The sequence below is a fragment of the Capricornis sumatraensis genome, chromosome 3, assembly GCF_032405125.1.
Source record: "Capricornis sumatraensis isolate serow.1 chromosome 3, serow.2, whole genome shotgun sequence".
Classification (NCBI taxonomy): domain Eukaryota; kingdom Metazoa; phylum Chordata; class Mammalia; order Artiodactyla; family Bovidae; genus Capricornis; species Capricornis sumatraensis.
Window position 1 is genome coordinate 12,595,711 of NC_091071.1, and position 491,746 is coordinate 13,087,456.

General features: G+C 45.2%; 1 protein-coding gene and 1 non-coding gene across 2 annotated transcripts; one reads left to right on the forward strand and one right to left on the reverse strand.

The window, feature by feature from the left end:
• Window positions 1-42,717: 42,717 nt before the first annotated feature.
• On the forward strand, window positions 42,718-466,836 carry GALNT17 (polypeptide N-acetylgalactosaminyltransferase 17). Its single transcript, XM_068968830.1, has 11 exons — window positions 42,718-42,955; window positions 208,174-208,357; window positions 252,413-252,579; window positions 274,724-274,898; window positions 278,360-278,557; window positions 382,629-382,746; window positions 440,853-441,038; window positions 443,453-443,590; window positions 452,249-452,344; window positions 465,944-466,111; window positions 466,708-466,836. The coding sequence occupies exons 1-11, from the start codon at window positions 42,718-42,720 to the stop codon at window positions 466,834-466,836; spliced, it is 1,797 nt and encodes a 598-aa protein (XP_068824931.1).
• A 3,348-nt stretch (window positions 466,837-470,184) lies between these two features.
• Window positions 470,185-470,257, reverse strand: TRNAG-CCC (transfer RNA glycine (anticodon CCC)). The gene has a single exon. It is a non-coding gene; the product is annotated as a tRNA-Gly (tRNA).
• Between the last annotated feature and the right edge of the window lie 21,489 nt (window positions 470,258-491,746).

Consider the following 491,746-nt stretch of genomic DNA (forward strand, 5'->3'; position numbering starts at 1 on the left):
AGGACTGGAAAAGGTCAGTTTTCATTCCAATCCCAAAGAAAGGCAATGCTAAAGAATGCTCAAACTACCGCACAATTGCACTCATCTCACATGCTAGTAAAGTAATGCTCAAAATTCTCCAAGCCAGGCTTCAGCAATACATGAACCGTGAACTTCCTGATGTTCAAGCTGGTTTTAGAAAAGGCAGAGGAACCAGAGATCAAGTTGCCAACATCCGCTGGATCATGGAAAAAGCAAGAGAGTTCCCAAAAAACATCTATTTCTGCTTTATTGACTATGCCAAAGCCTTTGACTGTGTGGATCACAATAAACTGTGGAAAATTCTGAAAGAAATGGGAATACCAGACCATCTGACCTGCCTCTTGAGAAATCTGTATGCAGGCCAGGAAGCAACAGTTAAAAGTGGACATGGAACAACAGACTGGTTCCAAATAGGAAAAGGAGTACGTCAAAGCTGTATATTGTTGCTCTGCTTATTTAACTTCTATGCAGAGTACATCATGAGAAATGCTGGACTGGAAGAAACACAAGCTGGAATCAAGACTGCCGGGAGAAATATCCATAACCTCAGATATGCAGATGACACCACCCTTATGGCAGAAAGTGAAGAGGAGCTAAAAAGCCTCTTGATGAAAGTGAAAGAGGAGAGTGAAAAAGCTGGCTTAAAGCTCAACATTCAGAAAATGAAGATCATGGCATCTGGTCCCATCACTTCATGGGAAATAGATGGGGAAACAGTGACAGACTTTATTTGGGGGGCTCCAAAATCACTGCAGATGGTGATTGCAGCCATGAAATTAAAAGACGCTTACTCCTTAGAAGAAAAGTTATGACCAACCTAGATAGTATATTCAAAACCAGAGACATTACTTTGCCAACTAAAGTCCATCTAGTCAAGGCTATGGTTTTTCCTGTGGTATGGATGTGAGAGTTGGACTGTGAAGAAGGCTGAGCACCGAAGAATTGATGCTTTCAAACTGTGGTGTTGGAGAAGACTCTTGAGAGTCCCTTGGACTGCAAGGAGATCCAACCAGTCCATTCTGAAGGAGATCAACCCTGGGACTTCTTTGGAAGGACTGATGCTAAAGCTGAAGCTCCAGTACTTTGGCCACCTCATGCGAAGAGCTGATTCATTGGAAAAGACTCTGACGCTGGAAGGGATTGGGGGCAGGAGGAGAACGGAACGACCGAGGATGAGATGGCTGGATGGCATCACTGACTCGATGGACGTGAGTCTGAGTGACCTCCAGGAGATGGTGATGGACAGGAAGGCCTGGCGTGCTGCATTTCATGGGGTCGCAAAGAGTCGGACATGACTGAGTGACTGAACTGAACTGAACTGAAGATTCCAGAGAGCTGTGGGTGCATATAAATTAAAAAGAATAAATTCCAGGAAGGAGAAAGCCCTTTCTAGGTGAGCAGAGATCAGCAAGCTTCCTTTCTAAAGGAATCTGCCAAGTTTGGTCACAAGTAGAGGCTCAGGCTTTCCATAGGCAGGTAATTTAGCAAAATTCATGTGGTGGGAAACTGGGAGGTGAGAGAAACCATCTTCCACTTCATGACAAGCCACAACGTCATTAAAAATTTCAATGGCTTCTCTCTTCCTCATAAAGTTTACTAGGGTAGTGATTAAGACTAGGGTTTGGCTATAAAGGCAGAAAAAGGGTCCCTACAACCTTCTCATTTGGGGAAGGACAACCATTGGAGGGGGTGACCCTGAAATAAACGTAAGACAAGTCTTGCCCTCAACAGAAACATAAGCCAAGTCTAACCCTCAATATTCTTGGAAGCAAAGGAGAACTGTAACTGAACCTGAAACACGGCCCCAGCTCAGCTCAGTTCCTTCAGAGAGAAAAGAGCGTGTATTTTCTGGGAAAATAGCCTAGTCTCAGTCTCTGTGGCTCTTACAGAAAACATCCGGCAGACAATAAAGAATAAGTGATTTGCGAGGAAACAGTTAAATATGGTTCATAATCAAGAGAAATAACATTCCACTGAAACAGACATGCAGACAATCCCTGTTTTAGAATTAGCAGAGAACCTTAAAATAATCATTATAGATGCTTTTTTTTAATAAAAATTTTAAAAATCTAGACAATGATGAACAAAAAGACAGAGAAATTCAACAAATAAATAGAATCTATATCATGAACCAAATGTTATCCTGGAACTTAAAATATACAATATTTGGAAGGAAGAATGGAAAGGGAGGTGGGCAAGAGGGGAGACGAAGGCCCCAAAGGCAAGTCTAAAACTGGGCACAATGATCAATTATTGGACTCTAGAAATTGGCCAAAGTTATACAAAAAATTGAATTGTGTTTTCTTTTTATTTTTTTTATTGAAGGATAATTGCTTCACAGAATTTTGTTGTTTTCTGTCAAACCCCAACATGAATCAGCCACAGGTCTACATACATGCCCTCCCTTTTGAAACTCCCTCCCATCTCCCTCCCCATCTCACCCCTCTAGATTGATACAGAGCCCCTGTTTGAGTTTCCTGAGCCATACAGCATATTCCCATTGGCTATCTATTTTATACATGGTAATGTAAGTTTCCACATTTGAGAAAAACAACTGGGCTTCAGGTGAGAACAGAGGGAATCTATGGTGTTTTAGCCTGGTGCTTTTGTGCTTAGTTGCTTAGTCGTATCCGACTCTTTGCAACACTGTGGTCTGTAGTCCAACAGGCTCCTCTGTCCATGGGAATTCTCCAGGCCAGAGTACTGGAGTGGGTTGCCATGCCCTCCTCCAGGGGATCTTCCCAACCCAGGGATCGAATCTAGGTCTCCCACATTGCAGGCGGATTCTTTACCATCTGGAGCCACTTCTATATGCCATACTTCCCTCCTCAGCTCTACCTAGGCAAGCCAAGAAATCCTTCAGCTTTACTGCTGAAAGGGTCTGACTTGATTTGTTGTTAAATCCAGAAAACTCCACACCCAGGGCATTCTTGAAAACTATAGCACTCATGGAAGCAAACCGTCAGAAAACGCCAGTGTTTTAATTAGCCTGTTACTGCACTGAGAAACAGATGAGGCATCTTAGCCAGAAAGAGATCCAGGGAATGAGACAGCCATAATGGGCTTTGATGAGCTTGCTGGTAACCTGGAAATTTGTATGCATGCTCAAGAAAGCTCAGAAATTCAGGAGAGACTGGGGAGGACCCTAACAATCTCCCCTACATGTATAGAAGGCCCAGGAGAAAGTCTGAACTAGGACCAGGACCAGCTAGATAATTTACAGAGCCTGTTTGTTCCAAAAGTGCAAATGCAGGAGTCCTTGTCAGAAAATTATAATGAATTTCAAGATGGCAATAAAACAGCATTAAACCATGAGGCCCTTCTGAGCAAGGGACCCCACACGACTGTATAGGACACACACTCATAAAACTGGCTCTGGCTGGAGCTTTCCATACAGTCTGAGCTTTGATGTGTTTCCCAAACTAAACAGAAATTGGTAAAGAGTAGAAGATTTACTGGCTAAACGTAGGCTTAAACATAAACAAACAAAAAGCACTGAAAACTGAACAAACACACTAGTAATTACACACTGTGGGGGAGAGAGTCTATAAAATTAATATGGGTAAATCGCTAAGCAAACAGAAAGAGCAGCAGTATCTCAGGAGAGAATAGAATCCAGATTTGTTACAATATATTACCTAAAATATTTAGTTTTCAACAACATATAAACTATGAGACATGCAAAGAAACAAAGTGTGACCCATACCCAGGAAACAAAGAAGTCAGTAGAAACTGTCTCTGCTAAGTTTGACTGCTGGTATTAGCAGCTGAGACTTGAAAGAAATTACAAATATGTTAAAAGAACAAAAGGAAACCAAGTTTAATAAAGTGTAATGACAATTTCTCAAAGGAATATCAAGAAAAAAGCCATAAAAATAAAACATATGAATAAATAAGAACAAGAAAATTCTGAAATTGAACAGTCCTGAAATGAAAAAAAATTAGAGGGGTTAAAAAGCAGATGTGATATGAGTTGGCAGAAGACAGAATCAGTGAACTTGAAGAAAGACCAATAAAAATGATCTAAATTTCAGGTAAGAATGAAGAAAAGGGAACAGCATCTCAGAGACCTAGGGAAAACCATCAGGTAAAGCAAAAGGGAGTTCCCGGAGCAGAAAAGAGAAAGGGACAGAAAAAAAAAATAAAGAAATAATGGATGAAATCTCAAATTGCATTAAAGACATTAATCAACTATATCCAAGAAGTTCCTTGAACTCTATTTATTATAAGCACAAAGATATCCAAACCTAGGTACATCAGATGAGGGAAATTAAAAATCTAAATAAATAAAGAGACATTCCATATTCATGTGTTGGATTATCGATATTGTTAAGATGACAGTTCTCCCAAGCTGTGCAGCAAATTCAATGCAATCCCTATCAAATCCAAGCAGGACTTTTCAGAGGAGAAACAAGCTACTGCTAAAATTTATATGGAAATTTTTAAAACTTAGAATAGCCCAAGCAATTTTGAACAAGAACAAAGATTGAGAACTTCTAGTAGCTGATTTCATAACTATTTATAATCAAGAAAGTGATATATTAATGCAAGTATAAAAGTGACAGTGTTAGTGGCTCAGTTGTGTCTGACTCTGCGACCCCACAGACTGTAGCCCACCAGGCTTTTATGTCCATGGGATTCTCCAGGAAAGGCAGCCATTCCCTTCTCCAGGGTATCTTCCCAACCCGGGGATCAAACCCAGGTCTCCTGCATTGCAGGCAGATTCTTTACCATCTGAGCCACCAGGGAACATATATTAATGGGACTGAATAGAATGTCCAGAAATAAATCCTTACATTTATGGTCAATTGATTAGTGCGTGCAAACTCAGCTTAACTAGTTGCTTGTCTCCTCTGGTGGTTGGAGGATCCAGGCCTCTGCCTCAGTGGGAGCTTTGCTGGGAGCATGGATTGTGCTGCTGCCTGTGCCTAGACCATGAGGCACATTCAGTACTTGAGCCTCAGTCAGATGAGTGGGACTTGGGCTGTGGCTCTAAGCAGATGGGCTTCCCCACCGCTGACCTTCCAGAAAAGCAGGGATCAGCTTCTGGTTCGTGTGTTTACTGGCCGTTACTATGGCTATACTGATGCAGGTAACTGAGATGTCCATAAGATGGCAGTGAGTCTAGGAACCTATGCTACAGTAGTATTAAACAGTCCATGAAAACTCCTCATACATAATCCATAAGCAGGAGTCTATGGAGGAAATCCTCAGTGTGGCTGCTTTTTTGTGGTGTTGGAGAATGTTTAATCCTACAGAGGAAAAAATATACATTAAGGATACATAAAGAATAGCCTAGGCTTCCCTGATAGCTCAGTTGGTAAAGAATCCACCTGCAATGCGGGAGACCTGGGTTTGATCCCTGGGTTGGGAAGATCCCCTGGAGAAGGGAAAGGCTACCCACTCCAGTGTTCTGGCCTGTGGTTTAGTGGTTTAGTCACTAAGTCGTGTCCGACTTTTGCAACCCCATGGACTGTAGCCCACCAGGCTCCTCGGTCCATGAGATTTTCCAGGCAAGAATACTGGAGTGGATTGCCATTTCCTTCTCCAGTATTCTGGCCTAGAGAACTCCACTTACTGTATAGTCCACAGGGTCGCAAAGAGTTGGACATGACTAAGTGACTTTCATTTTCACTTCAAAGAATAATCTAGTTGTGTCAACTCTTTGTGACCCCGTGGACTGTAGCCCGCTAGGCTCCTCAGTCCACGGAATTCTCCAGTCAAGAATACTGGAGTGGGTTGCCATTCTCTTCTCCAGGGGATCTTCCCTACCTAGGGATCGAACCCAGGTCTCCTGCACTGCAGGCAGATTCTTAACCATGTGAGCTACCAAGGAAGCCCCATTAGCCCATGATATATAGCCAGAATTCCTAAGGAATGTGAAGTTTAGACAGTAATTAAGCAGGTAACCTGAAAAGTGCTTCCTCTGGAAAAAAAATGCAATACTTAAAAATGTTACTTATGGGTAGAAAGGGATGAAAGTAGGTACACATCATGCCCCCACTAGCATGACAGCTGTTTTATCCCCAAATTGGTTATTCACTGGTGTACCCCACGTCTGGCCCACATCTACTCTGCCCAAGAAATGCAGATGAAATTCCACAGGTGTTCATTACTCTAGTTGGTGCCTCAGCTGTTGGTGGGCATACTTGTCCCTGATTTTCCATCATAGAGCAAATAAAGGGGTTTATTGACCCCAGGTTCCTCCATCCTCTTGCTTCCTTGTATGAACTGAACTGTGGTCATAGTAACCGCAGCATGTACTAGAAAGGCTGGTGTGGGAGAGAGAGGATGAGAGAGAGAGAGAGAAAGAAAGAGAAAAAAAATGAATACAATCAGATTTCACGTTGCATACTTCTATACCATCTCCATCTCTTCTTCCTGGCTGCTTTCTGGGTGTTTTAAGCACCTTATTCTGGTCTCTGGGTCTTTCTGTTCTGTGACCTCCGGCAGATTCTGCCAGATAATTCACTTGAGTATCATTTCCTCAAAGTAATTTCCCACATGACACCATTATTGGCTACCTCAAGCCAGAAACTATTTGTGACTGTTCAGACTCGCTTATTTTAGCAACTCAAGATAATAGGAAACTAAGATAGATTTACCAAACCATGAACGGATTTGCTGAATGTTTGAAACCTAAAAAAGATAATTTCTTCCTGGTTTCTCACTACTGAGAAAACATCTTATTTTCTCTGTTCACTGTTATCATGTTTCACTTGTCTCTCTACAGTCTCATTCTTGGTTATATTTTTAGATTGAAATAATTTCCTACAGTTGAAATTCATTTAAATGATATAACGTAGTATATTTTCAATGTTGTATTAAGCCCATATTTTAAGAGTATTAAGGAGATCAGTTTCAAATCCAAGACACTTTGGTTTTTCTTTTTCTCTCTCCTTTCTTTCTGTCCTTTCTCTTCCTTCTCTTTCCCTTTCCTCCCCTTTCTGACTTTTTCTTTTCCCTTCCTTTGCTTCCCTAAACAATTCAGTCCTGAGGCTGTTAGATAAAACATTGCAATTGAGGTATCTATGGTGAAAATCATGATGGCAAGAGTGGGGTGGGGAGGGTATCCATACAGGGACGGCCAGAGTGGGATATCAGAGCCATAACAGGGTCATATATCAAATTTAATTCCAGGTTCATTATAGAATTAAATGTGGGGAAAGAAACAACAAAACTTCTAGAAAATCATATGAAAGAAAACTTTATAAGCCTTGAATATGGAAACATTTCTTAATCAGGGCCATGAAACTCACTAACATATTAATAAAAGAGATTAAACATTAAAAACAAGAACTTTGTTCAAGAAAAAGCACCATTAAGAGAACAAAAAGGCAATCAACAGGGCAGCAGAAGAAATCTGCAATACAAATAAACAACAAAAGGGCTTATGAAAGAATATATAAACAACGCCAGCAAATCGGTAAGAAAAAGTCAGGGAACAGAAGATAAAAATTGACAAGGGTCTTGAACAAGTACTTCAAAAAAGAGTACTGATGAATTTATTTTCAGGGCAGCAACAGAGAAACAGACAGAGCACAGACCTATGGACATGGGGCGGGGGGAGGAGGGAGAAGGGGAGATGTACGGAGACAGTAACAGAAATCTACAATACCTTATGTCAAATAGCTAGCTAATGGGAATTTGCCTATGACTCAGGGAACTCAAACAGGGGCTCCGTGACAGGATGAAGGATGGGATGGGGAGGAAGATGGGAGGGAGGTCCGAGAGGGAGGGGACATGTGTGTACCATTCTTGTTGATGTATGACAGAAAAGGGGTATGTGTGTACCTATGGCTGATTCTTGTTGATGTATGACAGAAGACCACAAAATTCTGTAAATCAATTATCCTTCAATTAAAAAAATTATTTTAAAGAGTGTACCTTCCAAAGAAGACATACAGATGGTCAATAAACACATGAAAGGATGCTCAACATCACTCGTTATTAGAGAAATGCAAATCAAAACTATAATGAGGTATCGCCTCGTACCAGTCAGAATGGCCATCATCAAAAAAATCTACAAACAATAAATGCTTGGAGAGGATGTGGAGAAAAGGTGACGCTCTTGCACTGTTGGTGGGAATGTAAATTGATACAGCCACCATGGAGAACAGTATGGAGGTTCCTTAAAAGAGCAGCAATAAAACTACCATATGACCCAACAATCCCACTACTGGGCATATACCCTGAGGAAACCATAACTGAAAAAGACACATGCACCCCAGTGTTCTTTGTAGCACTAATTACAATAGCTAGGGCATGGAAGCTAGATGTCCATCAATAGATGAATGGATAAAGACGGTATGGTACATATATGCGTGCATACATGATAGCCACTCAGTCATGTCCAACTCTTTGGGACCCCATGGGCTATAGCCTGCCAGGATCCTTTGTCCATGGGATTATCCTGGCAAGAATACTGGAGTGGGTTGCCATTTCCTCCTCCAGGGGATCCTCCCGACCCAGGGATCGAACCCACGTCTCCTGCAGCTCCTGTATTAGCAGGTGGATTGCTTAACCACGGAGCCACTGGGAAGCCCCATGGTACATACATACAATGGAATATTACTCAGCCACAAAGAAGAACGAAATCGGGTCATCTGTAGTGACGTGGATGGATCTAGAGGCTGTCATACAGAGTGAAGTAAGTCAGAGAGAGAAAAACAAATATATAATAACGCATATAGATGAAACCTAGAAAAAATGGTATTGATGAACCTATTTGCAGGGAAGGAATGGAGATGCAGATACAGAGAATGGACTTGCGACACAGCGGGGGAAGGAGAAACTGGGATGAATGGGCAAAGTAACACAGACATATACACACCACCATGTGTAAAACAGACAGCTGGTGAGAAGCTGCTGTGTAACACAGGGAGCCCAGCCAAGTGCTCTATGAAGATCTAGAGAGGTGTGGTGGTGGGATGGGGAGGGAGGCAATATATGTATCATTATGGCTGATTTGCGTTGTTGTACAGCATAAACCATCATGATATTATAAAGTAATTTTCCTCCAATTAAAAATAAATTTTAAAAAGGGCATACTTAAACATCCAATAATCATATGAAAAGGTATTAAATGTCACTAGTAATCATGAAAATGCAAATTAAAACCACAAAGTTATACCACTACATATCTACCAGTGTGGCTAACATTTAAAAGTCTGACAATAACACATTTGTTGGCAAAGATGTTAAGCAAGAAGAATTCTCCTATACTATTTGTGATAGTGTAAATTGTTAAAACAACTTTGGAAAATAGTTTTTTAAGATATATTAAATTTAAAGACGCACATGACCAAAAAAATTCACTCCCAAAAATTCAACCCAATATGAATGCATCCTTATGTGTGCTAAAAAAAACATAAATAAGATGTTCTTGAAAGCATTACTCATACAACATGCTGCTGCTGCTAAGTCACTTCAGTCATGCCCGACTCTATGCGACCCCAGAAACGGCAGCCCACCAGGCTCCTCTGACCATGGGATTTTTCAGGCAAAAGTACTGGAGTGGGGTGTCATTGCCTTCTCCATATAACATGCTAGTAATAAAGAACTTGTAATCAAACTATATATACCTTCTTGTGCACCAAGAAGAAAATAACCAACAGGAAAAGCATATAAACACGTTTCAAAATAAGAAATACAAATGGCCAATAACATTTGAAAAGGTGTTAACCTTGTTAATCATCAGGAAAATGCAAACGAAAACCCCTATTCAGTAACACTATCCACCTACTTGACTAGCCAAAGGCAACCAGGCAAATTTGAACGGTTTGACACTGAAACCGTCTGCATGGTTAGAGCTCTCCTGTATTGCTGGTGGGAGTTCAAGCTTTTTGCAAATCAGTTTGAACTGAAGTTAGGCATCAGGATTTGACCTCCCATGACCCTATGACACGGTTATTCTTCCACCTGTAGGTACAGACCTAAAGGAAATATGGACACATTCATGGCAGCCTCATTTCTGTGATGGTCCTAAAATGAGACAACCCAAGTCCCTAGATAAGTCAGTTGTGATACAGTGATTCAGTGGAACACTCAACAGCAACAGAAATGGACCAACCAGATCTACATACAACCAGCCAAGTGGACCTCATAAACATAATGTTGAAAGATGCGGGCATGAAGAACGCGTAACGTATGAAGCCAAACAAACAGGAAAAAGGCCAAAAGGCTTCGCAGGCAAATTCAATCATTTAGAGAAAAGTTGATAACCTATCCTTCTCAAACTAGTCCAAAAACTGCAGAGGAAGGAACACTCCCATGCTCATTCTACAAGGTCATCATCACCCCGAATTCCAAAAGCAAAGACATCACACACAAAAAGAAAATGACATGCCAGTATCACTGATGAACACAGACACAAAAACCTTCAACAAAATACTAGCAAACCGAATTCAACAACACATTAAAAGGATCATACACCATGATCAAGTGGGATTTATCCCAGGGATGCAAAGATTCTTCATTCTATGTAAATCAATCAATGTGATATACCACATTAACAAATTGAAGAATAAAAAGCATAAGATCATCTCAATCAGTTCAGTTCAGTCACTCAGTCGTGTCAACTCTCTTTGACCCCATGGACTGCAGCACCCCAGGCTTCCCTGTCCATCACCAATTCCCGGAGTTTACTCAAACTCATGTCCATTGAGTTGGTGGTGCCATCCAACCATCTCACCCTCTGTCGTCCCCTTGTCCTCCCACCTTCAATCTTTCCCAGCATCAGGGTCTTTTCCAATGAGTCAGTTCTTTGCATCAGGTGGCCAAAGTATTGGAGTTTCAGCTTCAGCATCAGTCCTTCCAATGAATATTCAGGATTGATTTCCTTCTCAATAGATGCAGGAAAAAGGGAAATAATGTGATTAGGGATGTGTGATTAGGTGGTAAAACTGTAAGAAAAAACAAGGAAGTGCTTACCATCAACAAAGATTGTCTCCTTGGCCAAACTGTAGCCGGGTTTCTAGGATCCTCTTTTCGACTTCATCTCAACCTTGGCTTATAACAACTGCAGACTCTCACTGCATTCCCTCACATTCAAAGGCTTCAATAAATACTAACACAGTTTCTAGCAGCAAAAGGCTCATCCCTAAGGTGACCTAAGTCCCCTTAAAGCGCCTGCCTGAGAAAGTGTAAGGCTGCCAAGAGGATTTACTGTTTGTTCTAGCCAACCCCTGAAGATAGGCCCCCAGCCATGCTTCTTACAGCAGGAGCTAAAAATCCTTCCTCTGTCCCTTTGAGATGTATCTGTACCTCTTACAGCTCGGAACTGTCCTTCTCAAGCACCTGAAAGCCATTCCTTTAAAATGTGATCTTTACAAAGTACAGAGGCCCAGTCTTGTGGGAGGAGGGGAATCCTAAGGATAATTGCCAGGGAACAAACACACCTTCCCTAATCAGCATTGATACTAATCAAGCCTTTGTAATATTTCACTCACCTGACTCTACTGAGCCCCTACTTTCTCCCTACTCACTCATCCTTGCTTTAGGGCAGTGGTCCCCCATATGTTTGGCAACAGGGACCAGTTTCGTGGAAGCCCATTTTTCCATGGTCCAGAGTTGGGGGTGGGGTTGGTTTTGAGATAATTCAAGTGCGTTACATTGATGGTGCCCTTTATTTCTATTATTATTACGTTGTGATATACAATAAATAATTATACAACCCATCACAATGCAGTATCAGTGGGAGCCCTGAGCTTGTTTTCCTGCAACGAGAGGCTGTAAATACAGATGAAGCTTCACTCACTCACCCGCCGCTCACCTCCTGCTGTGTGGCCTGATTCCTAACAGGCCACGGACTGGACCCCTGCTTTAATAGACAGTACCCAGCCACCTCTGTGCAAATCAACGTTAAATTCCAGCTGGGCCCTCTTTCCTGCTTCAGTAGCATATTGCTGGTCAAAGTCTGTCCCCTCAGCACTTTAACTGGTGTCTGGCTTTGTTTATCTCTGACGTAAAAATGGGGGTGGGGGAGGCGGAGAGGGATGGCTAGGGTGCAAAGCTAGCTCCTGATGCCGAACTTCTAGTTCTTGACTAGGGTATTGGTGACACAAGGGGCTGCTTGCTGTTGAATCCTTGCCCATTTTTGATTTGTAACCACTTCTGTAGGTGTGTTACATTTCATCAATTTTTTTTCTCTTTTGATTTTTTTTTTCTGTTTCTTCCTGCCTTCTTTTTTGATTTGTTTTTAATTGAAGGATAATTGCTTGATAATGTTTTGTGAGTTTCTGCCATACATCCACACGAATCAGCCATAGATACACTCTCCCTCTTGAACCTCCCTCCGACCTCCCACCCCATCCCACCCTTCTAGGTTGTCACAGAGCTCCAGGTTGAGCCTGCTACATCATACAGTAAAGCATTTTTGATTTGTGACCATTTCTGTAGATGTGTTATGTTCCACTATTTTAAAAAAGGATTTTTTTTGTTTTTTTTAAAAAGCAAATTGACTCTACTTCCCCCTGGGAGGCTGGTATACAACCAATAGAATGTAAACACAAGTGCTGCTTATTATCAGCATCAGGAGAAAAACTGTGAGGGTTTGGGTGTTGCTGATATGATTTACAGTAAGGAAGAATTAGATTTTTATGTCTTTGCAACATTTCTGAGAAGCCACTTAGATTAGATTTTAAACTGTTGCTATTGACTCTTTCTACACGCTTAATGGTTTCTTTACATTTCCTGAAGTGTGTATTATAGCCCAGGAACCTCCTAGGGACTAGTATCCTAGTAAACCTTGGACTGTGAAGGAAGTTGTGTCTTGCTGTTATTCTTTGTTTTTTCTTTAAATAATCACCTCCTTGCACAACCACACCAAAACTATCTGTAGCACAACCATCAGTGAAAAAGACCGAAACCTATCAGAAAAGATCTTCTACAACTAAAGACGTAACGACACCAGTCGGAGGGATGGAATCATGATGTAACCAAGTCCCATAATCCCCGAGTTGAGGGACCTACAAACTGGAGAACAGTTATAATGCAGAGGCGCTTTCCAAGCTGGCACTAGTGGTAAAGAAGCCGCCTGCCAATTCAGGAGACGCAAGAGACACAGATTCCATACCTGGGTTGGGAAGATCCCCTGAAGTAGGAAATAGCAACCCATTCCAGTATTCCTTCCCTGGAGAATTCCATGGAAAAATGAGCCCCACAGGCTACGGTCTTTGGGGCCACAAAGAGTTGGACACGACCGAGTGAGCACAAGGAGAGTTTCCCCCACAGGAGCGAGAGTTCTGAGTCCCATCTCAGGCTCTCAGACCTGGGGGTTCGGCACTGGGAAGAAGAGGGCCCAGAGGGCTTGGCTCTGTAGGCTTAATTTCAGGAGCCCCAAGGGACTGGAGGAATAGAGATTTACTCTTAGAGGGTGCACACAGAATCTCACACACACTGGGACCCCGGGCAGGAGCAGTAACTTGATAGGAGCCTGGGTCAGACCTACATGCTGGTCTTAGAGACTCTACTGGGGAAGTGGGGGCAGCTGTGACTCACCGTGGGGACACCTACCGTAGCAGCAGCCATATTTGGGAGCTTGTCCAACTGCGCAGATGCCGACGTGGGCGGGGCCCACGGCTCAGTAGCGCCAAGACCTGACCCCGCCCACAGCCTGGAAGCCTCGGCCAGCCGCAACACCTAACTGGGTGAGGACACAGCCCCACTCATCAGCAGCTGTTGTTCATTCACTCAGTCGTGTCTGACACTCCGTGACCCCACTGACTGCAGCACGCCCGGCTCCTCTGTCCACCACTATCTCCCAGCGTTTGCTCACATTCATGTCCATTGAGTCAGTCTAACCTTCTCATCCTCTGCCACCCCCTTCTCCTCCTGCCCTCAATCTTTCCCAGCATCAGGGTCTTTTCCAACGAGTCGGCTGTTCGCATCAGGTGGCCAGAGTATTGGAGCTTCAGCCTCAGCGTCAGTCCTTCCAGTGAATATTCAGGGTTGATTTCCTTTAGGATTGGCTGGCTTGATCTCCTTGCTGTCCAAGGGATTCTCAAGAGTCTTCTCCAGCCCCACAGTTTGAAAGCATCAATTCTTCAGCACTCAGCTTTCTTTATAGTCCAGCTCTCACATCTGTACATGACTACGGGAAAAACCATAGCTTTGCTTATGGACCTTTGTCAGCAAAGTGATGTGTCTGCTTTTTAGTATGCTGTCTAGGTTTGTCATAGCTTTCCTCCCAACAACAAGCGTCTTTTAATTTCATGGCTGCAGATGCTGCCTAAAGTCTTCCCAGGCCCCCAGCTGCCTCTGGATCTGTATCTCGAGGCAGCCCTGCCCAGGGATGGGCCAAGACCCAGTTCCACCCACCAGCAGGGAAGCCCTGGCCCTGCCCCCCAAGAAGCCTGCTCTAGCCACTAGACCAGCTTCATCCAGCAGGGGGCAGACCCCAGACACAAGAAAACCACAGTCCCACTGCCTGCAGACCAAGGCTGCCCACAGTAGGCTAGACCTTGCCCTGGGACCCACTAGCAGACCAACACAAGCTTCAGGACACCCTGTACCCAAGTGTGTCAGAGCAACCCTTCACCCCACCCCTGCAGTGACCTGACACCACCTCTGGCATCCCTGGGCACTGTACCCAGACTCCAGAGTGCAGCTCTGCCTGCCAGTAGGCCTGCACTAACCCCAGGACCTGGCTTCACCCCCCTGTGGAGGGGGTGGGGAGGATCAGCCCCAGAGTCTTCTGGACACTGAATCCGCCCACCAATGATCCAGCGCTATCCCCAGGGTTCCCTGGAGTTCTGCAGTCAGCCACTTTAAGACCAAACCCTGCTAACCATGTCAACAGCATCCATACAAGGTATGGCCTGACAACACAGCAGGACAGGAGATAACCAAGCCTACCAGATATATTCACATTATAGGGGTCCCAGAAGAGAGAGAAAGGGGCTGAGCGCATATTTAGAAACATAATAGCTGAAAACTTCCCTACCCTAAGAAAGGAAACAGTCACCCAAGTCCAGAAAGTGCAGAGGCCCGTACAGGATGAACCCAAAGAGGAACACACCAAGACACATTGTAATTAACATGACAAAAATGAAAGAAAAAATATGAAAAGCAGCAGCGGAAAAACAACAAATAACACACAAGGGAACTCCCATAAGGCTATCAGCTGATTTTTCAGCAGAAACTCTGTAGGCACGGCACAATATATTCAAAGTGATGAAAGGGGAAAATCTACAACCAAGAACACTCTACTCAGCAAGATGCTCCTTCAGATTTGATGGAGAAGTCAAAAGCTTTACAGACAAGCAAAAAACTAAGAGTTTAGCACCACCAAACCAACTTTACAACAAATAAAAGAACGTCTTTAGGCAAAATAAGAAAAGGCCACAACTAGAAATGAGAAAATCACAAAATGAAAAGCTCACCAGTAAAGGCAAACACATAGAAAAGGCAGGAAATCATCCACAGGCAAAGGAAGTTAAAAGACAAAAGCGGTAAAATCCTCTATGCTCACAATATGCATTAAGGGATACACATAACAATTGGATGTAAAATATGATGTCAAAAACAGTAGTTGGGAGAGAGGAGGGTACAAATGCAGGGGTTTAAAAACTCATTAGAAATTAAGAGAGCAGCAACTTAAAATGGCACAGCGGTTCAGTCGTGTCTGACTCTTTATGACTCTCTCTATAGCCTGCCAAGGCTCCTCTGTCCATGGGATTCTCCAGGCAAGAATACTAGAGCAGGTTGCTATGCCCTCCTCCAGGGCATCTTCCTGACCTAGGAATTGAGCCTGAGGCTCTTGCATCTCCTGCATTGGCAGGCATGTTCTTTACTACTAGAGGCACCCGGGAACCATATATATATATATACCTCATGGTAATGGCAAGCCAAAAATTTGTAATAGATGTACACACAAGAAAGACAAAGGGATCCAAAGACAGTCGTCATGAAAGACAGTTGGCAAATCACAAGAGAAGAGAACAAAAAAGGGAGAGAAAAGACATACAAAAGCAAATAAAAAACAATGAACAAAATGGCAATAAGAATATATGTATCAATACTTACCTAATTATGAACTAAATCCTCCCACCAAAACACATAAACTGGCTAAATGGGTATAGAAACAAGACCCCTATAATGCTGCCTATAAGAGACTCACTTTAGCTATAGAGACACATAGAGAATGAAGATAAGGGGATGCAAAAAGTTATCCCATGAGAACAGAAACCAGAATAAAGCCAGAGTAGCAAAGCTTAGACAAAACAGACTTTAAAATAAAGACTGTTAACAGTTCAGTTCAGTTCATTTCAGTTGCTCAGTCGTGTCCAACTCTTTGCGACCCCATGAATCGCAGCACGCCAGGCCTCCCTGTCCATCACCAACTCCCGGAGTTCACTCAGACTCACGTCCATTGAGTCAGTGATACCATCCAGCCATCTCATCCTCTGTCATCCCCTCCTCCTCCTGCCCCCAATCCCTCCCAGCATCAGAGTCTTTTCCAATGAGTCAACTCTTCTCATGAGGTGGCCAGAGTACTGGAGTTTCAGCTTTAGCATCATTCCTTCCAAAGAAATCCCAGGGCTGATCTCCTTCAGAATGGACTGGCTGAATCTTGCAGCATAATTTACAATTGTCAAGATTCGGAAGCAACTCAAGCATCCATCAACAGATGAATGGATTAAGAAGAGGTGGTATGTATACACACAGTGGAATACTGCTCAATCATGAAAAAGAATGAAAATTTCCCATTTGCTGCAATATGGATACTTTTGGAAAGCATTATGTTAAGTCAGACAGAGGAAGACAAACATTGTATGCTATCACTTAGATATGGAATCTAAAATACAGTAAACTAATAAATAAAGCAAAACAGAAGCAGACTCACAGACATAGAGAAGGAACTAGTGGTTACCAGTGCAAGAGGGAGAAGGGAAGGACAATATAGGGAGAGGGAAACAAAGGGGGAGTGTTATATGAAATCCCCTGGATAAGGGAATGGCAACCCACTCCAGTATTCTTGCCTGGAGAATTCCACAGTCAGAGGAGCCTGGTGAGCTATAGTCCATGGGGTCACAAAGAGTTGGATACAACTGCACAATTAACGCTTTGTGTGAAATCGTGTGTGTGAAACTTTTGAAAACTATAAAGCACTATAAAATGTCAGGAATCTTTTATTCAATGAAATAAAAAGCACGTCAATAACTACATCAGTCATGCTTTCATCTCTGTGGATACATGATCAACAGCCATTAGTTGGCTATTGGGTTGGCCAGAAAGTTTCTTCTTTCAGAAAATTGCAAATGAACTTTCTGGCCAACCCAATATTTCCATCAGTCTGCCCTTGAGTTTAACTAATAATATAAATTCAGTCCATTGTAAGAAGTCCTGGATACTCCAGCCCCTTTCAAATTTCTAGCCAGCAATCATTTCCCTCCCTTTTTGCCCCCAAGGCCTGTCTTGGACCCCAGCCCCAAACAGCAAATAAACTTTGGATGAAGTTTCTGAAAACAGCCTTGGAATTTCCTTCTGGGCTATATGCCTCAGGACCATTACAAGAGAGGGCTCAACTGATCTATCCTGCAAAGACAAAGGAGAAAGGACTACTTGACTTTTAAAACCTCTATTCCAACTGTGAGATTCTGCAGTTTCCTGATTAGACAGAATGAAGGATGGAAGCCTGGCATTTACCCATTAAAGCAATGACGAGTAGGTCTAATTTGTGGTATCTCTAACTGATAGTTTGCATTTTAAGGTTAAGATATTTTATGGCTTCCAGATGGTCAGCTAACTTCCAGCCAGAGGAACATTACTGCAGAGTTTAAGAATAGCTATGATGCAAAGAGAGATTTTAATTATCATGTGAAGGAGCTAATTAAAAAGACATACAGTAGTCGGCTTTTCACATGCTCAAGCCTATAAAAATCAGTAGTTTAAAAAATTACCTTAAGGAGGAAATTGGAAAATTATTCAATTTGAACCAGAGACACTTGAGGAATTTCTCAAATTAGGGAACTGGAATTAGGTTAACTGCTTGTTTCTAGATGCCTTGATTTCCATGTTGTTCCTTCTATTCTGTTTTATGGCACAAACTCATGAAGGTTCTTTGAGTCTTTTCGCCTCTGGTTTTTTTTTTTTTTTTTTCGCCTCTGTTTTAAAAAAACATTTATTTGGCTATGTGGGGTCTTAGCACATGGGCTCTTCCTCGGGTCAAGCAGGATCTTTTGTTGTGTTGCACGGACTCTCCAGTTGTTGCGCATGGGTTCCAGATCACACGGGTTCAGTACCTGTGACGCTCAGGCTTATTTGCTCCATAGCATACGAGATCTCAGTTCCTTGACCAGGGATCGCACCCCTGCATTGCAAGGTGGATTCTTTTTTTTTTTTTGGCTATGCCAGGTCTTAGTTGCAGCATGTGGGATCTAGTTCCTTGACCAAGGATTGAACCCAGGGCCCCTACATTGGGAAGATGAAGTTTTAGCCAGTGGACAAACTGGGAAGCCCCTGCAAGGTGGATTCTTAACCACTGGACCAGCAGGGAAATCCCTCTTTTTGCTTCTTTGTTAGTTTATTTCTGGGAAAAGGCAGAGTCTCTTCAATCAATCAATCAATCAAGCAAGCAATTGATCAATTTCTATGTCTCTGAACTTGACATCTGTATTCAGATCCAGATTCTTCCACATACTGGATGACCTTGGAAAAAGCACATAACATCTGAGCCTCAGCTTCCTGGTCTGTAAAATGATATGCCCTCTCCTTAGGGTTTCTGGGGCATACCATGAGGCAATAAGTTAGGCACATCTGCAGAGCTTTAGCATTTGCAGCTATTCAGAGATGAGTTCAAGCACAGCAGAAGAGGGGTAACTAGTGGGTGGAATTCTACAGGCAGATATTCTGCAAGGCATTGTCTTCTCTATGACTTCCTCTCCCTGGCTCCTGAGCTCTGCAGCACAGAAATATTTTGCAAGAGCATCAGAGGTTGCTGTTTGTAGGAGGGATGGGCAAAAAATCTTGATGCAGTACACTGAACTCTCTGGATTTAATGATACAGAGCCAGAGAGCTACTGAACTGTGACACAGTGACCTTGGATCAACACAGTCTCCCCACTTCCCTACATGAGACATCAAGACCTCCTCACTCACCCATCCCATTTTTTCTGTTTGGCACCTTGGTGTAGTACTGGAATGAAAAGCTGAAAATGGCCAGCAAAGTCAATTTAAAAACCCCATTCATACTTTTTAACTTTGTGGACTCCAGTTGTCTTTTTTTTTTTTTGCCTTTTGTAAAAGTTGAAATACAGTTGATTTGCAATGTTGCGTTAGTTTCAGGGTACAGCAAAGTGATTCAGTTATATGTGTGTGTGTGTTTATGTGTGTGTGTGTGTGTGTGTGTGTGTGTTTATGTGTGTGTGTGCTCAGTCACTCAGTCGTGTCTGACTCTCCTGCACCCCATGGATAGGAGCCCACCAGGCTCCTCTGTCCATGGAAATTTCCAGGCAGATATGGGAGTGGGTTGCAATTTTCTTCTCCAAGGGATCTTCCCGACCCAGGGATCAAACCTGTGTCTCTTGCATCTCCTGCACTGGCAGGCAGATTCTTTACCCAGGAAGTCCTTTCTTCTTTTCTTCAGTTCTTCTCCACTGTAGGTTATTACAAGAGATTGAAGTAGTTCCCTGTGCGACACAGTAAGGCCTTGTTGTTTATTTGCGCTAAATCGCTTCAGTTGTGTCTGACTCTTTATGACCTCGTGGACTGGAGCCCATCAAGCTCCTCTGTCCATGGGATTCTCCAGGCAAGAATACTGGAGTGGGTTGCCGTGTCCTCCTCCAGGGAATCTTCCCAACCTAGGAATCGAACTCTCATTTACCACTAGCGCCACCTGGGAAGCTCATCTATTTTGTATATAGTAGTATCTCAGAGAAGGCAATGGCCCCCCACTCCAATACTCTTGCCTAGAAAATCCCATGGATGGAGGAGCCTGGTAGGCTGCAGTCCATGAGGTCGCTAAGAGTCGGACACAACTGAGCGACGTCACTTTCACTTTTCACTTTCATGCATTAGAGAAGGAAATGGTAACCCACTCCAGTGTTCTTACCTGGAGAATCCCAGGGACGGGGGAGCCTGGTAGGAGGCCATCTATGGGATCGCACAGAGTCGGACACGACTGAAGCGACTTAGCAGCAACAGCAGCAGCAACAGTATATATCTGTTAATCCCAAACTCCTAATTTATCCGTCCCTGCCTTTCTCCTTTGGAAACAGTGAGTTTGTCTTCTGTGTCTGCGAGTCTATTTCTGGTTTGTAAATAAGCTTATTTGTATCAGGCCTCTGGGTTTCTGAAAGTCGCTCTAGCCTCTCCGTGCTTCCTTTCCCTGCTTCCCATTGCAACTTGACCCAGGGACTTCATTTAACCTGAACAAACCTGAAGACCCCACATATGTCAGTCCTGTTTAGAGGCTGATGTTTCTACAACCCGGTCTCCTCCATAGCTCTGCTAAGTGCAATAGGCTTGGCCAGATGCTATGAAAGGAAAAGCATCCCTTCTCCTCTTGCTCCTTGTTGGAAACCTAATTTATTTGGCACTGAGCCTTCCTCTTGATGAATAATCCACAGCCTGTGGAATCTTTACATTTCTGAGGGGGTCGGTGGTTGGAAGCTGGCGGGGTGATGCTGTAGTGCAGAGGTCTAATGGACAGCATGGTGACTGGAGTTAGCAATCCTGAACTGAACACTGAACTTTGCTAAAAAAGTGATTTCAGTTACTCTCATCACAGGAAAAAAAGCATATGAGGAGATGTGTTAATTTGCTTAATTGCAGTCATCATTTCACTTGCTATGTATAGATATATATCAAATCATTGTGTTGTACACCCTAAATATAAATAATTTTATATAAGAATAAAATTTAATAAATAGCTAACATCTTTATCTTAAAAGTGGCAGTTGTTATTATGAATGCATATAGTTATTTTAAATCATTGAAATTGTGCTTAAAACAGGTATCATTTATTGCATGGAATTTATAGCACAATAAAACTGATTTTGAAAAAGAACAAAAGTCTACAAACAATAAATGCTGGAGAGGGTGTGGTGAAAAGGGAACCCTCTTACACTGTTGGTGGGAATGCAAACTAGTACAGCCACTATGGAGAACAGTGTGGAGATTCCTTAAAAGACTGGAAATAGAACTGCCATATGACCCAGCAATCCCACTGCTGGGCATACACAGCAAGGAAACTAGAACTGAAAGAGACACGTGTACCCCAGTGTTCATCGCAGCAGTTTACAATTGCCAGGACATGGAAGCAACCTAGATGTCCATCAGCAGACGAATGGATAAGAAAGCTGTGGTACCTATACACAGTGGAACATTCCTCAACCATTAAAAAGAATGCATTTGAATCGAAGAATATATATATTATCATGAATATTATCATGTCTATACATGTATACAAAGAACATGTATATTATCAAAGAATTAAACTGGAGCCTATTATACAGAGTGAAGTAAGTCAGAAAGAAAAACAGTGTACTAACGCATATACATGGAATTTAGAAAGATGGTAACGATAACCCTGTATGTGAGACAGCAAAAGAGACACAGAAGTAAAGACAGACTTTTGGACTCTGTGGGAGAAGGCGAGGGTGGGATGATTTGAGAGAATCGCATTGAAACATGTATATTATCATATGTGAAACAGATCGCCAGTCCAGGTTCAATAAATGAGATAGGGTGCTCAGGCTGGCGCGCTGGGATGGCCCAGAGGGATGGGATGGGGAGGGAGGTGGGAGAGGGATTCAGGATGGGGGACACATGTACATCTGTGGCTGATTCATGTGAATGTATGGCAAAAACCACTAAAATATTGTAAAGTAATTAGCCTCCAATTAAAATAAATAACTTTTTTAAAGGAAGAATAATGGGACAAATTAGGAGAGTAGCATCGGCATATACACACTCCCATGTGTAAAACAGATAGCTAGTGGGAAGCTGCTGTGCAGCACGCGGAGCTCAGCTCGGAGCTCTGTGATGACCTAGAGGAGTGAGATGGGGGTGGAGGGAGGTCCAAGAGGGAGGAGATATATGTGCCCATATGGCTGATTGACCTTGCTGTACGGCAGAAACCAACACTACATTTTAGAGCAATTATACTCCAATAAATACAATTAAAAAGAAAGAAAGAAGGAAAGAGAAAGAAAGAGCAGGAAAGCACAACTCTGAACCCAAACCCATACACATAAACCAAAAATATTGCTAAGATTTCTGAGTAGGCTGAGGAATCACCATGGGGGAAAAGGAACTAAGACAGCGAGAAGGCAACTCAGCTGTACCGAATCAGAACTAGTTCATGTTTCTTCAGGAAGAATGTTTTCCTTCCAGGATAATTTTCCCCTCCAGAGTCGTTCGCATGCAACTGTCTTTTCCCAAATTAAACAGTGGTCTGGCTGGTAACGTTTGAAGGACAGGCAGCGGTTAGGTGGTTCTCTATAAAATTACATCTATCAAGCTGAGTAAAACCAAGTTGCTTGTAAGTGGCAGAAGATAAAGGGAACTCAGGGGTTTCTGCACTCAGAAAATGCCAGCTAACATGCTTTTATAGGTCTGCACTGAGACATGAATATTCTAAGCTTGGGGATGTTCTTGTGGGTCTGGAAGGCACAGGGCAGATGTTGCCTTTATAGATACCCACAAAGAAGTTCTCCCATGTATTGGCCATAAAAAGACTTTCACCTTCCAGGAGATTAAAAAATCTCCTTTGTTCTGTTTTATAGGAATAAAAACCTGCACATACAACAGCAGACACGAATCAGCTTCCAGTGGAGATGCTCTGTATTTCAGGCTGAAGAATATAAACAAGGGCCACTGTGAGTTAGCCTTATGACCCGTTCAGACCAGGGTCTGTTCCTTTATTTCTTCCGTTCGTTAATTCACTTATCTTTTCACCCAATAGGCATCATGAAACCACTGCCTGCCATGTGTCAAGGAGACAGGATATGGCTCTGACTTTTTTAAAAAAATGTTATTTATTTAAATTTTAAATTTTTGGCTGTGCCGGGTCTTTGTTGTTGCACATGGGCTTTCTCTAGTTGCGGTGCATGGGTTTCTCATTGTGGTGGTTTCTTTTGTTGTGGAGCACGGACTCTACAGTCTGTGAGCTCAGTAGCTGCCGCACATGAGCTTAGTGGCTCCCTCTGCACGCGGGATCTTCTGGACCAGGGATCAAACCCATGTCTCCTGCATTGGCAGGCAGATTCTTAGCCATTGGACCACCAGGGATGTCCCCAGTTCTGACTTTAAATCTCTCACAGTGTGTTTGGTGAGAGCAATATGAACAAATAATCGCAATGCAACATGATCACTGAGGTGAACGTTCACGGAACTGTGGGAATACAGACAAAGGAGTAATTAACACGCTCTAGGCAATTAAGATGATTTTTCACATGCAGACACACACAGAGACACACACAAAGATACTCATCTGACAGAGATGTCTAGGGCCAGTTTGGTGAGAAGCCTGTGACTTTCAATATTCCCTTTAACAACCACAGTGAGTACGGTAACCAAGCAGACCCTAGGAGGCCTTCCCAGAAGACAACACCCCCCAACTTTGTCCTCCACCTGCCTTTTGTCTGTAGAAAAACTTTAGCCCAAGAATAAATTTAATCAGAGAAGTGTGAAAATGCAGAAAGAGAAACAGTCAAGCAAGACAAAATAATAATATTTTAGCCATTAAACAAAGTCAAGGACTTTTAGTTCTTCCTTGAGGATTATAGATAATATTCTGAGCCAAGCCCTTTTGAGCTGTTTTGCTAATACTGAAACCCCCACCAGATAGAAGAAGTTAGTTGTATGCTGCCTACAAGAACGTAGACCCCCCTTTGCAACCCCATAGACTATACAGCCCATCGAATTCTCCAGGCCAGAATACTGGAGTGGGTATCCGTCCCCTTCTCTAGGGGATCTTCCCAACCCAGGAATCGAACTAGGGTCTCCTGCATTGCAGGCAGATTCTTTACCAACTGAACTATCAGGGAAGCCTTGTGTCGACAACACCCACCGCCCCCTGCCAATCCCACCCAGACCAGTTGAAACTGAAAGGTTAATGATACTGTCTTCCAATTACCTCACTACCAATCAATCGGAAGAATGTCCAAGAGCTGGTCATGCCCAGCTCCTTGAACATTGTAAGAGGGCTCACTACCCCTTCTGGGTGTGACACACAGTCTTGAGGGCATGAGCCTGCAGTCGTCTCCTTTGCCTGGCAAAGCAATAGAGCCATTTCTTTGTAATTCATCCCAAACTCTGTCTGCTAGATTTAATCCAGCCCCAGTGCTTGGCCCCCAAATTTTGGCAACAGTGTATCATCTGTGGATTTCTCTAAACCCATCTAAACCTGAAAATAAGAGAAAAATAAGTGAAGTTGTTCAGAGTGCCTCCAATTCCAGGATGAAAAGGATGGACAATCTTATTTCCATCATCCTGTTGAAGCATAAGCCATCTTTTTGGGTATGAAGAAAATAGCACTTTGGTGTAGTGTATTCATTCATTTACTGGGTGTGGATGAACTTATTGATTGTCATTATGCAATTACACAGATACATTTCCCCCTAAATCCACTAGATGCTTGGATTTGCTTATGTCATTCTTGACGTCCATTCTTCTTTCTGGCTTTCCTTTTCTCCTTTTTTTCTTTGACATGACTTCAATCTGCTTGTCCTTCTAGGCAGTTTGTTGTTGTTTAGTCGCTACGTCGTGTCCGGCTCTTTTGCAACCCCATGGACTGTAGCCCGCCAGACTCCTCTCTGTTCGTGGGATTTCCCAGGCAAGAATACTGGAGTGGGTTGCCATTTTCTTCTCCAGGGGATCTTTCTGACCCAGGGATCAAACCCTCGTCTCTTACATTGGGAGGCAGATTCTTCACCACTGATCCACCAGGGAAGCCCCCTCCTAGGCAAACAGATCAATAGAAAAAAAACAAGTCACTGGGAAATTTTGCAGTGACATTCTGAAAATGCAGGTTAATGATAGAGGACTCTGGAGCTGGCTGTATAATGGAAGAGGGAGGGTCCTGCTCTGCCCACTCGTTTCTCCAACAGTGGCCCACTCCTCCCAGCTGTAGATGCTTGAGGTCTCTCCAAAGGCTCAACTCCTTTCCTGGGGCTGAAAGCCAGCCTGGCTTTGAGATGTCATTGAGAGGCCAGGACATAGGGAGATGGTATGGAATAAGGTTCAGGGGTTCAGTCAGCATCTGGTGGGCCATGCTGCTGATCTGGACATGCAGATAAGACTCTCCTTGCCTCCTGGTTCTCTCTCTGATTCCTGCCTAGTAGCTGTTAGTTCAGATGCCCTTCTTTTTTCCTGGTCGGTCTTCTCTCCCAGGGAAGTAGTCAGGCCCCTGTCCTCCTAACCTGTGACCAGGGATCTATGACCTGATAACAGACCCATGTGGTATGGATCAGGTCTTCCTGTCCCCAGGTGATCTGGGGCTCAGTTACTGGACCTATCGCAGTTCCTTGGATACCACGTCTCCTTTGCCTGCCTGGGCCTCCTCCATCCCCTGCTGTTGATTCTGCCCACACCCTCAGTGCCTGCTGCCACACCCCTCTTGCCTCCCTTCAACCCTAGGAACACCGTCCAGTGAATGGCGCCCAGCCCCACCTCCACAAAGAAGACTGCCCTCAGTCTGCCTCATTCCGCTGGAGTTGGGGCCCCTGTATAATGATGAAAAAGTCATTGGCAAGGCTTTCTTCAGTTTGTTTGGGGCAGTGTTTGCTGATGCATGATGCCCAGATCTCTAACGGAATCTGAGAAAAACGAGGTGGTCTGTGGATGGGTCATATTCTGTAAAAAGGTTAATCCCTCAATGTGCATTATGAGCAAAGATAGCTTCAAAACAAACCCATGAAGAACAACAGTGGCCTACCATGGTTCCGAGCATGAAGTTTAGGGTTAAATTACTGGCTTTAAATTCTGGCTTTTCCACTTACCAGTTGTGGGAGCTTGGCAGTTACTAAACGGCTCTGTGTCTCAGTTTCCCAACGCATTAAATAGGCATGGCAAGGACTTCCCTGGCAGTCTCCTGGTTAAGGCACCACACTTCCAGGGCAGGGGGCACAGGTTCCATCCCTGGTTGGGGGACAAAGATCCCACACACAGTAGGGTGTGCCAAAACATAAACAAACAAATAAAGACACACATCAACACCCAAATGGCTCTTTAAAATGATAATGTAGTAATATATTAGATAATATAATATTATCCGATAATATATCAGATAACATAGTATCTGACATAGGGCTCTTACGAGGATTAAAATGAGTTAATGCGTGTGAAACATTAAATAACTTAAAACACATGTGTTAAAAGAATGACACATTGTAAACATCTAATAAAATTGGCTTTTTTTACTTTGTGGCTATTATTGTCTAAAATGCAGTTAATTGAAGAGACAAGTGAGTTGGTTTAGTTAAAAATTCTCTGCATAATAATACCATTGGTGCATGTGTGTATTTTAGCTGCTCAGTCGTGTCTGACTCCTTGCGACCCCATGTAGCCCGCCAGGCTCCTCTGTCTGTGGAATTCTCCAGGCAAGAATATTGAAGTGGGTAGCCATTCCCTTCTCCAAGGGAATCATCCTGACCTAGGACCCATGTCTCCTGCATTGCAGGCAAATTCTTTACCATCTGAGCCACCAGGGAAGCCCAATACAATTGGTATGTAAACAGTAAGAGAGTTGTAAATATATCCATTAGGGATGGTTGTGGTTGCCATGAGCAAACCCCCAAATTCAGTGGCTTCAAGTGCAAGAATTTTATTATTTTCTTTGCAATACAGGATAGCTGTTTCCAGTTCGCAGGTACATTTGCTCCATGTAGTGTTCAGAGCTCCAGAGTCCCTCCATCCTGAGGCTCCTTTTGCCCCTTTGGGTCTCCTCATCACCTGCACGGTCAAGGCTGTGTTGCCATCTTCAGGTTCTAGCACACAGAAAAGGCAAGGAGAAGAGTGTCTTAAAGTCCTTGACGCAGCACTAGCCACACCGCTTCAGCTCACATCTCACTGGCTACAACTTACTCTTACATTCATACCTAACTGCCGGCGCGGGGACCAAGAAGAGGAGCGCAGCTGTGTCCCAGGGTATACGGGCTTCCCAGGTGGCTCAGTGGTAAAGAATCTTCCTGACAGTACAAGAGAAGCAGGAGAATCGGGTTCAATTCTTGGGTCAGGAAGACCCCCTGGAGTAGGAAATGGCAACCCATTCCACCGTTCTTGCCTGGAGAATTCCATGGACAGAGGAGCCTGGTGGGCCGCGCAGTCCATGAGGTTGCAAAGAGTTAGACATCACTGTGCACACACACAGAGACACACATAACTGCTTTATAATTATATAATTGTATAATGTTGTATTAGTTTCTTCTGCACAAAGAAGTGACTCAGCTATATGTACACATATATCTCCTCCCTCTTGGACCTCCCTCCCACCCCCACCTCCCATCTCACCCCGCTCCAGAGCGCCGAGCTGAGCTCCCTTCGCTGTGCAGAAGCTTCCCGCTGGCTATCTACTTTACATATGGTGAGATGTATGTTTCAGGGCTGCTCTCTCAGTTTGTCTCATCCTCCATGTCCCCCACGGTGTCCACATGGCTGGCCTCTACAGCTGCCTCTCTGTCCCTGCCCTGCAAATAGGTTCACCTAGACCATTTTTCTAGATGCCACATATATACATTAATGTACAATATTTGTTTCCCTCTTTCTGACTTACTTCATTCTGTATGACAGACTCTAGGTCCATCCATATCTCTACAAATGGCCCGATTTTGTTCTTTTTTATGGTTAATATTCCATTGTATACATGTACTACATTTTCTTTAGCCAACTATCGATGGTCAGCATCAAAAATCAACAAACAATAAATGCCGGAGAGGGTGTGGAGAAAAGGGAACTCCCTTGCACTGTTGGGGGGAATGTAAATTGATACAGCTATTATGGAGAACAGTATGAAGATTCCTTTAAAGAACTGAAAATAGAACTACCATATTACCCAGCAATCCCACTCCTGGGCGTATCTCCTGAGAAAGCCATAATTCAAAAAGATATATGTACCCCAACGTTCATTGCAGTGCTACTTACAATAGTCAAGACATACAAGTAACCTGAATGGATCCCAGGTTTTGACAGGGAACTAGCTGACTCTGAGTATAAACAACCGAAATTTGGGAGACATTGCTTATGGTGGGGGGAGCTGGTGAGGTGGCAGGATTCTTTTTAAGTCCAAGGCCAAGAAGCAAATTGGTAGTTAAGGGATTCCCTGTGACAGGAAAGACCTGAAGAGTTTGGGGCCTATGGAGAGTTAACACTGAGTTTTACTTTTCTCTGTTCTCCTTTATAATTCTCATGATGCTCTCTGCTCTTAGGGAAAACCTGTTACATACTTCCTTTGAACTGGGGGTGACTGGGACATGAAAGATGGGTGATGGAGAGAATAATGCCCCCTGCAACACCACAAACATGTTATCACCCTAATCCCCAGAACCTATGAATGTATTAGCTCACATGACAATTTTATTATTTTTTCTTTTCAAATTAATATTTCTATTTCGTTTGGAAACCCAGCTGGAAGTGGAATCACTAGATTGTATGGTAGTTCTAGTTTTAATTTTTTGAGGAGCCATATACTGTTTTCAATGGTGATGGCGCCAATTTACATTTCCTCCAACAGTACACGAGGGTTCCCTTTTCTCTGTCTCCTTGCCAGTTCGCACTATTTCTTGTCCTTTTGACAATAGCCATTCTGACTAGTGTGACATGATATCTCATTGTGGCTTTGATTGACATTTCCCTGATGATTAGTTACATAGAACATCTTTTCATGTGTTTGTTGGCAATCTGTATGTCTCCTTTAGGAAAATGGCTAGTTAGGTCCTTTGCCCATTTTTTCAATCAGATAGCTAATTTTTTTCTTTTTGATTTGAGTTGTATGAGTTCTTTATATACCTTTGGATATTAAGGTATATACCTTTGGATATTGAGTGGGGTATTTTGTTTGCAAATATTTTAGGTAATTTGAAAAAATGGAGAAAGTTTAAGGCAATTTTTCACAGTGGCGAAAGAAAACTAACACAGAGACCTCTTGGTTGAGAAAAATGTTGAAGGGGGGCATGCAGATGTGGAAAAATATTGACTGGGAAACCAAGGGTTTTGAGGACAAGGTGACAAGTACAGCCAGGAAAAGGTGAGCGATCCCCAGGAGTCTTAACCTTAGAAGGACTGGGAGAGGGCATTGGACTTCCTACAGCAACTGTGATGGAGGATGTTAAAGAAAAGAGTAACTGAGGAGCCTGGAGAACTTTGGGACAATTGGTTTTCTTGTCCTTGGCGATGGAGTAAGTTAAGGATGCTGCTGCTGCTAAATCACTTCAGTCGTGGCCGACTCTGTGCAACCCCATAGACGGCAGCCCACCAGGTTCCCCCGTTCCTGGCATTCTCCAGGCAAGAACACTGGAGTGGGTTGCCATTTCCTTCCCCAAAGCATGAAAGTAAAAAGTGAAAGTGAAGTCACTCAGTCGTGTCCGACTCTTAGTGACCCCGTGGGCTACAGCCTACCAGGCTCCTCTGGCCATGGGATTTTTCCAGGCAAGAGTACTGGAGTGGGTTGCCATTGCCTTCTCCGAGTTAAGGGTGGCGCTCAGTCGTGTCTGACTCTTTGCGACCCCATGGACTGTAGCCTATCAGGCTCTTCTGTCCATGGGATTTTCCAGGCAAGAGTGCTGGAGTGGATTGCCATTGCCTTCTCCAGGGTATCTTCCCGACCCAGGGATCAAACCCGGGTCTCCCGCATTCCAGGCAGACACTCTACTGTCTGAGCCACCAGGGAAGCCCAAGACAAAAATCCCATTAACTTCTGCTTATTCCAGAAATTCTGCCTGTACCACGAGAACTCTAGTAACCTTGCTCTTCTCCAAAGTACTTGCAGAGTGTTTGGGCTGTTCCACATGAACTGTTAAAAATTATGCTTTCCTGAGTATTTTCTCTAAACAAGTTGTTGCATTCAGCAAAATAACCAAGGAAGTTGCAGTTGCCAAGTTTACCTCCAGAGACTTCATGGAAGCACCCAGCAGAGCTAGTCCTGAGGTTAAGCCACTAACCACTGGAGACAGGTCCTTGTTTTTTATCCACCAGCAGATACAGGTTGACTGGGGGGAAAAAAAGTCACAACGTGAATTGGTTGGGAGCAAAATGTACAACATGAGTTAAACTTTTATTGGTGGCAAAATGAGGACTATAAACTGGGAAACTGCATCTCAAATATCTCTGAGAAACCCTTTCGAAGAGCTGGGGGAAGGTCGTATATACATGATTTTGGTAAAGGAGGAGTACTTGCAATTAAGCACATATTTTTTGCAGAAGGTTACTGCTAACCACAAGGAGCAGATGTCCTACCATGAAGGATTTTAGTGCTTTTCTAGATAGAAGGAGATATAAGATTTGGGCTTATAAAATCAGCTTCTGAAAATACCTATTTGAAGACCTGTTCTGCCAGTTTTTGCCAGAGCACAAGAGTGCATTATTGCTGATCTCCACCCTGAACTCCTTTCAGGGGGCATTGAAGGTCAGCAGCTGCAAGGGCTCATGATTTAATCCTTGTAGAGGTAGATGGCAAGTGCCAGCTTGTAGCTCCAATACTTTTGCCACCTGTTGTGAAGATCTAGCTCATTGGAAAGAACCCTGAGGCTGGGAAAGATTTGAAGGCAAAAGGAGAATGAGGCAGCATAGAACGAGATGGTTAGACAGCATTACTGACTCAACAGACATGAGTTTGAGCAAACTCCAGGAGATAGTGGAAGACAGGGGAGCCTGGGATTCTGCAGTTCATGGGGATGCAAAGAGTCAGACACGACTTAGTGACTGAACAACAGCAATGTGTAGTTGGCATATGTAACAAGAAAGGCATTGTGAAGTGTTCAAATACACATTTAAGATGACTCTGGAGAGTCAAGGTCAGATTGTGGACAGGGGAAACAGAGTTCTAGTCCTTAAAAAGAGGATGCAGCTCAGTGGTTGAACAAATGCCTCTAGTTGCCCTTCTCTGACCCTGAACACCCACATCTGCTATGGTTAACTGGAGCAGGACTTGCCAGGTAGGACTAGAGATGGCGTGGGGCCTGGGGGGTGATCAGGGAGTGGGGCTGCAGAGTGGAGGGGCTTTGTGGCTGCCTCTCTCGTGGATGGGCTTCCCAAGGGGCTCAGTGGTAAAGAATCCGCCTTCCAGTGCAGGCAGATGCAGGAGATGCAGGTTTGATCCCTGGGTCGGGAAGATCCTCTGGAGGAGGAAACGGCAACCCACTCGAGTATTCTTAATTGGAGAATCCATGGACAGAGAAGCCTGGTGGGCCACAGTCCGTACAGTCCCAAAGAGCTGGACATGACTGAGTGAGCACAAACACAGTCTCACGGATGGTTCCAGGCTCCGGTCATTCTCGTTCTTTCTGAGCTGCCTGGCCCACTCAGGCCAGGGTCCTGCTGATCCCTGTCAACATCACACAGGATCTGTGTGGTCCATGACACAAAGACCCAGTCTGTTGGCCTCTTCTTCACACCCTCACCCCACAGCCAGAGCAAGCACTGGTCCTATGAAGGCTTTTAGTCATAGCAACAGCCGGCTATGAACAGATTAGGCTTTCCAGGTGGTACTAGTGGTAAGGAACCTGCCTGCCAATGCAGGAGACATAAGAGGTGCAGGTTTCATCCTTGGGTTGGGAAGATCCCCTGGAAGAGGGCATGACAACCCACTCAGTATTCTTGCCCGGAGAATCCCATGGACAGAGGAGCCTGGTGGGCTGCAGTCCATGGAGTCGCAGTCAGACATGACTGAAGTGACTTAGCAGACAGACAGTGAAAAGTCACCTTCCTTGCTCCTTCTCTATAAGTTTCTCCTTTTTGCACGCAGAAATCTGGCAGCTCTTTTGGTTTCTATCAATGTTAATTAAGTTAAGGAAAGTTGTGTACTTAAATACAATAGGGGCTTGTGCATATGAAGGACTGGGGTAAGATTCATCTGCACTTGAGAAGAATGTCAGGGCCCGGGTATTTCCCAGCAAAGGACCCATCCTTGGGAGGAGCGTGGGGATCCCTGAGTGAGAATTAGAACGGGTCCAGCAGCACGTAGGAGGGAAGGATGCTACCCCAGCAGCTCCTTGGACTTGGTCCCCTGGAAGACTTTTGACTGAACACATGTAGGCCCAGCCCACCAGCCATCCCCATCATTAGGCCTTGTTGTTTCACCTAAGTGTTATTTACTTATTAAGATTTTTTTATATGGATCATTCTTAGAGTCTTTATTGAATTTGTTACAATACTGCTTATGTTTTGGTTTTTTGGCCATGAGACATCTGGGATCTTAGCTCCTCAACCAGAGAACAAACCCATACCTCCTGAAGTGGAAAAAGTTAATCACTCAGCCCTGACTCTTTGTGACCCCATGGACTGTAGCCCACCAGGCTCCTCTGTCCATGGGATTCTCCAGGCAAGAATACTGAGTGGGTAGCCATTCCCTTCTCCAGGGGATCTTCCCAACCCAGGGATCAAGCCCAGGTCTCCTGCATTGCAGGGAGACTGTTTACCTACTGAGCCACCAGGGAAGCCGTGGAAGGCAAAGCGCTAATCCCTGGACCACCCGGGAAGTCCCTCTCCTAAGTGCAATTGAATAATTTTGGTTCGTGATTTGTTTGGTAGATATTTGCCTCAACTTCACTAGACTGTAAGCTTCCTGAGGGCAGGGAATATGCGTCCAGAATACCCTGCAGGCAGTGGCACACCAGGAAGTACTCAATAAATGCAATTAATGAATAAGTCAAGGATTAGATACGTTGTAGATTTGTAGATATGTTTGTGGGTAATTTTTCCGTAAAAAGGGGCATATGTTCAGGCTCTCTGATCGGGTTCCATGGAGTGAGGACTGGGATGCTAAAAGGGCCTTAAATGGGCCCTTTGAGTTTTCGAAGGAATCTAACTTCTGGCGGAAAGGAAGCATTTTAGGGAAAAATACAAGCTGAGGGCTACCATGAAACTTGGCCTGTAGGCAAGGATTGCTTTTTCATGTCAGATCCTACCAGGAAAAGATACGAAATGTACTTGCCCATTATATGTATCATTATTTAGGTAATTAATTAATATTTGGCCACACGGCTTGCGAGATTTTAGTTCCCCAACCAGGGACTGAAATAGGACCACAGCTGTGAAAGCCTAAAATCCTAACCCCTTAGGCCACTAGGGAACTCCATATTTATCATTGCTTAGAAATTATACACATGTGTCATGTCATGTATATTTTCAGTATCAATATATGTAGATTTCTTTCTCATGAACCTTTGATGAATGTTCTAATATTTTATTTATCTGATACAGATGTTCTAATATTTTATTTTTGTGCCCTAGTGGGTTATCTTGTGCACCCACTGTGGAAGTCACTGCTGCTGGCTGATGAGATCCAGAGGAGTAGGCGCTGGGGTGGAGGGGGTGGCCTACAACTCTTAGACAGGTGGACCCGCTACACACTACTACTAACAGCAATAGCAACCATATTTGGGCTTCCCTGGTGGCTCAGATGGTAAAGAATCCACCTGCAATGAGGGAGACCTGGTTTCCATCCCTGAGTTGGGAAGATTCCCCTGGAGGAGGGCACGGTAACCCACTCCAGTATTCTTGCCTGGAGAATCCCCATAGACAGAGGAGCCTGGAGGGCTACAGCGCATGGGGTTGCAAAGAGTTGGACACAACTGAAGCGACTTAGCACAACCAATATTTATTGGGTGATGAGAGGTTGAAGTACAAGGACCTGACCATGTGTGACTATAGAACTCTGACCCTCAAACCCTCCAGCAACCAGCCTGGGAAGCCCAAATGTAGTACTGATACCAATGGCTCAGAGTGGTCAGCATTTGGTCAGTAACTCCCGGCTTCTCTAATTTTTCTTCCCACTTAGGTCCCAGTTTGAAAGTGAAAGTGAAGTCGCTCTGTCGTGTCTGACTCTTTGCAACCCCGTGGACTGTAGCCTGTCAGGCTCCTCCGTCCATGGGATTCTCCAGGCAAGAATACTGGAGGGGGTTGCCATTTCCTTCTCCAGGGGATCTTCCCGATCCAGGGATCGAACCCAGGTCTCCTATATTGCAGGCAGACGCTTTAACCTCTGAGCCACCAGGGAAGCCCTTGGGGCCAATCAAATAAAGCCAAGTATGTTCCCTTAACCAATCACAAAGGAAGCCCTACTGCTCGTCTTCCTGCCTCCACCTTCTCCAGGCTAACAGCCTCCAGTCGGGGCATATGCGAAGCCTCCCCTTCCGCTTTCCTTTCCACTGTGAAAAGCTTTCCCTCTCCTCTGCTTGCCTTTGAGTCTCTGCCAAACACAAGAGATGCTGGCTGACTCCTGTCAGTGAAAGAGTGTGGCCTGCCACACCGGTAAACAAAGGATGTTGCAGCCATCAAGCCATCATACCACAGCTGCCCTGACCATGAGCTCTGGGAGGAACTCAGGAGAGAAATAGGATATCCCCATGAAGCCATCAGCCACTGCCGCCACCCTCCCGGCCCCCAACAGTGCACCCTGAGAACACTCAGGATGGGAGAACATGCGATACTGGGCCCAGATAATGGAGGTGCCTGTTAAAGGAATGATTCAAAGAGCCCAAACGTTGGCCTCTTCCCATACATAGAAAAACACCAAACTCATTAACTTGAGAAATCTGATTTTCTTTAATTAATAGTAATCTTATCATGTTCTGACTATCTGATCTTTGTTGCAAGAAAGAAAAGAAAGTGAAGTCGCTCGGTAGTGTCCAACTCTTTGTGAACCCATAAACTGTAACCTGCCAGGCTCCTCTGCCCATGGGATTTTCCAGGTAAGAGCACTGGACTGGGTAGCCGCTCCCTTCTCCTGGGGATCTTCCCAACCCAGGGACTGAACCAGGGTCTCCTGTATTGCAGGCAGACTCTTTACTGTCTGAGCCACCAGGAAAGCTCCTACATATACTGGCTCCTCTCTTACTTCTTCTGAACAATTTCTCAGAGTTGTCTGAGGGCCACATTTTGGGCTTAAGTCCTCTGTTCTGTCTTCCAAATAAAACAACTTTTAGATTGTGAAGATTTTTCTTTCTTCAGTCAACACTTGCAACAGCAAATTGAATATACAGTCTTTGCTTGTCCTCAGTTGAATTATCTGGGTTTATTTCCATACTGTTGACTATAGCCTGTGCTGTGCTTAGTTGCTCAGTTGTGTCCGACTCTTTGCAGCCCCATGGACTGCAGCCCACCAGGCTCCTCTGTCCATGGGGATTCTCCAGGTCAGATACTGGAGTGGGTTGCCATGCCCTTCTTCAAGGGATCTTCCCAGCCTAGGGATCAAACCCAGGTCTCCTGCATTGCAGGTGGATTCTTCACTATCTGAGCCACCAGGGAAGCCTAGCCCTGTGCTACGTGGTTTATACATATTTATCCTTGTAACTGGGCTTCCCAAGTGGTACTAGAGGTAAAGACCCCACCTGCCAACGCAGGAGACATAAGAGACATGGGTTCAGTCCCTCGATTGGGAAGATCCCTTGGAGGAGGGTGTGGCAACCCACTCCAGTATTCTTGCCTGGAGAATCCCCACCGACAGAGGAGCCTGGTGGGCTACAGTCCATAGGGTCACAGAGAGTCAGACATCACTGAAGCAACTTAGCATGCAGGTACACATCCTTGCAACTTCAGGAGGTAACAGTATGGATATTATCCCTGTTTTACAGCAGAGGAAACAGATGAGACCCAGAGAAGTTAACTAACTTGCTCAGAATCACAGAGCTGAGTGGTGAGTCTAGGTGGATGTGTATGTGGTGCCTGGCACACAATGCAGACCCTTGGCACACTCAGCAGCGTGGTCTCTCCCTGTTTATTTATCCCCCTCATTGTAGTCTTTCCCCCACTCTACTGTGACTACTTGAAATGGAGGAAAGGATAGTCTGTCTTTTTCTTTAAAACGAAACTTTGGCATTGAAACATGTACATTACCATATGTGAAATAGATCTCCAGTCCAGGTTTGATGCATGAGGCAGGGTGCTCAGGGCCAGTGCACTGGGATGACCCTGAGGGATGGGATGGGGAGGGAGGTGGGAGGGGGGTTCAGGATGGGGGACACATGTACACCCATGGCTGATTCATGTCAATGAATGGTAAAAACCAGTACAATATTGTAAAGTAATTAGCCTCCAATTAAAATTAATTAATTAAAAAAACAATAACAACAACAACCAAAAGAATGACAACAATAAAAAAGAAACTCTAGTAAGATCCTTCCCCAGCGTATAATATCAAATTATCACTCTGTATACTTTAGATTCTTAATTTTTTTGTCATTGATACTGCCAATAAAGTTGAGGGGAAATAAGCAAATGAATAAAACCCCTCCGATGAAATAAGGAAAAGCTAAATACTATGTAACCTCTTAATGTGAAATCTGAAAACAAAACACAAACCTGGAATCATACAGAGAAGAGATTGGGGGTTGCCGGACGTGAGGGCTAGTGGGAGAAATGAGTGAAGGTGGCCAGAAGGTAGACACTTCCAGTTATAAGATAAATGCCATGGGAATGTAATGCGCAGCATGGTGACTATAGTCAAAGATACTGTTTTGTTTATTGGTGAGTTGCTAAGAGAGCAGATCTTCAAAGTTCTCATCATAAAAAAAAAAATTTGTAACTTGCTATGGTGATGGATGTTAACTAGATTTCTTGGCATGAACATATCACAGTATATACAAATATCAAATAATTATGTTGTACACCTGAACCTAACTTCATGATGGATTCCAATTATATCTCAATTAAAAAAAATCAAATAACAACTCCAATATCTGCTGTAATGTTCAGGCTTTTATGAGAGTGAGGGCTCAACCTCTCCGCTTCTGGAAGAATAACTAGATTGGCAAAGCCATAGGATAAAGATGAACCCCTGGTTTCCCTTGATGAACTTTCAAGTATTTTTTTTTTAAAGATAAACTGTACTATATTATAATTGAATCTTTCTTATTCAATAAAACACTATTAATAGAACTAAAATATTTACAAATAATTTTCTGACAAAGGACTTATATCCAAAATATATAACCTCAAAACTTAACAAGAAAACAAACAATTCAGTTTTGTAAAAAATGGTCCAAAGATTTAAACAGACATTGCACCAATTAAGATATTTAGATGGCAAAGTGTTTTTAACTTTGATGATGGATTAGGGTGAGATGTGAGAGGTTTTTAACAGGCAAGCAAAAGTAACACTCCAGGCAAAGCTGCGTGTTATCCGGATCATGGTTGATGAATGAAAAATATATCTGGAATCAAAACCCTTGGTGATCTATGGACAGAAATACATCTATTTCCTTCCTTTCAGGTTGCTATACAAACAGCTATACTCATAAGCCTGTTTTAAAAGTGTTTGTGCATGGATATTGCCATATGTAAAACAGATGGCCAGTGGGAATTTACTGTGTGACGTAGGGAGCTCAACCCAGTGCTCTGTGACAGCCTAGTGGGATGGGATGGGGTGGGACATGGGAGGGAGGTTTAAGAGGGAGGGTACATGTGTATACATGTGGCTGATTCATAGTGATGTGTGGCAGAAACCAGGACAATATTATAAAACAATTATCCTCCATTAAATTTTTTTAAAATGTTTGTAGTTTAGCTGAAATTTATGCTAAGAAAGATTTTTGGACCCATCCACAAGAAATTTCTTATTTTAAAGTTGAGAATTGATTTGGTTCTTGGGAACAGGTGGAATGAAACCCAGATTCCCTGATGAGCAGGCCACACAGCCACTGAGGTCTAATTTTGTTGGTTTTACTAGCTGGACTGGGGGCAAGTGGCATGTAGACAGATGGCAGTCATTGATTGAGGGAGGTCACCCACACTTTCAGGAGCCTCTGGGCATAGAGCGATTGATGACTCTGTAAATGGGCCCTTTAATCTCTGTGTATGTAGTTTAAGTGGCTAGGTGTGCTCCTTTTGGGTGTGAGAATTTACTCAGCAGGCAGAAGCTATTTAGTTCCGTTCCTTCAGTTCAACATTCATACAGCATGTTGGCTTTAGTCCAGAGTTTTCTTTCTTCCATCAAGACATGCAAGCAACCGGAGAGCTCCATCAAACTTGCTTGCCTTGACACCAGTGATTTCATAAGCAGCTGCCTACAATAAATATTCAGCTGCTTATGTTTTTGCATATCTAACATATGCCAACAGGTTCTTCAAATTTTGGTGTCATTGACCACTATTGAGAATCTGATGGAAGTTATGAGTGTTTCCTCCTAGAATAAAGGGTGTTTACAAACTCCTGGAATCTTCTAGACATCTCTGGGGAGTGAAGCTGATTAGGGACATGGAACAGTTCTTTTAAGCAGAATGAGGATCCAGTTCATGCTATACACTCTATATACCACCATCAGTTGGTGATGTCCCCACACTTCGGGGTAATGTGGTTTTCCCAGGTGACCTTTTTTGTCTGGGTGATACTGATTCAAAGGTGAATATTTTTTAAATGTTTAATTTTAATTATTATTATTATTTTGCTGCACTGCTTGGCATGCAGGATCTCAATGCCTGGACCAGGGATGGAACCCTTGCTCCTGCAATGGAAGTGAGGAGTCTTAACCACTGGACCACTGGGGAAGTCCCTGGATATTGACAGGCTGGGGGCAGTGGGAGACCCTGTCTGTGAGTGTGTGTGAATCATGGCCACTCCTGGGAACTGTGTTTGAAATAAATGAGTGACTAGATCTCGAATAACTAGGAAGGATACAGAAGGAACTCAAGTGGAGATGTAAGGGCTTAGATGCTTGGGAGGCAGAGAGGGGTAGCTGATGGCTGGAAAATCTGTTTGGTTGGAATTGAGAATAAAAAAGCAGTGGACACAGGGTGGAATTTCAGTGCAGGATTGCATGAGTGCAGCACTTCTGTGTGGTGACAGGATTCAGGGTGTACCTATGACAGGGGGTCACTCAATGGGTCTATAATGTCAGTTGTCAGAAATGTAGAAGCTGTCAGGAGGCATGTGGAATGTGAGGGGAGAAGCCTATAAGATTGATGATAAGGGATTTCCTGGTGGTCCAGTGATTGAAAATCCACCTTCCGACGCAGAGGGTGGAGGTTTGATACCTGGTTGGGGAGCTAAGTTCGCATGTGCTGTGGGGCAACTAAGCCTGTGTGCCATGAGAGATCCTGCATGCCACGAGTAAGACCTGATGCAGCCAAAAATAAAAAAAATATGTAAACATATATATTTTTAAAGATTCTTGATAAAACCATGAGTTAATTTGGGTAAGGAACATCTCTGGCTTTAGGGGGATGAAAAGAAATCTCACTGGAGTTAAATCTTGCCTAGAAATTTTGTTCTTGTCGTTGTTCAGTCACTAAGTCTGTTGGACTCTTTGTGACCCCATGAACTGAAGCACACCAGGCCTCCCTGTCTCTCACCATCTCCCCGAGTTCGCCCAAGTTCATGTCCATTGAATCCATGATACTATCCCAACCATTTCATCCTCTGTCATCCCCTTCTCCTTTTGCCTTCAGTCTTTCCCAGACCCAGGGTCTTTTCCAATGAGTTGACTGAGGCTATTTCTTCTGTTATGCTTTCAGCATCCTACTTATGCTTATGCTTGGGAATCAGACCCACCATAGTTTAGAACCACTTACTACTGGCCTCTTAGCTTCTGCAACAGAAGAAATAGAACTTTTCTGTAACAGAGGGGAATGGGGTGAGTTTTAGGTGAATTTGCTTGGCACTGGTGTGAAAACCCTTCCTCCAAGTTTTCAATTTGGACAACCCTGAAGTGTCCCAGAAAACCCAGAGATGTCTGCATTGACAAGATAGCTTACAACTGCACATGCTAAGATTGTTTTGAGGCTGGTCTAGGATTAAACAAACTTGGATGGAAGAAGAGAAATGAGGGCTGTCCTGTCTGACTCACTATATGGAGTTGCTGAGGGCATCTGAGCATGATGTAAGATTCAGTTTTCTATTCGTTTGTCAGCCTGTGAAAGGACACTGTGAAATTACCAATGTCGTGCTGGTGCTTAGTTGCTAAGTCATGTTCGACTCTTTGTCACCCCATGGACTGTAGCCTACCAGTCTCCTTTATCTACGGGAATTTTTTCCAGGCAAGAATACTGGAGTAGTTGCCATTTCCTCCTCCAGGGGATCTTACCAACCCAGGGATGGAAACTGTGTCTCCTGCATTGCAGGAGAATTCTTTACCACTGAGCCATCAGGAAATCCCTGAAATTATCAATAAACCTGTCTAAATTTGGGGGGAAAAAAGACAGCCCATCCATCATCCAGTCTCAGGGTTACAGTTAGAATTAGGTTTAAGGCTCTAAACTGACACCTTAGCCCATTGCCTCAACCTTCCCGCCTGCATCCCTATGGCTGAATGAAAGTTCAAACCCTATTTTTGCATAAGCTTCTCTTGACTGGGCTAGCTTCCATCTGAATGTGTGGTTATAACATCGAACTCAACTCGGTATTCAGTGAGATAACCTAGAGACTGTGCCTGGCCCAGTGTCTGTCTTACAACCTCTCAATAAACTGGGGTTTCTTCCTACTCAACCTCTTTTGTGCCCAACACGTGAGGTTAAAAACTGTCCCTTATGTCTTCTGATGTGGCTTTTTCATCTAACAGTTTTGTAGTCACTTTCTTGTAGATTATACAAAGCAAAACCTATGGAACCTGGACAAAGAGTACCAAGGGAATGGAACTAAAAGATTGTTACATTTTTTCACTCACTTTTCAATGTTGAAAATCAACATTTAAAATAACAAATCAGCAAAAAATCATAAAACCCCAACAGTAACATGAAAACAAAAACAAAAACAACTTTAATGAGATCGAGATAGGTAGAAACCACCAGATTTATTGGGCTTCATTGCCAGATCTAATCTTTGTTACTTGACAGCCTGTTCTTTTCCAGGCCCAAGGAACCAAAGAGATCAGCGCGGGGTTTTGAATTTCAGCATCAGGAGCTCCTGACTTTGGGAAGAAGAGATTTCCGAAATCCAGTCGCCAAGATACGCTTCTTATGATAAAATGCGTATAGAGATGGGGGCTGGACACAGAAACCGTCGCCTGGACGATGAACGAACCAACCAGCCCACCAACGCCCGGTTTGGCTCCCAAAGTAACGGAATCCGAGTCTCCAGGCCAGATTTTCCCTCTAGCCATTCCTGGCCACGCAAAGCGGAGCTGCGAGCACACAGAAAGGGATGTCTTCATCGCCAGCCGGGATGGAACAAACCCGCCCGCTCGGGGAGTGCTGAGAACCAAAGGGTCCCTCCAACGCGGGCAGCCGTCAACATGACTTGACGGCCCCCATCCCGCGCGGCCCGCACTCTCCCGGCGCCCCCACCCTTTCCGGGTGCGCGCGCACAAGCCGGCGAGCCGGGGAGCTGTGCGCCCGGCAGCCTGCGGGCGGCGGCGGCCGACTGGCTCGCGGGGAGAGGGGTGGCCAGGAGGGCCGGAGGAGGAGCTGGCGCTGCAGCCGGGCCCCCTCGGGCCGCGCCCCGCCTTCTGCCGCCACCTGCGCGTCCCCTCCGGGCTCTCGCGCCCCGGGGCTGTGTGGGCTCTCCCTGCCGCAGCGGCGGTATCACCGCGTCCACCAATTAGAAGACTCGGCGTTTGGCTCCTTGGGGCGCGGGAAGAGCGGCAGGCGCTGCCGGTTCTGGCGAGCGGAGGGTGCGCCGGCGCGCGTCCCTCCCCGCCGCGCTCCCCGCGACGTTCGTGGAGGGGGGTACAGAACTGCTGTGACTTTTGAGGTCCGACTCCGCCTTCCGGCTAGCCTCTCGACGCGCCAGCTCGGAGAGAGGCCGGCGTGACCGGCAGGCCCCGAAGGCTCACTGCGTGGGCTCAGGACTTGGAACGTGTCCGGGAGCCCGCGGCGCTGTGCGCGCTGGTGAGTTTGGCGGCGGGGTGCGGTGTCCCTGGGCGCGAGGGGGCGGAGAGGACGTCGCGCTCTGCCCCTTCGCCCGCCCCCTAGTGCTGCCCCCACTTTAAGAGTAATTGAGACTTGAGCGTGACTGCGGAGCCGCGAGGATGCGGGCGCTGGCCACGGGCTATTCCTCAGCCCGGCGTGATGGAACGGGTCGGTGAGCGTAACAAAGGCGCCCGCCCCGGGGAGTCGGTCCTCCGCTGAAGACCGCGGCCGGCGCTCCGCGACGGCTGCCTGCGGACTAGGGTAGTGGCTGTGCGGCCGGAGGCGCGGTGCGCTCCTCCGCGGGCGGGCGACGAACCCTGAGCCCGACACCTGCGCGCCGCTCCCGCCGCGGCGCCGGGGCAGCCCCGCCTGCCGGCCCCTGCGTCCTCAGCCCGGCTCCCGGCGGCCGGAGGTCCAGCGGCGAACCACTTGCTGGTGCAGAGGAGAGACACCCGGCCCCTCGCCGAGAAGCCGAGGCGACTGGTAGGGGCTGCGCGCCGAGGACCGAGTAGGCATCTTGGGGAGCACTTCTGCAGACCGAGGGCTTTCACGTGAGCCATCTCGCTCTCCCCGCGACCGCCCGGACCTCCTAACCGTCTCGGCTGCCCGAGCCTCCGCGCGGTGGGGCCGGGAGCGGCTGGTATCCTCGCCAGCCGTCCGGAGCGCTTGGCTCGCAAGCACGGCCCCCGGCTGCCCCGCGCCTCGCCAAAGCCCGAAGGGGCGCGGGTCCGGGGCGAGGGCCGGCTGGGCGTGTTTGATGGCTTCACTGAGAAGAGTCAAAGTGCTGTTGGTGTTGAACTTGATCGCGGTGGCCGGCTTCGTGCTCTTCTTGGCCAAGTGCCGGCCCATCTCGGTGCGCAGCGGAGACTCCTTCCATGAGATTCGGCCGCGGGCCGAGGCCGCTAACCTTAGCGCGCACAGCTCCAGCCCCATCCAGGATGCGGTCCTGAAGCGCCTCTCGCTGCTCGAGGACATTGTCTACCGGCAACTAAACGGTAAGGACGCGCGCGGATGCCCACGGGGTTCAGCGTGGGCATCCGGTCCACCCCCGGGGGCCCTGCGCGCGGGGCGGGAGGCAGACCTCCTGGCTCCCGCGCGCTCCCTGTTACTCTTCCTGCCCCGTCTCGGCCAGGAGGCCGGGGCTGCTGGAAAGAATCCCCGGCTTCTTTTCTGTGCTCCAGCTGTAAGTTTGCTTTTATCGTGGAAACACGTCAGCACAGCTGGCTCCAGGTCTCCGCGTGCAGGCATCATTACCTGGCCAGTTGGCCCCAAGTGCGGAAACTAGACGCGCGGCCGAATGGGACTGGAGGCGCAGGCGACTTAAGGGAGGAAATAGCTCTTACAGCTTAGCCTTTGGTGGCGTCGGACAGGGAGGGGCCATTGGCGGGCTTAAACGTCTGCAAAAGTCGAGGCCTTAGGTCTGGAGCTAACGCGCTTCGGTAGTGCGCTGACGGAATGTTATCTCTCTAGGAGGCAGCCTGTTCAGCTAGTAACGAGGACTCCTCCCTTCCCGGCGCTGCCTGGGTGAAGCTGCTATTAAAAACTTCCGAATCTCCGCCCCCTCCTCCAGAGCTGCCCGAGGGCAACTGTTAAAGTTCGCGGTGGGTAGGGGAAGCAGGTTTTTAAGGAACGTAGCAAAGAGAGGTGTGCCATCCAATCAGTGATAGTTATCGGGATCTGTCCCAGCTGAAATGTTCTCACTGCTTCAGGAGGAGAGGGAGTCTTTTAACACCCCCTGGTCACATCTGGTCCAGGAGCTGATGGATCATTGGACATTTGTTGCCCCCAAGGTCAGAATATTACTCACTGGAGTATGGGCAGCTCTCCAGGGTCCACATGACTGGTATCCAAGGCAGATTCAAGGCTGCTGTCTCCTTTCCTGAGCTTCTAACTCATGTTCTTATGGTAATTCCAGAGCTGTGTGTGCTAACTCGCTTCAGTCCTGTCCAACTCTTTGCAACCCCATGGACTGTAACCCACTAGGCTCCTCTGTGTGTGGGATTATCCAGGCCAGAATACTGGAGTGGGTTGCCATGGCCTCCTCCTGAGGATCTTCCCAACGGAGGAATTGAACCTGTGTCTCTTATATCTCCTGCATTGTCAGGCCGGTTCTTTACCACTAGAGGCACCCCAGCAGCTCCAGTTCCAGAGCTACTGATAGTCATAAAGATAGTGATCGTAATTATCTGTGAAGTTCTTACTGTGTGCCAGACACAGTGCCAAGAGGTTACAAGTGCATTATCTCACTGAGTGTTCACATCAGTCCAGCGTGGTTCTTTCCATTTCCCATATCAGAAATAAGACAAGAAGGTTTGGAGAAGTTAGTTAACCTGAGGTAAGTTGCCTGAGGTCTTGCTGCTGGTAAGTGGCAGAGTCTGGAGTCAGAACCCCATGTCTGGTTGACCAGAGAGCCTGTGTTTATGACAGCTTCCATTGAATGTCTCCTCCTAATTATAAGGAGTCTTTACTTTGATGACGTTAGTAAGACCTGGCTTGGCTCAACCACTGTCCTCCCTGCAGTTGGAGCTAGAGACCAGCCCGGTGGCAGGCAGGGAGAAGGATATCTTCTTCCCACTTTCCAATGATCCCTTCTGGGTCCTTCCAGGTGGGATGGGGTCAGATTTGAAAGCATCCTCTGAAAGGACCCCTTGAGCTTCTTGATATCACTCAACAAGTATCCAGGGGAATCCTTGAACTTGTGCCTGCAGTGGGATGCTGCAATCCCACTGACCTCCAGCAGACAGCAGGGCCTGGCTGTAGGTGTGGACCAGCTGTAGGTGTTGTCTGCGGGGGTCTGGTGGGAGCTCTTCTCCTGTGTGTCCAAGAACCAAGGCACAAAATGAAACAAAAGCCCGCAATTCATTTCTGGAGGAACTGGATGCTTATGGGATGGGCCTTATTACTTTACACAGATCCGGGCCATAGACTGATCCATAGGCCCCAAAAGAGCGCACAAGACATCTGGCTCCCTTAAGTGTCAGGCTATACCCAAGGACACAAGTCATTTCAGTTAGGTAACAGAATATGATATGCACCCCATCAGTGCCCCAAATAGGAATAATAAAATGCTAAGTGGTATTCACTAAGAGCCGCTGACACACCGGGGCTCGTTTGGTCTTTCCAGCAACACTAAGGAGTATTCCCTGGTGGCTCAGACCATAAGGAATCTGCCTGCAATGCAGGAGACCGGGGTTTGATCCCTGGGTTGGGAAGATCCCCTGGAGAAGGAAATGGCTACCCACTGCAGTATTCTGGCCTGGAGAATCTCATGTAGCCTGGTGGGCTACAGTCCATGGAGCTGCAAAGAGTTGGATACAACTGAGCAACTAACACTCCTCTTTAAGTGACTTGCTCATAATCACCCAAGTAGGGGGTGTCAGAACAGGGAATTGAAGTTCTGACAGAACTGGGATAGTCTGGTTCCAGAATTGAGGTTCTCAGCTGCTTCACTGGCTTGTCTTAATCTTTTTCTTTTTTTAATGTGGACCATTTTTAATGGTCCAAACAATAAAGAATTTGTTACAATACTCCTTCTGTTTTATATTTTGGTTTTTTGGCTGCAAGGTATACGGGCGCTTAGCTCCCCGAACAGGGATCAAACCTGCACCCGTTGCATTTTGGAAGGTGAAGTCTTAACCACTGGACTGCCAGGGAAGTCCCAATCTTAGGTGTGCCTCAGAGTCACAAAACTCCAATACTTTGGCCACCTAATGTGAAGAACTGACTCATTGGAAAAGACCCTGATGCTGGGAAAGATTGAAGGCAGGAGGAGAAGGGGACAAGAGAGGATGAGATGGTTGGATGGCGTCACCGACTCTATGGAGATGAGTTTGAGTAAGCTCCAGGAGTTGGTGATGGACAGGGAAGCCTGGCATGCTGCTGTCCATGGGGTCACAAGGAGTCGGACATGACTGATCGACTGAACTAAACTGAACTGAGAGTCACATGGAGGGCCTTTTAAGATGTAGATTTCTAGGCCCCACCCACAGAGTCTCTGATTCAGTAGCTTTGGGGTAGGGGGCCCTGAGACTGTATCTTGGACAAGCCTGTGGCCTGAACCATGACCCAGAGCCCTCTGCTGCCTATGCCAGGCAGAGCGAAGAGGAAAACCCACTTCCCTGTTGGTGGGAATCAGAGTGAGGACTTTCGGAAAGCTGAGAGTTTGCTTCAGATGGACTGGGGTCCTGGCCTCTTTCCCTGTGTGCTCTTCTGCCCTGTAAGCAATTTCCCCATCAGGCGTGGGGATGACCACCACCACGGACTGGTTGCCTGGGTTAGAAAGAAGAGTTTTCTTGACTTGCAGCCTCTGAGGGGAAGCAGGCAGGAAGACTGGGTTTTGAGCTTTTCCTGAACAAGCCAGGAATTCAAGCTGCAATTAGATAGATGTTGTCTTTCTGGCTGACAAGTGTAATTTGCAGTGACCTTCCCCCTCTCCACCCCACTCACAGTGCTCCATCCTCTGCCTGTGCATGTTTTGGGTACAGCGGGTCCCACCTGTTGATTCTTTGGCCTGCTGAGGTCTCCTGCTGCGGCGGGAGGGTGCGGAGATGGGACTTGGATTCCTGTGTCTACTTGTGCTGCGGCGTCTCCACTCCTTGCTACTGAAGGAGGATAAGGAGACCTAGACCTTGGTGCTCCTTATTGTTTGGGAATTAATGGAGGGCTTAAGAGAGCCAAGCATTGGGCGTACAGGAGGGGCCCAGCCCCTTGGGTACCAAGTGGGAGCTGGTGTTTTAATGATGTTCAGGTTTCTCAGATCTTTCCTGGGCACTCTGATGAAGTTCAAGCAGGAGACACAGCACAGCCATCTGTAGTGTCCTCTCACCCCGGAAACAGTTTCTTGGGTGTCCTGCAAGGGCCCCTCTGGGCTGGGGGCGCCATTGGTGATCCAGACTTCCTCATAACGGGCCTCTCTGCTAAAACTCGTAGTGCCTGTCTTTTTTCTCTTTTTTTCAATTTTTAATTTTTTTACTTTACTGTATTGGTTTTGCCATACATTGACATGAATCCGCCACAGGTGTACATGAGTTCCCAACCCTGAACCCCCCTCCCACCTCCCTCCCCATATCATCTCTCTGGGTCATCCCAGTGCACCAGCCCCAAGCATCCCGTATCCTGTATCGAACTAGACTAGCGATTCGCTTCTTACATGATAGTATACATGTTTCAATGCCATTCTCCCAAATCATCCCACCCTCTCCCTCTCCCTCTGAGTCCAAAAGTCTGCTCTATACATCTGTGTCTCTTTTGCTGTCTCGCATACAGGGTTATCATTACCATCTTTCTAAATTCCATATATATGTGTAAGTATACTGTATTGGTGTTTTTCTTTCTGGCTTACTTCACTCTGTATAATCGGCTCCAGTTTCATCCACCTCATTAGAACTGATTCAAATGTATTCTTTTTAATGGCCGAGTAATACTCCATTGTGTATATGTACCACAGTTTTCTTATCCATTCGTCTGCTGATAAATATCTAGGTTGCTTCCATATCCTGGCTATTATAAACAGTGCTGCGATGAACATTGGGGTACACGTGTCTCTTTCAATTCTGGTTTCCTCGGTGTGTATGCCCAGCAGTGGGATTGCTGGGTCATAAGGCAGTTCTATTTGCAGTTTTTAAAGGAATCTCCACACTGTTCTCCATAGTGGCTGTACTAGTTTGCATCCCCACCAACAGTGTCAGAGGGTTCCCTTTTCTCCACACCCTCTCCAGCATTTATTGCTTGTAGACTTTTGGATCGCAGCCATTCTGACTGGTGTGAAATGGTACCTCATTGTGGTCTTAATTTGCATTGTTCTGATAATGAGTGATGCTGAGCACCTTTTCATGTGTTTGTTAGCCATCCGTATGTCTTCTTTGGAGAAAGTGGTTGCACGCTGTGGTTGTTTTGTTTTTCTTAATGCAGGCTGAGAAGGACACTTTAAAGGGGATGTGGAAAAGCTGAAATGGAGGGAAAGCACACTGAGATGGTTTTGTCCTCTCCCCTGCAGCCCCGCTCTGACATCTGCCCTTCCATCTTTACCATTGGGCACCCGCTGCTGCCCCCTTACTGCTGCTGTAGTGCCCTTTAACCCAAGCCCCAGCCTCTGTTCTCTCACCCTCCTTTTCGGGACTCTGGCTGTCTGCATGGAAAGCACTGCTTGCAAAGGGCCCAAGACCGTCCAGGAGTTGTGTGTTTCCTGAGGAACTGTGATCCAGCCTGGAGGCTGATAGTCAAGGCCGACCACTGTCAGCCCACGTTCCCACCCTGGCCCAGTGCTTCTGCCTCCTCCAGCCAGGCCGATCCACTTGCTGAAATAGCCCTGCATTTGCCTTAGGGCTTCATCTTCCGTGTTTCAGGTCCATTCTTTGAGAAGTGCTGGTTGTCCTGGTTTGCTCTCCTCACCTGCTTCCTACATTCATGTGTCGTTTAAAGCTTGACTCAAGGTCACTGCCTGGGGGCGGAAGGTTGTGCCAAGTCCCACCATCTGAGCTCTTCCTGCGCCAGGTTGCTTGAAGCTTTCTTGCCCATGTCCATTGCACCCATTGCACTCTAGTGCCTCGGTGGCTTTACCTTTTGAGTTCAGAACTGGGCTACAGGCGTTTTGAGGACTTCAACCATATTTTGAACTATTTAATACCGTGCCCATCCTTTGGCATCTCTCATAACACCCTGTATGTCATGTGGGCAAAAAGGTTTACTGGTTGATTAGTTGGATGGAAGCTAGTTTTAGGAGCTAAATGGTAACCATAGAGGACATAACCTTGACTCTGTAAAGACTGGATTTTGTGGGGTGGATGTGGTTGGAGGAAGGAGTTGGAGAGACTTAGCTGGGGAAAGTGAGTGTGAGGTAGTCATCTTGCCTGCACCATCTTGAGGCCACCCCTCGTCCTTCACCAGACCCTGACTAAAGGGCGCTAGAACCTTCAGAGGAGCCTGGAAGTGAAGCAGTTAGCCAGGTTAAAGACCAGCACGGTTCAGTGTGCTTTTTGTGAATGTGTGGTTTTATAACATGCTGGTTTTATGTTCCTTTTCTCTCTAGAGTAGAATTAATTCATATTTTATCATGGAAATTTTAGAAAATCCAAAACCATTATGCAGAAGAAAATAATATTGAGTTAATTTTTTTTTAATGGTGGTTTTGTACTGACGTTAGGAAAATGGACGAAGGGACAGAGTTCCTGATAGAATTCCCATGTAACTCTGTACAGCGCTTTTGGCTGTCTGTCACCAGCTGAGGACGTTATTTGCTTTCTGTCATTTTAGAGCTGAGAAAGGTGAGACTTAGAGAATGCTGTGTGACTTGGCCATGATGACACAGACAGTGAGGGGCAGAGTCAAGATTCCAGAATATCATGGTCCTTTTCCCAGGTTCAGCATCCCCCGATAGGTCAGGATGAAGGTGGTGGGCGGTCATGTACTGCATGCAAGCCCCGAGCTCTGGCTGGTGACCTCGTCCCTCATCCACGCCCTGGTGCAGGGACTCACAAGGGCACATGTGACTACTCCATCCGGTAAGCCTAGGGCCCTGCTGTCGTAAGAGGAAATGCAATCGATTGAGGTTAGGTTCCAAATTTAGACTTCAGAAGGATATTGAATAGAAGCAGGGTTGCTTGAAGAAATTGAAAACCTTTGCGGGCATGGAGAGAAGTCAAAATTACGCAGCCTGGTCCTGCCCCCAAGCCACACACAGATGAAGCTGGAGTTGGAGCTGCAGGAAACTGACACGTTCCCAAACAAGCCACCTGCAGCCCGCCCAGCCTGCCCTGTCAGCCAGGCCCACGAGGCGGAGAAAGTGAGTGGCGCAGAAGGACAGGGCAGAGGTGTGTTCTCTGGGCCTTTGAGGTGGCATTGGAAGGAGAGGGATCGTATACTGAAAGCATCTCTTCCTGGATGCCAGAGCTGACCCTGAGCTGGTTCTTCTTTCCTGGAATATATGTGGGCTCATATAGATGGTTGAGCTGGAGGGTACTAGCATTCCCAATGGGAAGGAGGTAAGGGGGAGAGTGCTGAGGGCACGTGTTCGCATTAAAATCACTCCTTGCAGGTGAGCCTCAGAAGGGTACCAGGGCAGTGTGAGTCATAGGAGCTGCATGTAGGCTTTCATCGGGGCTTCCAGGTGGCTCAGTGGTAGAGTCCACCCGCCAGTGCAGGAGATGCAGGTTCGATCCCTAAGTCAGGATCCTTGAATAGTGAAAGTATTTATCCCAGGTGGCTCAGTGGCAAAGAATCTGCCTGCAGTGCAGGAGATGTGGGTTCAATCCCTGGGTAGGAAAGATCCCCTGGGGAAGGAAATGATAACCTACTTCGTATTCTTGCTTGGGAAATCCCAAACAACAACAGGCTTTCATCAGGGCTCAGTGGCCAGCAGGGACCCGGGTGTGTGGAGGCTGATCAGCAGAGCCAGGGGCTAGGCGCTGGAGGGAGGCTCACTTCTTTTACCTCCAACGGACTGATGACATCTGGTGGCTTCCAGAGAGATGGGAGGCCTGGTTCTTGGACAGCCTTGGGATACAGGCACATCTGTGTTGGCCAGTGTGTGTGCCGGGCACCCTGCCAGCAGGGGCAGCTGCCGCCTGCCCGGCCCAGAATAACTGAGGAGAGGCCACCAGCGTCATTGTCGAGGAAGAACTCTGATGCCCTGACCTGTGCCGTGGCCAAATCTGGAGTGTCCTTTGTGGACAGGGAAAAGGCTCGGCAATTAGAGCCAAGAGTGACAATGGAGAGGTGGGGCGTGGGCACAGTGGAGCCCACATCTAATGGAGAAACACCTAAGGTCAGACACCTCTGAGTCTTTGAGAATATAATATTGGGAGAAAGGGTGTTCTCTTGGGCGGCAGACAGTCTGGCTTTGATGACTGGTTCTGTCACTTATTAACTGTGTGACCTACCTTGGGCAGACTTGTGGGCACAGACTTGTGGGCACAGCGGGTGAAGGAGAAGGGGACTGAATCGAGAGTAGCATTGACACGTATACACTATCGTGTGTAAAGTAGATGGTGACAGCATCACCACCATTTCTCAGCTGTGAAATGGGGCTGCTGTGAGTCAGGTTGAGCAGGGATTCACGATGAATCCGTGCCATGAGCCACAGTGCCCAATGTGTGGCAGCTGGGAGAAGGCTTATTTTTTTTTTAATTGGAGGATAATTGCTTGACCAGTGTTGTGTTGGTTTCTGCTGTACATCAGTGTCCATGCATGTGTGTGCTCACTCATGTCTGACTCTTTGTGACCCCACAGACTGAAGCCTGCCAGGCTCCTCTGTCCGTGGAATTTTTCAGGCAAGAATATTGGAGTGGGTTGCCATTTCCTCCTCTAGGGGATCTTCCTGTCTCGGGGGTTGAGCCCATGTCTCTTGTGTCTCCTGCATTGGCAAACAGATTCTTTAGCACTGGAACACCTGGGAAGCCCTACAACGTGAATCAGCCATAAGTATACATACAGTCCCCACTCCCGAGCCTTCCTCCCCCACCTTGGCCCCGTCCCACCCTTCTGTAATAGGTGGTCACAGCTGAGCTCCCTGTGCTGAACAGCAGCTTCCCACCAGCTATCTGTTTGACACACAAGAGTGTATATATGGCAATGCTACTGTCGATTCGTTCCCCCTCCTCCACCCACTGTGCGCACAAGTCTGTTCTCCACACGTGCATCTCAGTTTCTGCCCTGCAAATAGGCTCATCAGTGCCACATGTGTTAATATGCGGTATTTGTTTTCCTCGTTCTGACTGACCTCACTCTGTATGACAGGCTCTAGGTTCACCCACTTCAGTTCAACTGACTCAGCTTCATTCCTTTTAATGACTAATATTCCACTGTACATATGTACCACAACTTCTTCATCCATTTACCTGGTGATGGACATCTAGGTTGCTTCGATGTTCTGGCTACTGTAAATAGTGTTGCAGTGAACATCGGGGTACATGTGTCTTTTTGAATGAATGCTCACTCTTTGAGGAAAGGAGCCTTTGCTTGCTTGTTCCTCATCATATGTCTGATGCTGAGAAGTCCCCTGGCCCATAATAGGTGCTCAGCAGATATATCTGGAACGGATGCATGAACAGTTGTGCTGGTCCTTGTTACCTGAGGTGTAAATCTCAAGATAGGGCAGGAAAGGTCTGTTTTGCTCTTAGGTTGCTTAAACTCTTTGAATCAACCTAGGATTCTTCACTTTTTCATGGTTTTGTCCGAGGCTGAATTCTGTTTCTCTCTTCCTTCTGTTTTCTTCTTCTCCATCTTCCACTTAAGTTATAGTAGTGGTGCCTTTGGATAATCGCTTTTGAGGCCTGGGAGAAGAAATGGTCGCCTGTATATATCAAATCCCATCGCGCAAATGTTGGTCATTTCCATCTATTTGTGAGTACTTCCTCACTGCGGGGTGTGGATTAGCTGCATGCATGCAGAGATGCAGATGGCACGCCCACCTAGACATCTGTGGTCCAGTTGGAAGGGTGGGTTTGTAGTTTCACCAGGTGTACATGAAGTTTTGGAGGTAGAATGAGCATGGCGGTGGTGAGACCTGACCTGGCCCTCAGTAGGTGCTTGACCAAGCAGTGTTGAACTTGAAGGTGAGGACTTCAAAGTTTTAACACATAGACCAGAGGACCCAGGTAGTGAGACCGCTTGGGGGCCTGTCATAGAAGGTGGTCAGGCAGGGCGATTGACATGGGGAATGAGTAGAGGCAGAGATGAGTGAGGGGACAAAAGGAAGGCCGTGTGACCTTCATTGGCCACGTGGAGCTTGTTTAGAGGACCGAATGGAGGCTCAACCCTGCCAGGCTTCAGCCTCTGGCCGAGTTAGAGGTAATTCTGTAGATGTGGGGACCTATTGGATGAAGTGGTCACTGCAGTGATGACGTAAGGGGATCGATGTGTTGGGATTTAATGTGCACTCAAATAGGTGGGAAAGTGAGTTAGAATCCAACAATAGGTAGAAAGTTCTGGTGTTGCCGGCCCAGCCGTGACTCTGGTTCAGGACTCAATGAGCCCTCTGAGCCTCAGTGATTCCAGGTGCCCTTCCCCTCTGACCCCTCTCCTTGGCCACATCCTGAGTTGGCCCTTTGGAAAATCAGAATCAGCCCTTGGCACTCTGAGCTGCGTGCTCCCCACCCTGTGGGGAGCTCCCCAACTCCACAAGTCCACGGAGGGGTACTCAGTCCTTCAGCCACGCCCCGGTTTCAGCCTTTCCTTTGGTTCCAGCCTTTCACATTGGCCTGGACGGGAATTCTCCTCCCAGCTCCTCCAGGATCCTCGCCTCTGTGCCCTCTACTTCATCCGTCTCGCGGTCCCTAGTCCCGGATTGGCTGATTCCCAAGGAAAGGCCCACGCAGGCAGGCGTTGGTGCCCTCACCATGCCCTCTGCAGTCTTAGGTTGGCCCTGAGCTTGCCCAGCACCTGCTGGTAGGTCTTCCTTTCTGTTCCCCATTTGTTTCTGAGTCACAGAGGAAGCAGGAGTGGACTGGAGGGATTCTGCGGTGGCGATGGATGGGCAGCGTTCTCTGCTCCAAGCCCGTCTCCTCCCGCCCCTCCCCTGCTGCTGCTCTTGGGTGACCCAGAAGCCTGTCTGTTCCAGCTGCTGCGGCAGCAGCCCCCTGCCTGGAGGCGCTAGCCCAGCAGTGGCTGTTGTAGCCACAGTCCCTACAGATCTGCCTTCCGAGGCCACCACCGGGCATCTGGGTCCTCCTGCATTTCATGGATTCAGCTGGAGTGCCCTGTCACAGGAGAAGATCTGCTTCCTGTGCCGAGGGGAGCAAATGATGGAACTCAGAAAGTCAACTGGGGATGCCAGCTCCCCACAGGGTGGCCCTTGACGGGGGAATAGGAGCACCCCATCAGCTGGGAAGGCATTTCTGAATTCTGGGTAGCACTTGAAAAAAATGCAGGACTCACTTGGTTGAAAGACCTTCCTCCGCTTTTGTGATGACACCTCGCAGGTCTTTAGACTGCTTGACATGTGGATGACAATTGGCTTAGCCACTGATAGAGAAGTTTTCCCTTTTAATAATGTCCCTGTCATGGCTAACTGCAGAGCCTCAGCCTTGCCATGCATGAGTAATAAACTGCCGCCGTAATTACAGGCGGTCACAGCCAGACGCCAGCACAGGAGCTTGCTGACAGTTAACAGGGAGCAGGGTTCCAGAAGAGCCTCCTTCCAGCCCTGCCTCCGACACAATGGCTAATCGTGTGATTACTGTTTACTGAGGGCTGTCTCATGGCTACCCGTGGCTTGTTAGGCACTGTACTTTGCTGCCGGAAAGAGTGTGAATAACAGGAGACTGGGGATCTACTTCTCTGTATTTCTAGGGACCAAAGTGTCAATAAGAGCGGCATGACTTTAGGGGACTACCCTGGTGGTCCAGTGACTAAGAATCCCCACTCCCGATGCCGGGGGTCCGGGTTCCATCCCTGGTCAGGGAACTGAAAGTTTGCATGCTCCAACTAGAGATCCTGCATGCTGTAACTAAGAACTGGCACAGCCAAATAAAGAAAATAAACACTTTTTAACAAAGAGCTACGTGACTTTAGGGTCTTTTGACTTTCAGATTTTGAATAATACTCCCCTCCTCCTACCCCATCCTATTAAAATCTCACGCATCCTCTAAGAACCAATTCAGATGTCCTTTATTCCTTGAAACCTTCCCTGCCACCTTGTCAGAATTAGTTGTCCCTTCTTCTGGGCTCTTGTGGTACTCTGTGTGGGTCTACCTTTAGCTGTTGTTTATCTCTGCCTTGCATTAGAATGAATCATTTACATGGCGACAGTTTGCAAGGGAATCGGTTTTATTCATTAACATTTTATATTTTTATTTTTTTATTGAGTTACAGTTGATGTATAATATAAGTTACAGATGTACAACATAGTGATTCACAGTTTGTAAGGGTCATACTTCAGTTTTAGTTATTATAAAACGTTGGGTATATGCCCTGTGTTGTGCAATATATACTTGTAACTTATTTATTTTATACAATAGTTTGTATTTCTTAATCTCCTACCCCTATCTTCCCCCTCCCCCATTCCGTGTCCTCACTGGTAACCACTCATTTGTTCTCTATGTCTGTGAGTCTCTTTCTTTTTTGTTATATTCACTAGTTTGTTTTATATTTTAGATTCCACATATAAGTGATATTATACAGTATTTGTCTTTCTCTTTCTGACTTATTTCACTAAGCCTAATACCCTGCTGGTTCATCTATGTTGTTGCAAATGGGAAAGTTTCATTATTTTTATGGCTGAATAGTATTCCACTGTATATTTTAAAAGCCTTCTCTATGTCATTAGAAATTAATTCATCAGCAAGTAACTTGTTTTCACTTAACAATTCCAGAAGTAGTGGTAACCAGCACTGGTCTGGAACTGTGAAGTCATCGTGATGACATTATAATGTCTTAATTCATTATATTTTCTCGGTCATTTCTTCATGGTTACAAGATGGCTGCAGTAGTTCCAGTCATTGCATTTTTGTATAAGGTAGGGCGTACTGTGCCACTGGTCACATCTCCTATTGTTTAATCAGGGAAGAAAATCTTTTCCAGAAGTCTTCCTGCTAAGCTCATGTGGTCCAGAGAATGACCACATGGCCAACCTTACTTCAAGAGAATAGTTGCTTTTCAGAGAAAGTAAGTATGGTGGAGGCAAAAGAGAAGGAGAGAAGGAATGGTGTTTGCATTGTGAAACTGTGGTATCTGCCATCTCTACACTCCCAATATCTTTTCAGCAAATAGTAAAATAAAGTAAGACTCTATGCTGTCTAGAAATTCAATAAACTAAAATATTAAGTCCTTGGGCATTCCGGTTAACTTGGATTTGATCTGAAGACATCTCATAGATTGAAACTACCATGTACAACCACATTTTGTCAGTGCTGAGATGCACACTTTTACATTTCTGAAATTGAGATTCACTTTATGATCAGTAGTGTGTCACAGTTTAATTGGCTGGACTTTTTTCTGGGTACATAAAAATGGTGTCGCTGACGACTGAAGGCATGTTAGATTTGATGAAATATAATCTATGATCTTTGTAAACATACCCGTACCATATGCAGTGTTTTCGTTGGACATCTAATACATATCCTAGGGATTCCCTGGTGGCTCAGTAGTAAAGAGTCCGCCTGCCAATGCAGGAGACGCAGGTTCTATTCCAGGGTTGGGAAGACCCCCTGCAGGAGGAAATGGTAACCCACTCCGGTATTCTTGCTGGAAAAAGCCCATGGACGGAGGAGCCTGGCAGGCTACAGTCTTTAGGGTCACAAAGAGTGCTCGTGACTGAGCACGTGCACACCTGATACATATCCAGTGTTGCGTGTTGCTTAAGTCCACATCAAACCTGTGCACATTATTATACCCATTTGACAGTTGAGGAAGCTGAAACTCAGAAAGCATTTGTCCAGAGACAACCACCAGCTGCTTTTATCTGTTTTCGTTGGTGAAGTTGGCACTTTCTGACTTCCAGGTGTGGGACTTGGTCCCAAGTAGCATTGGTGGCTGGTCCAGGAATTGCCGAGGGAGGCATGGGGATGCATTTCAGGAAGGCAGCAGGGACCCTGGCTTCCCTTATTTTTAGCAGCTACTGGTGTGTATAAAGTTGTAAAGCTGTTAATTCTAGAGCTTTGAATTATGCTGTGTGAGCATTAAATCCAGGCCATAATTAGAACAAAATGTGAGAAAAGTGAAATTGATATTAAGTTAATTAAAAGGCTTTGCTTATATTTGCAAGGAAATTAGCACAACGAGATTGCTGACAAGTGCACATTGTTAATTTCTTCTTCATTTGGGCAACTCTCAGCAGGCCTGGGGCAAGCTTTGTTCCTGGCTTCTGCCCTGTGCCCTCCCGCCCACTGAATCTCCATCTTATTGGTATCATGGTGGCTTTAGTTGGGCAAGATGCAATATCATCTTCTGATGGTCATTTTTTAACGGATACTAAGCTTTGAATAGGAACCACCCTATCCCATTGAGGGCTCAGGCCCTTGAGGTGTGTATATGGTGCTTCAGAGCTCTGTGTTGAGGTGTAGCCAATGCAATTGACGGAGGTGGTTCCTTCACGTCCTGAAGGTATTCCCTTTGGCCCAGCACTCCCAGGTCATTCCTGTTCATCATCCTGACCTAGGTCACAGATTGGGTTGGCATGTACAGTGTGGAACTTTAATCTGGAATTCCTAGAAGGGTGGAGACTGTCTTTCTCATGGAACCATTTATACCAGATCAGGGTCTGGATTAGGGAGGTGGATATTAGGTAACCTAGAACTACCTTGGTCTTTGGTTGGGGTGGCATTGTCAATGCTGCATCACTGAGAGACTGTGTTTTCCTCTTGGGCACAGAGCTTATCTTCAGGCTCCCAGCAGTTATGTGGGGGAGGGAGGGGATGTGAATGAGTTCTGGGCATTGGAAGGTAAGAGGAAGTGATGTTTGCCACTGTCAAACTAGGCCCACAAAATATGCCATGGGGTCCTCCATGCCTTCCCTCTTTACCTTCCTGTAGTGGCCTTGGAGTCTACATCTTGATGGCAGAAAGGATGGAAGGATCCTCAATCCCTGAATGACTGTGTGAAACGGTAGCATCCTGTCTTTCCCAGCCCTCTCTTGATATCTCTGTGCATTGGATGTTTGTGTTAAGCCATTGAGATCTTGGAGCTTATCTGTTGTGACAGCTAGTGTTAATCATCCTGGCTAATTCAATTAGGCAGGTCTGGAACACTAGTCTCCCTGAGTCACAGGACAGTCTGTCTCCATCCTTGATGAACATGACCAGCAGATACTGAGCAATCAGTGGGCTGGGATAAGGTGGTTGAATTAAAAGCCACCTGGCTGCAGACCTGCTTCTCTTTCTCTGCTCCTGGCTTTAAGAAAGCAGTCTTGTTTTTCAGTGTCCCAGTGTTCTATTTACAGAATGATGGAATGATTATAATCATCTCCTACTTATGCTCCATGTTGGAGCTGAGGGCTAAGTATTGAAATACGGATAAGTTGTTTGCAATTATAAACAACTAAATAATATATGCATTGTCTTTATTACGGCTTCAGCTGATAGGCACTGGCATTCTTCAAGATGAGACAAACTGAAAAGGTTAGTTTAAGAATTAGCAATTAAAAAAAATCATGATCTTTGCTGCCACTGAATTTTAAATCATGCAAACATTTATGTTTGTGCCAAAGATCCACAATTTCCTTTAGAGCAATTACTGAAATGCATTCACAAGATAAAAATGGAGTTTGGGGAAGAATATTTAAGAGCTCTTTAATGATGTTAAAAACTTTGCTAATTTGCCAAGTTGTTCGGAAATCCACTTCAATTTTTTTTCCTGCCTACCCATCTTCCTGCAATTCTGAACTGGTTCCAGGAGATTTGAAGAAAGGGTCTGAAACTAATATGAAAAATACACGAATCTCATGAAATATAGTTTCAAGAGTCTTTTCCTTTTCCTTCATTAGCTGAAGGTGAACACTGGGGAAGGTTTAAGAACCCTCGGGCCGTGTTTGCTTGCATAAAACTGTCTGGGGAGAAAACAAAAGCTAAACAGTAGTTACTAAGGGGTGGTTTGGATTAAACGCGTTTCATTTATTACTCTTCGGTGGCTTGTATGCACAGACGCTTAGGAAGGAGTGGACCGTCTTCATTTCTTCATCCTCATCCTCCTTACTCAGATCTCAGCTTGGCACAACTGCAGCCAGGGAAAGCTTGTGGTCCCCTCAGCATCCCTGCTCCGTGGGTGTGCCAGCTTCCCATGGGTCCTGGGGGTCCAGATTCATCCTTCCTCTTTACACCAGAAAGGATCTAGTGTAATGGTGTGCATTCCATTAGTAAGTTCACGGTTACCTCTCATGGATGGATCTCTTGAAAGCCTAATCCTCAGTGGAGAAAGTTCAATAGCATTGAGTTCCAGGCAAGAGACAGAGATGCAACTCTGACCCCATCAGCTGACCCCACCAGCTACTTCCCTAACCATATGACCTCTGGGAGGGTTGGCATACAGTGGACTGAGTACGGGCTTTCCAGTTAGGTGGATGAAATCTCAAACTTTCTTATGGCTACTTAACAGAGCTAAGCCAAAGCTTGGATTTAGGGCAACTTACATAAACTGAGCCCCAGTTTGCCCATCTAGAAGACAGCCACTGTGTTTAGAAGTGTGATAAAGCCTGTGCAAGATGGTACTTGTCAAATACCTTGAGGAGTGCCTGTATTTAGGAGAATGTTGATAAACAGTTTTATTAATACCATAGCAGTGTTAACAGAACCATTTCCTGCTTTTTGAAACAAATATTTAGTTCTTCCAAGACTCCACTTTCTCCCTGCTGAACTCTAGAGAAGATTTAAAGTCTGTTCAAGTTGTATAATTTTGTGGATCAGAAAGGTAGTCCATGAATTGCAGTGTCTTTTCATGTAAACAGTGGCTAGTCAGGATTGGTTAGATTTGCACCTTTTGGCAGCAATACAGAGATCAATCTAAAGAAAGAAGTGATTTTCCTAGGTGTGGTGGTTTTAAAACGTATGTGCAAATTCTTTGACACCATTCCCGGCAAAGGTGGAGTTGATTTCCTCTCCCGTTGATTATTATGGGTTGACCTGAGTGACTTCCTTCTAGTGAGTGGAGTTGAATGGAGGTGATGTTGCATGACTTCTGAGGTGGGATCATGAAGGGTGACAGCCTTCCGACCTGATGCTCTCTCTGAGGACGTGCATCTTTGAAGCCTTGAGGCATCTTTGAAGCCTAAAAACTAGGCTGCACTGAAGCCACCATGCTGGAGAGACACATGGAGAGAGATACAGACTGAGAGATGGAGAGGGTGGTCCAAGAAGTCTTACCTGTTCCAGCTCTCAGTTGGTTCTGTCTTCCCAGTGAACGAGCCAGACACATAAGCGAACAAGCCTTAGTAGCCCCAGGACCTCCTACCCCCACTGCCTTCCAGCCTCCCCGGAGGGTGTCGTGGAACAGCCATGAGCCTTTCCCTCTCTACGCCCTGCCTGAATTGCAGATTCATGAGCAAAATAAATATAGTGGTTGTTTGAAGCCACTAGCTTTTGAGGTGGTTTGTTACATAGCAATAAATAACTGGAACACTGGGTCACTCTCCTTGTGTTTAATCAAGTGTTTTTTTTTTTTTTCCTCCTCACCATAAGAAATAAAGGGTTTGATGATGATAACAGTGTTAATAGTAATAAACGTAACAATAGCTAACATTTATTGTGCCCTTGCTAAAAGTACCCAGCACCATGCTGAAGACTTAAATGAACATAAAAGTAGATAATGAATATTTTTGCTAAGTCTTAGGTTTACATACCACTGATAGACTGCCGATAGCAGCCTGACTATTGCAGATGGGGTTAGGTTGGCCAAGAAGCTAAGGCATCCTTTAACCAAGTTTCTCCTTTAGCCTGAACCACTGTATTTAGGTGGGAGAGGAAAGGAGCCCAGCCCTGGTGGCTCCTGCCCACGTGGGTATCACTTATTTAACACAGAACATCATGTCTTCTCTCATGGACCCTCGCACCAGAGTTTCCAATATTGCGCTATTTCAGGTCTTTTAGCAGAAACAAGCAGAGAAGGCAACGGCACCCCACTCCAGTACTCTTGCCTGGAAAATCCCATGGACGGAGGAGCCTGGTGGGCTGCAGTCCATGGGGTCGCTAAGAGTCAGATACGACTGAGCGACTTCACTTTCACTTTTCACTTTCATGCATTGGAGAAGGAAATGGCAACCCACTCCAGTGTTCTTGCCTGGAGAATCCCAGGGACAGTGGAGCCTGATGGGCTGCCGTCTATGGGGTCGCACAGAGTTGGACACGACTGAAGTGACTTAGCAGCAGCAGCAGCAGCAGCAGCAGAAACAAGAACACACTTGACAGAGCCTGTTTCTGTAGGAGACAGATGATTTCCTACTTTTTGGGGAGCCGGGAGAATTTGGTGTTTCTGCAAAGGATACATACTGCAAACCTATAGAATACCTTATTCTGCAGAACTTTCAGTAACACTGCAAACTTCTTTTATTCTAGTTAAGTAGAGTGGAATATAGCAGCTTGTCTGAATTATAACAGAAGAAACAACTCAATATCCCACTTTTCCCAGAGTGAGAACATTTTTTATTTCAGTCTTAACTCGAATACACACGATATCTATGATGTCAACACTGACTATAGACTGAAAGTGAAAGTATTAGTTGCTCAGTTGTGTCCAACTCTTTGTGACTCTATGGAAGGGCTGTAGCCCAACAGGCTCTTCTGTCCATGGCATTCTCCTAGCAAGAATACTGGAAGTGAAGGAGGAAACAGAACAGGCTCCATCTTGAAAGCAAGACTCCATCTTGGGCTGGACTGTGGACTTTGAGCTATGTGCCCTCTATCTGTGGAAACGACATACAAACTGGAAAATCAGACCCCGCCAGATGAAGGAGCCTCAGGACTTGTACCTAGACTCTCCATTGCCTAAAAGAATATGCTAATTATCTCTGTAACGGAACAAAGTCATAAATCCCATTATGCTTATCGGGGTATGACCACAGGCCTATTGATAAATGTCCACTGTTTAACTATCTCGGCTTATGACACATGAATCATGGGCTAACTTTGATCGTATCTCTCTTTTACCTTGTCCAGACTAGTTTCAAGGAATTTGGGGAGGTGGGTTTGAGCAGGTACACTTACGGTATATAAGGTTTTACAAAAACTGGTCGGGGTCCTTGGCCAAGAGGAGACTCCGCCTTGGGCCTGCTGGTGTAATAAACTGCACTCCACTACCTGCATTGTCCTTCTGAGTGAGTTTGTTTCCCGGAACACATGGCTACAGCAGAAGGGGTTGCCATGTCCTCCTCCAGGGGATCTTTCTGACCCAGGGATCGAACCTGGGTCTCCTGCATTGCAGGTGGATTCTTTACTATCTGAGCCACTGGAGAAACCCTGACTACAGGCTAGAATGCCATAGGTCAGTGGCTCCCGTGCCTGTCGCAGCTTCCTGTTGACTTGGGGAACTTTAGGAAAAACATACCAGTTCTCAGAACGCTTTGCCTGGAGGTTCACATTTGGCAGATGTGGAGTGGGACTTGGAAATCCTGATTTTTCAGAAGCTCGGTGGGTGATTCTGAAGTGCAGCTGGGAGCCACAGGGATGGTTGACTTCTGCACTTTGAAGTACTTTCTAGTCCTTTCCTGGTGCCAGAAACTTTAAAGCCTTCGTACCTGTGAACTACTTCTTGGAGGGTAGCTATCACTGCTTGTTTCAATGTCTGCATCTGCAAAGGAAAAAAAAATTCATTTTATAGGGCTGTTGGGAGGATTGTGTGCTATGCTGTGCTTAGTTGTTCGGTCATGTCCGACTCTTCGCAACCCTTTGGACTATAGCCCTCCTAGCGCCTTTGTCCATGGGATTTTTCAAGCAAGAATACTGGAATGGGTTGCCATTTTCCTCCTCCAGGGGATCTTCCTGACCCAAGGATCAAACACGCGTCTCCAGCATTGGCAGGTGGACTCTTTACCCACTGAGCCATCAGGGAAGCCTGTTGGGAGGAATAGATGAGTTTATGCACACAGGGTGTCACTTATGTTCCTGGCTCCTAGTAGATGATGATGATGGCTGTGATGGTGATTTGCTTTCTAACACTTGATTAACTTCATTACCAGCACTTGCCTGTTAATTTCAAGATTTCAAAAGGCACCTTCAAAACTGATTTCTTTTTTTTTTTCCTAATTAAAAGAACATTTAACATAAGAACCTATCTTCTTGATATGGGCATTGCTATGGCTTGTGTTTTGGTTGCTCAGGCAGTTGGCACTCCTTTTGGGGCTTATGGCACCTTCTGTTCTGCCAGCACCGAGCCTTCATCTTATGCCAACTGGGGTGTCTTTTGTTTGATAAGCTGAATCTGGGTGCGTATATTTCATTCTATTTGCTCAGAAAACAATTTTTTAACTTTTCATGTAAAGCCTACTTTTCCTCTCTTTGTTTCGTGGCTAAGTTGTGTCCGACTCTTGCAACCCCATGGACTGTAGCCCACCAGGCTCCTCTGTCCATGAAATTCTCCAGGCAAGAATACTGGAGTGGGATTGCCATTTCCTTCTCCAGGGGATCTTCCCAACCCAGGAATTGAACCCGGGTCTCCTGCATTGCAGGCCAATTCTTTACCAACTGAGCTATGAGGGAAGCTTTTCCTCTACCATTTCCTAAATCCGTATATGGTAGTATTGATCTTCTGGGTTTATAAACAGGTTGTTGTTGCTATTGTTCAGTCGCTAAGTCATGTCCGACTCTTTGCAACCCTATGGACTGCGTGCAAGTCTTCCCTGTCCTTTACCATCTCCTGGAACTTGCTCAAACTCATGTCCATTGAGTCGATGATGCCATCCAACCATCTCATCTTCTGTCATCCCCTTCTCCTGCCTTCAGTCTTTCCCAGCATCAGGGTCTTTCCCAATTAGTCAGCTCTTTGCATCAGGTGGCCAAAGTATTGGAGCTTCAGCATCAGACCTTCCAATGAACATTCAAGGTTGATTTCCTTTAGGACTGTCTGGTTTGATCTTCTTGCTGTCCACAGGACTCTCAAGAGTCTTCTCCATTACCACAGTTCAAAAGCATTAATTCTTCATGAAGAAGGACCCTCAGCCTTCTTTATGGTTCAGCTCTCACATCTGTACATGACTACTGGAAAAACTATAGCTTTGACTGTAGGGACCTTTCTCTGCATAGTGATGTCTCTGCTTTTTAATATGCTGTCTAGGTTTGTCATAACTTTTCTTCCTAGGATTTATGGCGCCATGTTGATTTCTGCTGTACAGCAAAGTGACACAGTTATACACATATATACATTGTTTTTTATATTCTGTTCCATTATGGTTTACCCCAGCATATTGAACGCAGTTCTCTGTGCTTGACTATGAGTTTGGGTTTAGTCGATGCAAACTATTACATATTCAATAGATAAATCACAAGAAACCTTCCATATTTTAGAAACTTTTCCAAATCTTTTGTGGTTGTCTTGCCCACAGCTAGTTGTCTGCCTTCTTTTCTAGCTGTTGAGTTTTTCTGAAGCATTCAACTTGGTTTTCAAGGAAACAATCACCCCCTTTCTTGTCCCGCTCATACTGTCATCAATTTATGTAATTTAATAGAATTACATAATTACAGTAACAAGCACAGCTGGCATGAAGAGGTTTGAGGAAAAAACCAACAAACGTTGGCAGGTATACAAGTCATGGGTGAGGGAAGGAGCAGAAAGGCTCGTTAGAGAGAGGGGTGCCTACCAGCCTGGCTGACAGTGCCCTGGGTGTCTGCCTTTATTCTCTTTTACAGAAGTGATGGTGGAGAGCGTGGTTTCCAGCATCAGTCAAGAGAGCCTCTGTTGTGTGAAATGAGCATGTTCACTGTGCTAACAGGGAGAGACGGAAATGAGAAAATAAAATGGTTATCATTCTACAGCATTAAAATAACAGTGTGTGCATGTGTGCACTCAGTCGTGTCTGACTCTTTGTGACCTCGTGGACTGTAGCCTGCCAGGCTCCTCTGTCCAAGGAATTTCCAGGCAACAATGCTGGAATGGGTCGCCATTTCCTACTGCAGGACATCTTCTTGACCCAGGGTTCGAACTCGTGTCTCTTGTGTCTCCTATGTTGGCAGGTGGATTCTTTACCTCTGAGCCACCTAGGAAGCCCCCTAATAATAGCATTTTGCTGCTTTTTGCCCTATAAACATTTTTACATCTTTAAGATCATACTCTTATTTATTTATTGAAGTATAGCTATGTACAGTATCATGTTAGTTTCAAGTGTACAGAGATTCAATTATATATATGTCTCTGTGTATATATATACATAGATATATAGGTTATTACAAAATATTGTGCAGCGTTTCCTGTGCTACACAATAGGACCTTGTTGGTTATCTGTTTTTATATATAATAGTGTGTATATGCTAATCCCAAACTCGTAATTTATCCCTCCCTTCATCACCTTTTCCCCCTTGGTCACTTTGTTTTCTATGTCTGCGAGTCTCTTTCTGTCTCGTAAATAAGTTCACTGTGTCATTGATACTGATACTTAAACATTTGCCTCCCATGCTTCCTCTTAAAACATTGTTATATAAATATGTCCCCACATTATTAAACATCTCATTCACATTAATTTTAGTTGTTATATATCACTTTCATGCAATGGTTTGACCCATAAGTCACTTTCTCACTTCCCTGTAGGCAAAGATATACATTGCTCTGTTAGAAAAAGCTCCGATTATTTTCTTCCTGAGCAGGCAAAAATTCACTTCTTTCCTCCTCTTTGTCTCCTTTATTGCCCTCATAGAATACTTTGTTGTAATTAAAAAAAAATATTGGAATATAGTTGATGTACAGTGTTGGGTTAGTTTCAGGTATAACGCAAAGTAAATCAGTTTTATATATGTCCACTCTTTTTTTGGTTTGTTTTTGATTCTTTTCCCATATAGGCCATTGCAGAGTATTGAGCAGAGTTTCTTGTGCTGTACAGCAGGTTCTTATCAGTTAATCTGTTTTCTGTATCGTAGTGTGTAATGTCCATCCCAGACTCCCAGTTTATCATTCCCCTGACCAGAAATCGCATGGACAGAGAAGCTTTGTGGGCAAACAGTTCATGGGATCGCAAAAGAGCTGGACACGGCTTAGCAACTAAATAACGACAAATACTGTTTTACACACTTGATCACCAAATGGGTGGAGGTTTTCCCGCACCAAACAGTTCTCTGTGCCACCAGCTGGGTATCCTACAGTTTAGGTCAAGTCTGACAGCTGCTGCTGCCAAGTCGCTTCAGTCGTGTCCAGCTCTGTGACCCCGTGGGCTGTAGCCCGCCAGGCTCCTCTGTCCATGGGATTCCTCAGGCAAGAATACTGGAGCAGGTTGCCGTGTCCTCCTCCAGAGGATCTTCCTGTCCCAGGGAGCAAACCCATGTCTCTTGTGTCTCCTGCATTGGCGGGTGGGTTCTTTACCACTGGCGCCCCCAGGGAAGCCCTAATTCTGACATTACCTTGAGATAGAATGAAATTCTGCAGGTTAAGGGTTCAGTTCCACAAGGCTGCCTCCCCCTACCACTCACTTCAGATGCCAGGGTTTGATCACTTTGCTACTGTGGCTCACAGAACTCAGAGCAGCATTTTAGTTACTTTTACCAGCTAGTTATAAAAGGATACGCTGAAGGGTACAGATGGACATCCAGATGGGAGAGCTGAGTTGGGCGAGATGTGTGGGAAGAGGTGAGGAGCCTCGGGGGCCCTCCCCACCTACCACCCTCCCAGCACCTCCGAGTGCTCACCAACCTGGAAGCTCTCTGAACCTTGTACTTTAGGGCTCTTATGGAGGTTCATTATCATCTCATTAACTCCATTTTCAGCCCTTCCCTCTCCTCAAGAGAATGTAAGCGAGCTGAAAATTCCAAGCTTCTAATCGTGGCTTGGTCTTTCTGGTGACCAGCTCCCATCCAAGAGCCATCCAGGAGTCACCTCATTAGGACCAAAGACACTCCTGTTACCCAGGAAATTCTACCGGTTTCAGATCTGTGCCAGGAACTGAGGTCAAAGGTCAAAATTAGCACAAAAGACGCTTCTAGTATTCTTCTCACTTAAGAAATTCCAAGAGTCTCAGAAACTCTGCCAGGAATTGGAGGCAGAGAACAAATAGATATTTTCTATTAGCTTACAATTGCTTTCAGATTTTATTATAAATAATGATCTGATAAATATCTTTATATATAGAACTTTATATCCAGTGTCAGAAATAGCCTCAATGTGGAATAATTAAGCCAAAAGATATGGGATTTTTAAAGGCTCTAGATATATTTGGCAAACTGATTTCCATTACGCTTTTACCATTTTATACTTTGACCAATGGGCTTCCCTGGTGGCTCAGATGGTAAAGAGTCTGCCTGTAGTACAGGAGACCCAGAATTCAATCCCTGGGTCAGGAAGATCTCCTGGAGTAGGGAATAGCTATCTACTCCAGTATTCTTGCCTGGAGAATTCCATGGACAAGAGGAGCCTGGCAAGCTACAGTCCATGGGGTCACAAAGAGTCGAACAGGATTGTTATTCACCAATAATGCACAAAAAGTCCTGGTGTTACCTTATCCTCTTTCACAAGGACTAGATATTATAATTTCTAAAACCTTGCTATTTTGATAAGCAATCACATCTTCTTGTTTTAGCGTGCATTTTCTTGATTGGTAGTGAGACTGAATATTTTTCCAAATATTTATTTGCATTTGCATTATTGTAAAAATTTTAAGTTCTGATTGATCTGTTAAAAACAGAATTTCTCCGTTGATTAATTCAATTGTTGATTTGCATTTTTTTTTAAGTAGTGAAGAAATGATCTCTCTGTTCAGTGTTTAGTATAAATAGGCTTTTCAAACTGATTGCTTACTTATTCATGTTGATGATTTTTTTTGGATGGGTTGTATAGGTTTTACATTTTCATAGAGCATTTAATCTTACAGTTTTTTTCTCATTCAGTGTTGAAAAATATTCACATATCTTTTTCTGGTTTTATTTAAGAATTAAGTTTAATTTTTAGCATATGACTAAAAATACATGGAAATTATGCTTGGAAATTATCCTTGAGACATGAGGTTCTAACTTGATCTTTTTCACTTATTTAAGTTATTTCAGCCATTGATTTGTCATCCTCTTTTATCTTGCTCTCAATTGTTAGATATAAAAAAGATAATGTTTCTGAGATGTCTGTTCTGCTGTAGTGCTATATCTGTATCTGAATGATTACCATGTTCCATTAATTATGTGATCATATTATCCCCATCATTTCTCATTTCTTCCTTTTTTTTTTTTTTTTTTTTACTGTTTAAGAGATGCTATTGCTGTTTCTTTTTGGTCACAATGTCTACATATTGGAATTCTTACTTTTGTTTGTCTTTCAAAGACCAGTAACCTTCCCGAGAGAAAAGGTACATGGATGATACATTTTCAGAGATATTGTTTGGTTTATTCTTTTTGCCTTTACACACACACACACACACACACACACACACACACACACATATATACCTTGGCTAACTATACAATTTCTTTGTCAGAATCTTTCCTCTGAAAGCTGTGACATTTAGTATTGCAGTGCATAAGTCCAGGTAGTCTGTCTGTCCATCCATCCATCCACCCACTCATGTAATTTATGTGAAAGTTGCTCAGTTGTGTCCAACTCTTTGCAACCCCATGGACTGTAGCCAGCCAGACTCCTCTGTCCACGGAATTCTCCAGGCAAGAATATTAAAGTGGGTTGCCACTCCCTTCTCCAGGGAATCTTCCCGACCCAGGGATCAAGCCCAGGTCTCCTGCATTGCAGGCAGATTCTTTACCATCTGAGCTACCAGGGAAGTCCAGTAATTTATGGGGCCCAGTGAAAAATGAAAATGCAGGTACCATGGTCCGCAATTATTAGCAGTTTCAAGATGGCGGTAGCAGAGCATTAAACCAAGTGCCAAGGCCCTTTGACGTGCAGGGCTCTGTGTGCCTGCATGAAGTCCCTGTGGAGTCAGCCCTGCAGTCAGTCATCCATTTCATGGATACTTATTGAGCGTTTCCACTTTGTTTTGTGTGCTTTAAGGGAAAGAGCCCTCCAGATACTGACAGTCAGTGAAGGACACAAGCGTGTCAGCTGTGGCATCATTAGTACTTGATGGCGGTTTGCATGAGATCTGTGGATGCACAGAGTAGAGAGAACTCCACCAGACCAGCTTCTAGAGAAAGATTCTGGAGGAGATGGTACTTGTCGATGTCCTAAGACTTTTGCACTGAGTGATACAAAGAGCCTTTGGAGGGTTTTGAGCTCCAAGAAGTGACATGCTCCCATTCAAATGCTTTTAAGAGAACACCTTGCTGTATAGATATGATGCTTTAGGAGACCAGGGTGAAAGCAAGAGTGGAAGCAGTTAGGAGGCTATTAAAATACTCCAGGCAAGGGAAGGTGGCAATGGTGTCCAGAGACCTGCTTGGAAAAGTGAAAGTGGTGAGAAAGCAGTCATGGTCTAGATATATTTCGAAGATAGTATTGTGACAATCTGTGGGTGAAATAAATACGAGATGAGAGAGAGAGCAGTTAAGGATAGCTCTGAGTTTTAATTGAATTAGGGAAATGGAATCACCATTCACTAAGATGGGGAAGCCTTGCAGGGGAGCAGGTTTGGTGGGGGAAGAGGAAGCATCCAACATGAGCTTGAGATACTTATTACACATCCTACTTGCCTATGAATATACCAAACAAAATATATCCTGTTAAACACCATACTTATTAAAGTGGAGATACTGAACGGACAGTTGGATGTGCAAGTCTAGATCTGGGTTTGATTGAAGGGAGGGGAGGAAGAGGCTTTGCCAAGGAGGTTGTTGAAAAGAGAAGATGAGAAAGACATGGTCAGTAAAATGTTCCTGGTGACTGGATACAGAGAGAAGACAGAAACAGATTTAGACAATGAAACTGACCAGCTTTTAAAGGACCTTTCTCTCTCTCTCGTTCATTAGCCAAAGAGGGGTCTTGTGGAATATAGGGTCAGAATTCTTTCTTTTGGAAAAAGCCAATCTTGAAAGTGTTTCTTCTTGGTCAGATTCCTGTGGGAGATATTGAAGGTAATTTCTTGATATTTATTTATGATCAAGACAGAATTACTGGCACTTAAGTGTTGCATTATTAATGATTTAGGAGGAAATGACGTCTTTCAGAAACACCAGTTCTGAAGGCCTGTTCGATAGAGGCCAGGTAGTAAATTACTTTTCAGTGACCCACCTAAAGAGTTGATGCATTTTTGAAAGGGGTTGCAGTGATTACCTTCTATGGGTTGGGTCCAGGCAGTCATGACTTTGGAAGCAAGTCTAGGGTCAATTTCAGTATGACGCTTCAGCACATTTTATTTTATTAAAGGATTTATTTATCTATTTTTACTTCTGGCCGCCAGCTTTCTATATTTTCAGGGAGTGGGGAGATACTCTCTAGTTGTGGTGCACGGGCTTCTCATCGCAGTGGCTTCTCTTATTGTGGAGCACAGACGGGCTCTGGGGTGACCGGCGTCAGTAGTTGCAGCTCGCAGACTCAGTAGCTGTGGCTCGTGGGCTCCAGAGAGCGGGCCCAGTAGTTGTGGCGCATGGGTTCAGTTGCTTATGTGGGAATCTTCTGGGACCAGGGATCCAACCCATGTTTATTGATAGGCGGATTCTTAACCACTGAACCACCAGGAAAGCACTCAGTTAGACGGGCTTTCTAGAACCTGTAGATTTGGAACTGAAACAGGCATTTCTAAGACACAGGAAAGAGCCAGCTGGGTATTAGGTCTTTCTGGCCCGACTGGATGTCTGACTGTCTAGTTCCAGGCAGAGTGGTGAATTATACGTGGGAAAAATACACATCCCCTTTCAAACTTAAGAGACTTTTTTTTTTGCAGAGAAGGGAACTCTGGGAGAAGTGCCCTGAAGTGGGACTTGCCATGTGTATTCTGACTCCAGGAGGAAACTCAATGAGGGGACAGAGACCACACTGATAAACTCAGTGAGGGGCCCAGATAAATAGTCAGGGAGCCTGGTGAGTATGGGTGTGTGATGTGACAAGGTATTTCTGTTATCATTATCTCAGTATTTCACTCACTTTCAAAGGAGAGGTTAAGTTATCTGAGGACATTTTTGCTGTGTTCTGAAATGGATTAAAACCCGTCTGTGTTTCCAGTGAGTGATTTAAATATTGTATAGCTCATTTATAATTGAATAAGAATGTGGTAGCTCTTTCCAGATTTTAAAGGCATTCTCTGCGAAAGGGCTGTTTTGTTTTCTCCTTTTCAAATAAACATGAATTAGCATAAGAAATAAGGAGCCTGTGAAAGGAATCAATAAAATTAACTGGAATTGGATTTCACACTTTGAATGCCTTACACGTTCTTATTAGGGGAGATACGGAGAAACAGGTAATCAGTTCAGAGAGAATCTCAAGCTCATAAAAGAGTGACCTACTTCCAGAAGATGAATATTTAAAATAAAAAAGGCTTGAGAAATAATTCGCTTTACATTGATGGACCACAGCTCCAAATAACAGGGAAGCCTAACAAAAAGGCTTTTTTTTTTTTTCTCCTGGGATTGGAAAGGGCCAGTCTGGCATTGTTGTAGGGGTAGCTCAGAAGGGTGAAGAGGAAGACTGGGCTTCAAGTCTGAAGATCTTGGTTTGAGTTCTTTTTTTTTCAGATTTTTTTTTTTAAATGTGGCCATTTTTAGTCTTTATTGTATTTGTTACCGTATTACTTCTGTTGTTTATGTTCTGGTTTTTCGACTGAGAGGCGTGTGTGATTGTAGTTCCCTGACCAGGAATTGAACCCTCACCCCCTGCATTGGAAGGCAAAGTCTCAACCACTGGACCATCAGGGAAGTCCCTTGGTTGAGTTCTGATGTTGCTGATTACTTTATTTCAAATATGTGTGTTAGTTTCAACCTGGAAACTCTTTTCCTTTGCATTGCAAATAGAATAGACTTGGTTTTCAATGTTGGAATCACACCTGTTTAATTTCTTAGATATAACAGTGAAGCAGGAATCTAGGAGTTCAGGGCAAGCTTATAGAATCTGCCTGCAGTGTGGGAGATGTGGATTCGACCCCTGGTTGGGAAGATCCCCTGGAGAAGGAAATGGCAACCCACTCCAGTATTCTTGCCTGGGAAATCCCAACAGTCCATGGAGTCCCCAAAGAGTCCGACACGACTCAGTGAGGAAATAATAACCATCACAACCACCTAGTGTAAATATTTAAGGAGGAGCGTGGTGAATTGTCTTCCTTCTGAAGAGTTGTCCTTTGCAGAGTTGTCCCAACCTCATCCTTAAATCGTAGTGTGCCCATCTGTGGATTTTTCTTCTGCAAGTGAATCTTGGTGGTCAATGTCAAGTGGCTTGATAGAGACAAAAATGAAGCTGTCTGTTTATCTGACAAGTAATGCTGAGTTTCCTCCAGAATAAAATGGGGATACCCACCTTATATGTTCAGAAATCTCCATTCCTCTTTATTTACTTGGAATTTTTATAAGTTCTAATTTTTTTTAAAACATTTTATTTGACTGCACTATGTGACTTGTGGGATCTTAGTTGCTGACCAGGGATTGAACCCATGCTCTCAGCGCTAAAGTATGAAGTCCTAAGCCCTGGATCACCAGGGAATTCCTTAAAATTAAAAAAAAAAAAAGCTTGAGGTGTAATTAACATGATATAAACTGCAAATGTTGAGTGGGTATGATTTAATAAGTTTTTATGTATGCATGTGGGCTTACTTGGTGGCTCAGCTGGTAAAGAACCCTGCTGCCAATGCAGGAGACCCAAGCAGCACGGATTCCATCCCTGGTTGGGAAGATCTCTTGGAGAAGGAAATGGGAATCCACTCCGGTATTCTTGCCTGGAAAATCCTATGGACAGAGGAGCCGGGTGATCTACAGTCTGTGAGGTAGCAAAGAGTCAGACATGACCGAATACGTGTATGTACGTGTGCACACATACACATAGTGTATTCATGCACCCCTAAAACCATCACCACAATCAAGTGAATAAACGTATTATTACCCCCAAAAGTTGCCGTGCGCACTTTTGTAATTCTGTCCACCTGCCCCTTCCATCCATCTTTCCCCAGGCAATTACTTATCTGCCTTCTGTCACTGTAGATTAGTTAGCATTTTTCCTGAGTTTTAGATAAAAGGGATAATATAGTGTATATTCTTTTTTGGCTGACTTCTTTCACTCAGCATAATTGTTTTGAGACTCATCCATGTTGTAGTGTGTATCAATAATTCATTCCTTTTTATTGCTGAATAGATTCCATTATAGGAATAAGCCACAGCTTGTTTATCTTGTTGATGGACATTGGATTGTCTCCAAATTTTGGCTATGCCAAAGAAGACTGACAGGAGCATTCGTGCAGAAGGCTTTGGGTGAATGCAACTTTCATTTTTCTCAAGTAAATACCTAGACTCGGAATGGCTAGATCATACAGTAAATATATATTTAATTTTTTTAAGAAACTGACAACCTTTTTTCCATTTCACATTTCCTCCCACAGTGTATGAAAGTTCCAGTTCCTTCAGACCCTTATCTACGCTTTTACATTTTAGCCATTTGGATGTGTGTAGTGGTACTTCTTTGTGGTTCTCAGTTGCATTTCCTGAATGACTAATGATGTTGAGCATCTTCTTGTGTGTTTCTTTGCCATCTGTTTACCTCCTTGGTGAAGGCTCTGTTCAAAACTTTTCATGTATTTTCTCTCTTTTTTTTCTTTTATTATTGAATTTTGAGAATTCTTTATATCTTCTGGATAGAAGTACCTTATCAGATGTGTCACTTACAAATATTTGCCTCTAGTCTGTGGCTTTTGTTTTCATTTTAAATGTCTTTCCAGGAGAGGTTTTCAATCTTGATGAAGTCTGATTGTCCATTTGTTCTTTTACGGACCATGCTTTTGGTATCCTATATAAAAAAATCTTTGCCTAACCAGTTGACACCAAAGTTTTCTTTAATGTTTTATTTTTTACATTTCCTAGTTTCAGGACTTACCTTTGGATCTGTGATCCGTCTTGAGTTTGTTTTGGTAGATGAACAAAGTTACGGATTGAAGTGCCTTTTTGTGAATGGGTATCCAGTTGTTCCAGCATCATTTGTTGAAAAAATTATCCTTTCTTCATGAATTGCTTTGGTACCTTTGTTGAAGATCAGTTGTCTGTATATGTGTAGGTCTATTTATGAACACCTTATTCTGTTCCATTGCTGTGCTCATCTGCATTTGCAACAATACCACACTGTTCTGATTACTACAGTTTTATAATAAGTCTTGCAATGGATGGTATTAGTCCTCCAACTTTGTACGTCCTTAAATTGTTTTGGCTGTTTGCAGTCCTTTATATTTCCCAAAGAATTTTGGAACCAGTCAGTTTCTGCAAGTGGGGATAAACCCCAATTGGTCATCTGTTAATTTTGTAATTATTTTTATTTTTAATTGGAATATGGTTGATTTACATTGTTAGTTTCAGGTATATAGCAACATGATTCAGTTATACATCTATATATATATGTGTGTATTCAGTTATACACACATACATATATCACTTTTCAGATTCTTTTCCATTAGATGTTGAATATAGTCCCCTGTGCTGTGGTCCAGCAGGTCCTTGTTGCTTATCTATTTTATATATAGTAATGCAAATCTGTTAATTCTGAACTCCTAATTTATCTCCCTCTACCAGCAATCTTTTAAATTTAGTGCTAGATTTGATTTGCTAAGATTTCATTTATAATTACTGCATCCGTATATCTGTTGACTGGTAGCAACGGACATTTTTCCCTGGACCTTTATGAGTTCCAGGTATTTTTACCTCTAATCCTTCTGGGAGGTTCTTTCCCCCACCTCGGATCCTTTTTTCATACAAATGCACTGACTGGTCTTCAGCAGACACAGGAGAGTCCCCTCTGCAGATCTCTGGAATTCTCTCTCTGTTTGGCTCTCTCCTCTCCAGCACGCTGCCTTGGTTTCCCTGGACTCTCATCTTTATCCCCTCAACCCAGGGAAGCTGCCGGATGCCTGGGTTCCCACCCCCCACACTGTGGTCTGGAAGTGGCTCTCGAGGTTGTGGCTCACCTCATCTGTTTCCTGTCTCTTAGGGATCACTGTACTTTGTTGCCTGATACCCAGTGTCTTGAGAAGGGTTCTCTTTGTATATTTTGGGGTTATTTGCTGGTTTTAGGTGGAAGAGTAAATTTTGTCTCTGTTACTCCATTTCGGAGAAGGCAATGGCACCCCACTCTGGTATTTTGCCTGGAAAATCCCATGGATGGAGGAGCCTTGTAGGCTGCAGTCCATGGGGTCGCTGAGAGTTGGACACGACTGAGCAACTTCAGTTTCACTTTTCACTTTCATGCATTGGAGAAGGAAATGGCAACCCACTCCAGTGTTCTTGCCTGGAGAATCCCAGGGACGGGGGAGCCTGGTGGGCTGCCGTCTCTGGGATTGCCCAGAGTCGGACACGACTGAAGCGACTTAGCAGCAGCAGTCCCTTACTTGGGTTTTACATCATGATTTACATTGTTGTGTTTGCTTTTTAAATGGGCTGTTGCTGTGGCCAGGCTGTCTGACCTTTCTTCATGTGAGTGCAAGTTCTATTCATCCAGGCTCCTTCCTTTGTGTTACATTTACAACACGTTGTCTTAACTTATGTTTTTGTAAAAAATTGTTTTGTTTTTTGTTTCTTGTTCCTGTTTGACTGTACTTTCCATGTGGAGTATGGCTGAGTTTTATTATACTTATGTCTTGCCTTGATAGTAAATGTGTTTATAAGATGAGTGAATGAATGAATGAGAGTGAAACTTTCCATTTCCATAAGAATATATAGAATATTGTTCTCCCCTCCCCTCTCAAAGAAGTAGATCAAAAAAGGGTATGTTCTAAGACCGAAGCTCTATTTAAAATTTAGCTTATTTTGAATTTTAAGTGTGTGTTCAAGTGTGCGTGCATGAATGCATGCTGTAATGATGGGGTGCTTGGTGTTTTAACACTGGTAAAGGGATGGCTCATTGGGAGTTAAATTGCCCCTCAAATAATTCATGGTGTTTGATAAATTTCTCTCCAGGCGATACAGGTCTGGGAACATATGGTCCTGAACTTTTCTTTTTAATGGACATTTACGAAACAAATGCCATTATACTTTATAGCTATTTTAAATACTCTGTGCTGTTTAGTTCTTTTTTTCACTTTTATTGTTAAATGGGATAGAGGCAGATGATTACATGACTACATGATACATGATTAGTGGAAAGTCTTTATGGGAATTTTCTGTGTTCAGGGTGCCTAGTGAGATCGAGGGAAGAACAGTACTAGAGAAAAAAAATTTCGTAGAGGCACTATCTCTATGAGTAATTATTTTAGAAAGAAAATGTATGTCTCAGAAATATGCTGATTAGAAATTCTTGATTTCTAATTACCTGTAAGTTACTAATTTGAGAGGTGAATTACCATGTACTTTGGCCAATTCTTTGTGATTTGTACTTATAGCTACTGCAGAATGTAAAAATGAATGCAAGCTGGATTTTTCATCTCAATGAACAGTTTGGAAACTTGCATCCCACTGTAATGGAATTTGCTGTGTAGCACTAAAGGATTTTTTGGTTCTGAAGTTTTTGTGCTGTTTACTTTTGCTTTTTTTGAGAAAGGTGCTTGGATGCTGCCAGAGACGACTGAGAATTGCTTGTAACTATATTAGAAACACAGGCTTCCCAGGTGGCGCTAGTGGAAAAGAACCAACCTGCCAATGCAGGAGAACGGAAGAGACATGAGTTCGATCCCTGGATTAGGAATATCCCTGGAGGAGGGCGTGGCAGCTCATTCCAGTATTCTAGCCTGGAGAATTCCATGGACAGAGGAGCCTGGGGGGATAGTCAGTAGGGTCACACAGAGTTGGACATGACTGAGGAGCCTTAGCGCACACACATATTAGAAATACACACGATGCGGCTGAGTGTGAAAGTTAGGGTGTGTAGGTTGTAAATCATTCCTGGGTCATTGCTGGGTGGAAATGGTTTTTCTTTAACTGATTTTTGTGATCCCATTTGTAAAGAGAGATCGTGAAGAATGCGGGAGTATAGGGGGTTTGCAGCCAGGATGACATGAATGAAAGTTTCTAGAGTGTTTTCCTTGACTAGATTTGATTTTCCATTGGTTTGGATTTACCTTCTGGAAAGAATGCCTGCCTGCCTCCTACCTGATCTTTATGCTTGACTTTTCAGTTGTTCGCATTTCCTGTATGTGCTAAATGTGAGAGAGATTTTATGGAAAAGAAAGATATTGAGGACTAGATAAGAGATAACCCTGTAGGACAAAAGAAAATATGATGTAGGAAGAATTTCATAAGAGGGCAAAAAATGAAAGAGTTGAAGGTGTATGTGTTCATAAGAACCATTGGTAAAGTTAGCCAGGTTCAGAAATGGATTATAAGAGCCCCAAAATAATCCTTTTCTGTTTCTAGTTTTATCTAAGAATCTTGGCTATGCCCCAAAGCAATGGATAGATGCTTTTTTTAAAAAAAAAAAAAATGAGTATTGTGTCATTGAAAATATTTTTTTTGTTTTTTTAAAAAACTTACATTGTATAGTTGATTTACAATGTTGTTACTTTTTGTTCTATAACAGAGTGATTCAGTTATACATACACATATAAACATTCCTTTCCATTATGGCTTAGTAAAAGTAAAGTCGTTCAGTCGTGTCCGACTCTTTGCGACCCCATGGACTGTAGCCCACCAGGCTCCTCCGTCCATGAGATTCTCCAGGCAAGAGTACTAGAATGGGTTGCCATTTCCTTCTCCAGGGGATCTTCCCAACCCAGGGATCGAACCCGGGTCTCCTGAATTCCAGGCAGACGCTTTAACCTCTGAGCCACCAGGGAATTGAATATAGTTCCCTCCCTTGTTGGTTTTGATTTCTCTTTAGTGCTGAAGGCCTCGTAAAGACTAAGCCCTCTAGAATGAAAGCTGCCCGAGGGCAAGACTGTGTCACCATCTCGTAATTTCACAATGCTTTACACATTATAAGAGCTTAATACATGTTCACTGAATAAATAAACATCCCTTAGCTTTGGTGTGCTAAGTCGCTTCACTTGTGTACAACTCTTTGCAACCCTACAGACTGTAGCTCACCAGGCTCCTCTGTCCGTAGGATTCTCCAGGCAAGAATATTGGAGGGGGTCGCCATTTCCTTCTCCAAAGGATCTTCCCAGCTCAGGGACTGAACCCTCATGTCTTATCTCCTGCATTGGTAGGCAGGTTCTTTACTACTAGTGCCACTACTAGCTTTGGAATTGCATGCAAACCTCATGATTTTTTAAATGAACAGAGTACATTGATTACTCAGAAAAGCAGTTTGAGTGCCTTCGAGATGTCTTGGTGCTTTGTGTTTGGTTTAGAATGAGGATGTTGTTCTGTCCTGAATGCAAAGAGAAGAGAGGTTATGAAGGAACTGACAGCGGGACAAGGAAATCCAGGAGAAGACGGGGATTTGGGTTTTATGCCACTGTCAAGTGACTATATCGGAGAAGGTGAGGCACCCCGCTCCAGCACTCTTGCCTGGAGAATCCCATGGACGGAGGAGCCTGGTAGGCTGCAGTCCATGGGGTCGCTAAGAGTCGGACATGACTGAGTGACTTTTCACTTTCATGCATTGGAGAAGGCGATGGCACCCCACTCCAGTACTCTTGCCTGGAGAATCCCATGGACGGGGGAGCCTGGTAGACTGCAGTCCCTGGGGTCACGAAAAGTCGGACACGACTGAGTGACTTCCCTTTTACTTTTCACTTTCATGCATTGGAGAAGGAAATGGCAACCCACTCCAGTGCCCTTGCCTGGAGAATCCCAGGGACGGGGGAGTCTGGTGGGCTGCCATCTGTGGGGTCGCACAGAGTCGGACACGACTGAAGTGACTTAGCAGCAGCAGCAGCAGCAAGTAACTATATATTTCTTGTTATCATGATTAGGATTGCTCTGTTTTAAGAGGAGGAAGTCTTTTCCTTTTTTTTGGTCACAACACAGTGTTCTGTGTAGCTGCTGGACCCTGTCCCTGGACACTGTCTTGCCTGTTCTAGGAGAACCTGGGGTGATGAAATGCGATGATTCAGTTGTTTCTGTGAGCCTCAGATGGGGAAGGTGGTGCAGGTTGCAACCTCAGGAATTCTCAGGACTTGATGGAATGTTCTGGACTTGGATCCTGGAATCCCCAGCCTTGTCAGTGGGAAACCAGATGGCGTGCTTGCCCTCCTGGGGTCATGGTATGACCATGGCTTTTAACTCGTAGGCTGTGCATATTTTGAGAAGATGATATGTGTCATTGCTTCCTGGGATGAGAGAGTGTTTAACCTAATGATGTGACTAAATAGTTTATCTTTCTAATATTTTTATCTTTGCCATTAAAAGGAAGCCACATGAGCACAGGGGCTTTTGTCTGATGTATTTACTTTGTATCCTCAAAACCTAGAGCGGTACTTGGAAGAGGGTAGGCACTCAGTAGATGTCAGTTGAATTTGGAGATTGTGTAACTACAATCAGTGGGGATCAGGTGAGGGTGGGAGAGAATGAGGAGGACTGCGTACAAAATTGTGCTTGAAGTGAGTTCTGTCTGAGGTTTTTTCTTTGAGACGACTTAAGAGACTCTTCAGTGCATTCTGTGTCCCAGTGAAATGAAGCAGGACCCCGTGTCCTCCACCTGCCTTTTGTTTGTCAAAAAACTTTAACCAAAGAATAAGTTTAACCAGAGAAGTGAGAAAATGCAGAAGCAAAGAAAAGTAGGAGAAAATAATAATAGTTTAGTTGGTAAGCAAGGGCTTCCCTGGTGGCTCAGATGGTAAAGAATCTACCTACAATGAGGGAGACCCAGGTTCAATCATTGGGTGGAGAAGATCCCCTGGAGAGGGGAATGACTACCCACTGAAGTATTCTTGCCTGGAGAATTCCATGGACAGAGGAGCCTGGTGGGCTGCAGTCCATGGGATTGCAAAGAGTCAGACACAACTGAGCAGCTAACACTTTCACTGATTAGATGGCCTTTGGACAGGAGTCCATCCCTCCTCTCCCCTCACCCCCTGGCCCCCCGCCAGCCGCCCTGGTTCCCAGCATCCAAAATAAAGCAAACGTTCCTTTCCACTAACCTTGCCTCTTTATTGGCTTTTGAGGGGTGAGCAGCCAGACCCAACTTTTGGTTACACCAACACGGTGTCTGGCATCAAGTGGACCAGTGGGTGCCACCCTGCCCTGCCCTTGAGAAGGTCTTACTCAAGCTGGAGTGAGATGATGGAGAGTAAACCATAGCCACTGGAGTGCTCCTATGGGGTCTGCTCGGAATACTGGGGGAAGGAGGGGGCATCTGAACTGAGTGTTGACATTTTCACAGAATGACGGAAAAGAAGACAGAGAGGAGTTCCTCTAGGCAGAGGTCATAGCAGAGCGTTGGCAGTAAGGTGTGGGATCTTGCCCATGGGGTTGCAGAAGAGCTGGACATGGCTTAGCAACTAAACAACAACAATTGTAAACCTGTTACAGTACAGTACTGTATAGCCGATGGTGGGCATATCTTACATCTGCTCCTGCTCAGAGCTCTATAATTGATCACCAGGCTCTACTATATAGAGTTGGGTACCTCACTAATTTTGTTGGACTTACGAACAAGTTGGACTTATGAATATGGCCTCAGAACAGAACTCATTTGTATGTAGGGGACTTCCTCTATTGCTGTTGACCCTTTTTTGGAAAATGTAGTCTGTCTAAGGGCTGAAATGACAAAATTTGTAGTTTGATGTGGGGGAAAAGGAAAATCAAGGAGTCTGAAATGACACCCAGACACCTACAGTGAGGGTCATCTTTCATAGAAAGGCAATATATTGGGTTGGCCAAAAAGCTCATTTGGGTTCCCAAACGAACTTTATGGCCAACCCAACCGATAGCGGGACAGACCCCACCAGGAAAGGGGAGATGATAAGGAAGAAGTTTGGGGTCTTATTGATTTGTCAGTAAAACCTGCATCAGAATAGCTTTATAAGCTGTAAAGTCATAGATGCAGTATCGTTCTAGGATTGGTCAGCTGAGTTTCCTACTAATAGTTTTCTGATAGCTTTGAACTGAGTTGGGTTTCCTGGCCTCTCTCCCTGCTGAGAGTGCTGGGACTCTCAGCATTTGCTTCCTTCAGTGGAGTCAGAGCCACCAATCAGAACCCAGCACTTACTGAATTCATCCACCAGGCAATTACTGAGCACCTGTGGTATGCTGGGACCGAAAGACTTCAAGTGTAAACTGAAGGCCAACATTGCTTGAAAAAGCGTTGTCTCTAGGAGTGATGATGCCTGGGGCTACATGCTGATCACCAAGCTCCAAGTATACAGAGCTCTGAGCAGGAGCAGATGTAAGATATGCCCACTGGGCTCTCCTCGCCTCTGGGTTCCACATGGTATGCACTGTTGCTGGTGTCTCTTGGAGCATGTATACTTTTGCCCCGAAGGAGAGGGCAAGCCACACCGTATGGGATGTTGATAGACCCTGGGCTTTCTTGATTCCCAGGTCAGACTCAGGATCAACAAGGTTTCATCCCTTCCTGCATCCCTAGGGCAGAGAGCAGAGCCAGTGCCCAGATGACCCTGAGCAGTAAGTATCACTGTCTCCCTCCACCCGGGTGTCCCAGGATGCCTGCTTCCCTGGGAACACTGCACCCTGCTCCTCACTCCCGACTTCTACCCCTGGAATCTGATTTAGTATCATCCTTCCTGGGTAGGTTCTGGTACATATATATATTTAATGTTTGTTTAGTTTTGGGCTGTGTTGAGTCTTTGTTGCAGCATGCAGAATCTTCACTGCAGGTTCACAGGGGTTCTGGAGCTCCTGGGCTCAAGTAATTGCGGCGCATGGGCTTAGTGGCTCTGCAGCATGTGGGATCCTCCCCAACCAGTGGAAGGTGGATTCTTAACCACTGGACCATCAGGAAGTCCCCCTGGTTCTGTTTATTCTGCTTCACTGTAGCTTGTACATAAGTGACTGTCATTCAAGTTAGAAAGCCCTGAAATGTAGAAAGAATTCTATTGAAGGGAGGAGCCTTTCTGCCTAGAGAGAAGAGGGAAGTTTCTTTGAGAAGACAGTTGAGCTATACTTTGAGAGTCAGAGTTGGATATCTGAGATGACAGAGATGATAGAATAAACATTCCGGTTAAGAGTACCAGCTTGGAAAAAAACAGGGAACAGGACAGAGGGATGTTTTGTTCTAAATGATTATCAGCAATCTACTTAAAAGAGCACATGGATAATTTGTGTGAGGTTATTTATGTCTTGAAATTCTTATTAAGATTATTGCATCCTGCCTGTATACAGACATTAGCTTTTATCAAGAAACCTGAGTAGACCCACTCAACTGAATTTAGGCTATAGATTATGTCTTATGTGAATAGAATCATCAAATTGGGAACATTTTGCCAGAACATTTTTAGTCGAAACTTTTGAGATGTTTTGGAAAGAGTTGTAGCATTTTAAAATCAACACTGAAGTTTGATATAGAATGAGTATTTATTTCTGTTGAAATTAAGGAAAATAAACCAGAAGGGTTAAGTTTGCTTGCATAAAGATTTAAGTGATCTTCTAAACTGTGTATTTTCCATCATCCTCTGTTCTTAATTCAGAGACCATTGCACGCCTGTCATTTCCAGTGATATTCATGCCTTCCTGTAGATTTGAATTACCATCTGCAGTCATTTTTCCTTTAGGCTGAAGAACTTCCTTTAGCATTTTTGTACTGCAGGTCTGCTTATGATGAATTCTCTAATTTTGTTTATCTGAAAATACCTTTATTTCATTTTCATTTTTGAAGGATGGTTTTGCTGCATGTTGCATTCTGGGTTGACAGGATTTTTTTGCTCAGTGTATTAAAGATACCATTCCATGGTCTTCTGTCCTCCATGGTTTCTGATGGGAAGTTCACCATTTTGATTATTTTTATTATTGTTTTCTTGGTCATTTTGATGATTGTTCCCAGAGATGTACCATGTCATTTTTTTCTGGCTGTTTTCAGGAAGCTAACTTTTACATTTTAGCAGTTTGTTTGGATGCAGTTTTCTTTATCCTACTTATGTTTTGTTGAGTTTTGTAAATCTGTGTTTGTCCTTCATTAAATTTGGAAGTTTCACATTTGTTTCTTAAAAAAGTATTCCAGCCCCATTATCTATTTCCGCTGCTTCTGGTACTCCAAATTTACGTTGAATTGATTGATTTGTCACACAAATTTCCGAGGCTGTGTTTATTTTTCTTCAATTTATTTTTCTGTTCTTCAGGTTAGTTTCTGTTGATCTGTCTTAAAGTTCACTGATTCATCTGCTATCACCGATGTGCTGTTAATATCATTCCAATTATCGTTGACAGTTTTTGTTAATTTCTATTTTTAAAATTTTCATTTGGTTCTGTTTGCATAGTATCTAGTTTTCTGAGATCTCTCAGTTCAGTTCAGTTCAGTCGCTCAGTTGTGTCCAACTCTTTGTGACCCCATGAACTTATGCATGCCAAGCTTCCCTGTCCATCACCAACTCCCAGAACTGGCTCAGACTTGATGTCCATCAAGTCAGTGATGCCATCCAACCATCTCATCCTCTGTTGTCTCCTTCTCCTCCTGCCCTCAATCTTTCCCAGCATCAGGGTCTTTTCCAGTGAGTCAGTTCTTTGCATCAGGTGGCCAAAGTATTGGAGTTTCAGCTTCGGCATCAGTCCTTCCAATGAATATTCAGGACTGATCTCCTTTAGGATGGACTGGTTGGATCTCCTTGCAGTCCAAGGGACTCTCAAGAGTCTTCTCCAACACCACAGTTCAGAAGCATCAATTTTTCAGCACTCAAGTTTCCTTATAGTCCAACACGACTACTGGAAAAACCATAGCTTTGACTAGATGGACCTTTGTCGGCAGCTGAGATCTCTCAGCTGCTTATTAATTGTGTGTGTATTTTCATTAAAAAATTTTTGAACATTCGTACAATAACTGCTTTTAAGTCCTTGTTTGGATTTGAACATCTGGATCATCTTTGAGTTAATTTAAAAATTACCTTTGTCTAAGATGGCTTATATTTTGCATGTTTAGTGACTTAAAATTGGTTCTTGGTTGTTATGAGATACATGTTTTAGAAATTCTGGATCCTGTTCTGTTCCTTTCAATAAGCTTTTTGTTCTGACAGTTGACTTGGCTGGTTTCAAAGCCCAAGCTCAGAGCCTTGTGCTGGGGAGCAACTGACATCTCCACTTATTTCATTTCCAGTTGCTGCTTTTTTGTGTCACCTCCTGAGGTCTCTCACCTCCACATATAGCTTAGATGTCAGCCAGAAATTTGGGTGAATTTGCACACAGATTTTCTGGGCTCACCCCATCTATAGTTGCTTTCCTCCCAGGATTTTACCTGTAACTTTTTGGCTGTTCTTCTGGCCACTGAGTTTTTCTCTGATGCTTCAAGCCAGTTAAGGCTGTGGCTTTCTGCCATTCCTGTGTGTGTGCTAAGTCACTTCAGTCATGTTTGACTCTTGCGACTGTATGGACCGTAGCCCACCAGGCTCCTTCATCCATGGGATTCTCCAGGCAAGAATATTGGAGTAGGTTGCCATGCCTTCCTCTAGGGGATCTTCCTGAGCTAGGGTTTGAACTTGAGCCTCTCATTTCTCCTACATCGGCAGGTGAGTTCTTTACCACTAGCGCCACCTGGGAAACCAGCCATCCCTAGATACCTGCAAATTGGGTAGTGCCGCCTGGGTTGGGAAGATGCCCTGGAGAAGGAAATGACAACCCACTCCAGTATTTTTGCCTGGAAAATCCCATGGACGGAGGAGCACGGCAGGCATAGTCCATGGGGTGGCAAAGAGTTGAACATGACTGAGCAACCAACACTTCAAGCAAAGGCTCACCTTCAGCAATTGTCTTTCAAAAATTGTCTTGTCCATTTTCTGCCTGCTTTTGGGCCCTCTCTAGTACCTTTAAATACTTTCTTTTAAAAAAATCGTTAATATGTTTTGTCTAGATTTGATCATTGTTACCTGCAAAAGAGTTAGTCTGTACAAACTATTCAGACATTGAAAGCCAGAGTCAACAATTAGATTTTCTTTACAGGTTTATTGAGGTATAATTGCTATCTAATAAACAATGCATATTTAAAATCTACAATTGGATATACTTTAATACATGTTTACACTCTAGACCATCACTGCAATCAGATAATGGTAAGTTTTTGAGTTTTATTAAGATGTCATATGAAAATGAGTGGTAGGAAATAGGCTATGTCATGCTTTGTATTTTACAGGTTGCTTTCAAAAGCAGTATCTCATTTTGGTCTTCACTGTACCCCTGAGTTATGGACTCATGTTTGTTTCTCGCCCATCCTCATAGGTTGAAATCCTAACTCCCCATATGATAGCATTAGGAGATGGGGCCTTTGGAGGGTGAGCAGGTCATGAGGTGGAGTCCTTATGAATGAAATTAGTGCCTTGAATAAGAAGAGATGGGAGAACTTGCTTTCTTTCTCTGCTCCCCACCGTGTCAGGATGCCACAAGGTGGCCATCTCCAAACCAGGAAGCAGCGTTCACCACATGCAGAATCTGCTGGCACCTTGGACTGCCTAGCCTCCAGGACTATGAGCAATAAAGATTTGTCGTTTAAGCTATCCAGTCTCTGGTAAACTGTCCCTGAACTAAGATACCTTGTGAATGTCCAGTGGGTTTTTTTTTTCATAAATTAAAAAAATTTAATTTTATAATTGGAGTATAATTGCTTTACAATGTTGTGTTAATTTCTGACATACAACAAAGTGAATCAGCTATATGTATACATATTAATATATTCCCTCCCTCTTGAGCCTCCCTTCCATCCCTCTAGGTCATTACAGAGCACCGAGCTGAGCTCCATGTGCCATACAGCAACTTCCCACTAACTGTCTCTTTTACACATGGCAGTGTATATGTGTGTTCTGGGCTGAATTTCCGGCCCCCACCCCACCATCCTTACCCCTGACAAAGTCATGTGTTTAAGTCCTAACCTGTAGAGCCTCTGAACGTCAGCATATTTGGAGGTAGGGTGTTTTGTTGTTTAGTCGCTGATTCGTGTCTGACTCTCTTGCCACCCCATGGGCTGTAGGCCACCAGGCTTCTCTGTCCATGGGATTTTCCGGGCAAGAATACTGGACTGTGTTGCCATTTCCTCCTCCAGGGGATCGTCCTGACCCAGAGATTGAACCTGCATCTCTTGCATTGGCAGACAGATTCTTTACCACTGAGCCACCAGGAACACTTCCTGAAGCTTGCTTCCAAACCACTAAATCAACACTTTCCTAACTGGCCTGTGCATCAAAATCACCGTCTGAGGCCTGGAGTGGTCCCTCTCCCCAGTCTGCATTTCCAACAGGTCCTGCTGAGGCTGCAGGCTCAGGGCCACACTTGGAGAGCTAACTGCTCAAGGTCAAGTGAACCTTTGTGAATTCCGCCGTCTGCCCTTTCTTCTTTGGGGCTGACTGTACGTGAATGTGTTCCTCCCAGCCTTGTCGACTGCAGTCGACAGTCAGAGAGGTGTCTTTGGGATCATTAATCATGACTTAACATTTGTAAGAAGTCTACTTTATGACTTTGCCTGAACTCTGGAGCCTTGTTTCGGGGGCCCCTTGGGGAACGTTTGGAGAGCACAGCACGTTCTGCGGCAGATTCTTCTTGAGCAAACGAGACAGCTTTCCAAATGGTACAGCAGCGGCTGTGGCCTGGGGAGGGCAGAACTGGCTGTTCTGGCAGCCGATGCAGTGGGAGGTTCTGGAATTCTGTGATGCTTATTAGATTATCTGCAGAATCTGAAAATCCTGGGGAGGGTGTCCCAATTTGTTGGGCTACTTCTTGGATTTCCTTTTGGATTGCAAAGAAAATTATGTGTCTGTTTGTGAATCACTTAATGTTTAAAGGCTTTGCAAGCGGGGTCTTTGGCTGTAGAGAGTAATTGGTTATTTCTTAGAATGGACCATGTGTGTTTCATGTCAGGGCTGTTGGGGCACTGTGGACCTTGCAGAATGCCATGACTCTTCTGTGATTTCAAGACTCAGATGTGCAGAGGCATGGGCTCAGCTTTTTTTCCATTTAGTTCAGCTTATGGCAGGAGCCACGCCTGAGACATGACAGTGTCATTTCTCCAGCAACTAAGCCTGAACCATTGGCAGCACACCCCCTCTCTGGCTGGACATTTAACTATTTCACCCACCTGGTCTGGGGCAGCTGATGGCTTTGGTGGTCTCATCCATTCCTCCCCCAGCCCCCAGTGCAGTGCTTTAAGACAGGAGGAACCACCCTGAGCAAACAGCACTGGCCTGGACCAGTGGTCCAGACCTTGAAGTCTTCCCAATTCTTACCTCTCAGTTTGGACGGTATGTGTTTTAGGAAGGCTCCCCAGGCCTGTGTTTTAAAGATGCAGGAACCTTACAGGGTTGTTGAATTCCTCCTAAGGAGTTTTCCCCTTTAGCGTTTCTCTGTGTGAGTTGATTCTGGCTTTTCTAAGACCCTGATGTCTGAGCCCTTCAAGAACGCATCTCAGAGTTGTACCCCCCACCCTCCCCTCGGCCAGAGTCTAGTGTCTGCTGCTGCTTGTCTTTAAAAACCAACAGATGGATAAATGACATCAGCAACCACACCTTCACTAAAGAACTGCCACACCGTGTGTTCCGGGCTGAGTTGTCGTTCTCCCTCTCCCCCACTAAAGGCGTTTTAAGTCTTAACCTGTCGAGCCTCCGAATGGAACCGTGTTTGCAGGTAAGGTCTTTCCTGCTGTTGTTTAGTCGAATTGCTCAGTCATGTCCGACTCTTTTGCGACCCCGGGGACTGTAGCCCTCCAGGCTCCTCTGTCTATGGACTTTTCCAGGCCAGAATACTGGAGTGGGTTGCCATTTCCTTCTCCAGGGGATCTTCCCAACCCAGGGACTGAACCCTCGGGTCCTGAACTGCAGGTGGATTCCTTATGACTGAGCCACCTGGGAAACCCGGTAAGGTCTTTAATGAGGTCATTAAATTGAAAAGAGGTCTTTAGGGGTGGGTCCTAATCCAGTGGGACAGAGTCTTTATAATAAAGAGGAAGGGTGGACACAGAGGGAAGGACACAGTGAAACAGTGGCCGTCTACAAGGCCAGGGAGAGAGGCCTCGGAAGAAACCCACCCCGCCCGCGCCTGATCTCTCATTGCAGCCTCCAGCCTGTGAGAAAGCAAATGCCCTTTGTTTAAGCCACTGAGTCTGTGGCACTTTGTTAAGGCAGCCAACAAGCTCATGGGTTTCCCATCTGGCACTAGTGATAAAGAATCCATCTGCCAATAGATGCAGGTTTGATCCCTGAGTTCGGACAGATCCCCTGGAGTAGGAAATGGTATCCCACTGCAGTATTCTTGCCTGGAAAAATCCCATAGACAGAGGACCCTGGTGGGCTACAGTCCATGGGGCTGCAAAGAGTCGGATGTGACTGAGTGCGTGCACGTGCACGCACACACACACACACACCCCCCCCCAGGCTAGTGTACACACATACACACACACCCCAGGCTAGTGTACACACACACACACACACCAGACTGTTACACACACACACCCACCAGGCTAGTGTACATACACACACACCAGGCTAGTGTACACACACACACACCAGGCTAGTGTACACACACACACACACACACACCAGGCTAGTGTACACATACACACACACACACCAGGCTAATACACACACCAGGCTAGTATACACACACACACACACACACCCCAGGCTAGTGTATACACACACACTCACACACACACACCAGGCTGATACACACACACCCACCAGGCTAGTGTACACCCACACACCCACCAGGCTAGTGTACACCCACACCCACACACACCAGGCTAGTGTACACACACACACACCAGGCTAGTGTACACACACACACACACACACACACACACACCAGGCTAGTATACACACACACACACCAGGCTGGTGTACACACACACACACACCCACCAGGCTAGTACACAGTGTCGGGAGCTCCCTGGTAGTCCAGTGGTCAGGGCTCCGCTTCCACCGCAGAGGACAAGGGCTCAATCCTGGTGACAGATGAAGGTCCCGCATGCCGCATGGTGAAAACAAAACAGAAAAGCCCCCAAATCACAGTGTCGTGCCCCTGAAGGATCCCAGATCTTTCAGATGATTTATCGCCTTTCTGGGCCCACTTATTCCGTCTTCTCCAGCTCTGTCCTTTAGGCCTATGCAGAAAGCTGTAATCAGATGCAGGCTCTGCTGGTTGTTGTCTCCACTGACACACTTAACTGTAGGTGAACCATCCCCATCTTCAGCTCAGCCATCTAAGGGACTTACCCTCTAGAAAGAGGCTCTGTGGGGTTGGAGAATGCCCTCTTTGACTAAATTTGCCAACTTTGCCAATCCTCAACCCAGCTTTCCGACTTTCTTTTCTTTTCTCAAGGTGGGGAACAGCTGGTTACTTAGAAAAGGCCATGAGATTGGGGTCTACACACATACACCACTGACACTATGTATAAAATAGATAACTAATGAGCACCTACTGTATAGCCCAGGAAACTCCATTCAGCACTCTGTGGTGACCTAGATGGGAAGGAAATCCAAAAAAGAGGGGATATATGTATAGGTATAGCTGATTCACTTTGCTGTACAGTAGAAATTAACAGTGTAAAGCCCTTATACACCAAACAAATTAATTAAAAAAATAAACAATAAGGGGCATGCTCTTGAAAATGAAAGGCTGTGGACTTCTTTCCCTTCTTCGTTTTGGTGTATTGCAGGTAAGACCTACTTTACATGATTCTATGAGTAGCCATACGTGCAAATGCTGAGCCAGTGGCATTACCTAGAACTCTAAATTGACTCTTACAGCGACACTGAAAATTGCCTGGGAAATGATAGAGGGCAGTTCAGGGCTGAGTCTGGAATCAGCCAGCCATGCAAACTGTGGAAACAGGTGACAGGCATGATCTCATGTTCTACAACTCAGCTTCCATGTCTGAAAAATGGGGGGTAATCACTCCCTGGCGATCCAGTGATTAAGAGTTCCCCTTTGCAGTTCAGGAGATGTGGGTTCGATCCCTGGTCAAGGAAGTAAGATTCCACATACCACACGACAGCTAAGCCTGAGAGCCTCAACTAGAGTTCAGCGAAAGACTCCACATGCACCCCAACAAAAGATCCCACATGCCGCAACAAAGACCCAGTGCAGCCAAATAAATAAATATTTAAAAGTATTAGACAAATAATTACAGTCACCCATAGGGTCATTGGGCTTCCCAGATGGCACTAGTGGTAAAGAATCTGTCTGTTGATGCAGGAGACATAAGAGAGGCAGGTTCCATCCCTGAGTCGGGAAGATTCCCCTGGAGGAGGGCATGGCCACCCACTCCAGTATTCTTGCTTGGAGAATCCTGTGGACAAGGGAGCCCTGGGGCTACAGTCCATGGGGTCGCAAAGAGTCAGACATGAGTGAGACAACTTAGCATGCATGCACACACGCATAGGGTCATTGTGTATTTCTACATTTAGAGAGAGAGTATATGAAGCAGAAGCTCTGCCAGAATGAACACTCAGGAAAAGTTAGTTAACTCTTAGCATTATTACTTTCATAGTAAAGACCTCCAGGCTAATTCAAGATTCCTATGTGCCCTCTAAATCACCAGAGATACGTAAAACAAGGGTGATTATAATCTTTATGTTAAGTATCAGTTATTCTTTTTTTTTTTTTTTCAGTTATTCTATTTAGGATCTCCAAAAATGGTAATCCATGTAATTGGATATGGAACCTGTCTTTGAACAAAGAGAATCAGCGTTTTTTGTGGGGTCTTAAGTCCTTCAATGTGTATTTCCTGGTTAACTTCCTTTGTTATGTAGAACCAGAAGCTAAAATTGCATCTCTTTCTAAATTTTCTTTCTCCTCCCCAAAAGGACGAAACACTTACCTACTTGGGTCTAGGATCTAGGACCCAGATGTTCACGGTAAGCTGGGTGGTGGCAAAACCTTGTGCATAAGTGAGTGGCCTCTTTTGCTTTCTCCCATCCAGGCTGAGCGGGGCTGTGCCTCCTGGGGGAGGCCTGACTATCTTAATGTCTGTGCTCTCCTCCTGTGGGTGCTCCATGGAGCATTGCATTTTGGGTTTGGGCTTAGCAGATGGAAGAGACTCTTAGAGCTCTATCCAAGGACTCCTAAACCAACCAGTTTTCACTTTGCATTGGCCATTGCCTTTGTGTGTGTGTGTGTGTAGATCCGACTCTTGTGACCCCAAGGACCAGTCTCCTCTCTCCATAGGATTCTCCAGGCAAGAATACTGGAGTGGCTTGCCATAGCTTCCTCCAGAGGATCTTCCAGACCTGGGGATTGAATGTGTGTTTCCTGCACTGCAGGCGAATTCTTTACCACTGAGCTACTGGGGAAGCCCATGATTTCCCTATGCAGTACCAAAATGAAAGTGGGATTTGAGCCGATCAACACTGTAATGGAAAATAAGTATTTTCCCTGTGGCAAGAAGCAAGAAATGCTGGGCTTGTTGCATCCTGCAACTCTTTCCCTTAAGACAGAGCCTGTGTTTCTCTTATTTTCTCTTTTTCTCCCCAAAGATAAACACCCAGGCAGGTAGCTGCCCCCAACCCTGCTCCCTAAATCCCTTTCCTGTTTTCTCTGGATTTTGTATTTAAGAGTCTAAGTCGTAAATCCCTGACAAATGGACCTAGCCACAGGGTGAGAAGGCATTAACTGGAAAAAAAAAAAAAAGGCAACATTTCCAAGTTAGTAGATGCTTTAGAATGATTAATTAAACAAGAAAATCCGGGATAAAGATACGGTGAAACTTGCAAGGGACAAGTAGAAATCTCTCCTGAATTATGCTCGCTTTTGCCTGTTTTGTCTGTTTAGATCATTGTTGTTTTGCTCAGTAGCTTTGTTTTCAGAGAAGCCACAAACATAAGCTGTTTCCTAGTATTATTTTTTTCCTCCTGTCCATTTTCCACCGTAGGATACTTTATTCTTTTGAGAGTATTTGTTTTTGTTGTTTAGTCTCTTGGTCGTGTCTGAATCTTTGTGGCCCCATGGACTGTAGCCCTCCCCTGTCTATGGGATTCTCCAGGCAAGAGTACTGGAGTGGGTTGCCATTTCCTTCTCCAAGGGATCTTCTGGAGCCAGGGCTTGAACTTGCATCTCCTGCATTGTTAGGGAGATTCTTTTCCATTGAGCCACCAGGGAAGTCCTTTGAGAGTGTAGCTTGTGCATAAAAGTCAAGAATTTCTGTCCTGCTAGTGTGCCGAGGACAGTGCTGCTTGCTGAGAACCATGTCACTTTACATGTTGAAATGTTTGTAGCAAAACTCTGGAGACATCATTGGGTCACTGGACACAAGTATATGTCACAAGAAATGGGTCCTGGGGACATGAAGATGCAGGGGGAGCCGTATCCCTCTCAGTAGGGAATCTTGGTTTAAATGTAAAATACCCCTGGGTACATTAAGTATCTCTGTATTGATTCATGTCCCATAGCTAATAAAGAAGATAAAACAAGGTTTTGAAACAAGAAAGAGAGGAAGGCTGTATGTACAAAAGAGTTTGATGCTTCTTGTAAGACAGCCTTTCTCCTGGTCCTTCACTCAAGTTGTTTCTGCCAACAGAGGCGATGGGGTGGTATGCCTGGTGTTTAGGTGCCAGAGGGGTTGACAAGAACTAGAGACCGACTGGTCTGCCGTCTCAGTTCCTGGAGAGGATGGGCAGTTGAAGCATGGGAGGCAGGGGCGATCTTGGCCATGAGAGCTGACCGGTCATTGTGGTCCAGTGGCGGTTGCAGGCAGAGGGCAAGCAAGGATGCAGGTCACTGATGCTGTGGCCATGCTCTGAAGAGGCCTCTCAAAGGATGTTTTGGGTGAGAAGTCAGGAGAAGGGTTGCCCTGTCCTCACCCCTGCCTCAGGCAGGGCATCTTTACTTTGAACTTCTTATGTATCGGGCATGTCCCATAGGACTGTTTGAACAAAGACCATAGATAAAATAAGGTTAACAACCACGTCTTCTGAGGAATCCCAAAAGACTTGAGGCTTGGTCATTAGCAACAGCTGGTCATTAAGGAAAAGCAGCTGCACAACACGAGCTTGAACTTGAATTTGAAATGTGAAGCTAAGAATGCACAGAGTCCAAAAAGAGAGAGAACTCAATTTAGAGCGAAGATCCTGCCCTTCTGTTTCTTTAAAAAAAATTTTTTTTTTAGTATTTCTAAATTGGGGTGTAATTTACATATAGAGTGAAACGCACAGAACTTAACTGTACAGTTTGATCAGTTTGGACAAATCTGATTCATTTGTGTAATCCACACCCCAGCAATATGTAATAGAAAAATTCCGTCATGCCAGAAAATTCTCTTTGTACCTCTCTCTGGTGAGTTTTCCGCATCTACCAGAAACAAGCATGATTTTGATATTTTTGGTTATAAATTAGTTCCCCCTGTTCTAGAATTTCACAGAAATGAAATCACTCAGCGTGATGTTTTTGCATTTATCTTTGTTAGGGGTCTGTAAGCTTTTTCTTAAAGGAGCAGATAGTAAATATTTCAGGCTTGCTGGTGGTCACAGGGTCTCCGGCAATATGCAAATAACTGGGGGCAGTTCTGTTTCAATAGAACTTCATTTACAAAAATGAGTCACTTGTTTGCAGGTATAATTTGCTGACCCCTAATTGGTGTCATTTTGTTTATCAAGAGTCTTGTCCCTTTTTATTTCTGAGAAGTACTCCATGTATGGCTATATCATAGTTTATTTATTTATTTTCCTGTAGATGGATAGCTACCCAGGCCCTTTCCAGTTTGAGGCTATTATAAATTAAACTGCTATGAATGTTTTTGTGTAAGACTTTTGTGTGCCTCAATTTTAGTTTCTCTTGAATAAAACTCAAGAAGTGGAAGTTACTGTGTCATAACTCTCGAAAGAGGGGCTTCCTGGGTGGCTCAGTGGTAAAGAATCCTCCTGCCAATGCAGGAGACGTGGGTTCTATCCCTGGGTCGGGAAGATCCCCTGAAGGAGACAATGGCAACCCACTCCAGTATTCTTTCCTGGGAAATTCCATGGACAGAGGAGTCAGGAGGGCTAGTCCATGGGGTTGCGAAGAGTCAGACACAACTGAGCGGCCGAGCACATATGCATGCAAGTCTTGAAGAAGCTGCCAGATAGATTTACAAGGTTATTTTACCAAGATACGCTTTTGTCAGCAACATCTGAGAGTTCCGGTTGCTCCTCACCCTTGCAGCATTCAGTGTTGTCAGTCTTCTTCATGTTAGCCGTTACAGTGGGTGTGGAGTGGTGTCTTATCACACTCTGCCTGCTTCTGGATTGATGGGCTTCTGTCCTACGCATTGTGTTTATTTCAAGACACATCTCTTACAGTTATTAACCTCACAGGCGTTCAGTACCCTCTCCTTACACACAGAGGGCTTCCCAAGTGGCTCAGTGGTAAAGAACCCACCTGCCAATGCAGGAGACATGGGTTCAGTCCCTGGGTTGGGAAGACCTCCTGGAGGAGGAAATGACAACCCACTCCAGTATGCTTCCCTGGGAAATCCCATAGACACAGGAGCCTAGCGGGCTCCATACAGTCCATGGGGTCACAAAATGTTAAACGCGACTTAGCTACTGAGCACAAGCACCTTACACAGAACCTGGGTGAGTAAGTGGCATGCATTGACCGAGAATCTCTGACAGTGTGTATTTTGGTCTTTAATCACCTTCTACTTGAATTGTCCACATGAGTCAGATCTTACACTGATACCTGTTTGCTTTCCTTGCTGTAAAGACTCCACTTCCTTGACTCAGTTGATGGAACAGAGCTGGGAGAAAGAAGGCAGCAGTGACATCATTTCTGGTTTCACAAATGCCGTGGGCTTTCTTCCTTCCGAGCTTTCAGACCAGGCTGGCTCTCATTTATTGAAATACTCAGTCAATTCTTTCCTGCCATATGGTTGATTTTCCCTGAGGGTGAGGGGAAGGATTGAGAAAAGAGACTCATATGCTGCTGGTTATTCTGTTGTGTTTGGATGTGGAGTTTAATTTGTGTTGGAAAATAGCAGTATTCTTATTTCATTGATTTCTTTCTTCCTTCTTTTATAAAGGGAAAGAATGAAAGCTGGGAAATTAACTACAGAAATAGCAAGTGAATGATAAAATAATGAGTTGTTGGTCCATGTGCTGTTAAAAAAGGAAGAATGTTTTACTTCCTTTTGATGTGAATTGACAAAAAGCACACCGACTTGTATCAGTGCGGTTCCTTAGATATAAAGCTTTATTGTATCTGCTCCCTTGTTAAACTAGTAAAAATAACCCTGTGATGTTATCAGATATGATGCTCCTTTCATAAGTGAGGAACCTGAAGGTCACAGGGGTGTGGTAACTTGTCCACAGTTGCTTAGCCTGGATTATGGTCCTGGTTGAATAGGAATCTGAAATTCCAAATTTAAAGGTTTGTTGTAAGATACTTCAGAGAATTTTTTTTTAGAATGACTAATTTCCCCCCTTATTTTGGAAAAAGAGATAAGGGATCGTAAAAGAAAAGTTTTTGGATCTTCAAGGTCAAATAATGCTGATGTAGGAAGGTACAGTATTGAAATTATTGGAAGAAGAAAGGACAGGTAGGTTTTGGGGAAGTAACCTTTACATAGAGATTCGTCTATGTGATGAAAGAAAGCCTATCTTTGGCATTGCTGCCTACCAGTGGGGACCTGATGTGATGGGGTGACAGTCTGGGCTCTGATGAACAGTCTGATGGAGCATCTGTCCCTGGAGAGGTCATGTAATCCCTCTGTGCCTCTGTTATCTCATCTGTAAAATGGGCTCTTGGATATGATCTTTTCTCTTTCCGTTTCTAAACTTCACTCATTATCTAATGTACGTTTAGTTTTAGTTGCTCCCTTGAATTAAAGAGTGATGTCTTTCTCATCCTTTGGTATTGATGACCATCAGTCTCTAGTGCGGCCTCAGATTTGTCCTATTGGAGTGAAGTTCTTATGGAAGGAATTAAATGGACCAAGAGATGGATAAGAGCTGTCTGTCCCTGTGTCTGGAGACACTATAATGGACTCTGGCCACAGCTTCTGACTCTTGAATCCATCTTTAGATCCAGGGCTATGAGTTGATACAGAAACACACTTGCCCAGCTCTGGCCTGGAATGGAGGGAGTAAGTGGAGAGGCAATAGTAGCTAATAAATATATTATATATATACGTATATATACACACGTACATGTGTGCTAAGCCACTTCAGTTGTGTCTGACTCTGCGACCCTATGAACTGCAGCCTGCCAGGCTCCTCTGTCCATGGGATTCTCCAGGCAAGAACACTGGAGTGGGTTGCTGTGCCATCCTCCATGGGATATTCCCAACCCAGGGATCAAACTGGTGTCTCATAGGTCTCCTGTATTAGGCAGAGGGGGTTCTTTACCAATAGTGCCACCTGGAAAGCCATACGTATATATATATAGCCTGTGCCTGGTGCCTGATCAGAACTTAACATTAATTACTTACCTTATTGAAAGTCACTCAGTCATGTCCAACTCTTTGTGACCCCACGGACTATACAGTCCATGGAATTCTCCAGGCTAGAACACTGGAGTGGGTAGCCTTTCCCTTCTCCAGGGGATCTTTCCAACCCAGGGATTGAACCCAGGTCTCCTGCACTGCAGGTGGATTCTTTACTAGCCGAGCCACAGGGGAAGCCCAGGAATACTGGAGTGGATAGCCTATCCCTTCTCTCTTCCTGACTCAGGAATGGAACTGGGGTCTCATGCATTGCAGGCGGATTCTTTACCAACTGAGCTATCAGGGAAGCCCCACTTAGCTTATTATGCCCTCATAATAACTCTGAGGACTATGATTAACCCCATTTCACAGATGAAGTCTTCCTAAAGCCGTAAGGTGCCAGAGCTGGGATCTGAACCTAGGCTGGGTAACTCTGGAGCCTAAACTCTTAACCATTATTTCACAAGTAGTCACAAAATAATAATACTGATAAGCCAATTTCTTGATGCTTACTTGTGGCCAGGCACAGTGTCGAGAACTATCCATGTATTAGGAAGCTGTGGGGAGAGGGGAAGTTTGGTTGGCACGATGGACCATCTACTTACCTGTCCTCCTATCCATCTTCCTATCTGCCCACCTATTCTCCCAGGTATTCACCCACCCAACCAGCCATCTACCCAGCCAGCCAGCCATTCACCTGCCCACTCAGCTACTGAGCCAACCATTCACCTATCTCTCTAGCCACCCATCCTGCTATCCACCCAACATCGTATACTAGCAGGCTGTAGAGTTATAAAGAAGAATAAAACCTCTTGCCTTCTCTTAAGAGGTTGATGTCACTGTAATAGAAACTCTCTTTCCTGTCTTGATTAAAGTAAAACCTGCACTTCTTAGTGAGTTAATAGTCAATTCCCTTTGGATTAATACTGCTGCTTCCCTATAAACACCTATTTCCCCAGCAGAGAAAGCTGCTGATTTCTTGAAGTCAAGGCACAAATGTTTTTAACTCAGTACCTTGTGTTGAAAAGCAATTCCTTCCAAAGAAGCTTTCATAGCATCTTTGTGATAACGGCAGGTTATTCTTCGAATAAGGATGCTTCCTTTTAGAATCCTCCGCTATGTAATCAGGTTATCTTGAAATGTCTGTGCCTGACCAGTGGTCCTGGCTGGGCAGGCAGTGTGCGGAAGGTGTTTTCGCAGTGATGGATCACCCCAGTTTGGTCTGCCTATGCTGTGTGCTCGTCACCGTTATGAGCACCCCTGTAAATAATTCCAGAATAACATTCCTTGAGACCCTGTGGCCAGGTACGATTTTGGCCTTCACTGCACATATCTGTGGGTGTGACATGCTTTAACGATTTCTCAAAGCCAGCTCGGAAGAATTTAAAGTGGTATATTTGCTCTGTGTGTACTTTTATCCTGCAAAAGTGTTTTAAAAATTGCACTATAAACTTCTATTACTGTGTCCAAATTATTTTCATCTCTCCTTATCCTCATTCCATCTTTATTTAAACACATGGACCTTTTTACATGGTTGAAGTTATTATGGATATTCAATTTTTTCAGCTTCACATTACTTGGTAAATGTTCTTTCTTGCTCCTACACGGCTATAATGACCCTGTAATAGTCCATGGTTTAATATACCTTTATTGCTTTTCCATTTTCTATTGCTGGATTTTAGATCATTTCTATCTTTCAAAAATAACCAAATGCTTAGCATTCTTAGCATCTGTGTACGGAAAGGGTAAAAAAAATCACAAGCAAACTCTTTTTTTCTTCTTTTGAATATTTACATACATTTATGTGATTGGGCTATTGTCATAATTTTAATTACTCTTTATATAACTAGTCAGACTTTCTTCCCACAGAATTGAGCCAATTTACTCACCTGGCTGCCAAAGCCAGGCTTCCTGATTTTTCTTTGTTTTTCCAATTTAATAAATTTTCAAGAATTTGTCCACTGTTTTGATTGCATTTCTGTAATTACCAACACCATTAAACCTATTTTCATTTACCATTTTCAGTTACTGTCTTACTAAAAGAGTGGTCACCCACATGTTCATGTTTGGGTTGTAGACAGGTGGAATATTTTTCCTTTGTATGAGGTATTTGTATATATGGGGCTTTCCTGGTGGCTCAGTGGTAAAGAACATGATTTAGCAACTGAACAGCAGCAGTTCGTATATATACTGGGTTTTTTTTTTCCCTATGTGTGTAATAATAATATTTATGTCTGAGTTTTTCAGTGCTATTGTCTGCCTTTTATTTAAGGTTTTCTAGGCTTAAAAGTTGATAAAAGTTATAAAATTACATGTACTAGTAACCGCTGCTTGCTTAGTACTCAGATATTTATTGACTGGATGAATATTTATCTTTCCTTTGAAATCTCTCTAATAATAATACCTTTAAAAGCCTTTTACTTGGAGAAGAATACTTTGTTTTATTCTAGTTTTTCCTGTGGTTTGATTGGTTGTTTTTAGTTGTTTTTTTTTCTTACTAAATTTAGGTTTAATATGGATCTAAGCTTATTTTTCTACATTTTGCTGTTTAGTTTCTATTATGTATGTTATTAAATTTTATTTTACTTTTCCATTTATTTAATTCTCTAGAAGTTTGGATCTACTCCTGGGGTCTCTTTTTTGCCTCACCCATCTGAGGCTTGGCGTTAAGCCATTGTTACTGTCTCTGCTATGTTTGTTTTGAGCATTTTCTAGTAAATAATGGAGGAAATTCCCTTTATTCATTCCTTTTTATTTATTCTTTCCCTCCAATACTAATATATTTCTCTTTTTTTGCAATTCTTAACTGGATTTTATATAAAGCTGTATAAATAAGTAAAAAAAAGTTTTATGGAGCCAAAGGATTATAAAGGGCAGCTTTCCTTTCTCTAGTTCCCGTGAAATATAATAGAGAAGCTTTAGTTATATTTTTAAAAATGCATCATACGTAACTGATTGTGGTAATCTATATATACATACACATATATATAAACATATTTATATATATATAATCATTATGTTGTGAACCCAATGAATACAATGTTTATGTCAATTATATCTCACTAATAAAAAAAATCATCACCCTGATGATATTACAGCAATAGTAAAGAAAATAAAGTGGAAAACTTACTCACAGTCGCCTTGAAGTCATGTTTTCTTGAAGTGCACCTGCGTGTGACCTAAGTCTCCCAGTCGTGTCTGACTCTTTGTGACCCCATGGACTGTAGCCCGCCAGGCTCCTCTGGCCATGAGATTCTCTTTGCCACGCCCTCCTCCCGGGGATCTTTCCAACCTGGGGATCGCACCTGTTTCTCTTATGTCTCCTGACTTGACAGGCAGGCTCTTTACCATTATCACCATCTGAGAAGCCCTAAATGCAGACAGTCCTGTTTAAATGTACATTAAATTTTACACAGTTTTTAATTTTAGCTTAATTTAGTTTCTATTTTAAATTTATCCATTTAACTTTATATTACAAAGATTTCTCTGCATTATTATGCTTTAATAATGGTTGTTTTACATGAGTCAGTAAACTATTACATTGAGTCATTGTTTGGCAATTTACTTAACTAGTTCTTTAGCTAAATAATTCAGCTGTTTGTAACATTTTGCTATTATAGATAATGCAGTAATAAACTTTGTAGTCCATATGGCTTTTTCTTGTTGAGAATGATTTTTTAGAATATGTCACCAAAATGAAGTCACTAGGCCAAATCATATAGACATACAAGTGTTCATAGAAATTGCCACACTGCTCTCCCAGTTTGAGAATATGTACAAATTGTGTAATGTAAACAAATGTTTGGTGAATTTTACCACAGCTTTGCTTTTTCAGGAAATATATATTCATAAACATATATTGCTATACATATTTCATAAATATATATTCATGCATATAGCTATATAGCAATATATATTTTATATCATAAAATATACATTTGTGTGTTATATTACTATAAACATTTCATAAACGTATATTCATACATATATAGCCCTATTTATATCAATATATTTCATAAAACATATTCGTATATATGTAGCAATAGTCATTCTTGTATGCATGAAATTAGGGCTTCCCAGGTGGCATAGTGGGAAAGAATCTGCTTACCAATGCAGGAGACTTGGGTTTGATTCCTGAGTTAGGAAGATCCCCTGGAGTAGGAAATGGCAACCCACTCCAGTATTTTTGCCTGGGAAATCCCGTGGACACAGGAGCTTGGCAGGTTACAGTCCACGGGTCACAAAGAGTCAGACATGACCGAGTGACTAAGACACACACATGTATGTGTGTGTGTGTGTGTGTGTGTGTGTGTGTGTGTGTGTGTATTTATGCATGCAAGGTGATCACATAATTTCAGTTTGCATTTCTTCGAGACTGAACATTTCTCCTTTGGTTCAATTGTGTGGGACTTCTTTGTCCACTGTAGGCTGCGCTGGGTCTTTGCGGCCGAGTGGGCGTTCTCTAGCTGTGGCAAGCAGGGCCTGCTCTCTAGCCGCAGTGGACGGGCTTCTCACTGCAGGGACTTCGCTTGTTGGGGACCACAGGGTGTAGGTACACAGGCTTCAGGAGTTGCCGCCTGCTGGCTCAGTAGTTGTGGCGCATGGGTTTAGTTGCTTCGAGGCCTGTAGGATCTCCCGGACCAAGGATTGATCCCGTGTCCCATGCGTTGGCAGGCAGATTCTAATCCACTGTGCCACCAGAGAAGTCTAGTGATATTACTCTTTGAAATGAAACTCATTCCCTAAATCCCTCCTCAGGAATTCTCTCCTAGGCAATACATAGCCCTGATTCTAATAGTATTATTTTATTTTTAGGGTTTTCTCACCAGTGATGACACTTCTGTGAGGTGTAGGGAGGCGGCACTTCTGTCATCAGGACGGCCAAGGTGGCGGTTTCTAGGGCAGCTGTGATGAAGACTTCTACCTGGGCAGACTCCTTTATATCACTGGCTGGAGGATACTGACCATCTCTGCATTCTGCCACTTTCTCCCTTTGTTTTTCTCTCTTTATTCAAGATCCCCCTCTTCTCCTTAAGACTGCTCAGTGAAGTTCAGTCTCTCTGGAATCTACCAGTCTAATTTGTGATGCCTTTCTCTCCTCCCATCAAACAGAGCCTTTCTTTGAGCCTGCCTTCAATTGATTGTTTTGTATCTTAGGAAGCAATCTATATTTAGATTGTAATGCAATTTCAGTGACTTTTTCTTTTATAACTTTTACGTTTGTTTGACTGTATCTTTGCTTTATTTTCGACATCACGTATTATTGTGTTGGAGCTTCCAGGGTGGCTTAAGTGGTAAAAAATCCACCTGCCAATGCAGGAGATGCAGGTTGAATCCCTGGGTTGGGAAGATCCTCTGGAGGAGAAAATGGTGACCCACCCCAGAATTCTTGCTGGGATAATCCCTTGGACAGAGGAGCCTGGTGGGCTACAGCCCACTCTCTGCAAAGAGTTGGACATGACTGAAGCTACTGAGCATATGCCCGTACGTACATTATTGTGTTGCAGCCCTCTTCTTTCCCATCACCTGCCCCCACCTTGTGATCTTCTGCTATACAGAGTCAGAATAATTTCCTTTACGTTCATCTTCCGTAGTGATGGAGAAGATAGATACCATAGCTCATTCTTCTTTTACTGTGTTCTAAGGACTAAAGTGAGTTCATCAAGTGCAGTGGATGGTCGGGGTGATGGAAGAGGGTCTGGGTGGCGGTGAGGCTAGAGGAGGGTACCTGTCATTCTTGTCAGGCAGACAGTCTGAGCAGAGGCTTCCAGAGGCAAGAGTCAAATGCCGCCCTCAGTGTCTCCAGTGGCTGGCGTGTAAGGAGAAATGGACGGAGAACCAGTCACCCGTCTTTGGGGGCTGTCTGTGCCACGCTGTTGGATGTGAACTTCTTTGAGGCATGATGAGCCATGGGAGAGAAGCCAGCATCTTTCTGAGATGGAGGAGCAGAGGTTCATTGAAGAAGGTTTTCTGATCACTGCCTTTGCCTGGGTATTTGTCATAGACACACATTTAGAGCCATTGGTGTACATTCAGATTACGAGATGGATACACAGTCATAGTTCAGTTCAGTCATTCAGTCGTGTCCCATTCTTTGCAACCCCATGGACTGCAGCTTGCCAGGCTTCCCTGTCCATCACCAATTCCCAGAGCTTGCTCAAACTCATGTCCATCGAGTCTGTGATGCCATCCAACCATATCATCCTCTGTCACTCCCTTCTCCTGCCTTCAATCTTTCCCAGCATCAGGGTCTTTTTCCAGTGAGTCAGTTCTTCTCATCAGGGGGCCAAAGCAGTAGAGCTTCAGCTTCAGCATCAGTCCTTCGAGTGAATATTCAAGACTTCAGGATTGACCGGTTGGATCTCCTTGCAGTCCAAGGGACTCTCAAGAGTCTTCTCCAACACCACAGTTTAAAACACGGTCGTAACTGTTGATTTAAATGTGATGGTCCCCAGAATAACAGGGAGGGAGAACGCCTCCTCCCGCAGAGAGACCAATCGGGGGAGATGGTGCCTCCCCTCCAATAATTACTTTAATCAAAACAAATCAGGCAGACTGACCCATATAGACAAACCCCCCCAAATAAGCGTATATGACACGGCTTTTGCACTGCATTTTACTTAATGTAATAACTGCTTATAAATAAAGTCATACACTGTCTTTCTTTTCTTATGTAAGCTGTTTCATATTTTATGGGATAATATGAGCTTCCAGGAATGGAATCTCCATTTGTAACATTAAACTCACAGGAAAGGCATCATCGATTTGTAATTATTTGACTTGGTACCTTTGTCCAATAATTGATTAGGTTGAACTGGCCCTTTTCTTGTGAAAAGGGCTGGAGAGTAAATATTTTCAGCTCTGCAGGCCATATGGTCTCTGTCACAGCTGGGCAAGTCTGCCACTGCATGTGAAAGCAACCATAGGCATTTCATTAACAAAAGAGCAGGGCCATGTGCCAATAAAACTTAATTTTCAGACAGTGAAATTTCATATAATTTCCATGTATCACAAAATATTATTCTTTGAATATTTTTTCAATCCTTAAAAATATTAAAGTATTCTTAGGTTATGGACTGTACAAAAACAGGCAGTGGGCTGGATTTGGGATCAATTTACTGACCCATTGGCTTGGGCTTCCCTGGTGGATGGCTCAGATGGTAAAGAATCTGCCTGCAATGCAGGAGACCTGGGTTTGATCCCGGAGTCCAGGGGATCAAATGGGAATGACAATGCATTCCAGTATTCTTGCCTGGAGAATTCCATGGACAGAGGAGCCTGATGGGCTACAGTCCTTGGGGTCACCAAGAGTGGGACATGACTGAGAGACTCACACTTTCACTTTCACTTAGCTTAGATTGTAATTCACCCAGGGTCTGGATAGTTAAGATTTACTGAACATGTTCTATTGCTTGGTAGTATGCTTCATGCTTTTCATAAGTCAGTGTACATAATTCTTAGGAAAACTCTGAATTGTGTATTTATTTATTTACAGGTGGGAAGACTGAGACTTACTGAGGTTAAATCACTTACTTGCCCAAGGTTAGGTATAATGTTGCTGTTTTTGCGGAATTTACAGACTTGTAGGGAATGCAGTGGGTAATTAAGCTATTTTGTAATTGTAATAGGATGTCATTATCATTCAACTAATAAGTAAACTCCCTAGAGACAACATATTAATAAAGCCTGGTTTGAGCTTAGCTGTTGGGTTGTCACTGTTGATGATGGTGTTGGAGACAGGAGAGTTGAAGTATGAATCCGGCTCTGCCACTTGGAAGTACAGTGGCCTCTGAGTTATTCATCTTTGCTATGCCAGTTTCTTCACTTGTAAACAGAAATACAAGTTGTGTTTACATTTATTGAAATTTATTGTATCTCTTTTAGTTTTTGGAAGGGTTTTGTGAGTATATGTGTCAATATATGTATAGTTTTTTATTTTCCTTTTTATAATTGCTTGTTTTCTCCCCAATTATTTTTTTCTTTTTAAACATTTATTTTTAATTGGAAGATAATTACTTTACAATATTGTGTTGGTTTCTGCCATATATCAACATGATCTCCCCAATTACTGATTTGTTTAAATTTTATATTTCTCATTGGCTTGTGTTTTAAAGTTTAAAATGGATGACTGAATTCTGAGAGTATGATTTCATGGTATATCACTAAAACAGAGATTCTCTGCCGTTCTGTACATGGGCAGCCTGTTTTTATGTATTTTACCAGCATTTATTATTTGAGCAATGTTCAGCATTCTCTGGTTTTCAGTTCTCAGTGTGCCTTTATAATGACCATATGTAATTTAATAAATTTACACCAGAAACTAACACTACATTGTTAATCAACTGTAGTCCAAAATAAAAAGTTTAAAAAAAGGAAAAGAAAAGATTTAAGTTAATTAAATTAGTTAATGTTAATGTAAATTAATTTTAACTCATACACGTAGCAGTCTAGCCATTTTTGCTTTTAAAAAAAATCTGGGGACTTCCCTGGTGGTCCAGTGGTTAAGAGTCTGTGCTTCCAATGCAACGAGCGAGTTTGATCCCTGGTTGGGGAATCAGAATCCTTCATGCCACTTGGCACAGCCAGAAAATATTTTAAAAATTAAAAAAAATCTGCACGCATCCTTTTATATTCACTTTTGATTCATGTGTAATAGATTTTGCTGTTTAATCTAGCTAGAAACTCCTTCCTCCCAGCCATGGGATAATAATTATATTCTTTTGTATTTGCTGTAACATTTGGATCATCTTCTGTCATCTTAATTTTTATTTTCAGTCTTATAGTTGTTTTGACATCTCTTTCCAATTATGACTGCATAATCCTGGCCCTTCCTCAGCAGCCTTACTCCTTTTTTTTTAATCCTCCTATTCGCTTTATTTTTCGAGTAACCAGGCTGTTTGCACTGTAATATTGCTGAATCCAATGGATTAGCAAATGCTCATTTCTATGTACATATGTTTAAATTTTTAACCACTTAAACCAGCAACTTTGATTGATTTAAACCATCACCTTTGAAAAGTTTTTTAAACAAAATTATTCATAGGTAAGATGTACAACATGACGATTTGGTATACACACACATAGTGAAATGATCACTCCAGTCAAGCTAATCTAATCTATCATCTTCTTCCAGAGTTACCATTTTTTATGTGTGTGTGATGAGAGCTCCTGAAATCTACTCTTTTAGCAAATTTCCAGCATCCAATACAGTATCATCAAGTGTAGTCACCATATTGTACACTAGACCTCCAGAACTTACTCATCCTATAGCTGGAAGTTTACACCCTTTGACTGGCATTTCCCTATTTCCCCTACCTCCCCTTCCCTGGTAACCACCATTCTCCTCTCTGCTTCTGTGTTTTCCAATTTTTATTTATTTATTTTTAACCATGCAGCATGTAGAATTTTAGTTCACAACTAGGGTTTGAACTCACGCCCCCTGCATTGCAAGAGTGACATCTTTACCACTGGACCCCCAGGGGAGTCCTTCAGCTTTTTAAGATTCTACATAGCTTCCCAGGTGGCTCAATGGTAAAGAACCTGCCTGCCAATGCAGGAGACATGGGTTCAATTCTTGGGTTGAGAAGATCCCTTGGAGAAGGAAATGGCAACCCTCTCCAGTTTTCTTGCTGGGAAATTCCATGGACAGAGAAACCTGGTGGGCTACAATCCATGGGGTTGCAAAAGAATCAGACACGACTTAGTGACTAAACAACAATGTCAGCAATTGGGATGCTCTCCATGGAAGATGAACAGCTGTGGTCCCCAACTCCCCACGCTGTCCCCAGCCTTTCCTCCATCCATTTAAACTTCTGAAGCTCAGGCACCTATTTTCTTTCCTTCTCAGTAGCTTTGTCTTGGAGAAGGCAATGGCAGCCCACTCCAGTACTCTAGCCTGGAAAATCCCATGGATGGAGGAGCCTGGTAGGCTGCAGTCCGTGGGGTCACTAAGAGTTGGACACTGAGCGACTTCACTTTCACTTTTCACTTTCATGCATTGGAGAAGGAAATGGCAACCCACTCCAGTGTTCTTGCCTGGAGAATCCCAGGGACGGGGGAGCCTGGTGGGCTGCCGTCTATGGGGTCGCACAGAGTTGGACACGACTGAAGTGACTTAGCAGCAGCAGCTTTGTGTTTGAAGCCACACTGGGCATGGTTCTCATTGATCTGTGATTGTACTCATTCTTACAATTCCTCACCGTGTGGCAGCCCTTCCCATTAGTGCCCTTTATTTATCTTTCAGAGTTAGCATTTCAACTCTGTTGCTGCTTTGAAGTCATTTCAGAAGGGAAATTTGTCAGTAAGAGGTGTGAGTGATAAACAGTGCCTTCAGGCATCAGACTCATTTAGGTCCTTTAGTTGAAGGCCTCTGAAGTGACAGCTTTGCAGGGTAAAGAATACCTGAAGTCTCTGTTTTTATTTTTGAGGGTTTCTGCCTATCGCTAAGGTCTAAGACAAGAATGATGAGAAACAGCTCATTTGTTGTGCTTCTTTGGATGTGACCTGCTCTTTGATTTTTAGTGGATTAAGGAGACATTTGGGGCTTCCCATGTGGCTCAGTGGTAAAAGAATCCACCTGCCAATGAAAGGAGACGCAGAAGATCAGGGTTCGATCCCTGGGTCAGGAAGATCCCTTAGAGGAGGAAATGGTAACCCATTCCGGGATTTTTGCCTGGGAATTTACATGGACAGGGGAGCCAGGCGGGCTACAGTTCTTAAAGTGGCAAAGAATCGGACACGACTGAGCATGCTCACATGCATCTAAGGAGGCATTTCCTGGGAGAGAAATTGGTGTCTTTCTCCTTGCATGTGGATTCTCTGAGGAATGCATGAGCCCCTTTCATCTCCAACCTAAGATTTTAAGCAACTGGTTCCTTCTAGGACACTTTTCCTTCTTTCTTTTTTTAAAGAAAGAAATGGAAATTTTTATTTGAGCCAAATTAGCTTTCCTGGTGGGTCAGACAGTAAAGAATCCACCTTCTATGCTGGAGACCTGGTTTCCATCTCTGAGTTGGGAAGATCCTCTGGAGGAGGGCATGACGACCCACTCCAGTATTCTTGCCTGGAGAATCCCTATGGATGGAGGGGCCTGGCAGGCAAAGAGTCGGACACGACTGAATGACTAAGCACTCACAGAGTTTTACAACCTGGGAAGGGCATTTCAGAAAACTCAGAGAACGCTTCTGCCTGTTAGCCATCCAGGCACAGTTATCTAAGTTTTTCTGAGACAGAAGGTTGTTCATTACATGACATATTACTGACCATTTACATGACTCAGATCTGCAAGTACAGAGTGGTTGGTCATTGTGACCCCTTTACAAGATCAAGGAGTGTTATCTTCTAAGATGTCTTGTGGGTGCGATGAGAAAGTCTTTATCGCAAATGGGTTGATTGGGTATTTCTGCCAAAGGAGGAGGTTTGGTCGATGCCTAATGCAGATACATGGTGCACAGTAAAGTTTCTTACTTCTTGGTTCATCTTTTAGAGATGCCCTTGCCCACCTTTTAGAGATGTCCTTGCCAGGCTTCTCATTGTTGTGTAGTTTATGTCTCCCTTACATTGGTTTAGCTTTCTTCCATCCTCCAGAGTGTTGCTCTATTGATGCAGCATTTGCAGAAACAGTTCTACCAGTGATTGCATTTCTGGAATGTTCTTAATTGTGTTATCATTTTATCGTAGTCTTCTTGGAAACTCCAGGCTAATCTTGATTGATTTTTGTAATGCACTCTTTCATCTCTACCAGAAAAGATGCCAACTGTCTGAATGCCATTATTGAGTCTGGTAGTTATTACAGTTTTGCTTATCAAATGTGGTTCCGGTTCCATGGGCCCACCCATCCCTGGCCAGCTCCCAGAGTTTTGCACTAATGCCGTATATAATACATTTTCATCCATCCTAGGTTTTTAAATTTGCTTTTACTGAGCTAAAATTTATTTTTTTTCTGTTTTGTTTTCTGTTGTATGAGTATTGTTAATGGAAGAGCCTGTTTTTCCATTTGAAAACTGTTTTCATTACGATTATTTTTCAGAATGGTCTATTATTGTATTTGTATTTTTCCCTCATGTAACTATTACTGTAAATGATTGAGAGTTTATTACGTTCACTTTTATTTTAGTTGTATTGTGATAATAAAATTTAAAATTCTACACAGAAGTAGAAAGGATTATATAATGCTCCCCCAGGTACAACATGTAGAGACCCATGTACCACGCTGCGTCAGTAATGATCAGTTTTCCTTTCTTGCTTTGTTCCTACTCCACCGACTTCCCTTGTTTGTTCCGGAGTATTTTAAAGCAAATCCCAGATACCTTGTTGGCCTTCCCAGGTAGCGCTAGTGGTAAAGAACCTGCCTGCCTTGGCAGGAGATGTAAGAGACGCAGATTCAATCGCTGAGTCAGGAAGATCCTCTGGAGGAGGGCATGGCAACCCATTCCAATGTTCTTGCCTGGAGACTCCCATGGACAGAGGAGCCTGGTGGGCTACAGTCCATGGGGTTGCAAAGTGTCAGACACGACTGAGCGACTTCATGCCTGCAGATACCATGTCATTTCACCTGTAAATGTCAGATATTAGATTTCTGGGCATGGCTGATGTTTCTTCATGCTGCCATTTAATGTGCTCCCTTAGGCCCAGTGGTGGTGTTTTTTTTTTTTTTTTTTCTCAAGCCGTGTGGCTTGCAGGATCGTAGTTCCCCATACAGGAATTGAACCCAGAATCCTAACCACAGAGCACCAGGGAACTCCCATAGATCCCCTACCTCTTATAAACTGGGAGTGGGATCAAGGGCAGGGCTTCTTAACCTTTTTGACCATATGACCCCTTTACAATCTTAAAAATTATCTAGGACCCCCCAGATGCTTTTATTTATGTGAGTTGTATCTACTGATACTATGTTAGAAATTAAGACAGACTTCTTAACACACAGCTAGATACAGGCTGACCCTCCACTGACTGTAGATGATGCCATCATGTGTCATGCGGCTTCTGTATACTTCTTAGGACCCCTCTGTATACTTGGGAGAGAATGAGTGTGAAAGAGACAGTATCTTCATATTACTGAGAAAATATCTGGGGTCCTGTGGAATCTGTGAAGTAGTCCTGGGGACCCGCAGAAGTTCCACATCACAGTTTGAGGACTGCTGATCGAGAGACTCAGGTACATTCAGATTCATCCTTTTCTGGGTGGAGAAAGGCAAGAAGAATACACCTAGGTGATACTGTGTGTTCTTACTGAGTCCCATCAGGGGGCAGGTGCGGTCTGATTGACCTGTTACTGATGCTGAGATTGATCTGAGTTACAGGTGAGACCACAGAGTTGGGCCCTATTTTGGTGATAGTTTCATGTGCCTTTGAAAAAACAGTATATTCTTCTGTTTCTCCTGTTGTAAGCTTATAGTGAGTTAGTTCTATTTCCTCAGTTGCTTTATTTAAGTATTTTAATTTTTCACTTGGTTACCATATTATTTTGAGTATTCTAACTTGGCCCTATTTCTGTGAAAATTTTTTTTTCTAGAATGTATGACATTTTTGCCTTTTATATATATTATATTATAGTGTTTGGGGATGCAACTTTAATATTTTATTCATTTTTAGTACTTTACTGTTACATGCTTTCCTTATATAAATACATGTTTATTTAGTTTCTATTTTGTTTTTACATAACTTTTCTGGATTAAATTTTCATATGTGAGTATAATGTTGCACTTGCTTTTGATTAACCCAGTTTTGTATTTTAATCTTGGGTGTTTGTTTCCATGAGCCTTCTGTAATCAGCATATTCTTGTGTCTGATTTACCTCAATGGAGAATTTCCTTCTTCTTTATCAGACCAATTAGATTGTTAATGTCTGAGGCTGTGACTTTTCTATTTGAAATACCTGATATCATTCCAGTTTTTACACCTTTAATTTCTTGCTTCTCTTAGTCCTGTCTTCCTTTTTAAGATTGTGCATTAAAGTACCTAACTCATATGTGCATTCATTGTTATTGAGAAACCCCAGTAACAGGGAAATGAAGAAACAAAAAGCTCTGTCCTGAACTTCTCGTGCCCCATGCTAGTTAGCACTGCTGCTAGTTCAGCATGTGCCTTTCCAAAGCTGTGTCTATGCAGTTATCCCCAAGTATTGGCCCGCATAGACATAAAAGTAAATGCTTGTTATTTTTTTTTCGTGGTTTCAAAAAATGATAAATGGGTACGTACACTGTGTGTTTTTCTGCAACTTACTTTACTTTTAACCTGACAATATGTCTTGAAGATCTGTCTCTGTTGGTAAAATAGCTCTGAATGCATTCTTCTAGATGCCGCTTGGCTTCGTGTAGATTCACTACAGTTTATTTGACCAGACTGCTGTTGATGGACTTTAAGATGTTTCCATTGTTTTCCTATGGCAACCACTGCCACAGTTATCATCTTTGTTGCAGCTTGTTTGGGATATTTATAGTGTTTCTCCACATAGAAACCTAGAAACAGGAATACCCAGTAAAAAGTTCTGTACATCTTGAACAGTAATAGATACCACCAGGTTCTCTCAACTACACCAAAGTGGTGAATTCTCTGTTCTCATATCTTGTCTGTTTTCCCACAGGGTTGTTTGTAGGCATGAATTTTATATTTAAAATTTATATTCCTCCTTCCTTTATTTCCGTGGCAAATATTTGCTTCCAGTGTTTCGTGTGGCTTTTAGCTTCATCTGCATGTTAAATGTTTTAATCTTTTAGAATTTGTTAATTTCTTTCTGCAGTAAAATTCTTCAGTCCCTTGAAAATGTTTTCTGTTTGTCTTCTGCATGCAATACTTTAAAAGTTTTAATGTCTTTTGCCATCTTTGAGATTTAATTCCAACACCATTGTCACTCATGCCAGACAGATAACCTCATCACTGCAGATTTCTGGAGAGGTCTGAGGAGAAGGTGGGTTAAGGACGCGGTGGTGGCGGTGGCGGGGGGGCCGGGGATGGTTTACAGGACCCTGAATCTGGCTCTTTTCTTGTGCTCTGTCCTCAGCAGCCAGTTATCTTGTGCTCTCTAATCTCTCTATGATGTTTCATGCCTGTGTTGGTATGTGTGTTATTTTCCAGCTGGAATGGACCCTGCTTTTGTTTGGCTGCAGGGCACCCTGAGAGGTACATCAAATACGTCATCTCTGCTGCTCCTCACGCTCCTGCAAGGGCCAGTATGGTCCTCTCCAAAGGCGATCTTTGATGCACCAATCCTCCTCGTACCCCGCCAGTGCCTAGCGCCCTCCAACACTGCAGTCACGCTGGCCTTGACTTGCTCTAGCCAGTACAGCGTGGTGAAGTGAGGTCATGCTGATTCTGGGTGTTTAGTGTTAAGAAAGTCAGTGTGCAAAGGAGTAAAGCTATACCTATGGTAGACATGTTGGCCAACCATTGGCCAAACTTTATCTGAGAAAAAAAAAATGGTGCCAAAGTCAAATAAGTTGGGGGCATTCTACTCATCATTTCTCTGGCTTGGATATTTACAGTGGGGATTAGCAGGTGAGATGCTGGGAGAAGTCTTAGATTTTAGAAATCTGTTTAACCTTCTCTAATAGAACATTTTGGCAAACCTGCTTCAATTTATTGCTAAATGTCTTTAGAAATATGATATATTAGACTTCCCTGATGGTGCAGTGATAGGAATCCACCTGCTCATGCAGAGGAAATGGATTTGCTCCCTGATCTAGAAAGATTCCACATGCCGTGGGGCAACTGAGGCCATGCACCGCGCCTACTGAAGCCTGTACGCCCCAGAGCCTGTGCGCTGCAACAGGAGAAGCTGCCGCAGCGAGAAGCCCATGCACCTTGAAGAAGAGTAGCCCTGACTCAGTGCAACTAGAGAAAGCCTGAGTGTAGCAGTGAAGACCCAGCACAGCCCAAATAAATAAATTAAAAAGGAAAATTTTAAGACACATGGTGTATAGTTTATAAGAGAAAGTCATTTGCTTTACCTGGAAGTTGATAGTAAGAAAGACGGGAGGCTGTCTAATATCCTGAAAGCACAGTCTTTGGGTTCAGAAACCCTGGTTCAAATCCTCAGCTAACCTACCTACTGGCTTTGTGGCCTCAATGAGTTAGTTAACCTCTCTGTGCCTTTGTAAACTGAAAATTGAATCTGCTTTTACTTCTAAGCATTTTATTTCTAACTCATGTAAAATATCTTGATGCAGAATGGACAGTAGCCATGCTTTTACTTAAAAAAAAGGAAGACCTGTGTACCCTTGTGTAACTGGGGCCACTGTGTACGAGAGAGGCCCTGATCCTAATGGAAACAGAGAAGAGGAGCGAGGCCGCCTGTGCCAGTGTCCAGCTGAGCCCATGTTTCTGTCCATCCCGGCCCAGGTCCCAAACTGTTAGTGAAGCTGTCTTGGGTGCTGCAGTATCATCCCACATCTGACTGTAGCCACAGTAACAGCTGAGCCCAGCCAACACACAGAATCACGAGAAATAATAAAATAAGGGTGGTTTTAAAATGCTAGGTTTAGGAATGGTTTCTTATGCTGCAAGAGGTCACTGAAGCAGGTGAGGCATAAATAATTGCTTTAAGTATATTAGGGCTAGAGACTATTTAAAGGATGAACTAGTAATAATGTTAACAATAGCCATCATCCAGTGAAGTGTTTACAGTGGTCCAGGTATGATGTAGATATTTACATACATTCCACATGGTGAACTGCTCCATGCCCTTCAGGGATCATAAAAGCTTTAATAAGAACATGAGTATTAGCAGCTACTATTTACTGAGCAGCTAAAACAGGCTGGACAGTCTCTCTAGGTACTTTGTGTGGGTTATTCCCTGGCCAACTCCAGCTCATCCTTTAGGGCTGTGTCTGGAGGGAGGAGTTGGGTTCCTACAATGGCTGAGTCATGCCCCTGTCTCCCTTTCCTTGCAGGGCAGCTGCTCCACAGCTGTGAGCATGTGGCACCATGACCTGTCTCTCTGCCCCCTCTCTCCTGGTACCTGCGTGTTATAATTGCTGTTTGCATCTGTATTTAGCATTTGTCTTCTTATGACTCTATATGGCTTGCTCCCCAGCAGCCCGGGAAATGATGACAACATGTTGAATCTTGTACAACTTCTACAGTTAATAATTGCCTCACTTTCCCCCTTTCCTTGTTTGGATGTTTTTGTTTGAGCTTTTGGGTTACTACTTCAGATGCTCTAACAAAATTGTAACCCCCTCTGAATGCTCTTTTCCACATAGTCAAGCACATTAATTCCATTTTCTGTTGTAGTTTTGTTCTTTCCTTGAAGATGATCTTCCCAGTGCCCTGGGGTGCCTGGTGGACAGCCTCCTGGGAATTCCTGGGAGTTCCCTCTGCCTCTTCCTGGGCTCAATGCCCAGTTTCCACGAGCCACTCTTTTTCTTTCCCTCTCTCTCTTTTTAAATTTGCTCCCTTGGGATCTTTGGTTTGAGTATGTATTCCTTTATTAAATATTTACCTCCTTCATTTTCTCTGTTCTCTATTTTCTGGGCTGCTTCTACATCAAATGCTAAACTTCCTTGCCTGAACCTATGATGTTTCTTATTTCTCGACTTTAGGCCTTTTTATCCAATTTCCTGGGAGATCTGGTCTCCTAACTAAGCTTAAAATGTAAAAATTTTACTATTTTAAAATTCTGAAATATTGTCCCATTCTTCAGTGAACCTCTTCTGAACACCCTGTTTCTATTTTGTGAATGTTGTATCTTTCCCTCACGTCTCCGAGCATTATGGGGTGATTTCCCATGCTCTGCCCAAGGTCTGCATGCTCCACGTTCTGAGTGTCTGTCATCTGTTGCCTTTGGCATCTGTCCTCTTGTCTGTCATTAATTTTCCTCAAGGCCTGGTGATGCTTTCTTCTTTCATACTGAGGAGGAAGTTGCTAAGAACATTTGGGTGTTTTTTTTTCATTGTAGGGTAGAACAACCAATGGTTCCCACCAGTGGGCAACTCAAGCAGGTGGGCTGCTATTTCCTTGGATGTAATGGGCTGAACTTTGTCTCTCCCTAAATTCATCTGTTGAAATCTTAACCCCCAAAACCTCAGAATGTGACTGTGTTTGGAGATAGGACTTTGAAAGAGGGAGTTAAGTTAAATGAGGTCGTTAAGATGAGTCCTAATCCAATCTGACCAATGTCCAGGTAAGGAGAGGAGCTTAGGACACAGAGGCCCACAGAGGGAAGACCATGTGAAGATATAGGGAGACGATGACCATCTAAAACCCTAGGAGAGAGACTTCAGAAGACACCAACCATGCTGGCATCTTGATTTCAGACTTCTAGCCTCCGGGACTGAGAAAATAAATTTCCATTGTTCAAGCCAGCCATTCTGCGGTACTTTGTTACACAGCTTGAGCTGACTGATACACCAGAGGATGCTCGCATGTCAGTATCTGTAGTTCTTTCCTCTGGGGCCATTCAGGTTTTCTGGAGAAGACACACCCAACCTTCAACAGGGTTGTCGGCCTGCCTCTGTGCATGTGGGAGCTCGTGACGGATTTCAAGGCAGGGAGCTAGATTCCCGTGTGACTTCCTTTCCCTTTGACCCCTCACCTTCCTCTGTGCCTGAAGCTCTGGCACTGGAACCTCTTGTGAGAAGATGCAGTCAGCTGTCTGGATGGAATATGCACGAGGGATGGAAGGTTGAGGGCAGGGGCATAGTTGTACCTGATATAAAACTGCAGCCGTGCTTCATTCTTAACCCTACACTCTGTCCTCGCGTTCTTGAGCCTTCTATTTCTGGGCACGAACTGGTATCTTTCTCTGCTGTTAGTTGGTCTTCCCCTCTGCTGGATCCTCCTCTCTCAAATTTCAGTTCATACTGCCTGTCTCTAGTTCAGTCTCTCCTACTTCTCGTCCTTGTAAGTCCACAGATTTCCCCTCTGTGGATAAGAAGGGAATTTATTGGTTCGAGGAAGTGAGTAGTCCAGGAGTGGGGGATGTGAGCATCCTTATGCAGTGGACAAATGGGATCTAAGACCTATTTCTTTCCATCTCTCCATGCCGCTGCCCCAGGATAAGCTTCATTTTTAACTCTCTATTTTGAAGCAATTTTAGACTTACTGAAGAGTTGTAAAAATAGTACAGTGAGTTCCCTAATGATGACATCTTATATAACATTGGTATGACTAGCCAAACTAAGAAAGTAACACTGGTACAACACCAAGCTGAATGCTAAACTGAATCTGATAACTAAATGGTAGACCTGATTCAGATTTTATCAGATTTTTCAGTAATGTTATTTATTTCCCAGATCTAATCCAGGATCCTACCCTGTATTTGTCCAATTTTCTTAGTCTCTTCTAATCTGTCAACTGCCCCTGTGTTTCACTTTTTAACAGCTCTGTATTTTATAGAATATCTCTTAATTTGGGCTTGTCTGGCATTTTCTTATGATTTGATTGAGGTTTGGGATTAGGGGGAAGGACACCACAGAGGTGCTGAGCCCTCCCAGTGCCTCACATCAGGAGGTACCTGATGTCTATATGACCAGTGATGTTCGTTTGATCACTTAATAACGTGGTGTCCACCATGTTCCCCCTGTAAAATTCCAGTGGAGGGCAAAGCTTTCTTCTTTTAATTAATATATATTTGGGGGATACTTGGAAGCAATGAAAGTATCCTATTTCTCCTTGAACTTTTGCTGATTATTATTTTAAAAAATATTTATTTGACTGGGCCTGGTCTTAGTTGTGGCACTAAGGATGTTTGATCTTTGTTGCAACGTGTGGGATCTTTGATTACAATGTGCAAACTCTTAGTTGTGGCGTGTGGGATCTAGTTCCCTGAACAGGGATCGAACCCAGGCCCCCTGCATTGGGAGTTCAGAGTCATAGCCACTGGACCACCAGGGAAGTCCCTTTCCCATTATTCTTAACACTCATTGGTGAACATTGCCTGCACTGATGATTACTGTGGTTTCTAAGAGAGATTTTCTTTTTCTCTCATTCCTTCCACGCTTCTTAAAAAAAATTTTTTTTTATTGCAGTATAGTTGATTTACAATGTTGTGTTAGTTTCAGGTGTACAGCAAAGTGAATCAGTTATACATGTACATATATCCACTCTTTTTAAGATTCTTTTCCCATTTAGATCATTACAGAGTACTGAGTAGAGATCCCTGTGCTATACAGTGGGTCCTTATTAGTTATCTATTTTATATATAGCCGTGTGTATGTGTCCATCCCAGTCTCCCATTTATCCCCCTCCTTTCCCTGGTAACCTTAACTTTGTTTCTTGTATCTTGAACTCTTATTTCTGTTTTGTAAATCAGTTCATTTGTATCTTTTTTTTTTAAGATTCCACATATAAGCAATATTATGTGATTGCTTATATGTGGAATCTTAAAAAAAAAAAAGATACAAATGAACTGTTTTTCCTGCTCTATGTGACTTACTTCACTATGTATGATAATATTTTAGGTCCAGCTACGTTGCTGCAAATCACATTAGTTCATTCTTTTTTTATGACTGAGTAATATTCCACTGAAGATATGTACCATATCTTCCTTATCGATTCCTCTGCCTGTGGGCATTTAGGTTGCTTCATGTCTTGGCTGTTATAAATAATGCTGCAAACTTCCACCCTTCTGAACTGGAATTCTTCTTTCAGGAAGACTTGTCCCTTCTCCTTAATTTTTTTGCTTATCTCAATGATTTATTCCTATCAGTATGGACTTGATGAATATTTTATTCTTTGGGCTGTATTTAAGGCTATGTTTGTTTCTCTTTTTGCTCAGGTTCTTATAGCATTGGTCATAGCTAGCTCATTCAGGTTGTCTTTTTTCCTTGTGTCCTTTCAATGTGCCTCTTTTTTTTTTTTTTTAACATTTCCTTACTGACACCACAAGATGCTTCAAGCTCATCTTTTATAGTCCATAGACGTAAAAAAATTTTTACTTCTGTTTTGATAAGGTTTCAGGAGGCAGAGAAGAAGCATGTGTTCAACAAAATGTTTTCCTTAAATTTTTTGATTGTAAAGATTTTCTGTTTCTTATGATGTTATGGTTAATTAATTTATATTTACAATTGTCTAAATAAATAATCTCTGAGTAGACATCTGTTTGAAGGAGTACATCCAGTCCCCGTCTTTCCAAAATAGTAACATGAATTTCCTCACTCATCCTTATCCTGGTGCACTTGAAACTAACCATACTTCTAACTCCAGCACAGAACCCTACTTGATTTAAGATATTTGCAACATTTCATCTTGGTCAGAAACGCCAAACCAAAAGAAAACCTTTTCTAGGGCTTCTTGGAAGAAGCTTTCTCTTTCTTCCGTAGAAGCAACCAGAAGAAATGTTTTCTCTTTCCTTGGATGGTGATGTGTTCTCAGATCTGGAACTGCTGCAGGCATTTTGCCACCATGAGTTAAGAGCTGGGGCTGCTACAGGGAGCCATCTCCATGTAGAGCCTGAGGGTGAAGCCCACCCAGGAAGGAGAAAGAGACTGAAAGAACCAGCACATTAAAAATAAATTAATCTGTGTTATTTATAATAGTGAGAAATTAGAAATAATCAATCCCTCAATAAGGGCATGGCAGATATAACCAATGGTATGTAACCTAATGGAATAAGTGTAATGATTAAATATGCTAATGAAAATTATAATCAAATCAAATAACATAAAATTTGCACATGACATTATGAGAAGTGAAAAAATCTGGTTACAAAATTATATATATATATCATTTTTTAACCCTGCAAATAAAAAACACTGGTTTTGAACAATTGAATTATGATTTTTCTTCCTTTTTTTCCTCTACCTTCCAAACGTAATAACATAAGAAAATTCAAACATTAAAATATAAGGCCTAAAACTCAACAGAGTTGCCAAACTGCCCGCTTTTCTTTATTTTGTCAAGTTATTTAACAATATAGAAAAGATTAGGGACTTCCCTGATGGTCCAGTGGTTAAGAATCCGCCTTGCAATGCAGGAGACGTGGGTTCGATCCCTGGTCTGGGAACTAAGGTCCCACATGCTGTGGAACAACTAAGCCCTTGGGCCACAAAGAGAGAACTCGTGTGCCACAGCAGAAGATCCTGCATGCCAAAACAAGGACCCAAGGAGGGCAAATAAATAAAAAATATTTTTAAAAGCCTTAAAAAAATAAATTTGAAAAGTTCATGTTGAATTGCTGCTGTAGGAAGCTTCACCTGGACTCCGTTCCGTTTGGTCATCCAGCTCATGAACCAAAATATTCCCTTTATCTATCGTTGAAGCCAATTTGCTCCTTTTCCTGGCACCTTCATTCCTGGCTAGCATAATCTCATTCTCACAGGAATTGTGCTTCACTACCTTAAATGTGCGAGAAGGGCGTGCTGTGGAGATAGGTGTGATCTCCCCTGGTCTGCACCTGGTGTGGAGCAATCACGTCTTATTTTCCATTTCCAGGTTGGCAAGCGGTTTCTGCTGTGTCGTAATGGTAGTGATGGCTTGGGAACTGCTGCTTTGACATTTGAGACGTTTGTGGCTATAAACTCACTGCCCTGGGCCTTCTTGCAGATAGGCAGCATTCAGTGCAATCTGTAAATAGGACGGCATGTTCGTGTTCACCCACGGAGCTCTTCTGTACCAAGTTACTTAAGACATTTCTCCAAATATCTTGTTGCAGTGGATGACACAGCCGACCCTTTGAGCAAGCAATTACATCTTAGGAAATTATCTCAAGGAAGTAAGCAGACAAGTGTGTAGTACACAGGGAAAGAGTGTGCCTGAAGGTTATTTCAGTGTTGTTACTACTCAAGAAAACCGAGTATGGCATAAATGACCAATAATGGGTAATTGGTTAAGCAAATTATGGCACATTCATGCAATGGCATGCTATGCAGACATTTAATGATGATGTTGATGTATATTTTTTGACATGAAATGTTGTTGATGATGCATTGTTAGGTTAAAAAGTTACATACAGTAAGTATAGTATGATTGCATTTTGTAAAAAATTATAGTAGATAAGAAGTTAGAGATTCTGTTATAGGGTATTTTTGTCCTTTTGATTACTTGTTTATTTTTCTGAATCAAATAAATATCACTTATGTGTATTAGTAGTAAAACTGGTATATTAATAAAAGAGTAATATATTAATTTCTATGTAGTAATATATGTGCACGCTCAGTCTCTAAGTTGTGTCTGACTCTCTGCTACCCCAAGGACTACAGCCCACCAGGTTCCTCTGTCCATGGGATTTTCCAGGCAAGAATACTGGAGTGGGTTGCTCTTTCCTTCTCCAGGGGATCTTCCCAACCCAGGGATTGAACCCATGTCTCTTGTGTCTCCTGCATTGGCAGGTGGATTCTTTACCACTGAGCCACTTGAGAAGCCGTGTGTGTGTGTGCGCGTGCACGCTCAGTTGTGTCCAACTCTTTGCAATCTACTAATATATTAATTAAAACAAAAATGAGTTATATGACACAAGTGTCCTTCTTTGGGAACTTACATTTTTGAGCAATGAGTTGAGTATGCAAGAGGTGATTAATAAATAAGTGATCATTTAATGAATTGTTGGGCCTCCCTTGTCGCTCAGACAGTAAAGAATCTGCCTGCAATGCAGGAGACACGGGTTCAATCTCTGGGTTGGGAAGATCCCCTGAAAAAGGGAATTAGCTACTCACTCCAGTATTCTTGTCTGAAGAATTCTGTGAACAGAGGAGCCTGGTGGGCTGAAGTCCATGGGGGTCACAAAAAGTCAGACAGAACTGAGCGACTGACAATTTTTAGTGAACTGTTAAAGTCTTAAGTGTCTGTATGTAGAATAATTTTCCCGCCACTCACTTGCCCTCTGGGCAGTTGGCTTGAGCAGCTGGGGGTGGGGAGGTGAGACTTCCTTGGGGAGCAGCAGAGCAAAGGTGAGTATAAAAAGCGATGACCTGGATTCTCACTCGGGAACTTTCATTTCCTGTCTTTGTCATCTAGTCCCCGGTTACACTGGGGCAAGGAAATGGCTTCTCGGCTTCATAGCAGTGCAGTAACAAGAGAGGTAATTTACCTGAAAGAGCCTTACAAAATGTCATTGGAAAGCCTCTGTGCACCTTTCAGATGTTGTTTGGAAAAGAGCTGCGATGTCGGCCGCGTTCATTCGTTTCTTAGGTTGACTCTGTACCGCCCCATGCTGCCTTCTTATGCAGGAGTCCCCAACCCTGGGGATCTAATGCCTGTTAATCTGAGGTGGAGCTGATGTAACAATAGTAGAACTCAAGTGCATGATAAATATAATGCTCTTGAATCATCCTGAAACCACCTCCTTCCCCAGTCCATGGAAAAATTGTCTTCCACGAAACCAATCACCGGTGTCATGAAGGATGGGAACCATTGTTCTAATGACTGAAGATGCATCATTGGAATGGGAGAGGCTGGGGTATCATCATCATCTCTATTCTTTGAGCCCCTCCCAAGATTCCATCTTTCAAGCATTGAGTAGGGAGAATCTGGAGGTTGAGTGGCAGGTTCCTGGGAGAGTTCAGGGGAGAACCCGGTTCTCTTGAGGTCAGTCTGTCTGCCTCCCTTGGGCATCCTGTCTGAATACCTGCCTCATCCCTCTCTACTGCTTTGCATGGATGTACAATTTGGATGCTTCGGGTGCTTTGTAAGCCGTGATTCTGTCCCTTTGGCAAGAGACCCCTGTTATTCTTCCTACCCTCTCTGCTTGATGGCTTCATGTCATTTGCTCCCACCATTTGATGTGATTTGATGGTGTGCAGCATGAGGTTCCTCCAGCCATTCCTGCCTGTTAAGCAAGCATATATTTCTGGGATTGATGTTTTAATTTAATGAAACACATTCTAATGAGGGTCAGCTGCAGCTATGAATTTTTAATGAATGATTTGCTGAAAAGCACTTCAAATGGTAACAGCCTGTGTTTGGCTGAATAAGTCCGAGATCCTAAATTCCAGCACGTGGATTGAATGAAACCCAGGGTGAGATTCCGCTGGCCTTGTCTCCTTCGGCTGTGTGCCACGGTCAGGCCCTTTGCATCTATGATGGTGGCTCTTGGATGCCTCTTGCCCAGGGCTCCCTTTCGTTGTAATAAGTAGAGAACATTCAGGATCCTTCAGCCCAGAGAAGGAGGCAACAGTGGTCCCCAGAGGATCCCAGCTCGGTATTTGCTCCAGGGACCCACCTTCAGATCATCAGGAGGGCCTTGCTTGGTGTAAATGTGGGTGTGTGCATGTGTGTACACACACACGTGTGTGTTGCCGACTCAGGTTGGGGGAAGAGTTCAGAGTCTCAGCGAAGGAACCTGGGGCTGACACAGCTGGTATCCTGCTGATAAGCCACTCTCCTTTGTATTAGTTTCCTGCAGCTGCTGTAACAGATAATCACACATCTGTGGCTTAGAACAACAGACGCTTGTTTGCTTATAGTTCTGGAGGCTGGTGTCCAAAGTCATTGGACTGAAATTAAGGTGTCAGCAGGGCGCTGATACCTCGAGATGCTCCAGGGGAGAGAGAGTCTCTTGCTTCTTGCATTTTCTGTTGGCTGCCGGCATTCCTTGGCCTGGGTCCGTCTCTATTCTTCAAGGTTAGCATCTTCACATCTCTCTCTGCTCTGTCTTCATCTCATCATCTTACCTCCTGTGTGTGTTTGGTGAATTTCCCCCTGCCTTCTTCATGGAAGGACACTTGGGATTGACTTCAGGGTCCACCTGGATAATTCAGGAGAACCTCCCCATCTCAAGATTGTTAATGACCACATCGGCAGGGACCCCTTTTCCAAATAGATTGTTTTCAGAGGTTCCAGGGATTTGGACCTGCTGTTTGGGGGAATCCGTCAATGTGCAACAGTCCTTCTCTCTCCCTGGCAAGGTCCTGATTTGATCCTGCTTGGCCAGTTCGTCTTTCCAGGTGGCCCTTGTGGTAAAGAACCCACCTGCCGATGCAGGAGACATAAGAGAGGTGGGTTTGATCCCTGGGTTGGGAAGATCCCCTGGGAGGAGGGGATGGCAACCCACTCCAGTGTTCTTGCCTGGAGAATCCCATGGACAGAGAAACTGGGTGGGCTTCAGTCCATGGGGTCGCAAAGAGTTGGACACGCACACACGGCCAGTTCCTCTACTGAGGTCTATTCCCCTGCATCTTGCTGGTCTGGGAGGGGAGGGGCACATTGACATTAGGCATCCAAGGTTTGTTTTTGTCTTTGACAAAGACAGCAGCGCAAGGAAGGTGTCCTTTGCTCTTTCTTTTCTGCTTTTCTTTTTTCTGGGTGCTCTGAGGACCTGACTCTTAGAGGTGATGTAGCCTTTTTACAGTCCTGGTAGGGGGTCTGAGAGAATCACAGAGCTCAGGCAAGACTGCCCGTCTCCACGTCTCTCTGGCTTAAGCCGCTGCTTGTTGAGAGATGCAGCCAGAAGGCTGTTCACTGACCTGGAATCCACTGGGGAGCTTCCTTCTGCCCTCGCCGACAGGCCAACCTGACCTCAGTGGCCTTGAGGCGGGATCAGGTTACCACGGACTCAGTCTGGATCCCAGAGTCATCTCTTGGAGTATTTTTAGGCTCTTTCAGTGGCCAGAGCACATTTGAGCAGCAGCTGTTGGCCACACGGTTCGGCCACAGGCTGTGCTGTTTTTGAGCTTTGCTGTCTGGTAGCCGGTGGGTCTGAATGATAAGGTCAAGTCAGGGAAATCCACGTGTGGAAGACAAACTTCGGGATTCTTATGAGTCATTTCTCTTCTTGATGTGGAGGGAAGTCCCCGGCTATCCCCAGCAGCCCTGGATGTCCAGGCAAACAGAAGAACAGGATACCCTGACTCTTCAAAGGTTTCTGTATCAATTCAGCAGATATTAAGTGTGTGCTGGTAGCTGGGCCCTGGTCACAGTTACGGGCTGTAAGAAGGAGTGGGAATCTACCCACATTGTTCATAAAGTTTGGTGTCTGTGACAAGCTGTGCCCAGGGTGGGTCCGGTTCCTTTTTAAGTCACCCCACATTTAGAAAGAAAATAATGGGATGGAGCCAAGAGCAGCATCCTGCATCTCTGATGGGCTCAGACTGACTGAGCCAAATGCCAGCTCACCCTGACTCCCTAACTTTAACCCTTTACAGGGCAGATTTTAGGCATTACCCAGTCCAGACCAAAAACTGTGTTGAGCCAGTGGCTGAGGCTTATGGAAGAATGGACAAGAGACAAGAGAATGGAGTGGGTTTAACTGGAGAAGAGAAAGCCAAGGCTGTATCTTGTAGTATTATTATTACTGTTTCTGCTCTGTGCATCTCCCCACCCCCACCAACCTGTCAGCATTGGACAGATGCTGAGTGTCCAAATATAAGATAATTGGTTAAAATTAAAATAGGGTCGTATCAGTTAAGAAAACATTCAGCCTCAAGAAACAGAAAACCAAATAACAGCAACTTAAATAGGGAGTTTGTTTTACCCAAGATCAAGAATTTGGGAATGGGCTGCTACTGCATAGAGTCAGAAGTTGAATAGCAGAGATTCCCTCACAGCCACAAAGAGGCTGCCACAGCTCCAGACATACCACCTATGTTCAAGAAAGAGGATTGGAAGTTGGCACCAGCATCAGGGTAACAACAGCTTTCTCAGGCTTCCTTCCCCATTTCCCACATTAGATTTTTTTCCCTTTATCTCCTTGGTTAGAACTTTGTCACCCAGCTAGTCACAGCTTCAGAGGAGGTTGGGATGGTGAGTATTTGGGGGCTGGCACAACACTGCTTGTGGAGCTTTAGTATCTGGGCACCTGCAGAAGGAGAGGATTGTGAGCAGTAAACCCTACCAAGGAGGCAAGGATGGAATCCAGGCTCACCCCTGGGTGTAGTTCAGGTGCCATAACCTTCTGGTTCTGCAGATCCCCATCCCCGACGGGTCCAGAGATAGACCTTGTAGGGCATTGGTTCTCAAAGTGTCCCTAGAAGAGCATGACCGGTATCACCTGGAAACTCACTAGACATGTAAATTCTCGGGCCCCTCCTGGACCTCTTGGATCAGAAATTCTAGGGTGAGGACCAGTGCTCTGTATGTTAAGAAGCTCTCTGGGTGATCCTGGTCCACATTTGGATTTGAGAACCACAGATTTAGCGGTGGGAAAGTCTGAGATCAGGATACCAGCAAGGGCAGGTTCTGGTTAGAGCCTTCTTTCTGGCTTGCGGTCACCAAGCCAGAAAGGTCAAGAGGTCACCTTCTTGCTGTGTCCTCACATGGTGGAAAGGGAGAGACGGAGGGAAACCCTACTTCCAGCCTCATGTCCATCCTACCATCATCTCTTTAGGGGTAGGGATTCAACATGAGAATTTTCAGGGCACACAAACATTCGCTCCAAAACAATGGGATGGTAGGGTCTGGGTGGCTGTTCTCCCTTGGGACATAGGAGAGTCTTTAGCATCTCCAGCTCTAAGTCTGCATCCACTTTGGAGAATTCTCAGGTTGCCATGGTGACCAGTAAGCACTGGGAAGCTTAGTGGGAGGGTCGTCAACTAAACCTCCAAGGCGAGCCCTCTGTTGCCTTCTCCCCTTGGACTTGACTCCTTGTCCCCCTTTCTATAATCACCGCCCGTCTCACTGGGGCAAGGGTGACAGCTTCTCTTGGGGCCTTGGTGGTCAGTGTCAACGGAGGGCACAGCCTTTCGGAGCACGCTGTACCTCCACTGACCACCCCAGGGTCCCTTGCATTGTAGCAGAGGTGCGGAGGGGACATCAGAAGGAGTGGGAGGCTAGGGGGTGGGATTTCATAGGTGATTTCACATGGTGATGTATGTGTCCATGTGTGTGTGCTAAATAGCTAGGCCACCTGGGAATTCCCCTCATCCCCTCCTTTTTGAGTGTGGAGTCTGTGAGTTATTGAGCTCTGGGCTTCATGGACTGCAGTGCCAGATTGAGGACCACTCCCAACTTTGTAGTCTTGCACCCTGTTTTCACAGAACTGGGATGAGATAGAGGAAGGAGAGAACAGAGCTGGAGCTGGGGAACACCTTTCCTAGACGGCCCACCCTGGACCGCCATCTTGTCCTCTGTCCTGAAGGCTCCAAAGGTGGCGTCTGGGTGAAGGACTCATTAACTGGAAATCACATTCAGTAGAAGTAGACCCTAGGATTCCAGTGGGTTAAACTGCAAAGAGAGCTACAGCTGTAGGGGGTTTATGTTGGCATGACCAGCACAAGGGCTTCCCAGGTGGTGCTAGTGGTAAAGAACCTGCCTGCCAGTGCAGGAGACTTAAGAGACATGGGTTGGATCCCTGGGTCGGGAAGATCCCCTGGAGGAGGGCATAGCAAGCCACTCTGGAGAATTCCACAGACAGAGGAGCCTGGCTATGGGTTATTGTTCATAGGATCACAAAGTCAGACACGACTGGAGTGGCTTAGCATGCATGACCAGCACAACAGCTCTCTGTCGACCATATGGAAAGCCAAAGAATAGTAGAAGGTTGCTTTGTGAGTCTGGAATCCAGACAAGGGAGCCAGATGAATCAGGGTGTGATGCCCCCAGTCTAGGACAGCCGTTATATCCATGTTGCCTCCTGGAGGGTGATCTTGTCTCTGGGATTCCAGGCTAAGCTTGGTTCTTTGGCGTACACACTATGGCTTTAGCTGTTTAATACAGTGGACCAGCCTACCGTGTGGGAGCCATCCTGTCTCATTTGGGTGACTTTGCACATTCAATTTCTGAGTTAGCATGTTCTGACATTACACTTGATCTTGGAGGACGAACAGGATGTGAAGGGCGGGGTAGGGTGAAGGGAGGGAAACGAAGCTCTAACTACCACGCGCTGGTCAGATGTTATGGAATGGATCTTCATCTATGGGCGTAGCTAACCTTTGCTTACGGAGCTTTCTGCAGTAATAAACCATGGAATTGGACCATATGACTCTGTTCCCACTGTTGAAGCAAGCTGCAGTATAGGATGCTGCTTCCTGAGTTTGGGGACAAGTTTGGGGACATTAAATGGCTTTTTGTGCCTTGACTTCCCCTGCCTAGGGACCGTTGGGTCTCCTGCCTATTAGCAGACACTGGAGGCTTAACTTTGCCCTTACTGACAAAAACTCAGTCTTCCCATCTTGGTTCGGTGCTGGGTTGGGAAAGAGACCCTCAGTCCAGGCTTTGAGACTTTGCTACACAGCAGCCTCCCTTACTCTGTATCTCTAGTCTTCATACTGCAACAATATTTCATTTTGCTGTTTCTGTTTGCTAAGGACCTGAAGTGACTTGGATGGAATTAACGCGGGAATAAATGATGTATGAAATGAGAAATCTTTGTCCGGTTCCGCGCGGGGAAGGGAGAGGGGGAAAGAGGGCCATTGACAGAAGCACCGCTGTACAGAATTAGTGCCGATGAGATGGAAGACGCAGAAAAATGAGACAAAGGATCGTCAGATAGTTTCCTTCTTTTTTATTGAAAAGTCAGGCTTTTATCAGTCTCCCATCATGCCTGCCTTTCAGGCTCTCAGAGGTGGAAAGTGGATCTTAACACTAAATGATATCCACTTAGTCCAGCCTCTGGCCTATGTTTTGTGGGGGCCTAGCACAGGGAAGGATTTTGAAGGTGTATTTTTCTCCTTTCAGCCCTTCCTTCCTCTCGGGTGACCCCCTCCCCCCGCCGCCTTCCCCTGAGTTACCAGTAACCCTCATCCTTTCATCTCTTTTGCTTTGAAAAATCTGCTCTCTAAGAAAAGGAGCTTACAGGCTCATCCGCACTGAGGTTTGCATTGTGGACAGGGCTTCATTGCTTACTTCTCTTGGGGTATTTTGATTTCGATGGTGTGAAATCAAGATCCAAGAGCTGAACTTGGGAAACTGGAACGTTTTACACCAGAAAGCAGGCCGTATCTTCTCGAGGTGCACATTCTTGGGGTTCGGCCACATGATCTCACTTCTCATAGCCCCTTGTCTGGATGATCCCCGTCTCGTTTTGGGGGTGCTTTCCGCATGCTCTGCAAACCGCGCATTCTGGATGGCCACACCCTCTGTTGGTTGTAAGACTGCATGACTCTTTATCCAAGGAGGGGACAGTTGCATTGTTTTGCCCCAGAGCTCCCACCTGTCCCACCTGGAGGGCTGGCTGAGCTGGTGTCCCCTCTGTCACCAGGTGCTTCTGAATCTCCAGATGAAATCTCCAGGCTGTGCCATTGATCTGAACCAGAGCGACACTAACAAGAAGCATGGAATCCGGGCCAGCCCTTGGTGGTGGGGGCGGGGGGCACCTGCCCTTGACTTCACTCACAGCACTTCTGTGGGGTGTTTACAAAAACTGCACCTGCTGCTTTGCTGATGGTCGTGCTAGGAGAAAAAAATCACCATCACCATCTAAACAGTTGGAAGGAGAGAAGAAAAGAAAGCTAGTCCTAGGAAGGCAGTGAGCCGTCCTCCGCTCTATTTTTGTCTCTGCTCCGTGCTCGCTGAGTGTCCTTGAGAGACTTGCCTCCCTTCTTTGTCTTGGTTTGTTCCTGCCCTGGCAAAATTTCATGCATTGCTCGCCAGAACTCCCAGGAAATCTTTTGCATTCCTGACAGTGCTCAAGCACATGCTTCATGGGAGGCCAGAGAATGGGAGGTGGGGCCGTTGGTCATGAGAGGGGAGCGGCAGTCATCAGATTGTAAGCACATTGAATCCTTCTTTGTTCTGCCCTGAAAGAGGGTCTCATTGTCCCCATCTGTAACCTAGAGAGGCTTCCCCTTCATGAACCGCGTGGTGGGCAGAGTAGCTGACACCTGCCGACTGTTTACTGAATACTCTACACCCGCTTTGTGTGCATGGTTTTACTTGCTTCCTATTTTTAAGATAAGAGAATTGGCACTCAGCGGGATCCAGTCGTTTTCCTGGAGCAGGATGGGATGGTCTCTCATTTTCAGGCCCCAGCCTACAGCCTAGCACATACTAGGTGCTCTATAGAAAGTGAAAGTGTTAATTGCTCAGTCTTGCCTGACTCTTTGTGACCTCATGGACTGTAGCCCACCAGGCTCCACTGTCCATGAGATTCTCCAGGCAAGATGACTGGAGTGGGTTGCCATTTCTTTCTCCAGGGGATCTTCTCAACCCAGGGATCGAACTGGGTCTCCTGCATTGCAGGCAGATTCTTTTATCGTCTGAGCCACCAGGTAAGCCCATATACGTACACAGTGGATGGCTAAATCAGAGCTGGGGACCCTGGGGGTGTTATCTATCCATGCTCTGCCTCTGCCTTTTGTTGTCTTGATTTATTAATATTTGCCTGTAAAATAGGTGTATGGACCAGATGCCTGGATCCCAGGATGTGAGAGGTGATGGTTTAAGGAAGGTGGTTGTCAGCACCCCTGTCTACCCCTCCTGAGTTTGAAATCACTTGAGAGAGAAGCATAGAAATCAGGACAGTGGAGTTTAAAAAAAAAACATATACTTTATTAGTGACAGAAGTTGGCTGGAAGGGTGTTGCTTAAATCTGTGGCCAGAGTGGGTTTTCTGCTATTTCATCCCAGAATAAAACTTACCTGCAGCACACAGCCAGAGCTGGTCAGTTTCCCCTGTGGGACAGAGCTAGTTCCATTGGTAGAGCACAGACCATATCCTGTCTGTGGCAGGCAGAGGAGAGAGAGAGAGAGATAGAGAGAATGAGGGCTCCCAGGTAGGCTGATCCAAGTGCAGTGATTTTCTTCCCTACTCTTTCCTTCGGGTGGGTCATTATGGTTCTGGGGTGGGGGCAGGGAATGTGAGGTGTGGGAGAGAGGTGACTTCTGAAGCCTTTCACCTTTGCATCTGGCTACATTCAGTATTTGTTAAACTGATGGGTTAATTACAAGAGGCTGAGGGACTGCAGGTTCCTGAGCCATAGGCATCTGTCAGATTCTGTCTTTGCTCTTGACCCCAGAAAATGATGAAATGACACCTCACTTTATATGCAGGTAAAACTCTGCCATTATCATCACAAGGAGGTCATGATAAGCAGCCTTTGAGGTAGACCCCGGGATCCCAGCCTTCCGTATGTACACACTTGTGGAGGAGGGCATGGCAACCCACTCCAGTATTCTTGCCTGGAGAATCCCATGGACAGAGGAGCCTGGTGGGCAATAGTCCATAGGTCAACAAAGAGTCCAGCATGATTGAAGTGACTCAGCATCCATGCATGATCCTCTCTCCCAAGGGAGGTAGAACTGTTGATTTCTTCTAATGAATACTGTATAGCAAGTGTGCCCATGACCCTTGTGAAATTAGATTATAAAGCGACTGTGGCTTCCATCTGGGGGCTGCCCTCAGATCACTCACCTGGGAGAGCCAGCTGCCACGTCAAGATACAGCCCCGTAGAGAGGCCCATGTGGCCAAGGATGGAGGTCTGTCAGACACGCATGTGAGCCTGGAAGAGCCTTCATCCCACTCATCCCCACGCCAAGCTTTCAGATGAGACAGCAGCCCTGGCTGACAATTCAGTTGCATCCCAGTGAGAAACCTGGAGCCAGAGACACCAAGCTAAGCTGTGCCCAGATCTCCGACCCTTAGAAACTGTGAGGGGATAAATACTATTTAATTCAGAAAATATTTATTTATTTATTTGGCTGCGTCAGGCCTTAGCGGTGGGATGCAGGATCTCTGTTGTATCATATGGATCTTTCCTTGCGGTGCACGGGCCCTCCAGTTGTGGCATGAGGGTTCTGGAGCTTGTGGGCTCAGTAGTTGCGGTACACAGGCTCAGTTGCTCCAGGATCCCCAAGGCATGCGGGATCTTTATTCCCTGATCGGGAATAACACCCACATCCCCTGCATTTCAGGGTGGATTCTTAACCTCTGGACCACCAGTGAAGTTCCGACAAATACTATTTTAAGCCACTACATTTTGGAGTAATTTTTTTATGTGATGATAGATAACTAATACAGAAGTCCCGATAAAGACTATTTTTAAGGCAGTACGTTTTGGAATAATTTTTTATGCGATGATGGATAACTAGTACAGATGTCCCAGTAAATACTATTTTAAGCCACTACATTTTGGAGTAATCTTTTATGCGATGATAGATAACTAAAACAGAAGTTCCCTCTCCCTGCACAAAGGGTCCTATAAAGTTTTAATAGCGTGGCCAGGAAGGCCCGGTGAAGTCTTAACCACACTCTCTTTTATTCAAAAAGAACCAAGCTGCTGAATCAGCTCAGCCAAACCACACCCAGGATTTTGTTTTGTTTTCACCCCAAGCGCCAGACTGGGGACACACAGGAACTGGAGCATGTGATGAGGTTCTGCAAACAGGTTTAAAAATTACATTCCTAGCTCACACGATGAAATTTAAGCCATCCATTTAGGAAACACTGAGCATAGCTGGGAAAATGATTTTTATGTTATTACTCTTCAAGAACAAAGTGATAAGTGACTTTGGAGTTGGAGGAGGTGGTGGTTCGCAGAGTTTATGAAAAATAAGCTGTCATCTTCGCCCTAAATTACATCAGAGTCGCTGGGAGTTAGAACTCAGTTTTCCTAAGTTTGGGTGTTTTAAGGGACCTTGGACATATTGAAATAAAAGGATGCCTCGCAGTTATGCAGAAATGACTTTTTGCACCTCCTTCCTTAGAGGATGGGACATTAAAAGCATGCTCGCTCACTCTGTTAAATTCCTACCAGGTAGCTACTGTGCGGTGCCTGGGGAAGAGCTGGAAATAGACAGAGATACATGTGTGTTGCCCCAGTCTCCTGAGCCCAGACTGGAGGAATTGTCAATTATATTTAGATAAGACATAGCTCAGATATCAGGTATACTTTCTAGTGGCTTTTGGGATATCTGGTTGTTCTGTTTCCTGGTCTCTGAGCCTGCCCGTAAGATCTTGGAAAGTGTCTTGTTTTACCTACATATGTAGCAAAGCTATTCCCAAAGGCAAACATTCCCAAGGAGACTAATGCCCTTGGGTGACCCTTTGCCTTCTCGTTTCCTCTTTCCTCCCTGGTTTGGCTGATCTGGGAAGGGCTGTGATGGCAGAGTTGTTTGGTTAAGTGAGCTCTTTGGGGACAGACATCATGCTTTCTTTGTGGCCTTCACTTTTTGCAGTGAGGATTGTTTGTGGTCCCCCAGCCTGGCTTCTGAGTGCCCCATCTTCCCTAGATATAGCTGCTTTATGGCTGGATACACGGCTACCTGGAAGATCACTACATTTCCCAGCACTGTGGCTCCAGAGATGGGAGCTGATGAGATTTGCCCTGTGCTGTTTCCACACTTGCCCTCAATGGAGGGAGAATGCATTCCTCTTCCCGCTCCCTGCTGAATGCACGTGTAGTTTTGAGTCACCTTGAACTACAAGAAAGAGGGTGACACGCTAGGTGTGGTGCGGAAGAGCAAAACAAGGTTGCTACCTGCCTTGCTTCTGCCCCCGCCAGCGTCATTTCTGGTCTCCATCACACACAGTAGTTAGCATCCTGACTCGTACCCCTTTATCTCTCCCGGGATGCCTGGAGGAGGTACTCAGGATTTGCTGAATTCTGGGGTTGGACACAAGTCGCCACCCTGGGTAAAGACAACCTCTGCAGATAACCTCTGCCTTCCTTCTTCAGTCTGTCGCCTCCAGCCACTAAGATCATTAGAGTAGGAAAGAATCTTCTAGGTCATCTCTCTAGTCCCCCCTTCACTAGCATCAATTTCTGCACATTTTTCTTGGCCAGTCTGGCTCCCAGCTTGATGATGCTTAACATTACAGGGCAGTCTTAGGGGCTTTTTGGTTTGTTTTGGCTGAACCTCGAAGGATGTGGGATCTTAGTTCCCTGACCAGGGATTGAATGTATATCCCCTGCAGTGGAAGCTTGGAGTCTTAACCCCTGGACTGCCAGGGACGTCCCTATGGGGCAGTTTTTAAAAAATGATTTATTTATTTACGGCTGCCCTGGATCTTCCTTGCTGCACTTGGGCCTTCCCCAGTTGCGTGAGCAGGGCTGCTCTCTAGTTGTGTGTGAGGGCTGCTCATTGCAGTGGCTTCTCTTGTTGCACAGCACGGGCTCTAGATCCGCAGGCTTCAGTAGTTGTGGCACAGAGGCTTAGTTGTCCCACGACATGTGGGATCTTCCTACACCAGGGATTGAACCCGTGTCCCCTGCATTGGCAAGCGGATTCTTCCCCACTGAGCCACCAGGGAAGCCCTATGGGGCAGTCTTAATTGTACCAACCTCCACCTTTGATCTTATCCATGTTTTCCCTTTCGAGCCCTCTCCAAACAATACACTGGGGGCAGATTTTTCAGGGAGGCAGTGACAAACAGAGTGCAAGCTCATGTAAAAATGAAAAATGTCCATTAATGTCAGGACCGAAGCACCTCTATTGGACTTGACAGTTCAGAGGTCGTGGGTATCCTTGGCCTCTGAAAAAAGGGGTGGCAGCCAGATGGAAGTGGGCTGAGATGTGAGGTGGGAAAATGAGAAAAGGGAGCTGATGGATTGAGATCTGATCGGAAGAGTGTTGGAGGCGCCGGGTTACAGGAAGTGCTTGCTGTGTCTTTCATTAGGACTCGAGGGAATTGAACAGATTTGGCAGCTACGAGAGTTCAGACTGAGGGGAGAGGGAAAGAGGCAGGGCAGAGAAGGTGCAGCTGAAGAATCGTTGTCCCTGGAGAGGGGGGAGGGCCGTGGGAGTGAAATTGGGCTGCTCGACTGTGAGCAGATGGAGAGACATTTCATCCTTTGTGGCCAGAAGGAGGGAGGAGAGATGTGCCAAAAGGGATTTGCTATGAAGCCCTAGCAAATCTTTTTTGTCCAGAAGCCCAGGGAGATAAGTTTGGTGGAATTAATGAGGTAGCAGGCAAGGTTGTGTGCCGAGTACAGGGGTGAACTTGCAACAAGAAGCTGGAGTAATGCGGTGACCATTTGCAACAGCTGTGATGGGCGAGGGAGGGGAAGCCTTAAAGACCTGTATGAGGGCTGACCACAGTGCCCAGCTGATGTGCTAGAGCTTCCAAAACTCACTTGTAGAGACATTTCACATGACTTGTGTGTGTCCATGGTGATAGAGGCCCAGAGGTTGTGGATTTTAGTTTGCATCCAGGGCTCGGGTTGGGTGATGCTCTGTAAGGCCAGGGTTGCTTGGGAGTGGAAATGAGAGTTAAAGAACAGTGCACGGGACTTCCCTGGTGGTCCAGTGGTTAAGACTTCGCCTTCCAATGCAGGAGGTGCAAAATTGATCACTGCTTAGGGAGCTAAGATTCCACATGCCTTGTGGCGGGAAAACCAAAACATGAGACAGAAGCAATATTGTAACAGATTCAGTAAAGACTTTAAAAATGGTCCGCACTAGACTTCCCAGGTGGCGCTAGTGGTAAACAATCTGCCTGCCAACGCAGGACACCAAAGTGACACAAGTTCGATCCCTGGGTTGGGAAGATCCCGTGGAGTAGGAAATGGAAACCTGCTCCAGTATTCTTGCCTGGAAGATTCCGAGGACGGGGAGCCTGGTGGGCTCCATCCATGGGGTCACAAAGAGTCGGATGTGACTAAGTGACTAAGCATACATGCATCAAAAAAATGAAAAAATAAAAAAAGAACATTGCAGGGGCTGACCTCGGGCTCTAGGCCAGTAGAGGAAGGGCACTGCAGGAGACGCTGCCTTGTTAGGGCAGTTTCCCCTGAAAGCAGGGATACATGCAGGGAGGTAGAGGGCTCTGCCCAGATTTCTTCCAGATGTGGACAGGGAACGTGTCCTTCTGGCCCCAGAGGATGCTGTCTTTATCTCATTAGGACAGGCCTGTGTGTTTTCCTGCCCATCCACCTTTGGTCTTCAGTCTAGTCTCTTCCTTGAATCTCCTGACCTCCTGCTGCCCCCACCCCTGCCCTAGGGTCCAGCCCCCACCTCTCCATGCCCATCCCTATTCGGTAGAGATTTCTCCTGCTGTGCAGGCATTGTCTGGACTGTTTTAGATCAGTTCTTCTCGGCTGTCTCACCATGAGTCTGCTGTCCTCATGGAGGAAGCTTGCCGTTGTCATTCTGGCTTTGACTGAGCGCCCAGACCCTGTCGGCTCTTCCCAGCCCTCAGAGATCTGAGACCATCGCATCCCATTCTGGGACTTGCTCGTTCTTTTAGGAGAGAGGGAGAGCTTGGAGGGCAGGAGCTGAGGTTTGAAGTCATATAGACACAAATTTGACCTTCACTCTGGTGGGCTACAGTCCATGGGGTCACAGAGTCAGACACGACTGAAGCGATTGAGAACGCATGCACACAGTGAGTGCCCTTTATTAGCTGTGTTGAGCTGAGCAAATTATTCAGCCTCTTTTTTCTCATCTGTAAAACAGTGATAGTAGAAGTTCCAACTTCTTAGGCTTGGGGTGACAAATAAAAGAGTTTCCACGAGAGCTTTGTGGGGATGAAGCTCTCAGAATGAACACAGCCTGTGGGATGCCTAACATTGCCAAAACTTGGATTAGAAATCAACCAAAGAAACCATCCATCTGTTGGGAAGGAGTGCCCCATGAAGAAATGGGTATTTTTAAGGAAAAGCAATTTGTCCCTGTCCCATAGCCCCACCCTAGACACTCCCAAATTCCCCAGGTGTTTGTGTTGTATATGGAGTCATAGACAACAAGCCATTCAGTAATTACATTCCAGTCTTGGGCATCCAGTCACCCTCGTCTTGTCCCCACCGGCTGTGTGGGACCTTTGTCACAGCCCACAAATCGTGTGATTGCGATCTGTGGTTTGTTCTAACTGAATGCACTCTGCATAGTAATTGAGAGGATTCTGTGGCAGCCCTGGTAAGGATATGTGGTGAAAAGATGGGCTCTTTTCAAAACCAACTTGGTGTGGGGACTGCTGGGCCATATTTTCCTCACCCAAGATGTAAAGGAGGGCAAGGGTCTGAGGTTGTCCACTTTAATGGAGACCCTGCAAGCAAATCCGTGAGCTGCTGGGAAAGGAAGAGGCAAGCAGGATATATAGGCTGAGAGCCATTGGAGAAACACTGTTTGGCTGGGAAGTGGTGGGGGCCCTGAAGGCTTGTGTTACTCCTGAGTTTCTATGAACGGTTCTGTGGATACTGGGGACTGGACCAGTTGGGTGTTTGGGTTTTTTGGCTCTCTGATGGGCAAAGGCTAGAGATAATTAAATAAAAGCCTGTGTGTAAATCGGTATTTCAAATTAGCTTTCTGGAAATGAAAAAAAATTGAGGAAAAATTAAGGGCAGAAAACACCCTAAAAACATAGGAAACCAGTAGGTGAAGGCTAGCGTGAATTGTGAAATTTTGAGAGAGAAATTTTTGCAAAGAAATACTTGTTCCCAATATAGTTAAAATTTTACCAGAACCCATAGGCTCCCAGCATTCTGGTGGCCTTGTAAATTTAGAGTCACACCTTTGAAAAGCCATTTGGAAGTGCATCTCATGAGCCATAAAAATATTTCATACCTTCTGAGCTAGTAATCTCCCTTCTGGGAATCTATCCTAAGGCCATCAATCTGAAAGAAAAAAAAAAAAGTACCACATGCATAAAAATGCTGATTGCCTCATTGCTTTTAATATTAAGAATTTGGGAGCCACCTCAAAGGCCAACAGGAATGGAATGGCCGTTGAAATGATGGTACATCGAATCACAGAGTATTATGCATTCATTAACATTATAATTATGAGCACCATGCAGAAGCATGCATATATCTGAAATATTAATAGCAACCTCTTATAAGTGAAAGTAAGCATAATGTAAGATGCTGTCCGAACTGTGATTTATTTATAAAGATTTGTACATATGAATAGGGCCTGGAAGAAATGTGCAGAAAGTGAGAATGAAGGCTTCCTGGGGTGAAAACAGGAGGGCTTGTTTTTCCTTTTTGAGTATCTTCAGTATTGCCGCTAGAGGTCAGATCCTAGTTTTGTCTCTGGCTCATGTCCGTTTTGTCATCTGTGAAATGGCGATGTTACCACCTCGTCTCCTTCCACGTTCTGTTCATGGCGCATCCGTCCATTCTTTAAGACTTCTCCATCCCCCTGGGGTAGGTACTTACAGACAGGCAGGAGAGCTTGAACTTGTAAGTCACTAGGGGTGGGGTTGGACTTCCAGATTCACGTGGTTTGACTCCAAAGGCAGCGCCGTTACTTACCTCTCCATCCAGTCTGCTTCCCCTCTGCTTTCCTGATGCTTCCTAAGTGTGCTGTGAGAGCTGAGGTAATGTATGCTCCCTTTGGGCCCGGCATTTAGTACAAATTCAGTAAACAGTAGCTGCTAATCACCATCCTCATTATAATGTTTGCGTGATAAAGTAATAAGAAAAAATAGCAAAAGTAGAATTGGTACCTTGGGGTTCATGGAGACACCGAGTAAAACTCCCAGATAATATTTCCAGATACCCGTCCTCTTGGAATGAATTCTTAAGGTCCATCTTTAAACCACGGCATCTGTTACAGATTTTCTGTTATGTGGGATAAGCATGCCTTCTGCAATGATACCTAAACTATTGCGTTAGTTCAACAAAGCCTTATTATAATGAACACTGGATACTTTCAGCTTAGATGAAGCCAAAGTAATTCTGATTTTTTACCAGCTGGGTCAGAAACAACAATCGCTCACTCTAGTTAGATCTTTCTCTCTCTCTTTTTTAAAAAGTATTTATTTGGCTTCTCCAGGTCTTAGTTGCGACACAGAATCTTTTAGTTATGGCATGTGGGATCTAGTTCCCTGACCAGAGATCCAACCTGGGCCCCCTGCACTGGGAACATGGTCTTAGCCACTGGACCGTCAGGGAAGTCCCTTTCTTTTCTTATATGATGCTTTGTCTCTCTTTGACACTCTATCCTTCTTTCAAAGCATTTTCATATTTATTGTTTTCTCTGCTGAAGTTGGCAAGCTATGTAGTTGGTCTCCCCATTTAACAGATTGTGCTTTCTCATTTAAAAAAATTTTTTATGCTGATTGGTGAGAAATTTTGAGCACACTGTCTAATACCTGTATATTTGTTGATTTATAAATTATATGCACAGACCACAGTACTGAGGGATCATCTGTAAAAGCATGAGATGATAAGATGAAATAAACAGTGTTTAAAAAATAGTTTTCATAATGTTTTATTTAATAGCATCAGTTCAGTTCAGTTCAGTTCAGTCGCTCAGTCATTTCCGACTCTGCAACCCCATGAATCGCAGCATGCCAGGCCTCCCTGTCCACCACCAACTCCTGGAGTTCACTCAGACTCACATCCATCGAATCAGTGATGCTATCTAGCCATCTCATCCTCTGTCGTCCCCTTCTCCTCCTGCCCCCAATCCCTCCCAGCATCAGAGTCTTTTCCAATGAGTCAACTCTTCGCATGAGGTGGCCAAAGTACTGGAGTTTCTGCTTTAGCATCATTCCTTCCGAAGAAATCCCAGGGCTGATCTCCTTCAGAATGGACTGGTTGGATCTCCTTGCAGTCCAAGGGACTGTCAAGAGTCTTCTCCAACACTACAGTTCAAAAGCATCAATTCTTTGGTGCTCAGCTTTCTTCTAATAGCATAGGAGACCTTTTTGTTCTCATTAAAATATCATGACTAGTCATATTTTCAATCAGAGCAGTGTGAGGCGATATATTTTACTATTTTCAAAATCTTGATTTAATACTTTGTGTTACAGTAATTCAAATGTCTGATTTTAATTCACTTATTCTTGGGCTCAGTAGCTGAAAAGGTACCTTGAGATGTGTAGAGCCAAGTGGAAGAAGTTCATAGATGACGGTGCTTACTAAATTATGAGTCTCATTTTTCAATCTCATCCATGTATTATGCAAAGGTTTTTGTTGAAATTCAGAAACTAAATTTCCATTTCTCATGATGTCAGCCACTTGTTCTTGTAAACTAACTGAAAGGTGCCATATTTTAATATTTTTAACAAATAGGTTCAAAGCCTGTCGAAATTCTTCATTTGGGAAATGTTTAAAAGACTAGACAGATCCATTTCCAAGTTTTTGAAGTGTGCAGATATGAATTTTTATAAATCAAACTACAGCACTTTCAGCTACAAATCATTAATCACGGAAATGTTTCTCAACGTCCATTTTCAAAATGCCTCTCCATTAGAACACTTCTCTTTTTTTGGGAAAACATTGCTTTCTCATCCACTGTTAAAATGTCATCTGTACCTTGAGGGAACAAATTAAGTATGTTTATTTTTCCTGAAAATATCATCTGGATGCCATATGCTCTTGATAGTCACCTATCATCTAAGAATAAATAGGTCATCAAATTTTGAACTCAAAAAAAGAATGCATAATATATTTTTATATTTGTAACTCCTCTAAAGTTCTTTGACACTCGATAACCAGCAAACTTCTGGGTGTCCCAGAAGATAGAGGTCACTGCCTGTTTTGTTCACAAAGTTAGGTAAAAATGCAACTGCCCTGGGATTTCCCTTAGGGTCCATTGGTTAAGACTTCGCCTTCCAATGCAGGGGGTGCAGGTTCAATCCCTGCATGGGAAGCTGAGATCCCACCTATCTTGTGGCCAAAAAAAGCAAAGCATACAACAGAAGCAGTGTTGTAACAAATTAAATAAAGACTTTAAAATATTCCACATCAACAAAATCTTTAAAAGAAGATGCAACTGTATTTTAAATACCTTGTGGGTTTTTGTTTTTGTTTTTGTTTTTGCTTTTTAAGATTTTATTAATTTATTTTTAATTGGAGAATAATTGCTTTGTAATATTCTTTTGGCTTCTGCCATACAACAACGTGAACCAGCCATAAGTATACATAGGTCCTCTCCCTCTTGAACCTTCCCACCCAGCCCCCGACCCCCATCCTACCCCTCCCGGCTGTCACAGAGTACGGTTGAGCTCCCTGTATTATATAGGAACTTTCCATTAGCTATTTTGGGCTTCCCTGGTAAAGAATCTGCCTGCAATGCTGGAGACCCAGATTCGATCCTTGGGTCAGGAAGATCCTCTGGAGCAGGGAATGGCTATGAAGTCTAGTATTCTTGCCTGGAGAATTCCATGGACAGAGGAGCCTGGTGGGTTACAGTCCATGGGGTTGCAAAGAGCTGGACTGAGTGACGAACACTTTCGTTAGCTATCATGCATATGGTAATGTGTATGTTTCAATGCGACGTCTCAGTTTGTCCCACCTTCTCCTTCCCCTGCTGTGTCCAGAGTCTGTCTCTATGTCTCTGTCTCTATTCCTGCCCTGCAAATAGGTTCCTCAGTCCCATTTTTCTAGATTCCATTTGTATGCGTTAATATACAGTATTGTTTTTCTCTTTCTGACTTACTTCACTCTTATAACAGGCTCTAGGTTCATCCACCTCACTAGAACTGACTCTAATGTGTTCCTTGTCTTTTTACAGTTGGTATCCTGAAGGCTTTGGTGCTACAGTCTTGCTGCAGTCACTGGCCGGGGTGATGGAGCGAGTGAATTTCTAGGTGCTCCTAGCTCTGTTCCTGCATCTCCCAAACCCTGCTTTGATTCAGGCAGAGCAGCCACTGCATCAGAAGCTACATTCAGACAGATTCCCTCTGGAACTAGATTCTCATTTAAGAAGCTGTTCAGTTCTGAATATGAATTTACTGTAAATCTTTCGTTAATCGACTCCCACAAAAACTTGCACTTTGTGTGTGGCATTACAGAGATGGAATCTAGGAAATACCACAGACTGAACTCTTATGAACCCGTCACCCCAGGGAACCGAGCTAACCCTCATGCTGTGTGAATCTTTCTCGTGTTTCTGTCTTCAGATTGTCACCAATGTTTTCCATACATTTTCAAAGATATTTGCTGACAAAGACATGCGTGCATTTAATTTATGGCCAGATAGCGGAGCTTGTGATGGTTCAGCTAGTTTTGCTGCTGCTGGGAGCACAAAAGCTCACCCAGGTGGCTTCTCTGCCTTTTGCAGTCGAGTCAGAAACCTTCAAAGAGAGTCAAGCTGTTTATATTTGGTTGGAGGAAAATTTGGAAGGTGCTTGGATTGCGTCTGGTATAATGTTAAATATCACTGAAAACATTGTGAGATGTGTCTTCAATTTCTGTATGTTTCATTTTTAAATGTCATCTCAAGGGAGACAGTTTCTTGCTATGCTTAGTTAACAGCTCAAGGCACAATCTAGTCTTTTTCTTTGTTCTAACATAGTATTTAATTTTTATTTTTTAAAAGTTTTTATTGGAATGTAGTTGATTTTCTATGTTGTGTTAGTTTCAGGTGTACCGCACAGTGAATTGTTAAACATATACCTATATCCATTCTGTTTTTAGATTCTTTTCCCATTACAGAGTATTAAGTAACATTCCTTGTGCTCTGCAGTAGGTCCTTATTAGTCATCTATTAAATTTGGCTCAGATGGTAAATAGTCTGCCTGCAATGCAGGAGACCTGGGTTCAAAACCTGGGTTGAGATGGTTTCTTGGCGAAGGGAATGGCAACCCACTCCAGTATTCTTGCCTGGAGAATTTCATGAACAAAGGAGCCCGGTACGCTACAGTCCACGGAGTCGCGAAGAGTTGGACACAACTGAGCGAGTTTCACTTATTAAATTAATTAATTAATTTTAAGGCCCTGTTGTGCAGCATGTGGGACCTTAGGTCCCCAACCAGGAATCGAACGCATGTCCTATGCATTGAGAGTGACAAGTCTTAACCACTGGACCATGAGGGAAGTCTCGTTATCTGTTTTATATATAGTAGCATATATTGGAGAGGGAAATGGCAACCCACTCCAGTGTTCTTGCCTGGAGAATCCCAGGGATGGCGGAGCCTGGTGGGCTGCTGTCTATGGGGTCGCACAGAGTTGGACACGACTGAAGCGACTTAGCAGCAGCAGCAGCAATATATATTGGAGAGGGAAGTGGCAACCCCCTCCAGTGTTCTTGCCTGGAGAATACCAGGGACGGGGGAGCCTAGTGGGCTGCTCTCTATGGGGTTGCACAGAGTCGGACACGACTGAAGTGACTTAGCAGCAGCAGCAGCAGCAGCAGCAGCAGCAGTGTATATATGTCCATACTGATTTCCCGATTTATTCCTTCCCCCACTTAGCTGCTAGTAAGCACAAGTTGGCTTTCTACATTTGGGGCTCTATTTCTGTTTTGTAAATAAGTTCATTTGCACCCTTTTTTTAAGATTCTAAAGGCCTCACTGATTCAATGGACATGAATTTGAACAAGCTCTGGGAGATGGTGAAGGACAGGGAAGCCTGGTATGCTGCAGTCCTTGGGGTTGCAAAGAGTCGGACATGACTGAGCGATTGAACTGAACTGAACTTTTAGATTCTACATATAAGCAATATCATATGATACTTATCTTTGTCTGTCTGACCCCCTTCACTTAGTTTTCTTAAGGTTAGGGTCACTATTTGATAGTGGATCTGCACCCGTGTGTTCAAATACTTTTAAAATTTTTATTGAGGTATAGTTGCTTTACAATGTTATGTTAGTTTCTCAATATTCTTCTTGATGCTTCCTTTTTTTTTTTTTCACCAAATCTGTCAGATTAGCATTGTTTTGACCTTGTATCCCGGCTGGGGCTTTCCTGGTGGCTCAGTGGTAAAGAACCTGCCTGCCAGTGTAGGAGACGTGAGTTTGATCCCTGATTTGGGAAGATTCCCTGAAGATGGGAGTGGCTACCCGTGCCAGTATTCTTGCCTGGGAAATCCCATGGACAGGGGACCCTGGTGGGTTACAGTCCGTGGGGTCACAAAGAGTCTGACATGACTTAGTGACTAAACAGCAACATTGTGGCTGAAGACCAGTTCCCATCTGCAGGTAAACGGTCGACTTTGCCCTGTTGGGTTGTCATCTTGTGTTTGCCTCTCTGTCATTATCCTCAGTGCACAGGTTCTTGGCCAAAATCTTTTAAGTCTCTGATCTGTTTGATGGGGGCTAGTTTTGTGAAACCAGTGTCCTAGAATCTATCCGCTTACTGCACAGGAGTGTATAAATTGCATGTTCAGTAGAGGCTCTTGATAACATCTGAGCAGGGGTGTTCCTATTGCTTCCTCCAGGCTGTCGAGTTGCTGGACTCACTGGGAGTAGCCCATGGTCTTATCATACATGACATCACCCCTAGAGGGATGCCATGGCCAATGTGTGTTATATTCAGTTAGACCCAATATCCTTTTCTTGTTTTCAGATCAATAAGCATTACTCTAACAGAAGTTGTAGTAAAGGCTTTTGTAGCCTTTTATCTGCAATTCTGAAACTGAAAACTGATGGTATCTAAGCTCCCAAAATGTGTAATCCCAAGAGTGAACCCTCATGGGAACCAAGGGCTTGGGATCATAATGATGTTCAGTGGGGGTCCACTGATTGTGACAAATGTGGGGGTGTTGAGTGTGGTTGCGGGGGGGCAGTGCCTGTGTGGGGGCTGGGCATACATAGAATATCTCTGTACCTTCCTCTCTATTTTGCTGTGAACCTAAATTTGCTCTAAAAAAAATAAAAATTGTTAACAATGATTTTTTAAAAGGTAATAAAACCTAGTCCGAACTGAACAAAAGGCTATTTATAGTATGCCTTTATTCCATTTGGCATGACTGTGTTTTTGCGGGAGACCTGGGTTCGATTCCTGGGTTGGGAAGATCCCCTGGAGAAGGAAATAGCAACCCACTCCAGTATTCTTGCCTGGAAAAATCCCATGGACGGAGGAGCTTGGTTGGCTACTGTCCATGGGGTCGCAGAGTCAGACATGACTGACTATCTACTATCTATCTATCTAATAAAACCTAGTCCTAACTGAACAAAAGGCTATTTATAGTATGCCTTTATTCCATTTGGCATGACTGTGTTTACTATATGTAAGGCAGGAATATTCACATGTGAATCTGGGGTGCTGGCCGAGGCCCATCAAGGAGTATTAGGTCTTATAGTTTAAAGTAACATATTGGGACTTCCCTGTGGTCTAGTGGTTAAGAATCTGCCTTCCAAAGCAGGGGACATGGATTTGATCCCTAATTTGGGAAGATCTCACATGCCTCAGGGCAACTAAGCCCACGAGCCACAACCACTGAGCCCGAGGGCCCTAGAGCTGGTTCTCTGCCACAAGAGAAGCCACCGCAATGAGAAGCCCACGCATTGCAAAGAAGAGTAGCCCCTGTCGCTGCAACCAGAGAAAGCCCGGCAACAAAGACCCAGCACAGCCAAAAATAAATAAATAAATGTATAAGAAAATAAGAGTAACGCCTTTCTAAAACCTCAAAAATTCTAATTCTGAAGTCCATTGGGCCCAAGGTTTTGGGCCTGTAACTCCCTGTTCTCTTCCCGTAGCCCTGTGGACTGTTCTGGTCTCCTTGTATCCAGTGTTTAGCCTGTGGACAGTGTACCCCATGCCCAGGGGAGTTGCCACTTGCTCCAAGTCAACCAGCATTTTCTGGAAACAGAAAATGAGGCAGGGGCCAGGGCTGCTTTCTCTGAATCCCACATCTTGTTGCCCATCTGAGGAGAAGATTCTGGATCTGCTTGAAACCCCAAGCTTCCCCAAGAGAACATGTATATGTCGGTGGCCTTCTGCCAAGACAAGACTTCATTTCCTGCCAGCATCAGCTGTGAGAGGTGCCGTCAGCAACTGAGAAGAATCCAAAGTCACAGAATGTTCAAGTCGGAGCATTTTGTCAATGGATTCATTTCCGTTTCCCTAACCCATTCAACAAATTATTTATTGGTCCTCTGCTGAGAATGGAACTGAGGCTGGGGGTGTCAAGAGGAAGAGTCTGTTCATCTCTGCCTGCCCTGAAGGTGTTTGCAGTTGTCTGTGGGACATACACGCAGATTGCAAGCATACGATTCCATGGTGACTGTTTGTGGAGTCGTGGGAGAGAGCCTTCTTCCTCTGTGGACAAGTGAGCCTGGGCTTAGGAGGCGAAAAGAGCTCTTCACTGGAAACTTGCTGGTTGACCAGGACTTTCTCAGGTCAGTTGTCTGGAGAAGGCATTCCTGTTGCGGAAGAAAAAAGCACAACCTAAAAGCTGAGAATTATTGTTTTTTTTTTTCTTTTGTTGTTGTTGTTTTTTAAATTACTATTCTTATTTTTAAAGTTTTAAAAATTTATTTTTTAGTTTTTGACCACCACATGGCATGCAAGATCTTAGTTCCCCAACCAGGGATCGAACCTGCACTGTCTGGAGTAGAGGTATGGAGTCTTAACTGCTGGACTACCAGGGAAGTCTGAGGATTATGTTTTATTTGGCAGACATACTGAGGACTTGAGCCTGGGAGACAGCCTCTCAGATAGCCCTGAGGGATTGTTCTGGAGAGGGAAGGGAAGAGCCAGAATCTAGAGGATCCTGTTGTTTTGCAAAGAAACAAAACCCAAAAAACCAACCAAAAAAACACCCCCTAAAACAGAAAACAAAACGAAACAAAAACCTAGGTAGTCTCAGGACATCAAAAGATGACTACTAATTAAAGAAAATGAGACAGCTCAAGTTAATGAATTTAGTGCTTTTCTTTTTATGGGAAGATGCAAGAGTCTGGACTCATTGAGATCATGCTTTGATATTCACCTCAGGTATCTAGGGCTGGTATCCAGTTTTTCTCCAGCCTGAATCCCCAGGGCTCATGGTTGGGGGCAGCTGCGGTGGATGACGGTTTGATGGCCAAAAGATTCTTTACTGATAAGGCAGGTGACATCTGTCATCCACAGCAGCTAAGGCCATGGTGCCGGCTGGGAGACATCTCAGTACATCTTAGTATATTTCAATAACTCAGTATTATTGGGAGTTAATGTGAGAAGTAAGAGAGGTGGGAGATTGAAGTCAGCCTGGTTAACTTGAGTCCTATCACCCAGACCCTGTACTGAAGGGATGTATATGTCCAGCATGGAACTAGTGAACCCATTTGAGCAGGGGAAAGACTCATTTGTCCCGAGTGCTCCCTAATACTTGGCCATCGCTGGAATTCCTTTTTCAGCATCCCTGCTGGATGATTGAGTGGCCTCTGCTTAGCCACTTCTGGGGGGATGTTATTTGGTTAACACAGAAATTAATTTCTTTTATGCAGCTCCCAATTTGTAACCTGCACTAGTTCTGAAGGCTGATATTTTAAGCCTGTCAGCACAACTTCAACTTGTTCTTTTTTGGGGAAATGGGTGCAAGATACTTCAATTAAATTCCTTCTGCATTCTCATTTTTCACACCAGTTGTCTTATTATTCTTAACTATTATTAAAAGGAATGATAAAAAGTAATTAACCATCTGGAACAGATTCGTGCCTCCATTAGTCAGGGCATCCATTATAAAACCTCCCCAAAGTTCAGCCTTGGAAATAAATTCTCCAAGTAGGTGGATTAGCTAATGAATTTTTCTTCTCCAAAGGCAAGTATATTTTTCCCAGCACAGCCAGAACTTCCATTGTCCATTTGTCAAAGAGGGTAAAAGTAGAAGCGAAAACTGAAATGGCTTGTCAATATAATTTACCAAGTAAAAGCTGTAGAGTTGATATGGTTTTTGTAAGGCTTCTGCGTTATACTTTTCCACTAATATTGGTGGATTTAGTGTGACATTTAGCATTGGCTTTGCGAAGATAACTATATTCAGTCAATGCTGCCTTCAGGGCACCTGGAAGGCACCCCTGGCCACTTCTAGTCCATGATGGAGAAGCTGGAGATGGGTTTGGAGCAGGAAATTACCGAGAGCAGAGTGTCAGAACCTCAGCTTGTCTCCTGTGGGTCTCACTGTGAGTTTTAGGAGGGCTTGGAATTTGACACAATGAGGAAATTACATTGCTCGGGGGTCAGCTTTGTGTGCTGCCTGACTTCAGTGAATCACTCGCTCCCACGCCATCCTGGGCATGGTCAGGCTGACTGACTCCTGGAAGACCTGTATGGCACAGTGGCCCTAGTATGTTGACCCTCCATGTTAGCCTTTTGTATTCAATACAGGCAAACCCAGATGGTCACTTCCCTCTGCCACCTCTCTGGCCTCCCACCGTTGCTGACACCCAGAAACTGACATGGAATTCATGAGGAGCGCCTCCAGGCAACTCCTCCAGATTCAAGGCTGCCTTGAGCTTACATGAGCTCAGACCCCAAAAGTTCCTCCTTGGGGAGAAGCAGCTGGCCTCTGCTGCTTCTTCCTGGATACAAAGCACAAGGCCAGACCTCCAGGCCAGGAGGCTGACCGCCACCCCCTCCCCCATTGTCTGTGTCAAAAAGACGCATTTGCTTGTCACCAGATCCGAAACCCTTCATGAGGCTCATGATTTCTCAAAAGTGCCATGCTGGTCTGTGTCCACGAATGAACTCTGTCTGCTTCATGAACTCTTTCTCAGTTTTGTATTAGCCTGATAAGGCTTAACTCAAGTATGATTTCTTTCATGAACCCTGGCTAATGCTAGCTTCAACTCAGTTCTATTCAACAAATATTTATAGAGCATCTTTTGTATTCTGAGCTGTGTGCTGCACTCGGAGGATCCAGGGTTGAATGAAGCATGGATCTGTCCCCAGGGAGTTCTCGGTTGATAGATGCATGAATGGAAAGATTAAACATAAACATGCAGAGTGCTAGAGAGAGGTCTCAGGCATGTGCCACAGGGGCCTGGAGAAAAGAACACCTTAACATCTACTTGGGAGGCTTAGAGAAACCTTCCAAGGGAGGATGATATTTATGCTGGCTCTTGATACATTTGTAGGAGTTTGCGAAGTTGAAAGCGGGATGAGGGAGTGGGGAGGATAGTTGAGGTGGAAAGGATACAGACAGAAGCAAGACTTGAAAACCCATGGGGTGGGGGCTTGATGTGTTTCTGGGGACTGAGGCTCGGGGTGTAGGTACAGGGAGGAAGCATGACGCTGGAGCCTCTCGTGAAGTTGCAGTTGCCTTAGACACTGAGCCTGGTACGTGGTGTCCACTGGGCAGGGGCGGGGCAGGTTGTGGACCCTGGGTGAGTTCACCAGCGAGAGCTGGAGCACGGAGCTTCCACCTGCAGGAAGAGTGATGAAATCTGAATTCCTAGGTGACTCCAAGCCTAGAAGTGTCAAAGACAGGGGTCAAAGCCACAGGTCCCTGAGGGAGAGGAGGGAGTGAAGTATGAGAAGAAACAGAACAGATTGTTTTTGCCAGGTGTGAATGAATGACTGCTTTTTCCGGTTTCATGCCTGGATGCCTTTTCTCTTCATATAGATTACATGCTACTTGAAGGTGGGGGGATGGCTTTAAATTACTTTTTAAAATGTTTTCTTTTTTTCTTTAATGTATTATTTGTGTGAAAAGTAATATAAACCTGTTACGTGCATGCCAAGTCACTTCAGTCATGTCCCAATCTTTGTGACCCCATGGACTGTAGCCCGCCAGGCTCCTCTATCCATGGGATTCTCCAGGCAAGAATACTGAAGTGGGTTGCCATGCCCTCCTTCAGGAGGATCTTCCTGCCCAGTGATCAGATCAAATCACATCTGCGTTTCTTACGTTGGCAGGTGGGTTCTTTACTACTAGCGCCACCTGGGAAGCCCTATTACAGTACTATACGGCCAATTGTGTTAGTTGGGTACCTCAGCTAACTTTGTTGGACTTAACGAACAAATTGGACTTATAAATGTGCTCTCAGAACAGAACTTGTTCATATGTTGGGGACTTACTGTGAGGCTCCCCAGACAAGAGGCGGAAGCTGCAGGAGTATCGTCAAGGAGCCTCCTCCTCTGGGTGGGAGATCCCAGCAGCTGATCAGCAATAGTGTCTCTTCCAATCTGGGGGTTCTACACATCTCTTGATGTTTCTGTAATTCTGCCATTCTCCCCTGGCTCCCAGGAGAGGCCTGACTCTGAAGACATGAGAGGATGAGAGGGTGGCTGACTGACACCCAGCCTAGTCTTCATTATTTCAGTGCGTGGGAGCCATTTGCCAAAAGAAATTGGGGAAGGTATTTTTAGCCAAGGCATTTGCTTTCATGGGACCCAGTTTCCTAGAAATGTTCCATTCCTTCCCTTTCGTGTCACACCTTACCGTCCCCCAGGATTCTTTCTCCTTAGGGTGCTGTTTGGATTATTTTCTTTTTTGTCTCTTAAGCCCATTTGATTCCAGAAGGATTAAAACACAGGTGTTGAATTTCAGGACTTCCCCTAGTGGCTCAGCGGTAAAGATCTGCCTGCAATACAGGAGATGAAGGTTCCATCCCTGGATCAGGAAGATCTCCTGGAGGAAGGCGTGATAACCCACTCCAGTATTCTTGCCTGGAGAATCCCATGGACACAGGAGCCCGATGGGCTACAGTCTGTAGGGCTGCAAAGAGTTGGACACGACTGAAATGACTGAGCATGCAAGCACACATTCTGGATTTCAGTATACAGAGACAACACCTTACAGTGTCCTGTCGACTGTCACAGAAAATACCTCCTCCCAAGTGGGCTGCTGGCTTTGGAGCAGGGCTCTCAGCCTTGCGCTTTGGAATCACTTGGAAAGTGAAAGTCATTCAGTCATGTCTGACTGTTTGCAGTGGCATGGACTATACGGTCCATGGAATTCTCCAGGCCTGAATCCTGGAGTGGGTAGCCTTTCTCTTCTCCAGGGGATCTTCCCAACCCAGGGATCGAACCCAGGTCTCCCGAATTGCAGGTGGACTCTTTATCAGCTGAGCCACCAGGAAGATTTAAGAATATACTGAAGTGGGGAGCCTATCCCTTCTGCGGCGGATCTTTCTGACTCAGGAATCGAACTGCGGTCTCCTGTACTGCAGGTGGATTCTTCACCAGCTGAGCTACCAGGGAATCACTTGGGAACAGTGGAAAAACTCCTAGTGTCCAGGAGGATGCAGACTGGTTGGTGGGGTCCAATGCCAGAGGGTTTTAATGCGGGCTGGGTGGTTCCAGCATGTAGTCAGGTCTTAGAATCACAGCTTAAGATACATTCTGGATTCCCCCTGGCAGGACCCCTTGGCTCCTGTTTAATTTTGGACCTTAAAGGCATTGAGCAAAGTGGCTTGCGGTTCTCCCACCTGCAGCCCATGCTCTTTGAGGAAGTGATTTGACTTCTTGGAGCCCCTTAAAGTTGGCCACTCTTCAGGGTCTGAGCATTCAGTAGACGTTTCCTCTCTCATAGACCGTCTTTGTTGGCAAAGCAGGAGGGTATAGCCTGTATCTAGTTTTGTTGTCAGTCATTCCCCCAGTATTGTTATGGTTCCGGTCTGTTCTGGTCTCACCTGGGCAGGTACATCCCTGGGATTACAGAGGTCATGAAGGCAAACAGTCCCATAAATGGATATTGTAAAAATGTGATAAATTCTGAAGACATTCTTTATGGGGAATACTGTATGATGATAGAGTGCAGTGTGGCTAACTTGGCATAGGGAGAAAACTGAAGGCTGGACACAGCGAGCAGAATCACACCAGAAGGATGACTGATGAGCAGAGATTTTCCTGGCGGAGAGGAAAGCTCAAGGTAGTGTCATCTGAGCGGGGAGCATGTGCAGAGGCCCTGGGTCTGGAAACAATCTAGCCTTTTTTGGGAAAGACTTATGGAGTTCAGGGTGGCTTGAAGCATAAGGTCTGGGGGTGGAGGCCTGGTGGGAGCCGAGGTGGGAGAGGCAGGTCAGTGCCACCTCCATCTACTGTGGGTTTGATATTTGTCTTTTAAGAAATGAGGGCATGGACTTCCCTGGTAGTCCAGTGGTTGCGAGTCCGCCTGCCAAAGCACGGGACACAGGTTTGACCCCTGAACCGGGGAGATCCCATGTGCCTCAGGGCAACTAAGCCTGTGCAGCGCAACTACTGAGCCCACAGCCTGGAGCCTGTGCAGCAAGAGAAGCCGTGGCAATGCTGCGCACCACAGTGGGGAGAGTAGCCCCCGACGGCCGCAGCTAGAGAGAAGCCTGGCAAGGAAGCAAGCCCAGCAAGGAAGTCCCAGTGCAGCCAAAAATAAATAAGTAAATAATTTAAAAAAAAAAGAAATGAGGGCAGGTATTAGTCACTTGTCATATTTCTTCCATAACAAATGACTACAGACTTAGTGTCTGAAAACGACCCAGAGGCACTCTTTACAATGATCGTGGTCGGAAGTCCGGGATTAGTCTTACCAGGGCTTAAATCAACGTGTTGGTGGGGCTGCACTCATTCTAGAAGCTCCAGAGGAGGACTGAATCAGTACCTTGCCTCTCCCAGCTTCTGGAGGCTGCTGCTTTCCTTGACCATAGCTACGTCCCTCTAGTCTCTGCTTTTGTGGTCACCTGGCCTCCTCTGACTTTCATTCTCCAGCATCCCTCTTTAAGGACCCTCGTGATTACAGGGGGCTCAGCCAGTCAACCCAGGATAATCTCTCCAGCCCAAGATCCTCCACCTTCAAAGCTCCTTTTACCACAGAAGGTAACATTCATAGGTTCTGGGCATTAGAGTGTGGATACCCCTTGGGAGTCATTATTCAGCCCACCACAGGGCATCTGAAAAATGCTAAGTCATCCGCACAAGGGGAGAGCAATCCAAGCTCTGCTGGTCCCCAAGGCCTTGTAAGGGTTGCAGAGGGCCTGAACCCAAAGGGTGTGCCATTGCAGGTGGAGAGGAAATGGAGACTTGAATTGGGAGGAAAGAAATTGGTAGGAATTCAATAGTGGAGCCTGACATAGAAGACACTGAGCAAAACTCTGAGGTTGAAGATGGTGTCATTACGATTTGTTTGCTTCTTTTTATATTGAAGTATAGTTGATTTACATGTTGTGTTCATTTCTGCTGTACAGGAAGGTGATTCAGTTATATACATATGTGGCTTCATAGGTGGCGTTAGTGGTAAAGAACCCTCCTGCCAATGAAGGAGATGTAAGAGACGTGGGTTCAATCCCTGGGTCAGGAAGATCCCCTGGTGGAGGGCGTGGCAACCCACTCCAGTTTCCTTGCCTGGAGAATCCCATGGACAGAGGAGCCTGGCAGGCTATGGTCCATAGGGTCGCAAAGTGTTGGACATGGCTGAAGTGACTTGGCACAGTATATGCATATATATATATATATTCTTTTTTCATATTCTTTTCTATTATAGTTTATCACAGGATATTGAGTATAGTTCTCTGTGCTCTACAGTAGGACCTTGTTGTTTATCCATTCTCTGTATAATAGTTTGCATCTGTTAATCCCAAACCCCTCCTCCATCCCTCTCCCACCTCCACACCCCCCTTGGCAACCATAAGCCTGTCCTCAAGTCTGTGAGTCTGTTTCTGTTTCATAGATAAGTTCTAAAAGGGTGTCACTCTTAGTGGTCTTGTGACTCAAGAGAATGGGTGCAGGTCCTTTCATCTCCTCACCTGCCTCACTTCTCTGGCCTTTAGAACTTTCAGGATCCTTCCCTGGCATGTGGAGTGCTACCCTCGAGTTCCCAAAGTGCTCCTCCTGCTTCCCGTTAGCCCACCACATGCGGTCTGGACATCAGGCTTACTCACCTGGCTCATGTGTTAAGCTACAAGTTTCTCGAGCAGCTTGTGAGATGTTGGCTGCCTAGCAGGCTCTGGTTCTGGTCTGTTGAGTTCCTCCATTTGTATGTAGAGGTTTGGACTCACCTACGCAGCCCTGAAGCTGGGAACCAGGAGATTTGCTGTTGCTAAGACCCCCTTTTCACCCTTATGCCTTCCCAGAACGACAATAGGGGCTGAGTTATTAGCCTTGATCTCACCGGTTATTAATTCTTTAGTTTTCGCCCCTTCAGGGAGTCTTGTATATTCCAGGATGTCATGAAGTCTTTAAAATGGGTATAAATAAACCTAATAGTTGGAAATGATGTGAAAGTCATTGATCAAGGAAGGATAATTCAGCTGGAAATGTGAGAAGGCAGTTTTCAAGACAGCTTGCCTGAGTGTTTCCAAGAAATGTGCTCTCCCTTGAGATGCTACTTCTTGCATCTGATTCAGAAAATGTCTGTTCTGTTCACTTGCTGATGGGTTTTTGAACCTCTTTGTCTCCTGTGTGTTCTGCCTCTTTCTCAGCCTCCCTTCTGCTTACTCCTTAAAGCCATGGAGAAGAAGAATTTCCTTTATTTAAAAAGCAAGGAGTGGGATGCTGAAGAGAACTTTTCCTTTTGCTTGGGAATTCAGGTTTCTGCCCTCAAGCTGAGAGCCATCGGGGAGAATTTTCTATTATTCATAGAGAAGGTAGAGTCCTTAGGGGAATATCTATCCCAACATAGCAAGATTGGTCCAGCACTTCGACAGCCTTTCCTCTGTAGAAATAAGATGAGTTCATGGAGGAGACAGTTAGGGGAGAGAGAGGCTGTTTCTGCTTCTCTCCCAATAGGACTGAATCCCCTCCAGGTCAAATGGGATGATCTAAGCAGAACATGCATAGAGACTGAGGGTACCATCCTGGAGAGGAGGCTGGCATCTCCCTCCCTGGCTGGATGCTTGCTGAGTCGCAGCTCTCATAGGTCCATCTTTGGACCAGTGAGCAGAGTTTGATGCAAACATTCCTGAGAGTCTCTGAGGTGGGGAAGATAAATTGACCTGAGTTCCCTGGCTTGGGGGGACCTCTGTGGACATGGGGAAATTCTAAAGTCAGGAGGCCAGCGGGAAGCAGGGTGGCTGCCCTGCACGGTCTCCCCTACCCACACGGGAAGCAGATGTGAGTTTCCTGGGGATACCTGGAGGCCTGGGCGGGGGGGAAAGGGACAGCCTGGAAAGGGGGTCTGCTCTGGAGCAGATGTGGGCATTGAGACTGCCAAGGTCAAGTCCAGTAAAGTTCATGGAAGAGTGAACATCCCTGATGGTCCAGTGGCTAAGACTCTGCACTCCCAGTTCCAGGGGCTGAGGTTTGATCCCTGGTCAGAGAACTAGATCCCACATGCTGTAACTGAGAGTTTGCATGCTGCAACTCAAAGACCCTGCATGCTGCAACTAAAACCTGGTGCAGCCAAATAAATACATATTAAAAAAAAGTTCCTAGAGGATCTGATCCCCATATCATGGAGCACACAGTGGCAGGGCCTGGACGGACCCCTCAGATGTGTGTTACAAGGAAGCCCACCTTCGATCGCCTGCCAGGAAGTAATGACAGACAGCAGCAACAAAGTCTGAAAGACGGAAGTATGCTTCTCTGGTTCTGTCTGATCCACTCTCCCTCCGCCGTGGTCTTGGAGGAGCTGAGAGGCAGGTGGGAGCAGGGTAAGGAATTGGGGAGGACCGGTCAGCAGCCCCCCTGCCTGTGCAGGTGCTCACCCCTCCCATGGGGTCAAAGCTGATGGGAGGAAGGAAGCTGGGAACTGGATGTAAAGGGAAGGGTTCACACTGGGCTGCGCTGCACCACTGAAATCTCAAAACTGAGTCGTAATTTCCTAACATATTTTGTTCTTGTAACTGAACGTTGAGCGGGAGGCTGAGGGGTCTGCTCCAGATTATCACTGGGCAAAGAGGGGAGATGGCAGAGTGCCGCAGAGGCAACGGAGGGAAGAAAAATGGAGCCATTTGCCTTCTTATTCCATGGAGTTCAACCCATTCAATAAATTTGTTACAGAACCTGACAGGAGCACAATGTAGGGTATCAACTTGGGCTCAGAGATTTAATACAGCCTATCAGCTGCTTTGTAATGATTTAGAGGCTTTAGAAATCTGTGTCCATGCAAGTATGTGTGTGCGTGCATGTGTGTGCACGCATGTGTGTGCGTTTGTATATATCATGTCTCTGTGTAATAACACAGGGCAGGTACTTTCAAATGTCTCCCTGCTGCCCCACACATATGATAAATGTGCTTGAAGCTCATTTAATCCTCACAACAACGTTATGAGTTGATACTATTATTAGCACTATTTTACAGAGAGGAAACTGAAGCACAGAGAGGTTAAGACACTTACCTAGGGGCACACAGCCACTGTGGAGGAGTGGGGATCTGCTCCTAGACCGTCTGGCTCCCTGGACCATTCTCGGTCTTTCCCTCTCTCTCTGCCCTTTTCCATTCTTCCCCCTCCCATCATCTCCATCATCTCCATTTTTCAATTTCTTTTTATAGAATTTTACAAACATACAGAGTGGAGAGAGTAATATAATGAACTTGAGATACACTCACTCAGCCTCAGTGATTCTCAATTTATAAACTGTGCTCTGAACCCCCACACTCTTTTGCCTCTTGTAGCAGATTTGTTTGAGGTGGTGGATATTTGCTGAGCGGATGGATTAAAAAAACATAGTTGAAGAGTAATTGCCATTTGATACTGAACAGAAGGGCTTAGCTTTGGTTTAAGCTGTTCATTTCCCCTCCCACATTCTGAAGTTCAGCTGCAGGAAAAAGTAAAAGTAATTCAAGTAATTTAAATTCTGCATGCTGACGTAGCTTTGTCCTCATCTTATCTGACCTTATGTAGTCAGACAAGAAAGAAAAGGAAAAGAAAAGGAGGGGGTCGGGAGGGCATTTTCTGAGGATTTCATCCTGACCCTTTAAATGAGTCTTCCATTTATACTTATATAATCGTTTCATATTGGATAATCTTAATAATATCAAATTTCATTTCTAAAGCGAGCTGACAGAAGCTTTTAAAGACTCACTCATTCAAATGTGTTAGAGAAGCTGAGAATAACAATTTACTGCCAGTTCATTTCCTTTCAATATTTTCTGCCTGAGGGCGCTGCACTTTTCCTTTAAAAAAAACCCCACAGTTACAGTAAAAATCACATACCCTGGTCCCAGATCCCTGCCCCGAATCCTTTAATGTAAGAAAGGACCATCCCCTAGAATTTGCTGGGCACAGCCGCAGCATCTTCCTTGCTCTTTCTGTGAGGGTTTTGATGCTCAGAGAGGAACTGGGGCTCCCAAAGGGGCATCGCTGGCCGGAGGCACATAACACCCTGGTCATCCCACCCTACATCCAGTCTCTGCTTGCTCTCAAATACCTCGTGTCTAAGAAGCGGGCTTTGCTAAAGTGCCAGAAGGAGTTTTTGAAGGAGCGTGATCTTATGGGAGTGAATTTAAAAACATCTGACCCCTGTTCAGGTTTTTCCCTTTAGGTGAAATTTATCGAAGACTAAGTTACATATGTGGTTGTCGTTCAGTCACTAAGTCATGTCCCACTTTTGCGACCCCATGAACCGCAGCACGCCAGGCTTCCCTGTCCTTTACTGTCTCCTGGAGTTTGCTCAAACTCTTCTCCGTTGAGTCAGTGATGCCATTCAGCCATCTCATCCTCTGTCACTCCCTTTTCCTGCCTTCAGTCTTTCCCAGCATCAAAGTCTTTTCCAGTGAGTCTGTTCTTCGCACCAGGTGGTGAAAGTATTGGAGCTTCAGCTTCAGCATCAGTCCTTCCAATGAATTTTCAGGGTTGATTTCCTTTAGGATTGACTTGTTGCATCTCCTTGCTGTTCAAGGGGCTCTCAGGAGTCTTCTCTAGCACCACAGCTTGAAAGCATCAGTTCTTCTGCACTCAGCCTTCTTTATGGTCCAAGTCTCTAATTTGCATATAAAATTTGCCTTTGTCGGTGTATAGTCCCATGCCTTTTTACAATGAATGCAGCTATAGGACTTCCCTGGTGTTGCAGTGGTTAAGACTCCATGCTCCAAATGCAGGAGACATGGGTTCAATCCCTGGTCAGGGAACATCCCACATGCCGCATGGTATGGCCAAAACAAAATGTACGCAGCCATGTATCTCTCACCTGAGTTGAGATAGGGAGCAGTTCTATCACCCTGCAAACGTCCTTTGCACCCTGCCGCAGTCAGTCCTCAGCCCTGTCCTCAGACAGCCCCTGATCTGCTCTCTGCGTCTGTGATTTTCATTCCTAGAGTGTCATAAATGTGGAGTCCTACAGCATGTAGCCTTTTCTTTATCCCCTGAGCCACCAGGGGAGACCAGCATGTAGCCTTTTGGGTCTGGCCTCTTTCATTCAGTAAACCGCTTTTGAAATTCATTGCCATGGTTGCCGTCTATCGGAAATTCATTCCCTTCTTGTTAATGCTGAGTAGTTTTCCAGTGTATGGATGGACAGTCGGGTTATTTCCTGTTTGGGGAGATCAGGAATAAAGCTGCATCCATAGGCAGTCTGTGTGTGAACATCTGTTTTCATTTCTTTTGGATGGACGCCTTAGTGTGGAATCACTGGGCCATCTGGTGAGTGTTTGTCATTCTCAGCAGTAGTGTATCAGAGTTCTAGTTGCTCCACCTCCTTGTCAGCACTTGTTATTATCTGGTATTCTTTTAACCATTCTATTATGTGTGCAGATGTCGTGCAGATTTTTATATGTGGAAGGGCAGGGATGCTTTGCTAAAAAGTTAGCTTCAGTTATTGCCCTATAAGCCTCTTTCTCCTGTACGCATTCAGCTTATAGTTCAGGAACTTGACTGCAGGCTTCCCTGGGGTCAGGTGTACTTTGTGTCACCAAAAGTGAGGCTTTAGTGAGAGACTTTGCTGTGGAATGCTTGGTGAAGACGGCAAGGCAACAGGGCTGATGAGGGCCCATGTGGCGGGGAAGTAAAAACACTCTGAGAAGCCCGGGACCAAATTCCCTTTCTGCTGCTTATCATGCCTGTGTGTGTGTCTGTATGCTCAGTCATGTCCTATTCTTTTCGACCTGACTCCGTGGACTGTAGCCTGCCAGGCTCCTCTGTCCATGGGATTTCCCAGGCAAGAATACTGGAGTGGGTTGCCATTTCCTACTCCAGGGGATCCTCTCAGGGATCGAACTCATGTGTCTTGCATCTCCTGCATTGGCAGGCAGATTTTTTACCACTGAGCCATCATGCCTATAACATCCTACAAATCATTTAAAGCCTGCACCTGTCTGTCCCCTTCTGTGAAATGGAGATAATTGTAGCTTGCTTTCCCACCCTCCATAGAGTGAAGAAGAACCTTGAAAACAAAAAGTGCAATCTGAAGAAGAAAAGAGGGCATGATTATTTGTATTGCTAGCAAGCCATTTTTATTGCTGTTGGCTAAAACCCCAGGATTGAAATAAAGCATTACTGTTATTAGCAATGAAGGTCGACAAGACTGTTTTTCATTCACTTTGTTATTTTTAACCATTTTATAGACACATAATTTCATGGAAATGTCATGAAGGCTGCTTGGAGTAGAAACTGCATATTCCATTGTGATTTTCAATATAAAATTCACTTTAGGTGTAGGCGACCTCTTGTAATCACTCACCTTGCCTCTGAAATGTTATTGGAGACCTTGCTCCAATTTCAAACACTGTCAACTCTTGCTCATAAAAGGAGCTGTTTATATAGTTTGTGGATTATTCCTTTTCCCTCTTGGACCATTTGTTTTACTGTTCAATGCCAACCTCAGTTGGTTCAGACAGGAGAAATGGAGGATCATGAAATGTAGGCTGGATTATCTTCTCCCTGTTATGCCTGTAGTTGAAACTTTGGCGGAAATGAATTTTTTGGGGTCCTCTGGGGATTTAAATTATTCATGTTCTGCCCGCTTTCTCTGTTCACAAAGTCATCGAAGAGTTGACGAAGATGGACAGAGAGGTATTCTCGTTTGTGGTCTATGGGATCTGTGCTCTATCCACCAGAACTGTTCAGAGACGATACGAGGTGAAATTTCTTAGGAGCTTAGTTCTCCTAAGGGACTTTGGAGGCAACAAATATTTCTTTCTGGGAAGTAGAAAAAAGAGGCAGAATAAAGAGCCTTTGGCTGAGCATTCTTTTGATCAGCTGTGAAAAAAGTTTGTTACTGACGGTCAAAATAGTGGCATTTCTAAACAGTTTTCTGTTAACATGATTGTGTGTGTGTGTGTGTGAGACACACAGAGAGAGAATCATAGGTTACCAGTGTCCTCCGTTTTAATTACAGAGATTCATTTCTGAGACATCCAGCCGCAGAAAGTGCCTGACTTCTAAGCCCAGTGAGCACCACATTTTAGAATACTCATGTTCCTGTCAAGCAGTACACACTCTCTAGTCAAGGGGAGGGAAGGAGGCATGTGGTGGTGGGCGGGGCTTGGTACAGATCATCCCGCCATGGTCTATCTCAGGCCTCCAGTGGTTGACAGCCGGCTCGCAAAGCTTCTGCGTATTGAATAGCCGGCTCTGGCAGAACCTAGTCCTGCCCACACTCATTTCAAGGGACATTCTGCTTCTCTTAGCGCTCCACTGTCACGGGTTCAATTTCCCCTCATAAGACATTTGTCAAGAGCGTAGCACTCGACGTCAGTGCACATGGTACTAGGTCAGAGGGCGTTCAGAGATGTCTGCTGACTGGTTTCCGTGGTCTGATGGGAGAACTCCCTGGTTTGTACCCTGGTGTCTTTGCGTGGGTGCACCGGGCCTGCGATGCTGCAGGAGCTGGGAGGGCAGGAGAGCTCAGGGCTTTCTTCTGATTTGCATTTCAAAGGGAAGACCGGAAGTCCTTGAAGAAAAAGTTATCTGATGGGCAGTGTGGTTATCAAGGTAGGAGTGATGGGGACCAGCCTGGGCCCTAGACATCCACAGCTGAGCAGGCCCCAGCCCCTGCCCTCTGATCCCTGGTCTGCACAGAGGGGGGTCAGCAAGGCTCTCAAGAGTCAGGGCCTCGAGCTGACTGCTGTGTGATATCAGTGCTGGGGGCCGTGCTGAAATGAATGCAGGAGTGACTTGTTTGCCTTCTTCCCTCCTAGCAATTAGTTTAGTTCACAGAGTCTCCGTTCCCTTCTTGGTCAAGTAGGTATAGTAATCCCTCCGTTTCAGGGGAGTGGGGGTCCCCGGATCTTCAACAGCAGCATCGCTTGCCAGTTTGTTGGGAATGCAGATTGTTGGAAATGTACCACCCCAGACCCCAAGGACCTGTGTTTGCCCAGTCCCGTAGGTGATGCTGATGCCCACTCAGGTGTGAGACCCACTGAGTTCTGGAGCTATTTGCAGATGGCTGTAGCCAGGGTGTGAACGCTTAGCCCAGTGCCTGGCATGGGTGTGGGCTCTGCCCCCCGCAGCTCCAGGAAGGACACTGAGGAAGGTAACGTTTGAGTCTGTGGGTTGAGAAAGGGGGACAGATAATGGTACCAGGTCTATGGTGGTGACTTTGTGTGAGGGTGGGGCCAGGAGGGGAAGGAAGCAGGGTTACTTTTACAGGTCAAGTGAGAGAACCTGCTCTTTCTCACCTGTAGGCTGCTTCATTCTATTCTTGCCCAGCTTAAAGAGCTCCCTTGAGTAAGTTGGGGGCAGTGCTTTATTCTGACTCACAGAGCCCCTAAGAGAACTTGGCATCCATGGAATCAGAAGACAATTGCTTCTTGGCAGGAAAGCTATGAAGAACCTAGACAGTGTGTTGAAAAGCAAACATTACTCTGCTGAAAAGGTCCGTATAGTCAAGGCTGTGGTCTTCTCAGTGGTCACTTACAGTTGGGAGAGCTGGACCATAAAGAAGGCAGAGCACCAAAGAATTGATGCTTTTGAACTGTGGTGCTGAAGAAGACTCCTAAAAGTCTCTCGGACAGCAAGGAGATCAAACCAGTCAGTCTTCAGGGCAATCAACCCTGAATACTCCTTGGAAGGACTGATGCTGAAGCTGAAGCTCCAGTATTTTGGTCATCTGATGCAAACAGCTGACTCATTGGAAAACTCCCTGATGCTGGGAAAGATTGAGGGCAGAAGGGGAAGAGGGCATCAGAGGGATGAAATGGCTGATGTCATCACCAATGTAATGGACATGAGCTTGGGTAAACTTCGGGAGATGGGGAGGGACGGGGAGGACTGGCTTGCTGCCGTCCATGTGGTCTTGAAGAGTTGGACATGACTGGGCGACTTAATAACAACAACGTGAAGAGGCAGAAACAAAGGTGAGATGGACCACCCTTCCTGGAGTCCATACCCATCAGCTCCTGCCACCCCCATGCTCTTGTTCATTTCATTTTCTTCATAGCACTTCTTACTTCCTATGCTTATGTTTATCATCTGTTGTTACCATATTTGCTTGACTCTTGTCTCTCCTGTCCAGCAGAATATCAGCGTTACGTAGGCAGAAATATCATCTGTTCTTTTTGCTGCCATCTCTCCAGTACCTTTGAACAATGGCCAGCTCATAATAGGTGTCCCCATAAATGTCTGTGGAAAGGCTGAATGGGATGGTGAGTGAGTATTCTGAGAAACAGCAAGTGTGCAAATCCAGGCACTTCAAAGATGTAAAGAACTGGGATTCACATCATAGTTTGTATATTTCTTTGGTGATCTGGAAGCACTGACAAAATTCATTAAAAAGTAGACAGCTAAATGGAATAGAAGCATCATACTTCTTGGTTTTGAAATATGTTACAGAGCTACAGTAACTAAAGCAGTATGGTATGGGCATAAAACAGACATGTAGACCAGTGGAACAGAAGAGGGAGCCCAGAAATAAACCCCGCACATACAGTCAACTGATCTTTGATAAGGGTGCCAAGAACACACAGTGAAGAAAGGATAGTTTTTTCAATAATGGTGCTGGGAAAATTGGATATCCACCTGCAGAAGAATGAAACTGCACCATTATCTTACATCATATATAAAAGTCAACTCAAAATGTATTAAAGACTTAAGACCTGAAACTGTGAAACTCCTAGAAAGAAAAGCTAGCGGAAGATCTTCTTGACATTGGTCTTAACAATGATTTCTTGGCTATGACACCAAAAGCAAAAACAACCAAAGCATGACTAGACTGATGCGACTACTTCAGACTAATAAGCTTCTGCACAGCAAAGGAAACAAATCCCAGAATGAAAAGGCAACTTACAGAATGAGAGAAAATATGTGCAAACTCTTATCATATGTATGGTAAGAGTTTAATCTCCAAAATACATAAGGAACTCCTATGACTCAATAGCAAAAAAAAAAAAAAAAAATCATAATAATAATCTGATTAAAATACAGGCAAAAACTTGAATAGGCATTTCTCCAAAGAAGATAAACAAACAGCCAACACATATATGAAAGAGTGCTCAGCATCACTAATCATCAGGGAAACAAAAATCAAGTGAGATACCACCTCACCCTTGGTAGGACGGCTGTTATCAAAAAAGCCAAAACAAAACAAAACAAAACCACAAATGTTGGTAAGGACATAGAGAAATTGGAATCCTTGTACACTTTTGATGTCATATAAAATGGTGTAGTCTCTATGGAAAACAGTATGGACGTTCTTCAAGAAATTAGCACTAGAACTCCCATATGATTTAGCAATCCTATTTCTGGGTATTTATCTGAAAGAACTGAAATCAGGGTGTTGAAGATATACCTGTACTGCCATGTTCATTGCAGCATTACTCACAATAGCCAAGAGGTGGAAACAACCTAAATATCTGTCAGTAGGTGATTAGATAAAGAAAATGTGGTATATATGTATAGTAGGATTTTATTCAGGCTTCAACAAGAACGAAATTCTGCCAGCTGTGACAACACGGATGAACCTGGAAGAGATTTTGTTGGCGAAATTGATGTCACAGAAGGAAAGATACATGGTATTTAAACTAGTCAAGCTCATAGATGTGGAGGTTAAATGGTGATTGCCAAGGGATGGGAGAGGGGAATTTGTTGTTCACTGAGTATCAAATTTTGATTATGTAAGATAAGTTCTAGAGATCTGATGTACAACATAGTACTTGTAGTTAGCAGAACTGTCCTGTGCACTTAAAAAAAATGTGGTTAAGAGAGTAGATTGCATGTTAAATGTTCTCTTTGCCACCTCACCCCAAAAGAAAAAACAAGGGGGCACAAGGAAGCATGCTTATCACTTTGACTACGGTGATGGTTTCATGAGTATATGCACGTGACTTAACTCATCAAATTATATATGTTAAAACATGTGCAGTGTTTGTATATCAATTATACTTCAGGAAATCTGAAGAAAAAGAGGAAAAAGAAAGGAAGGGAAGGAGAAAGAGAGAGAAGGAAGGAAGGAAGGAGCAAACAAAGAGGGAGGGAGGAGGGGAAAGAGGAAGAATGTAAGAAGGAAAGGAAGAAGACAGCTGTCCGGGAGGGGAGCGAGTTTTCTCCTTTCAGGACTAATGAGAGCAGCATTTCTCATCCAGTCCCCATCTGGGGTCTTGATTTTCATTTATCTCCATGCTGCTTTTGTGCCCTGCTTTTTCCCTCTGAAAGAAAGCATCTCAGTTACACAAAAGGGAAGGAAACTTGAAATCCATTGTTTCTTTTTAGTTTGAAAAATTAAGTTGTAAACACAGCTTGTGTCTGGAGCCCAAGATAATTGGGAGTTTTTTCCCATAACTTCTTTTTTGATAGTGCTTAAGAAAAAGGGTTTCCCAGGTGGCTCAGTGACAGAGAATTCATCTGCCAGTGCAGGAGATGTGGGTTCGATCTCTGGGTCAGGCAGATCCCTTGCAGAAGGAAATGGCTACCCACTGCAGTATTCTTGCCTGGAGAATCCCATGAACAGGGGAGCCTGGTGGGCTACAGTCCATAGGGTCACAAAGAGCCAGACACAACTGAGAACCAAGGCATGCACACGTGTAGGGGCAGGAGTCAGGGAGGGATGAGGGATACGTCTGTAAGTAATAAGAACATTATATATTATTATATAAACATTATATATTGTTATTAAATTTTATTATATGTTACACAATATATTATTTTTATATTATATGTCTTGCTGCTGCTGCTAAGTTGCTTCAGTTGTGTCCGACTCTGTGCAACCCCATAGACAGCAGCCCACCAGGCTCCATTGTCCCTGGGATCCTCCAGGCAAGAACACTGGAGTGGGTTGCCATTTCCTTCTCCAATGCATGAAAGTGAAAAGTGAAAGTGAAATCGCTCAGTCGTGTCTGACTCTTTGAAACCCCGTGGACTGCAGCCTACCAGGCTCCTCCATCCATGGGATTTTCCAGGCAAGAACACTGGAGTGGGTTGCCATTGCCTTCTCTGATTATATATCTTATGCATTGTGTATTATAACAGATAACAGTTCAGTTCAGTTTAGTTCAGTCGCTCAAGACTCTTTGCGACCGCATGAATCGCAGCACGCCAGGCCTCCCTGTCCATCACCAGCTCCCGGAGTTCACTCAAACTCATGTCCGTTGAGGTGGTGATGCCATCCAGCCATCTAATCCTCTGTCGTCCCCTTCTCCTCCTGCCCCCAATTCCTCCCAGCATCAGAGTCTTTTCCAATGAGTCAACTCTTCGCATGAGGTGGCCAAAGTACTGGAGTTTCAGCTTTAGCATCATTCCTTCCAAAGAATACCCAGGGCTGATCTCCTTCAGAATGGACTGGTTGGATCTCCTTGCAGTCCAAGGGACTGTCAAGAGTCTTCTCCAACACCACAGTTCAAAAGCATCAATTCTTCGGCGCTCAGCTTTCTTCACAGTCCAACTCTCACATCCATACATGACCACTGGGAAAACCTTAGCCTTGACTAGATGGACTTTTGTTGGCAAAGTAATGTCTCTGCTTTTGAATATGCTATCTAGGTTGGTTATAACTTTTCTTCCAAGGAGTAAGCGTCTTTTAATTTCATGGCTGCAATCACCATCTGCACTGATTTTGGAGCCCAAAAAATAAAGTCTGACACTGTTTCCACTGTTTCCCCATCTATTTCCCATGAAGTAATGGGAGCAGATGCCATGATCTTAGTTTTCTGAATGTTGAGCTTTAAGCCGACTTTTTCACTCTCATCTTTCACTTTCATCAAAGGCTCTTTAGTTCCTCTTCATTTTCTGCCGTAAGGGTGGTGTCATCTGCATATCTGAGGTTATTGATATTTCTTCCGGCAATCCAGCTTGTGTTTCTTCCAGTCCAGCGTTTCTCATGATGTACTCTGTATAGAAGTTAAATAAGCAGGGTGACAATATACAGTCTTGACAGATATAATATCTAATAATTAATAATAATGCAATTAGTATATATACAGTAGGTGTTAATAATGTATATGTTGCTGTATATAATTATATAATATGTAATATATAATAAATATATAAATGTTATAGCTGTAATGTAATTTATTAATGTGATTACATTTGATATATACCAGAATAATAATTGTGTTTTATTAATAATAAATTATTATCATTTGTCTTGTAGTTATTAAATTGTATTTATTAATAGAATACAATTATTATTATTATTTATTATGTATGTATGTAGATAGAGAAAGAGAGAGAAAGATATCTATTACGGGAATTGACTTGAGACCCAGGTAAGCCTGTGGTATGATTCAGTCCAAGTTCAATGGTGTGGGAACCAGAGGAGCTGATGGTGTAAATGCCAGTCTGAGGGCAGAAGATGAGCTAAGATGTCTTAGCTCAAGCAGTGAGCCAGGAAGTGAAGGGACACAGTCCTCCTTCCTCTGCCTTTTGTCCCATTCAGGCCCTCAGAGGCTTAGATGATGCCCAGCCACGCTGGGGAGCTTGCATCTACTTTCCCGAGTCTACTGATGCAAGTGCTAGTCTCATCAGAAACCACCTCACAGACACACCCAGAAGTAATACTTGATCTGGGCATCAAGGCCAGCCGAGCTGACATATGTAATTAACCATCATGGCATGCTTTTACTTAGTCCTCTTGACGGCTCTATGAGTCAGTCCTGTTGTCAGTATCTGTTCACAGAGGAGGAGGAAGCCAAGTCCTGTTCCCACAAGCAGAGGATTGATTTGCTGCATAGATAAGAGCCACAGATGCCCAGAGGTGGTGGTGGTCTAACCAGGAGGGTAGATGGTTCAGCCCAGGAATCATAAAGGAAGAAAAGCAGAAAGCAGAGGACTGGCTGTTGGGAATACCCAACATGTAGGTCTGAGGGGCACTCCGAAATAAGGAAGACCCAGTTGAGATAAATGCCGTGTTATTACACAGTATTCAGTACCAGTAGGAAGCTCAGGCACCACCTCTGGACACTGTCTGGTCTAAGACTGTGTTCAGGTGGAGGCTGTTTCAGGCAGCTCAGGCTGCTATAACAAAAATACCATAGTCTGGGGAGGTGGGTCTATCTGTCCATCTGTCTAGTGGGTCTGTCTGTTCTGTCTTGAACATCAGACATTTGTTCCTTACAGTCTGGAGGCTGAGAAGTCTGAGATCAGGGTGCTAGTATGGTCGGGTTTAGGCTTCTCTGGTGGCTCAGTGGTAAAGAATCTACCTGCCAATGCAGGAGACATGGGTTTGACCCCTGAGTCGGGAAGATAGATCTCCTGGAGGAGGACATGGCAACCCAGTCCAATATTCTTTCCTGGGAAATCCCATGGACAAGAGGAGCCTGGTGGGCTACAGTCCACTGGGTCTCAAAGAGTCAGACATGACTTGGCGACTGAGCATGCACACACACACGAAGCTAAAATTCCACATACAGGCCTCATGGCCAAAACACCCCAAACATAAAACAGAAGCAGCATTGTAACAAATTCAATAGAGACTTTAAAGAAAAATGGTCCATATCAGAAAACTCTTAAAAAAAATATTCTTTTTCAAGGCCTGCCTAGCCATCCTCAGGAGCTCTAACTCCAGGAGAAATCCGCTCCCGACTCTAAGCTCTGGTTGATTCCATGTCCTGCCCTCAGCCCCATGGTGTGCAGGCCGTGGGTCCACACGGAGAGGCAATTGTGGCGGCCTTCTTGATGTTGGAAAGGAGATGGCCACCGCAGAGCTCCAGCACAGGGCCATCTTACCGAGGAAGGAGAGACGAAAGAAGGCCATTTAGCTCGAAGGAATTGGCTCCCTTGACCTCCAGCTCCGTGCAGATGAGAAAATCGCGCTTTTCCTGGAATCAGCAAATGTCTCCATGCAGATGCGTGGGCTGGAGAAAGTAATTTCAGCGCTGCCCCTGCGGCTTTGATGTGATTTGGTTCCCACGTGCTTCCCAGCAAGTGACAGGGTCCCAGAAACAGCGTCTCAGGCGAGCTCTAATGAGCATCAGGAGGAAATTCATTGGCCCTTTTACTTGCGGTCTTCCGCCATCTCTCACCTTCCTCTTTGTGATCACATCACGGAACTGAGCCCTTTCCATAGTCAACTGAGTGTCAGGGCGCCACTGTTTCCTTCTGCCAGGGATGGTGCCCATGGTTTTGAATTTGGAAGAAAATCATGTTTTCTGCTATCAGAAAAATCCATTTTGACCCAGTGAAAGTGAAGTCGCTCAGTCACGTCTGACTCTGTGCAACCCCATGGACTGTAGCCTGCCGGGCTTTTCTGTCCATGGGATTTTCCAGGCAAGAATACTAGAGTGGGTTGCCATTTCCTTTCCTAGAGTAAAGAAGTTTTCCCTAACCAGGCTTCCCTGGTAGTTCAGTGAGTAAAGAATCCGCCTGCAATGCAGGAGACCCCAGTTCAATTCCTGGGTTGGGAAGATCCCCTGGAGAAGGGAGTCTACCCCACTCCAGTATTCTTGGGCTGCCCTGGTGGCTCAGACAGTAAAGAATCAGCCTGCAAAGCGCAAGACCTGGGTTTGATCTCTGGGTTGGGAAGATCCCTTGGAGGAGGGCATTTTGACCCAGCCACCTCACTATTGTTCCCTGTTGTGGGAATGATCTATGATTTTTCTGTTTGTTTTGAAAATTCAGTTGGAATTAAAAAAAAAAAAATGACCCATAGATTTCATGTTAGCTTCCTGGGATGAAGATGGGTCACCTTCCAGAGCCAATTCTACTCTGAAACAAACCTGATTCCTTGTCGTCCCTACCAGGGTCTGGGTCAGAGGACCCTGTATGTTAATAGTGATGTGTTAACTCTTTCACCCTCAAGGTTTGTCAAGCTTCCCCTTGGTGAAGAGTGAGAAGGCCCTCTTCCTCGGACTCTGGGATCTTTGCTGAAGCTTCCTTTCATGGATGCCCAAGAGACGTCCATGTGGTTCAGGCCACCAGATGAAACCCCACATTCTCTCTGTGGGATGCTTTCTTTGATGAGCTCAAGCTCAGGCCAAAGCTCATTCATCCCAGTTACAGCTGGCATGCTTGCAATTCCCAATGGCGAGAATGGGACCAATGTGGGCTACTTTATTTCCAGTTCAGTTTAGCAAACCGTTGGGGTTTGATACACAGCCATGTGGGGACTTTGATTATGCTGGGAGAGACTGGGGCTCAGCAGAGTGTGGGGAGAGGAGTGCTAGGGAGAACGGAGAGGAAAGGGTGGTGGTCTTGGCTCCCATGAGAGCGTCTAGCACTGTGTCCCAGCATCTAGTGCTATGTCAGGCACATGGTGGATGCTCTTTCCATATGCATTGATAGGAGGAGTGGATGGATGGATCGACAGATGGATGGATGGATGGATGGATGGATGGATGGACAGATGGATGAATGAATGGTTAGATGGATGGATGGATGGATGGAGGGGCCCTCAGCCAGTCTGGAGAGCCTGGAACATGTGTATACACCAAAAAGAAAACCCTGCACAAGGGTGGAGGAGGGAGGAAGGCTTGCAAACAGATTAGGGGGTGGGGAGAATGTGCCATATGGACTCAGGACTTGGTGACGAGTCCCCCTCAGGGGAGGAGGTGTCTGCCTCTTTGGGGAGGGTCAGATTTCAGACAGATAAGCTGTGGGGTGGGTGTGCGGCAAAGAGACTGAAACCATAGGGGATTACCTCTTGTGGGAGGGTGTCTTAGAGGCTACCTGGGGAACGATTGCTGGGAGGGAAGACAGGTTTGCCATGAGGGAGGGGCACTGGGCAGGGCAGGGTGAAGTTCACAAAGGAATGATGGCAGGAGGGGCTCTGAGCCTGACCAGGACACATAGGTGGTGGGATGGGGGGTGGCATTAGCTAGAGGAGGAGTCCTAGAGCCGAGGTGGGAAGAGCAAGCAGCTGTGATGTTTCTCAGCAATGTGGTTCCCAAGACTCATTTCTTCTCCTTCCTTTCCCTTAAAACTGTGGTTCCAGTTTGGTGGTGGTTGAGTCTCTAAGTCGTGTCTGATTCTTGTGAACCCGTGGGCTGTAGCCTGCTAGGCTCCTTTATCCATGGGATTCTCCAGGCAAGAATACTGGAGTGGGTTGCCATTTCCTTTTCCAGGGGATCTTCCCAACCTAATAATCGAACACGTGTCTCTTGCATTGCAGGCAGATTCTTTACCGACTGAGCTATGAGGGAAGCCTGTGGTTCCATTTGGTCTTAGATTAATAGTACCAATTTTATTATACCATAAGCTACCTTCAAATTATTCTCAAGCTAAAAAAGCCACACTCTTGTCTCGGAGAGTCAGCATTGATGTGTACCTGGGTGATCCCATCTATTCCAGACAAAGCATTTTCTTAAAAAGTTCTAGACAAAGGGGTCTGTGAGTTTTGTAGTTAGAAGATTCTCTTTCTTCTTTCTGTGCAGATGTGGTGCAATCCCTGGTCTGGAAACTATTCACCCATTGTTGTTCAAATCCATTTTCTTTTGGTCCTTGGTGGAGAGGCTTTAAGATCAGTGCCTATGTTTTTTTTTGAAAGGAAATTTTGAGCTGTTTTTCATAAATGAATAAAACTGATGGCAATGAAAAATGTCCGAGTACTTAATGAGGAAGCTTGGGATTCATGGTTTATTGGGGCTTGAAGTTTATACAATTTTGGGTCCTTCTTTGAGAAAAAGAATGTAAAATTAGAAATACAGAATTAGGTGCAAAATAAATATTTATCTAGAATGAGAAAAAATTGTTTAAAAAGTGCCAAGTTAAAAAAGCTGACAAATATCAGCAACATCAAATTCCCGGAAAATAATGTTTTTCTTGGCTACCCTGCATACCTCGATAATCTTCTTTTCTTACATTTTTGGACTACATGTTATTTGACTGACTCTTCATATGACAGCAATCTGGAATATCCTTTTCTGTTGAGAGAATTGAGAGGCAATTTAGTCTTTCTTTCAGGATGGTTGACTGATACTTTTGTTTTAAAGAGTTGGTACTTTAGGAAATGAGTTTTAGCTTCACAATTCAATATTGTCCATGTCGGGTACCTTTGTAGCGTGCTTGTCAATCTAGGGTGCCTTCTCTCCATTTGCTATGCCGGCTGGGAAAGATTGAAGGCAAAAGGATAAGGGGGAGACAGAGAATGAGATGATTAAAGAGCATCACCGATTCAATGGACATGAATTTGAGTAAACTCTGGCAGATAGTGGAGGACAGGGGAGCCTGGTGTACTGCAGTCCATGGGGTCGAAAAAAGTTGGACATGACTTAGGGACTGAACAACAGTATTCGGTATATTTTGAGTTGATACATCAATTAGTGTTCTTGGAAGCTGTTATTATTCCAGGGAAGCTTAATAAAATCTGGGAGACTGGAAATGATTGTAAACATATTCCACTCAAGCTAAACCAAATGTATTAGGCTAAATTTCCCAAAGGCAAATTCTGATAAACTTCCCCTCACCGATTGCCACCCTCTGCCACCAGAATTGTGATAGGGAGCAAACTGAAGTGATGAGAGACAGTCATCTTAGGGACTTCCCTGGTAATCCAAAGGTTAAGACTCTGCTTCCCATTAAGGGGGCATGAGTTCAATCCCTGGTCTGGAAACTAAGATCTTTTCAAAAAAATAAAGAAGAGAGAGAGACAGTCAACTTAGCAGATTGCAACCAAAGTATCTTGCTTTTGCAAATGTTGCAGAAACAAACTGACCTCCTGCACACCCTGCAGGGGCTCTTTCAACACTTGGGAAGGGGCCAGTGTAAGTGAGGGGCCCCCGAAGCTTAAGCTTCAGAAGCTTGGTGGTAAATCCAGCTCTGTACCCTTTGATTACCGCTGAATGTGAATATTTACTAAATCCCTGGGCGAGGAACCTGGGATAGCACATCCTGTTTTTTTCTCTCTAATAGGCCTTTAAATATTAAAAAAATTTTTTTTTCCCCTTGAAATAGGCATTAAGAATCCTTGCCCAAATGATAATGACATTTCCTTCCATCTGTGTGGTGGTTTTACAGTTTGCAAGGGTTCACAATGCTTGATTTTATTTCATCACCACTCCGGCCCTGGGAGCTAGACAGGGCTGGTTTTATTCCTGTTTGCAAATAAGGAAGCTGGCTCTGAGCCTGCCAGGGTTTTTTCCATCTGCCTCTCAGGAGGAGCGTTTGCAGCAGGAGGTATTTAGGTGTGATCAAGGACCACCGGGCACCCGTCCACAGGCCTGGGACCATGCCAACTGCAGCACAAGTTGCCCCTAAATTCTTGTCTTCAACATTCCTGGGCCTCAGTTTCCTGACTCGTCACTGAGAAATGACCTCCCCGAGGTGACCTTTAAGGCTTTTTTTCCTGCACTCTCCTCTATTTCAAGGATCCCCAACCTCCAGGCTCGAATGCCTGATGATCTGAGATGGAGCTGATGTAATGATGATAGAAAGTGAACAATAAATGTAGTGAACTTGAATCATCCCCAAACCATCCCTTTTCCCTGGTCTGTGGAAAAGTTTTGTCTTTCACGAAACCGGCCCCCGATGCCAAAAAGATTGGGAACCACTGCTCTGCTTCACCAAGAGGTGGGTTGCTGCCTCTTGTGTTCCAAAGAGAAGAAATGGAGATTTTACTCTCCTCATCTCTCTGACTCCTGATATCCTTTTACATCCTGGCATCATCTGATATCCTGTCAGTGTCTGTTTTCCTGACTGTAAGCCCTGAGCTGGCTGGGTCACTGCGAAAACTGTTTTCCTGCTTCTCTGACTTCAGAAGCAGAGCTCAGACGAGCAGGTATTTAAGCACCTGAATCTCCCCAGATGGTCCCTCCGCAGGCTCCTGGGCCCAGTGGCATCGTGGTGGCCCTGCCTTTTTGGACAGTTCCTTGACTAGGGTTCTGCTGTCTCGTCCCCTTTTTCTTTTCTTTTAAAATTTATTTATTTGGTTGCGTCGGGTCTTGGTTGCAACACGCGGCTCTTCTTTGCAGAGCACTGGCTTCTGTCTGGTTGTGGCGTGCGTGGCACGTGGGAACTTAGTTCCTGGACCAGGGATGGAACTTGAGTCCCCTGCATTGCAAAGTGGATTCTTAACCACTGTATTGCCAGGGAAATATGATTCATCCCCTGCTTCAATGCATGCATTCACCTGGGAATTCAGAGGCTCCCACGATTTCAGAGCTGGGTTAGGGGATGCACTTTGTTAGAGGAAGTCCCCCTGGAAGGTGCAGGAGAGGGGAATCCCTTGACCCCAGAAACATTTTATCTATGTTTACTTATTTATCTATATTTACTTATTTAATTTTACATGTAAATATAAAGGTATCTTTATATTTCAGTATTTACATTTAAGTGTTTCTTTTCTTAGTTTTTTTTAAATTTTCTTTTCCCAAAATGTTATATTTTTATTATGACAAAATTCACATAACATAAATTTCATCATTTTAAAGTGTGCAGGTCAGTGAATTTTAGTGCTTTCTCGATGTGGTGTAACCATCACCACCATCTAATTCAAGAACATTTTCTTCACTGTCAGAGAAACTCCATGCCCTTCAGCTGTCAGATATTACATTTTTTAAAGGATTTGCTAAATCATGATGCCAAGGGTGTGCTTATATGTGTGTGTTTCTTCCTCTGAGGGGTGGAGTGGTGTCTGTCCTGGTGGGAGGTTCAGCAATGATTTTCTTTTGTGAACCTGCCCTGAATTGCAAAGCCTTCTTTCTCATTAGTGGCTGATGCTGTAAGAGTGAACTGGGGGAGGTGCTCTCTGTGCATGCTAAGTCATTTCAGTCTGACTCTGTGTGACCCTGTGTGCTGTAGCCCGCCTGGTCCCTCTGTCCATGGGATTCTGCAGGCAAGAATACTTGAGTGGGTTGCTGTGCCCTTCTCCAGGGGATCTTCCCAACTCAGGTATCAAACCTGAGTCTCTTACATCTCCTCCATTGGCAGGCAGGTTCTTTCCTCTAGGGCCACGGGGGAAGATGCTCTAGGGAGGCCATTAACAGCTGCTGTCGGTGTGGTGGATGGGGAGGGAGAGTGGAGCCTGGGGTTGCCCCTCTGCTTCCTGAGCCCCGATGAGCCAGACCCAGTGCCGCAAGCAATAAAGTTGAGCTGCAGAGGGGCTGTCTGCAGAGAGGCAGTGAGCCAAGGTCCTGGGTGGCTGGGCTATTAAAAGCTCCCTCCACAATTTTGACAAAAGCACCAGTGTTGGCTGGTCTCATCCTGATTTAGATCCGTAGCTTCTGTTTCTGGGAAGCCTCCCTGAAGGTCCATTTACATGTGTTCTTCTATTCTCGCTGCACCCGTCTGCCGTGGATTATCTACTCCTCTTCTGCAAACTCGTATGTGCAAACTCCAGAGATCTGCATCCGTTTCGAAAGGTGATAATTGGAAACAGTATGGTTAGAGAGGCGTAATCCTGATAGACGCAGCGCTCGTCTAGGCTCTCTGCCTGCTGTGTGACCCTGGCCAAATCACCTAGCTTCTCTGGGCTTTGGTTTGCTCACTTTTCGAAATTTTTATTTTATATTGGAACATAATTGATTAACAGTGTTGTGTTAATTTCTGCTCTGTATGGCAAAGTGATTTAGCTTTACATATACATTGGAGTAGGAAATGGCACCCCACTCCAGTATTCTTGCCTGAAAGATTCCATGGGCAGAGGAGCCTGGTGGGCTATAGTCCATGGGGTCACAAAGATTCAAACACAACTGACCGTGTACATATACCTATTTTTTTTCAAGCTCTCTTCCCATTTGGGTTATTACAGAATATTGAGCAGAGGTCTCTGTGCTCTACTGTAAGTTCTTGTTGCTTATCTGTTTTAAATATAGTAGTGTATACATGTCAGTCCCAAACTCCCAATCATTTTTAAGTGAGTTGGTTGAAAGAGATGATCTGGAAGTAACAATACCTACTTCACAGAAGTTGTTGTCAGGATTAAATGAGATAGTGCCTGGAAATCCATTGTCACAATGCCTGGCACAAAGCTTAGGTGCCCCCAATGGTTATTAATCGAAATATGATTTTTAATGTACTGACCTTAATAAACTGGCATATCGATCCAGAGTTAACACTCAGTTTCCCCAGCTCTATTTGGTAAATAATGGAGTCCTTAATTTGTAACACCTTTTTAAAATCATATATTAAGTTTTTTAAATGAAGTTTTCTTAGAGTATGGTTGCTTTACAATGTTGAGTTAGTTTCTGCTGTACATCATAGTGAGTCTACGCATATGCATATATCCGCTATGTTTTGGATTTCCTTCCCATTTATTTAGGTCATCGTGGAACACTGAGTAGAGCTCCCTGTGATATGCAGTAGGTTCTCATATCCTACATGAAAATTCTTATGTATCCTTGGTCGACTGCTGAACTGGTTCTGTTATCTTGGTCTGTTTGATCATTTTATTCGAATAACATCATTTTAATGATTATGGTTTAATGTCTTGGAGCGGTGCTTCTCACAATTTTAAAAGATTTTTGACTCTTCTTACCTTCCTGTTCTTCTGTATATTCTTAAGAACTATTTTGTTGGGTTGCCTCCAAATTTCATGGAGTGATTAGCATCTAGGTCTGTTATATCTATGCCTCGGTTTGTGAAATCTGGCTTCCTCACAATATTGTCTTACCATCTGGAAGGAGGGTGTACCTCTTCATTGGTTTAAATATTTTCTTTCTAAACATTGTCACCAGGGTTATTCCTATACACTTTTTTAAATTAAGGTATAATTGACAATATAACATTGCATTAGCTTCAGATAATGACTATATATATGATTATATATAATTATATGTAATTTATGTAATTATATATAATCTATGTATATTGCCAAATGATCACCACATTAAGTCTAGTTATAGAAATATATGTAGTATAGTGCACTCTGAAAGGGGTGTGTGTGTGTAAGTATGTGTGTATTGCTGTGTGCCGTGACCTTGGCCCCCATCGTGGCACATGAAGCTGCCATGCCAGCAGATTCCTCTTCCCAAAGCTGCAGATGTCGAGAAAGATGGGGCTGGAGTTCCTCAGCCCAGTCCCCACCTGCTTGCCAGCATTCTTACACCGTTGCATTGGTGGGTGAAGGAGAAGCCTCTCCTTACCCTTACCGTGGATGAAGTGAGAACTCTCAAGACCCTTCTTTCCCTTCAGGAAGGCACATCTCACATGGGGTGCTGCTACAATCTCTGCCTTTGGCCGCACACTTTTTTGTCAGCCACAGTCTCAAAACTGATCTTATGAAACAAGAAGGATTTGGATCAAACTGTTCATAGAAGTCTTATTCAAAATAGCCCTGATTTGGAGACAACTGCAATGTCAATCAACAGGCAAATGAATAAGCAAACTATTATAATCAGATTATGGAATGCTATTCAGCAATGAAAAGGAATGAACTACCAATGTGTGCAGCAAAATGGGTGAATCTGAAAAGTTTCACGTTGAACAAAAGAAGCATTTACAACAGGATTCCATTTTTAAAGTTCTAGAACAGCACGCATAAGCTCTGGTGATGAGGCGGCCCTGTGGTGGTTGTCTCTGGGGCCATATGGGCACTTTCTCACGGGCTGGAAGTGTCCTAGATCTTGTCTTGGGTGATAGTTACGTGTTAGGTCTTCACAGTTATCAAAATGCACTGAACTTTCCATCTGTGTGTTTTATTGTAGGTAAGTTTTATATCCGTAAACTACATGGTCATGCTTTTGTGAAAAAGGAAAAAATTGGACGAATGAGATACTATTTCACAGCCCCTAGGCTATAGTCAAACAAGCAGAGAATAACATATTGGTAAGGATGTGAAAGGAGAAGGAAATGGCAGCCCACTCCAGTGTTCTTGCCTGGAGAATCCCAGGGACGGGGGAGCCTGGTGGGCTGCCGTCTATGGGGTCACACAGAGTCGGACACGACTGAAGCGGCTTAGCAGCAGCAAGGATGTGAAGAAATTGGAAATCTTGAACATTGCTGGTGAGAATAGAAAATGATGTAGCCACATGGAAGACTGTGGTGGTTCCTTAAAAAGTTAAACAGAATTAGTCTATGACCCAGCAATTTCTCTGCTAGGTATATGCCTCAAAGAATTGAAAACAGGTATTCGAACAAATACTTTTTCACAGACATTCATGTGCCCTTGCTCAGTTGCTTCAGTCATGTCCAACTCTCTGCAGCCCCGTGGACTGCAGACCACCAGGCTCCTCTGTCCGTAGGATTCTCCAGGCAGGAATGCTGGAGTGGATTGCCATGCCCTCTTCCAGGAGATCTTCCTGAACCAGGGATCGAACCCACATCTGCGGTGTCTCCTGCACTGCAGGCGGATTATTTTACTGCTGAGCCACCAGTAGAGCCCATAGACGTTCATAGCAGCACAGTTTGCGATTACCAAAAGATGAAAACAATCCAAGTGCCCCTCAGTGGATGGATGGATGAACAGGATGTAGTCTTTCCATACAATGGAATACTGTTCCGGCAAGAAAGCAGTAAAGTTCTAATGTACTCTGCAATGCGGATGGACCTCAAAAACATTATGCTAATTGAAAGAAGCCCCCCTAAGTCCAATATTAATTGATTTCATTTATGTGAAATATCTAGAGAGCAGATTAGTGGTTGCTAGTGACTGGGGGAGAGAATAGGGTGTGACTGCTTAGTGCGTGTGGAGTCCCCCTAAGAATGATGCAAATGTTTTGGAACTGGGTGTGTTGGTTGTACAGTATTGCGAATGTATTAAAGAAGGAAAGATAGCGCTGTCGTGTCTGACTCTTGCAACCCTGTGGCCTGTAGCCCACCAGGCTCCTCTGTCCGGGGGATTCTCCAGTCAAGAATATTGGAGTGGGTTGCCATTTCCTTCTCCAGGGGAATCTCTGAACTGTACACTTTAAAATGGTTAATTTTATGTTACGAAACTTCACCTTATTGAAAAAAATCAGTACAACATGAACAAAAAAAACTAAGGGAACAAAGAAATATGGTAGCCAAAATAAAATATGAGTTTGATTCAAGAAAAAGATGTACTGAAGTAGAAGTTGAGAGCCTGCCTCAGGAGTCAGAAATGCATCTTAGCAGCTCCCAGGGTTGGTCCTGTGTAGAAACTGCTCCTTCCCTTATTTGGGTTTTCCCCCAGAGTCACTGGAGGACAGCCACAGCCAGAGTTTCCCGTCTTCCTTCCGAGTGACTGGGTTTTTCTCTTTCTTGGGGTCAAGGTGTGTTCAGATCACTGTTTATATTTTTCAGTCTGTCTCCATCATTTGTATATCATGTCTGTTTCTAGTGACTGCAATGTGTGTGTGTGTGTGTGTATGTGTGTGTTCACAGACCTGTATGCCTTCTCTATTGATGGAAATTTATCTTGGGCACAGGGTTGCCTGTTTGAGAGGTGGCAGACTATTTTTAACCCCTAAAAGGACTTCCCTGGTGGCCCAGCGGTTAGGAATCTGCCTGCCAATGTGGGGGACATGGGTTCGATCCCTGGTTTGGGAAGATTCCACGTGCCACGGAGCCACTGAGCCTGTGAGCCACAACTGCTGAGCCCGTGTGCTGCAACTCCTGAAGCCTGTGCGCCCAAGAGCCGGTGCTCCTCAGCAAGAGGAGCCTTCGCAGTGAGAAGCCCCGCACCGCAACTAGAGAATAGCCCCCGCTCGCCGCAACGAAGGAAAGCCTGCATGCAGCAGCCAAGACCCAGCACAGCCAAAGATAGATAAATAAATAAAATATTGAGAAGTAACAGTAGCTGCCTGAGGGAGCTGGGCAGGGAGACAGGGTTGCTGGTGTGACGGTGGGTCTGCTCATCTCTGGGAGGGGGTTTCATGCCAGTGACCTGTGGATGCCGAGTCACTTCGCTTGTAACTGCCCAGCAGAGTTGTGATCATGAGAGGGTGGGACTTCCCAGCTACACAGGCCTAGAAAGGAAGGCTCCGCTCGTGGACCTTAGAGCACCTGGGCCCACTCCTGAGTGTACAGGTGAGCAGCCTGCATGCGAAGGAAGGTGAAGAACCTTGAGAAGAGCTGGGTTCCACCAAGACCAATGCTCTCGGCATATTATTAACCTTTCCTCTGGGGGTGTTTGGGTCTGCCTGTACTTAATCGTTCTGTCATGAGTCCTTATGTCCAGAGAGCATGGGAACTGCTATTTATGATGTTACCTCCAATGAATGAGGTGCTCATCAAACTCATGGATTCCTCCCAGTGGACCTATGAGGTGGGGATTATCTGCCCCATTGAAGACATAGGGAAAAATGGGTGGCTCAGATGGTAAAAAAAAAAAAAAATCTGCCTGCAGTGCAGAAGACCCAGGTTCAACCCCTGCGTCAGGAAGATCCCCTGGAGTAGAAAATGGCAACCCACTCCAGTATTCTTACCTGGAGAATCCCATGAACAGAGGAGCCTGGCTACAGACCATGGGGTTGCAAAGAGTCGGACACGACTGAGTGACTAACGCTGCCACTTGAAGAGATAAGGAAACTGAGTCTTACACCGAAGGGGTTTGTGACACAAGGGTCAGCCACCTCCCGACCCCTGTGCACCATAATCTTACAACCTTGGTTTTGCAGACTCTGTTACTCAGTTGTGTCCAGCTCTTTGCGGTCCCATGGACTATAGCCTGCCAGGCTCCTCTCTCCGTGGGATTCTCCAGCAAGAATACTGGAGTGGGTTGCCGTGTCCTTCTCCAGAGGATCTTTCTGACCCAGGGATTGAACTTGGGTCTCCTGCATTGCAGGCAGATTCTTTGCTATCTGAGCCACCAGGGGATGTCTGCCGTAAGCTGGGCACTGGGCACACATGTTTTGCCCTCAGGGGATGCGCAGGCTGCACCAGAAGGCAGTCTGTGCTCTTTCCTCCACAGTTGGAGAATCAGTGGGTTTAGTGCGGACATAGTGTGTGGTGGACAGAGCGCCAAGGGTCAGGGGAGCTGTGTGTCCTTCTCAGGCCTGTACGCTTCATTCTCTGGCGTCACCCTCATCATTACAGCATCGCTGAGCCTGCCCTTCCTTCGGGCCTGGCACCAATGGAGACAGATGCCTGCTCTGTTCAACCAGACTTTAGAGGGAGATGATTTAAACTGCTCTGATAGCACCTTTGGAAGTTGGGGCTTCTTTCAGTAATTTAGGGTGAAAGAATATGTGCTTTCATTGTAGAGAGAAGGTGGACCTGGGCTCCAGCCTTGAAGTCTTTCTTTCTACAAGGAGACTTGTTAAGTTTAAAAATCAAGAGGACATGGAAACGCATGCTGGAAAACAAGAAACCTGTTTGTGTTTTTCTGGCATGTCCCCTCCCTCTCTACTAGAGTGAACATGGCTGAGCTTTTCCGAATCACTGACTATTGGACGTTCATGGGCTTAGACAGGGTAACAAATGGAAGAGGGTTATTTTCTGATCCTAATAAGTGAGAAACAGCTGTTCCTCCTAGCTTGGGAGGCAAGTCATTTGTTTTCTCCACACACACTCGCACACATATGTACACATCGTTACCCACATGCTGCAAGGGAAAATTAAAAATTGCACACAGTGTTTCTAAGTAAGCTTTCTTTTTTTTTTTTGGCTGCACAGAAAGGCACACAGGATCTTAGTTCCTTGACAGGGAATCGAACACATGTTCTCTGCAGTGGAAACTCAGAGTTCTAACCACTGGACTATCAGAGAGTCGCACACAGTGTTTCTAAAGGGCTAAGAAGAGGAAAGAGATTTTTATCAACCATGATTCACATTGCTGCATCTCCTCGTAGTATGCACACTCTATGTTTACGTTCTAAGCATACAGAGCGTGTTCATGGTGTGGACTTGAGGCCGGTCTTGAGCTTCCAGAACTCCCTGCCAGAGCTGAGGAGACAAAAGCTGCTTTAATGGCCTTGGAAACTGGAATAGGTCCTTTTCCATAACTTAGCATCGGCCATTTATTTCACTTTGTGCATACATGCTCAGTAGTGTCCGACTCTGTGACACTATGGACTGTAGCCCGCCAGGTTCCTCTGTCCATGGAATTTTCCATGCAAGAATACTGGAATGGGTTGCCATTTTTTACTCCAGTCTCACTTTACCAGATGGCTATTTTTAAAATGAGTTATGTTTACTCTATTAATGTTTAAAGTAATTATGGATAAGGAGGGGTTTGTTGTTGCCGTTTTGTTGTTTTCTGTTAGTCTTACCGTCCTTTTGTCTTTCAACAGATGTAAAGTTTCTGTTAAGCAAGATGAACATGTTATACAGATCTTCTGTACAATGTTGCGCCTGTATTTAGCAATGCAGTATTGGACACCTAAAAGTTTCTTTAGAGGGTGGATCTCATGTTAAATGTTCTTAGCACACTACAGTACAATTTTTTAAAAAGAATGATGTAAATGGTAGATAAAGAATATGTGTCAGTGAAAAACGAATTTAACTCTCATTTGAATCAACAACTTATCGGTAGCTTCTGCTTTTTACTAAGGAGAGGAAGATTGAGAACTTGCTGTGAACAGTAACTTTGATTTTTGGGGAACTTTTTATTTTACCTTGGAATAGAGTTGATTAACAATGTTGTTCTAGATTCGGTTGTACAAAGACATGTATCCATTCTTTTACAAATTTCTTTCTACTTGGGTTGTTACATAATGCTGAGCAGAGTTCCCTGTGCTATACAGTAGGACCTGGCTGGTTGTCCATTCAGCAGTGTGTACGTGTCAGCTCCGAACTCCCTCACTATCCCTTCCCCCATCACATCCTTCCCACCCACTAACCATGAGTTCGATGAACGGTAACTTTGAAAAAGTAGTCTCAGTAGGTATGAAGCATGAACAAAAACAGTTGAGGTCGTTTCTTCAACACAGACTAAAATCTGTATTTCAGAATGTGCATTCTCAAAGATAGTTCTAATTAACTTTGATCATGGTGTAATATTAAACAGTCATTTCAAGGCTTGAAAGATAGAAGCATGCAAGTATTAGGCTGGGTATGCACACACACCCTCTCTTGGTTATTCTTAGCACTTATGTCTTGTTCCTTGCTGCAAAACCCAGATCTTGTAACCACATAGAATGTTACTGCAGTGGGGAAAGATTGCTGGACTGATTTGGTGTAAAGCTGGAAATATTATTTTACTGAGTTTTATTAGTTTTGGTAAATACATTATTTTCTGAAACATAGCCTGACTCTGCTGTTAAAAAATTTGTCTAAAATTGAGTCTCTGTTGAACTTGCCTCATTTCATGCATTTGTTATCTGGGGCAGAGATTTTCATGCACGTAATTGGTGTACTAAGATCTTTAAAAATATGATGGCTTCTGTAGGTCAGGCATGGCAGGTTTATTTATACCTCTTAATTGCTTTCATTTCATTTTCTTCACAAATTACACCACAGTGAAATTAGCCAGCCCATTTGGAGTGAATGATCCCTAAGACTGAATTGGAGGGGTCTGTTCATGACAGCAGCTTGGATCTACATTGGATTGCTTGAGGGGGAAGCAAGCAGGGTCAGATACAAACAGGGTCATTTTTCCAACTTGTGCTGGAGAGATGTCTGACTCTAATCTTCCTTGTTAATGCGGTAATTACAGATACTTAGCCCACTGATCTGTTACTTGGAAGTGGTTCACACAGTCTCTGATATCAAGGAATTACTCCCTCTGTTTCTGTGTGACTCCAATTAGGTTGGACTCCGCTGTAAAGCCCTGGAGAATGAAATGGCAACCCACTCCAGTATTCTTGCTTGGAACATCCCATGGACAGAGGAGCCTGGCGGGCTACAGTCCATGGGGTCACAAGAGTCAGACATGATTTGGCAACTAAACCATCGCCACCTCTGTAAAGGGGCTTCCCAGATGGCGCTAGTGGTAAAGAACCCGTCTGTCAATGCAGGAGACTCAAGAGACACAGGTTTGATCCCTGGGTGGGAAAGATCCCCTGGAGGAGGGCATGGCAACCCTCCCCAGTTTTCTTGCCTAGAGAATCCCACGGACAGAGGAGCCTGGCAGACTACAGTCCATGTGGCCGCAGAGAGTCAGACATGACTGAGTGACTGAGCGTACACACACACCTTTCTAAAGAGGAAGCCCTTAAGTTTGATCAAGAGCCACGTTCCTTGCAAAACTTGACCCAGCACATTTGAGATTAGCCCTTGGAATTTCTCTTTTCTAGAAGTCCGACAACAGACCTTGGTGCCTTTTTCTTTCCAGGATTCAGATAATAGCTAAACTCCTCAGGGACAGCTGTGAGGCAGGTATTTTAAAAACAACCACATTTGAGTTGTCTGGGTCTGCAAACAAGTTAGTTGGTTCGTTAGTTCAGTCGCTCAGTCGTGTCCGACAGCTCTTATTCCTCCACGCTGGTCTTAGGGAACACATGTGGATGTGGGTCCATTAAATTATGAAACGAGGATGTCTCTCAAGAATGGATGCAGAGTTAATCTCTCTGACTCACCTCAGGCGCACCTTGCTAGACTGACCCAAGGCACGCCTTGTTTCTGCTCTTTTGCGTGCATGCTCGGTCGCTCAGTTTTCAGCTCTTTGCAGTTCTATGGACTGTATCCCACCTCCTCTGTCTGTGGGATTTCCCAGGCAAGAATACTGGAGTGGGTTGCCGTTTCCTCCTTCAGGGGATCTTCCTGACCCAGGGATCGCACCTGCGTCTCCTGCATTGGTGGGAGGATTCCTCACCACTGAGTCGTTTTACTCTTTGGGTAGCCACAAGCTTGATGTTTGCAAGCACCCCTTTGTCAGAGAATCAGCAGTAGTCAAGCAGTATTCATTCATTCACTGGTTAGTTTGTCCTTTTACCCAACAAATAGTGTTTGCACATCTACAAAGTGCCAGGCATGCCTTAGGCTCTGGGAACACAATGTTCCAGGGCATTAAAGCTTATTTTCTGGGGAGACTGACAAACAGATACCTACGTAAGACAGGGATGAGGGCTAGAAAGAAAAGAGAGACAGAGTCGGGAGTAGAGAGTGCTGGGAAATGCCTTCTTTCTTTTTTACTTATATGAATACTTTTTTTTTTTTATCAGCAGTGCCTCTCACTCATTCACTCACTAAAATGCTCAGTCACAGCTCTTTTGTGACTCTCTGAACTGTAGCCCACCAGGCTACTCTGTCCATGGAATTCTCGAGGCAAGAATACTGGACTGGATTGCTATTTCCTCCTCCAGGGGATCTTCCCGACCTAGGGATTGAACCCACAAGAGTGTGTCTCCTGCATTGTCAGGCAGATTCTTTATACTCTAGGATACTTTCTTTTTATTAATTTTTTAAAGATTGTATATTTTTTGCAGTGGGTCCTTATTGGCTATTTATTTTAAATATAGCAGTGTGTACATGTTAATCTCAAGGACTCCCCATCTATCCCTCCCCTCCACCCTTCCCCCCTGGTAGCTATAAAGTCACTCTCTAAGTCTGTAAGTCTGTTTTGTAAGTAAGTTCATTCATATCATTTTTTTTTAGATCCCACATAAGCATCTTCTTTAAAGTGATATTTGAGCAAAGATCTCAAAGTAGCCAGGGAGCAAGCCATGCAGACATCTAGGGACAGGGGACTTTAGTTGGAGGACACAACACTCGCAAAGGCCCTGAGGCAGGAGCCTCCTTGGCATCATTAACGAGCCACAGGGTGGCCACGGTAGTTTAGGGGAGGGCAGGTGAGGGAGTGTGATAGGAGATGAGTTAGGGAGGTGGCAGAAGGCTATGTAGACCTTTGCTGCACCTCCAAAGGCTGGACTGGGCTGTCAAAAAAAATGCATAATGCGAGAGTTGAGAATTTTATTTGAGGCAGTCAGTCAGTTCAGTTGCTCAGTCATGTCTGACTCTTTGCAACCCCATGGACTCCAGCACGCCAGGCTTCCCTGTCCATCACCAACTCGCTGAGCTTGCTCAAACTCACATCCATCGAGTCGGTGATGCCATCCAACCGTCTCATCCTCTGTCATCCCCTTCTCCTCCTGCTTTCAATCTTTCCCAGCATCAGGACCTTTTCCAATGAATGAGGACCATAGCCCAAGAGACAGCACCCGAGTAGCTTTGAGAAACTGCTCCAAAGAGGTAGGGGAGAAGGTCAGTATATATGTGATTTTGGTGAAGGGGGAGTACGTGCAATCAAGCATGTATTTTTTTCAGAGGGTTTCTGCTAGTTACAAGGAGCAGACATCACCATGAAGGCTTTTAATGCTTTTCTAGATATGAGGAGATAGAAGAATTGGGTTCCTAAAATCGGCTCCTGAAAATATCTATCTAAAGACCTGTTCTTCCAGTTTTTCCCAGAGCACAGAATGCCTCATTTCTGCTCTCCACCTTGAACTCTGAGAGTGTTGAAAATTAGAAGCTGCAGCGGCACACGACTTAATCCTTGTGGAGGCAGATGGCAAGTGCCCATGGCCAGTGCCAATTTGTATTAATAGTTCACAGGGCCATGGAAAGGACTTGGACCTTTGCTCTGAGTGAGTGGTAAGGAGGGTGACCGGAGATGTGGCATGATCTTGTTCATACTTTTACAACATCACTCTGAACTCTGTGTTGAAAATTTTGAGAGCGGGATCAAGAAGAGGTGGGAAGTAGGGAAGATGGGTAGACAGTTTCTGGGGGGAGATGGTGGTGACTGGGTGGAAGGAAGTGATCGATTTTGGATGTGTTTCAAAGGTAGGGCAGACAAAGGTTCCCTGAGCCCTTGGTGGGGGAGAGGGAAGGAGCAGAGACTAAGCCAGGCACCTGGAAGTGTTATGCTGCCCCTGCTGAGCTGGGAAGGTAATTTGGGGTGAATCAAGGAAGGGCTTTGGGAATTTGGGTTTGGACATGTTGAGTTTGGGACGCACCCGTTAGACAGCCAGGATGAGATGTTTTGTGCACAGTTGGAGTTGAGGGGAGGTGTTTGGAATGGATGGATCATCGACATATAGGGGATGTTCAGAGTCACAGGTCTGGCTTTAAGGGACTGAGAGACTGAGAGTGTCCTGAGAAGAGGACAGGGCTGAGCAGAGCCTGCGACCATATTTTGAAGCCGGAAAATGAGAAAGAATTACCAAAGGAGACTTCCGTGCACCTCATCCATGACCGTTTATGCCTTCAGAAATAAATCCCTTTTCAGAAGTTCAGTTGAGGGGGTGGGGTTGGGGAGAGGACAAAATTATATGTGTGCGCTCAGTCTGCAGTGTTTACCCAGAAATTTAGTATTTTTTACCCACTGAGAAAAGACAAAGCCCAGAGGTGGGGAAGAGAAGTTAGGGATAAAAAATACCGACTTCTAATTTGGAAGAGTCAATACTTGTATATACAGGTCTAAAGCTAAATTAAGTGAAAAGGGGTGAAGAGATGAAGGGATTCATCTCTGTGTAGGTGGAACCTGAAGGCTCTGGGATTGGGGGAGGGGGAGAGCACAGCATTGGTTCAGGTAATGGATCTCTCTCTTTGCAGCTTGACTGGCCTTGGGGAAATTCCTAATGATCCTCAATAATGATAGTGTTAGTCACTCAGTCGTGTCTGACTGTTTGTGACCCTATGGACTGTAGCCCACCAGGCTCCTCTCTCCATGGAATTCTCCGGGCAAGAATACTGGAGTGGGTTGCCATTTCCTTCTCTAGGGCATCTTCCCAACCCAGGGATCGAACATGGCTCTCCCGCCCTGCAGGCAGACTCCTCACCTACTGAGCCACCAGGGAAGCCCAGTGATCTTCAATAGGTGTCTGTATATTTTTGGTTACATTCAGTCAATGGATAAAACACTGAACATAGAGAGGGCTTTGTGACATAGGGTTACTTACATGGTTTTGTTAGAAATACTCCAGAGGCATCATTCTCAGGCTATTTTAAGGTCTGATCAACTGGGAACCACTCAGTTTTCAGGTCTCCCAAGATGCGCATTACCCGTGTTTGCTTACCTGTGCCGAGGGAATACTTGCAGTTTGGAGACCTTTGGTTTGTGCTTCTTTTCCCAGTGTTTGTGTTGAAAAATGATCTCCTAAATGAGCATCCATTGCATGTTCATTATTTTAAGCTTAGAAATTCAGTATTTTTCTTCTGTGGGTGTTATAGACTGAACTGTGCCCCCCCCCCCCTAAAATTCACATATTGAAGCTCTAACACAAAGTACCTCGCAATACAGAGCTTCCTTGGTGGCTGAGAAGATAGAGATTCTAATGCCTGAAGGTCTGGAAACCCAGGTTGGAGCCCTGGGTCAGGCTGGGTTGGGAAGATCCTCTGGAGAAGGGAATGGCTACCCACTCCAGTATTCTTCCCTGTAGAATTCCATGGACAGAAGGAGCCTGGCAAACTACAGTCCATGGGGTTGCAAAGAGACAGACACAACTGAGCAACTGTATTTGAAGATAGAGTTTTTAAGAGGTAATTAAGTTAAAATGAGGCCATTAGGATGGTCCTAATCCAACTCAATCTGACTTGTGTCCTTATAAGAAGAGGAGATTAAGACAAAGACATGCAGAGGGAAGGCCATATGAAGACATAGGGAGAAAATGGCCATCTCCAAACCAAGGAGGGTCCTCAGGAAAGCCAACCGTGCTGGCACTTTGATTGTGAGCTTGTAGGCCTCCAGAACTGTGAGGAAGTCAATTTCTGTTGTATAAGCCCCCTAGTTTTTTCAGATGAATACAATGGGGAAACAAACAGAAAAAGAAGTTTGCGATAGAAGTAGATGAAGATATAGATACAAGTGTATGGATGTTTAAAATTAAATACCTTAATCCCCAACTTCATTATTTTTCTCCTATCAAGCATAATCCGATTTGGCAAAAAAAGCTTTGAGCACATTTTAATTTCGCTGGTTTCTTAAGATAGGTTTATTTATCTATTTCTTCACACTCCTGCTCCCAGGATTAGTCAATTAGTAGATGCAAATATAAAACTTTATATATTAGGAAAACTTGACCCCACTTCTTTCTTCCTGGGGTGACTCTCCTTAAAGTGAAAGTGAAGTCGCCCAGTCGTGCCCGACTCTTTGCGACCCCATGGATAGTAGCCTGTCCCAAGCTCCTCCATCCATGGGATTTTCAAGGCAAGAGTACTGGAGTGGGTTGTCATTTCCTTCTCCAGGGAATCTTCCCAACGCAGGGATCAAACCCAGGTCTCTTACATTGTAGACAGACGCTTTACCATCTGAGCCACCGGGGAAGTCAAGTTGTAGATTAAATCCAGTTCCAGGCTAAAGTACCACAGTTTCTCTTTTCTCTTCCAGGCTGACCCCACTGCAAGAATGCATTTTTCTTTTCTTTAGTATGGCAGACTCTGTCCTGGAAATTCATAGGAGTGACATTATTAGCAGTTGTTCTGAAAATCTGGCCCTATCTTTTTTTTTTTTGTAGAGATGTGTCTCTGACCTGCCTTTGAAGAGTAAAATTGTCACCTGGGTTCTTCACAGTGCCAGGTTTTTGGTGGCTGTCCGGAAGTCAGCCAGGGCAGGGCCTCTTTCGGATATTGTCCTCACAGCTCCATGGGGGTCAGTGGTCATGGACCCTCCAGGCTGGTCATCTGGCGTCATGGGTTTTGACCATGGAGCTGGAGAGTTTCAGTGTTTCAGCTAACATTCAGATTTCAGGAGTGATGGATTTAGCCGACTGGCCATTTGATCCAGCTATCCCACTCCTATTATAGATATATATGAAAGAACTGAAAGGAGGATCGCAGAGAGATATTTGCATTAACATAGCACTTTATTCATAGCAGCATTAGTCACCATAGCCCAAAGGTGGAAGCAACCCAAACGTCCATGTAGGGATGAAGACCATTTCCCTGACATTCTGCCACTTCTTTTTTTAAAATTTAAATTCAGGTTCCCTAGAAAGCCACTGGCTGTTATAAACAGGAGAGCATCTTAACTTAATTTACATTAAAATTTCTTTAAATTGTGGTTAAAATATACATAATGTATATGTAACATAAAATTTACCACCTTAATCATTTTAATTGTGTATTCACAAAATGTTAAGTACATTCACATTGTCATGCAAGCAATCACCAGACCTCTTTCATCTTCCTAAACTGATTCCCTGAAGGAAGAAATGGCAACCTATTCCAGCATTCCTGCCTGGGACAGCGGAGCCTGGTGGGCTGCAGTCCATGAACTCACAAGAGAGTCAGACACGAGCTAGTGACTAAACAACAATGACAAATTGTGTGTCTGTGTCTGTATCTGTGGGTGTATGCTCAGTCACTTCAGTTGTGTCTGACTCTTTGCGACCCCACGACTCTAGCCTGCCAGGCTCCTTTGTCCATGGGATTCTCCACACAAGAATACTGGATCAGGTTGCCATTTCCTATTCCAGAGCATCTTCCCATCCCAGGAACCGAACTCACATCTCTTGTGTCTCCTGCTGTCTCTGTCTCCGTATCTATCTGAAAGTGGGATGCTGGATCATATGGTAATTCTGTGTTTAGCTTTTCTGAGGGACTGCCATACTGTCTTCCACAGCAGCTGCACCATTTTACATTCCCACCAACAGGGTACAGGGTTCCAGTTACTCCATGTCCTCAACTATACTTGCTATATTCTGTTTTTCCAGCACAGCGACCCTGCTGGGTGTGAGGTGGTATGTCACGGTGGTTTCTGCCACGATTTCAAGGGCCTGATGTGTGTGCGTTACATCATCAGATGTCTTACTCTGCAGAGACAGTAAGACCCAGTTCCTGCCACAAGGGACAACTCTCACGGTCTGTTGAAGAAGAGAGGCAGCTAGATAGAATATTGTAACACGGCATGACAAGTGTTGTGATGGGGACAAGTCTTAAGAGGACACAGCGTGGGTGCAATCAAGGAAGACTTCCCAGAGGCGGGGGTACTTCTTTTTAAATTTAATTTATTTCTGTCTGTACTGGGTCTTCATTGCTGCACATGGGCTTTCTCTATTTGCAGCAAACAGGGGCTACTCTCTAGCTGTGGTGTGTTACCACAATTCTTATCGTGATAGCTTCTCTTATTAACGGAGCACGGGCTCTAGGGCACGTGGGGTCAGTAGTTGTGGCACACAGGCTTAGCTGCCCTGTGGCATGTGAAATCTTCCCAGACCAGGGATGGATCTGGTGTCCCCTTCATTGGCAGGCGGATTCTTACCCACGGGACTACCAGGAAAACATTCAGGGGTATGTCTTAAAGCATTCTCTAAAGCCTACTTTGGAACAAGGACCTAGAAAAATGAGAAACTAAACTTAAACTCTTAAGTGGTTGATGGATTTGGGTTAGAGCCATATTTTTTTTTTTTTTTTTTTGGAATAGAATGACGTTTGAGGCATTTTTCCTCTCTGTCTGTGTGTCTCCTTGGCTCTGAAATGTTGTAAAGGTCACTTAATTGGGATACTTACTTTACAGTTTCTGGTTATCAGGAAGAAGCCAAACTCAGATCGCTGGGGCCGGTAAATAGGTGGGAGGTGCTCACGGAGCCTGACCCAGGCGAGGTATGTTTGGTATTTCATCCATTCTGGGGACGTTTGAAGGTTCTGGGTCCCGGGAGTCTGTCACATGGGGGTAGGTGCTGTGACAAGATTTGGAGAGAGCAACAAAGCACATAGAGGCTGCTATTTAAGAATAGTGCTATTCTTATTGTGGTGACTCACACTTGTCAAACCTTTGAGGCTCTCTGCAGAGGAAGAAAGTGTTGGATTGCAGCTTGGAGGTGGGCAGTGTGGCTCCCGGTCCTAGGGTGGAGGCTGTGTGTGATCTCACCCATGTTTCTGCCCAGGTGGCACTTTTGGTAAAGAACCCGTCTGCCTACACAGGAGACAAAAGAGATGCAGGTTCAGTTCTGGGGCTGGAGAGAACCCCTGGAGGGGGGCATGGCAACCCACTCCAGTATTCTTGCCTGGAGAATCCCATGGAGAGAGGAGCCTGGCAGACTACAGTCCATGGGGTCACTCAGAGCCGGACATGACAGAAGTGACTTAGCATGGATGCGCTGCATTTTGTAAACGAGGAATCTGACTTCCAGGGTGGTGGAGAGATTTCCCAGGGCAGCACAGCTCATATATGAAGAGCTGTGAGGGGGAAGCAGTGGGAGAACCTTCCCTGGACGCATTCTAATTCTTGAGATGGGCTAAGAAGTAGCTGGAACATTCATTTTAAAGGTTGAGCATGGATGTGCTCAGCAGTCACTGAATGGGAGAAGCAGAAGAGGCTTCAGCAAAGTAGCATCTTGGTGATCGCTGAGAGAGAGCATCAGTCAAGAGTACCACGCTCCTTCCCACATCACCTGCCCTGTCCCTCTGTCTGCTTCCACCAGATCCGTTCATCATCACCTGTGTACCCGCATGGAAATCTTGATGTTAACTCCAGCTTCAACATTACTGGTGATAAAAAGTCCTGGAAATTTTAGCAGAGTTGTCTGTGATTATGTATTGGTTTTCTGCGGCTGCTGTAACAAAATCCATACGCTGGGTGGCTAAAAGCAGTGGTCCCCAATCTTTTTGTCACCAGGGACCTGTTTCCTGGAAGACAGTTTTTCCATGTACCAGTGGGCGGATGGATTCAACATGATTCAAGTGCATCACATTCATTGTGCACTTTTTTTTTTTTTTTTTACAGTAGCTCCTCCTTGGATCATTAGGCATTAGATTCCAGAGGTTAGGGACCGCTCGCTTAAAGAACGGAAATGTATCGCATCACAGATGGGAAGCTGGAAGTCTGAGATTAAGGTGCGGGCAGGGTTGGCGTCTCCTGAGGCCTCTCTCCTTGACTTGCAGACAGCCGCCCTCTTCACATCCGCATTCTCTGTGTGCCCGCCCCTGGTGTCTCTTCCTCTCCTTAAAGGACACCAGTCAGATTGCATTAGTGCCCATCTTCACAGCTTCATTTAATTTAATCACCTCTTTGGAGCCCTTCTCTCCAAATACAAATACCTTCTGAGGTCCTGGGAACTGGGACTTCAACATAAAACAGGGGGTACAGGGCATGCTACCTGTCCTCTCAACATAGCATCCTCCTCACCTGTTGCACTTTACTTGACTGAAAAGAGTTACTTGTATAATTAGGGGCTTTCCTGGTAGCTCAGCTGGTAAAGAATCTGCCTGCAATGCAGGAGACCCCAGTTCAATTCCTGGGTCAGGAAGACCCACTGGAGAAGGCATAAGCTACGCACTCCAGTATTCTTGGACTTCCCTGGTGGCTCAGCTGGTAAAGAATCTGCCTGCAATGTGGGAGACCTGGGTTTGATCCCTGAGTTGGGAAGATCCCCTGGAAAAGGGAATGGCTACTCACCCCAGTATTCTGGCCTGGAGAATTCCATGGACTGGATAGTCCATGAGGTCACAAAGAGTCGGACATGACTGAGTGACTTTCACTCTCTTGTGTAATTAGTTGCTTAATATTCATCTGCCCCTTTAGGCTGGGCTTGCCTGGTGGCTGAGTTATCAAGAATCTGCCTGCAATGCAGGAGACTCAGCTTCAATCCCTGGGTCGGGAAGAAATGACTAACCCGCTCCAGTATTCTTGTCTGGGAAATCCCATGGCCAGAGGAACCTGGTGGGCTACAGTCCATGGGGTCACAAAAGAGCTAGACACTACTTAGCAACTAAACAACAAACAAGCCTTTAGGCTGTAAGAGGCGTGAGATGGAATTGTGTCTGTTCTACTTGTGGCTAAAGCACTAGGTTTGGAGCATAATAGATGCTCAATAAACCTATATTGGTTGAAGGCAGGAATGAATCTTTTCCTCTGTTCCACTTGCTGAACCCTTTCACATGTCTCCTCCACCCACCCACAGCTCCCTTCCTACCTCTGCTTATTAGTGGGACACATACTGGCCATGCTTGTTGAACATGGCAGGTAAGGGCTTCCCCAAAGAAAGATTGATAAAATCTCAACTCAAGAGTCCATGCTAGGGAGCACCGCAGACTTTTCCACTTGTTGAACTAGGGCCATCATTTCTTACCATCCTTGAATATTGTGACCATTAATACGTTATTCTAAGCCTATATGGATCTCTCAGTTCACTGAGTCATCCTAAACATTATTTTCAGGGAGTCTGTATTTTGACCACTGAAGGAAGCCATGTGGATGCATCAGCTTCCTGCCCATACTGTAGCTTCCAGGAGAGCAAGGCTAAATCTCAGGATGCTTTTTCCTTCCAGATACCCAGGTGGCACTAGAGGTAAAGAACCCGCCTGCCAGTGTAGGAGACGTAGGAAACACAGGTTCAATCCCTGGGCCAGGAAGATCCTGGGAGGAGAAAATGGTAACCCACTCCAGTATTCTTGCCTGGAGAATCCCATGGACAGAGGAACCTAGTGTATTACAGTCCATAGGGTCACAAAGAGATGGACACAACTGAGTGACTTAGCACACACGCACCCATCTGAGTTCCTGGAATGACTTTTTTCCAGGAAGTTGACATTGGAGAGATTAAATGAGAAAAGATAGTGACGTAGGAGTAAAGATCCTTCCACAGCTTGGCCAACTGTCCAAGGCAACAAGGATCCATTGTGCTTGTTTCTCTTTAGGATAGAACGATAAGAATGAAAGCAGTCTCAGGAAAAAAAAAAAAAAAAAAACTTCCATGTATCAGGTGAATACTCTGCAAAGGAGACTTTTTGACCTTAAAATCTGGTGAACTATAGCTCAGTCAAAGCTAATGAGGGGAGAGAGCGAGCTAGTCTGGGGAGAAAATGCAGATTGACTCAGAGTTTCTTTCTCCGAAGGCAATTTGCATGACAATGATTACATATTGGGTTGGAGGCTCTTTGGCTTTCTTCCAGAGCAACTATTGTGGATGCGGAGCCCCTTTAGAAACCTGGTTTTAAAAGGAAATTAAATGTGAAGGGTTGCATTGCTGTCGCTGTTAGCCTTGGGAAGGGATTAGAGGGGACGCTTTGTCATGCGAAATGTCGGGAAAATTCATGAGGAGATCTGCAGGTTGTCTACTTGATAAAAAATCTAACCCCCCCTAATGGATTTTGAAAAAGGTAATTTAATTTTAGCTCATGATTAGCTATCATAGGCAGGGGCGAGGCGGGTAATGCCCTTCATCTTTCTGGGGACTGTGAGTTTTTCTACCTTTATAAAATAAAATGCAACCGAAATACAATTTTTGTCTGTAGTTTATGACTCTGCAGACAGTGGAATGGGAAAGTTTATAGTCATTATTCCTGAAGAATAGAAAACTGTGAGAGAGATCATGACACAAAACAGCTTCTAATTTATTTAGCAAGAGTAACTTCTTAGGCTGGCTGCCCTGGTGGCTGAGTGGTAATGAAACCACCTGCAGCGCAGCAGATGCAGGAGACGTGGGTTCGATCCCTGGGTTGGGAACATCCCCTGGATTCTATGGACTGAGGCCTGGCAGGCTGCGGTCCATAATGTCACAAAGAGTTGGACACAGCTGAGCTGCACAGCAACTTATTAGGCAGGAGAGAGTTAGAGAACTGTGCAGAGGAAAGGAAGCAGAAGGAGATTTTAGGTGGGTGATGTACAGAAGATGGAGAAATACGTGGATAGGGAGACGGAGTGCTGGAACTCATATATTGGACATCTATATGTCCCAGTAGTGAAAGAAGCAAAGACCTTTGTTGTGTTAGTCTCAGGCAACTGTGTTAGGGCCCAGAGAGGCTGCTCTGGGCTTGATGATCATAAAACTTTAATGTGAGCACAAGAAAGTTGAGGAAAGAGGGATAGAGTCCTTACGATTAGGTTGGCCAAAATGTTCATTTGGTTTTCCATACCATCTTAAAAAAAAAAAACAAAGAAACTTTTTGACCAGCCTAGTTTTTTTTTTTTTTTTTGCTGCATTCTTTTTTATTATTTTATTTTTCTATTATTTTTAAAGATATACGAATCAGCATTCGCTAATTCTAGGGTGTTTTCATCAGCACCCCCCCAACCCCGCCCCGCCAAACAAACTTCGTAACCATTAGCAACTCGTGTTCCACCTTGCCCCTGGTCACCACTAATTCTGTTTTTCTTTCCCTATGCTTTTGCCTATTTGGGATATTTCATATAATGCAGCCATACAATACATTTGATTTTCTGTCTGACTTCTTTAACGTGGCATTTTGTTTTCACGGTTTATCCATGTAAGGGTGTGTATCAATACTACATTCCTTTCTTTATTTTTTTAACTTAACACCTTTAATGGTCCAAATATTCAGGGAAATACAAAATAAGTGTCTGTGTTCTTGAGGAATTATATCTGCAAGGAACACACTGAAAAACTCAATTATTTGGGCAAAATGATTGGTAGGAGGCAAGAAATACACATTGAATTTCTGTTGCTGATGAGGTCTTATCCCCAAAGTCTTCTCTATGAAGTGGGAATGATATTACCTGTCTCATCCTTTTTTAGAAACTCTATTTTGTTGAGGTGTAATTGACATGTGACATTATATTAGTTTCAGGTGTACAGCATAGTGATTCACTACATGTATACATTGTGCAATGATCATTCTTTTTTATGACTAAAAAACATTCCATTTTATGGATGCACCACATTTTCTTTATTCAGTTGGTGATGGATATGTGAGCTGTTTCTTCTTTGGGACTGTTGTAAATAATGCTGCTGTGAGCATTTGTGCGCAAGTGCTCATGGGAGAAATGTTTTTATTTCTCGAGAGTGTACATCTAAGAGTGGGGTGGCTGGGTCATATGGTATCTCTGTGTTAACCTCTGAGGAACTGTTGAACTGTTTTCAAAAATAGCCACATGATGATACTTTCCAACCAGTGATATACAAGAACGTCCTTTCACTTGGGATATATTTCTTTATATTCCTCCATTTGGCAAGAATAACAAAAACAGAGCCAAAAGTCAAGAATGGGGAGAATGATAACTAAGAAATGACAAAACGAAACCATGGATCCATACTATTTGGGTTTCTAATCTAAGGCAGGTGTGGGTGGGTGGGTGTGGCCTGAGACAGCAGATTCTGTCTCAAGGCCGTGAGCCTTGAGAATGTCCAGCTGCTCCCACCTAGTGGAGCTCCAGGGACCACAGTCAGGGACCAGTCCCGCCCATCTGTCCTCACTCTGGTTCTGATCCACAGCATCCTCCTGGGCCCCAGACGGCCTGTGAGGCTCTTGGCTTCCCTTGGTTTCTGCCCTGGTTCCAGCCGCAGACACAGCAGAAAGGCTAGTTACTCGGCAGAGATCCGGCTGCAGAGCTGGCCCCAGCGCTTCTGCCCGAGGCTGGTTGACCGCGTTACTTGATAAGGGGCTGGCTTCAAGTAACCCCCACCAAGTTCTGGGGCAGGAATTTGGGGTGCGGTCCTCGGGGAGATCCCTCATGTGGTCATATAACAATAACTTCAGTGATCTCTCTTTTTCTCTGTCTTTTCTTTTGGGCCATGGCATGGCATGTGGGATCTCAGTTTCTGGATGGAACCCACGCCCCCTACATTGGAAGTGTGGAGTCTTAACCACTGGACCACCAGGGAAGTCCGTCTCTCTCTCTCTTGAACACTCAGAGCCTCCATTTCTTATCCTGTAAAGAAGGAATAAAGAGTATAAGCTCATTTGACAGACACACCAACAGGATAGCATAGCACTTGGCAGACAGCAGGGGCTCAAACAGTTGAGGAGACCAAGACCAACAGTGCAAGCACATTTTAAGCCTCTACTGATGTCACAGCCACTAGTCCCATTTTGGCCTAAGCAAGTCTTATGATCAAGCTTAGAGTTAAGGGTGGGGAAGTACGCTCTGCCCAGCCAGATGGTCAGGCTTAATGTTAATGAGGTGGGATGGGTACTCCTCCCAGGGGTGTGGGGGGCAGAGAGTCTATATTTGTTGAACAAAAGTCCAAGGTACTACCTTGGGGATGTGCTTAAAGGAGAGGAGAAAAAAATTCCCTTATAAGTAAATGGAATCTTGTCATAGGGTCTTTTTGTGAGAAACTGGATGTGTTTTTCAAACTTGTGGTGCTTCTGCATAGCATAGGTATCTTATTTTAAAGTTCTAATAGTTTATTAGGGATGATGATGGTGGTGGTGGTGATGGTGGTAAGGTGATAGTGGCGGCAGTGATGGACGCGATGGTGGGGGGTGTGTGTGTGTGTGTGTGCTGAAAGATCGTGATACTGATAATTTTGGTGGGTGAAGGAGGTAGCGACATTTTCCTAGGGTGGTTCATTCTTGTTTGTCTTACTCTTCCTTATCGTTGCCTGAATTCATAATTTACTTTCTCTGATATGAACACAGTGTCATGTGGACCTACACGTATGCTGTTTTAAAATTATATGCTTTTTGCAGAATTTGGTAAAGGTTAGTGTTGCTAATGTTCACTGCCCTCTCTCTCTCCTCTTTAACCCCCTTGCTAGGAATAAAATCCTAGGTGGGCTCGGGGCATGAGAAGGGAGGAGAGGAATTTCCTCTGAAAGCCATCAGACCCGACAGGTGCTGAGCGAATGTGGCAGGTGGCCTGGACTGCAGAGTCTTGTGTGCATTTGACACCAGCAGATTTCTTAGGTTGTGACAGAGGGCTTTCTTCAATTCAGCATGTTTCCTAAGCAGCCCTGGATCAGCTTTATTTTCCTTTTGTGTAGTTTTGTAAGTGATGTGCGGCTAAGTGACACAGTTAACCTGCGAAGCCAGGGTCTTTCATCCATCTGCTCTGAGCAATCCTGACAATTGCCAAACTTTTCTTTATTTTGTTAGAAATACTCTTTTCACTTCCACACTCAGGCAGATGCATCAGCCAGAGCCTGGGCCAGGCCAAAGACATTTATTTATCACCTCCACACACAGGGGGTTGTTTATGCCAATGTTTGCTTGGCATCGAGAGTGGGATTCAGGACTTTTTGATCCTTTTCATCACAGTGGCATGAAATCTGAGAGTACATTTCATTAATTCATGCTTGGCAGCCTGGTATACAGAAACCCGGATCTGTATCCACCCCTTGCCACTTTAAGTGACCTAAAGAACATTCTTCATCCTCATTGGGCCTCCCTTCTCCTATATGATGACTGTGGACGGGGCTGTTCTTAGGCTCAAATTAAATGATCTTTGTAGAAAGATTCCAGGAAGTCTAAAGTTCATAATACGTATAAGACATGTCATTTTGAATAAAACTGCAGTTTGAAAATTTATAGACAGTTTGTTCCAAAGGGACTTCAAGCAAATAACAGTGATTCATATCCCTTGGAACTATAAAGGCTGCATGAGCAGTGTGGATAATGGGCAGAAATGTACTTCCAGGATTCTGGCTCCGGGGGTGGGGAGCACATGTCGAGAGACTTATTAGTCATCGCTTTGTCTTCTGGGACAGAATCCAGCAGTGGATGGCCATCTGTTATGGAATGAAAGTGTGTGTTCCCCCCACCCCTCCAGTTCATATGTTGTGACCCTAACCGCCAATGTGATGATGTTAGGAGGTGGAGACTTTTGGAATCGAATAGGGTTAGATGGGATCATGGTTAGATAGCATCACTGACTCAGTGGACATGAACTTGAGAAAACTATAGGAGATAGTGGAGACAAGGAAGCCTGGCGTGCTGCAGTCCATGGGGTCGCAAAGAGTCAGACACAACTTAGAAACTGTACAGTGACAATGAACAAGATGAGATCATGGGTTGGGTCCCCCGATGGAATTAATACCCTTATAAGAAGAAGAAAGGGCACATGGTTTGTTCCTCCTCTGTCATGTGAGGACACAACGAGAAAGTGGCTGTCTGCAGGCCCTCACCAAGGACCCAGCATGCTGGCCCCTTAATGTTGAACTTCCCAGCCTCTGGAATTCTGACAAATGTCTGTTATTTAAACTAGTGGTCCTCACTCTTTGTGGCACCAGGGACCAGCTTCATGGGAGACATTTTTTCCATGAACCTGGTTGGGGGGATGATTTCCGGCTGATTCAAGTGCATTACATTTATCATGCACTCTATTTCTATTTTTATTACACCAGCTCCACCTCAGATCATCAGGCATTAGATCCCAGAGGTTTCAGTTCAGTTCAGTTCAGTCGCTCAGTCGTGTCCGACTCTTTGCGACCCCATGAATTGCAGCACGCCAGGCCTCCCTATCCATCACCAACTCCCGGAGTTCACTCAGATTCATGTCCATCGAGTCAGTGATGCAATCCAGCCATCTCATCTTCTGTCGTCCCCTTCTCCTCCTGCCCCCAATCTCTCCCAGCATCAAAGTCTTTTCCAATGAGTCAACTCTTCTCATGAGGTGGCCAAAGTACTGGAGTTTCAGCTTTAGCATCATTCCTTCCAAAGAAATCCCAGGGCTGATCTCCTTCAGAATGGACTGGTTGGATCTCCTTGCAGTCCAAGGGACTGTCAAGAGTCTTCTCCAACACCACAGTTCAAAAGCATCAATTCTTCAGCGCTCAGCGTTCTTCACAGTCCCATTCTCACATCCATACATGACCACAGGAAAAACCATAGCCTTGACTAGACGGACGTTTGTGGGCAAAGTAATGTCTCTGCTTTTGAATATGCTATCTAGGTTGGTCATAACTTTTCTTCCAAAGAGTAAGCGTCTTTTAATTTCATGGCTGCAGTCACCATCTGCAGTGATTTTGGAGCCCCCAAAAATAAAGTCTGACACTGTTTCCACTGTTTCCCCATCTATTTCCCATGAAGTGATGGGACCAGATGCCATGATCTTGGTTTTCTGAATGTTGAGCTTTAAGCCAACTATTTCCCTCTCCTCTTTCACTTTCATCAAGAGGCTTTTGAGTTCCTCTTCACTTTCTGCCATAAGGGTGGTATCATCTGCATATCTGAGGTTATTGATATTTCTCCTGGCAGTCTTGATTCCAGCTTGTGTTTCTTCCAGTCCAGCGTTTCTCATGATGTACTCTGCATAGAAGTTAAATAAGCAGGGTGACAATATACAGCCTTGACGTACTCCTTTTCCTATTTGGAACCAGTCTGTTGTTCCATGTCCAGTTCTAACTGTTGCTTCCTGACCTGCATACAGATTTCTCGAGAGGCAGGTCAGGTGGTCTGGTATTCCCATCTCTCCCAGAATTTTCCACAGTTGATTGTGATCCACACAGTCAAAGGCTTTGTCATAGTCAATAAAGCAGAAATAGATGTTTTTCTGGAACTCTCTTGCTTTTTCGATGATCCAGTGGATGTTGGCAATTTGATCTCTGGTTCCTCTGCCTTTTCTAAAACCAGCTTGAACATCAGGAAGTTCACGGTTCACGTATTGCTGAAGCCTGGCTTGGAGAATTTTGAGCATGACTTTACTAGCATGTGAGATGAGTGCAATTGTGCGATAAGACCCCTGATTTAAGCCACTTAGTCTTTAGTATTTTGTTATAGAAGCCCAACGAGACTAAGTATGAGGGAAGTTTTGAAAACATGGTTGTATAAAGGTGGTTGAAGGAATGTATATGTTTAGTCTGGACAAAAATGAAGACAGGTCGTGATAATGCCTTGAAATATTTGAAAATTACATGGAAGTGTAATTATTGCATGACAGGTATAGAAGAGAGAAGTAGGACCACTGAATAGAAGAAGCCGAGCTACACATTTCTTAAAAACTCAATTGATTTAAACCAGAAATAAAACAAAAACAATTCACCTATTTCTTCTACCCCCTACCTTCTGCCTCTGACAACCACCAGTCAGTTCTCTGCATCAGTGAGCTTGATAAGTGTGTATTTGTAGATTTCGGTCTACGGCCATACCACCCTGAATACACTTGATTTCCATCTGTAGATTTCAGGCATGGTGGAGATCATATGGTATTTGTCTTTCTCTGTCTGACTTATTTCGTTTAGCATAATGCCCTCAAGGTCCCTTCACGTTGTTTTAAATTGCAAGATTTCATTCTTTTTTTATGGCTGACTAATACCCCATTATGGAGAAGGCAATGGCACCCCACTCCAGTACTCTTGCCTGGAAAATCTCATGGGCGGAATAGCCTGGTAGGCTGCAGTCCATGGGGTCGCGAAGAGTCGGACAGGACTGAGCGACTTCACTTTCACTTTTCACTTTCATGCACTGGAGAAGGAAATGGCAGCCCGCTCCAGAGTTCTTGCCTGGAGAATCCCATGCATGGGGGAGCCTAGTGGGCTGCCGTCTATGGGGTTGCACAGAGTCAGACACGACCGAAGTGACTTAGCAGCAGCAGCAATACCCCATTATGTGTATATATTGTATATATACCACAGCTTCTTTATCCATTCTTCCATTGATGGACACTTAGGCTGTTTCCATACCTTGGCTATTGGCAATAATGGTGCAATGAACAGGATGGTGCAGTTAGCTTTTCAAGGTATTGTTTTCATTTTCTTCAGATAATTACCCAGAGACGGAATTGCCAAATCATATGGTAGCTCTGTTTTTAATTTTTTTGTGGAATCTCTGTACTGTTTTTTGTAGTGGCTGCACCAATTCACATTCCCACCAGCAGTGAACATGAGTTCCTTTTTCTCTACACCATTCTAGTCTTTTTGATAACAGCCACTGTGACAGGTGTGAGGTGACCTCTCATTGTGGTTTTGATTTGCATTTTCCTGGTGACAAATGATGCAGGCCATCTTTTCATGTAGAGTAAGTCCCCTACATACAAACCTTCAAATTGTGAACTTTTAGAGATGTGACTGACTGTGCATTCCATCAGTGTCAGGTGTGAGTGAAATTGCAGCTTGCCTTCCATTTTCTATTACTGACAGTCCTTCAGCTTTACGGTCTCTCACCCACCTTCCTCCTCCAGCCAGTAACTCTTCATGCTTGTTCACTCAGTGCCAGCCCCTGTATGCCAGCTGTTGTACTACCATACTTTTCAAGGTACTGTACTATAAGATTTAAAGTGAAAACAAAAGTGAAGTCGCTCAGTCGTGTCTGACTCTTTGCGACCCTATGGACTGTAGCTCACCAGGCTCCTCCATCCATGGAATTTTCTAGGCAAGAGTACTGGAGTGGGTTGCCATTTCCTTCTCCAGGGGATCTTCCCAACCCAGGGATCGAACCCAGGTCTCCCGCATTTCGGGCAGACTGCCGTCTGAGTCACCAGGGGATCCCATAAGATTTAAAATGTATCCTTTATTTTTTGTGTTTGTTTTTTAATGTACTACTTGTGTGAAAAGTATTATAAACCTATTACAGTACAGTACTATACAGCTGATTGTGTTAGTTGGATACCTAGGCTAACTTTGGTGGACTGACAAAATGCGCTCTCAGAACAGAACTGGTTTGTGTGTAGGGGACTTAACGGTATTTGTCTTAGAGGATGATTTATTCATTTCTCTTCCATCAGGAAGCAACTGATGTAACTGAACTCCTAAGCCTTCACTGAAGATATTAAGACTAACATAACCTTTGGACATCATGTCTGGGAAGCACTGAGCATACAGGACAGAAAATGTCAAAATCAGCATAAGAATGCAGATGTCAACAGATGTCAAGATCATCATACTACTATATGAACTGGGGAATCAATAATGATTTGACATCAGTCCATGAAGCAGTGTTTACCCATTTCCGACATGTCTCCAGGAGATTTCTGTATCAACACTAGAACCTGGTCATATATTTGGGCAGCCCAGCTTATCCTGCACTTACTCATTTATTCACTTGCTTTTTGGTTATCTGTCCATTCATTCATGTGTATAGCATACATGAGGTGCATGTATGTGCCAGGCTGTCTGTAAGACGCAGAGATGTCTTCCTGTGAGCAGGAAACCTGTGTCCTTGTAAGTGAACAGCTGAGGACGCCTGTAACAGGATGGGAGTAAGGGTGTGGTTGAGATTTCTTACCAAGGAGCGGCATCTGATTTTCTGGCCTGGGTAGTTCTCTGCAAGGGTTTGCAGGGTTGTATAGAATAACAAGGGTGACTGCCAAAGGCACTGAGGGGCAGTGGCTCTGTAGAAGCCTCAGAAGAGGGTGGGACAGCTAAAAGGAGGCAGCAGAGAAGGAAGTGGAATCTGAGGCTGGGCAGGGAATCAGCTAGTGAGTGACTTTGTATATTGCATGAGAATGTTTGGAATTTTTCTCCCGTAGGCAGCAGGAATGCACTAATGAATTTTAAGCAAGCAGTGGTCAGTTGTGTTTGTTAGAAAGCTCACTTTGCAAGACATGGGGTTATGTGTTGACTGCAGTAACTCAAGGAAGAGATGACATGTGCCTTTGAATTTGGTTGGTGACAAAAGGGATGCAGGGAAGGAACAGAGTCCCAAGATAAGGGAGGGACTGCCCCGGTGGTTCAGTGGTTAGATTTCTTCTTCCAGTGTTGGGCTGCGAGTTCGATCCCTGTTTGGGAGCTGGGACCCACATGGCTCGTAGCCAAAATACCAAGGCACAGAACCCACGTACCTCATAGCCAAAATACCAAGGCAGAGAACAGAAGCAGTGTTGTGCCAAATTCAATAAAAACTTTAAAAATGGTCTACATCAAAAAAAAATCTTAAAGAAAAAACTGCCACAAACAAACAAAAAATAATTCAAAGATAGGTGAGAACTAGTGCCAGGGGTAATTTGAGAAATGAATTTGAAATATTATAGTTAGATAGATAGATATAGCAGACATTTATATAGTTAGCATGTATGTTTAACATTAATAGTATATATATATATATATATATATACACATAATTAAAGTGCTAAGTATAATGCTTTGTGTCTAATGAAAATTTGTCTGTAAAACTAACAGTTGTATACAAAAATGGTGCTTCCATTCTCTTTTGTCAGTATTTCTAGACAAGCTTTTCTGTTCCATTGATCTGCCTGTCATTTCTTGATTCATTATCTCACTGTCCTTTTAAAAGTTAATTTTTATTGCAGTGTATTTGATTTACAATTAGTTTCAGGTGTACAGTAAAGTGAATCAGTTATAAGGTACCTATATCCACTGTTTCTTAGATTCCTTTTCCATATAGGTAATTACAAGTATTGAGTAGAGTTCCAGGTGCTATACAGTAGGTCCTTATTAATTACCTGTTTTATACATAGTAGTGTGTATGATGGCTCAGCTGGTGCAGAATTTGCCTGCAGTGAGGGAGACCTGGGTTTGATCCCTGGGTAGAGCAGATCCCCTGGAGAAGGGAACAGTCGCTCATTCCAGTATTCTGGCCTGGAGAAGTCCATGAACTGTATAGTCCATGGGGTCGCAAAAAGTTGGACATGACTGAGCGACTTTCACAATATATCAATCCCTCTCCCAATTTATCCCTCCCCCCATCTTCCTGCTTGGTAACCATAAGTTTATTTTCTACATCTAGGACTCTATTTCTGTTTTTGTAAATGAATTCATTGTATCAGTTTTTCAGATTCCACATATGAGTAATATCATGTATTTGTCCATTTAGCTTCACTGAGTATAATCTCTGAGTTCATCCATGTCACTGCAAATGATATTATTTCTTTTTATGACCAAGTAATATTTCATTACACACGCACATGCACACATGTGTATACATTATCTTAGTTATTAGAGCTTTCCATAATTAAATAATAAATTTAATAATTTAATCTGCACACATTTATCACGTATCCCGTCTGTCTTTGTGGTCACATTGACTTCCTCGAGCCACGAGTGGTCCCCTCACTCTCCCAAGAGTACATGGAATCCCAAGAATAAATCTGGAATCATTGCTCACTACTTATGGCTTATGGCTGCAACTTCCTGATTTGTCTGTATGTTTTGTCAGTTTTTCAAATGCTTTAGCATCATGTGGAATCTCCCTGGGACTCTGTGATCTTCAGGAGGCATTAGGGCCTCTGTCAAGACCACCCCCCCAACACATGCTTGCCCTCTGGAAGAAGGCCACGCAACATGCTAGGCTCTTTGGCTGTGTGTGTGTTGGGTGGGTGGTTCACTGACACTAGGCTATGGCTGCCAATATGAAGAGGAGCTTTATGAGTTAACAAGGCACCAGATTGCATTGTGTTTTCATCTCTTTCCTGGAGTTTGTGTGTCTGTTCTGAGTCCCGATTTCTGAAAGAATAATGCTGGTTATCTGTAAACTCATCAGTTTAAACTGTAACCCTGGAGAAAATGATAGCCTTAGTTATATAGAGGGAGGTGGGGAGGCAGCTGGGAGTGGATTTACAACCTGGGTTCTTTACTTTTTGCTGCCACTATGGAGCCTTTGTAGCTTGGGCCAACCGAAGATAGAAGTAAGCAGGGTGATTTACTCTTGCTGGAGGGTTATCAAATTATCAAGCCAGGGCACCTTGGGATTTCTGGGCTCCATGTGAGATGAATGAAGCCACTCCCTCATCCACATGAGGTATCCTCAGGAATTTGGTGTTGACTGCATTAAAAAGGAACTTCTAAAATTCCAAAAGTGGAGGTTATTTTTATTAATGTTTGGAAAATTGGATGGCTATTTGAGAGAGATATACAGTTTAGAGCCTTACCTCTCTGCATCTATGTAATATTTCCTCCTAGTCACCACATCACTTGAATTATTCTTGCTTTATTTCTTAACTTAATATTGGATAAGGCACCCCCTTTTTTCTTTTTAAACAAAATGTCCAAGTGTTATCACCTCTGTGTTCTTCTGGGTTAATTTTAGAACCTTTTGTTCTGTTTCAGAAAAAGATTCTATTTGGAATTACATTAGATCCATACATTAAAAAGAAGTAATGGTATCTTTGTAACATTCCATCTTCTAAGTAAAAATACATCTCTCTGCTGTTTATGTGTGTTTTATTTCATCCATTTAATGAAATCTCATAGTTTTCCTCCTATTGTTTAGAGTTCTAAGTGCATTGTAATATTTGTTGCTTCTACAAATAGAATTTTTTACATTTTAGATTCTGGTTGGTTACAGCCAGAAAACAAAATACTGCCCTAGAAGTTCTTATGTCGCTGGCTTGTCCATCTCTAAGGTCACCAGGGCCCTTTTCTCTGCCAAACCAAATGGCCTTTTCCAGGCTTGATTTCCCTGTGACATTCATCAGGGCGAACTCTCTTTTTCTTTATGAATATAAAGGTACTATGCAGTCTTGATCCCTCTTCTCTGCTCCTAGTAGATGTCTTCCCCTCACCCCACCCGTGTATTTAATTTTCTGTCTTGACATCACTTTATAATAGATGGCTCCAATTTCAGTCTCCAGATCTCATTGCTACTCATCCATATGCTCAACCATTTGGGTTTTTTTTTTTTTGGACTTGTTGTTGTTGTTGTTGTTAGTTGTCACGTATAAGATCTTCAGTTGTTGCATTCAAACTATTAGTTGCAGCATGTGGGATCTAGTTCCCCAACCAGGAATTGAGCCCAGGCCCCCTGTATTGGAAGCATAGAATCTTAGCCACTGGACCACCAGGAAAGTCCCTCTTAAGAACTTTCTACAGGTCAGGCACTAGGGGGACCACATGCCTGCCCTTAAAGAGAGTATCTAGTTGTGGTACCATGGGGGAAGTCTTCCTGTGAGTAAGATGCTGTGTCTGTCAGTATCCCAGCCAGAAACAAGTGGCACACCCAGAAGGGCTGACTGAAGAGATTTTAGCAAAACATTTACAAAGATTTGGGAAGAGTTCAGGGAAATCAGCAAGGCATGGCCAGGCATGGTGTATGACTCCAGGGCTAGCAACAGAAGGGAAGCAGTTGCCATGCCAACGCCTGAAGGCTCCAGAAGAGAGCGTGGTTAATAGAACACGGGATTGGCTCTAACCCTAGGCTAACCGTCGTAGATGCCTGTCTGAACACGACTGTGCCACAGAAGAACGCAGTCTCCACCAAACCACACCTGGGAGGGAGGGAGCTGGGGGCCAAACACCCCAGCCTCTCTCTCTTCTTGACCATCAGTCTTCTCAAGGTAGCTCCTGGTGGTTAAGCCCAACCCAAAGCCAGAAGTCTAAACGAACGCTTGATACTGTCCATATAGGTCTTATCTTCTGGGGCATGAAGCAGAGAAACAGGGTGGAGAGAAACACGAAGAATATTCAGTAAAGGTGCTAGATTATGGCTGACCTTAATTTGTTCTTCTTTCTTCCTCACCTTCAACTTCTTGCCAGTACCGTCCCTTGGCTTTGCAGTCTTCGGCTCCAGTAACTCAGGAGGCAGCGCCTAAGGGACAAGAAGGCAATGCCAAGTCCTCTCTAATCTGGTCCCAAGCACCCACCCCATTCTCTTCCTTCCTTCCCCTCTTTCTTCTTTTTGTCAATTGTGGCTTCCATGCCTACAAGTTCACATCCATCTGCTGTGGCTACAGTTGCTTCTGGCCAAAAAGCACAAGGCACTTTCAGAAAAGAAAGTTCCCTGGGTGCGTGGAGTCATCCCAACTTGCCCTCGTGGCATCTCTTCCCAGCCAAGTAAAGACCAACCTGAGTCTTGTTGATAAACTTGAACTTGTATTTGTTGTTGCCATCCATTTCCGGGGCCTGCTAAGTAAGCACATTAAAATGCCAGTGAACAGTTTTGCTGGTTTGTTGAACCTTTCTGGCAGATTCAATTGGGGGGAAAATGGGAGCACATGGACCACAAAATATATAATTCGTAGTTGTCACATTGCACTCTGGAGAATGATCTTTTTTTGAGACTGCTACGTGGGTGCCTTTCATGATGGAAGAAATAATGCCTCAGAAAGGGGAAAAAAAGTCTCACTGGGAGGTTTCATTCCCTAAGTGTCCTTGGTGGGATTAGCCTGCATTCCTAGTCTTAATTCCTATGCCCTTTTGTAATAAATTCCCTCCCCGGCTCCTCTGCCTGCACTGGAAAGGCTGCCTATGGGAGGGTGCTGGGCAAACAGCTGAGACACATTGTATCTTTGAGGTGGCATTTAATGACTGGGGAATGGAAGATATCTATTTAGACTGGACAAAAGAGATACTGTATAGCCAAGGAGAGAAAAAGGAGTCCACAGATGAAATAAGCGGAAGAATCCGATGTTTTCCATGAAAGCTGTTGAGTTATGTTGGAGGTCAATTCTGTCCCATTGGCCAGCCTCCCTCCTTGACCCTTGGGTTCCATGCTGGCCAGAAATCCACAGAGGACTGAGGTTGTGGCTTTCAAGAAAAAGCTGCAAATATTGGGCAAGGAAAGGGAAACCCAGGATGACTGAGTGAAAGTGCACGAAACAAGAAGCAAAACCCAGAGAGTATCGTCTCTTTTTCATCTTTTAAAATTATGTCATATTCTATACATATATATACATCATATATATCGGGCTTCCCTGGTGAATTTAGTGGTAAAGAACCTGTCTGCCAGTGCTGCAGACATACGAGAAGTGGGTTTGATCCCTGGGTTGGGACGATCCCGTGGGGGAGGGCATGGCAACCCACTCCGGTATTGTTGCCTGGAGAATTCCGGGACAGAGGAGCCTGGTGGGGTACAGTCCATGGGGCCGCAAAGAGTCGGACATGACTGAGCGGCTAACACAACAAGACTCATGTAAGGGTTCTGACCACATTTAAGGTAGGTTAGTCTGAGCTGTGTTCTTCAGTAGATTAGATGTTTTAAATGCATTTTCGACCTAGGATATTTTCAATTTATGATGGATTTATCAGGATGTAACTCTTTTGTAAATTGAGGAAGTTCTGTATTTCATTTTTATTGCTAGATATTATCACATTGTCTGAATAAACCACATTTTGTTTTATTCATTTGTCAGGTGATAGACACTTAGCTAGTATGAATAATGCTTCTCTGAACATTTGTGTACAAGTTTTTGTGTGGGCATATCTTCCCATTTTTCTTGGGTATATACCTAAAAATGGAATTGCTGGGTCATATGGTACAACTATACTTAGCATTTTGAAGAACTTCCAAGCTGTTTTACAAAGTAAGTGCACCATTTTACATTCCCACTAGCAATGTCCTTTCATGGGTGATTTAAAAATCCAACACAGGTGTCTGTCCTTGACATTTGAAGAGTTTTTGTAGATTTTGGAGCACAGCAGAGGTGATGTTATTGGAATGGTTGGTGCACAATGATGTGGAATGAGAGGTTAAAGACCAGGAAGCAGAAAGTGTTGGAGTAATCTAGTTCTCAGTTGACGGTTCCTCTGTTTGGATGGTGACAGGCAGAAAAGATGTCAGGGTTCCTGAGGAACACAGTGGACAGCGGAAAAGATTCTTAGGTAGAAAAATGATGTCCACTTGAGATCAACCCCGAGGTGCCTGCTTAAGCTTTGCTTTTTGATTTTGTTTCACAGAAAATGAATTAGTAGTTTCAGAGGAGTGAGGAAGAGACTACAGGTCTTTCCATTATGGGGTGGTGGACCGTCATGTGACCAGAGCAGACTTACTGGTCTTTAACTTGCTTGGGAATGCTTTCCTGGGAGGTCAGCATCCTCCTAGGCTCTGTGGGCTGCCCATCATGAAAGCTGAGGATGCTGTTGACATCTCTGGTCCATGGTCTTCCTACCAGTGGCAGCAGTGGGACTTTTGTGGACGAAGTGTGTGTGTGTGTGTGTGTGCGTGTGTGTGTGTGTGCGTGCGCGCGCGCACACATGCGTGCATGTGAGCACACCTGAGGGTGGACAGAGAAGCTTGAACATTTGAAACAGTGAAAGAGAATAAGAGCCCTTCACAACAAAAGTTTTCAAGCCGAGAAATAAAACCTCCTGTAACTGTAGGATTTAAAAATTACCCATCAAGCTGTTTATCGTATAAATGGAACAATAGGTATAAAGCTGCCACCATCCCCGGAACCTGCAATTGCTCAGTGAAGCTTGTTACCGAGGCCTCCTACTCTACTTGGCACGGTTGTCACCCTTATGGGCTTTTCTTCTCTGTGATTTATTCTCAAACACTTTTGTATTTCCTTTTGCCATTTAGATGAGATTTAAATAAAACCATTAGGTATAGAACAGTGTTAGACGGTTACACACTTTAAACTCATGATAAAATCAATCTGTATATTATTCTCTTCAAATGAAGCAAAAACACCTGCTGTCTGGCAGTTCTTTATTACTGACTGTTCTTATTCTGCATTGTTACCGGGCATCTCCTGGAATATCTAGCCTTGTGGTAATTGCTCATGAAGACAGGAAATCGGGCAGGGATGACAGGCCCTGTTCTGCCCATTTTTGGTCCGCATGTGTCCTGCTTTTGGCAGTCTCTCCCTTTTAGAGACCCCATCCTGGTACCCGATCCACCCTAGTTCCCAAAAAGAAGGAGAGGTGCTTCCTGAACATGACCAGCCTTAACCCCACACCTCCGAGTTCCTTTGTTGTTGTTGTTGAGTTGCTCAGTCATGTCAGACTCCCTGCAACCCCGTGAACTATAACACACCAGGCTTCCCTATCCTTCAGTATCTCCTTGAGCTTGCTCAAACTCATGTCCACTGAGTCAGTGATGCCATCCCACCTTCTCATCCTCTGTCCCCCCCTTCTCCTCCTGCCCTCAGTCTTTCCCAGCGTCAGGGTCTTTTCCAGTGAGTGAGCTGTTCACATCAGGTGGCCCAATTATCGGAGCTTCACCTTCAGCATCAGTCCTTCCAATGAATAGTCAGGGTTGATTTCCTTTAGGATGGACTGGTTTGATCTCCTTGCTGTCCAAGAGTCTTCTCCAACACCACAGTGTCAAAGTGTTGATGCTTTGGTGCTCAGCCTTCTTTATGGTCCAGCTCTCACATCCGTACACGACTACTGGAAAAACCATAGCTTTGACTATACGGACCTTTGTCATTGCTTTGACTTTCCTCTTAATCTAATTTTTAATTATTTTTTCTAGTCTTTATTCAATTTTTACAGTATTGGTTCCAATTTTTTGGTGTGTTTTTTTTTTTTTTTGCCCCAAGGCACATGGGATATTAGGTCCATGATCAGGGATCAAACCCTTGTCCCCTGCAATGGAAGGTGAAGTCTCGACCCGTGGCTACCAGGGAAGTCCCGTTCCTCTCAGTTTAAATGTTCTCAGGGCATATTCCCAATATTGATAAGTTGAGGACATAATCTTTTCTGCGACGGGTAATGTTAAAATTTCCACTGAAGCTGTATTGTAGCCTGAGTAACATATCCTGGTATGGTGGTTTTCAACTCTTTTTTCCCCCTCTGTCTTTTTCTAGGTTTATCCAAATCCCTTGGGCTCATTGAAGGTTATGGTGGGCGGGGCAAAGGAGGCCTTCCTGCCACCCTTTCCCCTGCTGAAGAAGAAAAAGCCAAGGGACCCCATGAGAAGTATGGCTACAATTCCTACCTCAGTGAAAAAATTTCACTGGATCGTTCCATTCCGGATTATCGTCCCACCAAGTAAGTTCTGATTCGATCGCTCAGAGGAGTTGGCTTTATAGTGTAAACGCGTGTCTATGACATTATCTCCTGCTGTTTGTAACTAGTAGAGAAGTTTTTATCTCATGAGTCTCCTCCATAATCAATAAATGAAGCTTTCCAGGTGGCTCAGTAGTGATGAATCTGCCTGCCAATGCAGGAGATATAGGTACCACCCCTGTTGGGAAGATCCCTTGGAGAAAGAAATGACAACCCCGTCCAGTATCTTACCTGGAAATCCTACGGACAGAGGAGCCTGCTGGGCTAAAGTCCATGGAGTCACAAAGAGTTGGCCACAACTAAGCGCATATACACACAAACAAAATCAGTAAATAGTGCTATTGATTATAAAAATAAAGCTAAGTAAATTTTTAAATTTTAATACAAATAGTACAGAAACCTAATCCAAAAAATTTTTAAGTAAAAAAAAAAAGAAAAACTACCATGACCTCATGACCTAGAGGCAGTGACTGGTAAAATCTTAGCATCTTGTCCTTGAGTCTATTTTTCTATGCAGATTATGAAACTATATTTCTTGTATCCTTTTTTCATGCAACATTATTTCACAAGCATTTTCTGGTGTTATTAGTTATGATCATTGTTTCAATTGTTGTAAATTTAGGTTTTTTTTGAATTTTGTTTATTATAAATAACACTGATGAATATCTCCCCTTTCAAGTCTTTATGTACATTGATATATTTATTTTCATTTTTAAAAAATTTATTTTACTTATTTGTTTTTGGCTGCGCTGGGTCTCCATTACTGCTCACGGACTTTCTCTAGTTGCAGCCAGCCGGGCCTGCTCTTCAGTGTGGTACCCAGGCTTCTCATTCTGGTGGCTTCTCTTTTTGTGGAGCAAGAGCTCCAGCGCGTGGGCTTCAGTAGTTGTGATGCATGGGCTTAGTTGCTCTGCAATACGTGGGGTTTTCCTGGACCAGGGATGGAACCTGTGTCGCCTGCACTGGCAGACGGACTCTTATCCACTGCGCCATCAGGGAAGTCCAGACATTTGCTTTCTTAATCCACACTTCTTTTTTTTTAATGTATATATGTATTTATTTATTTATTTTAAATTTAAATTTATTTATTTTAATTGGAGGCTAATTACTTTACAATATTGTATTGGTTTTGCCATAATCAACATGAATCCGCCACGGGTGTACACGTGTTCCCCATCCTGAGCCCCCCTCCCACCTCCCTCCCTGTACCATCCGTCTGGGTCATCCACACGTCTAATAGTATAATCCTTAGATCACCTTGTGGGAATACTTTTGGAGGCTCTGGATACACAGAGAGATGTTTTCCTCCAGAAACTTTATAGCAATTTCTGCTGCTATTAGAATTTTACCTGACCCTTCCCAAACTAGCATTTCAATAATGCTTTTCCTAGCTGGTAGATGAGAAAGTACATCCTGTGATTGTTTCAACATGTAATTTTTGTGCGAGAGTCTTACCTTTGAAACATTTCGTTTGCCTCGTGGTTGGTTTATGAGAGGTCTTTGTTCTGTTCTCTCAGATTTAAGAATTACTTGTTTTCTCCTTGGAAAAGAGAGAAGAGAGATTGGTGGGAAAATCAAGATGCTGGGGGAAATAATCCTATTTTCTAGTCAGTAGTCCTCCTTGGCTTCTCAAACAGATGCTTCAGCTTCTGTTAGATTTGTGCTGTCTCTCTTTTTTCATTTAGAGTGTGCCCTTGCTTAGACTAGATTATTTCTTTTTCAAATGGATTTTGTACAAATCAGTTAAGTATCCTGGTTACTGAGAAAAATAGATTCAAGATAAAGAAAATTATCTTAAATGGATTTAAAATTGCAGCATTAGCTGAGAAACCAGTTAAATCTCTCTCTCTGCCTAATAAGCATATCTTCATTTCAAATCACTAGGAAAACATACATCACCCCTGTTGCCAGCTATTTTGTGTTCCTGGACTTTTGCTTTGAAAAACATCTGGCTGTTTTCATTTCCTGGTGCTCTCTGATTAGCCTTTCTTATTTGGACGTTGGCAAATAAACACAGCCGTATTTTTTGTACTCCTTTGAGAATGAAGATGCTTCTAACATGGAGCTTAGTGGAAACGGGTCAGTAGAACAGTATCAGTGAGCACCTATTATGTGCCAGATGGTTTTCCCCACACTGGAGGCAGGACTTTGGATAAGATGGTCCTTGCCTGCTTACTTCTTGTCTAGGGAGGGAGATACCTGTACAAGTAGATTAATTCAGCACCCTGTGATCTATACGGGTGTGTCAGGCCAGAGACATATACAGTATGTACAGGGAAGATCTAGGCAGTTTCCCACTGGAGATGATATCTGACCTTAATCTTGAAGGTCCATGAAGGATTGGAAAATTATAGAGAGGAGACAGATAAAGACAAGTAAGTAGGGGAACATCAAGAGCAGAGCTGGGGGTGCAGATAAAAACATGGCTCACCCAGGGAGGGATGTAGAGCTCTGCAGTGCTCTTTAGTGTGGCCTGGTGGCTTGAATATACCCCTTAGATCTGGTCCCTCAAGACAGTTTCTTAGATGATAGTAAAGGACTAGAGTGCATGGCAGCCTATAAGGGACAAAAACAGGTTAGGCTCTCACAGCAGGGAAGTTCAGTTCAGTTCAGTTGCTTAGTTGTGTCCGACTCTTTGCGACCCCATGGACTGCAGCACGCCAGGCCTCCCTGTCCATCACCAACTCCCGGAGTTTACCCAAACTCATGTCCATTGAGTTGGTAATGCCATCCAACCATCTCATCCTTTGTCATCCCCTTCTCTGCCTGCCCTCAATCTTTCCCAGCATCAGGGTTTTTCAAATGAGTCAGCTCTTTGCATCAGGTGGCCAAAGTATTGGAGTTTCAGCTTCAACATCAGTCCTCCCAATGAACACCCAGGACTGGTCTCCTTTAGGATGGACTGGTTTTATCTCCTTGCAGTCCAGGGGACTCTCAAGAGTCTTCTCCAACACCACAGTTCAAAAGCATCAATTCTTCTGCACTCAGCTTTCTTTATAGTCCAACTTTCACATCCATACATGACCACTGGAAAAACCATAGCCTTGACTAGACGGACCTTTGTTGGCAAAGTAATGTCTCTGCTTTTTAATATGCTGTCTAGGTTGGTCATAACTTTCCTTCCAAGGAGTAAGTGCCTTTTAATTTCATAGCTGCGGTCACTATCTGCAGTGATTTGGGAGCCCCCCCAAATAAAGTCTCTCACTGTTTCCCCATCTATTTCCCATGAAGTTATGAGACCAGATGCCATGATCTTGGTTTTCTGAATGTTGAGCTTTAAGCCAACTTTGTCACTCTCCTCTTTTACTTTCATCAAGAGGCTCTTTAGTTCTTCACTTTCTGCCATAAGGGTGGTGTCATCTGCATATCTGAGATTATTGATATTTCTCCTGGCAATCTTGATTCCAGCTTGTGCTTCAAAAAGCAAGAGAATTCCAGTAAAGCATCTATTTCTGCTTTATTGACTATGCCAAAGCCTTTGACTGTGTGGATCACAATCAACTGTGGAAAATTCTGAAAGAGATGGGTATACCAGACCACCTGACGTGTCTGTTGCAAAATCTGTATGCAGGTCAGGAAGCAACAGTTAGAACTGGACGTGGAACAACAGAGTGGTTCCAAATAGGAAAAGGAGTACATCAATGCTGTATATTGTCATCCTGCTTATTTAACTTATATGCAGAGTACATCATGAGAAACGCTGGACTGGCGAGGAAGAAACACCCACAAAGATTTGGAAGATGGAAAGAGGGTGAATGAATGGTAGCTGACAGAGCAAACTGGATGAGGCTGAGACCCATCCTTCTAGTGTGATGGGAAGCAGTGGGGAGGGCAGAATGATATAGCCTGATCACACCTCAGAAACCAGAGACTTAGGAACTGGAGGTTCTGCGTCCTTCTGATGACTGAAGGGAGATTTGCATAGAAGGATTACAGCTATATCCCCAGATCCTTTCCTCAGATTTACACAGCCAGAGACTGCCCTTTGCTATCTGGTGGAATATGGGAGGTTTATTCTCTGGAGAAGATGAATGCAGGGCTTTAGTTCATAAGATGACAGAGGATGCAGGTCAAGAAGCAACAGTTAGAACCAGATATGGAAAAACAGACTGGTTCCAAATTGGGAAGGGAGTATGTCAAGGCCGTGTATTGTCAGCCTGCTTATTTAACTTATATGCAGAGTACATCATGCGAAATGCTGGGCTGGATGAAGCACAAGCTGGAATCAAGATTGCCAGGAGAAATATCAATAATCTCAGATATGCAGATGACACCACCCTTATGGCAGAAAGCAAAGAGGAACAAAAGACCCTCTTGATGAAAGTGAAAGAGGAGAGTGACAAAGTTGACTTAAAACTCAACATTCAGAAAACTAAGATCATGGCATCTGGTCCCATCATTTCATGGCAAATAGATGGGGAAACAATGGAAATAGTGAGAGACTTTATTTTGGGGGGCTCCAAAATTAATGCAGATGGTGACTGCAGCCTTGAAATTAAAAGACTTGTGCTCCTTGGAAGAAAAGCTATGACCAACCTAGAGAGCATATTGTAAGACAGAGACATTACTTTGCCAACAAAGGTCCATCTAGTCAAAGCTATGGTTTTTCCAATAGTCACGTATGGATGTGATAGTTGGACTGTAAAGAAAGCTGAGTGCAGAAGAATTGATGCTTTTGAACTGTGGTGTTGGAGAAGACTCTTGAGAGTCCCTTGGACTGCAAGGAGATCCAACCAGTCCATCTTAAAGGATATCAATCAGTCCTGGGTGTTCACTGGAAGGACTGATGTTGAAGCTGAAACTCCAGTACTTTGGCCATCTGATGCGAAGGTCCGACTCATTTGAAAAGACCCTGATGCTGGGAACGATTGAGGGCAGGTGGAGAAGGGGACAACAGAGGATGAGATAGTTGGATGGCATCACTGACGCAAGGACATGAGTTTGAGCAAGTTCTGGGAGTTGGTGATGGACAGGGAGGCCTGGCGTGCTGCAGTCCACGGGGTCGCAAAGAGTCAGACATGACTGAGCGACTGAACTGAACTGATGACAGAGGATAGGGCTGTATATCACGTGAGGACACCCTTGGCATCGTTACCTCTGCAAGTGTTTACACTTCTGGAACCTGGTGGGCTGCCGTCTATGGGGTCTCACAGAGTCGGACACGACTGAAGTGACTTAGCAGCAGCAGCAGTCAAGAGTCAGAAAAAGCCGCTCTGAGGAAGAAGCCATTCAACCTAAGAAAAGCAGTAGACCCAGAAGTTCCCTTCCATCCCCGAAATGGCTGGGTTCTGCTCATTAAACGTTAGTAAGGCTCCATCCATCTACCTAGACCTGTCTTCCTCTAAAATCAGAAAGGAGAACCAGGGTCTGTAGACACTGGAGAATCTTATATAGGACCCTGATGACAGCAACTGCTATAGAAAAGGCATTTGGAGGAAAGAGACTGAGAACAAACTTTAAAACTATAATTAATGTCTTAATTCATGAAGCGTTTTATTCACAAAACAAAAATCAAGTGCTATGTTCAAGTAATAATCAGAGAAAAATAGAGATCTTGGAAGTTAAAAATAAGATAGAAATAAATAGTTCAATGAAAGGTTAGGTAAATAAATTATTGTGGTGATATAAATTATTGTGGGGATCCCATCACAGTTTATACAAATATCGAATCAATATGTTAAACACCTGAAACATACAATGTTGGTCATCATGCTGTGCATTCCATCCCTACGACTCACTTGTATTATAACTGGAGTTTGTGCGTTTTGACTCTTCATCGGTCACTACTCAGGCCCCCCTCACCTCTGGCAACTATGATCTGTTCTTTTGTTTGTAAAGAGCCTGCATACAAGTGAGATCTTACAGCATTTCACTGTCTGACCCACTTCATTTAGCATAATGCCCTTAAAGTCTATTCATATGATTGCAATTGAGATTTCATTCTTTTTATGGCTGAATATTATGTTATATATCTATGTATCACATTTTCTTTATCCATTCATCCATCGATGGACACTTTGTTTCCATATTATGGCTTTTGTAAATAATGCTGCAGTGAATGTAGAGAGGGCAAATATATTTTTTGAATTAGTGGGTTTTTTTTAAATGTGTAAATACCCAGAAATGGAATTGCTAGATCATATGTTAGTTCTATTTTTAATTTTTTGAGGAAATTCCACACTGCTTTCTAAAGTGGCTATACCAATTTTCATATCTAGCACAGGGCACAAGGGTTCCCTTTTCTCCACATCCTCACCAACACTTGTTATTTATAGTTCTTTTGTTGTTATTGTTAATTGCCACTCTATAATACCAGGTGTGATATCTCATTGTAGTATAAGAAAATGAAATCTTCATGGTCAGAAACAGAAAGTCAATTGAAAATGTCTAAAATTTAAATATCCGGAAATAGTAGCATAATGATGGCTATTTAGAAACATTGAGATTACAGAAATGGATGAGGCTGTGTACATCTTGTTTTAATAAAATAAAAGTTTCGGGACTTGCCTAGCAGTCCAGTGGTTAAGACGGCCTTCCAATGCAGGGGTCGTGGTTTCTATCCCTGGTAGGGGAGCTAGGATCCCACATGCCTCATGGCCAAAAAACTGAACCATAAAAAGAAACAATATTGTAACAAATTCATTAAAGACTTTAAAAATGGTCTGCATCAAAAAAAATCTTAAAAAAATTTTTTATAAATAAAATTTTAATGAAGCCATAAATGTAAATCTATACCCAAATATTAAGGGCAAGATTAGGAAGGGTGAAAGTATGATAGAAGAAAGAGGAGAACTGTGTTGAAGGACACGACCACCTCTGCCTTTTTAGAATCTGGGGAGGTATACGGAGGATGAATTTGAAGGTGAAATTAAAGTGGAACTTGAGAGCTTGCCCACATGCCATACATGGCGAACAGAGGTAGCATTATAAATTCTGGGCTCCACAGCGAAAGACACCGAATTAACCTTGGTTAATTGTAAATTAATCCTTGCCATCAAATGGTGGCAAACGCCTTGCCTGTAGAAGCTGCTCCTCTGATATTTGAGCCCAGGGCATATGAGGGGAGACAGCTATCTGGAGCCAGAGTAAGTAGTTCCCTTCCTCCCGCTGCAGCCCAGGCCCTGGAGAAATTGTGCCCCCATGGGCAAGACCTATATTGTGACATGCCCCAAAAGCTCTCTCAGGTTTAGAGAATTTAAGTGGGCTAATTTCATTGCATTTTTATACAGAACCTCAAGTTGCTTCAATTCTTATTGTTTTATTATTTCTACTACTCTCTACAGAATTGTTTCTCTCATAAATATGAATGAACTGGGGGGTAATCTTGGGATTAACCATTTGTGTGTCATATTTCATGCAAATAGATTCCAAAATGTGTTTTATTTTAATTCCATGATTTTTTTTTCTTCCCTTGGACAGATATTTTAAATTTGTATGAACCCCCAACTGCCAGTCTTTCCATTTTCATTTCCTTCACTGCTTTAAAGGAGAGAAAGGTCTCATCTCTCAGAATATGGATATATATTCTGCTTTGCTTTGTGTTTCTTTCCCATGATTCTTATATTTTGCTCCTCCATCATCTAGAGTTTATTTTCCATTATGGAATGAGGTATGTATCTTTTGTTTCAAATGTCTGTCCCTTATTTTTTCAAAGTAGCTTTTTCAAAATGATTTTGGAAATAACTCTTTCTCTTATTTGGAGCTGTTCAATGGAATACATTTTGTACTTTCTTGTACACAAGTGGGCTTGTTTTCTAGGCTCCGTGCTATTTCTTTGGTCTATTTTTTTTTTCCATTTTCTTTTCTTTGTTTTTTTAAAAAGATCATTGAAAATGACTTTTGACCGACGTCCCCAGTCTGCTCTAGTTAAAGGCGTGATGAGGAACAAGGCACAGCTTGGCCCCCTGGGGAGTCAAAGTGGGTGGGGCAGTCAGGTGGTGTTTTGTGGTCCTTTGAGATGTTTTCTGGGAGAGTCAGAGGGCAGTGAAGAGATGACCTTGATCTTAATGGTGGGCAGGGGTTCTCCCTCTCTAGAGAAGATAGAAAATTGGAGAGAGTGAGTGGCACATGGAGGAGAACTGGGGAAGTTCTTGATTTGGGGGCTGGGAAAACAGCACAGAAACTCTGGGTTGAGTGATAGACTCTCCAGAGTGAATCATGGAAGAGGTTGGAGAGGAAGGAGGAAGCAGATTGTGGAGCATGCTATGTGCCAACCCCGCCTTGGGTAGGAACTTTCATCCTTGTCATTGGATGCCAATGAAGGACTTGAGGCAAGATGGTATTATTGTGATGTGTGTGCTCAGTCATGTCCAACTCTTTGCGACCCCATAGACTGTAGCGCACCAGACTCCTCTGTTCATAGGATTTTCCAGGCAGGAATACTGGAGTGGGTTGCCATTTCCTCCTCCAGGGGATCTTTCTGACCCAGGGATTGAACCAGCATTGCAGGAAGATTCTTCACCGCTTGATCCATTGGGAAAACCCATTGTTGTAATTTTTTTTCTTTAAAAATTAATATTTAACTGTGGCAAGAATGTGAGAAAGGTTAGAGGAGTTGGAAGCTGGGAGCAGGATGGCTAAATAAAATCTCTTCTTTTCCCACTCAATACCTGGTGGGTGCCAACTCTTTGCTAGGCATTGCCAGACAGAAGAGAAAGACTTTGATAATATGGTGAGTGTTTTATAAGAGTCTCATTCCTTTCATAGAAGTGATTTTCTGTAACAAATCAGGGACTAAGACGGGATGGAGTGGAAGTTCCAGAAAAACTTTTTAAGAATCAGCAAGATGAGTCAGTTAATTGGATAGAGGGGAAGAGGGTGCAATCAGAAGTTTCTAGCTTGGAAGACAGTGGAAGTGATTTCATTAAGCGAAAGAGAGAATCCTGCAGAGAGGTTCATGTTTTGGAGAGACTCAGTGGAGGGGAGAGCAATGCTGCTTGTCCAGGGGTCCCCATAGTTATGACTTTCTTGAGGGAACCAGGAGATGAATATGTCCAGCTTGGCTTTATTCATTATTTGACTCTGTGTGTGCAAGCAAGGAGATGATGTTTGCAACACCAGAAGCCAGACAAGGCTTTATTAACCCCCACTCCATTCCCTTGCCAGCGTATCCCATTCTATATCATATCATGACATATTAATTATCCACTTGCCCACTTATCTCATGATGTGGGGGAGGGGCCAACCAGCAGCACAGAAATCTGTCTGAGCTTATTAAAGCCACAGCTGAGATCCCTGCCTACATTTTATGGCTTGTTTCTTCCTCTCAGACCATGTAGGTAATTTACGGGCAGTTTCTACTGCTGTTATCTTCAATTTCTCCTGTGGCCTCCTGCTTATAAATCCCCGATGTCAAGTTTCTTTGGAATTCATTTTGCTTCACTCACAAAGTCTCCTCTTTGCTTTATTGTCACCATTTGAAGCTGTTACAGGCCACCAATGTCTGTTTTGGGCATATACAGCATGAGATGTCTGTGGACTATCTTCAGATCGTGTCTGTCAGACAACTGTATGTTTGGGTCTGAGGGTCAGGAAGGATGCTCTGGCCCAACCACGGAGATTTTGAATCATCCAAGTCCAGTGGGTATTTTAGGTTGAGTTTGTGTGTCTGTGCAAGTTATGATGTTATCATTTAGTGGAATGCATCTACTCATTGTTCACGACCCAACTCAAGTTGTCCATTTCCTGTGAAAAGGACACATTTGATAATTACAGCTGTGACTGGGCTTTTTTTCCCCTAAATTATTTCTCTGAGGATACATATCCTACATCTCATACGCTGGTCTTCAGATAGACTGAAAGCACCTTTAAAAGCTCAAGAATCTCATATTAAACTTTTCTCTTTCATAAGCATGGGCACAGAGGGTAGTCGTCCAATAAATCCTTGTTGGTTGAAATAATAAGTAGTTGCCTGCTTAGGAATGTCTTTGAATCACTAACCACGATAATTATTCCCTTTTATTGACCGCCTTTTATGTTTTTGTCACTGTGCTGCGTGTTTTATTGATCTTGTTTGAATTTAACCACTTGCTGAAGTCGCTGTGACCATGTCTGTTTTATAAATGAGGGAAGGGACACTGGGGCAGTGAACCAGCCTGCCTGAGGCCACACAGCCTGATCGTGCTGGAGCCTGGATTCGAACCCCGCTGAGTGGATGTCTTCAGGGCCTGTGCACATCCCCCCACACAGGGTTGCCTCTGCTTACCCATCCATATCTGTGTGATGGAACTTTCTGCTCCATGCTGGTATACACTAGAAGGAAAAAAATTCCCGAGTCTTCGAGATGGGACTATTCCTTCAGGGAAGTGCATGTGCGTGCATACATGCACACCTATGTGTGTATGTGTGTGTGTATGTGTGTGTGTATGTGTGTGCATACATGTGTTTACTTGTGTGTGTTCACCTCCAACATTTTCTTTGCTTGTTTCCTGTTTACCACTTCCAACTCTACCCAAATTCCACTGCTAAGGGGGCTGTATCTTGAATTTGATTAACTGTTGCCTGTTAAGACCTCCTGGTGCTGTGCTGTGCCTAGCTTGACTCTTTGCGACCCCATGGACTGTAGCCCACCAGGCTCCTCTGTCTGTCCATGGGGATTCTCCAGGCAAGAATACTGGAATGGGTAACCTATCACTTCTCCAGGGGATCTTCCCAACTCAGGAATTGAACTGGGATCTCCTGCTTTGCAGGAAGATTCTTTACCATCTGAGCTACCAGGGAAGCCCCAAACCTCCTGGTATATACTGTAATATAATTGAAATCCTCTCTAAGGGATATGGAATTTTGATGGGGATAAAATTCAGGAAAAATAACTATTGTAATGTTACTAGGTTCAGAAAGTGTCTCACCAGAGAGTTAATTTCACCTACAGGCATAACCAGGACAAACTTGTTTGGCTAGAGCTGGTTCTTCTAGTTTGAGGGGTGGGAGAGTGAAGAGAAATCTGAATGGGATGGGGGGTACCCTCCTTTTCAGTACTCAAGGGTGGTAATTCCTGAAATATTTGTTACTGAATGTTTGTCCCATTTTCATGAGTTCCCCAGGTCCAAAGAGTGTGTCTGAGTCACTTAAAAACATTTAATGAGAGTTTTTCAAGGAGGTCAAGAGCACAGATTTGGAAACATGACAGAGTCTAATTCCTGCTTTGTGTCTTAAAAGCTCTGTGACCTTGGGCAAGTTGTTTAACCTTTCTGTGCCTCTGTTTCCTCATATGTGAAATACTGATATTGACTTCATAGAATTGTTGTGAAGAGTAAATCAATCATTACATATGACCTGCAGAGACTAATATATCAGGCATTACTTTGGGACCTTCTCATGAATCAATGATATCTGATCAATAAGTGTTGTGATTATTTTTTAAAAGCTCCTTTACCTTACATATCCCTATCCTTAAAATACCATGAAGATTTAATGACAGAATCTTTAGGAAAGTGGGGCTTCCCTTGTGGCTCAGCTGGTAGAGTATCCTTCTTCAATGCAGGAGACCTGGGTTCCATCCCTGGGTTGGGAAGATCCCCTGGAGAAGGGAAACTGGAGAATTCCATGGACTGTGTAGTCCACGGGATTGCAAAGAGTCAGACACGACTGGGCGACTTTCACTTTCTTTAGGAAAGTATCTACCCAAATGAAATGTGGGTACATCTGTGTGCCTCACTCCAATATGGAAAACACGAATCTACGGTGATGGCTATTCCCTTGTCCCCATGTCAGCATGGAATTCCAGGGCACCTGGCCTGAGAAAGGCATCAGGCTGCGGTGAGCACCTGGGAAGGAACATTTGCTTCCTAAGGCTCTTCCAGGGCTGATTGGGAGGCTTAGCTTTGAGATTCACTGTGGCTTCCCTATTGAGGAAGGCCAATTAAGTTAACCTTAAAAATGCATTCCAGTATACATTAGGGGCAGACAAATACTGTTGATTCCCCTTGTACAAAGTACTTAGAATAGTCAAATTCATAGTCAGAAAGTACATGGGTAGATGTCAGGGGCCTTAAGTAGGTGGGTGATGGGGTGGGGGTTGGCTTGTTGCTGTTGTTCAGTCGCTAAGTTGTGCCCAACTCTTTGCGACCCCATGGACTGCAGCATGCCAGGCTTCCCCATTCTTCATTATCTTCCAGAGTTTGCTCAAACTCACGTCCGTTGAGTCGATGATGCCATCCAACCATCTCATCTTCTGTTGCCCCCTTCTCCTCCTGCCCTCAGTCTTTCTCAGCATCAGCATCTTTGCCAATGAGTCAGCTCTTTGCATTAGATGGACAGAGTTTCAGTTTAGGAAGGGGAAAAATTCAGGAGATAGATGATCGTGAGAGTTACACAATAACGTTAGTGTACTTAGTGCCACTGAACTGCACAGTTAAATATGGTAAAAGTAGTATTTTTCATATTATGTGCCTTTTACTACAATAAAAAAAATTTTTTTTAAAGGAAGGCTAGTGGAGTGGAGGGCAGTTGCCTCCTGCCTCCATTCAGCCGTCATCCATAGTGATCAGACCAAAAGCACAGTGTAGTGTCTGTTGTTACTTTTTCACAAGTTGAAATGGTTATTTTTTCCCCAGATATGAAAATCATCTATTCAATGAAAAGGATTGAATAGTAAAAAAAAAAAAAAAAAACCCACACATGTTAAAGTGTTTCACAAAGGGAGGTCTTTGGAACTTGTTAAAAATGTAGGTTGCTGGGCCCTATGGAGTTCCTGGGCTGAAGTCCTGGCTGCTTTCTATGAATTAATTCCCTCTGTTGAGACCCTCTGAGATGGTAAGGAGAGTTTTGAAAGAGCGGGCATTGTTCAACTGTGGCCTTCGCTGCAGAAAGCCTGTATTCTCGGTGAAGTTTTGATTTTTTGAGACTGTCCGTGCAGCTGCTCCAATGTAGAGTTTGACTGGGTCTCAGAAGCCGACTGTAGGTGAAGGGGGAAGGGTGGGGGTAGGGAGTGCAGCTGGGAGAGGGCTCCCCCGCTCCAGGTTGGGGTGGGGTCTGGGTGGCACAAAGACCACCCTTTGCTGCCACCATCTGCTCCTGTCTCAGTACTCGAAACCGTTAATAGCCGAGGGGCAGATGACTCCATTGTCAACATGTCCTGCCCGTTACACAAAGATGGGAATCTCAGAAAAACTATGATGATTCAGACTGTTCTTGGGGTAAACATGTCAGAAACTTCAAGAGGGAGATGTAGAAGCTTGGAGAGGGCCTGCATCCCACCTTGGTTCCTGGTCTCCCTACACCGGAAAGCCTGACACAGATTCTCAACCTTCACTGGGCAGTGATATCACCTGGGTGTGTTTAACTTTGGGAACCCAGACTCCACCCCAGAGTGTATGCATGGATTCAGAACCCATGGATTCAGAGGACTATTGTAATTAAATCAGAATCCCTGGGAGTGGGGGCTCAAACATCAGTATTAATTTCTGTTTTCATGCTTTTAATTTCTTTTTCAGCTACACTGGGTCTTTGTTGTGGCATGCAGGCTTCTCTAGTTGCAGCGCTCGGGCTTAGTTGCCCTGAGGCTTGTGGGATCTTAGTTGCCAACCAGGGATAGAACCTGAGCCCCCTGCATTCAAAGGCGAATTCTTAACCACTGGACCACCAGGGAAGCACCTCCTTTAATTTCTTGTTCATAGGCTCTCCAGGTAACCTCTGAGTACTTGATGTGAAGATCGACACAGGAGAATTGTAGGAGAACAGCTCACCTCGTGTCATTCTGAGAAATTTCCATAGTGCCTGTTCCTGGGGACTCTAGGCTTGAAACCTACAACCTGTATGTTTCTAGGGGGCTTTCCTGTCTGCTTAGTCCCATATTCTTACACTGTGTTCACATTCTTCCACTGTGTCCCATATTCTTGCAGTGTACTCTGAGATAAAATGACCTCAGGCAGCAGACACACACACACACACACACACACACACACACACACACACACACACACTGTAAGAAAGCCCACTCTCAGGAAGCAGACACACGCAATGTCTCAAAACATGAAGAACCACATTCTTTGCACTGGAATCACCAAGGCTGCTGCTGGCAGGTTTAAAGCGTCGTCTTGGCCCAGCTACAGAGCTGGTAGACTGGCAAATCTGCATTGTTTCACAGGCTCCCTGAATGATTCTTATTTTTAAATTTGGAGGATCTTGGGCTCTGCCATTTCCTGAGATTCTGTAGAGGCAGATGGAAGAGGAAATGAGGGTCGGAACAGGGTAAAGATTCCCATGCTTGAGATGTTCCTCTCCTTTGTTGGTTTATCTTGTGTCCCGTCCCTCTATATGGCTTCTTCCTTTCCATCCCATATCCTTGAGTGTGTCTGTTTATTTAGTGAATGAAAATGAATAGAAACTGACCTCATTTTGAATGACTTTCCTTTTATAATTTCATTATACCCCATAAAATGGTTGAAACTCTCTTGTAGTGTTTCAAATGCAGAGATTTAGAGTCGAAAGATAAATATGAAGCTGAGATACTATCAGCATTACAAGGAGTATCATTAATATGATGGGGATCACGGACTTAGCTAATTTCCAGGAAAAGATTCTAATGTCTCCTGAAGGTATTGCCAGCCTGGCTGCCCCCAAGTTTATGAATTGGCAAAGTTAATTTAATTCTTTATTGGGAATCTGAAAAGATTCTCATCTGAACGCATTAAAGTGAGGCTACAAAAAGAGTCCCCTGTATTTCTCTGTTCTAGAGAGCTTTCTGGACAAGTTACAATTTCTTGCATGGGAATCTTGCAATCAGTGGGGAGAAACCAACATCCACATAAATGGATCTGCTCTGTGGTCTGTTTACAACCAATAGTGTCATTGAATTCCAGGTTCTCTTTCCCCAGATGTAGGTGTGACTATGGAAAATGGAATTCTCATAAATGAACTTAGAGCCTTGAAATCAAACCAATGTTGGGATTTCCAGCAGTGGTGGTTCCTGCTTCTACGGCCCTCTGAGTACTTGATGTGAGGACTGACACAGGAGAATTGTAGGAGAACAGCTCACCTCGTGTCATTCTGAGAAATTCCCATAACGCCTGTTACTGGGGACTCTAGACTTGAAACCTATAGCCTGTATGTTTCTAGAGGGCTTTTCTTGTCTGCTTAGTTGCACTGTGCCCCATACTCTTGCAGTGTAATCTGAGGTAAAATGACCTTGGGCAGTAGATACACACACAGACGTACACACACACACCCCCTGGAAGAAAGCCCACTGTAGCCTATACAAGCCAGTTTTAGCCACCCCCCTAACTCCACCCTGATGTATCTAGTGGATAGTTATGTGAACTATTTTCCTGCAAACATTTGTTTCTCAGTCATGAATATAATCAATAGAGCAAACATCTCTGCCATCACAACACCTTTTTTTATGTGTGAAGTTGGTTGTTTTTGCTCTGTGAGTGGAGTAAACGTCCCCCGAAGTGGCAGCAGGAGAATGCCACCGTACTTTGTAACAAGGTGAGATTTACAGTGCCGTAAGAGCTGGAGGGATGAAGAAGGCTTCTGGTGGGACAAGCAAAATGGGCTAAATTCAGGCATTAATGAGTGTGTTCTATGTGCACTGCAAAGGGGGACAGGCTTATCAGTATCACAGATGGAATGTCCTCAGAGTTAATTTAGAAGAAATTCTGATCAGCCAACAGAACTTTGAGGATGGATGCAGCGAAAAGGAGACTGTGGCATATGGAGAGAACATATTTGTTCTTGCAAAATCAGTAGAAAATGTTTAATGTCATCATAACCTCATTTGCATAAAAATAGTCATCGGCAGCAAACCAAATGAAAGCAAAGGAAAACGTGATGGAACCAGTGCTGTTTGTGTTTCATTTCATTATGAATAATATAAATAATTCAATTGAATAAATAAATACAAAATTGCTTCGAGTAGATGTACTGCGAATTATTATCCTTAGAAAATTCCTTTCATTGGTGTATGTTGTGATGATGAAGTCATGTGATCGGCCTCCGTGGGCAGCATCTCCTATATACTTGACCCCTGATAATAATATTGAGCCCTCCATAACTCTCCAGTGTTTTGTGGATTCGAATGAATTTTTTAGGAGCGCAGTCCTATTTCATACCATAACCTTGAAGAAGTTAAATCAGCCGTGGCTTATCGTCATGGTGAATCTGATCCCTCTTTGCACGTGCATCTGCTTGAGCAATTTCTGGTAACGGGTGGTTTTATAAGTCTGGGACTATGCTAGGCTAGACGTGTAATTCTTACTAAATATTTGGAACCCTAGTGGCAAAATCGGAGCCGTTGTTTTTGTCTTACAAACTCTTATCCAGAGAGTTCTTGTGTAAGTATACTTTGTGACATGGAGAAAATGGATGGGATTTGTTAGTTGATTGATTTCAACCAGCATTTTCAAGGACCATGTAGGTAGCCTTGGGAGTTATAACAGTATGACACAGTCACTGATGTATTTGAATTTATCATCCACTCTGTAAATATTCATTGAGTAGCTCCAATCTACTAGCATCTATGTTGGATGCTCAGATGGCAGTGCAAACCAGAACAAACTGGGAAAACAGCAAACACAGGTCATAACAGATTGTGATAATTGCATTAAAGTAAATAAACAAGATGCTTATATTTGGAATAGGTGGAAATGAGGGTATACTTTAAAGAAGTTCCACTGAGAAAGTAGAGGAGCTGAGGATGGAGCCAGCAATGCCAGTATCTGGCAGAAAAACTCTCCTGACAGAAAGAGTGGTCCTTAGACCCCGAGTTTGGAGTGGATTTGGCTTTATTTAGGAAGTGATAGGAGATACTGGCAAATGGTTTGAGGAGGATGGAGAAATATGTAGGAACCAGATGGTGAGGGCCGTGGGCAATGATAAAAAATTTGGGATTTATTCCATCTTGGGTTGAAACTCTGTCTGGAATCTTAGGAGGTGACCTTATTGTGGAACTAGGGTCTTTGCAAATGAAATTAGTCAAAATGAGGTCATACTAGATGAGGGTGTGTCCTAAATCCAGGATGACTGGTGTCCTCATAAGGAGAGGAGAGACACGAAGATGCAGATAGACCCAGAAGGAAGAAGACTGTGGGAAGACACAGGCAGAGATTAGAGCAATGCTTCTAGAGGCCAGGGAACACCAAGGATTGTCAGCAATATCCAGAAGCTCTGAAAAGGCAGGGATGGATTCTTCCCTAGAGCCTTCAGAGCCTGGCCCTGCCAAACACCATGATTTCAGACTTCTGGCCTCCAAAACTGTGATAGAAAGAATTTCTCCTGCTTAAAGCCATCCAGTTTGTAATACTTTGTGGTGGCAGCCCTAGGAAACTCATGATAAGAGTAACGGAAGCCGCGCAGATTTGATACAGGGAGGTGTTGTGATCGGGTTTATATGTGTCTTTTAAAAAAATTGTTTGATGTGGACCTTTTTAAAAGTCTTTATTGAATTTGTTACAATATTATTTCTGTTTTCTGTTTTGATTTTTTGACTGCGAGGCTTATCGGATCTTAGCTTCCCTACCAGGGATTGAACGTGCACCCCCTGCATTGGAAGGCAAAGTCTTTACCACTGGACCACCAGGGAAGTCCCTGGTTCATATTTTTAAAAGGTCATTCTGTTTGCTGTTGCAGAATGGGCTACAGAGAGCAAGAGATGTATGACAAAATCAATACAGTATTGTAAAGTAAAATAAAGGAAAAATAAAAATTAAAAAAAAAAAGAAAAGAAAACAAGGAGACCAGTTGGGAAGATAGTTCAGGTAGGAGGCAACAGTGATTCCAAATAGGGTGAGCATAGTTGAGATGGAGAAAGAAGACAGGGATTCACATTGGAGTTAATCACAGGAGACTTCTGGGTTTCAGATGGAAATGCATGGGAGAAGGTGGTCATTTACTAAGCTGAGGAAGACTGGGAAACAAACAGATTTGGGGAGATATTTTTACGGATTCTACTTTGAATATGTTAAGTTTGACTTGGCTTGCAGTCATGAGATTGGAGATATCAAAGAGGTGACTGATTGATGATTGTGAAACTCACGAGAGAGGTGGGAATTGGAGACATGCCTTTGGAGGCCTCAGCATAGAGATGGCCATCAAAGCTGAGGTCACTTAGGAAAGCTGGAGATGTGGCTAGGGCCCAGCGTTGAGTGCCGTGTCACTTCAGCTTAATGCAGAGAAGTATGAGAGAACCTCAGCAAAAGATGTGGAGAATGAATGTAAGGAAGAAATCCGGGAGAACACAGTGACACAGAGAGTATTTCTAGAAGGAAGGAGTGGTTCTTAGCAGTGACTGGTACAGAGATGCCAGAAGTGATCAGTGTATTTGGCAACAGGAAGTTCTTTGATGATCTTGGCAAAGGTATTTAACCCTGATTGGGGTTGGTTAAAAAAGGAATGAGGGGCGGTGGCCGAGAGGAGCTACCCCACGCCTGAGGTCACGGGAGGCAGCTGAGAAGGCCAGGGGCAGTGGCTGGGAGGAGCTACCACACGCCCGAGGTCAGGGCAGCGGCCCAGAGTAGCTACCCCATGTCCGAGGTCAGGGGCGGTGGCCGAGAGGAGCTACCCCACGTCCAAGGAGCGGCGGCTGTGCGGGTGCAGGAGGGCCGAGAGGAGCTACTCCACATTCAAGGTCAGGAGGGGCGACCTCGTCCAAGGTAAGGAGCAGCGGTTGCGCTTTGCTGGAGCAGCCGTGAAGAGATACCCCACGTCCAAGGTAAGAGAAACCCAAGTAAGACGGTAGGTGTTGCAAGAGGGCAGACACACTGAAACCATAATCACAGAAAACTAACCAATCTGATCACATGGACCACAGCCTTGTCTAACTCAGTGAAACTAAGCCATGCCATGTGGGGTCATCCAAGACGGACAGGTCATGGTGGAGAGGTCTGACAGAATGTGGTCCACTGGAGAAGGGAATGGCAAACCACTTCAGTATTCTTGCCTTGAGAACCCCATGAACAGTATGAAAAGGCAAAATGATAGGAACCTGAAAGGGGAACTCCCCAGGTCAGTAGCTGCCCAACATGCTACAGGAGATCAGTGGAGAAATAACTCCAGAAAGACTGAAGAGATGGAGCCAAAGCAGAAACAATACCCAGCTGTGGATGTGACTGGTGATAGAAGCAAGGTCTGATGCTGTAAAGAGCAATATTGCATAGGAACCTGGAATGTCAGGTCCATGAATCAAGGCAAATTGGAAGTGGTCAAACAGGAGATGGCAAGAGTGAATGACGGCATTCTAGAAATCAGCAAACTAAAATGGACTGGAATGGGTGAATTTAACTCAGATGACCATTAAATCTACTACTGAGGGCAGGAATCCCTTAGAAGAAATGGAGTAGCCATCATGCAGTACTTGGGTGCAATCTCAAAAACGACAGAATGATCTCTATTTGTTTCCAAGGCAAACCATTCAATATCATGGTGATCCAAGCCTATGCCCCAACCAGTAATGCTGAAGACGCTGAAGTTGAACGGTTCTATGAAGACCTATGAGACCTCTTAGAACTAACACCCAAAAAAGATGTCCTTTCCATTATGCTGCTACTGCTGCTATGTCGCTTCAGTCGTGCCCGACTCTGTGCGACCCCAGAGACGGCAGCCCACCAGGCTTCCCTGTCCCTGGGATTCTCCAAGCAAGAACACTGGAGTGGGTTGCCATTTTCTTCTCCAACGCGTGAAAGTGAAGTCGCTCAGTCATGTCCGACCCTCAGCGACCCCATGGACTGCAGCCCACCAGGCTCCTCCATCCATGAGATTTTCCAGACAAGAGTACTGGAGTGGGGTGCCATTGCCTTGGAATGCAAAAGTAGGAAGTCAAGAGATACCTGGAGTAACAGGCAAATTTGGCCTTGGAGTACAGAATGAAGCAGGGCAAAGGCTAATAGAGTTTTGCCAAGAGAACGCACTGGTCATAGAAAACACCCTCTTCCAATCACACGAGATAAGACTCTACACATGGACATCACCAGATGGTCAATACCGAAATCAGATTGATTATATTCTTTGCAGCCAAAGATGGAGAAGCTTTATACAGTGAGCAAAAACAAGACTGGGAGCTGACTGTGGCTCAGATCATGAACTCCTTATTGTCAAATTCAGACTTATATTGAAGAAAGTAGGGAAAACCACTAGACCATTCAGGTATGACCTAAATCAAATCCCTTATGATTAACAGTGGAAGTGAGAAATAGATTTAAGGGACTAGATCTGATAGACAGAGTGCCTGATGAACTATGGACAGAGGTTCGTGACATTGTACAGGAGACAGGGATCAAGACCATCCCCATGGAAAAGAAATGCAAAAGAGCAAAATGGCTGTCTGGGGAGGCCTTATAAATAGCTGTGAAAAGAAGAGAAGCGAAAAGCAAAGGAGAAAAGGAAAGATATTCCCATTTGAATGCAGAGTTCCAAAGAAGAGCAAGGAGAGGTAAGAAAGCCTTCCTCAGCGATCAATGCAAGGAAATAGAGGAAAACAACAGAATGGGAAAGACTAGAGATCTCTTCAAGAAAATTAGAGATACCAAGGGAACAGTTCATGCAAAGATGGGCTCAATAAAGGACAAAAGTGGTATGGACCTAACAGAAGCAGAAGATATTAAGAAGAGGTGGCAAGAATACACAGAAGAACTATACAAAAAAGACCTTCACAACCCAGATAATCACGATGGTGTGATCACTCACCTAGAGCCAGACATCCTGGAACGTGAAGTCAAGTGGGCCTTAGAAAGCATCCCTATGAACAAAGCTAGTGGAGGTGATGATTCCAGTTGAGCTATTTCAAATCCTGAAAGATGATGCTGTGAAAGTGCTGCACTCAATATGCCAGCAAATTTGGAAAACTCAGCAGTGGCCACAGGACTGGAAAATGTGTTTTCATTCCAATTCCAAAGAAAGGCAATGCCAAAGAATGCTCAAACTACTGCACAGTTGCACTCATCTCACAATACGTGAACCATGAACTTCCTGATGTTCAAGCTGGTTTTAGAAAAGGCAGAGGAAGCAGAGATCAAATTGCCAACATCTGCTGGATCATCGAAAAAGCAAGAGAGTTTCAGAAAAACATCTATTTCTGCTTTATTGACTATGCACTGTGTGGATCACAATAAACTATGGAAAATTCTGAGAGAGATGGGAATACCAGACCACTTGACCTTCCTCTTGAGAAATCTATATGCAGGTCAGGAAGCAACAGTTAGAACTGGACATGGAACAACAGACTGGTTCCAAATAGGAAAAGGAGTACATCAAGGCTGTATATTGTTGCCCTCCTTATTTAACTTCTATGCAGAGTACAGCATGAGAAACGCTGGACTGGAAGAAGCACAAGCTGGAATCAAGATTGCTGGGAGAAATATCAATAACCTCAGATATGCAGATGACACCACCCTTATGGCAGAAAGTGAAGAGGAGATAAAAAGCCTCTTGATGAAAGTGAAAGAAGAGAGCGAAAAAGTTGGCTTAAAGCTCAACATTCAGAAAACTAAGATCGTGGCATCCGGTCCCATCACTTCATGGCAAATAGATGGGGAAACAGTGGAAACCAGTGTCAGACTATTTTTTGGGGATCCAAAATCACTGCAGATCGTGACTGCAGCTATGAAATTAAAAGATGCTTACTCCTTGGAAGGAAAGTTATGACCAACCTAGATAGCATATTAAAAAGCAGAGATATTACTTTGCCAACAAAGGTCCATCTAGTCAAGGCTATGGTTTTTCCAGTGGTCATGTATGGATGTGAGAGCTGGACTGTGAAGAAAGCTGAGTGCCGAAGGATTGATGCTTTTGAACTGTGGTGCTGGAGAAGACTCTTGACAGTCCCTTGGACTGCAAGGAGATCCAACCAGTCCATCCTAAAGGAGACCAGTCCTAGGTGTTCATTGAAAGGACTGATGCTGAGGCTGAAACTCCAATAATTTGGCCACCTCATGCGAAGAATTGACTCATTGGAAAAGACCCTGATGCTGGGAGGGATTGGGGGCAGGAGGAGAAGGGGACAACAGAGGACGAGATGGCTGGATGGCATCACCGACTTGATGCACATGAGTTTGGGTGAACTCCGGGAGTTGGTGATGGCCAGGGAGGCCTGGCGTGCTGTGATTCATGGGGTCACAAAGAGTCGGATACGACTGAGTGACTGAACTGAACTGAACTGAAGGAAGGAATGGGAGGGAGGAAGTGGAGAGAGCAAATAACTAGTCTTGACGGATTTTATTGTGAAGGGGAGAAGAGTAGTGGGTTGTGCCTGAGGGCTTTGGGAATCAGAGGAGGTTGTTTTTATGATCATTATTATTTTAAGATTTCCATTTTTATATAACTTCACACTTAGAAAAATGTTGCAAGAATAGTAAAAAAAAACTTCTACATATCCTTTACCCCAATTCCACAAACATGAACATCTTACAGCCTTTAGATCTCTAAGAAAGTGAACTTTGCTCACTTGTGTCTGACACTTTGTGACCCCGTGGGCTGTAGCCTGCCAGGTTCCACTGTCCATTCCTGGAATTCTCCAGGCAAGAATACTGGAGTGGGTAGTAGTGTAGTGTTAGTTGCTCAGTCGTGTCCGACTCTTTGTGACCGCACGGACTGTAGCCCGCCAGGCCCCTCTGTCCATGGGATTCTCCAGGCAAGAATACTGGAGTCGATTGCCATTCCCTTCTCCAGAGGATCTTCCCGACTCAGGGACTGAACCTGGGTCTCCTGTCTTGCAAGCAGATTTTTTACCTTCTGAGTTACAGGGAAGATCTGGATCCACTGGATCCATGATCCAGATCTTCCCTGGATCCATGGAGTGGTAGCCACTGAAGTGGGTAGCCTATCCCTTCTCCAGCAGATCTCCCTGACCTGGAATTGAGCTGGGGTCTCCTGCATTGCAGGGGGATTCTTTACCAGCTGAGCTATCAGGGAAGCCCTATGCATGCACTTCTTTCCTGAAGCGTTTAAGAATAAGTTCCAGACATGTTGCCCTTTTCCCTCTAAATAGTGTGCATATCCCAAGAACAAGGGCTTTCCAGGTAGCTCAGCTGGTAAAGAAGCCTGCAGGGCAGGAAACCCCGGTTCGATTCCTGGGTTGGGAAGTTCCCCTGGAGAAGGGATAGGCTACCCACTGCAATATTCATGGGCTTCCCTGTTGGCTCTGACGGTAAAAGAATCCACCCCCAATGCTGGAGACACCTGGGTTCGATCCCTGGGTTTGGGATGATCTCCTGGAGGAGGGCATGGCAACCCACTCCAGTATTCTTGCCTGGAGAATCCCCATGGACAGAGGAGCCTGGCAGGCTACAGTCCACTGAAAGAGTCAGACACATCTGAGTAACTACTCACAGCACGGCACAGCATCCTAAGAACAAGGGCATTTTCTTACACGGTACAATATGATATGATAGTTTCTACTATCTGTAGATCTTATTCCGATTTCATCGTCTCAGTAAGGCCCTTTATAGAAGAAGAAAGTCCTAGATCAGGTATTACGTTCATTTTTCAGGATTTTTTTTTTTGTTTTGAAATGGTCCTGCAGTATTTCATTGTCTTTCATGACGGTGACAATTTTGAAGACTGCAGTCCATTTTGAAAAATGTCTCTCCATTTGGATTCATCTGTTTCTTTGGAATTAGATTCAGGCTCTGCTGTTGTGCAGGATTGCTACAAAAGTGATGTGTTTATCTTAATGCATCTTATGAGGATGCACATAGGATCTATTTGTCTCATTCTTGGGGGTGTTAATGTTGATCATTTGGTTATAGGTGATGTCTGCCTGGTAGTTGATTACATTTCCTGATTCTTCTAGTAGAATGTTGAATTAGAAGAGCAAAGTGGCACCCATGCCTTATTCCTGACATTATTAGACCTTAATACAAGCGCCTCTTGTATATTCTCATTAAAATACTGGCTTTATAACTGATATAGTTGTTTACCATGTTAAGAATATCCATCAATTCTTTTGTTTTTATTAAGAGAGTCGAATTTTTGAAGATTTTTAAAGTACTTTCACTGTCTAAACAAATAATCATAGATTTTTTTTTCTCCCCATATCTATTAGACTACTGGATTTCCTAATATTGAACCAAATTTGCATTCCTAGAAAAATTCTGCTAGGTCATAATGTAGGTTTTCTTAATGTAATATTTATTAGCTTATTACCTAAAATTTTGCAGTAATATTTATAATTCTCTCTCTTTTTGTACTGTCCTTAAGAGATTTAGATATTAAAAATTACAAGAAGAATTAGGAAATTTTCTTTCCTTTTCAATGCTCTGAAACAGTTTTTGGAGCATTAGGACTGCAGAGTCTTTGAAAGTTTGGTAGAATTCACTTGTGAAACCATCTGGTCCTGATGGTTTTTAATGCAGTAATTTCTTGATGATTTTCTCTATTTCTCCTGGGGCAATAGGTCTATTAAGGTTTTCTGTCTCTAACAGAGTCAACTTTGGCAAACTGCCTTTCCCTAGGAAGTTCTCCATTTCATCTAGGTTTTCAAATTTATTTGCAGACATCTGCAAATTAGTCTCACTTTTAAAAAAAAATCCTGTTTCAATGGTTATTTCTCTTTTTTCTTGTTTCATTAAGAAAATTTATAAATTAGCTAAAAGTTGTCTTATTTTGATGATTACTTTCTAAAAGCCAGAATTGTGATTAATTGATTGAATTTTTGAGTTTTCTTTTCTCTCACTCATTGACTTCTACTTTTATAGTTTTACTTTTTTCCCTTGTATTCCTTTGGTTAACTTTGTTGTTTTTTTCCTAGCTTTCTGAACTGGTAAGGAAGTTCAAGTATTTTTACTGCTGGAAGTTTATAAGGCTTTGAATATTCTTCTTATTGCTTGAAAGTGTCCTCCTGATTTTTCTATGTGGTATTTTCATTGTCATTACTTTAGAAATGTAAAAATTTTGGTTTGCATTTAACTTTGACCTTAAGATTTGTTTACTGGAAACTTGGTCTCAAGTTTCCAGGTGGATGACTTTAAAAAATTATTAATAATTTTAAATTTTATTGCATTTTGATCAGAGTGCTGTTTATAATACTTTCATTCTGTGAAACACTGATGTTTCCTTTGGGACTGTTTTTTATAACTCTTTCCCTGAAGTTGAAAAGAAGGTTTGTTGTCTATTTTCTGAGAGTAAAGTTTGAATATCTGTAAGTTCTATCTTATTGATTATGTTACTTAAATCTATATTTTTACTCATTGTCTCTTTGATTTGCTTATACTAAGAGTGGGTTCTGCCCTCTGTCTTTTGTGTCTACTTGACTGATACATAAAAATTGTTGCTATATTTTTTGGTGCATAAATATGAAAACTTGTTATATCTTCACGTGAATTGTGGCCTTTAGCATTTAAAAATGACCTTTGTCATATTTAATTTGTTGCATTTAATACTTTTGGTTTGAATTTTACTTTTTGTGATATATCAGGATAACCACCCCTGCTTTCTTATTTTTTTTACTCAAAGATAATATGAAGCTTAGGGAGTTCTCTGTCTTCTAGTAATACTATAATTTTGTCGGCCATAGCCTGCCAAGCTCCCCTGTCCATGGGGATTCTCCAGGCAAGAATAATGGAGTGGGTTGTCATGCCCTTCTCCAGGGGATCTTCCTGACCCAGGGATCGAACCCATGTCTCTATGTCTCCTACACTGGCAGGTGGGTTCTTTACCACTAGCACCACCTGGGAAGCCCATTTGTCTTTTAAGCCATCATTTATTACTTTTTTATGTTACGCTAGTTTTTTTTTTATTGTTTGTAGATATTAGATTCAAGATTTATACTGATGGGATGTTTACCTACATCAGTGGAACAGTGGCATCAAAGTCCCTTGAGGCTCTTGTTGAACTACAGATTCCTGGGCTTAACTCCTAGTCAGTACCCTGTATTGACTAAACTAGAATCTCTGGAACCAGGGCTCAGAAATGTGTATTTCAAATAATACCTCAGAGGGTTCTCATTATCTCTGAAGTTTCAGAGTTACTGATACAGATGATAAAAAATATAAAGTCAGATTTGAAATAACTGCTGTTGGCCACAACACTGCAAACAGAAATTTGGGGGACTTTGGGTAACTCACACAGTATTTATGTGTCCCTTTGTGTTGTTCATTTATACATTCATTCAACAAGAACTTATTGCCACCAATGACTTCTATCAGGATCTTTTGCTTCTTGATGTGAATTATAGCCATCGGATGCTTGGTAAATCAGAAAGAGAAAAACAAATATATTAAGTCGCATATATGGAATCGACAAAAATGGTAATTGAGGTGCCCGAATAGAGCTGCAGACAGTGAGAACAGACTTGTAGATTTGGAAGGAAAGGGGAGGGTGGGATGAATTGGGAAATTGAGATTGACATACATACACCACCATGTGTAAACTAGATAGCTATTGGGAAGCTGCTGTATAGTGCAGGGAGCTCAGGTCAGTGCTGTGTGGTGACCCGGATGGGTGGGATGGGTGGGGAAGGGAGGCTCAAGTGGGAAGGGGTGTATAAGAGCCAGCTTAAGACTAAATATTAAAAAAACTGAGATCATGGCATCTGGCCCCGTTACTGCATGGCAAATAGAATGGGAAAAGGTGGAAGGAGTGACAGAGTTCCTCTTCTTGGTCTCCAAAATCACTGCAGATGGCGATTGCAGCCATGAAATCAGCAGACAGTTGCTTCTTGGCAGGAAAGCGATGACAAACCTAGACGAATGATGAAAAGCAGAGACGTTACTCTGCCGACAAAGGTCTGTATAGTCAAGGCTATGGTCTTCCCAGTGGTCATGTACGATTGTGAGAGCTGGACTGTAAAGGCAGAACACCAGAAATTGATGCCTTTGAACTGTGGTGCTAGAGAAGACTCCTAAAGTCCCTTCGACACCAAGGAGATCGGACCAGTCAATCTTAAGGGAGAGCGACCCTGAATATTCCCTGGAAGGACTGATGCTGAAGCTGAAGCCCTCCAGTATTTTGATCATCTGATGCAAACAGATGACTCATTAGAAAAGTCCCTGATGCTGGGAAAGATTGAGGGCAGAAGAAGAAGAGGGTGTCAGAGGAGGAGATGGCTGGATGGCATCACCGATGCAATGAACATGAACTTGGGCACACTCCTGGAGATGGTGAGGGACAGATAGGCCTGGCGTGCTACAGTCCATGCGGTCGCAAAGAGTCGGACAGGACTGGGCGACTGAACAACAACATATAACTGATTCATGTTGTTGTACTTTAAGTTTAAAATAATCTCTCCATATATGTGTTTTACAGCTTTTTATTAAGAGGAACAAATGGCAATCCAATATCTGAGAGTGAAAAAAAAAAAAAAGCATTTTCAGCATCTGTCATTATAAACAGATCAGGCCAATTTCCTATGTCTCGTCTGCCTGCTGTATTTAGAGTTATAAATGATGCTTCACAGCCATGCTCCTGGGAACTTGGAAAATGACTTTTCTGTCACAAACTGGTTTTTCCGTCTAGGTTCCTGCTTCAGTGAGTCATCTGAAATGGAAGTCACATTTCTTCCTTTTATTCGTGAGTCATGAAGGTGGAGATCATCTGGACTGGACATCTTAATATCTGGATGATCAGATGAAATAATTTTTAAACAAAGGAGTTCAGTAAGAGTCCTTATAAAACAGCAAATATATCAAGCTGTGTTTAGTCGATGTAATCTTCAGCATTGTGTGGGTTTTCATTATATTTGGTAGAGCAATGTGAAATTGCCAGTTTCAGCCAGAAATGACAGTTTTATATGGGGCAACCTAAACCTTCAGTGTTTTCCAACTTGGCTCTGTGTATGATTTAGCTAGTGACTCCCCATTAATCCGAATAGTCAGGTAACCACACTGTGCCTTTTTCTCCATTATGGATAAATTATTTACTTAGTGACAACTTGTCAGATTTTTTAAAAAGTTCTTCTTATGCACCAAGGGCTAAATGAATTATTTCACACTTGACTGGAAGACCTCAAATGGTTTCAGTGATATAAATGGAAATCAACCCAGGATTGGATTAGCATTAAAAAAAATGGAGTTTTGCATTTTCACTGTGGTTTGGGAGACTGCAAGCTTCATCAGTGTGCCTCTCATGGCAAGTTTCAGCACTTAAAACCCACTAACACCATTTTTCCAAGTCCTCAAATGGCCTCAAAGTTCCCTTCCCCTTTTCATGCTCTTTTCTGTTCCCTGTTGGCTCAAATGGTAAAGAATCTGCCTGCAATGCAGGAGACCCGGGATCAGTCTCTGGGTCTGCAAGATCTGCTGGAGAAGGGAATGGAGTATTCTTGCCTGGAGAATTCCATGGACAGAGGAACCTGGCAGGCTCCTCTGTGTCCATAGGGTCACAAAGAGTCAGACACAACTGAGCAACTAACACTTTCTGTTCTTTCTCTCTGTAATTCTTGGGAAGAATTCAGTTTAACAAACCGTGATTGCATTGTTACGATGGGGTAGACACAGAGCTGAGAGCTTGAAGAATGAAGAAATGAACAAGACATGCTACCTAACTGCAAGGGGTTTTTAATCTAGTACGGGAAGTGGGCATGTGTGACTGTAATACTTGGCAGAATGAAATCGCCTTGACTTTGAGTTTCCATTGAGCCTTTACTTCAGTTGGGTAGATTGACTATCTCCGGCTGCAGGTTGCAAATCCTTTTGACTACAGCACAAACAATATATGTTATAAACAGCATTGCATCTTGACTGCAGATGAACTCAGAGAGAGAATGGGCAGAGAGGAACAGAAAAGGTTGAACAGTTTGATTGGCCATTTGTTTATGAGATCGAACTGCACCCTAGTGCTGTGCACGGAAGAGGCAGCCTCTTTGCCTGTATGAGACGTTGCCTCCGTGACTGAAACACTTCTGGTGAGCGTGTCTGTGTGCAAACTCCCATTCTGCCCGTAAGCGTGTGTGTTCATGCTTAACTGATTCAACGACTCCGTTTCCCCAACATATTACACCAAATGTACTTAACAGCAATTAGAATGTTTGCCGCCCGCTGTGTGCACATCTCCCCAGAAAACAAAACTCTCCTAAGTGGCAGGATAAGTAATTCTGAAGATTAAAGCCAGCAATTTGCAGAGTGCTTGGTTCGTTTGCTTCCTGCAAATATCAAGATTAACAAAGAAATTCACTGATCCCATTTCGCCTCCTTGGAGCTGGTGCATCAGCCTCAGGGAGTCCAGCACACGTGGCTTTCCTTTTGGCCAAGATGCTGATTTAGTGGCATTTCTCTTGGCAAAGGTATCTCAAGAAAACAAATCAGTTTATGTATATTTTTAGAGGAAATACTCCACCCAACTCTTTTGCAGTGACAGCCTTCTCAATGGATTCTGAAAAAAGCATGGCCAGTTCATAGCCATTGAAAGGGCAACTCAGGTCCCAACTCAGAGAGTGTGCCTTGCCTGTGTGATGCTGGCTGGTCCCAGCCACCCTGGACACACTTTTCTCCAGCTGTGAACACTTGCCCTTAAACCAGATGCTTCCATCTCTAACATTGTTAATTTACCCAAGAACCAATATTTATGGCATCTGGTCCCATCACTTCATGGCAGATAGATGGGAGAAAAAGTGGAAACAGTGACAGGTTTTATTTTCTTGGGCACCAGAATCTCTGGGGAGGGTGAGTGCAGCCACAAAATTAAAAGACGCTTGCTCCTTGGAAGAAAAGCTATGACCAACCTAGAGAGCATAGTAAAAAGCAGACACATCACTTCGCCGACAAAGGTTCATGTAGTCAAAGCTATGGTTTTTCCAGTAGTCATGTATTGCTGTGAGAGCTGGATCATAAAGGTGGCTAAGTGCTGAAGAATTGATGCTTTTGAATTGTGCTGCTGGGGAAGACTGTTGAGAGTCCCTTGGACAGCAAGGAGATCAAACCAGTCAGTCCTAAAGGAAATCTATCCTGAATATTCATTGGAAGGTCTGCTGCTGAAGCTGAAGCACCAATACTTTGGCCAACTGATGGGAAGAGCTGACTCACTGGAAAGGACCCTGATGCTGGGAAAGATTAGTGGCAGGAGGAGAAGTGGGTGACAGAGGATGACATGGTTGAATAACATCATCAACTCAATGGACATGAGTTTGAGAAAATTCTGGGAGATAGTGGAGGACGGGGAAGCCTGGTGTGCTGCAGTCCATGGGGTCACAAAGAGTCGGACATGATTGAGCAACTGAACATCAAGAGGAAGTCAGATAAGGAAGACGAGTCTTTGGAGCCAGCCCCCTGCTTCAGGAAGACTTCATATGTATCAGGACAGAAGAGACTACTGAGAGCTGGCTTTCCTGGGGCTGGGGTCTTCCTTAGTCTTGACCTTTCGAGTCAGGCTGTCAGCCCCCTCTCATATAGTGGCTGGTCCAGGTATTGAGCTTCCTATTGTGAACACTGGTTGCAAACTTTTGGCTCAATATACTGATCTCTTAACTCCTCAAACAGATTTGGTGACCTACCATCTCAATTCCTGGCATTTTGGACCTTTGTGCTCCTATACAGTTGTTTTTTTTCTTTGCCAACTCTGTCTTGATGAAGTCTCTTGCTTCAGCCCTAAACCTCACAGGACTTGGTGGCCTCCATCAACATCCCACTGGAGCCTAAGTCAGCCCTGCTTCAGTGAGATGTTTATGTAGGGGGGGAATTCCCAGTGGAACACCATTTTGCCCAGTGGTGGCATTCCTATAAATATTCCTTGGGACCAATGCACAGACAGTTTGCTACATTTTTTTTTTCATTAGAACTCATGTGTAATTACTCATTACAGCAATTTTTGAACACCCACACAGACGCAGAGTCAGGGCATTAAGTGTCTTAGGAGGAGAAGAGTTGGACGTGCAGACATTGATTTGGAAAATAAGTCATTACTTTGCCTGCTAGACCTTAGCATGCTTTCTGCCCATAGTCAGGCCTCCTGGCAAAAGGAGGAACAAGGTTCTTTAAGGGTGTAGGTGCACAGGACCAGAGGGACTCATTGCCTGGGGCTGAAGGCTGAATGAAAATTCCTCTTTTAATTTTATTTATTCATTTAGCTGTGCCAGGCAGCATGTGGGATCTTAGTTCCCCCACCATGGATCGAACCTGCACCCACTGCATTGGAAGGCAAGAGTCTTAACCACTGGACGCCATGGAAGTCCCAAGGTTCTTCTTTTTAAACCTGCTTCCCTGCTCCTTCCTTTCCTTCCGCTCCCAGTCCTTCTGGAAGGAAACATCTTGATTCAGTGGGTCTCTCATCTCTTCCAGGACTCTGCATAGACCTTGGAGATATTGTGGGTTCTGCTCCAGACCCCTGCAAATAAAATCAATAACACAAAAAATCGAGTCACACAACTTTTTGGTTTCCCAGTCCATAGAAAACTATACTTACAGTATACTGTAGTCTATTCAGGCATTATGTCTAAAAAATGGACGTACCTTAATTAAAACTACTTCATTGCTGTAATACAAATGTCAGTCACCATCTGAGCCTTCAGCGAGCAGTAGGTAACCTTTTTGCAACAGTTAACATCAAAGATCACTGATCACAGATCATCATAACAAGTATAATAATAGTGGAAAAGTTTGGAGTGTTGTGAGAATGACCAAAATGTGACACAGAGACGCAAAGTGAGCAAATGCAGTTGAAAACCGGCGCCACTAGCCTTGTTGGACATGGAGATACTGATGGACAGGGGAGCCTGGCGTGCTGCGGTGGATGGAGTCACAAGGAGTCAGACATGACTTAGCAACTGAACAGCAACAGCATATGTTGTTGTGTCGTTTCCTTGCCTTACAGTCCTTGATATCCTGGCCTCCCACTGCTCCCAGATCGCGTCTGAATTTGATCTTCTTTTTCTTTATTTTTGTTATTTTTTTCTTAAAGATTTTTTTGGCCTGGAGGCATGTGGAACATTGATTCCCCAACCAGTGGTTGAACCTGCACTCCCTGCATTGGAAGGTAAAGCCTCAACCACTGGACTGCCAGGGACGTCCCCAGGTCTGAGTTTTATAAACCGCCTTCAGTGTACATGGCTGACTGCTGTTTCCTTTTCCTCACTGCCGTCACCCTCTGAAACCCCTGTTTCTATTTCCTGTCAGGGCACTATACATTTTCTCTCCTCTGTTTTTGCACACGCTACTCATGTGATTTTGCTTCAGGAGTTTCTCCCTTAGTCTTCTCTCTCTCTTCACAGGCCCTCACCTGGAAATTACCTCTTCATGCTTCATGGCCCAGATCAAATTTTATCTCCTCTGCGAACCCTTTCCTGGGTGGGCCCCCATCTATCTCCTTGCAGGCAGAACTAAACTCCCAGAGCATCCTGAAGAGACCTCCCTTGCGACATTTATCATCCCGTAATCATAATTATGATTTGCCTATCTTTCTGCCTTACAGAGCTATGAGCTTTAGGGAGCTAGGGAGATCTAAAAAAATTTCTCTGTCTTCAACACGTTGCTGGTCCGTAATTGATGTTCAGTGTGAGCAAATGTCACAGTTAAGCTAATGTTTCCTGGTGATACAGATACACTTGTCCTTTGGTGTGTTAAAAATAAAGGAGCAGGCTTTTTGGGTGAATACACGATCCATGTTAAATCACGGGATAGGCTTTGCCTTCCATCTGTCATAAGCATTGAGGTGTATTTGTACTGCTTAGTTTTCTAGGAGCTTTCTCTCTCCTGGATCTTGCTAGTGGGGCAAAATAAAAAAAATGTTTGGAATGAAATAAAGTCACCATCCTCAGCCAGGTGGGCTGCTTCTACAGGGATCTGATGTGGCAACTTCAAACAGGCCAAGGAGGTACCCTGGAGGGGGCTCCGTTTCCTCTACAATCTATGATTGTAGATTCTTATTTTGGGGGGAATAAGACAAAAACCTTTTAATGTAATTTTTCTAACTTGTAACAACGTTCAAATTAATGTTCACAATGTTATAGTAGTACCCAGGCTTTTACAAACTATTTACACACACGTTCCCCAGTGGCTCAGCAGGTAAAGAATCCGCCTGCCAATTCAGGAGATGTAGGAGAGGCAGGTTCGATCCCTGGGTCACAAAGATCCCCTGGAGGAGGGCAGGGCAACCTGCTCCAGTATTCTTGCCTGGAGCATCCTATGGACAGAGGAGCCAGGCGTCTATAGGGTTGCAGAGTTGGACACGACTGAAGTTACTTAGCAAGCATGTGTTATTTACACATGTCTGAGAGATGGTACAAGTGGCAGGAGGAATTCTACAGGATTTTGAGAAACCAATGGATTTGAGGTTTAAAGAGAAATGAAGTCTTTTCAGGGCGTTTTACTCCAGAGCAGAAGTACATCCTCGGGTTAAAAATTGGTCATCCACGGTATCAGACTGTTTTATAAATGGTTATTAACAGGTGAGACTGGAGGCTTGGAAACCTCAGTTGCATGGCTCAGTTTCCTTATATAATGCAAGGCTTGGGTTTCTATTCCTTGTGGAGCATTTATTCTCCTTGTAAACATCAGTTCCCATAACCTTAAGAAATTGGCATATATCTGGAGCTAACTGGGTTTTTATCAAGTGACAGTCATTTGATGTTTAAGTTTCTCGTGCCTTTTCAAAGCCACAAGTTGTCTAACAGAGGCAGGTCTGTGAGTGATTGACTTCATGTTTATTATACAAGGCCATTAAGAAATAGCTTCTGGATAGAGAAGAAGTTGGAGGTCCGTTTCAGTGGCAGGTATGCTTGTTGTCTAGAATGAATAACTTGGCGATCAGACCGTGTCATCTTGCTCCCACACCTGCCTTTGAAAAGAGAATAGTTGTGGTTTTGGTTTTGACTCAGAATTCGATTTCCAATTGTGGTCTCAGAGGGCAAGCTGTGGGATGGCGTGGGGGTGTCGATTGTTTAAGCCGATTGATGTCACACTCATGAAAAAAATCTAAGAGTATGGCCAAGCTTTGCTGTTCCCTTTAATTTTGCAATATGGTCCTGTCATCATGCGTTAATGTAAATTGATGTGTTTTTCTGTGCTATACTTGCTCACTCTAAAAAAAATAAGAACAGAAAATGTATAAAGAAGCCAGAAAAAATTATTGATAATTTCACCACCCAGAGGCAAAATGACATCTCATTATTGTTTTAATTTTAATTTCTCTTATTACTCTTGAGGGTCCACCTCTTATGTTTATTTGTTTCTTTTGTTCTCTAAATTGCACGTTCATGTTTCTTGTTTGTTTACCTAATTATATGCTTTGGGTTTTCATTATCTTTTATTCTTTTGTAATTGCTGTAAATTTTTTTTTGCAATTTACTGTTGTCTTAATTTTATCATTTTTGATAATCAGGTTTGCAACTGTTGTCAAACTGTTGCTCCTTCAACCAGAGCTTATATGGATGTTCATTTTCTTTCTTTCTTTTTTTTTTTTTGCTTTCCTTATATTTTGAGTTCTAAATTTAACTGTTTTATCTATCTAATGTTTATTCTTCAGTGTGTTTAGAGGAGTGTGTGTGCCCGTTCATTCAGACATGTCTGATTCTTTGTGACTCCATGGACTGTAGCCTAACGGGCTCCTCCGTTCGTCGAATTTTTCAGGGGATCTTCCCGACCCAGGGATCAAACCAGTGTGTCTTATGTCTCCTGCATTGGCAAGCAGCTTTTTACCACTAGCACCACCTGGGAAGCCTATTTAGAGGGGGAACTCTTACAATTTTCCTCTATAGAGAGAGAGTAGTCCTAACACATTTTTTGGAATGATTCTTTCCCTACCCTTTGGTCTGTGGTATGTTCTTGGCATAAATCCTCTAAGATCAGCTTTGTTTCTGGTCTTTAAGTTTCACTTGTTGGTCAACTTGTTATTGATTAAATTATATTAGCTTTATATTGGATTTTAGCATCGTATTTGTCTCAGGGTTTCCTAAATACCCTTTTCCCCTCAGCAGTTTTGTTATGTATTCTTATCTGTTTACTCTTTGAAGTTAGTATTGAAGTTACAGGTCAAGTGCTATAATGGTTTTCATAGGAAGCTTTCAAAAAGTAACATTCATAGTGTTTAAGTTATAAAAGTAATATATGTTCGGTGTGGACAATGGAGACAGCAGTGAAATATACAAGAAACAGATGCCATTAAAATTCCTCCATCCCAACACTCCTTGATAAGTCATTTCTTTTCGCAAAGGCTGAAACAAGGGGCTTTGCAGTCAGGTGGATCTGGGTTGAAAGCCTCACTCTGTCTACCACTCACTTGTCTTTCGGCCTGTGACTCTGAACCTCGGTTTTCCCATAAGCAAAATGGGAATACCTATATGACTGGCTCATTGGGAAAAGTGACAAGATGATTATACTCTGTAAAGTGCTTGGCGCGGTGAGCAGCTGCATTGGCTGGGCTCACACACGCAGGACTGTGTGTCCTGTGCTGTTTGTCACTTAGCACCCAGCTTCCGTTCTCATCTGGGACCAGAGGGCCAGCCTGGTGCTTCCTAGGTGATGGCCAAGGGCATAAGACTCTCTTGAGGGTCATTCTTGGAGCTGGCACGAGCACTTCCCCTTGTCCTGCTAGTTGGAACAGGTCATGGGGCTGAGCTCAGATTCAATGGGTGGAGACATAGACTTCGCCTCTTTAGTGAGAACAACTTCAGAATTAAGTGGCAAAGTGACTACTCTGTGAGGTGAAGAATTGGGGGCATTCATACATTCTGCCCACAGTAGAAATGGGATCTGCTAAGCTGCTTTAGGGGTTCAGAGAGGGAGAAGGCATTTTCTGTCCATTAAGACAGGCACCTCAACATGCAGAAAAGCTCATGGCATCCCGTCCCATCACTTCATGGCAAATAGATGGGGAAAAAATGGAAACTGTGACAGACTTTATTTCCCTGGGCTCCAAAATCACTGAGGTCAGTGACTGCAGCCATGAAATTAAAAGATGCTTGGTCCTTGGAAGAAAAGCTATGACAAACCAGACAATGTATTAAAAAGCAGAGACCACTTTGCTGACAAAGGTGCAAATTGTCAAAGCTATGGTTTTTCCAGTAGTCATGGATGAATGTGAGAGTTGGACCATAAAGAAGGCTGAGCACTGAAGAATTTATGCTTTCTTACTTTGTTTCTGGAGAAGAGTCTCGAGAGTCCCTTGGACAGCAAGGAGATCATACCAGTCAATCCTAAAGGACATCAACTCTGAATCTTCATTGCAAGGACTGATGCTAAAGCTGAAGCTCCAATACTTTGGCCACCTTATGCGAAGAGCTGACTCATTTGGAAAAGACCCTGATGCTGGGAAAGACTGAGGGCAAGAGGAGAAGGGCAGAACGGATGATGAGATGGTTGGATGGCATCATCGATTCAGTGGACATGGGTTTGAGCAAACTCTGGGAGATAGTGAAGGACAGGGAAGCCTGGTGTGCTGCAGTCCATGGAGTTGCAAAGAGTTGGACACGACTGAGTGACTGAACAACAGCAACAGCAAAGACAGGCACGGCTGAATTAGGGCTAAGCTGAGACTGGAGGGGCTGATGTATTGGATTTGACTCAGAACAAGGAGGGCTCATCCTTGAGGAAGACTTTATGGGTGGAAGTAACAATGATAAAAGTAACAACAGTAATACATTTAGGAATTTGGGATGAACAGATACACACTACTATGCATATATACATGCGTGCTCCGTCATGCCTGACTCTTGCGACCCCATGGACTGTGGCCCTCCAGGCTCCTCTGTCCATGGGATTTTCTCAGGCAAGAATACTGGAGTGGGGTGCCGTTTCCTCCGCCGCCGCCGCCTTCCTGACCCAGGGACTGAACTCACATCTCTTACATCTCCTATATATAAAGTAGATAAGCAACAGGGACCGCCTTACAGCACGGGAAACTGTATTCAGTATCTCATAACAGCCTAAAATGGAAAAGAATCGGGAAAAGAACAGATATATAACTGAATCACTTGGCTGTACAGCTGCAGCTAGTGTGACATTGTGAATCGACTGTACTTGGATTTCGCAAATGGTGGGGAGGAAGGGGAGTGACAGTAATGCCGAGGACAAGAGGGATGGCCCAGATGCACGAGTAAACAGAAGTGTTTTCAGGGTTAGTGTCAGGAGAAAGATGGGCTTGACTGGCCAATTTGGCCTGAACAATTAAAAGGAAAAATGGAAAAATAGCTAGTTTGGTAATATGCTTCTCATTGCTCTGCTAAAATGACAGGGTGACAGCCTTTAGAATGAGACTGGCGCTTTGTGTGAGGGGCTGGGCATGAGAGGGAGGGGACTGACTGAGAACAGAGCGCTGTATGGCCCTCAGTTTCTATGCAGAATCTTTTTGACCAAATTTTGGATCTGCTGGGCTTTGGAACACCGCTGTTTATTATTTCTAATCTGAGTATTTTGCAATGTATTTATGTCCCTCCTGCAGCACTTGGGGTGGTCCCCTCTCATTCCACTCCGCTTAGAAAGGTTATAGGATAAATACTGGGTATGAATGGCTTAGGCAGCATTTCCTGTGTCTTAGGGGCTTCCTTAGCTGTGGCCTGAAACTGTCTGCATGAATTTACCCTTAATTGTTTTTAGAAATTCTCCTCCTGAGCCATTGCTTAACTGAACTTGAGGGATTTTCTTTTCTTTTTCTGTTCTCTTCAGCTGAAGACAGCACAAGAAGCTACATCATACCCAAGCAGAAGCATCCAGCAAGTGGGGAATCTGAATGGTGCCCCTGCCCCGGCCCCATATGTGTGATTCCCCTTCCGTTTTAGGGAGAGCGGTGCTGCACAGCACAGGGGACTGTGATTGGAACTGAGGCTACAATGGTGAATGAACCCTTTTGACTTAAAAAAGAAAACTTTGGAAGTTAGAGACAAGTAGGGTTTTTTTTTTTTTTTTTTGGTTGGTTGGTTTGTTTTTTGTCCATGTTGGGACTCTAGTCTGCTTGAAACTGGCATAGTTGTTGCAGTGCTGAGTCTCAAGAATTTTCTGGCTAAAGATGATTACCTTGCCCTTGGAAAAGCAACTCTTTACAACTCAGAGAAAGAGACTTCCCAGGAAGCCATGGAGTCAGTAGGTATTCAGTCCAAAAATCAGAAGTGCTTTGGGGAATAGTCCAAAATAAATATTTGTAGAAACCAGGCTGGCAGGGGAGGCATAGAGCTTTGTTGACCCCATGGTGCTTGCAAACAGGGTGTAGGTCTGGCACTGGTCTTGACCAGGGCGGGGGTCTGCAACTCACAATGGTCCTCTCTGCTCTGTGGCCTGGGTTCTTCCCCTCCCACTGTGCTCCTGTGGGAAGCCAGTGGGGCCCAGAAAAAACAAATCCCCCTTCACCCACAACATCCTGGACCCCGAGGTAAGAACCCTGGCCGTGCTTGGAACAGGCTGAGTCTTGATTCATGAAAATTGCCCCAATACAGTTGATAGGCAGGGTGCATGCAGACCCAAATGCTGAAGTGGGCAGTTTGTCTCGGAGACTGCTCTGTGTGGGAAGTAAGTTAATGAGGTGTGCTGCTCCTTCCTGGATGAATTGAGCTCAAACAGAGAAAATTAAGCCACTCAGCAAAGTGTGCATTTTCCCTAATAATGAGAGATCCAAAAGAGGGGCCTCATACATCTCATTTATTCAGCCCCATATCTTGTTTTGCAAGGTTTGCTGTTACTAAAAATGATATCCCTCTTTCCTAGGAGTACAGGCAGGGCTTGATGAGGAGGGAAGAAGAAAAGAGAATTTGGGCCTGGGTAATGCACTTGACCCCAGCAGCCTTCAGAATTTGAGCTCGGATTAGTCAATCAAGGGAGAAGCTGTGTTCAGGATCCTATCCTTTTTAAGTGTGGAGGTGCCATCACCAATGTTCTAATTGCAAGAGGAGATAAATGATACCTTTGATCATAAGAGGAGTGGAGGGAATATATTGGGAAGACAGGAGGGTTTTTATCTGTTCATTCACTAACTGTTTATCTACCAACTATTTTGCTGGGCTCTGGGCAAACAGAAAAGGAAGAAGATCCCCTGGAGAAGACCCCCTGGCCACCCTGCAATGGTGGAGGACAGAGATGAAGAGTGACAGGATGACAGGGGGCAGAGGGAGAGAAAGGGACAAAGGAGAGGGCCCTGACATGCTGCTGGGAGTCTGGGAGAGCTGCCTGGAGCTGGGCTGAGGGGAGAGGGCAGGCTAGGCAGGAGGAAGGGCACTTTAGGCAGAGAGAAAGGTATGCTACTGAGAGGCAGCATTTCTGGTTCTGGGAAGTACAGATATTAATCTTCCCAGGGAGGAGATGAAGTTGGAGAGGTGAGCCGGGGGTCTGAACTTAGATGTCATGCAAAGACGTCTGAAGCTAATTCCAAAAGCTACAGAGAGCCAAAGAGATAGTGGAAATATGAGTAGTAGGATTTCATTAGCATCTTAGATCATTCTGCTAGTGGGGTGGATAGAATGGGGTTGAGGTGCAGATAGACAAGCTGGAGGCTAGGGACCAGTTAGGTGGCCTTGAGTGTCATTCAGGAGAGACTGATGATGAATAGAGGGGTAGAAGTAGAAATAGGGGTGGAGGGGAGCGTCATAAAGAGATCCTAAAGATGGCAGAATCTTTAGGGCTTGATGACCAATTGGACATGTTGAACGTGTTGTGATTTTGACTTGACTCCCAAAGAGAAAGAGTGGTACCTCTCAATGAAGACAGGGAGGTACAGAGAGAGCAGGTGTCAGTTTTAGGAAGACTGTATTTGGGGTGCTGATGAGACATCCAAGTGGAGAAGCCCAGTGGGAAACAGAAGCTTGAAGCATCTAGAGATGTGGATTTGAAAGTTGATGGCATCAGGGTTGGAGTCATAGGCTGGGATGAGGTCACCCAGGAAGGGTTGATCAAGTGAGACTAGCAGAGAGTGGAAGATGGAGCCTTTAGGAATTTTAGAATTTGGAGTATTAGCAGAAAGGAGCAACCTTTAAAATGAATAAGTGGCCAGGGCAGATCCTCCAGTGGAAGAAAAAGCAGAGATGGGGATGAAAATGGCAAGGGTGCCAGGATCCAAGGGTAAATACTGTTTCTGGAAGGGGAGAGGCAACCGTGTTAAACACTGCGGAGAGGATCATCAGCTGGGGTGAAGCTGGGAAATCTCCATTGACTCTGGCCACCTAGCTGTCACTGGAAATTAACAGGAGCAGTTTTAGCAGAATAGGATACCTAGGAGGTAAATAACGGTGGGATGGGGGATGAATGACAGATAAAGGAGAGAGCCGAAGAGGGCAGACAATGGGGATTAAGACAGTGGGGCAAGGGAGTTTATGGATGAAAATGGGAAAGACTTGGGTCCCTTCTTTGAGAGGAAGAAGTCAGTGGAGAGAGAATAATGGATGAAGTAGGGCGTTTGGAGGGGAGGAGGCTGGAGAATCCACAGCGTGGATGAGGGTGTTACCTCTGACCTCCTGAGCCTGTTTCCTTCAAGGCTGAGTTCAGAGGTTGATAGGTTTGTAGGTGGTGAGAGGAACCAGGGAAGTGCTTCTCACATTTCCACGTGGTGTGCAGAAACCACTTGCAGAACTTGGTCAGGATCTCTGAGCCAGTGGTTCTAGGTGGGCCGAAAACGTGCGTTTCTTTCTTTCTTTAACTTTTTATTTTGTATTGGGGTATAGCTGATTAACAATGTTGTAATAGTTTCAGGTGGACAGCAAAGACATTCAACCATACATATACATGTATCCGTTCTCCCCCAAACCTCCCTCCCATCCAGGCTGCCCCGTAAGGTTGAGCAGAGTTCACTGTGCTCTACAGTAGCTGTTCAAAAATGTGCATTTCTATCAGGCTGCCCAGGAATGCTGCTGCTATTACAGGCCTGCGGCTGCACTTGGAAATTCCTGCTGGTGGCCTGATTCCCTCTGTGGGGTGGGAGGGACCTGCAAGAGGGAGATTGCCTGGAGGGAAGGGGAGAAAGTGGGAAGTAGGGATGGGACGGGGATCGGGGAATTGAGAGTTCTGACCTGCCTTGAAGGGTGCAGGGCAGCGACCCTGGGGGACTGGGGACCTTGAATGTGTCTTGTCACCACTGCCGTGGTGGGCCTGCTTCCTCCACTCCTGTGTGTGCAAAGGGGAGGAAAGTCAGATGAACGATTGGTTTGCAGCTGGGGTTCTTCCGGGCTGGTGAGAAAGCAAGCCAGGGAAGTGAGTGGAGGATGAAGGCAGGGGTGAAGGGAAGTGCGTAGATTTTAGCTGAGCAAGAGCGCGAGCAGAGCTGATACAGAGTGACAACGGAGTGGCCCAGGCCCCGGGCGGTCTCATCGAGGTCAAAGAGTGGGTGCTTGGGGGGGACACGGTGGGGAGAACTGGAAGGCAAGGAGGTTGTGGCTGTTGGAGGCGGAGACAGCCTTGGTGCAGCGGCTCTGGACAGTGAGAGGCCATGGAGTTTTGAGATAATTCCACTGCCCAACAAGGGGAGTCCTTCTGGTCATCTCTCATCATGCGCCAGAGGCTCCCTTTCTGTGCTGAGGTGGTGTCTGAGGCTGTGACAGGAAGGAGAGATTGGAAAGACAGGGTTCTAATGAGACATGACACCTCAATTTGGTGTAAACTTTTTTTTCCAAACCACCACAGGGCAGTGTATCAGTGCGGATCCTCCAGAGAAATAGAACTAATAAGATATCTATTTGTCTACCTGTCTACCTACCTATTTGTCCATCCATCCATCCATCCATCCATCCATCCATCCATCCATCCATCTGTCCCTCCACTCTCTAGATCAGGCAGGCTGGTCTTTCCATTGGTGGGTACATTGCATTTTCCCAGGGCTCTCAAAGCCTGAGCTCACCTAATCCTTAGAATGACCTTAGCCAGGCACCCAGAGCTAATTACAGTGGGGCTAATGTGGACAGTTTCAGACATGAAGAAGCGTGAGCCGTGTGGCCAGGGTGACCGGTTCAGCCTGTGGCAGAGAGCTTTTTACTGCTGAGATGCCCCCACAATTTACTGAATGGCCACCTTGACCATGAAGGGGCAAGATCGGGATCCCCATTTCCACAGAGAGTCCCAGGAGTCCTGCTCAGCAGAGGGAATTGCCTGTTCCAGCCGAGAGGCTTAACCCACAACTCAGCCTCAGTGGCAGCCTGATCCCATTGCCTGTAGCCAGAGAAGATGCTGCTGCTGGTACAATGCCATCTGGCCTCTTTGCTTCTTCATTTCCAGGGCCAGAATCTGTTAAAAACAAAAGCCCAAAGAAACCAGGCCCGGGAGTGCATGCTCAGAGTAGGTGGGTGTGTACGGTGGGGGTGCTCGCGTGTATGGTGAGGAACGGCCTGGGAGGGAGCAGCCGCCAGCCTGCCAGCTCAGGATGGCTGCCGGCCACATCGAGGGGGCTCCAAGGGACCTTCTGGGATGTGCCCCCTCCCCCGGATCAGCGCACAGTAAATGGGATGATTCCTGCCAACAGCCCGCAAGCCTGTCAATAACCATTCTAATCTCCTCGGCAGCCCCCAGAAGTGAATTTACAGCGTCGTGGTAAAAATGAGGCTGCGTGATCAATGGATCCCTGGACAGTCTCCTCCAGGAGACACAAATGTACTTTGTAACAAAACTTTATTTTCTTCTGAAAATTGCCTACATGATTAATATGGCCCGACACATCCCAAGCTGTTCAGCATAAAAAACAGCTGTATTTCCTGCTCCCTCTTCAGTACTGCTTCCCTCTCACTCCATCCCTTCATCTTGTCCTCTTTGTTTTGCTTTGGAACACATTGTCTCATACATTGTACAGTCTCACACATGGAGGAAGAGGATGCATTTGAAATGCACTACCTCTGTCTTCCATTCTGCTCTGTTTCCACTTGGTATTTCAAAGTGGCTCAAACTAGACATAAAACCAAATTCCCCAGTGCTCCAGGGAGAGAGCACCGGTGCTTCCATCATTGAGCCATGCAGAGCCGGATCCCAGGGTACCAGTGTCCTCTCTTACATCATCAGGCGCCTCCAGGGGGGCCCAAGCTCTACACCCCTGAGTCCAGCCTGAATGAAGAACATTCTTCTCTTGAACCCCAGGGCTTCCCAGCTGGTGCTAGTGGTAAAGAAACCATCTGCCAATGCGGGAGACGAGACATAAGAGATGCAGGTTCACTCCCTGGATCAGGAAGATGCCCTGGAGGAGGGCATGGCAACCCACTCTAGTATTCTTGCCTACAGAATCCCATGGACAGAGGAGCCTGGCAGGCTATAGTCCATAGGGTCACAAAAGAGCTGGACACGACTGAAGTGACTTAGTGCACCCCTGAAGCCCTGTCTTCAGAGATGGGGAAGTTTCTGGATGTTAGAAGGGAGGACCTTTTAGATCCCATATCTGTACCCCAGGCAGATTCTAGGAACGCTTGCAAGAAGAGTTAGGGTGTGTCAGGCAGGACTGTCATAGTGGATAGAAGATTTTTATTAGTTTCACGTCTTATTTTTTTATTGTTTATTTATTTTATTAATTTCATGTTTCATGTCTCTTCCCAGTGTGTAAGCTCCATGAGAGTAGAGGTCTCCTGTCTAGTGCTGGGCACTTAGTAGGTCCGAGAGATGCCTTAGTTTGGGTTCTCCCACAAACTGACTGTGAAACAAAGACTTGAGACACATTAGTTTCTTTGGGCAGGGGAAAGAGCACCACTAAGGGGGAGTAGAACTGAGAAGGGAGGGCATCCCCCAAAGTGGGTGTTACGAAAGTTGTGAGTGATGGAGAGTAATCCCACAGGGGGAAAAGCTCTAGGGGCCCCTGTAAAACCCACTCCCCAGAGTCAACCAGCTCAAGGGCTGAGGCAGCTGGGGCTATTTATACATCATTCCCCAGCCACCTCTGGATGAGAACTATGGTGGTGTGCGTGTGCGTCCATCAGTCACGTCCAACTCATTGCAACCCCATGGACTGTAGCCCACCAGGCTCCTCTGTCCATAGGATTCTCCAGGTAAGAATACTCAGAGTAGGTGGGTGTGTGTATACTGAAATGAGACCAGGTGGTACATGTCTGGGTATGGCCTCCAGCCTCATGCTTTCTATGGGGTGGTAAATTTGGGAGACATGAAGCTGGTTTTCTTAACTGTCTCCACCTTAGGGTTTTTTTTCTCAGTTCTTAGCCAAGAGAGGCCAAGAGGGAACCAACGATTCTCGGCCTGGGAGAACATGTACCAGGACCCAGCTGGCATCCTTACCGCCTGCAGCCGCAATGCCTCTGCCTTTCTCCTTCCACTGACTCTGCTCTTCCCTGCTCTCTTCCTTCAGGTGTAAGGAGCTGAAGTACTCCAAGGAGCTGCCCCAGATATCCATCATATTTATCTTCGTGAACGAGGCCCTGTCGGTGATCCTGCGCTCAGTTCACAGTGCAGTCAACCACACGCCCACCCACCTGCTGAAGGAAATCATCCTAGTGGATGACAACAGTGACGAAGGTATGGGGGCCGCCAGCATGCGTGCCATTTTTTTAAAAAGATGCAAGGACACAACGCACAATGTCAGCGAGGGGATGTGCCCTTATTTCATTCCATCCTGAACCCAAGTGTCTTTGTCTCCTGTCTCTGGGGCATAGCTGTGGAATGGGGGCTGTTTGGGGGGAATTAATTCAAGCAAACGCTAGTTCATTACTTGAGTCCTCCAGGGCAGCGGTCTCCCAGTCCCCCCAGTCTGCACAGCAGGATGTGAGTCGCAGGCCAGCACATGAGCAAAGCTTCATCTGTATTTACAGCTGCTCCCCATCGCTCACATTACTGCATGAGTTCCACCTCCTGTCAGATCAGCGGCAGCATTAGATTCTCATAGTACCACCAGCCCTACTGTGAATTGCACAGGCGAGGGATATAGGTTGCATGCCCCTTATGAGAATCATCTGGAAACCATCCCCATCTCCACGGAAAAATTGTCTCCCACGAAATCTATCCCTGCTGCCAAAATGGTTGGGGACCACTGCTCTAGGGCTCCTAAGAATGAATAACTGGTTATGTGTCTGGACAAATTCCCCTCCTCGTATTACCTAAAGTAGATGACATGGAAGAGCTGAATTCCTCTGCAGTCCCCCCACCCCGTCTCCCTTGTCCTTTTCTGAGAGGCAGAAGAGAAAGGAAAGTTCTGTCCTATGATGGGAACTGTTTATCATATGTCAGAATTTCCTTCTGTGCCACTGTGCCCAAAATGACTGTCGGTAGAAGTGCACCATGTTTGCAGATCTTTTCGCGTTCAGTTCTGCTAGGAATAATGGCTCAATTAAAAAATAGAAAACAAGCAAATATTGGAGAGCAATAACAAAATGCCTTTGAAGTCCTTGGAGATGGAGGTCTGGTGTCAAGGTGGTTTTAGAGGGCTTGCTTTGGCTAACTGTGCCTTTGTTTTGCCTCTCAGCCTACAAAACTCACTGCAGGGAGAAACCCACACAAGCTGAGGACCCCAAAGGAAGGCAGCCAGTGTGCATGCTTCAGGCCAGGGAGGTTTATCTTCTGAGAAGTGGAAGGATTAGGGGCAAACTGAACTACTTGCTTTCGTTGTGATCGGTAGATCACCCTGTGCTCCTGGGTCAGGAGAGGGTGAAGTAAAGGCCGGACGGTGTCATGGATCCTGTTGGGAACCTGATTATCTTCAGGAGCTCTGAGGAGTCTATCACATTTCATCAGCGCAGGAGTTGAAGTCCCCTTGCCCCTTCTGAACCTGTTGACTGTTACCAGGGAAGGGTTTGATTAGGTCTGGACCCAGTAATGCACCCTCAGGGCATCACCATCTTCTGGGCCTCCAGAGTTTGAGGGCTAATGAGTCATTTGCTGAATTTTTCATATCCTTATTTTCCTCCCTTTTCCTCTGGCCATTTCTTGATCTATGTCCTTCTAAAACTGACCTTGAGAGTCTTCTTGGGAGAAGGCGGTTCCTTCAGTTCCCTGAAGCCTCGTAAGTCGTGGCTCCACTGGCTTTCTCTGCAGCCTCTCAGCTTGCACCTGCAGACCTCTGGCTTCAGACGTACTTACCAACTCTCTGCAAGGAATCCTGGCTCATACTTCCGCTCCATTTGCTGGCTAGTCCCACTTACTCCCCACGTGTCCCCTATCTGTCAGTTCATGGGAGATTCCTTTGTTGGCATCCTGAGACACTTGCTCTGTGCTGCCTCAGCTCCTTGTACTTCCTGGAGGACACAGCATGTGAGGTCACTGTGTCCTGCACAGCTGGGCAGGGTCTGGTTTCACAGGGCCTGGCTGGTAGCCAACCCTCTGTGAGTCTGACCCTGTTACTGAACAAAAGTTCGTGTGCCCAACACACAGTGAGGTCAAACCAACAGAAACACTGGAGTTTGGAGCAGACAGGGCTATGCAAGGAGACAGGTGGTTCATGCTTAAAAAGCCCCGAACTCCTGGTAACATTTCAGCAAAGCACTTTTAAAGGCAGAGGAGGGAGGCACCATGTTAGTCGTCACCAACATCTTGGTGTTGGAATCCTTTGTTCTTGCAGCTGTCCACTAGGCCAGGTCAGGATGTTTCTGTAAACCTCCAAGGAGACTAATATTATTCTCTGTTCTGCAACTTTTATCTCTGGATGAATGGAAAAATGTTGTGCCCTTAAAGGTTAGAGTCTTGAAAATAGGCTGTCTTGTATGTTTCAGGCTATAGGCAACATTCTTTTACAAAAGGTGCCGAGCCAGCCTGGCTAAGCATGACAGGCAACAGAGCGCAAAGGTTAAAGTAAAAGGAAGAGATCTAACATGGAGTCAGATTTGCTCTTCCATTTACAGCTCAGCTGGACCGTAAGCAATGAAGCTGAACAGGGCTGGGAAAGGGGAGTTAGGGGCTAGGGAAGTGACCAGAGGTGGTGCAGAGCAGAGCTGGAAGACCCAGAGCAGAAAGCAGACAGTAGGTTCTAGACTGAACTGGGGAGAGGACACTGCCAGTGGGGCCCCTTCTCCAAGGGGGGATCTCGGCAGACTCAGCCTGCGAGAAGACGTGGAAGGATAAGCTAGTGTCAACCAGAACATGAGCTCTGAGAGAACAGGGGTCTCCGGTAGATGTGTCAGTGTGGGTTCCCCCAGAACAGCCCCTGAAACTAAGATTTGAGGGCAGTAGTTTCTTTGGGAGGTAAAGTGCGTCATCAGAGGAGTCGGGAAGTAAGACGAAGACGGGAAGGCAAAGCCAGAGTTTGCACCCACCCCTCAAGAGGCCACCTACTCCAGGGCTAGGGAGCTGGGCTATTGATGCACCTTTAGCATCAGAGGCTTTCACATCAGCACCTCCTGGAACCCTGACTTGGAAGAAGTTCTGCATCATGAGATCTGGGGTGGGTCTAAGAGTTTACGTTTTTCACAAGCTTCCTGATGTGCTACTGGTGTAGGGACCACACTTTGAAACCCACTGGGTTAAGTGCCATTTCAGTGGTTCATACTTCAGGTCTAAATGAAGATGTTTAGTGGGTGAGAAAAAGTGGGGAAGAGGTATTTGTTTCAGTCTGATCCTCAAGTTAATTCTCATTCATCTTCCCCTGTCCCCTGAGCTACCTAGGCAACCCAGAATGGACTACATTAAGAGTTTCCCTCTTTTCTTTCCCAGGTTTAGCATCTATATTTTTCTCCAGGCTAAACGTGCCTTCTCTTTATCTGGAAGAGGAATTTAACTTTTTTTTTCTTTGTGACTAGTATTAACAGATTTTGTAAATGTTCTATACACACTTGAAAAGACCCCCCCACACACACACTGTAATCATGAAAATGAATTCCTGCCAGACATCAATTTTGTGTATTTAGCTAGACTATGAGTTTATTTTCTTACATCTTTTCGATAATGGTGTTTTAAAATCTCCTCCTACAATATCCACTCCTTCCTGTGTTCTTAATAGCATTTGATTTCTATATCTTGTTGTCAGTTTCTTTGGCAACTATAGATTTGTATCTGCCTGGCTTCACTATTAACAGTGGTTGTTACCATTATGTAATGCTCCCTTTATCTTAAAAACATGCTTTTTTTCCCCCTGCATGAATATCGTTTGTCTAACATTAATATTGTTATCCCTGCTTACCTTCTGTCTGAATTTGATTAAAACATTTTTTCAAGCCTTACCAATTTTTTTCCCTGATCTGAAAAGTAATACACGCTCTATGTAGGGACATTTGAATCTATCAAAAAGTGCATATAACTGGACAAAAACAAATACCAAAGAGACTAACCAGAAGCAACTGCTCATTTACCCATGTTCTCACCTCTTTTTTTATGCATGTTTTACATGAGGCTCCTATAATAAAAACAAGTTAATCTTTTTCTTGTTTTCCTTCCCTGAACTGTGAAGCAGAACTATCCCTTTTTACTAAAAAAAAGTTCTGCAACCATCATTTTAATGAGGGTAGAATGGTTCTTTCTCAGGCCAGTAAAGACCAGCTCAGGTGAGAACTACAGCCCTTCACTTCCATGTGATCACATACATTCAAGGAAAAAAAATAGGCTTTTAAAGGAATTAAAAAAAAAAAAAAAAGACTGGCTCAGGGAAAAGGGCAAATAGTCAGGTGACTCTGGATCTGTGTACACAGGTAAATCAGGGACTTTCCTAATTAGTTTTTTTTTCTAAGTCATTTGTTTCATTCACCTTGAATATTGACATTGGCCTACATTAAGCCCAAGGAAGGGGCAATTCTTGGTATCCTTGTGAGTTATTTATATTGAAATCACTCCTATGTGGCCACATCTGACCTTGCTAGCAGCTTTCTTCTTGGCATCTTTCTCATCTGGAGGCCCTGGCACCACTGTCTTCTGATTATTCTCCAGTTCTTCCTCTTTCTGCTTCACTTGGGATCACTCATGGTTCTCTGACTTTCCAGGTAGCTCAGCTGATTAAAAAAAAAAAAATCCTCCTGCAATGTAGGAGACCTGGATTCGATCCCTGGGTTGGGAAGATCCCCTGGAGGAAGGCATGGCAACCCACTCTGGTAGTCTTGGCTGGAGAATCCCCATGGACCAAGGAACCTGGTGGGCTACAGCCCATGGGGTCACGAAGAGTTGGACACAGCTGACCAACTGAACAGCAACAAAGGCTTACAAAAGCTTCTTCTGGGGAAGGCATCTTGGTCATCAGTGACCCCAGAGAAGCACAGGGCTCACCCTGGTGGGGGCACCTGGCAGGGCTACTGTGTGAACCAGATAGTGGGTATAAGGCAGAAAGCTGGACAGATGGAATGAACTGACCTGTGTTTTCTGCTTCTGACCTCATCAGAGTGTACTGCCTGCCTTCGGGGAAGTATCAGGATGAAATCAGTGTCCTCAGCTGATCCAGGCAGCAGGTGTGGAGTACCAGCACACACTTAGCCTCTGGTCAGAACATCTAGTTATAGGGAAGAATGGGGACCAGACTCCTTCGAATGATCTACCCTCAGCTTTAAGTGTGGTCAGGTTGCAGGGCAGATAGTTAATAGCCCTCAACACATCTGCATCCAGTCACACCGCTCCCATATGGACAGGGGCCATGGTGCGTTTATCTCTCTTCCTCGTCCTCCTGGAGCTCTCTTTTGCCCCCCACCTATGTTTGATTCCATCTCTCTTTCTTGGTTTACGTTGTTATTTTGGTGAAACTCAATGTCTCAGGCTTCCTGAGAAATATTATAAGGAAGATAGAATCTTTTGAGATCATCCATGTCTGAAAGAAGCTTTGTCCTAATCTTTCTTAGGACAGAAAGATGATGTGTGAATGATGACCTGATCGAATTAGATATCACTTTTTTTTTTTTCCAGAATGTTGATGGGTTTGCGCCATTATTTTCCATCTCTCAGTGTTTTTTTAGAAGAAACGGAGTCCTGATTCCTTAATCTTTTGCATGTTTCTTTCCTTTCCGGAATCTTCATTTTGTTTGGAAATTCACAATGATGACCCTTGTAGGTTCATTTTCATCCTTTGATCTTTCAGTGGCATCAGTGTGGAATCTACTGTCAGTTTTTGGAAAATTTCTTAGAATATTTAATTGGTAATTCCTCCCCATTCTTCTCAATTCTCTCTTTAGGCATCTCTCATTATATTCCATTATTAAACCTGCTAGATTGAAACCCCTAATTTTCTTATCTTCTCTCTGCCATCTTTCCTTATCTTTTTGATCTAATATATTTGCTTTCTTCGATTTTATTTCCTTTCCCTTCTTTTCAGTTTTTTCATTTCTGCTATCACGATTTTGCTTCCAAGTCCTCATTTTTATTCTCTGAAAGTTTCTTTTTATAGTGTATTGTTTTTATTTAATGGAAGCAATATGTTTTCTGATCCCTTGGAGGATATTAATAATGTCTTGTTTGTTTTTTCAGTTTTCTCCCTGTGTAGTCTGTTTCCACAGGGTGCTTTTTTTTTCCCCTCTTTGTTATGTAGTTTCTATCTCCCACCTTGGGGGCTTTCTTGCATGTCCAGCTAGCCTATTGTCTGCTCATGATTACCTCTTAAAAGGTGATTAGACAGCCAGGGGCTGGAGGAGAGAAAAATAGGGCATTATTGTATCATGGATTCAGTTTCAGTTTGAGAAGGTGAAAAAGTTCTGGAGATGGATGGTGGTGGTGTGCTTGTACAACAATGTGATTATATTTACTCTCATTGAACTGTAAAGTAAAATTTCACACTATATATACATGTGTACACACACACACACACACACACACTGAGTGTTTAGACTTCCTAGGTTTGGCAGCAGAGGCGTCAGACACATCTGTCGATCTGTGAATCCCCTTTCCAGGCTCCCTAGCTTTGTGGCTGATGTCTCACCTTGTGTCTTCTCTGACCTTGAAGGTCATAGGTTTGTTTATTTCATTTTTGAATCCCTTTCCTATAGTCTTCAGCAGCTTGTGTCAAATTTGTGAGTTACATTCATCATCTTATCCCAGAAATTCTATATTCATTTTTAAGAACTTTCATAGAAATTGACTTTGTTCTCCAAATGCATATACTGTCTCATGAAAAGTATGTGAAAGTGTCTCTTTCTTTGTATCCTCACCAACACTAGACCTCATTCATCTTTGTCATCTTTGCTGTTCTGGTGAGTCACAAATGCATATCATTTTTCATTTTAAATCTGCATTTTTGGAATGTTAGTGATGTTGAACACTTTTTCGTATATTTGACCATATTTTCTTTCTTAATGGATTTGCCTGCTAATGATACTCAATTTTTTTGTATTGGAATATTTATCTTATTGATTTATAAGAACTTTGTATATATTAAAAAAATCTTTTTACCTTCATTTTATAGATACTTCTCTCAATTTGAGCTCTCACTTTAATTTGTTGACAATGTTTTTAGACAAGCATAAATTGTGCATTTTTATATAGTCAAATCCATCAGTCTTTTCCTCGAGGAATGTCCTAAGGAAGTTATTTATAATCCTTAGAAGGTACAAATATTTATGCATATTTTCTTATAGGTAAACATTCCTTTTCAAAGTAAATTCCAACAAACTAAATATTTTTATATCAGGTCTGAGAAAGTTTTCGTCTAGAGACTCCTGTCTGAAAGTATGGTTATCTAGAGGTATTTAATAATTCATCCTCACCATTTATTTGAAATATTTGTTTTCATATGCTAAAATATTTTAGATTTGGAAACATTGAGACTGAATCACATGAGGACTGATTGGTTATGAAGGAGGGTAAGCAAGAGGGAGGGGTCAGAGAGGAGTCCCAGGCTCCTGGCTACAGAGACAGGACAGGTTGGTGCTCTCCATTAGATAAGCAATATGGTGGCACAGTGGTAAAGAATCTGCCTGCCAATGCAGGAGGCACAAGAGACCAGGTTCGACCCCTGGGTCAGGAAGATCCCCTGGAGAAGGAAATGGCAACCCACTGCAGTATTCTTGCCTAGAAAACCCCGTGGACCAGAGGACCCTGGTGGGCTATCGCCCATGGCATTGCAGAGTCAGACATGACTGAGCAACTGAACCACCACCAGGTTTGGGAGAGGGACTGAGTTCACCTTTTGGATATGTCAAGTCCAGATTCCCCTGGAACTTTGCTGTGCCTTCCAAACTGAGGGGTAACATTAGCCGTTAAGTTGAAATAATATTAGAAACTTCTTCATTTCCACTATTATAATCTTTAATGCATAAAATTATATGCATAGTACATGTCTTATCAGTAGTTTCTAACTATTTTTTAAAAATTTTTTTCCTCTTTTCCTTAAACAGTATGTGGAGGTCTTGGCTAAGGCACCTACCTTTTCTGAGCTTGAGTAAATTGTGGTTGATAGTGGCTTTTATGCAGAGTTTAAATTATGGGCTTTCTTGGTGATACTTGTAAAGCACATTGTACTGAGTTGGCCAAAAAGTGGTTCAGGTTTCTCCGTAAGATAGTATGGAAAATCCTGAATGAACTTTTGGCCAATCCAGTAAAAGTTCTGGCAGTATAATCAAACGTGTAACTATTGAGTGTGCTTGTGGTATTACTTGATTTGCCAACTCCAGCTTATTCCTCAACATCTATTTTTGCGTCACCTCCACTGAGAAGCCTTCCTGGATTTCCTAGATGTAGCTGGGTTGGGGACCCTCTCAGCCTCTGCTCCTGGACATCAGTGTATCATTTGGCTCAGCACTTAGCTCACTGTATTATCCCCGTGCACTTGCCCATCTCTCAACTGAGGGCAAGAACCAGAGCCCTTCTGCGCTTGTGTCCCCAGTGCCTTGTGTACTGCCGAGTTACAGGGCTAGCTGGATCTGTTCCTTTAAAAGGTACGTGTGCAAAGCAGTGTTTGTACTTCCCCTGGCATCATCCTGGGAGTTTTTGTGTTTAGCATTGTTCTATTGAATTGGCCAAAAAGTTCATTCGGCATTTTCCATATAAAAACCCGAATGAACTTTTTGGCCAACCCAATACACATCTTGGCTTCAATGCCCTTGTTGTGTTCGTTTAGATCTCAAAAACCACCTGTCTCCAGTCGTCAAGATTTGCGTCTCTTGGTGCCCTGGGCGGCCATAGACCTCATCACTCACAGTTCCCCGTTGAGTGAGCACCCCTGATCAAGTGCTCCTCTTGGTTGTGTGTTCACTGGTTGAAAGCACGATGTATCGAGTTAGAAAACTCTTTTCAATGGAAGGCTCAACCCTCCGGGCTTTCAAAAGGGATTTTAGAGAAGGCATACTGGCATTGTTTGCTTTTCTTCTTGGTTTATCGTTGCAGAGATAGGAGAGGTCTTGTGTTTTGGGAAGATAACATTTTTTCCTGTGTTGAGGCTCTGAATGAAGTAGCCAAGGGACACCTTGTTATCACACTGCTCCATACTGGGCCAGGCTTCCTTATTGGAACAGCACCTGCCTCTCCCCAACCTGTAAAGAGCCTTACTAATTGGAAATAATACTTGTTTTTTTCCCCCCAACCAGATCACTGCAGTGTGACAGCATTTGCTCTGTGGGTCTGTAACCACAATTAGGTTGTACATTTGCACTTCTCCCTGTGGTATTTTCAGGCCATGGGGAGAAGAGGAGAAGGCGTGAGTGTATCTTTACACTAGAGATAATGTGAGAACTCAGCTACACCTTCCTATGTTAACTGCTTAAAAAAACAACACAAAACCTCGTTATTTTCAAATAATTTTAGATTCACAAAAAGTTGCAAAAATGTACAAGGGGTCTGTGCCTTTCTCTGAGTTTCCCCCACTGGTAACCTCTTGCAAAGCTCTAGTACAGGGACTTCCCTGATGGTCCAGTGGTTAAGAATCCTTCTTGCAATGTGGCTGATGAAAGTTCGATCCCTGATCAGGGAACTAACATCCCACATGCCACATTGCAGCTAGAGACTCTGCACTGCAGTGAAGGATCCCCAGTTTGTTTAGTCCTTCATCAGTGGAAGGAGATTTGGGTGCTGTGAACATTGGTGTACAGATGTTGATACAAAAATAAATTTTCATTTATCTGGGATAAATGCTTAAGGGTCTCATTGCTTGAATTACGGTAAACACACATTCAGTCAAACTTTCTGGTCAGTTATTCCATCTATGTGACAACTTCTCTACAGATTAATTGTGCGTCTTCCAGCCAAACTTCCAGTGGAGGAAAAGTTTCTGTTTTAACTTTGGCGACCTTGACTGTGATACCAAGGGGAACGGGTTGCATTCCTACAGAACCAGGAGTAATTAAAAAGCTAAGTTGAGAGACTTCCCCAGTGGTCCACTGGTTAAGACTCTGCGCTTCCAGTGCAGGGGGCACTGGTTCAATCTCTGGTTGGGGAACTAATATCCCATATGCTGTGTAGCCAAAAAAAAAAATTTTTTTTTTAATGTATGTTGAAAGTTTTGCCTTGGGATCAGATTTGGTTTTCCATTAGATAAGACCCACTGGGCTTCTCAGGTGGCACTAGTGGTAAAGAATCCACATGCCAGTGCATGAAATGCAAGAGACTCGGGTTTGATCCCTGGGTTGAGAAGATCCCCTAGAGGAGGAAGTGGCAACCCACTCCAGTATTCTTGCCTGGAAAATTCCATGGACAGGGGAGCCTGGCAGGCTACAGTCCATGAGTTGCAAAGAGTCGTACACGACTAAATAACTAAACACACACACACACACAAGACCCAACAATACAAGGTCCTGGAGGGGCGTATACACCCTCAGAGATGAGAAGGAAGCTGGGCCCAGGGAAAGTGAGACCCAGGCACTCAGACATAATAGTGTTCTTCTTCCCGGGCTCTGCTGTCTCTGAGCTCCTCCTCCCCCTGTTGGCTTGGGAAGACTGGCCACCTCCAGTTTTCCAGGCCATCTGGAGGGAAGCATGGCTGCAAAGATGGCCCAATGTTGACACTGTAATTACAGCTTCAGTCATTGTAGGGGGACAGGACCGCCTCTCCAGGGGAATCCCAGGGAAGGGAATTGGTGCTCTAGTTTGGGTCAGATAGCCTTCACTGGACCTGCCAACTGTGGCAGGAGGACAGGGTAATGCATAGAACTACCACACTCCAGTAACCCTGGGGGAAATCTCAAGAAACAGAGGGAACAGGTAGACAGGCACACCATGGACCTTGTATGTTGTAACCACATCCATGGGATTCACGCTTGGGGCTCCCACAAGTTGGGGAAATCAGTGAGGCCTTTGAGAAGGATGTAGCCCTTGAGTTGGATCATGAGAGACAGTTGGAACTTGGACATATGGATGGGAGGGAACAGCAGTGAAGGGAAGTAGACGAACCTGGATCTCAGGGAACAAATGCTTGAAACGTAGAGATGTTATAGACCAGGGTTCTTGGCTACCTTGTGCTTAGTCACTCAGTCGTATCTGACTCTTTGTGACCCCATTGACTGTAGCCCACCAGACTCCTCTGTCCATGGGGATTCTCCAGGCAAGAATACTGGAGTGGGTTCCCATGCCCTCCTCCAGGGGATCTTCCCAACCCAGGGACTGAACCCAGGTCTCCCACATTGCCAGCGGATTCTTTACCATCTGAGCCACCAGGGAAGCCTTGTTGCCATGCCCTCCTCCAGTGGATCATCCCAACCCAGGGTCAAACCCAGGTCTCCTGCATTGCCGGCGGATTCTTTACTGTCTGAGCCACCAGGGAATAGAATTTCATCAGAGGCCAGACAAGAAACTCAGACGGAGCTTTACTGGGGCCCCTGCTGAAGCAGAGGGAAACAAGAACAAGCAACAGGTTCCCTTGCTTGCTGGCTCCCTGAGGTGGGGGTCCAGCTTAGTCCCTACATGGGAAGAGGGCAGGGGTGGGTGCAGGGGCGGCTAAGCTAGTTAGCCCACCCCTCAGGTGGTGTTGTGTGCAGGGGGTCTGTGCAGTACCCTGCTTTTGCTCCAGGTTCTTCCAAAGTGGCAGTTGGGTATTTTGGGCTCTTTGGAGCTTTTGTTCAGAATTTGCCCCAACCGCCGTTGCACAGTCATTTTTAGTGTCACGCAGTCTTTTTGTATTCTGTTGCTCAGGGAGAGGTGTATTCAAATGCAGGCATTGCAGCACTGCAGCAGAGGGTCCCAGCTCCCAGCCTGTCCCAGAGAGGAAGGCGGGCAGTGGGATTCAACATGTAAGAACTGATGGAGCTTCAGAGAGAGAGCACCCCAGTCAGAGATGGGAGACTTGCTGAGCCACAGGATTGAAGAGCGGCAGCATGATCACATCTTGTGACAATGCTGAGCAGCCTCAGAGCAGGAGGGATTAAAAATAAAAAGGCTCCTTCAACAGCCTGGCTGGGGATGGGGATCGGGTCAGACAGAGGGAGAGGTGGGTCAAGGGAGCCCAAGGGTTGGTGGAAATACAGTCAGAAAGGCCAGGCGTGGCCATTTTCACCTTTGTTCCCCAAGGAGCAGCACTGGAGCTTTAATCTTATTTTTTTGGAAAAGTGAGGTGGGTCCTGAGTTGGTCCTGACGAGAGAATCTTTAGATTGCTTTAGCTCTGAGCTCTGGGCAGTTTGCTGGGCAGAGGCTCTTTGGCCTCAGGCTGTGCTGCAGAGTCCAGGAGGGTACGTGCCGGGCACCTGCACGCAGGTTGGAACAAAGCCTTCCTTATCTCTGACCCTTGGGGCACCGTGGCTGCTTTCTGGATCTGATGGCCAGGTCCTGCCTGGCCGCTAGTTTCCTTGTTTTACACACATGGGAGGACATCTGGCTTCAGATGTGAGTGAAGGATGCCTGAAGGAAGTCAAGGAACCCTGGGGTGGGGGGCATAAACACAGAGGGGCCTGACGTGCCATTCACCCTCCTGGGCACGGCTCCATGGTGCTAACTGAGCACACATCTCCTGGAGTCTAGACCACACCCTCTTGACACTGGGAGATGCTCACTGATACCCATTAAAAAAGAAGTTCATGGCCCTAGGGACTCTCATACAGAGTCAAAAAGAGAAAAACAAGTATTATATATTAAGCACATATATGTGGATTCTAGAGAAACGGTACAGATGAGCTTATTCGCAGAAATAGAGACACAGACGCAGAGAACAAATATATGGACACCGAGGTAGGGAAGGGCTTCCCTGGCAGTTCAGAGGTTAAAGCATCTGCCTGCAATGTGGGAGACCCGAGTTCGAACCCTGGGTTGGGAAGATCCCCTGGAGAAAGAAATGGCACCCCACTCCAGTATTCTTGCCTGGAGAATCCCATGGACGGAGGAGCCGGGTGGGCTGCAGTCCACAGGGTCGCAAAGAGTCAGACACGACTGAGCGACTTCACTTTCTTTCTTTCACTTTCTAAGGTAGGAGAAGGGGGTGGGACGGATTGGGAGATTGAGATTGACATATTTGCACTACTATGTATAAAATGGGTAACTAATAAGAGCCTCCTGTATAGCACAGGGAATTCTTCCCAATGCTCTGTGGTGACCTAAAAGGGAGGGAAATCCAGAAAAGAGGGGATATATGTCTAGGTATAGCTGATTCACTTTGCTGTACAGTAGAAACTAATACAACATTGTAAAGCAACTATACTCTGATAAAAAGAAAAAAATAATAAAGAATTTGCAGGAGTCAGGGCTCCTACTCAGCCATCCTGGTCCTGGAACTAGGACTCTGGAGGAGTCCCTGGCAAGAGTCACCTCTCTCTGTGCTTTCCTTCTTCCTCCTGGTTCAAGACTCCCTCCCCACCCTCGAAGCCCTCCTGTCCCCTTGCCAGAGTCATCCTCTTGTTTCCCAAGACATGTCTATTCTCTGTTCACCCGTATAAAGAGACCCATACAATAAAAAACAAGTAACAAGTTTGACATGCATTGAGTGTCCTCTGTGTGCCGGGCCCTGAGCTAAGTGCTTTGCAGGCATCCTCTTATTTAACACCCTAAACAGGCCTCTCAGGTAGGAACCATTGTTGTTCAGTTGCTAAGTTGCATCCGACTCTTTGCGACCCCATGGACCGCGGCACGCCAGGCTTCCTTCTCTTTTCACCATCTCCCAGAGTTTGCTCAAACTCATGTCCATTGAGTCGGTGATGCCATCCAGCCATCTCATCCTCTGTCATCCCCTTTTTCTCCTGCCTTCAATCTTTCCCAGCATCAGATTCTTTTCCAGTGAGTTGGCTCTTCCCATCAGGTGGCCAAAATATTGAAGCTTCAGCTTCAGCATCAGTCCTTCCAATGAATATTCAGGATTGATTTCCTTTAGGATTGACTGGTTTGATCTCCTTGCAGTCCAAGGGACTCTCAAGAGTCTTCTTCAGCACCATAGTTCAAAAGCATCGGTTCTTTGGTGCTCAGCCTTTTTTTTATTGTCCAGATCTCACATCCATATGTGACTACTGGAAAAACCATAGCTTTGACTGTACGGACTTTTGTAGGCAAAGTAATGTCTCTGCTTTTTAATACACTGTCTAGGTTTGTCATAGCTTTTCTTCCAAGAACCCACCGTCTTTTAATGTCATGGCTGCAGTCACCATCCACAGTGATTTTGGAGCCCGGGTTCCATCCCTGGGTTCCAGAAGATTCCCTGGAGAAGGCAATGGCAACCCACTCCAGTATTCTTGCCTGGAGAATTCCATGGGCAGAGGAGCCTGGTGGGCTACAGTCCATGGGGTCACAAAAAGTCAGAGATAACTAAGCGACTTTCATTTCACTTCAAAGGACCCATACTGCCTTTGACCTTGGAGAAATCAGGGCTCTGAATACAGAGGTACCCAAAATATCGGAAAAGGGGAGACCGACCAGATAACTTACTCTTATTCCATTCCTGCCTGACAACTGCATTTAAGGAAAACTCCAAGAAGTAACCAAACGCTGAGCTCTGACCCTGCTCTCTCCAGGGTTTCCTGTGTGCCATTTTGCTCCCCCTGAGCACCACCCCTGCCTCCAGATGGTGAGTTCGGTTATTTCAGAGAAGAAATTTGCCAGCTTCAGAGAGTTCAGAATCAATATCACAGTAAATAAGAAACATAATGAAAGAAAAACACACTCCAGGCTGTAGACAAATTTTATCGCTTAAATTCACATGTTATTATTAGAATCAGCTGCAAGTACCAGATTTTCAACTGCCTTTTGATGGGGTGAGATAGGGGAATGCTCTTAATTTGGGGGAGCAATCTGGAGCCACCCCCAAAGAGGCATTACGATATTTTCCTGTGGGGTTGGGCTTCTTGTTTGTTTTTTTTTTTTAAGGTGAAATTTAAATGGAAGAAGCAGTAGAGAGGAATTTCTTAACAAAGGAATAAAAGCAGAGATGGCTTTCCTTTTCAAAGTCTCTTTCCTGAATGCACTGCTCTGTGTGATATATTTAGTTTAACACTTCGGTATTTTGCACCTCACATCTTTTTTCTTGCTTCTTTTCGTCTTTTGCTTTCTTTTCTCCTTGCTTTGATCTCACTGTGGCATCGCCTTTAAAATGCTTTCATACATGCCGAAAGCATCCCTTTTTAATCTCCCCCATTCTTCCTGAAGTTTCTAGCTCTCGCCTCGCCTCTTTTTTCACTCCCATAGTCAGACAATGCATTATTTAAGTCCGCAAAACTGAGAGATGCCCGGAGAATAAAACATGCAATGTAGCCATCGTCTGTGTTATTTTGTCTTGTGTTTTCACATGCTTGCTCTCGCTCTCTCCATGGATGTTATTTTTTAACTTTATTTTATATCGGAGTATAGCCAATTAACAATGTTGTGATAGTTTCAGGTGGACAGCAAAGGACTCAGCTATACATATACAAGTATCCATTCTCCCCCAAACTCCCCTCCCATCCAGGCTGCCTCATAACATTGAGCAGAGTTCCTTGTGCTCTACCATAGGTCCTTGTTGGTTATCCATTTTAAATATAGCAGTGTGTACATGTCCGTCCCAAACTCCCTAACTATCCCTCCTCCCCATCCTTCCGCATGGCAACTGTAAGTTTGCTAAGTCTGTGAGTCTGTTTCTAATTTGTAAATAAGTTCATTTGTATCATTTCTTTATAGAGTCTTCATATAAGGCATGTCACACAATATTTCTCCTTCTCTGACTTATTTCACTCTGTATGACCACCTCCTGGATGTTCCTGCCTACATGCTAAGTCACTTCAGTCGTGTCCAACTCTTTGTGACCCTATCGACTGTAGCCCACCAGGCCTCTCTGTCCGTGGGATTCTCCAGGCAGGAATATTGGAGTGGGTTGCCATGGCCCTCCTCCAGGGTAATTTCCCCACCCAGAGATTGAAACTGTGTCTCTTACGTCTCCTGCATTGGCAGGCAGGTTCTTTATGACTAGCGCCACCTGGGAGGTCCATGGATGTTCTTAAGGGCTAGGATTTCAGAGACAGGTCCATGCAATGGAGGGTGGTGCAGGGGCAGAGGAGGGGAGCAGGAGCGGGGGGTGCCTCTTAGGTTATTGCTGTCCCTTCAGAGTTTGGTGAGAGGAGGAGTCTTGATGGCATCATGGATGATTCACGCATTAAAAAAAAAACAAACTCATAAAAAGCACTGCAGAAACGTAGGGCATCATGCCTGATGGCTGTGCTGAACCTGCATTTTGGACGGTGGTTTTCCCCTCTGCTAACTCAAGACCCCCAAGCACAGTGAGCTGGAAGTTTCCATCAGGGATGGGGAGAAAGGCTAGTGTCAGAGTTAGGGGGACTCTAGGGGTGTGAACACAGATCCAAGGGCTGGATCCTCCTCTCAGAGAAACCAGAACCCCCTTGGATGAATCTGGAGGGGTTTTGTAAATAAGCTTCCAGTCAACCAAATAGCCAAAATGGGGATCAAAAAAGCTAACAGGCAGCAGAATGAGGAATCAGACCTTCAGTAAGGCCAAGGAATTTAAAGTCACACCTCAAAAAAAAAACCCAAAATTTGCTTCCCCTCACCTTCAGAATCGACCAGGACTTACGGACACAGAAAGGCCACATCTTGTTATGACTCCAGTTTTTGAAATATCCAGAACAGACACATTCATGGAGATGGAAAGCAGATTAGTGGTGCCAGGGGCTGGAAGATGGGCCAGACATGGAGATTGACTGCTTAATGGATGTGGGGCTTCCTTTGGGGGTAATGAGAGTTTCTGAAACTAGATAGGGGTGATGGTTGAGCCGCACTGCGAATGCACATGATGCCCTTGTAACTTTAAAGTGGTCGAAAGGTTAATTTTATGTATATCTTAACATGGTAAAACCAGTGAAAGAAAAAAATCAAGCAGTGCTTTTGAGAAGTTCGAGGTTTGTGGGAAAATCATCTGGACTTCTGGTCAGCCCCACCAAGCCCAGAAAATTAGATTCGTTTAGGGCAGTCCAGGAACCTGCATCACCTGCCCGGTGATTCCTAGGTAGAGGAAACTCACACTCTGCAGAACAATGGCTTTGAGGCAGATGGTTTTGTTTTTCGGGTTTTTTTTTTTTCTTTAATTGGAACATGCCATATGCGCTATTTTCTCGTCCCAGCTGTCACAACCCATGCATGTGAGCAGTATGCCCACACCTCAGCAGCTGTTGGTGGGGAGGAGTGTTGGTTCTAAGTGGCTGTGGTGGTGATGGTGCTGCTGACGGCAGCAGAGGCAGTGTTGGTGGAATCGTAGCACTCGTCGTCGTAACGGGCTGTGGGAGTGAGAGCAGAAGCCAGGAACCCCCGGGTCCTTGTTGAAGGGCTTGATGGGGAGGTTGCTCCATGTGAGGGGTGGGTGGGAGGAAGCCATCAGGATCCCAGTTTGGGCAAGACAAACCCCTCACTGTCTAGACTCAAGTCATCTCCAAGGGGCTCCATCTTTCAGACAAGGTGGAACAAGAAGGCCCGGGCAAAAGCAGAGACTAGCAGTGGCCAACACTGGGATTATGGAGCGTCTGCTCATTTTGGATAAGACCTATTTCATGAGCAGGGGTTAACTCGTCACAGATGGGGTTGGATAAGGGACTGGCTCTAAGTCCGAGCTACTCCGAGAGTGTTCACCAGAACAGCAGTGGCAGCCCCATGGAGCTTGTTAGAAATATGAATTCTTGGGCCACACCCCAGACCTACTGGCAATTCTCATGCATATGGCATATATATATATGTAAATGTATATATATATATATATGCATGTATATATACACATATAGCTGATTCACTTTGCTATACAGCAGAAATTAACACAACATTATAAATCAGTTATGTGTGCTAAGTCACTTCGGTCATGTCCAACTCTTTGTGACACTATGGACTGGAACCCTCCAGGCTCCTCTGTCCATGGGATTTTCCAAACAAGAAAACTGGAGTGAGTTGCCATACCCTCCTCCAGGGGATCCTCCCAACTCACGAATTGAACCAGCGTCTCTTATGTCTCCTGCATTGGCAGGTGGGTTCTTTACCACTAACACCGCCTGGGAAGGCCAACTATACTCCAATAAATTTTTTAAAATTAGTGCATTAAAAAAAGAAGAAACAACATCTAAACTTGAACTGATTATCTTGAGTCTCCATACCTTGAGGAGAATTGCACATTCAGCAAGTCTCATTGTCAAGACTTGACAACTAGGAGGGTTGAGAGGTAGAGATGGAGTCCAATCCCGGACAGTGTGGCCACTTCCAAGCTCACATCCATGTGGTGCCCAGGTTCATGCACATGTTTTGGGAACACGTGGAAATGAGTCTTCTAGGTCAACACTTTTCTCTGAACAGGGTTTAGAGACAGGGGACTAGACTGATGTTTTATTCTCCAATACCACTGAAACTGCAGAGTCTGGATAAAATTCTGTAATAATGATTTTTGCTTTTGTTCTCACTGTCTGTAACTTTCTTGTTGCAATATGTACTCCTAAAGTCTGGATGACGGCTGTTCCTTTTATTGTGAAGAAGCAGATAGAGCTCCCTTCTGGTCCGTTCCGATGAAGGGCAGTAGTTGCCTCTCCCCTCTTGACCTCAAATGTTATTGATCCAAACCTTAAGAAACACAAGCATTCCCAAATGGCTCTAGACCAATTTAGGATTGGATTTGATAACACTCATAGGTAAACATTTATTTTTGCAAAGTTGCTGTTTTAGTCACTGAGGCATGTCCAAATCTTTTGCGAGCCTGTGGACTGTAGCCTGCGAGACCCCTCTATCCAGGGAATTTCCCAGGCAAGCATACTGGAACAGGTTTTCATTTCCTCCTCCAGAGGATCCTCAAGACCCAGGTGGATTCTGTACCACTGAGCCATCAGGGAAGCCCATAGAATTGAGTTTTTATTGTCTTCTCTGAGTCTGCCAGTGAGAAAAATCTTATGTAAAATGTTTTTCTTGCTGTCATTATAATGTCCAGGAGTGGTCCGTCTGTTAAGGATGATAAAGGGTCTTAGGTGATGGATGTGACATTTCTTACTGCTGTCAGATTGAGGATTTGTTTCCTTCCATGATGAGCCTGGAGGCCTTGTTTTCATTCGGTTAGCTTGTGGACTTTCTTGCTTTAAACTGAAAAGTGAAAGTGTTAGTCGCTCAGTCGTGTCCAACCCTTTAAGATCCCATGGTAGCCCACCAGGCGCCTCTGTCCATAGAATTCTCCAAGCAAGAACACTGGAGTGGGTAGCCATCCGCCTCTCCAGAGGATCTTCCCAACCCAGGGATTGTACCCCCATCACCTGCATTGCAGGCAGATTCTTTACCATCTGAGCCAAGGAAGTGACTTCTAAATCTCAACACCCTGGTGCCCTCAAGCTGTCACATCTCTGTTCCACCAGGACCAACTTTTCTAGAAATTAGTCCTGAGCTGTCCTGCTCATTCACTTCTCCCTAAACTCACCCTGTCCCCAAAGGACCCAGCTGTATTCAGAAGGGAATTCATTATTTTTTCCTCACTGGTCCTGTTGATTTGAATTTGTCTAGATCAAGTGACCTGTTCTTAGCTCTCATTTTCTCTAACGCATTTGACTTTCCTAACATTGGCTGTTGAACAACTCTTCAAGAATAGGGATTGTGTCATTGTCAGCCATGGAGGCGCTCTGTAAATATTTGTGACATGAATGCACAGCTTCTCCTTTTGGAAACTCTACCCTTCATTTGGGCTTCCCAGGTAGACTAGTGGTAAAGAACCCGCCTGCCAATGCGGGAGATGTAAGAGATGCTGGTTTGATCCCTGAGTCAGGAAGATCCCCTGGAGGAGGGCATGGAAACCCACTCTAGTATTCTTGCCAGGAAATCCCATGGACAGAGGGATCTGGTGGGCTACAGTCCATGGGGTCACAAAGAGTCAGACAAGACAAGCGACTTAGCCCAAACCCGTGGTATAATTCTGCCCCTGTGATGCTGTTTGTAGCTTTTCTCGTCCTCTAACTCTGCCCCCTGCCTCCTGAATACACACATTTCCCAAAGTGGGATCTGAAGTCTTCTGGAACTCTATGTCTCCTAAGCAGTCATCTCTTCCCACTGTGTCCACAATACTCTGTGCCCCTGTAACCCTTTCCCTCTGTGGCCATTTTTTTTTTTTTTTTTTGGCTCTTAGCTTCTGAATATTGGAATTTTTTGAACATGTCTCATCTCCTTACCCAGAATGTAAGCATCTTGAGAAAGTGCTTGTGTTCAGATTGATTTTAAATCCAGGCAGGGAAACAACCCAATACTTTAGGAGGTCCAGAATCACATACAGGGCCTGGGAAGTGAAGCCTTCTCAGTGTCATTTGTTCTTGGGCCTTGCTAATCGGATGCTGGCATCTCACTGTGTTCCCATGACAGTCCCCAGGCTGTCACTTCAGTTGTTTGGAACAATGTGTTCCTAAATCTTGTAAGTTGGAAGCTGGTGACTACTGCTATAGAATGATAGTGGCTAGACTTTAAAATGGTATTGATTAGCTAGAAAGATGCATTGTTGTTGATGGAGAGTTAAAGCTAGACCTATATGAATAATATTAATAATAGACCAATTAGTATTAGAACTAAGATTTTGAATGCATATAAAGGGTCTTATATGTAAATCTTATTTATTCTTTTTTTTTTTTTTAATCTTTTTTGGCTGTGCCAGATCTTCCCAGGTGGCGCTAGTGGTCAAGAACCAGTCTGCCATAGTAGGAGGCATAAGAGACACGGATTTGATCTCTGGGTTGGGAAGATCCCCTGCAGGAGGAAATGGCAACCCAAAGGGCATTTGCTAAAAGTTGCCATGTATAAGTAGCAAGTGAGGGGTCTGTACAACATTTGTAAATACAACCTTTGGAGTTTTTCTAGAGCAGAGTCAGAGGTGACAATGTCTCCTAACGTATTGTCTGTGGACCACTCCCATCTGAGTCACCTGGGCTGTTTCCAGATCCGGAAACTGTCCCAGGCCAGGGTGGGTCCTTGGAGTGTGTGTATTTTGGAATTCCCTCTTTGTCAACCCTTCCCTGCTTGTCTTTCTACACCTGCTGATTTTTCCCCCATTTTTATCGAGATACAATTGACATACAGCACTATATAAGTTTAGGGTGTGCAGTATAATGATTTGCCTGACATATATTGTGAAGCTTCCCTGGTGGCTCAGCCAGTAAAGAATCTGCCTGCAATACAGGAGACCTGGATTCAATCCCTGGGTTGGGAAGATCCCCTGGAGAAGGGAAAGGCTACCCCCTCCAGTATTCTGGCCTGGAGAATTCTATGGATTATATAGTCCATGGGGTCACAAAGAGTCAGACATGACTGAGTGACTTTCACTTTCATATTGTAAAGTAATTGCTGCAGTAAGCTTAGTTAACATCCTTGTCTCATACTGCTATTAAAAAATAGAAACAAAAAATGTGGGTTTTTTTCCCTTTGTGATGAGATGATGATTCTCAAGGACACAAGGGTATCCCTTTATGTCTGTGGAGTTAGACACATTTGGCCTGTGATTCATCTCTTCTGTTCCTCGGTTGTGCCCTTGGAACAGGTTAGCCTCCCTAAGACTGTTCTTTTTAAAAAATGTTTATTTGTATTTATGTATTTATTTATTTTTGGCTGCGCTGGGTCTTTGTTGCTGTGCAAGGGCTTTCTCTAATTGCAGACTACAGGAGCTACTCTGTTGCTGTGCAAGGGCTTCTCATTACAGTGGCTTCTCTTGTTGTGGAGCAAGGGCTTCAGAGCGCAGGCTCAGGAGTTGTGGTGCATGAGCTTAGTTGCCCTGCAGCTTGTGAGGTCTTCCCCAGGGATCAAAGCCATGTCCCCTGCATTGCAAGGTGGATTCTTAACCAGTGGACCACCAGGGCAGCCCACTTCCTAACACTGTTCTTAATTTGCAAAGTGGAATTCATGTAGTAAATTAATGGGATTAATCTAGCAACCACCTAGGTTGCTGTAAGGATTAAATTAGATCATATAAATAATGCTCTTTGTACCACCTGCTGGTGGCAGAAGGGAGCGTTCAGTCCTGTTGGCGTTTCTTTTGCCATCACGGTAGCGTTTCTACTGCTGGGCGAAGATTTGACATCCTCTGACCAAAGCACAAACCCTGTTAATGTTGCATCTAGGGTGTAACTATGGGTCTGGACCTCCCAGAACACATCCTGTGAGGACTAGTGTACGCGCAGGTGGGAAAAACCATATAAAGAGGATAAACAGGACCCAGGAGACAGTGCAAGCACAGGAATGCTGGCCGAGGAAGGAGCGGGGAGCAGAAAGAAAAGAAATCTCGAAGGACATCAGTCAGAGACGCCTTCTGACTCACACAGACCCAGTTGTCCTTTTTACTAAAAGGACTAACATGCAAACTTGTCTGGAGTCTCTGGACGATCTGAAGATCCGTTGCCCGCACAGTGGGTTGGATGCACATTTGACCTGTTTATGGAGCTTCCTGTGTTTTGTCATTTGCAGAGGAGCTGAAGGCCCCCTTGGAGGAGTATGTCCACAAACGCTACCCCGGGCTGGTGAAGGTGGTGAGAAACCAGAAGAGAGAGGGACTGATCCGAGCTCGTATTGAGGGCTGGAAGGTGGCCACTGGCCAGGTCACCGGCTTCTTTGATGCCCACGTGGAGTTCACCGCTGGCTGGTAGGTCACAAGCTAAAACCCGGAAGCACTTGGGACCTGCAGCATGGTCAGGAGGCCTGGAGTCTGGGAGGTGGGCGCACTTTGCCTGTTTCTTCTGGGGCCCCGGGAAGAATGGGGAAGGGCGGGTGAAAAGAAGGTGAGACCATAGTTTGGGATAAAACGGGGAAGCAGGGAGAAATACATCTGCTGTTTACTCAGTCTATCATCGTCATCCTTGCCGTCATCATCCTATCCTATCAGGGTCATCATCATTACCATCATGAAAATCCCTGTGAAAATGATGTATTAGTTAGACGGAACTCAAGATGACCCTGCTAAGAAGACAAGGCAGTCATATTCCTGATGTTCTCTTTTGCTGATTTGTTTGTTTCCATTTCTGGGGAGGATGGTTAACTATTACGGGGGGGAAAAGATTCATTTATAATTCTGCCTACTCAGGCAAAGCTTCCTAGAATTTATGGGATCGTCTTTAACATCATTTAGAGGAAGAGAAGGGTTTCTCTCTGCCGACATGCCCCACCTGACTTCCTGGTAAAAAGAACAATATGAGAGAAATTGGGGAGCACACACGGAGGAGAAGATTTTGTATGTAAGAGAGTGAAGCATCCAAAATGCCCAGATCAGTCAATGAGCATGTTAAAATTAGGTTCAAGCTTTACAGTTATATGATTATTTGTAACTGCTGCTGCTGCTGCTGCTAAGTCGCTTCAGTCATGTCCAACTCTGTGCGACCCCAGAGACAGCAGCCCACGTGGCTCCCCCATCCCTGGGATTCTCCAGGCAAGAACACTGGTGTGGGTTGCCATTTCCTTCTCCATTCCTAACTAACCAATGGTAAATCAAGTCAGAGGTTAAACCCCTACCCCAGGTTGCAGAGGGTTAGTAAGAAGCAGAGTCTTTAGCTTCATTAATGTTGGGACTTCCCTGGTGATCCAGTGGTTGATGCCCTACGCTTCCACTACAGGGGATCCAAGTTTGATCCTTGTTTGGGGAACTAAGATCCCTTGTGCCGCCCGATACAGCCAAAAAAAAAGGAATGATAGCATCTCGAATATGAGCGGTTTCACAGTACCCTATTTGAAAAGCCCATGTCCCATCACTAATTAAACACTGAAATGTCTATTCTTCATTTGAAACCAACTTTAGAATCCTTTTAATAGCCGGATAAAAGGAGGGTTTTGCACATGAGCACACAATGTTTTGGGACCTGGGGTCACCGTAAACACTGGCCCTTTTCCCGTGCACACAGGCACCTGTCACCATCTCAGAGCCCAGTTTTCTTCCTTTTTTTCTGTTGCTGTCAGACCCTGATACACACAGTTGTTGGTCTGCAGCCCTGACCTCTCCTGAGCCTCGTTGTTATCTTGTAATCATTCTCAAAGTGTGGTCCCCAGACCAGCATCATCTGGAAACTTGTTAGAAATATATATCCTTGGGTTCCACCCAGACCTATGACATCAGAAGCTCGAGGGGTGGGACCCAGCAATCTGCTCTAACCAGCCCCGACCCAAAGACTGCTGCTCACTCAAGTTTGGGAATTCTTGAGCAAGAATCCTTCTGAACACATGTAGCCTTAGCCTTGCCCTGTCTCACCTTTTCCTCCATATCATCCTCTCCTCATTTCTTTCCTGTCCAATCAGGTGGCACCACCATGCCCCCGTCACTCAGTTCTTCTCTCTCCATCATGTTGTGTTAACTTATCCAATCCCCCTCCAGCTTTAGCTGGTTTTGCCTTCTGTTTCACATGTCCACCTGTTCCTCTCTGTCTTGACCTCCACATTCCTGGTCAGCATGTCATAGGAGTGACCTGAATATGGTGGAAAAGATGGTCTAAGAGTGGAAGGGATGAGTTGTCTACTGGGGAGAAATCAAGGCAGGCTTCTTGGGAGAGGTGGCACTCTATGTGGGTGGCTAGACTTCCTGCCCAGGCACAAGGGCATTCCTGGAGGCAACAGCAAGAGTGAGGGCTTGGAAGGGGCAGAGCTCTGAAGCACATCTAGAAATTGTGAGTCGGTCCCATTTGGCATCAGCTTCTATGGGGTGTGCAAAAGTATCAGAGGCAGTAAATGGCTCCGGGTATATTTTATTGCTCATTTTAAATAGAAAGATGAGATGTGCCAACAGGTAATTCAATAGCTGCAAATGAAAAGAGATGGGATGGAGGCCGAGGTTTCTCATTATTCTTCCAAATAATGCAGAGGAATGGGATTTTCGCTTGACTCCCTTCCAAAGCCTGTGCTCTGTTCTAAGCAGGGAGATTAATGCCCTGGTTCCTGAGAGCCATCTTTTCCTTCTCGAATGTGGGAAATGATCCCTTCCTACGTCTGCCTCGGAGAACACACCCTGGCAAGGGTGTCTGGCCATCTGCTTTCTCCTGAGCTGGCAGGGGTGCTCCTTGAACCCTGAGCCAGGTCCCTGCCTCTCTCCTGCTGCAGCCCCGAGGAGGCAGGCTCGCTGAGAGGCAGGATTCTGCCCACTTTTGCATTCAATTAGTTCCTGCCTGCCATCCCAAACCCATCCAATTAGATGCCTTTTAAGAAATCAATTAAATAATCAATTAAAACAACTGAAATAGTCGCACGCACAAAGAAGCTAGTGAAATGCATATTGAAACCAGGCCATCAAGGGTAGAAGTGACCTATTTGGGGAAAGACAATTCAGCCCCTGCAGGAAAAAGAAAACCGGAAGCATCGGCCAGTGCCAGAGGGGAAACTGAAAACTATGAAACTGCAGGGCAGTGCAGATTCTCTCAGGATGGCCTGGCCTTGACTTAGACACTGTGGGTATAAAAGACAGGCCAGACTTGCTGGGCCAGAGGCCCTGGGTTCTCAGTTCTCGCCTCCGGCCTTTCAAGCCAGCACAGGTGACACTGTGGTGACCTCACAGGGGCGAGGGCTTGAGCTGCAGGCTACGGGGCTCATTAAAAGCCACCTGATCCATCGAGAGCTGCCTCCATGTGAGTTCCAGCGTGCCCAAAGCCCAGCCTTCAGCTAGGATGCTTCTGTTCATTGTGGTCTTGAGGTCAGTGGGGGTGCAGGTGAGCCTCAGGAGTGAGATTTTTTTTAATTTATTTATGTTTTGGCTGTAGTGGGTCTTCGTTACTGCACTCGAGCTTTTTCTAATTGTGCTGAGCGGGGTCTACTCTTCACTGGGTGCACGGGCTTCTCACTGTGGGGGCTTCTCTGGTTGCAGAGCACGGGCTCTAGGGAGCCCGTGATGCTAACTTTTGACCTGAGTTGATATTGCAGGGTCTACTAAAGGATGTTTTCCAGTAGCTCCTGGGCTCTGGAGTGCTGGCTCAGTGATTGTGGTGCCCCAGGCTGGTTGCCCCACCCCACGTGGGGTCTTCCCAGACCAGGGATGGAACCAGTGTCCCTTGTATTGCAGGGTGGATTCTTAACCACTGGACTACCAGGGAAGCCCAGGAGAGAGATTTTTATTTCTACTTCTCTGTGTTTCAGGGCAGAACCGGTCCTCTCGCGGATCCAGGAGAACCGGAAGCGTGTGATCCTTCCCTCCATCGACAACATCAAGCAGGACACCTTCGAGGTGCAGCGATATGAGAACTCGGCCCACGGGTACAGCTGGGAGCTATGGTGCATGTACATCAGCCCCCCGAAAGACTGGTGGGATGCCGGAGACCCTTCCCTCCCCATCAGGTCTGTGCCAAGTGTGCGTGCCCTGCAGGCCTTTGCGTCCCCAGATCCCAGGCCAGGGAGGGAGGGAGAGAGCCTGGGAGAAACCACCTGGGCATGGAGCTGCAGTGGGGAAAACAGCTGCTTGAGGATTTGGGATGCTTTCCCACTGAAGTTTTCTTCTTGAGGAAAGATGCTGCATTTTACTTCTTTTTAACTAAAAATTTTCTGCCTCAGCTTATCAAACAGCAGTCCTGAAGGATGGCAGTCAATAGGAATGTTCACACTTTTTTGTTCTTCCTCATAGTCTGTTGAACTGTGTTCAGGAGCTTTTAAGCATGGAGTTGAAAAGGTATTAATTCCTGGGACTTTTCCATACTTGGATGCTTTGTAATTACCGTGATGTAGGAACACTTAGACAAAGGACATTTTTTGTGTGGCACCTGCCCCCCCCCCCCACGGGTAACCCAGGGCCTTTGGACAGCTTGGTGTAGGACTTTTGCCCCAAACCCCAGCCAGCTTCCCTTGGAGGCAAGGAGATAAGTCCTTTGTGGTGGACCAGTTGGCAAGGTGAAATATAAGGGATGGTGAATGAAGTTGGTAGATTTTGATGCCATATTTGTCTCGTGTGGCTGCTATAATAAATGAACATGAATTTACTGGCTTAAAACTGCAGTCCCCAGCCTTTTTGGCACCAGGGAGCAGTTTTGTGGAAGACAGTTTTTCTACAGACCGGGAGTGGGGGAGATGGTTTCAGGATGATTGGAGCCCATTACACTTATTGTGCACTTTATTTCTATTATTATTACATTGTGATATATAATGAAGTGGATTTCCCTGGTGGCTCAGATGGTAAAGAATCTGCCTGCAATGCAGGAGACCAAGGTTAGGTAACTGGGTCAGGAAGATCCCTGGGAGAAAGGAATGGCTATCCACTCCAGTATTCTTGCCTAGAGAATTCCATGGACAGAGGAGCTTGGTGGGCTACAGTTCATGGTGTCGCAAAGAGTCGGGCATGACTGAGTGACTAATGCTTTCACTTTCATAAAATGAAATAATTATACACCGTATACACTATTATTCACCATAATGCAGGATCAGATCATTAGGTGTTAGGTTCTCATAGTTCATTTCAGTTCAGTTCAGTCGCTCAGTCGTGTCTGACTCTTTGCGACCCCAGGAATCGCAGCACGCCAGGCCTCCCTGTTCATCACCATCTCCCGGAGTTCACTCAGACTCACGTCCATCGAGTCAGTGATGCCATCCAGCCATCTCATCCTCTGTCGTCCCCTTCTCCTCCTGCCCCCAATCCCTCCCAGCATCAGAGTCTTTTCCAATGAGTCAACTCTTCGCATCAGGTGGCCAAAGTACTGGAGTTTCAGCTTTAGCATCATTCCTTCCAAAGAAATCCCAGGGTTGATCTCCTTCAGAATGGACTGGTTGGATCTCCTTGCAGTCCAAGGGACTCTCAAGAGTCTTCTCCAACACCGCAGTTCAAAAGCATCAATTCTTCGGCACTCAGCCTTCTTCACAGTCCAACTCTCACATCCATACATGACCACTGGGAAAACCATAGCCTTGACTAGACGGACCTTAGTCAGCAAAGTAATGTCTCTGCTTTTGAAAATACTATCTAGGTTGGTCGTAACTTTTCTTCCAAGGAGTAAGCGTCTTTTAGTCTCATGGCTGCAATCACCATCTGCAGTGATTTTGGAGCCCCAAAAAATAAAGTCTGACACTGTTTCCACTGTTTCCCCTTCTATTTCCTAGGTTCTCATAAGGAAGCACACAACCTAGGTCCTTCACACGCGTAGTTCACTGTAGATTCTCCCATGAGAATCTAATGCCTCCTCTGATCTGATGGGAGGAAATGCAAGTGATGGGAAGCTGCTGTAAACACAGTGAAGCTTTGCTCACTCGCCGGCCTGCAGCTCTCCTCCTGCTGTGCAGCCCGGTCCCTAACAGGGCACAGACCGGTACTGGTTCATGGCCCAAGGGTTGGGGACCCCTGGCTTAAAGCACAGAAATTTATTTTCTTATATCCTACAGGCAGTAATCTGCAGTGACTCTTACAGAGCTCAATGCAAGGTGCTTGCAGGTGGGTTCTTCTGGAGACTGGAAGGGAGAATCCACTTCCTTGCCTTTTCCAGCTTCTAAATGCTGTTCTCATTCCTTGGCTCATGGCTACCGCGTCACTTTCTCCCCCTGCTTCCTTCATCACATGGCCATCTTCTTCCCTTGACTTTCCTGACTTCCTCCCATAGGGGCCTTTGTGATGACAGTTGGGATCAATGTGAATAACCTACAACAATCTCCCTCTTCTTGAGATCCTGTACTTAATCATATCTGTGAAGCCATTTTTTCCATATAAGGTAACATAAGCAGGTTCCAGAGATGAGGATATGGATATTTTTCAGGAGGAAGGGGGTAGGGGATATTGTTCAACCCACCACAAATGCTTTGATTTTCAAACAAGGTGTTACCCGAGTTATGGTTCAATATTTTTTATGAGTTCTACGTGAGAATCAAAACTGATTTAATATCTTCATGGTTCTATGTTCAAAGAGATGGAAGGGACCATCTTATTCATTATTTGCCCTTGTTTTGGGGATGTGTTTGTTGGTATAAAGGGGCAATTGTGGAATAGGAGTGAGGATTTTCTGCAAGGATCCTTGAAGTTCTTTCTTAGTTTATAAAATTTTGATAAACCAGAGTAGGGTTTTGAAATGGACAGACACCTGTTCAAACCAGTCAATCCTAAAGGAAATCAACCCTGAATAATCATTGGAAGGACTAATGAAGCTGAAGCTCTAATGCTTTGGCCACCTGATGCAAAGAGATGACTCATTGGAAAAGACCCTGATGCTGGGAAAGATTGAATGCAAAAGAAGAGAGCGGCAGAGGATGAGATGGTTAGATAGCACCACCAACTCAATGGATATGAATCTGAACACACTCCGGGAGAGAGTGAAGGACAGGAAAGCCTGGCATGCTGCAGTCCATGGGATCACAAAGAATCAGACACGACTTAGTGACTGAACAACAACCCTTGTTCCATATTCTCTTATTTTCTAGCACAGATTGAAAGCTGACAGACTGTATTAGCGTAGAGCTACCGATGAGCCGATTTTATGTAACAGAGAAGGTAACCTTTGGGGCTAATAACTTGCTCAGCTGGGGATGTCTCATAGCTCAGTTCCCATCCCAGCCTAGATGTTCAGTGGCTTCGTATACTGCGGCAGGGCTGCACTCTCAGATTTCTGCAAATAATAATGTAGACTCATCACTAAGGTATTATCTGAAAACCAAAGCATAACCTTAAGGAATATTTGGTTGAAATATCCTTTCACACCCATCAGGATGGCTACCATAGTTTTTAAAGAGATAAATAACAAGGGTTGGCAAGAATGTGGAGAAGTTGGAATCCTTGAGTATTGCTGGTGGGGAGATAAAAAAGTGCAGCTGCTATGGAAAACGGTGTAATCATCCTTAAAAATTAAAAATAGAGTTATCATATGGTCCAGCAGTTCTGCTTATGGGTATATACCCCAAAAGAATTGAAAGCAAGAATTGAAAGGAATATTTGCACGCTCGTGTTCATAGCAGTGTTATTCACAATCAACAAAAGGTGGAAGTAACCTAAAGGTCCATCAACAGATAAATGGATAAACAAAATTATAATGAAATATTATTCAACCTTAAGAAAAGGAAAGAGGACTTCCCTGGTGGTACAGTGGATAAGGATCCGCCTGCCACTGCAGGGGACGTGGGTTCGATCCTTGGTCTGGGACCATCTCACATGCTGAGGATCAACTAAAGCCCGTACGCCACAACTACTGAACCTGCCCTCTAGAGTGGGCTACTGAAGCCCATATGCCCTGGAGCCCTTGCCTCTCAATGAGAGAGATCACCAGAATGAGAAGCTCACGCAGTACAGCTAGAGAGTAGCCCCCACTCACCACGACTAGAGAAAATGGAAGATGCAGTGCACCCAAAAATCAATCAAGAAATAATTTAAAAAAAGAAAGAAGGAAATTTTGACTCATGCTACAACATGGATGACCCTTGGGCACTATATGCTAAGTGAAATAAACCAGTCAGGGAAAGACAGATGCTATATGAGCTCACTCCTGTGAAGTACCTAGAATAGCCAAATTCAGAGAGACGGGGTAGAGTGCTAGTTTCCAGGGGCCGGGGAGTATGGGAAAATGGGTACTTGTTATTTAGTGGGTGTAGGGTTTCACTTTTGCCAGATGAAATGAGTTCTGGAATCTGGTTGCACAGTCTGCAAATGTATTTAATGCTGCTGAACTGTACACATAAAAATGGTTAAGAACAGTACATTTTGTGTTATGCGTTTTGTAACAGGATTAAAATGGGACATGCCTAAAGACCCCAAGGCCTTCATCTTGAAGGGACAGGGTTCAGGCGATGGATTCAAAGTCAGTTTCATATTTCTGGCCACGCACTGCTTCCTCCCTGACACACAGGGAGGCTGACCTCCAGCCGTGACAGATAAGGGAATGAACGTGTGGCAGTGGCAAAGAAATGGATACAGTGCGGTGCTTTGGGCTTCCCAGGTGGCTCGGTGGTGGAGAATCTGCCTGCCGACGCAGCAGATGCAGGAGACTCCACTTTGATCCCTGGGTTGAGAAGATCACCTTGAGGAAGAAATGGCAATCCATTCCCATATTTTTGCCAGGAAAATTCCATGAACAGAGGAGCCTGATGAGCTACAGTCCATGGGGTCACAAAAGAGTCGGACATGACTGAGCGACTGAGCCCACACACACACGCACACACACAAAGTGCTTTATAATACCCAGAACACACAACTATCCCTACATATGTGAGGCACTAGGCAAAAATTGATCTTGTATTTTATGTAACATTAAGATGATTAATATGCATTTTTAAAAGACTCAAAAAATGGAGTCATGATCATGAGTCGTTAACATGACATGCATCTCTGATGTACACAATAGATCGAATATTAATGATCTCTTTTTAATGTATCATAACTTATGAAATGCTTAATTTGTTAATAGTTGATGGAGCTATTTAACTGAAGGAAAGACTTTTTATGGCCCTTCTGATGTTATTAAGCAGATATAATACTCTTTCTTAAATGTCAGGATGTGATGGTTTCCCATTCTCTTTGTGATTTCAGTATTTTAATAGTAATGGTTTTAATCTGGTAAAGGATGGGGTGAAGAGAACTTTTTCACCATCCAAATGACATTAGATTGGATGACTCTTTAGCTACTGAGTCTTCCCAGTAGACAATACAAATACTGGAGATGCTGCATTCAGGGAATGCATATTCTTTCTGTTTCACTCTTTCCTTTCTCTTTCTTCCTATAAATCTCTTTTTCCTTCCTGTTTGGTAATCAGGGCCAAAAACAAAACACACAAAAAAATACTGCTAGATATTCAACCTGTTTCTCCCAGTGGAAGATCCTTTCTTTATCATTCTTAATTCATCACTAGTCTGTGTGCTTTATGAAGCCAGGCCTGTAGCTTTTCTGTTGTAACCCGGAGAATAATAAGTACTTGGCACTTCGCAGGGATACTGAAACTGTTTAGTGAATGAACAAATGGATGAGGGATGGATCAGCATCTTTTCTGGCTTCCGTGTCTGGTTTCCAGGATTCACTCATCTTTGTCCTAAACGGGAGGAGAGGGGGCTACTTCCACACACAGGGTCCCCATCTGCCCCACCAGCCACCTTTCCCTTGCTTAGCACGAGTGAGGCACCAATGAGGGTGTTTCTCCACTGCCAGGATCGCTGACCACCAGGCTTGGGGTTAGATGGTAGGATACCACCTTCTCTCCTTGGAGAGGGGATTCAGGGTACAGCTCACTCCAGAGAATCTCTCCAGACACATTCCTCTCCCAGACTTCACTTACTTACTCTCATTTGTCACTTAGCTGGTTTTTGATTATCTGCTTTGGACCTCTTTTTGCATGATTTCTTGGAATACAGTGTCTATCGCCTGAACATCCTCAGCCCCAATATGGACATGGTGGTTTTGTAGCTGTCATACCTGACTCTTTCGACCCCATGGACTGTAGCCCGCCAGGCTCCTCTGTCCATGGGATTTTCTAGGCAAGAATACCATAGTGGATTGCCTTTTCCTTCTCCAAAGGATCTCCCCAACCCAGGGATCGAACCCGGGTCTCCTGCATTGTGGGATGGACTCCTGAACTGCAAGTGGATTCTTTATCAACTGAGCTACGAGGGAGATACAATATGGGCATAATAGGTCCCATTTTAACACAGTACATACAGCTGAGGGCACGAAGCAAGGAGAGAAGGAGGATGTGAGGACACAGAAAGGAGGGGTGGCGCTGATTGGGAAGGAAGAACCCTGAAGAGGGAGTAGGGAGTGGAGTCAAGGACACAAGAGTGGTTTGGTCTTGAAGAGCCAGAAGAGAGAGCTTATGCTGGGTGACCCACATTTTCCTTACGAATTGAGAGGAAATCATTGCTAAGAGTAAAAGGTAGATCTTGAATTAGGTGCTACAGAAAAAAATGGCAAAAGTCTCTGAGGTGGATGAGCCTAGAGCCTGTTATACAGAGTGAATTAGTCAAAAAAGAGAAAAAACAAACATTGTATATTAATGCGTATATATGGAGCCAGAAAAAAATGGTAGTGATGAAACTATTTGTAGTGCAGGAATTGAGACACAGACATAGAGAACAGGCTTGTGGGCCTGGAGGGGGAAGGAAAGGGTGGGATGATCTGAGAGAGTGGCATTGAAACATACACACTGCCACGTGTAAGTGTTTAGCACAGGGAGCTCACTCAGTGCTCTGTGATGGTCTGGAGGGGTGGGATGGGGAAGAGGGTGGGAGGGAGGCTCAAGAGAGAGGGGATACATGTATATTAATGGCTGATTCACATAGTGGTATGGCAGAAACCAGCACAACATTGTAAAGCAAATTTATCCTCCTATTAAAAACACATTAAAAAATAAAGATCTGGAATAATTGCCAAGAGGAATGGGAATGGGTGAGCTGACCAGGAACCCCAAAACTAACTGATGACTGCTTTGGGGGCCAAGAAATGTAAAATCAATAGATTTTCCATGACGGTTTCTTGACAAAAAACTGCTATGAACTCCATTGTGCTTTAATGCCAAGTTAAACTGTATTATTCATACATTATGTCCATAGATGTAAAAATAGTAGCCACGATAAGGAAGAGGGATATAAAATCTTTAGCCTGAAGGCACCATGAATTCCTGGGCACCTGCCTTAGCTCAGCAGCCTTCAGAGGTCTGTAGCTCACGACTTGGGAACCGCTGATCTTCACAGTTCTTTTCAGCTGTATAATCTCATGACTTTGACCATGGGAGGGAAGGGTGTGTGGAGCTGTCAGAGGTGGGATGTTTTACAGCACGTTGCTTTCAGGGCACTGGCTGAAGCTGAGTCATCAGGCATCTTCTGGGATGTGCCAGTGGTGCCCGCCTGCTCTGTGTTAGGTGACCCTGTAATTAGTGACATTATTCATTAATAACTAATTCAAGCTGATGATTAACAATTAGCAATCCTTAATCTAACATATAATTTGATCATAAATTACAAGGTACAGGGACCATTAAAGCCTGTTAGACTCTGAGAGTTGAAAGGGCTGTCCTGGAAATGTATAGCTGTTGGAATCTCAAATTCTGTGTGCAAATGTATACAAAAGGAGAAGGTAATTTTTTTCCTGTAGAGGAAGAATGACTAGCTTACAGAGAGGAAATCTTTAAGTGAAGAATCGGGTTTTCTTAGACTTGGAAACAACGCTGTCATTCCTGATAGCTCAGTTGGTAAAGAATCCACTTGCAGTGCAGGAGACCCCGGTTCGATTCCTGGGTCGGGAAGATCTGCTGGTGAAGGGATAGCTACCCACTGCAGTATCCTTGGGCTTCCCTTGTGGCTCAGCTGGTAAAGAATCTGCCTGCCATGCGGAAGACCTGGGTTCGATCCCTGGGTTGGGAAGATCCCCTGGAGAAGGGAAGGGCTACCCTGTATGCTGGCCTGGAGAATTCCATGGACTGTATAGTCCATGGGGTCACAAAGAGTCGGACATGACTGAGTGACTTTCACTTTCACTTTCCTGTGCATCAGCAAATATATTTTAGGAACCAACTATGTGTTCAGCCTTGTGGTAGAAACTTCCAGGGGTGGAGATTCATAATGATAGATTGCACGATCCTCTTAGGGGAGTTCCTGGACTAGTTGGAGACATAGGGCTCAAGCGTGCATAATCACACATTAGTGCAGGTAAATGCGATTTGTCGAAGGGGGAACGCTTTGTGAGTGCAGTGGTTTGGGGTGTCTGTGCGTGTGCTCATTTGCTCCGTCATGTCTGACTCTTTGTGACCCCATGCACTGTAGCCTGCCAGGCTCCTCTGACCATGGAATTCTCCAGGCAAGAATACTGGAGTGGATTGTCATTTCCTTCTTCAGAGAATCTTCTCGACCCAGGTATCCAACCCACATCTCTTGTGCCTCCTGCATTGGCAGGTGGATTCTTTATCACTGAGCAACCTGGAGTGGTTCGGAAAGCTTATAAAAACCATCAGTAATGCTGGAATTTTCTATGTGCCTGCATTTTTCTTGTTTTCCACAATACAAATCCATGTACACCTCCTACTAGCCCTACGAGATAAGTATTCTTACCATTCTCATTTCACAGGTATGCTACTGAGGGGCAGGGGCAGCGCTTTCTTTATTCAAGGTTGCATGTCCAGTAAGAGGTGAATCTGGAATTTGGATATAGCGGGTTCAGAGTCTATGCCCTTCCACACTGTGCTCTTTCTTCTGGCAAGGAGGTGACTTGTTGAGTCTTGCAAGCTGCAGGGGATTTTCCCTGGCAAAGAATATGGGAGATGACACAATTCGAGGTCAGCTTAGAAAATGAGTGTGTTTGAAGTCTCCATGACTACCCTCGGGTTTGACAGTCCATTAGAAGGATTCATACCACTCAGAAAAGCAATCATGCTCATGGTTATGGATTATTTCAGTGAAAGAATGCATATTAAAATCAGCCAAGCAAAAAGAGGCATATGGCTGAGTCCAGGAGAAACCAAGCATGAGCTTCTGGCTGTCCCCTCCCTGTGGAGTTGCACAGACAGTGCTTTAGTCTCCCAGAGGTGACAGGTAACAACACATAAGGTATTGCCAGCTGGGGAAGCTCACTGGAACCTTGGTATTCCCGGTTTTTACTGGGAGTCAGTCCTGTAGGCATGGAGCACCCATGTGATTGAATTTGGCTATTCAGTCTCCGCTCCTCCTCACCTCCCTCTGCAGAAGTTGAGCTAAATACAGCATGACCCAGGGCCTCAGAGATACCCTTATTGGGCAGGCTATTCCAAGGGTTTAGTGGTTATCTTCCAGGAGCCTGGCAAGGGTCAGTTCTTTCTTTGGGATGTGCAGAGTTTGGGCAACTCAAGTCCACTGAGTTCCTCTACTGACAGCACAGCAAAGATGTTGTGGGTGTGTAGGGTTGGGTATGGAGACAAAGGTAGAGAATGTGCATTTTAAAATGAAGCGAAAGATAAAGTAGAGGGAAGATGGAAGACTGAGTAACTTGAAACAGGAGATCCACGTTGTGGAGAGACAGAAAGAGGAGTCCGGGCTCCATCCACTGATCCAATGAGCCAAAATGAATTTGAATAAAAAGCTAATTGGGAGAGATAAAAAGTATATTAGTGGTTGCCTAGGGGTGGGAGATGAGTGGTGAGAGAAATGACTGTTAATGAGAACAAACAGGGTTTGGGGGGCATGATAAAAATGTTCCAAAAGTGATTTTGATGCTGATTGCACAACTCTGTGAACATACTGGAATCTGTTGAATTGTAGGCTTTACATAAATGGATTGTATGGAACGTGAATTCTACCTTAGGACGTGGTGGCCATCGACAGATAGCAGATGGCCAGTCTTGCAACAAGATGAAGATAGTCAGATATTAATTCTTGGCTCAGAGTCTTGTGTGGTGTCCCCTTTGGGGAGCAGGGGAAGTGGCAGGACAGGACAACACAGAGAACACAAGGAGATAAAACTGGGATCCAATCCCAGAGCAGCAGAGGTTGCCATGGTTGACTCAGAAGCGGGGATTCAGAAGCCATGGCACATCCTGGGCAGAAGTTGAATATCTCGCGCAGACAGACCCACCATTACCATTGACCTGCCTGGATGGTGTATATGATACTGACAAAGTGCAGTGCACTGTGGGTAAAGGACTGGGTCTGAAGACCACAGTGGTCAGGACTTCGATTTGAGTCTAGGAAAGGAGAGTCAGAAAAGGAGTCTAGCACAGGGGCCAAGGGAAGCCTGTCACAATTCAGGAAGAGAAGAATCACGGTAGAAAAGCTAACCATCCTCCACCTTCTTTTCCTTCCCCCGACATCTTCCCAATAATAGGAATGGCTTGCTCGATTTTGCCACCAACAGGGTCTGTGTCATTAGGCAGGTCAGTCACCATCTGCATAAATGAGCTTTTAATTTTCTTATCCATAAAACCTACCCAGCATTTGAAGGTATATTGTTCCTATAGTGGAAAATTTTCATAACAAAGCTCTTGGTCCCTCAGATGAAAAGCTCTAATTGTAAGCTCTCTCTGAGTTTATGGTGTGAGGTGTTGTAGATAATTAAATGTTTCGGTTAATAGAGTTCTACAGCAGAAGCAAGACATGGGAAAATTTACAGCTAAAAATCCTCTACAGGATTCTACTTGCTTTCTTCAGGGGACAGTCCTAGAGAAACTCTGTTGATAGAAAGTGTTGATTCAGTCAACACTGTGAGGTTTCATGCCCCACTAGTTTCTGATGTACAGTAAAGTGAATCAGTTATACATACACATATAACCAATTTTTGATTCTTTTCAGAGGATTCAGTAGAGTTCCCTGTGCTATACAGGAAGTCCTTATTAGTTATCTTTTCTATATACAGTAGTGGGTATTTAGGGTCTGGTATGGAGACTAAGGTAGAGGAGTCCCAGCAGCCCCCATCTTGTCCCCCCTTTGGCCCCTTTGGTAACCATAAGTTTATTTTCTACATCTGTGACTCTGCTTCTGTTTTGTAAATAAGTTCATTTCTACCATTTTGTTAGATTCCACATGTCAGCAATATTCTATACCTGTCTGACCTAATTCACTTAATATGATAATCTCTAGACCCATCCATATTGCTGTAAATGACATTATTTTATTCTTTTGGTTAGTTGTCCATTGTATATATGTATCACATTTTCTTTCTCCATTCATCTGTCAATGGGCATGTAGATTGCGTCTGTGTACTAGCTATTGTAAATAGTGCTGCAGTGAACGTCGGGGTGTACACCTTTTCAAATTATGTTTTCCTCCAGATATATGCCCAGGAGTGGGATTGCTGGATTGTGGTAGCTCTGTTTTTAGTCTTATAAGGAACCTCCGTACTCTTCTCCATAACGGCTGCACCAATTTACATTCCCACCAACAGTGTAAGAGGGTTCTCTTTTAAGGAGAGGCATTTTTAATGCCGTGGGGATTTGCACAGATAAACAAAGGAACCACATTTGCCAAGTCAGTCTCTTGAGGGAGGCTGTTCATTATAGAAAGAACTACGCTTTTACAATGGTGAACACACTGCTTTGGGGAAATTAATGGTATTTCTTGACATCAACTCTGTACCTTCAGTGCCATCTGAGTAGATCAGTTTTCCTTTCTGCGTGACACACTGATATCGCTGCTAGACACTTTTCCTTTGGAAGCAAAATTCCTAGGCAGTGCCCTGGAGCGAGAGTGGAGCTTGCAGGGTGACTATTCTAGGCACTGACAAGCATCATCTTGCCTCCATCAACCAAAGTGTGTTGTGACAGCTCACAGCAGCCACATAGGTGAATCTGAATAGTTGGGAAGGTTTTCCTCTTCACCCACAGAGAGGTTCAGTCTGGTGGGCTACTGAGAGCAGGTGAGTTTCACTTTGAAAAGTGAAAGTGTTCACCACTCTGTCATGTCCAACTCTTTGCGACCCCACGTACTGTTGTAGCCTGCCAGGCTCCTTCGTCCATGGAATTTTCCAGGCAAGAATACTGGTGTGGGTTGCCATTTCCTTCTCCAGGGGATCTTTCTGACTCAGGGATTAAACCCAGGTCTCCCACATTGCAGGCAGACTCTTTACCATCTGAGCCACCAGGGAAGCCTGATTTTTTTAAAAATGGGAGACACTTTATCTCTGAATTAAATGTCCTGTTCCTGAGTTATTCCTGGACATGAATAGGGGAGCAGCAGTACTATTAATTTTAGCAAATTGATCTGGTGGGGAAATGACAGTAGGACTCAGGTTCCTCTTTGGTTGGAGCTGGATGGGTGTGATTTCAGGTATGTTGGGAGAAGTAGGCTCCAGCTTTTAATTCTAATATCTTTAATCCCTCCTTTTTGATGATTCCAGACTGTATTGTCTTCTGGGTTCTTTTTCTTTCGTTGTATTTATTTATTTATTGGTTTTGGCTGCTCTGGGTCTTCGTTGCAGTGCTTGGGCATCTCGTTGCGTTGGCTTCTTTTGTTCCAGAGCAGAGCTGCAGAGCGTGTGGCCTTCAGTAGTTGCGGTGCAGGGGCTTAGCTGCCCTGCAGCATGTGGGATCTTCCCAGACCAGGAACTGAACCTGTGTCCCCTGCATTGGCAGGCAGATTCTTAACCACTGGACCACCAAGGAAGTCCTTCTGGGCTGTTTTACATTCCTTCTTTCCCCTGCCCTTTCTTCTCATTCCTTTTTTCCACTCCACCCTCAAGCCCAAAAAGTAACTGGATGAGACTCTCAGATTGAGTTCAGAGCACTTGGGGAGGGCTTCTGTCTTTCAAGACTGGTTAGTCCCTATCAGGCCTCACCAGTTGGCACAGCCTTTATGTTCAAAGCTCCACTTGGAGCCTAGCCCTCATCCATTTTCACCCCTCTTTTATGGAAATTCAGGAACACAGAACTCATTTCTCTTAGATGGGAGAGAAAGCAAATAGCATTTTCTTTCCAAGCTCGGGAAGTTCATCATAAGCACTGATGGCAGAGCCTGTAGTGACTTTTCCCCCCAAATAATGAACTGTCAGCAGCCCTGCGTACACAAATGACCATTGCTATTACCTTCCTGGACACAGAGACATTCTTCATCCTGGGGACCCAGCACCGTTTTGAAAGCTGCAGGAGTTTTTACCCAGACATTTTCAAAGTAGGGAGATTCAGCTGACACTTTTGCAATCTCTGTCTGGAGTTTAAGGTCACAATCTTCACTCTTTTTGCTGCCAACGTGGCTCTAAAAATAGCTTCTGCAACCAAGCACAGGAGAAGTCAGGGACAATGAATTTCATTTTCTCCGAGAACTCCAGGCTCCTGTGCCTTCAGCCACCCTGGTGGCATATCCTCATAACAGCAGAGAGGCTGTGCCCAGCTTGCCTTGCTGTTTTGAACAATGTAACTGCCAGTTCTGCACGATGAAGCCCCTTCAAAGTATTTTGAGAACAGGTGGTATAGGAGGCCCAGGAAAGCTCACCCACCCAGGAGGCCCTTTATAGACTTGGTAGGATGCTCAAGTCGGCATTTTGGAGTCTGACTTCTGTGCATGAAGTTCAATGGACCCCAGGTTCCTCAGAAGTTTGACTTAAAGAAAAAAGGAGAGAGATGTTTCTTGAGTGTCTTTTATTAACACTGAATTTCTGACTGCAGCATACGTGGTAGCTGCGGGCAGTTTCCTAAACAGAGCTCGCTGGGGGGTGAGCCAGTCCCATGCTCCAGCCATATCTGAGGTTTCAGGTGGAGGGAAGGGTTCTGAGAATGACTCCCAGCAGGTGACAGCTTTTCACGTTAGAGGTTAACCCCATCTCCAATCCTAATTCAGTAGTTTGGTGTCTATTTATTTATTCATCGATCCATTCATCATTCATGTAATCATTTATTTTGTCATTGCTCGGTAAAGGTTTCTAGGAAGTTGCTTTCATCTGTACTGAAAAACAAGCTGACAGTAACTCTTAATCCAGACATTACAATTCCTTGTCTACATCCAACCCCATCCCACCCGCTACAGGACATCCCAACAGTGATGTATGTGATGATGAAGTAAAGGTAAGTGAAAAGGCAATGGGGCCAAAGAAATGTTCATGTTCATGTTCACTGATGAACATGAACTTTTTCCCGCCATCTCTGGTATCCTCTCCTCAATTAAATGCTCTGATGTGGAGGTAAAAGATAAATGATCACTTCTGCCATTAGGTTGTTAATAAAATTTCTACAGTTTTAAATCTGTCTTGGACAGGGAAGAGCAGACTACTGAATCATTCATTCACTTCCCGGCAAATACTGATTAAGCCCTTACTACACGCCAGGCTCAGCCAATTCAGAAAGGGGCTAGGGACTGCTGCTGGGTTTGGGTTACTAGCAATAGTTCATTTCTTTGGAAATGCTCCGCCTCTTCAGGAAACAATGTTCATCTCAGATGGTTTGTGAGTGTGTGAGGACACGTAGACTTATTTCCCCTAAATCAGTGATCTCCCACTCTTTTGGCACCAGGGACCGATTTCGTGGAAGACAATTTTTCCATGGACATCTGTGCAGGAAAAGGATGGTTCAGGTGGTAATGTGACCCTTGGGAAGCAATGGGACACTGCTCACTTCCTGCTGTGCTGCTCAGTTCTGAAACAGGCTGAGAACGACTGGTCCATGGCCTGGGGGTTGGGGACCCCTGCCCTAAATGGCTGAGCAGAAGCCTCAGGGTCTTTGTGTGTCTCTCTTTCCCTTTAACAGGGTCCTTAGCCCTCCTGACTATTGTCACTGGCAGATGTGTGCAGCTGGCCTAACTTGTGATGAGGGCTTGTCTCCCTTAGGTCCTTGTGGCCCATACTGGCTGCAGACACCTGAGCTTAGGTCACATTTCCCCCCACCTCTCCCAGTCTCCGCTGCTGGCTCATCTCCTGGGAGGGGGACCCCCTGCTGCTCCTCTGGCTTTCTCTCAGCCCCACTTCCCTCCATGGGAGCTGAGCCTCCTGTCACATGGCCGCACTGCACCATAATGGTCACGTGGATGAGATGGGTCCCCGATGGATATGGAGCGACCTGTGGGGCAGTCTCCTTTCGAGGTCCCCATGGAAAAGGGGAGCAAAGCACCTCGCTCCCCTGACCTCTGTGCCAACCTCACTATCAGACACATTTCTCCCTCTCTCTCTGGACCAAAACCGGGCACCTGTCCCCTCTCACTACCTTTCTGTCCCTTGTCTCCTCCTTATGAGATCTTAGGTAGGAAAACTGTGGGCTTTTATTCTGAGCGCTTCTGAATTCTCCCCAGCACCAGTCCCAGTACTTGGCTTTAGTGGAGCAAGACAGTTTTCTCTCAGATCATAAGAGCTGTGGTCTGCTTCCTTGGAGCTTAGAGCAGAACATCACCTCCTGAAGGCTTTGCGTCTTGCAGAGCAAAGAGAAGGGCATTTCTGAAGGAGGGCTGCGCCCTAAGCCCTGCTTCACCCGGGTTTTGGAGGATAAGTGGGGACTGCAGTAAGGATCCATGTCTTTGGCCAGCCCTGCCTCAGGCCCCCAGCTTGTTCTCTGTCTGGCTCCTCTGAGATCCCTGCCATACCTTCTGGTCTGCACACCCAGCCCTGCTCTAGGTCCTGGGCCAGGACGTCTGACATGGGGGTCAGGGTGCAACTCCAGTGACTGTGCTGTGAGCTGAGAAGCGGGTTCCCATCCTGACGTGTGAGCTGCTGAGCATCCTAGCCAGATCTCCTTCCTTCCACTTGCCACCGCTACTCCCATTCTACTCCCTTCTACGAGGCTTTGGGGTGGTGTCCCCACCTGACACGCTCCAGTCCACCAGGGTGCCCTGTTCACAGACTCCTCTGGCTTCCTGAGAGCTGGGGCCTTTCTGCCTCTGGCCAGTCGGTCACTTGGGATACCAGCTGTGCAGGGAGCCCTGGGCTTCTGGAAGTGTCTGCAGTGCCTGCCTGCCTGCCCTGGAGTCACACCTCTGAATACTGCTTTCTGTTGGCCTGGGGTGCCCCCTGCCCCAGCCCCAAGACGGCCCTTGGGATTCCTAGTGTCCCAACGGATCGCTGAGCTCTGGTGTAAATTGCTGGGACCCTCAAATGCAGTGATTTTGCCTGAAGGGCTGAACTTTCTCAGACCACCTCTGTGCCTCTGTGACTGATATATAACATTCCTCGACTCCAAACCTTGCCTTGACTTTTCCAACCCCTGTCTAGGTGTATCTCCTTGTATATACATGCTTCTAAGTTGTGAAAGAGGGTGGTCTCATTGACTGAATTTTTATGGACATCCACATTCTCCTCTCCCAAAACCCTATAGTAGTTTCTTAAAAATAACTATGCATAGAAGAGGTGGGGGGGAAAGCCTTAAATCTTGTTATCTCTGAAAAACTGGAATATTGGCTTGAAGAAACTCAAAATTGCAGAGGCTTCAAATCCTAAAGAATACGAGGAAGGAGGAGCTGAGGCTGACAGCCATGAAATTAGAGCTCTGTAATTTGTCTATAGGCTTTCAGGAGTGGAAAAAAATAAGAATAATTTTCTGCCCTGCTTCTAATCCAGACGTTGCCTTCCAGCCCAGCAGAGATGAACAAGGGCAGGGACGAGGAGACGAGAGAATTTTAAAACCACATTGTAAAAATACCTTTTTTATTAAGTATTCATGGTAAAATGTATTATGTATGCATTGTAAGTTTAATATTCATTGAGAAAATTTAAAAATAAAAAGGAAGATTAGATAATCACTCATAATCACACCACCCAGTGATAACCACTATTAATATTTCATTAGTTTCTTACATGTTTTAAATTATTTTGTAGTTTTATAAAGATTATCGATGGATGTGTTTAAAAAGTCAAACATATCTTCTACAAGGCTTTGCTCATTCTTTAGAGGCATCACTCTCCACTCTTGTAAATGATCCTTTTGTTTACTTCTCTGTCACTATACTTATAGTTCTACTTCTTGCTTTTTGAGGTGTAGGTGTGATTTCTTGACTTCCTGCTGTGAAAGATGATGTAATAACTCTTTGTCATTCTCCCATACCCATTTGCATTTACACATCCTCTCATTCTTTCCCCTGTCCTCCATTATAATTGTATTGTAATTTTGTTCAGATCGTTTTTTTTAAGACATGATTTTCTTTTTTGAATTTTTTTGGACATGCCCTGTGGCACGCGGGATCTTAGTTCCCCAGCCAGGGATGGGACCCACATCGCCTGCAGTGGAAGTGTGGCGTCTTAAGCACTGGACCCCCAGAGAAGTTCCTAGATCATTTTTAATATTTACATTATTATAATTACTTGCAGCTTATATTCAAGTGGTGTATTTTGGTTATTTCGCTTTTCTTGCACAGCTTTTTGTGTTCTGTGTACTTAATGATTGCCCTTTTTTTGTGGTTCGCTTGCTTACTTTGTTCTCTATATACTTTTCACTAACTCCATCCCAAACCCTCTGCCTCTTGTCTGAATTCTCTCTCAATCCTCTCAGTCACATTAGATATTCCATCCAATTCATCTTTTTGAAAGAAAACTTTCCAGAGTGCTCTGACCCCTTCCATCGGAACTGGCTGCCCACTGGAACACAGGTGCTTAGGTTCCCTTCACTTCTCACCTATATTGTATCCCCTATGTTCTGATCTCATGTCTTTTCTTTTTTTTTTTTTTTTCCCCTTGGCTTATTCCCTCATTTTAGTGTTGCATGTCTTAAGCAAATCTTTTAGTCTTTGTGTATCTAAAAATGCCTAGATTCCCACTTTCCACTTGGAAAGATTTTCCCTCATGTTCTGTTGTCTCCAAACTTCCAGAGTGGCTATTTGGAAGTGCGGGCCCATTCTGACTGCTGGTTCTTTAAAGGTGGCTTATCTTTATCTCTTTAGAAATCCTTTTATCCCAGGTATTCTGAAATTTCAAGATGATGTGCTTTGGGAGAGATTTACTTTTTATCCATGATACTGAACCCTCAGTAGAACCTTCCAATGGAAACTCATGTTCATTGTTGATATTCTTGTTGTGTGTGTGTGTGTGTTCTCCATTTTTTGCAACTCTTTTTATTAATATTTGGGTGTTGAATCTCTTGGACTGGTCCTCTGATTTTCTTATCTTTTACTTTCTTACTTTTCATTTTTTTGTGTTTTGACTATACTTTCTCGGAAATTTCCTTAACTTTCTTTTCCTGTTTTTGCATTTTAATTTTCAAGTGTTCGTATTGATTTCTAACTGATCTTTTGTTATAGCACCTGGTTCTTTTTTTTTTTATAGCTACAATATATTATCTGAGGATATTAATGCTACATTTAAAAAATAAAAGCATGCATATCTCTCAAGCATAATATTAAATCAAAGAATCCAGATCCCAAAGAGAATACATAGTTTCATTCTTTTATATAAATTTCAAAATCAAGCACAGCTAATCTACAGTGTTGTTACTCAGGATGTGAGCAGACAACAAGAAGGTCATGACTGAGAGAGCACACAGAGGGATTCTGGGACACTGGTCATCTTCTATTTCTTGACTTGATGATGCTTAAATGGATGTATTCTATTCATGAAAACTGATAGAAGCCAAACACTTGAGATTTGCACACTTTTCTGTAGGTCTGTTCTACCTCAATAAAAAACTTTCATTAGAAATAATTCTGAAGTCTTTATAATTCTAATAATTTTTGCTCCTTTTCTTGTTTTTATTTTTCAAGGTAGAGCATTACATTGTGAACAAATAAGCATAAAGTTTCTTGTTTCTCTCTTTTCACTGTATTTAACTTTTTTATTGCCTCCACTGAAATCTACTGAATAATACTAAATATGAATAGTGACAGCAGATCTTTATTTCATTCCTGTGAGTGTTTCACCATTATGCCTAAGATTGGATATTTGTCTTGAAGAGATAGCCAGTTAGGGAAATTTTCTTTCTAATTTACCCAGAGTTTTTCTTGGGAATACATACTGAATGCTTTCACATGGCTTTTTTTTTTTTTTGCATTTATATGTTTTTTCTCTTGGCTTATTAATATTTTGAATTACATTAATAAATTATCTAAGATAGGGCCATTTAGTATCCCCAAAATAAATTCTACTTGGTCCTAGTGTGTTAGTTGTTAGATTTTGGTTAAAAAGTTCAACACTCAATTAGTCAAAGTTATATGTAGTCTTCTCTTTTGTGTGTTCTTTTTTTTTTTTAATAACAGCATTGTTGAGATTTAATTCATGTCATCCATTATATCTATTTAAAGTGTACAACTAAATGGTTTTTAGTATATTCACCAAGTTGGGCTTCCCTGCTAGCTCAGTTGATAAAGAATCCACCTGCATTGCACGAGATTCCAGTTCGATTCCTGGGTTGGGAAGATACCCTGGAGAAGGGATAGGGATGGGCTACCCACTCCAGTATTCTTGGGCTTCCCTGGTGGCTCAGCTGGTAAAGAATCTGGCTGCAGTGTGGGAGACCTGGGTTTGATCCCTGGGTTGGGGAGATCCCCGGGAGAAGGGAAAGGCTACCTACTCCGGTATTCTGGCCTGGAGAATTCCAGGGACTATATAGTCCGTGGTGTCGCCAAGTTGGACACAACTGGGTGACTTTCACTTTTCACCGAGTTGTGCAGTCATCACCATGATTTTATTACATACTCATCACCTTAAATCTATTACTCATATCCCTCGACCCCCACGGTCCTCAATCCACTAATCTGTCTCTATGGATTTGCCTGCTCTGGACATTTCATATAAATAGAAAAAGTGGTATTTTGGTGACTGGATTCTTTCACTTAGCATAATGTTTCCAAGGTGTGTGTAAAATGGATTTACTGCTTTTATCGTGAGCATTACACCTGCTTGGAGATAATTACAAACTTTTGCATTTTTCTTTTATGTTCTGGGCTGCTTCATATTCCATGGTATTTTTTATTCCTCAAAAAATTGACAGAATGTACTTGTAGTACAATCTGGATCTAGTGCCTTTTTGGATGGTAATTCTTGATGACTTTTCCAGGCTTTTCAATGAATAGTCTGTGCCAGCATGCTTCCTCTCAGAAAGCTTTCTGTAGTGACAATCTGCCATTCATTTGTCATTAAAACATTTAAAAGCTTTTTTACAATTGTAGTCAAAGCCCTTTTCTCAATCCTCATGGCATTTATATGGTTTTTATTTCCTTTTAAAATTAGATGTAATTGTAAAATCTATTTCATTGGCCTTTTTAAAGAATCAGCTCCTTATTTATCAGGTTTTTTTCTTCCCTGTATATGGAGTCTACAGTTTGTTTTGTCTCTTCATCTGTTACCCTTGCTTTCTTGCTTTTTATGCTTCTTATTTGAAAAAAAAAAATCAGTTCATTTATTTTCCTTTTGCCTTGCTTAATAGCAGAAGCATTTATTGTAATGTGTTATGTGTTTTTCTCTTGAGCATAAAGCTTCCCACACTTCATAAGTTTTTATATTTGAGTTAGAATTGTCACTATTTTGTCAATATTATAAAATTTCAATTTGTATTGCCTCTTCAATCTAAAAATTATTTAGAAGTATTTTTTATAACCCAACATTTAAATGTTAGTTTTTCAACATGTTAAGCTTCTGTTCTTCACTTCTTGCTTTAACAGCATTGTGATGATTTTCTAAAGTTTACCTAATTATTTCATTATTATTAAGATTTTGGATCAACGTTTAAAATGATTATTGGAAAACAAGTTGTATTTTCATTGGGTCGTCCATTGGGGGAAAAAATACCATTTTTCACTCATTGGTTTTTGCTTCTGGTTTGACCCTGAGGAGTGGTGCAAGCTGGGCTGAGCTGGGGTGGACTTCTGTCTACTTTCAGTATCTTATGAGGGTGAGACTCTCCAGTGGGTAACAAGTCCAGGTGCTCCGGAACAAAAGTAATTCACGTTGCATTTTTTTTCCTGACAAGTTTTGTTTTGTAAAGTGTGAAAGTGAAAGTCACGCAGTTGTGTCCGATTCTTTGTGACCCCACGGACTATACAGTCCATGGAATTCTCCAGGCCAGAATACTGGAGCGGGTAGCCGTTCCCATCTCCAGGGGATGTTCCCAACCCAGAGATAAAACCCAGGTCTCCCACATTGCAGGGGATTCTTTACCAGCTGAGCCACCAGGGAAGCCCAGGGAAGTAGTCAGCGTGTTTGCCCTGCGGAAGGCTGGGTTCCAGTCTCACCGTGTGGGTTCAAGCCAGTCTGAGTTGCATAGTTTCAGAGATACATAGTCATGGATATTAGACAAACACTTAAAACGAGCTGAGTACAAAATGGAGACTGGAGACAGGATGTAAGAATGGGCCTTTCATTTTTCTTAAGCAGAAAGTGTTGAAACAGATTGTTGACCCACTGCACTCTCTTCTCATTAAGAAACCAAGTATTTAATGACTTATAAGTACTCAAAACAGGGAGGTGATAGTAGAAGGATTTCTTAAAACTTGAGAAAAGCAGTCCTTCATCCAAAAGGCTTTAGAAGAGCACTTGTACAGTGATTGCTGAGGGCTGTGGTTTCCTTTCATGTGTATATTAATTCACTGTCCTTTTTCTCAATGGGCCATGGAAGGACATACATCATTTAAATTAGCATAAAAAGTCAGAAATGGGACCTCCATTAACATATCCTCAGGAGGGAGTGAGCGCTTCCCACAGGATTGCCTGATGCCATTGCCTCCCTGGAGATGGGCAAGCCTGGCCAGCACCACCTGCTGACTTCCTCCAGGTTCTCTGCCTTTTGCCATTAGATTCCAGAGAGTCATCCCCAGCAAGTTCTTCATCTTAGCACTTTCCTCTACGGATGCCCCAGTGAGGCTGGGTTCTTGATCGTGCAACTGCTATGAATCTGTTGCCTGATTCTCTGGGGCGAGAAATGACTCTTTGGTTTGGGGATCAATTGAAAACTGTCTTAATCAGCTAGATGTGCGAAAATGTCTTAATTTACCATCCCTATTTCCACCTATTTTATCAAGGACATGAAAGTCCTGGGAAAGCAGAGCAGACCTTTGTGCTCAGTCATGGTGGGGATAAGAGTGTCTCCAGGTCGCAGACCCACCCTTTGTGTCGATCTGAAGGATGCTCCCTGCTGCCCAACCTTCCAGAGGCATCTGTGCAACCATTCCTTGTTGGGGCACCGGGGGGCAAAGGTCTGTACAGTCATGCTCATCCACACCCCAGCCATTCATCCCCTCCATTCAACGGGCACTAAACATTTTTATGATATTTGTTTAGTGATAAGGAAGACATTATCCAAGACTATTGCAATAGGAGTCATCTCTCATAATAGGGGAGGGAGGTCAAACTCAGCTCCGAATACAAGGACAATGGGGATGTATAGCCAAGGAGCAGAGTTTCAGGGTCAGTGGATAGAAAATTACTACGAGGAACATCAAGAGAAGAAGGATTCTTTTTTGTTGTTGTTTATTTTTATAGGAGTATGGTTGCTTTACAATGTGTTAGTTTCTATTGTACAGCAAACTGAATTAGCTATATGTATGCATATACCTGTCTTTTTTGGATTTCCTTCCCATTTAGGTCACCACAGAGTGCTGAGTGGAGTTCCCTGGGCTATACAGCAGATTCACATTAGCTATCTATTTTATACATAGTATTGAGTGTGTGTGTGTGTGTGTGTGTGTGTGTGTGTGTGTGTGTGTGCGTGTGTGTGTGTGTGTGTATCAATCCCAATCTCCCAGTTCTTCCCTCCATCACTCCTTTCCAAGTGGGAGAGTTCTTGCTAAACTGAGCTAATAGGTTCTTGCTGAAGGCAGGCCAAGGATTTAGACACGAAAGGTATGAGAGGAAGAACTTGATTAAATAACTCCTCTTTACAATGACTTCTCACCATCCGTGTGTCAACTGAAAAAAAAAAAAAAAGCGCAACACGAGAGTTGTGAAAGTGAAAATTGCTCTGTCGGGTCTGACTCTTTGTGACACCGTGGATTGCAGCCCGCCAGGCTCCTCTGTCCATGGGATTCTCCAGGCAACAACACGAGTGGGTTGCCGTTCCCTCCTCCAGGGGATCCTCCTTCACCCAGGGATCAAACCCGGTGGTCTCCTACATGGCAGGTAGATTCTTTAACGTCTGAGCCACCAGGGAAGTATTTGGGGCAAATGAGGACAACAGGGCATTCTAGACAGCTCTGAGAAACTGCTCCACAGAGGTAGAGGGGAGGTCGGTATATATATGATTTTAATGAGTGATAGGGTGTCGTGCAGTCAAGCATACATTTTACCAGAGGTTTGCTGCTAGTCACAAGGAGCAGATGTCACCATTAATGATTTTAGTGCTTTCTTAGGTAGGAGGAGATTCGAGAATTGGTCTCCTGAAATCTTCTCTTGAAATTATCTAGCTATCTGAAGACCTGCTCTGCCAGTTTTTCCCAGAGCACTGAAATGAGTGACTCATTTCTGCTCTCCACCCTGAACTCCTATCAGGGCGTGTTGAAGGTCAGCAGCTGCAGCAGCTCATGATTCAATCCTTGTAGACAAAGATGGCAAGTGCTAATTTGTAGTTGGCACTCGCTGAAACCGGACATCAGCAAGGATGGACATAGAAGGCCAAGGTCTAGGCATGGGGAAGAAGAGGACTCAGAGGAGCATGATTAAAGTTTGGTCAAGGAGAGAGTCTTCGTCAAGGGACGTCCGCCTGTGGCCCTTGCCCTCCATGCCCAACGTAGACCTGACCTCTAAGCAGGGGTGCACTGGGGGCTTTCTTTACAGATGCCCCTGGAACAGAAAGGAGCTCTTCCACTGACCCTCAGTTCCCGCTCCCCCAGCACAGCTTTCAGACCACAAAGATTTGCTGGGAAAACTATCTTTTCCTTCTTTCCCATCCCCTTGTGCCAAGACAAGGGCAGAGGCTAAAACACTCCCTGGCCCTCCTTTCATGTTTCTCCTCTCTGACTCCTGTGTGGTCCATGGGTGGCATCAGGATCCTTAAAACCTTGGTGCTAGGGGACGGATGCGAAACAGAGAGGAGATGCCTTTCTTTTCTGATTATTTCCCGTCCTCCTGTTATTGTCTCCAGCCTCCTAAACACACTTCAGTTCCAGAGTTTCAACATAAGCTAAAGAAGAAAAAGGTTAAGGAATCTTAATTTAACCTACTCAGCTTGCACTTTTGAGAGTTTGCCAGATCTATTTCTTCTTCTTTTTTTTTTTTTGGCCAGGCTGCATGGTTTGTGGGTTCTTAGCTTCCCAACCAGGGATTGAACCCAGGTCACCCCTGTGAAAGGACAAGGTCCTAACCACTGGACCACCAGGGAATTCCCCAGATCTACTTCTTCATACATGAAGCTTGATAGCCTTCTCTGTACCCAAGATGACTGTGTGATAGACACATATCAATGGGATGAAGCTTTCCCACCCAGTTCTGTCTCTTCCTACTCTGGCTAAGCTACCAGCACCTGACATGGGTGGGAATGAAGCTCCGAAACAGCTTCCTTCTCTCGTCAGGTTACTTGGTAGAAACATTAGCTCTTGCTTTGCGTTCTACTCACCAGCTTTCTTTCTTCGTCAACTCTAATCCCTCTTTCATGTTCCGTCTCTACATAGTTCTTGGATGGACAGCAGTAATGGCTCCAGGATCTATAAAGTCGGAAAGCTGTCCTTTTCCATCCCAGGGACAGTTGTCTAGTTGGAAAGGGGCTGGGGTTGGATTGAGCAACATGTCTTAGGGCCGTTTGCATATCAGCTCTGCACATCAGGAAGGTCAGCTGTGTCTTCTAAATAGGCTTTTATTCATATAAGACCCACAGGAGATGGAGTACATCCCCATTGTCTGTATTATAAAAACATTGCTAAGAACAGTTGGGTTAGTTTGGGTCACTGGGGGACACAGCTATGACTGCAAAATAGTGACCTAAGTAGAGAAACTCAAGGGCAGGAAGCCCTCTTTTTCATGCAAAGTACAGAATCACCTTGTTTTACATAAGAGATGTGTGCTTGGAAAAATGACGTTTGAGATGATTTCTGTACTTGAACCCTATCTGTTTGACCCCTTCCTCATGGCAGGATTCAGCTTCATGAGCTACCAGCTTAGTGATGGGAAGAGGTTTGGGATTCTGGGGGCCTGCGGCTTGTGCAAAGACTTCCATTCTAGAGAACAGGAAACATGGAAAACCAAAGAAACATCAGTCTTTGGGTAGACCTGGAGTCTAAGTGAAACCGTGTGACTTGGACTGGAACTTGAACCTACAGTCGTTTACCTGAGATCACAGACTTAGTTTTAGGACTTACTGAAGCTCAGGTTCTTGATGTCTCATTGCAGAAAGAACTCAATGAGAGCCAAAGGGATAGGTAAGAAGTGCCTTTCTTTAGAGAGAGACTCAACAGACAAACTGTGGGCCATCTCAGAAGGCGAGAGAGGCCTTGAAATATGGTGTGGTTGGTTTTTATGGGCTGGGTAGTTTCCTGGGTTAATGCATTGGCAAATTATTCATTTTGGGAAGAGGCAGAAATTCACGGGAATTGGGCCTGCCCACTTTTGGTGTCTGATGGTCAGCCTCAGAACTGTCATGATGCCTGGTGGGTGTGTCACTTAGCTGATGTATTGCCGTGGCTTCCCAGGTGGCTCAGTGGTAAAGAATCCACCTGCCAATGAGGAGACGTGGGTTCGATTCCTGGGTCAGGAGCATCCCATAGAGGAGGAAATGGCAGCCCACTCCAGTATCCTAGCTTGGGAAATCCCATGGACAGAGGAGCCTGGCAGGCTGCAGTCCGTGGGGTCACAAACAGTCGGACATGACTGAGTGTAAGCCTGCACACGTGCACGTGGTGAGGCTCAAGGTCTTCTGGAAATCACATATTCTGCCATCTTGACCTGGTTGATTCTAACCAGTTTTCGTCATATCCTATGGCGGCGGCTGCTGCTGCTGCGGCCTCTAAGTCGCTTCAGCTGTGTCCGACTCGCTATGTCATCCTTTTTAAAGTCTGTGTCCTGCCCCCTTCTCTCCTGTTTCATAAATGCTGGGAAAATCAGACATGGATGACAGCTTGATGGGGACCAAGGAGTTTCAGAGCCAAGGTGTCCAGGGTGGTGTCTACACAGACTGGCAAATGACATGGGGGTTCTCAATAGGGCTTCTGCCCCACTGGGACCTTGTACCTGGCTTTTATGAATTAGCATGTGGGAGTGAATGTGGGTATGTTCTGGGGGTCATTCTTGATATCATAGACGGACCCCTCTGGACTCTCATTGGCTTGTGCTGCTGACCTGGCCATTCACAGCGTCTGTCCCTGCATGGTGAGTTTGGAGTCTCCACCTGGGACTGCCCTTATTCTTTCATTCATTCACCTTGTGGTCAGGCAGTCATTTGTTCTTCCTTTCCTTCAGTTAAAATGTATTGAGCTCTTACTATTTGCTGGCTTCAAGGCCATAATCCTAAGTCAGAAATGGAAGCTCCTGCCTCTTAAGGAGCTCAGAGGTTGGTGGGGGAGAGAGACATTTACCCCATCATCAGAGAAATGAACTCACAATTGCAAATTGAGATAAGTGCCTGGCCCGTAAAGATGTGATGTGAGAAGGTTATGGGGACGCATTCCCTGCCACAGGGACATTGCAGCAGAGATACAACGTGGACGTGAAACACTTAGATCAATAGGCAAAAGGATGGGAGGGGGGAGGATGGTCTAGGTTCTGGGAGGGAGTGGTCAGTGGAGGTTTGGAGCAGGGGAGGGAAAAATATCAGTTTCTAGGAACTGCTATGGGGTCAGTGTTGCTGAAGGGATAGAGGAGCCATGTAAAAGAAGGTTCCGGAGTCCCAGAGGCCTGGCTTCAAATGTTGGCTCTACTGTGTCACTTTGGGCAAGTTATTTAAACTTTATAAAAAGCCTCGGATTTTGTCATTTGTAAATCAACACTAGTACCACCATGGTGATTGTACTGCATTCAGTTCAGTTCAGTTGCTCAGTTGTGTCCGACTCTTTGCAGCCCCATGAACTGCAGCACACCAGGCCTCCCTGTCCATCACCAACACCCGGAGTTCACCCAAACCCATTCCATTGAGTCAGTGACTCCATCCAACCATCTCATCCTCCGTCGTCCCCTTCTCCTCCTGCCCTCAATCTTTCCCAGCATCAGAGTCTTTTCAAATGAGTCAGCTCTTTGCATCAGGTGGCCAAAGTACTGGAGTTTCAGCTTCAACATAAGTCCTTCCAATTTGTAAGAAAGTAGATCTTACATGTTCTCAGCACAAAATAGAAATTATAGTTATTAATATAAATTAAAATTTTATATGATGTGCTAGCTCTTAGTTTCAACTTGGGGGATCTTAGTTCCCTGACCAGGGATTGAACCCAAGCCCACTGGGTTGGGAGAGTGAAGTCTTAACCACTGGACCACTGTGGAAGTCTCTTAAATTTTTTTCTAAAAGATAGTTACGTGAAGTGATTGGGGGTGTTAACTCACCCTGCCGTACTAATTAGTTCTCAGTTTATACATGTATCGAATCATTACTTTGTACACCTTAAACATACACAGTGCTATACGTCAATTTTATCTTAATTAAGCCTTGAAAGAGGGCTTGAGAAGGACTTAGAGAGGACATGTCAGCCCACTCCAGTATTCTTGCCTGGAGAATCCTGTGGACAGAGAAGTCTGGCGCACTACAGTCCATGGGATCGCAGAGTCGGACCCAACGTAGTGACTAAACCACAAAAGCCTCCAAACAATAGTAACAGTACGTATCCCTAGGGCCTTAATATCAGCCACTATTTGTGGTCTTTAAATAAAACTGAGGCCAGGGATCAGAGGACCAATGGGACTTTATCATGCAATTACAAATATTGTTCATCAGGAAAAAAAAAAAAGTTGGTCTCAACATCTTTGGTACCCTTATATTTAAAAGTGTAGTCTGAGTAGGAAATTAATAGCAATGATGTACTTAAAAAATAAGAAAAGATATAAATACAATGTTAAGATTGGGAGGGCGGTTGAGTTGGTTAGTTGGTTGGTTGGTTGGTTTTTGTTCTTTCTAGTGATTGAGGGAGAAACACCACTGGACGTGGAAGCCAAGTTGAAGGGCGCACTTGGATGGGAAGTCCCTTGGCTTTGGCCAGTCGGTAGATTTCTCTCTGGTTGTTCAGACCCAGATTCAGGAAGAAGAACTCTTTTTAAACTACAAGGTTTTAGAGATGAAAAAACTGATCCAAGCAGAAGGAGCAAGATGATGCTAAAAACCTACAACCTAGGCAGATATTTAAAGTGGATTGGAAAACAAACAGACTGGAGAACTTGCTCAGCTGAAAGACACCCATGGAAACCTGAATTCTGAAAAGAAGTGATGGAGAATCACAGGTGAAGTCATCTGTCTGACTTTTGGATTTCAGAGAGTGAGAGTGTGTGTTTTGCGTATTGAATAATACTTGGACTTATTAAAAAAAAAACAAACAGCCCAATCATTGATTCTCCCTCTTTCCTTTTTATTTTTTGCTTTTTTTCATGCACATTCATTAAATTTGAGATGCAGTAATGGCCTTGCCTGGGTCCGGAAGATACCCTGGAGAAGGAAATGGCAACCCACTCCAGTATTCTTGCCTGGAGAAACCCATGGACGGAGGAGCCTGGTAGGTTACAGTCCATGGGGTCACAAAGAGTCGGACACGACTGAGCGACTTCACTTTCATTGGCCTGAAATCCTGCCGGTCTGATTCCCTGCATCACAGATAATCTGTTGGACGTTTTGAAAAGCGTACATATAGTTTTAAAATATAATTATGCACGGTCTAATGTGACTGGGTCCCTGTTTTTATCCCTCATCCTAGAAGTAGAGCTCAGCACTGAATCTTCCAAAAACAAATTTGGCTCCACGGAGCATGTTTTGTGTAAAATAGATTTCACAGGCAATTAACACGAGAGGTATTGTAGAGAAGGCCATGTCACATGCCACATTAGAACTAGACATAATTGCCATTAAAACCTGATTCTACCCTTCAGGTTCCTCACTGGCTCCCAGTGACCTCCCCCTCCTCCCTTGATATCTTTCTCTGCTTCTCTGACACTAAGTACATACCTCTTAGCTTTTCCAGTCTGATTTTCTCAAGCCCATCATCTCTTTCAGCAAACAAAGGAACCTTCTAGAGCTCCATCCTTAGCAGTTGGGGATTTTAAGTAACCCATAATGCTTTTCTGCCATTAGATGTTTAGTTTCCAGTTTGCATATGTGTGTTGGCTCAATCCTAATATTTGCATTTGATGATTGTGTTCTGAAGTAAGAGAAAAATACCCCAGCTCTCCTCAACCAAACCAATCACTATATCTAACCTCAGGAAGCCTTATCTGTGCTTCATTTTTCACATGGTTTGTCATGGAAGATGTTTCCTGAACTCGCAAAGCAAACACCAAGCATTTATGGACTCATGGCAAAGCTGATCTGATGGGACCTTACAGGTTTTTTAGTCTGAAAGTGAAAGTCACTCAGTTGTGTCTGAGTCTTTCCCATCCCATGGACTATACAATCCATGGAATTCTCCAGGCCAGAATGCCAGAGTGGGTAGCCTTTCCCTTCTACAGGGTATCTTCCCAACCCAAGGATCGAACCCAGGTCTCCTGCATTGCAGGTGGATTCTTTACCAGCTGAGCCACAAGGGAAGCCCAAGAATACTGGAGTGGGTAGCCTATCCCTTCTCCAGTGGATCTTTCCAATCTAAGAATCAAACCGGGGTCTCCTGCATTGCAGGTGGATTCTTTACCAACTGAGCTATGAGGGAAGCAAAAGTCACTCAGTCCTGTCCAACTCTTTGCGACCCCCTGGGCTATACAGTCCATGGAGTTCTCCAGGTCAGAATAGTGGAGTGGGTAGCTTTTTCCCTTCTCCAGCAGATCTTCCCAACCTAGGAATAGAACCAGGGTCTCCTGCATTGCAGGTGGATTCTTTACCAGCTGAGCTATCAGGGAAGCCCTTAGCTACCACATTATAACAGTACAATACAGTTGCTCCCCAAGCCACATCATCCTTCCTAGCTGTGTGATCTTGGACAAATCTCCTGACCTCTCTGGAACTCAATTTTGTCATCTTTATTTTTTTAACTTTTTATTTTGTATTGGAGTATAATGATTAACAATGTTGTAATAGTTTTGGGTGGACAGCAAAGGAACTCAGCCATACACATTTACATGTATCCATTCTCCTCCCCCAAACTCCTCTCCCATCCAGGCTGAATCTTATCATTTTTAAAATGAGGAAAAATAGCAGCAGTCTTCTGATGGGCTAGCCATGAGGATTAATGAGTTAATATTGCCGAAGTGTAATTTTCAAAAAGGTATAATCAGGTCTTACATGTAAATATCAATTGAAAACACAACATTTTATTCAAGATGTTAATTCATGGAAGAATCAGTAAGATGTCAAGCCCAGTTCAAATGAAATTTTGATTTGCAAAGATTTATATTCTTTTCAGAAAAAAATTTATCACAAGTGGCATCTGTACTGTTCTCAGTTTTCTAGAATGTGGCAGACATTTCTGCAGGGGGTGGCTGACTAACGCTCCCCCGCTCCCCCCCAACCAGAGATATCCATATTCATTAGGACTGTTGCCCAGAACCTGTGACTGTTACATAGAAAAAGTGATTTTGCAGATGTGACTGAAGTAAAGGTTTTGAGATGAAAAGATTATCCTGGATCATCCTGTGTGTTGTGTGCTAAGTCACTTTAGTTGTGTCCAACTCTTTTTGACCCTGTGGACCCTTGCCTGCCAGGCTCCTCTGTCTATGGGAGTCTCTAGGCAAGAATACTGGAGTGAATTGCCATTTCCTTCTGCAGGAGATCTTACTGACCCAGGGATCGAACCCACGTCTCTTACGTTTCATGCATTAGCAGGATGGTTCTTTATCACTAGTGCCACCTGAAAAGCCCTGACTGGAACCACATGTATCCCAGAAGGAAGCAAAGAGAGATTTGGCATACACTCATGTGTGCACACACACATACACACACCAGGGAGCAGTGTGACCTCAGAGGCAGAGTGGAGCACTGTGACCACCAGCCAAGGAATGCCAGCAACCATCACATACTGGAAGAAACAGGAATAGAATCTCTCCTGCCAAGTGTGAAGGGCAAGGTCATGGTTTCAGCCCAGTGAAACTCAGAATGAATTTCTGTTGTTTGAAAGCCACCCAGTTTGTGGCAGTTTGTTATAGCAGCTCCAGCAGTTGACTGCAGAGTTGTCAAATAGCTCCCTCAACAGAAAGTCAGTCAAAGATGCCCTCTCCCCTGAGGTTCTGCTGGACCACACCCAGCCTTTCACTGAAAGGATCAGGAATCTCCTAGCCATCCCCAAGTTCAGACAATTCTTCCTAGTAGTCCTGGGATATCTGTAAAGTCTAAAGTGCTCAGAGTATATATAAAGCGTCTGGCTCATAGTAAGGTTTACTGTGTAAGTCTTTTATCATTGTTACTTTCATTTGCTCAGGCGTGTCCGCCTGTTTGTGACCCCCTGGACTACTGAACACCAGGTTTCCCGGTGCTTCACCATCTCTCAGAGTTTGCTCAAACTCATGTCCTTTGACTCGGTGATGCCACCCAACCATCTCATCCTCTGTCATCCCCTTTTCCTCCTGCCCTCACTCTTCCCCAGCATCAGGGTCTTTTCCAGTGAGTCTTTTGTTAATACTAATTATCTATCATTGTTGTCACCACCATCATAGTTGTGACTATCATCTTCATTTTCATTCCTGTTCCCAGTTGATCCTTTTCAGTTGGTGGACTGTGTGATTCAGGACCCAGTGATTCAGTTGGCTGATGGGGATCTGTGACCCATGAAAGAGAATAGTGAATAGAATTATGACCGAAAGGATGATCGCTCTAGTTGGAGATTATGGCTCCAGGTCTTAGGTAGAGGTGGAAGGTGTTAGCAGTGGTGGGTTTTGTGTTATCCAAGCCTCTCAGCTGCTGGGGAGATACAGACAGCAAAAAGGACAATTACATGAAAAGATGCGTGATTTTCAATGAACAAAAGTCATGGAGAGTGCCCATAGGATATAAAAATGCTTGCTCACAAATCCCCTGAATAACAGAAGCAAGTGCCTCATTGCTAGCTTAAAAGGAGATTGTATTTTTTTTTTAATGAATGAGGATAAAACATAGGTTGATGAGAATGCTGAAGAAGTGGAGTGTGACATTTAATAGAATTTTGAATCAGCCTAGGACTCTACTTCGCAAGGGAGTGGGTGAAGATTTTGTCCTCGGAGGGACCTTTGCAATCAATTTTGGCCATCACAGCTAGGGGTGCTGCTGGCATCTAGTCAATAGAGGGCAGGCATACTGTTAAACATCCTGGCAGGCACAGGACAGTCCATAACAAAGAATTACACAGCCCAAGATGTGAAGAGTGCTGAGGCTAGGAAGCTTGCATTCAGGAGAGTCTGAGACTCAGAGCCCTGGAAGGAAGTGTAGAAACCACAGAGTCAATGATTTTCAAATGACATTGTTCAGGTCCCACAGGGTGTGATGAGGAGGTCATAGTGTCTGTAGTGGGGCCAGAGGGGAGGGGGAGGGGTTCTCCAGGCATTACCCATTGCATCACCCCATCATCACCCCTCTCTCCTCTGCTCTTTTGTTGATGGCAGATTGCATATTTCAGCTGGCCCTCCTGCTGCTCAACAGAAGTTTGAAAATAATTGATGTGTTTTAATCCTTCCATTTTGTACTTGAACAATAGGCCTTTGACTGTTATAGCACAGGTCACAGTCCCAGGTGGGGACCCAGGGCCCTGGCTTCCCTGGTGCTATCGCTCACCCTCTCATGTATCCACTCTGACTCTGTTAGTAAAATCTATGGGGTTTCAAACCCATGTCTGAAAATCTTCCAGGTGTGAACTAATGTAAGTTTCTGACCATAACAAACACATCAAACTGGATACAATGAAAGAGTTCTTCATTGATTGAGAATCTTACTGAGACCATTCACTGAGCGGTCTCCTGTGCCTACCTGTACTTGGCTCTGAACACTTAGAGACTCTAGGATTTACAGCTGAAATGATCCAATTCCAGTACATACTCTGGAAGTTGGAGTTTTAAATAACTCCACAGCTGATGTTTTTGCCTCTTCTGAACCACAGAGTGGTAAGGGCCAGAAAAAATAGGGACCCCCTGGGGGTCCTGCTGTCTGTTGTCTCTCACCCTGCTTGGTGGCTGCCTAGCACCTGGGCTCCACCTTCCTTATGCTTTGGGGGAGCTTCCACCGTGAGTCTCTCCTTTCCAAGCTCCAAGTAGAAACTAGCTTTCCCGCCTCCCTTGCAGCTAAGGCCAGTCTGAGAATCATCTTCTCTAATCAGACTCAGCTACCGGGACCTTGGGGAGATAGTGAGAGGAGGAGGTGTCATGACTATTCTGGCCACAGGGAGGAGAAGCCTCTGAGAGGAGAAGTGGTGCCTGTCTTTGTTGTGGCATCTTGTTCTCACCCAGAACGGCAGCTGAGTTCATGCATCCTTTCATAAATTCCTGTTCTGCTAAATGAGGTAAGGCCAGCTGCAGATTGGAACTCAGAAGCCCATCTGCTGCAGAAGGAGAGAAACAATAGAACCATCTCAGAGGCCAGATCCCTTTGCATTTCTGCGTTTTGGGGAAATACTCAACTGTAACCATCAGACAAGCATTCACGACTCCAATCTCTTCCCTGTTGCCCACTTTCATGAGGCAGGCTTGGGCAGAACAACATAACAGGAGTATCTTGTCTGTGCAAGAACAGTGGCTTTATTTGCAGCAACTAGGGTGGACGTAGAGATTATCATGCTAAGTAAAGTAAGTCAGACAAAGACAAACACCATATGATATCACTTATATATGGAATCTGAAATATGACACAAATGAATTTCTCTACAAAACGGAAACAGACGCATACATAAAAAGCAAACTTATGGTTACCAAAAGGGGAAGTGGTAGTGGCAGGGAGGGTGGAATTAGAGGAGTTCGGGTTAGCAGATACAAACTACTATATATAAAATAAATAAACAACAAGGTCCCACTGTATAGCCCAGGGAACTATATTCAACATCCTGTAATAAACCATAATGGAAAAGGATACATATATATGTATAACTGAATCATTTTGCTCTACAGCAGAAAGTAACACATTTTGTAAATCAACTATACTTCAGTAATAATAATAATAAAAGACTATTGGCTTTATGACAGAGCCTTGTACAGCCTATGGTGACCATATGGATGACTGTCTCAATCTCTATCCTTGAATTTAAAAAAATATTTCAAGTGAAAAAACCAAAAAGTTAATTTTTAAAAAATAGTATAAATTTTTTTTTTAATTTTTCACTGTATTTCTCAACACATAGGGTTTCAGGTGGGCTCTGTCTTAGGTTCTTGGTGGAAGCCATAGAGAACTGGCCACAACAGGCTGACAGCGCTGCCTTGATTACAGCTCGGCATGGCTTGAGATGACGCTCAAGGAGTTCATTGATGCAGGTGAGATAGTCTGTGAGTGATCTACAGCACAGACCTTTTCTTTTCAGCTGGTCATTGAGAAAGAAGTCTCCCTAATTCAGTCTTAGAGGAGGACTCTTTTTTTTTTTTTTCCTTGCTAGAGCTCATTCATTTGCAAATAAAAGGATGCTTCAATGTCTGTTGAAATGTCCAGAGGTTGTAACATAGAAGATTATGTTTGCTGAGATGAGGTCTAACTGGTACTAAGATGCATAACCAATGTTGCATTTGAATGGACCGGGGCTTGAAGAATCTGCTCTGGGTTACTCTGATGTCCTCAGGCTTCAGGGTCCACTTTGGGGCTGCTCCAGCTGTTTTTCTAGAAAGTGTTCCAGTGGAGACACTGCACCAAATTTGCTTTTGTGAGGAATGTCATGTCTCTCACGAGGCTGATGGAGCCATGTTCTTTCTCCTTTGAAGTAAATCCCTTCTCAGCCAACCAGGTCTCTCCTTTGAGAAGACGCCTTTGGTTCCAGGTGTGCTTTGGCCCTTTGAGGACTTTAACTCGCATTTTCTAGGCTATGCTAAATAACACCATTGGGCCCATGGTTAAAACTTGGTCCCGGGGATGGTCACAGGCTCTTGGGAACCCCTCTGAGGATTCCCGCACAGTTCTGGCAGGATCGTGCCATCCGTTCTCCTTGCCACCAGCACGATGCTCCCCACTTTTCTTGCCTGATCCCCTGTGGGGTTTCTCCTGTTGCTTTGATGCCCTAATGCCAACACCATGGGTAGGACGGTGCCCGTGGCTGGCACAACTATTCACGGTCACCCAAGGTGCTTCAGCAACCCATGTGGCCTGTCAGTGAAGCCATTGGTGTCTGATGTCAAGGTCTTTGTCCCTCTCATCATTGCAAAAGTGGCCAGTGCCTATCCTGCTGAGGCCTGTGCTTTCAAAACCCATCAGAGATTTTCCTGAAAAAGCCCTTTCACCGCAGCCCGGTCAACACAGAGTTCAAGAGCTGGGAGCCTTTGCAGCCTGCCTGTGAAGATCATAAAGTAAAGACCCCACATACCCCGGGCTTGCAGTCACCTCTCTCTTTTGAATGTGGTCTCCCAGCTTTGTACTAAGCCAGTGCACTTTCTCAGGAGGTAGCTAGGAGTCCTTTATGAAAGCCCACCTGATGAGTCCTTCCAGCGGACCCAGCTTAGATAAAAGCTGGGTGTGGTGGCTTGGGGGTGTGTTGGCTTGGCTTGGCTAACTACACTTCCTCCGATTCCCTTCCTTGTGTGTTTTCCAGTAGGACGGACCACAAGAGAGATTCCTAGGGGAGATATGGACGATGGAGGTGAAACAGCAGCCGTTTTGTGACTCACGTACATTTTTGATCCTCTGCTGCCTCCAGTTGTTGGCTGCTCTGCAGCTGCTCCACCCTTCCTGGGAGCCTCTTTAGGGCCTACAGCTTCTAGGTCTAGTGTGTGTGTGTTTAGTTCCGCAATGAAGGGCCTTGGCTTCTGCAGGAAGCCAGGCCACCCGGGTTAGAGGCAACGAGATCCTTTGATGAGTTTCATTCATCCTTCTGGGCTGCAGCTTGTGCTTGGGGTCTCCAGCGTGTCCTTTTAAAAAATGTTTATTTTTATATTGGAGTATAATTGATTTACAATTTTTGTGTTAGTTTCAGGGTTACAATAAAGTAATTCAGTTATACATACATCTATTCTGTTTCAGATTCTTTTCCCTTGTAGGTTATTACAGAGTGTTGAGTATAGAGTTCCCTGTGCTATACAGTAGGTCCTGTTGATTATCGATTTTATGTAACAGTGGTGTGTACATGTTAATCCCAACCTCTTAATTTATCCCTCCCCCCACCTTTCCCGTTTGGTAACCATAAATCTGTTCTCTATGTCTGTGAGTTTGTTTCTGATTTGTAAATAAATTCATTTGTATCTTTTTTTTAAGATTCTACATATAAGTGATATCATATGATATTTGTCTTTCTCTGTCTGACTTATTTCACTTAGTATGATAATCTCTAGATCCATCCATGTTGTTGCAAATGGCATTATTTCATTCTTCTTTATGACTGAGTAATATCCCCTTGTATATATGTGCCACAGCTTCTTTACCCATTCATCTCTCCATGGACATTTAAGCTGTTTCTATGTGCTGGCTATTGTAAATAGTACTGCAATCAACACTGAGATGCATGTATTTATTTTAAATTATGATTTTCTCTAGCCCAGGAGTGGGCTTGGATTCCAGTTTGTTCTTGCTTCTTCATCTTATAACCTTCGTCTCCCCTTCCTGACCATCTGCTCTGTGAGATTCAAGCTCCAACATCGAGCATGAAGATTACAGCCTTCCAGAGACTGCCTAGCCGTCTCCCGTAGCTGTGTAGGGTCAATTCTCTGTAACAAGCCGTATGTCTATGTATCTATACATCTGCATCTCTGTCTCCTAGTTGTTCTCGTCGGCTTGAACCCTGACTGTGCGCTGAGCACCCTGCTTCAGATATTTTACTGCCTCTGGCTCACCAATTTGAGATCTTACTTTGGCCTCTGCCTTCAGTCTGATCACAAGTGTGACAGTCCTAGTTTCAGAAACAGACTGATCTCATCAACCGACTTTGGAGTCAGGTATTCACTATGGGGAATGACTCACATGCTCCGAGCCTCGTTCTTCATCTGAACAAAGTTCATCTGAATGCCCGATATCACCGAGGGGGGTTGTAAGAACTGACAAGGATTGACTGAGATCAAGTGTAGAAGGTGAGGTGCTAACTAGAATAAGCCCTCACTAGACAGAATGGTGGCAAGATAGAATAACCAGATAGAGTGAAAGAACTAGAGAGAATGATCAGATGATGGAGTGATGCCGGCAGAGCCCTGTAAGCATTTGTAGAGCACATGGGGGGTACAGACAGGGTAGGACAGCATCTTGGAGGACCAGGTTGGTGTTTCATGGGCAAGGGGAGCCAGTCCCTTCAAAACACTGGCCTCTGATGCCCTGGGCTCTATCTCCTGTCTGTTCTCCTGGGTCTTTTTGGTGATACTGAGTAGCTGGGGGACAGGTGGTGGAAGCGGAGGGAAGGGTGGCAGTGGAGGTGGGTTCATTTTTCCTTAGGGAATGTAAGAAATTGTCAGGGCGACTGCTTTCCACCAGTTGCATTTTACAGCTTATGATTTGTAGTGAGGGCTATCCTGGCCCGAGAAGCACGCAGCATTATTTATACGTTTGTTCCCTGCCTTGTTCTGGAGAAGATTTAAAGTAGCTGCACACCCTGGTAAATCAATCTACTGTCTGTGCCAGGGGAGAGGCTGGGTTCCGTTCTCAGCTCAGGCAGGTTGGCCAAGTGGAAGTGGCCCTTAGTGGCAGACCCCAGCACCATCTTGATGCAATTGGAGAAGACACCCTGAGCAGCTGTGCAGCGGATCTGTTCAAGCACAGGTTGCTGCACTCCACACAGAATTTTGCAATTTATTAGGTCTAGGGCAACACTGTTGTTCAGTTGCTAAGTCCTGTCCGTCTCTTTGTGACCCCAAGGACTGTAGCATGCCAGGCTTCCTTCCTTCACTATCTCCCAGAGTTTGTTCAAACTCATGTTCATTGAGCTGATGATGCCATCCAACCATCTCATCCTCTATCATCCCCTTCCCTTCCTGCCCTCAATCTTTCCCAGCATCAGGGTCTTTTCCAGTGAGTCAGCTCTTTGCATCAGATGGCCAAAGTATTGGAGCTTCAGCTTCAGCATCAGTCCTTCCAATGGATATTCAGGGTTGATTTATTTTAGGATTGACTGGTTTGATCTCCTTGCTGCCCAAAGGATTTGCATTTCTAATATGTCACTGGATAATACTGATGCCACTGGTCTGGGGGCAAGGCTTTGAGAAGCACTGACCTGGAGAAATCTGCTCTGAGATCTTTCTTCTGTAAACAGGAGCTGGATCCCATGTCCATGCTTCCAGGCGTACCTGGATCTGTCTTAGGTCCTCTTCCCTAACCCAGAGCTGCCTCACTTGTACCCATTTTCCTGAAATGCACCCTGTGCTAGAACTTTCCAACCTTGACACCCATAGAAGCACTCAATTCTTTTTTTCTTCTTAGTTTTTATTTTTTAAATTTATTTGTTTGCACTGGGTCATTGTTGCTGCAAGTGGGCTTTCTCTAGTGGCGAGCAGGGGCTACCCTTGGTTGCGGTGCATGGGCTTCTCATTGTGGGGGCTTCTCTTGCAGCTCACAGAGCACAGGTTCTAGGGCTCACGGGCTTCAGTAGTTGCAGTGCACGGACTTAGTTGCCTACAGCATGTGGAATCTTCCTGGACCAGGAATTGAACTCGTGTCCCCTGTATTGGCAGGCAGATTCTCAAGCACGGGACCACCAGGGAAGCCTTGTTTTTATTTTTATTTTTAATATTTATTTATTTGGCTACACCAGGTCTTAGTTGCAGCACATGAGGTCTTTTTAATTGCAGCATGCAAACTCTCAGTTGCAGCATGGGAGATCTAGTTCCCAGATGAGGGATAGAACCTGGGCCCCCTGTGTTGAGAGCATGGAGTTGAGCCACTGGACCGCCAGGGAATTCCTGGCCTCATTTTAATTTGATTACCTCTTTAAAGACCTGTCTCCAAACGTAGTCACATTCTAACATACAGGGGTAATAAGGACTTATGTGAATTGGGGAGGAGGCGGGGCGCATGACTCAGCCCATGTTACATGTGGACCCATCGTGCCTTTTAAGAAGTGTGCTGTTTTCCTGGAGCGCGCCCTCCAAATGCTGCACACAGCCGGCTAAGGTCAGTGGTAGTTACTGCTGTTACCCACACTTGCCTTCACTGCTGTGGGCCAATGGGAAGCCAGAAGTGATGGGATATCCTCTATGGGGCACCGGCAGGAGCAGCTCGCTTTGGGAACCCAGGTGCTGGTTGCAGCGATTTGTCCTGCAGATGGCTGGGACTTGAGGAAGAAGCACGCCCACTCTATACAATTATTCTGTGTAAAAGGCAGTTTGCAAAGCACACAGTGCCACATGATTCTACTTCAAAAGGGTGTGTGTGCACATGGGCATGTGTGATCACGCCTCTTATCTGTGCACTCAAAGAACTCAGATGTGACAGCCCACGTGGGCTGGAAGATGGGTGACTGCCATTTCACAAAGTCCTTACTAGCGTTTTCCATGTTTTCTATGACGCATCTTGGTGTACTTTTATAATATACAAGCGAGAAAGGGTTAGAGGACCCAGAAAAAGGAAGATACCGAAAAGGTGGATGTTGGTGTCAGTGAATGGAATTTGGATTTCTAAATGTTAGAGTGATGGGCAGGGGGGTACAAGGAGAGAATGGAATGTACATTTGCCGAGAGTCGGGGTGAACAAAAGCAGAGGGTCAGGATATGGTGGAGGCTGGGAGCAGAGAACCCGTAGATGTGATTACAAAGCTGTGACAATGAACTATTAGGCTGTCTTAGAAAACCTTGGAGACGGATGTTCTAGAGGAGCCAGGTAACTGCATCCAAGAGATGAATAGGGCTGAAATAGATGGCATTTAAGGGTCCCCCTAACCCTGAGATTCTGTGGCTCCATGAAAATGCAAAACCCCTGAGTTAAGCTATCTTTGAGGACACAGTGACATTTGATGCTAAGAGCATCTGTTGATATTTTCTTTGAAATCTGCAGTCTGCCAACTCCACCTGTAAGGATGACCCGCAAGACTTTGAAATACTTTGTGAATCTCCATAGCGACTCTTTCGGCAGAAGTATATTCTTAGGAGGCTCCAGAGGCAGGAAGACAGTGAGACAGTATTTTTTTCATCCCTGAGCTTCATGTCCAAGTTAACTACCATTTAATGAAATGTCATTTCTTTCTTAAATCTTCCTTTTTCCTGCTTCTTAATACCAGTCAACAGAATTTGTAGGTGCATTAAATGTGGGGAAAGAGAAAAGGGTGACAGAGGATGAGATGGTTGGATGGCATCACTAATTCTATGGACATGACTTTGGACAAACTCCGGGAGATGGTGAGGGACAGGAAGGCCAGGCATGCTGTAACCCATGGGGTCGCAAAGAGTCGGACACGACTTGGCGACTGAACAACAACCAGTGTGGGGAGGATGAAGATGAGAGAAGAATTGAGAATCTCTAGACCCTTAGCTTGAGCCATGCAGTGAAGGATGGGGATGCCATTTCCTGAGGTGGCAGAGACTTGAGGGGATGTATGCTGGAGGGCTTGCTGTTGGTCAGGGGGTGACTTGCGAGTTTTATCTTGGCTGTGTTGCATCTGAGATGCGTGCTGGATCTTCACGTGGCCATGCTGAAGTGGGCGGCTAGATATATGAGTCCACAGAATTCAGGGCTGGTGTGAGAGATTTGGAAGCTCATTATCATTATTTAAACTTGTGAGGCTGAGAAAGATGGCTTAGAGAAGATGGGAAGTTACATAGAGAGAAAAGTGGAAAAGAAGCAGGGCACAGAGAGCTGGGGACACCCACACAGAGAGAAGGATTAGCCCATGAGCACAGAGGAAACCCACGAGCGTGCAGGGCACCTGTGGCCAAAAGGGAAAGTGACAAATCCTGCGCCCCAGCCAGAAGCACCGTCCTGGACGCCTGCTGTCCCTCGGCCTCCATGTCGCATTCAGCTCTCAGCGCTACAGCCCGAATCTCTCTCGTCTCTGCCCCGCTGCCTCTCCGTCTCAGTGCCGCAGCCACCCTAGACTCAGCGGCTGCGTCTTTTCTCTGCCCTTCTGCCGTAACCTTCAGACTGGTTTGCCTCCATCCCCTTCCGACATTCTCTCAAAATCCCTGGGTTTTTGTCAAAATGCAAATTGGATCACACCCCATGTGCTTGGGTGCTCGCGCCCTACATCATGCAGTGGGTTGGCTCAGCTTTTCGGATTAGAACTCTCATCCTTTATCGGCCCCCACAGTCTGGGCGCCCTGGTCATAGCTACCTCCCCAGCCCCGGCTGGACCAGCTTGACCTCTCATTTTGTTTGGTTTCACCCCACCAGCCCTCCTCCTCTTCTTCCTGCCACATCACTCACTGCCACAGGGCCTTTGCACACGCTTGTCCCTCTCCTGGGATGTCTTGTCTTCCCTCTTCCGCCAGCTAATTCCTGCTCATCACTCAGAAGTCAGCTCTTCTGGAGAACCTGCAGAGCATTCCTGTTCAGAACAGATTCTTTTTAGGGCTTCCCTCGTGGCTCAGTGGTAAAGAATCTGCCTGCCAATGCAGCAGATCAATCCCTGGTCCTGGAAGATCCCACATGTTGAGGAGCAACTGAGCCGTGTACCACAACTGTCGAACCTGTGCCCTAGAGCCCTGGCACTGCAACTACTGAAGCCCGCGTGCCCCTAGAACCAGTGCTCCATGACAGGAGAAGCCAGTGCGTTGAGAAGCCTGCATGTTATAACTCGAGAGTAACCTGCTCACCCCAACTCGAGAGTAACCTGCTCAGCACAACTAGAGAAAGCCTGTGTAGCAACAAAGACCCAGCACACAGGCCGCCCCCCCCAAATTCATTAATTAATTTAGAAAATTTTTTTAAAGCTTCTTATAAGTTCTTAGCATGTGCCTCTCCTTTGGAGTGTCCAACTCCAGCAATTCTGCAGTTAATTGTGTGATTATGTGATTACATTTTCCTCCTGCATAAAAGCCCTTTGAAGGCCCTCTGTAGATGCCTCTTCTCAGAGGACTTAACAAAAGATGTGAGGACAGAGAGAGAAAGAAGCAATGGCATCTGCTAACATTTCTCTTCAGTGAAGGCAATGACACTCCACTTCAGTCCTCTTGCCTGGAAAATCCCATGGACGGAGGAGCCTGGTGGGCTGCAGTCCATGGGGTCGCTAAGAGTTGGACACGACTGAGCGACTTCACTTTCACTTTTCACTTTCATGCCTTGGAGAAGGAAATGGCAACCCACTCCAGTGTTCTTGCCTGGAGAATCCCAGGGACGGGGGAACCTGGTGGGCTGCCATCTATGGGGTCGCACAGAGTCAGACACTACTAAAGCGACTTAGCAGCAGCACCACCATTTCTCTTAGCGCCTTTGTAAGTGTTTCAGGATACATACCTGAAATGCGGAATCCACAGGCTTCATTGCTCTAGTTTTTTTTTTTTTCCCCCTCTTTCTGCATCTTGGCTAAAGCAAAACCAAGGATCAAAAGCAGGCAGGAGGCCACACCACCTGAGCTACAGAAGGAAGGCTTCAAAAAGCCATGTTTGTTGCATGAGAAGGTGTGAGGTTAACCCACCCCTCCCTCCCCTACTTGGAGACACAGTTTTGACCCTGAACTTATTTGGGAATTTTGTTTTTTTAGATAGGTTAGTCAAAACGTTCATTTGAGTTTTTCCGTAAGATCATGTGAGCTTCAAAAACCTGAACTTTTTGGCCAACCCAATACAATGAAAATGAAGTTCAGCCAAAATGATGAATAACACTTGTATTTATGTATGCCACTGAGGTGTTTCTGGAGAAAACCTTGTCATAGGTCTGGAAATTTTTTTTAATGGTTCTGCTGAAAGTAAACAGTTACCCCAGCCCCTTTTGGCCCTCAAGCTGGAAATTTTTTTGTGTGTGTGGGTTGCCTTGATACACCAAGAAAATCAACAGGCTGGTGTCTATGGACACAGCTGGGTCCCCAAGCCAGTGTGTTGCTCAGTTATCCAGCCATGTTCCTTTAACGCAACTGTCACTTTTGTCTTCTGATTACCTACTTACTACCTGCTGGATGAAAGAATAGTCTAGAACATTTCACATTTTCCCACAGGAGGAAAAGAGCTACAAGGCAGATCTGTATGGCAGAGGGGATGAGGGAGAGAAAGGAAGCGTCTCCTTCTAGGATAAGCCTAATTGTTTTAAGAAGGGGGATTTCAAGTTCTGTACACCCGGGATTGGCATTCAGCTCATAGGCTTTGCTAAGCTTGTGTGACAGGATAATCTCCTTTGTTCAATGCCCGAAAAGGATATTTTCTGCATTATTAGACAAGTCAATGAAGATAAAATATTAACTATTTTAAGCTGCTCTAGTCCACCCCTAAGAAATTAAGCTGCTGCATTCTAATCATGCCTGGCTTTTCTTATCCTAATGAGACAAGAGATGGTTAAGCTAAGCTGTGTGAGATGGGGCTAAGCTGCCAGTGTGAGATGTTGAGTTTGCTAGGGTCCACAGCCATCCCCCAACTTGTTACGAGCAGGCTTCACCTTTTCTCTGCTTTACATCTTTCCCTGGGGTGACCTGTAATGCTTGGGGACCTTGTTTCCAGGCCAAGAAAGAAATGAGATCTAATTGAAGACCACAGGGGTGTGACATCCATCAGCATATTTCTAAAAGACATCTTAGGAGTCTTCTGTGAGTACGGTAAGGTAAGCCAGCTAATTCTGGGTCTAGGTTTTGGCACCTTGGAAACATCATAGCAAATTCCTCAAGCAGAAACTGCTGGTCCTGGATTTGCATCGGTGACTCTGCGCCATTTCCCACTGGCTGTTTAAGACAGAGGCGCGATGCAGAGCCTTGCGCGTTTTTCTGGTTCCTTCGAAGTGGGAGCAGCCGTGAAAAACCAGAGGGGTGAACACACACAGCCTTTTCTGGCAGGTCTGCTGAGCCCTCGTGGTTGGTGGGAGCTGCTGTCCTTGGTTTAGGTGACTGTTTGTGGTCCCTGCCAGCACCAGCCTTGATGAGCCAGGTCCTTTGGGTCCCTGGCCTTGCTCAGCTAGGGGTTTTGCAGGTTAGGAATCCGTAGGCTATGGACAGTCTTCCTGCTTCACTTCCCTCCAGAGGATCATGGTCCCTCCCCGTGACAAGCCTCAACCCCAGAACTGCATTCTGGAGCATCTCGCGTTCCTGGGAAAAGAGCATGAACGCCATTGTGTGTGTGCTGAGTGCATCATGCGTGTGCGTGTGTACACGTGTGTGTGTGTGGACAGCTCCTCATCCAGTCGCTCACCAATCCACCCCACTACCTCCTCTGTCTGTTAGTTCTCGTGCTCGGCAATGTGCTGGGTGTTTATATTTGCTGTCTTATTTAATCTTCACAAAAATGTTTATAAAGTGGGTGTAATTGTCTCCATTTTGTAGCTAAGGAAACACTTGGCTTCCCTGAGTCTTAAACTTGCCCAAAGCTAATAAGTTTGTGGCAGAGCGAGGATTCCAACCAGAGCCTATGTCTGAGTGGCCAGTGCCCCTAAAGACCCCGAGGCTGGGATTTGAGGCAAGCCACTTGCAAGGGGGGTAGATTCCAGAAAGCACAGGGGAGGGGAAGGCGGTCAGGGAGGCTTTTAGCAAGCGAGCCTTTGCTGGGGGTGACGGAGCTCGGCCTTGTGGGAACCTAGAGAACCTGCATGGAACACCAGCAGCATTTTCCCAGGAGTGAAGAGGACTTGGAGTCTTTTTTTTTAAGAGCTTTATTGAGATGTAATTTATATGCCAAACAATTCTCCCATTTAAAGAGTGGACCTCACTGACTTTTGCTGTGTTCACGAAGCTGTGAATATACATCACCACAGTCAACTTTAGAACACATCCATCACCCCAGAAAGAAACCTCGTGCTTGTCAGCCACCATCCTCTGCCTCCTACATCCCTCCCAGCCCTAAACAACTACCGGTCTACTTCTGTGTCCGTGGATTCGCCAGACACTGGGGGTTTTGCTCACATCCTGTCCTCCATCCCTTGGATCACTGCTGGGTGTTGATTAACTGGCACATCTGGTCTGTCCAGAGTGCAAGCTCACAGGCCAATCTTGTGTCCACCCAGGAAACACAGAACAGTCCATGCCCAGGCAGAGAAGACTGGAAGCTGAAGACCTCAGGAGGTAGGGGTGCGGGCAGTGCTCTGGGCTGCGGGTGGGTTCCGACAGCATCGCCTTACCGTGGTGCTACCCTCTGCCGCCGCGGTCCTCTTCCCATCCGAGTTATCTGTGCTTCTTTCCCATAGAGTGCACCTCTTTCTTCCACGATCCCGGACGACTGTTGTGAAGTCTCCCCTCATGTTTGTCCCACTTACTGCATCTTCTTCCCAGGTGGGAGGGTCCGTGGCTTTAGAAAGGATGGTGCGTTTCCTCTCTGAGATCTGAAGGTGGAGACTGGACAGCTGAGCAGAGTTCTTGGGGAAGAGCATCCGCAGGCAACCTGGGGAAGCAGGAACAAGCTTACAAGGCTCAGATAGCAAACCAGAGGGCTGGAGCTCCTGAGGGGTAAGGGTCATGATGAAGTTTGGAGAGGGTGGGAGTAAGATGCTGCACGCAGACTCTTGGTGGCCTTGGTAAGATGTTAGGGTTTTACTCCAGAAGCAATGGGAAGCCTTGAAGAGCATTAATTAGCAGGGAGGCGACCAGATCTGACCTCCTGTTGGGACCTAGTCCGTCTGCTTGTGACTTCATCCCTTCAGCCCTGGATTCCTGTTAGCCTTCTCCAACCCCCCTGGTCCTCATCGAGTCATTAAACTCCAACCCCATGATGTGCCACTAGCACCCTTGTTGACTCAAACACACTTTGTGCAGATTAGTAAAAGGCATGAGACATTTTACTGCCATCTGCTGGATAACCGTCATAATCAAATTACACATCTGTGGCTGTTCAGCCCCTAAGTTGTGTCCAGTTCTTTTCAACTCCACAGACTGCAGTGCACCAGGCTTCCCTGTCCTTCACTATCTCCCAGAGTTTGTTCAGATTCATGTCCATTGAGTCAGTGATTCTATCTAACCATCTCATCCTCTGCCACCCTCTTCTTTTGCCTTCAACCTTTCCCAGCATCAGGGTCTTTTCCAGTGAGTTGGCTCTACCCATCAGGTGGCCAAAGTATTGGAGGTTCAGCTTCAGCAACAATCTTTCCAATGAATATTCAGGGTTGATTCCCTTTAGGAATAACTGGTTTGGTCTCCTTGTGGTCCAGGGGACTCTGAAGAGTCTTCTCCAGCACCACAATTCAGAAGCATCACTTCTTCAGCACTCAGCCTTCTTTATGGTCCAACTCTCACATCCATGCTTGACGACTGGAAAAAACATAGCTTTGACTAGATGGATCTTTGTCGGTAAAGGGATGTCTTTGCTTTTTAACACACTGTCTAGGTTTGTCATGGCTTTCTTTCAAAGGAACAAGCGTCTTGTTTAAGCATCTAATTTCATGGCTGCAATCAAAATCCATGATGATTTTGAAGCTGAAGAAAATAAAATCTGTGGTGGTGCCCCCTAAATTTGGGCAGTGCGCAACCTGTTCCTACACGTGTGGCCGCCCTACCTGCCCCCAGCAGACTTCTCTGACTCTATCGCTTGGAGTAGTGAGGGTTCCCTTCTCTTTTCAGACATCCCAGTGTCCTGTTTCTGCTAGATGTTTCTGACAGTCACTGGCACGTGCCACTGTACTCCCTCCTAGAACCCGGGTCCCATCTCCCTATATAGAAAGGAGTTCTTTCTTTCTTTTTTTAAGACAGTAATTTTATTTACTTATTCATTTACTGTCTGCACCACGTGGTACACAGGATCTTCCTGATCAGGGATCGAACCCACGCCCCCTGCCGTGGAAGGAAAGGAGTCTTAACCACTGGACCACCGGGGAAGTCCACTTGCTTTCTTTTTTTAATGTATTTTTAACATGAAATTTTTTTAACAATATTTGGACTACAAAGAGATCCAACCAGTCCATCTTAAAGGAAATCAGTCCTGAATGTTCACTGTAAAGACTGATGCTGAAGCTGAAACTCCAATACTTTGGCCACGTGATGCAAAGAACTGACTCATTTGAAAAGACCCTGATGCTGGGAAGGATTAAAGGCGGGAGGAGAAAGGGAAGACAGAGGATGAAATGGTTGGATGGCATCACCGACTCGATGGACATGAGTTTGAGCAAGCTCCGGGAGTTGGTGATGGACAGGGAAGCCTGGTGTGCTGCAGTCCATGGGGTCACAAAGAGTCGGACACGACTGAGTGACTGAACTGAACTGATTTTTATTTTTGGCCACATCTTGCAGCATGTGGGATCTTAGTTCCTTGACCAGAGAGTGAACCCACACCCCCCTGCATTGGAAGGTGGAGACATAATCACTGAACCGCCAGGGAAGTCCTTAAATGTATTTGTATTGAGATATAGTTGAAATTTTTTAACTTAAATGATTTTTTTTACCTGCAGTAGAGTTCATTCCCTCGCACTGACTGTATTATGTCCAGCTCATTTGGGGTCCGTTCTCCTGGCATCACTGAGGTCACTGTTCCTTGCCCAGCTGTTCAGAGGTGTGACAGTGAGATAGCTTAGCGGGTGGTCTTTCCAGCTCTCACCTCATCACCTGTGTGGACAGCCCCTGGCTTGGAGCACCGAGGTCAGCCTGGCTGCCTGGACCTCACGAAAGACCCGCAGGCTCCACCTTTCAGGGAGCTGCCTCGTGAGAAAATATCTGCCTGCCTCATTAAACAGACGTTCAGAGGCAGCTTCGATTTCAGCTCTCTGCTTCCTTGTTCTGGGGGCCCTTCATAGACAGGGGGTGAGAAGTATTTTGAGGCTGGGAATATTTTCCAGGCTCTCAGCTCCACCACCTGGGAAGTGGCCCACTTATCCTGTTCGGCTTTGCCCCAGTTATCCTGAGCTGTGCTCCCGGTGCTGCCCTGGGCATTGGTTTCTCTCCCTTCTGACAGCCAGGCGTGGACTTGGCTCCGTGTGTGTGTGTGTGTGTGTGTGTGTGTGTGTGTGCATGCGCGCGCACACATGCGCGCGCGCTGGGGATGAGGGATGGTGCAAGGGGTGCATGGGGAGAAACAGGCCCGAGGCCCAGGCCGCCTGTCAAGGGGAATATTTCATTGTTGTCAGATGGGCCAAGATTCCTTTAGCTACAACCTGGCTTCCTCTTTGGGAGCTCTGCAATTTCCCAAAATGGCACATGGAAACTAAAACACTACATTAAATAGCATTTCTATGCAATGAAAACACATTAAAATGGCAATTAAGTTTCCCAAACAGCCTTCTCCGTGTTCCCGCGTTGGTTTGGCTGTTTGTGGAGCTCTTCAAGGATGGTCTGTTGTAAGTAAAGGCTGAGTCGTCTTTTTAGGGAATGAGCTTTGTGCTATGGGAGGCGAGGAACCTTGCACTCTAAATCTTTTCTTCTTCCCCTGGCGATTTCAGTTTGTTTTTAATGTTCAGCTGTTTATTATGGAAATTTTCAAGCACTTGCCAAAGTGGAGAGAACAGTAAAACTCCATGGACCCATCACCCAGCATCAGCAATGATCAACTCACAGGCCATCTCCCTTGGGTTGTTCTTCTTTCCTGATAGGTATTAGTTATCATTTTTCTAAAGAGAAAAACCATGTGGGACAGTTCTGGGAAGAGAAATTGACATGGACTAAAAGCTTTCTGATAAACTATAATGAAAAAGAATTGAAAAAAGAATATATATATAACATATATATGTGCATGATCATTTTGATATATACCTGAAACTAACACAGTATTTAAATCAACTATACTTCCATAAAGATAAATAAATAAAAGCTTCCTGAGGATTCCTTTGGTGGTGCAGTGATTAAGACTAAGCCTTCCAATGCAGGAGATATGGCTTCAATCCCTGGTATCAGGGCTAAGATCCCACATGCCTCATGGCCAGAAAACCAAGACAAAAAAAACAGAAACAATATTGTAACAAATTCAGTAAAAACTTAAACAAACCAAGGAAAAAAGCTTTCTGGATCCCAGGACTGTGAATGCAGTGATTTCTAAGATAAATTGTACCCAGGCCCTAAGGAGCTTAAGATTTGGTTAAGAAAACTGGTTAGTCAACTCTAAAAAGTTATGATGTGATTGGTGTTATTGCCCCTGTAAGGCAGTATGGGGTCTTGTGGGATGAAGGGGTCCCTAACCTAGCTGGAGAGTGATCAGGGAGGCATCCTGGTCAAACCTGAATGGGTAGGCATTAGCCAGGTGAAAGAAGAGCCTTTTGAACTGATGAACAGTGTTCCTTGCTTTTCAGGACCGGGGGTCTTGCTGTCAGAGACGCCTTCCTTGGGAGATGAGGTGCTGGGTCCTATTGGCTCTGCCATCATAAATCTCCACTGTCTGTCCCCTCTTACCTGTGCCTTCATTGGGTGCTCATCCCATCCCTCTCTCTTGGCAAACTGACTCACTCCTCTCAGCCTCATACCTGGTTAGTGTTTCTGAAACCTGCTTTTATTCTGTCGTTACCTCGCTCAGCCTTGCTCTGCCTGCAGCCACGTCCCATCCTGCGCCAGATCAAAATCCAAATGCCTTGGTTGAGTCTCCAGATTTAAATTTCTTGCTTTGGTCTGTTTCATTTGGACGATGAGACTGCTCCCACTGGATTCTCACCACCCCGTGGTTCATTTGCAAGGGAGCGAAATGTCGTGGCTCATTAAAGGGAGAGAAATGTCATGAGCTGGTGAGGAGCTGGAGTTGACATTCCCCAGAAGTGCACCCTTCCCTCCACCTGACTCCCCTGGGGGCTGTGCAGCTGCTAGGAGACCCCTCTAGGTAGTTGCACGACTTGTCTCCTGTCAAAGCTTGTCCATGTATAATAGGCTACCTCAGCCCCATTTCTCTCTCTTTCATTTTGTCCCTTGTGGTCTCTGTGGTCTAGAAGGGACCTCGTTAGTGCTTGCAATAGGGCCTTTCAAGGTTGGGCTTCTTAAGAACATTCCTGAAGGTTAGGACAGGACCTCTGATGGTCCCCCACCTCTCCTCAATCAGGGATGCAGGTCCTCTTTAATTGGATCATCTTTCCTTTTTCTCCTTTGCTTTCCTCGCAGGGAGAGGAGAGATACTACCTTTCTCCTCCTGATAGCTAAGGAATTTAGTAATTTATTGTTCAGTATCTGTGGTGATTAGTAGCACAGGAGGATTAGGACTTGGGTCTCATTGTCTCAGAAGAGTCATGGAAGAGTCCTCAGCCTGTCATGGAGGCTCACAGGGTCATGGAATCGACTGTAGAACCACTTCATTCTAGAAAAATTCATCTAAGGGGTGGAGAAACAGCCTTTCTTCTGCTGCTTCTCGTTGGTTGCCTCCTGGGGAGCTTGCTACAGATTGCAGGGCCTCCGTCAGAAGGCAGAGGGGCCAGGAATGCATCTTATACTCCTTGGGTATGGGGGCATTTCTTGGGAAAGATGGAAATAGGCAGGAAATACTCTGCCACAAGTTTGGCAGGGTAGCCCCCCGGCCCCCCACCACGGTGGACACCCACTTCTATTCTGCCTGTCGCCCGCTCACCCACCATAGAGTCCCTATTCATCCCAGGATTCCTGCTTTGTCCTTTGGGGCTGGAGGTACCACATTCATTCTAGCTAGAAGCTACTCTCTTCTCCCAGTCTTGCCCTTGGTGTCTTCAAGCTTTGAGCTCATAGCTCCCCCCTCTGGGGTTTCCTGGGCCACCTGGGATGAATGTCCTCCTGGCCAACGTTATCTTGTCTCTTGCATCACTATTTCTCAGAGTCTGAAGTCACCCCAGAGGCAGCTGACAGTTGAGCAGGGATGTCAGAGCGTCGGGAGGGAACTCTGCTTCCTCTGCTTATTTGCCCATCTTACTGATTTCCATGTGCAAGTGTTTTAGGAATGACACTTCAAGGGGTCCTTTTTCCAATCCACTTCATCAAATTCTCATTTTAGTTTTGTGGTGGTTGTTTTCCCTATGAGATTAGACATCGCTATGTAAGACTTGAGGGAGTATGGGCAGGATAAATTAAGTGTTTGGGATTAGCAGATACAAACTGCTATATATAAAATAAACAACAAGGTCCAACTGTATAGCCCAGGGAACTATATTTAATATCCTATAATAAACCATAGTGGAAAAGAATGTTTAAAAATGTATATATCTGTATAACTGAATCACTTTGCTGTACACTAGAAATTCACACAGCATTGTAAATCAACTATATTTCAGTTTAAAAAAAAAGTCTTAAGATTAATATAGGATGATGAAGGTCAATCATTTAATAAAAAATATGTATTGACTGAAACTACAGTAGTCTCTCCTTCTCCGTGGGGGATACATTCCATGAACCCCAGTGGATGCCTGAAACAGTGGATGGTATCAAACCCCGTAAAATGACCTTTTTCTCTATACATCCAAATCTGTGATAGAGTGTAATTCATAAAACAATAACAGTAAGCGATTAACAACAGCAACTAACAATAAAATAGAACAATTACAATAGCATATTATAATAAGAGTTACTTGAATGTGGTCTCTCACTGAACACATCTTATTGTAGACATATAATGCCTTTTCCATATTAAACATGTATCATCTACTGTGGCCCTAACTTTCGCGGTTTGAAGTGCAACAGCAAAGCTAGCGTGAATTTCTTTTCCCTTCGTCACAGTCTCACGGATAGGAGGTTCTGTCTTCCCGTGGACCTTAGCAGCCTCAGCATTTTTCCCCCCTTTCATTATGAAGCTGAGAAGTTTCACCTTTTCACTTAAAAGGAGCACTTTACGGCTTCTCTTTGGCACAAATTGGCACATCGCTCCTCGTGTGCTTTGGGGCCATTATTAAGTAAAATAAGGGTCACTTGAATCTAAGCCCTGTGACTCCTCGACAGTCCATCTGATAACCAAGGCGGCTACTAAGTAACTGAGGGGAGGGATACGCGGACAATGGAGCGATTCACCTGCCAGTTGGGATGGAGTATGGAATTGTTTATTTTTGGAGTTTTTCATTTAGTGTTTTCCGACCATGATTGACCACAAATAATTTTTTTTCACTTTTTATTTTGTATTGGGGTATTGCTGTTTAACAGTGTTGTGATAATTTCAGCCACAAGTCCCCAACAAAGGGACTCAGCCATGCCTATACTTGTGTTCATTCTCCCCCAAACTCCTCCTCCATCCAGCCTGCCACATAACCCTGAGCAGAGTTCCCTGTGCGATACACTAGGACTTTGTTGATTATCTGTTTTAAATATAGCAGTGTGTACATGTCCATCCCAAACTCCCTAACTACCACTCCCTCTCATCCTTCTCCCCTGACCACAGGTGATTTAAACCTCAGAAGGCGAAGCCCTGGATAAGAGGGGATGACTGCTCCTGTGCCAGGGGCTATTGCAGATGTAGGGATCTCAGTGGTGAAGGATACAGAGAACCCCTTAAACCTGAATCTGTGACCAGTGTTCTGTAGGAAATTGAGTAGATCGACATGAGTGTGACATGTCGAAGTTCAGGAAAGACCGGCCATGGGGAAAGGGACCAGGAGTTCTCATCTCCCGGGGAGCAGCTTATGAAAGCCCCCCACGGAAGAGAGTGTTTGGCGCCTTGTGGCAGCTCGGGGAGGAGGAGAGAGGCTGCAGTGGTTGGGGAACAGAGAAGGCGGCCAGGGCCAGATCAGGGCGGGGGCCTTCTCTGCCAGGGCAAACAGGGGGTGTTTTATTCCTAGCTCAAGGAGAAGCCTTTAGAGGGTTCTACACAGGGGCATGGGTGATCTGATCCAGTTTATAAAAAGAGAAATGAAGTGCCAAGGATTCATCTGTAAGGACCAGCCCGTGTATATTCTCTCTCATTTTCTACTGATTCTGCTCATTGGTTTCCCTTGATTTCTGCAGAAGACAGTTACTTGGTCTTCATATCATCATTTTAAACTAGTCTTTTCTTTCTGGATTTCAGGTTCTCGGCCAGAAAATTACTTTCCCCATGGAACTCTGGTAGGGTGAATTGCCATTTCAAGTCATCTTAGGGCTTCCCAGGTGGCGCTAGAGGGAAAGAACCCCCCTGCCAATGAAGGAGACACAAGAGGTGCATGTCCGATCCCTGGGTCGGTAAGATCCTCTGGAAGAGGGCATGGCAACCCACTCCAGTAGTCTTGCCTGGAGAATTCCAAGGACAGAGGAGCCTGGCGGGCTACAGTCCACAGAGTTGCAAAGAGTCAGACACGACTGAAGTGACTTAGCATGAATGCAAGTCATCTTAACCCTCTCTGTTTGATTATGGAGCTTGTCAAAGTCCTGGATAAGTCATGAGATTTAATCACTCAAGAGCCACAGTCTAGCCTGTGCTCCTCAAATCAATATGGCTGGAAATTGCTATTTCCAGAACGTCTTCTCACACGATGACTCACCAGGAAGCTTCAGGATAGCTGTAAAGCTCCCAAACATCACAGCTTTCTCTAAATATGATTCCGATAGACTCTCACATGGCCCTAAGGTGGGAGGAGAAAAGATGGGTGTTCTGAAAAACACATCTTTCTGAAACCCCACTGCCAGGCAAGATTAAAACCTTTGTCTGAAAGGAAATTGGAAGATTCTCTGGGTTCCAATAAAAGATTCCATGCCTATTTTAAACCTGTCCCTTGCTTGGATTAGGTCAATGGTTTAATCAGTAAACACTGGCCAATTCATTCTTTTATTCTCACATTCATTCTTTTGATTACTGCACCCCCTGCCAGCTGTCCTGAAAAGCGCTGAGAGCAGAAAGACGTCATTTCTTCCCTGCAAGAAATCACAGGGACTCTTCAGGGTTGTGGCTGAGAAAATTTAGGAATATTCCTGATTTCCAAGTTAAAGTGTTAACATCAAGTAGGGAGGGAATGCCTTCAGAGCTGAAAAAAAAAAAGCCAGGAGGAAGCAGTCAAGTTGGCCTGGGGCCAGGGGGTGGGGGGCAACGCTGGTAACAAGCAGAAAAGTGTGATCCAGAGGTGGGTTCAGCAGTTATTCTAAGGAGATGCTTGTAATACCATGTGCGTGTGGATGCGGGAGGGGTAGGAAGGATGGAGATACAGAAATGAGCTGGGGGACTTTCCTGGTGATGGTTGGGAATCTGTCTTGCAATGAGGGAGACGTGGGTTTGATCCCTGGTCCAGGAACTAGGATTCCACATGCCACAGGGCAGCTAAGTACGTGCACCACGACTACTGAGCCACGGCTCCTGAAGCCCATGCTCCTAGAGCCTGTGCTCTGCAGCAAGAGAAGCCACTGCAATGAGAAGCCCGTGCACCGCAAAGATCGTAGGGTTTACACTGTGCCACGACAGAGCCTCAGTGCAGCCTAAATTGATTAATTTTTAAAAAAGGAATGAGCCGGGGCCATTATATAACCAGAAGGCAACAATATTCATTCATTCAGTGAACATTTATCTTGCACTAACTATGTGCTGGGCTTTGTACACGGCTCTGAGAAGCCAGTGAGGTGCAGCCCTGGCCCACCAAGAGTTCACAGTTCAAGGGGAGACATCCATTTAGATCGGTAAGTATAAAACACTGAGGTTAGACTGTGGCAGATTTAGACAGAGTCCCATGTGGACCTAGACTCGGGGGGCTTCCCGTCCTATGTCACCTCTCTCAGTCTCTTCCTAGAGTTCCATGTTAAGGGAGGCGGGATGGGACCAGTATAGGCGAGGAGGTTGGAAGCGGGATGCTGTGTGTGGAAGTTACAAATGCATCTTTGAAGTGGACGATGGAAAAGGCGGGTAGATGCAGCGGCCACCCTGCTTTGCCCTGGATCCTGATGCCAGTAAGCTGATACCGTACTCTCGGTCGGGGTGATTCCTGGAAAGATGACTACGTGGAGGTGGAGGTTTGGAGTCTGCAGCAAACATGGAGGGAGAAGATGGGGTGTGGGTTACAGGGGCCCAACAAAAGGACTGTCAGGAAGAGAGATGAAGAAAGAATGAGCAGAAGTAGCCAGCGGATGGCTTGGGTTCAGTTTGACCAAGTGGTGGTTGATGTCCTTCTGTTTCACCGTGGAACCTACAGTAAAATCTGCTGAGGGGGTCAGGGGGATCTTTGGACCTTCTCTGCAGGTAGGTGGGGGTGGGAAGTCTCCCTGAAAGAATGAGGGAGATTCCTGAGGGCCATGGAGAGCCTGAGGGTTCTGGATGTGTGTGTGTGTGCGTGCACACGCACAGCGGGTGCTAGGAGTTCAGAATGTCACATACACCTCTTTGTGGCACCACAGAGCTGTGATGCCAGACAGATGCCAGCTGTCTTTCTGAAGGCAGGTTCCAGGGCTGGCAAGCGTTTACATCTGCATTTGTGTATACTGGCGAGTCAGACAAAGGCCAGGCTGAACACACCTGTCCCCAGGTGGCCAGAGTGGCCAGGCAGGTCTGCCTGATACAGAGGCTGCCTTCCCTGTTCTTGCTCTCCTGCCCAGGGAACCTCCTTCAGCCCCTGCTTACCTTTCCTGGGGTCCGGGCCACAGATTTGCATTAACCGACTGCTGCTGCCCACACCTTCTCCATGGAAAGTCCTTGGAATGTGGGACCAACATGGCGGCCTGTCTGCCCCCTTGTGGGTAAGAACAGGCATTCAATCCGATGGCAGTGACTGGACCCGGCTGCTGACGTAGTTTCTCCTCCGCTGTCTTCCTCTTGGGCTTCTCATGTCCAGGCTCCAAGCCCAACATGTGTCACCACCCTGGCTTTCTGAGGAATGGCTTCTTCCTGACACATTTGGTGGCAGGTTGAATATCATCAATCATACTGTAAGGAAAAGTCGCAGATTACTAGTTGATGGCACTGTGGTGTTTATGACATATCTGAAACCGGAACAGATGGTCTGTATTAAAAGTGTAACTGTAGAGTAAGTACTCCCACAATCCTAGAGACTGTTTTCCCCTCAAGTTTTGCTTCTCGAAGGAGTCATAGAACATTAGACCATAAGGGCCCCTGGAAAGCTTCTCGTCCAGATGTCCCATTTTGCAAACAAAGAAACCGGAGTCCAATGACGTTGAGTGATTTGCCCAAGGTCACTGAGCTAGTTAGTGGTGAAGCTGAGAATAAAACTGGAGCCCCTGACATTCAATCCGGTGTTCTTTCTGCAATACCCTGGGACCTGGGGATCTGCTTGGTCTTCTTTCAAGAGAAAAAAAGCAGAATATGCCAGAAGCCCACAGGGTTGATGTGTTCCTGGCACAACAACAGGTCTGAGCCACAGACAGTCCTCACATCCTTTCTGCAGTGATGCAGGTGACTCTTCGGGCTTCGGCTGGCGTGACCTGATCACCCAGGTTCACTAGCCCTCTCCTGAGGCCAGTGAGGTGATCACAGAGCCCAGGCCTCCCCCCTGGTGGAGTCTAGTTTCACCTGGGATGGTTCCTCTATTTTCTTTCTTTTTTTGGTGTTTGTTTATTTTTGGCCGTGCTAGGTCTTCGTAGCTGCACTTGGGCTTTATCTAGATGAGGTGCAGGGGCTTCTCAGTGCGATAGTTTCCCTTCTTGCTGAGCACGGGCTCTAGGGCACATGGGCTCAGTAGCGGTGGTACATGGGCTCAGTTGCCCTGAGGCATGTGGAATCTTCCCAGGCCAGAGACCAAACCTGTCTCCTCTGCCTTGGCAGGGAGATTCTTATCCACTGGACCACCAGAATAGTCCCTGAGATAGTTTGTTGATTCATTGAGAATGTTTGGATCAGTAGGGGAATAAATTATCCAAGTTAATGGTTCTCAAAGTTTCCTTCTTGGACCAGCAGCATCAGCATCCCCTGAAAACGTAATAGAAATACAAGTCCTCAGCTCCTTTGGGCTTCCCTGGTGGCTCAGACGGTAAAGAATTTGCCTGCAATGCAGGAGACCTGGCTTCGATCCCTGGGTTGGGAAGATCCCCTTGAGAGGGGAATGGCTGCCTATGCCAGTATTCTTGCCTGGGGATAAAACAGGCTGGTAGGCTGCAGTCCTTGGGGTCACAAAAGAGTTGGACATGACTGAGCAGCTCTCTTATTTACCCCAGTCCTAGTAATGGGGAAACTCTGGGGGGCGCAGCAATTCCTCCAAGTGACTCTGATGCCACCCATGTCAGAAGACCACTGGTCCAGGCTGTCCCCAGTACACAGAGCTGCAGCAGAACTCTACCCAAAGTCCACACATGACCTTGGTCTTCCAGCCAGCTGAACAGGTGGCCATGGTAGATCAGATGGATTTCCTTAAACATTTGGTTCTTACCTTTGGAGAAAGATCCATTGGAGGAGGGCATGGCAAACCACTCCAACATTCTTGCCTGGAAAAAAAATCCCGTGGACAGAGGAGCCTGGCAGGCTACAGTCCATTGGGTCACAAAGAGTAGGACATGGCTGAAGCAACTTAGCACACCCGCACTTGGAGGAAGATGTCCAAGGAAGTGAAATCATTGTGTTCCTGAGATTATAACTCCTCTGTTTTAATCTGTGAAGAATGGTGAGAGCCTTCTCAACACAGCTCCCTGGTTTATGTGGGAGCAGCAGGCTCTAGCTTTCATTGTTCTGTAGTTAATCCTGCTTCCCTTTGCTTTCTTTTTGTTTGCTTTGGCCCGGTAAACCTTTGCCCATCTTTTTAACCTTTCTGTGTCTTTCTGTTTTCAGCATGTTGCTTGTGAGTAGCAGGTGAGTGGATTTTGTTTTTAAGCTCCGCATAAGAGTTTTTCCTTTTTAGGGTAGGGTCCTGAACTCAGGAAAAAACACCATCGCCCTTCTTTGTGTTCTGGTTTATGCCTTCTACCTGCATACGCCCTTGGTCCTCACTTTCTTTCTCTCTGCTGTCTGTTTTTGTTTTTCTCTTCTGCTATGATTTGGAAAACATAGGTTTTCCTTTGTGTTCTATTACTTTTGTTTATATTTTCAAAAACCCTTGAAGCCTCTGTTCCATTTTAATTTATTTATTTTAAAATTTTTATTGGGATATAGTTGACTTACATTGTGGTATTTCAGGTGTATAGCAAAGTGAATCAGTTATCCATGTACATATATACTGTCTTTTTTTCAGATTCTTTTCCAGATAGGCCAGAGTATTGCATAGAGTTCCCTGTGCATGTTCTTATTAGTTTTCTATTTTATATATAGTAATGTGTCTGTGTCAATCCCAGCCTCCCTATAGAGATTAAATCATTGTATATAGTCAGGTGACTTTTTTTATTGAAAGCATATCTGGAAAGGTTTTACAAGTTAGTAAATATAGATTTATTTCAGTTTTATCTGTTTCATAACATACTATAGGGCCAACATTATGCAAACCTTATTTTATGAACATTTATTAGGTTTTAACTATTTTTATATTAAAAGTAAAGATATAATTAATGTTCTCCTTTTTGTTCACATGCATAACATATTGTCAAGTTGACTTGCTGCAGCCTATAATTTTTATTTTTATTTTTTATTTTTATTTTTTTTATTTTATTTTATTTTTTTTTCCTTTTTTTTTTTTTATTAAATTTTAAAATCTTTAATTCTTACATGTGTTCCCAAACATGAACCCCCCTCCCACCTCCCTCCCCATAACATCTCTGTGGGTCATCCCCATGCACCAGCCCCAAGCATGCTGTGTCCTGCGTCAGACATAGACTGGCGATTCAATTCTTACATGATAGTATACATGATAGAATGCCATTCTCCCAAATCATCCCGCCCTCTCCCTCTCTCTCTGAGTCCAAAAGTCCGTTATACACCGCTGTGTCTTTTTTCCTGTCTTGCATACAGGGTCGTCATTAAACTCGAGAAGGAATCCCTATGGGTTGATTTCCCAAACAAGGCAAGGTGTTAACTCATTTAAGTTTGTCCTGTCATTTTTCTTCTCTGCTCCATTCCTTCTCTCTGTTAACAAATATGAGGATGTAAGCCTACATTATATCAGTTTATTAATTGTTACATTAGCCCTCTCTTTGAAATATAAGATTGAGTTACAGGTACCTCTGTCATCACATTTATTATAATTATGAGACTTGCTTAAATGTTTTTAGTGCCAGCACACAAATTCTTTTCATCCAAAATGTTTCCACTTTTCCTTTTTGGTTTGGACTTTTCTTTTAATAGGATGTTCGACTTTTTTCTCAGAAAAGAGTTGATGTGACTGCTGCTTACAGATGGTGCCAGAAATAGAAACAGGACCTGGGTCATTTCAATTTCCTTCTCTCTCTCAAACACTGACTTCTTTACCGGAATCTACAGCCAGTTCTTCACAGACTGGTTGAACCTACCCAGATGACCAGGCAAAGCTTCTCACTTTAAGATGCAAAATATATTCTTTTGTTAAACAAGAGTCACACGAAGCTCTCAACATTTCCAGACTCTACCCTGCCTCACTTGCTTAACCAACAAGGTTCAGTTCAGTTCAGTTGCTCAGTCGTGTCCGACTCTTTGCGACCCCATGAATCGCAGCACGCCAGGCCTCCCTGTCCATCACCAACTCCCGGAGTTCACTCAGACTCACGTCCATAGAGTCAGTGATGCCATCCAGCCATCTCATCCTTGGTCGTCCCCTTCTCCTCCTGCCCCCAATCCCTCCCAGCATCAGAGTCTTTTCCAATGAGTCAACTCTTCGCATGAAGTGGCCAAAGTACTGGAGTTTCAGCTTTAGCATCATTCCTTCCACAGAAATCCCAGGGCTGATCTCCTTCAGAATGGATTGGTTGGCTCTCCTTGTTACATCTCCTTAAAATGCTCTTCTTGTCTACCAATGCCCAGAAAGGCTTAGCTCTCCTGGTGCCACTTCCTCCAGGAAGCCCACCTTCCTCTCCAAATTTGATATCATCTTTCTACAGCCCCTCCATCTGAACCTCCCTTATGTCAGTGATCATTTTCTTTGCTTTATTAGTTATTAAATTTCTTATCCCTATCACTTCTGTCAGCCTCTGAGTTCTGAGTCTTTCATTAGAGTTTTAAGATAAAATAGAGTCCTATTTATTTTTGTGTCCAGCCTAGATCTAGCATAATGTATTGCTCATAAAAGACACGCCACCCACTGTTGTAATAATTATGATTGTTGATGGAGATATTCAATAAACCCTGAATGAAGAACCTTAATTCAGCATTCGTGGGAACATCCCTTCAGTAAAATGTTAAAAGGGAAAGAAGGTCTAAAGATAGTCCAGTATGATATATAAAAGTCACATGGGAAAACCATCATACAGATCGTTAAGCAATATAAATCCACAGAAGAGAAAGATTAAAACCAAGTCATCACGGAACGCCATTGTTTAAGTGTGAAGAATGACTGGTTTCCCCCTGGTTATGTGAGACCAGCGCTCTGAGAATGTCATTAGGTTTCTTGGGAAGTAATTGAAAGAGGATTGAGGATTTCAAAGCCATACCACATGGAGATCCATTTTTTCCTTCAACTCTGGCCTGATTGTTATCCTGTCCTCCACAGGCTGACGTTGAAGCCTCACTTTACTCCTGACATCAAGGCTTGTGTAAACTTTTAACTGTCTTTTCTCACTGTGCTCATTTTATAGTTGGTTTGTTAATAAATATTTGCCATCTGTAGCCAGTCCGCAGATGTAACAAAATCTTAAAATGTCTGCAGTAGGAAGTGAGACAGGAACCTGGCATTTCATCACAAGAGACCTTGATTTTCTCCTTAAAAACTCACATATGTGTGTGTACTCTCTCTTTCTTGCATATACACATGCACACACACTCACACACACGCTCACACTCCTTACTGTCATTCCCCTTTTGTATTTATCCTTTCTCCACTTTTGAAACATGACTGCTGAACCAAGATTTTTACCAAAATTCCCTTCCATTTTGAGGGCCCAAATTATTGAGGCCAGTGTGCCAAGCTCAGAGGGTCTCTGCAGGGGAGATATCAACCAGGCAGAGAGCCCAAAAATGACTCAAAACAGGTCGGGGCTTCAGCGTCTCCTCACCATCTGGGATCCAGGATTTTGGAGCCCCCTTGGACTTCATTGTTGCAGCTTTTGGTATCGCCTCATCGTCTGGGAATTCTTTCTGTTTCTCATACTTCTGCTTTCTTGGCTAGAAGGTTTCAGGCAAGTGTAATACACGTGTGTGTCTCTGACCGTAGATCTGGCGTGGTGTCCCATGAGCTGATCTCAGCTCAGGACGCTCCCTCGGATGGGGCCAGTATTCCAGTCTTTTGCTTTTGCATCAGCAACAACCAAGTTAGGAAGAGTGCTTCTGCTCAGTTATGTTGCATAACCAGTGACCTTGAATCTTGGTGGCCTCACCAATAGAAGGTCACTGTTGCTCATGTCACACGTCGTCTGCAGGCAACCTTATAACTCTTCTGCAGGCTGTGGATTGACTGGGACTCTGTTCTATGTCTTCTTGTTCAGGGACCCAGCTATAGAGTCACATCTGTGGGTACACGATATTCTTATAGAGGGGGCAGGAGCAATCGGAGCATTCCACACACGGGCACTTGAAGATCCTGTTTGAATACAGCATGCGTCACCTCCATTTACACACCACTGACCCAAGCAAGTCACATGACCAAGATCATGGTCAGTGAGGAGGGGAGTACCCGGGAAATCATGGTCATAGCGGTGACTAGACGAACAATTTTGTCCAGTTAATACAGTCCACCTCCCTTTGTAGCTCTGATATGTTTAGGAGGAATCCGAGATCCTAGTGAATTTAGGTACCAAATCGTAGCTATTACCTGCAGCACCAAAGAGTAGTTTGGTTGGGTGAGTGGATGAATAGATAAATGTATAACTATCCATTTGTAGAAATGTGAGGAGACTTACAGTAAAGGCACAGGTATCTAAGACTTAAACTATGTGACTTAAGATTAAATGTGCAGAAAAAAAGATGGAGTATAAAATAGTATAAGTTTACATATAAAACATATGAACTTGCTTGCAAAGCAGAAACAGAGACACAGAGGAGAGAACAAGCATGGATACACGGGGGATGGGATGAATTGGAAGATTTGGATTGAGATATATATATATATACACATTGGGTTTTTTTTCTTTTTTTTAACTGTTTATTAGATTTTTTTTTTTGAACGTGGACCATTTTTTAAAGTCTTTATTGAATTTGTTACAATGTTGCTTCTGTTTTATGTTTTTGTTTTTTGGCTGAGAGGCATGTGGGATTTTAGCTCCCCGACCAGGGGTGGAACACACACGCCCTGCACTGGAAGGCAAAAGTCTTAACCACTGGACCAGACTGCCAGGGAAGTCCTTATATACACTATTGATACTGTGTATAAAATAGGTAGCTAATGAGAACCTACTGTATAGCACAGGGTACTCTACTCAATGCTCTGTGGTGACCTAGATGGGGAGGAAATCTGAAAAGGAGGGGATGTGTGTATATGTATAACTGATTAACTTTGCTGTACAGCAGAAACTAGCATGACCTTGTAAAGCAGCTATACTCCGAGATCCGTGGGATTTTCCAGGCAAGAATACTGGAGTGGGCTGCCATTTCCTTCTCCAGGGGATCTTCCCAACCCAGGGATCAAACCTGGGTCTTCCGCATTGCAGACAGATGCTTTACCATCTGAGCCACTAGAGTGATCGTATATACTCGAATAGAAATTAATTTAAAAAAAAAACAGAAATATGAAGCTTCTGTGATAGAAATGACCCCTACCTCACAGTCAGGGCCAAGAAGGAGGGATGGAATACCCAGCTCACATCTGGTGCTGGTGAGGTGTGTGCAGCTTTCCCAGCTCTGAGCTTCTAGAACATTTATGATCTGGTCCTTTGCAGAAAGGGAATCAGCAGCCTTTTGACTCAGTAGCAGATTACACATGCTGTGTGCATCCTGTCTGTAAGCGGGAAGGTCGGGGGCAGGTGTTAGAGCACCGCTAGGTAATTAATAATCCGTGAATTTTAGTCCTGTTTACTTTAGTGTTTGCAAAGCTAATTACGCAATCAAGAATTCATTGTTACAAACATGCTGTTTAAGTTTAACTCGAGGGCTTCTCTATCGAAAGCTTCTGAAGTATAAATACCAAGAAAATGTAAACATAGTTTTGTTTAAAAATAAAGATTAATTGTGATCATCAAAGTAGAACATTTGCAAAACAATGAGCTTTGTGCTTAGAAAGGTCAACAGGAATAGATAAATTGGTTTGTGACTCAGGCTACGTTTAGCTCCTTTCTCCTACTTACCTGGTCACCTGTCACATGATGAGATTTTGACTGAAAAGGTGACAAGAAAGAGTCCCTTCTGTCCCTTCAGGATGGTTAATATGTTCCTGGTCATCTGGGTTAATGGAGATTTTAAGTGGAAGTCATCTCTAAAACTGTGATTTCTGTTATTCTGGTTAATTGTGAGAGAACAGGTTTTATGTCTATCTGTACAACATACACACAGACTTCTCTTGAAGACATTTTAGGAAGAATGTTACAAGGTAAATACCTCATTCCCCTTCTCAGTTACTCTTAGAAAGTATGGTCGGGGAACACCCACATCAGCTCACTCGAGGGGCTCAGTTAATCATCACTGATTGCACAGACCCTCTAAATCAGCATCTTTTGGAGGAGCTCAGGAATTCTATTTTTAACAAGCTCTCCAGTTGATTCCTAAGCACATGGTGATCTAGATAAGCATTGTCCAAATAGAGCTTTCTAACTATGATGAAAATGTTCCATATTTGCACCGCCCAATATGGTAGCCACATGAGCCCTTGAAATGGAACCAGTGCAACTGAGTAACTGAATTCTTCACTTAGTTTTATTTTTGTTAATCGATTTTAAAATTTGCATCTCCCCATGTGGTCAGTGGCTACTGCATTGGAAGTGCAGAGACAGATGACAGTTAATAACACTAGCAGCTGTAGCAACAGGACCAAGAGCCAATTGTATATGACTCGACTCTTGGACTTTTCAAGTTTACCAGATGTCAGACACTAGTCTAGGTCCTTTCCATGTAGTAACACATTTAAGCCTCACAAAATTCTAGGCTGTTTCCTAAAGGTCGTGGGTCAGTCAGGAACATGGTAGCCAGCCTGGGATTGCAAACAGAGAGAGTATTTTTTTTCTTTCATTGACGTATAGTTGATTTGTAGTGTTGTGTTAGCTTCTCCTGTACAGCAAAGTGAATCAGAGATACCCAAAGACACACACACACACCCATGCACACACATGAGCTTCCATGGTGGCAGGCGACCTGGGTTTTATCCCTGGGACAAGAAGAAGGAAATGGCAACCCACTCTAGCATTCTTGCCTGAAATCCCATGGACAGAAGAACCTAGCGGGCTGCACATGGGGTAGCAAGAGTCAGACACAACTTAGCGACTAAACAACAAGTATATATGTGTATGTATATATATACTCTGTTTTAGATTCTTTCCCATATAGGCCATTACAGAGTACTGAGTAGAGTTCCCTGTGCCATACAGCAGGTCTTTATTAGTTATCTACGCTCTGTATAGTAGTGTGTATATGTCAATCCGTCTCATTTATCTCTTGCTCCCTATCCCCTGGTAACCCTAAGTTTGCTTTCTCCATCTATGACTCTACTTCTGTTTTATAATAAGTCTGTGTGCTCAGTTCACCTGGGGATGCAGTGCAGGTGGAACTGGACCTCTGAGGCTCCCTGGAATTTGGAACTCTTGTCTTCCTTTGCTTCTTGAGTGATGCAGCTCCAAGCTGGAGACCGAAAATGAATCCTATTTCCTTCTCCTGATGTCCAGCCTCCTGCCAGTGCCTCCCATTGGCAAACATCTAATTTTATGGCACATAGAATCTGTATAACCTGATTTAATCAGAATCTAATCAGAAATCCAATCAGAATATAATCAGGCAAAGAGATCTGGGAAATGTCATTCGGGTACCTCCTGTCCCAGTATCACAGGGCCGTATTGAGAAATGTGGGCTTGGCACTGAGGGAGGCTAGAAAAATCACCTGAAGAGAGTTTCTTGATTAGCACGTCTCTCTCTCTCTGTTTCTTTTTCTTTTTGATTAAACCGCAAGGCCTGTGGGATCCCAGTTCCCTGGCCCAGGGATCAAATCCAGGTCTTCTGCAGTGAAAGCTTGGAGTCTTAACCACTGGACCACCAGGAAATTCCCTGGCACTTCTCTCTCTTTTTAAATTAAGGTCTATGGGAGTATGGTTGCTTTACAATGTTGTGTTAATTTCTACTGCGCAGCAAATGAGTCAGCAGGCGTACATATAAATATATGCCCTCCCTTTCGGACTTCCTTCCCATCAGTCACCACAGTGCATCAAGTAGACTTCCTGTGCTAAGCAGTGTGTTCTCATTAGTTTTCTATTTTACATGTGTGTGCTAAGTCACTCAGTTGTATCTGACCCCATGGAATATAGCCTGCCAGGCCCCTCTTAGTGTATATGTGTCAGTCTCAATTTCCCAATTCCTCCCATCTCTCCTTCCCCGTTGGTATCCATATATTTGTCCTCATGTCTGTGTCTCTTTCTGCTTCACAAATAAGATCATCTGTACCATTTTTATAGATTCCACATATATGCGTTCATATACAATACTTGTTTCTCTCTGTCTGACTTACTCCTGTATGACAGTCTCCAGGTCCATCCATGTCTGCAAATGACCCAATTTTGTTCCTTTTTATGGCTGAGTAGATAGCATATTCAAAAGCAGAGACATTACTTTGCTGACTAAGGTCCGTCTAGTCAAGGCTATGGTTTTTCCAGTAGTCATGTATGGATATGAGAGTTGGACTGTGAAGAAGGCTGAGCCCCGAAGAATTGATGCGTTTGAACTGTGGTGTTGGAGAAGACTCTTGAGAGTCCCTTGGACTGCAAGGAGATCCAACCAGTCCATTCTGAAGGAGATCAGCCCTGGGATTTCTTTGGAAGGAATGATGCTAAAGCTGAAGCTCCAGTACTTTGGCCACCTCATGCAAAGAGTTGACTCATTGGAAAAGACTCTGATGCTGGGAGGGATTGGGGGCAGGAGGAGAAGGGGACGACTGAGAATGAGATGGCTGGATGGCATCACTGACTCGATGTACGTAAATCTGAGTGAACTCCGGGAGTTGGTGATGGACAGGGAGGCCTGGTGTGCTGTAATTCATGGGGTCTCAAAGAGTCGGACACGACTGAGCAACTGAACTGAATATTCCATCGTATGTGCTGCTGCTGAGTCGCTTCAGTCATGCCCAACTGTTTGCAACCCTATGGACTGTAGCCTGCCAGGCTTCTCTGACCATGGGATTCTCCAGGCAAGAATACTGGAGTAGGTTGCCATGCCCTCCTCCAGAGGGTCTTCCTGACCCAGGGATTGAACCCTTATAATCAAATCTCTTACATCTTCTGCATTAACAGGCAGGTTCTTTGCCACTAGTGCCACCTGAGAAGCCCCAATCCATTGAATATATCTACCAAACCTTCTTTCTCTGTTCTCTGTTGATAGAGATTCAGGTTGCTTCCACATCCTAGTTATTGTAAGCAGTGCTGCTATGAACATTGGAGTGCTTGTATCTTTTTGAATTATGCTTTTCTCTGGGTGTATGTCCAGTAGTGGGATTCCTAGCACATCTCTTAAACCTGCATATGTCTAACTGTGTGAATGACATCATCACTTTCCAAGCTCAGTGGCACAGATCAGACTGTGTCTCCTGAGATGGTTTGGGTCTAAAGAGCCAGATCTTGACTGGTTGTTAATTTCCACATTCCCCTCAGTGGGGGTCTGTGCAGAAGTGTAAATGCACAAGAGGGCTACCAGCCCCTTTCATGGATATGTCATCCCTGTTTTGCTGACTGGTTTCTTCTGTGATAAGCCTTGAGTCTCTCGTGCAGAGCTTAAAGCTGTAGAGGTAACTCCAAGGAGCCTGCTTCTTGCTTTCCCCTGGGTCCACTCCTATCCACAGCCCTCTAAAGCTTGCTGCTCCCTGTGAGGAGGGAAAAAAGGCATAAAAAGTACATGGAAGAGAAGTTGCCTCTTGCTCACCTGTTTGCAGTTTCTGTGCTTTTCTCAGTAAAAGGCCAGTCGCCTTAGTAGGACCTCTCTGTCTCCTCCTTCTGGCCAAGCTCTTCATCTCTGGAGATGGACCAGGCTGAGCGTGTACCCCCACCTCCACCCACAACCCCATATAGGGACCAGAATAGCTGATGCTTGAGTTTCTCTTTTACCAACACTCGGACCAAACATTCAGAAATGTACTTCTTAATAAAAATTTCTGTGAGAGAGATGGGAGGGAGAGGGATGGACTGGGCATCTGGGGTTGGTTGTTGCTGTTGCAGTTATTGTTCAGTTGCCAAGCTGTGTCTAACTCTTTGAGACCCTATCAACTGCAGCACGCCAGGCTTTCCTTTCCTTCACTATCTCCTGGGAGTTTGCTCAAGCTCATGTCCATTTAGTCGGTGATGCCAGCCATCTGACCATCTCATCCTCTGTCACCCCCATCTCCTCCTGCCTTCAATCTTTCCCAGCATCAGAGTCTTTTCCAATGAGTTGGCTCTTCGCATTAGGTGGCCAAAGTATTGGAATTTTAGCTTTAGCATCAGTCCTTCCAATGAGTATTCAGTATTGATTTCCTTCCCCTGGGGTTGGTAGATGAAAACTATTACATTTAGAATGGATAAACAACAATGTCCTGCTGTATAGCACAGAAAACTGTATTTGATATCCTGTGATAAACTATAATGAAAAAGAATATTTAAAAAGAATATATATATGTATAGCTTAGTCACTGCCGCAGAGATTGACCCCACATTGGAAATCAACTATATGTCGATAAAAATAAATTTAAAATTTTGAATTATGTAAGGGAACTTATCTTCATCATATGAGTTAAAAGTCTTCCCATGGAAGTGAAGCTAAGGCACTGAGATAGGAACCAACAAGAGTCAGTATTATGAGTGACCAGCTCATGAATTTCTTTAACTGGAGGGGAGCAAATATGTGTCCTTCTTCCCTGCCAGAATTTGTAAAATAAATATGAAGTATAATGTCTTAGAAAATAGACATGAGATCAATGGACTAATGCAGCAGATAATGACAAACTTTTAAATTCCAATTTCTGGCTCCTGGAACCAATAATTTCAGAGCTCTACTCTTTCTTGGGGACTTTGGGAAAATATTCTCTTTCCCTTGCATTGCAGTGTTGACCCGCAGACTCTCATCCTCAGGAGACATGCAGGGCAAAATGGTTGATTATAGGCTTGGGTTGGCAGCTGGAACCTGTTTTCCATCCTTACAGCTGGAGGCAGAAGAATGCACACAGATCACAGGTGTACATCTGGAAGCTTCGTTTCTGAGCCTCTGCTGGGCTAAGGTGGCATCGTGTCTTTGCCCCATGCCTGGGGCATTGAACATTGCTCTTGCACGTTTGTTTGGGAGTTCTTTGCATGCATTTTTCATGTTGAGTCTCAGTACTCCCTTCTCCCTTCTCTGATCACTTGGGAGAACTACGCTTCTTTGATACAGTACATCATGTCCCTTCTGGGCATATTTCCAACCTCTAGTTTTTTGGGGAGTTTTAGTCTCCTAAGGAAGAATGGTACAACCCAGTGTCTTTTCTCCTACAATAGTAAGAGCCAAGCTGCCCAGCTTTTTTTCTCTCTCTATCCCTGAGCCTTTTTGCCAATGGGAAGATGGTGAGGAAGCATCGTATAGCTTTCTCGTCATCCTTCAAGAGATCAAGAACACTATGTTTCAAGAGAGAGGCCAGAGTTACATTTGTCCATCTAGCCCCACTGGCTTGTGATTAATAACTGTTTCAGTCAGATTTGGGCCATAGCTTGCCTGAATCCAAGCTTTAAAATGATTAGAAATTTTTAGGTTCTTCTGTATTTTCACCCATCTCACTACATGCCATGGTGGATATTAGCTAGATGCTAACTGACCTCTGAATGCAGTTCATGCTTTTCTTATTCTTCTGTCTCTTTGTTCTGAAATATTTCCCGGGTTCATGCTCCCTGGCAGAAGAGGACACCAGATTAGATCTGCATGGAAAAAAGGAGCAGTTGAGTAAAATCTGGTACATTTCCTTTAACTTCTAAGCCTTTTTACTGTGAAGTCAAAGTCTATAAAAAATCTGTTGGGGGACCATTGCGTTCTGCTCTCAATGGATAGTTGTACAAACAATAAGTCATCCCACTTTGTGATGCTTCCTTCTAACATATGGCTTGGCGATGACCACGCTGTCTTGGTCTCTAGCGTGTGCATCAAACATCTGTGTTAGGAAAAGTGCTGGGCATGAAATCTGAGGTCGTGTGGTCACGATTTCATTTTATCTGCTTATTAAGAAGACAGATGTCATTTCTGAACCAGGTGTCAAGACCTTACCAGGGGTTACCTAGCAATTGGATAGGAGTTGGTAAGCATTAAGTATTTCTGCACCTGAAACTGACCTCCCCAGGGCAGTTTAATTTGTAGAAATAAATGCATTTAATCTCCAACAATTGGAATTTTTTGACTCTGTGTACAGTAATGCTGAAGCTGTATCTATATAACACCCCAGCCAGGCCATTATCCAAGCGTGTTTAGTCATAAAACCCAATGAATTCAGTCTAACAACTCATTTTATGACTCAACTGACTGTCTTAACAATCAGTCTGTTTGGGTATTTAGCTATCAGAGATTAAAGACTAAACATCAATGGCTGTTCATAGCAGGAGAGATTGTTTATCAGCTTTAGTCTCTATGCTTTTCATGAGATTCTTTTTCCTGGAGATACAGGGAGGCAGCCTTCATTAGTAGACTAATTCCCCCAGGTTTCTCATTCTACCCAATACCCTGCATTTGGGGGGGCTCCTGCATCTGGGCCTCCTCCTTTGTCTAGACACAGCTGGAGCAGCCTGGCACAGATGTCCAGCCTCAGACACAGTCATTTGTTCATTGTTCAGGGAGAAGTGGGGAAGACAGACCTTCAGCCTTAAAGAGCTCTTCCTGTAATGGGGTGCACACAGATATAGAAGAGTTGGAAGTGACTAAAAGCCCTTGAAAGGCTGAGTGATGGCAAGAGCTTGGAAAGACATAGACTCGGAAGAATCAGCTCCTTCACATTCCGTTTGAAACCCAATGCCGTTTCCAGCACTGTACTCCATCCCTCATCCTTCTGGAATGATGAAATGGCCTCATTTCTTTAGCCCTTAAAAGCTGACGGCACGTGGATATCGACTGCACCTCTCTCCTTTGTCCTCATTGGGGAAGAGACCAAGAGCTCCACACTGAGCCTTCCTGGCATCCCGATTGGACGGGGCAGATTGCAGAGCAGAAGTGCATGGAAAAGATCATCAATTAACCTAATAAAGTTGAGTTAAAGGCCTTTAAACTTGAGAGTGAGTTCAGTGTCTGTGAAAGCTCTTCCTAGTCCCTTGAAGTGATAAAATAAAATGATCAATCACCCTTATCAGCCTCCCTTTTTTGGGTGATGTGGTGGCGGGAACAGTTTCCCCATTGGCAGATTAGCTCTCATTTTATGCAGGGTTTTCCCAGTCCCTTCACTTGCGGTGAGTTCAGGATCTGAGCCCCTGAAATGAGTTCTCCTTCGTCCCTCACCTCACATCCAACTGGAGGGCTGGGAGGAGCAGAACGTGTCAGCAGTGCGTGCCGACCGCCCTTTAGGTACTGGCCCTGGTCCTTGGAGCAGGGAGATTTGCTTGGAGGCTGAGTTTTGTGTTGTTGTTGTTGTTTTAATGTTAAAATTACAAAAATAGAAAAATATTTGTTGTGAAAAAAAAAATTCATCCCTTGGAGAATTGTATAAACTGAAAGTCACTTATCTTTCTTCCTTTCTCTGTGTGCTCCGACTCTTTGTGACGCTATGGGCTGTAGCCTGCCAAGCTCCTCTGTCCATGGGATTTCCCAGGCAAGAATAATGAAGTGGGTTGCCATGCCCTCCTCCAGGGGATCTTCTCGACCTGCGAGCGAACGCTGTCTCCTGCTTTGCAGGCAGATTCATTACCCACTGAGAAGATTCACTACCCATTCATTACCTGGGAAGCCCTCCTGCCTTTGAACTGTTTGTATATAGTCAACCTTTGTGCGTTTACCAATAAGTGTACCTGCGCACCTAGCATATACCTGTGCTTATAGGCATATATAACACATTTTATGTAAATTCAACAAATATTTTCCAACAAATATATAATATATATACAAATATGTACACATATATGAGCTTCCCTGGCAGCTCAGCCGGTAAAGAATCTGCCCGCAATGCAGAAGACCCCAGTTCGATTCCTGGGTCAGGAAGATCCCCTGGAAAAGGAATAGGCTACCCAGTTAAGTATTCTTGGGCTTCTCTGGTGGCTCAGATGGTAAAGAACTCACCTGCAGTGTGAGAGACCTGGGTTCAATCCCTGGGTTGGGAAAATCTCCCGGAGGATGGCATGGCAACCCACTCTAGTATTCTTGCCTGGAGAATCCCCATGGACAGAGGACCCTGGCAGGCTACAGTCCACGGGGTCTCAAAGAGTCGGACACAACAGAGCAACTGAGCACAGCACATTTTTAGATTGAAGTTTAGTTGATTTACAATGTTGCATTAGTTTCAGATGTACAGCAAAGTGAATCAGGTATACATATATACATATACATACATATACATATACACATATATATATATACACATATACATATATATACACACGCACACATTTCTTTTTCAGATTCTTTTTCATTAAGAGTTATTTCAAGATACTGATACAGTTCCCTATGCTATACAGTAGGCTCTTGTTGTTGAGTCTTTCTTATGTGTGTGAGTGTGTATATGTCAACCCCAGTCTCCCAATTTACCCCTCCTCCCCCCTTTTTTCTTTGGTAACCGTAAGTTTATTTTCTGTGTCTGTGAGTCTGTTTCTTCCAACAAATACTGGGTTGATCAGAAAGTTCATTTGTAGTAAGAGGTTATGGAAAAACCCAAACCAACTTTTTGGCCAACCCACTATTTTGATGGTACCTGCAATGTGCCAGACTCCTAGTGAATAATCATTCACATTATTCTGCAGCTTGCCTTTTTAAATTTAATCTCCATCAAGGACACATATCCATAGCTGGAATTTAGTTCTACCTCAGTCCCTTTAACAGTTGAATGCCATCTCCTTCATCTCATAAACAAATACTGATGAAACACCTGCCATATGCCAGCACAGTTCTGGTTGCTGAGCTTAGGGCAGTACACAGGACAGAAGGACGTCCATCTGTCCTTGGAGCCTTTTAATCAGAACCTGTTGGTGGGTACTATGTTGTTTTTATTTTTTTATTCCAAGAAATTCAATAGTGATTAGCCTTACGTGTATATTTCATAAACATATACACATGTATATACACAGATATATCTAGGGCAGTTTCCTCAAAGAAGAAGTGTTCTGTTCAGTCCTATAAGCATGTCTCTGTTAAAATTCACAAACAGAACTGGAGATTTGAACTGCCCATGAAGGCAGTGTTCACCAATGTACCACTTTCCTCCTTAACACAAGGCTCCTTACGGTCAATAGCACGACAGATCCACTTTGACTTTGAATCTGTACTTTGCATTTGCTGGTCCCTGAGTCTTTAAGCCACCACACCCCTTCTGTTCTCACTTCCAGCCCCATTTCTATGAGGTAATGTGACCACAATTCTACTCTTTCTCAATCTGGGATGATGTAAGGAAACAGAACCTGGAACATCTTTCTGTGACTTCTTCTTGAAACCCCCAATGTGTTCAGACTGCAAATCTGAAACCATAATGAAAAGGACAATTTAATTATAAATACAATCACTTAGCGACTTGAATGCCATTTCTTTCTGAATTCCTGTTGCTCCTGGTGGCTCAGAGGTTAAAGCGTCTGCCTGGAATGCAGAAGACCCGGGTTCGATCCCTGGGTCGGGAAGATCCCCTGGAGAAGGCAATGGCAACCCACTCCAGTACTCTTGCCTGGAGAATCCCATGGAGGGAGGAGCCTGGTAGGCTACAGTCCATGGGGTCGCAAAGAGTCGGACACTACTGAATGACTTGACTTTACTTACTTCCTATGATTACACAGGGAGGCCCTTTGCAGAGAAGACTTCTTGAAGCAGTGCCCAGTCTCTCAGTCGTGTCCGACTCTTTGTGATCCCATGGACTGTAGCCCACTAGGCTTCTTTGTCCATGGGATTTTTTTAGGCAAGAATACTGGAGTAGGTTGCCATTTCCTCCTCTGGCAGTCGGGATTGGGGGTGGCGGAGGAGTCTGCCTGACCCAAGGATTGAACCCACGTCTCCTGTGGCTCCTGCCTTGCTGAGGGGCTCTTTACTCACTAAGCCATCAGGGAAGCCCTCACGAAGAAGAGTTACCAAAGGAAGAAAGTCCTGCTCAGGTCCATCCATTTATTTACTACCCAACAAATATTTACAGAGCACGTACTCAGTGAAAGATGTTGTGTTAAGTGCCATTGGTGATCTTTAAGGGGACTAGAACATGAGCACATTTTTAGGGCAGGAGAGCTCAAAACTGTAGGTGAATCAACTAGAGCAGGAACCATGGGTCTGCATTCCCCTTGCCGTGCCTTTAAAATATTCATTTAGTGCTAGCTGTGCTGAGTCTCTGTTGCTGCTCTGGCTTTCCTCTAGTCTTGGCGCTTTGGCTTCCCCTTGGGGTGGCTTCTCCGGTTGTAAGCACAGGTTCTAGGGCACACGAGCTTCAGTAGTTGTGGCTCCCAGGCTCTAGAGCTCAGGCTCAATAATTATGGCTCATGGGCTTAGTTGTTCCATGGCATGTGGAATCTTCCCGGGTCAGGCATCGAACCTGTGTCTCCTACATTGGCAGGCGGATTCTTCACCACTGAGCCACCAGGGAAGCCCCTTGCCCTGCCCTTTGGAGAATTAAAATATCGAACAGATGTTTTGCAAGTAGATTTATTCAGACTCCTTTTGCCAAGGTTAATGAATCCAGAGGCTCATCAGATTTAAGATCCCACCTGGGAGATGTGTTGAATCCCAATAACTTATCAATTTGGAATACCAGAATATAGAAATCAAGCCTGTTTGATGAATGAGGCGTGTCTAAGGAAGAAGACAGCTGTATAGTTTGTTTCCGTGTCTCTGGGGGCAAATGCTTGACCTTTTAAAAAGAGAGCCCACACTCCCAAAGAATTTCATTTTCCCTTGTCCTTTGGTCAGAGAGTTGCAGTAACCCATGGTTGACTTATGGTCTCAACCTACGGTTGAAAGTATGTTTCTTATCTTGTGCCCTGCCTGTGAAATTGACCCTGACATAGTTTCCATCCACTCATTTTCTCTTAAAATAGGGAGGAAATGAATGAAGCATTGTCTCCCTCCCACCCAAAATGATGAAGCGCAGAGTGGTAGGAGTTCATTCTGAGAACTGGATGAAGTCAGCAACCCACCTTTTTTGCAAGCCAGCCCAGGCTAGTTCTGCCTAAGCAGAAAGAAAGTGTTAGTCGCTTGGTCCTGGCCGACTCTTTGTAACCCCATGGACTGTAGCCCGCCAGGGTCCTCCGTCTATGGAATTCTCCAGGCAAGTGTACTGGAGTGGGTCACCTTCTCCCTTCTCTTTTTGACCCAGGGATTGAACCCAGGTGTCACCGTCTGAACCACCAGGGAAGGCCTAAGCAGATAGAGGGGCTTTCAAAACCAAGAAGGAAAGTTGCTTTGTGGTTCTGACCTGAGGCTGTGGTTGACTTCACACTGAAGTCAACTGAGACGGAGTTAAGTTGGCAAATTTCTCTCCATTATCATCCACTTGGCAACTCCTATAGTCTGAATTTGTGTCCCCCACCCCCAGCCCCAGATTCATATGTTGTAATGCCAATGCCCAGTGTGATGGTATTAGGAGACGGGGCCTTTGGAAGGTGATTATGTACAGTAATGAAGGCAGGGCCCTCATGAATGAGATTGATATCCTTATTAAAAAGGCCTGAGAACTCTCCTGTTCCTTCCACTATGGGAAGACACTGAGAGGTTTGCAACCCAAAAGAGAGTTCTTACCTGACCATACCGGTACCCCGATCTCAGACTTGCAGCCTCCAAAAATGTGAGAAATAAATTTCTGTTGTTTATATGCTACCCCGCCTGTGGTACTTTGTTATAGCAACCCAAACAGATTTAAGACAGCATCTCTCTTTCATTAAGAAATACTCACCAACAGGGGGAAGACTCGGTTTTTGAAGATCCTCTTTGATTTCCAACTTCATCATTGATGAGCTGTATGATTTTGTGTAAGTCCCTCAAATCTTCCTTAGCTTCCATCTTTTCATCTGTAGGACGAGTAATTTAATACCTGTTAATACCTGTACCTTTATCAAATGGATTTTTTTAAAGATCAAGTGAGTGATAGGAATTAACCTCTAAAGCTTTATTTATAAATTATAAAGCCTTATTCGAATGTAGATCACTTAGTAATTTGCACCGCTGTTGGCAACAGGGAGACATTGCCCAAGCTCCAGTAGCTTGCTGGCTAACGCTGGCATATGGCAGGAGCCAGCTTTCATATCTCTTAATCTCTTTTGCGTATTTTCCATCTCTTTATAGGCTCTAGGGGTAATTTCATCAGTCTCTCCCTTTGTTCACTCTGTTTCTCTCTTCAGCTATGGAATTTACTATTTGGCTTTGCTATTACAAATTTATTATTTACAGATTTACTGGTTGTTTGTCTAGTTAGTTCTCTGCCGTGTTTTTAATTTCAGGGACTACATTTCTCATTTCTAGAGGTTTTGTTTGATTGTGTTTCACTTCTGCTTATTTTTCATAAGGTCTTCTTATGTTTTGATCCTAATTTTTATGTTTTTAATTATTTTGAACATTATTTTATAGTCTCTGATACTTGAGGGGGGTTGTTTCCCCTTCTACCCATTTTGACTTCTGTGGCTGGACTAATAATAAAATGGACACAAGATAGGTTATCAGGAGAAAAAGAAACGAATTTTAATTCGTGTGTGTGGAGGTCTTATAGAAGTGGAACCTCAGACGTGACCAAAGCAGGCAGCTTTTAGCTAATGCAGTAAGTTTGTGAAGGAATTGATAAGGCAGAATAACTTGTGTCTTGGGTTCCCAGTTAGTGGAGACTCTAAACAGAGTCTGGGCTGAGGGTAGCAAATTAAAGAAGTAACAAAGGTTGTTATATCTCAGCCTGAATTCCTTGTCTCTGGCAATAAGGGTGGCCTTCTACCTCCAGACACAGGGAATGCCCCTCTCACTTGAGAAATCTATTTCCAGCTTTCAGAGAGACAGAAAGGGAAGTCGGAGTGCCCCTCTTGCATTGGCTTTTTTTTTTCAGCACAGCCAATTTAATATTTATTTATTAATTATCTGTTTATTTGGCTGCACTGTCTTACTGTGTCATGTGGGATCTTTGATCTTCATTGCAGCATGCCAGCTGTTAGTTGCAGTATGCGGGATCTAGTTCCCTGACTGGGGCTCAAACCCGGGCCCTCCCTGCATTGACAGTGCAGAGTCTTAGCCGCTGGACCACCAGGGAAGTCCCTTAACTCTTAAGTCACTTTAATTCAAAATAGTCAACATGCCATTGTGGCACATTCTGGGATGGTCTGCCCTGAGCCCCAGGAGAGTTCTGTTATTTCAAGTCCTCAGGGGTTCTGATCCTACTGTATTCTCTGACTCTCACTCAGAGTAGATTGTTTCCTTGCTGCTGCTGCTAAGTCGCTTCAGTCGTGTCCGACTCTGTGCGACCCCATAGACGGCAGCCCACCAGGCTCCCCCGTCCCTTGGATTCTCCAGGCAGGAACACTGGAGTGGGCTGCCATTTCCTTCTCCAATGCATGAAAGTGAAAAGTGAAAGTGAAGTCGCTCAGTCGTGTCCGACTCTTAGCGACCCCATGGCCTGCAGCCCACCAGGCTCCCCCGCCCATGGGATTTTCCAGGCGAGAGTACTGGAGTGGGCTGCCATTGCCTTCTCCGAGACTGTTTCCTTAGACTTTTGTAATTTTAGATGATGAGTTCAGTGGAGCTTCTGTGGTCTTGCTCTGGGTTGAATGGGGGTCTCTCCAGTGAGGTTTTGCACTTATCTTTCTTTGCCAGTCACTCCTAGTTGTCACCAGCTGTGAACTACTAGGTCTCATGTAAATTTCTAGGCTGCTTGTTTGCTGACCATACAGCTAATTAAATTAAAATAGCAAACTCCTTTAGGGACACTGTGAATTTTCAGGGGTCACTTTTTTTATGCCCCAGAGCTCAGGAAGAGACAGACAAATTTCCTCGTGTTTCCTTGGGACTTTGTTTAGAGCAGATTTTTCTGAATGCAGACAGCCTACTTAATCGCTGTGTTGAGAGTCAGAGAGCTTGGCATTTTCTTAGTTGTTTTAGAGCAAGGCACCCAACTTCTCTGAACTTCAGTATTCCCAGTCCTCAACAACAGGTACTATTACTCATCTAAAATCGTTGCTATGAGAATCAGATGGGATCACAAATATATGGTGAAACTCATGACCTCGAAGCCTCCATAGAAAAAGCAGATCATCAACAGTAGCTGTTCTTGGTCCCTTGAGTGCCAAGATGAGAAAACTTCAGACCCAGAATGACTTAACCTTGGCACCGCCGGATGATGCATACACAGGCCGTTAGCCTCTTCTCAAAAACCCTTTCATGGGTCCTCTTGACCACATCTAGGTAAATTTGCCTGCCTTTAAACGTTAGAAGAGCTAAGCAGTTTATTTTTGTCTTTGTCGCTTTCTTAAATTCTGTCCCAAACTTAAGAGTTTGGTCCCTGGTGTCACCCTGCAGCAGGAAAGAAACTGAAGCAGAGAGAGGAGGGACCATCACCATTTTCATTGATAATGAAGGCAGTTTTCGGAGGGTGAGGAAAGCACAGTAAAAGCTATCTCACGTAATGGCTTTCATTACCCATTCTCTCCTCTTTTCTAAATAATAGGCTATTAGCCACATGCAACAGGGCAGAAGCTAATTGTTTCATACTTTTCAAATAAAGAAATGAGTCGTACCCGGAGATTTCTTAAAGACACTTCTAGCGCTAGTTGTGAATTGGTTTAGTTGAGAGCCTCTTGGAAGAGTTCAGAGTTCGTGAAGACTGAGGGTTCTGTTTCTCTTTTAGTTTTCTTGAGCATTGGAGATACATTCCTGTCTTGCTCTACCCCCAAATGATGGCAAAGACACAACCTGTTCTAGTTGTTTGTTTTTTTTTTAATTTTTGGCTGCACCCTAGGCTGGCATGTGGGAACTTAGTCTCCCCATCAGGGATTGAACTCACACCTCTGCATTGGAAGGCAGAGTCTTAACCATTGGACCACTAGGGAAGTCCCGACACAACTTTTCCATGCATCTCTATGCCCAGGGTTATCTAGGTGTGACCTTGTGCCAAGCTCCATGCCTCCTTTCCTTTTTCTGTCGAGAGGGAGGAGACTGGCTGATTGTGGGATCTAGCATTTCCAATCATTTTCTCAGTGACCTAGAAGCAAGCATCTTCTAAGCCTTTGACCTGCTGATCTATGAGGGGATTAATTCCTGACTCTCTCCTCTACAAGATTACCATGAGACTCTAATAAAATAGGCAAAATGGGAATTTGGGATTAACATATACACACTACTATATATGGGGCTTCCCAGGTGGCGCAAGTGGTAAAGAACCCACCTGCCAATGCAGGAGACATAAGAGATGCCGGGTTGATCCCTGGGTCAGGAAGATCCCCTGGAGGAAAGCATGGCGACCCACTCCATTGGTCGTCTTGCCTGGAGAATCTCCATGGAGCCTGGCAGGCTACAGTCCATAGAGCTGCAAAGAGTCAGATGCAGCTGAAGTGACTTAGCATGCACGCACTACTGTATATAAAATAGATAAGCAACAAGGACCTCCTGAATAACACGGGGAACTCTACTCAATATTCTGGATTAACCTATATGGACAAAGAACCTGAAAAAGAGTGGATATACGTATATGTATACCTGATTCACTTTGCTGTACGCCTGAAACTAACACAACAGTGTAAATCAGCTACACTCCCATATACAATAAAATTTAAATTGAAAAAATAAAATAGGCAAACTTGAAAAGTGTGGAAACTGGCACAAACAGAAAAGAAAAAAAGATTCAGTTGGAGTGTTATATTGTCTGTGTTCGACTGTGTGCAGAAAATGGTTAACATAACAGGTCTCACCGTTTATTCCTAAAAAGGCCTACTTAAGGGGACTTCCTTGGCAGCCCAGTGATTAAGACCTCACTTCCAGTGCAGCCAGTGTGGGTTTGATCCCTGGTCAGGGAACTAAAATCCTGTATGACTTGCTGCAGAACCAAAAAAAAAAAAAAAAAAGGCCTGTTTACAAGGTTGGCCCTTGGCCAAGATCTTGGGTATCTGATACATGTAACTCACTACACCTAAACTGTTTGAACAAACAGTATGGCTTATGCTGAGTGCCTGCTTGTTCTCTGGTTGGCTGGAATCTTAGGATTTGCTAAGGATCATCACCCTCCGAGTAAACCCCAAGGCACTGAGTCTCTGATGAGCCTTCCTGGTAGATGGCATTTCACACCATTTTGTTGCTGGGGAAATCGTGTGCCATGTGACTCCACTAGGAGAGGATCTTGAAAGCATGTGCCTGGTTTCTCCCAGACTTTGTTCCTCATCCCTTTCCTTTGCTGATTTTTCTTTGTATCTTTTATTATGTAATGAATCATAGCCATGGATGTGACCGTATGTTGCATCCTGTGAATCTTCCTAGTGAACGCTCAAACCTGGGAGTGGTCATTAAAACTGAGGCTGGAGTAACAGTGCCCCGGACCCCCCTAATCATGTCCATCGTACCCTCGACTACACAGGACTCAGAGCACAGGCTGCGATTCTCAACAGGGCTTGTGACTCTGAGAAAGAACAGGAGACGGGGGCCTGGTGGAAGCTGGAGGGAGGCAGGCTGGAGGAGCTGGGAAGGTAGACGTTCCCTGGAGACCAGAGACCGGATTCTGGAAGGTCAGGGAGATGCTAGAGCTGGAGGGAGGAGGGGGCAGGAAGAATCTGCCCGATGGAGCACTTGCCCCAGGGGAGGACCAGCCCCATCACTGCTCTGTGGACCACTCCTGTAGTGTGGGTCTCCCCAGGAAAGGGCCACAACTCACCCAAAGGTGATGCAAACAGGGGGAGAAGGTCAGGTGGAGAGAAAACTCCTAGGGCCTTACCTGAGAGATCCTGGGTTCCTGTCCTTTCTGTACCACCGGTGGTTTGCTACTGGGAAAACGTTTTACTTCCTTTGTGCCTCAGTTTCCTCATCTTTAAATGGGGATATGAATGGCCTCTACTGCGTAGGTTGTTGGGAAGATTAGGAGAAATAATCTATGTAAATGCTTAGAACAGTGCCTTGTTGTTGCTTAGTTGCTAAGTTGTGTCTGACTGCCACCCCATGGACTGTAGACGGGGGCTTCCCCAGTGGCTCAGCGGTTAAGAATCTGCCTGCAGTGCAGGAGACAGAGGAGACGTGGGTTCAAACTGTGGGTCAGAAAGATCCCTTGGAAGAGGAAATGGCAACCCACTCCAGTGTTCTTGCCTGGGAAATCCCATGAACAGAGGAGCCTAGCAGACTATAGTCCATAGGGTTGCAGAGAGTCAGACACAACTGAAGCAACTTAGCACGCACAGACTGCAGATCACCAAGCTCCTCTCTCCATGGAATTTTTCCAGGTAAGAAATACTAGAGTAGGTAGCCATTCCCTTCTCCAGGGGATCTTCCCAACCCAGGGATCAAACTTACATCTCCTGCATTGGCAGGGGGATTCTCTACCACTGAGCTACCAGGAAGCCCGGAAGAGTACGTAGGACTTAGAAAATACTCAATTAATGTGAGCTGTGATGCCATTGGTGGCAAAGCAGCAAATTTAGTGGCTCAAAAACCACTGACCCTCAGGTAGCAGAGGCTACTCACAGTGGGCAGGGGAGGAGAGGTATCCCCAGGCTCACAGAAACCAGCTGAAATGGTAGCTGCCCAGACAGTCCTGGGGGGTTACACTTCTGCTCTGATTTTTACCCTCCGACTCCTCACTCTGTATCTGGACTTGACTCTGACCCTGAACTTGGATTTTCTGGCCTCTCTCTGGAAAATGTTTAGAGCCTTGTCTTTGAAACTCTCAGCCCAGCTGGGCTGCTAGGCACATCCCAGTCCTGTGCAGAAGACTAGCCTCACGCCTGATCTCTGGCTTCCATCTCTGCCAAGCTCCCTCCTCCTAACCAGCTGCTTCCCATGAGTTGAAGCTGTTCTCAGTATCTCATTCCTTTCTGGCCTCCTCTCAAAGTCTCTGGTGACAGAATTATTCTGCTCTTTTGGACCCAACTTGATGTGTGGATGGCAGGGATGCAATACAGTCATCATATCCATTAAAGGCTGACACGGGCGCTACTGCTGATTCACGGTACCCGAGCTCTCCCGTCACTGAAGGCTGCAGGCACGATGCCTGATTAGGAAAAGAGCAAGATGGCCATTTGCCTGTGGAGATAGGGGTGGGAAGACACAGGGAAAATGAAAAACCAAACAATACCAAACCAGCCCAAGGATGGTTACAGACCACAGGTACTCTAGAGGTGGAGAGCCCCTGTGCTGAGCTGACCAAAGCATTCGTGGAGGCAGAGGGGCTGACATGACATGTGTGTGCTCAGTCGTGTCCAGCTCTTTGGGACCTCGCAGACTGTAACCCACCAGGGTCCTCTGAACATAAGAATTACTAGAGTGGGTTGCCGTTTCCTACTGCAGGGGATCTTGCCTACTCAGGATGGACCTGTGTCCCCTGTGTCTCCGTCATTGGCAGGTGGATTCTTTATTACAGGTGCCGCCTGGGAAGCCAACCCCATAAAATATAAGGGCTTAAATAGAAAAGAGCAGAAGATGGACTAAACACAGTGCTATGCGTGATAAGTCGCTTCAGTGGGGTCTGACTCTTTGCGACTCTATGGACTGGAGCCTGCCAGGCTCCTCTGTCCATGGGATTCTCCAGGCAAGAATACTGAAGAGGGTTGCTGTGCCCCTCCTCCAGGGGATCTTCCCGACCCAGTCATTGAACCTGAGTATCTTTTCTTTAAATTTAAGTTAATTAAATTATTTTAATTGGAAGCTAATTACTTTACAATACTGTAGTGGTTTCTGCCGTTCATTGGCATGAATCAGCCATGGGTGTATGTCTCCTGCATCGGCAGATGAGTTCTTTACCACTAGCACCACCTGGGAAGCCCGGACTAAAACACAGAGGAAGCAAAACTGCTCTTGGCCGTTGAGTGAGGACTCACAGAAGGGACTGTAGATAAGAAATGTGGAAAACGAGGAAGGGTCCAGATCTCTGCCAGCCTTGAATGTTGCCTGGGAGTTTGGGATCCCTCCGGCAGGTGTTGGGGAGACCTTGAAAGTGAGCGTGAGAGTGACCTTTGCGAGGCTATTGCCCATGCACTGGGAGGGGGCTGGGAGGAGGCATTTCGGGGATGGTGTTTTGAAGCTGAGCCAGCTGGTCTCATTGTGCTTACAGTGTCCTGTCTCGTCTTCCTCTGAGCAGAGCCCTTTAAAAAGGAATGATTTCATTAAGGGAAAAAAGGCAGCCAAAATCCCATTCCTGTAGCATATTGCTTAATGACATGTGTTACATCGTCGTGTAATTATCAGCTAATCAGCCTTGGAAGGAAATAATGGACTGTGGTTGATTTCGCTGAACCAGGAAGAGTGTGAGGGTGTGTGAGAGGCCCTGAGTTTCTGGGGCTTCTGGGTCCAGTGCAGCCCCTTGCCAACCTTTGGACCCTCGTGGCCACTTGGGTTCTGGGACAGTGGACAGTATGGTCCGTGTTTCTTGTGCTCTGGCTGTTATTTTAATCAGTCTCCTACATGCACCCCAAGCCTGGCTGGCCAGGGTTATCCGGCCTTCTGGACACCTGCTTCTTTGTCAAGTCGATTCCTGAGCGGAATTCCAGAGGCTTTCATGGACTTCTTAGCTGGTGTGTAATTGCAGTGTTGTTCTGGCTTCTGCTGTACAATGACTATCCCTTCCATCTTGAACCTCCCTTCCTGCATCCATTCCGCCGCTCTAGGTCATCAGAGGGCACTGAGCTGAGCTTCCTGTGCTTTACAGCGGGTTCCCACGAGCTGTCTGTTTTACGCTGTCGGGTGGATATGTCAACACTACTCTCCCAGTTCATCCCACTCTCCCCTCCGCCCACTATTTCCACATGTCGGTTCTCTGCATCTGCATCTCGGTTCTTGCCCTGGAATAGGTTCATCTGTACGCTTTTCTAGATTCTACATATGTACAGTGGAATATTGTTGTTGTTTGGTTGCTAAGTAATGTCCAACTCTTTGTGACCCCATGGACTGTATGTAGCCTGCCGAGCTCCTCTGTCCATGGAATTTCCCAGGCAAGAATGCTGAAGTGGTTGCTTGTTTCCTTCTCCAGAGGATCGTCCTGACCCAGAGATTGAACCTGTGTCTCCTGCATTGGCAGGCAGGTTCTTTACCCCTGTGCCACCAGGGAAGCCCACAATAGAATATTCAGTTCAGTTCAGTTCAGTCGCTCAGTCGTGTCTGAGTCTTTGCGACCTTGTGAATCACAGCACGCCAGGCCTCCCTGTCCGTCATCAACTCCTGGAGTTCACTCAGACTCACGTCCATTGAGTCGGTGATGCCATCCAGCAATCTCATCCTCTGTCGTCCCCTTCTCCTCCTGCCCCCAATCCCTCCCAGCACCAGAGTCTTTTCCAATGAGTCAACTCTTCTCATGAGGTGGCCAAAGTACTGGAGTTTCAGCTTTAGCATCCGTCCTTCCAAAGAACACCCAGGGCTGATCTCCTTTAGAATGGACTGATTGGATCTCCTTTCAGTCCAAGGGACTCTCAAGAGTCTTCTCCAACACCACAGTTAAAAAGCATCAATTCTTCGGTGCTCAGCTTTCTTCACAGTCTAAGTCTCGCATCCATACATGACCACTGGAAAAACCATAGCTTTGACTAAATGGACCTTTGTTGGCAAAGTAATGTCTCTGCTTTTCAATATGCTATTTAGGTTGGTCATAACTTTTCTTCCAAGGAGTAAGCGTCTTTTAATTTCATGGCTGCAGGCACCATCTGCAGTGATTTTGGAGCCCAAAAAGATAAAGTCTGACACTGTTTCCACTGTTTCCCCATCTATTACTCAGCCATAAAAAGGAATGAAGTTGGGTCGTTTGTAGAGATGTGGATGGACCTAGAGTCTGTCATACAGAGTGAAGTTAAATCAGAAAGAGAAAAAAAGGCCATATTAATTCCTATATGTAGAATCTAGAAAAGTAGTCCAGAGGCTTTTAGACCCAAGGAGGTCGAAGAGGTGATAGGGGAAAGTTTTCCTTCATGAGCTTCTAGGTCAAGCATCTATAAGACCATGAGAAAAGATCAAAAGATCATAATATAAACCTGATTATAGAATAAGATTTAGTGTCTTCTTATGCTAAAGAGTGTTTCTTTTCTCTCCTTGAGTTGTGTTGGAAATGCCCTCCTTGTTACCCCAGCTGGGTATATAGCAGGCCCAGGAAGGGATGCTGCTGCTGCATCATCCCTTTCAAAAGTGAAAGTGAAGTCGCTCAGTTGTGTCTGACTCCTGGCGACTCCATGGACTGCAGCCTACCGGGCTCCTCCGTCCATGGGACCCTCCAGGCAAGAGTACTGGAGTGGGGTGCCATTGCCTTCTCCTCAGGAAGGGATGGGGCCATGCCAAAACCCTGGAAGAATATTTCTGGGGAAAGAATTTCATTCTATTACATGTTCTCCTGTTAGGAGAACAAAAGAAAAGATTTAGAAGGAAAACTTGGCAGTCTGTCCAGAGAAGAGCAGCTGTATACTCACCTCACTCAAGTAACACCATATTTGAACTCTAACCATCTCCTGTCTTTCAGTGCATTAATGCCAACATACTTAAAAACGGAATAATTAGGATGTGGCCCATACAGGGTGAGTGTAGCTCTCTTCTGTATTCACTGCTGATGTTTGTGTTCCTAGTCCTAATCTTCAGGCCAAAAATGGAACTTTAAAAGGCGACTCAGCCTCTCAGCCCCCTTTCTGACTAGTATGCACCTCCATGGACAGAAGAGCCTGGCTTGCAAAGAGTCGGACACGACTGAGCCGCTGACACACACAGGTACCTCCAAGCAGAAGCAAACCCTCTCCTGGATTTCTGTCTCTTACTTCTCTTCTCAGATCTCAACTCGGTAACTTCCATTTGTTCGTCTTTATTAAGATTTAAATTTTTCGTCCAGGTTCTTCCATGGTTTTCAGCTAGAGAGTTGTCCAAATCACATAATCTGATATTCTCAGAGGCAGACATCATTATGCCTCTCTAAGGTATATTCCTAAGGATGGAATTTCTAGATTCAATGCATGCCCATTTCTGAGAATTCTGTAACATATAGCCAAATTATTTCCCGGAAAAGTTGTTTTTCCTATGTGATTCCTTTGTTCTTTTTTCCTTACTGTTCTGCTGATGTCTTAAGAGTCCATTTATTCTCCTAAGTACTCTCAATACTTCCAAGTGTTCCGTTGTCATTACTTAACCACTAAGTTGTGTCCAGCTCTTTTGTGACCCCGTGGACAGTAGCCCACCAGGCTTCTCTGTCCATGGATTTCCCAGGCAAGAATACTGGAGTGGGTTGCCATTTCCTTCTCCAGGGGATCTTCCTGACCCAGAGATCGAACTCATGTCTCCTGCATTGACAGGCGGATTCTTTACTGCTGAGCTACCAGGAAAGCCCTATGGTTTTAACTTGTGGTTGCAAGTCAGATGTAAAAATACTGACTTATTTTTTCATATTTGAATTTAACTTGGTCTCCTGTTTGAAAGGATTTAAACTTGAAACTCCTGTTTCACTGGTGATGGAAAAGGACACTAATCTTGTCACTTCAAGGTAACTCAGTTTCTTCCAGTCTAATCTCCATCTCTTTGAAGTCAGTTGCTCAGTAAAATCAGGATTAAACAGTCTATATTCTTTGGAAGGGCCCCCCTTCCTCCTCACAGGATGTCCTTCTCCTGCTTCCCTCTTGAATAACATCTCCCCAGGTGGCGCTAAGGTAAAGAACCCACCTGCCAGCACAGGAGATATAAGAGGCAGGGGTTCGATCCCTAGGTTGGAAAGATCTCTTGGAGTGGCAACCCACTCCAATATTCTTGCCTGGAAAATTCCATGGACAGAGGAGGCTGGCGGGCTACAGTCCATGGGGCCACAAAGGGTCGGACACACCTAGTCAGAGCGAGGGGAGCTGGCCATGGGGAGAGGTGCTGGGCTCCAGGCTGCCCTCTGAAATCTTCTGACCCCTGCTGACTTACACAACCCCATCTTCAGATTCTGTATTCACTGCTGATGTTGGTCCTGGTCCCCATATCCACCCACATCCATCCTCTAGTTTCCTGCCTCTTCATGACCCAGCCTGCTCACTGTTTCACCACCCTTTCCCCGGGGAATGCAGGAACATCAGAATTCCCTGTGACACCAGGAGCTGGCTCTGAGCACTGGGAATGCTATTGTAGGTCTTCTTTCTGCCTAAGTAGCTCTCTGCCGTGTCTGCCCCACTCTAGGCATCCTGCAAGACCTTCTCCCTCCCCGCAGGGGGCTAGTCAGCAAGCAGAGCACCATCTCTGCTGCCTTCCTGGCCTCAAGCCTATTTGCAAGGCTTTCCCTCCCCACCCTGACTTCCCACCTGAGCAGGAGGACCCCAAGAGGTCTTCCCTCAGGTCTGGTCTTTTCTCCACTCTCCTTTCAGCCTTCAACCCAGGAAAAACTAACCTCCTTTCGGGATTGCAAACATCCCATCTGCCGTGGTTCTCAACCCTCGTTGCACTTTGGACTCAAAGGTGGAGGTAGAACAATCGAATCAGAGGATCTGGAAGGGAGCCCGAGCGCAGGTCATGTTTCAAAGCTCCCCAGGTGAGCCTAAGGTGAGCGAGCGTTGAGATCCATGACCCTGTTACCTCCTCCATCCTCTGGCCTGACTGCCCTCCTCAGTATTTTCAAGGGATGCTCCAAGTTTAGAAAATACTTTCTCGAGTGTATGGTTCATGCTCTTGAAATCCTGGCTTCAAGACTGTTTCAAAAGTTAGCTTCAAGGGTCGGTTTTATCAGCATGGTGGAAAATGAACATCTTTCTACTTCTTTTCATCCTAATCCTAAAGCATCCCACTCCTGTCTCAAAGCTGCTGACCTCAGGTGGCCTCAGCCTGCAGCGGCTTGAAGCAGGATTTTTATTTCCCTCCAGAGACTAAGGCTGGGTCATGGCAGTGAGAGTGCTGAATCCTGGGCTTCCTGGTAGCTCAGCTGGTATAGAATCTGCCTGCGATGCAAGAGACCCCAGTTCAATTCCTGGGTCGGAAAGATCTGCTGGAGAAGGGATAGGCTACCCACTCCAATACTCTCGGGCTTTGCTTGTGGCTCAGATGGTAAAGAATTTGCCTGCAATGCAGGAGACCTGAGTTCGATCCCTGGGTTGGGAAGATCCCCTGGAGAAGGGAAAGGCTACCCACTCCAGTATTCTGACCTGGAAAATTCCATGGACTGTATAGGCAATGGGGTCACAAAGAGTCAGACACGACTGAGTGATTTTCACTTTTCAGACCACAAGGGACCAGTGGCCAGTGACAGGACTCCAGGCCATCAGCTGTGTAGAAATGAATTCCCAATAAAGACAGAGAGTAGTGAAACATACAAAGTGTTTATTAGGAAAAAAAAAAAAAAAGAGTACGTGTAGATAGACAGACTCAGAGAGAATCACACCCATGGTGATTTTAATCACTTTTATGAGGCATTTCATCCAGGTTTCCCTTGGCCAGTCATCTTTGCTTTGCCTCCTTCTGGGTCCGTATTGGGTTTATCTCAACATCTTCCTATGTGTGCGCACATCTCAGCCAAAATGCATTCCAGCAAAGAGGTCTATGAGTAGGTTGATATCGCCTACTATGGGGTGGTGCCCCCTCCCTTTCTGACCTTCAAGGAACCTTTCTACGCCTGTGTAGTGGGAATGTCTCCTTGACCTTGAGAATGAGAAATATGTGGCCTCTGTCTTTTATGTAGGCAGGGCTCCGCTTCTCCTCCTTCTTGCTATTTTGGAGTATCTGTCCACAGGAAGTGACCTCTGGCTGGTCAGCCTGAGGTCCAGATAGCTCCTGTCTCACTACGACTGCCTCTGGATGAAATAGCAAATCTGGAATAAAAAAGTCCTCTCACATAGTTCATAATATATTATTATTCTGCTTGACTATTTTTTGGTAACTGTTTTTTACTACTAATTTAGCCCTTAAATAAGCGAGGCCGTCAGAAAGCTGTGTTCTTATGCTGACCTCATTTTGGCCTTGGAAACAGTTGTTCTCATACTATTATACTTGGGTAAGTATAGTGGCACAGATGGTATAGAATCTGCCTGCAATGCAGGAGACTGAGGTTCAGTCCCTGGGTTAGAAAGATCCCCTGGAGAAGGGAATGGCTGCCCACTCCAGTATTCTTGCCTGGAGAATTCCATGGACAGAGGAGCCTGGCGGGCTACAGTCCATGGGGTCACAAAGAGTCAGCCATGACTGAGCAACTAACACTTTCGAATGCTATGAACCGCTGCTAAGAAGTCCTTTAAGAGGTATATTTGTGGAGCTTATATTACTGAAGTGGTGGTGTGAGGAAATTGCTTATCAAGTTATTTAGTAGCGAAATTTCTCTTGAGTCTTCCTGGCCAGCTAGTGTGCATGCATGCATGTGTGCTAAGCTGCTTCGAGCTAAGTTGCTTCAGTTGTATCTGACCCTATGCAACCCGGTGGCTCTATGCCAGGCTTCTTTGTCCATGGGGATTCTCCAGGCAAGAATACTGACGTGGGTTGCTATGCCTTCCTCCAGGTGATCTTCCGACCCAAGGATTGAACCCACGCTTCTTATGTCTTCTGCATTGTTAGGCAGGGTCTTTACCACTAGTACCACCTGGGTAGCCCGGCCAAGCACCTATATTTCTCTTTTAAAAAATCTTTTAGACACTGCAGATCTTGCCACTACTTCTGTCTGCAGTGACACAGAGCTGACTTTGTGGTCTCCCTTATTAAGCAATGATTTTGTGCACTAAGCTCACCCCTAAAGGTGTCATCTTATCCTGCTCATTTTCCCTTTGTCCTTTTGTTCCCATTTACTCATGTTTTAATTTTGTCTTATCCCATAGTGCCTGCATTTATATAGGCTATTCTAAAACCTTCTCAGGAAAATTCTCCAGCATGCACAAGTATCAATACTCTTCCTTTTGTACTGGAGGAAAAATAATTTTCCCTCTACCCTTCTAGGTTCTTGCCTGAGAACCGCCTATCCTGTAATAAAAAAGATTAATAGGAGAAAAGCATAATTCTGTTTAATAACCAGTATGCTTCCTATATACATGGGAGATACCCAAGAAAACCGAGTAATTCCTGAAATGGCCGAGGCCACCACCTTAAATACCATCTCCAGCTAAAAACAAAAGAAGATGTTACGGAGGGAGGGAAGGCCTGTTAATGGGAGGTGACCAAGAAAAGCACAGTAAACAGGGCGAGGTTTGTGACATAGAGTAAAGCTAGCATCAGTGCCACTAAGGAGAGTGTCTAAAGATTCAGGGTCATCCTTTTGTTCCTGGTGTTCAGAGAGAGGTATCCTTACAAATGGAGGTTTCCTTTCTGAATGTAAATTTCTCTTTCAAAAGAGTAACTTCTAGATTTTTCTGAGCTTCTAAGTCTGCTGTTTCTTAAAAAATAACCAGCTCAAGATAATCCCATGCCCAAGAGGCGTATTTTGGGGTGGCATATTCTGCTAGCCCTTCACTTTCTTTTATAGAACAAAACACGTGTCGCGAGCCTGATGCCATTTTCAAGTGTATGGCCCAAAACATTTATCAAATGTGTTCTTACATCAGCCCTGGAAGCGAGAGCAAGGCTGTTATCCCCCATCCATCTTCCACATCATTCTCTCCCCTGAGCCCCTTATCTATTCTTTTCCAAGTTACCTTCTGCCAGTCACCAGGTAGGTACCAAGTTGCTCAATGTGGGCATCTGCACTCCCCTCCACAGCTCCTGTTCTAGAACAGGATTCAGCAAAAATTTTTCTATACAGGGCAAAATAGTCGGTATTTTTAGGCTTTAGGAACCAAGAGAAGCTAAATCAAAGCTATTATGGATACTTACTTCTAAACAAAAGGAAAACCAACTTCTACAAATATTTTACTGGTGGAATTCAAAATATTATAATAATGAGTTCAGTGTTTTGGAGTCTGGGTCTGCTAAAGAGGAAACTGGAATTTTTTGCTGGGGGAGATGTAATGTTTTGCCTCACTGAGATTCATCATCTTCAAATGGATTATAGATGTTCATCTGTGAAAAATGTTCTTAGCGCTCTGGCTGGACAAAAACAGTCAGAATCTTGTTCTGGACTTTTTGTCTTTTTCTCTTCCCCAAATAGTCACCCAATCTATGTTTCATCTCACAAGATAGTGTGTGTGTGTGTGTGTGTGTGTGTGTGTGTGTGCGTGTGTGTGTGTGTGTGCGTGTGCCATATATACATCGATGGCTGATAATTATTTAATATCTTACCACTTCTCCAGAAACTTGATGCTTTTACCAAAATCACTGTCAATGAATTCTTTGCAAATTGGTTTCTCAAAGCCTAAATAAACTATGATTAGCAAAGAACAAAAGTGTTATGCTGAGAAAATTGTCATAAGAAATATCTTACTGCAGAGTTTTGCTAGGGTCTCTGTTTTAATAAATCCAGCCCAGGCAAATCAGCGAGCCAAGGAAAAGCATTTGGGACTGACAACTTCAATCCCCACTGGCGTTTCCTGCATCTGTGAAAAATCACACTGCAGAGAGATGAGCACTGCCTTTAACCGCCACCAGAAAAGGCTCTTAATACCCGGGCAGTCCACTTCCCAATCTGGAGGAAGTTGTTTCAGCGTGAATTATCTTTTGAGCCACAAAAGGGAACGTGCTCCCTCCATTTAACAGGCAAAGCTCTGGCCTTTGGGTCCCATTTTCTGGTGCAAAATGTATGTGCTGGATCCAGCATTTGATTTTTTAAAAAGGCAGTGGTACTTACCCTTTTGGTATTTATATGTAGAGCAGAAGCAAATGGAACTCTGAGTATTAAATTACTGTACTGGGCCAGTTGAGAATTCTGTGCAAGTCAGCCAGCTCCTTCCCCCAAATTGTATTTTTACTGTTCAGCAGCTGCAAGTTCCCAGAAATCTTCAAAGCGGGACCACTTTATCTGACCCAGTGCAAGAGCTCGTAGCTGCTGCCAGTTTTCACTGATCTTGTCTGGGAAGCAGCGGGATCCCTAGGACGGTGTGGGATCAGACATCACCAGATCGCTTCTGACTCCATACTTATTTGCATGTGTTTACCCTTGGACGGTTTTCCCTTAACCTTTAGCCTCAGTTTCTTCAGCTGGAAAATGGGGCTCATAATAACCACCAAGTACAGCTACCAAAATCACTGTGGATGGTGACTGCAGTCATGAAATTAAAAGACACTTGCTTCTTGGAAGGAAGGGTATGACAAACCTAGACAGTGTGTTAAAAAGCAAAGACATCATTTTGCCGACAAAGGTCTATCTTGTCAAAGCTATGGTTTTTCCAGTAGTTGTGTACGGATGTGAGAGGTGGACCATAAAGAAGGTTGAGTGCTGAAGAATGGATGCTTTCTAATTGTGGTGTTGGAGAAAACTCTTGAGAGTCCCTTGGACAGCAAGGAGATCAAACCAGTCAGTCCTAAAGGAAATCAACCCTGAATATTCACTGGAAGGACTGATGCTGAATCTGAAGCTCCAGTACTTTGGCCACCTGATATGAAGAGCCGACTCATTGGAAAAGACTCTGATATTGGGAAAGGTTGAGAACAGGAGGAGAAGTGAGAGGCAGAGGATGAGATGGTTGGATGGCATCGCTGACTCAGTGGACATGAACTTGGGAGAACTCCAGGAGATGGTGAGGGACAGGGAGGCCTGGCATGCTGCAGTCTACGGAGTTACAAAGAGTCGGACACGACCTAGGGACTGAGCAACAACGAAAGAGCTACTTTGAGGATTAGAAGCAGTTATAAACTGTCTTCCTGCAGCACCAGACACACCTGCTCACTCAGTTCAGGGCGCTATTGCTCTGGGTGCTGAGGTCCCTACCGGGTTCTCCCCTCTCACCCCGCCCTGTCTTTTGGTCACTTTAGATACCAGTGTCTATGCCAGAGGGTGACTGAGGAGGGCGACATTCATGTCAGGAACATGTGTTTATTAGGAAATGCTATAAAAGAACTCATGATGTGTGATGCTGTAACAGAATGCACTGAAATAAGTGCGTTTTGATTAACCAAGCCAGGTATTGCCAGAAAAGTGATGAAACCCCTAAAATACCCAGTGCTGGTTGGACCCTGAGAAGATGATTTGACAGAAATTCATACAAAGACAACCCCAGGGATGGCGTTGAGTTGTCTGTGCTTCTACAAATGGGGCCTTGGCGTTAGAAGATGCTCAGCTAACAGGCCTGGGTATTAGCTGAAGCAGAGCTGAGACCAAGGAAAATGGCAGCTGTTTGAGCCTGAGGTCAGGGAAAGGCAAAGAGGCCCAGAGAAAAGATAAAATAGAAAGCAGTGTAATCGCTGGACCCCCGGCTCCTGAACCGTCAGCCAGACATGCATTTGGAGACATGACCACCCAGGGAGTTAGCTGGGAGCTCCAAGAGCGGCAGTGGGTATGAGGTGGGGAGGGCAAAGACTAACTGTCCAGCCCCTGTATCCTGTGGTGATGACAACAGCCAGCCGCACTGTGACGTGAATACACCCTGGTATTGTGGTAGGAGCAGTCGATAAAAAGGGTGGAAGGAAGACCCTTCCTGATGAGGGCTTTGTTCTAAAGGCAGCTCGTCGCTTTGTCCACAGGCCACAGATGCACAGTCACAATTTTTGAGCTCCTTGTTTCCCCTGTACCCGCTGGAGTTTTCTCCCACAGCTTTGCTCATGCATACAGATATAGGTATAGGTATAAATGGGCTTCCCAACTGGTGCTAGTGGTAAAGAACCTGCCTGCCAATGCAGGAGATGTAAGAGACGTAGGTTCGATCCCTGGGTTGGGAAGATTTGCTGGAGGAGGGCACGGCACCCCACTCCAGTACTCTTGCCTGAAAAATCCCATGGACAGAGGAACCTGGCAGGCTACAGTCCTCAGGGTTACAAAGAGCTGGGCACAACTGAAATGACTTAGCACATACACATAGGTTTAGGTTGGGCTTCCCTGGTGGATCAGATGGTAAAGAATCTGCCTGCGATGAGGGAGACCCAGGCTCAATCCCTGAGTTGAAGATTGCCTGGAGAAGGAAATGGCAACCCACTCCAGTATTCTGGCCTAGGAAATCCGTAGACAGAGGAGCCTGGCAAGCCCTAGTCCGTGGAGTCGCAAAGAGTCGGACATGACTGAGCAACTAGTGCTTAGGTATAGGTAGGCCCTCTGCCCATGGGATTCTCCAGGCAAGAATATATGGAGTGGGTTGCCATTCACTTCTCCAGGGGATCTTCCTGACCCAGAAATTGAGCTGGGTCTCCTGCATTGCAGGCAGATTCTTTACCATCTGAGCCACCAAGGAAGCCTGTAGATATAGACATAAAGATGTATAGCTGTAATTCCATGACTTCAACCGGAAACCGTTTTTACTAAGGAACAACAGGAAATAGTGTTTGTTGCTTCCCCATTAGGATAATCTCCTGCTGTTTTTTTTTATCTCCACATGTGCTCAGCACTTAGTCTAACAAAGGCATCCTCCATTGCCTGGAAATGCTGGTTGACCAGATGAACAAGTTGCAGGGACGAGCAGGCACACTTGACCCCTATCCAGATCTTTTCTGTGCATCAAGTATAAGGTGTTGAGTTGAAGAGGTGCCAGGAGCATCGGGGAGAGGGCATCTCTCACAGACAGCACAGTCAGAGACACAGACTCTGACCTCAGGGCCAAGAGGAGGTGACCTCAGGATGGGCTGGGCCCTCTGTGGGGCAGGCTGGACGGGCCCCTGCGGCTACTCCTCCCTCTTCCTTGGGGCATTTTTACAACCCACCCCTGACACTGACCTCAGACTTCACACCTTTATACCACAAGGTGTACTAGACTTTCTTATTTCTCTTTCCTCCTAGAACTCAGCCTTCCTTCACTGTCCATCTCATTCTAGACCCAAAATATTTCCTGGAGTGACGCCGTTGGCCAGGATACCCCCTCACCAGTTCCTCCCTCTCTGTCCCCTCTCTCCCTCCATCATTTATCCTTCTGCTTCACTTTAAGTTCTTTTTTTGTAATATTTATTCATTTGGCTGCGCGAGGTCTTGGGAGCATACGGGATCGTTCATCTTCGTTGCGGCGTGTGAACGCTTAGTTGTGGCATGTGGGATCTAGTTCCCTGACCAGGGATCGAACTTGGGCCCCCTGCATTGGGAGCGTGGAGTCTTAGTCACTGCACCACCAAGGAAGTCCTTTTTTTAAAGTTTTTGATAACACTTCACATGTGTTGAGTACATCATGCTGCCTGGAGACCATCTGTTTTCATCTCATCAGATTCTTACCACGGTGCTTTTAGGTCTTCAGGGCAAAGTCTCATGCCCAGTTTACTGATAAAGAGACTGAGTCACAGACGGTTGGATGACTTCCCAGCAGGACATTTAGATTAATGTGCTTTCCCTGAGCCCTAGGACCCTGTGTCCCTGCCCGTCCTAGAGTGAGCATCTTGGTGCTGTTGTGCCCTTGATCCCAGATTAAAAATACGCTGTTTGGGTTAAAATTGGGACTATCTTGGGACCTTATCTCCAAAGTGCTAGAAAATCTGATTCCATGAATAGAAGGTCAGGATGGAGGTAGGTCCACTCCTCCAGGCTCCTGCTTTCTCATGGCAATAGGAAAATTTATGTTCCCATTTATAATGGGAATCAAAGGAAGCTTAAGGATTGTTATCACCAGCTCCACATTTTTTTACTGAGGTAAAATGCTTATGCAATTTATCATCTTTAGTGTAAAATTCAGTGACATTAAGTACATTCATAATATTTTGCAACCATCACCACTATGTACTTGCAGAACAGTTTCATCTTCCCAAATGGGAAGCCTGTATCCATTAAGTGGTCACTCCCTACTATCCCCTCCCCCTTGCCCTTGGCCCACCAATCTGCCTTCTATCTCTATAAATTTGCCTGTTCTAGACATTTCATACAGTGAAATCATATGTGACCTTCTTTCTTCTATTACTTAGCATAATGTTTTCAAGTTTCATCCATGTTATAGCCTGTCTCAGAGCTGTTATCCATTGTATGGGTGGGCCACATACATTTTGCTTATCCATCCATCCCCTAGTGGACATTTGGGTTGTTTCAACTTTTTGGCTACTGTGAAGAATGCTACTGTGAACACATGTGTACAAGGGGTTGTTGGAATCTCTATTTTTAGTTATTCTGAGTGTATTCCAGGGGAGTCTGACTGGATCAGAGAGGGCAAGGAGAAGCTGAGAAACTCAGACTGTCTAGACGGAGCCTGGGAATATATTGTGAGACCCTAGCTTTTACTCTGAAGGAAATGGGGAATCATTGGAGGGTTTCCAGCAAATGCATAGCCTGAGCTGACTTATGTTTCAGTAGAGCCTTGAGAGTTGATTGCATGAGAGCAAAGTGGAAGCTGTGGCAGTAATCCAGGCAACGGAACGATGATGGCTCAGTCGACATGGTGGTAGGAGAAGATGGTGGGAGATCATCAGATCCAAGGTTTATTTGGAAGGTAGAGCCGTAAGGACTTCTGACCAATCGGCACCAAGGCCACCACCGAGGTTTTTACCCCAGCACTTGGAAGAATGGAGTCAGAGTTGCCTAAATAGGAAAGAGAGGTGGGATGGGCTTGAGTGGAGGGTAGGTTAACGATTCCTTTCTAGCCACGTCTAAGGGATCTCTTAGATGTAATGAGACACTCAGCAGGCAATTGGATGTACGCAGTCTGGAGTGCAGAGGAAGGATTCAGACAGGAGTGTATATTTGGAAACTGTTGGAATATAAATGCTGTTGAAAGCCAAGAATGCAAACATGATCATCAAAGAGTGAGTGTAGATGGAGAAGAAGAGAGAACCCAGGACTCTGCCCTGGAGTCCTCCTCCTCTGAACCTCAGAGAGAAAAGAAAGAGTCGAGAAGGAAGATTGGAAAGGGCATCTAGAACACATCCAGGTGTGGAGAGCCTGCTTCCAAGGAAAGAGGATGGTCTGCTGTGTCAGATGCAGCTAGGAGCTCACACATGATGAGGACTGGGAACTGGCCACTCAGTTTCAGAGGAGTCATTTCTGCCTCTGACAGATTCACTTGCAGCAGAGTGTTGAGGATGAGAGCCTCCTTGAGTGGCTCAGGAGAGAACGGGAGAGGAAATCGGAGGCATCAGGTGTAGACAGCTCTGAAAGGGGGCTTTTCTGTAAAGGGGAGCAGAAAGCGAGGAGAGACAGCTGTAAGGAAAGTGGGTCAAAAGAGAAGGGGATTGTAGACTGGGAACGGCTTGGAACGAGCCAGCCTAGAGGGAAGATGGTAACTGTGGGTGTTATTCTAAAATGTACCCAGGATTTTAAAATTCAAAGATGGTGAGGACAACAAAGTGGAAGATTATTGCCATTAAAAAGACAGTTTTTCACTCTCGGTTTTCAAGAGGAGGAGGCCTGCCATGCCATGCATGCCATCTGGGGAAGAACCCGAGGCAGTTAGGAGGAGAAGCAATGAAGAGACAGTGTGAGCCGAGGCCTTTTTTTTCCAGTTTATTTATGTATTTTTGGTTGCACTGGGTCTTCTCAGTTGCAGTGAGCAGGGGCTACTCTCTGGTTCCCATGCAAGGGTTTCTCATTCCCGTGGCCTCTCTTGCGGAGCATCAGTTCTAGGTGTATGGGCTCAGGTGTCGCACTCACAGACACTAGAGCTCAGGCTCAGTTCTTGACCACCACGGAAGCCCCTTTTCTGATTTTCTGAATTCTTGATGCTTTGGCACTTAACTGGGGAGAGACCACCCCTCCCAGGGCTAGCCAGTTCTAAGAGAGTGCAAAAGACCCGCTGGGAGAGTGCCTTTCCTCTGCAAACTAACCAGCCCGGAGCCCACATTCCCAGCCACCTCCTCTACCTGGTCTTTCACTCCAGGAGACAACAGCCTTCCTCCCAGATCATCCCAGGGCAGGGAACCAGACAGCAGGACAGAGCTCCCTAACCTCCGAATACTCCAACCAGCCAGTCGTCAGCCAGATCAGCTGCTTGCGTTGCCTCACCCATTTCTTCCAGAAGAAACCACAATAAGGACTCTGAGCTCAGACTTCCCTGGTGGTCCACTGGTGAGGAATCTGCCTGCCAGTACAGGAGACACGGGTTCGATCCCTGATCCAGGAGGATCCCACATGCCGTGGAGCAGCCAAGCCTGTGCACCTAGAGCCCATGTTCCGCAACAAGAGAAGCCGGGGCAGTGGGAGCCTGAGCACTATCCAGTCCATGGAATTCTCCAGGCCAGAACACTGGAGTGGGTAGCCGTTCCCTTCTCCAGGGGATCTTCCCAACCCAGGGATCGAACCCAGGTCTTCCGCATTGTAGGCAAATTCTTTACCAGCTAAGTCACAAGGAAGCCTTTGTGTAAATAAGGAAAGATATTTAATATAGGTGTGTTTAGGGGAGAAAGGATTGCAGGAGTGAGGATGAGAGTAGCGAGAGTAGCAAGAGAGGATGGGAGGAGGGCTTGGCCTCAGCTAAGAGCAAGAACAGTTCAGTTACAACCAAAGGGTGACCACACCCCGAAGCCCGTGGGTGCAAGAGCTGGGGACATTCTCCTTTGTTTGTTGATTTCTCAAGGAAATAAGAAGCAAGGTTGCCGGTTGAGAGGGAGAGGAGGGGAGGAGGTGTTTGCCAGTGGAGAACAAGCTGGGGCAGAGTCTTCTAGGAGTGACAGAGGAGGAACTCGGGCCCTGGAGCAAGATCGCAGGGCAGCTCTGAGGACCCATCGGACACACACAGAGCCCTGAATTTAAGGAGAAGTCAGCCAACAGAGAGATGCGATTATTGGCATCAGTTTTGCCAACAAAGCAAAGTGGGAGTGGGGAAGCCAGGTCACTCCTAAAACAACCAACTATGGCTTTGGACTTGGGGGGCGGGGAGAATGCAAGAGGAGGGAGTCCGTCGTCAAGGTGGCAGGGCCAGTGGACTGAGGGTCCCAGGGAAGTGGGAAGAGGGATAAATCTGGTGAACTTGAGGAGGTGAACTGGAACAGCAGGGGTTGGATGAGAGAGTGGAGTGCTTATGGCCAGAGAACACAGCTGATTTTTGTTTGTTTTCTTATTTTTGTCAAGCTGTATTTTCTGTAACTGGAGAAGGCAATGGCAGCCCACTCTAGTACTCTTGCCTGGAGAATCTCGTTTTCTGTAAGACGTATGTATTTGTATTTTGCAACATAATTTTTTTTCACAAAAGGTAAATGTGCTTTTAAGGGTGTGGGTAGGATTTGGACAGACGGAGGTGGTCTTGTGGGGGACATTTCTGGAGAAGGTCGGCCGGGCATAAATTGGGATGCGTTTCCTGATCAATGAATTGCGCCGTGTAACTAGCCATGGTCTCTAAAGGGCCGCTGGCAGGAAAGATGTTGAGGAGGGCGGAGATGCTAAGGCAGAGCATGTGCCTCACCCGGGGGCGGGGGGGGGGGAGCCAGTGAAAGGGTTTGAGGGTGGACACATCCAGAGCACAGATGGGCCTTTTGTCACCAACGAGGAGAGGAACCAGTGGCGGTGACAAAGCTCTGCGTATCTGGCTGGAAACTCCTGCGTCTGCCTCCCTGTCTCTCCCTTTCTTATCTCTCTGTCAGCTGGAGCAGTTGTGCTGTGTTTCATATATTCCTTGGAACAGCAACAGTAAAAGCAATTATTTTTAATTTCTGCGCTTCTCCTCTGTAATGGAGCTATTAGACTTTGGCAGATCCCTTAATATGATTATCCTTTTTGAATGATTTCTAATTGAAATGTTTGCGCTGATGGTGGTAATTGCAGTGGAGTTTGAAGAACGAGGCTGTAGACTCATGTTCCAGGAGCTCATCGACTGTAGCCTGTGCTCCTCGGCAGGTGGGGGCGAAACCCCGGGGGGGACGCAGGGCCCCAGCGACTTCTTGGTTCTGGTTATAAGGACGGGTCTGGCTCACCCTGCCGACAGGGTGGCAGGTCCCGGTAGGGCCGGGCAGGGGCTTCCCGTTGAGAAGATGACAGCTGTCCATCATCAATCCAGAATTCAGAGCAGTCACCCCGCCTGAGATTGCCAGCAATGCTGACTGGCCCAGCCGAGGTGAGGATATGCCTTGTAATGATTTATTTCATCTCTGCATCAACCAGTGAAGCATCGGCCACCTGCTTGAGCCTTGCCCCTGCTTTTGGCATCGCAGGGTTGCCTCCAAGCCCTTCTGTTTGCAGGACCGGGGTCTTGGCTTAGCAGGGAGGCCACTCCCCAGGGGCTGGTCTCCCAGGCTGTTTCCAGTCCCTCTTCTACACCATCCGTGTCAAGCTTGGCCTCAGTTAGGACACCGGGATGTGAACCGATACCCGGGCACCCTCTTGACACTGTGGCAAGTTGTTGTTGTTGTTGTTGTTGTTAATATTTATTCATTTATTTGGCTGTGCCGGGGGTTAGTTGCAGCAGGCAGGATCTTCACTGTCATGCAAGATCGTTCATTGTGCTGCATGGACTCTCTAGTCACGGTGCATGGGCTTCAGTAGTTGCGACACTCAGGCTTAGTGTCTCTCTCCCCAAGGGTGTGGAATCTTAATTCCCTGACTTGGGATCGAACCTGCATCATCCCTTACATGGCAAGGCAGTTCTTAAATCACTGCACCACCAGGGAAACCCCTCGTGGCAGGTTTTTGACCATGGCCTTTAGGGGACCTTTCCACATGCCACCAACGGCAATAATGGTCACACGCTCATTCCGCATCTTCGGTGCATGGGGACCAGCCTCCTGCCCTTCTTCATCTTTGAGTTTTGACGGCCTGCCAGGATGCAGACAGTGGGCTGCTTGGCTGTGGCCTCTTGGTGGGGCCTCGTGCCAGCTGGGTGGCTGCTGTGGCCGAGCTTTAATGAGGAGGCCCTAGGGGAACCCTCCTTCCCATTGTGGGGAATCCTGGAGCTTCTGTATTCTGAATGAATACACTGAACAGAGCTGTGAGCAGCAGGTGGGGGACCCAAGGGGATTCATACAGTGAATCCGTCTCTCTCTGCCACCGCAACCAAAACATAAAATATCATCTAGGTAAAGCCAGTTGCATGAGAAGAGCAGGCTGCATGATAGCAGAATGTGTTTCCTAAAGGGCGATGTGAGAGATGCTGGGAGGAAGCATCCTGTGTCCTTGACAGTGAAAGGCTAGGGCCTGAGTCCTTCCTGCCTCTCTGCCTCCTCTCCTCCGTCTTCCTCCCCTCCCTCCATCTCGTCCCCTCCTTCTTCTCTGTTTATTCCTCTGTCTGTCCCCCTAGTGACTGCACACTCCCCTGCTGTCCTTGGCTTCAAGTTCAGGTCAGCCAGTTCGTCCCTGGGACATCATGGAACCCTTCCCCACCAGGGGCGGTCACCAGATCTATTACACTCATTCATTCATTCACCAGCATCTAGCTGTAATGTCAGCAAGGCGCTCGCTCCTGGGAATACAATGAGAAACCAGAGAAATAATTTCTCTGCTCTTGGAGACCTGATGGTTCAAGAGGGAGCTGGCTCCGCAGGATGGGTCTGCTGGTACAAACACAAAGTCCTGAGTCCCGTCTCCGTAAGTCTGGTTCCGTGATCTGGGCTGCACCTGGGAAGCTGCGTTTTTCTAAGGAGCCATCCGGGTGATGCTGGTGGATCCTAGGCCAATCTCAGAGAAACATTCTTTTCAGTGTTGAGGCTGTGCCCAGAACCACCTGTTCAAGAGTGCTGGTTGACAGCTGTGCACTGTGGTTCTAACTGCCCTGCTGGTCCTTGGGCAGTTAAAAAGTTTAGTGTCTTAGAGAAGGATCTTACCACACATGCGTGATCATGTTGGGAATTTTCAGATGTCACACTTAAGGGTTGGAGAGTATTCTAACTTCTCAGGATTTCTCGATGTGCTCAGCAGTGGCTCTCTAGAAACCTGGGGTGACCCTGATGCTCCCTCCCATTCCCCCTTCTCTTCCATCTCTCGTCCTCTCAGGACCACTCCAGGCGCACCTGTTGCTGGCATTTCTCCATTTCCTGAGTGACCCTGGCTTGTAACTCTCCCAGAGGGAATCTTCTCCGCAGTTTGCCTCTTCTGGCCGTCTGATGAAACATCCACCCTCCCCCAGATCAGAAGTGGCAGGGAGGGGAGATCGTTGTTATTGTTCAGTTGCTAACTCTTGTCCAACTCTTTGCAACCCCATGACTGCAGCACACCAGGCTTCCCTGTCCTTCACCATCTCCCAGAGTTTCCTCAAACTCATGTCCATTGAGTCGGTGATGCTATCCAACCCTCTCACCCTCTGTCGCTCCCTTCTCTTCCTGCCCTCAATTTTTCCCAGCATCCAGTGAGTCGGCTCTTCCTATCAGGTGGCCACTGTATTGGCGCTTCAGCTTCAGCACCAGTCCTTCTAATGAATATTCAGAGTTGATTTCCTTTAGGATTGACTGGTTTGATCTCCTTGCTCTCCAAGGGACTCTGAAGAATCCTCTCCAGCACCACCATTCCAAAGCATCAATTCTTTGACTCTCAGCCTTCTTTATGGTCCATCTCTCACATCCGTTCATGACTACTGGAAAAATCATAGCTTTGACTAGACAGCTGTTTGTCAGCAACGTGATGTCTCTACTTTTTAATATGCTGTCCAGGTTTGTCATAGCTTTGCTATTCACCTGCAAAGAACAGAAACACACCCCGTTTAAGTCAAGGAGGACAGATCACAAAGATGCAAGGGGCTCTTACATCACCCAGGGCCAGAGTGTGGAGCCAGGCCAGTCAGCAGGTGGGCAGCCCAGGACTCCAGGCTGCCCTGCACTCCCTGGTCTCACCCCTCCGAGGGGCATCTGCCTCCCTCTGCTCAGCCGTCCGTGTGCACAGGGACCACCGGAGCTGCCCCCAAATGGCAGCCTGAGCCCTACAGATGGCTGAGACCCTCTAGTTCTAACTCCCGGCACTGTCTCAATTGCAAGTTTCAGAAAAGCATAATTTGATTGACCCTATTTGGGATCCATGCTCACTCTTGGTTCAGTTAACTGAGACAGGGGCTGGACTTCATGTGCTTTTCCAGGAGAGGGGCCAGCTGCTTCTCTGAGAGGGGCCAAGAGCTGCAGGGAATGCTTGACAGTGAAGTGGTTGCTGTTCTGGGGTAGCTAGTGCCCCGAAAGAGGGTGATATCCTGTGTCAATAGGCGTGATTGGTGTGAGATTGCTGGGAAAACACAGAGGACAAAGGAGCAGTATTATTGAGCTCCTGCTCTCTCTGCACTGGTCTCATTGCATGTCTTTTTACAGCGGTGCTCTGCAGAGACTTAACTGGGATCCAGAGGCTCCATTCACCTCACGCAAGTTCAGTGTTCCATGGCAGCACCCGCATTCATCAAACTTGGCCCCTTCAACTCTCAACTCTGGTCTTTCCATTGACCCCACTGCTGCCACACCACGTGGGTACCAAGAAGTATCCCCTGGGGTCAGAAATCTGGACATCAAAGGCAAGCTCGAGCTCTGAAGGAGCAGATAAAGATCTGTTGTTGAGATCTATAGTTCAGTTCAGGAGAATCCCACCCAACAGCTTCCTAGCAGCCCCAGGGGACTTTCACGGGGCTTCCCGTATGAGACATCTCTGTCGCCTAGGAAAGCATCTCACCAGCATTTCTGGCCTTTGGCAGACTGGGGTTTTACTGGCTCTTTGACAAAGCCATTTCTGGGGAGTGCAGTGAGGCAGAAAGACTAAAATGAGGGGCTTTGAGAGGCGGATGGTCCTGACCTCTGCTCTGTGATTCATGCTGGGTCGCTAGTTCTCCTCGGGCTTCAGCAGGAGAGGTCTTCCCTCATTCACACAACCGTGGGGGTTTTTAAATGAGACGGTGCGTGAAATGTGCTCTGCGCCCATGCTGGAGACAGTAAGCACTCAATAAACGGCAGCCATAATAACAGTAATAATAATAACCTAGTTGCTTGAATGCAGGATGTTTCTCCGTGTCCTACAGCACCAGTAAAATGCCTTAAAGGAGGCTGCTTCTGTTTCTTCTTCTTCTTCCCTCTCCTTACCCTCCTTTTCCTGTCGCTCTTCCCTTTTCCCTCCTCCCTCCTCTCTCCTTCCTCTTCCCCCTCATCCCCTTCCTCTTCCTCACCCTCCTTCTCCTTCTTCAAGTGAGATTCACTTGGATAACGTGGTGCAAGTTTAAAGTATATAACATGTTGTTGTGCTCTCCATACTACAACAAGGTAACCACCATAGCATTAGCTAATGCCTCTGTTTTTCAGTCGCTAAGTCACGTCCCACTCTTTGTGACCCCATGGTCTGCAGCACGCCAGGCTTCCCTGTCCTTTACTATCTCCCAGAGTTTGCTCAAACTCATGTCCATTAAATTAGAGTTGCTGTCTAACCATCTCATCCTCTAGTGCCTCCTTCTCTTGCCCTCAGTCTTGCCCAGCATCAGGGTCTTTTCCAGTGAATTGGCTCTTCACATCAAGTGGCCGAAGTATTGGAGCTTCAGCTTCAGCGTCAGTCCTTCCAATGAATATTCAGGGTTGATTCCCTGTAAGATTAACTAGCTTGATCTCCTTGCTGTCCAAGGGAGTCTTAAGAGTCTTCTCTAGCACCACAATTCAAAAGCATCAGTTCTTTGGTGCTCAGCCATCTTTATGGTGCAGCTCTCTAACAGGTCACATACTTATCATTTCTTTTTTTTTATGGTGAGAATATTTAATATCTACTCTTAGCAACTTTGAGTATATGGTACAATATTCTTAATAATAATTACAATGCTATGCATGAGAGCCTTGGAACTTATTTATCTTCTCACTGCAAGTGTAGACCTTTTCGCCAATATCCCCCAATTCCTCCACCCTGCCTCCAGCCCCTGGTAACCACCAGTCCACTCTCTGAGTAGATTCTATGAGTTTGACTTTTTTAGATTCCACATATAAGCAAGATATACAGTATTTGTCTGACTTATTCCACTCAGCATAATGCCCTCAAGGTCCAGAAGTGTTGTTTCAAATTGGAGAAAAGGATTTCCTTTCTCATGGCAGAGTAGTATTCCACTTTCTATGTATCACGTGACTATTGCTTCTCTCTGTCTCTCCTGCAGGACACCAGCCATGATCGGCTGCTCGTTTGTGGTCAACAGGAAGTTCTTTGGTGAAATCGGTCTTCTGGACCCTGGGATGGACGTGTATGGAGGAGAAAATATCGAACTTGGAATCAAGGTCTGTGACATGGTGTCCTTTCTTCTTAGTCTGTTCACGTTTGTGAGCAGTACTACCTGGTCGTTTTTGATGTGTGTTTAAAGCTTCCTTAGCTGGGTGAATTATAGAATGGTTCACCCCACTTCTGTTCCTAAAGATGTTCCCCCAGAATTGGTATCCCCCCACCCCTTAGACAGAAGAGACTTGGGCTTTACCCACTTCAAGAAGTTGAACAATTTGGCCATGCCTGGGTGAGCCAATCTAGACATTAGCTAGAGAATATGGTTCCTACTTCCATCCAGTTTCATTCTCTCCTTAAATCTTCCTTAAAATTAAATCATCTCCTTAAATTAGAATTTCCAGCCTACATATTTGGACAGTTCATGTACATAAAAGAACCATTAAGATGCCAGAGGAGAGAAGGATCGTGTTCTGTGAGACTCTCCTGTTTCTTAGAAAGGTTTCTAAGGAGGCTGTTGGGGAAGAGGGAAGAGGAAGAAGACGCAGAAGGGGCTCTTGCTGGCCCCACGTTCAGATCAGCTCCATTGCTTCAGCTGGGTTTTGTTTAAAATTCTGTTTGAAAAATGAATTTCACTGTAAAAAAGGGGGGGGGCATATTGATGCATTCCAACCTCTTCATGTTAGAGTTAGATAAATGGATGTCAGTGAAGGTTTGGGTGAGGGGAATCCTTTAGGACCTGGTCACCACTTAACTGGTGTGTCTTCCTGCATACCACAAAGAGGGGGCTCCTGGGGGTGCCCATTTAGGGTCACTGGGTCCCCCTGGCCCCTGTCCTGAACTGTTGCGTAAGCTGGTTGGAAACGACTCGGACACAATTATAAGGTTTAGGTTTATTGAATTTCTTCCTCCTTCCGCTGCTGGAATCTCCTTTTTGTGCTGCCAGGCAGGTACCCAGCGCAGAATCCCTACCCACAATCAAAGCCTGTTCTCCATGTCAGATTTCACTTGTTATCCCTAATTGCTCAGAACCTTTAAGATACCCCGCCAGCCCCTCATCTACACTTACACCCCCCTTCATGGAATGTAAGACTTCGTGTTCTTATGATGTAATGAGCGTCCAAGATGCAGGAGCGAAGGGGATGGTGGGGACCTTCCCTGAACCCTCAAGTCACTCCCTTTTGGAGACTGCAGACTCTTCCTGTATTTTCAGTTCCGGGCTGGGTTCTTTCCTAAGTGGAATTTACATAAGATTTCTTTGAAAGCCCAGCAATTAAAAATCCCATGGATATGTGATCGCAGCTAGTGTACTCAGCACTTAATCCATTTGGAATTTAATTGATGGAAAAGATCTGGACCCAGAATGTTGAACTTGGCCTCTAACTTCAGTTTCTACCCTGGTCCCATCTACTCATTCCGCCATCTTCCTTACCTCTCATCTGCTTCTCGCATGCCAGGGAATTGACTCTTTTATTATGTATATTGTATTTCTGTAACTTTATTAACCAGATTGCAAGCTTTACGGGGCACGGAACTTCATGGTGCTCACCTTTGCATCCCAGGCACGTAGAACCATGCTTCACACAGGGCTCAATAGTTATCCGTTAGATTGATGACTGACTAGGCGCCTGAAGGGACCCAGCATGTGCGGAAGTAGTGAGACATTGTGGAGACAAGCCCAGTGGTTAAATGGAAGATGATAACTTATCCAGGTACTTCCTTATGAAAGGAAGGAGCTGAAGGAAGCCCTGCATTGAGATGGTTAAGCTTTTTTAAATGTTTCAAAATTTTATGATAGTTTATAAAATCATGCGTTTATTTATATATAATGTTTATAAAATTAAAATTTATGATAATTTGGTAGACTGTTGATTTTTTAAATTTTTAATATTTTATTAAGAGGGATTTGAATGTCTCTGTAATGGTGTGAGAAGGACGCCTGTGGAGGGTAAGACGACACCAATAGAGGGGAGGACAGGGTGATTGATGGAGCACTGTCCTCACGGAGGCAGGGGCACAGGTGGAGGGGTTATGGGGACAGGAGGGACCCCCAGATTTGATTGCCACGGCAGGCTGTGCTCTGTGGAAAACAGAGGTGGAAACATCAGGACCGACTGCTAAGGTGCTCGGATGTTGGTCTCCCCACGCGTAAAGGTATTTTCTGTGCACTGACCTGGAACCCGCAAAGGTCTGGGTGTGAGGCTCTGCCAGGCTCCGTGGTGGCGGCGGTGATGGCAGTCCTGCGTGGCTGCCCCATCCCTGCAGGAAGGGTGGGGCCTGGTCAGTTTCGCCCTGCGGCAGCACCACCCAGTGCAGCACCGCCCCTGGCCACCAGCTGAGGGCGCCCGTGAGTCCCCGCGCCGCACCTCCTAGGGACAGGCTGGAGTGATGGGTTCCAGAGCCTGCTCCCTGGCTTGTCTTCTACAGGTCTGCTCAGCACCTGACTGCTCTCCAGACGTCTTTGTGAAGGCGTCGGATGGAGGCGCCTGCAACCTCGCGTCGTGTGCAATCACGACTCTTATCTCAGGCACCTCCAGCATCCACGCTGGAGATTTGGAAATGTTTATGCTCTTATTTCCTGTAGCCCTACAGCCCCTAAGCTTTTTGGCACCAGGGACCGGCTTTGTGGAAGGCAGTCTTTACACGGATGGTGTTCCGGGTGGTGGTTCAGGTGGTAATGCAAGCAATGCATGCCTGCTCAATCGCTTCAGTTGTGTCTGACCCTTTGCTGCCCTACTGACCATAGCCCGCCAGGCTCCGGCATCCATGGGATTCTCCAGGCAAGAATACTGGAGTGGGTAGCCATTTCCTCCTCCACGGGATCTTCCCGTCCTAGGGACTGAGCCTGGGTCTCCTGTATTGCAAGTAGATTCTTTACCGTTTGAGCCACCAGCGAAGCCCTCACCTTAACCAACTTCCTGGCACATACTTATCTATTCTCAGAAAGGAGCCCAGGAAAGAGTCCACATCCTTCAAGCACCCCCTCCCTTGAAAAATAGATTATTATGAAAGCCATCCCTGCTGCCTGAGAAAAATCAGAGCTTTATGTAATATATACACTCATATATACATATATAAAATTGTATAAAGTGTACACAGATACATTTATACAGCTTAACCTATAATAACCTGCAAGAAATAAAATCATATGCTTTAGCTATGAGGGGAAATTTTAATTTGAGAACACTTACCTTTTCTTTGGACTTCCCTGATGGCTCAGACAGTAAAGGGTCTATCTACAATGCGAGAGACCTGGGTTCGATCCCTGGGTCAGGAAGATCCCCTGGAGAAAGAAATGGCAATCCACTCCAGTACTATTGCCTGGAAAATCCCATGGACAGAGGAGCCTGGTAGGCTACAGTCCATGGGGTCATAAGTCCATCAGTGATCAAACTATTCTCTGACATTTTTCATTACCTTTTAATTCCATCCTCAGAAATTAAAGAATAGGAAGAATTGAAAGCCTTGCTGTGGTTCAGGGGAGGGGGGGAAACAGCAGGGTTTACTCTAGGGCTATTGCTTGGATGGAAGGCAAGCTTGCCCGTGACCAAAGTAATCAATACAGTGGAGAGAGGGGGTTGGGTAGAAATGCTTTCTAGGGCTGAAGATAAATGAGATCAGAAATTGAAAGGTTTCATCATGTTCTAGTAATATTAATCGGCAACTATTAACGATGCATAGTATGGTAACATGTCTAAATGGTAAGAGGAAAAAATTCAAGGAGAAAAGACCAGATAGATTACTTTTAAGTGGTGTCAGATGGCTTCCGGTTTCTCCAATATATCCGTCTTCTTGGGGATGAAAAGGCACTGTCTTATTCTGAACCCTCATATAAAAGAATGACTGACGCACACCACTGCTGAATCCTGCCTCCCTGAATCTGAAAGAAAGGCAACAGAAAGATGCGGTCAGATCCTCCAGCCATCAGAAAAAGTCTTAGCTTGTCAGGAATCTCAAGGACTGAATACAAGGCAGAATTCCTATGTGTGCACATTGTTGTTGAAAATATTTTTGAAACCAGCGACCCATGATGGAGGTGAAGTCAGCAAGAGGGTGGTGGGTGAGAGAGGGGGACCGAGGCATGATAACCTTCTTACCTGGCCCAGCCCAGCCCCCAGGACCTTCCTCTTGGTGCAGCTTTTGCAGGAGGCTCCACAAACGTCCCACGTAAAGGATTCAGACTCATGTCTTGGTGAATGACCCCTTGGAAGGGAATGGCTCCCCACTCCAGTATTTTTACCTGGAAAATTCCATGGGCAGAGGAGCCTGGCAGGCTACAGTCCATGAGGTTGCAGAGAGTCAGACACAACTGAGCAACTAACACATACATACACACACACACACACACACACACACACAGATACACACACACAGAGTGAATGATGGACAATGGATGTGTGTGTTTTATTTTACACCAGGTGAGAATGATGTTCTTAAAATGCAGAGTTTGAGCTTGGTGCCACAACTGCTGGTGGCATAGTTCACGGTACCCCCGGACCCACATTGTCCTGAGGAGTTGGGATGCCATTCTTAAGACTCCAGAGGGCCCAAGATTGGCATCTCTGCCATCTTGCCCAGCCCAGTGCACTTGAGCTGAAGGTGCTGAAGACCTTCAGGCTAGCCCACAGACTCAGGCTCTATGAGTCCCCCTGCCAACCGGAATACCTTCAGCAGTAGACTTGATAATCAGGGGGCAGACGGTATAAACAGTCCTGATCTGACTCTGAAAGTTCAAGTATCACGAGTGCCACTGTCTGAGAGTGAAGATGAATATCTCAGCTCAAGTAGAAACGGCTCTGACCAGCCCTGTTGACTGATGCTCTGATCCCCACCCCAGCCACTCCTCTGTCCACGGGCTTTGGGACTTATCATCCAGCATCCATTCTACCCATGGAGGATTCTCCCTGCCCGCTCTGAGACCCCTGACATCAGAATCCCCCATGTCCGGAAGCCGCCTGTGACCTTTGTCTTCCATTGGGATCTCTTGGGCTAGAGTCCGCTCTATCTGTTGGATGTTGTGGTTGGATAATGGTCACTCCTGGAAGCAGACCACCAGTTCAGTTGCATTTGCCTTATCCTTAGACTGCATGAGTCATTTCTCTGCTGTTGATGGTCATCTCTGACTATGGGAATATCTTCACGATGTAAGGTTAGAGTATACCTGTGATAAAACTCAGAGCAAAAGTCCTTGGTCTTGTTTAGATAGAATCAGCTTTGGGGTTTCACAGACTAGTCTTTAATCTGGATCCGTATATTAATATTTCAGGTGACCAGCAGTTCAACTGAATGCTTTTGGATATAATAGGGAGGCGTGTTGAGAGCCCTCTCCGCTCTAACAGACACTGAACTAGGGAGACCACAGCAGGCAGACATGGCTTCTATCTCCATAAGATTTATGGTCAGGCAGAAAAATCATTCATTTAGCAAATAATTACCGATGTAATAGGTGTGAAAAGATAGGTAAGAGGAAAATAAGAAGATAGCAAAGGAATATAACCTACTCTAGGCAGTTGGGAAGCTCCTTCTTAAGGAAATGAGGTTGAAGACTTGAAAAATGCGTTGAATTTAGATAGGTCAAGAAGGTGTGGGAGTGGAGTGTAGGAATAAGAATATTCCAGGCAGTTTTAGTTATATGAGATGATTAAGGTCTAGAGATTTATTGTATAGCATAGTACCTGTAGTTAATAATGCAGTGTGTCCTTAAAATTTTGCTGAAGGTAGATTTTATGCTGTGTTCTTTTCACAAAACGTTTATTTATTTATTGAGATATAATTGACATACATCACTGTGTACAGTAATAATAAAGAATGCAGGAGGAAATGTTTAAAAGTGATACATATGTTGATAGCATAGATTGTGGTTATATTCCCAGGTGGCACAGTGGTGAGAAACCCACCTGGCAGTGCAAGAGACTCAAGAGACGCAGGTTTGATCCCTGGGTCGGGAAGATCCCCTGGAGGAAGGCATGGCAATCCACTCCAGTTCTGTTGCCTGGAGAATCCCCATGGACAGAGGAGCCTGCTGGGCTACAGTCCGTGGGGTAGCAAAGAGTCGTAACTGAGCACACAGGCACACTGACACGATGGTTTCCCAGGGTTATGCTTGTCTCCAAACGCATCAAATAGTTGACATTAAATATGTACAGCTTTTCAATATCAATCATGCCTCAATAAAACAGATTTTAAAAGAAAAGAATATATTCCAGGCAGAGAGAAAAGTATTTGCAGAGGTTTGGCATTCTGAGAAGGAAATGCATTCTGGAAACTGTGAGGTATTCCAGGTGGCTGGAAAAGGTAAATGTTAGGGAAAACTTATTAGATGCAGCGGCAGCAATCTTGAGTGGCATCTAGATTATGCAACATCTTTAAACAGGTATTTGGCTTTTTCTTAAGGACCACTGTGAATATTTTGAAAGGGAAAAAAAGAAGACATATGTGATAAAGAGAAAGACATCTGTGTGTGTGTGTGTTTGTGTGTGTGTGTGTGTGTGTCTGTGGTGTGTGTCTATATATAGTCCCATGTTGGACCTATAACCAAGATCCTTTGGAAGCATTTAAGGTGAGTGTGGCTATCAGACTGTTTTTATGTAAGAAAGATCATTATCACCATGAAAAGATCTCGATTGCCATGTCAAGAATGGATGATAGAACTGAATGGACTCAGAGGAGAGCCAGTAGGCGGGCCTAAACTGTGGTTTGGGCAGCGAGAGAGAAATGGACAAATTCAGAAAGCAGAAGAGACAGGACCTGAGGGTTGAGTGCAGAGAGGGGATGAAAGCGAGCCAGGGACAAGGTGAGCTCCCAAGTTACTGGCTTGAACAATTGGGAGATGCTGGTGCTCTTCTTGGAGATGAGGAGGTCTGAATGAAGGGACAAGATGATGCTTTCTGTGTGAGAGGGGTCCCGACACCGTCCAGTTCATCCAGTAGGCAGCTGGGTGTGTGGAGATTAAACAAAGGAGAGAGGACAAAGCGTGAGACTTGGGCATCTTCTGTACCTAGATTATATTTGAAGTTGCAAGAAGGAAGGGGTTGCCTAGAGAAAGGAGGAGAGGGGATAAGACAGAAATCCAGGAAGAAAAAAAACAACCCACCTTTAGGGCGTGGAAAGTAGTTGGAGAAACAACTAAGAAGAAGAAGCCCAGAGCAGGCATGGAGAGGAAGGGGTGGATCCAGGTGCCATTCAGGGGCATAATGAACAAGGACCTGGTGTTGACTCAGCGCCAGGAATGAATGGGAGGAGAGTGTGGTAGACCTCCCAGGTCTCTGAGCAACCAGATAGATTCACTTAGAAAACACTGGCAGAGAAGAAGGTGTGTCGGTGAAAATTCGAGGAATTCCATTTTAGAAATGTTGAGTCCTCTGTGACTTGGCCACAAGATGTTGAAAGAACATAGGAGTAAGGTGGGGTTCCAACCGAGAGCGTGAATTGGAACAGGGTTCTAGGACAAGTGTGGCGTGTTCATCATCCCATCCCGGGGTCTACTGGACCTAAGCAGGGCTTAGGATTTGGGCTGACTTAACAGCGGTAGGACGTGGTGATTCCTTTTATGATATGAGCCCATGGCTTACAGCAAACAGTAGCCGTAGGTGCTATACCTAAAGAATTAAAGAGTTAGGAAAATAGTGATTTTTTTTTAATTGAGGACTCATATCTTTTTTTCTGAAATATTTTGGGGAAAAGATGTTTAGATGTTTTTTAAGATGTTTAGAACTTTAGAATCTCTGCTCCATACTCCAGTTTCATGCAAGGATGTGAGTTTCCAGATGCTGGTCCAATCCGCCTGCCTTTGCCTGTTTGTATGGCACCTCCCAAAAGGAGATGGCGAAGCCAGCACTGGAGCCAGAGCTCGTGAGCCACCTACCTGTAAACACTTAAAATCTGCAGTGACACGTGGTTCTTCCAGCCTTCACTGCTCCATGACATATACCTCACAGTACAGAGTGGTGCTTTGTAGGAAAGAGCAGCAGAAGGTTCATTTAAACAGAGATTGCTGGCATTAGACAGGAGGACCATTTTTCTATCTTTATTGAAATGTATTGCTATCCTCTTAAGTAAGAAAAATAGACATATAGATATAGATATATAGAGAAAGCCGAAAAAACACACACATGCATGAATACACACACACACACACACACACACACACACACTCCAAAAGAAACCTTCCCTGAGCGATCTTACGAAAGACAACCAGCAACGTGATGTCAGTTGTAGAATAAAATGGTTTCCATCGAGTTTCTAAACTTCTTCAATTTTAGAATTGTATACACGCTGGGACTTCCACCCCCAGTGGATGAGGGGTTTAGATAATATCGTCTCTTGCTATTTTTTCCCCCACAAAACAAATTGGAGAATGAAGAATTGTCATTACATTTTATGTTAGTTTCCCTTATTTTAATTCAACATTTTATTATGGAAAATTTGAAACATAACAAAAATAGAACAATCTAATGAATCCGAATGTACAAATGATTCAGCTTCAACAAATATCAACATTTTGCTGTGTGTTTTCCAGCTACTGCCTCTCCGCCTTCAAAAAGCAAATCCCCAGACATCGAATTGTTCTGCCTATAAAAATTTTAGAGTGCATTGCTAACATAGAGGGACTTTTTTAAAGCATAGGCTCAAAATAAATTTGCACATAGTAAAATTCATTACCCAGTTCATGTTTCTCAAAAGTATTTCTCAAAATTCTGTGCGATTTTTCTCAACAACAACAGTATCATTGATGACTTGTCCAAGCAGCATTCCAAACAAGGTCTACAGATTGCATTTGATTGATATCCCTGTTTTTAATTTTTATTTTTTAAAATTTTTAATTGCAGTATAGTTGTTTACAATATTTAGTTAGTTTCATGTGTACAGCAAAGTGATTCAGCTATATATATTTTCAGGCTCTTTTCCATTATAAGTTATTGTAAGATATTGAATAGTGTCCCCTTTTGTTGTTGTTTAGTCGCTAAGTCATGTCCAACTCTTTTGTGAGCACAGGGTGGGTAGCCCACCTGGCTCCTCTGTCCATGGAATTTTCCAGGCAAGAATACTGAAGTGGGTTGCCATTTCCTTTTCCAGGGGAATCTTCCCAACCCAGGTATTGAACCCACGTATCCTTCATTGCAGGCAGATTCTTTCCCACTGAGCCACCTGGGAAGCCCATGCTATACAGTAAATCCTTGTTTTTATGTTGTTTATATACAGATGTGTGTCTGTTAATCCCATACTCCTAATTTATGCCCCCGACCCATATGCTCTTAAGTATCTTTTAATCTGTAACATTTCCCCTTACTTTTATTATTCTCATGTCATTCGTTTACTGAAGATACCAAACCATTTGTCTTGTAAAAGTTTGCACTGTCTGGACTTGGCAGATGGTCCTACTTAATGTCTTTAACATGTTCCTCTCATCTCCATTTTGTCTAAACTGTAATTAGATCTGGAAGGTTGATTAGACTTGGTTTCCTTCATCTACCCCCTTCCTTCTTTCCTGCAAGAACACTTCAGGTGAGGCTGTAAACTTCCTATCACATCACGTCAGGAGATACATACAATCTGGTTGTCTGGATTTTAGTGTTGTTAGGATTCAACAGTGGGTCCATGTGTTTTCAGCCTGATTCATCCATTATAAAATCCCCCATCATCCTTTCACCTAATGATTTTAGCAGCCACTGACAATCCTTGCCCAGATCCATTATTTCATTAAGGCTTACAAATGGTGATTTTAAAATTTTACATTCATCCTGCGTTTATAAAACATAATTCTGTTACTAAAAAAGAATTTACCCTCATCACCTGTTTGGATACTCCCAAATATAGTTCAAATAGGAAAGGCAGAAGAAATGCTTGATTCCTTCCTCTTATTTAAACAGTTTTAGAATAATAAGTTGATGACATAGCAGCCTCCAAAGGTGACCAATGGGCTTTTCTCCAGTAGAATTATTTTTAAAAAATAGATATTTTATGTTTCTAAATCCATTACAGTCATTATTCATTTTTTGCTCATTTTGTTTGTTTTTATCAAAGCCTTACTTAATACAGTAAAATGCACAGATTTTCAGTCTTCAGTCAAATGGGCTTCACAGTTATGTGCATCCCAATAATTGCCTCCCAAAATGTGATATTGAAGATGTCCTTTGCCTGTGAAAGTCCCCTGTTGTCATTTTCCTATCTTTTTTCTCTACTTCCCTATATCACCCACTTTAGGCAACTGTTTTCTGATTTTCACCACCATAGGTTAGTTGTGTCTATTCTAGAAATTCTCATAAATGGAATCATGCCTTACATGCGCTAATCCTCATCGTTATTGTTGTTTAGTCTCTTAGCCATGTACAACTTTTTTGTGACCCCATGGACTAGCCCACCTGGCTTTTCTGGCCATGAGATTTCCCAGGCAAGAATACTGGAGTAGGTTGCCATTTCCTTCTCCAGGGACTCTTTCCAACCCAGGGATCGAACCTGGGTCTTCTGCTTTACAGGAAGATTCTTCACTGCTGAGCCACTGGGAGATCCTTAATCTTCCAGCTAATGAATGTTTATGAGATTCCTCCATGTTGTTGTATCTAATCAGAAACTCGTCCCTTTTTATTGCCGAGAATTACTCCATTGTATGGGCTTTCCTGGTAACTTACTTGTTAAAGAATCTGCCTGCAATGCAGGAGACTGGGGTTCGATCCCTGAGTTGGAAATGGCAGTTCACTCCAGTATTCTTGCCTGGAAAATCCCATGGATGGAGGAGCCTGGTGGACCATAGTCCATGGGGTCACAAGAATCGGGCACAACTTAGCGACCAAAGCACCACCACTCCATCGTGTAAAAATATGATCATTTGTTTATTCATTTTTCCTGCTGAAGGATTGTTGGGTTCTTACCAATTTAGGACTGTTATGAAAAAACATGGTTTTTTTGGACATATGTTTAGATTCTGTTGGGTAAATACGTAACAACTGAATAGTTAGAATATGGGAAAGATGTATGTTTAACTTTTAAGAAATGGTTAAACAAGTGTCTAAAGTGTTTGGGTCATTTTCCACTTTCACCAGTTATTGTGTGAGAGTTCCAGGTGTCCACATTTTGCCAGTATTTGGTGGTGTCGGTATTTGTTTTAACGAATCCATTAGGTTTGAGTTGGTATCTCAGTGTTTTCGTTTGCAGTTCCTTCATAGCTGATGACATTGAACATTTTCTCTTGTGCTTAAGAATAATTTGCACAACATCTTTTGCCCATTTTAAAACATTGTTTTATTTTGTTTTATGGCTCATTTATACAGATTCATTGTGTTCTGATTATGATCTCTTTTTCGGATGTATAGTGTATATATGTGTGTGTGTGTAAGTATATGTAAGCCAATTTGTGGCTTATCTATTCATTTTCCACTATGTTTTCTTCTGGAAGCTTTATGGCTTTAGCTTTTACATTTATGTCTATGATCCATAAAGCCCTGGAGAAAACAAAAGAGAATATCGTGGGGGGTATGCAGTACTTTTTAGACTGGATACGAAAGCATTAACAGTTTTTAAACAAAGTGCTAGTTTGGATTTAATCAAAATTTAAAATTTCAGCTCAGTTAAAAGGAGGCAAGCCACACACTGAGAAAAATATTTACAGTGGCTATATCTGACAAAGGAATCTTATCCAGACTATATACAATGACACCTAAAAGTTAAGACTAAAAAAATGGCAAAACATCTGAAGAGCCACTTCACAGAGCTTCCTAGCTTTCTGGCCCAACAGGTTTCAGTTTTGTCCTATATATTTCATGTCCCAAACCCGGAATCAGCCATTACTCTAAGGACCCCTGGCTCCCCTTCGTGGGAGATTAGAGACCAAAGTCTTGTCAGTGAAGATGCTCATTACTTCTAAGACTTTTCAGAAAAGTTGGATAACACTGACCTTTTTAGAAAGAAAAATGTAAAATTCTTTCATACTAGTATTTCCAATTTAAATTTATGATTACAGAAGTTTTACTTCTTTGATTTTGTGCTTATCTTTCACTGAAAGCTTTATTCTAATTGACAGAATAAGTCTGATTCTTATTGACATAATTTCTCATTTGCTTAATCTCACTATATATATTATATATGTATATATAGTGTATGTTCAACTCTCTCTCCATATATATCTATATACATATATATGTATATATATATGATTTCAGTATAAGAATGCCAGCTAACAAGTTGACTGAATGAAATTCAGTATTTCTTTGTATTTTGTTTTGTCCTTAGGATATATTTCCACAAGTCACATGTGGTCAACGCTCTGTTTTAAAGGTGTTTGGAATCATTTTTCTCTGTGTAATTATGCAGCTTCCTTGATGTAGGATGTTAGAGCTAAATTTCAATGAACAACAAAGTTCACTTTTTTTCTATTTTACTGAGGTTACAGGTCAGGTAACTGAATTTATTTGACCTAAAGTTTTGGCTATTTTTTAAGACTTTTATAAAGAACAGTTTTATGTGTGCAACAAAGTTGACAGGAGAGTAGAGGTTTCCCCACACATGTACCGCTTGTCCCATTGTAACATCCCTGACCAGAGCGCTACATTTATTACAGGAGATGAGTCTACACAGACCTACCCTAATCACCCAAAGTCCCTAGTTTACATTATGGCTCACTGTTAGTGTTGCACATTTTATGGGTTTGGGCAATGACAGGGATCATCATTGTAGTATCGTACAGATTTTTCACTGCCCTAAAATTTTACTGTGCGCCACTTATTCATACTCCCCACCCCCACTCGCTGACAACCACTGATCTTTTTATTGTGTCCGTAATCATGCTCTTTGCAAAATGTCTAGTTGTAATTTTACAGTATGTAGCTTTTCCAGATTGACTTCCTTCATAGTAATTTGCATTTGAAGTCCCGCCATGTCTTTTCAGGAATTGATTGCTGGTTTTTTTAGTGCTGAATAATATTCCATCATTTGGATGTACCACAGTTTATTGATTTATCTATTCATCTTGGTTGCTTCAACGATTTGAAAATTATGACTAAAACTGCTATAAACATCTGTGTGAAATCGGTAGCATTGTATATTCATGGCAGTGTGTACCAAGTACTCTGCTTCTAGGCTGATTTCTGCCCAACACCCTCTCTGGCTTTTGGTTCAGTGATATCCAGAAACCCATACTGCCAGAGAAGCTGCGAGTCTGTCCTGCTGCTTCACAGTGGACTCGTTTGGTGTGTAAATCGTCCCTTCACTGAGTTCACCTTCACTGAGGCTGAGCTTGTGTATCTGATTCACTGTAGGCTCTGGGATTATTCCTGTTGTTAGAGCTTTGGGGAAAAAAATCCAACAACTGCTAAACATGAAAAAATACTCCCTCTACCTCGTCCCCCACAAAAAAAAAGAAAAAAAGCATCTTATTGATTGATTAAATCCTTGCATACCAAAGCTAAGCCCGAGAGGAGAAATTGCCCAGATAGCGATAAAGACAGGGCCCCCAAAATTCTGAAAGTGGGCAGAGAAGATCCAGAAACACCTACACCATTATCAACAAGTAAAGGGACACCAGAGAGAAGAGAAGAGGGTAGTGGCGAGCAGAAACCACAGGCTGGACCTTCTCTATAACTTTCACTCTTGCAGTACTTTTTTGTACCACAGTCTGTACTCGGTGCTTAAGAAGAAATTTGGGCCTTTCCCACACATGCATTTATTTTCATGTATGTATGTATGTTTATTTATTTGGCTTCATCAGGTCTTATGTGTGATACACGGGATATCCGTTCCATCATGCAGATCTTTCGCTGCGGCACATGGACTCTCTAGTTGTGATGTGCAGGCTTAGTTGCCCTGCAACATGTGGGATCTTAGTTCCCCAACGTCAAACCCATGTCCCCTGCATTGTAAGGTGGATTCTTAACCATGGGACCACCAGGTGAGTCCCCACAGACGCATTTAAAGGGGAGAGATACACATTTCAAACTAATATCTGCTGTCAGTTGGCACTGAGTTTGTGGCAGAAAACTGCTCATAGACGCTTGACACACATGAGATTCTTCAGTCTTCATGAGAATCATGTAAATTAGTCATTAAAGTGAAAGTGAAGTCACTCAGTCGTGTCCGACTCTTTGCGGCCCATGGACTGCAGCCCACCAAGCTCCTCTGTCCATGGGATTCTCCAGGCAAGAATACTGGAGTGGGTTGCCATTTCCTTCTCCAGGGGATCTTCCTGACCCAGGGATCAAACCCAGGTCTCCCACATTGCAGGCAAACGCTTTAACCTCTGCACCACCAGGGAAGCCCTTAAATTAGTCATTATTGATCCCATTTTACAGATGATACCGGGATTGTTAGAAGGCAGGTAATTTGTCCAAGATCTTACAGCTGATAAACAGGGGAGCCAGAAGTCAAGGCCAATTTGTCTGACTCTAAAGCTCTCTGAGGTTTTCTCTCACCTATTGCTTAGAATATTTATTCATCCCAGTCCCTGCATCCCTCTACCCTTAGGATGGAGGTGACAACGCTGGCGATTATGTAATGGTGTCATCATACAGTAGATGCTCAAGGTGTTGACTGTATATAATACATATCATAAAGTACTTCCATTTGCAGAAGATACAGTGCTCGTGATTCCCATGTAGACACGCAGATAGATCCCATGCCCATTCATCTCTATCATGTAATACACTGCTTCGTATATAGAGAACTGTAGTTATGCAATAAACACAAATGTGTTTGAAACAGCATGAAATTGGATTCCCTCATCCATAAATTGTGTTATATTTATGTCTAAGTTATAGCTGAAGGAACAGACCCACGATGTTGATATTTTTATAAATGGTGTCTAATGTATTTCTATTAAGGGGAGATATATTTGCTGTGCTGAAATGTATTATCATAATAGCCAAACCATTTACTCTACCACTGGAAAATAGTGTGGTGTTCTGTCTGGAATTTCACTTGCCTGCTCCCAGACTGCCAGATCTCTTGTAAATCATCATAGGCGTCTGTGAGTTATTTTATAGGAAGCATCCATCTATTTTTACAACTCTGAAAATTCTGTCACTCTCATTCATCTCCCTGGGAATAAAGCAATAATTTGATTCCCTATAAATGTGAACCTGGATTTACACCATTCTCTCCAGGTGCGACGGTAGTGACGTGGGTGATTTATAGCTCTGGGTTTCTGGGGCAGGGGACAGGATGGTAGTAGCATCCTTGCCCTGTGTGTTTGTTTCCATTTTCCACTATTTTTACACAAAAGGGGTTGGGAATTAGCCTGTCCCGAATCTATTTAGTTGTTTTGTTCCCCGGACGCTGTGGGCTTGGTGGAATGCCATGCGACAAAGAACAGCCACCAAGGTCCTGAGCCATTCCACTCAGCCCTAGATCTAGTACTTGGCTGGAGGTCTGCACACATGAGCCTTGGGCATGGTGATGTGCTCAGTCTTCAGGAAAACTGCCATTGCAAAATTGGCAGGGCTTCCACGGGACAATAGTTGACTGTCTAGGGGAATCTCAGATATTTGCTGTCAGATGGATATAGCCCATTGGACAAACCCAGGTTACCCATCTTTGATGTCCCATCTTCTGGCCCATTGAAGGAGAGCTTGCCTGGGGAATGTCAGTGTTTTATCCCCTCTTCCCTCGCTAAGATGCCAAGGTGGGAGATGTCCTTAGCTGCCCGGAGTCCTTTGAGACCAAGGGTACTTGGGCTTGGAAATCTGATGCTTCCAGAACCAGGGACGTGGGCAGTGGGAAGAGAGCTTGCATAATCACTAGAATGAGGAAGTAGGGGCATGAGGAGGAACTGGGGCTGGAGTGTGTAGCCAGAGAAAATTGGAGAGCCAGGAAGACCAGAGGAAGAAATGATAAACCGGGCATGAAATGTGGGAAGAAATCCCAGAAGAGTTCCTGAGACAGGTGGGTTCTGGTGCCCTGGGCTGGCTCCCCCGTGCATTCTGAAGCATGATGCTTGGGTGGGATGGCTACACTTAAAGGTCATTGCAATAGGGCAGCCCTTCACTCAGCTGCAATACCCGCTGAGACCTGGATTCAAGCAGGAAAGCACCTCTGGCATCTGTTTATCATGTTCTGAATCTGAAAGGTTTGTGCTGGGTCACGTGTGCATGTTCGGTCGTTCAGTCATGTCTCTTTTGCAACCCCGTGAACTGTAGCTGGCCAGGCTCCTCTCTCCATGGAATGAGTTGCCATTTCCAGGGGATCTTCCCAACCCAGGGATCAAACCCACATCTCCTGCACTTTATGCTTTGGCAGAAGATTCTTTACCACTGTGCCACCTGGGAAGCCCTTGGGCTAGGGGCTTTCCCTAATTGGAAACATTTGTCCTTAAAGGTCACTTCCTGTGACAAATATTGTACACCAGGCTATCTAGCCAGGAAACTCTTTGTTTATGCTAATGGCCATTATTTTTGTGGAAACTCATTTAATACCATTTGTTTGGAAATATGCTGGATGGATTTGCTGATGGTGACCCTCAGCTTTGAAGCTACCATCTACATGTGTGCAAAATGCCTTGTATGGGCACATCTTCCAATGACAGCCATACGTAGCCACTGTCTGCTTTGCAGAGCATGAAATGGTACCCTGTTTGACTATTTCATAATTAATTCCCTCCCCTTTGGAAAATCTAAAAGGGAAATATATTCTGCATTTGACAACACCATACATTTTAAAGTACTCAGGCTTAGAAATACATCTATGTGACAAAAATGAAAAGAATTAAAAGCCTCAGATATTTTTCAAAACTTGCGTTTAGTGTCTTTTTAACCTTTTGGAAGAGAGACACGTTCAAATTCCATTCCTCCTACTTGAACAACCATGTAGGAAATTACAAAGGTCCATTCTGTTGATTCGAAAGAGGCCAAAAGAATGTGCAGATTTCAGTGAAAGGCTATTATTTTCTTTTTAAAATGATTTTACCTCCGCTGATGCTCACACCAAGTTCTCCTTTATTTTTTTTTTTTTTTCTTACCCAGAAAATCAGCCAGTCCTTTGGGCTTGGAATGGTTATAGCAAATTTGGAGCTCTTTTTGAGAAAGTTATCAAAGAAAAATTAGCCCAGAGGCAAGATGCTCAGGCTGCTTTAAAACTGGCAGCTATGAAAAACTCTAGTAAAACTGTTAAGATAGGAAGAGATCTATACCCAGGCAGGAAATTGAAAGGTCCAGCTTCCTGAGATCCAGATGATGGAAGAGTTGGAGGGCCTTGAGGGAGTTATTTGATATTCCAGTTCTAGTTGCATGGAAAATAGCCCCTAAGTGAGTGACTAAGTAATAACCATCATTTCATTATCCCTCTTGTGAGTGAAGAATTCGGACAGGGCACAGTGTGTTACGAGATGAATTGTGGCTTCCTCCAAGGGATATTGAAGTCCTAATTTCCTGTACCTGAGATTGTGACCTTATTTGGAAATAAGGTCTCTGCAAATGTAATCAAGATAACATGAAGTCATTAGGACTGGCTCTAGTCTGGTATGACCATTGTTTGGATAAGAAAGGAAAGACTTCCCTGGTGGTACAGTGGATGGGAATCTGCCTGCCAGTGCAGGGGACATGGCTTTAACCCCTGGTCTGGGAAGATTCCACATGCCACAGAGCAACTGATCCCTGGGCCACAACTGCTGAGTCCACGCTCTCGAGCTTGCGAGCCACAGCTACTGAAGCCTGCAAGCCTGGAGCCCGTGCTCTGCCACGAGAAGCCACCGCAATCAGAAAGCCACACAACGCAATGAAGAGAAGCCCCCGTTTGCCGCAACTAGAGAAAGCCGGCACACAGCAAGGAAGACCCAGCGCAACCAAAAATAAAATAAATAAATAAATTATTTTAAAAAAAGAAGAAGACACAGACACAATGAGAACATGTTATGACAACAGCAGCAGAGATTGGAGCTATGCAGCCAAGGAATGCGAAAGAACATGGAGAACTGAATTGATGGCTCAGATGGTTAAGACTCCGCCTGCAAGTCAGGAGAACTGGACTTGATCCCTGGGTCAGGAAGATTCTCTGAAGAAGGAAATGGCCGCCCCCTCCAGTAATCTTGCGTGGAAAATCCCATGGACAGAGGAGCCTGGCGGATCGCAAAGAGTTGGGCATGGCTGAGTGCCTGAGCACACACCCCACCCCAGCTTGGCTGGATTAGACATCTGCCGTCCAAGGGAAAGAGACTGGGACAAGCTCTGTAGTCTCTCCTCCCTCCCTTCCCCTGTGGGCTCTGCCGTCTCCTTTGTGTGGTGTCCCTTCTGCCAATCTGATCCTTGCATCCTTGGTCTGATCTTGCAGCCTAGAAGGAGTGGCATTTAGTCTAATAGGCATTTCTGGAGTCCTGTGTGCAAGACAGTGAGCTGAGTGTTGCATCAGGCCCTGTGCTGGCAGAGAGGAAAGGCTGAGGGCCTCATTGGCAGTGGAGGTGCGGTCTCAGCCAGTCTCTCAAGGAGCCCTGAGTTCGTGTCTTATGCCGTTGCTGCATCACTCCATGCCATCTTAAGAAAGGCCCTTCCGCCTATAAGAGCAGCTCCAAAACCAGCCACAGCCCGGCTGAATTTTCAGCCTAGAAGATTTCTTCTGCTGGCGGTGAGGCTCCTAGCGGTCTCAAGCGTCAGGGTTTCTCACGGGGACACTGTTGACCTGTGGGGCTGGGTAATTCCTTGTCTGGGGGTGGGGAGGGGGTGTCCTATGTGTTGTAGGCTGTTTCGCAGCATCCCTGGCCTCTCCCACCCCCGCAAGAAGCGAGTAATGCCCACTCCTCGCCCACCAAAAATGTCTTCCAAAGTTGCCAGTTGTCTTCCAAAGTTGCCAGATGTCCCTCGGGAGAGGGAAAGGGAATAAAGTTGGCCTTGGTGGAGAACCACTGATGGAGATCATGCCTTCTCCCTGGGGCAGTGTGGCCCCTGCAGTAACACTGGTTCTTTTCTTTTTTAATGTTTATTTATTCTTCATTTATTTGGCCATGATGAGTCTTAGTTGCGGCACATGGGTTATTTTAGTTGTGGCCGGTGGGATCTAGTTTCCCAACCAAGGATCGAACCTGGGTCCCCTGCATTGGGAGCTCAGAGTCCAGAATCTTAACCACTTAACCACCAGGGAAGTAACACTGATTCTTGAAGGGGGCAGATCTTAACTATTACAGTGGTTTGTAATGCTTCAAAGGGCCACAGTAGGTATACAAACAGCACATCCATGGTACTCAGAGAGGAAGATTAGCAAAGGGGTGATAATAAAAAACAAGATTGAGAAGTACTGATTTAGACCAAAGGGGAGCCAGTTTTTCCAGAGGCTATAGGAAGGGAATTTGGAGATTGAAATAGGAAACCAGCGGTCACAGTGGGGACAGGGGACCACTCATCACTGCAACAACTAACTCGAGTCACTGACCACGTGCCAGGCACTGGGCCAGCTGGTTTCAGGCACACAAGCAATGCCATGCACAATAAGCGCTCTTATTTATTTCCCACATTACAGCTGGGAAGCGGAGGCACATGCAGAGTAACAGTGAACTCTGAATGTCCAGAGGCCATGCCCTTGACTTCAGTGGGTCAGAGCCAATTAGGTGAGAAGGGCTTGCCCCTTGGAGTGTAATTCGGGTTCAAGAGAGAAGGGAAACTCTGGGACACGATGGAGACAGAGCTGGGAACAGGGGAGAGGAAAGCATGACTGTGGGATGTGAATCAGAACAAAATTGAAAATTGAGAGATTAGGAGGGAGGGAGGGAGCTGAGGACCCACAGCATGGAACCTCAGAGTTCAGTGTGATCCTTCACTTGACCGTCTCCGGGTGCCTTTTTCACCCCAACAGCTATAGAGCTGGGTTGCAGCAAGCTTGGCCAAGCTAGCTGCAAACGAATTCTTTCCCAGGCAAGGGTGGCCTTGGCCTGGCCTTTCACACCTGCTAAGTAAATCAGGATGCCTCCTGACTTCACCTTGGTCCTATCTCAACTGATGTCTTTCTTCTCCCGAGCTCAAGATCTTGTAGGGGAGGAATTCTGTGAGCATCCCTCATTTTTTTAAAAAGTAGAGTTTTCACACCCAAGCTATATTATCTGCAAAGAGAAATAATACTATATCATGCTGTTTGGGGGGCACATAAGGCTTGCCTGGTGGCTCAGATGGCAAAGAACCCACCTGCAATGCAAGAGACCCAGATTCGATCCCTGGGTCAGGAAGATCCCCTGAAGAAGGGAATGGCCACCCACTCCTGTAATCTTGCCTGGAGAATCCCATGGACAGAGGAGCCTGGCGGGCTACAGCCCATGGGGTCACAAAGAGTCGGATGTGACCGAGCAACTAAACACAGAAGGGCACAACTATTACTGCCTCTCAGACTCCAAACTTGGGCTATTTCTATTCTGTTCAGAGCACCCATTGCTGGGGAGGCAGCTCCCAGTGCCCCCCACCCCAGCACCCACCCCCCAAACAGATCAACCCTTCTTTGTTCACCAGTGGTGACCTGGGAAGACGGCAAAAACTGCATCTTTGATGTTTCAACTGTGAAAAAGTTGCTTTAATGTAGAGTAATTAGAGCATTTCAAACTAGGAATGGAGTAATGGTAACTGACTCTCTGTGTTGCTCTCTCCTAGATGGTTCTTGCACACAGATTAGCATATGGCTCCTCTCTCTCCCTCTCTGTCTCTCTAGCTGTTTAAAGGGTCCAAAGTGCTTGCAGACACGTTCCAAGGGAGATACCCCATCAGATCACTTTCAGGCTCAGGTTCAGTGTAGGGGTCTTTTGGGGAGGGACCTAAAAGTTCATATGTCAGCCTGTACTTGAATTCCTCTGGTGACAAGGTGCTCATCACCTGACGCCTCTCCTATCACCAGACTCATCAGACCACTGATACTGGTCCTACAAAGGGCCCCCGTCTCAGAATGCTGACCAGAAGCCAGGTACCATGCCAAGTGCCCATCGCTTTATTTAATGCTTAGATCTGCCCAGTGAGCTCCTAGTATCACCACTGCACAGACGGGAAAGCAAATGGAGAAGCAAGACATCAGACTCAAGCAGAATGAACCATCGTGCAATATTGCTTTATAGCTTATTTCACGGTAGCTTTAAGCAGTGTCTCCCTGTGGGTCTTGTTTGGGGCATGGTTTTACCCACTGGAGCTCCGCCATGTAAGTTCAGTTCCTCTTCTGACAAAATTCCTTCAGATACAAGATCCCAATGGTGTGCTCTCCCCAACCCCATTCCCCACCACTCCCCTCTTCTATAGGATAGACATACACAGTTCTTCTCTGGTTCTGATCTCATGTTTTGAATCTCCTACCATCCAGGACCTTCTCCTCTTGTATTGCCCAGAAAAAGCACTGTTCTTTTTTTCTTTTTTTCAATATATTTATTTATTCGGCTGCCCAGGTCTTAGTTGCAGCATGTGGGATCTAGTTCCCCCACTGGGCATCCAACCTAGGCCCCCTGCTTTGGAAATGCAGAGTCTTAGCCTTTAGACCACCAGGGAAAGAAAAGAACTGTTGCCCAGAAAAGAACCTGACTCTTCATATATGGCCAAGATCTGGGTGGGGGGCAAGGAATATATCCTTTTCCTTATTCTCAAAGTTATGGGTTAGGCTTTAGATTACATCTTACTGTGGGTACTGAGTAGATAAACCCACCTGTTTTCTCACTGAAAAACAAATGTTTAGGGGAATTTCCTTCAGAGCTAATCACCAAAGAAAGCTACATTGAGAATTGTGAGTCAGGGATACCTAGAAAGCTGTCTCTATTCTTCACCCTCAGACTTGACCAATCCTTCAGCACTGTGGGTTTTTTGGTCTCAGTGGGTCTTCGTTGCTTCTCGAGTTTTCTCTACTTGCAGTGAGCAGGGGCTACACCTTGTTGTGGTGAATGGGCTTCTCATTGCAGAGGCTTCTCTTGTGGAGCAGAGGCTCTAGGGACACAGGCTTCAGTAGTTGTGGTGCACGGGCTTAGTTGCTCTGTGGCACGTGGAATCTTCCTAGAGCAGGGATCAAACCAGCGTCCCCTGCGTTGGCAAGCAGATTCTTATTCACTGCACCACCAGAGAAGTCCCTAACACTGTATTTAAACTTAAGGAACACTTGCTTTTGTGCCAACATTCTGTTTATTCATTCATTCAATATTTAGCAGTTGTGCACCTAGAATGTTTCAAGCAGAGCCCTGAGTTTGAGGGTATACTGTAAGAAAGTTATACGTCTTATTCCCAAAGAAGAAAAGAAAGGAATCCATACATAGAAGAAAGTGTGATGAGCCCTATATTGCAGATGTGCCAAGACCCCCTGAGATTACATAAGAGGATTCCAGGTTTGGGAGGTCCAGAATCACATCTGGCTACACCCTAAAAGACACATGGAGGTAATTTTCTTTTCCAGGAGAAGAAAAAGGCATGATCAGAGAGAAGAGAAATTCATTTAGCCTAAGGGATGCTCTCCAAGATCAAGGGAGGCAAGTTAATAAAAATCGTATCGGCAGAGGCTTACCAATTTAAATATTTATGGACTGCAACTAAGAGTGTGCATTCTTTCAGACACTACTCACCTCATTCTGAGTCCGTCACCATTTGTGGCTGGTGTGTTCCGATGGCCAGCATTTAACGTGAAGAGAGTAAAAGAGACTCACGGCTCATGGCAGTGTTATCTTTTTGTGAAACTGTCCTTTCTCCGTCCACTGGAGGGATGTTCTGTTTTTATTGATCTTTTGTACCATCTGATCTTATCTCACAGCAGAGATGGTACGTCTCAATTTTTGTAGAGTGTGTAAAGGTTCTTACTGCAGCATCTTGGTGTCCTGATCATAGTGTCTCATCACTCAGTTGGCCTGATTACCCGTCTTTCTCACCCTCTGCCTCTCTGATACATTAATGGTCATGTGATTGGCAAATATTTCTTAGATTCTTGGTTTTGCTGAATTTCCTTCTGTCAATTTTAGCCATTGTTAACTTTCATTCATACTCACACACATGCCCACATGTACACCCACACACACGAATCCTGTTTTGATTTATCTTGCTCAAAATCTTGCATTACAAGTCTCTACTACACAGTGAGATAGACTGAAACATTCAAGATGACACAGGCAGTATTAATGGAGCTTATGATGAATCTGAAAAGAGGGACAGTGTCAGGGAGAGACAAAGCTAAACACTATTTGGTGGTCAAAAATAAATGACCCATTTCCCCCCAACTGGATGTCTTGTTAAAATACAAGTTGATATGACCCAAGATGGTGATGTGGCGAGAAGCCCATTAAAAATACTTCTAATAGTGCCTAAGAAATAAAAGAGTTTTATCATCAATTCAGTGGACTCAAGGAAGTATGTGAACAAAGAGAAAAAAAATCTAAAGCCTATGAAAACGTTTTGTAACACAAAAGAATAAAAGCTTACAGGCACATCTAAATGATTTCTTACTTGAAAGGTAGGAAACCATTATTACAAATTCTCATTGAGACGGAGGGGGGCTTTATATCTGCTAATCATAAACAGAGTGGCACATAAGAAAATGGAGTTAAAACTGTATAAGAGACCATGGGTTAAAAAGCAAAATTAACACTGAAGAAGATAAAGAGATACACTTAAATATTTCCAGAAGAATGTGAGAAAAGATGACTGGCATGATAACAAAACATAGAGACAGAATCTCATAATGAAAGAAGTTCTCAAAGGAAAAGAGGGAAAGAATCCCCAGATGAAAGGAGTATAAGAAGAATTTCCTGTCTCTTTATTTGTTTACTCTTCCTTTGGTGCTTCCTCAGCAGAACAGGGGCCTTCCCACGTGGCTCTAGTAGTAAAGAACGCTTCTGCAAAATGCAGGAGATGTAAGAGATCTGGGTTCAATCCCTGGGTTGGGAAGATCCCCTAGAGGAGGGCAAGGAAACCCATTCCAGTATTTTTGCCTGGAGAATCCCATGGACAGAGGAGCCTGGCAGGCTGCAGTCCATGGCGTCATAAAGAGTCAGACACAACTAAAGTGACTTAACACACCTGCACGCATGCACCACAGCAGACCAAATATGAACCAAACTTCCTTCCTTCCAGGGAGACACAACGATATTTCCTAAGGAACCATATCAGTCAGGATAAGATAAACTGTGCTACAATAACAACTATACCCTGAACTTTCTAAGTGGCTTAACACAGAGAAGTTAGGGGACTTCCCTGGCTGTGCGTGGTTAGGATGTCATGCTTCCACTGCAGGGGCATGGGTTCAATCCCTAGTTAGGGAACTAAGACCCCACATGCCTTGTGGAGCAGCTTAAAAAATATTTCTCCTGACCAGTGACCGCACAGCTTCTGAACATGTGTCTCCACCTCTTTATTTTCCTTCACATCCAATTCATCCAGGGGTTCCTGAGAACCCTGACTGTCTCTGAACAACACCTGCTCTCTCTGACCTTTGCCAACCCTCATTTATACCATTATTTCTGCCCCCTGGGATTTTTCGCCATCTCCTCTTTCTGAAATAGATAAAGACCTGCTGTTCCTCTCGTGAGATACATTTACTGTATCCCTAGTGCTGTCAGATTGAAATCTGTCCTCTGCACATGGGTACTCAAGATCCCCCAGGGGACCCCGGTCCAATGCATTGATTTCAAGATCCAGGTCAAGTGCCAGTTACCTCCAGTTACAAGTCATCACTCTTCCCAGCCCCAGATGCCCACCCTTGCCCATAGACAGTGTGACATTATTGTATCTTAGACAAACACACTTCCTTTGTCTTGCCTTTGTTCCCAGTAGCTTTTATAAGCTTCCTTCCCACGCCCGCCCTACTGCCTTCATGAATCTTTTTGCCTCCCCTCTTCCTCACAATGCCGGAGAAGAATGCCTTTAGCACAGAAATGTAAGAGAAATGTTTGCTAGATGATGAAGAATCCTTCTCGGGGTCAGTTGCAGACACTCAGAAAGCTTCTACTTGCTTGTTGGCATTAATATAGTAAACATTTGGGAAAAGGAAGGTGAAAGTTGCTCAGTCATGTCTGACTCTTTGTGACCCCATGGACTATACAGTCCATGGGATTCTCCAGGCCAGAACACTGGAGTGGGTAGCCTTTCCTTTCTCCAGGGGATCTTCCCAACCCAGGGATTGAACCCAGGTCTCCTGCATTTCGGGCAGATTCTTTACCAGCTGAGCCACAAGAGAAGCCCAAGAATACTGGAGTGGGTAGCTTATCCCTTCTGCAGGGGATCTTCCTGACCCAGGAATCAAACCAGGGTCTCCTGCATTGCAGATGGATTCTTTACCAACTGAGCCACCAGGGAAGCCTTGGGGAAAGGAGAAAATGGCATATTATCTGGTGCCATGAAAATGCGAAAGGCATTCAGAGAAAGAGGGAGACGGTAAGGTGGAATAACCCTGCTGGCCTTACAGAAGGGAAAACCTTGGAACAAGCAGTTAGGAATTTCTGCCTAGAGGAATATGACCCAAAGCAGGGAGAGGGTGTGAGTGAGGCGCCAGTGGAGGGACCACTTTAGCTGCAGGGAATAGTCCCCAGTGAGGAGCACAGATGAGTATGGAGACACACTCAGCCACAACTTGGGTGATAGTTGGCCCCATCTCGTGTCTCTAAAGCATCAGTGGAGGAAGAAATTGGTATCATTAAGACCAAGGAAGGTCTCTTTGTTCTTGGAAAATATTCTCAACTGGCATTAACCTTGTCAGTGAGTTCAAATGGAACATTCCCCCAGTGTAGAAAACTTTACTGTTTGCAGAGTTAGACTAAGGGTGTAGAGGAATTTGAGGTCAGACCCTGAGACAGTGTGAGTGGGAGAAGAGGGAATTTGACCGAAGTATTTGGATTTTTCCCTGTGTTGGTTTTCATCCCACAACAGCTAAATCTAGTCCGACACACACTCCATCAAAAGTGCTGTGCATGTGGAAATGGCCCTTTAGATGCTTAGCATTAGTCATTTTATATGGCGCATAATTACTCTGCCTGCATTTCAGTACAGACGACTGGCCATCAGCACGTGCTCTTTGTGCACCTTGTTAAAATTGGTTAAATCAAAGGAATGCGTGGAGAAGAAATGGTGTTTAGCCATCTATCGTGCTGATGTTCTGATTAGGCATAAGCTTTTTAGCATACTGTGTCAATGAGATGCGTTGTTGTATTAATAAGCTGCAAATTCTAAATAATTGCTTGATAGAATGAGAATCTGAAGCAGCAGTTTCCTTTCCAGAATGCTGATTATTCTTCTCAGACATAGAAGGCAGGGGGAAACCCACATTCATTTCCCTTTGGAAAGGAAAGGACGTCTTAGCCTGGCATGTTGATGGAAAGCACTTAAAATATCCTCGGTCGTTCTTTGTCTCCCTTCATCTGAGCTTCTGGTTTGTCAGACATCAGCTGGGTGACGAGAAGACTTCTACATGAACCACTTAAGTTTCTATCTGCCGATCCCCGGGAATGACAAACAGGGCTTCTTTTTTCTGGTCAGAGAATGGAAATTCTGTTTCCAGAGCCGGCAGAGTCCCCAGGCACAAAGGCAGCTTCCCCTGAGAGTCGTAACCCAAAGGTGGGGGACTTGGCCCCTCTTTCCCTCATCTTCAGGCTCCAGCAGACAGTTCTGATGCAGGGAGGCTCAGCTCTGAATCCAAGCCAGCCCTGGTTGTTGGTTCCAATTAAAAAGCAGTTGCAATCCCAGCAGTTCAAGGCTGAAGCCCAAAATACAACATGTTCAAAAAAGCAGGATCTTTTTCTGAGAAGCAGTTACTCCATAAAGGGTTGGCTGCTGCCAGGGAGGGCTGATGAGCATCCGTGGGTAGGTGATAAAAATTTTAAAGTTCAGAGAAGAAACCCAGAGCAGATAATTTACTTTGCCAGTTGTTTGGAGATGGCAATCAGGGTTTTCTGTTGATTTTTCCCCCCCTGGCGTTAAATAGCCCATTTATTAGAGGACAAATAGGAATCGACCTTTTGCTAGACAGTGAGGAAACAGAGCCATCACATTAAGGAAATCAAATGCAAAAATGCCAAAGGGTCTGCATTAACCAGCTCTGGGAAGCAGTGTTACTCTCCAGGCAGGTCAGCCGAAGCAGCATCCATCTTTCCTTGGGCAGTTGCCGCTTTCCGTGAGGACCAATGAGGACACAGAGCTAGGAGAGGCATTCCAGATCACTGCGTTCAGTCTCCTCCACTGGTTGAATGGCTACGTCTGGATATTTTTAGTCACCCCCCTCTATCTTGTTTGGCTCCAGGACACATAATTTAAAAAAAAAAATCCCAAGTATAAAAAAGTCGAAGCAGTAAGAGTCAAGAATCCTGGTTTATTTCAGGTCTGGCTCATTCACCAGCTAGAACAACTCTTTGAACCTCTCTGGGTGTTGGAAGTACAACTAGCCAATTTTATTTTAGTCCTGATAGTCCAGGATTTTATGATAAAATCCTCTAACCTCTATAGTGCTTTATTAACTCAATCTTCCTTGCCACTTTAATAGGTAGATTACCATTATTATCACCATTTTTTTCCCAGACAAGGGAACTGAGGCACAAACAGATTAAATAACTTGTCTAAGATCATAGGGGGTTTGCAGAAAAGAGTCCACGTGCATTGCAGGAGACGCAGGTTTGATCCCTGGATCAGTAAGATCCCCTGGAGGAGGACATGGAAACTCACTCCAGTATTCTTGCCTGAGAAATCCCATGAACAGAGGAGCCAGGCAGACTATGGTCCCTGCGTCACAAAGAGTCCAACATGACTGAAGTGACTGAGCACGCACGCACACTAAGATCATACAGCTGGCAAATAGTAAAACGAGTTATTAACATCACAACTTCAGAAATTACATGTTATGGTATGTGGAGCTAGAGAAACCTCAAAGCTTGGTTTAAAAAGGACTACCACCTTATTAAGAAATTGTATAAATAAATACCACTGACAAGTTGTTTTTAGAAAGTTAGTGTTTTTAAAACTTAGTGTTTCATCACAAACAAAGTTTGTGTTTCAAAACCCCAGAAAAAAGGTCTTAATTCCCAGTTCTTTTTTAATGTGAATATATTAAGTTATGCCAACCCTTGTTTTTCTTCTAGAGCTCATTCCTGGGGTCATGTCCATCCTCACCCAATTTTCCTTAAGGGAGAAATCATTGACTGTTACCTTCGAAGACAACTTGTTTCAAGACCAGTGTGACTGGCAAGAATCATCTGGCACCAGTGCGCTGGCTTCTGGTGGGGAGGAGCGTTGCCTGGAAGGGATGGTGCGGGTGGCGAGGGGCAGCGGGTGAAGAGGCAAGGGTCAGCAGAGCTCGCAGAGGCTAATTCATCGCCAGTGCTCTGGTGTAGCTAAACAGACTGTCATATTTAATTTCGGATGTGATTGTTCAGCTGGGGACTTAACCTGCTTTCAAATCCGCAAGGCTGCTCTGCCCACCTTGTCCCAGGCTCTGTCAGCGTGTTACTCTTCCAGCCCTCCATCCGCTGGCCAGCCCCCAGATCCCCTGGGAAGCCAGCGCCAGGTGTGGCTTTTCCAGCCAGTGGGGCGCCTTAGAGCACCCAGACTCTCGTTCCTGTCTACTCTTTGTCTGTATGCTGTCGTGTCCGACTCTTTGCAACTCGATGGACTATAGCCCTCCAGGCCCTTCTGTCCATGGGATTTTCCCAGCAGTAACAGTGGAGCTGGTTGCCAGGCCCTCCTCCAGGGGATCTTCCCAATCCAGGGATCAAACCCACATCTGCTGCATTATTGGCAGATTCTTTACCGCTGAGCTACCAGGGAAGCCCTATCTGCTCTTTAGAAGTAAAGTACTAGATTGGTCAAAAATGTCATTCAGATTTTTCTGTAAGATGTTACAGAAAAACCCAAATGAACTTTTTGGCAACCCAGTACTTTCTGATTGCCTTGCTTTGCATCAGCTTCTTTTCTCTCCAAAGGGCTCTGAATGAATGAGGCCGTGAGAAGAGGCATGGCTTTCTCTTGGCTTGACAGGCGGAAAGCAGCAAAGTTTCCACTGATGATTCCAAGTGGAGGAGGCTTAGTCCTCATCTTGGCCACCTCTGACAAAGCCAGGTGTAGCCTAAGGCAACAGGAAGAGTCCTGAGCGTGGGCTCAGAAACCTCGATTCCAGTTCTAAGTGGTGCTTGAATGGCCACAACCACACCTCTGTCACATGGAGGGTCTGTCTAGCTGATCTGACAGGTGGATGGGACGGGAGGCCCTTGAGATAATACCGATCAGGGCTCCATGTAAATATTGTAATACAGTTTTAAAGGTTATGCTCCACTTACAGTTACTACAAAATATTGGCTCTATTCTCTGCATTGCACAATCCATCCTTATAGCCAATCTTTCCTTACACCCAGCAGTTTGTACCTCCCACGCCCCACCCTTATATTGCGCCTTCCCTCCTCCCCACTAGCAATCACTAGTTTGCTGTCTGTATTTGTGAGTCTCTTTTTTGCTTTATTCATTAGTTGGTTGTATTTTTTGGGGTTCCACATGTAAGTGATACCATGCAGTATTTGTCTTTCTCTGTCTGAATTATTTCACTTAGCATAATGCCCTCCCTGTCTATCCATGTTGCTGCCAATGGCAAAAATGTTGTCCTTTTTTATGGCTGAATAGTATTCCGTTGTGTTGATGTATACCACATCCAGTTTATCTACTCACCTGTTGAAGGACACTGCACATGCGTGTCTGGTGGGTGGTCTCCCACTGCTGCCTCAACCAGACAAGAGTGGGGGGTCTCACTAGAATCTGGACCTGTTCTTGGAGCCTGAGGTGGGCAGTTTACAATGGTGCCTCAAGGCAAGCTGGAAGTTGGCTAGAACCAAGCTTTCCTCCCCTTTTTCCCAGGCACCATTTTTCATCTTATAGACTGTCTAGTCTCCTCCCCTTTGAGCTCTGGTTTCCCCTTCTCTTCTCATTCAGACTCCTGGAAATAAAAGATGGGCTTCACATACCACTGCCCCTCGCCTTCAGTGTTCCTCCTTCTGTCAACCAAGAAAACACCAGTTCTCCAGCTGCCTCTGCCCAGGGACTCCCACATGGAGCCCAAGGTGAGGCCCTGTCACCCTCTTTTTCACTCATCTAATGAGTAAAATCCCAAAAGAAGGAGCAAAGTTTCCTCCCTTCCTCTTTATCCTTAAAAATTAGTTGCAAGTGTGAAATGACATAGATCCCTTCACGTTGCCTTTGGTGTTATATTTTGAAATATGAACCTTTCTGCTTTCTTTTTTATCAATATATTTCTCATCACCATTTCTGAAAGTTTTCTTGAGATCATTTTTCGCACCCAGAGAGTAATTTTGAAATAAGGTGGTGAGAAAATAAGAAAGGCACCAAATCTTTTTGACAGAAAAGGAATAATTGTCCGAAGCGTAAAGGCTTCTCTGTGTCAAGTTTCTGCTGACCTCCTCAGCTATTCTGGTTGTCGTTCTTTTCCGGCACCAGCAAGCGCTTCTTTTCTCCTTTGGTTAAGTATCAGTTTCATTCTGATTCTCAATTTCCATAGGCTTGCAAATTCAGATCACACTGAAGACCAAATTACTGGCTTTGGGACAATGGCCTTTGTCCGATTGCTAATCGGCTATTTAGTATATAACTCAAAGGATGGGATTTGGGTCTGAGATTTTACTGGGTTGCATTTTTTTAAAAAACTCAGTTAATTATAGGCTTAAGTCGTATATTTGAATGCAGATATGAGAGATACAGCAATCCCACATTTTAATTGGATCCTTAGGTAAAGAGAGCTTGAGCCGGGTATTAATTCAGTGTGAACAACTTCAGTGGGAGCTCACTTCCTTTTTAAATGCCTGGCTTTCTTTTTTCTCCCTTTCCTTACATCTGTGCTCTCATGGCACCCAGAACATCTTTTTCTTCTCAGTGTGCTTGAAATACTTTGTAATTGCTTCCTCAGTTCCCTCATCTGTGCTATTGCAAGCTGCCTAAGAAGAGGGCCTATGTGTGTCTTATTCATAAATGTATCCTTTGGGATGGAAAGATGGATGAGTGGATGGATGGACAGATCAACAGATGCATGGGTATATGAACTGATGGATCACAGAAGAGTGAATGGATGGATAGACCAGTGGATGGATGGATGGTAAGATGGACAGTGAATACAAAAATATTTATTTTCCTATCTTCATTTTTTGGAAACTGTGATAAGATCATAGCATCCTTGAGTAGAAATACAACCTTCATTTTGTCTTAAAGGGTCCCCTAGGCCTCTCTTCCAGATTGGCCACATGGTGTATCTCTAGGAAAGGGCTTTTGTCTTTTGTAGTCAAGTTCAGTAAAGTATCTTTCCTTTGACTCTGGTTTCTGGGGCTTAATTTTTCCATCCGTCAACCAGAAAAAGAGAATGTCCTTCCTGGATAGATGCCTTGGAACCTGTTTGTTTTTCAACTCCTTGGGAGATGAAGAACCAGTAGCTCCTGAGTCAGTCAGCTCAGCTACTTTGCTGGGGGGATTTCTGACACTTGGTGCTTTGGAGTGATGGCTTCAGAGCAAATCATACGGGGTAAGAGACAGCACAGAATCTATATGAATGGAGTCCCCAGAGTATGCAACACGGTGGCCCTGCCTTTGGGCAGGTGGAAGGCCTGTTGTGCAGGCTAACATTATGAGGTCGCTCCACTGTATCCATCAAACTGTTCTAGGCATTCTTTTTCTTGGGCTTTCTGAGCACAAAATGATGGTCTTGCTGTATATATGGGAGCAGAAAATGAGAGCGTACTTTCCCAAGTGGAAGGACATCAGTTCAAACACTGGACACAAAGGTTGCTAAGATTTACTGAGAGTGGCTGGACCCCTGAGTCTGCAGAAGAAATCCTTTCGTCCTTAGGATGAGTGGCCTTTGCCCACCAGCCCTTGATGAGCCTGCTTTCACTCACGCCTTTGTGTCTCTTAGCTTGTGTTGGCTTTATTCTCAAAGCATCCACCTGCCCTGACACCTGTCTGGCCTCACTACAACTTGAAGCTTCTCTCCAGGTCGTTTCAGGATCTGACACTTTCTGGATGTGGCATCTCTCAGGAGCTGACCTGACTCTGTCTGGTTTGGGCTTGATTGCTCTCATTCACAAGCTGAGAGACTGCCCTTTGGGTCTGGTTTGAACCAGGAGGCATTAGAATGACTGGGATGATTGCAAACTCTTCAAAAAAATCCTCCATAAATGTGGATTCTCCCAGCCAGTCTTAAGATGCTGTAGCAGTGGGGAGTGGACAGTGGGCTCTTTGGCAGTGTTTAGAACACCTCTTAAAAACTCTGGGCTGGGCTTGGAGGATTCACAGGGAGTTGGGTCAGGGTCTTCATGCCTGGGCTTTCCTGACTGGCCCATCTGCTCATGACACCCCCTCTCTGCCCCTCCTTGCCATCTCTTCCTGTCTGCCTGCTATTCCTCTCCACATCCAGATTCTCTTCTTTGCATGAGTGCAGTGTTTGACCTGTAGCATGAGTCATCTGCCCCTTCCCATCTTCCTGGATCTGGACATGACCCTTCCTTTCAAACTCTGAGCTCCTCTGCCCCCTGAGAATGGATGTTGCATTGTATTCTGTCTGTACAGCATAGCCATAAAGAGCACAGACTGTAGCATCAGGCTTCCTGAATGCAAACCCTTTATCTGCAGTTTACTAGCTATGTGGCCTTGGGCAAGTTACTTAACCTCTCTGTGCTTTCTATTCCTCATCAGCAAAATGAGGTGAACAAGAGTACCCAGTTCCTAGAGTTGTGAGGATTTAAATAAATTTGTTGTTGTTCAATCGCCAAGTCATGTCCTACTCTTTGTGACCCCATGGGACTACAACACGCCAGGCTTCCCTGTCCCTCACCACCTCCCGGAGTTTGCTCAGACTCATGTCCATTAAGTCAGTGATGCCATCCAACCATCTCATCCTCTGTCATCCCCTTCTCCTCCTGTCTTCAATCTTTCCCAGCATCAGAGTATTTTCCAATGAGTCGACTCTTTATCACGTGGCCAAAGTACTGGAGCTTCAGCTTCAACATCAGCCCTTCTATTTAATATTCGGGGCTGTTTTGCTTTAGGATTGACTGGTTGGATCTCCTTGCAGTCCAAGGGACTCTCAGAGTCTTCTCCAGCACCGCAGTTCAAAAGCATCAATTCTTTGGTGCTTTTATTTATTTATTAAATAAATAAATACATACATACGATGACTAAAACAGTGCTTGCTTGGCAGGGAGGAAATGCGTAGTCGGTGTCAGCTCTGCTTACAGCTACCTGGCACGGAGGTCCTGGGAAACATGCACTCAGTGAGCTCAGAGGGGAGGGTTTCCCACGTTTGTGTTTTCTGCGCAGCACCAGTGACCCACACCCCAGATGGCCCACTGGGCTCCCCCTGGCTTGCCTGGAGATGTCCAGATGATACGCAGTGAGTGGTTGCAGGGCAAATGATCAGCAGAGCAAGAGCACTGGGGAACACCGGTGGGCGTGACCAGAGCCGCCACCTCCTCGTCTATCAAAGAATCACAAAACCCAGCAGGTAGATGATAGATAAGGAAACCTACCAGCATCCATAGTTTAAAAATCAGCGTAATGCCTTATCTGTAACATAAAAGGGAGATACGGGAAAGGAAATTCACAAGAATAGGTATGTTTCAGTGCTTGGCACAACAACTAGCTGACAAGAGCACCCACACAGATTTCCAGATCCCTCCTGGGGGCAGCGCCTGCCTCACCCAGCACCCCAACAGTGTTCTCAAGCGATCTGTGCCATGCATTCTCATCAAGAGTGATGTGGTCCCCAACAGGCTGAAAATTGGCTCTTGGAGGGGAATGCAAAAGGGGTACTATTCTTTCTATGTGTAAATCACAAGCATATATACAGCCCACAAACAGATACACAGAATGAATATCTCTGGTGTTAAAAATTCATGATGGAAGCAGAGCGGGTGGGGAGAGAGGAGATCTAAAATGCTCCACGGGAGGGCGATAGTGGAAAAAAGGGCTGAGAAACACTGATGTCTAGTAAAAGACCAGATCGTTGCTTATTTCCAATCTATCGCAAACTGATATATATTTTTATAAAAATGCAATAAACATGAATTACTAGAAAAATAAGATGGGGAAAAAAGAAACAAACATAAGCCCCCAGTTTTCATTACTAGATTCAACAGATGTAAAATTGCTCAGAATTGCTAGAAATGCTTTTAAAGCTGAGGGCTCAGTGGTAAAGAATCCACCTGCCGATGCAGGAGACGCAAGTTCAATCCCTGGCCAGGAAGATCCCCTGGAGAAGGAAGTGGCAACCCATTCCAGTATTCTTGCCTGGGAACCCCATGGACAGAGGAGCCTGGCAGGTTACAGTCCACGGGGTCACAAAAGAGTCAGACACGACTTAGCGACTGAACAACAACACTTTCCATTAGAGTTGTCTCTTTTTTGCAGACTGCTGGTGGACAGACTGTGGTCACACTTTGGGAAGTGCTGGCATGGGGGTACTGGGGTGAGAGAGAAGCACCCCAGCACTTATTTTTGTGGACTTATTTTTTGTGACCGTCCACTGGATGGAAACAAGGCCCCTAGGACCAGAATGCTGCTGGGCTTTGTTAGGATTGGAACATATTGAGTGGGCAATTTCGTCAGATTGTACAGAATGTAAAAATGAACCGGCAAGTGGAAACATAGCCGGGGAGGCAGCTGGGATAATTGGCCCTCATGAACATGCAAGAAGTGCTCTTCTAAAAATACTGGGGTGACACTGAAAAGGCAGGCCTGGGACTCAGCTCAGCACGAGTTGAAAATGGCAAGGACAAAATGTTTGCATCCTCCCGTGCTATCCAGCAGCCGTGGAGCTTGGCACGGAGGACTCCAGAGAGGTGCCATTTTGGATGTAAAGACACAGCGAGTCTGATGTAGGCTCCACTGTTGGATTCCAACCCCAGAATTCTTTGTGTTGATGATCAGAGTGTAAACGCAGGTGCAGGTTCTTCCTCTGAGCATTCGCTCACTCAGCAGGTATTCATTGGACACTTACTGTGTGCCTGGCCCCGTTCTGACACCAACATGCACAGTGAACACAACAGACATAGTGCCTGCCCTGATGGAGCAGATGATACATATTATGGAGCCAATGGGGAGACATTGGGGTTTAGGGGAGACACTGTTTTTTAAAAATATTTATTTATTCATTTGGCTGCATAGTGTCTCAGTTGCAGTACAGTCATTGCAACACGAGGGCTCTAGCGTGCATGTGCTCAGTACTTGTGACATTCAGGCTTAGTTGCTCCATGGCTTGTGGGACCTTAGTTCCCTGACCAGGGATCGATCCCGAGTCTCCTACATCGCAAGGCAGATTCTTGACCACTGGCCCATCAGGGAAGTCCCAGAGAGGCTGTGCTGAACAGTGTAGACCAGGAATGTTTTTAGGATAAGGACGTATAGAAGTGGTAGACCCGAGTGAGGTCAAGGGACAAGTGATGTGGGTTTCTGGGAGAAGATTGCTGCGTGGTTAAGTCACAGTGAGTGCAGAGGCCCTGTGGCATGAATGAGCTTGGCCTAGCTGAGGAGCGGAGGGAGGTCAGTGTGACTCGAGGGACGTGAACAGAGGCCAGAGAGGAGATTCAGGGCAGAAGAGGGCAGACCATCAGCCGTTGTCTGGATTGTGGTGTGTACTCTGAGTATGGTGGGGCCTGGGGAGGGTTTTGAGCAGTGGATGGATGAGTTTGACTGATGCTCTGAAAGGATCCATCATTGCTATATGGGGATTCTACTGGGATGAGAGCAGAAACAGGGGTCCAGTGTGGTAGTCAGGGTGGTAATAATCCAGGTAAGATCAGCAGGTGGCTTCAACTCAGATGGGCAACTGGAGGTGCTTGAAGCTGATGGCAAACTTCGAGGAAGAGAAAAATTAGCCAGCAACCCCTCTAAAAGATTTTGAGGGCCCCAATACCCTCCATAAGGACCCAGGAGCCACATCAAATGGGGATCCTTGAAAGGATCCAGAGATGTTTAACCTCAGGAGAAAAGAAAAAAGATGGCCTTACAAGGAGGACCATTATGGCTTTAGATCAGGGCCCCTGTCCCGCCAAGCTCTCCCACCATGGAACAGGCTGCTGCAGCAATGACAAGCTCCCGTCACATCCCGTGGGACCCCCTCATTAGGATGCCGTGGGCACTAGGAGCCGCTCCAGATCAGAGTCGCCTGTGCATTGCATTGTCCATGAGATACGCATGGGGTTCTCTTTTCAGTTGCTGGGATTTGAATATTGAGCAAGATCCCATCTCATCCTTCGGAGTGGAATCCATTGCTCTGAGCAGGTGGAAGTGTTTCTAGAGCGGTTCCCACCAGGCTTAGGATGAAGAGCATGGTAGCTGTGGCCAAGCTTGGAAGCAGAAGCACTGTTAACCACATGTAATTGATCTGTGGGTCTGTGTGCATCGGGGAGGAGGAGAGAGCCAGGCACTTCCTGGACACAGAAAATATGACCAGAGCTGGGTCAGTGAAGAAGAGCCGTGGGGGAGGCAGAAGGTGCCTCCATCTCCTGGATGGACTCATTCTCTGAAGTGGAAACTGGGGAAGCACGCGAGGTGAGCTGAGAACCTGCGGGATGGGAAAAAGTGAAAGTGTTAGTAGCTCAGTCGTGTCCGACCCTTTGCCACCCCATGGACTGTGCCTGCCATGCTCCTCCGTCCATGGCATTCTCCAGGCAAGAATACTAGAGTGGGTTGCCATTTCCTTCTCCAGGGGATCTTCCCAACCCAGGGATTGAACCTAGGTCTCCTGCCTTGCAGGAAGGTTCTTCACCCTCTGAGCCATGAGGGAAGTCCCGTAGGGTGGCAGTCTGTCTTTATTGAACATTGTGACATTTTGCTCATCATGGATTTTTTGTGTGTTATTTTTAATTTTTAAAATATTGCATCAGAATCTTATTTATCTCCATCCTTTTAGGGCTCCCCTTAAATATTACATGCAGACAGTCCCTCGCTTGCCTCACTCCAGGCTCAGCCCTGCTCTGGTTTGGGGAGGCTTCCCAGGCTGGGGCATTTGCAGGCAATGTGGGAAGCTTGCATCGTAGAATTGGAGGAAGGGGCTTTGAAATCACAGCCCATTTATCCTGACACTTACAAAGGGGCAGACTGAGGCTAGCAGAGTCCTGAAGTTGGCTGATGTGCTCCCCGGGGACTCCTCTGAATCTGGAACAAAGTTCTTCTATGCAGACTGGAGCATAAGAGGCGTAAGCGGCGGAGGAAATGAACGCAGCCGTCGGAACGTGCCACCTCGTTATTTGTTTATTTAGGAGGATTGCTGTTCTCGCTGCTAATCTTCATATCACATGCCTCATTGCCCTCTGAAGGCCCTGAGAGGTTTCTCATAGCATTTATTTGGCCGTGTTTGTTCTGAAGTCCTGTTTCTGGTTTCTCATTACTTGCCTGCCTGGAAGTATCAGAAAGGAAAGGAATTGTAGGAGAGGCAGGCCAAGCCAATGGCATATCCAGGGCCATTGGCCATTGACCTTGGCAGGTAAGAAGCCAAGGACAGAAAGCCCTCCCCTCCACCCACCCCTCCCCCCCCGCACCTACTTTCTATGTGAAACAAGTGCTCAGCACCACCAGGAATTGTGAGAGCAGGGTGGCAGCCCTGCGTGGGAGACAAAGGAGGGAGACTGGTGCCCATGCTTGGAGGGGGACCCACAGCGCAGGGAACCTCCCCCTTAGAAAGCACCTCTCCCTCCCTGCCTGGGTTCAAAGCTGCCAGGCATACTGGCAGGGTCCCCAGAGGCCTGGAGAGAAGACCAGCTCCCTGGGAGGGATGATGCCTTGGGCACTGGGTGACCTGGCCTCATTGGCGAGGCAGGTCTTCCCTGAGAACCCGTGGGCTAGCCCCCATGTTTTCTGCATTTCCTGCCTCCCCAGACCTCAGCCCTAGGCTACTCTTTCAGCATTGATGCCTCCGTACTTTACATTTCATAGGCCATCAGATTATTTACAAATGTCTTAGATCCTGGTGGGAGACACTCACCCTCTCTGCCCTTTCTCTGCAAGACTATCCTGGGCCCAAGTCACCCAGCATCACCAGACAGTTGTCTTCAGCCCTCTGGCACTGAGTTCTTATTTATAAATAAGCAGCATTAAATTTCATTAAATTCTGTTTTCTCCCTCAAAAACTAGTTCCAGCAAGGTCTATTTCCTGCCGCATGTGGCACCCAGCTGTCATCCTTGGGTGGGGTGAGGGGGTGAGATGCAGTCCTGCTCTCTGCCCTGAGGTTGGAACTTCTGGGGTCTGAAGTCCCAGGTGCCCAATTGGGGTCACTTTCTGTACGAAGGGCCCACCAAAGCCACTGATGGAGAGAGATGCTGATGGAGATCTCTATTCTCAGAAGCCCCCTTGTTGCCAGTGAATTTGAGGTTCTTGCTTTATCGCGAAAGAATTCGGAGATGAAGCAATAGGTAAGAAGCGAATTTGTTTAGAGAGAAACACACTCCATAGGCAGAGGGTAGGCCATCTCAGAGGGCTGGAGAGCACTTCAAAATATGGCCTGGTTAGTTTTTATGGGTTGGATAATTTCATAGGCTAATAAGTGAGAAGATTATTCCAGTTATTTGGGTGGAGATTTCCAGAAATTGGGTCGTCACCTACTTTTTGTCTTTTTATGGTTAGCCTCAGAACTGTCATGGTGCTGGGGAGTGTATCATTTAGCATATGCTAATGTATTACAATGAGTGTATGTTGAGGTTCAAGGTCTACTGGAAGTCAACTTGTCTGCCATCTCAGACCTGTTTGGTTCTGATCAGTTTATGCCATATCCACAAGCTGTGCTCAGTCATTTCAATCATGTCCGACTCTTTGCGACCCTATGGACTGTAGCCCACCAGGCTCCTCTGTCCATGGGATTCTCCAGGCAGGAATACTGGAGTGGGCTACCATGCCCTCCTCCAGGGGATCTTCCCAACCCAGGGATCGAACCCTCATCTCTTATGTGTCCTGCATTGGCAGGCAGGTTCCTTACCACTAGCACCACCTGGAAAGCCCGTAGGCTATGTCATTCTTCTAAAGGTGGTGCCCTGCCTCCTTCCATCCTGTTTCACCTTAAGCACACCAGAGCTGGAGCATCAAGTGGCCCCAGGACACTTGTGAGATCCTAGCAAGGACCACACAATACTGAGGTCTGGATACCAGGGAACTTAAACCTATGCATGCCACGAATAAAATGTATTCAGGAAGAGGTCTGAGAAATTTGGGGGATAGGAGAACAACAGATAAATTGGAGAAACAAGGATTATTTTTCCTGCGTGTTGAGGACTACATCATGGGGGGTAATGATGACTCACAAATCCAAAGTGATGGTCCACATCCTGCCACTCCTTTGCTGAGCAGCAGAAATTATTTAACTTCTCATAGCTTCGGTTTTTCATTTGTAAAGTGAAAAGTATAAAAGTAATTTGATAGAATGATTGTGAGAATTAAATGAAATAACCTATAAAGTACCTACTTCAAGACCTTGCACAGCGGAGATGTAATTATTATTTTTTAGATTGTAATGGTCATAGTCACAAAAGATGTTCCAGCATCATTATCAGGCCTCATGGATCATCAGACTGACTTGGGGAACCACTCTTCTATTCAGAACCCAGACTTCCTGAGAATCCTGGCTCTGATGATTAATATTCTGCTTATTCAATAAATGCCTGCGATGTCAGAGACACCCCCTCTATGCTGGGCTTCTGATGAGGAATCCCAGATTGAGTGACCTGACAGTGTGATGGCGACGTAAACAAGGAAACGGCAGGCAGAATGGAGACACTGTGGCTGGAGTAGTGGAGGAGACCTCTGGGGGCGGGGGGGTGCAGCCCTAAGGGGAGAGGGGGGAGGGAAGCTTCCAGAGAGGGCATCTTTGTGGTGGGACCTGAGGATGAGGGGGAGGGATGGAGGGTGGGTGAGAAGTCTTGTCATCAGGCAGAATTGCAGATGGCAGGGCCCCTGGGCCACAAAGGACTGTTCTGGGAGGGGACAGAGAGCCTTTCACTGCAGCTAGGGCATCAGTCCCCTGGAGAAGGGAATGGCCACCCACTCCAGTATCCTTGCCTGGAGAATTCCATGAACAGAGGAGCCTGGGGTCACAAGGAGTTGGACAAGACTGAGCAACTAACAGTTCCACTTTCAGGATATCAGTGGGTGGCGGGGGTGGAGCGTGTCACAGGAGCAGATCGGCAGTGACCTGGTCTGCCAGGCTTTGTGGGTGGATTTTAGACCTTCTCCCGAGGTCGCATGGAGCCCCTGGAGATGGAAAATGGGCAGAGCTGAGGTGTGTTGGGCTCCTTGAAAGCTCACTCTGGCAGGGGTGTGGAGCACGGGTTGAAGCAGGTCATGACAGAGATGCAAGGAGACCGATCAGGACGGCCCTGTGGTCCTTCCGGGAGGATGCTGGGTGGGGAGTGGCAGTGGAGATAGAAAGAAGCAGATGCTTTCAGAAGCTGTTCTGGAGGCAAGCTCACCAGATCCTGGTGACAAGTTGGCTTTGCTATTAAAGGAGAATGAAGCTCCCAGGTTTCTTCTCTGAACAGCTGGGTTAGGTCTTGGGTTCTGTTTCCTGAGATGGCATGAGCAAATTTATGGTGAGTTTGGGACTAAGTGTCTGAGGTCTGTGACCCAAGCAGACAGAGGGATGAGCAGACCGTTGGATTTACCGGTCTGATGTTCAACTTCCCCAGCAGGAAGCTAGCAAATGACCAGGGAGGACATGGGAGAGGAGCCCTGGGTACCCCAGCAAGGAAAGGGAGAGCCCTTCTGGGAGGCTGAGAAGGAGCAGCCCGCATGGCAGAGAGGACCGCAGGAAAGTGGCTCCGTAGCAGCCGAGGAGCAGAAGAGTTCCAAGAATCCAACTGCCTCTTGCCAGCTCCCTGCTCCCTTCTTGGCTAAGTCACCTTCACCTCCTGCCTGGATTATTGCAGGAGCCTTCTCTCGGGTCTCCCTGCCTCCACCCTGCTTCCCACAACCCATCTCAACACAGCAATCAGAGCGATGCTCTTACCGCTTAAGTCAGATCACAGCACTCCTCTGCTCCAGAACCACCAATGGCTTCCCATTTCCCTCGGAGTAAAAGCTTGAGTCCTTTCAGTTTCCTACACAGACCCTCTGAGAATTATCTTCATCTCTTCCTCTTCCTCCCACCTTCACTTCCACCGCTCCACTGACCTCCTCGACATTCCTCAAGCTCCCTTGTCAGGCTCCTACCATCAGACTTCTGATTCAGTTCTTCTCAGCATCTGGAATGCTCTTTCCACAGAGATCTCTCACCTCCTTCATGCTACAACCTCTCTCACCTCCTGCCCACACCCCAACCCTGCCGAGTCCCCCGCACCACTTTACTTCTCTTCTCCATAGACTTCCCACCTTCCAATGTACTACAGAATGTACTTATGTATTGTAGGTATTGTTTAATATATATCTGCCCTTGCTAAAATATTCACTCTCTGGGCAGGGATCTTTAGTGGTTTCTTTCCCACTGGTACCTGATACAGCTTCCCTGGTGGCTCAGATGGTAAAGAATCTGCTTGCAGTGCAGGAGACCCAGCTTCGATCCCTGGGTCAGGAAGATTCCCTGGAGGAGGGCACGGCAATCCACTCTGGTATTCTTGCCTGGAGGATTCCGCGGACAGAGGAGCCTGGCGGGCTACAGTCTGTGGGGTCGCATAGAGTCGGACGTGACTGAGCAACTAACACACACCCGATACACAGTATATACTCGATGGAATGAATGAGATGGGTCAGCAAAAACCGAGAACTACGTATGATAAGGAGTTCCAGGTGCTCTTGGATTTAGCAGGAAGGGAATCTTTCACACTAGGGAGAGCAGATTTCCCTATAAAGAGAGGAAGGTGGGAGTCTGGGGCTGTGCAGTTTCCCACCTGGTGGCTTCTGTTGAAACGCAGCAAATGCAGGCAGTAGTGTCAACAGAGGAGTGGATAAAGAAGATATGGTACCTATATATAATGGAATATCACTCAGCCATAAAAAGGAAAGAAATTGCCTCATTTGCAGGGACATGGATGGACCTAGAGACTATTGTACAGACGTAAGTCAGAAAGAGAGAAATAAATATCATATATGAACAAATATATGTGGAATCTAGAAAAATGATATCGATGATCTTATTTGCAAAGCAGAAATAGAGACACAGACCTAGAGAACAAGTATATGGGCACAAGGGCTTCCCTGATAGCTCAGTTGGTAAAGAATCTGCCTGCAATGCAGGAGACCTGGGTTCAGTTCCTGGGTTGGGAAGATCCCCTGGAGAAGGGAAAGGCTACCCACTCCAGTATTCTGGCCTGGAGAATTCCATGGACTGGATAGTCCATGAGGTTGCAAAGAGTTGGACATGACAGAGCGACTTTCACTTTTCAGTTTCAAGGGGGAAGGGGGAGAGTGGGAGGAATTGGGAAATTGAGATCGACACAAGTACGCTATTGATACGGTGTATGAAATAGATAACTAATGAGCGCCTACTGTATAGCACAGGGGACTCTGCTGAATGCACAGGGGTGGCCTGAAGGAAGTCCAGAAGGGAGGGGATATATGTGTATGTATAGCTGATTCATTTTGCTGTACTTGAGAAACTAACACAACATTGTCAAGCATCCATAAGCGAAAGTCTCTCAGTCATGTCCAACTCTGCAACTCCATGGACTGTAGCCTGCCAGGCTCCTCTGTCCATGGAATTCTCCAGGCCAGAATACTAGAGTGGGTAGCCTTTCCCTTCTCCAGTGGATCTTCCCAACCCAGGGGTCGAACCCAGGTCTCCCCCATTGCAGGAGGATTCTTTACTATCTGAGCCATCAGGGAAGCCCAAAAATACTGGAGTGGATAGCCTATCTCTTCTCCAGCGGATCTTCCCAACCCAGAAATTGAACTGGGGTCTCCTGCATTGCAGGAGGATTCTTTACCAGCTGAGTTACCAGGGAAAGCAACCATACTCCAATAAAAATTAATTTTGAAAGAATAAAAAGGCATCAGCTGAAAGTGAGGGGTAGTTGGAGATTGGAGGAGAATGGGGAAGATTGAAATAGCAGCCATGAGAACCAAAGAGAGATCTTCCCATGGAGACCTACTAGGCTTCCCCAACAGTATTTAGGGCCCCCTTGAGGTTGGAAGGAATGATGCTAAAGCAGAAACTGCAGTACTTTGGCCACCTCATGTGAAGAGTTGACTCATTGGAAAAGACTCTGATGCTGGGAGGGATTGGGGGCAGGAGGAAAAGGGGACGACAGAGAATGAGATGGCTGGATGGCGTCACCGACTCGATGGACATGAGTTTGAGTGAACTCTAGGAGATGGTGATGGACAGGGAGGCCTGGCGTGCTGCGATTCATGGGGTCGCAAAGAGCTGGACACGACTGAACAACTGAACTGAACTGAACTGAGGTTGATTACTTACGTTTATGAAGGCAACTCTGTGTGTTTATGAGATTTTTCTCCAATAGTGTTTAGCAGTCTGGGTCTTGGTCCAGGCAATGCAGACCCTTGGTCTAATCCAACATAATGGTTTTGCCAAGAGAGTGCAAAGGAGGGCAGAGATGCAGAGGTAAAATGAGAGGGTTCCAGAAAGAATTCCAAGTAATGGAGAATGGACTAAGCTGAGCCGAATTGGAAGACCTAGACGGAGCCCAGGTAGGAAGGATGGGATGTGCAGACAGCAGGGTTCAGATCCTCCAACTGGTTTCTTCCTTCCTGAGCGATTGCGCCTCCACTTAATTTATAAAGGTGATAGAATGATGGCACAGAGGGGCCACTGCCCCGGAAGAGGAGCTTACTGCTGCTCACACTTCTCCTAGAAACGAGGGCTATGCCCCATGTCGGGAGGCAGAAGGAGTGAGGGGAAGGCCTGGCCAAAGCCTTTACTGGGGTTCCCACCAGGATGGCTCGCGGGGCAGGGTAAACCGTTTAGGACTGGCCGGTTTGAGTAATTCTGGCAGCCTGGATCACAGGAGCTGTCCCAAGTGTCTGGTGCCTGGCCCTGGGTGATTCAGAGCAGAGGAAACCCCTGCTTGGTCACTGAGAGTTAAGTAAGGAGACGGATCGCAGTACGGGCCCTGGATGGCAGGGGAGAGGTTAAAAATGTGGCTGTCAGTTTGGTGCCATGCCTAATGGATGCTACACAGACAAACAGAGACAGAGTCTAAGAGAGCACAGTTAGGACACTGGGTGTCTTCGGGTTTTTGAGGGGAAAGTTGTTTTATTTAAATTTATTTATTTATGCTAGCTGTGCTCGGGTTTGTTGTGGTGTGCGGGGTTTTCCCTGCAGTTCAAAGGATTCTCTAGTTGTGGCAAATGGACTCTCTAGTTGTGGCCCGTGGGCTTACCTGCTCTCTGGCATGTGGGATCTTTGTTCCCCAACCAGGGATCGAACCCACAGCCCCTGCATGGGAAGGCAGATGCTTTACCACAGGACCGCCAGGAAATCCCTGGATACTGGGTATCCGTGGACAATTTGCTAAAACTCTCTTTGCCTCACTTTCTTTGTTTCTAAAATAGGAAATGTAACAGCACGTTCCTCATCATGTTATTATGCGATTGAGTTAGTAATGAATTAATAAATGTAAAGTGCTTACAATACAGTTAAGCTTTAACTCTCATTACTTTGTTATTATTATTTCATCAGTATAGACATCATGGTGTGAGGCCCCTCCTTCTGAAAAGGTTCAGTAGGAGTAACTGAATTAGTGAAGCCGAAGAAAAGGAGCCTGGGGTCAGAGTGGGTCCCTCTGCACTGGTCAGGGAGGAACTGTGGAGCAGGATGCTGTCGTAGAGCGTGAGGATCAGCAGAGACAGGGAGTTTGGGATATTTCTCGGCACCGGCTCTGTATGCAGCTCACGAGTTGGCATCATGTACAATGTGCCGTGCACAGCCCGCGTTTTAGACCATCTGCTCCATCTGTGAAATAGTGGCACAAATAAGGAGTGTTATTATAGATGAGGAAAGGGGGCTGTCCCTCCTCCCTTGGAGGGTTAGGAAAGTGCTTCCTGTGGGGAGAGGGGAGTTCTCTGGGCCTTGAAAAGTGGGTGGAATTTGACAAGGCCGAGAGGACAGGAGAGGAGGGGGGTCCTGGTGTGGATAGAGCGTGGGCAGTGGCTGAGTTTAGAATAGACAGGAGAGCATGCAGTGAGTGTAACCGGGATGAAGCAGGAGGTGAGTTTAGGAGTGTCAGCTTGGGCTGGAGGAACACAAGGAAATAATGGAATGGACCATTCAGTTTGGGTATCTGCCCTCAGTGTTTACTGAGGCCTCTAAGTCTGGATCCTGGGAACTGAGGCTTGTGATGCTATGTGAGGGAAGAACGTTGCTTTGGGAAAGGAGTCAACAGAAAAAAAGATCCGAGATGTTAGTGGCACTGGGCAGTTTTATGAGAATCTTCTGAGGATGAAGCTGTGTCTGGGCGAACCACACCCTCATCACCAGAGTGCAAACCTGGGAGAAAGACTCCACTGTCTCCTCTCCTGGCGATTTGGGCTGTGCCCACTTGGTGTCCTGGAGATGGCAGCTGTCCATCCTCTTTAGGCTGGTGTTTCTGTCCCATCCACCAGAGATTCTGATGCAGGGTAGTTGTACAAGGAAGCCCTTGGGGACGGCTCCGCTCACTCCAGCAGGTGGAGCTGAACTCCTTTTTCCCTCTGTCATGGAGGTGAATAATTGTCAGCAGCCCAAGAAACACTGCAACCCACCTAAGGCGCAGCACGCAACTGAAAATGGCAAGCAAGAAACGCTCCAAGCTATGGAAAGTATTGTGAGCATCACAAAATCCTGTTACCCCAGGATCTGTTGCAAAGCTCAGCACAGGGAACTTTCCAGTGCCCATAAACCACTGTTCTTAGTCACAATGTGAAGCTTGGAGCTTTTGCTTTGTCCAGATGTGCTTAGTCACTCAGTCATGTCCAACTCTTTGCGACCCCATGAACTGTAGCCCACCAGGCTCCTCTGTCTACGGGGATTCTCCAGGCCAGAATCCTGGAGTGAGTTGCCATGCCCTCCTCAACAATGCGTAAACCAAAGCGGATAACCCAGGTTTGTCCAGGACATTAACCCAGAACCTCTTGCACCCGAAGCGAGAATCATGTCCCTAAACCAATGAGCCACTCCTTTATCCCGTTGAACCTTCAGTTAATCTCATCAGAGGGGGAGGTACTCTGACAAGGCAAAGGGAAGGGTGGTTGATGATGGGAAGAATGTGGCCCTTTTCATGAATAGATCTCTGGTACCATTCACACTGAATAAGGATAATCATCCCTTGCAATCTGGGAACTGTGTTATGTAGAAAATTAGGATGAGTACAAAAACAAAGCAAGGGTGAGAAAAAAAAAAAACTAACTTTCGTCTGAGAATGCCAGAATGCTGACAAAGAGATAAATCATGCAATATTTTTCCCTTGTGGGATTTGCATGAATGTGATTTCTTGTGGTTACTATTCCACTAGCAATCTTTAATTTTTAAATCAATCATTTAATACAGTCCCTTTTGCCTGGAAGAACAGATCAAAATATCCACGCAGGCTCTGCATTGCCAAGGAAAATCACATACCTCGTCAGCTTGATTCTGCCTCTTGGAAAACCTGTTTGTGGAGAGATGAAAAAAAAAAAAAAAAAACTCTTGCAATCTACATTAAAAATTTTTTAGATGGCAGTTGCCTGTAACCCCCAAACAAGGGTGTTTAGCCTGGAGTCCCCATGTCTCTGATGGGTCTGATAAGATAGGATGGTCTAGCAGCTTGGTCAGGAATGTCAAATGTATGTTTTATGTTCACTCATCTCTAACTGACATTAGCAAGTATTTGTTATGAATGGAGGCCATAGGTCTCTGGACCATTAGCCATACCATGCTTCTGTCTCCAGTAGTAAGCACAGACTTGCATATATCACACCCTAGATTTTATTGTTTTTGTTCAGTTGTTCAGTCACGTCCGACTCTTTGTGACCCCATCAACTGCAGCACGCCAGGCTTCCCTGTCCTTCACCATCTCCCGGAGCTTGCTCAAACCCATGTCCATTGAGTTGATGATGCCATCCAACCATCTCACCCTCTGTCCCCCACCCCCGCTTCTCCTGCCCTCGATCTTTCCCAGCATCAGGCTCTTGACTAATGAGTTGGCTCTTTGCATCAGGTGGCCGGAGTATTGGAACTTCAGCTTCAGTCCTTCCTGGACAGGCTGACGTGTCACCAGGAATACAAGGTCCAGGGCTGTCTACTGATGCCCCTTCTGTGATGCTAAGAAAGCAGCATCCCTCGTGCTACCCCCACTTCTTCGCTTGGAATGTAACGTCCTGTTTTGTGGAAGAAGCCCCTTCCTGTCTGCACGCCAGAAAGTGCTTTTCCCCCATATGGAAGCTCTTTAACCAAAACTCCTCTGTTTCCGAGAGGGGATTTGGAAAGGTTTCCCAAAGCAGGCCTCTAAGCTAATGACAGAAGGTGCTACAATTTCATGGGCAACTAACTACTTCAAGATGAATTTTTTTGAAAGAATGTTTTCCTTTACAGCAGCTGTCATCTCCAACCTTTTGGGCACCAGGGACCGGTTTCAAAGAAGACAGTTTTTCCATGGACTGGCTTGGGAAGGGGGTTGGTTTCAGGATGATGCAAGCCCAGTGGGGGTCTCTTCTCCTATGAGAATCTAACACTCCCACTGATCGGACAGGAGATGGAACTCAGGTAGCAATGTGAACGATGGGAAGCGGCTGTAAATACAGATGAAGCTTCGCTGGCTTGCCCACCATTCACCTCCTGCTGTTCGGCCTGGTTGCTAACAGGCCCTGGACCAGTGTCAGTCCGTGGTCTGAGGTGGGGACCGCTGCCTTACAGACTTGCCCTGGATTCTCCACAGAAGTGCGCTGGGATGAAACCCAGGGAAAACGGAGGAGGGATATTGTATTCGTTTGCTAAGGCTGCCACAGCAAAGCCCTGCAGCCTAGGTGGCTTAAACAACGGAAGTGTTCTCTCTCTCCTGGAGGCTAGAAATTCAGGATCAAGGTGTCAGCAGAGCTGCTTTCCTCCTTGGTGTGTAGTTGGAGAGTTCTCTCTGTGCACTCCTATGTTGCTCTGAGTATGTGTGCCTATCTTTGTCCTAATCTTTTTTGGTTTTGTTTTTTTCTTTTGATGTGGACCATTTTTAAAATCTTTATTGAATTGGTTACAGTATTGCTTCTGTTTTATGTTTTTGGTGTTTCGGCCATGAGGCATGTTGGGTCTTAACCCCCTAACTGAAAGTTGTTCAATCGTGTCTGACTCTTTCAGACCTCCTGGACTATACCGTCCATGGAATTCTCCAGGCCAGAATACTGGAATGGGTAATTTTTCCCTTCTCCATGGGTAATCTTTTCCTTCTCCGGGGGATCTTCTCAACCCAGGGATCGAACCCAAGTCTCCCACATTGCAGGCAGATTCTTTACCATCTGAGCCACCAGGGAAGCCCCTTAACTCCCCAACCAGGGATCAAACCCACAACCCTTGTGTTGGAAGGCAAAGTCCTAACCACTGGACCACCAGGGAAATCCCCTCCTCTTCTTATAAAGATACCGGTCGTACTGGATTAGGGCCCCACCCACCCTGATGACTTCAGTAAACCTTAAGTTGGCTTCCCCTGTGACTCAGCTGGTAAAGAATCTGCCTGCAATGCTGGAGACCTGGGTTCGATCCCTGGGTTGGGAAGACCCCCTGGAGAAGGGAAAGGCTACCCACTCCAGTATTCTGGCCTGGAGAATTCCATGGACTGTGTATAGTCCATGGGGTCGCAAAGAGTCAGACACATCTGAGCGACTTGCACTCACTCACTCAAACCTTAAGTTCCGTCTTTTAAGTTTCTGTCTACAAATCCAGTCACATTCTGAGGTCCTGGGAGTGAGGGCTTCAACGAATCAATTGGCCAGGGGTTAGGTGTGTGTGTGGAGGGGTGCATTTTCCCCTCAGCAGTCATGATTCCTTCCTGCCCCCCTGAGCGCTTGTCCTAGGACCCAGGGTGACAAGAAAATGCAGGAGCACAGGGCATCTGTTAAGTATGTCAGACACATGAACTTCAATCACGGGCTGGGCTGGGTTTCAAATTCTCCAGGACAAAAGCCTGGAGGCAGCCTTTGAAGCAACCCAGTGCTGCTGGTTCTTTAAGGTGTCAAGATCAATACCATTCACTGGCATTCTGAGAACTATCAAAACCCAACCCCACACATCTCAGGATTTTCACAAAAGGGAAAAGAAGGGGATGCATTCAAGATGATACAATGACATTCCTGTGTTTCCTCTGAGCCAGAGAGCGGATAGACATAGTGCGGTCAGGCTGGCCTTTTTGGACCATGCTTTCTGTGAATGGGAAGTGAGTTCACACATTCGGTCCCACGGACTCTGTGGGAGCCCGGCCACCAGCAGCTTATAGCCGTAGAAGTCAGCAGGTAGAAGAGATGGCATTTTACAGTTGTTCCAATAGAACCCAGGCCTGGACGATATGCCGGATACAACTTTCGGAGAGCAAGAACAAAGCAGGGCTGGGCAGAACTGTTCAAAAATTTAAAAGACTATTTCCCTTTATCCGTGCTGCTGCTGGCCAAACGTTTCAGCTGTTTGCCAAACATGAAAGTGACCCCACGCAGGGCAGAGGACCACGTGGGGTGGGGGCACATCGGGGCCATCAGCATGCAGGTGCAGTAACCAGCCTCCAAGGATGCTCAGAAGTGGATTGTTTTCTGAGAGAGAAACAGAAATGAAATTACCAGGTTGGAAGGAACCTCTGGGAGGCCACTTGCTTCAGGTCATCTAATCCATTCAAAGCCTGGGATTCCTGTAGACATTTTCAAATTCTATACACTTTCAAGTCAAAACAAGGGATGGAGTGTCTCTAGGGCTGGTAATTCTGGCTGCTAGAAGAGGCAAACCTCTTAATCTCACTGGCTTCACTGCGAGTTTATTTTTTTAAGTATTTTTTAAAATTCATTTTTGGCTGCACTGGGTCTTTGTTGCTGCGTTGCAGGCTTTCTCTAGTTGCCGCGAACTGGGGCTGCTCCTTAGCTGCATCGCATGAGCTTCTCACTGCGAGAGCTCCTCTTGCTGCAGAGCACGGCCTGTAGGAGCGGGGCTCAGGAGTTGTGGTGCACAGGCTTAGCTGCTCTACGACACGTGGGATCTTCCCAGACCAGGGATCAGATTCGTGTCCCCTGCATTGGCAGACTGTCAACCACTGGACCACTAGGGAAGTCTCTCTTTGAGAATTTAACAAAAACCCATTGTGGATGCTCAGGGTGGAAAGGTAACCTTCCTTGTGGTCACTTGGGGACTTGGGCTTCTTCTCCATGTGGCTTCTCCACCTATTACAGGTGACTTCCAAGTCCCTGGGCAGTGGGAGAGAGAGGATAAAGAAAGCACACTGGCTTTTCAGCCACATGAGCCTTGGGGGATGCACCTCCCCTAGGCTCTGTCTTAAGGCCACCCCTCTGGGGGTAGGGTGGGTGGAGATTAAGGCCACACCTCCCAAGAGGCCGTGCTGCCCAGGTTACAGCCTTTGTGGTGCAGTCTGCAGGAACTCCTGCAATTGACACTGGCAAAGGTTGGCCTCATCTTTGCCATGAGTGGTGCCATGTTTGGGTTTGGTTTGTCAGCGGACAGTTACATGCCCAAGGAGACCATCCACTATTCTCTGGTCTGTCTGACACCAAAACAGAAGTTGGAATTCATTAAGAGGGATGGAGAATCATCATCTTCTCGGCATATGAGTGTCCTCTCCCATTGTAAGAATCCTTTCCTGATCAAAGTTCTAAGGTTTACACCAAAAAAATTGAAGAGATGGTGAAATCTACTGATGCTGTAACCCATCAGGCCCCCAGCCCCAGCCTCAGGCTCAGATTGACTCAGGAGGGTCATCTGATGGTTCTGAGTTTCCTTTTGTGCCCAGACCCAAGTGAACTGGGATCTGCATTTGTCTTTCCCTGGCTCTGAATCATTCAGCATCTCCCAAGAGCATTGACTGGCAGGATGGTCTGGAATTTCTGGTCTTTAGACTCTGCTATGGAGGCAGCATTCTGGCTCCTAAAGCCAACCCTGTCTGTTTCCTGTTGGGTATCATAATGACTGGAACATTTACTTTGCCCCCAAGTCCCTGAATCCTGACGCTCCATCCTGTGTCTTTCCTGACTCACAGCTTATCATCAGTCTTAGAAAACCCACACTTCCCTGATATCTGTGGCTCCTAACCCAATTACTTGTCCAACATTTTAAAAAATTAATTGACATTTTTGGCCAATGATAGTAGCAGACCTTAAAAAAGCAGATGTCTTTTAAAATATATATATATATATAAACTCTATAATATATATATAATATGTAAACATAACTCTACTTCAATAAAAAATAAAAATTAAAGAGAAAAAGAACCAAGTCTAATTCACTGTCCTCCTGTGGTTAAGCCTGGTTCATCCACATCCTACCAGCTCCTCTTTAATCCCAGGCAAAATGCAGACTGGATGATAGAAGAGCATGGATGCGTACGTGGAGAAATGAATACAAGGTTATCACTGCCCCCACCCTGCCACCTCCTTGTGGCTGCTTCCACCCCAAGATTCTAGAGCAGTTCTCAACACTCTCCTGGAATTCCAGTTGTAAGCTCTGAGGACAGAACAAAGACTACGTGTAGGATCCATGTCTCAATTGCCTTTATATCCCTGGCAGCGTTTAGCTCCAAGCTCCAGTCTTAGTATACATATATGTAGCTTAAATGACCAGGAGAGGGAAATTGCTAGAATTACCAGTTGGGTGCTGAGAGTACAAAGATGGATAAAATGCTTGATATCTACTTGGTCAGAGCTGCTCTTTGCAAGGAGGGATAGGCCAAAGGGAGGAGTCTGTAAAGAGGTCAGAGATGGAAGGAGCCAGAGAAAGCCAGCATGGGGCAGTCTTAAGTACAGGGAAAGAGAGAGAGAGGTGAGGAATGGGGGAAGACAGGGCCAGACTGACCCCAAGGGGGCTGATTGAGGCTGCTTTGAGCTGTTTTTCTAACATACAAGCCCAGACCTCTCTGACAGTTACATGCTAGCAGTCTAGATAGTAAGGCTGAGAAAAAATTTTAAGTCGATGAGCATAAACCTGATATTATTTGTTTTCCTCCCCAATATTATTCTTTTACACGCACAAGCAACAGCAACAAAAATCAAAAGAAAGGAACAAAAAGCTTTTCCAACACTCTTTTCATGCTCCATCAATCAAGCTGCTTTCAATATGTGTTTCTCTCCTCCTGTGAAATCACATGTCATTTGCCAAGCTTTGTTTTAATTCCTCATCTCGCATTAAGAGAAATGACTTGGATCAACAGGCAACAGAACTCAGGTATTTTAGAGGTTCTCACCTCTGTGGTATTTAAATTGAAATATGTCTTGAGGTCCATATTGGTAAATCCTATTTCTGAGAAACAATCATAAATAAAAGAGAGGTTTGAAATTGAATCTTTGGAAAAGGACTTGTGAAGGAAAGCCAGTATGTGTCCATCCAATTTAGTGGGATGGAATGTGCATTTAAACTGGGAAAAGCCAGCTCACCGTCTCCAGGCTGGCAGAGGGGAGCACCAAGGATCAGGGGTGATCCTGTCCATCTGGGAAGTGGGTTATTAGGGAGTCTCAAAAAAAAATTGGAAGGACAGAAGTAACAAAGTAAATGTTCTCTTAGCCAGAAATCTGCATTGTTTTGAACAGATCTTTGCCAACAGACAAAAGGCTAAAATTTGCAAGCTCTTGGATCACAGAATGGGGTTGTTGATGTAAGTTCTGCGTTGAGCATTCCTCCAACGCTGCTTTCAATGTTGTAAATAGGTTTTAATGGTTTCCAAAGTGACTTCAATCTGATACCAGGAGGAATTCCTGTCCATGGGGAGGAGACATTGAGAGACCAGCTCCAGCGCTTCAGGGCTTCACTCCGAGAGGATGAAAGGGGCCCCAGCACTGGGCTTCCAGTTTCTCAGGGTCTCATACTAGGTCAGGCCTTGATGGGAGCCTGTGAAACTAAGGACTCTGGAGGTGAGGGTCAGGGGGCGCCCCCCTCCCCGCCGGGCTGGAGTATTGGGGTTACACCTTTTCATTTAGTGTTCTAGACTGCAGGATGTGGTCACAGGAAACATATCAGTTTACTTAATTCTCGGTTCTTTGACTCTCCTCTCCTCACTTTTTTAGGGGTAAACTTTTTCTCTCCTATATTCCAAATCTACATGACAAAATCTAGAGAAACGTCTCTTTTCTCCTCTTCTGAGATGAAGAAAGGTGTCAGTGACATCTCCTTTTACATCAGGTATCTGTCCTCATGAATTGGAAAGAAAGCTTGCTGAAAACGACTGGAGGCCTTCACAGAGAAGCCCGCCCCTTTCCGTCTGGCTGACCTGTCAGCTCTCTGGAATTCTCCCGTTGGAGAGAATTCCCAGGGTTCCTTATTCTCATGCTGAGGAAAGCCAAACATGACTTACTTTACAATAAAGCAGCATCCTGCAAGACAGCAGAGTAGGGTACCGCTTCGTCCCTGGGTGACCGGGGACATGCAGAGCTGCCTTGTTAGGTTTGGCTGAGACAGCAGGATGAACAGTCTCGGGCACCTGGTGGGAGAGGGAGAAAGTGACTTGGTTGATGTTACACAGCTAGTTTTTGGAGGAGGCAGAACAAGAATGTTGCCCTCCGCTGCCTGATTCATTCCTCTGCACCTCACTGCCCTCTCCACGTCCGCCCTACACAGAGGCCGTGGAAGAGGCTGCCCGTAAGGAATGATTTGAAAGACCTTGCACATTGGATTGGAGAAGGCGATGGCACCCCACTCCAGTACTCTTGCCTGGAAAATTCCATGGGTGGAGGAGCCTGGTAGGCTGCAGTCCGTGGGGTCACGAAGAGTCGGACATGACTGAGCGACTTCACTTCACTTTCATGCTTTGGAGAAGGAAATGTCAACCCACTTCAGTGTTCTTGCCTGGAGAATCCCAGGAATGGCAGAGCCTGGTGGGCTGCCATCTATGGGGTCGCACAGAGTCAGACATGACTGAAGTGACTTAGCAGCAGCAGCACATTGGAATCCAAAAAGATGATGAAGTGCGAGATAAGAGAAAGAGAAAAGACCCTGGAAGCCGACTTCATTTTCACTCTGAGGCCTCAGCTCATCATATGAAGATAAACGATCCAATTAAAAATTGGATGGAGAATCTGAATAGACTTCTCTGCAGACAGACAAATGGCCAAGAAGTGCAAGAGAAAGTGCTCAACATCATTAGCCATTGGGGAGATGCAAATCAAAGCCATAATATGATGCTACTTCACACTCACTAGGACGGCTCTAATCAAAAAGATGGACAGTGACAAGGGTTAGCAAGGATGGGGAGAACTAAGAACCTCATTACACTGCTGGGGGTAATGTAGAATGGTGCAGCCGCTTTGGAGAAGTCTAGCAGATCCTCAGAAGGTTAAACATCAATGTATCCTATGACCCAGCAATGCCACTTCTAGGGTAGGTACCCAGGGGAAATGAGAACATATATCCCTATATATAAAAACCTGTATATGGATATTCATGGCAGGGTTATTTTTAATTGCCCAATGGAAACAACCCGAGTGGCCATCAACTAATAAATGTATAAACAAAATGTAGGACATTTATACAATGAAATAGTATTCTACTGTGTAAAGCAATGCAGTAATTCATTGCAGCATGGGTAAAACATGAAAACATGATGCTAAGAAGAACTCAACCATCTGAGATCTTCCCCAAGCTCAGCTTTGCTTTTTGCAGTCCTCCTGAAAAGTGAAAGTGAAAGTAAAAGTCATTCAGTCGTGTCTGACTCTTTGCGACCCCTCCCCAAACTGGAATCCATCCCTTGAATCCCAGACTGGAATCCATCCCTTGAATCTTCTTTTCCCCATCTCTCTGTGTATACATTCGTTTATCTATTTTTGTTACAGCTTTGTTGAGATATTCACATACTGTTAGAGTTCACCCATTTAAAGTGTTCAATTCATTGGTTTTTAGTAGATTCAAAATGTTTTGCAGTATTCGCTATAATCAATATTAGAACATTTTCATCACCCTGAAAGGAAACTCCGTCCCCACTAGCAGTCACTCTATTCCTGTGACCCTACCTGCAGCCCTTGGCAACCATCAATTTACTTTCTGTCTCTATGAGTTTTCTTTTACTGGACATTGCGTATAAACAGAATCAAATAATATACAGTCCTTTGTGACCAGCTGTTTCACTTACGTAATGTCAGAGTTCGTCCATGTTGTAGCATGTGTCTAAATGTTGTTCTTATTGTTAAATAATATTCCATTGTATGAATGTACTGTATTTTGTTTTCCATTCATCAGTTGATAAATCTTTGCCTAATCCTAGGTCATAGAAATTTACTCTTGTGTTTTCTTTCAAGAGTTGTATAGTTTTGGCTCTTACATTTAGGTCTTTGATCCATTTTGAGTTAATTTTTTAAGTATTTATTTACTTATTTGTTTGTTTTTATAATTTCACAGCAGCTTTCTTTGTAGCATAACTAAACTCAGAACAACTATCAAGAGATACATGGAAAAAAGCTCTAGTATATCCATACAAGGGAGTATGACTCAACAATAAAAAGGAGTAAACTATGGATATGAAGTGAAATGGAGTGAAAGTTGCTCAGTCCTGTCCGACTCTTTGTGACCCCACTCCATGAGACTATATAGTCCATGGAGTTCTCCAGGCCAGGATATTGGAGTGGGTAGCTGTTCTCTTCTCCAGAGTGTCTTCCCAAGCAGGGATCGAACCCAGGTCTCCTGATTCTTCACCATCTGAGCCACCAAGGAAGCCCAAACTATTGATACATGCAACTATAAAGATCAGTCTCAGAATACCTTTTGCTGAATATAAGCCAGACAACCAAAGAGTGCATTTGGCTGCACCTGGTCATTTTTGCAACACACAGGATCTTCTGTTTTCATTGCAGCGTGCATTCAATTTTAATTGTAGCATACAGTATCTTTTAGTGGTGGCAAGCAGACTCTTAGCTGCAGCATGTGGGATCTAGTACCCTAACCAGGGATCAAACCCAGGTCCCCTGCATTGGGACCGCCAAGTCTCAGCCACTGGACCACCAGGGAAGTTCCCATTTTGAGTTAATTTTTGTATATGTTATGAGGTAGTGGTCCAAAATCACTGGTTTGCATGTTGTCCCGGAACAGTTTTTGTAAAACTATTTCCCCCCCGCTGAATTGTCTTGGTGCTAACCACAGATGTGAGGGTTTATTCCTGGACTCTCAATGGATTCTGTTCTGTTGATCTATATGTCTCCTCATTGCAGTGCCACACTGTCCTGATTATGGTAGCTCTGTGACAAATTTTGAGATCAGAAATGGAAGTCCTCTGAGTTTGTTCTTTTCTAGGTTATTTTGGGCCCCTTGTATGTCTGTATCAAATTTAGAACCAGTTTGTTCATTTCTGCCAAGAAGCCATTGGGTGTTTTAAATAAAGATTGTATTGAATATTTAAATCCATTTGGGAAGTACTGCTAACTTAACTATATTAAGTCTTCTAATCTGTGAACATGGGATGTCTTTACATTCATTCTCAGAATCTTGAAACTGTCCAGGGTTGCATATCCTGGAATTCTGTGGGTTTGTGTATTGCCCACTCCTGGGAATTCAGCCACCTTCTTTCACCGTGTAAGGTGTCTTGCCTTTATCACCCCCACGGACTTCCTTGCCATATTTTGCTTCCCTGACTTGGCTTCTTCTACTGCCAGCAGCTGGGTTTGTCCCAACTCATGGGAGCATCTAGTTGTCAGGTCACGAATCAAACTAGTCTGGACCGCCCAGTGTCTACAGTCTCTTAGCCCCCAGTCTCCTCCTTGAAGAAACAGGCAAGGTGAGGATTCTTGATTATGGTGAGAGTTTTCCATCTGTATCATTTCTCTGTGGGGTAGCCAGAGGTTGGGTAATAGAAGCAGAAGCGCGTGCGTGCACGCACACACACACACACACACACACACACACTTGCATGCATTTGCCACTAAATTCAATCAATAAAGGCCCAGAGGAGGTATGCAAACACTCAAGAAGGTCCCAGTATCCTCACGGAGGGAGTTTGGGAAACTAAGGGTAGAAGAGCTTGAAGTGGGTCTGTGCTGACCTCACACACTCAGCGGCACTCTCATTTACAGAGAGGATACGGGAGAGTCTCACAGATCGCTGCAACTTCTCTGTGTCTTCTTCCTCTTCTCCTTCATCAGTACCAGGAAGTTCATTTTTACAAATTAGTCCTTTTATTTAAAAATATATTTATTTATTTATTTTATTTTTGGCTTCCCTGGGTCTTCCTTTCTGCACGAGGGCTTTCTCCAGGTGCGGCGAGCCGGGCCAACTCTCTAGTTTCAGCGCACAGCCTTCTCCTTGCGGTGGTTTCTGCTGTTGCACAGCACGGTCTCCGGGGTGCATGCGCTCACTAACTGTGCACACAGCCTAGTTGCCCTTCACCGTGTGGACTCTTCCCAGGCTAGAGATGGAACCTGTGTCCCCTGCACTGGCAGGGGGATTCCTAACCACTGGACCACCAGGGAAATCCCAACAAATTAGCCTTTCTTGACAACTGGAAATGTTTTGTTTGTCCTGCGTGGGACCAAGAGAAGTTAGATGGTCCCATTTTCCTCTGGGAGCACGGCCATTTGATCCTGGAAGCCTGCTGTGCCCCTGAAGAAGACGGCAAGTTGTCACCTCCTTGGGCTTTTGCATCTCTTAAAGGCAATTAACTTCTCAGCCTTCCACTTAAATATTCCAGCCACAAGTGCCATCTGAATATGATGGCACTGGGTGGATGCTTCCAGAAGGCCGGGCATCTGTGCTCTTAAGAGACTCCAAAATAGAGCATGTTGATAATGTAGAGTTAGGCCATTGTAGACTTTGTGCTTCCATGGATAGAGATGGTCTGTTATTTTCATTTGAATTTTCCCTTGTAGTTCTATAGGGCACAACTTCAGATTGGAAATAAAACCTTCACGGGTGCCGATTGTGCTCTACTGGGAAATTCAGAAAACCCATGTCACCAGGGGCACCTCACATGTATGGATATTTTTTAGGAAGAGATAGATTTTAATATTCTGAGCTGCTGTATCTGTAAGAGAAATTCCTCCAAACCTTTTTTTTCTACCAGTTTTAGTCAGGGGAGGTTAAGCTCTAATGCAGTAACAAACCAACCCCGAAATCTCCATGGCTTTATATAATAAGATACATTTCTCACTCATCCTGTCTCCCGAACTGCTGCTTTCAAGTTGAGGGTGGGGGAAAGCAGTGGTCTTTGGGAATTTCTCTGTTGGGTTGATGAAGTCCTTATCCCCGCAGGTGTGGCTGTGTGGGGGCAGCATGGAGGTCCTGCCTTGCTCACGGGTGGCCCACATCGAGCGGAAGAAGAAGCCATACAACAGCAACATTGGCTTCTACACCAAGAGGAACGCTCTACGGGTTGCCGAAGTCTGGATGGACGACTACAAGTCTCACGTGTACATAGCGTGGAATCTGCCGCTAGAGGTAGGACCTTCCCGAACACACTAGAACACTGACCTTGTGCTTGACCGATCACTGATCCCTTTACTAAGCTGATGCTTCCTCCCCAGAAAGATGCTCACCCTTGCAGGATTATAAATACACTTTGAGGTGGCTCACAGACCTCCAGGTTTCAGAACCCCTGCTTTACATGGGGATTGGCACCGTGGAAATCTCTAAATCCATTGACAGAGATTAGAAGGATCATAGGGTGTTAATTCCAGTCTCGTTATATTCATCTTGACGCTGAGTGTCAAGACCTGCTCCTGAGCGTGTATTGTGTCTAGAAGATGCTAGGCACCAGACTCCATCGTCCACGCTCACTTCCCACAGAGCTCCAGCCGCCCCATGAGGTAGGTCCCAACTGCACCCTGGATCCTTGTTTACACAGCTCTTCAATTCTCTTCCATATTCTGCCCAGAAGATAATCTCAGAAAATTCCCATTGCCACAGCCCCACAGTAGTCTTATACGACAGTTGTGCACAGGCTTGTTTGGAATCCCAGCCTTGCCGCTTGTAATTATGACATGTTGAACAAATTTAATTATCATCTCTATATCTTAGGTTCCTCCGTTATCAAATGGGGATTATAGCAAGCCCTCCTTCCTTTAGGTCGATTGTGAAAACTCAATTGGAAGTACTTAACCTGAGTATTAAGTACTAAAGCTAAGGACATGCGATGTACTTGGAGCAATGCCTGGCACAGGATGTGAAATGTTGGCGAGCATTTTTGTCCTCATAGCGCAGTTTGGTCACCTGTACTCTCAGCCATAGGCAGGTTTATCTGTCCAGCTGGAGCTCCTGTAGGTGTCCCAGCCGTGGAATTGTTCCCACTGAGAAATGGCAGCCCCTGTGTTTCAGGAGGCTGGAACCCCAGACAACAGAAGTGCAGTCGAATATGTCTAGATTTGTGGATAAACAGGATAAAAGTGAAGAATTGTTTATCACTGTTGTTACAGTTATTAAAATAATGTCCTAAAGCACTGAAAACCCCCTTCCGGCCACATAGCACTTTATAGCCGTTAAACTAGAAGTGATTTTCCACATTATTGTATAAAATGGCAGCCTTTGCTGAGCGCTTTATACTGTCCCAGGCACTCGCTAAGGTTCTTGTTTGCAATATCTCATTTACCTCTCATAACAACCTCATGACAGAGGACCTACCTGCCCTGATGTCCTCATCTGTAGAGTCGAGATTGTTAACCTTGATCTCATAGGGCTCCTGGGAAGATAAAAATGAGACTTAAAACAGAGTATAACAAATACTGTGTTCAATAACTGCTAGTTTGATGTGAACCTATTATGTCCATTTTACAGATGGGTAAACCGAAACTCTGGTAAGTTAAATTGACTTGCTTAAGGTCCTACACCCAACACCTGACAGGGCAGGGATGTGAAATGGTGTCTTCGTTCCGCTCTGCCCACAGCCCAGTGCCATCAGTGGAACAAGTGTTGTTATTTTTCTTGTTTGCGATGAGAGCAGTGACCTAGGATGGGCAGGTGACTGGGTCAGAAGAACTCAAGGCTGGTCTCCCAATGCTTTCTCCATCGTTACAAACCACCTCAGGTCCCTAATGCCAGTGTTCCCTACCTGGCTTTTCACAAATGACCATCCTCATTAATCTTGCTAAGTATATTAAAATAAAGAGTTAAAATATCACTGCCCAGGTTTGCCTTTGAATGTTAATAAGTTTGACATTTAAAGGGACTTTTCTTTTAAAAATCCCTGTTTGACTGCCAAAGAAGAAATCTTAATGAAATCATTTAAACTCTTCTCCTCTTGCTCGAAAATGCTGCTTGGCTGCCATCATAGTGAAGAGGGTATCCTGTCTCAACCGGGTCAGAGCCGTCTTGTGGCTGACTCTGGAGTCGTATTTCAGCTACTTTATTTTCCCCTGTCAGCACACAGCAGCCCATTACAGGTTCATTTCTGTAAAAGCAGAGTGAATTATTCATTAGAACATCATTACAAGCTTTGCAATGGAAAATTATTTTCACATCTGCATATAATGAACTTCACAAAGAGCCTGCAAAGGGGGGAAGGGGAATCACCCATGTACAACAAAGAAAGGCAGGAGGTGGTTATAGGCATTTCTTTTCTTGTCTTAATCAAATAATTCCTGTAATAATTGGGGCTGAGAGTCACTGAAGAAATGGCAGAGATGGAGCCGGGAAAGCAGGTTGTCAGTATCCGTGTGTTGTGGGATTCCTTTCATGGTGATGAAGAAGGCTGGCTTGGGGGCTGCTTACTGTGCCCGGGGGGACAGTACTGGCTAGCTCAGGGCTAAAGGATCACCTCTGGGCTTCGGATTTCTCTCTGATGGTTTCCCTGAAGGTGACACTGCCCGTCTTCTGCTCTGGCCAGTCTCCCAATCACTAAACCCTTTGCTTACTTTCAGAATCCAGGAATTGACATTGGCGATGTCTCCGAAAGAAGAGCCTTAAGGAAAAGTTTAAAGTGTAAGAATTTCCAGTGGTATCTGGACCACGTCTACCCAGAAATGCGAAGATACAATAACACCGTTGCCTACGGGGAGGTAATGAAAACCACACTTGCTCTGACTTGGATGGCTGTGCAGGGGGCCGTGGATCACTTGGCTGGCGGGTAAATGACGAAGTCATTCACTCAGTCATTCAGTGATTAGTTTTTTAGAGGTGCCGGCCTTCACAGCAAGGCTCTCACCAGCTGGTATGAATGAGTTGTGAATTGTGTATGCGTGCTCAGTCACATCAGACTGTTTGCGATCCCCCTGGACTGTAGCCCTCCAGGATCCCCTGTCCATGGAATTCCCCAGGCAAAAATATTGGAGTGGGTTGCCATTTCCTTCTTCAGGGGATCTTCCCAGCCCAGGGATCGAACCCTCGTCTCTTTGTCTCCTGCACTGCAGGCGGATTCTTTACCACTGAGCCCCCAGGGAAGCCCCACCAACTGTTGGCGAGACACATATAATAAATGTCACAATGGGGACGTGGGCCATCATTCCGCCTGCGGTGTGGGGTGGGCCGTAAATTGTGTCTAGGGCATTGTGGGGTACCCTGGGGCCCATGCTGAGACGCTGAGCGGCAAGTTGGGTGTAAAGAGAGGGAGAGACTAGACCTGTCTGTCCAGGGCCCACTGCCGTGTACACCAAAAAAAGGATACAGATGCTCCTCTCAGATTTTCTATGCTGAGACAGTGTCAGTTTTCTGAACATTAAACAGATTGACCTTTCTCATAGTACAAATGGCATAAATCTGCATTTTGAAAACCGCAACAATAGCAGTGCACACTTAAAATGTGCCCTACTGTTCTAAGTGTCTTTCATATTTGAGTTCAATCATCCTCACTTTATCAGGTAGCAGTGTTATTTCCGTCTTATTGATAAGAACACTGAGACTTAGAGACATTAAATTATCTAAAGTCTCATAGCTTATAAATCACGAAGCCAGGATTAGACTTAAGCATTCTAATCCCAAAGATAATATGTACATTTGGATGTATGGTCTGATTTGTTACATGTGTGTATATATTTCTTTTTCCTAAAAATATTTATTTTATGTGTGTGTGTGTGTGTGTGTGTGCGCATGCGTGCATGTGCTCAGTTGTGTCCAACTCTTTGCGACCCCATGGACTGTAGCCTGCCAGGTTTATACATATACTTTTTATATACACATCTATTTGTATTGGTATGTGTGTATATATATATAATTTTTTTAAACTAAAACCAGACTGTCCACAATGCCTTATAATTTGAATAGAGAATATTTTCCTGTGTCCTTAAGCACTTTTCTACAACATTATTAATGGCTGTATAAGATGGTATAAAATATATATATTTTAAACTAATATCAGACTGTCCACAATGCCTTATAATTTGAAATGTTACTAATAATAGAGAATATTTTCCTGTGTCCTTAAGCACTTTTCTACAACATTATTAATGGCTGTATAAGATGATATTAAAAAAATATATATATATTTTAAACTAAAACAGGCTGTCCACAATGCCTCATAATTTGAAATGTTACTAACGAGACAATATTTTCCTGTGCGGTTAAGCCTTTTTATGCAACCTTATCAACGGCTGTATAAGATGGTACCTTTTGTGTATGGCTGTGTTTTGCTTGAAAACATAGACATTTGTGTTGTTTCTCTTTTTTTTTTAATATTGTAAGCACCACTGCTGACAACGTGCATGTATGTAAGCCCGGGGCATCTGCCCTGTACCCCTGTGTTTTTGGATGAGGGGTTGGTGGCACAGACTCTGGTCAGGGCTCAGGGAGCCGGGTGCTCCGGACCCAACAGAGATGCCCCACTAGCTCTGCAGCTGGGTTTCTTCCCAGGTCTCCCTGGAAGTCCTGAGGCTGGGAAAACCCTCATGGGCTTAGAGCATTTCGTTTTTCTACAGTTGTGCATTTTTCTATTTTATGGGAGAAACCTTTCGGAGGAATTAAGTCAGCCCCAGGTTAAATCATCAAAGTGCAGGCAAAGTGTTCCTTCCAAGCTGGAATCTGGATGTGGAGCTTGCTTCTTATGGGGCTTCCCAGGTGGCTCAGTGGTCAAGAGTTCACCTGCCATTGCAGGAGCTGCGAGAGACGTGGGTTTGATCCCTGGGTCGGGAAGCTCCCCTGGAGGAGGAAATGGCTACCCACTCCAGTATTCTTTCCTGGAAAATCCCATGGACAGAGGAGCCTGGTCGGCTACAGCCCATGGAGTCGTAAAGAGATGGATAAGTCTGAGAAACTGAGCATGCACACCCACAAGTGTAGTGGTTGGGGACGCATGAAGATTCTAGAGCCAGCCTGCTGGATTCAAGCCCAAGTGGCTCCTTTTAGCATCTGTCCCCTCATCTGTAAAATGAGAGTGTGAAAGTACCTACTGGTTGTTGGGTTGGGGTTGTTGGGAAGATGAAAAGCAAGACGCCATATACAGACTTCTTAGAACAGTACCTGGTACATCCTACTAGCTATTAACAGGCGCACACTGCCTTGTCATGTTTCTTTTTGTTTTTGGTTTTCAAAGATCAAACATAAAGATCACATGGAAAAACAGTGGGCGGTGAAAGGATTATTCATAAGACAATTGGGTAAATCACCCAGCTCTTTGGAAAAGAGAACAATTTAGATTCTTAAAGCAAATCCCAAAGTATATTTCAGATGGACTGTAAGCATTGAATGAAAGAAAAAAAGCCATAATGGAACCATCCAGAAATAGATATGAATCTGAACTGTTAAAGGGGAAGGGCTTTCTAAGAGTGAAAGCTATGGAAGAGAATGCAAAGGAAAATGACATTTGATATGGGCTCATAAATATTAAAATAACCTATATATCAACTGAATGGAGAAATAATATGCCAAGGTGGAAATCTGTGTATCATAAATACGATAGATGAATGGATAATATCATTAATGTATAATGAACTCCACAAATAGATTTTAAATGAAATTTTTTATTTAAATGAGAAAACATCCCCAAAGAAAAAGAGACAAAGTACAAGAGAAAATACAAGTGGGTGAAATTTTTATATTTATTTCATAATCAAAGAAATTTTAAAAAATTTAAAATACACCGGGGTAAAAAATAACATAAAATACACTGAGGTAGCTTTTTGTCTTCGGAGAAGGCAATGGCAACCCACTCCAATACTCTTGCCTGGCAAATCCCATGGACAGAGGAACCCGGTAGGCTGCAGTCTGTGGGGTCTCTAGGAGTCAGACACGACTGAGCGACTTCATTTTTACTTTTCACTTTCATGCATTGGAGAAGGAAATGGCAACCCACTCCAGTGTTCTTGCCTGGAGAATCCCAGGGATGGGGGAGCCTGGTGGGCTGCCGTCTATGGGGTCTCACAGAGTCGGACACGACTGAAGCAGTTTAACAGCAGCAGCAGCAGCTTTTTGTCTTACACCAAAAGAACAAAGATTCATTTTTGGAATATCTGTTGGTGCTTTGCCAGCCATTTCTTGATAATATGAAAACCACAGATCCTCTGATGAGAGTGCAAATTGAAACAAGCTTTTTAAAAAGCAATTTGAATCACATGTATTAAAAGGCTTAATGATAGTCATACTTCCTCTCCATTCTTATCCCAAGCAAATAATCTGAAATGAGGACAAAGATTTGCAAGTAACATTGTTCATCTCAGGGATTTTTGTTTCCTCGATTGAAAATTTGAATTTAACTTGAAGGTTAGTTAAATTGTAGTTTGCAGTATTCTGCAGCATTTCAGAAGATCTATACAGAAGTTTGATGCAAGAAAAATATTGATAGTATAAGCCTTAAGAGAAAAAAGTCAGGATTATGAAATTAGACTAGCCACTATTTTAGATTAGTAGTAAAGAATCCACCTGCAATGCAGAAGACATGGGTTCAATCCCTGGCCCGGGAAGATCCTCCAGAGAACAAAATGGCAACCCATTCCTGGGAAATCCCATGAACAAAGGAGCCTGGTGGGCTGCAGTCCATGGGGTCACAAAAGAGTTGGACATGACTTAAGGGACTAAACAGCAACAAAAAAGTAAGACAGGAGTATGGGAGGGGAAACTTCTACACAGGGGACAGGCAGTTTTTAACGTGGTATTTTCTCACGTTTTCTCAATTATCACTAATGTTTATATGATACTTTTATGATTAGAAGAAAAATAGTTATGAAAAGAGGAACAAAAAAAAATGATAAAATGCTAGGAGGCTAGGGCACCGTTCCACAGGCTGTGCCCTGCGCAATTTCACATGAAGCAGAGTGTAAGTGACATCTCTGGAGCTGATGGTTGGAATGGCCTTAGAGGTAACATAGAGATCATAATCTGATTTTTTTGGAGGAGGGAAAGCTTTTGTTTTTGCAAATTTTCCTATCTTTTTTTTTTTTAATTTTTATTTTTACTTTATTTTACTTTACAATACTATATTGGTTTTGCCATACATTGACATGAATCCACCACGGGTGTACATACGTTCTCAAACATGAACTCCCCTCCCCCCTCCCTCCCCATAACATCTCTCTGGGTCATCCCCGTGCACCAGCCCCAAGCATCCTGTATCCTGCATCGGACATGAATTCAATACAGACAGTATACAGAAAATATAAAGATAAAAACAAAACTTATTTCAAATCCCAATTCCCAGCTATGATCAGTTGTTAACATGTCAGGGCACTGGCCTCTGTGATGCCTTCTGTGCTTGCTGAGCCCACCATTTACTGAAGTATATTTCAGATGGACGACAGTATTAAGTGGAAGAAATCAAACTGAGTCACATTCAGCCTGGTAACAAAGTCTAGCATTATTTAGACAACTCTGATTTAACACTCCTGTGGGTTCTTTTCACTACACCTTGCCTGACCACCTACTCTGTGTGTACTTTCTCTCTTTTTTTCAGATTTTATTTTATTTACTTTTTTTTTTTTTTTTACTTTACAGTATTGGTTTTGCCATACTTGCTGCCTTTTGTTTTTCATGTACGATTCTGTGTGAGTGTTTTTCTGTAGACCACTGTATATTTCTGGTTTTAATGCTCCAGTCTCTTTCCTCAGTTTTTAACTCTGTTTGGAGGCTTTTAAAAAAGCTTTCTACTCCTGTAAACTGTATATATCCTGTTCTTAGTCACATTTTGGTAACCTCTATTTTTTTAAAAACAATTCTAATTTAAAGGGTTTTTTAAACTTTTTTGGCAGTGCCCCATGGCATGTGGGATCTTAGTTCCCCTAACCAGGGAAGGCACCAGTGCCCCCTGCATTGGAAATATGGACTCTAAAATGGCATTTTAATTTAACTATGCTTCAGTAAGGCTTCCCAGTTGGCGCTAGTGGTAAAGAACCTGCCTGCCAATGCAGGAGACTTAAGAGACATGGTTCGATCCATAGTTTGGGAAGATTCCCTGGAGAAGGAAATGGCAAACCACCCTAGTATTCTTGCCTGGAGAATCCCATGGGCAGAGGAGCCTGGTGGGCTACAATCCATGGGGTCCCAAAGAATCGGAAATGACTGAAGTAACTGAGCATGCACGCATATTTCAGTAAAAGCTGAAGCTCCAATACTTGTGGCCACCTGATGTGAAGAGCCAGCTCATTAGAAAAGACCTTGATGCTGGGAAACACTGAGGGCAAGAGGAGAAGGGGGGCGACAGAGGATGAGGTGGTTGGATGGCATCACTGACTCAGTAGACATGAGTTCGAGCAAACTCTGGGAGATAATAAAAGACAGGGGAGTCTGGTGTGCTGCAATTCATGGGGTTGCAAAGAGTTGGACACAACTTAGAGACTGAACAACATACTTCAATAAAAAGAAAAAAAAGTAAAAAGAAAGAAATGCAAATACGTTATGTCCTGACTCACATGTATAAGATATTGCCTTCCCAATGCACAAGCACTTCGATGTGTACAGAAACATTAAGCCACCAACTCTTGCTCAAAATTCTGTGCTTGGCTCATCTGGAAAAACCTCTGCTCCCTAATTCACTTTTGCTCGTCTTTTTTTTTTTTCTTTAAGCATTATTTATATGAAATACAACACACATAAATATACATTAACCCAACATGTGCAGCATAATAATATAAAGTAAAAATCCATGTAGACATCCCCTGAGTGAAAAATAGACCATCATTAGCATCTCTTTCACTTAATCCTTTTTAACATTGAGCTCAGGAGTCGCCTCCCCTTAGTCTCTGAAGCCTCAGATGGGGTGAGGGCACCTCTTCACTGCCCTGGCATCATTCGCTTATTGCACTAGCTTTTCTTGCATCTGTCTCTCTCTTCAGCCCATCCTTCAGAGCAGGTACTCTTTTGGTTTTTTCAGTCTTTGATTGTTAAATTTAGCACAATACCAACCCCTTACCAGATTCAGGAAACATTTATTAGGTTACTGCACAATAGATTTGTTTGCATAAACATCAGGACAAAATTTAAAAGACTAGCATTGTGATATCATTATATGGAACACATATGCCATAAAACATTAATATTCTTAATAGGGGAAGAGCTCTTACAAATCTATAATAAAACCACTTGAGATCTCAATGGGGAAATAAACCAATAATTCTCAAAAAGGGAAATAATTGCCAAACATGAAGCCTCCCAACTTACCATTCAGTATAAATTTATAAAAATAGGATATCTTTTGTTAGTCCTCCAAACAATATTTTTTAGTTAATTTTATCACCTCTAAATTTTACTTATTTTTAAAACATTGTTAGACTTCATTAGGCTTTTCTACCATATTACTCTTCTGTATACAAAAAAGAGAAGAATATAAGCAAAATGCCTGGGTAAAAGTATTGCTAAAATTTCATCACTTTCAAAAATCTAACTCTTCTGAATTACTATTACTCAGAAGTTGTCTGTGTTTTTCCATATAATTAATCTTTGCACCACTGAAAGCACTGGCAACACGCATTTCTTAAAGCACCAATTAATAATAAAGAACTAAAGCTGTGGTGCTAAGCTGTGCTCTCCTAAGCTAGCTTTGTCATTCTTTAAAGACTGCTTGCTTTGGACCATCTTTGGAATGTCTGATTCAACACATCTCTCTATACCCCTTTTTATGGACTTTTGGAATCTTAGGTTTAAAAGAATGCTTCTCTTCAAAAAGAAAGAAAAAGAGAATCCATCCTAGGTATTTCAAACACAAGTATTTAAGACAAGGAATTGGTTCCAGGAGAAAAAGGGATGATATTCAGCTATCAGAAGCTGCCTTTCCTGTGGCTTGAGACCAGTAGGCTACAAAAAAGTGCTCCTCTACTGATTTTTTTTTCCCCAAGCTGGTGTTCTTTTTCTTTCTCTCTCTCCAGCTTTATTGACCTATAATTGACATGCTGCTGCTAAGTCGCTTCAGTCGTGTCCGACTCTGTGCGACCCCATAGACGGCAGCTCACCAGGCTCCCCTGTCCCTGGGATTCTCCAGGCAAGAACACTGGAGTGGGTTGCCATTGCCTTCTCCAACGCATGAAAGTGAAAAGTGAAAGGGAAGCCGCTCAGTCGTGTCCGACTCTTAGCGACCCCATGGACTGCAGCCTACCAGGCTCCTCCGTCCATGGGATTTTCCAGGCAAGAGTACTGGAGTGGGGTGCCATTTGAAGTGTTAATCGCTCAGTCGTGTCCTTACCCTTTGTGACCCCATGAACTGTAGCCCACCAGGCTCCTCTGTCCATGGGATTCTCCAGGCAAGAATACTGGAGTGGGTTGCCATTCCCTTCTCCAGGGGATCTTCCCCATCCAGGGATTCAACTCGGGTCTCCCCACTGCAGGCAGATTCTTTACTGTCTGAACCACCAGGGAAGCTAATATTGTATAAGTTTAAGTGGTATAATCTCCACAGTAACAGTCACAACCAGCTCAGGTCACCCCAGATTGCCATCTTGAGTGAACCTGGCGGGAGGTGCAAGATGAACTAGCCAATGGGAGACTTGTGTTTTCACAGCCCTTGGGCCCTGTGAGTGTTAGTCGCTTAGTCCAGTCCGACTCTGCGCGACCCCACGAACTGTAGCCCCCGAGGCTTCTCTGTCCATGGAATTCTGCCGGCCAGAATACTGGAGTGGGTAGCCTGTCCGTTCTCCAGGGGATCGTCCCAACCCAGGGATCGAACCCAGGTCTCCGGCATTGCAGGTGGATTCTTTACCAGGTGAGACACAAAGGAAGCCACAAGGGAAGCAGATTCTTTACCGTTTGAGCTACAGGGAAGTCTGGTTCAGATGGTAAAGTGTCTGCCCGCAATGCAGGAGACCCGGTTTCAATCCCTGGATCAGGAAGATCCCTGGAGAGGGAAATGGCAACTCACTTCAGTACTCTTGCCTGGAAAATCCCATAGACAGAGGAGCCTGGTAGGCTACAGTTCATGAAGTCACAAAGAGTCGGACACGACTGAGCGACTTCACTTTAAATGGTACAACTTGTTAATTTGATACCTTTACGTATTGCAAAATTACCACCATAATGTTTGCTAACATGTCACATATGCTGAGAATGAGGGATTATGTGCTTGGTGGGGTACATGGTCACAGGCAGAGGGTCAGTGCCCACACCACCCACTGGAGGACTGTCTTTCTTGCTAAATGATCTCCTCTAAGATTCAAGCTTTGGTCCTTACTTGGGGGTGGGGGTGTGGAGGGGAGGTCTCATGGCGTCTGCATTAAGAAGTCAGAACCAAGTCGAGGTGGAGTGGTGGGTGGGAAGCAGTCGCTCCACCAGATGAGATCTGACGGGTCCTGTTTGGCCTGTTCCCGCAGCTTCGCAACAACAAGGCAAAAGACGTCTGCTTGGACCAGGGGCCGATGGAGAACCACACGGCAATACTATACCCGTGCCACGGCTGGGGACCCCAGGTAGGAGCCCTGTCTCTGACCAGGAAGGGAGTTAAGTTCACTGCACCTACTGGGGATTTGTAGGACTTCTGGAAACTTCTTTTGTCTTCTCCTTTGGTAGCTATTGACTGTTCTGAGCAGGTGAGGGGCTTTCTGGTGGTTTCTCTACAGGAACGAGGAGAAGATTCACAGGTGGCTGCATCAGCACAGATATTAAGAGGATAAAGGGGCACTCTCCTACGGAAAGGAAACTGTGCTTACATTTTGGTATCATTTGCTAATAGGCAAATAGACGTCACATGTACGTATGTTTACTGATAACAAAGCAAGCCTGCTTACAACATCAAAGAAAGAGTTAGCCGCTTCTCTCATGAGAACCTGATTGGTGTGTCTGTTCCGAAAGGCCATCGTAAGCTTTTCTTTAATGTTTATTTATCTATTCGGTTGCACTGGGTCTTATTTGCCACACACAGGATCTGTAGCTGTGGTATGTGGGATCTAGTTCCCTGACCAGGGATCGAACCCAGGCCCCCTGCACTGGGAGTGTGGAGTCTTAGCCACCGTCATCAGTTTGGTGGTGAGTATGGCCGGGTCTGCAAGCACTGGTACAGTGCTGAGCCTTGACTGGGAGGGAGTGATGTGCTGGCAGTAACATTTTAAAGAACACACGAGTCTTCTGGTCTCTCAGGAGACAGCAAAGATAACCAAAGAGGGCAAAACGATCGACCAACACGGCAAGAGTAGAACTTAGTAAATGAATTTCCTTTGACAGCTTTGTGTTAGCCCGTGGTGTGCGTGTGCATGCGTGTGTGCATGGACGTGTGCACCGGGAGAGCTTAGCAGGTCCTCTGGGACTGGGAGAAAACAGATCCAAAGACATCATTAGACTTGACATGTGTGAAAATGTGAAACACTTTTATGTTAACCAGGAGTAATCAAAGGCACGCCACAAACTGGGAAGACATATTCAATTTCAGAGGCACACGAGGTGGTTGGTTCTAAGCCAGACTCATATCCTCCTTTTGTTCGTCTGTGAAAGGAAGACCGTGGACACAATGCCCTGTAGCTCCCTTCATCTCTCTCATGTTCTCTGAACACACACGTTCACCTGCAAGTTCACGTGCATCAGGCGCACACACATCCTCTCACGTGCATTCGTGGCTCATGGGTGTGTTCAGCTCTGCACACTTGTGCTCTCCTGTTAAGCTGGCATCTGGAAAGAGACGAGCCGTATTTCCTCTGCTGTCACCGCAGGTAGTTCTCATAATCCAGACCCCGCTCCCTTCATTGTGTGACTGGTCCTCTGAAAGTAATTCCAGGCAGATTGAATCCTGAGTCCTTTGCTCCTTGTGGTCACTCTAGGAGACAAGCAGGCAGCGTGGAGAAACTGAGGCACGAAGATGCCTGTGAGCAAAGCCGACCAGAACCCAGGCACTTTAAATTCAAATCCAGTCCACTGAATTCAAGATAATTTCCTGCTTACTCCCTACCCAGACAGGAACTGGTCACCGAGTTCTCCTCTCCTGCTGGGAGCTTTGGCCTTCATAGCCCAGTGCAGAAAATACCTAGAATTCATCTTTTACCCACCCCTCCTGCATTCACGAACTTTTCCAAATGGATGCTCCTGCCACTTAGTTGATGATGGGACAGCAAACCAAATCAGGCTCGTCCTTAATGCCCCCAGTTCTGGGAGGAACACCTGTGCACATGGGCCATGGTGGTTTTCCATCAGCTGATTTTGTGAAAGCAAATCTAATCTTTTTTTTTTTTTTTCTGTTCTACCACATGTCCTGAATTAGAGTGCAGCCTTGGTACTGCTTGCTCTCCACCTGCCAGGCTGCCTCTCCCCTCGCTCATCAAGCTTTCCTCCTATTCTTCCCAAACCCACTCGCCCTAGGCTCTAAGTGTTTCCCCACCAGTCATGTGTCCTGACATGCTTTTAAACCACCTCGTAACATGCTGTGGGCAAACTGAATCAAAGCTCCTGTAACTAGGCGTGTTTCACAGACATTGTTAGCTTAATTAATGGACTCTGTGTTGTAATTTATTATCAGACAGCAATTAAACAGAGATAAAATAGGCACTGAGGAGGGTAATTTCCTGTCTTCAACATGTGTTTGTCAACAAGATGGAAACGGTTCCCGGCCTCTCAGAAGAGCCTGCTCAATCACAAGCTAGTGACCGGCCTTGCTCTGGTCTGGGTACTACTTTGCATCAGACAAACATCAGTTTCTTTTCCGAGCCAGTGTTTTCTTTAAAGGTATTTTTCTTTAAACTGGCTCTTTTATCTTTAAATAAACTTTATATCACAGGCATAGAAAAAATAGATGTCAAGGGCACAATAGCAGCCTTTGGTGTCAGCTTGATCCTATTTAGAGTGGGAGGTTTTCTCTAAGGAGACCCAGGGCTCCCCTCCCCCAGCTTTTGCCATCTTGGGCCCAGGTCTAGCGTGGGGTGCGGGGTGGCAGGGTGACTTCACTGGAACAGCCAAGGTCTTCCTGCCAGGGTATCGGCTGTGGGATTGTCCTCCTCTGCCAGCCCCTTCTTGCTCTCTCTTCCAGTCTACCTGGTCAACCTGTCAATCTTCCCCATTCTGGAAGGCAAAGATCAAGAAGAGAGCACAGCGTGGGCAGCACTGGGCCCGGGGCATGGTTCCTTTAATTCTCCTCCAATGGCTCTGGGCCTCCTCTCAAGTCCTTGTGTCCGAGCTGCTGCCTGAGGTCCCTATGATGCAGTCCACGCCAGCTCTCTGGACAGTGCTGTGGCTGGCTTGAGACAGGGAACAAAAATGTTGATGATAAACCCATTTCTGGTTTGTGTGTGTGTATGAAGTCACTCAGTTGTGTCTGACTCTTTGCGACCCCATGGACTGTAGCCTACCAGGCTCCTCTGTCCATGGGATTTTCCAGGCAAGAGTACTGGAGTGGATTGCCATTTCCTTCTCCAGGGGATCTTCCCAACCCAGGAATCGAACCCAGGTCTCCCTCATTGTAGACAGACACTTTACCATCTAAGCCACCAGGGAAGTCCTTGGGCAGGACTTTAATCCTGTACCTGTCAGGCAGGTAGTGACCACCCTCCCCCCAGCTCTGTCTGGCTGTCCTCTGTCTGACTGTTTGTGACCCCAGGAACTGTAGCCCACCAGGCTCCTCTGTCCATGGGATTTTCCAGGCACGAATACTGCAGTGGGTAGCCATTTTCTTTTCCAGGGGATCTTCCCAATCCAGGGGTCAAACCTGCGTCTACTGCATTTCCTGAATTGACAGGTGGATTCTTCACCACTAGCGCCAACAGGAAGCCCCAGGGCAGCCAGTAGGGACAGAGTATTGAGAGCCAGGATGGAGGGCAGGACTCCCCACCCAGCATCTCAGCCATGGTCCACAGGGAGCTACCAGGCATTACAAATGCTGAGCCCTGAGTCCAACCCCAGACCTACTGAAGGTGGGGCCCTGGGAATCTGCATATTCACAGGCATCTCCAGATGCTTTCTTTTTCCATCAACACCATTTATTGAGCATCCGTTATAGGCGAGGCTATAAGGTAGTGATCCCGTGTCCCTGTTTGCCCGCATAACATAGATTAATGCCTAGTGTATGCTTATGTTCAGTCGTGGCTGACTCTTCGTGACCCCATGGCCAAGCTCCTCTGTCCATGGAATTTTCCAGGCAAGAATGCTGGAGTGCATTGCCATTTTCTATTCCAGGGGATCTTCTCCACCCAAGGGGCAAACCAGCATCTCCTGTGTCTCCTGCCTTGGCAGGCAGGTTCTTTATTACTGGCGCCACCTGGGAAGCCCTATGCCTCGTATACCAGCCTGGTTTGTTTGTTTGTTTTTTTCAATTTATAATGCTATTTCAGTTTTTATGTAATGTTGTTTCACTTTTAAGGTTAATTTTAAGGTTAATTCGTTCTTTTTATAATGTGGCTTTGCAAGTTTCTTTTAAAGTTTTATTTTCAATACTTCTTAGTATTTCACAGGACTTTTTGCACTGCCCCACTGTGCTTCTTTGAGAGCCACAGGAGAGAACAGTCTTAAGCAATTTTTTTTAATGTGGGTCATTTTTAAAGTCTTTATTGAATTTGTTACCATATTGCTTCTGTTTTAAGTTTTGGATTTTTAGTCATAAGATACATGGGATCTTAGCTCCCCAACCAGGGATTGAACCCACCCCCTCTGCATTGGAAGGCAAAGTCTTAGCCACTGGACAGCTAGGGAGGTCCCAGTTTTGCAAGTTGTTGACAAGGCATATGGTCAAGTAACCCCACCACAATCAAGAGCAGTTCTGTGCCGCCCCAACACTCCCCTGAAGCCCCTCCTCGTTTGTCCCTTCCTCTGCCCGCAAGTGCTTTTATCCACCTCCAAGTTGAGGATCAACTTCGCTGGGAGTGTTCCCGTGTACCATCCGCACAGCCTCACCGATTCCAGTGCGGTCTCCTCCTCCCTGAGCTGAGGACCACAGCGCCCAGCAGCCACGCCATGGACAGGGCATGGCCAGCAAGAGTTCCGAGTGCAGGGCCCTGGGGACTCCACACAGCACTCTCTGAAAGAGCTCCAAGCTCTAATGGGGCCTTCTGGAGACGAGGTACGCCCTTTGGAGAGGAACTGAGAGGAGCCAGCTCTGTTTAGGAGCTCCCCAGTGAGTTCCAGGGAGGGCATCACAGGTCTCCCCTGTTTGTCCGCCTGTCAGCACTAGTCTTCCTCTCCCCTCTTTTCTGAGAAGCACACATTCCCTCCCCCAGCTAATTCATCAGCAGAGTGATAGATGAGAATTCCTTTATCCCGTAATTAAATGTAATCTGATCTTGGGCTTCCTCTGATGGCTTCATCGTTTAAGCGATCCATCATTCAAACACCTTGTCACGATGATGCATTTTGCCAATAAGGCACTAGTGCCCCCATGGAGTGACGGGGCTTAGTGTGTGGAAGGCATTTGGAAAACGCCAAAGTTAATGACACCCAGCAGCCTCCGCTTCCAGATAAAGTCGTGTAAGTGGTGGGGTGCAGGGGACGGATCCTCGGAGAGCATGTTGGAGTTTGCACCCCAGGGCGAGGTGGCTTTGCCCTGGCAAGCAGGCTCATGATTCTGGGAGCAAACCTCTCACCTTCTGTAAGAAGCAAACCCTACGATCCCTCAACTCCTGGAAACCGCTACAAAGCAGGGAAACCTTAGCTCTTGAGGGAAACCAGTGTTGGAGGAGCAAGAGCAGGTATTTATGTCTGGGAAACCTACACACACGCAAAAGAGATCACAGAAAGCAGGAGGACCACACCAGGGACACACTGGAGTGGGACACGCTGGAGCGGGACACCCTGGAGCGGGACACGCTGGAGCGGGACACCCTGGAGCGGGACACGCTGGAGCGGGACACGCTGGAGCGGGACACCCTGGATCGGGACACCCTGGAGCGGGACACGCTGGAGCGGGACACGCTGGAGCGGGACACCCTGGATCGGGACACACTGGAGTGGGACACCCTGGATCAGGACACGCTGGAGCGGGACACCCTGGAGCGGGACACCCTGGAGCGGGACACCCTGGAACTCCTGTGCTGCTGTGTTGCCACTGCCTGTCTCTTATGCAATATTTTGGGCTCCCTTGATGGCTCAGTGGCAAAGAATCCACCTGCAATGCAGGAGACTCGGGTTCGATCCCTGGGTTGGAAAGATCCCCTGGAGGAGGAAATAGCAACCCACTCCAATATTCTTGCCTAGAAAATCCCATGGACAGAGGAGCCCGGAGGGCTACAGTCCATGGAGTTGCAAAGAGTTGGACACGACTGAAACAGCTGAGCATGCACACACCTGCAATATTAAAAACCAAAAAAACCTGCCCTTGCATTCCAGAGCAACACTATAAATCTGTGATGCCTCGCTGCAGATTCTCTTTTTGTTGTTGTTCTTCTTCTAACTCATCTTCTCTCAAAATATTCAAAACATTTCTGGGTTTTTTATGTCAGGGCTCTGAGCTCTTGCCTCCTGGGCTGTCCCCTTCATCCAGTACTTGTGAGCATCCCTCACGCCCACCCTCTCTGCAGACCCGGGAGAAGAGCAGAGTTACTTCCCTTCTGCTCCCTGAGATTTGGTGGGGGACCCCAGCCTGTTTGTCTGCCATCTGTTTTGCTTTTCCATTTCCAGTCCCTGGTTCTCGCTTTCTAATCACCCCTGAAAGTGGATCTCGCAGACCACATACAGAGAACAAGTGCCTGACGTCTTGGATGGCGTGGAGAACTAAAGTCACATGTATTTGGTTTTGCTTAAGGGGGCCTCCAGGTTAAGGAGGAATTCCTGTACGTTTCCTTTCTTGCCAGAAGGGGTTGATGAGCTCTTCTTTCCAGAAAATCAAAGTTACAGTCCTAAGTTGTTTTCCAGTGGAGATTCTTGGCTAAAAGTTTTACCTCTCCTTAGAAGTTGAATTGATCTTCCTCCAAACACCAAAAGTGATCCAGGCGGGTTTTTGTTTGTTTTTGGCTGCAATGCGCAGCATGCAGGATCCTAGTTCCCAAACCAGGGATCGAACCTGCGCCCCCTGAGTTGAAAGCACAAGTATTAGCCACTGTTCCACCAGGGAAGTTCCAGGCAGGTTTTTGTGTTACTATTAGGCTTGGAATAAGGAACTCAGGACACTAGGATGGTGGCCGCATTAGCAGCTGAGCCTTTCACTCCTTACCTTTTGCTTGTTTCCTAAATGTGCAACACCTAATTGGTGAGTTTGGAAAAGAAAAATTTAAATCATCTATAATTCTACCACCTTCAAACAACCATTATCATTTCTGAGGCTTGCTTTCAGCGTTTTTTCCCCCCCAAGGAAATATGTTGATTTGTTAAGGTGGTTCTCCTATCACTGAATTAGTAAGAAAACATCGCTACTTCTGAAGGATGACAAGGAGGGAAGGTGAAACCACCTAGAGAAAAGGGCTCTGTGTTCTTAGCGCCATGACACGCAGCAAAGCAAGTGCCAACTGTTCAAATAGCCTCATTCCGTGACTGTTCAGTTCAGACAGTTCTGAACATTTCCAATTCGGTGCTGAGGGCAGAGCTGCAGAGGCCAGTGGGGCTCCGGCCGTGTCCCAGGGGACAGCGGGGTAGGGGTCCTGGGACAGACCCTAGTGCAGCTCCGTGTTTGGTGGGTGATGGAGCCAGAGTGCTGGACCCCAGAAAGGCAGGTGTCTCTGCATTCATTGCAAGTAGCAAGCGCATTGTCTGGAAATACTGCGCTTTAATCCAGCACAACGGGCCTTCCCTGGTGACCCAGTGGTCCAGTGGTTAAGACTCCGCCTTCCAGGGCAGGAGATGTGGGTTCTATCCCTGATCGGGGAACTCAGATCCCACATGCCGCAGAGCAGCTAAGACCTCACAGCACAGCTAGAGAAGCCTGCAGTGAAGACCCAGCAGAGCCAAAAATAAAAATCCAGCATGATGAGTCATAATGGTGAGGAGAGAGGCCTTGGGGACCACCACCCCACTAGGATCTGACCCTCTTTACAGGAAACATATCGAATTCTACAGCATGCCTTTAAGCTCCCAGATCAATTTTTTAAAAATAGTGATTATTTATGTATTGTGCTGTTGTTGTGCTGGGTCTGCATTGCTGCATACAAGCTTTCTCTAGTTGCGGCGAGCGAGGACTACTGTCTGGTTGCAGGTACAGGCCTCTCATTGCCGTGGCTTCTCTTGTTGCGCAGCACAGGCTGTAGGGCGCCCAGGCTTCGTGGCTTACTGCCCCCACGGCATGTGGCATCTTCCCGGACCAGGGATCAGACCCATGTCCCCTGCATTGGCAGGTGAATTCCTACCCAATGTACCACCAGGGAAATCCCCAGATAGACTTTGCAGTCAACTTCGTTGAAGTATAAGGTTGGTACAGTAAATTGCATTGCTTAAAGTGTACAATTGGCTGAGTTCTGGCAGGAGCATGCACCTATGAAATCCCTTGCTTAATCAAAATACAGAAAGTTTCTGTTGCATTTCCATTTTTTTCTTAATTTATTTTTAATTGAAGGGCAATTACAATATTGTGTCGGTTTCTGCCATACATCAACATTGATCAGCCATAGGTATACATATGTCCCCTCCCTCGTGAGCCTCCTTCGCACCTCCCACTCCATCCCACCTTTTCTCTAGGTTGTCACACAGCCCCAGTTTGAGTTCCCTGAGTCATACAGCAAATTCCCACTGGCTATCTGTTTTACGTATGTTAGTGTGTACGTCTGCGTTTCCATTGTCGTCCCTAAAGATTCCTCCTGCTCCTTTTCTCCACCCCAATCCTAGGCAGCCACCGTGCATACACTCTGATACAGTTGAAAAAAAAATTTTTTTTTCTGCATTGAATTGAGTTCTGGCATGCCCTGGACAGTGATGAAGAAAGTCTGTTTGTTTGTAAAAATGTACACGTGTCCTCATAGTCCCCAGAAACCACTCTCATGGCTTCAGCCACACAACAAATAAATAAATTCAGCCCAGAGCAGTTCTCAATCAATGGAACCCATCTCTCTGTCTCCTGGGTAGAAGCTAGATAAACTGCATTTTTCAGTTACCAATGGTTTTCTACCCTGACTAGGCCTGATTTTGAAATGATGAGAGAGACCCTTAATATGAAAGCAATTGCGAGCCATGTGTTTATTGACAATCTGATAGGTTTCGCTGTGTTCCAAAGTCATTCCACAATTACTTGGCTGGCTTTTGCTTATTTGGCTATAACCTGCGTATTTTAGTTTTCCCTCAAGGCTGTTAAATGTGGGTTAATAGTTTCATGCACCTCTTCAATCATTTCAAATAGAAAATTCCTTTTTCTCCTAAATGAGAATTAATTGTATTTGAGCTCAAAGGGTTTTTTTTTTTTTTCTAATGCATTAGGGTTGTGGATAATGACATTTATTTCTCCTCGTGGGCCCAGCAGCCAAATCTAAAATAATCCTATTCAATTCAAAAGACATTTATAGAGCATTTGCTTTTTGCAAGATACTTTTCTTGGTCCTTATGGTATGTAAAAATGAGTAGAATGCTGCGGTGCTGAAAAAAACAAAGACAAAAATCTCTAACAGGGAAAGACACATGAATAGAACATAGAAATATATAAATTGAAATAGATCACATGATGGGGTGGCTTTGTGGAAGGAAGGGAGATGGGGTAGGAGTAGGTATATTTGGGGGGATTAGGTTTCAAAATAAGAATTTTTAAAAATAATTTTATTCATTTTTGGTTGTCCGGGTCTTCCTTGCTCTGCACAGGCTTTCTCTAGTTGCGGCAAGCTATTCTTTAGTTGCAGCGCACAGGCTTCTCTTGATGGGAAGCAAGGGCTCTAGAGTGAGCGGATTTCAGTAGTTGCAGCTCGAAGGTTCTAGAGCGTGGGGTCAGTAGTTGTGGCACACGGACTTAGATGCTGTTCAGCATGTGGAATCTCCCCAGACCAGGGATCGAACCTGTGTCTGGGCAGGCAGATTCTTAACCACTGGACCACCAGAGATGTCCCGTGTATACAGGAAAGACTGGTGGCTGTTTTTGAGAATCTTCAAGTCATCTGTCAGACTAAGCCAAGAAACCAAGAGTTAAAACTGAAAAGATGAGTTGGGGAACCTATAGCAAAAGATCATGGTTGAGAAAGTGTATTCGTAAATACAGTGGCAGTGGGAGCCGCTGCACGTGGAGGCAGAAAATGGTAGGATTTGAATGTGCAGGATCACGGAGGACAGATGGAAATGGGGAAGGGCTGGAGGGAAGAGGACCAGTCACAAGCCTACTTCAGCCGTTCAGGTCCCACAATCAGCTGGGATCTTAGGAGGAAATGCCTAAGAAGCTGGCGCTTCTTACCTGTGGTTCCAAACCTGCAGATTGAACCAACCGATCATATTATACATATTTCTTGAAAACATCCACATATAAGTGGACCTGTGTAGTTCAAACCTGTGTTGTTCAATAGTCAACTGTACACCCAAAAGGGGACTTCCCTGATGGTCCGGTGGTTGAGACTTCAATGCAGGGGGCAAGGGTTCGGGGGACTAAGATCCAACCCAGGGAACTAAGATCCCATGTATAGAGTGGACAAAAATAAATAAATAAATAAAAGAGCGAGAGAGAAAACCTGTATAACCAAGAGAACTGATGTTCACACCAAAACTTATACATGACTGTTTGTAGTGGTGTAATTTAGCCCCAAAGTGGAAACAAACCAAGCATCCATTCCCTGGTGTGAGAAACCGCCCTCCCCTGGAACAGAAATCCTGCAGTACCCTCCTCTCCTGCCCTGCCCACCTGGCTGGGGGCTGGGGGCTGGCCTTTACAGGTCTTAGAAGTCTGGGTCTCCCTGTTTTCATGGCCTGAAAGACCTCAGAAAGGAGAGCTTCTAATCCCAGTGGCATTTAGCTTCGCTCTTTAAACATCTGGGTCACAGATACGCTCAGTTAATTAATGTTCTTAGCGCTGCTTGTGTGCCTGCTGGATAATAGATTGATTCATAATTTCAATAAGCAGCTGTGTATATCTTTCCCCTGAACATAAAGGCAGCTTGCTGTCATTCATCACTTTGCATTTGGTGAATTTGAATATATTCAGAGAGACATTGTCAAAGGAGGGATGGGGGAGGGCTTCTGATTTTTTTTTTTTTAACCATTTTGCCTGTAACAATTACTCTGATTTGAAACTAATTTGGATTTAAAACACATGTTAACCACATCTCTCTCTCTCTCTCATGGGCATTTAATAAACTCCCTATCACTTGTTTCTGAGGGGATTAGGAAGACTCCCTTTGGGGATCAGAGCAGAGGGTTTCTGAGCAGTTTTCACTGGAAGAGAAATCCCCTACAGAGGATCTTATCCCCTGGAGAAAAGGCATATGTGTCCTGGGCAGGGCTGTTTTTCTGCTCCATTTCTGGCCAGAAATGCCCAGGATCTCAGAAGCCCAGGATCAATCTGAGAGGAGGTCCCTCCGCTGCTCAGCTCCTGGGCCAGGGCTGCCAACCACTGGGTCTCTAGGAACCCAAGGATAGAAGCCAGAGCCCAGGCAGGTTGACCAGATGTCTTCAGGCTTGTTTCCTCTCCTTTGAAACAGGAAGGGTAGTAGCACCTAACCCATAGGTTGTTGTAGAAATTACATTGTTTCTTCTCTGGGGCCAAGGATGCCGCCAACACATGCTGGCTGGTAATATTATTTTGTAATAGATTAGGGATCTCTTGTTTATTGATGATTGTCACTGCAGCTTCAGCCCCTCGTAGGATCGTGAGAACAAACATGAAGGTTGCGCTTTCATCTCGCCAGCCTGCACTGGAATCATCTCAGTGGGAACACAGCCTCATCCTTGTACCTCCACTGCCTGTCCCTAGGCTGGGCACACAGAGGACATGTTTGTGGAGTTTCAGGAAGTAGCCATGGCTGCATTTTGTAAATGTTGATATTCATCCCGTTTGTCGTATGCTCATTCACAAACATGTCGGGAGCCCTTGGTCTGTGATTGTCTCCTAGGAAGGAATGAAATAAATTAGACACAGTCCCTGCCCCCAAAGGAATGTGAAAGACAGGTGAATGTATTTGTTCAAAAATTAGAATACAGGGATTTAAACAACATGAGCAGGCAAGAGGGGCCAAGACACCAAACTAGTATGGACTCACAATTAGTTGTGCAAAGGGTTGGCAGGCAACATTATCTGTGTATCGGAGAGCTACTGCTGTGTAATAACTACCCCCAAACCTTAGTGGCATAAAACAGTATACATGTATTAGTGCTTATGAGTCTAAAGATCAGGTGAGCAGTGATCTGGACCAGGCTCAGATGCTTTGGGTTGGATTCACTCATGTGTCTCCCATCAGCTAGCAGATTGGCTGAACGCTGTCTGATCCATGATGACCTCCTCTATTCGTCTGATGGTTGACCTGCTGGTTGGTTGAACCACATGTCTATCATCCTCTAGCAGGCCAGCCTGGGCTTAACTGCCACGGTGGCAGTAGGGTTCCAGGAGGGTGGAAATTTGCAAGCTGTATACCAGGAACAAACACGTCCTCCTTTCTGCTACTTTCTGTTGGTCAAAGCAAGGCAAGTCACCAGGCCAACCAGTATTCCAGGATGAGGAGAGAGACTCCACTTCTTAATAGAAATTCCAGCAAAGTCATGTCGCCCAGAAAGATGTGGCCACTTTGGCAATCCACCCCATGCTACCTACCATTTGTTGCAGTATGTGGAGCACAGGGCAAAGCCCAGCACTGGACTGCACATTTAGGGTATTTCTGCCTTTTCATCATTAGAAATAACATTGCAGTAAATCCCCTGGAGGAGGAAACACCAACCCCTTCCAGTATTCTTGCCTGGAAAATTCCATAGACAGAGGAGCTTGCTACAGTCCTTGGGGTCACAAACAGTCAAACACGACTGATCATGCAAAATACCCTGTATGTAAATTTTTTCTTCCAGCTTTACTGATGTAACTGGCATACAGCACTGTATAAGTTTAAGGTGTACAGCATAATGATTTGATTTACATCTTGAAATGATCATCAGAGTAAGCTTAGTGAGCATCCATCAACTCACATGGATACAAAATTAAAGAAATGGAAAAAGAAAATTTTTTTTCTTGTGATGAGAACTCAGGATTTACTGTTTTAACTTTCATATGTAATATACAGCAGTTAATTATATTTATCATGGTGTACATTACATCCCTAGTACTTACGTATCTCATAGGTGGAAGTTTGTACTCCTTGGCTGCCTTTATCCAGGTCCTCCTCCTCCCCAACCCTCCCTACATAAACTTTTGTTCACAGTTATAATTATTTTCTTGGGATAGTTGGAAGGTTTTTTTTGTTTGGTTGGTTTTTTTTTTTTTTTTTTTTTGGCTGTGCCACAGAGTTACAGGATCTTAGTTCCCCGACCAGGGATTGAACCTGGGCCCTCATCAATGAAAGTCCTAACCACTGGACTTGCAGGGAATTCCCAAGATTTTTAAAAGTAGATTGATTGGATCAAAGGAGAGAAACATTTTAAAAGTGCAGAGTTCACATTTTGAAATTCCTTTTCGAAAGGTGGTAGTCATTTACCCTCCCTCCAGCCCATCTTAGGCTCACCTTGAAAAAATACAGATAATCTCTTTTTTTTTAATATGGTGTCTCATTGTTTTGATTTTTATTTATTTTAACACCTAACATGTTGAATGCTTTTTAACATGCCTGTTTCTTCTTCAGTGAGCTGCCTCTTTGGGCCCTTTTTCAGCAGGGTAGATTTAATTGATCCCAGTTAACAAATGAGGAGGAAATGGAGGCTCAGAGAGGTCAAGTGACTTGTTCAGGTTGGCCCAGCCAGCTGGAAGCAGAGCCAACATTAGAATTTGAATATCCCCCTTTTTCATTTATTCCTGCTCCCCGTGTGGTTGAACAAAAGGCCAGACTCCTGAAACACTGACCGTGGATATGCTTAGGAAGAAGTCAGAGAGGGGCCCGGGGAATCTGTGTCCAGGCTTCGCAAGCCAAGGGCCTCCTGGGCGGGGCGCTCTTATGAGTAGGGTTGGGCAGGGTCGGGGGCAGTGCCAGGCCTGAGACGGTGGCCGGGACTGCAGCCCGGACAGTCGTGGGGCACCCATGTCCCCTCGTGGTCTCACCTCTGCTTCCCACGACTCTGCTGCTCTGCTTTCTTCCCAGCTGGCTCGCTACACCAAGGAGGGCTTCCTGCACTTGGGCGCCCTGGGGACCACCACGCTCCTCCCTGACACCCGCTGCCTGGTGGACAACGCCAAGAGTCGGCTGCCCCAGCTCCTGGACTGCGACAAGGTCAAGAGCAGCCTGTACAAGCGCTGGAACTTTATCCAGGTGAGCCCTCCACGGACAGGCTGGGCAGGCAGTCCGGAGCAGGTGAGGATGGCACAGGCTTCCCCTGGAAGGGCAGCAACAAAGTGCAACCCAAGGTCTCCCAGCTTGAGGCCAGGCGCTAGACTCAAAGCCTGTCAGGGGGATCCCAGGGGCCTTCTCCTCTTAGTGCCAGGCACTATGGTAATTCTGTCTTTCTCTCTACCCACTTCCCCCCTCCTTTCCCTGTCTCTGGCTCTCCCTGTCTCTGTGTGTCTCTCTCTATCTCTGTTTCTCTCTTTCTCGTTCTCTGTGTCTTTGTCTCTCTCTCTCTCTGTCTGCCCTAATCTCTGTCTCTGTCTCTGCTGTCTTTCTGTGGTCCTGTCTCTGTCTCTCCATCACGCGCTCTCTGTCTCCCTCTCCTCTTTTTTGGCTCTCTCATCCTCTGTATCTTTCTCTATTTCTGTCTCTCTACCTCTTGTCTCTCTGTCCTTCTCTCTGTCTCTCTCTGTCTCTGTCGTCCATCTTTCTCTGGCCCTGTCTCTGTCTCTCCATCGCTGTCTCTCTGTCTCCCTGTCTGTCTGTCTCTCTCTCCTCCTCTCACCCTCGCATCCTCCCAGAACGGCGCCATCATGAACAGAGGCACGGGGCGCTGCCTGGAGGTGGAGAACCGAGGCCTGGCGGGCATTGACCTCACGCTCCGCAGCTGCACGGGGCAGAGGTGGACGATCAAGAACTCCATCAAGTAGTCTGGGGAGCCGGGCCCCCGGGACAGGGCCTGCCATGCTCTGGACCAGCCACACCGGGAGAGAAACAGCGAGACACCGGGGGGTGCTCAGTGGGGCTTCTCCAGGGCAGCCCGGAGCCCCCGGTGGAGACTCTGCGTCTTCATCAGGCATCCAGCTTCCCGAGGCTCATGCACCCTGGGAAAGGCCCCTGACCCTTCTCTGGGAACCCAGAAGCCGAGTCTTCTGCAGCCCAGATGTGGACCTGGTACCAAGGAGCGACACATCACATCTCCTCTTGGGCATCTTCCCACCCGCCGTCAGGACGGGACTGGCAGAGGCCCCTCCTTTTTCTCATCTCCCTTCAACAAAGGGGAGGGGGCTGGGCCACATCCTCGCTCCTCCTCCTCCAAGAAGGCAGCAAGGCCCTGGGACTCAGTTTCCCCCAGGTTGCCTCTGTCCAGATGCCCATTTACAGCCCAAGATCACCACCCCAAACCTTTCCAGCCGGTGGCCTTGGACTTCGGTGGACTCTCACCCCTGAGATGACCTGGGAGGATGCGTCCCTGGTCACCTGGGCACTAAGGTGCCTATGTGCCAGCTCTTCCGCCTGTGTCCTCAAGAGGGAGCCAGAGAGCACACGGCCGGCCTCGGTTGTGAGGGGCCCCGGCTGGAAGGGGCTGTTCTGCCCTGCCTCCCCAGGGACGGAGAATCCCCCAGACACGCCGTGAACTGCCGCCGCTGGGGCGGCAAACAGCCTCCACCTGGAACTTAAGGACTGCCATCAGCACGGCACGGGGGGCCAAGACCCTGGAGGGTGCTCATCTCGTGTCTCCCCGCACTCTGCTGGCTGACGGGAGAAGGCAGCCGAGTCCTCGCAGAAGAGTAATCATATTTTTCCGATTGCCCTCTGGTTAGGGTGCACTTATAAATCAGAGTTAATATATGGACGCGTGTGCATGCGTATGAGGGTGTGTGCGTGGTGGGGCGCGTTAGAGCGTGCATGTGTGTGCGTGTGTGTGTCCGGGTGTGTGCGTCTGAGTGCATGGTAGAACAGACGTAGAGGTGTGGCCCTGGACATGTCGCTTTATTGCCCACCCGGATCAGATCAAGGATGCGAAGAAGCTTGCCGGAGGTGGGGGAGGGGGTGGCCACGGTCATTGGCCGGGAGGATGTGGCTGGGCCCTGCCCGGTGTGCCGCCCCAGATGGAAGGCTGCCCTTCCGCCGGTTCCCGTCTGTCTCCCTCATGCTGTCCAGACAAGCCCGGCCCGGAACCAAACTCTGTCCCTGCCCAGTTTGGGGTTCACAGTGTCTCATTTGGTGGCATCTTACTGGTGAAAGTTCCCCCCGACTTGTGAAATAAATACATGTGAGCAATTCCCATCTCAGCCTGGTTCGCTCTTTTTTAATTTTAATTGGAGGATAATTGCTTCACAATGTTATGTTAGTTTCTGCTGTACAACAACGTGAATTAGCCATAAGTATACACACATTCCCTCCCTCTTGAGCCTCCCCCCCCCCACCTCCCACCAATCCCACCCTTCTAGGTCATCACAGAGCACCGAGCTGAGCTCCTGTGTTACATACCAGCTTCCCACTAGCTATCATGGGGTTCTCTGGTGGCTCAGTGGTTAGGAATCCGCCTGCCAATGAAGGAAACATGGGTTCCATCCCTGGGTCGTGGAAGATCCCCTGGAGAAGGAAATAGCAACCCACTCCCAGTATTCTTGCTTGGGAAAATCCCATGGACAGAGGAGCCCAGCAGGCTACATTCCCGCGCGGTTGCAAACTAGTCAGACACGACTTAGCGACTAGACAACAACTAGCTGTCTACTTTATACATGGTAGTGTATTATGTCAACGCTACTGTCTCAATTCGTACCCCACCCCCCGCCTCCCCTTGCTGTGCCCGCAAATCCGTTCTCTAATCTGCCTCTCTGTTCCTGCTCTATGAATAGACTCATCGGTATCATTTTTCCAGAGCTCGGGCCAGGAGGCAGTTCTTGGGACTTGGCAGAGGGCTTCTGGTTGATTAAAGGCAAAGATGGTTCACCCTGTGGTGCTGGGACACAGCCAGCCTGCCCTTGCTCTCATCTCCGCCCAAAGCAGGACAGAACTTGACACTTGGCATCTGCTTGCTAACTCCCTGTTGACTCCAGATGAGAAGGGTCGGGTAGGCGAGGGCCGCTGTGTGGCAGAGGAGGACTGCAGGAGGCCCAGCTGAGCACGCTGACCCACCCCTTCCTGCTTCCCGCAGCCACGCCGCCTCTCGAGACCGGGGAGCCTGCGGTGGGGCGGCTGCACCTTCTGTTTGTGGAAAAGTGAAATCTGAAAAGACAGGAGGCCTTCTGTCCTAGAAATGGGACTGGAAGGAAATGGACTGAAGTCCCCTCGGCACTGACAGCCCCCAGGCCCTTCCCTTCCGGGAAGCCAAGAAGATCTAACTTGTTGGGTGTCCCCTGACCCCCAGACATGCTTGTCAGTGGCCCTTTGTGGACCTGTGTGAGAATCGGGGTCCATGAGCACATTGATGGAAAATTCTGTTGTTTGGTGATGAGGTATTCATCGAACTCATTGTCAGGGGACTTCCCTGGGGGTCTGGTGGTTAAGACTCTGTGCTTCCACTGAAGTGGGTACGGGTTCAGTCCCTGGTTGGGGAGCTGAGATCCCACATGCTGCAGGGCATAGCCAAAAAATAAAGTTTTTTAAATAATAAAAAAAAAAACTTTTAAAAACTTAAATGTCAGAATCTCAGGGTAACTATTAAGCCCAAAGAACCAAGGATCAGCAGGTCCCCAGGTGAGGTCAAGGAGGTCTTTGCATAGTATTCCAAGGTGGAGCTTTGGAGAGGAGGGGGGCAGTCCTGCCCTGACTGAGCCAATCTCCCCCTACCCACCATGGGCCTCAAGGCAGAAACTTAAAAAGGGCAGATATTCCACTTTACCATTAGCTGAGGTGTTGAGCCTAAATCCTCATGAGGTACTCAAAGAGCCCTTGTGGGATCCTTCATCCTCCAGGAAATGGGCCAAAACAGACTCTGACCAAAGGAGCACAGACCTGTTCTGTGTCTCCCAACATCCACACTCTGGTTCCCCAGTGGAGTCAGAGCACCCGCCCCCCCCCCCCGACATGATCGCTGTGTGCTGGGCTCCTTTGCACTCCCCAAGGCTGCACCCCTAGCCTGTGGAGAGCAGGAAGTGCCCTGGAGTTTTCCAGAGAGAATTCCTGCGTTTCTTTTTTTTTTAAATGTATTTATTTTTTTGGCTGCACCAGATCTTAGCTGTGTCATGCGAGATCTTCAATCTTTGTTGCAGCACACAGGATCTTTAGTTTCGCCATGTGAACTCTTAGTTGTGGCACATGGGACCTAATTCCCTGACCAGGGATCGAACCTGGGCCCCCTGCGTTGGGAGCTCAGAGTCTTAGCCACTGGACCAGCAGGGAAGCCCTGAGAATGACTGCTTTCCTTCGGGGTCACCGGATAGCAGGCAGGATGCTTGGGTTTGCTTGTGTACATGGGGGTGGGGAATGAGGGTGCTGGTTTAGGACCGTGGGAGGCTCTTAGCTTCCTGCCACCAGTACGTGTCCTCCAAATCCTGGCTCTGTGCCTCAGTTCCAGTGTCCAGCTGTCCATTCATATCAGCACTGGCTCCTCCCAAAGGGCGGAGCCTGAGGCCAGTGTCCAATCCACATCCTCTTCACCCCACAGCATCCCCATGGACCTGAAGGCTTGGGGGTGGCTGGCCAGTGGCCAAGGCAGAGAAGAGGAATTAACTGTAGCCAACGGAGGAGGAGAGAAAAGACAAGCAGGTCCCAGGGGAGCCTTGGGTCTCAGTGCTTTGGGGGAATGCAGAAGTTCCAGAGACCCACATCTCTGCAGGATGACGTGGCCGCAGGCTGCAAGCATCAGGCTTGAGTTCTGACAACCCTTGGGCATCTCCCTGCATCCACACAGTCCTCTCACATGGGCACTGCCCACTCTCCTGTCTAGTGGCCAATTCCTTCTCTTTCATTGTTTCCCCTCAATTTATATGGGGAAAAAAAGATCAGAGATGGTATTCCTGATCCAGGCCCAAGCCATCAAAGCTGATGCCTTTGAATGTGTTATTTCTCAAGTATGTTAGTCACTTAGTCATGTCTGACTCTTTTCAACCCCATGGACTGTAGCATACCAAACTCCTATGTCCATGGAATTCTCCAGGCAAGAATGCTGGAGTGGGTAGCCATTTTCTTTTCCAGGGGAACTTCCTGATCTAGGGATTAAACCTGGGTCTCCTGCAATTTAGGCTGAGTCTTTACCATCTGAAGAATTGATGCTTTTGAACTGTGGTGTTGGAGAAGACTCTTGAGAGTCCCTTGGACAGTGAGGAGATCCAGCCAGTCCTTCCTAAAGGAAATCAGTCCTGAATATTCATTGGAAGGACTGATGCTGAAGCTGAAACTCCAATACATTGGCCACCTGATGCAAAGAACTGACTCATTGGAAAAGACCCTGATGCTGGAAAAGATTGAAGGCAGGAGGAGAAGGGGACGACAGAGGATGAGATGGTTGGATGGTATCACCGACTCAATGTGCATGAGTTTGCTCCGGGAGTTGGTGATGGACAGGGAAGCCTGGCGTGCTACAGTCCATGGGGCTACAAAGAGTCGGACACGACTGAGCAACTGAACTGAACTTACCATCTGAGCCACCAGGAAACTGATTCAGGGGGATAGAGAAGGAGAAGAGACAGAAAGGACAGAGAACCTCAGTTTGGGCCAGAAGCCACCAACATTAAGCCAGGACTCCAAGCCCTTTGACTTGGGTTTCTGAAGCCATATTTTTTCAGCTGATTGTTTTTTTCGTTAATCCTGAAAAGTAACCCTTTTTCACAAAGGACAGAAGTCAGGCCTGGGCAGAGCAGGCAACTTCCCCAAAGCTGCCCAGTGATCAGTTGTCCCTGATTTGCATGCATTTTCAACTCCTTCCACTTCACTTTCCAGGGCTGCTCTGAGAGTGGCTGAGTGCCAGCAGCCCAGCGTGAACTGGGGAGGAGCTCAGAGTCTGCATGAGGAGCCAGGTGGTCTGGAAACTGCCAGGTGGCCAGACTCAGGTTCCGGATCCCCACTCATTGCCAGCAAGTCTGCCTCCTGCTTTGACTTGAGCTTCACATGAGCAGCTGGGCTGGCTGATCACCAGCTCCTTATCAGCTGCCCCTTCCTCTCATCCGGAACACAGATCCCTGAGTCTCTCAGCACTCCGCTTTCTCACTTAGGTAAGTTTCAGAGAGCTCCATAGAGGGACTGGTTATTGTTGTTGATCAGTCGCTAAGTTGTGTCCAAGTCATTGCAACCACATGGACTGCAGCACGCCAGGCTTCCCTGTCCTTTACCATCTCCCGGAGTTTGCTCAGACTCATGTCCACCCAGTCGGTGATGTCATCCAACCGTTTCATTCTCTGTCGTCCCCTTCTCCTCCTGCCCTCTGATCCTTCCCAGCAACAGAGTCTTTTCCAAAGATCTGGCTCTTCGCAACAGGTGGCCAACGTATTGGAGCTTCAGTATCAGTCCTTCCAATGAATATTCAGGGTTGATTTCCTTTAGGATTGACTGCTTTGATTGCCTTGCTGTCCAAGGAACTCTCAAGAGTCCTCTCCAGCACCACAATTCGAAAGTATCAATTCTTTGGTGCTCAGCCTTCTTTATGGTCCAACTCTCATTTCCATACATGACTACTTCGAAAACCATAGCTTTGACTATATGGACCTCTGTCAGCAAGGTGACATCTCTGCTTTCTGACATGTTGTCTAGGTTTGTCATAGCTTTTCTGGACGCCAAACTCTGGTTCAGTTCAACAAATATATTTGAACACCTATTCTGTGTCCTTTTTAAGACTACTTGGAGGGAGGGAAGAAGAAAGGGAGGGAAGCAGGGAGGGAGGGAGAGAGGACCAGAAGAAGGAAGAAAGAAAAAAAGGGAGCAAACGAAGAAACAGCAGCTCAAAGATACTGAGCAAGTGGAAGGCACCGGGATGAATGACTGCCGTGGTCTTTACCCTTTAAAGCTTTTATCTGAAAGAAGAAGACAGACACAGGATATTGGGCCTCACCACCCCTGGAGCTGGGGCAGCCAGGAGATGGGGTTTATGCCTATTGGCATACATGGGTTCCTGGCATGTTAGCAGATTCCAGTATTCTTTCCCCAAAGAGGTTCCAGCTGCTGGAGGGAGCTTACAGGTGTGGCTCTCGCTTCACTTCATCTGCTGCCCACTGATGGCCCCCAGCCCGGTCCAAGCACAGCGCCGAGAAGAGGCCGTGAGAAAGCCAGACAGGCATCACTGAGGCTGCTGCCGGTTCCAGGACCCCGGAGGCTGTCAGGCTTGCCAGTCAGCATTGCCCTTAAAAAATGGTTGGACTTTCTTGTTACTCCAGGGTCAAAATATCATCTAATTCACTCTCGCATTGGATGCCCGCCTACCTGTCCAGGTAATTACTCAGCATTAGCTTGATAAACTCTAGAGTCAGATCATCCTAGGGCAGCAAACTCTTTCTGACAGTGAACCAAGCAAAGTCTGAGTCTCACTAACCACTTCGCACTGTTCTGAAAACAACATCAGGTATGAGAGAGATGTGTGTGTGTATGCTCAGTCGTGTACAACTCTTTGCAACCCCATGGACCGTAGCCCACCAGGCTCCTCTGTCCATGAAATTTTTCCTGCAAGAATACTGGAGCAGAATGCCATTTCCTCCTCCAGGGGATCTTTCCAGCCTGGAGATCGAACTCACGTCTGTTGCACCTCCTGCATTGGCAGGCAGATTCTTTACCACTGAGCCACCTGGGAAGCAAAAACAAGATTCATTCCCCTTTTACATCTGCCTGGTACCTTAAGTCAGGGCCCCCTTGGAGCTTTCATGCTGCTGGTTGTCTCTGAAAGAGAAGCAACCAGTATTCCCTTGGTGGCAACTTTATCACAGAACTCATCTCTGCTACCTGGTGAAGTGATTCACTTTCTTGGCTGGGAGGCCACGTTGCATGGGCCACAGACTGAAACCCCAATAGCACCAAGCCCTGTGTTAGACTATATTTTCCCTATCCATACATGCCTGTGACAAAGTTCATACATTAGACACAGTGAGAGATTGATAACGATAACTAGTAATAACAGCAGGGGGAAAATGTCCCTGGTGGACCAGTGGTTAAGACTTCGCTTTCCAACGCAGAGGGTGTGAGTTTGATCCCTGGCTGGGGAGTCAGGATCCCACATGCCTCCTGGCCCAACAACCAAAAGATTAAAACAGAAGCAATGTTGTAACAAATGTCCAGGCTTTTATTAAATATACAGGCTGCTCTGCTCAAAACTTTCTTGCCAGACTTTTTTGCCCTAAAAAACACACAAAGGAGGGAATGCAACTTCCCCGTGCTGGCCCACGTCACCAAACCAAGGTTCTAGTGCCCAAATTCACATCTTCAGGTTTCTCCACATCATTCCATCCCGACCTCTCTAATTCAGAATTCCGGATACTTGAGTCTGTTTGCCTGGACATTTGCTCTTATGAGCAAAGCTTAGAAAATGAAGGCTATTTAGCTGCATGGCTGCAGAGTGGCCCCTGAGACCCCCTTGGACACACGTCCCACCACTCTGATACTTACACCCACTTCTTGGATGTTCTGTGAAGCATGCCCCCTGTCTAGCACCAAGGTGGAAACCAGAAAAAAGTTCTGATTCCCATGTGCACTGAGAATGTATCTCCTTTCCATTCTACTACAATTCAGGGTTTCATGGCCCCCAGAAGCCCACTCCTAATATACCATGAATTTACCCAAATAAGTGAGATTCTTAATCTGTCTTGGGACTGTTTCTAGAATTCGTTTCAAGGATGGAATTGTTGCTGCAGCCCCTGGAGCAAACCTGCATTTCTTTCTGGAGCATTTTCCACGAGGTTCTCATCAGTAACCGGCACAGCGCTAGGCTGGAAGCAGGCAGGGAGCAGAAGAAATTGGTTCTCTGAACAAGCCTGGGTGAGAAAAGGCCAAAAACTTCCGCTTCCCCTCCACCCCGCGCTCAGGTGGTGCCCAGCCTGACCCTGACCGTGACAGTGACCCTGAGGGAATCTCAGGTCCTTGTGGCTCTCTCAGTGCATGTGGCAGTCTCCCGAAGGCGTCAGACAGGGCCCAGCCCTTGCCAGCTGTGGGACAGATGGCCTCTCAGCGGAAGGAAGCTGCCATCTCCGTGCAGGAAGTAGTCTGCGCTTCCGGTCGTTGTGGTGGGAAGTTTGTTATCGTTGCCGTTCTTTGGTTTTGTTCGAGGCTGAAGTTCTGGGGCTTCGTTTTAAGTTTGCTGCTGAAAAACCTTTCTTATCCCCAAAAGAGTTAGGGTGAGGAGGTCTCCCGCCGGTAGCTAGATTGGGCAAAGGTGAGCGTGGGCGAGTCTCTCATCAAGCACAACGCGTGCTTGGTTTTGTTTTAGTTTTGCCATTTTTTGTTTGCTTGTTTCTACTGCTTTCCCTGAATTGTCATCGTTGCTGGGCTGGTTTCCTCATCAGTCTAGTGAACTGCTGATTCTGGGGCGAGGGTCGGGGAGGGAGGGGGCTTTGCTGGCAGGACAGGGCCAGCCATGTGCCTGTGAGCGGGGCACGGAGAATGTCATTGTCACTGTAACTCTAATGGCCACCTTTATTTAAGCACATGCTGTGTGCAGGCTGTAGGCAAAGGCTTTTTTTTTCCTTAACTTTAATTTTTAATTGGAGAATAATTACTTTACAATATTGTGATGGCGTCTGCCACACGTCAACAGGAGTCAGCCACAGGTATACATATGTCTGCTCCCTCTTGAACCTCCCTCCGCATCCCACCCACCCCTCTAGGTTGTGACAGAGCACCAGCTTTGGGTTCCCTGCATCATACAGCAAAGACTTACAAGCAGCCTCTCTCTTGATCGTCCCAGCGACCTCCCGGCCAGGACTGTTGTTTTCCCTTTACAAGTAAGGATACTCAGGCTCAGAGAGGTCCAAGCTTGTCCTGAAGTCATGGAGTCTGAAAGGAGCAGGTTTGCAGTTCAAATTCACTCAAAAGCACTTGTTCCTAACCATTGGGCAACACTACCTGCCCAGCAGCTTTGCTCCAAGGCCTCTCTTCTAACATGAAAGGCTCTGAGAAGAGAAGAGGAGGAATCATACAAATAGACTTATTTACAAAACAGAAACAGACTCACAGACTTGGAGAACCAACCTACGGTTGCCAGTGGGGGAAGGGTGGGGGAAAGGGTTAGTTAGGGAATTTGCAATCAACATGCACACACTGTTACAGTTAAAGTGGATAAGCAACAAGGTCCTACTGTAAAGCACAGGGAACTGTATTCCATATCTTATGATAAGCCTTAGTGGAAAAATATGAGAAAGTGTATGTATATATAACTGAGTCACTTTGCTGTACAGTAGAAATTAACACAACATTGTAGATCAACTATACGTCAATAAACTAAATTTAAAAAAAAAAAGAATCTCACCATCCAGAGAGGCCCCCTCAAACTACTGTTTTTTAAAAAACATTTAATTTCGAATTGGGGTATAACTGATTAACAAGCCATGTTGTGACATTTTCAGGTGAACAGTGAAGGGACTCAGCCTGACATATACATGGATCCATTCCCCCAAGCTACTGTTCATTGCACTTATGAACATACTTCCCTACCTTTTCCTTGCATATGGGTAACTATAGCTTCATGGATATCACACACAATGCGTTCACGACACAATCAAATATAATGGGATAAGTTGACGTTCCTGTACTTTGGTCTAAAAAGGCAGCTGTACTAATGCGTGCTGGGGGAGATACAGCTTAGCAAGCATCAAGTATAAAACGAAACGGGCTTTATAAAGTAGCTGCCTTGGTAGGGGTCAGCAGTCTCCAGAAGAAGTCAATGGGATCTTAGGAAAATCCAGGAGGAATGGTGGTCCTGCCGCCTTAGAGTCCCCTGAAAGGAGGGAAGCTGGGAGAGTATAGCGCCTGAACAGCATGTCTTATTAAGGAAGAAACCAAGTATGTTGGAGGAGATGGTCATTTCTCTGAAGACTCAGTGCTATGGGGGCGGGAGGGGGCGAACACCCATGGGAGATGGTTTGGATTTGTTTCTTTTTATGACCCAGAGATTCAGAATGGGGCCAAATGGATGGAAGCCAGGCTACAGCTGTGAGCTCATGGTAACAATCTGCCTTTTAACAGAGCCATCCGCCCAAAGCTGGGATCAGGTCTCAGGAGGGAGCAAGTTGTGTTCCTGGAGAAGTTCAAGCAGAATGGGTGCCCTTTAAGGTTGCTGCCAGCCCTGCGCTTATGTGACTCCACTGGGGAACCTTCTGGCGGCTCCCCATCGCAGCTTCCAGTGCTGGTAAGAAGGTGAGCTGTATGCTGGTTGACAGAAGAGGGTGTCAGAAGCACGCCTTTTCGTGAAGATGCACATGACAGCTGAGAGATCGAAGTTATCCTTGTCACATGTCACTTTTGAAGAGAAGAACGCCTTGACAGTTCATAGTTTATTTAACAGGATGACTCACAAAGAAGAAAATAAAATATCATTTTTTTCAAAAGACATTGCTACATATTTAATGATGGGCCAAGTAAAAATGTGCATTCCTAAGTTTCTGCTTTCAAAAAATGAAACAGGCTTATATTAGGTCTAGCAGTGAAAAGAAGAAATGATCACAGACTCATAGTTTTTAAATTTCTCCATGGGAAGAGGCAAATCTCAGGTACAGAAGAATTCCAAATAAATTATGGAGATTCTTCAGTCTAAGAAGAGGGAGCCTAACTCCCCACTCCGTATTACTTGTGACATCCTTCCAGAGAACACAGTTTGGAAAGCAGAGCGGGGAGAGAAACTTCACAGCGGAGGAAACTGACAAACAGTGCTGTAGCCCCGCGATCAAGGTCAATGTGAACAGAACAGGTCCTGTGGACCATATAACGGGAAGGGCACTTTAACTCTGTGGTCTTCACCCAAAAAACCCACAACCACAGGCAAACCATTATTTTTTTAAAAAAAAAACTTAAGACGAATTGCACTAAAGGAGCATCTGAAAAATACCGGTCCAGCCTTCCTCAGAAACTATCGAGGTCATCCAAAACAAAGATTGTCTGAGAAACTGTCACAGTCAAGAGGTACTGAGGAGACATGGAAACTAAGGTCATGCGATGCCCTGGATGGGCTCCTAGAACAATAAAAAAGACATTGGGTAAAAAAAGAAGTTAAGGAAATGTGAATAAATTACGGACTGCAGTGAATAATGATGTCAATATCAATTCATTAATTATAACAAATACATCATAATAATGTAAGGTGTTAAGAATAGGGGAAGCTGTGAGTTTGGGGGTATATTATGAGAATTCTGTACTATCTGTTTCATTTTTATGTAAATCTAAAACTGTTCTAAAATAAGTCTCCTGCTACTGAAATTAAAAAAAAAAACAGTGTTTCATAACTGGAATATCAGGAGTAGAGAAGAGTCTTTGGGAACATTAAACATTGGGAACCAATCAAATGCTGGTTGCAGATTTCTTTGGTGTGACCTTTCTAACAAAAAATGGTATGATATTACAATAGGCACCTTTCTTAACAGGATCATAATGAATAAGCTTTACAAAATATTCAGTGGCTTCATCAGTTTTCCCAAGGACCCTTCTTGATTCCTGATATTCCAGTTACGGAACACTTTTGCCTTAATAGAGAACACTTGGGATTGCGGATGCGTGGGGGGCTGGGGGAGGGATGGATTGGGAGTTTGAGATTAGCAGATACAAACTATTATATACAGGATGGATAAACAGCAAGGTCCTACTGTGTAGGCCTGGGAACCATATTCAATATCCTGGGATAAACCATAATGGAAAAGAATATAAAAAAGAATGTATATATGTGTATAACTGACTCAGTTTTCAGTACAGCAGAAATTAACACAACATTGAAAATCAATTATACTTCAACAATAAAAAAAATTTAAAAATTTAAAAAGACATGAGCATGGTCTTATCCAATCATCTCAGGCATTGGATGCCAGAGTCTGGGAAGTGACTGTCCCTCTGCCCAGGACACAGCACTGCCACTCTCTTATACTCAGCCGCTATTAACTGTAACAAAGACACAGTGGCCTGGGGGCATCCTTCAGCAGAGCCATAAAAGTGCAATGATACAGACAGTTTAGTCAATACCATTAACGGCTATTACAAAACAGCCAATTGGGATTTGGGTCTGTGGGAATCTATCTTTCTGCCCCTGCAGGCAGTGAGAGAATGTATTAGAGACTGCCAGCTGCCTCCTCAACTTCCCTTCTTCTTCAATAATAGAACCTCAGGATTACTGTGTAGAACAAGGTGCCCAGCTAGGAAACCACATTTTCCAGTCTCCCTTGAAGACAGAAAATATTCTTTAAAGAGGCCCATTCAAGTTGGAGAGGTACCTTTTGGTCCTTGCCCCTTTCTTTACTGCTGGGAACATGGATGTGATGGCTGGAGCTGCAGCAACCATTTTAAATTAGAAGGTGACTTTGAGGGTACTGTGGCAAAAAATAATGATACCTGAGCTTCTAGTGAAGTCATCATCCTAACCCCAGGTTGCCTACTTAAAGATTTCTTTCAGTTCAGTTCAGTTCAGTCGCTCAGTCGTGTCCAACTCTTTGCGATCCCATGAATCGCAGCACGCCAGGCCTCTCTGTCCATCACCAACTCCCAGAGTTCACCCAAACTCATGTGCATCAAGTCGGTGATGGCATCCAGCCATCTCATCCTCTGTCGTCCCCTTCTCCTCCTGCCCTCAATCTCTCCCAGCATCAGAGTCTTTTCCAGTGAGTCAACTCTTCGCATGAGGTGGCCAAAGTATTGGAGTTTCAGCTTCAGCATCAGTCCTTCCAATGAACACCCAGGACTGATCTCTTTTAGGATGGACTGGTTGGATCTCCTTGCAGTCCAAGGGACTCTCAAGAGTCTTCTCCAACACCACAGTTCAAAAGCATCAATTCTTCGGCATTCAGCTTTCTTTATAGTCCAACTCTCACATCCATACAGGACTACTGGAAAAACCATAGCTTTGACTAGATGGACCTTTATTGGCAAAGTAATGCCTCTGCTTTTTAATATGCTGTCTAGGTCGGTCATAGCTTTTCTTCCAAGGAGCAAGTGTTTATGCCAGTTATTTGGTTTCTTGATATATGAATCTAATCTTTACCACTTTTGAAACAAAATCTCTGCTGATTCAGGAAACCCAGTTTAGATTGGTCTAAAATGTCTGGCGCTCAGGCTTCCCATTGCAGTCGCTTCTCTTGTTGCAGAGCGCAGGTTCTAAGGGGCGCGAGGCTTCAGTAGCTGTGGCACATGTCCTCAGTGGTTGCTGTTCCTGGGCTTTAGAGCACAGGCTCAGTAGTTGTGGCTCATGGGCTTAGTTGCTCCTCAGCATGTGCGATCTTCCTGGATCAGAGACCCAGTCCATGTCTTTTGCTTTGGCAGGCAGATTCTTTACCACTGAGCCACCAGGGAAGCCCCCTGGCTTCACCAATCTTCCTTGCCCTTTCTAGGCTGGATGCAGACACCCATGGGGTCTTAAGGAACAGTGGAACCTTATGGTGGAAGGACTCTCAGGCCCTGAATGACCACATGAGACACCCTCTCATTGACCTGAATACTGACATAGGATGGTTTCACTGAGCCACGGCATGTTTAGGTCTATTTGCTACTGCACTTTAGCCTGCTGCTGCTGCTGCTAAGTTGCTTCAGTCGTGTCTGACTCTGTGCGACCCATAGACGGCAGCCCACCAGGCTCCCCCATCCCTGGGATTCTCTAGGCAAGAACACGAGTGGGTTGCCATTTCCTTCGTAAGATCTTTCATGTACTGTGTTAGTTACTTACTGCTGCATAGGAAACAATCCTAAAACTTAGTCATGTAAGATCATACATCCATGATCCCACGGCTCCTGTGGCTCAGCTTCTGAAGGCATTTGAGCTGGTCCCCTGCTTTAGGACCTTCAGGCTTCAATGAAGATGCTGGCTTCTGCTGGAATCATCTCAAAACTCAGCTGATGGACGAGATCCTTCCAAGGTCCATGGTTATCGGAAGGATTCAGTTGGACTGACGGCCTCAGCTCGTTGCTGACCATTGGCCAGCAAACAGTTCTTTGCCACGTGGTCATCTTTATAGGAAGTTCATGACCTGGCAGCTTCATCTGGGCAAGCAAGCAAGAGCACCAGAGAGAAAAAGAGTCAGCAAGATGGAAATCACAGTCTGGTGTAGCCCAGCTTCAGAAGTGAAAGCTCATCACTTCTGCCATATTCCATTTGCTAGAAGCAATCAGTAGGGCCGGTCCATCCTCAGGGAGGGGGTACACAGGGCCTGGGTGTCAAGAAGCAGTGATCACTAAAGCTGCCCACTAGACATATTTAGAACTCCCAAGAATCCTACTTAAATCCACTATTTACTCCAATTTGGTGAGGGCCATTGAAACGAGGAAGCTGAGCCCCAGAGAGGTTGCATGTCCAGGGTTACAGGGGTCCTCAGTGGTAGACAGAGAACCAGTTGTGGGAGGTGGGGGGGGGGTGGGGGGGGGCAGCTCCCGTGTTTGTCTTCCCACAGCCCCATTCAGGCTGCAAGGGTATCAAGCCCAGCTGTGAGCCCAGGAAACAGAAACCACTCACCTGGGAGCCTGGAAAAGAGCGACTGCCCACCTCCCCTCCCCCCCCACCACGCCCCAGCATAGACCCTGCTTTTATGAGCTGCAGGGTTGGCCCCCAGCCCCGGAAAGCTGCCTGCAGCCTTAGGGGGGAATCATGAGGGTGTGTGTGTGAGAGAGAGAGAGAGAAGGAGGAAGGGAGAAGAAAGGAGAGAGGCAGAAAGAGATACATAAAGAGAAAAAAACAGAGAACGAACCAGGCACAGAATGACAGGGAGAAAAAAGCTGGGCATTAGAAATGGCGTCGAGAGAGACATTCCTACGGTAAGGTGACAAAGAGAAGAAAAAACAAAAAGATGAAAGAGAAATAGTGAGACAAGCAGAGAGTGTGATGGACAGGCAGATATTTTAAAATATATAGGAGAGAGCAGGCTGGTCACCTCCGATCTTTCAAGGCACATCTTTTCAGGGAGGGAGAGACGCAGGCGACTCTCCTCGCACCTGCACACCCAGCGCCCCCTGGTGGAAATTTGAGTTCCGTTCCTCCGCGGCAGGGACCCCGCGTCCCCCACACCTGTTGAAACGACAGAGAATGGTGGCGTCGGAAGGGACCGAGGAACGTAAGCCGGTCCCGGTTGCCCGTGGCTCGATCTGGTGTGGAGTGGTTGCCATGGTTGTCAAGGACGGTGGCGAGTTGTGCAGCGTGGGAGGCGGGGAGTCGGTGGGTGGATGTGTGAAAAGATGCGGTCGGGCTCGGAGGCTGTCCTGCCTCCCTGTAGGCGCTCAGAGCGATGCGGCTGCACCCCCTACCGGCGCCTGGCATTGATTTCCAGGGCTCCTTTCCTCTGAAATGAGTTAAAGGAAACCAGGGGAAGTTGTGTCCCTTGAGAGATTCCCCGGGGGGTGGGAAGGAGGAGCGAGTCAAGGAGACCAGCATCCTCTGGGACCTTTGTGTGTGCTGGCCTCTGGTCTGATAGGTGGCACCAGGCTTGGTTGACCTTGTCCCTTCTGGCATTGTAGGGCTTGCCAGGGGCGTTTAAACTTTTCCTTGCCACAGACCCTTTCGGCCGTCCGTGGAAGTTTACAGATCCCTTGTTAGAATAACATTTTAGAAATGTGTAAAATAACATACATAGGATTACCAAGAAATCCACTTACATAGAAATATACAAATGTCATGATACAAAAATGTATGCCATTTTATTAATACATTAAATAAGGTACATGACATCACTATAACATATACTTATAAAGTTGTATGGATATACGTATTATAAGATTTCTGCAACAACTAATTTGGCACGAAACTATCTGTGATTTCTGTTGGTGACTGAGGTACAGGTACTTTTCACTGCTGTGGTTTGTTATGTCCTTTCGCAGTTGATTAGCAGTGTTAATTGCTCAGCAGTGTCTGACTCTTTGTGACCCCATGGTCTGTAGCCCACCAGGCTCCTCTTTCCGTGGAATTCTCCAGGCAAGAATACTGGAGTGGGTTGCCATTCCCTTCTCCAGGGGATCTTCCCAACCCAAGGATAGAACCCACGTCTCCTGCATTGCAGGTGGATTCACAATTGAAGGAAATGCTAAATTTCATTTAGAGGTAAAAAGAAAAAAAAAGAACAAGAGCATCATTCTCCTCTCATCCGAGTTGACAGGCTCCTGAATCCTACACATGGAGCCCTTAGGAGTCCATGAACCTGAACTTAGGAAGCTGCATAGACAGGGTTCCTGTCCATATCTCATCTCACCAAGGCACCACATGGTATAAGACAGGTTTTTTTGGAGCCAAAACTCCCAAGTAAGTTAAAGGCACGCAGTGTTTCAGTGAATGGACCCCCTGGTCACTGATAATAAAGTAGCAGTGTACACTTAAGGGAAAAAATGACCACCAGAATGTCTTATGTGCCGATACCATGCAGAAGCCTTTATCTCATTCAGTCCCCCCACCCCAAGCCCTGTCACCAGTCCAGATCCCAGCTGATTTCCGGGGTCACCATGGCCAGCCCCCAGCCCCAGGTCCCTAGAGGCCAGAAGGGGGGTCTCTCAGCCACTGCAAGTGGGTCTCAGCCTAGAGTTTGTTCTGGTAACTGACCCTCCCCTGTTATTCTCTGCTCCCAGGCTCCTGAGTTAGAAATTCCACTTTGCCACACACTGGACCAAAGAGGCTTGCACATGTCACCTGCTTCGCTAACAATTCTCAGCATGCTTCTCCGGTTCAGTCTCAGACTGAGTCTTTGTCCCCTGTGTGCCCACTTGCTTAGTTGTGTCCCACTCTGCAACCTTGTGGACTGTAGCCTGCCAGGCTCCTTTGTCCGTGGAATTCCCCAGACAAGAATACTGAAGCGAGTTGCCACTTCCTATTCCAGGGGACCTCCCTGATCCAAGGATCGAACCGGGTCCCCTGCACTGCAGACAGATTCTTTCCCACTGAGCCCCATGGGAAGGCCCTGGATGTGAGAGCCCATCTCCCAAAGATGGTGAAGCAAACACTGCAGTATTGCCATCTAGTGGACAAGAGAGGAAGTGTCACAGTTCTCCGATGAGACTCGAGTTCGTCCCTGAACTTCAGTTCAGTTCAGTTCAGTCGCTCAGTCGTGTCCAACTCTTTGCAATCCCATGAATCGCAGCACGCCAGGCCTCTCCGTCCATCACCAACTCCTGGAGTTTACTCAAACTCATGTCCATCGAGTCGGTGATGCCATCCAGCCATCTCATCCTCTGTCGTCCCCTTCTCCTCCTGCTCCAAATCCCTCCCAGCATCAGGGTCTTTTCCAATGAGTCAGCTCTTCTCATGACGCGGCCAAAGTATTGGAGTTTCAGCTTTAGCATCAGTCCTTCCAGTGAACACCCAGGACTGATCTCCTTTAGAATGGACTGGTTGGATCTCCTTGCAGTCCAAGGGACTCTCAAGAGTCTCCTCCAACACCACAGTTCAAAGGCATCAATTCTTCACCGCTCAGCTTTCTTCACAGTCCAACTCTCACATCCATATATGACCACTGGAAAAACCATAGCCTTGACTAGATGGACTTTTGTTGGCAAAGTAGTGTCTCTGCTTTTTAATATGCTATCTAGGTCGGTCATAACTTTCCTTCCAAGGAATAAGCGTCTTTTAATTTCATGGCTGCAATCACCATCTGCAGTGATTTTGGAGCCCCTAGAAATAAAGTCTGACGCTGTTCCTACTGTTTCCCCATCTATTTTCCATGAAGTGATGGGACCAGATGCCGTGATCTTCGTTTTCTGAATGTTGAGCTTTAAGCCAACTTTTTCACTCTCCTCTTTCACTTTCATCAAGAGGCTTTTAGTTCCTTTTCACTTTCTGCCATAAGGGTGGTGTCATCTGCATATCTGAGGTTACTGATATTTCTCCCGGTTGATTCCAGCTTGTGCTTCTTCCAGCCCAGCATTTTGCATGATGTCCTCTGCATATAAGTTAAATAAGCAGGGCAACAATATACAGCCTTGACGTACTCTTTTTCCTATTTGGAACGAGTCTGTTGTTCCATGTCCAGTTCTAACTGTTGCTTCCTGACCTGCATATAGGTTTCTCAAGAGGCAGGTCAGGTGATCTGGTATTCCCATCTCAGAATTTTCCACACTTGATTGTGATCCACACAGTCAAAGGCTTTGGCATAGTCAATAAAGCAGAAAGAGATGCTTTTCTGGAACTCTCTTGCTTTTTCCATGATCCAGCAAATGTTGGCAATTTGATCTCTGGTTCCTCAGCCTTTTCTAAAACCAGCTTGAACATCTGGAAGTTCACAGTTTGTGTATTGCTGAAGCCTGGCTTCTGGTTCCAAATAGGAAAAAGAGTACGTCAAGGCTGTATATTGTCATCCTGCTTATTTAACTTCTATGCAGAGTACATCATGAGAAATGCTGGACTGGAAGAAACACAAGCTGGAATCAAGATTTCTGGGAGAAATATCAATAACCTCAGATATGCAGATGACACCACCCTTATGGCAGAAAGTGAAGAGGAACTAAAAAGCCTCTTGATGAAAGTGAAAGAGGAGAGTGAAAAAGTTGACTTAAAGCTTAACATTCGGAAAACTAAGATCATGGCATCTGGTCCCATCACTTCATGGGAAATAGATGGGGAAACAGTGGAAACAGTGTCAGACTTTATTTTTGGGGGCTCTGAAATCACTGCATATGGTGACTGCAGCCATGAAATTAAAAGACGCTTATTCCTTGGAAGAAAAGTTATGACCAACCTAGATAGCATATTCAAAAGCAGAGATATTACTTTGCCGACTAAGGTCCGTCTAGTCAAGGCTATGGTTTTTCCAGTAGTCATGTATGGATGTGAGAGTTGGACTGTGAAGAAGGCTGAGCACCGAAGAATTGATGCTTTTGAACTGTGGTGTTGGAGAAGACTCTTGAGAGTCCCTTGGACTGCAAGGAGATCCAACCAGTCCATTCTGAAGGAGATCAGCCCTGGGATTTCTTTGGAAGGAATGATGCTAAAGCTGAAACTCCAGTACTTTGGCCACCTCATGCGAAGAGTTGACTCACTGGAAAAGACTCTGATGCTGGGAGGGATTGCGGGCAGGAGGAGAAGGGGATGACCCAGGACGAGATGGCTGGATGGCATCACTGACTCAATGGACGTGAGTCTGAGTGAACTCCAGGAGTTGGTGATGGACAGAGAGGCCTGCTGCGATTCATGAGATCGCAAAGAGTTGGACACGACTGAGCGACTGAACTGACTGAACTAACTTACTAGCATGTGAGATGAGTGCAATTGTGCGGTAGTTTGAACATTTTTGGCATTGCCTTTCTTTGGGATTGGAATGAAAGCTAACCTTTTCCAGTCCTGTAGCCACTGCTGAGTTTTCCAAATTTGCTGGCATATTGAGTGCAGCACTTTCACAGCATCATCTTTTAGGATTCGAAATAGCTCAACTGGCATTCTGTCACCTCCACTAGCTTTGTTTGTAGTGATGCTTTCTAAGGCCCACTTGATTTCACATTCCAGGATGTCTGGCTCTAGGTGAGTGATCACACCATCATGATTATCTGGGTCGTGAAGATCTTTTTTGTATAGTTCTTCTGTGAATTCTTCCCCCCTCTTCTTAATATCTTCTGCTTCTGTTAGGTCCAGACCATTTCTGTCCTTTATCGAGCACATCTTTGCATGAAATGTTCCCTTGGTATCTCTAATCTTCTTGAAGAGATCTCTAGTCTTTCCCATTCTGTTGTTTTCCTCTATTTCTTTGCATTGATCCCTGAGGAAGGCTTTCTTATCTCTCCTTGCTATTCTTTGGAATTCTGCATTCAGATGCTTATATCTTTCCTTTTCTCCTTTGCTTTTTGCTTCTCTTCTTTTCACAGCTGTTTGTAAGGCCTCCCCAGACAGCCATTTTGCTTTTTTGCCTTTCTTTTCCATGGGGATGGTCTTGATCCCTGTCTCCTGTACAATGTCACGAACCTCATTCCATAGTTCATTAGGCACTCTGTCTATCAGATCTAGTCCCTTAAAGCTATTTTTCACTCCCACTGTATAATCATAAGGGATTTGATTTAGGTGATACTTGGAAGGCCTAGTGGTTTTCCCTACTTTCTTCAATTTAAGTTTGAATTTGGCAATAAGGAGTTCATGATCTGAGCCACAGTCAGCTCCCGGTCTTGTTTTTGCTGACTGTATAGAGCTTCTCCATCTTTGGCTGCAAAGAATATAATCAATCTGATTTTGGTGTTGACCATCTGATGATGTCCATGTGTAGAGTCTTCTCTTGTGTTGTTGGAAGAGGGTGTTTGCTATGACCAGTGCATTCTCTTGGCAAAACGCTATTAGTCTTTGCCCTGCTTCATTCCGTACTCGAAGGCCAAATTTGTCTGTTACACCAAGTGTTTCTTGGTTTCCTAATTTTGCATTCCAGTCCCCTATAATGAAAAGGGCATCTTTTGGGGGTGTTGGTTCTAAGAGGTCTTGTAGGTCTTCATAGAACTGTTCAACTTCAGCGTCTTCAGCGTTACTGGTTGGGGCATAGACTTGGATTACCGTGATATTGAATGGTTTACCTTGGAAACGAACAGAGATCATGCTGTTGTTTTTGAGATTGCATCCAAGTACTGCATTTCGGACTCTTTTGTTGACCATGATGGCTACTCCGTTTCTTCTGAGGGATTCCTGCCTGCACTAGTAGATATAATGGTCATCTGAGTTAAATTCACCCATTCCAGTCCATTTTAGTTTGCTGATTCCTAGAATGTCGATGTTCACTCTTGCCATCTCCTGTTTGACCAGTGGCCAGAAAATGCTGACCTAGTCCACTTTCCCAGTCCCCTCAACTTCACTAAACTTCAGAAAAAGTCCTTCCTGACTCTAAGCCCATGACCTCCCTTTTCTTTTTCAGCCTCAGGATCACTGCTGACCTCATGGATGGTTTCAGCTCTGATAATCAGAGGCACCTTCTGGGCACAAAGGGGCCATCTCTGTGGCCACCTTATCCTGCCCCCAGGCTTCTTCTGTACCATTGGTCCCTTGACTGATCCAGGGTCCCCACAAAGGTGCCTGCAGAGGCTTCTGGGCTTCCTCCGGACCTCACTGAGGCCACGGGGACGAAGCCTTATCTCCCTGGCTGGGCTGGATCTGTTTCCACAGTGCTCTGGCCACACGTTGGGCTTCCCCGGTGGCTCAGGAGTAAAAAGAATTCACTTGCCAATGCAGGAGACCGAGGTTTGATCCCTGGGTGGGAAGATCCCCTGGAGAAAGGGATGGTTACCCAGTATTCTTGCCAGGACGATCCCATGGACAGAGGAGCCGGGTGGGCTACAGTTCATGAGGCCGCATAGTCAGATACAACAGAGCACATTGTCATTGGCCACGTGCTGATCCAGGGCGCCCTGTGGGTGGTCTGTTCCCCATGAAATTCCCCGCAAAATGCCAAAGCCCTGTCTTCTTGGCTTCTTCCTATTCTTCCTCCATCGCCAAATCTCCCCAGCACAACTCCATACTTGAAAGAGAAAGGGGCCTGCTGTCCCTCCTGGGAAAGGGGAGTGAACAGGACCTCCCTGTACCGGAAACCAAATGAAAGTCTAAGTTCAGACCACCCAGCTTTGCCCTTGCTCTGTAAAGGGAGGCTGTGCGATCCTAGGACTCCTCTTCTCTGTCAACAAAGCCTACAACTGTGAGCTTCCTATCGACCCAGAAAAGTGTAATTTCAAATACAGAACTAAACGAGGATGTGTCTGTCCTGGGCTGCACTAACTTCGCTTTGAAGCAATGACCCCTCTTATTTAATATGTGAGGGAGAGACCGGCACAAGCAAGAATTAGGGGTTACTGGGAATGAAAACACGGTGGTTTATTATCTGAGAAAATGCAAGCCCCGGTTAAGCACAGCTTGCGTGTGTGTCCATTTGGGGGCAGTTAGGGGGACGGGGAAAGGAGTTCAAAGCGTTTATTAAATTCTCAAAATATCAAATTGCCAAAAAGTTAAGAGCTGCTGTTTTAAGGCATCTATCTGGCTGGTCTTGAAGATGTACTTTGCCCCATACGTTTGTAAAGGCTGTTACAGTTTCGATTTATAAAAATTAATTATAATTACCTTCTTGCACATTGGAGCCCCCTAGCATCTCTTCGTGGTGCTCAAGGCAGTATTATCCCCTCCCTGCAGCTTTACAGGTGAGAGAGCCAAAGCACAAATTTCCTCATTCTGGGCCAGCAAGCAGGGCCTTTGGGTGACTTCAGAAGAGGCATCAGAACCTAGAACATCAGACCGAGAAGGCCCTTGAGGGATATCTCGGCCAATCATTTTCGTTTTCAGAGGAGGAAATGAAGCTCCATAAGAGAAAGGGATCTGTCTCCCCACCCTGTCATGATCAGTGACCAGACAGACTGGCAGCCTGGTAAATGGAAATGGGGCGCAGAGAAACAGAAACTCTAGCATCCTGGAAACAGAAGACCTTCTTGACAGTTTCTGTACCTGGAAACATTGTTGCCAGCCGTAACTGGCAAGATCAAGGTTGGAAGGGGATTAAAAATAGCATTAAATACATTAAAAAAAAACACAGCTAATAAAAGTTTTGTAAGAAATCTCTTCTCAAAACAAGTCAGAGTCCTTGGCATTAAAGACAGTCTTGCCGATAATCCTTTTCCTGAATCACTATCTTTAATGGCTCGGTAAATGCCAACAGCATCATAATCTGTTAAGGCAAATTTTCCTACAAGTGTTGCATAAGGCGGAGCAAACTCTTTCCTCCACCCACCCCCCCTTAAAAAAGTTTTTTTTGTAACAGTCCCTGGGGCTTCCCAGTTGGTGCTAGCGGTAAAGAACCACCTGCCAATGCAGGAGATACAAGAGACGCGGGTTCGATTCCTGGGTTGGGAAGATCCCTTGGAGTATAAAGTGGCAACCCGCTCTAGCATTCTTGCCTGGGAAATCCCATGGACAGAGGAGTCGTGGGGCCGAAAAGAGTGGGCACAACAGTCTGCTGGCCTGAAAGTTAGCGTTTCTTCTATGGCACTCCTCTTTCCTCTTCCTTCCTCCCTTCCTTCTTTCTCCCATCTCCTCCTTCTTATCCTTCCGGTTACTTTTTCCCTACAGGCCACTGCTCAAGGTAGTGATCCCCTAGGTGGCTTTTCATGACAGCAGCGTGTAGGTTCCCGTCTCTGACTTGGTCTTGTCTGGGAGCTTGCAACCTAATACAGCCTTCTTGTCGCCGATGCCTAGTCCTTCCAACGAGGTCCGCAGGTGGCGCACTGCCTTGATCTTGAATGCTTTTTTCCCATGGGACTAAACGGAGTTGTCTACAGTACTATAGGTTAAAAAAAGATTTAAAATATTTGGGGTAGGCATGAAACCGAGTTATTTCAAAATTTCCTTTGGAGAAGGCTCGTGCCTCCGGCTTGGCCTAACAGGGCCATTAGTAGATCCCATTGCTGCCCCTGGGGTGCTATTATTAATAACAATTCCTATTCCTGGGCCCTAACCCAGCCCTGCAGACGGTGATTGCAGCTGTGAAATTAAAAGACGCTTACTCCTTGGAAGGAAAGTTATGACCAACCTAGACAGCATATTAAAAAGCAGAGACATTACTTTGCCAACAAAGGTCCGTCTAGTCAAGGCTATGGTTTTTCCAGTGGTCATGTATGGATGTGAGAGTTGGACCATAAAGAAAGCTGAGCGCTGAAGAATTGATGCTTTTGAACTGTGGTGTTGGAGAAGACTCTTGAGAGTCCCTTGGACTACAAGGAGATCCAACCAGTCCATTCTAAAGGAGATCAGTCCTGGGTGTTACTTGGAAGGACTGATACTGAAGCTGAAATTCCAATACTTTGGCCACCTGATGTAAAGACCCTGATGCTGGGAAAGATTGAGGGCAGGAGGAGAAGGGGACGACAGAGGATGAGATGGTTGGATAGCATCACTGACTCGATGGACTTGGGTTTGGGTAGACTCTGTGAGTTGGTGATGGATAGGGAGGCCTGGCTTGCTGCGGTTCATGGGGTCATGGGGTGGCAAAGAGTCGGACACGACGGAGCAACTGATCTGAACTACCCCAGCCCTACTGGTGAGAACCCCCTGGACAGAAGCCTGAGAAACTGCTTTTATCAAGTTCCCCAATGATTCCTAGGGACTTCCCAGGTGGTGACAGAAGTAAAGAACCCACCTGCCCACACAGGAGACGTAAAAGAGCGCTTTCTGTCCCTTCGTTGGGAAGGTCCCCTGGAGGGGAGCATGGCAATCCACTCCAGTATTCTTGCCTGATTCCTATACAAGGAGCCTCGAGAGCAAGCTGGTGAGAGTCGATTGGAGACAGCATTGTGGGTTGCCACGGTTCTGGTGGGGCCTGAATGTGTGTGTACGGTTGGGCAGAGGGAAGGGAGGTGGGAGTGGAGACAGTGAGTGGGGTGGGGGAGACAATAGGGTGGGTGGGGGGTGCCAGAGCAGGCATTTCCTCCAGGCTCCATTTCAGCCCCTCTGGCAGTCTGCCCGGATACCAGGATTTGAGCCCTGTTCTCTAAATGCACCACTTGGTCTGGCCACCCAGGTGGCTTCAGAGGGCGTGTCCCGGACACACTTGGGGCTCCGGCTCCCATCAATTTGATGAATGCAGTTCTGGCAGCAGGTCAGAGAGCTTATTGGAGGCCAAGTGCCCCCGTGGTTTTCCCCTTAGCTGGCTGTCTACTTACTGGGTGACCACAAGGCAGCTCTTCTCTCTTCAAGTGCTTTTTATAAACCTGATCGGCCTCACCCTCACCCCATAAGGCAGTGTGTCGGGGACCCCCAGATCGCCCTTGAGTTCCATAACTCACAAGATAGGCTCTCAGAATCCAGAAGATCGGTCCCCT

Excerpts from the sequence above, each read along its gene's own strand:
- GALNT17 (XM_068968830.1), top strand. The coding sequence starts at position 42,718 with ATGGCTTCACTGAGAAGAGTCAAAGTGCTGTTGGTGTTGAACTTGATC. Across the intron at positions 274,899-278,359 it reads GTGGAGTTCACCGCTGGCTG|GGCAGAACCGGTCCTCTCGC; the intron begins GTAGGTCACAAG and ends TCTGTGTTTCAG. Across the intron at positions 443,591-452,248 it reads ACACCGTTGCCTACGGGGAG|CTTCGCAACAACAAGGCAAA; the intron begins GTAATGAAAACC and ends CTGTTCCCGCAG.